Here is a 458,786-nt window from a genome sequence, read left to right as displayed (position 1 = left end):
ACTTTAGTCCTTTTATATGGGTCAGGACAAATGTGAACACACATTTGCTAACAGTTCTGTAACATGGCACCCACTCCCTGTAATTAATGGGAGTTAGGTGCTTAGGTGCCTTTAAAAATCCTACTAGGTGCCTAGCTGCATCTTTAGGTGCCTAAATATCTTTGAAAAATCAGGCCCTAAATGCCTATCACAGGGTTTCTTGTATAGGTGCTGACTCCGTGGGTGCTCTGGGGCTCAAGCACCCACCGAAAAAGGCTGGATTAATCTTTGTGGACCCCAGTGCCTGGACCGTGGTCCCGCCTCTGCCCACACTTTGTGCCAAGGCCCCGCCCCCACTCAGCCTCTTCCCCCAGAGGCTCCGCCCACCACTTGCATGGAAGGTAGGGGTGGAGAGGAGCACTCACTGGTAAAAACAAAAGTCAGCACCTGTGCTTTCTTGGACCTTCTTTTGAAGCCTTTGGTACTGGTCACCACTGAAGACAGGATACCCGACTAAATGGATTAGTGGTCTGATCCAGCATGTCATTTCTTATAGTCCTGTGTATCACTGAAGCCAGTGGGAATTTTGCTAGTATCATAAATTGGAGCAGGATCTCAGTCCTAGTTACCTGCTGGGTGGGATTGTGGAAATGACTATCAAAGCAAAAAAAAAAGCCAGACCCTTCTGCTGGTGTGATTTCAATGGAACTACAGCAATATACTCCTGCTGAGGATCTGGTCCAAGATCTTACCAATTGTGATTTATGGACAAAAATCATTCCTTTCCATTACACAGTTTTAAAGCATTTAGTATTGACACTTCTTTACTTATAAACTATTAGCCTCTATCTCAAGCAACAACTGTAAAAACAAATGCATTGTTGGATTTAATTGTATTTATCTGATCAAGCTATCAAGGAAATGTTCTCTGGTAAGGAAGCAGAGGCTTTTTTCCCCTACAGCAAATGAGGTAAATGTTTTGCTAGCTCATTGCATAAGAGCATTAATCTTTTCCTGCTCATTCCCGCCTGAACAACTAGAAGAAATTAAGTTTCTTCCTAATTATTCTGCTGCATGTTTACTACATTATTCAATTCAAATTTAATAACTTAGCACATACAATAGCTATTTTAGATCTTCATAGTTACATTACAAAATTAAATAATGAATCCAGAAATGTTTAGCACTCAGTTAAATGAGTGCACTACTATGGGTAAATAACCATTTGCTTTACATCTTACCCGATATAATGTAGATTAGACAAACACAGATACTCATGGCATTCATGTTAGATTTTTAGGCACCAAGTGGAATCCTAATAAGATAAAGAACTTTAATAAATTGATCTGAATTTAGGAAGTGACTACTTCCACCGATTTACAGGCATGGAGACTCTTATTGTCAAGATATTAGGGACTGAGTACATGGATGGCAAAATGGTGAGTCTGCAGGAAGTAGATCTGGAAGTCAGGACATTACCCCACACTAGCTGCCTGTATGGTACTAAGATGTTCTAATATCACACCTTTAAATCCTTATCTGGACAAGGCCCTGGAGCGATATCCATTCAAACTGCATTGCAAAGATCATTTTCCTAGATTGATATTTTGACCTTTCCTCTCTTTGCATTGCTTCACTGACTATCCTTTTTCCAGTGCATCAGACGTAAGTTACTGATCTTCACTTTCAAGGCCCTCCATGGCCAGGGGTGAAAGTGACTTACAGGACTTACTGATACTGCCGGAGTCCTGAGCGGGGCGTGGCCTCATCCAGAGGAGGCATGGCCTCAACTGGAAGAGGTGGCGCCTTTCAAGATTTAAAGGCCCTGGGGCACTGGCTGTGGCTGGGAGCCCCAGGGCCTTTAAATCAACCCGGGGCTCCCAGCTGCAGAGGTGGCTGGGAGCCCCTGGAGCTCAGGGGCAAATTAAAGGGCCCGGGGCTCCGGCTGCCACGGAGCTCTGGGCCCTTTAAATACTGGCCCCAGCCCGGCCTCTGGAGCTACAGGAGGGATTCGGGGAGCCCAGAGCCCTTTAAATCCCCGCCACGGAAGCCGGTGCAGTCCAGCACGGCGTATTAGCTCTTGCCGGCACGCCGTACCGGACCATACCGGCTTACTTTCACCTCTGTTCATGGCCTATTTCTACCTGATCTACCATCTCTCAAACGCTATCACAGTGTCATCTTCCAGTTGTGCTCTGCCAATGATGCCAGCCTTCATTATTCACTTGGTAAGCCTTCAAGCAAGCATTTTCATTTTTTCTCCCATGCTGCTCCTCACACTTGGGACTCCCCATAAACACCGACAAAGCTACCTCATTGTCCCCCTTCAAATCCGTTCTTAAAATGTTCCTTTGCTGTGATGTCAATAGTTAAGGAGCTAGTGTGCTGAGACCACAGCCCACCATGATGGCCACTATCTTCTCATTATTTCCTTTTGATTCTTCATCTGTCTCATACTTAAATTGTAAGCTCTTTGGGGCAGAGACCTTCTTCGTGTTGTGTTTTTGTGCAATATCCAGCACAATGAACACAGAACTAACTAACTAAATGCAGAACTAATTTCTTCTACTCAGCTTTCCCTCACTAAGCTTTTTACCACAACTCCCACTCCTTCACATATGCTCACAGAGAAAAATTCATTAAGCTATTTATCCATTAGGCTGGGAAAGAAGAGAGTGACAATGAGAGTTATTTTTATTTGTAGATAATTTAGGGGGCAGGGGCACTCAGATATTACAATGATGTGAGCCACACATTAGATAGATATCTATTAATGCAGCTATACTACAACATTAGCCATAACCCATAACAGATGAAATTGTACAAACAAAACTAACACGCTGACAGAGAAATTCTATTTCAGCTATGGTACCCTGTATCTTTTAAATTAAAGACACCAGTGATGTTGATATGACCCTCACTTCAAATACATCTAACATAAAACACCACCAACTGTCTGAAAAACTGGTACTCCTAAAACATTTGAATGCAAATAATTAACACCAAATTGCCCCTTGCACACTGCCCAGCCTACATGGGTTACTTTTATCCTCCTTCCCACCCCATACTGAGATGCATTTCTGTTGTGACCAAGTGGGAATTTTCTGTAATATTTTTATGAATACTATGTGTGCTTCAGTTTCCCCTGTATTTGGCATGACTACCCAGTGGGGGGAAGAAGTACTGTTTGCTCGCAGGGCAGGCTGGGAGACATAGGTATGAATGTTGCTAGCTGTCTGAACCTGAATGGGTCATTAAGAAGGACTGGCCAAGGCTGACCCCATCAGTGGAAAATCCAAGATGACAATGGAAAACCCAAATCGCCTGGACATTGATACCTAGCAACCAACAATCCAGAGGGAGATGGATTTCCCCACCTCTCAGGAGGGAAGCTGACTGAGCAAAGATCCCAGATCAAGAACAAAAGACTAGGAAGGTGGCTGCTGGAAGAAGTCAGGGCTTCCACCTGGGGGAAATGGACAAAGGAGGTTCAGACCAAGAGATGGACAGAGCATGAACGTGGGGTGCAATACAGCTTGGCTGGAGCTCTGGGCTAACCAAAGGATTTCTTATGTTTTGTTCTAGTTGACTAATAAATCCTACTGTTTTGAAAGTGCCACCTGAGTGTCACTGTAAATACTTGGTGAGGTGCATTAAGCCCTGAAGAGCGTACAAGTGTCTACCAGGAATCTCTCTGTTGCTAAACAGAGCTCATGCTGTGAAGCAATGTCAGGATCTTAACAATGACAGTTGGGACCAAGAGTCAGCAGGGTCAAATCCGGGTCTGGGAGTAGCGTAGAAATTTGTAGCCAGGTTCCAGGCCAGGGTCTATACCAAGTGTCAGAGTCTGAGTCAGGTTTCTGAGTCAGGAGGCAAAGTCTAAATGAAGTTGAAATCAAAGCCAGGAGTTCAAGAGCAGGAATGGTCATGGCAATTACAAGAAATCCACACTGTTGCCTGGACACTTCCTGGAATGTCCCTTGGGTTTATATAGGGTGGGGAGCCAATCAGGAGTCACGAGGCTGCTGCCTGTCAGACCCTTCTAAGGCAGAACTTCCCATAGTCTGGTTCCACAGCAGGTCATGAGTAGTCGAGTGCAAGTTGGGTACAGCTGCTACTGGGTAACAGCATGGCACTATCTGTTGCCTGGTAGCTCTGCAGACCTAGGTTCTAGACCCACTGGGCCTGATAAGTAGGAGTATAGAAGCCCCAGAAGTTTGTTCTCCGGAGGTGATGAGACTGTGTGGCTTACTCTGAAGGAAGAGTGAGACCTGTTGAGGTCTGGCATATCAAAAGGGTTCCTGCAAGAGACTGGTCTAAAGCTGAGGCTGTAGCATGCAGCTATGATAGATGCTCTCGTGTCCCGTCCCCTGCCAAAAAAAACAAAAACAAAAACAAAACAAAAACCACACAAACCCACGTAACCAATGATGGCTCAGTGGGGGAATAGTTTATTTCAAGTAAAACAGCAGCAGCAAATACTTTCGGATGATTTGTAAGCTAAACTTACATATACCTTTTACTCCTGTCCCTCCTTTAGTTTATCTAGCTTAGGACTAGTCTACATGGGAACACTCAGGAAAGCCAAGACAAACTGATTAAGGTGTGAAGTTAATGTACAGATGTTAAAACACATTAACTCCCTCCGTGGATAGTCTCATTCAGAAATAAAGTGGCTTTAGTTCACTGTAGCTTAATCCTCCATTCCTAAGGCCACTTTATTTCTGAATGAGAGCACCCACATGGAGATTTAACGTGCTTTAACATATGTGCATTAACTTCAGAGTTTTAGTTAATTAATCTCAACTCCCCGTGTAGACATGCCCTAATTGTGTCACATTTCAAATTAGATCATAAGCTATTTGAGGCAGTGACCATGAAGCAGTGACTGCAGTGGGGCCCCAATCCTGACCATTACTATGACAATAGGGGGCCTCCATTATATAATTAATAAAAACAGCAGCTGGATTGAATCATGAGAACCAAGAGCACTCGTACTGCCATTAGACAAATAGGGCAAGTGTAGCTTTGTTCATTCATTTTAAATTCTGATGCAGAGAGTAACTGCTTCACTAGCAACCATTACTATATAGGGCAAACATCTCAAACTAAATTAGTAACACAATAGCAGGCAGGAACAGACAGTCTCATTGCTGATTTTGCCTTGGGTTATTTAAAGATGACAGAAATTTCTAGGGAGTCCAGGCAGCAAAGACACCAGTATTTTCATGAAGGTTATATTATATATAAGGGTGCAAATGAAATTAGTAGAAAGATATATCACACTGCAGTCAAAAGAAAACGGAAACATTTCACTTGCTGCACATGGACATTTCTCCTCAGGAAATTCTTGAGACTCACTGTTCCTATCAATCAGGTTAATGTGCCTGTACAATTTACCCAACAGAAAATGCATCACAGTATCAGTTACACTAGGAAATGACAAGTACAGCCAAACTGTGAGTGCACTACTGTCAAACACCTTCAGACTGCAATAGACATACACCAGCTGAGGAACTGGCCTGTCCTAGCACCAATCCAAATAAAATACACCAGCCACTTCTAGAGCTGGTGACAATATATGCTAGTTCAGTGACCTACCTCTCAGCACCCTCATTAAGTTCTGTGAGAAGAGACAACTAAACTGCTTGGAAGAAGAGCAGGCTGAGGTGAAATTTGTAGGCCACAGTGTCTTTCTGGCATCTGTCCTTTCATTAGATCATCATAGTGATGCAATGCATAACCTATGCTGACATAATGGGGGTCTTTGTCCAGCTCAAGTGGCTAGAGCATTTATAAAATGGTTTATAGATCTGCTGCTGCCTCCAAGCTAACAGACCCAAACCCTTAGGTCAAACAAGAGGTACTCGGTTTTTAAGACCCAGAAGACTCATGTTCAGTCCCCTGTAGATATCCCAACCAGAGGTGTGATCACTCATTGCCCACAGACTAGAAACAGTACAAACTGAACACTTGGGCTTTCCTCTCTGACAGAGAAACCTGAGCATCTCTGGACACACAGGTTATCTTTGCTTCCTCACTGCAGGTTCTCAACTTCTTTTGCAGCAACCAGGATCCACCATCAATTGCATTGAGGGTCTTTTGGTGTTCTCCAACCAGTGACTGAGGAGTTAGGGGCTCATTAACCATGGTGAGCCTGATATGGGCTAACAATTATCTAGGATGTTTAGGCAGAACAAAAGAGGCATCCCACATTTTTGTTATTACTAACTGCTCTGGGAGTTGTTTGAGTGTTTTCCCTGGGCCAGGACTGGCACAAATGTCTTCCTCTGTGAGATTTCAGGGCTCCTTCAGGGTGGACTGATTTTCCTTGCATTTGTTTTTCACCTTGTCTAAAAGAAAAGGGAATTGGGTAGAAATGTAGGAAAGCAATTTAAAGCAGTTCAGATTCTCCTTTATGCCACAAATACATGCAGCAATGTCTTTTTTAATTTTTTGCTTAGACATCCATGCAGAAAGGATGGGGGAGGAAGGTAAGTTTGCTAAGAATACCTCAAACCAGTCACTACAAAGAATTAAAGGGTTAAAAAAATAAATAAAACAGCAGATTGGTTTTGATCTACTGAAAAAAGGCTGAATTAGAGAGAGTTGCTAGATTGTACCACTTGTCTATACTGTACCTTTTATTCTTCATCCAGTTTGATGTAGCACAGATGTTAGACAGCTAAACACCACATACATCAATCTCTAGAGCCATACCATAAGATAAGCTGCTGCATAAGCCACAATGACCCATTGACATCCATTCAGACCTGTGGCGGGTGCAATCTATGAGCAATCTGCAAAACCCTTTAAAGATCTTTAGCCTTCTGGATTACTTCAGAGCGTCTCCCTTGCCCTATAAACAAACTCAAACTCCATTAAGATGACTCACTGGAACTGTCTATCCATCCACTGTTGTCTCTGAGCAAAATCACATCCAATATGTTGAAAGTAGGCAGTTAGCTAGACGAGATAACTAATGCATAAACAATCACCCTCAAGAGATTGGGTCAGTAAAGTTAATAAGAAGCTATTTTCTTCCCCAGAGTCCTCAGAGCTTCTTTCAGAGTCCTGAGCAGTCTTCCATTTTTACTGTAGTCCCCTGTTTCTACAGGCACCTTGATGCTATGGTGACAGTTGCATTAAAAAAAAAAAAATGTATTGACAGAAGAGAGCCCCAGATTTTCAAAGTCACGAGCCAGGCCCTGCAAAATCATGAGATTGGCTTAAGAATCATGAGACTTGAACAAAAATAACCACTAGCAGGTTCTTTTCATCTGCTTTCCAGTATTTGAGCTTTTAGGGTGCATTGGGGTCCCATTTTAAAGTCTTTTTCTGCAGGCATGAAGGCTAGAAACTTCTTGTTCTAAAAAAAATGGACATTAAGATTTTCACAGAACCACTTATTTCCTGGAGCTGGGGCTAGAAGTGAAACATCAAATATTGCCAGCTCTCATTATTTTAATTAGCGTCTTGTAACACAGAGACAGATTATATTGGATCATGACTGATTGAGGAGGGCTGGGCTCAGGAGCTAGCTGACGTCATCCTGACTAGGCCAGAGAGATCACTGCGAGGGAAAGGGGAGACACTCTACTCCCACTAACTATACTGTCTTCAGAGGGCCCCCACCTCCTGGCAGCCCTCCAGCAAAGAAATGGCCTGGTTTCTGACACTTGAATCCCCCAAATTGTTGTGCATCCACTAATCAATTGCACTGAAAGAACTGGGAATTTCCCCACTCCCAAGCGAATATCAGTAAGATTATCCGACATCACAGGGATGATTCTACCAACATTTCTGAGAAAGGAAAATACATATTAGGTTAGGTTAATCTTAGTTGGTTGCTGTTGTGGGTATAGTTATGTGAAACCAGAAGTAGCAAGTGACCTTCCTTTTGCTCTTTCAGCTTTAGCAGAGCTTCTCGGAGGAAGCTATCTGAGGCATTTATGAGGTTGCCTATGTTCTGTCTGCAATCTGCATGTTCTTCAGTGAAGTTTAGATCCTTCTAATGCCTTTCTTTGCTGGTTATTGTTACACTCTGTTTGGGGGCTCTGAGGAAAACATTACATATACTAACTGCGATTGTAACAGAGCAGTCATCTGTTGGCAAATTGACGGTGTCAGTCCAGTTCCTAGTGGAGAGGTGTTCACATGATAAAAAATTACTTCCAAAATTGACATGAATTATCTTTTTTCTAGGCACTCTCAGCATGGAGCAAATGGCTATGGAAATCCACTCAGCCCTCCACGAGAGAGAGAGACAGGTTGGTTGGGTGGCATGGTGAAGCTTGTTCAGCCATTACCCATACTGTGACTGTTCTGCAGAGTAACATTCCTGGGCACTGACATCCTATTGATCTGGTACATGTCATCAGTGCAAAACATTTAAAATCTTGGGAGGAAAAGAAAAGAAGAGCAAATATGGACTACCGCCTTGGTAGTTCATAGCACTGCAGGTGTTGAGTTCTTCTATAGTGATATTCATTGGAAAATTTTCCCACTCATAGGTCCATGCTTTAAGTATGAGGCCATGCCTCAAATCCCCAAAGTGAACAAGTGAGGAAGGCTGCTGTCCCCCATCACACAAGTGGTACATTCCACTCCTACCATGGCCCCTGCGTCCCATAACTGGCAGTTCTCTTTTCCTGCTAATGACAGAGGACGTTTGTTTGACATTTGCTCTTAAAAAAAAAAAAAAAGTCTAAAAACATAAGCAGCTGGTCTTTGTGCTCCATATGGGTATCGAACGCCAGGACTTCAAATGCTTATTTGCACAAGTGGCCCTAATGGTTAGCAATTGCTTAACTATGTATTTATGAAGTACCACTGCCCTACCCACAGAACCTCTGCACGTGCCAAATATATAGGGAACTGTTAGGGATGAACTAAACCCCTTACCCATTACATAAGCCTCTTTCTTCCTCAGGTGGTGCAGCGTAGTGGACACAAACACACACACACACAATGCAGGGGTCACATCAAGAAAGGGCAAGTGGTTATATACAGTGAGCCAGGTTTTCTGCTCTGCCTGACTTGTGCTTGTTGTGAGACCAGAAGGGAGGGAGAGGGGAAAGGTGGCTTTACTATATCCAGTCCACTTCCCTAAATCAAAGCAGTCTAAGACCTGCTCTGAGTTATACCTGTCTGCCTATGCTCCCAAGCAGCCATTCTGGTAGCAAGGGATAGCTGGAGAACAGGAGTGCCTTGGTATGTCCCTTCCGCTGCACTAGTCCTACACCACCCAGGGAATTTATGACAAGGGAATCCCTAAGTAGCTGGTTAACCTGCTTTCTAGCCGCTCTGCATTGTTGGAGTGGTACAAAGAAGCTGGCATGAGGGCCAGAATCTGGTTTCATGTCCTCCCCTTCTGCTTTCTGCCTTTGTGCCCTCTATAAGATATCTGCACACCAAGGTTAATACATCATACATAAGCTGAAAATGGTCCAAACTATTCAGGAATAGAGAATTCATTTGTAGAAATTATGATCAGTTTGGGAATAATTTGCCAACAGGAAAAATAAAAGTTCCATTCACAACAAATAATGTAAACAGTTTGGTGCCTAATATTGCTTGTTCTATATCAGGTCAAATTAGGGCACACTTTGATCTACGTTTTAGCAATAATCATGCAAAGGATCAGACACTCAAATACAACAATGCATATCCTAGGATGCTAGACCTAAAAATAAGCATTGCCCTGTGTTTTTCACACAGCTGTTCTTTTATTTTCTTGAAACATGGATTATCTTGACTCAGGTAACACTTAATCACTCTAGGTGTGTGTGCACGTATGCATTCGGGTGTGGGGGTGCATTGCAGGGAGGGAGAGACCAGAAGGGATGGTAAAACACAGATGCAACTGCTTTTCAACTATTAGCACCACTCCTACTTATACTTCCATAAACTTCATTCCTGCAACTAGAAGACTGGCAAAACAACAGCAGCATAACGCTGTGGAATGAGTGCTTGACTAGGAGTCAGGTAAGCTGGGTTCTATGCCTGGCCCTGCCAAAGCTCTTGGATCTTGATCAAGTCACTCAACCTTCCTGTGCCTAATTTTCCTCATCTGTAAAATAGGGATAAATGATACTTTTTCAAATGCTTTCAAAGGTACTGAGGAAATGTTCTATAACAGCGCAAGGGATCATTTTTGTAAGGGGTTAATATTTCATTTACTTACAGAAAATTGTATGACTATCTAGCATTGTTGTGGGGGTTAATTAGGGAAATTAGGGAAATCAGAACCTGTTCAGATGTATTGTTTATTGCAGAAAATAGTTTCAAAGCAGTTGGAGTCTCAGCTGTGTTATGGCTGGTATTGGTTTCCTCCCCTATTTTGCTTTGTTTCTTTCTCTTTGTGTTTATTCCACCAGTACAAACAGCAGCTATCAGAGGCCTTCTTACCTCAGGCCAGGAGGCCTGCTTCCAAAGGTGACACCACATCTGCCTTGGGGATCAATCAGCCACTGGGCCATAGCTGTCTCTCCTTCTGTGAAGAATTCAACCTCTGAGAACACAATACATCTGCTCTGAGAAAATCTCCTCAGGGAAGCCAGGCAAGCATGGGGTCTCAAGGGAACTGGGAGAGTCAGAACACCACATTCATCACGAGAGGCACTTAAGAAACCAACACACAGGAGATCCAGTTGTAAACATTTTGCTATTTTCCATCAAATGTTTATTATAAGGGTTGTGAATAAAATAAACCACAGACCATTGTAAGCAGCAACAATATAGCAGGGACACAGCTGTGACTCTGATCAGGGCAGACTAACTAAGGGTCTAGTTTCAACAAAATCAAAGCGACCTTTATGGAGAGCGCTGAGGCATATATCCACCTAAAGTCAGAGATCCTTTGCTTCAGTGACCCCTGCAGACACTGGGTCTCCCACAATCCCAAGGCTCTCCTATCCCTCCTCAGTGCCCAGCTCATGGTTCCCTTCCCTTGCCTTCTCTACTGCTCTCCTCACCTCTGTGATCTTCTCAGCTCACCCAGAGCTACTTTATGTCTCCTCAGTTCCAAGGCTTCCCCTTTCCCACTCCCCTCAAGAAAAAAATCATACAGTTTGTTTTCAAACTTACTATTCTTCCCCAGCTCCTGAGGCCACATTAACTAAAAGTGACTCCTTATGATCCAGAGCACCTGCACACCACAGGGTGAAGTTGTGAGAGTACGGTCAGACACCTACATGCTGGCGGCTGAATATTCTGCTTTCCCCTAGGTCACGTGGCTCATGACACATTACCTCGGGAAGAAGGGACACTGATCCTGGATCTTCCCTTTGGGGTATGATTGGCCAAGAGGGTGAGCTGCTGGGCTGGGTTTGTGAGAAAGCAGATTCTTCCCTGCAATGTCTGATTGCGTGCTGGCTGCTTGCTCTAGCAAAAGCCAGGATCCAACTTTAGTAGTGCTGATGGCACCCCAGCCTCTCCACTGTGGAGCTGAAGATTCACACTTTTGGGGCTCATATCTCACTCCTAGCTTTGCTCCTGGATCCACAGATGATGATAAAATATCTGGATTCATAGGCACCGACTCCGTGGAGTCTGGAGCACCCACAGGGAAAAATTAGTGGGTGCTCTACACTCACCAGCAGCCAAGCTCCCGTCCCCACCCTACGGCACCTCTGCCTCCTCCCCTGAGCGCGCTGCGTCCCCGCTCCTCTGCCTCCCTCCCAGCGCTTGCCGCCACCGCCAAACAGCTGGCGTAGCAAGCTCCGGGGCCAGGGGGCGGGGAGAGAGAAGAGCGGGAACGTGGCACGCTCAGGGGAAGAGGCGGGGCTGGGGCGGGGATTTGGGGAAGGAGTCAGAATAGGGGCAGGGAGAGGGTGGAGTTGGGGCAGGGACTTTGGGGAAGGGTTTGGAATGGGGGCGGGGAAGGGGTGGAGTCAGGGCGGGCCCGGGGCCCGAGAGGGGGGGGTCGGATCGAGCACCCACCGGCACGAGCAGAAGTCAGCGCCTGTGTTTGCACTTCACAGATTCAGATAAGTGTAATTACTCCCATTTTACAGATGGAGAATCAGAGGCACTGAAACACTAAGTCACTTCCCCAAAGTCCAATAGGGAGCCAGTAGCTGAATGGTAATAGAACCCAGGGCTCCTCCACTACCCCGCTCCATCATTTAGCATACACCTGTGACAGATGTGCAAAGCAGGGGACTACAACTTCCATCAATACCTTCCCTAGTGCACTTCCCTTTCTCCTGGCCAGGTAAGGGTAGTGGCTGTGTTCTGTTTGGGAGCGGGAGCTCCATGGCAGCAGGGAGCTGGAGAGAAGCTCCCGGAACTGTGAACAGAGCCACATCTGGAACAGGCTGTGACCAGTGGCGGATTTAGAGTTAGTGGGGCCCCATGCTCAGCTTCATTTTTGGGACCCTCCCTTGGGACCAGGTCAAGAAAAAGAACATTCTCTCTTATCTCCCCCATCCCTGTTTTTCATTCGTTTTTTCTTCATCCTCCTCCTCCTATATTATAGGAAATAGGAAGTAAACGAAAATAAAACGAGGTACCTTGATTGTTTTTGTAGTCTAACTTTTTTTTCCCCACAGACCACTTGGTAATTGCTAAGGGTCTCAGCAAACCACTTAATGATCTTGCCAAATACTGTTTGTACCATTAGCTAACTATTGTGAAGTGCTTTGGATAAGAGCACTTTATAAAAACAAACAAACAAAAACTTAAAAAACATTGAGGTGCAGGGTCTTGCCAGGAGTTAGGATGTGGGAGGGGGCTCATGGTTGGGGTGTGGGATCTGGGAGGGAGTTAGGGTGCAGGACCGGGGGGGTTGGGGTGTGGTGTGGGGTCTGGCCAGGAGTTAGGGTGAGGGAGGGGCTCAGGGCTGGAGCAAAGGGTTGTGGTATGGAGCGCTTACCTGGGGCAGCTCCTGTTTGGTGCGAGGGGTCCAAGTGGGGATGGGGGGGGGATGTAGGAGCTCCCGTTTGGTGCTCAGGTGGGGGTGGGGAATGAGGGGCTGCAGGAGTGAGGGCAGGGGGATGTGTGTGTGTGGGGGGGGCAGGGGGGACCACCCCAGCCCCCTGCCCTGAGCAGCTCAGGGCATAGGGTTGGGTGGGGGGGGCGTGTGTGTAGGGGGCAGTGTGTGTGCGCGGGGGGGGGGGTGTTCGGGCTGGGGCAGTCCCAACACTTGTTGGGTCACCTTACCTGGCTGGCTGGCAGACATGTCCCTCCTCCACTGCTGCTCCTGTTGGCTGCCAAAGAGAGCTGTGGTGGCAGCAGCATGAGAAAGCTGAGAACCCCTGGCCTGCTGCTCCCTTCCCCTGGCCTTTTCCAGGGGCCACCAGCAGCAGTGCATGCCAGGGATTGCACCTGCACTGCCCGGCATCCAGAGGAGCAGGGCAGCAGGACAGACGCGGACGGCTGCCCCACCAAGGGAGCACACCCGCCTCCCCTACAGCACGCCCCCAGTTGGCCCCTCACCTGCCTGCCAGCGCCAGCCTGCAGCAGGGGCCCCGGGAGCCAGCAGGAGCCTGGCTCACTGGCTGGGAGAGCGCACCGCACACTGCGCCTCCAGCATGGCTCTTAAACGGCTCCATCCCTGCTCTCCCCCACAGCTTCTGCCCCGCAGCAGTCCCCCCCACAGGGGGTTCTGGACCATGCTGGGTGCCCAGCCCTGGGGCCCCCTGTAGTTGGGGGGCCCCGTGCCAGGGCATTGTGTGTTTCATTGTAAATCCGCCTCTGGCTGTGACTGCCAGACATTACAGCTGTGTGGGACTTATGGGGTGGCAGCAGGGTCTGCGCTGGGCACCAGCACAGAGAGGTCCCAGTGAGGGACACTAACTGAGCCTGGCCTGGAAAGCTGCAAGTGTCTATTTGCTTCAATAGAGACTGGACTGGAGAGGGCATCCCAGGCACTAGGCCTAATGAGCCCAGGTTGTCAATTGGACTGCCCCCAAGGACCCAAACAGTTTAGGCTGTAAATACCCTAGGTACAGAGGCCTTTCCCTTTTTCTGCCAGCCCTAGTACATTACACTTTCACTTAGCCATGTGGCAAGTGGTTACAAGGATCCACCAGGGCTAGCACCTATAAGGCCTAGCTGCTGAAGCACCTACAGTGCTCGCCTACAAGTTGCTGTACACCTGGCATGCTACTGGCACTCTAGGGGTTTGGTGTAGTGGGCAGCCACAAGAATTACACACACTCCCCATGCATTATTCTGGCATCAGGGCTGCACAGAGGTTTTTGGGCATAATCTGAAACTAAGGGTTCCCCGACCCTTCTAAAAGGTAATTTTCACTGAGGGGAAACCCTGAGAAGGGGAAAGAACAGAGGGAGGGGGAACTTAGAGCAGGAGTCTGCCCTGCACTCACCCCCCAATGGCAGCTCCTATCCCACAGAGCTGAGCCAAACTTCACGCTATGGACATTGCGACCTGGTGCTTGGGATTGTCATCATCATTCAGGTTTGGCTTGGCTGTCCCTCCATCATAAGTGGCGCCGCAACCCCACCACCTTGTTACGCCATCACTTGGCTTGGTGGCTCTCTCAAATGGGAAGTTGGTGCAAACAACCCTTTTTGCACTCACCCTCTGTTGGGTGGCCCAGTCTGGGATGGCCCAGATACCAGAACAGTCAGCAGCTACCGGAATGAAATGTAGGGCACTGAAATATTGCACTAATTAAGCTCAAGCCTGTAAGAGTTGGCTTTTCTGTGGTCAGTGTTGTCCCCGAATAATGTATTCCAGAAAAAGTGCCAATAACTTGACACCCATTGGGCTGAAGTAGCCAGCTCCTCAGCCTTGATGGGAGGAATCCCCCCACCCATACATCTGCCCAGCACCCTGCCTGGTTATTCAGGGTTGGTCCTGGTGGGGGATTTTGCCCTTGTTGACAAATGTATGTACTTCTTTAGAATTGCTTATAATACTATAAAATATATTTTGAGTCTGGATTAATTAAGGCATCAGAATGGATCAATGGATTTCTCAGTTACTCTGGTTCATATCAAGAATAAACTGATAAATAATGGGTGTATGTGGGAGCAGAATCTGGCCCAACAAATCTATCCAAAACTTCAACATGCATGGCAAGATCTTCCAGCATCATTAATTACAGACCAGTTATGCAGAAGATCTACAGTAATTAAGGTGTGGGGGGGGGGGGAGGGAAAAATTGTTTGTACCATAAGAATTAGCTGTTGTATCAATTCACATGAGGCATGCAACTTCAATATTCACAGTCATCTACACTAGCTCTCAAATAAACAAGCAGATAAACAAAATAAAGATTTAATTGCTCCAAAATGTCATCTGGCACTTTCCCCCTGTATTCATTGCATCACATTACTAGACTCAGTGGAATTAATATGGAATTGTTGTGGCAGTGCCAGTAAGAATGTGTTGCAGAAGCCTGAGTACAGATTTTTCCCACCCAGTTCTTTGCCACTCTTGTGAACACTAAAACAATCACTGGCCTGCATAAACAGTTGTTTGTTTTGTTAAGGTAGAACTTCAGAGATAGTGCATTTTTAAAGTGACAGCTTAGAATCTCTGGATGCTAACCCTTTACTGTTTTATTCTTCAGATAAACATATCTAGGAGTTGTCATATTGGCTCAGACAAGTGATCCATCTAGGTCAGGGGTGCTCAAACTTCATTGCACTGCGACCCCCTTTGACAACAAAAATTACTATACAACACCATGACGGGGGACTGAAGCCTGAGCCTGCCCAAGCCCTGCCACCCTGTGGGGGCAAGGGGACCAAAGTCAAAGGGCTTCAGCCCCAGGTGGGGTCCTGTAATCTGAGCGCCACCGCCCCGGGTGAAAGCCCTTGAGCTTCGGCCCCAGACAATGGGGCTCGGCCCCATGCTCTAGCCCCCAACAAGTCTAATGCCAGCTCTGGCGACCCACAGTTTGAGAACCGCTGATCTAGTTCAGTGTCTTGTACTCAACAGTGGCCAGTAGCAACAGCTTCAGAAAAAAGTGCAAGAAACCCTAGGTACGTATGGACTAACCTGCCTATAGTTTCTTCCTAATCCCTGTTAAAGTCTGGCTTATGCTCTGAAGAACAAGGGGTGATTATCCCCTTCCCAAACTCTTGTCTCTTTGTAACATTTACTATTCTATTTCTAGAAATTCTTTTCGGTGGTAGCCGCGTTAGTCTGTATCAGCAAAAGAACGAAGAGTCCTTGTGGCACCTTAGAGGCTAACAAATTTACTTGGGCATAAGAAAGGATACCTGCTCCTGTATCTTTTACTTCATATATCTGATGAAGTGGGTTCTAACCCACGAAAGCTTATGCCCAAATAAATTTGTTAGTCTCTAAAGTGCCACAAGGATGCCTTGTTTTTTTTCTAGATATTCTTGTTACCCATATAAATATACAATCCTATTTTAAATCTTTCCAACCTCTTAGCTTGTGGAACTCACTGCCACAAGTGGTCATCAAGGCCATCTTTATGGGTGAGAAAGGATTGCCTTTTATATGTTTAACTCAGTGTTCATCTCAGGACAAATAATGAACTAAGAATAAAAGCAGTTAAAAGCTAGCCCAAAATAAAACCTTTAAGAATTCTTTCTCCAAGGTTTAAGTCAGACAGCTCCAGATATCACTGGTGCATACTGAAAGCAATTTGTGGCAGCTGTGCACAGCTATTTAAGTCTAGGGCCTGCCCATAGCATCTTAAGTTGGAAGAGTATTAAAAGGTTAAAAGGACAGAATTGTGCTGAGGAAATTCTCCCCACAGACATAATATTAGTTGTCCGTGTGGTCTAAATGGTTAGAGTCAGAGGGATGCTGGATTCCAATTGCAGAAGAGTCAAGGAGTCACTTGTGCGACTTTGTGAGTCACTTTACCACCCTGTATCACAGTTGTTAACCCACCTAGAAAATGGAAGGGAAAAAAAAAAAAAAAAAAAAAAAAAACTCTATGAAGACCATATGCTGCTGAAAATTCCAGGGCAATATAAACTACTCCCCTTATAATTAAGCGTGCAGGGCAGAGGAGGGACCCAATAGATAATTACAGACAGCCAAATTTTGACCTTGGATGTGCACAAGTTCAGCTCCCATGGACTTCACTGATACCACGTTTAAGACAGAACTTGGCTCCAAATAACCACAGAGAAGATGAAAGGCATCACAAATACCCCTTTTGACCCATATGTGAAAGAGAATACCCTTCATATACGACATGCCTTCCCCTGCAGTCCCTGATCTATGCACAGGGAGGAGACAAGCTGGGGAGAGGCACTGGGGGAGGGGGATGATGCATTGTCCTCTCTGTTGTGCCTGCCAGCTTTCTTGTTATTAGCTATTTGTACTTTGGTGGTGTCCAGAAACTTCAATGAGGGATCAGAATCCCCTGTGCTAGGCACTGTGCAAACACATAATAAAAAGCCAGTCTCTGCCACCAAAAGATCTTACCCTGTAGGTAGTGAGTGTTCCCCTCAGAAAGGTGATACAATTAGAGAAGTTCGTAGGCCTGGCACACAGCCTATTCCTCCAGGGAAGGGGGAAAACTCTGCCTGAAAAATGGGGCACACAGATTGGGAGGAAACTCCATGGAAGGGAATCTCATGAAGATTTTCTTCTCTGCTTAGTGGCCTCCTCTGGGTTTTCCTATGGGCAGGGAGTGCTCTCAGACAGCCAGTTATTTTAACTTTTTTCTCTTAGACTAAAGCTTAAAGTGACACTCGAGTAGCTTCAGCCCCAAATTTAAGTCCGTCTTTCTTCTTCTTCTTAATTGCAAAACATAAGATCTTAGCCCATGAAATTAAATAAACATAATTTAATTAAAAGCATGTTTTATTTTACATTGAAACATTTTCCTGCACTGTTGGAAATGAAAACAAAGCCTCTTTGTACTAGTGCATGGGAGCCAGCAAAAGTGCAATTTATTATAAATAGGAAATGAAACAGACCAGTTTTGTTCACTGAGTGAAATGCAAAAAGTAGAGGAACACCCTGACTCAGGGAAAAGTAAATTTGATTTTAAATGATGTTTAATGTCATTTCAATACATTATTTACCTGTTAGTAATGTATGGGATTAAATCCTGCTCAGTTACACCTCTATAACGGAGCCAAATTTGGTCTCCAGTTTGTAACTTTAAATTACATAAAAAGTCATCAAAACACTTACAAAATATGATAAGCTTCTTGCTCTATCTTGGTCAGCTTTTCAGGATGAAAATTTGTTTTATTCCACCTGCAAAACCTGACTTCATGGTGTGCACAGTAAAATCACTTGCTTACAGTAGGAGGATAAAAACAAGGAGTGTGACTGGAGTTTCAGCAATAATCTCAGCAGGGATCCCAAACCCTCTCCACCATTTCATCAGCTGCCGCCAACTGAGAACAGGCAAGAGGGTCACTGCACAGGAAATGGGAAGTAGTGCAGCCAGTCTCAACATTTCTTCACTCTCCAAATGTAATCATTGTTCTTCACACCCTGCTTTCTCCAAGCCATATCCTGGCTGTAAAGTAGGTGCTGACATGTCAGGACAGAGTTTTGCAGCTTGTCTTGCCTGTACAGAGTATGCCATCGCAACCTTCATCTTTATCATAAAATGCTTAGTAGGTGCTTTTCTAACTAATGATGGCCGTCCCGGTGAGTCTTGCCCATCTTGGGAGGAGCAACGAAGTTGTCTCTGATGATCAGTGAGAGCATTATAGAGCCTGATGCAGCACCTAGTAAAATCCATGGAAAGGTTCTGGTTGACTTCAGTGAGAATTGGATGGCACCCATAACGAGGAGGCAGCTAATGCTTTCTTTTTATGGGCAAGTGAGCAACAATACTTTACAAGGCATCTGGGGCACGATACCATCTTACTCGTTATTCTGGGGTGTAGTAAAAGGGGTCCATCTTAGCAAATAATGTATTTAACACATTTTGCCTTTATTTACAGTTTGCTAATTGTCCCTGAAAGGATCACAAAGACCTCAAATTTATTCAGTTTTCAAAATTATTCACAAATTTCTTCAGCAAATGATTCTTGTCCAGCAGGTTGCCTGAATGGCAAGTGTTACACATTCAATTTGTGCTGTAACTTAAGCGAGCCACATAAGTCACTTAATGTAGCTCACTTAACTGTTTAGTGCGATACAAAACTTTCACAATCAGTTATACAAGTCCTGCAATCCGGATGCGGAAAGCACATCACATGACAGATGTAACTAACCAACCAACACACAGCGAACTGCACATTTTATGCTGGATATGCAATTTGAAGTTCTTTTTTCAGCAAATCAATAGCAGAACATTCACTTTTTGCAAGTCTTTGTCATCTGGATCATAATCGGAGATCTGCACATGGAAGGAGCCTTGTGCATGTGACTCTCTCACTTCACCTGGATGGCAGACGGGTTAGTTGCCTCCGTGGCATTGTCCTCCCCTGCTCCTCTAGGCATCACAAACAATTCCAGGGGTCCAGGGTCTGTGAAGAGGGGTGCGGATGGACACTGGGCAGGTAGGGGAATGAGTGGATAAGTCAGGGACAGTGTAGTTAGGATGCATGCGGTCCCCCATATGGTACCACAGAGCTTATCCAGGGAAGATAATACAGCCAACTGGAATTTTGCCTGAGCATGGACTGACTGAAAACTGACTGCGCACCAAAGTGCTATTTTGGCTGTTGGCTTTCTAATTTCCTTAGCTGAAAGCCACTGATCAGCTTCTTAATTGGGAATAGGAACAGCATTTAGATACCAGTGTGACATGATCTATTTACAAAATTTAAGATCCATTGATCAAGAGAAAGAATAGAATTTTCTGACATGCAGTTATGTGTCTGTGCTGAAAGACCAGACTCTCTGAATCATTATGGTGGTAACTCCACAGTTAAGAATGAGGAGGAGACAGAAATTAGAGATGGAAAAATCTCTACCCTGGCAGATCATCTAGTTTATTTCCCTGCCAATCTCGTATTGTTTCCTACAATGCAATTACTAGCGTTTCATTTAGTCTAATTTTTAATGTCCCAAGTAACAAGGCTTCTCCTTTCCCTTTGGGAAATCAGTCTATGAACCAAAAGATCTCACTGTCAGGAAGTTTTTCCTCATATTCAGCCTAATTTCTCATTTTTTAACTTTTGTCCCATTAATTTTGTACTTCTCCTACAAGGATTAAAGAATTAAAGGTAACCAAACTTAAGATAAGGAAATAGATATGTGTTGTAAAGAAATGCCGACTAGCACGTACATAGAAGGAAGGCCTTGAAAATAATGAGGTCTGAGGCCCGAAGGAATGAAGTAGGGAGGGTATCTGTCTGGCTCAAAGAATAACTAAAGAGATAAGGGAAAGTTTCTAAAAAGAAGGCCTCTGGCTGGTAGGGGTGACTGAAGATGGTTTTCAAAAGTCAGAAAGAATCTCTCTTAAAAAGGAGCCATCATGGACCTTCCCACCCCACATACCAGTGTTATCTCCTGTGTGAACCCAGGTGCAACGAAAAAGCGGTTGGTCAGCAGGAAGGAGGGCAAGAGATAAGGAGGAAAGGCGGTTGTAAATCTTATCTGGATTAAGACTGGAAACAAGGGTGAGCTGTCTCAAATTGGTTTTTAGCTGAAGTCGGTAATTGGCAATGACATCACTTGTTTGTTAAAGGGTATAAAGAAAGAAAACTCTTATTGCTAATACCTGTCTGTTGGAGCAGACCAACAGGAGTCTAAGCACCCCTGGGTTTAGCCTGTTTGTAAGTATCTTAAAATGCTTATAAGTGTTTTGTTACTGTTTGGATGTAGTAAATTGCTTATCAGTTAGGCTTTTTTGGCATGATTAGAGCAACCATATAAAGTACCATTTGACCTCTGGATTTAAAAAAAGGAATTTATGGTTAAATTGGTATTTGGTGATTTCCCATATTAATAATTTCAAATATTATTAGTAATTCCAACACTCCTAGACATACCCCTTTCTATCAACCCAAATAATTCCTCTTCCTCCTCGACATTTGCACTTTTCAAATGCTCCTAGATGGAGATCACCTCCCAAATTTAGCAAAACTTTGCAGATTAAATCACTTTTAGCCACTCTTGATAAATAAATCTAATCATTTGCCCCCTTTCTCTGCATTTCTTCCAGTTCTATCAAAATCTTGCCTAGAAGAAAATGCAATAGTATTACATGGCCCCAGAAGATAACCTCAGAGTTTGTTTCACAGTACATGAACCCACCTGTGACTGATCCATCCCTGCTCCCTATCCCCTTGGCTAAAGAGTCTGAGAGCCTCCCCAACTGAGATAATCAACACTTCTTTTTGAGGGAGAAAAATCTATTATCCCCTCAAAGGATGCCATAATTCAGCAGTTACTTAAATTGGTGCTTGATGTGACCAACCTCCCCACTACAGTCCAGAGTCCAACTTTTGATTCCTAAATAACCTATTTGAGAGACACAAAGATCTCCTCCAACTCTGCCTCGTTGCTGCTAGAGTCCCAGAAGGCTTCCTGTAGCAGTGTAAGCTTAGCGAGAGCTCAGTGCTATGCCCCCGTGTAAAGTAATGGCAAACTGGCACAGACTTTGCGTCCAGCAGTGTAGCATTCTTCAACTCTTTTCCATATTAGATAATTAGAATGTTTCCACACACTGAAATCCATATAATCCAGTACGATACTACTGTAGCCAGGTGCGGCAGTTTTGGAAGCACTGCACATAATAGTTTTCCTGGCCTACAATTTGTTGAAAGTCCTGGTCTCTTCAAGCCTTGCTCACTACTGGATTGCAAGCCATTGTTTGGAGCCTGTATAACACTCTCTCCTTGCATATGCCAGTGCTTACTAGTAGCTAAAGAGAAAATACATTCTCTTGTCTCAAAATATAAGCAGCTGATATCTTCCATGTGCACCTTGCACTATGTCCTTGCTGAGGAGTGTATATTACAATATTATGTAGGAAGGGTTGAAACATTTTGTGGCATATATCCGTGCAAGTGAGAGGTATGTCACGCACCTGCTTCTTGGCTTGGGATGCTGCTCTCCATAACGCTGCCATGACATTGCTAGCTTGCCATTTAGACTGTGCCATGCTGCAAGTTACATCCAAAAAGCAAGGGCCGCTCTCCTGGGCATGGAAAACAATGCTAAATACTTCTATCCCTGTTGCTCAAGCAGTTTGAATTGGGTTGTTTGCGCTTGTAAGTGGCATTCTACAAGAGTTAACAGAAAACTCTCTCTGCTATGGCCAGCCCTGTTTCAAAACAATACTGCCAAATAATTTTCAGACATAGTTCCCAGCTCATTCATGTGGAAAAGTGCTTATTATCTTTGGAAATTCAGAGTACTGGTGCGAGGAAAATAGATATGGTTTTCTTTTAAATAACATGAGCAATGTTGGAACAGGATTACATCTGTCACCAATAAAAATGCTATATTTATGCCTCACTATAATCCATTCATTGGTTTATGGACCGAAAGTCCTTCAGGGAGTGTCACAAATACACACGATGTTGCCAAGTGTTACATTTTGCATTTGGATCTCTGATTTATCTGACAGATGTGTACAATCACATCTAGCAGCCAGACAACTCCCTATTTACTATACATCTGAGGAGGATCAAGAGGGCAAATTATTCCAGCTAAGGTCAGCATTAACTTGAGCTCAAAAATATTCCCTCCAGATCCACCTGTTTCAGAGAGCAACATGCGAATAAATGTTGTTATTCTTTTATTAATTCCGCCCACTTCCCCATTTCACATCCCCTTTTGGGGCTCTGCCATCACAGATGCAGAAGACATACAGATCCTCAATTAAGCACAGAGACCACGTTCAGCCCACGGAAGGAAAATTGCAGTTCTAATACAGTACATAGGAAGTTGAATATTAGTGACTATATGCATATGTGCTGTATATATAAATACACAGCAGTTCTTGGTTTCTTTAGGGTAAGCGTTATTTATTTAGAACTGTGCAGAAAACACTTAAGTATTGATCATATTAAAAATCAATGTTAAATAAAATATTTCCTAGAAATATGCTTTAAACACTGAAGCGTCTCCAGTTTATCTTTTCCTTTCAAACACCAAGAAACACCTTACTTTCTCACAAGCTACATATGTTGCAGAGTGGCCAAACAATAACTTTATTCCTAATTTGTGCCCAGCTGTTCCAAAGGTATGCAAGGAGTCACCTGCTCATTCTCAACCTCTTGTGTTCCCATGCAACAGCCCAGGCAATTATAGTCCCTGCATTCCTCCAAAACGCAGCTTTTTCTTGCTCCTGTCAATATTGTGCACAAGATAGAGAGTAAAGGAGACATGGCCCTGCCATTCCCAACCAACTAAACAGGCATGTGGTTGAGGACATGCTAATAATAAAATTCTTCCTCTGGTGTATAGGCCTCTTAGATGCAGTCATTCTCAGCAGGGTGGATTCATCTGCTGGATCATAAGCCCTTCACAGCTATTATGTCAGCTACAGTTGTCCTAGACCTATGTTAAGGTTCCTTGGCCTGGAAGAAGGATGAAGGTAGAATTGGGGCATATCATTAGAAGCAGTTCATTGTTCATGAAAAATACCTTATTAAAAGTAATGTGTTTGTTAGAGCCATTTAAGTTAAGTTTGCAAGTCTGAAGAGTTTAGAGATTTTCCTGGAATAGCCACAAAGGCTCTCATGTGTAGATGTCAAAGCCGAGGAGCCCATACCACCATGTTCAAGCAGACAGATTTGATATTTTTATAGTCTGTGCCTGAGAAAGTAATGGCATTAATAGCTGTAACGACAACAGAGAACTGTGGCTCCCTCACAGCAGGTAAACAATCTGTGCAAGTGAGCAAAAATTGTGATAACAGAAGCCTCATACCAATTAGAGAGCTACAGAACAAACTGCATCAGCAAAAATTCCTGTCAGGAAACTCCTTAAGGCTTTCCTTATGTTCTTTAGAAGGATATTTTCCTCATTCAGCACCCTGAAATCTAAAAAGTCTATGGCAAAAATATATACCTACCATTCTTTTCTGAAGCGGAGTAAGTTGTACAGCAGGTGTTGCCTGACATCCTGACAATGATGTGATATTAGCTGCCCTGGGAAATGGCAACTTAAAATAAAACAAAAGCATGGAGACACAAACAGATGGACACACTCACACAGACAGGCAGAGACTAATACACACAGACATTTAAGTTAAAGCTCTAGCCAGCTGTGGGAAGCTGAAACTTCTGCTTGGATGTTTCCATTTGAGCAGCTTTCTTAAAATTAGAGTACTTGGAAAACAGATGGGCCTCGAAGCAGGCCACAAAGGTAATCAGAATGGAGCTATAATGAACCAACAGGGAAAGTGCATATCAGAGCTGAGAATCCATCATCAAGAAAACCCTGTCACCAGACTGTTCTGATTTAAGGAAGAGGATTGTTGGCATGTGGTATCACAAAGAGATAGGAGTGGTCTCAGAAATAGGTAGAACCCAAAATTATATATACACACACACACACGTCTGTTTATGGAGTGCTCTACAAGTATCAGCACTTCACAAACACATAGAAAGTCATGGTCCCTACCCTGAGGAGCACACAATCTAATGAAGACAGACATATGAAACTAGCAAAACAAACAGTGATGACAATGGGACAGAGTCAACATGAAGATCAAAACTGGAAGACTATGAAGAAGGAGGGGGCATTTAACAGACAAGAAGGCTGTTCCACATATAGAGACATCTTGAAAGAATGCCTGAATGCTTAACACTTTGATAGCCTTCTCATCTGTACTGCTTTACAGAAGCAAGAAAACATTACTATCCCTGTTTTACAAAGGGAGGTGGAGATTTGCTCCTACTACAAGTAAAAGAGTGGAAACCACTGAAAGGATTCAAGGAATAGGATGGCACAGGTAATGTGAACAGGTACCTGTTACAAATAAATACATTTGATTCTCTTGTGGCTCTCTGCAACTGCATTTGATTAAAAAATGGCTCTTCTGTGTCCAGAGGCTCAGTCTCATTGGCCTGTGGCATCAATGCTGAGCAGCAATGCCCACTTTAAAGCTTCATAACATAGTTTGAGGGTTCTGTTTTCCTGAGAAAGCAGAACGGTTCTGACAGTTCTGGCCTTTTAAATGCACTTAATACCCTTCTTATACACATAGACTCTAAGGCCAGAAGGGATCATCATGAGCTAGTCTGACCTTCTGCACATCACAGGCCACAGAACCTCATCCAACCACTCCTGTAGTAGGCTCGTAACCTTTGGCTGAGTTTCAGAAGTCCTCAACATCTTGATTTAAAAAGACTTACCCTAGTTCAAACCAGCAACTGACTGGTGCCCCACGCTGCAGCAGAAGGTGAGCCTCCCATCCCAGTCCCTGCCAATCTGACCAGCAGGAAAATTCCTTCCCGACCTCAAATATGTTGATCAGTTAGGTCTCGCCCACATGGTCAGGGTCTACCAGCCAGCCACCTGGGAAAGAATTCTGTGTAGTAACTCAGAGCCCTCCCCCTCTAGTGTCCCATCTCCAGCCACTGGAGATATTTGCTACCAGCGGTCACAGCTGGACCATATGCCACTGTAAAGAACCTCATCATATGTTCCCCTCCATAAACTTATCAGGTCCTAACAGGATTTTCACAAGTAGTGGGTTTTGCATCCAGGGCTGGCTCTCTGTTTTCTTTGCTGCCCCAAGCACACAAAAAAGGGTCCAGAATGCCGCCCCTGAAATTGTGCCACCCCAAGCTGGTGCCTAGAGCTGGCCCTGTTTGCATCAGTTCTACCTCCTACTAAATCCTGTTCTGGTCAAGGTTTTTTGTTTTGTTTTGAAGAACATAAAAAAAGGAAACCTGAGTGAAGTGCTGACCATTTTGTTTTCACAAAAGGCATATTGTACCTGGAAGCTGCCAATAATACATTTGTTGTGAAAGAAGAAAGGAAGCTCCTTTGTATATTGTCTTTGGAAGTTTCCACTAACATATAAACAATAGTATCCTGTTTCACGTTTTACACCCATCTAGTGGAAGTTCAAGAGTCCTCTCCTTTCTAATTCAGCAAATCAAGGGCAGGCAGATGAAAATACTGAAATAAATCATTCCCCTTCTCCCAGTATTATTAGAGGACATTTTGAGTGCCACCGCTTGTAAAGTAGACAATATGGCCTTGCAGTCCAAAACACTAGTTTGCAAGAGCATCATGATTGGTTTACTTTATCAGAAATGGTATGAAAGGATGACATAGGCCACAAAAAGGCCAAATTCACTGCTGAGGTAAGCTCGCACCACTTCACTGTTGCCAACAGATTATATCCACATATGCCAACAGCGCAGGGAGAGACTTCTCTGACAGGAAAGCAAAGAGATATCCAGTCAAGGGATTCTAATGTCAAGGAGAATGATCCCATAGTGTGAATTACATTCTGTTGCTGTTTTCAGGGCTAGAGAATTATATCAAAATCCTAGGATGCTATCTTGGAATTATAGCGGGGATGGAATGGCATGTGGCTTTTGAGTTTTGTGTAGCTTTTGCCTCCATTAAAAACTCCTTGTTTTTAATGGGACTATGGCCCAGCAACTTTCACTCCACTTCCCCAATTAAAATGTTCCAGTCCTGAATTTTAAAAGCTGTGCACAGCTGTTCTAAATTGATTTACAGTAGGCTATGGTGACTGCTGGCCGAAACCTTGGAAACACATTTTTAATTTAGATATTTGGCCAAGCTCTAGCCTACTTGAAGCCTTTAAAAAAAAAAACACACTGGCCCTCACTCTGAACTCAGTTACATTGGAGTAAGTCAGGAGCAAGTAAAAGGAATTTAGCGGAGGTACCCCACTGCAAAATGAGTGAAAGTGGAGTCAGAATAAGGACCAATGTTTTACCATTTGCACAGAGTTTTGGAGGGTTTCTTAAAGTTTTATTCCAGGCTCCCAGCAGAGGCAGACAGACCCTCTGCTGTTTTGTGAGTTTAATGAAATTGAATACATTTTTTTTCTATCCAGATGTGTTAAAAGATATGAACCTCTGCTGCATTATGGCCAGATGCTGGCTGTCCCCTCCATGAATGTGCATAGAAAGGAAGGGTGCAAAGAGCTCTCCCTAGCACACCTGCCGGGGAATCTTTGCTAGTGCCACCACAGGAGCTAATGGTCGAATGGGGTTAGGAGAGTGCAAGGTAACGGTCCACTAGGAATGGAGCAGAGAGCACCAATGCAGCCAGCTGAACATAGAGAGGTGAGCATGCTGTAACATTTCTAAAGGCATCACATCTATTGTTTCAACTCATGCAGCTTGGAGACACCAGCCAGAGTTCCTCCAACAGCTCTAGCCACAACGGGGACCTGCCCCACCATCCTCCAGTGCACAGGGTAGAAACTTGCCCTTGGCTGTTGTGGATGCCTTGAGGTTAAGGCACTGGCCTGAGAATCAAACGCTCTCTATTCTATCCCCAGCTCTGCTATGGGACCTTGGACAAATCATTAAATAACTTCTTAGTGTCTCAGCTTCCCCATGTGCAAAACAATGCCATCCTACCTCCCAGGGGTGTGTGTGAGGCTAAACATACTACAGCGAGGAGCATCACAATAAAGCAAGTAAATAATAAAATAGTTTTGTACCATCACCCACAAGTTACGGGAAGGAAACACCTGGTGCAGCAGTGCCACAAGACCCATAGAGATTTACAAGAAATTAAGTCTTGCATAATTCATTGACCACCTGAAACCTGGTTTCTCCCCAGAACAAGCTTTTCAGTTTTTTACTGCTGTTTGCTTGTCTGTTGCTTAGATGTGGAAATTTCAAAAACTTTAGAGGTCACATAGGGCCACAGCCCAAGCTCAGGGACCCTCCCACCTCACAGGGATCTAGAACCCAGGGTGCAGCCTGAGCCCAAATGTCTACACCGCAATTAAACAGCCCCTTAGCCCGAGCCCTGGGATCCTGAGTCAGCTGACATGGGCCAGCTTGGGGGGTTTAATTGCAATGTAGACGTATCCATAGTTAAAAAAGCAGCAGAGCAGCATTGTATGAGCCTCCATGTAGTGAGTATTTTAATCAGAAAGTCCTCCCCCTGCCTTCTTTAATGGTGGTACCTGCATGATGTGAACCGTTTTTAGTGAACCTCCTGCTTGCGAAAGGTACTGCCTGGGAGATTGAAGTCATATTACATAGCCACAGTAGTAGCAGTGGCATCTTTCCCCATGCTGCCAAGACATGCTGCCTCAACCCTGTTCTAGAGAGTCCATCTCGCAGAGCGGCATTGCAGTTTCCCTGGCCCATGTGTTACTTGGCCTCTCTGTTGCAACTGTTAATGTGTCAATTTGTGATGATGGGTTTTATGATGTGGGCATCTATCTACTAGGAAGGAGACTGAGCCCCACAATGTGTTTTACATCGGGGACACACAGTCAAACGGTAACAACGTTCAGTAACTACTGACGGGATCAGAGTTTAAATTGGTGATTTAGGCATGAAGTGTTACATGAACTCTGCCACTTACCTCAGCAGCTAAAGCCTCAGTCTCAGACCTAAGTGTTCAAAGTTTTTCAACTCAACTGTTTCCCTTGGCATGTGGATGACTTAAATATTCTTAGCTTGATTCTCTTTTACACTAAGGCTGTTCATGCCATTCTGGCAGCGTAGCATAAAGGGCCCTTAGTGTAAATACAAAAAAGGTCTTTTTTCTTCAGATGTACAAAGCACCTATCTATTGCTCTAGGTGGCATTGTTAATCGAGCTCCTCTAAAGATATTTATGCAGAGCAGATATTTTTGGAGAATCTGATGGTGGTTTGAGGTTCTTCGGTGCCAACTGCTTAATATGTAGGCTTCATTGTTCCCTTTTAGCTATTCTGAGCCAATAGCTATTGAGAACCATGTATAGATACATAATTCAGACATACAAGGTGCTGAATTACTAATATATTAGGCTGGAGACTGGGATACTGTCTCCTGTCAGACAAGCCTATGGAAACTGAAACAGCACAATATTCAATGGCATTATCTTGTACATGTTCAATAATTGAATGAAGAATGAGTGAATTTGTTGTGGCAGTTTTATGAATTCCTCCTTAGTTTTAACACACATGCTAAAATTGTATGTTTTCAAGTTTGTGTTTTCTTAGGGCTGTCTCAACAATAGCATATTATGTGACCCATCACTGTAAGGGCAAGGACAGCAGCCAATTTATGCATGTTGCTGTCAGATAGGCTTGTTATGAGATGTCCATTGTAATTCAGCATTTGCTGAAATGTCAACGTGTTGCTTTTTTGAAGGCTAGTGCCAGCCATAACTAGAGGCCTCATGGGCAAAAGAATGGCATAAATCTGCTGTCCTACAATATTTTATTTTAAAATCAGTGAGCACCACAGTCAGTTCTAGTGATGTGGTGATTTCCTTTCTTGTCAATTATTTTTCAAAATAGCAAGATACTGTGTGTGTGTAATCAAGACCAATGACTAATTCTGAAGAACAAGTACATGGGAGGAAAATCAGAATCTGCAGTGAGCACCACTATAATCCAGAGCATATAAGCCTGAGAATAGGACTGCACAGCAGCTGGGAATTGGTCAGCAGCTCTGTGGAGTAGAGGAGGAACACAGCACCTTCACAAAGCCCTGAAGTAGGATGTGATCCTGGAAGTGAAGAAGGGGGGGGGGGAGACTTTGGAAAGGATCAAAGCCCTATAGGCTATAGGACAGTGTGGGAGTAACTCACAAAAACCCAGTGACAGAGAACAGCTCTTCTGGGTAGGGACATGAGCCAATTCCAAGCTTGAGAGAAGGAGAAAACATTGGTGTAAAGTGCAGACCTGGAAGGGAGACAATGTAAAGGAGCTTGGGTAGAAGCTGGGCATCAGAAAGAGAATGTGGCACTCCAACATTCTTTCCGAAAATCTTGTATATTGCAGTTGCCTACGGCTGCAGCGTGAATAATGCTTGTGCGGAATGCACAGTAAGGGAGCATGGACAGGTGCAGGCAGCCACCACTCACTTTGTAGCAGGTATAAGGAATGGTCACAATAGCCATTCCCATCATCACAGAATGCTCAGCCCTTGCTACCTCCCAGGAACAATGCTCTCACAAAAGGGATGGGGAACTGATAGGGCTTGCACAGCCTTCATTCTCTCCCCTGCATTACAATACAGTCTTTAATCGCTATTTTTCCCCACCTGACCCCTATCTCCTTGAGTTTGGATGTACCGGGGGACAGAATTAAAATTGCACAGGTGACCACACAGTGATATTTCCTGAATCTGAGTGCTTGAGTTTGCAAACAAAACATTCTTTTAACGTAGGACTTTTTAAAATGCAATTTTGTATATAAAAAAGGCAAATCTCTCGTACTCTGATGCATTCTAACTTGAAGGGACTATTTAACACATTGTAAGGCACTCATATTCCGTCTGAAACGTTGTGCACATCAATATAAAAATCCAGGGAATGAGCCCTGACTCACTGTCTGGGATTATGAACAAATATGTTTTAGGATACAGATGTTTTGTTTATTATATAAAATTACATCAGTTATGCTTGGCAAAAACCAGAACAGCTACATTGATTGTGCTGAACAAAGTGGTAAATTTTAAATTCAAATTCCTATTTCATGCCTGCTGAGTGTGTGTGAAATGTGAAGCCTAATAATGAAGTACATTTTATATTGTAGAAACAAAAAAAGGTGAGGAAAATAATGCTTAATTTAAAAATAAGTAGGATGTTAAAGGTTTCCTATAAAAATGTTTGTGAAGATTGCGTTAGGTGGTGGGAGAGGAGAAGTATGCTTTGGTCCTCAATTTTGTGAAGGTGGCAGGTTTACTTGTACCCCTCTGCCTTCTCATCCCTAACACACTAAGGGCAGGGTCAGCGTATGCGAGTCTTGGGGATAGCATGTTGATTTGCTGGTAATGGGGACTGTATTTGTGGTGCAGCAGGTGCATCTACTGCTTCCACATACCACATGACTGGAATCCTCTTCTTCTGCAGACACCACAGTCCTCTAAAGAGGAGGAATCTTGGGTGAGGGAGTCACCAAAGGCCAAGATTTCATTTAAGAGGCTGAATGTGCCAGCAGATGTACCTGTGAAATTAGGACATAGAAGCAGCCTGAGGAGGTGAGCACTCATCTGCCCTCTCCAGACAGATCAGCAGCCAGCACTGGTGGTCACATAAGCTGACCGGTGACATCACTGCTCCAGCAACATCCAGGATACTGTAAATGATGAGGACATATGGTGTGTGGGGAGAGGGAGTAATCATAGCTCTAGCTATTGTACAGCTAGTACTGTGCCCCTTGACAAAAGAAGGTTTAGGTAGGGACCCTTTAAATTACTTTCCCCTGGGTGAGGCCCTGCGGGTGCTTTGCACTATTAGAAATGTTCATCAGTCCCTGGTTAGCCGTGGTCAGTGTCCAGATCTCCCAGCCCCCTGATGGGTCACGCTGGGCTGGAGCTGTGGCAGAGTGCCAGAGCCTGTGAGGAGAGCATAGGGATTGATGCCAGCTCTCTCACTCTTCCCTGAAGTGCTGCCAGGTGTTCAGTCAGCTTGGCTCCGTGCCAGAGTTCAGCCCATTTTTTTTCTTTATGCCTTCAGTTTGCCTGTGCCATTGCCTGCATACATTATATGAAGCTCTGGCCCCACAGCTGTTTGTCATGCACACAGCTGCAGAGCTGGTCGGGGACTGTGGGCCCAGCAGCAGATTATATTGGGATTTACCTCCAAAAATCACTATCCATAAAAATAGATTCTCTCTTCTGGCCCATCACATGGGGCCCATAGATGGCGGAGACGAGCCAGAGCAAGGCTACCTCTGCACCAGCAGCCAGCCTGACCCAGCAGGGATGCTTAGCATCTCTCTAACAATACCCTTCCCCAGGGGTGAAAGTAAGTCCAGTGATTTACCGGTATGCTGGGGCCAGCTCTGGCCCCCGGAAGGGGCGGGGCCTAGGGCAGAAGGGGCGTGGCTGAGGGAGTCAAAGCCAGTCCCAGCCCACCCTGTAAAGTAAGTGCCCCTCCCACCAGGGTAGCAGCAGCAGCCCAGGACTCCGGGGGCTATTTAAAGGGCCCGGGGCTCCCCTGCTTCTACTGCCCTAGTCCTGTAAATAGCCACGGGAGCCCTGGGGAAGCAGTGGGGCTCCCACGGCTATTTAAAGGACCAGGGCAGCAGAGGCAGCTGGAGCCCTGGGCCCTTTAAATAGCCCCTGGAGCCGCCCCCCCCCCCCCACTACCCCTGGGCTCCAGGGGCTATTTAAAGGGCCTGGGTCTTCCCTGATGCTACCGCCCTGGCCCTTTAAATAGCCCCCGAAGCCCTGGAGTAGTGGCGGCGGGGCTCTGGCAGCTATTTAAAGGGCCGGGACGGTAGCAGCAGTGGGAGCCCCAGACTTTCTAAATAGCCCCCAGAGTCCCGCAGCCGCTACTCTAGGGGTCCAGCAGTGGGGCTCTGGTGGCAATTTAAAAGGCCTTGGGCTCCAGCCCCTGCTGGGAGCCCCAGGCCCTTTAAATTGCCCCCTGGGGAAGCCAGGCCACCCCAGTATGGCAAAACGGCTCTTGCCAGTACTGTGTTGTACTGGCTTACTTTCACCTCTGCCCTTCCCCCTCTCATACAATGAGGCCATCTGCCCAAACAGACCTGAATCTATGATAGTGGACTGATGAGTTTGCTTGCCGTGTGGGTGCTGCAGATCAGAGGCATTTGCTTATGTGGTTCTGAAAACTCAGATCCCTTCAGAGTCTAAGCATGACTGGCTGAGCAGACAGAAGTCTCAAGCCCCACTGTGCTCACTCCTTAGCTCTTGATAGCACAGGATAAATAAAGTGCACATGAAAAGACATGAATAAGCATACCCTTCATTGTGCCAATGAGACTTTTAGCTCTGTCCTCCATTCAGCTTTACTCCTGCTACTAGGCAGGAAAAACTTCTCAGCCAAACAGCAATGCTCACCTTCATGCTCACTGTCTTGCTAGTCACCTTTCCCCTTGTACTTGTACTTTGCCACAAACCTCCTTACCGGCGTTGTGCAGAATCAGGCCCTTAATCTCATCAGGATTCCTCTTAGGCACTCTTACATACCCCTACATCCAGGCGGAAGAGGTTTCCATTGCTTCTTCCTAGGACTCCTCCTTCACCTGACTGTTCCTGAATTCCTTTTATTGTTTTGAGGGGAAAGGAAGTGCCTCTTTCCTTGCACTTAATGCTTAACCTAAGCTTCTTTTGTGCTGTACAGATGACAACTGAGGCAGAAAACGGTCTTCTAGCCTTCCGCCAAGCACAAAGGTTCTTGCCCACAGGCGGTGGTCCTGGCCTTTGGTGTTCATTTTAAGAGACCCTCTAAAGTGTTTTACATGTGAGACTGACATGTACGTTCAGTGCATGTTCCTTAAAATATCAAGGAAATGCACTGAATTGGTTAAAGAGAGGGAATTCTCTTCTTGTTCAAGGTTTGAAAAAGAAGAGTGAAGGAGACAGACATCACTACTGCAATAAGGCCACAAGCAGACTAAAACCGAATTTCGAATTCCTATAATGAATTGGGTGCAAAGTCTCAGTTTGTAATTAAAGTGACCTGGAGGTTGAGGAGATGTTAGTAATAGTTAAGTTTTGCCTAATTAAAACAGATGGCTGATATACAATATCTTCTTTTTAAAAACCCTTTACACTGTGGCCAGGTATTGGTCTCTGCTGGAAGCAGGATATCTATCTATCTTAAGCATTTGAAGTCTGGCATTCCCTGTAATATATAGGCACCAAAAACCATTAGAAGAAGAATCGATTCTGTCTGGGTTGGGCAAATTGTGAGTATTTTTAAGGGAAACCTGAGAGTACGGATTTTAGGGAAGTTGCATGTAACCCACATTCCACTAAATTGCCCTAGCCAATGTGTAGAAGGGGCATGGCTAGTTTGGTTGGAAGGGTATTGACCTTGTTTGTTACCTTGTTGTCTGTTCATTGGTAATAAGAGCTAATGTTATCAATTAGTTGTGCTATTGTGAAGTGCCTCCAATGGTTTTGAAGACGTATACAGAATGGGTCCCAGCCCACCTTTGAGAGCAATATACAGTGTAGTATTCACAGTACTGTAAGGAATCAAGGAGCCAGTCAGGAAGTGCAGCAAGAACTAGACTGAGAAAAAGGACAGAACCAAAACAAGTACACCATAAGATGAGCACATCATCTGTTTGTCAGCAATCATATGAATAGTTCATCGTCTCCTACATCTCTTTTTGGCTTTTGCCACCGTCTCCCACCCCCCACCTCCCCAAGATCCCTGAGGCCTCAGAGGAGCCTCTGGTAGTCTTGCTAAGTGTATGTGGGGGAGAGTGTGGCTACGTCTTCACTACTTCACTTCAGGTAGAAATCAATCTCTCGGGGATCAAATTATTGCGTCTCGTTGGGACGCGACAATCGATCCCCGAATCGACACTTGTACTCCACCAGCACAGGTAGGAGTAAGCGCCGTTGACGGGGGAGCCGCAGAGGTCGATTTGCCACCGTCCTCTCAGCAGGGTAAGTCGGCTCGGATACATCGAATTCAGCTATGTGAATAGCATACGCGAATTTGCGTACCTTAAATCAACCCCCCCCACCGGTAGTGAGGACGTAGCCTGTAACTCATGCCAGCTTAGTATGGCACTCTGACCATCTTTGGTGATGGCTAGGGGACAAAGGTAAAGGAGACTGCTATAGTCTGGGTTAGGCAAGGTGGGTCTCTTTGCTCATTTAGTAACAGCTCACGTAGTACGATGCAGAGGTCTCATATTCCATCCCTACTGTTGAGAGCTAACCCAATGAAAAGGCATTGCAAATGGTGACCCCTATCGGGGAATTGAGCAGGGTGGACCTCTCAAACTTTTGCTTATATGGCTGATGCATAGCTTCTTAAGCTAAGGCTGCCCAGCTGGGGCTGTAACAGACTCACATCCTTTGTAGATTGGGCATAGAGGGAAACCTGTAAACACATTCAACCGGTGCATTAGCTGTGGACAAAACTACTGCTGAGAAAAATTCAAATGTCCAACCCTTAGGAAATTTCAACATTTGTTTTTGCCTCACAATGAGAGACTTGAAATTTCAAAAATATCTCCACCAAAAAAAAATTCTGAAAAAATTCAGTTCAGAAGTGTTGGGACATTTCACATCAAAATGTAACATAGTCATTCCTGAAATCAAAATGTTTCATTTTGGTCTGTTGAAGTTATCCAAAATGCTTTATTGTCCCCAAGTCATTTCAACGTTAAACTGCATTTGCCTATGGGGCACTGCCTTATTACTACTGTAGTTCTGCTGCCCATTTTTTCCTATGGACCAGGTTCTCTAACTGGACAACCCCTCCCATTATGCACCAAGAGTTACGCTGCTCAGTCAAAGAAAAATGAACACATTGCCTTATGGGAGTTGTATATTTGGCCCCCAGACACTTCTAGGTGCTGGGCTTCCTGGCAGACCTGTCTTTCATAAACAATGTGCTATATTGTTTAGGGATCAGTTTAAAAAAAAAAAACCTGATTATTCCGATGGAACTTTTTTCTCCCCCCAAAAATCAAAATTTCTTGAGGAAAGTTTCCCATAGAAAATGCAGTTTCTGCAAAATTGAAACTCATTCCAATGAAAAATTCCCCACCTGCTATACTGCCTAACATTCTTAAGCATTCAGCTGCCCTTGGGCCTAGTAGTGACAGTTGCATGTAGTCAGACACTCAACCAGTTGACGGGGCTGTCTTAAAAAACAAACAAACAAACAAAAAAAAAATAGATAGATATCTATATAAAAGGTAACAGCAAATAGGGACCTTCATGAAAACATACAATCCTGCAACCTGAGGTCCTACACTGAGCTGGGTCTATACAAGTATTTTTGGTATGGGTGTCTCCTGGAATAACCACAAAAAATGGCAGATAATGGAGATGTGGGTTATCTCAGGAATGGGTGTGTCTCTGAGAAAGGAGAGGCAAGTAGTCAGGTCAGTTCAGTTCTTCATGGAAATCAAGCAGCAATCAAACCTAGGCAGGGCCTGACAGCTGAATGATTAATTCTTTTCTCCCCTCCCTGGAGGGAAGTCTTGGCAGTGGGATGTTGCTGAACCCATTTGTTTAGGACATGGGTGAACCAAGCTGTGTATTCAGCAGAATAATTTAACAGATTTAGTAGAAGGGCTGGGTGGAGATCTCTCTGCCCAGGTAATGGTCTCTCTTGCTTGAGCATTCCCCACTCTCACTCTGTTTACTTTAGCTGGGGTAAGGGAAGGAATCACATTTTGGTTCCACTAAGCATCCCTTTGCATACTGGAATTGGGTCTCAAACGCTTTGCTATATACTGAAACACAGGACACTTTACCTCTTCTCTAGGCTGTTCCAAGGTGTACCACCCCCCAAACACAGTCAGTGATGAGCTGCCAAAATCTTAACAACCGGTTCCCTATAAAAAGTTCTGATTTAAGGGACGTGCCGCAGTATGTATTTTTTGTACCGTATTTTTAAATTTTAAAAATTTCTCCCAGACAACAATTTAAGAACCAAAAAGCCTGACATGTCTGGGAAAATACAGATGTATGTTAACCCTACCTAAAGTTCTTTTTTAAAAAGATGGGCCTGAACTAGAAATGAGCTCCGTTTCACATGGGTAGGTCCCCGCCACTTCTTGGGAGTGTGTGCACATGTGTGGGTCCCAGCTGCTCCGTGCCCCACCTCATTGAAGCCGGTTTGCAGGATTACTGCCCTGGGAACTGCAGGGCACCAGTGAACGTGGGGCCAGCTGCAGACAGGGGTGTGGGGCAGGGCTAGCTGGAGGCAGAGGGTGCGGGGCTGGCTGGAGACAGGAGGGTGCAGGGTTGGCTGGAGGCAAGGGGGTGTGGGGCTGGCTGGAGGTAGGGGCTGGCTGCAGGCAAGGCCGCAGGGGGGTGCGGCAGGGGTTGGCTGGAGACAGGAGTGCGGGGCTGGCTGGAGACAGGGCAGGGGGTGCGGCAGGGAGAGCTGCTCAGAGCATCCCGAGCAGCAGGATGCAGCCCAAGCCCAGCAGAGCAGCCGGGGACCCACCATTAGGGTTACCATACGTCCTCTTTTTCCCGGACATGTCCGGCTTTTCGGCAGTCAAACCCCTGTCCGGGGGGAATTGCCAAAAAGCCGAACATGTCCGGGAAAATGGCGGCTCTGTTTAAGAGCCGGGCTGCCTGAACGCTACCGGCTTCGGGCAGCCCCGTGCCTCCAGACCCTGCGCCGCCGGAGCCCGGGAGGGGAAGTGCCCGGCTGGGGGCGCAGGGTCTGGAGGCAAGGGGGCTGCCCGAAGCCGGTAGCGCTCGGGCAGCCCGGTTCTTAAACAGAGCCTCCAGCGGCTGGGGCTCTGTGTAACTGACACTGTGTCAGTTACACACAGCCCCGGCGGCTGAAGGCTCCAGCCGCCCCCGCTCTGTTTAAGAGCTGGGCTGCCCAAGCGCTACCGGCTTCGGGCAGCCCCGTGCCTCCAGACCCTGCGCCGCCGGAGCCCGGGAGGGGAAGTGCCCGGCTGGGGGCGCAGGATCTGGAGGCACGGGGCTGCCCGAAGCCGGTAGCGCTCGGGCAGCCCGGCTCTTAAATAGAGCGGGGTCGGCTGGAGCCTCCAGCCGCCGGGGCTGTGTGTAACTGACACAGTGTCAGTTACACAGAGCCCCAGCCGCTGGAGGCTCTGTTTAAGAGCCGGGCTGCCCCAGAGCTACCGGCTTCGGGCAGCCCCGTGCCTGGAGACCCTGCGCCGCCGGAGCCCGGGACGGGAAGTGCCCGGCTGGGGGTGCAGGATCTGGAGGCACGGGGGCTGCCCGAAGCCGGTAGCGCTCGGGCAGCCCGGCTCTTAGAGCCTAAGAGGAGCAGAGCCTCCAGCTGCGGGGGCTCTGCTCTTCTTCGGCTCTGTGTAACTTATACAGTGTAAGTTACGCAGAGCCGCCGGAGCCCCGGAGGGGAAGTGCTCGGCTGGGGGCGCAGGGTCCGGAGGTATAGGGGCTGCCCAAAGCCCGAGCGCTACCAGCTTCACGGTTTGCTGGGCAGCCTCCAGACCCTGCGCGCTGGGGCTCCAGCTGCGCTGGGGAAGCGCCGGCCGGGGGCGCAGGGTCTGGGGGCTGCCCGGCAAACCGTGAAGCTGGTAGCACTGGGGCAGCCCTTTCCCCCTGGCTGGGAGTGGGAGGGAGGAGGGGGCGGAGTTAGGGTGGGGGAAGGGGCGGAGTTGGGGCGGGGCTAGGGGTGGGGAAATGGGCGGGGCCATGGCCCGTGGAGGGTCCTCTTTTTTTATTTATGAGATATGGTAATCCTACCCACCATGCAGCAGCGGGAGCCCCAGGGCCAGGGGAGCAGCAGCAGCAGCAATAGGGCCCATGTCCAGGGCCAGGCAGCAGCCCACATGGCTCCTGCAGTGCAGCGCTCCCGGTGGCCAGAGGAGGAATTACATCACTTCCCAGCTGGAGCCCATCAAAGCTGCAGCGCCCCCTCACAGGGAAGCGGGTTAACAACCGGTTCTAAAACTGCTTCAAAAATGTAACAACTGATTCACGCGAACTGGCTCCAGCTCACCACTGTGTGCAGTTACTGTTTTGTAACCTGTTCTCCTGTAGAGAGGTCTACACCACAAGGTGGATTTTGCATTGTGTTTAAGGCTGAAAATTCACCACTGGTGCTAAGTCATAAGGTCTTCTCCTTCACTTAAGCCATGGAGAACGCAGGCAGGAGTGCTTGCACTGGTTGCAGACCCCCTACATACCATGGAAAATGGCAGTGCTGACCCCTCATAGAACAGCATAGAAAGGGGGCAGGCCAAGGACAGAACCACAGAATCTGTACTGATGCACATCTATTGGCCTCAGCACAGAGAGGTTTGGCTGGACAGGCTGGAACAGCAGCCCCAGGGAAGGATTGCAAAGCAGCCTGCGCATTGGCCCTGGGTGTAGGATCAGAATCAGGCTCTATGTGGGTGGAGTGGATTTCACCCTAAAAATTGAAACACAGGAGCTTCCTTGAATTTATGAATAACTGGCTCCCTTCAAAGTCCTGCATCCCCTATGAGCATAGAGGACCTCAGGTCTGCAGGATACCTCCACAAACAAATGTTCAACTCTGTGAAGACTGTAAATTTGGGGCATTTTTATCCTATACTTCATAAGGTCTATTTTCAGAGATTTACTTTTATTCTAGTTTTAGGCCAAACCACCTGATAAAATGCAGAGAAATTCAATTAACTGGAGGTTCTGCATCCACACACATGCCCCTTACAAAATTACTGAACTGTTCTTGCTACTGCTTTCCTGAAACACCCCCACCCCGATTTTACTTTAAAACAAAAAAGGAATAGTTTACAGATATTAATTTAGAGAATACCCTTGCTTAATCTGGTGTTTAGGTTGAGCGTAAACATCAGTAACCTAATGAATAAGAAACCTTACATCAAAAAACAAAGATTAGAAATCCAGAATTAAGATTAAATTGAAAAGACCACCAAATAATTGATACTAAATGCACTCAAACCACCATAACTCAGCCACAGAAGCACTGATGTGGAGAACTCCAGAAACTCTGAAACAACCTCATCTAGCCACCAAAATTTAATCTAATTAGTTACAGAAAAAACTTGGATACGTTTTACTTAACTGTAGTCTAGTTGCACCAGCCATTGATTTATTTACACGTACATAAACAAACACACAATTAGAGTGTTAAGTCCTCACTTATAAGAAAAATGTTACAATATCACAGCACATTAATTGCTCATGGACTTGGAAAGTGATGCTGTTGCTGACAAGCAACATGCTCTGCACACATCTCATATTTGGAAAAGATAAGCCTAAATACAACAAAAACCAAACAAAAAACACCAAGCAAAAATTCCTGCTGCTATAAATTAGAGGAAATCTGCATCCGTCTGCAGTTTCACTTCCCTGTGCAGCTGGGAGTGAGGTCTGGGCATTGTTGGGGGTTGTCAGTCACTGAAACCAATCCAAGAGGGACTATAATTACCCATACCCAACTGTTCAGCCAAAAGCTAAAAAGTCTCTGAATAATGTTATCTTTTTAATTACCTGCAGGTTTCTATCGGTCTTCAAGGGACTGTTTTATCAAGTCTCTATACACAAATACTAGAGCTAAAGTTCATTCAGTGTCAAGGGAACAGCTTGGTGAAAGTGATCATTTCTGCTTTCCTGAAATTTTTAAAAAGTAGTTTTCAGTGGCAGAAGCTGTTTTTCCTCTATTAAAGAAGGGCAAATCTTAGGTTTGAAGATTCCATTCAGATAAGTACCCAAAAATTCAGATGCTCGTCTGTACTTTACCTAAAGTACCTGAACTTCTTGATTCTGCCAAGTTAGTCAGGAAGTTGGATGAGAACAAGCTCTTCTGTGAAATTTCCAGTATGCCTGCTTGTTACTGGATCAGAGGTAACACATGAGCATCCTTCCTTGGAGTACTTTGCGCTTCTTGAGCTAAGAGTGCCAGAGATCCATGGAAACTAATATAGTTATTTAAAGCTAACAACTATTTCATTGCTCAAATAAAGGTTTGGGTGCAAGTTTAAGTTCTAGCTGCAACTTCAGGCCATGCACTCTAGATAGAGGTCAACTATTTGAAAAATAGCGAAGAGTCCTGTGGCACCTTATAGACTAACAGACGTATAGGAGCATGAGCTTTCGTGGGTGAATGCATGTGTGCATGCATCCGAAGAAGTGGATATTCACCCACGAAAGCTCATGCTCCTATACTACGTCTGTTAGTCTATAAGGTGCCACAGGACTCCTCGCTACTTTTACAGATCCAGACTAACACGGCTACCCCTTTGATATTTGAAAAGTACAATTTATTGGATGAGTTTAGCTTTTTTCACAGTTTGCAAATCCACGATGAAAATACTTTGCCACCTTTTCATTTCCCTGAATGTCCACTTGGTCTTGTGTTCTGAGACTGAGAACAGAAACTCCCCATTTACCTTCTCTAGGCCTTTCAAACCCTTTATACAAATAAAAATTCAGCCTATGTGCTGATCACAAACTACTCCTGTTCTTCTATTCACTTGGACTACATTTTCAGCTTTATGCTGTTCTTTATTTGTGATTTCCAGCGTATGAGTGCTCACGTGACATTGCTTCGGCTCCACGGCTGGATAGCTGAAACTTTAGAATCAGGCCCCAAAATATTAATCTTTATACTTAAGTCACTGTGTGCTACCAAAGAGTCAAATTCTTACACAAGTGTGGATCTCCACAATGAAACAAAAACTCAAAGTACCATTTACATAATTAACTATGTTTGTACAGCACCTAAAATAATGAGGTCCCAGTCCAGGACTAGGGCTCCTAGGTGCTATGGGAATACAAATAACAACAACATGTATTTATGTCATTGTATAGCCCTGTATGTAGAGTTAAAGCTTTACATTTAATGGACATTTTAGTCTTCACGCACATTCAAAATTGATTTTCCAGTCACTTTAACTCTTGATGGTTTTTTGTTTGCAGTTTGGCCTGGAGACCAGTCCTTAGTGAGAACAAACCACCTGGAGTGTCTCACTTTGAAAAGTGGAGTCATTTTTGAGTTATACTTATCCAGTGCCCATTGAAATAAATGGCAAGACTCATTAAAGTCAATGAGAGTTACATCAAGTCCCATGTACACAAAAAAGTCTTTACCATAGTTGTACACTAGGAAAATTGTTTTTTTTTTTTTGTTTTTGTTTTTGTTTTTTACATCCTCACTTAACTAAAAAACTAGGTGAATAGATTTTACTCAGACTGTTCATAAAATGGGGCATTTGGGTTAAGAGCAAGCAGAGAACATCTTAGTTTAAAAGAATGATTTTTCAGAAGTTTGTGATCAGCTGAAAACAGGGTATTTTAGTGGAAGTCCTGATAAAACCTCAGCTAAAACATTCTGTACCAAAAGCATGATACAAGGGAGACAAGCTTTGATTCCATACAAGCAAACCAACTTTTTAACAAGCAATTCTTTATTGTACCAATACCCCTCTCTATAAACGATTTTGTGGGCTGTCGAGAGGGGATGAACAAAGAAATCAAAATTATAAATGTCAAAACAATTTATGAATGAACTCAGACTCACTCAAGTGGGATAATCAATACATGCTGTACATCAAAACTGCTTGGAAAAGACAACAGAATGACTACATTAAGTAGAGTATTGTATTGAATTAAAATCAGACCAAATGATGCAAAATAAGTTGTGAAACCATTGAATACACATCAGCTATCAGCTGGGCTTCCCTACTGTATGTACAGTCAAAAATGCCTTTGGACATAATACATTTTAGGTTGGCAGCTTCAAAGATAAGGGGAGAAGTAACCCCATTCCACCGCAAATGTTTGTGGCCTAAGCATTTTACCACGGAGAATGCCTTTTACCATACACACTTCCCCTTCCTTCTCTTAACAATCTATTGCCACCAACTAGCTTTTGGCTAACTGGCAACTTTCAGTACTCCTACAAATTTCTTCTTGACAAGAAAAAGAGCAATGCCCATAGAAAAAAGCATGCAGTGTTAAAGCATTTTTGGGAAACCAGTCATTGAATGTAATACTATTCTGAGGCTCTCCTCTGGAAAATCTCTGAGGGAGAAAAGCATCAACCTCTGTAACTTTTATCCCATGGTGTTGCTGTCACACACTCACCTCCCTCAGAAAAAAGAAGTTTGTTGCCTTGCAAAGGAGGATGAGGTGTGACCTGGGATCTACAAGGAATTTGATTTCTAACTCTGTAGAGGCTGGGGCCTGCCCTCTGCATGGGTAGGTGGCCTGTCTGTGCTGATTCCTGGCCTTCCTCCCCTCTCTGGTAGCACAGCAACCTGAGGAGCCATTGGCTCCCTACTGTGTGACTATATCCCAATCTGCAACATCTGAGGAGCAGACGCTGCAAAGCAGGAGTTAATGCTGGATTGACTGAGAAACCCCCTGATAGAAAAGGGAACATGAACATGCCAAACAGTGTTTCAGCTCCAAACCTGCAATGGCATGAGAGAAAGGAAAGGGGGCACCTGAGCCTCACTTCTCCAATAAGCTATTGTAACACAGAACTTTTTTTTTTTAATTAAATCAGCTTACAGGTAGCCTGACATCCATATAGCCTGAGTCCATGTTTGTATTTTTTTTTTAATTCAAAAGTATTAATGAGTTAGAACCATGTTTCCCTTTGAAGGGCGTGGAAAGGTGTGGGAAGAGATAAGAGCTGCAAAAAGTCACTAAAAAGTGAGCTGTGCAATTGACACATGAAATCCGAGGACACAGCCCTAATTATCTACCGTAATAGGGAACAGCAGTTGTCAGAGCTGCTTAACAATTTAATGTAGTAACTTAGGGCTAAATCCCACTTGTCTTAGAATCATAGAAGATTAGGGTTGGAAGAGAGCTCAGGAGGTCATCTAGTCCAACCCCATACTCAAAGCAGAACCAACACCAACTAAAGCCTTTCCAAGTAAGCAGTCCTACTGGGTAAACAGCTTGGATCAGGTAGGCCTTGTTTACACACACAACTTGTACCCTTTTAACTTTCCCCACTATAATTAAAGCAGCACAACCCTGTCACAGGGTCCACTCACCACTAGAGTGCCTCCTCCTGGCTACTCTGGGGATTAGCTCTTTCCAGGTTTGACACCCACTTCTGTTGCTCATTCACAGGTCCTGCCGCCTCTCTCTGTGACGCAGGGTGCTCTTTCTTCACGGCTTGGCCCTCCAGCCAGCTCACTGTAGTCCTCCCCTTACGGGGTACTAAAGTCCCACTGGACAACTGCCCTAGGCAGTTCTCTGCTTCGCTGCCTGGTCTGTGCCACTTTCCCCAGCAGCTGGTAGGGGAACCCAGGCCTATCCATTACTCTGGGTTCCAGCCAGGGATCTCACAAACAGCAGCCAGGGTCTGCACAGTCCCAAACATTGCTACTATTTCCCTAGGCTGCTCCTGGTTTGTCTCTGTCAGACTCTTTCTCCAACCTTCTCTGGGTATCCTTTTCCCTCAGGGCCAGGACCACAGGGCTTCTGTTCTTCCCGTTTTCTCCTTTCCTTCTCTCAGGCTAGAGAGCAACTACAGCTCCCTCTATTCTCAGCCTGTGCCTGACCATCTGGGTTCTATCTACTGTTAGGGCTTGCCTAGCCAGCCTCATTCTCCCCCAGGTGCAGCCTATCAGATTAATTAGCCCCTTCCATGCTATCTTTACCTTTCCAGGGGCAGGGTGGAGTGAATGCCTCATCACAACCCCCCTAGTGCAAATGTAGTTATACTGGTATAGAAATGCTTATACTGGCATAGCTATTCTCATAAGGGAAGCGGAATAAACTACAGTATTCTGGTTTAACCACCTTTTCACTGGTATTGCTGCATCCACAGTAGGGGTTGTATTGGTATAACTATATCTGTAAACAAATCACACCCATAACTGAAACAGTTACATTGGTTGGTACAAAACCTGTGTAGGCCAAGCCTAAGATAAGGGGGGGAGGGATACCTCAGTGGTTTGAGCATTAACCTGCTAAACCCAGGATTGTGAGTTCAATCCTTGTGGGGGCCACTTAGGGATCTGGGGCAAAATCAGTACTTGGTCCTGCTAGTGAAGGCAGGGGACCAGACTGGATGACCTTTCAAGGTCCCTTCCAGTTCTAGGAGATAGGATTAATTTAATAAGCAGGATTTTGCCCTTGCATTGTTTTTCCCCAGGTACTGTGCACACTACTTTCAATTAGCACAGGTAGATTCTGGCTCCTTCTATGTTGCTTTAGACTTCATCCTATTTTTCTGGAGTTTGCAAAAGTTACAAACAGAAGAGGAGACTGGAACAACCTGAAAAAATCAAAACTCATTTTTTGTTTACAAGAGTTTAACTGACTACAAAGTTCATACAAATGTAAAGATCAAAGCTGCTTTCACTGAAATCCATGGTAAACTTCCATTGACTTCAGTGGGATCAGGACTGTGCCCTTAGTTATCACAATGTATATAGAGCCATATTGTGGCTGACTTTTGTGGAGATGCACAAAGCTCCTACTCTCCACCCTCTTGCATGGCCAGTATAAGGGCCAGCCCCAGCTGCATTCTTTGTGCTCAGAGGAATGGAAGGACTGTTTCCTATGTACCTCAAAGAGGAAAGGAGGCCCTGCCCCCATCCTCACCAGTCCATTGGGAGAGAGTGCAGACAGCACACTGCAATACACACCAGTGAGCTCAAGGAAGGATTGTTTGTGCCTCTAGAACAGCGGTTTTCAAACTTCTTGATCTGAGCCCCTCTTTTGAGTTACAATGTTTGGTTGCACCCCCTCAAGCCAGACAAAAAAAAAGACACAATACCTGCCCCTCAGGTTTTCAGGGTGGAGGGAGGCACCTGTGATGGTCTCTGGGAATGGACTAGTGCCGGGTGCTGAGGCTGTCGGAAGCAGAAATCGACACGGCCACGGCAGATGTTGACACTGACCCACAGGCTGGGTGGCCTGCTGAAGTGCATCGGGGGTGAAGATGGTGCTCCCTCCCCGAGTCCCGCACGGTAGCCCAAACCACCTGCTCATTCCTTCCCCTTTCCAGAACATCCTCCTCACCCCCCTAAGGAGGCGTGCCCCACAGTTTTAAAGCCTTTGCTCTAGGAGGTGTAATTCATCCCCTGATCTTCCCTTGGGGGGGGTGAAATTTAGTGGCATTCCCAACACAAGGCAGTGCCTTAAAGCATGACGTAGCTCATAGGAAATAATGGAAATGAAAAACAAAGCATGAGGTAAACCCACTTTGTTCTGTTTTGTTTTGGCTCTGTTTTTAATGGAGCATAATATGCTTGTGGCTAGGTGATTCATGCCCTTTCAAAGGAATAAGAGTAAGCACAAATATAATTACTGTAAGAAAAGACAGACTATATGGGAGGAGTAAGCATAGAGATAAGGGGTTAAGTGGTTAAGGCATTTGAGTGAGAGTCACCTGTAGACATGCCATTTTGGGAAGATCTTTCTTTCACCCTGTGAATATATCCTGCCTTGGTTGTGAGAATGAGTCCATGTCTTGAGAGAGTGTCATGTTATAACATTTACGTTTACAGAGCATCATGTTAGCAAATGTTTCCAGTAGTCTCTTTGGAATGTTTGAATGCTCAGCAAACATCTGCATAATGCCATCTGAGGCCCTTCCAAAATGCTATGTTGGTTATGTTGAGACCCTGAAGGGGTCAATAAACATGTATAAGAAAACAAGCCAAAACCAAAACCAAACAACTACAATGACAAAACCATTATACAAAGTGTAACCTATGCTGTAACATTTCATGTTACATTTCACTGTAAAACGAACGACAGAGATGAGCCGCACTGGGGTACTGCTTGAGGCACACGGGGACAGCTAAGACATTTGTCTTTTCTTTCATGGTGCAATGGATTCTATTACCGAATTCTTTATTCTTTGACCCAAAGGAATTTGATATTGTTATTTTCAAGTAGCATATCTGCAAATTTTTGAAATTAAAACAATTTGAGGTGGACCAAACCCCAACCCATTCTTATGCATGGGCAAAGTGTTCTCCCGTGAACTCTAAGGCCATTGAGGAAGTAATTGCCTCTGCAGGAAGAGGTGTATGGGACCTTCACCTGTGACTGGTGGTGCCAACATGAAGTTGTCAGCCAGCATGGAACTCTGAGTTGGTAGCTCCTTCATTCCACCCCAGCCTACGACTCAGGTGGAGTGTTCCAGGGCCCTACCACGACTGGACATCAGGGGAAATATTATCACCCCCAATCATTGCCATATATTCCAGCTGGGATGGCAGCAGTGTGTGGGAGAGGCATCATAGTCTCTCCAAATGAGGGGGCTGGGCAGCCCAACGTAGTTATGTGGTAGCTGCTATGGGGCACATGCGTGTTTCCCCCATGGGTTTATAATGTTAATGATAAATAAAAGCAAATGTCTTTTATACATTTCCCCCAGAGGTGCCAACTTTCTAATGTGCCGGGGGAGACTCCCCCGGCTCCGCCCCAGGCCCCACCTCCATTCCACCCTTTCCCCCCAAAACCCAACCCCACCCTGCCTCTTCCTGACCCCTCTCCCGAGTGTACCCCACCCTCGCTCCACTCCCCTTCCCCACCAGTGCCTCCTGCATGCCGCTGGACAGCTGATCACTGGTGCGTGGGAGGTGCTGGGGTGTGTGTGGGGGAGGTGCTGATCGGCGGGGCTGCCAGTGGGCAGGAGACACTGGGAAGAGGGGAGAGGAACTGATTGGGGGGCTGCCAATGGGTGCTCAGCACCCACCATTTTTATTCTTTGGGTGCTCCAGGGCTGGAGCTTCCACGGAGTTGGCGCCTATGATTTCCCTCCCTCAAATATATCCATAACCTGTACCAAATCTTGGATATCTTCATCCTCCTCCCCCATGTAGAGCATTATTTACCTACTGGCCACATTATTGGGCTTGCTATATGAAGAAACATCTCTGCTTTCACTTTAAGTGCTTTCTCTGCAGCTCCCATGGTAGGTAGAAAGAACTCAAAGTATTGTATTGTTGAGAGGTGTCCTTGTGAGTTTATTGGAGATGGAGGAAGTCATTTCCACATCTTTGGCTTGATACAGCTTCTGACACCATATAGTATTCTTTGAGTGCTCAAGAGTTGGATTTGTCCAAGAGGAAAGGGCAGCTCCTTTACTAACTGCACATACCCTCACCTCAGTCTGTGTCTCCTCAGATTTCTGGAACCATCTGGTTCATGCTAAAGAAATAAAGTATTAGTATAGCCACTCCAATAAGAACCTCATTTTGATTGCATAGTTGTACCCGTGCTAAGTGGGAGCAAGACAATCTTCACATGGTGCTTCTGTTAAGTGCTGGTGTTTTTTGTGCTCTGTGTTTTGTGCAAAACCACCAACACGCCAGTGTCGTCAGTTGGCCACTGGATGTCCTTTTACTGACCTCCCAGTGAACGTAGCAATGATTATACTTCCTCAAACTGCCCTTTCCAGGACCAAAAAAGAACAGTTGGGCCAGTCCTCCAAATATACCAACTTAACATAGGAGACATGTCCAGGGAAAAAGCTGATTACCTCTCTAGAACCCTCAAAGACCATCACATTGACATTGTGGCCCTCCAAGAAACACACACGAAAGGAGAAGATAAAGCTGCCAGACATAAAATCTATGGCTATACCAAAATTGCTGCTGTCATCCAGGGCTGTCCCTAGCCATTTTGGTGCCCTACGCTGTGTGGGGCCCCAGGCATCCATGGGGGTGGGGCTGGCCTCAGGCTTGGGAGGCAGAGGGGAAACCGCCCCCCAGCATGAGCCGGTGGAGCGGAGCAGGTTGGGGCTGAGCCACTTCCCGCATAGCCAACATCACCCAATCATCCTCCAGATTGGCCTGGAAGTGCCTCTTCTGCAGTCTGTGCCAAAGCTGTGTTGGAATTTCCGCAAGGCTGACTGGCCCACCTACACTTCAGAAACAGAATCTCAGATCCCCTGGCTCGAACCAATACCTAGAAACTTTGGTCGTTTTACAAACATCCTAAAATCGACCACTAAGAAGTACATCACGTGTGGTCACCACAAGGCTTTCACCCCATGCTGGACAAAAGAATCTGAGTCTCTCCTGAGGGAATATGAAACAAGCGGCAACCCAGATAAAGCCACTGCGCTGCTTGAGTCCTTGAATTCGGCATGCCTGGAAAGGTGTAAAGAGACTGTTGAAAGCCTTGATTTTACCCACTCAAGCCCTAAGGCATGGGCTCTTTTGTGGCAACTTGGAGGATCCCAGCCAGTAATGCAATGCTCAGCAAAGGTGACAGAAAATGCTGTTGCCTCTCATTTTCTTTCTAACAGCAAGACGCCAACAGACAAGATTGCACACCATGAGGTCCAGCAGGAACTCTGCAGAAACCTTCAGCAATGCCCAGAAGAATCCCTACTCTCTTCCGCATATTCTGTTGAGGAGATCAATGTTGCATTGGTGGAAACCAAAAGCTGGAAAGCTGCAGGGGTTGATGGCATTCGTCCAGAGTTTCTCCAGAATCTGGGGAGACGGGGACGGGAATGGCTGGCGGCGCTTTTTACTGCCGTGCATAGAACTGGAGAAGTGCCAACAAGCTGATGACAGGCAACAGTGGTTGCCCTAGTGAGGTCTGAGAAACCCCCAGAGGATGCAGTCAGCTACCTCTCAACCACCAGCAAGCTCATGGAACAGGTGCTGCTCCACTGTCTGTCTGATATTATTGAAGTCATCCTCACAATGGAGCAGGCAGGATTTCTCCAGAAGAGGAACTGCTGGGACCAAGTAGCTTCACTTATCAGCTACATTGAAGCAGGATTCCAACATAAGTTGGAGACAGGAATCGCCGTTGTTGATCTGTCCTCAGCATACGACACTGTCTGGAGACAGGGCCTCCTCCTCAAGGTCTCCCGCGTCATTCACTGATAGTGAGCGATCTGCCTCTTGGTGGCAATGACTGGGGACTGCCGCTTTAAGGTACATCTTAACGTAGGGTGACCAGATGTCCTGATTTTATAGGGACTGTCCTGATTTTTGGGTCTTTTTCTTATATTATCCCCCACCCCGTTCCAATTTTTCACACTTGCTACCTTAACGGCCAGATTAGTAGACCAAGAACTCTTAACTCAGGCATCCCTTGGGGCTCTGTCCTGGCCCCGATACTTTTTAATCTATACACCGCAGATTACCAGCAATGGAGTCAAGAAAATTCATGTATGCGGATAATATTGCCTTAGCTGTTCAGCATACAAGCCTCCATACAATCAGCTGCACCCTAACCCGAGATCTTAGCACAATGGCTGATTATTTCCAATGCTGGAAATTTAGGCCTAATCCAAAAAAACCCATGGTAACTGCTTTCCACCTGAACAATAAAATGGCTAATACCAAACTTGATGTGCAGTTCTGTGGTGAGAGCATCCGCCACAAAGCTAATCCAAAGTATCTTGGTGTTACACTGGGCCAGAGTTTGACCTTTCGACAACACCTTGAGAACACTCGCGATAAGGTCAGGTCTTGTGTCACGCTTATCAGAAAATTGTCCAGAATATCATGGGGCTCCAGTCCACGGACCTTACAAACTGCAACAATTGCTTTGGTATATTCTGCATCTGAAGATTGTGCACCAGTGTGGTCTCATAGCAGTCACACTAAACTCCTTGACACTCAACTCAATAATGCTATGACATAGTGTCAGGGACACTCAAATCTACTCCAGTTGACTGGCTCCCAAACCTATCGCACATCCAGCCTCCACAGATTAAAAGAGCTGCTCAGACATCTCGCTTTCTTAATCATGTCAATGCAAACATGAGGCTCCCACTGCACCATGGCCTGCAGAACCCGCCAAAAATGAGATTTAAATCCCACAAACCTCTATGGAACCGTATCAAGATCCTTACACCCAACTTCAATGCTGAGGCTCAATGGAGAGTCACATGGAGCACTTCAACTGCTCAAAACAAACAGCTCATCGTTGATCCTGTTGAGGAACCACCTGGTTTTGATTTATGTTGGAAAGACTGGTGCAGATTGAATCGCATCAGGACATCTCATGTGAGATGTGGACAAACCCCCTTTAAATTGAAAATGAGGCAAACACCTGTATGTAACTGTGGTCACCAGGCACAAACGATGGAACACATCATATCTGAATGTCCCCTTCATTCTTTTGCCGGGAGCCTGAAGGACATTCACCAGCTCAATGCTGCAGCAATGTGCTGGCTAGCAAACTTAGACATAAATGTGTAGTTGTTGCTACCTATCCAAGCCATACAAAAGGAAAAGATCCATGCTAAGTAACACGGTGTTTATCACTGCACAGGTTGCACATACAGATGAGCCCAGGAATCACAAAGAAACCTCCACTAACTGGTTAAGGTCAGTGCTTGGTCAGCAGTTAGTCTACACAGCCAGATACAGGGGTATTTCTACTGAAAACAAGTCAATTTCCACACAAGAAGAAGAGCTCATGCTATCATTTTCCTATGCCAGCCCAGAGAGTGGGTTAAAGCTCCTTCATTCCAACAGGGTTTTTTTGCCTTCCTCTGCAGCATGGGGCTCTTGCAGGTTTAAACTAGTGTAACTGGTGGAGTCTCTGTAACTTGAAGTCTTTAAATCATGATTTGAGCAATTCACTAACTCAGCCAGAGGTTAGGGGTCTGTGACAGCCAGGAGTGGGTGTTCTGTGACCTGCAATGTGCAGGAGGTCAGACTAGATGATCATGATGGTGCCTTCTGGCCTTAAAGTCTATGAGTCTGATGGAGACACTATCCCTCTCTGGAGGGCTTGCAGATTGCCAGGTTCCAGTTGAGCCTGTTTTCAGCAGGTGGAAGGAACTTCTGCAGACTGCTCGTAAGCCAGCTCTACACTAAAAGTTAGGATGACCCAGCTAGGTCACTCAGGGGTGTGAAAATTAATCCCTTCCTCTGAGTGATGTACTTAAGATGACATAACCCCTAGCTACTGCCTTTCAAGGAGGTGGATTAACTACAGGGGCAGGAGACCCCCTCTCCCATCACTGTAGTGAATGTTTACACTGAAATACTGCAGCTGCGCCACTGTAGTGGTTTAATTGTAGATATAGCCTAGACCTCAGTCTTGGGATTAAAGCCTTTTGATTTTTATCTTTTTCTTGTAAATATATTAGCCTCCTTTCATTACTTCAATGATTGCAACAAGAAGTTCTCTTTCTCAATCCACAGAAATAAATTTAAAACTAGGGTTACTTGTTTTCAAAGCTGGAGGATGAATCTACAGTAATAGAGCTGTACAACAAAAAAAAGGGTGTGTGTGTCTTTTCTTTGCTTGGTTAACATCAGATTTACTCCTGTGTAATTCTGTTGACTTCAGTGGAGTCACTTCAGATTCATTCTGGGGTAAAAAAGGAATCAGCCCCACAACAGGCTTTGGTACAAAGCATTTTGGGTAAGTAGGAAGAGGAAGCTCTTTTCTAGGGAAAAAGGCTGTACATTTACTCTCTCTCCTGCTTTAGAAGAAAATCCTCTAAAGTACAGGTGACACAAAAGGAAGATCTATAAATGAGCAATTTTATATTCTATGAGGTCTGCTGGATTTCTTGATCTGAAGCTAAGAGTAAATCAGAGTCACAATCAAGGCACCCAGAGATATGGTTGGAAGCAATTAGTTTCTTACTGAGTTTGAAAGATGAGCTATTACATTTAGAGTTATCCACAGCTTATGAGATAACACATACTGGATAACTGTTAGAGAAATTGCTTAAAGGCAGGACTGTGAAATGACTGGTTTTTCATTTTACCTGGACTTGTTCATGAAAACTGATACTTACAGGTACAAACAAATTTGACACATGGTAACATTCTCTCCCAGACTTTTATGGTGAAAACATCAAAATTTTACCCATGTGCAAAATCTCGATTTCAGGATTTAGACCAGGGGTAGGCAACCTATGGCTCAGGTGCCGAAGGTGGCACGTGAGCTGATTTTCAGTGGCACTCACACTGCCCAGGTCCTGGCCACCAGTCCGGGGGGCTCTGCATTTTAATTTAATTTTAAATGAAGCTTCTTAAACATTTTAAAACCTTATTAACTTTACGTACAACAATAGTTTAGTTATATATTATAGACTTATAGAAAGAGACCTTCTAAAAACCTTAAAATGTATGACTGGCACGCAAAACCTTAAATTAGAGTGAATAAATGAAGACTCGGCACACCACTTCTGAAAGGTTGCCGACCCCTGATTTAGACTGTAAGAGCTTCAAGACAGGACTGTCTTGCCCGCTTTGTCTTGTATATCTCCAACTGGCATTAAGCAAGTAACTGTACAGACAAAGAAATTTCCCATTTTCACAGCTTTTTGTTGAAAACAGAATTTTCAGCCTGGGAGCAGCTCTCATACATACTAGCTGTGAACAGTGTCCAAAGGACCAGCTCCCCAGCTGAGCATAATGCACTTGACCACTCCTCTGTGCTCCCAGGATACCCCTTACACAGAAGGCTGCAGAGAGACTTGTGCAGGAACCAGCTACATTAGCTCTGTGCCCACTGAAGACTCCCCATGCCAGAGGACCCCCAGCAGGGTGGATAGGGCCAGATTCAATCTCCTTTGTGCCACCAGATTGGTGCAGAGAGGCGGGAGCAAAGAAGTATATCTGGTCCTACATGTGTGAATGAAAATATGGAGACTTAGGCCTGGTCCACACTAACCCCCCACTTCGGACTAAGGTACGCAAATTCAGCTACGTTAATAACGTAGCTGAATTTGAAGTACCTTAGTCTGAACTTACCGCGGGTCCAGATGCGGCGCGAAGGCTCCCCCATCGATGCCGCGTACTCCTCTTGCTGAGCTGGAGTACCGGCGTCGACGGTGAGCACTTCTGGGATCGATTCTAGAACATCGATTGCCTGCCGCCGGACCTAGAGGTAAGTGTAGACATACCCTTGTGCTCATTTTCCCACATAGGACTCCCCAAACCATGGATTTTCAGTAGCCTCACCGATTCCTCCTTTTCCATCCTTCATGTAGGGACTGTTCTAGAAAAGTCAGAACAGAACAATGCTGAAGAGAGGACAGAAAGGTGACAGTGTAAGCAGAGAACAGAAGTCAGTCTCTCAGGGCATCTGCATCCATGGACCAGAAGATGAAAGCCGGCAGCTACTATGAAAGGAAGGAGGTTAAAAAGACAGACTATCTGAATTATACTAGCTGCAGCAATAAAGCATCTTCCTGCTGAGTAAACCTCAAGTAACCAGTGAGTTTGTTTGGTAAGACTGTAGTTTATTCAGGTTCAACTCACCCTGCCACCTCATAGATGATTCAGTGACCTTTCTTGTCAGCAGGAGAAATGGATACTGATGCCTGAAGTGATTCTGGTGTGAATTATGTACACTTGAAAGGTTTGTTGAATACATAGAATGTGTAAATAAGATCAAGAGAAGAATGTTTTATCTGAGGCAAGAAACCAGGCAGAAATTTCCCTAGTTGTGCAGACAGCTAGGGTCTGATTCTTCACAGCTCTGCACCTGTCTAGGCATTTGCATATATACGCAAAGTGGGTGTAAAAAGCTAGCATGGGAGAACACTGCCTCTTCTATTGTGTAGTCTGAGAATTGGGCCTGCATATATTTAGTTAAAGTATTGAATGTCATAATAGGAAAATATCCTAAATCAAAGGAATATTTACTATACAGCTTTAACCTGACCTTGCAAAAAACAAAACAAAATAAACAAGACCCGAGAAAGGTCATCTCCTTTATATTATGGGAAATAAGAGCTTAAAGAAACATCTTAAGCAATGGACAAGCTCAGTCTGTGGGAATGATCCTTCCATGTGTTCTTGGGATGCTCATCACCTCAAAGGGGAAGAGGAGAGGCTGAAGATTAGTGAAAAGAAAAGAACTAGAATAGAACCTGAGATAGCTTCATAATTTTACTGTGAGAAAATGAACTTTCTCCTGTTAGTTTTTTCCCCCCCAAAAGCATGAACTTTCAAGGACTTCCACACCAGATTATCTCTAGATTTTATTGATGACTAGTGTATCTATTTTCTTAACCTTCGCTATTGACTTGTATATACACAAGGATATAATTGCATGATAGAATGTTAGCAGAATGTGGTTGTTTCTTTGTCCAAGGATGTCAGAAGCCTCCCAGCTGCTTTGGTCTTGTACAGCAGGATTGCTAAGTGCACTTAGTCGGAGGCAGTGATGAAGAGTTCTGCTATCCATCATGGAGTCATTTTTCCAAATTGTGTTTGTTTCAGCTGTAAGAATGTGGTGCATGCAATTTTGTGTAATAAAAATATGTAGGGGGATGACATTCAATCTGTTTCCCTTGTCATTTTGGAACATTGTTTTCCTTTTTCACTTAAAATGATCCCAGATAATCTAAATGAAGTCCCAAGTTGCCTGTATGCTATTGCTAGCAGAGATATTTCTATGGAACACAAGAAAGAAACAGTATAAAGGTAGCAGCTAAGAAATTGAACTTGCCAGTTTAATCTTAGCTTCTTTATTTATACCATTTAAACATTAAGATCTACAGTATACTCCATCAAGATGGGGGGACTTCAACTATCCGGATATATGTTGGGAAAATAACACAGCGGGGCACAGACTATCAAACAAATTCTTGGACTGCATTGCAGACAACTTTTTATTTCAGAAGGTTGAAAAAGCTATTAGGGGGGAAGCTGTTCTAGACTTGATTTTAACAAATAGGGAGGAACTCGTTGAGAATTTGAAAGTAGAAGGCAGCTTGGGTGAAAGTGATCATGAAATCATAGAGTTTGAAATTCTAAGGAAGGGTAGGAGGGAGAACAGCAGAATAGAGACAATGATTTCAGGAAGGCGGATTTTGATAAGCTCAGAGAGCTGATAGGTAAGGTCCCATGGGAATCAAGACTGAGGGGAAAAACAACTGAGGAGAGTTGGCAGTTTTTCAAAGAGACAATATTAAGGGCCCAAAAGCAAGCTATTCCGCTGGTTAGGAAAGATAGAAAATGTGGCAAAAGACCGCCTTGGCTTAACCACGAGATCTTGCATGATCTAAAAAATAAAAAGGAGTCATATAAAAAATGGAAACTAGGACAGATTACAAAGGATGAATATAGGCAAACAACACAGGAATGCAGGGGCAAGATTAGAAAGGCAAAGGCACAAAATGAGCTCAAACTAGCTACAGGAATAAAGGGAAACAAGAAGACTTTTTATCAATACAATAGAAGCAAGAGGAAGACCAAAGACCGGGTAGGCCCACTGCTTAGTGAAGAGGGAGAAACAGTAACAGGAAACTTGGAAATGGCAGAGATGCTTAATGACTTCTTTGTTTCGGTCTTCACCAAGAAGTCTGAAGGAATTCCTAACATAGTGAATGCTAATGGGAAGGGGGTAGGTTTAGCAGATAAAATAAAAAAAATAAATAAAAAAAAAATCACTTAGAAAAGTTAGATGCCTGCAAGTCAGGGCCTGATGAAATGCATCCTAGAATACTCAAGGAGCTAATAGAGGAGGTATCTGAGCCTCTAGCTATTATCTTTGGAAAATCATGGGAGACGGGAGAGATTCCAGAAGACTGGAAAAGGGCAAATATAGTGCCCATCTATAAAAAGGGAAATAAAAACAACCCAGGAAACTACAGACCAGTTAGTTTAACTTCTGTGCCAGGGAAGATAATGGAGCAAGTAATTAAGGAAATTATCTGCAAACACTTGGAAGGTGGTAAGGTGATAGGGAACAGCCAGCATGGATTTGTAAAGAACAAATCATGTCAAACCAATCTGATAGCTTTCTTCGATAGGATAACGAGTCTTGTGGTTAAGGGAGAAGCTGTGGATGTGGTATACCTAGACTTTAGTAAGGCATTTGATACGGTCTCGCATGCTATTCTTATCGATAAACTAGGCAAATACAATTTAGATGGGACTACTATAAGGTGGGTGCATAACTGGCTGGATAACCGTACTCAGAGAGTTGTTATTAATGGTTCCCAATCCTGCTGGAAAGGCATAACGAGTGGGGCTCCGCAGGGGTCTGTTTTGGGACCGGCTCTGTTCAATATCTTCATTAACGACTTAGATATTGGCATAGAAAGTACGCTTATTAAGTTTGCGGATGATACCAAACTGGGAGGGATTGCAACTGCTTTGGAGGACAGGGTCATAATTCAAAATGATCTGGACAAATTGGAGAAATGGTCTGAGTTAAACAGGATGAAGTTTAACAAAGACAAATGCAAAGTGCTCCACTGAGGAAGAAAAAATCAGTTTCACACATACAGAATGGGAAGAGACTGTCTAGGAAGGAATATGGCAGAAAGGGATCTAGGGGTTATAGTGGACCACAAGCTAAATATGAGTCAACAGTGTGATGCTGTTGCAAAAAAAGCAAACATGATTCTGGGATGTATTAACAGGTGTGTTGTGAGCAAGACATGAGAAGTCATTCTTCCGCTCTATTCTGCTCTGGTTAGGCCTCAGCTGGAGTATTGTGTCCAGTTCTGGGCACCGCATTTCAAAAAAGATGTTGAGAAATTGGAAAGGATCCAGAGAAGAGCAACAAGAATGATTAAAGGTCTTGAGAACATGACCTATGAAGGAAGGCTGAAGGAATTGGGTTTGTTTAGTTTGGAAAAGAGAAGACTGAGAGGGGACATGATAGTAGTTTTCAGGTATCTAAAAGGGTGGTCATAAGGAGGAGGGAGAAAACTTGTTCACCTTAGCCTCTAAGGATAGAACAAGAAGCAATGGGCTTAAACTGCAGCAAGGGAGGTCTAGGTTGGACATTAGGAAAAAGTTCCTAACTGTCAGGGTGGTTAAACACTGGAATAAATTGCCTAGGGAGGTTGTGGAATCTCCATCTCTGGAGATATTTAAGAGTAGGTTAGATAAATGTCTATCAGGGATGGTCTAGACAGTATTTGGTCCTGCCATGCGGACAGGGGACTGGACTCGATGACCTCTCGAGGTCCCTTCCAGTCCTAGAATCTATGAATCTATAAGATGTGCTTAATACAGAAATCAGTTTACATGGGGCAACTCCCAGGGCACTGATTCAGCCTAAGAAAAGTGAATAGCAAAGACTACTCCTTAACTGAGGCCTGGTCTACACTGCGGCGGGCGGTGTGTGTGTGTGTGGGGGGGAATCGATCTAAGTTATGCAACTTCCGCTACGTGACTAACATAGCTGAAGTCGACGTACTTAGATCGACTTACCGTGGTGTCTTCACTGCAGTGAGTCGACTGCTGCTGCTCCCCTGTCGACTCTGCCTGCGCCTCTTGTGGCGGCGGAGTACAGGAGTCGACGGGAGAGCGCTCGGGGGTCAATTTATGGCATCTAGACTAGATAGTAGTGGCAAAAGTTCTGTGTAATGGGGTCACAACAGGTATGAAATTCTAAGTTCTGGGGTTTTAAATCCAGAAGCTGATAAATTCAGTGCCTGATTCATCATGGCATTACTTAGGTTTTATATTGGTGTAGCTTCATTGAAATCAACCGGCATAAAACTGGAGTAACAATAGTGAACCAAGTGAGACTGTTACCGTCAATACCATTTTTATTAGTGTGCTTTTGTTCAGTTCAATATTTTGTTTCATTTAAAGTCTTCTCAAACTGTTTTTTTCTCTTCCTTGTCTTATGTTTTGTTATGTTTTTGTTTTAAAGGTCTCTTCTCTTACATGGGACAGCCATTTATGGTTCAATCCTTCTCATTGCTCGCTGCGGCATTTATAAGCACAGGTTAAAAAGTGCGGAGCAGGGGCACTCAATCCTCCATTAATGAGATTGCTGCATAGCCACCAATTTTGTCCTCAGTCACTCCTATTACTTGACTGGGCTAAGAACAGGCCTGATCCAAAAAACTTTGGAAGTCTTTCCCTGGAGCTCAGGGGATTTTGGATCAGAACCCTAAATACCTCACTAGCACAGTCAAGATTGCATTTAAGACCATGTCCCATAGGAATCCCATCTCCATCCATGTCCTGCATGGGAACAGGAGCATAGGGGGCCTGATTCTTGTGCTCAATGTAGAGGACTAGGCCTAGAACTTAACTTTACTCATGTCTCTTGTGGCTCCCACTCTTACTTACACTGACGCACACTAGCCCTACACTCCCCGAGGCATGCCACACAAGGATTTGCAGGATTAAGACTCCAATCAAGACTACAGTTTGTCTACTGGGCTATCTGAATTAAGAAGATTTTACTGTGATACATTATTCTATAACGAGGGGTAAATGAACGATATAAACTGTCCTTGCACCATAGATACAATAATATTACCTATGAAGTGTACTTAATCCATCAGTGTTCCTCTTCAAAAGGAGGTTCAACCTAGCTCAGGTAGCTTCAGAGTGTACTCTAGATTGAAAATGAATGTAGGGCAGAGAGGCAGAGAAAATGAGGTTCTTTCACCATCCATCTCATTTTAGGATTTGTAGAGTTTAAGGTCAGAAAGCACCTCCTGCATAACACAGGCCAAAGAATTTCATCCAGTAGTTCCAGTATCAAGATCTAGTTTAGGTGCCCTAAAATGTGACAAGCAAGATTACCAGACCAAAAAAAAAATAAAAAATAAAAAAAATTGAGAGCTTCTAAGCAGAATCTACTTGTAACAGAGAGGGCAAGATAAGGCAGAGATAAATTATTTGAGAAAGCAAGAGAGTTACAAAGTTCTTTTTTGAATAGACATATTGCTTAGACTGTCAAGTCTAGATTATATTCTTTCTTTGCTAGTGTCAAAGGAATCTGTTTGCAAGTCCCAGAAACCCCAAATCATGGAGTAAATTATGAATACAAATTTAGAGCTGACTTTTTTCAGGGTCTTTTTTAAGTATGTCAGAGAATTCCTTAGTTGTCAAATATTATACATGTAGATGGAACAGCTAACCCAGCATTTTACTGTGTTTTCAATTATTTCAGATAGTAACAACAATTATGCATGGTTCAGAAATAGTTTAAAGTGTATTTCTACTCTGAAAAGTGACTATGAAAAAAAGCTCCTTCTTATTTGGCAGATCAGCTCCCTATGTGCAGTCAGAGTTGGTGGACAGAGTGAGGTTTTACTACTTTTTCTATCGTCAGCCCTGTAGAATCATTCCACTTCTGGATAAGAACATAAGAATGGCCATATCATGTCAGACCAAAGATCCATCTAGCCCAGTATCCTGTCTTCCGACAGTGGCCAATGCCAGGTGCCCCAGAGGGAATGAACAGAACAGGCAATCATCAAGTGATTCATCCCCTGCTGCTCATTCCCAGGTTCTGGCAAACAGAGGCTAGGGACACCCATCCCTGCCCATCCTGGCTAATAGCCATTGATGGACCTATCCTCCATGAATTTATCCAGTTCTTTTTTTTTTAACCCTGTTATCGTCTTGGCCTTCAGAACATCCTCTGGCAAAGAGTTCCACAGGATGACCGTGTGTTGTGTGAAGAAGACTGAACATTGTCAACAAAATTCTTAACTAAATTCCAGCTACAAATTTGCCTGGGCAAACCCATTGTCTCCAAATTATGCCCTTAAGGTTCCATAAGTCTAACTGAGGGTATAACATGAGGATATTGCACTGCATAGGTGCAAGCAAGAGCAACATTTGGAACACAAAAAAGAAGTTGTGCCAGGGTGTTCCACTCACTGCTAGGCTGACGCCTCCTTCTGGCCACTCTGGGGATTAGCTCATGAGGTTGACGCCCCTTCCCACAGTTGCACACCATCTCTCTGCTTTGCTCTCTGGGTGTGCAGCTCCTCTTTCCCTCCACAAGGTGCTGGTCCCTCGTCATGACTCAGCCCTCCGCCCAGGTCACTCTATGCATTTTCCCCTTCTGGGGTACCAAAGGGTTTCAAAGTCTCTCTCCATACTAGCAGTCCCAGGCAGTCTTCCAATTCACTGCCCCATGGTTCCACTCCTTCAGTGGCTGGTAGGCCCACCTTCTACTCCAGGTTCCAGCTCAGGGAACCTCTAGTCAACACTCAAGGTCTGTTCTCCTTTAGACCAAACTACGTTTCCCTGAGCCCTTTCCTTATCATCTGGCACTCTCCTCTCCCTGGGTTTGCCAGCTTCACCACTCCCTCCTCTCAGGGAGTAACTGCAGCTTACTTTCCCAGCAGCCCCATCTGCACCTAATTTCCTTTCTTTGTAAGTCCAGCCCAGTGCCTTCCTCCCCAGTTGGACTCCCTCTTTCAGGCAGGGGATTGCATAGCCACATGATTCCTCTCAGCTGTGGCCTTTTGGGTTAATTAGCCCCCTCCTCAATCTGCCTTACCTCTTTCAGGCCAAGTGTGGGGTGACCATCCCATCACAGAAGCCAATTTGATTTTCAGATCCCAGGCTGAGTTTACAGGACTGGTAGTTGGAAAAACCAACTTGTTACCTGTAGAGTGGGTAGATTTGATATGGAATCACTAAGACACAGTGGGCCAGATTCTACTCTCAGTTGCAGCAGCATAAATCCAGAGTAACCCTACCACAGTGCAACTGAGAATACAAGATAGAATCTGGACCATGACATATGGAGCCCCTATGATACCATTTTTGCCAAGGCTCTTTACAGCATGGAACAGCCCTTTAATATATTTAATAAAACATTTACTGTTACACTTATCCTATATTCTTAAAGAGAGAGGAAAACATTGTGAATGAGAATGCTAGGAGATGAACCAAAAATAATTCACCCAAATAAAACAAGATACCAAGCAAAACAACCCTCCCTCCATAAAATGTTGCCGGCAAGAGTTTGTTACTGTTTACAGCAGCAAAGGACATTTTCTTTGCCTGTTAGCAACCTCTTTGACTCCCTCAAGGAACCATGTTATTTAAGTCTTTTGCCAAGCAGACCTGGGTGGGAGATTCAGGGAGTGGGGATATGTTTGGAAAGCAAACAGACAGAATACTAGCCATCGAGCATTGGGCCAGCCTGCAGGCAGAATTCTTTTTGTAGGTAATCCAGAAAATCTCTGTAGGCTTTCAGTATAGCCACAAAAACATATTTTCCAACTGTGGGTTAGGCAGTGAATTCAAATGAATCCAAAGAGGCGTCTCTGGACAGTTTAACAGAATCTACTTCAAGCTCTGAAGAGCAATGCTGCACATGGCAAATGCAGCATCAGGCATACTGCTTGTTAAATATCCAGTGAACAAACACTGCTGTATAGTTAGAAAATCATTAAACTAAGAAATGTTGAGAGAAAGACATAAGATAAATGGAAATATAATCTGAAAAAGAGAGCACTTTTGGAGAACCAGTCATGTTATATGGCCTGATAAATACTTGTGCCCTTAGATCATTTGCCCATTTCCCATCTGAGTGCACAATTGTACCCTCAAGTCCTTCTGGACATTGCCTGAGAGGAATGCTATAGCCTTCTCTGTTCCTTTGGCTGATTCACAAACTGTCAAGTTCACCTTCTTTACCTCTCTTAAGAAAAGGATTCATTTCCTTTGAAAGCGTCAGTAATTTCCATAGATAACAGGAAAAACATATTTTGATCAAATCAAAGAGCGATTGTCTTTTTTCTACAGAAAAAGATTGTTAAATAATATGCTTCAGGTTATTACTAATATTCTTTATATTCCAAAACATGCACTATAAGAAGTACCTTCAGATTTGTCTATACTGTAAGATAAATAGGAAGAAAGTCAGTGGAAAATCCAAGGCACTTAAGAGCCCTCATAATAATACCTATGCATGCTAAAGCACTTTCAGTTTACAAGTAGGTTCACAGACATTTGTTAATCCTCACAATAGCCCTGTGAGGGAGGCAATTGTAAATATTATCGTCCCTTCTCACTTCACTCAGAGTTAAAAAGTGTCATAGTTTTTGTTGTTCTTCCTATTAGAAATTTGTGCAGTGTGAATATGTATTTGGCACCAATTCTGATCTCTGTTGCATTAGTGTAAACCAAAAGTAACTTCACTGAAGTCAGTGTAAAAACAACCTGAGATTACGATCAAGTCCTTAGTGTCGAAATACCAGCCCACCTACAGTTCATATAATGTCTGATGTGCTGAAGTCAGTATTTACAAAAGTATTTTCCCCTTGTGTGAGATCAAAAATACACGTTAGCTTTTAATTAAGACTCCTGTTCCTTTGAAGTCCTGATCAATACACACACTTACAATATCCTCCTTACCATCATGTGATTTCTCTAAATAGTTCTTCCATTCTTTCAGACTAGCTGAATAAACATCTTAGCATTCATGAATATTCTTCCACTAACTGGTGTTTGGGATAAACATAAATTTCCATTGCCTTGCTTTTTGTTTTACTAATGATTCCTGATAACTCCTTTGTAGAACTTCATTAGTAGACCTGGTTGAATTATTCATTGCAAATGAATTATCCAGTTAATTTGGTATTTTTTTACTGTTCTCAAATAGTTTATTCTGGGTCCAATGTCTACAAATTTGTTCATTAGTTTTAAGTATTTATTCAATAGTTTACGAACACATATCAACCTATGGATGTATTTTTTTTTTGGCAACTTATTCATTTAGACCATTTACTACACATTATTTGTGGCATGCAGTTGATCATATGGTACATTTTCTGCTCACTGATTGGATGCCTGCATTTTTTTAAACAGGGGAATAACAGGTAACAAATCGTGAATAGTAAAAATTGAGTCAGATGAAGATCATGCTTTCTGTAAATTGTTGCTGGTTGGTTGCTGTGTAGAGTGTTTGATAAAACTTAACTGTGAACTTCCTAGTTTTTTTAATGTTTTGGTGGGTGGTTGTTTTCTTTGAGTAACCTCAAGGTGGCTGGGTTCCTGTCGAAATTATTGCTTTAATGCTACTGGGACTGTATTGTGTTTTTAGCTATGTGTTAGGGAACCCAGAGCCTGAAAAAAGCATCTTTTTATTATTATTTAAATCTAAACATAAATTAATAATTATCTGACATGGGAGGTGAACAGTGAGGTGGCAAATCTTGTGGGTGACCAAAATTATTTTGGTTAGTCAAGGCTAAAAGAAATGTTTAAGACCCTCAGAGGGACCTAGGAAAGCTTGGTGAATGGGCACCACAAATGGGCAGGTGAAATTCAATGTTGACAAGAGCAAGGTGATGCATCTTGGAAGGAATAATTTGAACTACTCATATTCATAGCTGGGTTCTAAATTGACTGTAACAACTCAAGGAAAAATGTCAGCATCACTGTTCACAGTTCAATGGAAACCTCTACTCAATGTGCAGTGGTGGTCAAAAAGCATACAAAATGTTAGGATATATAAGATGGGTATAGAAAATAATACTGATAATATTATATAGTTATTATATAAATGAATGTAGCACTCCCACCTGGAATATTGAGTTAAATTCTAGTCACCTTATCTCAAAAAAGTATAGCAGAAATTGCAGAGGTATAGAGTCAGACAAAAAAAATTAGAGACATGGAGAGAGACTTCTGCATGAGGAGTGTCTGAAAAGATTAGGCTGTTTGGTCTAAAGAGGAAATTAATAAGAAGACAAGATATAGGTATACAAGATAGTGAATGATACAGACAGAGTAAATAGGAATATCCAACTTACCCTTCTTGTAATATTAGGTCAAAGGCATTTAGTTAAGATTAAAAAAAAAAAGAAAGGATAAAAACCATTTCAGAGCATAAACCAAACAATTAACTGATGGGGGCTCCATCAACGGGTTGTACCATAATTGTACACTACAGGGTTCCATCTATCTTTTTATTAAGCATCTCATACTGGTCACAATCAGAGACAAAAGTCTGCACTAAATGAACCACAGATCCAGTAGGAATAGAAATATAGGAGTTGCCATAGACACTTTAAAGGACTACATAATACAGTTAAGTTAGCATAATAATAATAGCAGCGGAAGGATAAATTTAAGAGGTTTAGGGCAGGGAGAAAATACCTTTTCATTTGAGATATGAAAATATATGGAGAAGCACTGAGTTAGAGAAATATAAGAAGAGTGTTTCATATGGCAGGAGCTGAAGAGAAGAAGGCTCTTGTGTGAACAGTGGCAAGATGGCTAAGAGGGACGCGAGGCGTCCAGCCACAGACAAATGAAGAGAGAAGGGACGGGTAGCTTAATCTTGTCATGGGAAACCTCTTTCCATCAAATAAGGCCAAGGTATATTGAAGATAGCTTTTCAAATAAATGGGCATTCACCCACGAAAGCTTATGCTCCAATACTTCTGTTAGTCTTAAAGGTGCCACAGGACCCTCTGTTGCTTTTTACAGATTCAGACTAACACGGCTACCCCTCTGATACTGACACAGAGATGCTTCAATCCTCAACCTACATTATTTGCAGTTGGGTAATATAGGGCAAGTTATACAGTATGCAATCCTGGCCCCAACGAAGTCAGTAGCAAAACTCTCATTGACTTCAAGAGGTCTAGGATTTAACCCATGGGCTCTAAAGTACATGATAAAAATACTATGTTTTTCTGATGTGTCTTTAACTTTTTTGTTACTGTTTGGTATGGTTTTAAATATTTTTTAAGAGTTAAAAGATACCACTTTATTTGAGCAGAGAACTTGAGTAGAGTTCTTTAGGATCATATGTTCTTTGTCACATTGCATATAGGGAAGTAGATGTGTATAAATGACATCAAAAAGGGTCTGAGGAACCTCACAAAGTGGAAATGAGCTACCTGACATTTCCAGATGGCACCACACAGTCGCCAACAGCCTTTCTGACTGCAGTACTTGAACCATCATGCAGTGTAAAATGGCAGACAGAGGATCAAAACAGGGAGTATATGCTCTGTAGGACACATTCCCATAGACAACTGGACTCACTGATGGTGAAAACGACAATGGAAGTTAACACTGTTTCTCTCTCTCTCTCTCTCTCTCTCTCTCACACACACACACACACACAAATTAAAGGGGTTCATATGAGCAGACTCCCAGAGAGAAAGCCATGCTGCTAAAGCTGGAGAACAGGGCTAGAGACATAGAAAGGCACAAACCCAAATATACCTGGTCTGGGATTCATTGGTTTGAGTTTGAACTTTTCTTCATGGATTCCTCATCCTCTGTTCACTTGCCAGACTATGCCCATTGCCCCATCCCATGCTAACAGCAGCCACCTCAAAGATGCCACCATTGCAGATATTTTATAAGTTGGCTCCTCTTTTTTAAGGAAATAGGAGGGTATGACCCACAGAAATGAGAGCTGAAAACACCTATTAAGTCACACAATCTGTTCTGTTGCCTGTACCAAATGTTTGCAGATATCAATTAGATTGTATACTCATCGGGGAGGGACTGTCTCTTACTCTGTATGTGTACAATGACTAGCAGTAGGGGCACTAAACTTAGAAGGGTCATTTGGGTACACTGCATAATAAGATAACATCTTACACGCCCACACGCCCCACCCCCTACCGCTCATCTCTTTATTGGTCATCAGGGTTCAAAATGATGATGTTTGTGTATGAAATTTTTAAGCTATGCAAAAGAAAAATTAGCTGTGATTTTGTACTAACAAAGCTTCTTCCTTAGCCTGAAGAAAAATCTAAAATGGTTGTTTGTCCCTTATCTTTTTATTTTGTGGTCCCTCCAGTTATTATTCCTTTTTGGTTTTGAGTCCCTTTAATTATAAAATATTAATTACAATTCCTCCATCTTTACTGGCTGAAATGGTCACCAGACCCAACAATTATCAACCAACACCATACTGAATTCAATCTCAAAACCCTATCTTTTCTGGGGTCGGAGAATGTAATCTGAATGCTAACATTTTCTTCCAGGCTGCCAGACCTACCCTAGGAGATTATTTCATCATGCCATTTGTAATAATGAAATATGAGACTGGACTTCTCCATCATATCAATTAAAGTATTTTCCAGGCTGAAAGCAATTCTACTGTTATAGTTGATGGAAGTGTACATGCTGCTACAAAACTGTGTAATTGCTTAGGTTGCAGAGTGAAAGAGTGGAGGAAATGGAACATTTTATTATACAGAGTTGAGCACTTTTTTCTTGTTGTTTCACTGCTTCAGTTCCCGGCAAATGCAGCTTCCAGGGCCACCTGGCAATACAAATGCTGATCTCAGTTACAGCAGCTGGGACACACAGTCCAGTACATATCCAGATACATATCCAAGGGATGACTGGGCAAAAAAAAACTCAGTGGCAATCTGTGTTATAAATAACAGACTGGTTCTGTTATATATATTTTGGTATGGGTAATTTGAAAGAGTAACTTCATCCAAAAAGGACTGGAAATACCAGGCCAGATTCTCTGCTCATATGAAGAGGTGCAGCTCCATTGACTTCTATGGAATTTCTTCCATTATATTGGCAGAGAATTTGGCCCATGCATTTTGAAGGCCAGGTTCTGGCATGCTCATTCATACTGAGCTTGGTACCCTATTCCATGAACAGGAACACTGGTTTCAATGGGATTTCTATTGCAATAAAGTGCTATTCAGCATGAGTAAGGGTGGCAGAATCTAGCCCTAATTTAAACTGTAGGGGAACTTCAGTCCCCCTTACAAGTCTCAGAACACCACTACCTCTGCCGAGTACTGTAGCACTGCTGAGTGAATTCAGCTCTAATTAATTTACCAGTGTTGCCTATGATAGAGTATGAATGACACAATTAGAAATCTGTCCAGAGTAGGGAAAAATACAGACACGTTAGAAAAAGAAAAGAAAAACCCTGCTATCCCATAAGAGGGGGAAAAACAAACCAATGCATTTCTTTGTCACATTCTCCTGGCTTCCTGTGGTGATGAACTGGGACACAATGTTAATCCATATTTTTATTTTATAAGATACATAGTTTTCTATGTCCATGTGCAAATAAGCTCCTCAACCAGTTTAATTTTATTGTTGAGGCCTCTGTCTTTCCTTCCCCATTCCCACTCCAAACTCTTGTTGATCCTTTGTTTCATCATGAGTGAAAATAGACTTTGCAATCTGATTTGCATGAGCAACATCTTAGAGTTGTATAGAGTCACAAAGAAGCCACTGGGGCTCTGTGGCAATGCAAGAGTCTGTGTTAATATATCTGATAACAGGTGTGATGAAGTAGGTCAGGCTAGAACTTAATGGTCTTTCTGGCCTTGAAATCTATGCCCTTCCCCATGACTTCCAACAGAACCCTTAGGGCTCCTTTTCTCAAGCTTCAGCATCACTCCAGGGGGCAGGACCACAACCATCTCTCCTGGTCCTTCCCATCGTAGGATTCAGAACACTTGGCAAAGTGCCTGGAGCCTTAGGCTGGCTCCTCAGTTCGCATTTTGAACATAGATGTTGTTTGACTTTTATATTTGGGGGACAGCTCCAGTCAGGCCAATGGTGCTGTGGGTGGGGAGGCAAATTCCGTGCCTGCCCGAGGCTTGCAGTTTGGGGGGGGAGGCAATGCTGATGAGATAACTGGCTCTGTGGATGAGGGGAAAGCAGTGGATGTGTTATTCCTTGACTTTAGCAAAGCTTTTGATACGGTCTCCCACAGTATTCTTGCCGCCAAGTTAAAGAAGTATGGGCTGGATGAGTGGACTGTAAGGTGGATAGAAAGCTGGCTAGATTGTCAGGCTCAACAGGTAGTGCTCAATGGCTCCATGTCTAGTTGGCAGCCGGTTTCAAGCGGAGTGCCTCAAGGGTCGGTCCTGGGGCCGGTTTTGTTTAACATCTTTATTAATGATCTGGAGGACGGTGTGGACTGCACTCTCAGCAAGTTTGCAGATGACACTAAACTAGGAGGCATGGTAGATACACTAGAGGGTAGGAATCGGATACAGAGGGACCTAGACAAATTAGAGGATTGGGCCAAAAAATCCCTGATGAGGTTCAACAAGGACTAGTGCAGAGTCCTGCACTTAGGACGGAAGAATCCCATGCACTGCTACAGACTAGGGACTGAATGGCTAGGTAGCAGTTCTGCAGAAAAGGACCTAGGGGTCACAGTGGACGAGAAGCTGGATATGAGTCAACAGTGTGCTCTTGTTGCCGAGAGGGCTAACGGCATTTTGGGCTGTATAAGTAGGGGCATTGCCAGAAAATCGAGGAACGTGATCGTTCCCCTTTATTCGACATTGGTGAGGCCTCATCTGGAGTACTGTGTCCAGTTTTGGGCCCCACACTACAAGAAGAATGTGGAAAAAATGGAAAGAGTCCAGCAGAGGGCAACAAAAATGATTAGGGGTCTGGAGCACATGACTTATGAGGAGAGGCTGAGGGAACTGGGATTGTTTAGTCTCCATAAGAGAAGAAAGAGGGGGGATTTGATAGCCGCCTTCAACTACCTGAAGGGGGGTTCCAAAGAGGATGGAGCTCGGCTGTTCTCAGTGGTGGCAGATGACAGAACAAGGAGCAATGGTCTCAAGTTGCAGTGGGGGAGGTCTAGGTTGGATATTAGGAAACACTATTTCACTAGGAGGGTGGTGAAGCACTGGAATGCATTACCTAGGGAGGTGGTGGAGTCTCCTTCCTTGGAGGTTTTTAAGGCCCGGCTTGACAAAGCCCTGGCTGGGATGATTTAGTTGGGAATTGGTCTTGCTTTGAGCAGGGGATTGGACTAGATGACCTCCTGAGGTCCCTTCCAACCCTGATATTCTATGATTCTATGATCCTTCCCCTGCCCCCCAATCTACAGTCAAGATCTTGAACTACTACCAGCTATGTCCTATCTATCTTGGGTTTGTATGTGGCACTTATTACAACAGTATCTAAGCACTGCTGGCATGTCAGTCAGGGGGTAGGTGTCAGACTAAGAAAGGGACGCTTCATGGGGCTTATTAGATGAGGAGAGAAGGCAAAGGGCCTATTTAAGGATCACAGGATGGAAACAGGGCTCTGAATTGAGGAAGATGAGAGGAGGAGAAGGCCTTCTCTGAAAGGGGGGGCGGAGAATCAAGATTCTTGTTTTGATTAATTCAGGAGTAGGCCTGAATACTGGAGGATTCGACTGGATCTCTTCCTCTTCCTTTCCCCACTACCATTTTGCCCCAATCCTGGAGGTTATCAGATGTCAATAGGTCAATCAAGCTCCTTCATTTTAAAAAACAGTGTGAGACACTGTTCTGTACATGTCATCCATTGGAGGTCAGTTGAGGGGAAAAGGTTAGATTTCCCCTCCTCAACTGGTTAAGATATTTAAACATTAACATCATGGAGGTATGAGTTATATAGTCAGACTCTTGTTATAAACTATAATACATATCTTAGTGTGTGTTAAGATCCAAGAGTGGCTGTAAATTTTTAGCCTGTTGTTCAGCTGCACAAGCTACATAATTAACCCATCTCCTGCTAAATATTTTAGCTAAAAAGTAATTATTCATCTTTAGTGGCTAAAGGCTGGGGTAAACCTGCCACTACAACTTTATAATAGTGAAAACTCTTAATCTGACCCCTTCCTCTGTAGAATCCTTGCAGCTGCTGCTTCAACCAAACCATCTCAAAGATTCATACAAAAATGTTTTATGGAAAGTTAATATACAATGAGCCTTACCAATCTGAGCCACCCGGGGTGGGAAGAGCCTGTGGGGCTGAGGATGTTTGAACACACTTATGTATAGTGCAGCATTGCAACAATTGCAAAACTGGAATAGCAATGAGTCAACATTGCTTAACAGATTGTGTCTACAAAGAACAGATTGCAATGAAGACAACGACCTATGAACCATGAAATTATACCAGGTACTTTGATGGTAAGTTCTTTGGTGCAGTGACCAGCTTCTTGTTATGTGTTTGTACAATGCCTAACATAATAGGGCCCTACGTTGTAACTACCACCGTGTCTGCAATAGCAAACAATATGATCAGTCACCCAGGGTCAGCCCCACTAGGTTGCGTGACGGACACTTAACAAAATTACCGTACTTAGTGACGGACATCGGTGGTGGTGCGGGGGAGGAGGGGGGAGGGACTTATGTCATTCAATTTTTTGAAAAATTACCACACCTCAACATTTTTACCCCGGACACTTGTGTCCGTGTATGGACACGTTGCTGACCCCTATCAGTCACCGGCCCTATGGTTTTTTAAAATTATTTATTTGTATTGTCAGTGACCTGGACTTCCAAATGTTACCACAATACAGAATAAATAATAAAAATCATGGGGCCAGCGACTGAACATATTGTTTGTTCTTATATGTATGTATGTAGTTACATCACAACTTGATCTATGTAGCATATCCCTATGCAGTTACTCCAACTTCCTGGGTGTCTACGGCAGCAGTATCAACTATTTCTTTCTATGGTCAGTGCTACTCTTTGCATTTCACGTTATCACTGTGCCAGCGAGGATCAGTTTGCCCTGGTGATACCATGTCAGTGAGAGCTCTTCTGGCAGTTGATGGGCTGCTGATGTGTTAAATGTATCCAGCTGACTGATACCACAATGAATGTTTCCAGTTTGAGAGGCCAAAGCTCATAAATACAAAGCTGTGTGTAGTACACAGCTGGAATCTGGTGTGGTTGTTGCTGTGCCGGGTGTTTGTGACAGACACACAAAAGCTTTGTGTGTCGGCATGCTACGAACATTGTGCAACACACTGTTGAAAATGAATAAGTGAGTGCGAGTGCAAACATGCTTCAGGAAATTGAGTTCCTGAGAGAACTGCATCCTTTGCAAATATGTTTTTGCTTGAGTCATGCCATGATCGTGACCACTTCTTTCTGTTGTTGAAATCTATCACCAACTCTGCATTTGTGGGGCTTGGGAACAGCTAGGTGAGTAACTGCAAGTATTGGCATACATCGCACATCAATTTGTATTTCTTACAGTTTGCCACATGCATTTCATTATAAAACCCAGCAGCTCAACTTTGTCTATATGCAATCATTGTTTCTAATGGCTTCTATCAGTGCTTCACCATCCTTGACATTTTATTCATTGTTCACCATTTGCTCTATTCCTGTTTGTTCTATTCAGACATTGCTTGATTAATTTGCCTTACTGCAGCTGTATTACACGTCACCTGCATAAGTGGATGGCAGCCCATGACATGTTGTATTTTGACCTCATCCTCTCTCTATCTACTGAGAGCGAAAGAGACACACCAGACTTTATATACTCCTATAAGATTGTCTATGACCAATGAGCCTTACCAACTTGTACTTTGTGTAAAGGCCACTTGCTCCCTTGTATTGCTACAATCATAGAATCATAGAATCATAGAATATCAGAGTTGGAAGGGACCTCAAGAGGTCATCTAGTCCAACCCCCTGCTCAAAGCAGGACCAATTCCCAGCTAAATCATCCCAGCCAGGGCTTTGTCAAGCCGGGCCTTAAAAACCTCCAAGGAAGGAGACTCCACCACCTCCCTAGGTAACGCATTCCAGTGTTTCACCACCCTCCTAGTGAAATAGTTTTTCCTGATATCCAACCTGGACCTCCCCCACTGCAACTTGAGACCATTGCTCCTTGTTCTGTCGTCTGCCACCACTGAGAACAGCCGAGCTCCATCCTCTTTGGAACCCCCCTTCAGGTAGTTGAAGGCTGCTATCAAATCCCCCCTCATTCTTCTCTTCTGGAGACTAAACAATCCCAGTTCCCTCAGCCTCTCCTCATAAGTCATGTGCTCCAGACCCCTAATCATTTTTGTTGCCCTCCGCTGGACTCTTTCCAATTTTTCCACATCCTTCTTGTAGTGTGGGGCCCAAAACTGGACACAGTATTCCAGATGAGGCCTCACCAATGTCGAATAAAGGGGAACGATCACGTCCCTCGATCTGCTGGCAATGCCCCTACTTATACAGCCCAAAATGCCATTAGCCTTCTTGGCAACAAGAGCACACTGTTGACTCATATCCAGCCTCTCGTCCACTGTGACCCCTAGGTCCTTTTCTGCAGAACTGCTACCTGGCTGATATAACACTGACTAACCCTTTTTAACCTGGCTGCTACAGGATTGCATCTTACCTATCCCATTCATAGGCCTCACCATTCATATCAATCTCCCTCGTTGTGCTCATGGTTGTATCTCCCTGTGACACTGCTGATGTCACAGCTGGTGCTCAGTGTTTATTTACACCAGGATTTTTGGGGCCTTGTGTGATCAGTCTTGACACTTGTTCTCATATTTCCTTGTCGGAGGTCCATTCCCCCCCCCACCCCCCCATCCTGTCTCCTGCTGGAGCCTGGCAAGTGGTTGTGAAAGGTTTCAGATGGTTATTTATTCAACACAGGCAGCCTTTGGGCAAGCTTCCCCACACTGCCTCATCCAACCCTGATCTGAAGGAACTACCTCTCGGGGTAACAAAGCCAATTCAGTCTCTGTGCCCCTGCAGGCCCCCATCTCTTTGTAAAGACTACCAACAAGAGTGGTATTAAGAGCCAGTTTTCAGCTGAGTTTACAAGGATCCATTTCAAGTAGGCAAAACATTCTGTTTTGGGATTTATCTGTGTTTGTAACAGGTCAAAAGTACTCACTGAATTGCTCCAAAGCAATGAGTGCACAGCATTCAGGCCGATAATAGGTCTGAGTTCGTTAATACCTTCCTCCCGATAAAGTAATAATACATCCAAGTCTGAAGATTCTTGCCTATATTAAATCAATTTGAGCTACACCCCAGTGTAGGAACTTGTCAGACACCACAAACTCATTTCACATAGGCTACTGAGCAGCCTTCAGCGAGAAATGGCCTTCCAGTAATTAATAGCTTAGGCTGGAATTGAACTGGCAAGCTGTTTTTCCTTAGTAAACATCATCATTCATATGAGTATGTAACATCAAAATGGTTAATTACAAATACATAACAGTTGGGATTTTTCTGCCTTTAAAACCTCCCCCGCCCCAGCTGATCTTATGTAATTTCCATCACCTTGGGTGGAAATCTTGTCTAAACAGCTGTTTCTTTGTGATTTCAGCTGCATCTAGCCCTGAACTAAAAAACAGCCCCCTGCCTCACTCACTGCTGGAGCCAAGCTGGAACCAAAGCCACAGAGGGCGTTCAAAGCCCAACTACCATCTAAAATTCAAATATGTTCAAAATCCTGATTTTGTCCCATTTCTATTTATTACATAATGAAAAACATAGGCCAATATGGACGTCTAGGCTTATTGTGCTACAGTCATGGGGGGAGTAAATTCTTCATTCAGGTTTGGCTCCTCACTCCTAGGGTGGAGAGTACAGGGATGCAGTGCACTCAGCCCCTTCTGCATCAGGCTGATTTTGCAACATTTTCTGGCTGTAGACTTAGGAGTTGCATTGTTAGGCACTAGAAGGAGCTGCCTGCAGCCTTCCTTGGCTATGTGGAAGGTCACCTCAACACGACATTGAGGCTCTGGCAGAGAGGGAGTACGCAGAAAAAGGAAATACTTAGGATCTTCAGAGTTAGGAGGAAAACCTTCCCCAGTGAGAAAAAAAAGCTATATGATAAATGAAGGTTACAGACTAGTATCCCCAAACAATATGAAAACCTCAGTCACTTCAGATAACTATATATTTTGATATCATTTGCATAAAAGTGACACTTGGTAGTTTTATTAGTGTATGATACAAATGCAATCCCAAAGAAAAGCAGCTAGCTTTAAAATCAGAAGGCATGTGCTCCATGAATTTCTCCATCCACACTACTCTAAGTCATTCTCCGTTTATACAGGAGCAAGGGAGTCGAGCTCTTTTCATTGGTCAAAGGCTTAATACTATCTGTCAAATCAGAATGCTTGGAATCTTTATTGATGTATGTATGGATACTTGAGTACCATATGGAAGACGAGGTTGCGCTAACAAAACCTTTTCATTAACATTTAGTACATAATCTGCCTCTTCAGTGAGAATTTTCATAGTATAATACATCTCAAGTATAGAAATGTGGCAATTTTGAGTCTCACCTTGAACAGCATTCATAGGTTTCATTTTATTCCAACAGCCTCACCTGAGTGTTTTCCAAGACTAAGACACTTCAGGAACATTTCTCTTGCATTTCATAATTAAGAAACATCAAAATTTACTGATATTTATTTAAAGGAAGTTGACTAGCTCACTAAACTGTCCCCCCACTTCCTTTCTTAAGTGCTTTACTCCCATTTTGGTTTTCCTGTGATGCTTGTTCAGGCTTCAATATACTAGATAAGACAGTAGTTCTTAATGGCTGGAGAGGTTGCTATCTTTTCAGGAGTCACTCACAATGCATATTAGAGTCCTGTAAAAAACAATGCATGAACTGTCCCCTCTGTCCTACCAGGGGAAGCGGTGGCAGTGTGTATTCTGTGGCTTGGTCTACACTACCCCCCTAATTCGAACTAAGGTACGCAACTTCAGCTACGTGAATAACGTAGCTGAAGTCGAAGTACCTTAGTTCGAACTTACCTTGGTCCACACGCGGCAGGCAGGCTCCCCCGTCGACTCCGCGGTACTCCTCTCGCCGAGCTGGAGTACCGCAGTCGACGGCAAGCACTTCCGGGTTCGACTTATCGCGTCCAGACTAGACGCGATAAGTCGAACCCAGAACTTCGATTTCCAGCCGTCGAACTAGCTGGTAAGTGTAGCCAAGGAGTGTGAAACTGAGCTGCATGGACACTATAGGGAAGCTGGGGAGAATGAGATGGGAGTAGGGTGACCAGATGTCCTGATTTTATAGGGACAGTCCCGATTTTGGGGTCTTTTTCTTATATAGGCTACTATTACCCCCCACCCCCATCCCGGTTTTTCACATTTGCTGTCTGGTCACCCTAGATGGGAGTGCAGAGGCACAGATCCTGTGCCCAAATGGCTCTTGTCTTTAGCAACTCCCCCAAGATCCCTGTGGATAACTGTGAATCTAGGGGTGTGACTGCTCCCCTCCCCCCCGTTTCATCTGTGGGGAGATAAAGTCTCATCCTTCCTAGGGAACGATGCCATGGGAACTTCATGCTGGTTCTAGTCCCACACACCTGCCTTTCCTGATTGGTAATTATAGAAGGGAAGAGTTAGTACTTCTTAATAGCATTGGTGTGGTAATTATAATATATAATGACTTCTGTAGATGTTACATCACTTACTTTTCTTTAAGAGAACAAACAATTTAATTTCACTCTGCTTCCAAACAGACTAAATGTTAATCTGGCACAAAGATTAAGGGGCATCAGCTGTTCCCCTCAGACTGGAACACCATGCCTCATTGGGGCCACAGAGCACCAGTTGGCGGTTCCACCCAAAACCAACTGCAAGGTTTGAGACCACTTCATTGCTTCCAGCATCAGTGTGTGAAATGTAGATGGGATATGAGGGAGAGGAGAAGGAAGTGCAGTGTGGGCACAGAGGTGCTCAGTTTGACGGTAGTTGTGGCGAGTGATTTTACTGCCCCTTTGGCACAGAACAGAAAGGCTATGCCTCATAAAGATTGCTGAGACTCCCATGTGTGCAAGCAGATGAATAAAACAACTTGAAATGATACTGGTTTTGCTAATGAATTCTCACTTGGTAATACATGGGCCTGCTCTCTTTCAGTTGTGCTGGTCTGAGTGGTGACTTCACTGAAACTGATGAAGTTACAGCAGTAAAAAGCCAGTGTGAAAGAAGAATCAAACACATGGGAGCCCAAAAGGAGAGAGAGACACATATGAAAACATAGGGATGGGGAGGAAGGTGTCTTACACCTAGAGATACTGGGAAGAAATGATTGAAATGTTTAAAGTATTCACACCCTTCAAAAATATAGGACAGAGTCATCATCAAACTGTGGCAGATGTGAAGAGTCCATAACCACCATCCTTCCTGCACCACTATGTTACTTAGACTAGAGTGTGTCTACATGGGAGGTTTAACCTGAAGCTTTTAGATGAGTGTCAGGTAACTCGCAGTATGCTACTCGCACCAATAACATGCACATAGAACACCTGTTCCGTTTTCAGTTCCCATTGTGTGAACACATGGAGGCAGTTCGCTTCAAACTGAGAGCATAATGTTCTCTGGAGGTATCCCATGGTCCTTTACTTCACTTCTGAGCATCACTGGATTGGTTTAGCTGGGAATCGTGGGAAGGTTCAAATTCTTTTAAAATCCCTTGTTTTCGTTGTCTCCGCCCCATACTTCCTTTGTGGGCTGGCTCGTGTCATTTTCAAATTGCTGTTGGCCAGCATGGACCCAACAATGCTCTGTGCCGCTGTGGTAACAAGCGCGAAAGCTCACAGGCTGCTTGGACCATATTACAAACTCAGAGCGGGATGAATTCGGCATTGGAGTTTGCCCTTCACACCATGAGCAGATGATGCGGGAGCAGGAGAATGTTCTAGGGCAGCAGCCGCACCAGTTCCTCTGACAGCAGGAGGACGCTCTGCAGCGGTGACTCAGGATGAGGCAGAAGAACAGGAGGATGTTGAACTGCTGGAAGAAGAGGACTGGTTCCTGGATCATTTACATAGCATTCAGTGCTGATTCTGGGCCCAGGAAACCAGCAGGGGCAGAGAGCAGATGGCAGGCTCTGAACAGTGCCTGGGATGATTCATACAATAGAATCCTCTCCACTTCAGCAGAAAATAGATAGGTCACATGTCTCCTGCCAGATTGTTTCAATGTCCTTTCTCCCAAACTGCTTGCTCTTTATCAGGCACTGGCTGACATCCCAGTCATGACCCCTCGCAGACATCTGCTTTGCAATGTCCCCAAAAAGTTCCTTATTCTTGTGGCTGACCAGAGGAACTTCCTGAGTGATGCTTCTCCCCAGATGGCACTGAAATCCATGGTGTCAGCACAGCTCCAAGCAGCTGCATTAGGCAGGTTGTGGGGCTTCTGGAGTTCTATTGTGGTTGTATCACAAGAACAATGATACACTGGGATCCAGGAGCAAATGGGCAAAATCTGTGCCACTTTTTTAAGAGGGAAGGGTCATCCTGGAAACCAGGGCAGAGAGGGCACACAGGTAAACAGACAGGTCAGTAACAGTCAACTTGCAAAGCACTGTGGGATAGCTGTTGGAAGCATGCAAAAAGTGATGCCAGCAATTGTTGGCACATGAACAAAAGACTGAACTAATTCATTTCAAAGCAAATTTGGTCCATTTTGCAAGAGGATTCTAGGGTTCCTGCTAAATGTGGAGTTAGTGTGCAGTGATGGGTTGCGTTGTGTATAAACAAGTGTTTTCAAACCCAATTAACTTGATTTGATCTGGTTTTAAACCCCCATGTAGACCAGCTCTTAGACTATGATAAAATACTTCATTCTCACTCCATAAGATTATCTCCCCAAAAATATGTTCTGGGACAACGTTATCTTGTGATGGCAAAAGTAAAAGAAAGAAGAAGAGAAAAATATAAATGATGTAGTGCCTTGCAACTAAAGTTTCTGATCAGGATTGGGAGGAATTGAGGGAAAAGAATCTAAAGGTCTGAACTGGCAGAAAGCATTCAAAGCCATGGATCCTGGACCTGCAACTGGCTGGTCAAGTTCAGAGGAAAGGTGAGCCTACCAGGAAGTGCGAAGGAAGAAAACATTCTAGCTTGGTGCTCCCAAGCTGTAGATCGCAGGTGGGAAATGTTCAAATTAAGTGACCACCTCCCACACTTCACTTCTCATTCATTGGCTTTCCAAACACTGCAGCTATCACCAGTTACTCAAGCTAAAAGGTTTAACTACTGTCCTTTTTGGCAGTGAATGAGGAATATTATTCTGAAATCTCCATAATGTAGTTCATCTACCAAATATATGGCTTACACAGAATACCCGATGATGTAGTAGAATGAACGTATTGGTACCGAGTAATCTAGCGATCTTAAGACTCTGATTTATAAATCTCTATACCGTTAGATGCCATAAAAGTTATATTTCTATGTGTATAGAAAAACTTGTGCATTGACCATACGCAGTGATGAGCTCCCAAAATCCGAATAACCGGTTCCCTACCGGGTCCCCGGCAGCACTTCAGCGGCGGCGGGGGGGCCTTCACTTGCTCCGGGTTTTTGGTGGCATTTCGGCAGCAGGCCCTTCACCCAGAGCGAGTGAAGATCCCCCCCACTGCCGAAGTGCCACTGAAGACCCGGTAGGGAACCGTGCGGTGAGTACAAGCCCCACGTGCCTGTCTCCCCCACCCACCCACTCATCCGATCCCAACCCACTTCCTGCCCTCCACTGCCCCCCTCAAAACCCGCAACCCATCAACCTCCCCGCTCCTTGTCCCCTGACTACCCCCTCCTGAGATCCCCCATCCTAACTGCCCCTCAGGACCCACTCCCTACCCAACTCGCCCCGCTCCCTGTCCCCTGACTGCCCCGACCCCATCCACCACCACCCTGACAGACCCCCAGAACTCCCACGCCTACCCAACCTCCCCCATTCCCTGTCCCCTGACCGCCCCCCCAGAACCTCCGCCCCCTCCAACCGCTCCCTGCCCCTTATCCAACCCCACCTCCCAGCCCCGGCCCCCTTACCATGCTGCTCAAAGCAGCAGGAGCTGCAGAGCTGCCCATAGCGCTGGGGCTCTGTGGGAGCGGGAGAAAGCGGGAGAGGGGCTGGGGGAGCCTCCCCAGCTGGGAGCTCAGGCGGGCTGGACAGGACGGTCCCACGGGCCGGATGTGGCCCGCGGACCGGAGTTTGCTCACCCACTGGCCCCTTTATAACCGGTTCTACACCGGCTTCTAAATTTAACAACCGGTTCTTGCAAACCGGTGCGAACCGGCTCCAGCTCACCACTGATCATACATTGATGACCTTCATTCTGCTATGGCTGGAGACAATGAAACATCACTGATTCATATCAATGTTAGGCGTCAAAATTGTGAGTTATCTGCTGGAAGAGTACTACTGTTGCAGGCTCCAGTGAGAAAGTCTGTGGGCAGTTACAAAGACTTACAAGTCTTGCAGTCAGCTTTAATGGGATTCTCATGAGTTCCTGCAAACTTTCCCACAAACCGTCATTATAAGTATCTTGAAGTAATATGTCTTTTCACAAGATCTTGGCAGAAACTGAATGACTTGTGATGGGTGTGTATTCATTCATGCCAGTGGTAACCAGCGTAATTAAACAATCAGACATGACTTGCAATATGATGCAACATCAGTATGCTTACAGGTGCAATGTAAAAAAAGAATACAGGGTGTGACACCAACCACCCATAACTTGATGCAAAGGTATCATTTTACAGCTTATGGCTTATATCTCCTATTGTAAGGAAATTAGCTTCAGAGAAATAACGAACCATTTCAATATTGGAATGCTTACTTGTTTTGTAGGCTTAGTTCTAGACGAAGGACCTCTGACTGTGAAGTAGGATCAGAATCTATAATACTTTATATGACCCTCCCTCCTGCATTTTCACCTGAAACCAGGGTAACCCACTCTTTTACCTCCACCATTGCTCTGAGTGGGTATCCTAGTCTCTCCATCTACACCCTAACTTTAGGCCAAGGCTATCACCTCTATCTCTACCTTTGCTCTCAAACTGTTCTCTGTTTAGTCTTTCAAATAATAAGATACATCTTTTTGAATGTTTATGGATACAGTTGAATCTAAGGGGTGATCATCCCCCAAGATCCATGCATGGAGGCAAACCCCTTTGTGGAGATCTCCCTGCACACAGAAGAGCAGCTGGTTGCCTCCAAAGCATTATCTCTCATGTCCCGGACCCCATGGTGGGAGTATCATAGGTTTGAGGACGAGCACGGTAGGGCTGGATGGGATGAACATTATTCCCTGCGCCCCCTCCCACTCTTCAAGAAGTTTATTTGAGATTTAAAACTGCCTGAGGGTCACGCTGAGGTACAGAGGAAAATAGGAATTACCATACTGGGTCAGATCCTAGATCCCTCTAGTTCAGTACCCCGTTACCAACATGGCCAGCACCAGCTGCTATAGGTATGGGTGCAAGAAAATTTGCAGTCAACATTTCGGTATAACCTACCTGCCCCAGTAAATGTTCTTCATAAATCCTGATGATTAAAGGTTATAGCCCTTTGTGAAAATGTAGTGAATGTCTGTATGTGTCTAAATCAAACTACAACCTCTGTTTGTGGTGTGAGCACCAGTTTGGTTGGAAGTCTGACCTGTGCCTGTCTTCCTTGTTTTTTGTGCCTCCATCTTGGACTGGAATCCTAAGAGGTATTTGTGACATTCTGTCCCTCAAAACAGCACCTTGGAACTCCCATATTCACCACTGTGATATGATTCTGATGTGTTTTGTACAAAGTATGCCTTGTGAGGCATCATTTAAGAAGTCTTGATTTGTTGAACATTTATATCCTGTCAAATTGTATGTATTATCATCGTTTCTCAAACTTCCAAAGATTGTTGTATGCGGCTCGGAGGGTCAGTAAGTTTGGCCACTCCTGGTATATAGCCTTGTTCCTCTGGCAGATCCCCAGTATCTACTGGTATGTAGATTTTAGATCTGCATGTTTTGAGGGCTGAACCTTTACTACTTCTACAGTAACCACCACTGGAAGGATTCAGAGGAAACTTTGTGAGGGGAACCCAACTGAATTTTCTTCTTCTGTCACACATATTTTCTGTGGCAGTATTTTTTAGCTTTTCAACTAAAAATTCAAACAAGTGTAGTTGCATCTGAGACATGCATTACAGTAATAATAGCCAAACTGATGCAGGGAGAGTGTTCCACAAAATATTATTTGGGAGGTATTAGGATGCTGTTTCTTGCTATCAATAGTCTTTTGTGTTTGATTTTGTGATGAGGCTAAGAGCTTGTGCCATTGTGACAGAGCACCACTGCCAGTCAGAACTGGGGATGGCTAAACATATTTGGGAAAGCAAAGAGGTGTCCCATACCATCGACTAAAACTTGAAGTCAACCAAGCATTTTGGTGTTTAAAAAAGTTAAGGGAAGCTTTTTTATTTCTCCTTTTTGTGTTCTGCGAGGAAATCCTGTTCTTGTGAAATCTCCCTCTAGTTTTTGCAGACCTATGTGGTCCTGATACCGCAGGTAAGCATCTGAACTTTTGTGATCTTATCTGAAGCAGATCTCTAGCTATTACCAGACACATCATTAGACAGACAGATGGATTGTGACTGGCTCTGTGTGGCAAGAGGCATAATAATGAGGGCTAAAGATCTTTTTGCCCTTACCTTCACCCCTTTGCACGTCCATGCAGGACTTCTTACTGGGTGAGTGTAACAGGTTCTTACCTTTCAGGCATGTGGGTGTGATCATGCCTCTTTCCTCCCCAGACCTTGACTCGTTTTCGCCTCTGGTCTGCAGTCTCCCTCTTATAGTAAGGTAAGTTAGTTTCCCTTCTGATAGAGTAAATGAGCCCTCTAACCAAACCATAAAGTCCTCCTCTTGAAGGGCAAATAAAAAATAGAGTACAAACACAAAGAAGTCTTTCAGGGCTCTCCAATGCAGCTTTCACATCTGTTGGTAAATGGGTGCTCAATCATCTGCATTCCCCAAGACAAACACTTCAGTGCTTTCTCTACCAGGGTCTCTCCTGGTCTCTCCACAGTTGAAGCAGGGGTGGAGGCAGGGTCCCTCCCAACCTCTATGGAAGGCCAAGACACAGGCCTCAAAATAGGCAGCCAGCACTTGGGCTGGCTCAGGGGGTTGAGGTGCAGGAGGGGGTGAGGGCTCCAACTGGGGGTGCAGGCTCTGGGGTGGGCCAGGGATGAGGGGTTTGGGATGCAGGAGGGGGCTCCAAGCTAGGGGGTGGAGCTGAGGGGTTTGGAGTATGGGAGAGGGCTCCGGGCTGAGGCAAGGGGTTGGGGTGCAGAAGGGAGTGAGGGTTCCAACTGGGGGTGTGGGTTCTGGGGTGGGGCCAGAAATGAGTGGTTCAGGGTCTGGGATGGGGCTCCAAACTGGGCCAGAGAGTTGGGGTGTGTGTGGGGGGCTGAGGGCTCCAGCTTGGGGTACTGGCTTTGGTGTGAGGCTGGGGCTGAGGGATTTGGGGTGCAGGTGGGGGCTCCAGGGTTCAAAGTGCAGGAGGGGGCTCCAGACTGGGGCAGGAGGTTGGGGTGGAGGGTGTGTGTGAAGGCTCTGAATTGAGGTGCAGACTCTGGGGTGGGGCTGAGGAGTTTGGGATGCAGGAGGGTACCGTAGGCTGAGACTGAGGGGTTTGGAGGGTGGGAGAGGGATCAGGGCTGGAGCAGAGGGTTGGGGGGGATGAGGGCTCTGGCTGGGGTGGGGCTGAGGGGTTTGGGGTGTAGGAGGGGGCTCCGGGCTGGGATCAAGGAGTTCGGAGGGTAGGAGAGGGATCAGGGCTGGGGTAGGGGTGGGGCACAGGAGGGGGTCAAGGGTGCAGGATCTGGGCAACGCTTACCTCAAGCAGCTCCTGGAAGCAGCGGCATGTCCTCCCTCCAGCTCCTATGTGGAGGCACAGCCAGGCGGCTCTGTGTGCTGCCCTGTCTGCAGGCGCCGCCCCCGCAGCTCCCATTGGCCATAGTTCCCAGCCAATGGGAGCTGCAGAGCTGGCACTTTGGGTGGTGGCAGCGTGCAGAGCCCCTTGGCTGCCCCAATGCGTAGGAGCCGGAGGGGGGACATGCCGCCGTTTCTGGGAGCAGCGCGGAGCCACAGCAGGCAGGGAGCCTGCCTTAGCCCTGCTGCACCACTGACCGGACTGCATAGAAAAAGTTTATTGCTATTTGGAAAATACATACCATTTTTCCATGGACCTGGCCTTCGTTAGTTAAACTATTCTCTCTGCCCTATTTGAGTTGTGCTAATATTGGAAGCGATTATTTTGGTTTTTAGGAGGTCAGATGTCTAGGGAATACATTTTAAAAGATTGTATTTATAGTGGTGTTTCAGCTATCTCCATCTCTAGGGAACTTAACATTCTGGACATCTCTCTGTCTCTCTCTCCTGCTTTCACTGTAGATACATTATAAACATTTTTCTAAGTACTTTTAAAAATAAATGTTGTACTTTCTATGACACTGTATGGTCTCTTTTCTTCATTATTGATGCCTTTAGTAGTTTTCACCATCAAAAGCAAACACCAAAATATCTTCCTAAGAATGATATGAAAACTGCCAGAAATGCTTTTCCTTTTGGTTGAGTTATTTTTTGTTGTTGTTCCCAATTGCTCAAACATTAATGTTCAACCTTAAAGGCAGTTTTCATTCTGGTGCTGGTTTTATACTCTTCCCTTTTCATTCTGCATTGTATTGAATCAATATGATACAGGACATTCTGTAACAACTACAAATTACCTATGAAATAATAAATCTGCCACATTAATCTCAGACTTGAATTTTTAAAAACCTTATTTCTCTGATAAAGAGAAAGAAAAGCATATTGCTGCTACTGCTATTGCTGCTAAAAACATTTCTTGCTGTTTCTATTACCTTTCCTTGTCTTTGTCTAGCCCTGCTGATGCCCTGCCCCAAACAAGTTCTATGTGACAAGTACATTGGGCCAGTCTTCAGTCCCCCATTGTTTTAAAGCAAAATGTCAAGTCTTCTTCCCCCTCTTGCTCCACTCAGGAGCCATGATTTTGAACAGCAAGTGTAACTGAAATTGACTTTTTAAAATGAGAAAGTCCTTTAATAGGAGAAATCTACATGCCACAAAGCTGAACTATATTGAATTTTTGATTATTTTACTTCTTAAAAACCTTTAACAATAGCAAGGCCAGTAGTAGCAGCATCAGTCCTATGCCACCAAATGCAGCAACACAATATCCTACAACAGCAGTAGGGGTGTAGAAGTGCTGTGATGAATTGATGGTTCATTAGTCAACAATTTACGAAATCAATGGTGGAGACTTCATAACAGACCAGAGCTCACTGGAGACAAGTACCAGCATTTTAATTGCAGCAAGAGCTCAGTCCTTCTATGTACGCTTATAAAGGCCTCAGTAGAACAAAAATAACCCAATCAAACAAACTGAAAGAATGAAGAACTTGACAAGAAAGGAAGAAGAACTTTCTGGAAAGTCACTTTGCCGTGTTCACTCCAGTCTTTGAGATATGGAGCCATAGGCGGCAGGTGAACCCCTGCTTTGGGGAAGCTAGCCCGCCAGCCCCGCCCCTTCTGCCCAAGGCCCGCCAGCCCCCAACCCCCCCCCATAAAAGCAAAAGCCCTGAGCCCCCTCCCGACTGGAGGAGCCCTGGCCTGCCTACCCCTGCCACACTGGGCCGAGCTGCCGCCACCAGCCCCCCCACCTGACCCACCACCCCATCCCCCGAGCACCAGACTGAGCTGCCGGCCCCCCTGAGCGCCAGGCTGAGCTGCTGTCCCCTCCTCCCCCCGCTAGCCCCAGCGCCCAGCTGAGCCTCCTCACTCTGCCAGCCGCTGGCTCTCCACCTCACTCTTCACTTCCCCGTCCCAATGAGGAGGGACACTGTAAGCAGCGGGGACCTTTGGGGGGGGTTGTGTGTGTGTGGAGTGGAGGAGGCGGTGGGGGTCTCGGGGAAGGGCTGGGGCCACTGCGGCCCAGCTGTCCGGCAACGGGTCGGCAGCAGCACCAGGGAAGGCTAAGCCTTCCCTAGCCTATTATATCTGGCCCCATTTACTGTAATATCTGAGTACCTGGCAACCTTTACCCACAAAGGAAGAGGCAATTTTTGATTTCATCCAAGTGGAGCACAGTATCTGGTCCAAGAGGTGAATATAGCTGAACTGCTCAGAGACAGCAACCGTAATGTAATTAAATTTAACACCCTGATTAGGGGGTGGGATATCAAAGAAACCCACCACATTAGTATTTAACTTCAATAAGGGTAACTACACAAAAATGAAGAAGCTAATTAAATGGAAACAAAAAGGAACAGTTCCAAGAGTGAAATGCTTGCAAACTGCATGGAAACTATTTAAAAACACCATAATAGAGGCTCAAACTAAATGTATACCCCAAATAATAAAAAACAGTAAGAAGACCAAAAAATGCTACCATGTCTAAACAACAGAGTACAAGAGTCAGCTAGAGGCAAAAAGACATCCTTTAAAAATTGGAAGACAAATCGTACTGAGAAAACTAGAAAGGAGCATATAGTCTGGCAAATCAAGTGTAAAAGTATAATTAGGCAGGTCAAAAAAGAATTTGAAGAGCAACTAGCAAAAGACACAAAAACTAACAGCAACATTCTTTCTAAATACATCAGAAGCAGCAGCCTGTCAAACAATCAGTGGGATCACTGCATGATCAAGGTGCTAACGGAGCACTTAAGAAAAACAAGGACATTACGGAGAAGCTAAATGAATTCTTTGCATTAGTCCTAACTGCAGAAGATGTGAGAGAGATTCCCACATCTAAGCCATTCTTTTTAGGTGACAAATCTGAGGAATTGTGCCAGAGAAGGTGTCAGTAGAAGGGACTTTGGAACAAATTGATAAATTAAATAGTAATAAGTCACCAAGACCAGAAGTTATTTACGCAAGAGTTTTGAAGGAACTCAGAAGTAAAATTACAGAACTACTAACTATATGTAACCCATTGCTTAAATCAGCCTCTGTTCCAGATGACTGGTAGATAGCTAATGTGATGCCAATTTTTAAAAAAGGCTCAAGAGGTGATCCTGGCAATTACAGGCTGGTAAGCCTAACTTCAGGACCACACAAATCGGTTGAAACTATAGTAAAGAACAGAATTAACATATAAACACGATATGCTGGAAAGAGTCAACACAGCTTATGTAAAGGGAAATCATGCCTCCACTATCTATTAGAATTCTCTGAGGGAGTCAACAAGCATGTGGCTAAGGGCGATCCAGTTGATATATATCAGAGGGGTAGCCATGTTAGTCTGGATCTGTAAAAAGCAACAGAGAGTCCTGTGGCACCTTATAGACTAACAGATGTATTGGAGCATAAGCTTTCGTGGGTGAATACCCACTTTGTCAGATGCATGTAATGGAAATTTCCAGAGGCAGGTATAAATGTGCAGGCAAGAATCAGTCTAGAGATAATGAGGTTAGTTCAATCGGGGAGGATGAGGCCCTCTTCTAGCAGTTGAGGTGTGAACACCAAGGGAGGAGAAACTGCTTTTGTAGGTGGCTAGCCATTCACAGTCTGTTTAATCCTGAGCTGATGGTGTCAAATTTGCAAGTGAACTTTGAATCAACTGCTAGAAGACAGCCTCATCCTCCCTGATTGAATTAATGTCGTTATCTCTAGACTGATTCTTGCCTGCATATTTATACCTACCTCTGGAAATTTCCATTACATGCGTCTGACGAAGTGGGTATTCACCCACGAAAGCTTATGCTCCAATACATCTGTTAGTCTATAAGGTGCCAGTTGATATAGTGTATTTAGACTTTCAGAAAGCCTTTGACAAGCTCCCACACCAAAAGCTCTTAAGCAAACTAGAGCATTCATGGGATAAGAGGAAAGGTCCTCTCAAGGATCAGTAACTGTTTAAAAGATTGGAAACAAAGGGTAGGAATAAATGATCAACTTTCACAATGGAGAGAGGTAAATAGTAGTGTCCCCCAAGGATCTGTACTGGTACCTCTGCTGTACAATATATTCATAAATGATCTGGAAAAAGGGGTGAACAGTGAAGTAGCAAAATTTGCAGATGGTATAAAATTACTCGAGATAGTTAAGTACAAAGCTGACTGTGAAGCAATCTAAAGGGGTCTCACAAACTGGGTGATTGGGCAACAAAATGGCAGATTAAACTCGTTGTTGATAAATGCACAGTAATGCATATTGGAAAACATAATCCCAACTATAGATACAAAATGATTCTAAATATGCTGTTACCATTCAGGAAAGAGATCTTGGAGTCATGATGGATTGCTTTTTGAAAACATCAGCTTATAGTGAGTAGCAGCAGCCAAAATAGCTAACAGAATGCTAGGAAGAAATAGGAAGGGGATAAATAATCAGACAGAAAATATCATAATGCCATTATATAAATGCATGGTATTCCCACACCTAGAATACTTTGCACAGTTCTGGTCATCCCATCTCAAAAAAGCTATATTAGAAATGGAAAAGGTATAGAGAAGGGCAACAACAATTATTAGGAGTATGGAAAAGCTTCCATATTAGAGGAGATTAAAAAAATGAGGACTGTTCAGATTAGAAAAAAAGATGACTGAAGCGGGATATGCTAGAGGTCTATACAGTCATGACTGGTGTGGAGAAAGTGAATAAGGAAGTGTTATTTACCCTGCCACATAACACAAGGACTGGGGGTCACCCAATGAAATTAATAGGTTTAAATAAATTAATAGTAGGTTTAAAAATAACAGAAGGAAGTACTTCTTCACACAACGCACAGTCAGCCTGTGGAACTTGTTGCCAGGCAATGTTGTGAAGGCCAAAACTATAACTGGGATAAAAAAAGAATTAGTTAAGTTCATGGAGGATAGATCCATCAATGGCTATTAGCACATGTCGTCAGGGTACGCAACCCCATGTTCTAGGTGTCCCTAGCCTCTGATTGCCAGAAGCTGGGACTGGATGACAGGGCATGGATCACTAGAGAATTGTCTTGTTTTATTCAGTCCCTCTGAGGCATCAGCGAATGTTGGAACACACGGTACTGGGCTAGATGGACCATTAGTCTGACCTGGTATGGCCATTTTGATGTTCTTATGTTTAATGTATTTATCCTCACAACACTCCTGTGAGGGAGGAAAAGATCTATTACCCCCATTCTACAGATGGGGGACTGAGGCTCAAAGGTCCTGATTTGCAAAACTATTTAGGCTTCTAACTTCCACTAAAATCAGTGGAACTTAGGAGCCTTAGGCCTGGTCTGCACCTGAAACTTAGGTTGATCTAGCTAAGTATCTCAGGGGAGTGAAAAATTCATATCTCTGAGAGATGAGTTAAGCTGACCTAAACCCTGGTGTGACGTTCCCTCTGGTGTTATCCGGACCAGTGATCTGTTAGGCCACTCCAATCCTTGACTCTGGGAACCAGCTTTACCCCGCTCTGCTGTGAGAACCCCCACTCCTGGGCTGTTCACGCACAGCCTCTGGCATGTAAACTGCTCCCAGCTACTTGCAACCAAATGACACTAGCCAATGTCTCCAGTCCCAGACACAACCCTAGGAACCTCCGTCTTGCAGTGTCCAATTATGCCCACTGGACGCTGCAAGCTTATACGAGTTCATCAATTTAACAAAGAAATTGATATATACCAGGCTTGTTATCCCAAGGGGAGTCTGACACACTTCCAACCAAACACACTGCTTCCGGTAGAATAAACAAACAGATTTATTAACTAAAAAGATAAATTTAAAATTATTATAAGTCAAAGCATAACAAATTGGATTTGGTCAAATGAAATAAAAGCAAAATTCATTCTAAGCTGATCTTAACACTTTCAGTGCCCTTACAAACTTAGATGCTTCTCACCACAGGCTGACTGGTTGTTCTTCAGCCAGGCTCTCCCCTTGGATCAGTGTTTCAGTTGCTTGGTGTGGTGGTATTTGTAGATGTAGGTGGAAGAGAGAGGAAGAGCATGGCAAACGTGTTTCCCTTTTATTATGTTCTTTCTTCCCTCTTGGCTTTGCCCCCTCTCCCCCACACTTTAGAGTTAGGTGAGCATTACCTCGTTGCAGTTCCAAACTGACCAAAGGAAGGGGGGTGAATTGCTCAAGAGTCCAACAGATTCCTTTTATTGCTGTCTAGGCCAGCGCCCTTTGTTCCTGTGAGGCTGGGCTGGGATTGTCCCATACATGCCCTGATGAGGTGTGAACTGCCTCTCAGCTCTTGGAGAGTTTTTGCCTGGGCTTATTTTAAGCCATAAGGATACATTTTCAGCCTCATAACTATAATTGACAGAGAGTCCTGTGGCACCTTTAAGACTAACAGATGTATTGGAGCATAAGCTTTTGTGGGTGAATGCCCACTTCATCGGATGCATCTGACAAAGTGGGCATTCACCCACGAAAGCTTATGCTCCAATACATCTGTTAGTCTTAAAGGTGCCACAGGACCCTCTGTTGCTTTTTACAGATCCAGACTAACACGGCTACCCCTCTGATAATAGAACATCAGGGTTGGGAGGGACCTTAGGAGGTCATCTAGTCCAACCCCCTGCTCAAAGTAGGACCAATCCCCAGACAGATTTTTGCCCTAGATCCCTAAATGTCACCCTCAAGGATTGAACTCATAACCCTGGGTTTATCAGGCCAATGCTCAAACCACTGAGCTACCCCCTGTAGGGCAGACAAACTCTGAACACCTTTGAGGATCTGATTTTAGTTAGGAGCCTAAATACTTCTGAGGATCTGGGCCTAAATAACTTGCCCAAAATCACACAGGAAGTCAGTAGCAGGGGAGGGGACCGAACCCAAGTCTCGAGCTAGGGCCCCAACTGTTGGACCTTCTTCTCTTTTATGTGTAAATCTGTTCAGATTTGAGGCGGTTGCCATTTTATGTTTCAGCTCAGAAGCAGAATGTTACAGCGAGCCAGGGCTTTCTCTTGTATGGAGACTCCATATTTGTGTTCTTTGTTGTTTTCCATAATCTGAAATAAATGTCTTAAAAATGACAGGGCACTGGACTGTGACTCATGAGACCTGGGTTCTATTCTCGGCTCTGGCACTGACTTGCTGTGTTTCCTTGGGCAAGTCACTCCATCTCTTTGTGCTTCAGTTTCCCCTCCAACTTTTTGTCTGTATTGACTATTTAGATTGCAAGCTGTTCAGGGCAGAGACTTCCTTTTGTGATGTGTGCGTATAGGCCTTGCCAATATGGCCTCGATCTCAGTGAGGTGCTACTATAATAAAAATTATAAATAATAATAAAATATACATTTAGTACTCACTTTGAACAGGTATAAATGTGACTACCTGAGGTGCAAAGCAGTGGAGAATGCAGCCCAGAATCCTCTCCTGGAAGACAGTTCAGTATAGGTCATGTCATGATGCAGGAGATATGGCATCAGGCTGCCAGGGGAAAGAGGAATATGTAAAATAAATAAAGTTAACAGTCTGTGTGTTTTTTCATGTGTAGCATGCATACACAGCATGTTAGCTAATATTATTTTATGATAAGTAGTTAGTTAAAATAGGGGAATGAGTCATTATAAGAGAGACAATAAGTAAGGTCATATCCTGCTCTTTGTTACACTGGTGCTACTCTCTCGACATCAATGGGGTCACGCAAGTGTGAAAAAAGCAGAATTTGGCCCAAATGGTCCAATTTAGTCCAGCATAATTCCTTGTAAACAAGCATAATTCCATTCACTTCAGTGGAAATACTCTGGTTTACACAGGAGCTGAATTTGCCCCATTCTATATAGCAGAATTTGGGAATTAAAGGATCAGAAACAGAATTCTTGTCTAGAATGGTCAGGGAAACCTGGCTAGCAACAACCGTGCTTGAAGATGGTTATTGTTAGCAGAAACATGGCTGTGCACAGAGCCTTAAACAACAACAAAAGCATAACAGAACATTGAGATGATTCAATCAGAGAGATTAAGGGACAGTAGAGCAAAGCCAGCTCAATGTACAGTAAAATTCTACAATGGGTGACACATGGTACTGTACATAAACAGATATATCTATATATTTTACAGATGCCCTCGAAGTCTGGTCAATCTTAGGGAAATCTCATGAGACTGGCAATGGAAATCTAATGAGAATGTTTATATTGTATATGGTGTGGAAGAGTATTTGAACTAATATTTATCAAGAAGCATGTCACGGTGGGTGCAGTTAGCACCATATATGATTTGCACACTGTGCATTTAGAATTTCCAATAATTAGCTTCTGCATGTTGCAGATTTAAGAGATTAGCATGTAGTCAGTGTCTGGCAAAGTATCACACTGAGAATGAAAATCAGCAGTTCAAGATTGACACCCTTAGATGGTTGCAGGAAGCACAATTCGTATCTGAGGAAACAGGCTTACTACAGTTCAAATAAAGAGCCTGATCCTGCAAACTTGTATTCATGTGAGTAGCTTTCACTTATGTTAGTAGACCCATTGCATTCACTGACTTTTGTGATCAAGGAATTGCTCAATTGGATCTTTGTTATTGTTCTGCTGCTGTGGAATGAAAAGAGCAGACTCCAGTTACTGTCATTCAGATCAGTAGAACCTGTCCCCTACTCTGTCATAGTCCTCCTGGGTGTCCTTATGGGAGTCATTTATGCCAAAAAAATTTAAGAGTGGTCACTGTTTTAGCATATCAAAGACAGTTGATTTCAGTGCTGACATTTAGATTTAGGTGCCTAAAGTTGGGCACCCGGATTTCAATATGTTGTCCATGTATAAAGCTGTATACCAAGACATAAGTGAGTACTTTACCTTTAGTAGTAAAGATGAGAAATTTTTTCAAACAGATGCCTAATATACAAAGAAACTCCCTCTTCAGCCTCCACAGTATCACTTTATATGTACAGTGCATACACTGAATATTATCCACTGCAAAGTATAACTGCTAAGGTCAAATGTTCTTTTGTGGAAAGTATCCCAGAAGAGGAGAATACAGTCATAGCTTGGTGATGACTGTTTGTACTATTGTCTTTGGAGTGCATGGTGTACTTTCTTGAGCTGATAGCTTGGGGTGACTACTGGTCGAATGATGGTGCTGTATAAAGCCTCTGAGGGGGCAGGAGAAGATTTGGGATCTGCTGTACTTTCTGTAGCATGCATTTTATCTGTTCATTGTTAATGATGGCTGGAGGCAATGTCTAATAATACAATCCTGCTAGCAAGTATAGTTTGTGTGTGTGGCATTTTAAAATAGAGATAAAAATAGGGCCAATAATATAAATGTTTTATCTGCTAAGAATCTGTTGAAAGATAATGGCTTGTTATTGAACACTCTAATGAGGACAAATGAAATATGTATGTCACATAAGCAAAAGAAATAACTGCAACAGATACTGATATCAGGGAAAGAGTGAAGCCAGTAAGTAGCTTCTGTTCATCTTCTTAAGGAAACTCAATCACAGGACTTGACTATTTACACAGACAACAGGATTTCTTACAGGGAGTCAGATACAGTCAGCAAAACCTCCATCTGCATTGGAATCTAGGCCAAATAAAATAAGAATTCACATGGTTCTGGGTGGGTAGCTTATGGGCTACTAAGCATGTGGGGATACAAATGAGAATGAAAAGGATGTGAAGCTCTGGATCCCAGCAGAGAGAAGAGGAAAGAGGGGGAACTGATTTTTGATTAAAAAAAAAACAGAAGTTTTGAGGACACACATGGTGAAATTTTCTTTATACAAAAAACAAAAAACAAATTATACTGTAACAGCAGGGTGGCATTATTACTCTCAAGGAGGAAGATAACAGGAGAAAAAGCCCTAGAGACAAAGGAAATGCTACCCAAAGGAAATTAAACCAAAGCCCTGCAAATAAGAACAATAGCCTACAATGCAGGTAAAACTACAGAAACAAATGAATAAATACAAAATGAACATTAGCAGAGCCTGAAGCTAAAACACCTAGAAATACAAAGGAAGGGAGAGTGGCTTCACAGCACCAACTGAAACGAATTTATAACAGTATGCATACTAATGAACTTGAAACGCCACTTAGTTTTTGCATCCATTATTCATTGTTCAGCTTTATAGAAAATGCAACATTACAATGAAACGATTACAGGGAGCATCCCTGGGAGTGAGAAGATAACAGGAAAGGAACAGTAGCAGCATCTGTTCCTTCACCCCCAGTCCTCATGCATAAGAATTACCATAGCATCAGACACAGAAAAGGTTCCAAGAAGAGAACCCTTATGAAAGGAGCCAGGAGTCTTAGGGCTTCCATTCTGCTCCCACTGAAGTTCATTTTGACTGCTGACTAAATGGGGAGCAGGAGCAGGCCATAAACAGAAGAAACTATATTGGGGCCAAATTCTTCATTCTGAAGTCTATTGACGCCAATGGCGGAAGCCATACAATACGCCTGAGAGCAGAAACTGGCCCTTGATGACTGAAGGACCCAATGTGAAAGAATTAATGTTGATGCTGGGCAGAGCTGGCTTAGACATCTTCCAACAGGTAGCTTGAAGCGCTAGCTTGTTCTGTACTGCCCAGGCTCTACTGCTGTCTGTGTGAATCATAGAAGATTAGGGTTGGAAGAGACCTCAGGAGGTCATCTAGTCCAACCCCCTGCTCAAAGCAGGACCAACCCCAACTAAATCATCCCAGCCAGGGCTTTGTCAAGCTGGGCCTTAAAAACCTCTAAGGATGGAGATTCCACCACCTCCCTAGGTATCCCATTCCAGTGCTTCACCACCCTCCTAGTGAAATAATGTTTCCTAATATCCAACCTAGGCCACCCCCACTGCAACTTGAGACCATTGCTTCTTGTTCTGTTATCTGCCACCACTGAGAACAGGCTAGCTCCATCCTCTTTGGAACCCCCTTCAGATAGTTGAAGGCTGCTATCAAATCCCCCCTCACTCTTTTCTTCTGCAGACTAAATAACCCCAGTTCCCACCTCTCCTAGTGAGTCATGTGCCCCAGCCCCCTAATTATTTTCATTGCCCTTCGTTGGACTTTCTTCAATTTGTCCACCCAGGGGCAGCAGGTTTGTAGAAATTTTGGTGGTGCCCAGAAGGCCCAGAGCCTGCCCCCCATGAACTCCGCCCCCCATCTGGCTAATGCTCTGCAAGGGAGTTTGGGTGGGGAGAGGAGGTCTGGGGTGCAGGCCCTGGGCTGAGGCAGGGAATTGGGGTGTAGGATGGTTGAGAGGTTGGGCTCTGGGATGGAGTCTGGGGTGCAGGCTGTGGGATGGAGTTTGGGTGCACGTTCCGGGCTGGGGCTGGGGATGCAGGAGGGAGGGGGTGCAGGCTCTGGGCTGGAGTTTGGGTGTAGGCTCTGGGCTGGGGCAAGGAGTGGGGATGCAGGAGGGCGTGAGGGTGCAGGCTTTGGGAGGGAGTTTGGGTGCAGGAGGGGTGTATGGGTAGGGGGTGGGTGTACAGGCTCTGGGCTGGAAGTGCAGGCTCTGGGAGGGAGTATGGGGGCGGGATGGGCTGCAGGCTCTGGGCTGGGGGGTGCAGGCTCTGGGAGGGAGTTTGGGGGTCTGAGGGCATGTGGGAAAGGGGTAGGGGTGCAAGCTCTGGGTGGGGGTGGGTGGGTTCTGGGGGGGAGGAGACTGCCATCACATGTGGCTTCCTTCCTCCCCTGCTGCAGCTTGCTGCCCCTCACCCTAGCCTCACTGGGGGTGGGGGATGGGACTGCCCCTTGCCCAGCGTGGGGCAGGAATGGTGGCTGCTGAGGGGAGAGGGGCGGGCGTGGATCACACGGTCAAATACTCACCGAAGCCCCAGCAGCTGAGGTGAGTGAGGTCCACTCCAGATGTCTCCCGCCAGAAACCCCCTTGGTGTTTCCTCCCGGTGGGTGCTGGGGGAGGGGAGGGCTGCCAAGCACGTGTGTGCCTCTTCTCCTCCTCCCCCTCCTGAAGTGCAGCAGCAGCCAGCTGTCTCAGCCTGCCGCAGGCACTGCGCGTGTGCTGTGCTGTAGCCGGCAGCGCAGGCAGGCGAGGGAGAGGCGCCACTTTCATTCAGGCAGGGACGCTGGGAGCGGGGACGCTCCAGGCAGGGTCAGGGGAGAGACCCAGCTCCAAACACTGGTGGAGCAGAGCCCCCGGCCCTGAATATTCCTGGAGCCCGGGCACCACGGGCCCACATAACTTGCTGCCCCGTCCACATCCTTTCTGTAGTGGGGGTCCCAAAACTTGACGCAATACTCCAGATGTGGCCTCATCAGTGCCGAATAGAGGGGAATAATCACTTCCCTCAATCTGCTGGCAATGCTCCTACTAATGCAGCCCAATATGGTGTTAGCCTTCTTGGCAACAAGGGCTCACTATTGACTCATATCCAGCTTCTCGTCCACTGTAATCCTCAGGTCCTTTTCTGCAGAACCGCCATTTAGCCAGTCAGTCCCCAGCCTGTAGCAGTGCATAGGATGATTCCATCCTAAGTACAGGACTCTGCACTTGTCCTTGTAGAACCTAATCAGATTTCTTTTGGCCTAATCCTCCAATTTGTCTAGGTCACTCTGGACCCTATCCCTACCCTCCAGCATATCTACCTCTCTCCCCAGCTTAATGTCATCTGTGAACTTGCTGAGGGTGCAATCCATCCCGTCATCCAGATCATTAATGAAGATGTTGAACAAAACTGGCCCCAGGACCGACCGCTGGGGCATTCCTCTTGATACCAGCTGCCAACTAGACATAGAGCCGTTGATTACTACCCGTTGAGCCCGACGATCTAGCCAGCTTTCTCACCACCTTATAGTCCATTCATCCATTCCATACTTTTTAAACTTGCTGGCAACAATACTGTGGGAGACCGTATCAAACACTTTGCTAAAGTCAAGATATATCACATCCACTACTTTCCCCATATCCACAGAGCTGTTTATCTCATCATAGAAGGCAATCAGATTGGTCAGGCATGACTTGCCCTTGGTGAATCCATGTTGACTGTTCCTGATCACCGTCCTCTCCTCCAAGTGTTTCAAAATGGTTTCCTTGAAAACCTGCTCCATGATATTTCCAGGGACTGAGGTGAGGCTGACTGCTTTGTAGTTCCCCGGATTCTCATTCTTTTTTTAAAGATGGGCGCTATATGTCCCTTTTTCCAAGCATCCGGGACCTCCCACAATTGCCATGAGTTTTCAAAGATAATGGCCAATGGCTCTGCAATCACATCAGCCAACTCCCTCAGCACCCTCAGATGCATTAGATCCAGATCCATGGACTTGTGCATGTCCAGCTTTTCTAAATCATCCTTAACCTGTTCTTTCACCACTGAGGGCTGCTCACATCCTCCCCATACTGTGCTGCCCAGTGCAGCAGTCTGGGAGCTGACCTTGTCTGTGAAGACCAAGGCAAAAAAAGCATTGAGTACTTCAGCTTTTTCCACATCATCGGTCACTAGGTTGCCTCTCCCATTATGTAAGGGTCCCACACTTTCCCTGACTTTTTTCTTGTTGCTAACATGCCTGTAGAAACCCTTCTTGTTACCCTTCACATCCCTTGCTAGCTACAACTCCAATTATGCTTTGGCCTTCCTGATTATACCCCTGCATGCTTGAGCAATATTTTTATACTCCTCCCTAGTCATCTGTCCAAGTTTCCACTTCTTGTACGCTTCCTTTTTGTCTTTAAGCTCCCCGAAGATTTCTCTGTTAAGCCAAGCTGGTCGTCTGCCATATTTGCTATTCTTTCTGCACATTGGGATGGTTTGTTCCTGTGCCCTCAATAAGACTTCTTTAAATTACAGCCAGCTCTCCTGGACTCCTTTCCCCCTCATATTAGCCTCACAGGGGATCCTTCCCATCAGTTTCCTGAAGGAGTCAAAGTCTGCTTTTCTAAAGTCCAGGGTCCTTATTCTGCTGCTCTCCTTTCTTCCTTTTGTCAGGATCCTGAACTTGACCATCTCATGGTCACTGCTGCCCAGGTTGCCAGCCACTTCTATTTTGCCTACCAATTCTTCCCTGTTTGTGAGCAGCAGGTCAACAGGAGCACGGCCCCCAGTTGGTTCCTCCAGCACTTGCACCGTGAAGTTGTCCCCAACACTCCCCAAAAACTTCCCAGATTGTCTGTGCACTGCTGTATTGCTCTCCCAGCAGATGTCAGGGTGATTGAAGTCCCCCATGAGAACCAGGGACTGTGATCTGGAAACTTCTGTTAGTTGTCCGAAGAAAGCCTTTTGTACCTCATCCTCCTGGTCTGGTGGTCTATAGCAGACACCCACCACTACATCACCATTATTTGGGCGTAAGCTTTCGTGGCTAAAAACCCCACTTCTTCAGATGCATGGAGTGAAAATTACAGATGCAGGCATTATTATACTGACACACGAAGAGAAACTGTAGAGCTACAATTCATTTGCAAACTTAACACCATTAATTTGGGCTTGAATAGGGACTGGGAATGGCTGGCTCACTAAAAAAGCAATTTTTCCTCTCCTGGAATTGACACCTCCTCATCAATTATTGGGAGTGGACTACATCCAACCTGATTGAATTGGCCCTGTCAACACTGGTTCTCCACTTGTGAGATAACTCCCTTCTCTTCATGTGTCAGTATAATAATGCCTGCATCTGTAATTTTCACTCCATGCATCTGAAGAAGTGGGTTTTTAGCCACGAAAACTTATGTCCAAATAAATCTGTTAATCTTTAAGGTGCCACTGGACTCCTTGTTGTTTTTGTGGATACAGACTAACATGGCTAACCCCTGATACTTGACATCACCATTGTTGCTCTTGCCTCTAAATTTAACCCAAAGACTCTCAACAGGCTTTTCTCCAGTTTCATACTGAAGCTCTGAGCAATCATACTGCTCTCTTACATACAGTAAGGGGGGAGGGGGAGGGAGCGGGCAGAGAGAGAGAGAAGGGGGAGGCCATGGCTACAGCAGGGGCGCTGCCATGCAGCCCCTCCCGCTGTGCCGCCTCCTGCTGCCTGCCGCGAGGGCTCCGCTCTGGTCGGCAGGAAGGAAGGAAGAGGACTGCTCTGCAGGTCACTCTGGTTCTCCGCGCCGCCGCCCCCTACAGGGCAGCCGGAGTGGAACAAGAACAAAAACAAAAAACAAACCAAAAACAAAAAAAGATTGGGATTGGGCAGAATGCCGCCTCGAACAATCTGTCGCCAATCTTGCTCAGCTGGTGCCTGGAGCCGGCCCTGCTTCCTGAACAGTTTATACCCATCCATGACAGTGCTCCAGTCATGTGAGTTACCCCACCAAGTCTCTGTTATTCCAATCACATCATAGTTCCTTGACTATGCCAGGACATCCAATTTTTCCTGCTTGTTTCCCAGGCTTCGTGAAGTATGAGATGCTTTGCGTAGACTGAGAACTCACCACTCATAATTTGAGAAGGCTCTCCGCCTTTTATTTTGATCCTTGCTGGAGTACATTGTGAGATTCCCTTGCCTTTTTTTTCAGACCCCCCCCTTCACTGTTCACTTAATCCCTCCACAAGAATTCCCTCACCTAAGGCTGCAATGTTTAGCTGTGGAATGTGTTCTCCCCTCTGGTACTGAACCTCTTGCCAGGCAGCAAGGCAGAAGCTTTTGGGATAGGCTGAGCAGAGGTAGTCACACACTGAGCCTTGGGCCTTGCAGCCAGGGGAGGGAGTCCAATCTTACAGCTTCACAAGCAGGTCCCAGCTTTGATCAACCCACCACTGACACTGAGGAAGTGGACCTTGATTTCACTCTGAATAGCAACATGGCCTCTCATTCTTTCCATTTACACTAATAATCCAAGATACTGGGACTAAACATGCCTTTTTGAATTCTAGAGAGACAAGGTGGGTGAGGTAACATCTTTTATAGGACCAGTTTCTGGTGGTGAGAGGGGAAACCTTTCGAGCTATACAAATAAACAAAAACCCAAAAATCCCTCAAACAACAGCTGGCTAATCAATAGAGCAGAGGAAAAAGCCCATTTGCATAGCAATACAGTGCCCCATCTGAAAATTAGCACCTGGGGTGAATGACCTCTGTGCCTTCCCACAGAACTGACCCTAACTTGAAGCCACAATCTAGCACTGTGAAACCTTTGTTTTTAACAGGCACTTCTGGAACCTGCTGTCGATCATGGAAGTATGGTTTCCATTCAGCCCCTTACAATAGCCAGTTGGTCATAACTTTCTCAAACTACTTTAAGGGTGATATTTTCCATGTAACATTGACTTGTTTTTGAAAAAAGTCAAGCAAAATCAGTCCAGCTGGACTTCAGTTATGTAAATGTGAGGGGGGGGGGAGAGGATTCCCTTTCCTTATAAGTTCTGATTAGAAATCTTGTGCTTACATTACTTAGTAATGTGTGTTGCTAAAAATGTCACATTTGATTTGTTTTGTAGATTTCACTGAGAAGTAAAAATGAAGGTAAGTTTGAAGAAAACTGGTTCAGTAGTTTTAAAGTTAGCAATATTTAAAGCCAGCAATTTTGTACATTCCCATGAGAACTTGTCTGTGCATTTTTAAATGCACTTCAAAGATGCATTTGTTAAAGATGCTCTGGTTAAAGATACCCTTTTCCACCAGTGAAGTCTGGAAGCCCCACAAGCTAAATATCCTTTGTTCAACGAACATGTATTCCACTGATGACAGCTCAATATAAAGAAACATACAAGGTCAGTTAAGGATGACCTGAGTTAACAACAGCTCTGTTACAGCTGCCAGGAATGGCAGCCTGCAAATCTTAAAATCTCCATAAAAGAAGGAGACAACAAGTGAGAGATTTTAACAAAGGCCCAATATCAAGGATCTTGCAAACTCTGCTGGCAAAGCTGGCAGACCGCTTTTCCCTCCATGGATTTGGTGGAGAATGTCCTTTTCCCGGGATCTGTGGGGCTGGGAGTCCTCACTCCCCATCATGTCCCCTCAAGGTGCCAAGCCTCTCCCCTTGAATGGATGCTGCATGAGAAACCCTGGAAGGGGAACCACAAAGATCTTTGCTGTCTGCCTGCCTCCTTTCCATGGGTTTCCCAAATGGTAGGGAGTGATGGCTCAGTGGTTTGAGCATTGGCCTGCTAAACCCAGGGTTGTGAGTTCAGCCCTTAAGGGGGCCACTTAGGGATCTAGGGCAAAATCAGTACTTGATCCTGCTAGTGAAGACAGGGGGCTGGACTCAATGACCTTTCAGGGTCCCTGCCAGTGCTAGGAGATAGGATATCTCCATATATTATTATCCAAAGCCTGTTTGTGAACATTAATTAATTTAGCATCACAACATCCTTATGCAGGAGGTCAATATTTCTATCCACTTTCTATAGATATGGGGCCAGATCCTTAGTCCCTTCTCCAGCAGCACAAAACAAGGATGCCAATAATACTGTATGAATGTGATAATCATAACTTTTTGCTCTGTTGCCATTGAAGATAGAACAAAATTATTACTAGGATAGAATATGAAGAGAAAAAAACAAAAAAAGATAAAGAGAGCCAAGAAGCAAAAGGTGTGTTCAGCCCAGATAGAGTTGTTTGGGGATTGCTCCAGGTTTCTCTGCAAACTGGTCATCACCAAGAGACTCTCTGATAAATCAGTAAAGGGTCACTAGCCTTGCTGGAATTATGCTTTTTGGTTATTTGCATTTAGAAAGGAAGTTTGAAAAAAAATCAATATCTTTATTGGCCACAAAGGCACGATCTCTCCTTATAGCCAGAGAGCAGTTTGCTGATTTCATCAGAGGGACAGTTAGTCTGCAGTTAATTAGCTGTGTCCTTGTCCGGACTAATAGGCATAAAAGTCTAACAATGGGAATGAAGAGTGTGCATTCCTCCCCTCCCCTCAGAACTGTCTGTTGCTCTAATAAAGGAATCAGCTAACATCAGCCCTGTGTGTGTGTATTGCTCTCTCAGTAGATATCACTGTAGCTGTCTCTGCATGTGATGCAATAATCTTTTGTTTTGGGGAAGAAGAGTCCTTATCCAAGTCCTGCACAGCAAAGAGCCATGCTAAACAATCTGATTCACTTCACTAGGACACCCTTTCTTGCAGATATCTTCTGTAAAAGCCAATTCTCTGTTTTATCATTTTTGTTATTCTTGGTATAGGTCTCTGGTAAGAGAGGAGGCATTGTGGTGACAGCTTTCTACTCAGCATCATACATCACTGTCTCCAGCTATCCTTAGTGAAACTGGCCAGTGATGCTGACAGCAGTTTATCTTAGAAAGATGATTACTGCATGTACAGTGCAAGCTAATAGGAGCAGAATAAAAAAACATTGTGTCTTCTAATGTTTTCCAGAGGCATCAGCATAAGGGAAGTTCTGGAGGTTGCGGGGGAGAAGGGAAAGAAGGGAACTGAACATGATGTGAAGAAAAAATATTAGTAATTGAAGCTCTGGTGAGCTTCTGTCCTATTTTAGGATAACCCAACTGTTGGTAGTAACTGAGAATTACTGAAGTGGGTTCCAGAGAACACCAAGTTAAATGTATTGGCCAAAACAAAGAGAGAAAAACACATCCAAGATAAACAAAGGAATCTAAGACTCAGACCCATATTCGCAGCTGGTGTTAATCAGCATAGCATAATTAATTTCAATGGAGCCATGCTGATTTACACCAGCTGAGGATCTGGTCCTCAGTCTTTATGAGCTCATCCTCAAGACATTATAGTACTCCTTTCCTGGGCAGGGCTTCGAGAGATCAGTATCTCTCAGGGTAGCCGTTGCAATCTGCTGTTGTCCAAAGGTTACAATAGAACTCAGCCATAAAAACAGTGATTCTGAAAGGAAAGGAAAACATGGCTAGATATCAGGGGGAAAATCCTGAGGTGAGATCTGTTTGATTATTGAACAGTTTCCCATGGGTGGCAGCCTGGCTGATCAAGTCATTTACAACTGGAATGTACAGAGCCCAAGCTAATACATTTTAGGGGAGAATCTTGAATCATCATCAGGATGAACAAGATAACCTATCAGCTTCTCCATTGCTAAATCATGTTTGGAGCAATAGTAATTCCGTGTCAGTTCTACTCCACGCTCTGAGGGTGAGAAAGGTCCTGCCCCAATGGGACTGGTGCAATTCCACTGCACAGGGGCAGGCAGGATGTGAGAAGCCCTAATACCTAATCTGATCTTACTACTGGGCATAGGACTATTTTCTGCATATGACAGTAAGCCCTGAGTTTTCAGTGAAGTGTAGAATTTGGCTCACCATACAGCAGCCCTGTCTATCAGTCTTATCACTGATCCATGGAGGTAGCAAACAGTGCATCAGACCCTCCAGTGAAAACTCAGCAGCTCCAAAGGAGCTAATCAGATTTCGGTGAAAGCATTTTGAACCATCCCAATTCCAGATTTTTTACCAAGATAAACAAAAGGAGCTAGATGCTGAATTACAGCTTGTAGGAATTCAGTGGACTCTTAACTTCCAAGTGAACCTGCAGCCCCTGTGAGTAGACTCTGCCAGATCTAGTTTGTGTGGTTTACATTAACCAACCCTTGCTAGGTCCTCTCACCACTAGTGTTCAATTCATTCATCCCTAGCAAAGGTAACAAGCCCCAGAAAAAGGGAAACCTCATCACCACCTGATGCTCTCCACTCTGGATCTAGGCACCAGGAGCCCTAGTCATGGATCAGGACCCTAATGTGCTAGGCACTGTACAAACACAGATCAGAAAGACCATCCATGCCCCAGAGAGCTTACAATCTAAGTACAAGATAAGAGACACCAGGTGGTTACAGACAGATGAGGATGTTCAGTGAAACAATGAGGCTGTACTGATCAGCATGAATTGGCACACCAGCTGCCTAACCATTGTCAAGTTTTTTGTAGGCATCATAGCAGGTTTAAGGATGGATTTGAAGGACAATGTGGTAGCTTGGCAGATGTTTACAGGGAGCTCCTCCCAAACGTGAGGAGCAGCATGAAAGAAAGCATGAAGTCCACAGTCTCCTACACAAAAAAGCAGGCTTAAATATCTTGCTACAGTGATGTTTTGTCACCATAGGCCCATTGTGTCTCTGGGGAAGCCTGGCTTTGCAGCCCCAAGGGAGGATGATAGGTAAGAGTAGAGTGATATGCCTTAACATGGAGTGTCTCAGCCTTTGTTGATTTAGATCTTTACCCCTTCCATTCATGTATCACATTTGTGTGTCTCGTTATTTATCAGAATAATCTTGCACTTCCCCTCCCCCCCGCTCACACCACAACCCATTGATCTCCCAACCAAACCCATTAATTCACAAAGCACCCCAGCAGTACCAGGACTCAAACCATGAATTATCCTATGCAACCTGATGCAGTATTCAAAGCAGAGAGCAAGTGGGTCACTTCAGATAAGTGGCACCCTGCAGGGAAAAGCCTCAGATTGTTAAGCCAGCACATGCTATTGAATGAATAGCCAGTCCTGGCAGGGTTCTCTCTTGAACACACAGCACAGTCTCACTCCTGTCAGTGGACGTTACTATGGGCATAACTGTCAAGAAGCCATAATAATAGAGCCATAATCATGCACACAGTCCCAGAATTAAACAGACTCTATTGTGTTTGATGGGCAAGTACGTGTACATGAGTTTTGTTGCTAGAAGAAGCCTTACATAACACACTTTCAGGTAGGAAACCAAACAGGATTTCAAACTCTGTCTCCTTAAGGAGATGAGCCATTGTTGTACCTCTTCAATGCAGTGGTTGTTAATGCCTACATGATACTGCAGCTTCACTTGTCTCCCCTCACTGGAACTTGTTCAGCACTGCTAGTAGAATGGTGTCACTGCATGAACTGTTAGGCATGCAGTGGAGAGAAAATACTGCTAGTGTATGAAAGTCATTTTACATTAAGAATCTTACTTTAAGGCCTGGCCATATGGGACTAGTGACTGGACTTGCTACACAGCTACCTTGCTATATCTAATGGTTTATATTTACTAACTAGCTGGATGGCCAACAGCTACATTTTCTTTTAGTAAATTTCGTTCTCTTTATTGCCTTCTGTTCAGCCACAGCCACTGAAGAGTAAGTTAAAAGGGAAAACATATAAAGCTAGAGCTTCCAAAAATCACAGGAAGGTGATCTAGGAAAGAAATAGAATGACTGTGAAACGATTTTGCAGGTTTTGTTTTTCCAGCACACATAATTAGATGCGTAATTATGACTGTGATCAGACATATACTGTGCATGAAGCCTTTCCTGTGATTTTGAGATTAATAGTAGCTTCAAACTGTGAAGGCTTTGTTTCCTGTATATTGTATCTTTCTGTTTCTAAAATCTCCAACTCTCTGCATAGAGATCAACTGTTTTGGTCTCAAAGCCTCTGCAACTTTTTACAGAGGAGACACTGAGATTTTATTTTTATTCTCTCTTCCAGTTGTTTTCTTTAATCTAAAGTAAATCAAATCTTTAGATTGTGCATCTTGCTCTTTGTATATGGAAACATTCTCTCAGCTGCAAGTCAAATGTTCCACAGAAGTCAGTCATTAGCACATACAAGCCCAAGGGCTGTGCATTCATGTTCTTCAGGAACCAAATAAACTCCAGCATCTCTGTATTTGGGTTTGTTTGTCATTGGTGGGTTTGTTTTCCGTTCATGAAGCCATTTATGGCTGATAATGCATGACCTAATCTTTTCCTAGTATTTCCACCATCCAGGATCTGAAATGTCATGAGAAGTCAGATCATGTGTTATTTTGGCCCCATTAAATGGCTTTCTTACATGTTAGAAAATAAATTCATTAAAAGCATAAACTAGAGCACTCAAACACTCTAAGAAATGATTCTCTTCCTAGATTTGATCATACTGTGATAAAGCAGAGGAACTCCCCGCCAACATAGCAGGGGTTAAGGTCAGCCCTTGGGCCCAGCTAGCCCTACCACATTATACATGCAGCCACTGCCAGGCCTGGTGGGGAGAGAAAAGGAGGTAGCCTGGCTCAGTTTGGGGCTGACTGGCAGAGAGCTAGGAGTTAGCTGCCTCTCTACCTGAGTGAAGGATCGCTAGCCTGCTGGCTGAGGCAGCCACCAGGGACCAAGCAATGTCTTCCTGGCCAAAGGAGACATAGACAGAGGCCTAGGAACACCTGGCCTCAGAAGAACCTGGGTGACCAAAGTGCAGAGACTTTGTGGGGGTTCTGGCCCTGTCAAACTTATGGCTCCCTAGCCTGGAAGAACCTGGGACTGCAGCAGGATGCCTCCCATGGTCCACGAGGGGACAAGTAGAGGAGACTACTAAGAGACAAGGCACCACAGGAACTTGGACCATACTGGCGATGCCCCAAACTGAAGGGGCTCTAGTAGGAAGTAGCCCAGGGCAGTGAACGTAGACTCCCTGCTGGGAGGTCCCCTACTCAGCGGCGACTTACACAGAGCCCTGGGCTGGGACCCGGTGGAGTGGGAGGGCCTGCGACCCCTAATCTGCCTGTCTTAAAGACTGAGGCACCTTGACCACAGAAGCAGGAGCAGGAAGCCTCCAATCAGTAGGCCAACTGGCTCTCCACACCCCTCTGTTACACATATACTATGTGCTCTTTGTATCACATTATGTAAGTTTGGTTCACATTTTACTTCTTCCCTTTAAAAATAAGTACAGAAACATCAGACATTTGTGATATACTGTAAACTCTTTTCATTGTCTTCAAAGCATGATAACTTGTTTGCCCTCAAGTAGCACTTACTGTAACTAATGCAGTTTATGTGGAATGATTGATTATAGAAATTTTATTCGTAAAGCTAAAGCATGATATTTAAACATCTTTTCATTTTAAAGAAATTAAATGATTACTAAAAAGCAACAAAGAGTCCTGTGGCACCTTAAAGACTAACAGATATATTTGAGCATAAGCTTTCGTGGGTGAATGCCCACTTCGTCAGACGTCTGACGAAGTGGGCATTCACCCACGAAAGCTTATGCTCCAATACTTCTGTTAGTCTTAAAGGTGCCACAGGACTCTTTGTAGCTTTTTACAGATCCAGACTAACATGGCTACCCCTCTGATAAATGATTACTGTATCTTGACATGGATTTATTATTTTGAGCCAGTCATCTACAATATATGGGCACAATCTATAGCTGCCAAAACTATGGCTTATTGTACGTGCATGGTGTATGATTTCAGGTAAATAGTAAGTGAGCAACAAAACTACTGTAGTGGTACATTTGCATAAGAAATACCTCTATATTAATGGTTTCAGAGTAACAGCCGTGTTAGTCTGTATCCGCAAAAAGAAGAACAGGAGTACTTGTGGCACCTTAGAGACTATGCATCCGAAGAAGTGGGCTGTAGTCCACGAAAGCTTATGCTCTAATAAATTTGTTAGTCTCTAAGGTGCCACAAGTACTCCTGTTCTTCTATATTAACGTTGTGTTCAATAAAACTAGTGACCAAAGTGTTATGAGATTGAAGTTTTACGTTTGCAGGCCCTTTACCATATGGCTCCTGTGGGTAACTTTTCAAATCTTCCTACTGAGATCCAAAACAGTTTGTTGGTGTTGACCATTGTTCCCTGACCTGAACTTGGAGGGTCTATAGTTTTGGGTAAAATGTAATCTATCTGCTAAGCATGTTTATAGAAATAATAATGGAAGCTGTAACAGCAAGCAGAAGAACTAAAATATATGTATTAAAAATAGGCTTGGCTATAGGTCTTAAGTATTAAGTGTTAAGAGCTTAGAATTAGGCCTAGAAGTTCGCAGTTGGTATAAGATAGAATTAGTGTTATGTGCTTGACCAAAGGTTATGGAATGATACAAGCTTGACCTAAGGTTATAAAATTTAGTAATATGTGTCTTGTGATAGTTTATCAATTCAGTTAGTGATGAACAGGTAAACCACAAACGAGGGTAGCATCTAGGGCTATTTGTACTAAGAGCTAATCTCATTGTTGTCTCATTGTTGGGAAAGAAACTGACACAAATGGTTTGGTTAACTGTTGGAAATGGAATTATGGTCAAGAGGAACATCACATATGGACAACTGGAACCCTAAACCTGATCTCCCAGAATACCAAATATGAATGGAGGGCTGAGACTTGACTTGATCAGATATAGTCCCAGATGTATGTGGGGATAATGGGAAAAGGTGTAATAGATTGTCAAAGCATCTGTAACACCTGGACGACAACATGGGACAACTAGGTAGGAAGACTATCTCGGCACCTTCCTCTTGGGATGATCTCCACTTACTTTTTCTTCCATCTTTGTTTCTAATGGTCTCCATGAGGTTGTAAGTATGCAGAATATAAGACTGTAAATATAAACAATGCAGTACACAACTTTACTGTACTTATTCTAATATTTATGCATATTGTTTTTCCTGTGATTTCTATTATTTATGCATATTGTTTTTCCTGTGATTTATATTATTTGTCTGTTTTAACAAAAGTTCATAAACTTTATGTGTGTGCTTCTCCAATTTCATCTTCTTTAATTAACTGTAAGTAGCCACCTGAATAAAGAACCTGTTATTTATGCCAGGTACACTTTGCACACTAGATTCATCCCAGGCTACATTGTTCATATACTTTTAATGCAATTTGTATCTCTGTGAGTCCAAACGAAGACAGCTACCATATGCGTATGTGAGTATGTGACACTTTATCCAGGTGAGATATTACTACTTGAGCTGTGTAAAGGTCCTTCTGCTGCTGCAAATCCTAGGCCCAAGAGATACTTAGCTAACAAAACTATTGATACACTTTCATGAAATACAATATTTCTTAGGATATGTCTACATTTGAGCTGGAAGGTGTAATTCCCAGCTTATGTAGTGTACCCATGGTAGCTCTGCAGGAGCTAGCACCTAAAAATAACAGCATGTCTGTAGCAGCACACGCAGTGGCTTGGGCTAGCCACCCAAATACATACACAGGATGTCAGGCATAATTGTATTCAGAGTGGCTAGCCCAAGTGGCCACCTTGCTGCTACAGATACATTGCTATTTTTAGGTGCTAACTCAAGCAGACCTAGCACGGGTGGGTGCATCTACACAAGCTGGGAATCAGACATTCGCGTTCAAATGTTGATGTAATCTATATCTCCACTCATTTAGGAAAGGGTGCAGAAAAAGGTGCATTGACCTGATTATTTACATTTGCACCGAGTTTAAAAATCCATGACTGCAATTCTGAGAGTAGTAGCCTTTTAGAGCAGTGACAAAATGCAATTTCTAGATTTGTAACAAACAAATAGGGGACAACATTTTAAAAGTCTAGACCTTATTAGATTGTTCACTACTGATGGATTTTCAAGAGCACCAAAGAGACTTAGGAACACTAGTACCACTGAATTTCAGTTTTACTGTACTTGTGCACCTTGGTCACTTAGGCATTACTGAAGAGTCCATCTATTCTTTTTCTCTCTATCACAAAGACCCTTCAGTATAAGGGAAAGCAGGTGGAACCAAATGACAGGCATAGGATCCTGAAAAGCCAGGAGAGAGTACACTGTCCAGATTGGTCAGAGAGAAGGAAAAAGTATCTTGAAGAGAGAAAACAAATGCAAAAACAAAGAGATATTGCAAAGGAATGCAGCCCTTGAGATAGTCTTTCAGCCAAGGAAAATGAGACTTTTATTTTTGTTATGCTGCAATATGCAAATCAACCCATTTAGCTGCAAAACATGCTGTTATTGGATCTGGAGAAATTTCCCTTTTAAAAATAAAAAGTAATATTTGGAGAAAACACTCTCAGGGACAGCAGATTGCTTTTCCATCTCATTTGAGTCATGATTCATCGTTCACTTACAGATTTCAAATGATTGCTTTTTTACATAATATTTGGGTAAGCAAGAATAAATAATATGCTCTGAAACAAGAAAAATATGTTAAATTGCACAGTTTTCTTCAATACCTGAGAGATTTAGAATGTTTGCTGCAATAGAAAGCTTAATTATTTCTCCTAATGATTTACGTGTGTGCTAATATCCTCAAGTGCTTCTGCATTTGCTATCACCATCCCCCATTAATTGTAGCCACAATTTTTGTAACCATCTCTAGTCCATTTAATTTTTGTTCCGCAGAAACAATGTACAGTTTTGCTGACCAGATGGTTCAGGAAGGAATGCAAACTTTCTCAAATCAGCCTTGTGAGAATCTGCTAAATGAACTCCGATTTAATATGGGAATGTGTGAGTGTTGTGTATATAAAGATTTCACAATTACACACATGTGCACAATTTCTAGAGATGGACTAATGATATAGTAGGCCAAATCCAGAGGCAAATCTGTGACCCAAATTTTACATTTTTAACCTCATGCAAATCAGCAGAAGTATGGTGTAAGTGAGATCAGAATCAGGAAGACCATAATATGTGATGTTAAGTCAGGATGAGCAAGTCAGATTGAAGGTGTAACTTATGCCATTGCAACCCATGTGCCTAATAGGGAGATATCTCTTCAAGAGACCCATTGACGGGAGGCAGGAGTGAGTTGTGTCTGGGTCATTGTTGCTAGGTAGATTAAGCACTTCACATCCAGAAGCTTCTGAAATTGGGTGTGGTAGTTTTGGGTATGCTCCAATAGGTTCCCTCTTGCTGGGGTCAGACTCCAGGAGGGCAAGCAGTCAGGGCAGCTGTCAGGGCCGGCTCCAGCTTTTTTGCCGCCCCAAACGGCGAAGAAAAAAAAAAAAAAAACCTAATTGAGCTGCCGCTGAAGAGACGGAGTGAAGGACCCACCGCCGAATTGCCGCCGAAGACTAAAGTGGAGTGTTTCAGCTGCCGCCGAAGTGCCGCTATGCCGCCCCAATAACGGACGGATTGCCACCCCTTTCTATTGGCCGCCCCAGGCACCTGCTTCCTTCGCTAGTGCCTGGAGCCGGCCCTGGCAGCTGCTTTGCAGAAGGCCATGTGCTCTGTGTGAGTTGGGAGAAGCTGAGCCCAGGAGCAGGCTGTTGTCCCTAACTCTGAAGCATTTTGCAGCAGGTTAGTGATGTTGTTAACCCTCTAACAGGGAAGCACGGGCAATGCTAATTATAGCCAGGGGAAACTGGGAGGGAAAAATAACTTCTGTTTTAATTGTATGCTTTGAATGTTGTTTTGATTTTAGCCAAACTGTTCTAGTTAAGTTGTCTGAACTAGTCTGATTCACCGACTTTTCTTTAAGTGTAGTAATGGGGAAAGAGACATTTCTCTTTTGCTATTCTCAGTTTTGTATTTTCTTGTAACAGGGTGTTCTTTAAATCTATACTCTTAATGGAGTGGTTGGTTAATCAGTTAGCTGACTGGCTGGCAGTGATTTCACCAGAGGAAGAGTCTGCATGGATTCCAACTGAAGATTCCTACAAGCAAGTAGAGGGAAGATGTTGTTTTCGACTCAGCAGACTGTATAGCTTTGGTGATCAAAGACTCTATCTGAGACTTAGGTGAAACAAAACTAAGCTTTTGGGAACTTTCAGTTTCTTCTCACTGTATTTCTGTGGGGACTGAACTGTCCAGATTTTAATTTGTTTTCTTTATTTATGTTTATGCATAACTGTGAAGGTAATAAGCAACAAAGAGTCCTGTGGTACCTTACAGACTAACAGATGTATTGGAGCATAAGCTTTCGTGGGTGAATGCCCACTTTGTGCGTCTTCATGTGTCTGACGAAGTGGGTACTCACCCAGGAAAGCTTATGCTCCAATTCATCTGTTAGTCTATAAGGTGCCACAGGACTCTTTGTTGCTTTTCACAGATCCAGACTAACACGGCTACCCCTCTGATTTGTGACAGTAATGTCTGTGGATTATAAAATAGCCATGTTATGCTGTACAAATTAGATTATTATTTGTTTCTTTATCATAAGATTTTATAAAGTTATTTAATTACGTTCATTTCTTTAGTTCTTTTGGGGACTTGAATGTGGGGAAGTTGACCCTGTGCAATCCTTGCTGAAAATCCTTAGACTGAATTCTGGGTCTTCAGCTACTTTCTATGGGAGTTGTTGTTTTCTTTAAGGCACTGGAGATGGGAAATGAAATGAACTCTAGCCCACCCAAAGGTTACACCATCTTCTGGCCTCTTCATTGGGCACATTATAATACCTTAGACTTCAGAACTCCCTTAGATTTACTTACTTAACGGCATGTCTACCTGAGGCAGCAATGCGCATTACAGCATGTGATTTTTAAAGTACACTAATGTGTTGTGCATTAATTGGTCCAAGTAGAGCATGGTGGTGCTCATGAAAAGTTCCCTCGTGTGCTTTAATGTACACACTTTATGTTAAAGCGCACTAGAGAGCTTTTAATGCACATCAGCGGGGTCTGCATGGACCAATTCATGCACAACACATTCGTGTGCTTTAGAAATGAGACCCCTGTAGTGCGCATTACCCCACCCTGTAGAAAGCCCTAAGCCTCATGCCTTCTTACCAGCATGTAATTTTCACTACAGATCTTCTCTGAATTTAATCCACTTTTCAGATCTTTAATAGCTTTATTCTATTATTTGAGTTCACATTCAATGGCACTGTAATCTTATAAGCTGTTCTCCCACCATCTTGGGTTGAACACTTGTAGGTGTAATTGTTTTTCATGGGATTTCAATTACATCCAAATGACAACTGGAAATTAGGTCCTTGCCTACTTTGGATCAAATACAGAATTGAAATTATAGCAGTAGATTCTGATGCTGAGATACAAATCTGCACCCTTCCCCTTTACAGTGAGAAGTGAAGGAACCCATGTTCCAATTTGGGTCCTTCTCTGTTCTACATGATAGAAAAACTGCAGCAGATCTTAAAGGACCCACATTTTCCAAAAGGTCTTAAAGCTTCTGAGTCTGCAGGATCACAAATTGGAGGCTCCAAGTTTTGTGTTATAATTTTGGATGACCAAGTATTGCATGATTCTAAGTAGAGCTAGCAGGAAAAATTCTGACGAAACATTTTTATTGGCATCACAACTTTCTATGGAGATGGCTCATTTTCAACAAAGCTCCGACAAGACGAGGGAGAAATCTGGTGGAATCCTGTCTGATTTCCTGTCAGCTCACCCACCTGCCTCCGAGTTGGGAATCCAGAGGTTACTCTAGCTATAGGCAAACTAGGACAGAGTTGTGGCCAGGCCATATTTGAATGGTGTTACAACCGCATGCACTGGGTCGCAACACCATTCACTCAAGCCATCCCTCTGTCATGATGGAGGAGTGGCTGGGCCAAACTTGCTGCACTAGACCTATGAGAAGGGGAGCGGTATACTGACGGATGGTAGATTGTCTTGAGTGGCCTATGTGGAGACCCCAGGGCTTCCAGGATGAGTGGCTCTGGGACTCCATCCCTTTTCATGGCAAATTTCAAAATTTTGGGTTTAAAAAGCAAATCCAACTTTTGCAATATCAAAATCTTTCATGAAATGGAATTATCTTTCCCTATACAGCTCTGCTTCCACATCCAGGGGTCAAGCTGTCCTGCAGTGGCTCAAGAGCATGAGTACCAGTCTCACGGAAGACTGGTGAGAAGTAGGGCACAAACCCCACGTTGGCTGTGAGTTCTATACTTAGATTTTACCAACGAAGTATTAAGTGTAAACTCCTCAGGCACTATAACAGCCTGACCATGGAGTCACAGACAGACAAGAGTACCCGGGGGGGACTATCTTGCCACCTATGCAAGCTTGCCTTTGTGATGGATGGTCCCTTACACTGAAAAATCACAATATTCACTTACTGTAGGTCAACTGCACTTTAGATCTTACATTAAAGACAAAGCTTGTAGCCAGTCCTATAATATCAGAGGGGTAGCCGTGTTAGTCTGAATCTGTAAAAAGCAACAGAGGGTCCTGTGGCACCTTTAAGACTAACAGAAGTATTGGGAGCATAAGCTTTCGTGGGTAAGAGCCTCACTTCTTCAGATGCAAGTAATGGAAATCTCCAGAGGCAGGTATAAATCAGTATGGAGATAACGAGGTTAGTTCAATCAGGGAGGGTGAGGTGCTCTGCTAGCAGTTGAGGTGTGATATATGCCATCATATGCCAGCAATGCCCCTCTGCTATGTACATTGGCCAAACTGGACAGTCACTACGCAAGAGGATAAATGGACACAAGTCAGATATCAGGAATGGCAATATACAAAAACCTGTAGGAGAACACTTCAACCTCCCTGGCCACACAATAGCAGATGTAAAGGTAGCTATCTTACAGAAAAAAAACTTCAGGACCAGACTCCAAAGAGAAACTGCTGAGCTCCAGTTCATTTGCAAATTTGACACCATCAGATCAGGATTAAACAAAAACTGTGAATGGCTATCCAACTACAAAAGCAGTTTCTCCTCCCTTGGTGTTCACACCTCAACTGTTAGCAGAGCACCTCACCCTCCCTGATTGAACTAACCTTGTTATCTCCATACTGATTTATACCTGCCTCTGGAGATTTCCATTACTTGCATCTGAAGAAGTGAGGCTCTTACCCATGAAAGCTTATGCTCCCAATACTTCTGTTAGTCTCAAAGGTGCCACAGGACCCTCTAGTCCTATAATAAATGATCTAAAGATTTATTAGAAGAAGAAATCTTCTTCTTCTTCTTCAGATTATCATTACATTCAAAATTTTAATTATTTAATTTATTAATTATAATTTATAATAATGTATAATTAATATAATTATACCAATAATGATTAGTATAGTTATGTTAATAGAGTATAATGATTCTATTTATTTATTATTATTAATTATTATTAATTATTATTAGAAGAAGAAATATTCACTTACTGTCGGTCAATTGGACTTTAGATCTTACATTAAAGACAATGCTTGTAGACAGTCCTATAATAAACTAACGATTTATTAGAAGCAGAAAAAGAAATGAGAGGTATTTATGAGATTAAAGCAGGTGAACATACATATATACACAAAGGAGTTCCAGTCTTAAATTTCAAAAAGTCATAGAAGCTTCTATAATAAGGAAGCTCTATATGGCCTTTAGGACTAACCCAGGTCAAACACTGGAGTTCTTTTGCTTATGTTTAGTAATCTTTGCTCCTCAGGGCTTGTCTACACAGGCACTTTTCAGCGCTGCAACTTTCTTGCTCAGGGGTGTGAAAAAACACCCCCCGAGTGCTGCAAGTTTCAGTGCTGTAAAGTGCCAGTGTAGACAGTGCTCCCAGCGCTGGGAGCTATTCCCCTCGTGGAGGTGGTTTTTTTAGAGCGCTGGGAGAGAGCTGTACCGTGACTACACAAGCCACGTTAAAGCGCTGCTGCGCTTTAACGTTGCCAGTGAAGACGTGCCCTCAGAGTCCAAGCAGCATAAAGATAGTTTCTCCTTGCTAGAGATTTTTATTCCCTTTTCCCAGTAGTTCAAGCTGATGGGATGAGTTCGCTCAGGTTCTTCTCTTCATGGAGGGGTGGGGGAAGAATGCAATTAACAAAATCTTTGTTCTTTGATGTTTCACAATGGCTCATTTGGTTTCAATGGGCCTCTTGGTGGGCAGGATCTAACACCTTCTGTAGGAAGCCAGCATTTTTACATTAATTAATGCTCCTTTCCTGTTTGATGATTTACACAATTTACAGTGGATTACAATGCAAACACTTACTGCCACCTTATTACATGATGCATAGATGCCAAGTGTGATTAATACATGCAGCATTCTACAAGCGTTTCATAAAATCTAAACACTAAACACATTCTGATAAATGTACCATCTATTTCAACAATGTTAACAACACACAGGTGAGCCAGACTAGTTGACAGCCATGTATTTGTCAGTAAAAAAAATGAGGAGTCCTTGTGGTACCTTAGAGACTAACAAATTTATTTGTGCATAAGCTTTCATGGGCTAGAACCCACTTCATCAGATGCATAGAGTGGAAAATACAGGAGCAGGTATAAATACATGAAAAGATGGGAGTTGCCATACCAAGTGTGAGATCAGTCTAATGAGACAATTCAATTAACAGCAGGATACCAAGGGAGGAAAAATAACTTTTGTAGTGGTAATGAGAGTGGCCCATTTCAGACAGTTGACAAGAAGGTGTGAGTAACAGAAGGGGGAAATTAGTATTGGGGAAATCAGGTTTAGGTTTTGTAGTGACACAGCCGCTCCCAGTCTTTATTCAGGCCTAATCTGATGGTGTCCAGTTTGCAAATTAATTCCAGTGCTGCAGTTTCACGTTGGAGTCTGCTTTTGAATTTTTTTGTTCAGTTGAGACCTAGGGGCCTTGGCATGAAGTGACACCTGGTCTGCCAGCATCACACGGCATTTATGCTAGCAAACAGTATTCAATTATATACCATGCTATCTTCTTCTTCTTCTTCTTCTTTTTTTTTAAAGGTGTTTGTGAGTACACACCCAGGTTTTGATCACCTGAACCACAAGTGTAAAAACCTGGGCACACAAATGTAGAGGTCACTTTTAAAAATGCATCCCAAAACGTTAGCTAACTTTTCTCTATTAAGGAGAGTGCCTGGCTAGAATCCCATCTATATAATCAATGTGGGCCAACTCTGCTACAGCCCTGACTTTAACACTGATCGGAAGATAACATTCTCTCAACTGAGAGAGAGAATTTAGAAAAGGGGAACAGAAGGAAATATAAGTATTTCATTAAAGTCGGATTCTAATTGGAAAAGTGTATATACACAAATAGCATCTTCGTACTCAGTAAATCTGCTCTATGTATCCACACTCCAATCTGTTCATTTCTATGTCAAAAATTAATTAAAAACGCTTTTTACTTCTTTTTGCTCTGTAGAGCAAGCACAGCTATGAATGAGTGATCTTAATTCCAGTCCCTCTTAGGCATCATCAACAAAATTAATAACGAAACTTCTATCTGGGGCTTAATTAGCATCTCATTTACATATATGCAATCTCAATAAATTAATAATAATACTTATATAACACTTTATATCACTAGATCTCAAAGCAGTTTACCAAGGAAGTATTATGATCCCCATTTTACAGATAGGGAAACTGAGGCACAGAGCTGAAGTGACTTTTCCAAAGTCACCCAGCAGGCCAGTGGCAGAGCCAGAAACAGAACCCAGGCCATTTAACGTCCAGTGCCCTATCCACTAGGCCACACTGCCTCTCTCTGAAGCCAATTAGATACATCTATGCAACCTCTATTCAACCTACTGAGCTTGCAGAGGTGTGAGGCCAATATTTGAAAACAATGGGATTGAACAGATCCCAGCGTTCCCTATGCATTTCCTTAAGGTGAGATTCGTTTCTTCATGGGCTAATCATATAAAAGATCATAACCGTCTGGCAAATGGTAAAAAGACATTTTGGCTACTGCTGAAAGATGATCATCCAACGATAGGTAGGCATCCAGCCAGAGTCAGGATCCTTTGTTACAAATATGAATGCCAAATGGTGGAAACACACCCTGAGAGGGATGAATAGATGGATTGGTGCTTCACTGAAATCTTACAAGTAGTAAGAAAACAATTTTAATACCAAAAATATGCACAGTAAACGTGCTGCCTTTCATCTAAGAAGTGGCAAAGCTGAGAGTTTTCTTTATTTTTACTAATTTTCAATTTGACGCAGATGTGATTCCAATGTTAATTATGCCCCCTGCTGTCTTCAAGCTCTTGTGAAATGTGACTCCCTGATGTTTCTCATTGTCTTTCATTTACAATTAGAAGGAGCTGACAGAAATCAGCTGTTCCTGCTTGTGTCCTGTTGTGGGATTTGTACAGCAGGAACCTGTCAATCTCATGACCCCTTGCACCAAAACTTCTTTGGGTCAGTGTAGGCTGCAATCAAAGCTGAAATTCTTTACATTGCACTATCTGTCTGTGTAGCTCTCTGACTATTCTGATGTTGTATGCAGTGTTGTTGTAGCTGTGTCAGTCCCGGGGTATTTGTGTGAGGTAATATCTTTTAGTGGACCCACTTCTTTTGGTGAGAGAGACCAGCTTTCAGTCTTACACAGAGCTCTTCTTCAGGTCTGGGAAAGGTACTCTCAGGCCACGTCTATGCTGCCACTTATGTTGGCACAACTTACGTCGCTCAGGCGTGGGAAAAAACCCGCTAAGTCGGTGGGAGAGCTTCTCCCACTGACATAGCTACCGTCACTTGTTGGGGGTGGTTTAATTATGTCAGCAGGAGAGCTCTCTCACATCGGCATAGAGCGGCTACACGGGAGATCTTACAGCTGCATCGGTACAGCTGTGCTGCTGTAAGGTCTCTAGTATAGACATAGCCGCAGGGCATGGCTACACTTGCGAGTTAGAACTCATTAAAGCAGCCCAGTGCGCTCTAACTCATAACGCGTCCACACTGGCAAGGCACGTAGAGCACTCTGACTCCACGGCTAGAGCGCTCCTGGTTCTCCACCTCGGCGAGTGGAATAATATTTGATGCGCCCCCGCTGGAGCTCCGCAGCACCAGTGTGGACGCCCTGGTCTGTTAATAAGCTCTGATCGGCCTCCAGAAGTGTCCAACAATGCCTGTTCTTAGCAGTCTGGTCATCACTTTGAACTCTACTGCCAAGCCCTCAGGTAACCAATCGTCAGACCCTCCCTTTAAATTCTCTGGGAATTTTGAAAATCCCCTTCCTGTTTGTTCAGCCAGGTGTGGAGTGCTCTCAGCGCATCTTTCCAGGTGACCATGCCTCCACGTGCCAGGCGATCCCCAGTATAGAGCAATGGCGAGGTGCTGGACCTCATCAATGTTTGGGGGGAGGAAGCTGTCCAGTCCCAGCTGCGCTCCAGCCATAGGAATTACGATATCTTCAGGCAGATATCAAGGGACATGATGGAAAGGGGCCATGACCGGGACGCACTGCAGTGCAGGGTTAAAGAGAAGGAGCTGCAGAATGCCTACCGCAAAGCCCACAAGGCAAACAACCGCTATGGTGCTACTCCCGTGACCTACCATTTCTACAAAGGGCTGGACGCGATACTTGGGGGTGACCCCACCTCCACTCTGAATACCACCATGGACACTTCGGAGCCCAGTTCAACAAGTCAGGAAGAGGAGGAGGAGGAAAGCGGGAGCGAGAGTGCTGAGGAGGAGGAAGGCACCCCAGAATCCCTAGATGCATGCAGCCAGGAGCTGTTCTCAAGACAGAAGGAAGGTAGCCAGTCACAGCAGCCGGTGCTTGGGGAAGGACAAACACCAGAGGAAGTTCCCAGTAAGCGGCTTTTATTTTGGGAAGGAAGTTATTCAGTGCAGGCTCTTGGGGAGAGGAGGGTTAGGGCTGCATGCATGCCTAGATGCGGAATAGGGTGTTGATGTGCTCTCTCACATCGCGGTAATCAGCCTCAGTGATCTCTTCAAAGGTCTCATCCAGAACTTGGGCAATACGCTGGCGCAGGTTTCTTGGAAGCGCTACTGTGGTCCTTGTCCTAGTCAGGCTAACTTGTCCATACCACTGTGCCGTGAGGGGCGGGGGGACCATTGCTGCACACAGGCAAGCTGCATATGGGCCAGAGTGGAAGCCGCAATGCAGTAGAAGACCCTCCCTTGCTTCCCAGGTCACCCTCAGCAGTGAGACATCTTCCAGAATGAACTCCTGTGGATAATGTGGGGACAGTGTTCAGTATAGGGGTCCCCTCTAACTGTTGGCTCTCCCCAAGGCACAGAAACCCAGAGGACAGTACAGCCATGGAAGAATAAGTCCCCCTTCACCCTGTGCTTACTCACCATTTTGGGGCTCCCGGGGGTTATGTGCATTCGCTTTGGGATGGGCAAATTATGCTATTGTGTAGACTGTGCTTTGCCCTTAAGTACAGGGGAAACATTGCCCTGTCTGGAGTGAACAATGCTGCCTTTATTAAGTGTGCATTTTGCCTTTACAGATGCAACCTTGAGATCTCAGCCGTCTGTGTTATCACCGGCCGAAAGACTCCAAAGAATTAGGAAGAGACCACGTAGAAGCAAAGAAGACATGCTGCATGAAGTAATGCAGCAGTCCCTTATCGAGAATCTAAAAGCACAGGAGTGGAGGGACAGTGAAAGGAGGATTCGCCAGCAGAATGAGGAGCACCGGCACAAAAGCGTGGAGCTCCAGCAGCAAAGCATGGATCGGTGGACAAGCATCATGGAGCGCCAAGTGGACTCTATCCAGGCGCTCATATCCATGCAGGCAGAGCGCTACCGCTTCTCCCCCACCCCCCGCAGCCCTTGTCTCAAAACTCTTTCCCTTGTGCCCCCATGTCACCTCCAACCCACTTTCCCCAACATCCAGGTTCTTATTGCCACCAGCTGTAGCTTCAGCACCCAGACCTGAAAACTACGACCCTTACCCACTGCACTCAACCCCCATCATCATGCATTATAGCCATCCTGAAGTGCAGCACTCATTGCACAGCACTCCAGACAGGAAGGCTGAGTATGATAACAGGACATACACAAATCTGTGATTGTACCGTTCCCCTTCCCACCCCCTTGCTCTTTTTGTTTCCCAAGCAGTTGTGTTTCTTGTCAATAAATGAATTTTCTTTTCAATAAATGGATTTTTTGGCTTTGAAAACATTCTTTATTATTGCATGAGGTAAAAGATACCTTAGCCCAGAAAAGAAACAGGCACTGCAAGTTACCTTAGCAAACACAGATTCCTACTAACATTGGAACCACTGCACTTCACTCCCGTGCAGGGCACCAGACATTCCTGGTGGCTTTCAGCCTCAAATTGCTCCCTCAAGGCATCCCTAATCTTTGCAGCCCCACGCTGGGCCCCTCTAATAGCCCTGCTCTCTGGCTGTTCAAATTCAGCCTCCAGGTGTTGAACCTCTGAGTTCCATGCCTGAGTGAATCTTTCAGCCTTCCCTTCACAAATGTTATGGAGCGTACAGCACACAGATATAACCGCAGGGATGTTGTCATCAGCCAGGTCCAGCTTCCCATACAGAGAGTGCCAGCGGCCCTTTAAATGGCCAAAAGCACACTCCACAATCATTCTGCACTGGCTCAGCCTGTTGTTGAACCGCTCCTTCCTGCTGTCAAGGCTCCCTGTGTAGGGTTTCATGAGCCACGGCATTAAAGGGTAAGCGGGGTATTCAAGGATCACAATGGGCATTTCGACTTCCCCTACAGTGATCTTCTGATCTGGGAAAAAAGTCCCGGCTTGCAGGTTCCTGAACAGGCCAGTGTTCTGAAAGATGTGTGCGTCATGCACCTTTCCAGGCCAGCCTGCGTTAATGTCAATGAAACGCCCACAGTGATCCACAAGCACCTGGAGAACCATAGAGAAATACCCCTTCTGATTAACGTACTCGGAAGCTAGGTGGGCTGGTGCCAGAATTGGAATATGTGTCCCATCGATCGCCCCTCTGCAGTTAGGGAAACCCATTTGTGCAAAGCCATCCACTATGTCCTGCACGTTACCCAGAGTCACGGTTCTTCTGAGCAGGATGCGATTAATGGCCCTGAAAACTTGCATCAACACGATTCCAATGGTTGACTTTCCCACTCTAAACTGGTTAGCGACCGATCAGTAGCTGTCTGGAGTTGCCAGCTTTCAGATTGCAATAGCCATCCACTTCACCACCGTCAGGGCAGCTCTCAATCTCGTGTCCTTGTGCTGCAGGGTGGTGGCAAGCTCCTCACACAGTCCCATGAAAGTGGCTTTTCTCATCCGAAAGTTCTTCAGCCACTGCTCGTCATCCAGACTTGCAGGACGACGTGATCCCACCACTCAGTGCTTGTTTCCCGAGCCCAAATGCGGTGTTCCATGGTGGTGAGCATGCCCGTGAATGCCACAAGCAATCTCGTGTCGTATGCGTTACTCGAGTCGATATCATCGTCGGAGCTCTTACTGTCAGTTTGGATCTTAACGAGTAACTCGACTGCCAAACGTTACATGCTGGCGAGACTCGTCAGCATATTCCTCAGCAGTTCGGTCTCCATTCCCGCAGACTGAAAGGGAAGACAGATCGCGCAGTACAAAAAACGTTGAACGATGGCGCCAAATGTGGACGGAAGCACAGGGATTGTTGGGATGCGAACTGATGCATCATGGGGCATTGGGACAGGACCCAGAATGCCCTGCACCCTCTGCCCCCTTCCCACAAGCCACAGCGCCAGAATGGGAAGAGGTGCTCTCTAGGATAGCTGCCCATAATGCACCGCTCCCAATGCCGCTGCATGTGCCTCTGCATGTGGCCACACCAGTGCGCTTGCAGCTGTCAGAGTGGACAGACTGCAACGCTTTCCCTACTGCGCTCTACAAAGGCTGGTTTAACTCAAAGCGTTCTACACATCTGCAAGTGTAGCAATGCCAGGTGGAACAGATTGTTTAGCATAAGTAGTTAGCACATATTTCAAGGGACCATTGAAGGTGAAGTGGCTGGTTAACACCTCTCTAGTCATAGGGAGGAAAGGAAGAGCTGGGGGGTGTTGGTGGTAGTGTTGTTAGTGGGTTATATATAACTTCAACTGCTTCCTCCCTTCTGCCCCCACTTGTTTTTCTCACCAACAGAAGATGGTCCAATAAAAGCTATTACCTCACTCACTCTGTCTGACTATTCTGGAACAAAGGAAGACTAATGTTGTAGTAAATAAAACTCTGGAATGGGACACAGGAAACCAGGTTTGGATTCCCAGGTGTGCTAGAGAGTTTGTGTGTGACCTTGAGTCAGTCAGTCTCTTTCTATGCCTCAGATCCTCATCTGTAAAATGGAAATTATAATATAATCCTTATTTCACAGATGTGTTATGAGGATAAATTAATTAAAGTTTGTGATGCACTGTGGGAAGACAGGGCCATATAAGTACCTGGATAAAACTGTCTCCAAATCCACACTTCCCACTTAGAGATAAAGTATCTATTGTATAATATTCTGAGGGTCTGGTCATATTATTGCCCAGTCAGAACAATCTGCAAAAGTATTTACATTTGCTGGAAACATACTGCAATACAGCGCATCTGGAAACCTGGATAAAAACAACACTCCATGCTATTTCTGAAAAATAAGCAACACAAATAAAATTTTGGTTTCAGATACATAAATATTGAACACACCTTCAATTATACATAATGTACCTGGGCATATGGTACCTGTAAATGCATCAGCAAGCTTCATACTGGCTATAAAAGCATTACTAGAAAATGCTAACTGGGACTTCAATTCTATACAGAAACCACTAGACAAATACAATTCCAATACTGCAACTACTGTTCAATAGGCAAATGCAACTAATTCTAATATTTTGAAGTGAAGTTTGTGGTGTAACACTGACAGAGCCACAAAACGGGACAAAACTCTCACAGAAAGTGTACATCTGCAATTCTACAATTAAATATTTGCAGGTACACAGGAATGCCAGCAGCAATGGCTGTGAAGCAGAACTAGGACAATTTCCTTTCCTAATCAGCAAGAAGTTGGCACAGAACCTTGATGAATCTGGCCAACAACTATATGTTTGTTAGCATTTTCTTGTTTCTGGGGTAACTGTATGGTAATGTATTGCCATAGCTGTACTGCAGTTGTACCTAAATAGAACATACAAATCATTCCGTAAATGTTGGTGATTTGTTTCTGTGTTAGCTCCCTAGAATGTAGTATTAGCGTATTCCTGTAGCTGTACTCTGATGGGAGTCACAGATACAGCACCAGAGTTGTCAATTCAGTCTGTAACTGCAGCACTCTGAGGCTACGTCTACACTACGGAGGGGGATCGATTTCAGATACACAAACTCAGCTACGGGAATAGCGTAGCAGAATTCGACGTATCTGATCCAACTTACCCCACTGTGAGGACGGCAGCAAATTGACCGCCGCGGCTCTCCCATCTACGGCGCTTACTCCTACCTGGGCTGGTGGAGTACACACATTGATTCGGGGATCGATTATCGCATCCCGACGAGACATGATAAATCGATCCCTGAGAGATCGATTTCTACCAGCCGATCCAGGCGGGTAGTGAAGACAAGCCCTGAGAAGCTCAGAAAGCCATCAATTCTATTTGTATATGTTTAAAAATTATGCTCCATGTATGCTTAGGATAAAGTCAAAGTTTTAAGTGGTCCATATGATATGGTTAGTGGCCTCTGTCCATGTCCCTGTGGGCAAGTGTCCATGTCACAAAAACTACATCACAACTGGTACCAGGTGATACCCACATGGACAATAGCAGTAGAGGTCAAGGACTGAAAAGAACATGGAGCCTGAACTCCATTCTTAGCCATTCATTGCCTTCGTTATAGGCCTAACTGTGCCACACTCACTCACACTGAGAGGTATTTACCCGAGACCCAGCATGAGCAAGGGTTGCAGACTCAGGCACTAAAGTTCTGTGGATAGAGGATTCGTTTCCAGCACTGTCAGCCCAGCATCTTTCACAAGCCCTGTCGTAACACAAGATTTTAAACAAGATTGAAATAATAATAAAAGATCACAACAATGATGGTTTTAAGTGCATTTTGTTGGTGCAATTGGAAGTACCTCTGAATAATCAACTTGTATGCGAAGACTAAAAATAGATAAAGCTTTTCTGGGTTCCCAGCTTTTTGCAAATTGGGGTATTCGCTCTTTCTGAGTAGACAGCTGTTCACATGACACTATGACTTGGCACACGGTTTCTTTACAATTGACCAAGGGATTGTGCCAACATGAAGAATGAATCACTTCATTGGAGGCTGAGCATGGAAAATTCATGTTGTAACTTCTGCAAATTTCCATTGCAGAAAACCCCTCTGATATAAGGCCCGACACTCCTCTTGCTTACATCGATTTCACATGGATAGCATCACATCACTACACTGGAGATACTCTGGATTGACACTAGCACAAGTGAGAGGAGAATCAGACCCACACCATCTAAGACATACTAATGTACAAACATATTATGCTAAATTACTCCATGGAACAATTCATAAGTGACAGGCATTTTTTCATAACCTATAGTTAGCTGACAGTCATGCATTTCTAATAAATCCATATTTTCAATGCTGACCTCCTGATGTTACAGCCAGTACTGTAACTAGTAATGAATGCCCGTCTGTTTTAACAATGAACTGAACAGTCACAGTCTTGTGTGGGCTGAGCATGTATCAATGCTTCATTTTACCTCAGCTGGCTTTTCTTCCCACTTAAAAGCTATCAGAGATGGGAGGATGCCTCAATGTGACCTTGAACATACTGTACCTCGATCAATCTGCTGAACTTCAGAAATGTTGCCCTCTCTGACACCACAGCCTGTTTCTCCAGTCTCCGTGCACAGAGAAGCTAAATGTTCTGTCCCCTGCAGAAGCCGACACAGGGAAAGCAGATTAGAAGGATGCTCCAGCTCAGAAATGTATTAGCAAAGCTAGAACTCTTCAGCTGTGACCTTTGCAGTCTGTAGGGAGGAAGAAAAATAAAGAGGCAACTGGAAAAATCATTTCTGTTGAAACAGGCACCCTGCTGCTGGTAACAATACAAAATATGTGACATTTGAAGGAAAAGTAAGTTCCAGTAACTCAAGCATTATAAACTCCTGCTGGCGTCTCCAACTGCTGTTGCCTTCCTGTCCTTTTCACCTGCTGCCTGCCTGATACTGTCTTTCTGCTGTTCTATCCACCTACTGCCTGCCTGATGTTACCCCATACCTTCTGCCACCCCTGTTTGACTTTACTTTTAAAATATACCCTTTTTACAGGGAGAGGCAACCACTTTAAAGCTGTTCACAACAGGGAACTGGTCCCAATTCCATGTTCTAAAAGCCTAACAACATCTCCCCTCTTCACTCATATTCACCCGTTTACAATGTCCTTTGTCTTGCCCAAAATGTGATGTGTCACAAATCTAGCAAACCAAATTGTTCTCTCCCTAGCACTGCTGTGGAACCCCTCTGAAGTTACCTCGGTTGTGACTTAGGACAGAATTTGACCCAGTGTGTTTACAACTAAACGTCTTATAAACACAAGTGTAAGGAGTTGGAGAAAGATCTCCCTTGGGAAAGGTGCCTCTGCTTGGGCTGATACTGAAAGCCAAGGCTATATCTATGGGTTGATACTCTGTGTTTTCTGTATATTTAGGGTAAACAAGTAGTTAGGTTTTCTTCCTCACCATAGACTGAAATAAGGACAAGAACATAAAATGAATACTATTTGAAACCAAAGGAAATGTGGCCTGCTAGCTAGACTGGGATACTGGGAGTCTGGCTTTGGCACTGGTTTACAGCGTGATGTGGGGCAAATCATCATGCTGCTCTGTGCCACAGTTTACCCATCTGTAAAACAATAATAAACATACTTAGCTCTTGCATAGTTCTTCTGATCCATAAATCTCATGATGCTTTACAAAGGAAGATCAATATCATAATCCTCATTTTATGGATGGGGAAAATGAGGCCCAGACTTCTGTAGTGACTTGCCTGTGGTAACAGGTCAGAGCTTGGAAATGAACCTAAATCTTCTGAATCTCCTAAATCCACTGGATAACATCATCTCCCTGCAGCAAGTATGATATTCACTAGGATTCTGCTAGCCTTAATCAATTAAAGTTGGCAATGTGCATTAAGGTATGTGGATGAAATTATTATTATTATTATTACGACTAGAATTTTGTACTAGCCACATAAATAGACTATCCAAATGTTGCATTTATATAAAAGTTCAGACACATAAAATAGTATTTATATTAGGGCTGTCAATTAGATGTAAATTATGTCAGAAAGACTCTACTAGTCTTAGTCATGCTGAGTAGTATTTTTCACCACAGGGCCCCTCCCCCGTGAGACTCCGTGTCGATTGGAGTACTCTCTTCAATACCAGTAAAAATGCCAGAATCAGGTCCATAATTCACACCTGCTATTGCAAAATTAGCAGTCCCTTTACATTTTGGCCCCAAAGCTTCATCAGAGAGATTATACCACTAAGCAAGAAACAAAAAGATAACACCAGTTAATAATTTTCAACCAAACTTTTACATAGAAATCAGATATATGGAAATCGACACTGTCCTTTGAAGTAAAGAGGTTGAATAGCATATAAAGAGCAGTGAGGCTCCGCCACCCCCACCCCCCCAAACCCTCTTTTATTAGCTCCTTGTTCTCTTTGTCCGCAAAAGAAAGCTAGCAGCGCACACATGCAAACCCACAATTATTAGGACAATGTGTGATCATATTGTTAGCAAGGCTCATTTTTCTTTTAATATCAGCACAGTCAGCTAAATGCAGAGAATATTTCCAGCCCATGCACACACAGGCTGTGATTATCATACCCTTTGCACTGTGTGCAGTCGAACGAGTGCTGAAAGCCTAAAAATATTTCTCTCAATTGATTGACTTTTTCTTTCTTCTCTTTTCTTGCTGGGGAGGCCATGACCCTCCCTCCCTTCCCTTGTGTTGCAAATAAGCCTATACTTCTTATTTCTCTATTAGATCTCAGAGTGTATGAAGTTTATGGTGCACAGCTGAGGCCCTACACCTTTGAGGTTTCTCATAGGTTCTCTCTTCTAAGTGGATGCCTTTATCCTCAAAATGCATCTGATAATCTCAGACTTATATTAAACAGACTTCTGTTGCACACAAACTCAGATATTTGGGGGCAATATTTTTAAAAAAGATGCTTGCAATATATGCATGCATGCAAAAAGGCAGGTGCGTGTGCACACACCTGGCTGTGCAAAACAGGTGATTGCACATCCAAAACAGATATTTGTGTGTCTAAATTGCCTGTTTTGCTCTTGGGGGGGTGTTTGTCTACATGCACTCATATAGGGGCTTATCCAAAGCCCATTGAAGTCTGCAAGAGGCTTTCCATTGACTTCAATGAGCTTTGAATCAGGCACAAAATCTGCAAGTGTAGTGTCAGAGCCTTTTATGAAGCATTCAATCTTTCAGATTAAAAGTACAAAAAAGTCTTAATTTTCTATAGAAAAATGTTAAATTCCAGTCTATGACCATTCTTCACACTTGTACAGCTAATAGCTATTGATAGACCTATCCTCCACAAAGTTACCTAGTTCTTTTTTTAACCCTGTTATAGTCTTGGGCTTCACAACATCCCCTGGCAATAAGATCCACAGGTTTTTGTTTTGTTCTGTTGTTTGAAGACGTACTTCCTTTTGTTTGTCTTAAACCTGCTGCCTATTAATTTAATTGGGTGACTCCTAGTTTTTGTGTTATATGAAGGAGTAAACACTTACTTAGTCACTTTCTCCACATCAGTCGAGATTTTTATTGCCCTCTATCATAATCCCCCCTTAGTCTTCTCTTTTCCAAGCTAAAAAGTCCCAGTCTTTTTAGCTCTCCTCATACAGAAGCCGTTCCATACCCCTAATCATTTTTGTTGCCCTTCTCTGTACCTTTTCCAATTCCAATATATATTTTCTGTGATGGGGCGACCAGATCTGCATGCATTATTCAAAATGTGGGTGTACCATGGAAATATAGAGGCATTATGATTTTTCCTGTCTTATTATCTATCCCTTTCCTAATGGTTTCTAACACTCTTTTAGCTTTTTTGACTGCTGCAGCACATTGATATTTTCAGAGAACTATCCACAATGACTCCAAGATCTCTTTCTTGAGTGGGAAAAGCTAATTTAGACCCCATCATTTTGTATGTATAGTTGGGATTATGTTTTTCAATGTGCGTTATTTTGCATTTATCAACATTGAATTTTATCTGCCATTTTGTTGCTCAGTCACCCAGTTTTGTGAGATCCCTTTGTAATGCTTCACAATCTGCTTTGGACTTAACTATCTTGAGAATTTTGTATCGTCTATCACTGTCTAAACATATTACTCCATATAGAGGTGGCTATCAGTTAAACCTGAGCTTATCTGATTTATTGGAGCACTTAATGCTGTAACATAATTCTAAAGGTTTGAACAATCTGTTACATCTCAGCAAGACATGGTTAGCTTTAGCAATATTTGTGCCTGAAGTAAATATTACTCTGTCAATGGCAAATCCACATCAACCCACCATCAGGTATTTGTTTCTAAGTATAGGGAAGATAGCATCTTATTAAGGGGTAAATATTCTGACTTTATGCTAACTTAGAAACTTTTCAAAATATATGAGAAGATTTCATGGCAATTTAGGAAAAAATAAATTAGTGTCCCTAAGTATTAAAAGGGGGGAAATGTCAGATATCCATTCTTTTCTTATTCTCTCTCATTTCATGTTTTCCTTTTCTTGCTATTTCTTTTCTTTCATGTCCTCTTGGATTGTGTCCTTACAAAGATAGAGAGTAGAGTAGGGGATGGGGAGAGGAAGAGATTGAGAGAGAGAGAAAATACACAGATCATTCACAACAGAGTCAAACAGGCTGTGTTCAAATCCAGGTTAGTTTAGGCTAGGATTTGGAGTTTAGGTGTGAGACTGAACCGGGGCCACACAGTTTGTGCAACAATGGAAAGAGAAAACAGAAAATGAACTAACACAGAGACAAAAGTGATAAGGACAGTCAGACAGAGGGTGCACTAGCAAAGGATGTACCTCAAAATGTACAGAGCACAGAAGCTAGGATTCCCCTCACAGCAATGGACACTGGGTGTCCAGAAAAGGGTGCTTGCTAAGATCTTGATCCGTACAAACACACACACACACACACAGAACTTTTTCCAACCCCCAAAATGTTTTCAGCTTGGTTCAGACTTTGAGCTTCAGACTGATTATCTTCATATACTGGTTCTTCATAGCGCTCCTTATTTTATCTGAAATAGTTCACCCTGGGGTCCCTTTTTTGGTTCCATTCTGAGATAAATGGGCAAAATTCTCCTTTCAGATTTACCCCATAAATCTGTGCACCAATATTCCCTAAACTATGTATAAAGAGAGCCACTCTATGAATCTTGGAGGAAATATTGGCCTAAGACAGCAGTCATAGAAATGTTATTTTGTTTTTAAAGTGGGATTTTTTTTTAATAAAGGGAAATAGAATAATAATGCACAGAAACATGTTTTCCTCCAAACAAAATCCCTTGAAAAATGACACAGGATATTCAACAGGAATGCAGGAGGAAGTTGACCTTTTGGAAAGTTATCCAATACCATGGATTGCTACATCATGTATAAAAGGCCTATACAACATCTCTACTACCCTGCCCTGGCCTCTTAAAGGAAGTTTTGTACATCTAGGGAAAGCAGATTATCAGAAACAAGGTTTCTCATATGGAACCGAGAAGAGAATTTTGTCCTTTCTATAGTGTGATTTTTTAGATTACTAAATATTATATTTTGATGAAAGAGTTTGTGACCAGCTTTGTTGCTAACCATTTGATTACAATTTGGTATTTTGGGGTGAATTGAGTTTGTCTCAGCCCAGCTCCCAGTGGATGGTTATCTACATCACAAATATTCCAACAATATACTGGCTCTAACAGACCCCCTGGTCAGCAGACAGGCCCAGTAATGAACGAATACGGAGCCTATCTTCACACTCCTAGAGGTGGGTGTTTCAAAGCAGAGTTAAGACACATTGGCAGGGCACCAACAGTGTAAGAAAATGTCCATTGATCTTGTGGTAAAGGGGGTACTTCAGTCTGCAGTGCCATTCAACCCAGCATCTCTCTCAAGCACTAAATTCATTTAAATAATTTCTTAAAGGGTCTGTTCACTGAGCTGCCACCCATCCTTAAGTATAATTCAGTGAGGTTTAGAATCAAATCCAAATTTCTTCCAGTCCTTATTATTTTACATTTTCACACAAGGCTTCATGATTATTGGTTTGGAACATTAAAATGCAAATGATAGAGGAAGCAATACATATTTAAATGTACAGTGTCAGCTCGGTATAAAAGCTCTTCTGGAACAGAATGACACTATTTTTTCTTAAGTTTTAAAAGTAGTGAAATAAAAATGAAAGGAAAAAAGTCTCAGGTTTATTTTTATTCATGCTTTGTTGGTCATGCTGAAAGAAAAGGCTTCCTAAGCGGGGGGGAAAACAGTCATTAGTGTAAATGCAACCCTCAGCTAACTTTTTGACTCAACAGACAGCTGGATAAGAAGATGGTAACAGGAACATTAGCTTTAAAACAAGGGTTGCCTCCTATCTGCAGAGAAACAAAAGAGCTTTGACTTATCTTGTCTTTGTCATTTCTGGAATCAACATCCACCACACGTAAATGCAAAGGACAAAGGGTGAAGACAAGAAGAGACATGGGCAGAATGTCTAATGACTTTCTTACCTTCTGCCTTTGGGAAGTGGAATGTATGTTCTCTTTTCCAAGTTTAACTTAGGGGTAAGATGTGACAGAGGGTCACCTATTCCCAAGACACTTTTTAAAGCTTGCTTTACTACAAGAATAATCAAAAATATTTTGTGTTTCTTTGAACTCTTTTAAAAGACTTTTGCCTGCTCCACTCCCTCCCAGTATTAAGCATCTCAGAGGTGAATTAGTGTTTTTGGAGCACAGCAGTGATAACAAGGAGTCTATAGCTGGATTTCATAGGCATGTAGCTGTAGTCCGATTGTTTTGTGTTACCCATTCCTACTCCAAATAGTTATTTGACATTGGGATTTAATTATATAATTTTATTTTTAAAATTATCTAGGAGTCATGTGGCACTCAAATCATTATAGGCCCAATTCTGCAACCCTTACTCGTGTTGCACAGCAGTTACACAGTATTCCTATTGGCTTCAAGTGAAGCATTTGAATGAGTAAGTGCTGCTTAACATGAGGGAGAACTGCAGAACTGGACCCTGGATTAGTAACAGCAAGTGTCACTATTTATTAGTGAGGGCCCCAAGCCACAAAACGTAGCTTTCTATCTAGATACAGATTTTGACCTCCCCAAAGTTTAAGCGTGTTTGGATCGAGGGGTTTGGTTTGGGCTCATCTCTGCTATGCAATATAGATAATATTAGATAAAATTCACCACTGTGCAGAGCGCCTTCACAAGGTGCAAAAATGCATGCACAGGCTCTCTGCATATTGGCAAGTTTCACCTTCTGAGACTAGTGAGAGACAAACCTTAAGAAATTTTGTGATTTCGTTTAGTTGTTTACAGTGTATGAATCGCGTGGGTGTGCAAAATTGGTGTGGAGATATCCACAAGATATCCAGACTTCCTCTCTCCAGGGTTCCATTACTTCTTGCTCCTGATGAAGCTAGAATACCACGAGTCTGATTTCATTGTTGTAAATCAGGAATAATACCAATTAAATCAATGGAGTCACTCTTATGTGAAACCAATAATACAGGAAGTGATATCAGACATAAGCACTTAAGACCTGCCTTCTTTCCAGTTACTTGTATCTCTATTTCCACAACCAGACCTCAGAAAGGCAGAGGGGAGCAAAAGTGAAAAAGGATAGAAGAAAACATTAATCTACCTTTTAGAATGTCTGAAATTGTTCATTCTAGGTTGGGTTCAAGATCTGGCCAAAGGTCTGAAGGGACCTTATTCTATCTAGTTACATCAGTTCAACCATGCCTAATTGGGACAATATACTTTTCACGAACATTCTGCTACCACAGAAACAATATCCATCTCTAAGATTCCTTTGCAGTCAGTGAATATTTAGTTCAGAATGCAGGTTAGCCTATTAGAACCTTCTGTGTGTATTTCCTTTGTTTATGTCTTAAACACTCTTGTGTTACCCTAAAGGATGTGATCAATACATCAACACTTCTCAATGATAACTGTGGTTTCTAATTTTCCTTTGTGCTTTCCTTATAAAGCTAGTTGAATGCTTCTGAACCTTATTAAGTACATTTTGTCTCTTACCCTTCATAGAGTCACCCTTCAGACTGCAGATTTGTGCTTTTAAAGTAGTTTATTCCAAATATTGTTGTTCTCTCCTCATTCATAAACTACCATTATGCAAATGGAGGGCCTTCTGTTTACAGTTGTCTGAGTTCTTGTCTCTTTCTGAGGGCTGCTTCCCTTGCTAGTTCTACAAAAGACATTGCCCTGGGATTCCAACTTCCTGAGCCCAGCAATGAGTCAGATTTGAAATAATTATGAATGTGAATTGCAATATGCCATGGAAATATATTCAAAAGCTCTTCTTCATTTGAGGACTGTCAGTGACATTGTCAAAGGGCATCCAAGTGAAACCAAAGCCACACGCAGTTCGCAGATATGTTTCTGGAGCAGCTGCTGAGCATTCACATCCCTGATGCAGGAAGGCTACTTGTTGTTGTTCCAAAGTGTAAGGGCATAAAAACTTGTTTGCAAGCAGCTCACCATATAAAGAACCAGGCTTCAACTTGGCCTGTGTTGGACCCCTTCAGTACTTACTGTTCCCTGCAGAAGATGGGAAGGAATTCATTATACTGGATATACTCTTTTGAGGTAATAAAGATAAGGCACTGTCTGAGACCGAGCTACCCAAAGGAAAGGTGCTGCAACAAACTAATTAAAGATAAACTAGTCTGTTGGTTCACACACCAGTCATAGCTTGAATCTGTTATTCATCAAAATACTTGTAAAACAATTTTGAATAAAGAATAGAATCAGAGAAACGTAGGGCTGCAAAGGACCTTGAGAACTCTTTGCAGACAGTTCACAAACTAAAAAAAGGGGGGTGGGGGGTGAGAAGCCAGTCTTCCTGTGAAGAATAAAATCATGAAGCTATAAGTACCAACGTATTATGCTTGAAAACGAGTTGCTATGTATGATCTTGTCCTCCATCCTCAAGGGACTTTCAGGGTTTTAGAGATTCAGAAACTACCCAAAGAGAATGTCTGCATTTGTTAAATGGCAACACTTACCTCCCAGCCTGTAGATTCTTGCTTCTTTTCTGCTCCTTTGTAGTCTATGCTCCCTCTGTGAATCATTTGTGAACATTCATTAGTATACCCCTCAGAATTTCAGAGCACTGAAGTATCTCTTGAAATTTAAAGCACTGATTTGTGATATAACGTTGCTTTTGCTTTGGAGTGGAGGCCGGTGATGGCATGTTATTTGAAATGATGCAATTTTACATACTCAGTGAGGTAAATTCAGATCCATACTTATTTTGCACCTGCACCATCTTGTTCTGTAATACAGAATACAGCAGAAAGGAGACATGCAGCAATGTTGCCAGCTGTTGTAATTGTATCACAAGTCTCTCAATATCTGGTGCTTTTCTTAAAGCCTCAGGTGGAGTCAGATGGTTGTTAGAATCTCAGCTTTAGCCCTAATTGCTGAGGGGTAAAGCTTGAAAAGGTGAAATGAATCCTAGAGGCTCAGAAATCCAAGGCAAATACAAAATATCTGCAAATTATTATTTTTAAAAATCTCATTCTTTTTAACTCAATCTCATGATTTTGGGGGCCTGACTCGTGATTTTTGAACCCCTGGGTTTTGCAATATTGGGCTTGCCATTAACTTACATGGGAGCAGAACTACACCAATGCTGAGCGCTGTTGAAAAATCCCATCCTTAAAATCCACACAAGTAGAAGTCAAAAGCATTGTACAGCACGGTGCCATACAATCCATGTAAAAGCCAGAAAGCCTGGAGGTAAGAGAAAAGGGGCCTCCTAATGGGCTCAGTTGAAATGCCAGTAGTGTTTTAAGACGTGCCCTCTGACCCCTAAGGACATGCAGAAGACACAGATACATTGAAAGGGCACCTGACCTGTATGAACCTGTGGATATGCACTCTATGGTACATGCACTGAGAAATAAAAGTTCTGATTTGCACGAGCACTGTGACAAACTACAGCAGCAGGGACAGCTAAAGAAATGGCCTTATCTTCTTGGCAAAGCTTCTCCCATATATGTGCCTCTTCCCTCACCCACCCTCTGTCTCAATGAGAGATCAGGGCCTTCTTGATGTGAGGCAGCACACACCAGCTGCTGAGCAGTCAGCAAAACAGATGCTGCCAAGGGGACAAAAGAGGTGATCATTTACATTCGTAAAAGTGTTTTTTAATCCAAAGGCTCATTGTCCTCTTAGAGCTGGACGTATTTTTAATAGCTGTTTAATGTTTTAATTTTTTTTTCTTGTTTTGGAGGGGGATGAAAATATTTCTTGACATGAATGAAACTCTGTTTCCGTTTAAAAAATGAAATAGCTTCTCTCTCTTTTGCACTCTCTCTTTACACATTGTATTTTCTGGGGAGTGTAACAAGGATTCAAACTTACAGCTACATTCTCCTCTTGATGTGAGTGCTTAGCTCCCATTATTATTAATGGGATCTGTATGTGTATGTTTAGAGAAGAATAGACCCCTAAGGACCTGTATACTTGTAGTAGGAGCTAATCCTTGTAATTGCGCGCATTCTACAGTGCTCTGAAATTTGCCTCCTGCATGAATCCTCGTTTATTTTCATATTTATTTTTACAACTTTCATTTTAAAAATCCTCTTTCCCCATTTATTTCACACTGTCACAGATATTCCAGCTCCACACAGGATTTAGCATCTGTGCAACAAACAAATCAGGGAGTCTAGCCAGCGTATTTATCTTCAGCTGGTTGCATTATAGCCTGGGACCTGGTTGGTAAGGGCAAATGAAGGGTAAGTCTTTTCTTTTCCTAAGAGGTCGACATGCCTGGAGATGATTTTCCCACTAGCAGCCACACAAACCTAAAGCATGTCCTGCAAACTCCTCTCCCGCAGCTTTTACATTTAATTAAGATCGTGCCGTGTGCTCCGCGATAGCGGTGCTGCACAGCGGCTGCTGCCATGGCTACTACAAGAGGGGGAAGACATTAGCAAAACAGAAGCAGCTGTCACCGTTTGCCACCCCACAGGCCTGGTCCCTGCAGCGTCTTCTTGATTTTTGAGTAATGTACAGTAGTTTATCCAAAAGTTAGTTTTCCTTTGAATCTGACAATTGATGATTTTTGTGGCTGGCAACATTTTTGCTATACATTTAGATTCTGTAAAGAAAAGGCAACGAAGAGATGACTTTTGTGGTGGAAGAAGGACATTACATTCAAAGTCTAAATCAGTTGGAGTGTTTCCCCCCATCTCTCCAGTGAGGATGCTGGCACTAATTATGAGCCAACTGAAATCCCGGTGGATGACACCATCTGCAGTGAAGCTGATGAATTAGATTCTTAGCACCGGTGGCAGGCGCCACAGACCACATCCCACAAATGAGGTTGATATGGAGGTAATGATGGGGGAAGAGATCTTATTTTATAATTGCACCTCTTCCCAAATAAATTCCAGCCAAACATTTCCATATCTCCTCTCATTTGTTACTAAGGGTTAAGACATGAGGATGACTTCCCACAGTGAATTCAGTGCCAGCGACTACATGCATATTTAGTGTGCTTTTGTGGGATATTTATTTTTTTGAACACTTTATTTAAGGCTTGATTCTGCTATCACACAGGTGTAGATCAGGAGTGATTCCTCTGAAGTGAGTTGAGTAACACTGCTGTAAACCTGGAATGCAATCAGAGTCAGGTCCTCAGAAGTTTCTCATAAGCCCTGCCCCACTTATCAGTTAAACACCCCTTTAAAGCCCAAATCAAAATGGAGTAGTGTGGTTATTATTCACACCATTGTCCATATCCTGAAGTTCTTACTCAGATTTGACTTAGTTCTTCCCCAGGTAAACTTTCATTGGGAGCTTTGTCTGAGTAAGAATTTAGTGAAACCCAGGGCCGGAAAAAAAAAAAAAAAAAAAAAAAAGCCACGATCGGCGGCACTTCCGCAGCAGCTGTACTGCCGCTGCTTCATTCTTCGGCAGCAGGTCCTTCCCTACGAGAGGGACTGAGGGACCTGCCGCTGAATTGCCGCCGAAGAGCCGGACGGGCCGCCCCTTGCCGTTTGCCACCCCAAGCACCTGCTTGCTGCGCTGGTGCCTGGAACTGGCCCTGGTGAAACCTGAATTAGGGCCTCATGATTTTGCTGTATATAATTGCCAGAGATCATGCTACAAGTGTTACAAAACCATTGCTGAATTCTGCTGGGTGGTCATGCAGGACGGGGAGGAGGGAGGGAGGGATTATTTTAATATATGTTTCTGATTAACGTGATTCCCTGACCCTTAGGGACCCATTTTACATGCAAAAGACATGGTTCCTGGAGGCACAGTGGGATGCACTGACAGCACTGACAATCCTAAACATTAAAATACCATGAGATTAGATTAAAAATCACAGAGGGATAAAAATCAGTGGTTCTTTTTGTTTACCTTCTAGCTTTTGAGCCTTAAGGGTGCATTTGGCATGTTTTCAAGCTTTACTTCACAATCATGAAGGTTAGAAACTTACTTAAAAAAACAAGAGAGAGCAAGCTGAGATTCTCACTTTAGGAAATTAATTTGGGAGCTGGGGCTTTAAGAAAAACACCAAATTATCACAAGATTCACAATAAAAGTCACAAGAGTTGGCAATTCTGCACTCTCCCCATTTCCAGCGTGGTCTCTCTCACATGGTTTAACAAGGAGGGCCATAAATGATATACACTTCCGCCTTTGGTCCCTTACGAAGGGAAAGATTAGTCCCCCCTGAACACATTCTCCTTTGGTCCATCCATTCCCAACACAGAACTAAGACTATCAGGCACAAGTGAGCCTTACTATCTTAAGGAGCACTGCATTAGCGTTGTTGAACTGCTTAAAATAATCCTCTCATTTTCTTATTCTCTAAAGGGAAACTTCATAGCGGTCTGTCTAGCTTGCCTAGAGTTTATTAAAATTAGCTCCCTCCACACATATGTCCTCATGTGTGTGGAGTCCAACTTGGAGCCAGAGCCTGCACCTGTGAGATGCAGACTCTCAAGCTAAGTGAGATTCTTCATTACATGCAAGACATACTCAACATTTACACACAGGTTTTTTTTTTTTTTTAATTCTTAATTACACCATGTTCCAACATGTTCATGTTTTAACAAGTCGTTCATCCACAGTCCCAGATACCTCCTTCACATGCTAAATGCGGGTGATCATTTTCAGAGCAAACTTATGATGGGTTATTGTAGTAGTGGTCTCAAAGGCCCTCCTATGTATAGAAAAAGTCATTCATAATACATGCAGAGCACAGGAAAACATTTTGAAAACATCAACTGAGTATGAATAATTAACATATTTAATTCAAGAACTACAACTTGATTTCAAAAAGAAAATCCTGGCTTGTTAGATATTACAGTTCCAGGATCATTTTAAAAATTCCTTTGCAACAAATGTTTCTGTGTAATTCCCATTCAGTCCTTGGTCTGTCTGTAGAGACCGCCAACCATTACTGCCAATGACAAAAGAGCAGTGTGCAAACCCATTGACTAGAAATTGGCTTGCACTTATTATAAATCTATAGATATAGAAAGACACCTATATTTGCAAAACAGACTTTCAAGTTGTTTGTCTATCCTAGTGCCCATCTTGTCCCTTGCTAGCATCTTTGTTTCAGTTTGGGGGAAAGGAATCAATGCCATTTTCCCTTCCTATTTCTGACCACACCAGCTCAAAGGTCAGAGTTTGGTTGCTTTTCAAAGCATTTGACAATGCCCAAGACTAGAGCTTCTTGAATTATTCATTTCAACTTATTTATCCAATGAATTTAACTGTTTTTCTGTTCATGAAATATACATAATAAGGAAATGACTTTTACAAATTTGTTCTTTATTCACAATAGTGAGCATTAGCTTAATGGTTTATTCCTGAACTAGTTAGCTCTGAGTGTTTGCTATTTGTTTTCCACACTGTATGCATGGTCACCAAAGTCACATGGTGCTGTTTCTGTTCTCTGACTGGAGAATTTAAGATTTATAACAGGACTAGTATTTTCTTTGGTTCACAAATTATTAAAGAACATGTATAACTGTTTGACAAATGTAATGTGTGAATAATAAAAAGAGCTTTGTTCAATGGCTCACAGAGCACTTCCAGTGCACAGAATTTTGAGAATATTGACTCATGCTAGTATTTGTGAAATGTTTGCTTTCCTCCAGCATTTCTGCAAATAAGATTTCACTCAGCTAAATGTCTGTGAATAAGCAAGTAGGGATACCTGGGAAGTAAATCAGCAGTTTTTGCTGGCAAAATCTATTGGGAATACTCATTTGCTGTATTAACCCAATGCATGATGTTTTAAATAAATAAACAGTTGCCAAATCATCAGAGGAAATAATTACATAAAAGATAAATAAGTAAAATAAACACTTGTCTAAACAGCCACTGTGAAAAACTTTGCAAAGCGAACAGCCTTAACGCTCAAGTTAGGAGTATTCTGAAAGTCTTACAGATCAGGAAATCTTTGGTCTGACCAATCAAAGCTAATTTAAAACAGGAGATCTTTTAAATATTTAAATAGTTAATACATTTTAAATTAAATAATTGTAAATAGCAGATCTTTCAGTCACATGATACAGCAGTGGTCTGTGTAACCAGAGCTGCTGAAACCCTTTGGAGGAAACATGTCCTTGTTCTTCCATGATTCCTGCTTCTTGCTATCCCCAACCAGCATCAATGAACAGTCACTGGCTCTTTTAATGATCCAATCTTGCCCACACTGAAGTCAAAGTCAAATTTCCATTGACTTCAAAGGGAGCAAGATGGAGCACTAAATATCCCCCTTTCCCTAGTATTCCCCAACTCTGAGATGGATTTTAATTAGCTGGCTATTGGGAGGTGGCTTCCAAGCCAATGGGAAACGAAAGATGTGGAATTCAGCCCTCCTCAGTAGCAAACAAGATGTTAAATTATTAATTGCAGTAGAACCCAGCCAATCCACGCTTCACTAACCTGCAAAAAATTTACAGTCGTCTCTCTACTGCTCAGCAAAGATTAACAGCAAAGTGCTGTAATGAGTTCATGTATTGTTCTTTTACTAAATTTACTATAGTACATTTACTAGTACATTAAGAAGTATTACCATAAATAATTTAAAACTAAACTATGATTTTCCAAATAAATGAACAGAGTACACTTTATAATGCACAATCCTTGCTTTTTAATGGAGTTTGTTCTCTTCCTAATTTGCAACATCCAGTGATTTACAATGGATTAATGCAATTCTACTGTACATATATTTTACAAAAGAACCTTAAACATCTGCTAAAGGTACCTGAGAAAGCAACTGAGAAAGGAAGTGAGTAGCTAGTGTTTCATTTGCAAAGAGCGAAGCTGAATGTAGGTTAATTTTAACTAGTGGAACTTTATTAAACCCTGTGGACTCTTCTGTTCATAAAGCCGAACTGCTGACAGCCTAACCTCCTGTGTTTCCTGTTCCACTGCACTCCTCAATAACAGTCCCTCCAGGGAACATGGATCCTCGGACTCCAGTTCCAGTGATCATCACACATCTTCCCTATTCTACAAACATTTTAATATAAACATTAAAAACAAATAATTGTTGCCCAAATCCCCACCTCATGGTCCTTCAACCAGAGATTGGTAGCGCATAACTGCGTTGCAGTCTTGTCTTTAACACAGGCTCAGCTGGTTACATAGTCTTTTGAGATAGTTTGGTCTCCTCAATGGGCAACCACACTGCGAGTAACCTACCTCTGTCTCTCTAACACCTGTCTCCAAGTCTAGCAAGCTAACTCTCTGTGAAGTCTCCTTGTTCCCTGTGGGGTTGGCCTCCGAGTGGTTCTCAGTCTCTGTTCTGTGGTGATCTCTGTAGGCATTCCCTGATTGTTGCGTATGTTAGCTCATGAATGCCTCCTGTTTCTTCAGATGATGTGTCCCTCTTGGGTAGTCACTCCCAAAACTGGTGGTTAACACTGAAGTTAAACTCACCAACCAGCCACAGACTGTACTTCTGATCTCCCACACTGGTTATCAAGAAGTTAAAAAAAAATCACACAGCCCCCTTTAGTGCATTCCAGTTCTCTGGCTCCCAATCAGCACCTAGGTCCAGTACAGTTAGAAGTTATATAAAAAACTGCTCACTATACAAAATGTTCTTCTGAACCCCAAAGGCCAGCCACATTGCCAGTCAATATTAGGTTGGATCTTACCCAAAATACCACGCTGCCAGCAAATCCTTTAGTGTCTAAAACTAAAGGTTTATTATAAAGAAAAAAGAAAGAACGAGAAGACAATTGCTAAATGATAATGCACTTAGATACAACAGAAACTTCAAAGCCCATCTAACAGGCTCTTGGCAATACTGGTGAGTTTGTTAGCTTGAAAGTCCCTCTGGATACATCCACAGCTTGGATGGGTGATTTAGTCCTTTGTTCAGAGCTCCAGTTTGTAGAAAAGTCACTCCAGAGGTAAGAAGATTGAAGACAAAATGGAGATGATGCAGCTGCCCTGTATATTTCATTTGCCATGTGGCTGGTACTTCCTGTGTCCCAAACACAAGCTTCACAGCACATGGACATGGAAAAGCCTTAGAGTTCTGTCCATAAGCATACTACATGCCTTCCTGACTCATAAGATGTATCCCATAGTTCCTTTCAATGGATTCATTGTACAGTTAATGATCCTTGATGGGCCATAGAACACGCTAGGCAGTGATGATTCCAATCTGCCTGGGGGTGTCACCCAGAAACACAGCACAAGTTTGGAATACAGATATAAGGTGATACAAACATATAAACAAAATTATCACACTTGGCAAATTGTAACATTTTCACAAATACCTCACACGGCATATCTGGCATGATTCATTGCAATTTTATAATATTGGTATCAACAATATCATAAAGTGTCCTACATATTCCATATAGTATCACAGGTCTCTAGGGGCTTGTCCTCTGCTTGCATTATTGCTGGGTGGCCATAGTGTAATGGTGGAGTCGCTCCACTCCAAACACCACAGCCAAAATCTCTTTTTCTATTTGAATGGACCCCTGTTTAGTCTCTGACAGGGCTCTGCTGGCACAAGTAACTTGCTGCTCCTGAAAAGGAGCTACACCCAATCCTTTTTCTGATGCATCACACTAGCATCATTGTCTCTTCTGGCTGGTAGTGCTTCAGGAAAAGAGAATCTGTTATCTTTTGTGTCAGCATGTCAAATGCTTGATGCTGGGATCCTGCCCAGTCCTATGCAATATCCTGCCTTGTGAGATGACGTATGGGTTCCACTACTGCAGCCAGGTGTAGTCAAAACTTGGACAGAAAATTTAGCACACCTATGAAGTGCTGTCCCCTTTTCACCTCCACTGGAGCTGGCATGTCTCTGACTGCCTTGATCTTGTTGGCATCTGCTTTCAGTCCCTCTTCTATGAGGTGATGTCCAGTGTAGGTCATCTCATGCTGTTTGAGTTACATTTTTTCTGGGATTTATGTTCTTCTCCCTGCATCACTGTAGAAAAACTTGTAGTTTTCTGTCATGGTCTCATTCAGTTTCTGTATTATTGCTTCGTTCATCTACAATGAGGATATCATCTACAATTACTTTCATATCAGGCAGTCCTCCTATCACGTGGGTGATTCTTCTCTGGAACACCTCTGCTGATGAGCTTATGTCCATTGGCATGCAACAGCCATCTGTGATCAAGCAGTGTTGCAAAAGTTGTCAGTATGGTGGACTCTTTATCACGGTTTATGTGCCAAAATCTATTCTTCACATCACAGGCCATAAAGATTATGGCTTTGGAAAGTTCTGGCAAGATGTCATCAATTGTGAGCAGTGGATAGTGGCATCTTTTCAATGCTTCGTTCAGTGTCTTTGAGTTGAGGCAGATGCATAATTTCCTGATGGTTCTTTACCACTACCAGGCTGCTTCTTCTACAAGTGCTATGATACCCCTGCTCTGCTGACTTTCAAACTCCTTGCATACTGGATTATGTAGTGCCACTGACATTTTCCTTCATAGTAAGCACCTAGATTCCACTATGGAGTCTACTTCCAGTCACAGCTTTCCTTCGAGGCATCTTTGCCTTTGAAAATATCCCCAATAAGCATCTAAAATTGTCCCCATGCCCATGGTGTAATGGAATGCTAAACTGTATTTTACAGTGTGGCCACTAGGTGGCACTATGTGTAACATACCTTATTTAAGCTAACCTCAGCCGTACCTGGCAGAGCATTTAAAGGATCTTATAGTGAACACATCTGGTGTTCCTTTCTTAAAAGGAAGCACTGTAGTCAGTCCATATCTGGTACAGAAGCCTGGCCTGCTAGTAGCAGTTCTGCAACATACTGTGTACAAAGTATACATGGAGGTTGGTATAGTCCCTTATTGCTTTCCTGTTCTGACTGCCTGAACCTATGTTCTCAGATTCAATGAGTCATGATGATATCACCACTATCTGATGTGCCATCCCCTTCTTGTGCAAATCTGTCTGAAGCTTTCTGAGACCTTCCTTTGCTTTTGCATATACTGCTTAAATGGTTCAACTTGCCACATTGCTTGCAGTGCTGTCCTACTGTGGGGCACTTGCCCTTACCTGCTCATGCTGTCTCCCACACAATTTTAAAATCAAGATTGGATGTTTTTTGTAAAAGATCTGCTGTAGAAATGATTGGAGAAGTTTTATAACCTGTGTTATTCAGAAGGTCAGGCTAAATGATCATGGTAGTTTCTTTGGGTCTTGGAATCTATAAATTTATACTTCTCATCAGTCCTTCAGGGAACTAGTCCTTCTTCCTTGAAGATAATCAAAGGTAGGGAACCATGGGTCAAAATCATGGAAGGAGGATGGATCATTGGAAGGAAAAACTTTAGGTATTATCAAGAGAAGGTCAGGAACTGTTGGAAGTTTGCAATTTATAGTACTGGAATCATTACACATTAGCATCCTGAGTAACCTGACAAACATTTTCAAGTTTACAGTCACTCATGTAAGTGATGTGAGTCTTGTAATGGTCATCTCACACACACACACACACACACACACGAACCCCAAAACAGAGAGACACAAAACAGGCTGCTCCCAAAGGCAGTGAGGTACAACTCATGCTGCCTTGCTTTAAGTTGGCTCTTTCCAGAGTGACTCTGATCACACTCTTTGCTACAGAGCCGCCAAACCTGTAAGTAGGACTAGGAACCCCCTCAGCTCTCAAAATGAGAGCTTGCAATTTCTACACAGTCTTCAATATACCACAAATCTTACATACATTTCACTGCAATTTATGAGGCAGGGAGAATTTTAAAGTGGAATTTGGATTTTAGGGGGATGAGTTGCAGATGCTGCCACTATGAGAGAGCCTCTTTTCTTGTAGATAGTTGTTTTCAAAGAAATATTTTCCAGCAGGAATTTCTTTACAAGCACTGGACACTATTTGTGCTCAAAAGGCAGAGTAAAGGGCCTTATTATATATATATATTTACAGTCATTTTAAGGGCCCTTTACACTACCATGGTGAAAAGGGGCCTTCATGTAAATGAGAATCAGGCACAGAGAGTCTTGTTCTGAAAGAAAATATTGTATGGCAGGCATATTTTTAATCATCAAACAACAGACATCTAAGACCATACAGGCTGATAATTGTTTTTGGCCATGTTCCATTTTATAATTTTTTTTAAGTGATGAGTTCCACAAAATGGAATCACGTCTGCCCTGGCAGAATATAGAACATTATTATAACAAGGTGTTTGTGATTATGTGACTCAGAATGTAGTACCTTTTTGCCTCAATATTGCCAGGGACTGAAGTCAGTGTGTGGTGTTACAAACTACAGAGCCAATCCTGATTCCATTGGAGTCAACAGCAAAACACCCATTGCAACAGCAGGTGGAAGGCAAAGGTAGCACTACACCAATTCTCCTTCTCCCTCAACCTGCCCCATTCCTGAGGTGGCTACAGGATTTGGCACTAGCACCAATCAGAGCAACCTAAATTTGGCACCAATTAGAGCAACCTAAATTGCTAAGTATCATCTGAAGGAGTGAGGTTTTTACCCACGAAAGCTTAAGCCCAAATAAATCTGTTAGTCTTTAAGGTACCACCAGACTCCTTGTTGTTCTAAATTGCTAAGGCATGCCTAGGTGCTGCTCTAACAAGTGTTATCTTGTAATGGCCTCCTAAGGACCATTATGCCAGTGGAGAGTGTCAGGGTACAGTGCCTTCAGGTCATACTATCTTTTGGCCCCCTACACTCCCTGTACATGCTGTGTGTGTGTGTGTGTTTGTGTGTGTGCTCATGTAGACCTACCTATATGATCTAATGCCAGCTGAGGATTCCATCCTGCCAAGGGAATCCTTGGCAACTCATGTAGAGTAGCTTTAAGGTTGCTGCACAAAAGGTCCTTAGTGTGAAACAGGATCTGGCCCAGTCTATTGTTATTCAAACAACAACATGCATCTTAACTCTGTGTGTGTGTGTGTGTGTGTATATATGCACACACGTGAGAGAGAGAAAAGAAAAAGGATGGAAAATCATTATTAAAAGTACATGAGACACTCAAACTCCTATAAACCATGGTATATTGACAAGATAGGGATAAGCACAGTGTAACCTATGTAGGTTAATAGAATGCAATTAGACAATGGATTACTGATTTTAAACCCTATAACATCTCCTCGTGGTTTATCAGTGGGAGCTTGTATGGCTAAACAAATAATGTGCTGCTCAATCATTATACCAATTAGAGTTTGCACAGGTTAAATGTTTCATGTAAAGGACAATAGCTGCTTTTTCATTCTGATCTCTGTTACAGCCAGGTAAATCAGGCAAAACTCCAGTGAAATCAAACAGGTATAAAGGAGATAAGAATCAGGCCCAATATTTCAGTATCTTCTATTTCTCCCCAAACATATAAAGCCAGAAGATGTCATTTTGTGTGTTCTGACGCCCTTGTTATTTTAATCCAATATTATAATTTTAAATCAAAGCCTTTTTGAGTTATAAAAAAAAAGAAAAAAAACTGGATTAAAATAACAACCGCCCTCCCCCGCCGCCTTCATTCCCCCTCCCCCCCACTTCCTATTTAGACAATAAAAATAATCCAAAGCAACTAAAATAAAATCACTTCCTTGCTACTATTTTGAAAGCCCAAGTTTGAGCCCTTTGAGCAGATTTCACAGCTGAGTTATAAACTCCTGGGGCAAAGGGGGTTTTATAATAGAAATGCTGCTGACACAACCGTTAAGTATAGTGTTGCTGGCAATACTTACAGCTGCAATAACTGCATGCACAGTGTCTTTTAGAGTGAAAATAATACCTAGAGAAAGATGAGACAGTTTTCTGTCAAAGGCATCCTTTTCTACGTTTTCATGTGTAGATTACAGCTGGGGCTGTAATCGGGCTGTGTAAAATATGTTCACAAGCCCAGTTAACTACCCCTTATTCAGGCAAAGTTTAAGTCAGCGGGAATATGGGCTGGAAAAGGGGTTCTGAATAGGGTCCTTGGCGTGTAATGACTGTACAGTACATACCAAACAAAATGAACTGGATGTGTGATCATAAAAGCAGGTGGTTACATAAATCAGGGAATGGGGTTTTTAGGCAAAACAATGGCTGCTAAAGATTACAAGTACCCTTTGCAACATTGTGAAGGAGGACACAGTACGTTGCAATAATGCAGAAAGCTGGGTTCCTGCGAATTTTAGTTGTATGTACTACTTTCATCTATCTCAGGCTTCACGTCTTTGTAGTCCAGACTTGGGGTGAAATTCTGACCCCACTGAAGTCAATGGAAGTTTTGCCACTGTTAGACTGGGCATGTTTTCTATAAAATAAGATGTAGAAGGCACTTCGGGGGAAAAGTAGGCAAACAAGTTATCTTTCATAATTTGAATGTGCTGAATCAGAAAAAAATATGTTTACCAAGCTGAATTTTGAATATTTCACCTTCAAAACTGGAGTTCAAATTTTAAGTAAAATTTGAAAAATTACTATATATCGTGCACATTGTTTAGACAAACATAATTTAACAGTTCCTACATGTCCCAGCATGTTCCTTGCATGTACAGGTCCCAGTGCCTGCCAATGTAGCATTTCTGCAGCTACAGCATTGTGATACACACCCTTTGACACATCCACAGTAACAATTTCTGCACAGCTGTTGGTGACTGGCTCCAGTGACATTACTTGGGTACTAGTTCTCCATTGTATTTGCTCCAACCCACATTCTCTGGCGAGTGTACTGTGGGGTTGTTGCAGTTTGCCTGCCTCAACACCCTGGCCTAAAAGCGAGTTCTTTGGATGTGATAGCACAATGCAACACTTGTGGGGGGCAGTGCCTCTGGTGATTGGCATTTGGAGAACAGCATCATCTGTGTCTTGTTGCACCTCTCCTCATCAGGTAAATTGTACATGGGTGCAGATGAACTTTTCTACTGAAATTATTTTTTCGTTCTGTAGATCATCCTTCCCCGAGTGTCTCAGAAGTCCATGTTTTTCATGAATATTGTCCAAGAACTTTTCTTGCTGTGCCCAGCACTATGGGAAACGGAATCACAGCCTGTCAATGCATAGAAGGAAAATATTGGTTCTATGTCTGCTTGGGGAATTACAGCCAGAAGCTTCTCTCAGCTAGTATACTTAGGGATGCATTTGGGTTTTTTGATGTTCTAGCCTTCATCCACTACTTACTGCAAGGCATTTTATCAGAGTGTGCCACTAACAGAAGAACAGCATCAGCAGTGTCTTGTACTGACACAACAACACAGTCAGCATCTGTATTCATGCAGGGCACTACAACCCTGGTGTCAACTTCTTCATGGTCAGCTCACAATTGACTTGTGCCCAGAGTTGGGTTTGATGATTTAACCATACTGTCTTCTATAAACCCTCTGGATATGTTTTGTGGAGCATTGGCTAGGAGTTTGAGAAGAAGCAAGACTTATTTTTGGAATGGGCCAAGAGGTCTGGCCAGCAGTTGGGAAGAGAAACAAAACTATCATCAATGATTTTCCAAATTGGCCTGGAAGCTTTGGAGTGTGTCTGTCACATCATTCCTTTAATAGAATCGTGTCTGTACCTGTCAATGGTTACATCAAACTTGCTGAAGTGCTGTCCAGAATGAAGAACGGATTTGACAAAACTGTTTGCAAAGTCACCAAAGGTTATACATGGAAGAAGTTTCCCCAGTGCCATCACCCGCACTTGGCCATTGATCCCCAGAGAGGAGGTCCTATGAAGTGTAATCTCAGGAGGACAAAGCACGTCTCTGGTTAAAATGTCTGTCATAGCAGACTTATTTCCAACTCTAAAATGTCCATTTAGCTCAGCAAGAGCAAGTGGAACTGGCATTAGTGCATGATGCAATATGCTGTGCAGAACTACCATCCTTCCTGCATTATAGGCAGTAGTGATGCACTGTAATATGAGATGATCAGCTTTTATTGTGACTATCTGGTCTTTGCTTTGCTCTTTCCAACTAATAATTAGCTCATAATAATTTATAGTTTTGAAAGAGGCTAACTTATGGAAATAAACTATAGCAAAGTACATTGTGTATGATACATTGTGTAATGATAGCAGTGCATTTAACTCTTTCACATATCAAAAATTCCTGAAAAGTGGATAATTTACTTACTCTTAAATGTTGACCTTACTGTAAAACCAACAAAATTCTAATACATATCATCATATGACCAGAGGAAGCTGATAGTGTGGTCTTCCACAAACCTCACACCCTGTGCTTTCTGATAGCACAGCATTCCAAATTAAGAACCTATTCCATACTTCGTACCTCTCCTTTAATTTCTATTTATTTTTAAGTTACAAATGGTAGCCATTTTCTTTTTTTTTTATTGACCTTACAGTTCAAAATTCAGCACATTCAAATTACAAAAGAAAACACGTTTGACAAATTTCCCCCAGCAATGCTTTCTGTTTTGTTAATATCAACGTAGCTGGGAATTTGGCCTTCTCTATGGCAGAGTAGAGCCAGGATTCCACCCTAGATGTCAAAACAGTGGAAAACAAAAGGATAAGATTGGCTCAGAAGGAGACTTGACAGAAAGTTATACCTTGACCCCAATACCGGGCCAGGGGGGAGGGGCGGGAACGGGTTCTTCTTAGCATGAAAAACGAGTCTTTCAGCATCTGCCAAAGAAACCTAAATAATAATAGTAGACACCTATGTAGCACTTTTCTTATCAGGATCTCAATGTGCTCTCTAAACATTAACTAATTAATATCCCACAGTACATATGTAAAGGGATCACCTCACCCAGTACTGAAACACAGCCATCTCTGGGGTGGAACATGACAGCAGTGTAATAAAGTTCAGCAACACTGTACATACTCTTATGCAGAGTGTCATGAAACCTTTAATGATCATGTGTGTTCTAGACCTCAGATGTATGTCTCACATGACAAATGCCAGTGCCACCTCCGCAGTTCTCTCCTGACATCGTGCTGGGGCACTGGTTTAGTGGACATTCTGAATCATCAACATGACTTCCAGCAGCACCGTGGTGTTCTTTGGAGCTCACAGAGTTAACCCAGGAAATGCCTCCAAATCCATTGCAGTGGATACCCACAGTATAAAGTAAATTTCCTTTAAAGCCCCACACGGAGCTTTCATCCTTATTTGGCACACAGGACATTTACTTGTTGAAGTACATCATATGATGCATATCATTCTAATCCTTGTTCCTTTAGGAGATGTTTGGGTATGAATAGAAAAATAGGCTCTCACTCTTTAATAATATGTTGTCAAGTACTTTCGGCTTTTTATTATGGAGGCTGGGGGCTGGTTTCTCACACTGTTGTTTGTAATGTCCTCTTAGAAAGTAGAAACTAAGCATCCTTTCCCTGCCAATTTTGCTTTCCCATTTCAAAAAATACAGATTTTTCGTGTGTGTGTTTTTAACTGCTTCCTAGCTAGTCTCTCACTCCAGCATCTTAGCTGCAGGGGTTTGTTCACTTCCATTGAAACCACAATGGAACTTTAGGATGTACCTGGGATGTGGGCAACACTGGAGTCATGGTTTCCTTAATAGGTGGAGCATGTTATGCAGCAGTAAAACATAATGGAGATGAAATTTCCACGGCCTGCAGTCATAACACCTTGTGCTGTGGGGTACCCCTGATTTCTGAGACTGGATAGGGACTGGTCAATATTTGGGGCTAGAGTTTACCTATTATACATAGCCTTAACTATTGAGCTGCACCACCCAGCTGCCTCACTGAAACAGAATCCTTCACCAAGCTCTTCATTGCACATGGGCGCACGCAGGCTGTGCTCTCCTGCCTCCTCTTCTTCCCACCCTGCCCCTTTGGGCGTGAACTGCATGCCCAGAGGTGCAAAGAAGGAGCAGACCCTGCAGTGCCCTGAGCCAAGGACTTAGCTTGTCCTTGCCAGACTTGCGAAATGCTTGAAGGAGGGAGTAGGGCATCTGGCTACCCATCAAGTTGCTAGTCCTCTCTTTCAGAAGAGAATTGACAGTCAGGGAGGGACTCTGAATCATGTGTGTACAAAGGAGGAAAATACTGGCCATATCAGTATTTGAGCTTTTCATGACTGTAAAAGCACCTGTAAAGTTTTTATTCTCCATATATTTAAAATCTGCCCATAATATATGTATGGTTAAGTCAGCTGAGTGTCGCATTGCCTAACTTTTAGGCAGGGCCGGCTCTAGGATTTTTGCCACCCAAAGCAAAAACAATTTTGGCCGCGCCCCCCCCCCCCCGTTCTTTAATTACGCCACCCCTGGCCCCACCTCAGCTCCACCCATTCCCCAAATCCCCAGCCCTGCCTCCTCCCCCCAGGTTTGAGAGCCTGGGAGGGAGGGGGAAACTCCGAGTGGCCGCGGCGCGGGCGCCGCTTCTCCCCCTCCCTCCCAGGCTCCCAGGCCTGGGAGGGAGGGGGAGCAGCGGCGCGCGAAACGGACGCTCGGGGTCTCCCCCTCCCTCCCAGGTTTGAGAGCCTGAGAGGGAGGGGGAGACCCCGAGCTGCCGCGGCACGTGAAACAGCTGATTCGTGCGCCCCTGCTCCCCCTCCCTCCCAGGCTTGAGAGCCTGGGAGGGAGGGCGAGTAGCGGCGCGCGAATCAGCTGTTTCACGCGCCGTGGCAGCAGCAGCGGAGGTGAGCTAGGATGGCCGGGGCACATTTTTAGGGGCAGCATTCTGGCGCCGGCCATGCCACCCCTAAAAATGTGCCGCCCCAAGCACCAGCTTGTTTTGCTGGTGCCTAGAGCCGGCCCTGCTTTTAGGTGCCTGGGAAAATCATTGAAATACACAAAGTCTGAGTTAGGTGTCTAAGCTCCTTTATAATGAACGGGGAGAGAGAGAGAGGCTATAGACTGCCATTCACAAAAGCCAGCATGGTAGGCAGGGAGACGCTGACCAGAGGGAGGCTTGCTAAGCCTCACCCCTCTTATAGAGATAGGTGACTAAGCCTGGGCTGCATGAGGTGCTTATTTCTGCTTGTGATTCACACCTGGGAACCTTCTTTGGAGTTAGACACCCTATGCCATTTTAGTGAGAAGCTGTGGGGGAAGGAGAGCTTCCCTCAGAACTTTTAGCCCAGTGGTTAGGCTACTCCCCCAGGATGTGGGAGACCTCCAGTTCAGATTTCTTCTCCACTTAATGGGGAGAAGGGATCTGGCGACTCTCAGGTGAGTGCTCTAACCATTGGGCTGTGGCTTATCCTGATGTGGGGAATTCCTCAATATCTCCTACCAAAGGTACCTGGATGGCCACAAGGAGGCAGCACTGCACATGCTCAGAGGCAGAAATGTAAGTACCTCAGGAATTTTTAGTACAAAAACTTAGGCGCTAAGTGAGGTTAGGTGTCTACAGGGTTTCAGCAGGAATTTTGTGCATCACACAGGTCCCAAAACTGGGACTTAGGTGCCTAAAAACAAGGACTTAGATGCCTAACTCCTTTTGTGCATTCAAGCCCCTGTGTGTCAGTTCTATGTCTGTAAAATGGGCATAATAATACTGTACTTCCAGACCTCACATGGGTATAATTCATCAGGGGTTGTATGGTGCTCAGATAGTAGGTGATGGGAGCCCAAGGAAAATCCTAGAGAGGAAAAAACATCCTTATTCAGTGAAGGAGTTGGATTCTGTGCAGTAAGAGCCTTATCTAATGCCTACTGAAATCAATGAAAGGCTCCCATTGTCTGCAATGGACATTGCTTCAGGCTCTAAATGGGACACAGGGCTACACATTGATTGATAAGGTTAAAAAGAAATATTAAACATATTTCACTGCCTCATTCACTGTGAGCTGTCCATCCTGCACACCAGATGAGGTTAAGAGTCCCTGACAAAAATACTAGATGGTAATGTAACAGAAGTCTGTATCATAATGCATACACATAAGGGGCAGAGATAAGGTTGCAGGGGCAACATTAAACTTGTCATTTTCTTAATTTTGAGTGTTACAACTTTGGAAATCTAATATTGGTTTAATGTAGTTGTTTAGGTAAAAGATTTTAGTAATTTGTTTTTCACGCAGTCCTGATCTCAGCTGCTACCTTGCTCTGTATTTTAAACAAAAGAATGGGAGAAAAAGAGCAATAACCGGAGCATAAAGATCAGTGACCTTGCCTTTTTTTTTTTTTTTTTTTGCACAAAGGGTAGGCAAAATAGTTAGTCTAAGAAAGTTTTGATGACATATTGTCTTTTAAGTCTTCATCATATTTTCCAGTAATGGTGCTATTATGTATCTTTTTTTACACTCTGTGGTATCCCTGTGCAATGCATGAATTTATCAGATTTCAATGATATGGAAGCTTTCATTTCCACTTCAGTGAGTTCTTTATCTAGCGGCTGCCTGTCATTCTCTCTCTCTCTTTTTTCCAAATAGCAACTGTTTGTTCAAAAATAAACTCCAGATGATTGCTGGCTGACTTTGTGAGAAAATATTTTTTTTACATACGATGCCCAATTGCCCATTGTAGAGTGAGGTGTGAGGGGAAAATAGCACATTAATGTGCTTTGGAGGAACTGTACCAAAATCATCTCATGTAGAACCAGCAATGGCGGGTGACAAAAAGTGAATGTCATGGCCAAAAAAGCCAATGTGTATGGATTAACCACTATGGCCAAAATAGTAGTATTTTTCTACAGCCCATGCTGTAATGATAAATGCAACTGGAAACTACAAGTACTTTGGTGATAGATAGTAGGTATAAATGGAAGCACTTGAGGGCAGTTCAAAAGGCACTAGCAATGCCTTTTAATTACTGAAGGAAAAATCCACGGTCGGCTGTATTAAAAACCAGTAAGAAGCCCAGCCTGACCAGAGTAGCTAGCTGATCCAGTAGAAAATCAGCTCCAAAGGAAAGCCAGACCCCTGGGGAATCTACACATGATTTTCTTGGTGTCCAGGTTGAGTAGCCAATGCCTTCTCATTCAGCTTACGCCAAAAGAAATTAGTCATGAATTAACCAGCGCTCCAACATCTGGCTTTTTGAGTGGGAGGTAGACCTCTGTATCTTTAAAAATGACTGGCATGCAACTGTGCTCACTTGAGGTCTTGATAAAACCTGTCAGCAATGAAACTACAACTCCACCACTCATTTTAAGTAAGGAAGTAGAACAAACGTTAGAGTCACAAGGGTCAGGAAACTGAAAGAGTCATGGACAAGTCCATTAAAAACTAAGCTGAACTCAATCAAGAGAGACAGACCATTGGGAGCTCATGCATCTGCCAGTCAAAATCCTGTGTAGACTTATCATGTTGCAGCTGATCTAGCTTCCCCAGGAAGCATATAAGATCATCACAGCAACCACATGAAGGAATGGCTCTAGACAGTCTGCATGAATCTGACAGAGCACTAATCAGAAGAGTTCAGCTGGATGACGCCTATAACAAGTACAACTAGCATGAGGAACATCTCTTGGCCTCCTATAAGAGCGCCTTTGTATTTCCACATAAAATCCTTGCTCAGAAGAAGTCTAGACTTTAGGCATCTACTCAGTCATCATCTCTCCAGTCTGCAGTGCAGCTACTTCAGATCCTGGAAATCATTATTAAAACACAAACTCTGGACACAAAGAACAGTAAAGGTCTGGGGAAAAGATGAGAGCCCCTCTCTAAAAGCTACTAATAGCTACCCGTGAGCGTGCACCCTGTCTGGAAGTGACTCTGGATCTGTACTTCATATCATAGAACTGAGTTTGTTTTTATAAACATATCTTTTCTGATGTAGATAATGAAAAAACATAAGAAAGTGCTACGTCCTGGGACCCTTGCTCACTTAAAGCTACCGGGAATGTTACCTTAGGCAGGACTGCAGGCTTGAGCCCTAATACATAACAGTAGCTTCACAGCAGGAGCTGCATAGTAAAGAGGATGGTTGGCTTTGTGGTTAAGGCACTGGCAGAGGACACAGGAGATTGAGTTCTACCATGGGTTTCCCATGTGATCTTGGCCAAGTCATTTAATCTCACTAAGCCTCAGTTCCCCATCTGTATAAAGGGAGTAATAATACTTCCTTAGCACCACAGGGTGCTGTGGAGAAAACTTCATTAAGCTTTGTGAAGTGCTAAGATGCTGGGGGCCATATAGGCACCTAGATAGGTAGGTAGATGGATCATTGCAACTTCTTGGACAATAGAATTCTAGTCATTGTATCAAATTCTTTGGTGAATACAATAGTGGTATTAGTGACCGACAGGCTGTAGATTGGTCAGGAGACAGATGTGAGGGACAAAGTAGTGTAATTTGCATAAATGTGGCATTCTGTGGGTGGGCAAAATTACATACTAAGAGGCTTAGAGTGGGGGGGGGGGTACAGTTGGAAAAGCAAATAACTGGTGGTTGTAGATTAAAGAGAGGGCTGATGGCTTTATTCTACATGTTCCTGTTAGTTACTTTTCCTGCTACAGCGCCCCTCTCTGCACCTTTTGTATGTAAATTGCACTGATTTTGCACACAACTGAATGCCAAACTAGTGCAAGTTACATAGGCCTGCTTCACCACTGGGTTACTCCAGTTTCATGCTGGTGTAGCTCCTGTTAATCAATGATGTGCCAGTAGTGTAAAACTGGAGTAATACTGTGCTCAATGAGGCCCCACAACTTTAACACTCAGACCAGTCTGATAACTCATTTAATACCCAGAGGCCTAATTCTCCGCATGGTGTACATGTGTGCTGCTTCACTGACTTCAATGCAAGTTCAGTCCTTACACCAGAGAACTTGACCCCATGTATATTTTACAACCACATATTTTTCTGGAGTTGCATATTCTTACACCCGGGGGTCAAATCTGGCTCATTATTTTTTCTCTCTTATTCAGGGCTTTCAAAGATATATTTTAACGTGTTTCCATCAAGAATGTAGTAAAGAAGCTTAGCTTTTCTTTTCTAAAACAACTGCCCAATCCTCAAAGTTCTCTAAAAAATTTAACTCGCCAACAACCAGCTTAAGTTCTATTTCCTCTGCTCACCTCAGAATAATATTAGTTTCTGCCACCACAAAGCGTATAGATCATCCTCAGCATGAAACCCAGTAAAGCACATTAAAGAAGAGATGATATAGTGGATTAGGGTTTATGGAGAGAAGCAGCAGCACCTGCGTGGTCTAACAATGCAGCATTGTCTGGCTGTGGTATGTTTAATCTTCTGCTGCACAGACACCTGCTTTTCTGAAGGGATGATTGATGGTTTATTAGTATCATGGAATGGTCTGGCGCATTACAAATCTTTCTACATATTAAAGACATACCAAACTTGGTGATTTCTGACATACAGTAAAAATGTACCCATGGAGACTTGGCTACTGCCAAACATCTGAGGTGTCCCCTCAGCGCATCAGTTCGTTGGTGATATAGAAGTACCATGTAAACGTAACCACTTTGGGGTTTAGAAAGCCAGGGAGGAATTCCCAAGAAGGACAGACCAGAGCTGGATCCAGTATCACTGCTGCCCAGAGCTGTATGGAGCCCTGAGTTCTGGGGCTCATGACTTTGCATTGGGAATAAGGAGGGAGGCGCTTAGCAAGTTAAGTGGGGAGGTTGTCGCTCTGTGTGGCTTTGCAGAGAGCGGCAGAAGAGGGCAATGGAGGGGTTTGTTGGGGGAATTTTACTGGTGGCGAAGACGACCAGCAGCACCCAAGACTCACCACTGAACTAGAACTTTGCCCAGGACCCCTGAACTCTGTGTGCAGGCACACTGTTGGGTGTCTGCCCTTTCAGACTGTGGTATCACGGGGCTTTGTATTGAATGCAACCCTGTTTTACTGCTCCCCTTATATTTCTCCTTTCATCCTCTGTAAATAAATATTTCCCTTTGCTATATTCACTGTATACTTTTCCAGTGTGTGTGTGTGTTCACTCTGGGGAGTTTGGAACAGGTGCCCCTGCGGCGCAAGGGACTTTCCCTGCTGCATTCCTGCACGGGCCATCTCTTGGCCAGAGCTGCCTGCAGAGCAAACTCTTGGCCATCAGGGTGCTAAAGTTACATATAGTACCTAGAAAAGAATCAGACTAACGACTGGTTAGAGATGACGAATCTGGATCCAGATCCATATTTCAAACATATTTCAAGTTTCAGGGTGTGCTGAAAGTGGAAATTTTTGTAATAGTTTTATGAATTACCTGTCTATATGACTCTGTATTTATCCCCTTGGCATCGCTACCCCTTGGGAGATAAGAATTGATTTTCTCCCTCCCTCCGTTCCAGGCTTGCCGGATCAATCAGCTGTTTGGCTCGGCAAGCCTGGAAGGGGGGGGAGAAGCAGAGCAGCAGCAGCGCGCTCAGGGGAGGAGGCGGAGATGTGTTGGAGCGGGGAGCAGTTCCTCTGCACCCCCCGTTACTTGCTGTGGCCCTCCCCGGAGCCCCCCCCCGCCCCAGCTCACCGACGCTCCGCCTCCTCCCATGAGCACGCCACAGTTCCGCTTCTCCCCCCTCCCTCCCAGGCTTGCCGTGCCAATCAGCTGTTTGGCGCGGCAAGCCTGGGAGAGAGGAGAAGCGGAGCTGAGCGGCGTGCTCGTGGGGGGAGGAGGAGGAGGAGGAGGAGACAGAGAGGAGGTGAGGTGAGGTGGGGCAGGGAGCGGTTCCTCTGCGCCCCCCCTTTCTTGCTGTGACCCCCCCCGCCCCAGCTCACCTCCGCTCTGCCTCCACCCACGAGTGGACCACAGCTCTGCTTCTCCTCCCTCCCAGGCTTGCCGCACCAAACAGCTGATTGGCGCAGCAAGCCTGGAAGGGAGGAGAAGTGGAGCTGCGGCACACTCGTGGGAGGAGCCGGAGCGGAGGTGAGCTGGGGCGGGGGGGCCCCGGGGAGGGCCGCAGCAAGTAACGGGCGGTGTGGAGGAACCGCTTGTGGTAACATGAATTTGGATATAATGAGGTAAAGCAGCCCCAGCCCCTGGAGCGCTGCTTTACCGCGTTATATCGGACCACATTATATCTGGGTAGAGGTGTAGATTTCTTGCTAGGCATATTAATACAGAACTTTGAGTAATAATTCATTTAAACTACAATACAGAAACGTATTTCCCACACCCCACAGAAGCAGTGTAGTGGGAGAGTCAGGGGTAACGGATGAGCTCTCCTATTCAGTCAGGCACATCTGTCCCTGTCCCCATGTGTCCCTGCACCCCTATTCAGCTACCCCTCTTCCCCCATCCATGTGTCCCTGCACCCCCTCCATGTGTTCCTGAACACCCTTCCCCATCCCCATGTGTCCCTGCTAGACATATTTTAGAAAGCAATCCAGTTTTGATTTAAAGACTTCAAGTGACAAAGAATCCACCACACTTCTTGGTAAGTAGTTCCAAAGGTTTCTGAGGTGGCCAATACAGTTTGTGGCTGGGGGAGCTGCCCAGTATGCAGCTGATGGCACTAAAGTCATCACAAATGCCATCCTGACCATTAGCTAGATGCTTGCAGATGAAATGGCTTTTCTGTTAATCTGTCATTGTGGCCTTTGACCATATAGGGATGGTCAGGTCAATGGAGGAGCGGATTTAGCTACTTTGCAATTTGATCTGTGCAGCTCCCCAAACACTCCAGGGAGTCACTTTATAAAATTCATAATTGTTGTTATGCTGTTACAAAAGCAAAGCCTACTAGTTACAACACAGGAGTGGGCGCTTGCAGAGCTGGGTTCTGTCCCTAGCTCCACTGCTGACTTAGGACCTGATCCAAAGTCCATCAAAATGAATGGAAAGACTCCCAGGAATTTTGATGGGCTTTGGATCAAGCTCTTGATGTCTAATTTTAGCCGTAATATGTCCATCTATGCAATGGGATAATAATACCTACTCTATTACCTCAGATGTGATGTTTAATTCATTAATGTCTGTAAATTGCTTTAAGATCCTTGTAGGGGAGGTGTTGTGTCAAGCCACCCCGCTCACTAACCTTCAGAGCCTGAGCTCCAACCCAAGTTGTAACATCAAAGCGCTGTCTACACAGTTATTTTTAGAGCACTATGCAAGCCCCTCTAGCCCAAGTTTGTCAACCCAGGTGGGAGGCTGGCTGCCATGGGCTATGTAGACAAGGGCTTGGTTCTGAAGGCAGGCTGGCACCTGAGGAAAGTCTCCAGTAACTGCCCCAGACTGCCTCAATATGTGCATTTGGCCTGACACTCCTGCTTTCATTTTATTTTACTTGTTGTCAGTGTGCATTTTCCCTGGTTTCTTTTTTGGCTAAGCTGGCAGTGACTGTACGGGGCCAAATTTTCAACCCTAACTTTAACAGCTGAACAAGGAAACAATGCATCCCCTTCCCCCCACCGCAACTTACACACATATCTGCACATGCAAATTAAGGTTGGCATGGCCAGTTATTAGATTATGTCAAAACCAGTTCAGTCAGAACATGTCAGGCTGCCTTGACCTGAGTCTATGCTACGGATCTATCTGGTTTTAAAATCTGTTTAACTGAACTGGTTTTAAAACCAAGTCGAAATTTTTCTCACAGAAGATAGGCCCCTTGGAGCCAGTTGGGCCTTACGTGGCTGTGCCATCTGGGGAGGGTTTAAGAAGCATCATCACCATAGTCTGCATAAAGGCCAGGAAGAATTGCAGACCCTAGGGCAGAAAGGGCCTGCTGTCCCCCTACTCCCTTGAAGGCCCATAGGAACCCAAAGGCAATGGGTGAGGAAGGAGGTGTGGCTCTGGCTATGGCTCTACTCCACACGTCCTGTACAGCTGATCAGTTGCAAAGGAGAGAAAGCTACACTCATAAGGGTTGTAGCAGAACACCAAGAAATGCTTCTGATGCTCTCCCTGGAGCAGTACAGCTATGCATTAGCACATCACAGGGCTGTGCCCAATATGCACAATCAAGGGCATCAACAGTGAGCAGGGCTGTCTCTATATTTATGCATTGTAGAGCTCCAAGCACACTCTTGGCACTTAACAAGGAGGGAAAACAAAACAACAACAACAATGATGATGATGATGATAAAATAATACTACCACCCACCTTTGTGACATGTACACAGATACAAAACTTCATGTAAGTGCTATGTTTTATTGCTATGATTATCTTCTGATAAAGGAATAGACCTGAATCCTGAGAGACACGGAATGATTGCAACTCCGATTGGCTTTAACAGGAGTTGCAGCTTGTTCTGCAACTTCTGAGGGCTTGGCTCATGGCCATTATACAGATACTAATATGAAAAATACAATTATTGTGTCATGAGACTGATGTTTTTATTCTTTGGTAATCATAGGAAAAGTAGTGTCAAATGTAGGTATTGTAGTTTTATTACAACCAAGTACTTGTGTTATATTTTATCTTACTATTAAAAATTGCTACAATTCTAAAATCCAGCCATAATTTTACACTACTACTTAGCTCTTCTATAGCACTTTTCATCTGTAGATCCCAAGATGCTTTTTGAAGGAGGATATCATTATTCCCATTTTGCAAAAGATGGAAAATGATGTACAGAGAAGAAAGGGACCTGCACAAGGTCACACATCAGCCCAGCGGCAGAGCTATGAATATATCTCACATCTCTCGATTCCCTGTCTGGTGCCCTATCCACTAGATTAGGAGGAGAGAGTATCTGGACACAATACAACTTTTATAAATGCAGGATCTGTCCCTTTGTTTTACTTGTTTACTTGATGTACCCTGCAATAAATACACACTTGGGGCCTGCTCCAGCACTCCAGATTCTGGGAGTATTGCTAATGAAGTAATGACAGGATTGGGCCTTTGAGTTGAAATGTTAGCTGGGGATCTTATATTGCCATGCAAGATGAGCTTATATTTCCTTAAGGTACCACTGAAAGTGTGTATGCCAATACTAGAGAAACAGCTAAGAAAATTATGATGCACACTAACAATGTTCCAGTTAATTAATGGTAAATGATACCTTAAGAAAACATTTGATACAGTACCATCTGCTCAGATCTGTGGCAGTTCTGAGGCCTGGTGTGATTCTCAGCGCACAAGTCACGAGTATGCTGGAGCTCCCCAGTTGCACTTTGAAGCAGGTGGCACTATTGCAATGAAAAGGGGATTTTTGAAGGACATAAGAGCTTACTAATTAAAAAGATAAATCTCCTGAATTGCACTTCTATAATTATATTGTCATTAGAGCTAACACAGCTAAATTAACGCACAAAAGCATTGCTTTTGCATTACTCCACTATGTTTACATAAAAATCTCTTCATGCTGCAGCCCCATGACTGAATTGCTAGCTTGTTAATACCATATGTTTCTCTCTGTACACTCCAATGGGCAAATCCAGGCCTTTTAATATTCCCAGTAACTACCTCAGAAAGTCCAGAACATCGATTTTGGTCATATGGTGTTCCATCTCCCTGGTGACACTGAAGTCTGACTCACTGCTGGCGTTCAGATCAGCTGTTGGAACCCATCTTTTCTTCTTAAATACTGTAATTAGATTGGTATTTTGTGCCACTACATTCTTTACTCTCTCAAAGCCCAGGCATTGCTCGCAGTTAATTAGCATTGTCATGCTAGGTTTTTGTGCAACACTATTTGTGGCTGTGTTCCAAATGAGGCTGGGTTGCACCCTCATCAGCAACACCAGTTTGGTGGGCCAAAGAGGATTTTATTCAAAACAGGAATATAGCAATGGAACCACAATGGAGTGAAGCCGCAGGCTATGCAATGAGGATCACAGCGTGTATAATAATAGTTCTATGGTGCTCCTACAATTCGTGATGGGCTGTGTTGTCCCCACCAGTTTTAACTTACAAGCTGGAAGTGGGGGTGGCTGAACTCCTTCTTAACAGAGCTCACTGAATCCCAGGAAGACTAATCTCAATGTTTTTTTTTTTTTTTTTTAATGTAAGTTTCTGGCCCTTTTCCTTGAACAGATAACCTTGAAAATGTCAACAGCTGTAAACCAGTGTACTGTACCAGTAAAACAATTCCTAATGCTGAAATGAAGACAAGGCTAGTCTCCACATCTGCAGCAGGAGGCTGGTGGGACCTAAATATCCTTGCCACCCACTCCACCAGGCATGCTCCTACTTTTTATAGAGAATGAGCCACTAAAGTTTTGGGTGTATCCCAAAGAACCCTCTCAGCAACCTTTCTCGGACACTTTAGTGCCTAGTGGTGAGTGAATGGTGGGCAGGAATCGGTTACAATGTTTAGAAGAAGAACAGCAATATATTGTTTCACCAGCCCGTCCCAAAATGCTAAGGTTGATTGTGATTGTTAATGTTTTCAGCACCCTCTGGGGCTGGCTGCTGCCCACTCTACTCAGGTGCTGGCCATTACAGTGGCAGCTGCTGCGACAGGGGGAATGCCTCTCCTGTGCCCCACATCAGTACTGCTAGGAGCACATAGGAGATGTCCCATTTCCTTCCCAGCCCATCTACACAAATGTGTCGTATGCTCCAGCAGCACACAAGAAAGAGTAGGGAGGAGATGAAGCCAAGTTGCTTCTATACTAAGCGGGAGTCTTGGAGCCGTTGCAGCTAGTGATAGTTTGTCTGCCCAACTCAAAAATGAGCTGGTACAGGGAGCTGCTCCCTCCCCGGTCCATCAGTCCCTTCAAGAGAAAGCCAGTTTACACAACCTCTAACCCACTACACCAGCCTGGGGGAGACCTGTCCACTTCTGACTCCACCCCAGCTATGGGAAGCTGTCAGCAGTCAAAGGAAACTTGCCTGCCTCGAGAATCAAAGGAGACCTAATCTCCAACTGACCATCCAGTCCACCACCACAAGAGACCTCTTTTCCCAGCCAACCAAACACCCCTCTGGCTAGTGGCCTCCATCACTTGCTATGATCATTGACAGCAGAGGGATCAGGACACCTTGCTGCCACTATCACTATTACTGTGAGGAACAGCTACCAGGAAGGGGAGGCACCAAAAGGAGACTTGAAGCAGGAAGCACTGGGGTGGAGTGTATGTAGTGAGGAAAGATCATAGAATATCAGGGTTGGAAGGGACCTCAGGAGGTAATCTAAATCCAACCCCCTGCTCAAAGCAGGATCAATCCCCAGACAGATTTTTACCCCAGTTCCCTAAATGGCCCCCTCAAGGATTGAACTCACAACCCTGGCTTTAGCAGGCCAATGCTCAAACCACTGAACTATCCCTCCCCCCCAGATGGCTCTGTGGCATTGTTTTTGGGAAGTTCTATGGCCTGTGTTACACAAGAGGTCAAACTAGAGGATCACAATTGTCCCTTCTGGCCTTGGAATCTATGAATCTGTGTGTGGGTGGTTGTGGAAGAGCTGATGGATTTTGTGGGGGGGATTGGAGGGCGTGTATGGAGTCAGTAGATATTTGCATGGGAAGAGTATTTTACCCAAGTACATCACATGGATCACTGACTCGGGCAGAAGCTTTTTCAGGGAGCTTCCTGGCCAATGGGAGCTGCAGGGGTGGTGCTTGCAGGCAGGAGCTGCGTGCAAAGACCTCTGCCCCCCCTCAGGGGCCATGGGGGCATGCCGGCCACTTCTAGGAGCGGCATGGCGCCAGGGCAGGCAGGGAGCCTGCCTTAGCCCTGCTGCGCCACCAGACTTTTAGCGGTCGGAGACTGCAATAGACTGGCAGAAGCTCCAAGATGGACCAGTCGATTGCGATCTATGGTTTGGTGATCACTGCTCTAAGGATAGGACAAGAAGCAATGGGCTTAAATTGCAGGAAGGGCGGTTTAGGTTGGATGTTAGGAAAAACTTTCTAACTGTCAGGGTGGTTACGCACTGGAATAAATTGCGTAAGGAGGTTGTGGAATCTCCATCATTGAAGATTTTTAAGAGCAGGGTAGACAAACACATGTCAGAGATGGTCTAGAAAATATTTAGTCCTGGCATGAGTGCAGGGGACTGGACTAGATGACCTCTCAAGTTCCCTTCCAGTTGTACAATGCTATGAAATATTGTCAATGGATTACATTATTTGTTACATTTTGCTGTTATTTGCCAAATAATTTGTCTGACTAGGAGTTGTCATCACTCTGCCTCTCCCATATTGGCAGGCTGGATGGGGGAAGGAGAAAGAATGGCTTCCTAGGGTCCTGGTATGGAAAGCTGGGTCACAATATGGAAAAGGTTGAGAACCAATGTATTTGACAAATATTTTTTGCAGCATTCAACCAGCTCAAAAATAAAACCACACTCAATTTTTTTTAAAGGCTCACCTATCGTATCCACAGCTCAGAAGAGCTGTATCCATTCTACAGAGCAGAAGAGGCGCTAAGATACAGTTTGGGAGGAAGAACGAGAGAGGAGCATAAAGCTGTATTTTAAATGTCCTTCCTTTGTCATGTGAACTGACAAAATGCCGAGTGGCTTGCTCTTTGGGCCAAAGACATGCTTGGCATAATGTCAGTGATGTTAATGGTATTACACTAGGGATTAATTCGGTCCTTTATATCTGACATTGTTTCACCTATTTCAATTACAGCAGTTCTAAATAAACCCACAAGTGTAAGTACTTTCCTCCTTCCCTTGTATTCTTTTTAATGGATTCAACTAATATGTTTATTGTGAATAATGGCTTTGTGACCACTACCCTTCCTTTCAACTGTTGGGACTGGGTCTTGAAATTATGTTCTTCATAAACCACTGCTGTCTATGATGGATGGAAATAAACAAGTTTAAGAAGAATTATAGGTGTGCGACCATGCACAGAAAATAGGTGATTGCACACGCAAACAGCCAGTTCTAGAAATGTGTTCATGCAGTTACGTCATCTGGTGGTGCAGTGGCAGTAAATTCACACATAAATTAGACTCACGATAGCTGTGTTTGCCTCCACTCTCCAGGTTGCTTTTCAGCAAACACATCAGAATGTGTTAACAACTCATGGTTTCAGCCCCCACTGGTTTGGTGTCAAACACAAATGATTTGAAAATATAAAATTGTTCCTTTTCATTCTAGGCCTATCAAGCAGAAGGGAGAATGTTACCCTTCTCAGTGTTATTGTCTAGGACAGTGATTCTCAACCAGGGGTACGTGTACCCCTGGGGGTACTCAGAGGTCTTCTAGAGGGTACATCAGCTCATCTAGATATTTGCCTAGTTTTACAACAGGCTACATAAAAAGCACTAGTGAAGTCAGTACAAACTAAAATTTCATACAATGACTTGTTTATACTACTCTCTATACAAAACACTGAAATGTAAGTACAATATTTATATTCTAACTCATTTATTTTATAATTATATGGTAAAAAGAAGTAAGCAATTTTCAGTAACAGAGCTGTGACACTTGTATTTTTATGTCTGATTTTGTAAGCAAGCAGTTTTTTAGTGAGGTGAAACTTGGGGGTACGCAAGACAAATCAGACTCCTGAAAGGGGTACAGTAGTCTGGAAAGGTTGAGAGCCACTGATCTAGGATATACTTAGATGCTGATTAATATATTCTGAAGTAAAATGAAGCACTCATGTAGAATTTCACTTTGCCTATGCAACCTGAATGAGTTGCTGTGCTGGGAGATCTTTACAGATCTAGATTTTGGATCAAATTCTGATACCTTTACTCCCTCTGAATAACACCTAACTCCATACACAGTGCTACTGATTTCAATGGGACACTGCGTGAAGTAAGGTTCTATTCAGCATCAGTCAGGGCATCAGAATCTAGGCTTTGCTGTCTGCTTACAATCTGCCCTGAGTAAGGGGTAATAACAGCGAATGAATTGGGACTCAGAGTGACCGTTCATTACCCAGTTCCCCCTTATTCCTTGGAGGAAGCAATCTTCTACTACCCTTGGCCAGCAGCAGATGACTTCCCTCTCTGCACCAGCTCAGCTCTGCTGGCTAGGTGGGTGAGGAACAGAGTCAAGACTCCACTTAGTCTCTCACCTCTGACTGTTCATTCCCCACTCACTGGTGAAACAGGATCAGATGGGGGAAGGGAGGCTGTTGCACAGCCCTCTCCCCTCCCATGCAGAAGAATGAGGCTTTCTACCCTCTCTCCCTCCTTGCATGGGAGTCACAGTCTGGCCCAACATTTTGTAGAGTGACTAAATTGAGTACCACACTCATTACATCTCCTACAAGACTAATGAGCTGGAATTCCCTTTTGAGGAAAACACTGGTACATAAAATTAAGTTTCAGCGATGTGCTTAGCACTGTACCTCTCCAAGTGAGTGCCAGTCTGATTCTGTGAGGGCGTTAGCAGTATTGCTATCAGCAGCAGCAAATATACCCTACATGTCCAACACTATATGGTGAAGCAAGCCAAGCATTTAAATGCTGTTTCAGTTCACTTCTGAATTTTAACTTGCAGCACTGCTTTTTTTGTGTGCGGCTCTTTTTTTCTTTGCACAGTGATACTGGAGATATAGGGAGTGACAAGAATGCTCTTGGCAGAAGCAGTGTTAAGCAAGCCCCCTCAAAGCTAACTGTGTCTGGTAGACGCACTCATATGGTTGCTAGTTCACATGCCTGTCATGTTATCTGAGGCTTTTTCTGTGGCTGCTTTAAGAGCATATCTTAATTGAAACTGCAGTGTGATGGCGTGTACAAACCACGCACCAGGCAAGCAGGTGTTATAGAGCAGCTTTCGGCTCAAGCATCCTCATCCTGCCACATGTATGAGGCATGCCAGTCTTGGGGGAGGAGCTTTAAAAAAAGGAGAAGGTCCAAAAGGAGCACAGTGGAGAGCCAAGCTACCTTTTGTTGCCTGAGAGACCAGGGTGACAGGACAGATGGCTGGGGATCGTAGTAGGACAAAGAACCTGGAGCCTAAGTTCACTGTAAGCTGTGTGGCCATGCAGCAGACTATCAAGGGCTGTGCAGGCGGGGAGAGGCGCCCCTCCCTTGGCCCAACCCAGCCCCGCCCCACCAGAGCTGCCGGAGAGCGGAGCCCCTCCCCCAGCCTGGCCCAGCCCAGTCCCGCCAGAGCTGCCATGGCCTGGGAGAGGCGCCTCTCACCTGGCCCTGAGCTGCTGCAACGAGAGAGGATTGGGGGGAATCCTCTCTCCCCGCCACAGTCCTGGGTCAGCCTGCACCCAATACCCTCATTCCCGGTCCCACCCCAGAGCTTGCACCCCCAGCCACAGTCCTCACTCCCGCACCCCAATCCTCTGCCTCAGCCATGAGCCCCCTCCCACACTCCGAACCCCTCGCCCCACTCCCACCACACATCACCTCCATATTGGTGCACATAACAAAATTCATTCTGCACATGGACGTTAAAAATGAGAGGGAGCACTGCCTGGAGTCCCTCTTTATTTGTGTTTATTTAGTTTATTTTCCGTTTTTTACCTTGAGGACTGAGACTATGGGGTTGACCTCAGAGCAGGGGTCCCCCCTCAAGAATACTAGCCTCCTGAGAAGAAGGTGCATGCATTGTAGGAAGTAGTTCAGGGAAGAAGTAAGAGGTCTGAACACATGGACCTTAACCATCAGCTAAAAGGATCCGTGGGCTGGAACTGAGGGTAGAGAGGAGAGACTGGGTTTCCCTTCAGCCTCACCAGCAGGACTAGCAGGAGGACCTCAGAAATAAGGGGCCAAAAGGACGACTGGGCCTGGACCAGATCCACTGATCTGGTGTGAGGACCCCAGAACTATTGGATGAAAACTGGTTTATCCCCACTAAGGTGAGACCAATGGTGACTTGGCCAGACTTTTGATATCTCTGTATGTTCATGTGGGTGCATGCCAAAGACGGACCACAAGTGGAACCTCAACACCAAACCCCTTTGAATTTAAATAAATGGTAGTTTCCATTTGAATCCCAGCTCTGAACTTGTCCTATAACTTTGTTTCTGAATCACATCCAAAAACAGATGGGGACTCTGCTTCCATTCCAGCTGAGGCATGGCTGAAGTCTCCTGAGAGCATTTTATCTCAAGGAATTTTGGCCTCAATGGGTGACAGTCTTACAGCAAAAGTTCACAAGATTTTGGCAGAATTGTATCTGAATCCAAACCAGTCTATTGATTTAGCCTCGAGACCAAACTTTAGCCTGTGTCTAATCCAGACAGAAATATCCTCTCCTTGGCCTCTCTCAAATATGTATTTTAGGGAATGGCTTGAGCTCCAAAAGCCAGATCATCCAGATTCAGGCCAGGTCTACACTACAGACCTAGATCAGTATAACTATGTCACTCAGGGGTGTGAAAAATGGGGATAAATTGTAGTCATCATGCACTTAGGGTTACTTTATCTGCTCTCTATCCACTAATCCATCTCTCCTGAAAACAATTGTAACAGTCCAAACATCTGAGTAGCTTCAACCAACCCTCATTTAAAAAAAAAAACAAAAAAAACAACAACCCTATCAGATAAATGTTTCCTCTTTTCACCACAGATTTTGGAATTGCTCCCCCAAATGTTCACAATGCTTTGAGGTACAACACAGACAATATTCATTTCAGAATCAGCTTTCTTAATGGGATGCACACCATTTGCTTCTAGGCCTGGAATGACTAGATATACAAGAAGCAGAAAACCCTGATACTATGATGCATAGAAAACCTACTTGGGACATTTTTAATGGTTTCTAAAATTACCTTCGTTATAAGTCTTCTTTCTGTTTGCACTTTGTATTTGGACTCATGGTACTTAGGAATTCTGATATTACATGGAGAGAGAGAAGAAAAAGAGAACCAATATTTTTTTTAAACTGGTCCAAAGGTACCATTATGAACACAAGCCATAATATTTTACCCAAGGATTCCTACATCAAGCTAAAACCAGATATGTGGGGGACTGCATCCAGAATCCATGGTACTAAGAAATGGTATAAAGCAGTGGTTCTCAACCTTTTTGGGTTCAGGACCCATTTGTAAATGTTTATGGCCTGTTGCAACCCAATAAATAGTCTGGGGGGTGGAGGCCACGGGGAACTTTTGGTCAGGTCTTGTCCCCTGGAGAGGTTGGGTCCTGCCTGGCACCAGTGGCACTGGAACATTTTTAATAGGGGGTGTGCTGAAAGCCAGCCCCCTTACCCCGTCCACCCTCCCCCACCCAGCTGAGGCTGGGAGCAAAGTGCTGGGCTCAGGGCAGCAACTGGAACCCCAGGTGTGCGGGGCTGGCAGCCAGGAGCCTGGGGGTGCTGCAGCACCCCCCATATGCCTAGTTCCCATGCCTATGCCAGACACTCACCCCACAGTGGCAGTTCCTGAAGCTCCTGTGCTGTGGGGCTGGCTCTCTGCTCTCCAGGGCTGCAGTGCTGCACCAATTTGATTCCCCCCACCCCAACTGGACCAAGTTTGGGTGAATGGAGTTGTGATCTGGCTCATAGGGTTACAGTGCCACTCACTCAAATTTGGCCTACCCAGACTCCTGTCATCATGATGGCTGGGCCAAATCTGAGTGTCTTTGGGACATCAGAGATTGCAGTGCCTGGAGCAAGCAGGTGATCCCAGCCAGCCCTGTGGGTCAGGAGCTGCCACATGACTCCTTGAAACATTCTGGCGACCCAATTTTGGGTCCCAACCCATGGGTTGGTATAAAGGGTTTAACATCACTCATGAGTTGTGAAGGTCATCTCAAGGGCATGCAACAAATATATTTATGTCCCCCTCACCATCAGGTGTGCATGTACCTACACATATACACATACCGAAAGCAAAAAATTAAATTGTTGTCCAAGGCTGTTGTCAGCAGAACAGCAATGACAAGCGTGCAGGTATGGCCTGGTTGAAAGTGAAAATGAAAGGACTCTGCTCTTCTTTCAAAGAGGAGAAACACATACAAAGGCTGGCTCGGCAAATCTGGCTTGTCAATGGGCTTGTATTGCAACCACCCCCCCCCCCCACCCCCCGAAAACTAAAAGAATATACAAGGCAGCAGCATCTTGCTGGCAAAGCAACAATAGCTTGGACTGCAGTGTAAGCCCACAGGCTGCTGCCTGCTTCCCCTGCCAAAAAAATTAAACATCACTTCTCGTTTGCTCCTCAGTTGCTTCTTTTGCCATTTATAATAATTATTATTTAATATTTAGATGCAGTAGCACAGAAACGTCATTTCCAGGTTGGGCCCCATTCAGCCTGGTACTGAATAAATGACTGTCCTTGTCCCAAAGAGCTGACAGTGTAAAATCCCTTAAGCCTTTTGCTTCATCAGTTCTCTCTTTTGCTCTGTGAGAAAAAAAATGAAGTGGCTTCTCCCAAGTCCTGGAACAGACATGCTATTTTGGAGAGACTAGTGTAATCCACAAACCCCCATTTCTGGAACTCCTTAGCTTGATGGGAGGAAGTGCAGATTGAAACAGGAGGGGGAGAGCTCACGGCAGCCAAGGAGGTGGGGGAACTCTCAAGCCAGGAAGAGGAGGGGAGGGATTTGCTTTTAACAGAGGAGGAGAGCTGTGTCCTGCCCCTCTCCCCCACCCCCAGCCTTTTTTTTTCTCTCTCTCTCTCTCTCTCTCTCTCTCTCTCTCTCTCTCTCTCTCTCTCTCTCTATATATATATATATATATATATATATATATATATATATATATATATATATATATTACACACACACACAGACCAGTTGGTTGTCCCCGCATCCTACAGTACTTCCATAATTTCCCAATATAGACCTGCCAGTGCTCACAGTGGATAAAATTAATCCCTGTGCAGAGGACCAGCAAAAATGCACTTTTCCACTCATCTTGTTTTTTGAGGGCATATAGAGCTGCTCCAAACGTTTCCATTACATTTTTTTTGATGGAAAATGGTTTTTAAATTAGATGAATTTTTGTGGCAAAAAATACAGTTTTGATGAAAACATTACAGTTTTGTTAAAAATCTAAACAATATTTGAGTTTTCCCTTTTTTGACAACTCCCCCAAAATGTTAAAGAAAAATTGAGACAAAAATGAATTTTGCCTAACATGATCACTAACACAGTGGGTGCAGTTAGATTAATCTACTAGAAGTGTGTGTAAGAACAAAAGAGCCTGAAAATCACAAGGAAAACTATTTTCAGTCTATGGCAAATGCAGGGACGGTTGCGTTGAGAATGATAGGAAAGGCACAGAAGAATCTGAACTAATATTATATTAAGGGGGAAAATTCAGAGCGAGTTAATGAAGAATGATGATGCAATAAGATGGGAAGGGGTTAGGAGAATATAGTAAGTGGGTGATACAGTAGAGAAGGTTTGAATGATAAGATATGGAAAAAGGAATGAGCTGCAGCTATGGGGAGATTGTAATCTGATATAATAGGGTTGGAGACAGAGTGATAAAATGAGCAGCCAGACAGTTAGGGCAATATGATACAAAGATAGGAAGAGGTAAAATGTCTTCATAAGAAGAAGATAAGACAGGCGTATAAGAGTGCAGGAGAGGGAAAGATGATCTGACACTGAACTGATGAGGCATCACAATATGAAACGGGAGAAAGATCACATAGAATTAGTACTTGGTGAGCACAACATGGCGGGAGAAGGGTCAAAAGAATCATGAGCAGAGCTGGGTGAACAGTTGCACAAATTATCTGTGAACATTTAGACAAGTTCTAAATAGAATTTTGTTTCAAACCATGCTGGAATCCCCTTTCTACTTGCTCCTCATAAATATTCATAGGAGTGAAGTTTGTGTGTACGTATTTTCACAGCTGGCATTTATTCCTTTGCAGAGAGACAGCACAAGGACTATATACACCACATAAATCCATTTTGAGGATGTACGTGGGATGTTAGGGGCACGTAGCCTTTGTACTGACCCTCTGCATGGGGGTGAATTTTACCTTAGAGTGAAATTCAGACCCATAGCTAAGAGCGGGTCTGTGAGTAGTTGAATTCGTTTTGGGTTGGAGCTGGAATAATTTATAAAAGATTAGGACATCCACTCAGGGACTAAAAACAATCTTGTATGAATTATGTGACCGACCACAGAGCTCAAACATTGCATCATAATGAATACACCAAGGAATGCTTGCAGTGAATGGGCATAGGCTGACATTGTAATCAAATGTAGTGTTGTGAATCGGTCACAAAGTTCCAATAGTAAGTTTTGCTCCTCCAGTGGGGAGGGAGAGATCGCTGTGTTAATGGAAACCATGGAATAGATAGAAAACTACTCCCCCCTTTTTTGTCCCTTTTCTTTCCTTTTGTCTTCCTTTTACTCTGAATTCAGTCATACAAATATTTGTGGAAAGCAAACCCCAAAAGGGGGCAAGCATGGCTGAAGCAAATTCATTTACAGATTGGAGCAAAATAGTCACAGGAAAACGTTAGCTGCATTCTGCTCAGCTAAGAGCAATGACTGTCGGGGACTATAGATATGGCGTCCAGTTCTGTTTTCACATCTGCATAAATCAGAATTAACTATTGACTTCACTAGAACTATTCTGGATTTGTGCTGATGTAGCAGAGCAGAATTTATCCCCAAATCTGCAAAGTCTGGATTTGAGCCAGAGGTTGAAGACTGATCTTACATTAGCATTATTCCAAAAATATCTCACTGTTGCACTAACGTGTGTCATTTCAAAACTTGTAGCATTGCAGAGCGTGCTAATGTTAACTGGCCACTGTGGCCTTCAGCATGTTAACCACTCTGTTGTCAAACCCTCCTCTTAGATGATACAGTACTTAAAACATCAACAGCTGGTCTACATTAGCACTCTTGTCAGTGGAGTTCTGTTTCACACACACACACTCTTACTTTAACCTCTGTGTATACACACTGGCACTGCTGCAAAGTGATGGTGGGAAATTTTTAGATAAATGTTAGCGCAATCAAGACTCTAGAAGAGAGAGTCTGGGCTAGATCCTCAACTGGTGGAAATTGGCGTAGCTCAACATGCAGCTTTGCCAGTTTACACCTGCTGAAGATCTGGCTCTCTACTTATTACCATTGCACTCAGCCATCAAGTCCCTTATTCAAGTCACTTTTACTCTGCTGTAAGCATGTTCACACAGCAGAGAAATAGGAGTGTGGCACTGGAAGCAGAGGGAGGCAAGGAAAAACAGGAAAAGGAAGTGGAGGAAAGACAACCAGAAGGGGGTTTTCAAACCTTATCTCCAGCATAACTCAACCACTTTGGTCTCTCTTGCACCCACTACATACCCGACATTCCAATTCCTGATCGGAATAGCACTGCAGCTGGCAAGGATCTGCTGCTTGCACGGGACAAATCCACATCCCAGCTGTCCCCTCCGAGCAGCATCTTACTGCCTGACAGCAGCTTTCCATTGTCGCAGGTTGCCAACCTGCTTTTCACCTTCATGGATCAAAACTCTGGCAGGGCTGCTTATGAGCAATAGAGAGTGGCAGGTTTGCCATGCCGGTATCATTTGTGGGATATGCTGCCCTACACTGGCTGTCACAGACCCTGATCCAGTTGTCTCCGTTGCTGCTGATACTCAGTTTGTAGAAAGGCTCACACAAGAGTCAGAAAAGGAAATGACGCCATAGATTCCCCAGTTCACGTCCCTGCCAAGGCAGGATTGCTCTCGCCTTTATACGTGCAAGTGTTTTGTCCAGCCCAATTTTAAACTACACAAGCCATGGAACTTTCCCCACTCTCTCTGTGAGGCTATTGGCCTGGCTACGTCTGCAATAGCATCTGCCATTGCCATTTGTTCTCACCACATCTTCCTCCTTAAAAGCAATTTTAAAAACTTTCCTGTGCCGACGACAAAAAACTAGACAACCACTAGGCAGCTGGTGTGCTGAGACTGCTGCCTACCATGCTAGTTGTGCCCTTGTATTCCCTCATCCATCTGACTGTATCCACCTGTTGTCTCTTGACTTATATTTGGTCCCTGCCCGTAGAGTGTATAATCAATCTTTTTGTTCTGTGGCTGTACAGCACCTAGGCATGATGGGAGTTTGGTCCATGACTGAGGGGGCTAGTTGTTACAGCAATACAAATAACTAATAAATAAACAAGCAAACAAATAAATAATAATTAAACTTGTGTAGGCCCTTGTAGGCACGACCATTATTCTCTTTCTTCTGCTGTCCCACCCTCACTTAACATTTCATCTCTTCGGCTACTTCACTTGGAGTTTTGTCTTAGTAACAACTCAGTCAAAACTGAGCACCGACTTCAGAATTTATCCCAGTAAAACTCAGTATCTATATAACTTTTTATAGCTTCATATAAAGCACTTTATAAATGCCAACTAATTAATCTTCACAATAACTCTGTGCACTGAGCAAGTGAATCCGAGAGGTTAAATGACTTGCCCAAAGTCACACAGCCAGTTTGGGACAGATTTGGAAACCACAATTCGGGCTAGATTGTCAAAGAGTTTCAGTCCTCCATCAAGGTGCCTAAATAAGGGCCAGATTTTCAAAAGAGCTCAGCACCCAACCTGAAAATCTGGCCCTTCATGGCTCAGCTTGGAATAAAACTCAAGAGCCATGGGCAGTGGGTGAACCACGGGCTCGGGGAGGCTAGCCCCCTGCCAGGCCCACCCCTTTTGCCTGAGGCCACACCCCTCCTCTTTCCCCCCCAAGACCAGAGCTGCCCCCCACAGACCCAGCCTCGGGTCGCCCAAGCACCTCCATCCCGGAGTGCCAAGCGGGCGGGCAGGCGGCGTGCGCCAGAGCACCGAGCAGGTGGGTGACGTGAGGCCCTCCCTCCCCCACAGTCCTAAAGCACTTGGTGGCACAGCCCCACCCCCAGGGGCCACCTCAGGCATCCCAAGTCTCAGCTGGCCTAATCCCAGCTGGCTTCCCTTTCCAGAAGAGGATCAGCCTGCTCGGGTGGCTGGAGCCAATTAGCAGCAGGAGGGGGCCTTGAGGCGGAGCATGGGCAGGGCTACGCAGCCTTCCCCAGCCTATTATATGCGCCACCCATGTCAACAGCTCCTGGTTTTCAATCCAGAGCTCAGGACATTACGTTGCCTCTCTCTCCTGGGAAAAATAGTCCTCAAAGAATTTGCTGATTGTTCCTTTCCAGCTCATATCCACCAAACAAGGAAGGGGATGCCCTCTTCCACAATGGTTATGTTTCCCTGCTCATGGCCAATATTTAAAACCTTCTTCTGTGATTATTTTCTTCCATTTCCCAAGACAATCCCACACCTCACCCTACCCTCCCATATTCTCTGCCACCACTTATCAAGCTCCCCTCTGTTTGGAGTCTAATTGTGCAGGTGAGATTCTGACCCTGAAAAGCTGCCACAGTGTGAAAAATGTACCTCGTGACCTTTGGCTCACCTTGTCCGTGTCATCCAAGAATTTACTTTCCACCATGTACAAAACTGTTTCACTGTCAAAGCAAAACCTAATTGTTGCTCACACTTTATCAGCGCATAACTTCCTAGGTAAAAGTAGTCCATGCTCACTTTGTGAACACTAGTCCAGATTCACAAAAAGTTTGTTGCACTGTGCTCTTCACACAACCCTAGGTCCCTGAATCCCCAGCCCTCTCCATAAGGCCCTCCCTTCTCCTCAGCTGACAGGGCAACAGAAACTGGGAAATCCTCTTGCTCTCACTGACAGAAATGTCAACGAGCCAGAGCATACAGTGTTTCATAATCCCTAGCATGATGGGTAGGGAACTACCCCCTATTATTCCTAATGCATGGTTGCTAAGGATGCGGTCAGCAAAATCATGGCAGTTTTCTTAGTTCTGCTACGCCATGGTAGCTCAGCCTATTTCATCCTACCTGACCAGTGCTGGGTCTCTCCTTCCCCCCGAAAGTTGCAAGTCTGGGAGGAGTGGCCATCTGGCAGTCCTTGAAGATCCTGGGGAAAGCGCCACCTAAATATAAAATAACATTAAGCATGTGTGTGTCAGAGTTCCCATAGCAACAATCCCAGCAAACAAAACCAAGTAAGGTTCAATTTGTGAGTGCTTTGCAAAGTGACCCTTACCAAGGTCATTCTGTTCCCATCTACTGGGTTGTTTTTTTTCTGCAACATTTAACTCTTTTGCTAACATCCAAAGCTCTGGAAGGATTGCAGCTCCTACTTCTGCTGACAGGGGCAGTGGTGTCATCAGCTATTCCATGAAAAATAGAGACCCAAAGTCCTGAGCTCAAATCTTGGAAGTTTAAAAAGCCTTCATAGGAACACAGTAGCTATAGAGAGAAGAATCATATGAGTTCATCATTATCCATCCCTCTGCCAGAGCAGGATAGGATCTCGCCACAGCAGATATTAAACTGATTCTGTGCTTGATCTTAGGTCAAAGGTTGTCAGGTCATCTCTAAGTTACAGCTTTATAATTTGTCCCCAATTGCCCATGCTGATTTATATTTATTGTGTTTGTCCTTGTGGCTTTCAATACAATTATCTAATTTTTCCCACATTGTTGCTAGGATGTTTTTGTCCCACTTCTCCCATAATGACATCACTTTTGCAAACAAAAAAAAAAATCTACTTAACAGCCTCTCTTATATTGAAGTTTCACAAATATCTCTCACAACTCCAGCAACCCCCTCTTGGATCTGTCCAGCTCTGGTTTATGTAAGTTATGGCTGGCACAACAAGGATCAGCTTTGCTTATAGAGAAATAGCACCACATGACAGATTTATTTCTCCCTCTCCTCCTTCCCCCCCCCTCCCCCAATTCCTCTGAGACTATTACTCTGGCAGGAAGGCAGGTCACTTTCTTCTCATTTCCCACTGAGCACTCATGCACCAAGGGGAGTGTCACTTTAAGAGATGTAAAGAGCCACTGCCAGCTGAGACCAGCTTAGCACAGTTCTTGCTGGTTTGGTTAAAGGGAGGCTTCCATTTGGAGCTAGGGAAACTGCTGCCTTTAGATCTCAAGATTGTAACTGGAGTCTGAGCTGTGAGCAGTGTATGATGGTGACTCCCGTCTCTGGAGGGAGTTTCTGCAACTGGTTCCGTTTACTCTAACCTACAGTCTGACTTCACTGACCTTGTTTAGATCAAAGGCCAGCTGTTATTTAGTGTCAACTCACGACTGCAGAGGTTCCGTATCATGCCCTGCTGCTGATTGTTCTATGGAGGTAACCCAGGTCCCATCAGCATCATCAGAGGGACTTGCTGAATTCCCCATCCTGGGAATTACCATATCTATCCACTCCCATTTCATTAGTGGGAATGATAAAAGTGGTATTCTTTTGTCCATCATTACACACAACATATAGTATTATCCTGATCAGAGCTGGATGCATCTTACGCTAGTAAAAAGCTCATGATGCTGTGGATGTTAACTGTGGCCTTGGTTTTTCAAAAGCAGCAACTGGGGACCAACCTGTGTGACTGAGATGTCATGCAGATTCCTGCCGGAGGATCTGGCTTCAATTACAGTACTGTGCTGAGACCTGAGTCTACATGGTTGGTTTCAGCTTTCATGATTTAAAGACTTGCATGGCTCTATTTTATATGATAACTACTGATGTTTTCCCTGGTCCTGAGGCTCAGGCAATGGCGCTGAAGTGATTTCTCCGCCACTTGGTAGCAGGTTTCCTTCCCCCTCACTCTGAAGGAGTCCATCAGTGCACAGCTCAGCTGCTCCGATTGTGCGCAGAGTCCAGGATTTTGTCCTTTGGGAATGCTAATCATTTTCCAATTATTGTCCATTTTTCAGAGCATATCCTGAGTATTCAGGGCTTCTCAGCCAACACCTTAGGACATTATTTCCTATCTTATTCCTCACGTGATGGCTAACATCCCAGGAGCTCCCTCACAACAAACATGCTGACAAATAGGCAGTGAGGCTTTTCAAGAACTGTGTGCACACTGCAGTGGAAACTACATTTTGTCTGTGATTCCCAATGGCCTGGTGGTGTGAGAGCTTTAATATTATAGAAGGGAGTGAGTAACTGGGCAAACCAGATTCTGCTAGCATAAAAAAAAAAAAAGGAGGAAAGAATTATCAGGAGACCAAACCCAATAGGGGTATGACAAGTCAGAATGGATTTATATAAAAAGGTTAGTCAGATAAACTCCATTATGGCCTGCAGCTAACAGGGAGTGTGTAGGAGGGGAGAGGAACAGTGTGAGGCAGAAAAAGGGTGTGAGGCAGACTATTATAATCCTGACATATATTACTCTAACAGGGTTAGGGCTATGTTTTCTTTAGCTTTGAGTAACTACATTGCAGCTGGAGTTGCTGGCCTATCTGAATGCTAGGCAGGGTGGGTGTGAGCCCACCAGAACAAAAGGTCCGCCCTCCCAGGTGAGGGAGGGGCCACAGGGCTTAGTGGTCAACAAATGAGAAACTAGGGATGGGGTGAAGGTTGCAGGCATAAAATGAGGGACTAGAATGGAACAGAGAGAGAACCCCCGATAATGTCCACTGCTCCAGGAAGGAGTCCATGGAGTTGATGGACTAACAGCCCTGGAGTCTGAAGTGTGTTACTCACCACAGATTAGCAACAGCACCAGCAAAAGCAGTGCAGGCTTTTCCCTGGCTCAGCGTCTCGATACTGTTTTAGGGCAAGCATATGTAGGGGAGAGATTAGTTTTATTTATGACAAAAATTGATTGAATTTTTTGCACCTCAGTGAATGTTCAGTCTGGCTTTTTCTTCTTCTATTTTTTCTTGAGCAAATACTTAAAGACTTCAGTGGTTAAAGTAGACCAAAACACGAGGGGGAGCTCTCCATTTTGGTGATTGGATGTAGTGATGGGTACTAGTACCATAGAATCATAGATATGTAGAACTGGAAGGGACTGTGATAGGTCATCTAGTTCAGTCCCCTGCAATGAGGAGGGACTAAGTATTATCTAGATCATCCCTGATAGGTGTTCGTCCCTGGAGGTTTTTAAGAACAGGTTAGAAAGAGATTCCACAACCTCCCTATGTAATTTGTTCCAATGCTTAACTACCCTTACAGTTAGGAAGTTTATCCTAATATCTAACCTAAATCTTCCTTGCTCCCCTTTAAGCCTTTACTTCTTGTCCTGTCCTCAGTGGTTAAGGAGAACAATTTATAACCTTCCTCTTTATAACAGCCTTTTACATACTTGATGATTGTTATGTCCCCACTCATTTTTCTCTTCTCCAGACTAAACAAACCCAATTTGTTCAATCTTTCCTCATAGATCATATTTTCTAGACCTTAAATCATTTTTGTTACTCTCCTCTGGACTTTCCCTATCTACTGAAGTGACATTGCATTGGCTTGTGTGACAGGACACAGTATGAGGAGGGACAAGGTATCTGAAAGGAGCCCATGTCCACAGACCTAACCAGCCAAATAAAAAAAAGTGTGTTTAAGTGTGCATAAAGCAGTGGAGTGGAGTGAACGTGTGTGAGTTCATGTAAAGCTCTTCCGGTAGCTTCTGCCACTTCCGATTCTCTCACCTGATGAGTCCTCATGTCACAAGACAGTGAAGAGGCTGGAGGTGGTAGAGATCAGGCAAAGCTGAATCCCCAGTTGGAAGACAGAGAAAAGAAAGGGGAGATTTTCATTTGCTTTTAGCAAAGCAGCTGGAGTTACACTTCCTCCACATCTTTAATCCCCTGTCTGTTTTATTTACTCGAGGCACAGGCCTCGGTGAGGTGACTGGCACCTCTGTCTGACTGACTTTTGGTGAAAGCATGGGATCCTGTGAGAACACTGACTCATCAGCTCTCCCTTGTGGGGCTGATGTCTAGACACAGGACTCTGTGGGATTATTGTCTGGATGATAGGGCTGATGTCAAAAGTCAGGCTGCTGTGAGGTCTTTGGATCAGCACCTCTAGCTTCCATGGATGAAGCTACAGCACAGAACTTTGTAAGGTTACTAGCTAAGGATGTCTACCTTCTTGGAATAATGTCAAGGCACCAGCCCCTCTGAGATTACCTGTCTCAGCACCAGGTCGGTTGGTCTGATGTCAAGGGATACACCTATTTGCTCAGCATCTCTAGCGTGTTTGGTTGATGTCTGTGATCACACTGACTTAGCACCTCTCTTTGGTTGCACTCATGCCAAGTGATGCAAGACTGATTTCATGGTGCAGATTTCTGTGAGATCTGTAGTTCAGCATCTTTAGCTTGCTGGGCTGACGCCAAGGCCCAAGTCTCTGTGAGGTCATTAGCTCAGCAAGATCTCTGCTTCTATTTCAGGAGGGTTTGGGGAAGTACAGAACGCATTCTGAAAGTTGATTCAAAGAATAATCTTGCTTTTCTTTTGCACCGAAGCATATTAATATCAAATGTCCATTAATGTGTCAGATATGGGCCGAACACACACAATAAACCCTGTATTGTCTCACAAAACTATTTCTGGCCAATTCTAACTTTTTACAAAGATGTAAATCAAAGATGTTTGTTTAATCCATTCATTCTGGGATTGATGCTGCAAACTGTAGAGCACCTGCAACACCCGGGCAAATCAGTGCAAATTGAAGGTGCATAGCACTTTGCAGGATGAGGCCCTTAAAAAGATGCAGTTGGGGCGAAAATAGTGCACCTACAAATACCACCCCTAATCCATGGCCATCAACATTTGAAAATGGATTTCAGACTATCTTGGTTGGAAGAAAGACAAAGGAACTAACGTATTATACATAGGGGTGTAGGAAGAAGTTTGAATAAAATCAGCTTCATGAAGTGGCATTTCCTTAGGGCAGACTCTTTTTTTTTAAGCATACCCTGTGCAATATCAGATATACCACGATCCTTCCGGCAGCAGTAAATTGGCTCTGAGCATACATTTACATATCAGCTTTGCTCACCCACTTTCAGCCGGCATCAGCCTCCTTGAGTCTCATGATCATCATTCCTAAGGCTTCTCAGGTGCATTGCTAACAGCCTTAGTACTCAGCGAATTCACCCGGGTCATGAGCACTGACAATGAGGGAGGCTGGGGAGAGCAGAGAGGGAGACTGAGTAATAGACAAAATTGTAGCTCAGCAGCTACATGCCACATGTGACTCAGTGAAACAGCCCTAAGCCTGCTGTTTGGATAATGACAACTTGTCCTTATGGTCTCAGACAATATGCACCAAAGTCCTGAAGGAATCATATTGCCATCTAGATTGTCTCAACTTCCATTTGAGTAATGAACTACGTATTATGCCCAGACTCCCACGTAATAAACCCATCCTACTCTTCCTAATGGATTGTCACTGTCCACCAGAGTCTTATCAAATTTCCCTTTTATCTGCTTCCTGAAATATGTGGCTGACTAAAAATTGCTATGAGGTCCCTTAGGCATGGAAAGAGATGGTACTTTATCCTGGGAGTGGGCTCATTTAGTCTCCCTTTAACTAAAGGTTATGTATATTCAGCAAGAATTGCCTGTCTGAGACAATGAAAAAGATGCTCCTACAGTCAATTACAAAAGAAAATTCCAGGGCAACAGGGCTGGGGGGATGTAGTTGCTACTGAGTTCACTTTGTACCCTGTGTGAACACAACCTGCCTTTAATTCTGTTCTACTAAATGTAGAAGAACTGTTTTCGGATGTTTTAAATCAGTAAATCAGATCCTGAGAAAGGCTGAACACCTACTGCCCCTAAATCATGAACTTAACTGGGCTTTTATACAAGCAAAATTCCCACTGAATTCAATTGTGAGAAAATCTTGATTTTGCTGATTTCCCAATGTTCCGCTGGGAAAAGAGAAATGAAATATTTTGTTTGGGTCCAGATTTGGAATATTTGGGGTTTTTTGAACTGACCCAAACCAGTTTCCAATCAGTCAATAAAACATCAAACCACATTTCCCTACCTGCACATTGCCTTATGGGAGTGGTACTTTGGGAATGTGGGAGTATTCTCTCATATAGGTCAAGTTCCCTGGAGGACTACATCTCCCATAATGCAATCCAAACTTCCCTTTAACCAAGCTTTGCATGGTGCATCAGAGAAGTCAGATAACTCTAGGTGCATCTTGAGAGTCTGGCTAGGCAGCTTGGCCCATACCGCAGAATGGAGACATCAGGCTCCCAAACTACAACTCCCATGAGGCAATGCACCAAAATGGGGGGGGGGGTTAATATTGAAATTACTCAAAATTAAGTAATTCAGGTCATTTCAACAAACTAAAATGATTTTTTTTTTTTATATATTTCGCAATAAAAATTTTCTGGAATTTTCATTCTGTGAAAAAAGTTTAAATTTTAATTTTTGTTCCAATTTGGGAAAAGAACAAAAAACACCTCAACGAGAGGTATACAGCTTTCTGTGCCGTGGCTATAGTGGTGCGGTGCCAGTGTAGACACCGGGGTGATTACAGCGCTGCTGTTCTCACCTCTATGGCCATCGGTTTGAACTCTACTACCCTGCCCTCAAGTGACCAACCGTCAGCCCCACTCTGTAAATTCCTTTGCAAATTTGAAAGTCACCTTCCTGTCTGCTTAGTGATGCATGCAGTGGTCTCAGTGCATCTTTCCAGGTGGCCATGCCTGCTCCACGCACCAGGCGATCCCCACTTGGCGCAATGCCGAGCTGCTGGACCTCATTGGTATTTGGGGAGAGGAGGCAGTGCTGTCACAGCTGCGCTCCAGCCATCGGAATTTTGATACCTACAGACCGATTTCTCAATGAATGATAGAAAAGGGCCATGACCGGGACACATTGCAGTGCAGGGTCAAAGTGAAGGAACTGTGGAATGACCTACCACAAGGCATGGGAGGCAAACCGTCGCTCCAGTGCTGTGCCCAAGAGCTGCCGGTTCTACAGAGAGCTGGACGTGATACTCGTGGTGACCCCACCACCACTGCAAAGTCCCCTGTGGATATTTCGTTGGCTTCATTGCCAGTCGAGAGTGGACCGAGTCAGGAGGAGGCAATCTTGGATGAAGAGGGGGAGGTGGAACCAAAGGAAGAGGATGACTCAAAGGCCAGAGATGCATGCAGTCCGGAGCTCTTTTCTACCCCAGAAGAGCCTAGTCAGTCACAGCAGGCAGATATTAGTGAAACACAAACAGGAGAGGAGGCCCTGGTAAGTGGATCTGATTTTGGGAATTGCTGAAGCGAGTTGTTGGAGGCAGGAGGGTTGCAGAAAGCAGGCTTGTCTCCCAGCTCATGCCTAGTTTGAGCGGTGGAACAGGCTGTTGATACACTCCCTCACTTCACGTGAATCTCCCTCAGAGATCTCCAGGAAACTCTCATGGAGATACTGGGCAATCCTCTCCCGCAGGTTCCTCGGCAGAGCTGCTTTATTTCTTGCCCCATTAATGATAACTTTCCCGCGCCACTGTGCCATCACGGGGGGTGGCGGGACCATAGCTGCACAGAGGCGAGCCACATAGGGACCAGGGCAGAAGCCGCAGGCTTGGAGAAGACTCTCCCTTCATTCCCTGCTCACCCTCAGCAGTGAGATATCTTCCATAATGATCATATCCTGTGGAAAGTGTGAGGACGGGAATGATTATCAGGCCCCCCCCTACAGTGCTGGCTCTCCCCAAGTGCCAATATCCACGTGCACAGTGTACAGAGTACAGCAGGGTCCTGGAACAATGATTTACCCTGCCCCTCTGGCTACTCACCATTCTGGGGGTCTTGTGGTTTGTGTGTGCTTGCCTGGGATCAACCAGTTAGTGTCAGGTGTGTGGCACTGGCTGTATTTTAAAGCACTGAAACAGTGTTGTCTGTGTTGCAAACAATACTGCTTCTGTACAATGTTGCATTTAAACTTCACAGAGATAACATTGGGAGGCCAGCCTCCCTTATCGGCAACAGAACGGTTGCAAAGAATTAGAAAGCGTTCAAGAAGAACTAAGGAGGACTTTATGCATGAGGTTATGATGCACTCCGCTGCTGAGAAAAAGGAATTGAAGGAGTTTCAGGACAGTGGGACCTAAAGGAGAACGCGGCACACCAGAAAGAAGCCACAGAGCAGCTCTTAAACGTTATGGAGCGCCAAGTGGACATGCTCCGGGTGATACTAGCTCTTCAAACCGAGCAGCTCCGCGCCCACTCTCCCCTGCAGCTGCTGTCGCAAAACTCTTTCCCATGAGCCCCACACACATCCCAACACACTCTTATCAATCTCCTGGCTTCACTCTCTACGTGCAGCATTCCACTCCTCCCTTCTCACAGTCCAGCAGTGTGGACTCTCAATACCCACTGCACTCAACACCCATCCATCTGCAGTTTGGCCCTGCTGGAGTACAGCATCTGCTGCATCGTACTCCAAAGGAAAAGGTTGGGTGTGAACCCTGGATATGCACAAATCTGTAGCTGTCCCGGGACCCCTCCTTCTCTTGAGACCTTCCCTTCCCCCTGCTGATGAATTTTTTTCATTTGACTCTCTCCTCTGGTTGTTGTCTTTCAATAAAAGATTTGTGTTTGTTTGAAAGCAATCTTTAATCTATTAAGTGAAAGCAAAAAGAGCACTGCAAAGCAACATACAATTATGTTAAGGCCCCTTCTTGCATCATGTGCACCAATCACCTCCTAGCATTACAAGCACTGCAATCCCAAGCATAGCAACAAATATTAGTGGCTTTCGGCTTCAAATTGCTGCCTCAAAGCATCCCTGATCCTTATGGTCCTGAGCTGTGCCCCTCTAATAACCCTGGTCTCTGGTTGTTCAAACTCAGTCTCCAGGCACTGAGTCTCTGTGGTCCAACCTTGAGTGAAGCTTTAACCCTTCCCTTCACAAATATTATGGAGCGTACAGCACGTGGCTATAAGCATAGGAATATTGTCATATGCCATGTCCACCTTCCCATACAGGCATCACCAGCGGGCTTTTAAATGGCCAAATGCACACTCCACGGTCATTCATCACTTGCTCAGCCTGTTGTTGAACCGCTTCTTGCTGCTGTCAAGTTGCCCCGTGTATGGCTTCATGAGCCACAGCATTAACGGTAGGTGGGGTCTCCCAGGATCACAATGGGCATTTCGACTTCCCCTACGGTGATCTTCTGGTCCGGGAAGAAAGTCCCTGCTTGCAGCTTCTTGAACAGGCCAGTGTTCCGAAAGATGTGTGCGTCATGCACCTTTCTGGACCAGCCTGCGTTAATGTCTGTGAAATGCCTACAGTGATCCACAAGCACCTGGAGAACCATTGAGAAATACCCCTTGCAATTAATGTACTCAGTAGCTACGTGGTCTGGTGTCAGAATTGGAATGTGCGTGACATCTATTGCCCCTCCACAGTTAGGGACGCCCATTTGCGCAAAGCCGTCCACAATCTCACGCACGTTGCCCAGAATCACGGTCTTTCGGAGCAGAATGCGATTAATGGCCCTGCACAGTGCATCATCACAACTCCAGCGGTTGACTTTCTCACTCCAAACTGGTCAGCAGACTGGTAGCAGTCTGGAGTAGCCAGCTTCTACAGTGCAATCGCCACGTGCTTCTCCAGCGACAGGGCAGCTCTCATTCTCGTGTCCTTGCACCGCAGGGCTGGTGCGAGCTCATCACAAAGTCCCATGAATGTGGCTTTCCTCATCCGAAAGTTCTGCAGCCACTGCTCATCATCCCAGACATGCATCATGATGTGATCCCACCACTCAGTGCTTGTTTTTCAACGGGAACACCTCCATGAATGCCACAACCATTCTCGTGTTATAGCTACTATGTGTGGCGAGATCAATGTCGCACTCCTCTTGTCTTTGTAGTTTAAGGAATAACTCCACTGCCACTCGTGACGTGTTGGTCAGTGCGAACAGTATTCTTGTCAACAGCTCGAGATCCTTTCCTGCACCCAGAAAGAGGCAGGGCAGGGTGCGCAGTACACAAACTGTTAAAAGCTGGCCCCAAATGCGGACATAAGCACAGGGATTGCTGAGATGCGAAGCAATGCATCACGGTGCATTGGGACAGGACCCAGGATTCCCCGCAACCCCTTCCGCCTTCCCACAAGTCTTAGCGGCAAAATAGAAAAAGATGCTTTGTGGGATAGCTGGCCAGAGTGCACCGCTCCGAATAGCGCTGCAAGTGCGGCAAGTGTGAACATGCTATTACGCAGGCTGCTGTCCGTGTGAGCACACAACAGCGGTTTTCCTTCGGCGCTTTCTGAGAGGTGCTGTGACTGCCAGTGCTGTAACTTTGCAAGTGTAGATGTGCCCTTATACAGGTGACCCTGAATATCAAACTGCCTAATATATGTCTATTCCAGTTCCGGGCACTTCAGTGAACAAATAAAAAATGCCCAAGGAGGAGCTTACTCAGAAAAAAAATTGTCTGCCACTTGGGGCTCCTGTGAACCATCTGCTTTGCCAAGGTTGTCACTCACCACAGGCAGGAACACTGTTAAGGCAAACACTAGTGGGTGCCTGCCCATCTTAAACACACTTCCTTCTCCTCTAAAACTAGCAACAATCAGAAAATGAGAGCAAAGCCAAGCCTCCTGTATAAATAAATACTAAAAAAAACCTGCAAGGATTTCAGGATGTTTCACTTCCTAGAAGCCTTTTGGGACGTCTACCAGATGAGTGACAGATCAAGATGCCTCCTAGTCCCTCCTAAGAAATGGCATCAGATAGCACACTAACTTAATAGAACCCAGTGACTGAAGTTAGCCCTGCTGTCATACCAGCACACGAGGGAGAAGAGAATCATCAAGAAGTCTAGTGAGGAGGAGAAAAAGAGAAAATTCAGACTAATAAGCTTTTAAGGGAATTCTGGGAAACATGGCAACGGTAAGAGGAAAGTGAAGATATGGGAGAGGGAAATGGTACAGGCTGTGAGGAGCAGACATGAGAAACTGAAGTCCGGGCACAAATCTTCCAAAAACCTTTGTGAGTAGGATTCCTGGAGACATGTGAACCAGTAAGACAATATTACTATCACTGCCACTAAGCCTATTAGCTAGACGAAGCTGATTGCCTTGGCCGGTAGGGTGGGGAGAATGGCAGGCATAGGTCAATAGCTGTTAGTCAGCAGGAAAACATTGAGTAAAGCATGAAGAAGCTCCTGACATGTGCAACACACAAGTGAGCAGGGCAGGATGCTGGGAAAGGGCTTTTTCAGAAAGCAGAGGAGGGAACAGCAAGGATCTGACATACTGTGTGCATCAGGGCAAGCTGAGGTGCACGGCCAATGCCTCCTCATTGTGCTCCCTTGGTTCTGGCGCTAGCTTTAAAGCTCAGTTTGGCTGCTTTGTTTTACACCTGGTTGGGCTACGGCTGTGTGCAAACCACAGGGTGGGACACGCCATCTGTCTTTCCAAATGGTGACCGCGACTTCTTTTCTCCTTGCCATGTCCCTCCTCAATGAACATTCCTCCTCTGTATACAGCAACCCTTCCCTTCCTGTCATTGTACCCAGGGTGGCGTCAACACAAGGACCCCATGCACCTTGCCCTATTTGCTGGTGCAGTGCGTGAAAGTTTAAGTATCCCTCTGTATCGATAGCAGTAAACGACCTGCTTGCATATTGGGCTACCAGCCCCATATCTTATCTTTCACATCCCTTCCACATCATCCCAAGGGGCAGGGTGGTTATAGATGCATTTTTAATACAACAGGTACATGTTCTAAAAGTTTAAACACCCAGCTAAGAGAAACCATTTGGACAAAAGGGAAAGTTAAGGACAGGACAAGGCTGGTGAGTTATGCAATCCCTCTTATGGAAACGTCTTTGACAAGTTGGGTGCATATAACAGGCCTGAGCCAAACAACACCTTGTATAGCACATGAGTAGGGGATGCAAAAGTGCCCTTTTGTGCTCCCACAATTCTGGGCTATCCAGTTACCAGGCTTTTTCCCTGGCATAATCCAGAACAACCAGAAAACTAATCTAATCTACACTGGCTGCCCATAGTCCCACAAGGCAGCATCAGCAGCCACTGATTGCAGAGGAGCAGGGACATCCGAATTATGCATCTTTGCCAGCCATAGGGAAAGATAGATGAGAGGTACTTACGCTCTTACACCTTCCAGTGTGTGTTAGGGTCACTTTGTGCTGATTGAGTGGCATGCAACAGTCCCAGAACTGTTAGTGATGGAGGCTGACATGTTAGAAAAGAGGGTCTTCTCCGTCTCTCTCTATAGGCTCCTGTTATTAAAGTAAAAAGGTTTAACAATTCAATTCTTCTAAAACAAATCACAGCTTTTAAACCCTTGGGATGCTGTGTCATGCGAATGGTGCTCAGAGACTATGGTGATGGCCGGCAATATTAAGCACATAGACAGATGCCTCACATAGACTTATTCCAACATGTCAGCACAAGTGATGTAAGCAGATGTGACTTGGTTTGGAGATGATGTGTTCACCTTGGTGGAAACGGCAAAGAAAAAGCAGATTTAGAAAGCTTTTCACAATACAAAATGAATGGCCAGCTCCCCACAACAACACTCAGAATGGGCGCCGGGCTTGGGAATTTCACCGGCGGGAAAGCGTGCAGGAGTGTAGTGTAGTGTAGTGTATAAAATGACAGCTGCAGTACTTAACTAAGCCCAGAGAGACGAAGCAAGGAGTGTGCAGCTGCAAAAAGGAATATTTCTCACTTTTACATTTCTGTTATACTCCAACCTCCTCCTGTTTTCTGAATGATTTAGATATACTGAACAACCAGCCTTTTGGGACATGTATTCATTTACCAGCTAGCTGACTAAAGATCAAAAGTGTCACACAGCTAGACAGTGGCAACAATGGGACCAGAACCCAGGAATCCTACTACCCAATCTCCTGCATGTAAAACCAAAATGGTAACATATGAGGGACCATATTCTTCCCTGCACTGTGGTGGCTTTATGCCTCACTGATGCTCAAAGCAGACATAAACCCAGAGTAGCTGGCTAGTGGAGGATCATCTCAGAGTAGGAGAATCTTCTGATGGGGAAGTGTCAGAGTAACAGTTCTTCTATCTCCTTGTGATCAATTGTGGGGAAGGAGGGATGGTCTGTTGGGTAGAGCACTAGAATAAGGCCATGTCAGCACTACAATCTGTGGTCAATGCAAATTACACCACCGGACAGTTGTCAAAGTTTGTATGTCACTTGGTGCATGCATACTTGTCTGCTTGTGTCAATGCCGCACATACTCACCAGGACTGGCTGTGTCAATGCAAAGTACTCCGCTTAGGAAGGAATAATTAATTGTACACATACAAAACAGGAAATGACTGCCTAGGATGGAGTACTATGGAAAGGGATCTGGGGGGTCTAGTGGATTAAAGCTAAATATCAGTCAATAGTGTAACACTCATGCAAAAAAAGCAAACATCATTCTGGAGGTATCAGCAGGAGCGTTGTAAGCAAGAGACAAGAAGTAAGTCTTCCACTCTACTCCGCACTGATAAGGCCTCAGCTGGAGTATTGTGTCCAGTTCTGGGTGCCACATTTCAGGAAAGCTCTGGAAAAATTGGAGAAAATCCAGAGAAAAGCAACAAAAATGATTAAAGGTCTAGAAAACATGACCTATGAGGGAAGTTTGAAAAAATTGGGTTTGTTTAGTTTGGAGAAGAGAAGGCTGAGAATGGACATGATACATTTTCAAGTACATAAACAGTTGTTACAAGGAGGAGAGTGAAAAATTGTTCTTGTTAATCAACGGTCTTAAATTGCAGCCAGGGAGGTTTAAGTTGGACACTAGGGGTACATCTACACTACAGGGGGGAGTCGATTTAAGATACGCAAATTCAGCTACGTGAATAGCGTAGCTGAATTCGATGTATCGCAGCCGACTTACCCCGCTGTGAGGACGGCGGCAAAATCGACTTCTGCGGCTTTCTGTCGACGGCGCTTACTCCCACCTCTGCTGGTGGAGTAAGAGCGTCGATTCGGGGATCGATTGTCGCGTCCCGACGGGACGCGATAAATCAATCCCCGAGAGGTCGATTTCTACCCGCCGATTCAGGCGGGTAGTGTAGACCTAGCCTAGGAAAAAACTTCCTGTCTGTCAGCGTAGTTAAGCACTGGAACAAATTGCCTAGGGAGGTTGTGGAATCTCCTCATGGGAGGTTTTTAAGAACATGTTAGCTAAACACCTGTCAGGAATGATCTAGTTGTTACACAGTTCTGCCTTGATGCCGGTGGCTGGACGAGATGACCTATTGTAGGCTCTTCCACTCCTACACTTTTATGACTCAGGAAGACCAGCAGGAAGTACTGCAACAACAGGTGACATGATGAGTTCTTCGAGGCCAGTTTGCTAAGAGACATAGTGAAAAAACAATAGAAGGTAGTTGGTGGTGTTCGTGGAGCAGCTGTAGACCGTGAAACTCTGCCTCTGATTGGTGGGATCCCATTGCGAGGTTTGGGAGGATGAGCAGTTGCTGCAGAACTTTCATTTCATTTACATTCCTGGATCTGTGTGCTGAGCTCGCCCCAGCCCTCCAGTGCAGGGACACCAGATGGAGGGCTGCACTGAGAGTGGAGCAACGAATAGTGAATGCTCCGTGGAAGCTTGCAGTGCCAGATGGCTAATGATCAGTGAGAAATCATTTTGGAGTTGGAAAATCCAAAGTGGAGGCTGTTGTCATTCACATGTGTAGGGCCATTAATTGTCTGTTGCTACACAGGACTGTGACTGTAATGTGCAGGACATAGCAGATGGATTTGTAGCAATGGGGTTTCTTGAACTGCAGTGTGACGATAGCACACAGATTCCCCATTTTGGCACCAGCCCACCTTGCCACAGAGTACATCAATAGAAAAGACCATAAACCCATAAAAACGGCCATACTGGGTCAGGCCAATGGCCCATCTAACCCACTATCCTGTCTTCCAAGAGTGGCCATTGCCACGTGCTTCAAAGGGAATGAACAGAACAGGGCAATTATCAAGTGATCCATTCCCTGCTGTCCAGCGCCAGCTTCTGGCAGTCAGAGGCTTAGGAACACCCAGAGCATAGGGTGGTGTCCCTGACAGTCTTGGCTAATAGCCATTGATGGACCTATCCTCCATGAACTTGTCTAGTTCTTTTTTTGAATCCAGTTATGTTTTTGGCCTTCACAATATCTCCTGGAAACGAATTCCACAGGGAGACTGTATGCTGTGTGAAGTACTTCCTTATATTTGTTTTAAACCTGTTGCCCATTAATTTCATTGGTGACCCCTGGTTTTTGTGTTATGTGAAGAGGTGAGTAACACTTCAATTTCTCCACACCATTCATGATTTTATAAATCTCTATCATATCCCCCTTTACTCATCTCTTTTCTAAGATGAACAGTCCCAGTCTTTTTAATCTCTTCTCATAAGGAAGCTGTTCCATACCCCTAATTATTTTTGTTGCCTTTCGCTGTACCTTTTCTAATTCTAATACATCTTTTTTGAGATGGGAGTGACCAGAGCTGCATACCATGGTTTTATATAGAGACATTATGATATTTATTATCTATCACTTTCCTAATGGTTCCTAACAGTCTGTTAGCTTTTTTGATTGCTGCTGCACATTGAGTGGATGTTTTCAGAGAAACGATGACTCCAAGATCTCTTTCTTGAGTGGCAACATCTAATTTAGACCTCAGCATTTTGTATATACAGTTGAGATTGTGTTTTCCCATGTGCATTACTCTGCATTTATCAACATTGAATTTCATTTGCCATTTTGTTGCCCAATCATGCAGTTTTGTGAGATCCCTTTGTAACTCTTCACAATCAGCTTTGGACTTAACTATCTTGAGTAATTTTGTACCATCTGCAAACTTTGCTACCTCACTGTTTACCCCTTTTTCCAGACCATATACGAATATGTTGAACAGCTCTGGTCCCAGTACAGATCCCTGGGGGACACCACTATTTACCTCTCTCCATTCTGAAAACTGACCATTTAGTCCAACCCTTTGTTTCCTATCTTTCAACCAGTTACTGATCCCCGAGAGGACTTTCCCTCTTACACCATAACTCCTTGGGAGCCTTTGGTGAGGAATCTTGTCAAAGTACACTTTATCCCCTGGATCACCCTTGTTCACATGCTTGTTGATACCCTCGAAGAATTCTAATAGATTGGTGAGGTATGATTTCCCTTTAGAAAAGCCCTATTGACTCTTCTCCAACAAATCATGTTCATCTATGTGTCTGATAATTCTGTTCTTTATTATAGTTTCAACCAATGTGCCTGCTACTTAAGCTAGGCTTACTGGCCTGTAATTGCCACACATGTGCTCCCCCACACCTTTCAGCTTTCCCTCAGTTTTTCCCTTTAATTTAAAAACTCCTCTATGACCTTCTTAATTTTACATGCAAGCAATCTGGTTTCATTTTAGTGACGCCCATCCTTCCTCTATAGGCTCCTCCTTTCCCCAAAGGTTCTCCAGTTCCTAATAAATGTAAATACATCCTCCACACACCGTCATCTCATCCACTCATGGAGTCCCTGCAGTTTTGCCAGTCTAAAAGGCTATGGTTATGCATGCATTGGTGAATCACTGGGGACACTTCACTGATATCAATGTTGGCTGATCAGAGAAGGTTGCTTGACGCATCCATCTTTAAGAACACAGGACTGTTCAGAAAGCTGCAAGGAGGGACTTTCATTCCTGACCAGTGGATTACCACTGGTGATATTGAAATGTCAATAGTGAGTCTGGGAAATCCAGTCTCCCCCTTGCTCATGAAGCTGTACACCAGCCATCTCAACAGCACCAAGGAAAGATTCAGCTACTGGCTTGGCAGGTGCAGAGTGACTGTTGATTGAGGGGATGCTGGCTAGATTGGATCTCAGTGAGAAAAATATCCCAATGGTTATAGCTACCTGTGCTGCACAAGATCTGAGAGGCAAAAAGGGGGGAAACTGCCAGCCAGGGTGGAGGGGCTGTCTGCTGACTTTGAACAGCCAGACACAAGAGCTATTACAAGTGGGAAGCTTTGAAAGAGTACTTTAATGGTCAGTCACAGCTGTGTTCTGTGCTGGAACATTCTCTGGGTCTGGAACTTTTGGTGCTGCTAAGAATTGTATAGTGCTTGCTATGCATTTGTGAATCTGACCGGGTGTTTTTCTGAACCTATGAATTCTGTGATGCTTTCTGGGCATTTGCAAGCACTGTTTGCTTTGTCTACTGCTATGCATTCTGCAATATTTGTTATGAGCTAATAAAGGTAATTTGATTCTCTAAAAACAGAACTTTATTGAGTGGGGAAAAACCAGTGCAGAAAAATCAATGTGCAAACCCCCACACAGGCAATGTTACATACACTTTTAACATAAATTGACCAAGTGAAAATTTTAAACTAAGAAAGGCAGCAAACATTTATGTCCATTAGCGTGCACAAATGTAGTCCACTGTGGCAACACGTACATTGATCTGGGAGAAGGATGGTTGGTGTATATGATGCTGTGGTTTCCTTGCTGTCCCCTAGCATGGAGAGGCAGGGGTAAGGATGCAGAGCCAGGCTCTCTCCCAGGCAGCTGCTGCACTGCACAGAGCAGCGTCCCAGCTGCCTATTGGCATGAGAAGTGGCTCTGGTCCCACCCCTTCCGCTCCCTGTCCGAGCCACTGATGGGGGAGTGCTTGACTCCACCTCTTCCCTCTCCCCCCCAACGCATCACCGCTGCAGTTCATTGTAAAGAAAAGCAGGCCTGTAGGGCAGCACTAGTTCTATTGTTGCCTTCCCTGGCCTTGTGATATCCTTGATGAAGTTCCTTTGCCTGTGCAATCTGCTCATAAATGTCCATGTTTCTACGACTGGTCCGTAGCTGTGCTTGCACACTCTCTCATCAGCACAGGCCCAGAAGATCTAATAACCTGCGTCCAACCCAGGCAGGAGCACGACTAGTGCCTGGAGGCGGCATGGTCAGTTGGGCAGTTGCACACAACAATGGTGAACGACTAGGTGTGCTGGCCAAGATGGGCAATCAGGAAAAGGCATTTCAAAAACATGCAGGGAACTTCAAAGGGCAGGGGACTGGCTTCTGGTTTCCATGACCTCTGGGCAGTGAAGTTCACAATTGTGAGAAGAGCGGTCACTATTGCAGGGAATGAAGCATTGTGGGGCAGCTGCTTGAGGACTGTTAGGGTCAACACAAGCCATACAATGTCTACACTCACACTGCATTGACCTCACTAAGTTGACCCTGGTTCTTCACCATTCAGGTAGATGGTTTTACTGCATCACTGTAACAGGACACTTAAGTTAGCTGGAAACAAAGCTGAGTTACGTCAACTTAACTTTGTAGCGTAACCAGGCCTTAGAGTTGGGAATTCTAGATTCAATTCCAACCACACCACCTGTGTGACCTTGGAAATGTCATTTAATCTGCTCTGTGCTTCAGTTCTTTATCTGTGAAATGGGGATAATACTACCCAACCTCACAAGGGTGTTGTGTGTATGAAACCCATTAGTGATTGCAAGGCATTTGGATATCACAGAGATGAGGGTCACATAAATAGGTAGATAGGGGACATGGCCAGGACTAGAACTGGATGAAATTCGTTGGTCAAAAAAATGCAGATTCAGGTCTATCAAAACATCTGTGAATTTGTGTTTATTTCAGTTGCTTCAGCTGAAACAAAAACAAATAAATTTCAGAAAATGTCAAAATGAACCATTATTGAAATGAAACATTTCACTTTTTCAGGCTAGATTCACAAAACAAACAGAGAGAAGGTCTTAGACCTTCCAGCCAGTAGTTAGGGAACACACCTTGGCTAGGGGAGACCCAAGTTCAAATCCATTTTGGATTAGGGACTTGCACCCAGGTCTCCCACCTCGTAGATGGGTGCCCCAACCACCAGGCTATAGACTCAGGCTCTGTTAGGCTACTGACCATTTAAATATTTGATACAAAGTGGAATAGCTTCAACAGGCAAGGTTAACAGACAGACGCACAAACATACACACATGGTATAGCTGGTATTGAGTACTGGGCAGAAGGGGGATGCCACCTCCCCCTCAGCAGCTTTGTAAATGTAACCATTCCTGTGCTCTTGTTCAAAATGCCTTAACACTACATGAAACACAATTTTTCTGACTTTTTCCATTCACCAGAAATTCCAAACTATTTTGTTTTCAGCTTGACCCAAACCAATTTTTTTTTTCTGATTTCCCCTTCCCTGGAACGACCAGTAAACAGAAAATCAGTTATTTGCAGCTCTAGCCAGGATTTCAGGCTGCTCTTGCTCATGATAAGCAACTGGCCCAGTGCACAGCTGACCCATTATTGCGGTTTTTAAAAGCTAGCTTAAAGCCATCATTGTACTGTGAGCCCTTTAGGTGCAGGGGCGAATTAGTCAATAACACAGTCTTCAAAGGGAGCAGTCTCAGGTCTCTCATGTGCACTTACTGATTTATAAGACACCCAAATATCCAGGTGTTTTATTTTTTAAATAATTGAAGCAATCAGTCTTCCTTTTGGGATTGGATTGCATTTGTGGGTTCATAGAAATGTAGGGATAGAAGGGACCGTGACAAGTCATCAAGTGCAGCTTCCTGAGCTGAGGCAGGAACGTGTAAACCTAGAACATCCCTGACAGATGTTTGTCCAAACGGTTCTTAAAAACCTCCAGTGATAAAGATTCCACAACCTTCCTTGGCAGTCTATTCCAGAGCTTAACTACCCTTATAGTTAGAAATTTTTTCCTAATATCTAACCCAAATCTCCCTTGCTGCAGATTAAGCCCATTTCTTCATGGCCTACCTTCAGTGGACATGGACAATGATTGATCACAGTCCTCTCTATATCAGCCCTTAACATATTTTAAGACTTATCAGGTTTCCCCATTTCAGTTTTCTTTTCTCAAGAGTAAATATGCCGGGGAGTTTTTGACCTTTCCTCATAGGTCAAGTTTTCTAAACCATTTATCATTTTTGTTGCTCTCCTCAGGGATCTCTCCAATTTGTCCATAGCTTCCTAATCTGTGGCTCTCAGAACTGGACACAGTACTCCAACTGAGGCCTCACCAGTACCAGATAAAGTGGGTCAATTACCTCCCATGTCTTGCATACAATACACCTATTATACACCCCAGAATGCTATTAGCCTTTTTTGCCACTCCATCACATCGACGACTTATTGTGATCACTATAACCCCCAGCTCCTTTCAGCAGTACTACCACCTAGCCAATTATTCCCCGTTTTGTATTAGTGCATTTGATTTTTTCCTTTCTAGGTAAAGTATTTTGCGCTCATCTTTACTGAATTTCATCTTGCTGAATTCAGACCATTTCTCCAACTTGTCAAGATTGTTTTGAATTCTACTTCAATCTTCCAAAGTGCTTGAAACTCCTCCCAGTTTGGTGTCATCCACAAATTTTATAAGCATGTTTTCCACACCATTATCCAAGTCATTAATGAAAATATTGACCAGTACCAGACCACAGGACTGAGCCCTGCTAGATATGACCTTCCTATTTAACAGCAAACCACTGATAACTACTCTTTGCATACAGTCTTTCAACCACTTTTGCACCCATTTTATAGCAATTTAAGCTACACCACATTTCCCTAGTTTGCATATGAGAATGTCATGGGTGACTGTTTGGTCTGAGCTTTAGGTTAATTTTGATCAGACTTGTAAACCAGCCTGAGGAAGGAACAATGTTCTGTCCATGCTTCCTCCTTACTAGGTGTTCAGTTCTTTCTTATTCTCATAGGGGGAAGAGACGTTTGCCCACTGCTGCTTTCCCTCCATAGAGTGGGTGATGCAGATAACCTCCACAGAGAGTGGAAGGAGCCCCATCACTCCCATGTGAATAGCTAGCTCATGACAGAACCCATAATAATTACACCTATTGATCCTTCCCATTTACTCTTGCTTTAAAAGTTTTGTAATATCCTGCAATAAGGTTCAGACTAGATATGAACTACACACTGCGGTTCAAGTTGTTTCTTATTGTAATCTAGGGTGTTCATCAGTCCTAATATTCAAGAAGCGGAGTAATGTACAAACTGAATTCAGACCATTTTATTTAGGGGAATCTAAATTTAATCTCAGTTTCCCAATAGGAATTAGAGACTGCACTTAATTTCAGACAGTTAGGGCCAAATTGAAGTAAATGAAGCTTCACCAGTTAAAACCAGCAGAGCATATGGCCCTATGTCTTTAGCTTCCCATGCATTAATATTTGTTGATTTCTTCTAAAACCATAATTATTGATTGTGCTCATTTTCTAATGAGTGTTTTAGGCCGTAAGTATCATTCTTTAACATATCACTTGATTTTTCAGGACTTTGACTCTGCCTTGTCATAAAGAAGTGATTGAATTATTCACAATTCAAGTCCAGCTAAACTTCTAAATGTTTATTACATACATTTGGTCCACACAATTTCCTTGATAATTAAGGATGGGGCATGCCTTCAAACAATGTTTGTAGCAGTTTTGCAGGCTTAGTGTGCCTCTTCATACATATCAGTCACATAGGTGCCTGGTTTTACCATGGATCAAGAAAGGATGCTGTCTGAAGAGATTTGCAGAACAGATGACATGTAGTCATACCATCTTGAGCTCTGAACAGGTCAGATGCTCTAGCTCGACTGCATTGCTAGCTACTGGGCTTGATGCAGGAATAACTGGCTGAAATTCAATGACCCATGTTATGCAGGAGGTCAAGCTAGATGCTCTCAGCGGTCTTTCTAGTCTTAAAAAAAATTATGAATCAGATATCATTATCTAGGGAGAACCAGGCCTGGTCAGCACATGAATGGGAAACCTCTAAGGAACATCCAGGGTTTCTCTGAAGCACTGTTAGTGAATCAATAGATGGCGCTCTTTTCCAAGTCAGTACTAATCCAATATTCTAGTATGATACTAAGGGGCACTATGATGCAGAAAGGCAATGAGATGAAAACAAAGGTTGCCAGATAGCACTTTCTAAAAGAATAGAAGTTATACCTGGTAGCATGTCCAAAATTCCAGTCTGGGAGAATTGCATTCTGCCTATATACATTCTCCATGCCATTTTAAGTAGATAAAACTAGGACTAGATGAAGGCATAGATACTATAAACTCACCTTTATAGGTGAACCCAGGACCCATAACCCTGAGGAGAAAAAGGAGAAGGATGCAGCCATGCCTCAGGGCTGGGTTACATTATTATTTGTATTGTGGTAGGGCCTAGAAGCCCTAGCCATAGCCCAGGATCCCACTGTGCCAGGTGCTGTACAAACACGGAACAAAGTGACCTAGAAGTGCTGATCCAATGATCTCACAAAGGGTTGGATTGCTGAGGCTATGCGCCAGATTGGGAAGTGAGGGAGGAGTAGTCTATGGGAGGGACCTCAACCTCTCACCTTGCCCCTCTACTGCTACAGCAGTTCCCAGGCACTCTTGGTGCATCATATGCTACTACTGCAGCATCTTTGTGGGCTCTGCTTTTTAGAACGTTTGTAGTCAACAATTATTTTGGCAAGATGCCAATATTTTTCTGAAGTGCACAAGTAAGAGAGGGAAATAATACTTTTAACAGGGGGCAAGAGCAATCCCTTGGAGTTTGAGAATGTGGATCTCCAGGTGGCTAATGTGACCAATCTGAGACCCACAGACCTTGTCAAAATTGGGCCAGATCGGAATTGTTGAGTCGGGCTGTGGTGCGTTCTTCCTCCTTTCCTGTTGGATCTCGAAATACTGGGATTCTTGCCAAAAGGTCTTTTCCATTTTGGTTGGTCCAGGGCTTAGATTTCCCATGAGTTTATGTCAGTATTGCACTTCTTCATGTTGGCTTTAAGGGTTTCTTTGAAAAGCCTTTTTTGCCTGCCCCTCGTCCTTTGGACATGGCTCAGTTGTGAGAACTGTAGGAGTTGATTTTCTGGCATTCAAAGAACATGACCAGCCCAATAGAGTTGGTGGTGGATGATCATAGCTTCAATGCTGGAGGTTTTGGCTTGGGACAGAACACTGATGGTGGTGCATCATCATCCCACTTGATTCGAAAATCTTGCGGAGGCACAGTTGATGGTATCTCAAGAACCTTGAGGTTTCTACTGTTTGTGGGCCAAGTTTCGGCACCTTAAAAGACAGCAGGGATAACAATGGCCTGGTACACAAAAAGTTGGATCGATTCTTGATGTCACTATCACTGAAGACACATTTTCTCAAGTGTCTGAAAGCTGCACTGGCACATTGAAGGCAATGTTGAATTTCCTCGTCAATGTCAGCTTTCTGTGACTGATAACTGCCAAGCTAAAGGTAATGATTGACATTCTCCAGGGTCGTCTTATTACTCTGAATTATGGAAGCAGGATCCCGGTGATTCGGATCCTGTTGGTGGAATACTTTAGTTTTCTTGGTGCTGAGTGTGAGGCCGAGTTGATTGTAGGCTTCAGAGAAAGTATTGAATATTTGTTGAAGATCTTCTTCCAAGTGGACTCTCAGGGCACAGTCATCTGCACATTGCATTCAGTGACTGATTTAGTGATAGTTTTTGTCTTGGACAGAAGTGATTGAGATTGAAGAGCTTGCTGTCCATTCTGTACTAGATGTCAAGTCCGGAGGGGAGCTTGTCAATGATGAGAAGGAAGATGACAGCAAGAAAGATGGAGACAAGGATTGGAATGATGACACAACCTTTTGCTTAACTCCTATCTTAACTAGGAAGGAGTCCATTTCAGATCCATTGCTGACAATCATCACAGACATGTTGTCATGGAGGAATTGGAGGATGGCAACAAATTTTGGTGGGCATCCAAATTTAAGGAGAATTCTCCACAGAGCCACATGACTGATGGAGTTGAATGCTTTCATGAGGTCGATGAAGGCCATGTACAGAGGTCAGTGTTGGCCATGGCACTTTTCATGAAGTTGGTGGGCAGCGAAGATCAAGTCGGTGGTACCTCGAGATGGTCTGAATCCACACTGCGATTCTGGAAGGATTTCCTTGGCCAAGGGGAGTAGCCGGTTGAGGGGAATTCGGGCAAGAATCTTTCTGGAGGTAGAAAACAGGGCAATTCCGCAATAGTTTCCACAATCCAATTTGTCTCCTTTTTTTGAAGATGGTCATGATCATACATCTCTAAGATCAGCTAAGATTTCTTCTGAATTCAAATTTTGAGGCTTAAGATGTGAATCTGGTGAGCCAGTTCTTCTCTAAATGCAGAAGAAAACAGCCAGATGGAAGATCACCGTCAACAGTCTTAAGAACCTAACTAAACATGATCTTTTCCATGTCATGATCTAAACTAATCAACTGATCAACTAAACATGATCATGATAAACTGATTAACTAACTAAACATGATCTTTTCCAGATATTTGACTGCATGTCATTAAGAAGGCCCACTATGTATTTTTTATCAAGGATTCCCACAAAGTATTTTTGACAGATCTATTTTTTCTGAATAGAGCCATGCTTTAAGAAATGTAAGAATACATTGTATTTGTTTGTCAGATGGAATTCAAGCTTACAGCTTGTAATTTTACTAATGTATTGCTGCCAGCAGTTATTCAAGCATCTCCTCCACCAGACGTTATGAAATATGGAGTACCAAGATACTATTAAATTAATAGAAACAGCTTTATGGAGACTCTTGAGGAAAATCTCCCAATAATAGAAGCTGTGAAATCTGATGTGTCTTATGATTATCAGTGCCTAAAATATCAAAGACAGAAAGATCAGAAGTTACGGGTCCACGTGATAGGGCTGGCTTTTCTAATAAGTTTCTGGGTTTCAGAAACTTGCCCACGCAGTGGATGCAAAATTAGAAGAAGGTGTGGTGGTGGTTTTTGTTTTGTCTTGTTTTTATGAATGTAAGAATGGCCATACTGGCTCAGACCAAAGGTCCATCTAGCCCAGCACTCTGTCTTCCAACAGTGGCCAATGCCAGATGCCCCAGAGGGAATGAACAGAACAGGTAATCATCAAGTGATCCATCCCCTGTCTCCCATTCCTAGCTTCTGACAAACAGAGGCTAGGGACACCATTCCTGCCCATCCTGGCTAATAGCCATTGATGGACATATCCTCCATTAATTTATCTAGTTCTTTTTTGAACCCTGTTATAGTCTTGGCCTTCACAACATCCTCTGGCAAGGAGTTCCACAGGTTGACTGTGCGTTATGTGAAAAAATACATCCTTTTGTTTGTTTTAAACCTGCTGCCTATTAATTTCATTGGTGGCCACTAGTTCTTGTGTTATGAGAAGTAAATAACACTTCCTTATTTACTTTCTCCACACCAGTCATGATTTTATAGACCTCTATCATAACCCCCCCTTAGTCATCTCTTTTCCAAGCTGAAAAGTCCCAGTCTTATTAATCTCTCCTTATACAGCAGCTGTTCCATACCCCTAATCATTTTTGCTGCCCTTTTCTGAACCTTTTCCAATTCCAATACATTTTTTTTGAGATGGGGCCACTTCATCTGCATGTATTATTCAAGATGTGGGTATACCATGGATTTATATAGAGGCAATATGATATTTTCTGTCTTATTATCTATCCCTTTCCTAATAATTCCCAACATTCTGTTCACTTTTTTGACTGCTGCTGCACATTGAGTGGATGTTTTCAGAGAACTATCCACAATGACTCCAAGATCTCTTTCTTGAGTTGGAACAGCTAATTTAGACCCCATCATTTTATATAGAGAGTTGGGATTATGTTTTCCAATGTGCATTTATCAACATTTATCAATTTGCATTTATCAACATTGAATTTTATTTGCCATTTTGTTGCCCAGTCACCCAGTTTTGAGAGAGTCTTTTGTAGCTCTTTGCAATCTGCTTGGGACTTAACTATCTTGAGTAGTTTTGTATCCTCTGCAAATTTTGCCACTTCACTGTTTACCCCTTTTTCCAGATCATTTACGATTCATTCCAGATCCATTTTAAGAAATGTGTGAAATCCCTAAGATTCTAAAGTTGATAACCAAAGCCCACCCAAACATATCCATCTCTTTGAACTAGAAGCTGTCTGGGAAATCTTCTGAGAATAGACTTTCTTGCAAGATTCCCAGTATTTTCTGATTGGAGTTGATGAGAAGTACAGTGAGAATATCCTTGCCCCATTTCTGCTTCCATTCCTGGTCTTCTAGTTGCTCATCTGATAGCAATCTGGAATATTTGTTCTTTTGCTCTGACATCATGTTTTGAAGAATTCAACAAAAAGACCAACATCTAGAATTTCCATCAGCAGATATTTATAAAGGCCACAGGTTCTATGCATCAGATATGTCAGAAGCTCACACGTGGAAACAGAAAACATGCAAAGTAGCAGAAATAATTTAACAGTCTCTTGGATTGGTGCTGATGCCTGTCTGAAAATTACTTTGAGGACTTGATGTAGTTTCCTAAAGTGCTCAAGCATGATGTCAAGAGACCAAGTCTTTTCATCCAGCTGATAACTTAACTAACCCCCGGAGGCTGGGAGTCAGTATTGCTAGCAGCAAATTGCTAGTGTAGTAGCTCTGGCAATCTGCATCAGCATGAACATGAGGAGAGCCTCCCATAAGCTCAGTCATCCAGCTGAGTCATTAAGAGAAGCTGTCCAGTCAATTTGTCTCAAGTGGTATAATGTGCATATATATATGTGTGCACACGAGACGACATATCCACAAACATCTCATCAGAACCTTCTGATCGGAGTTTCATGTTGATCTAGCTTTGTAGCTAGATCAGATGATTTGTTTCTGTTTTTAATGTGTTTAAACAAAGTTGGTGCTTCTGAATGTTGCCAGTGCTGGAAAACAGAATCTTCTGTCCACACAGCCTGGGTAGAGCATAGGCAACTGTGGTGCGAGCTTCTCCACACTGTCCCATCAATATGCTTCAGCCCTGACCTGAAGGAAGCACTTCTGAGCTAACTCTCCAGGCTCCCATTCAGCCATTGGCATCTCTTCTGAGAGTGACAAGAGTGCCAGTGAGTGTCGGTTGTGATGGTTTTGTAGAATTAAGATTTGTCTATTAGAGACTGAATTGAGGACATATATTTATTTCCCATAAGACACCAAACAGCTCTCCTATGGTCACCTTTTTGAATCACTAACAACCTGGGGCAGGTTTGGACCAGTGACCTAGACACATGAAAGGCATCATCCTGTCCCCCTCGCCTTGATTCCATCTACAGCCAACAGCAATTACTATATTTCTGAACTCGGCACTAAATCATTAAAGGTTTTTGTGCCTGCCAAATCACTCATTTAACATGATGATATTTTGACTGATGCTCATTTAGAGCCATTATCTCCTAAAATGTCAAATGTGTGTCACAGCTGGCAGCTCGATATGAAAAATATTTCCCAAGGATTTACAGTCTGTGGGATTCTTTCTATAATCTGGTTATTCGGGGTCTGACTCCCCTCTTACACCCATGTAAATCTGGAGTAAAGCCACTGACAACAATGGAATAACATTGCTGTAAGTAAGAGCAGCATCAGGCCCCACAATGGAGAAATTCCACTGTTGTTCCTAAAACTCCTTCAGGTTTTTGATCTATGAAAGGGGAAACAGGTCCATTAATTCCCCAGGTACATCTAGAGCACAAACCCATTATTTCACTTTAACCATTAGGACACCTTGAAGTTGACCAGTTTCCTAGAATTTGAGGGAGCCACTAAGGGGTACTAAGGGAGAAGGGACTAGGATTCAGGATTGCATGAGGCAAAGCCGCATTAGGACTTTTACCTGGAGCAAATCCTGACTGGTCCCACCTCCGTCATGGTAAGAAAGCCATATCTCCTGCCCTCTTCTTACTGCTAGATTTTGACCCGTCTCTCAGAGTGGAAACCAACAGAGCCAAAGGACATCAGGAGGAGGGTAGAGGGAGACCACTAGGGGCCAGTGACAGTGAAAACTGGGCTGGTAGAATGAGGCCATTTGCCCACTGGGAATGGGAAAGATTTTCCATGCTTCCTGGGATAATAGTGTTAGAGGAGGAGATAGGACATGTTCAGGAAATGGTAGGGAGAGCTGGGAAGGAACAAGTTGTGAGACAGGAAGCACACTCCTTTGAAAGGAAATGGACAAGGAAGGGGGAGATGAGAACAAAGCACATTTATCCTGATTATTGGGTTATTCAAAAATACCAGACCACTTTAAAAAAAGATATCAAGAAACGATCTCCAACAGAATAATAGGTGAGAAGTTCCATACATGAGAGTTGTTCTACACAGGGATTCTGGCACTACTATAAATCATGAGATTCAATATTTATAGTAAAATTAAGGAGGACTCAGTCGTGCAGAAAACTTGAACAGCTGAACATTTCGCACATTACAAATGGGAAAAGTTGTCTCATAACATGAAATAAGCAAGAAACAGAAAAAGAAAAAAGAAAAAAACCTTTGATTGTTTCTCTTATAGTCTACCCATAGAGAGTCCCTGTATTCAATTCTAAGTATCTGTATGAATCATGCATTGTGATGATATAGTTTATTTTTATGTTTAATAGATTTAAAAGAAAAATCCAAATCTTTCCTCTTGACTAGTCTCAGATGAAATTGACTTTATTGTCAGCTGGCTGCAGTAGAGAGGAAGCAAAAGCCTGCATTGTTTGGATATACATTGAAGGCAAATAAACTTAAGGGTTTACATTTTTATCATTTTTCACCAACTCAAATTCTTATCTAAATACCACTGACCCGATAACAAACAATGACTTAAGGACTTAGTTCAACTAGAATAAATGTATCTGTCTGGGACTCAAGGATAATCAATGTAAATAAGTCAAATTAAAATAAAGTGTTTTATAACTGAGGTTGCTTTTTTAAAATCAAATTCTAGGAAACTGTGGGGAGGGGAGGGAAATCACATTTGTTTGCCTTTATGTTATAGGTATGGAAATCATGCACCTTTGCTTCTTGGCCATGGACCTAACCAGTGTGATTCCTGAATTGATCATATCCATGTTGGAGTAGTGTAGCTCACTCCTTGTAGGACTGGTAAATAAGCATCCCGATTTTCACAAATAAGCCAAAAATCAAGCTAATACCATTTCAAAACAAGGCCAAAACATGCCCATCCTTAAGAACCCCAACACTCTATGTGACTAGAGTCCCCTGGCGTGCTTGGGAGCCGATCCAAAAAAAAAAGAAGCAACAAGCTACAACAAGCCAAATAAGCTACAAGCCAAAAACACACCACTCACAAGCCAATTAAGCCAAAAACAAGCCCAATTTCTGCGTTTATTTGTGGGTTTGGCATGTCTGTATCACACCGATACACCTCATTCTCCATTGGTTCCCCACTGTTTTGTATATTCACTCCAAAGTCCTGGCCTTCTTTTGCAAAGCCTGTCATAGGCTTTGCAAAAGAGGACCCAGCCGTGTTAGAAACTTCCATACTCTTCATACTTGTCTCCTAATCGCACTTTGGATGATGGCTGCATTCCCAGTGGCTGGGGTAGGGCATTCTTGGCTGAAGTTGTTTCTCAGATGCACGGAGGCAGAAAAATACTATTTGTGTGAGATGTTCATTTTTGTCATCTCATTGTCCCATTGTCTGAAGACTAATCCTATTTTTTCTTGACATGACTTCTGTTTAATTGAATTACTTTTCTTCATGACCTTAACTTGAGGACAGCTTCAAAAGGAATATGGTTCATTAAAACACTATTCCTTGCAAAGCATTCAGCTTTTAGTTTAATTCAGGTACCTGTCTACATCCCTTTGTGCCTTGCACCTATGACCTAAGAAAGTAGTTCCACCAACTTGTGAGCAGATACACCAGTTCAGCAAATAGACAGGAGAGTACAATAGACAGCCAAAGTGTGGACTGAATATATTTGTCTCAGGGAACAGACAAATTACAACCCATCCTGACCTCATACACCTATAGTTATAAGGGAATCTGTTCTTGCTATCAATTTATGATTTCAATGGAGCTACATCAATTTACATCAGCTGAGAATCTGGCCCCATATCTATAGAGCTAGTGTACTATATGGGTAGGGTGACCAGATAGCAAGTGTGAAAAATCAGGACACTTTTTCATGGCGGGGGTGGAGGGATGTACAGTTGCCTATCTGAGACAAAGCCCCTGATATCGGGATGGTCCCAATAATATTGGGCTGTCTGGTCACACTATCTCTGGGGGAGATTTTCAAAGGTAAAGATTTGCATTGACTATCGATCAGAGTTGGGTGCCTAACTGCCCTTTGTTCCTTTGATGCTTTCCCCCTACATAGCTTCAGCTATTAAACAAAGGGAGTTTTAAAAAATGTCCTAGTAAAGTCTTGGCTACTAAATGTGGGTGCTTATTAACCTGGGGCAGCCCTTACACATATATTATATATGCTTCCAAGCTGCAAAGGGTCAATATGAACATAGTAACTGGAGCACCGTAACTCACCTTAGTTGCCCCTAGGCTCATTTCTTTTAGGGGCATTTTTGAATGTGCTCCTCCAGCCTCACCACAGTGGCTGCTGGGCTCTTCAAGGACATTCAGGATCCCTGCTTGAAATCCTGGTGCTGTTGCCTCATTGAAATTGCTTATTGGAATTTTCCCTACATAGTTTGGAGCTACCCAGGCATGAATCCCTTGTCTGGAAAAACAATTCTATTAAATGAATAGTTGCGATGACATTACAGTTGTACAGGTTATCTTATGGAACTGGGTTGACAGAATGTTTGTTTTATTCCCATTCTATTCCATCACTTTTGAGCATTTTGATTGCCCCAGTGGCAGCACCCCACTGATACCAAGACCAATGAATATTCAGTTATAGCCACAGGAGACTGACTGGCCCTGCAAAATCCTTCACATAGATAGTGACAAGGAAGCTTGAAATATGGTTACTTTATAAACAATTATGAAAATAATGTGTTGCCCCAAAATAATCATATACCAGTCCTGGAAAACTACTGTACTCCCTTCCAAAAAAAATGACCCCCACACAGACTGGTAGTCAGTGAGGATTTGGTTTCCCTTTCCAAAAGTAAGCCACCTGTGAAGCAAGGCAGGCATTCTATATTTGGATTTTGCATGGAAATCTATTTTCCGTGAAGGACCACAGTACACTCTCAAGCGTGGGAGGACTGGACTGTCCAGACTCAGTATGTCTCAAACACCCAGATGAAAGCAGGGTGGAAATTTAATCAACAATGATCAAAGAAGTTATTCTGAACCCAGAAAGACACTGTGGCTGTAGTTGCCATTTGTACACAATGAGCACATTCCAAGAAAGGCAAGTAATGGAACTGGATGCTTTGGTGCTTTCAGTTTCAACGTGGGGACTTATTCAGTATACAGACACTGTACATCATAACCTATAAATTGGGGCAGACAAAGTTATTTAAACAGCTGCAGAAAATGTGCTCCACTGAAAAACCGAAGTACTGCACCTTAATAACCCTCAGTAACCTTCCACAGTCCTTATTACAGACTCTTCAGTCATTTCATTTTTGCTATTAAATCCATCACACTTGCTCAAGTGACTTATCCTTGCAGGATGGAGGTCAGGTTGCATCCAGGGTGGCAGATTCCACTCTGATAGCACATCCAATATGAGGAGATTCCCTGCCTTCAGCAAGTTTTTCAAATGAGATTATTGATTCAGTTCTGCAACTGCATCAGACTGGATCATGTGAGTGAATGCACTGGGACTTTGCGTCTGAGGTGAGGACAAAAGGTGAAGGTTTTCTATGGTGTACTAAGTAGAACAGGTAAACAAGAGTCCTCACAGCATATTCAGAATAAAAACACCTGTCTCTATTTTAAGAGCTCTCAGAGTGCAGAGAATACCGTGGCCACCTATTTGAGCAGCCTGCAGTGCTTTGGCTGGTTAAAGCTAAATATGATTTTCTGTTTGATGTTAATCTAGTACTAGATTATCCTCTTTACACTGAGAATCTGATTTGTGAGTGAGACCTTTATATTAAAGATGGCACATATCAGCTTTTAGCTTTGGGTCTATAGAGCCTGAAGACTTAATGGCCAGAAATATATTTAAGTCCCCAAAGGTGTAAGACCTTCCTATGGTGTTTAATGTATTATCTGTAATGCTGCCACAGATCACTGTAGTTACCTAAATCTACCACTTGAAAGGTTACTGGAAATACAGTTGGGAAAAGATGTATATTCCTAGTTTGAGGACATTTTACAAAGCCTACATCATTTTGGAAGAATAAATATGTTTTTGGTTCCACAATTGGTCTTTCTTAAACCTGTGGATCACTTTTATGCATCAAGACAGTGTCTGCTATCAGTGCAGTAACTTCTTGGTGCAGGGATTGTGCCTTATTCCTTTAAGGAAAGTGCCTAGCAAACTGTGGGCACTACCAGAAATTGGTTAATTAATTGATTGTTCTAGTTTCTGAACAGTCAAGAAAATTTAATACTCCATGGACCAGCGCCTCAGGTGGTCAGTGGAGTAATGTCAGTTTACATCAGAGATGAAATTCTGTTACTTTTGTGCCCCTTGGATCCTAGTCCTCTTCTCCAAGCACAACTTACATCAGCCTGAAGGCTGATCCAAATGATTCCAGATGACAATGGCCCCAAGGAGCTGTTACCACAGCTGGGATCGCTGGGTCATAGTCATGTCTCTATATACTGGCTGGAGGCAGAAGATGGCATAGGATCTGCTATGTCATCTCTATGCCCTGCACTGAGTTGGCTCTTCCCATGGCTACTAGCTATGCCAGGTGGCTGCCTAGGCTGTACAAATACAGCTAGTCAGAATTTTTTTGATGAACCTTTTTTTCCCCACCAAAAAAAAGCCTATTAGTTGAAACCAAAACTGTTTGTGAAAGAAGGCTGATTTTGATAATCTCCGAACTCGGAAAATTTTAGTGAAAAAAGTTTCAAAAAACTGTCAGAATAACCAATTTTGATATTTCTGATGTGGAAAGTTTCAGGGGTTTGTATTTTGTTGAGAAATTTTAAATTAGATCGAAAAAAGGCGAAATGGTCCAATCGGAACAAAATCTTTCAAAATGATAAAAACAAAACATTATGATCGACCTGAACTAGTGTAGTTTTTTTGCTTTGCCGCTAATGTTATTTTAAAAATCAGTATAATTTGTTTTATTGGTGATTTTGACCAGAAAACAGATTCATTTTCTTTAGCAGAGTCTGGAAATAGTTTTTGTACCCCTATATTGGTTTAGAAACTGATATGTTTAAAGCAGTACAACTCCCTAGCCTGGATGCAATTATAATGGTATAAAAGTGCTTGTATGGTACAACTTATTCTTGTAAATTTAGAGGAAAAAGCTACACTGGTGTAAGGCACCTTTATACTAGTATAACTGCATCAGGGAGCTGTAGCACCTTAACTATATCAACTCCTAAACGGATATAATTATAGCGGTACAAAAACTCTGTAGCTAAGCCAATAGTCTCATACACTACCTGTGAAGTAGGTGGTATCATATGCATTTTACAGCTGGCACACTGAGGCGCAGGGAGTATGATCAAAAATAATTCAGTGGCAGAGCTAGAAATGGACAGGGGAATTCCTACTCCCAGTTCCTCTACTTTAAATAGTGTCTGACTCGTCACCATTGAAGCAGATGATAGTGTTGCCATCAACTTCTTGAGAATAGGATTGGCCAATAGAACCTTTGCGGCCTCCTCAAATGGAAACAATTAACCACATTCCACTTTGTATCCTGGCTTTCCAGCTGTACTTCAGTTTGTGCTTAACACCAGTAACAGTCAGGCTTCCAGAACTACCATTAAGTGACCACAGGTAAAATTTCCAAAAAGGACTAAATGACTTGGAAGCCTAAGCCCCACTTTCAAAAGTCACTGAGGAACCTGAGTCCCGTTGACACTCAGTGAGATTTAGGCTTCTAAGTACCAAAGTCCCTTTTAAATTAGGGACTTAGGCACTTGGTGGAAAAGGAGTTTTATAGAGGAAATGTGTAGAATATTTCTTATTAAATTTGTGAACAGTTCATTACCAACATATTATCATCAATTCACTTAACATATTTCACTTGCTAAGCACTGGATGGCAGAAAACACGTGGCGTCTTCAGGAATTATACAACAGGCTGTGAAATGTGTAGCTGGTTATTTCCTCTCCCCCATGAGGAAGAGGAATCAGATAGTGATTAAAACAATATCTTGATTACATAATTTTTAAAATAAAGGGATGTATAATAGACTGACAATTTCCTACAATATCCTGAATAACCTTTAATGGTTGTAAGTTAAACTTTATTGAATTAGGTTTAATACTTTTAGAGTTAATTATAATAAAATGCAGTGTGTATGTGTTATTGTGGCATTGTATGTACCTTCTCTGATAGGAGGAGGATGCTAATGTAATTCCATTGGTTATGAGCCCTTTGAAGACCCCTCCATCTATGAGAGATACATAGTTCAAACTGGATTCTCCGGGGACCAGACAGACAAAGAAAGGACTTTTGGATAAATGGTTTTAAACAGGCTCAGGGCCTTCTTCTGGATCCAGGAAATGGACAGAACCCTGGTCATGGAAGGCCCCAATCCTTCCAGAAAGACTGGAAGGACTTGGCCTGCTGAGGCCCCATAAATCTGTGCACTTGTTCTGAGCTGAAGCTGTGCTGAACTTGTGACCTCAAAGAAAACCCTGTGGGTAGGGTGCTGAAGGACTGCTCCTGCCAGAGCTTGTGAGAGAGCTGGGGTGATGTCTGGTAAGCTTATTGGTTTATGTGTAGATTCTTTTATTGTTTTACATATGCTTTCTTGTAGTGCTTTTACCTTAAGAATAAAATAGGCTTGCATAAAAAAAAAAAAAAAAGGTGTGGTAACTTGTAACTGTTGACAATCAATGTGTTACCAGTCTCTGAAGAGAGAGCAAGCAGGTGTGCTTGGGCAGCTTGTCTCCGCTGGGAATAAACACAGTGAAAGTAGGGAATTGTGCAGCCTGAAACACCTGGGTCAGAAGGGAGTGAGACAAAGATGTCCATCCAAGAAAGGCAACAGCTGGAGATCTGAAGCCTGTGAGTTGGTACCCCTTGCTGGACCATTGAGAGGTAATACAAGAACACTTGCCCTGAACTGTGACAGGATGTTCATTGATGTTAGACCTAAAATTGCATCTACCTTCTCTCCATAGCTTTCTTTGCAAAATCCAGTCATTTTGTATATTTGTTTTGTCACACAAATGAAGCAATCCAGACTTCCTGAGCCATTCTTCATTAACAAACTAGTGTGCGCACTAGGAAAAGAGGAGTGTGCAGGAATATGAATTTCAAGTTTCCAAGAGGATTTGATACATGAGGTTAATAAATCTATTCAGAGACGACGACAATATCTTGATAGCATGCCTTTTAAAGTTTCTTTAAATAAATATCAACAATCTTAGCAGACAATTGGCAAGATGTTAGAAGGCTTATTGCATGCTGCACTGTGGAGCTATCTAGTTTTAAAGAGCAAATGACTCATGTTGAAAGAACATTCTTTAGAGCTTAGTAAGAGGTTTAAACCACATCAACATTAGAAATCAATGAGCCAACAAACTGTGGACTACTGAGGTCATGGTTCATAAAGAAAGACTTCAGTTTTATTTTTATTTCCCATTCTTGGTCTAATCATTTGACCTCAATTTTAAGACAGTGTCTGGGTATAATTCATCACTCTACATATAAAGGGATTGATTCTCCTCTCACTTGCACCAGGTTTAGGTTATTCATTGATTTCAGTGGAGTTAACCCCTGATTTCCACCAGTGTCACGGAAGAATCAGACCTCAATTTTTTTTATAAGAATAAAATCAATGCACCAATTATACAGATGATGTCTCAAGCAGTGTGTCACAAAAAGTGGGCTTAACTAACAATGCCATTCGGAGCAGTTCTGACTAAATGATGCGACAGGTCCCACCTGTAATGCCTGAGTAAGGTATATACAGACGACCCAGTGGTTGTCCTACTGAGTTGCGTGGCAGATGCCTCCTTGTCCAAAAAGCTGGACTGGAACTGGTGTGATGGCTTTTCACTAACTTTAGGCAAGAACTTCTGGCCTGAATACAGACCAACAGAATGCAGACCAAGATTTTCAAAACATCAGGGCCTAAAATGTAGGCTCCTAAATCATATTTAAGCATCTAAACATGGCCTAATTTTCAAAATGCTGAGCACCTAGTAGCTCCTATTTTTAGAACAGGAGCTACAGTGTATAGGAGAGAGCAGGAAAGGACATTAGGACCTTTTTTAGTGCCTTGCCATATGAAGATGCTTCAAAACTGGTAGTAGGTTGAGTCCATTTTCTGTTGTGTGCTAAGTATATCAAACTCCTATTGAGAATACCTTGGGCCTGCTCAGCCTTCCAAGCCATCAAGTTGTAGGAGAGGGATCAAGCCATGGGAAAGAAAGGAAGGTTTATGATGTTACAAAACTATGGTCAGAGACAGGGACCAAGGAGGATTATTTTGCTCATCCTGATTATTATTCTGTTTGGGTGCCCAGAAGTGAATGTGAGGAGGGAAGAAGGAAAGGAGAACAGCGCCAGCACCTTAGAGCTATGTGGTCATAGGACAGTCAACAGCAGTACATTTCAACTATGGGCTGGTTGCAGAATCTTTGATCAAGGGACAACCTTGTGGCTGGCAAATTTCCCCGAGGACACGTGGACAGAGGCCAGGAGTGCCGCCAGCTTTTCTGCCGCCCTAAGCAGCGGAAGGTCCCACCGCTGAAATACCACCGCGGTCGCCGCCCCCCAAATTGTAGCGCCCTAGGCGACTGCCTAGGTCACCTAATGAGTTGCGCCGGCCCTGACAGAGGCTGCATTCCTCCAGCACTCACTGTAATATGCTTCATGGAATGTTTGGGGGCTTTTTCTCCTTGCACAGGAGGCGAGTAGTTCTTGTTGAAGAGGGGGAAGCATTGCACGCCAGGGGTTACATAAGAGCATCTGCCACCCGGAAAGGAACCTACATATTCAACACTTTAGAAACTCAGGATTTTTCAGTGCAAATAAGGCTCAGATTTTCATGAGTGATATTTCTTAGTAAAAAATGACCAGTTATCAGTTAATTCTGAATCCAAATGGGGACAATTGTATTAGTAATTGTGGGGAGCTATGTTGATGGCTAATACTTAACCATTAACACCACCATGGAGTCAGGTTTTATTCAGTGAGTGGTAACTCCCCCATCTCAAATAGTCAGAGCAGATCAAAATGGAAATAAAGCTTAGAGGTTCACTGCTTCTCAAGTTTCTAAATTTGGGGTTCAGTTTGGCTAAGCACCCCACTGTTAGGAAATTTATATCCAAACTGTCTGAAGGTCTTGGATCTGCAAAGCTGGGTTGAAAAATCTTGACAGATTTCTGGTCAGGTTTAAACTCATGAGACAATCATCTTTCTTTGGGTATTTTAACAATTCCTCTTCTGTCTGGAATCCAGATGGGCACACAAAACAAACAGAACAATTTAAATTAATATTTCAAAGCTCAAAAAAGTGTTGGAGTTTTGGGCATCAATTTATCCATTGCTAATGAAAATTCGCCCCCCTCCCCCCCCCCCCCGCCTCCCAGATTACCACTGATATATTGCTACTGTACTACATTTAAAATTTACTGGTGAGAATTATGCAATATTTTTTTAATCTCTATCCGCTTTTCCCAGACAGATTATTTTTGCTTTTGATTGATATCTAGAGTCAAGGACACCTGAATTGGTATCAGTTCATTTGATAATGCTCCATTTGTGATGGTTGGAAAAAGCCTGTCTGCTTCTTTTATGCTTTTGAGATTTCATAATTTGATTTTGTGAAGCAGGGGATTAGGAAGAGTCCACAAACTAGATGTATGGGCGTTTCCCTCCCCAAAAAACAAACATTTCTTTTTTTTTTTTTTGTCAGCAACAGTTCATTCCACTTTGGACAATGTCAATGTGATAATTACTGTATAAAAACTATGGTATATAGCACAGCAACGCAGCCTTTAAATACTCTTTTGTGGAGGAGGAAGACTCATTTATTTCGTATACCTTATTCCTTTTTAAAACGGTTTCCCAAGAGAAGTCAATAAAATAAACAGGATTCAGACCCAGAAATGTGTTACCTTTGGATAATTTCTAAAAGGAAAGGATGGAGGGATTTGGTCTATTCATCTTCCCCATTCAATTCCAATTAGCTGCAGCAGCTTGCATTGCTGTTCATTCAGCTTTAAAGAAAAACAAACAAAAAACCCAACCCCTTTTTTCCTTTCATTGATCTTCCCTGAACAAGATTTCAGAAATCCCACTTGAAGCAGTTTTGGTTGGATTTTGGAAATTCATGCACTAAACTAATTTCTTTGGTTTATGAGTAAATTTGATTCAGTGGATTCTCAGACTTGTACATTTGAAAAGATGGTGAATGATATAGAAGCCAATTAGAAGGAGGGATTAGGATTTTGCAAGGTCAGAAAGAAAGCACAAAGTCTCTTAACGGTGTCCTTATTGAAGGTAACATTCTGCTCTATTGCAAAATAGGAACTACGGAGAATGTTAATCCTGTATTGACAGAATATGAGGGCAATGATCACAAAATATTTAGACCCTGTCTCACTTGATTTTCCTTTTAATTTTAAATCCTTACCTCACAGGTTGCTTATTCTGACTGACTTCATAGAACCATTACTGGTACCTTTGCATAAAGAAAGGGTCTTTTCTGATCAATTAGATTCTGGGATTTAAAAAGGTGCATATCTTCTCCCAATTTTGCAGAAACCACTCAGCCACAGGAAACTTTTTGTCAGTGGAGTCAGAATTTTTGTCTTTGGGGTTCAAGATAAGCTCTTTTTCCAACTAAACTTGATGGTGATAGACCAGAAAAAAAGAAAAAGGACAAATTGATTGGAGATAATGTAGATGGTTCTGATGCTTTCAAATTAAATAATTTCCACGTTTCATTATGCCTTTTGGGTATTAGTGCTAGCATATTTATTGTAAAGAGCACAGTAATTGTTACATGCTTCTCAGTGAAGATAATATAGTCAAATGTCCCAATGGAACAGGTTTTAGAGAAGTAATTTTCAACACCTTAAACAATTGCTTCTCCAAACAGCTAGATATTGGGCATATTAGAGGAATACACAGGAGCTGGTTCAAGAAGTAGCCATAACATAGGTACTAAATAATAATGACTACAATATGATTAAGTTGTACATCCTCAGGAGGAGAAATCATACCAAAAATAGTTCTGCATTACTATCTTTAGAAACGAGAATTTTAATAAGAAAATATTAACATGTAAGCAATTTCTGTAGTTGCCACAAGAGTGTTATGAGATCATAAATGGGAAGTGGGATAGTCCATGTGGTCATGAATGGGTGGGCAGGTGGCCCCAGAAGACAATCTCTGTATTAAACTATCATCCACATTATCGCACCTTTAGGTCGGAAGCAAAAACAATTTTGTGGTCTCATTGTAGCCGCTATTGGACATTTGTTCACATTCCCAAAACAGCACAAAGTTTGGCACAGATGATTGATTTCTGTTCAACACTGGAATTCTGCAGGTCAGCACTGAGGTGCTGGGAAGGTTTTGTCGGTACTATGGCTGCCTCTTGCTAGTGTTTAGTCCGTCATTTTCCTGAGCACTAAGTTCCTCTGAAAAGATGACTGAAAAGAGTAGAGAATCAAATCTCTACATTTAAATGCATCTGATCGCTACCTCAAATCTAGAATAAGGTTTGTGGTAAAATTGATTGATTGCTCGTCTCATTAAACATTTAAGGCCAGATTGTGAACCACTTCCCTCTTGGTGGCAAGCAGTTACTCAAGTAGATTCATTTACTGTGGCAGCACATGATGGAATGATTATTGGGAGTTACAATCAAAGTAAGGGGGTCCCAATCCTTGAGTGACTTATCAGTTTTGGGAACAAAATATTCAAGTGTTTGTGACCAGGAGGGGGAGAGAGAGAGAAGAAATCTACTTGCCAAACTTCTTTTGCACAGTTAATTATCTACGTTATTTCAGCAGCTGAAAACAGGAATTAATATATATACACACTATATTCCGCTAACAAATGTTATCTAAAAAGTTTTATTAACTATTATACAAACTCAATATTACCTCTCCAGCAAAAGCTCCTTCTTTGAGTTCACTTCAGTTAGCACTGCTCCCAAAGAAGACAAGCCTCTTCTGAAGGCATATTTTACTGACAGAAATTGTGAAGGTTGTACAGTTTGCGATTTGGCAAGGTCTCCAGCCCAGATGGGTTTACTAATGACTTTTGCAAGGTGTTTAAATCAGATTCTAGTGAAACACATGACTGCCATGTTTAATTACTCTAACTTAATGGAGCTTTTTGCCAGACGTTGCGCGGTACGTTAGAATCAGAGCCATTGCTAAAAATGTAAGGGGATTCAGAATGCAGTCCCATTCTTCCCCTTCCGCCCCATAACTCCAATTGCACTAGTAAATTGTGATACTGAAATTTTGGCCAAAGCCTTGATTTTCTCTGCCCAAAGATGTTTTTTTCTATTGTTCATCCAAACAACATTTTAGCAGAGACAGATATTTGTTCCACTTCAGAAAACATAATTTGGCCCACACAGTACATAATAATGGACGAAGAATAATTTGTATCAGCTGAGTTTATGTACTGAAAGCTTTGAGAGCTTTTACATTGGGCTTTAAATTTGACTTTATATATTCACTTAGAATCCATTTCTTGTGCCTGTGCTTTCAATATCAGTCTCAAACTGATTTCTTCTTGGCAGACTAACATCAAAGGGGCTCGTTAGCTTCAATTCATTTCAGACAATTGCACCTTTCCTGTAGATTTTAAGGATAGTACTATATGTGGAACTGCAGGAAAAGAAGATGAACATAAAATAGGCTAAGCTATCATCAGCATGCTTTCATATCTCGCAGATGCTAACAACATAATCAAATCTTTGATTGCACACATTAAAGATGGCAGGCTATCTGGCATTAAGATAAATTTTCAAAATACTTGATGCCTTTTGAGTGATTTTTCTATACTTCTCCTTGGTATAGTGATAGGTCAATACACATAAGTAGCTGGATAGTTTTTGTTCCCTGAACAGAATAGATACCAGTCAGGTATAGATCAGATCACACCAAAAATGGCATCAACTCCGTGGCCTGATCCTGAGAAGTGAATGGAAGCTTTGCATGCTTAGATTTTCTCAGGATCAGAACATAAATGTAAGATCATAGCTAAATACATATATGCACATGACATTCACAGTGGACTGAACAGAAACCTAAACTATGGACAGTGGAATTGGATGTGTGCTGTATGATGAAAAACTGAAATATTTTTTGAGGTTTATATTTTTAACGTTTATTAAAAAAGCAAAATGTATGTTCATCTCAAATGAAACAGTTAAAAATGTTAAAGCATACAAATAGTGTACTAGCAGCATCCAATCATTAGAATTTTCTAGAATTCCTCAGTACAGTCTCAGCAAGCTAAAAATATTACAGCTCGCAACCAACTGTCTTCACCATAGTGCAGATAAAACAAAAACTTTATAAAATTAACAACTGAAGGTTAAATAAGCTTAAATAAAGGTGTTAAATACAAGACACTTGATCAAAGCTTCTGTACAGAGAAATGAATTTGGCATTGTACAAGTGATTGGCTGGCTCACACCATACATGATTTTAATAGTTAAGCAGTATAACTGTTTTAGCTGAACATCAACTATACAAAATTATCTGAAGTTGGAGTGGGCTAACCCAGTGAGCCATTTACAAGGCATGTGTATCTTTAGAAAATCAGAACACTGTTTATATTCAGGCACCATTTGTTCCTGCAAATAAATAATCTCTAATGTATCTGCATCCAAACTAGTGTTAAACACATCAGTGCTAACGTTTTATAAACACAGCTTTGTGACTATTCACTATACCTCCATTCTTATTGCTATGACAATGTGACTGTGGAAATAAACTACTGTACATACAAAAAATAGAGCACCTTTTAAACATTAAGGTATATGTCTGATTATTCTTTTTATCTTACAATACTGAAGCCCAAGCTACTGTAAATTGCTTTAAACATCTTCACCAGAGGACCTGAAATACAGGAAATAAAACCCAAAACATTCCTCTTCAGGCAACCCCAACCCAGAGCATCTTCTAAAAATGTCTAAAATGACACCAAGAATTTTACATTCATCTTCACACAAACAAATGTCTGCTATTCTCTGCTTTCTTCAAAGGAATACAAAGATAGATCCACATGGCCCTCAGTCTTGTTCAAGTGAATAGAGGCGGACAGAGAATACAGCAGAAACATCTAAAATGGATTGTGAACACAATGAAATCATATTTCGCTAATTCAAAAATACAGCTGTTACGCAGTTCAAATAGTGCTTTCCAGGGGCCTAGACATTAGGATTTCTTGTCTATGGTATTGAAAAACCATTCTGTGAATTTTCTTAGTTGAGCGGCTGCTGTTTGAGACTCCTCCTGAAGTCTCATGTTATCTTGTCTCAAATGCTGGACCTCAGCTTGGAGAACAGCTTTGTCTTGTTTTTCCTGGTTAATAAAAAATATAAGTTGAATAACGTGAGTAGCCAGGATGACATTTTTGTTGCTCCTATTTCTAAAACGAGTCACAGAGCTCTGTTTACTTTAGCTCCCTAATCCATTTTGACAGCTATTGAACTGTAAGCTGAATCCCCAAATTTGCTGCAATGTTGTACTGAAGAAGATCACATAGCAGGCTAAAAAGAAAATTAAATGCAATTTCTGTATGAGAATTCTAGAACCCACTACCTGTATAACAAAGATTTGAGCACAAAAAAGTTATTTTACAGTTCAGATTAGACTCATCCCTAAAACTAGGGACTTACAAATTGAGAAACCTCCCAAATCTGTTTTCCCAAAGAAAAGATTCAAGATCAGAGGATTAACAAGTGATACAGAAGAAGTCACAAAATTTTGATATCACAAATACAAAGCTAATGCAAAATGTTTGGCTTCAATCATTTCCCTCTAATGGTTTATTTCATCACTAAAAGCAATATGTGGCCCATTGCTTAACAGACATGGCAGCCAAGTTCCTGTTTCCAGCTCTGTCACTAACTCACTGTGATTCCAGTCATGCCACAAATCATTCTGTGCCTCGGTTTACTCATCTGCAAGTTGAATATCATACTCCTGGCATAGTGTCTCATGGATTGTAAACAGCTGCATTCACTGCAGGTATGCTTCCTGGTGGCTAGGTCTGAGAATTGGCTTTCACCCCACATGGCGCCCCCATAATTGGTTGCTCATGACTTGAAGTGCTCCATCTTTTTGACTTGGCTCTCTAGCCAAGTCACTATACCGTCTCCCATTCCAGGGTATCAAAATCCCACCGGACAAGTTGTCCGGATGTTGTCTCAGACCGTCTTTTGTTTCACCTCTAGGTACTTTGCCACTTCCCAGTGGTGAGTAGAGGAACCTGGGGCTGGCCACAACTCTGGGTTCCAGCCCAGGGACCCTATGACTAACAATGAAGGTCTGCTCAGTTTCTGTTGCTGTTTCCCTGGGCTCCTTCCTACTCCATGTCTCTATCTCCTGGCCTATCTCTAGATTTACCACTGGAGTATCCTCTGCTCTCCATGCCTACTTCACCCCTCTTGTCTGACTCCATAGTCCAGGGCAGGATCCCAGGGCTCATTTCCCCCTGGACTTCTGCATTGTTCATGACCAACCCGCTTTCCCTCTAGTGAGTGACTGCATGCTCCTTCCCTGCAGCCTCCTCCTGGCCTCATTTCCTGGCTTTATAATCCTATTCCAGCTTCTCCCACAGCAGCTCTTGATCTGAAGATAGGTCTTCTCAATCTCTTCCAGGTCAGGGCCGGCTCCAGGCACCAGCTTAACAAGCAGGTGCTTGGGGCGGCCAAGGGAGAGGGGCGGCACCTGCGACAATTCAGGGGCAGCAGGTCCCTCACTCTCTCAAGGAGCGAAGGAACTGCCGCCTCCAATCGCGGCTTTTTTTTTTTTTTTTTTTTGCTTGGGGCGGCAGAAATTCTGGAGCCGGCTCTGCTCCAGGTGCACCATATAAGGTTAAATGCCCTCTTTTTGACCACATTAACCCGCTCTTTGAAACCCTTGGATGAAAGGTACTATGTAAGTATAGTAATTTCTATTGGAGAGCAATGGAGACATTAAATCCTGATGAAGCGATTTTTACCTTCCGGAGGTCAGTTTGTAGTTGCCGGAGGATCACTTCCAGCTGGTTTACTTTTCCAGTCAGAGTAGATGGAGTGTGCTCCCTACGAAGTAAACAACAACTTCACTCTGGAGTTAGTTCAAAATACTTCCTTCCTTAATGTCAATAAAACATACTTTTATAGGGACACATCACAAAAAACAATTGACCCAGGGCCAATTGGGTATGTCAGCTGGAAAAAGCAACAATAGACTTGCTCAAGCACGAACCCACTACTGTGATGTTTGAAATACGTTGCTGCATCTCACACTAATGAAGCAGAAATGAAAAATGACTTTAAAAAGGAAATGCTTCAGATATTACTCTCACATGTATTCACAGTGTAAATTAACTGTTCAACTAAATAATGCGAAGAGTGCACTTGTTAACAAGCTGCTTTCTGATAAGGAACATTAGTAACAAAGCAAGTTGCAACAGCAAGGACTATAGACAGATAGGATTATTGTAGTTCTCTTCTCTGGTCTGCAATTGTTCCATTTCAAGTAAAAAGATAAACCAGTGACTTAATGAAGACTAACATTTTGTCTTTAAAGGTCAAATGTACAAAATATAGCCAAAGGTTAATCAAATGCACGACAGAGAAAATGCAGAGAAGAGCTATTGTCCTATGTATGACAGTGAATGCTTTGGGAGACAGTTACATACATAGTCACAGATTAAATTAGACGTAATGTGAATTATTTCATCTAGATGAGAGAAGCTGAAGAAATATACAAAGCTGAATCGGCTGCTTCATGCAAGTTAGCAAATTGGACAAGTTTGACAACACCGAACATGGAATGCCTGCATGCCTTTTTGTTATTCCTAATGCACACTAGCTGGAAGAGGTGAGGGGAGTTTAAAGTCGTTGAGGAGAAATATGCTTTGCCACGTAAATAGATTAATTTGTCTAAAATTGGTTCTAATTAAAAATGACACCCTAATAAGCTAAAAGACTAAAGTTGCCCCCCTTTCCTTCCCACTCCTCAAGTTGAAAAGCAAAATAAATCAAAGATTTTAAAACAGATACATTCTATTGCTGAATCGTCCTGTTTTTGAAACCCACAACTCCCTAGTGGAGAGGATAGAAGCTAGGTGGTAGTCTAGAACAGTGGTCTCCAAAGCGGGGTGTGCAAGAGGATCCTTGGGGGTGGGTGGCAGAGGAAACGCTCCCCGCCCCCCCCCCCTTCGTCAGGCGGGAGTCTGAGCGGCTTTTTTTTTTTTTTGCAGGGGGTGCGTGCTCAAAACATTTTTACTGATGGGGGTGCACGATCAAAAAAGTTTGGAGACTACTGGTCTAGAGCTCCAAGCACTGGACTAGGTGTGAGGCACTAGGGTACTTTGTAGCCTTAAGAAAGTTACAATCTCTCTGCTTCATCTGTAAGCAGGGGCTATAGGTTTGCCTGTATTTGTTCTCTGAAGACACATAGCTGCTGTCTTTTCTTGTACCAAGTCACCAGACAGGGAACTCCCATGATGCTGAAGACTTAAGCCCCTTGTTCCAGCTGGGGGCACCGTACGCCATCCCTGCTGTGCCGAGTTACACAACACCCACTGATCAATTCCATCCAAATGAAAGGTAGAAATAAACAAAGCAAAGTGTGTTGGGGGGGGGATTGTAACAAAAGATTTCAGAACTCAACTTTGAAGGGAGATAAGGTAGTGAGTGGTAATCTGAAGACCAGATTCTACCCCACGTTAGATATTAATTTCAAGCAGAAAACGTCACATGGCTACCCTGCAAGTCTCCTAGATGGAAATTGAGCAGGGGTTGGCTGCAGAAGCAGAAACCTCTCGGATGCAATGTAAAGGCATATTCAGTCAAAGTTCCAGATCTGCAAAGCCATAGCAATGAAATGTGTAGAGAGCCATTTAGACATGGTACTCTTGGAAACAAGGGAGCCAATTGTATTTGATATTAAAGAGGAAACAATAAGCTGCATAGTCTTTGAGCACTTTGTTTAAAGATGACTAAAGTCCCAGGGGTCATTCTCACACCAAGGTTTTAGAGAAGGGCCTGTTAATATGGTAATGTGGATAGGGTAAAATGACAGATTTCAGTGGAATTCTTTGGGAAGAAATTAGGAGGTGCTCGGAAGCAAGCCCTTTATCTTTAAAGCAGCGTGTATAGTGGGTCAGTAGGATCTGACATTCTTTGCTAGAAGGGACTGGATTTCCTTTTGCTGAATTCGATAGAAGGAAAACTTTACACAATGTATTCAGATAAATAATTTTAACACCACTTGAGAATGCTTCAGGCTGATCTTTCAAGGTCTGCATTACAAGAGCACTGGTGGCCCAGGGAGGCCTGATGCCTGGGGAGGCCAGTTCCATGAATCTTTTAAGGTTCAGAGGTCTCCAGAGAGATGCTTGTTGGAGGAGGCGATTGCCTTGTCTTCTCTAGAGCAAAGCACTTTTTTCTGGCCAAGATTAGAAGTGGTCTGCAGGCAGGCACCTATCCCAGCTATTACCCACCCAAAAGTCCTTAGGTGCAAAGCCCCTACTGCAGCAGTGTTTTGTAGCTGCAGACCTCCCAACTTCCTGGCTGTCTATGCGCTTTCCACAGTGTACTTAAACTTGATAGGAAGGATGTGGATGGAGCAGAGACCCAGCTTCGTTGAGGTGCACAAACGTCATTTATTCAGCATCAATGTTTGGCTGCTTTTGACTGCTGAAACAGTACTGTATACAACTACAGAACAAAGAGGATTTGCTTTAGTAATTGTCTTTATATCAGTATACCTCACAAGGCAACTACAATGCCTATTTGAGGCAGAGACCATCTGTGTGTGTGTGCAGGAGCGGCGCCAGGGTTTTTGCTGCCCTAGGCGGCAGCGCTCCTCTGAGCATTCGGCGGTGGGGGTCCTTCTGCTCCGTGTCTTCGGGGCACTTTGGCGGCGGGTCCCGGAGCGAGTGAAGGACCCGCCACCGAATTTGCCACCCCTAAAATCCAGCCGCCCTAGGCAACTGCCTAGGGTCGCCTAGTGGAAGTGCCGTGTGTGTGTGTGTGTGTGTGTGTATGGCACTTGCTTACACAATGGGGTCCTGGTCTATGACTAGGGCTCTTGGATGTTACAGTAATCCAACAAATAGAAAATAATAATAAATAAACAAACAAACAAATAAAAATAATGTCACTTAATTGCTCAGAGCAATTTCTTCTAAGAGGAAGTGAATACTCCGTAACTGGAGCTTCTCTTGCTAATGCTGAAGCAACTCCAGAGCTTTGGAGACAGAATGCTCCAGCCTGATGTGCTGACCTGTCTCCTGGCTTCAAAAAATTCAGAAGCATAATTGGTCTATAGGTATAGCAAAGGGGATCCAGCTTTAAGTTCTAATACAACCTCTGCTGCCTAAAATCTCCAATCAACAAGGCTACCTAAATTCCTCTTCCACAAAGGCGGAGGGTCCTGCAGACGTGACCATCAGTGGTGGCTAAGTATTCCTAGTCCTGGCAGCCCTTGGGTTCCCATTAATTAGCCTCCCAAGGCAGTGGAGGTGCTGAATCACTTTCCTATGCACGGATAATCTTCCTAAGGCAGAAGCAGAAGCTCCCCCTCAACCCCATAATACTTTTTTTTTTAAATCATGGCTTGCCAGAGACTCTCTTCAAATGAAGCTCAGGACCACATCTGAGATATTTAAAAGCAGTCTTATTTAATGACTTCTCTTTTTAAAAAGGGACATCAGACCCTGGCAAACTGTTATAGCCACTGATGATCCTTAGGAAGTTCACTGAGTGCTGATGAGCTTTAAAGTTTTCTGACTATTTTCTCAGCAAGAGCCAAGAAAAGGTGTCTGTTCACTGACAGGCCTGCAACATAGTATAGAACACTGCAACCTCCTTTCATATTGGAATCATTTTCTTTCTATTCTGTTTTATTTTGCCCTTGGTGATAATCAAAAACAGCAAACAGTAAGCTGAATACGTTCTGCTCATCCTGAAAGTCAGTAGTTTCAAAAGATGCTGAATAAAATTTCATATATATTCCTTTGTATATTCATGCTAATAGACATTTCAAAGGATAAGAAGGACCTATGTGCTGGTCTAAGGAAAATGGGTGGCATTACCCATTTTATTAGAATGAAATACGAAAGAACAGGATTAGGTCTGTCCCATGCTGACAGCATTTTATTAATGGATCTAAAATTTTCCAGAGTACATCCCAAATTCATATAAATTACTTGAGCGTTGATATTGCATGGAAATGTTTGAAGAAGCAGGTATGTTCAGATACATATTCTTCCATATGTCCGTTTACATACTTATCTGGTTTTCTAAGGCAAGTATCACCGTGCAATCAATGCACCATAAACAGTTACAGATGGCATTGTGTGTTCCTTGAAGGGCCAATTTCTCACAGCCTCTTTAGTTCCTGCTGTGTATGAGTCCTTCTTGCCTTCTACTATTTCTCCTTCAGTATTCCAAATTGTTGCTTGGTCCTGGAAAGTTGCAATGACTCGGTAAAAGCCATTACAAAGGTAGACCTTGCAGGTAAACCTGAACATGACCAAGATTGGGCTTCATCTGATCTCCTCCTAGTAACCAGGAAGCTACACATTGGATGACTTTGTAGCTGTGGAATCCAATTCTTGCTTCAGAACTGTAGTCCAGTATCTCTGCCTGTATTTTAAAACACTATGCCCAACACAACAAAAGGTGCCTGAAGTTAGGCACCGAAAGTCATTTGTAGGTACAAGTTGTAAGAAAAGTAAGCCCCTAATTTTCAAAAATGCTGGGCACTCAGTCACTCCCATTAATTTCAAATGAGCAGTATTTTTGGTATGGTGTGTACAAAATACTTGGTATTGTGACTTTCTTAAAGAAGTTGATTAAAAAAAAAACAAAAAAAAAAACACAAAGAATAGCTCTATCTGCCATTGCAGTTTAATCTCTGATAATTCTTCTTCAAGACTTCATAGCATTGCACAGAGAGATGTTGTTGTTATGGCAGGCCAAGAGGGTAGGAAGAAGTATTTGTCCAGTGATTCAATGCGCTAGTTCAGCACATTGCATGCAAGTTTCCTCTGGACTTTTATCCCTCAGGGCAACGATTATACTAAACAAGCTCATTGTTTGGCTTGTCATGATCTACAAACTTGACAATTTACCATGGACAAGTCACAAGTTGAGGAGCTGCAAAAATTGTTCTTAATTTCCAGAAAGCAGTGGGTAAACCAAAATAATTCCCTCCAATATCTTACCTCTCTGACAGTTCTTCAAAGATACTGGCTTATAAAATATGGTAACTCTGAATCTCAGTTGAATTCCTAAACTTTTGGGAATGCCATAGTTGTAAAAGGTATTTTCTCCAATATTTACAAGGGAGTCTAAATTTTAGTATTATGATAATTTGGGCATTTTAACACCTGTTCCTTGAATAAGTACCTCCTGTGGTTAGAATAAATTATTTTCTTGGCATGGAAAAGTAAAGAAAGTTAGGCTTTGTTAAGAACGTCATGTAATTTCAGAAGTTATTCAGAACACGTAATACACCATATTAAGAGGAAATGATTGTCACCTGCTTCATAATAAAAGTGCTCTAAATCTTACATACCCAGTAGCATCAATGAAATCTTTTCCATTTGTTGGCTCTTCATCCAAAGGTAACTCTTGAGTACCCTCCAAACCTGGAGCTTGCTGCATATCATTCAGGGTGCAAAAAGATGCCACTCTCTGATCTGTAATGGCAAAAACAAAGCTAATGTAAAGCTATTTCTAAAGGTGATTTCATATCCAAATTAAAAAAAATCAAAGGCTGATGTACAATTAATTATTTGGACCTGGTTAGAACCTGGGAAATAGATTTCTACATGACAGATTTGAGGACAATCAGCAGACAAACAATTTGTTCCAGTTAGTTGCTGTTTCCAACACCTGTGTCAACATCTGGTTTGCAAATATCAGCAGAGTGATAGATTAGTTTTGACTAGTTAATGCTAATTTGAACAGTAAATTGGTCTCGCTGAAATCCACAGAAGACCTGAGAAACAGGGGCCATGACCAGTGACAATACCAATTCATGGAAAACATTTGCATTTTCCATTGAGCTAAGCATCAAATTCCACAGAAATTTGCACAGTTCCATTTTTATTATTCTGATATCTCAAACACATTGTGTAAGCTGCTGGTTATCTATATACTTGAAAAGCAGTATACAAGTGCTATTATTATGCACTTATTTTTTCATATTTATGTATAAAAAGTAGCTTTTATTTGGTGAAAGCACCTTCAAGTACCAATAATACTACACTAGGGCCACCAGCATACATACCCAATGTGCTTGGAACTTAACCTGTCTCCCAATGACCAATATCATTATCAGTGGACATTCAGTGTAGCTGCCAAAATATACCACACATCATCATTTATGAAAAATATGCCATGCAGAACATCACTGCACAGAATAAAAGTAAATGATTCATCATGATTTAAATTGTTTGCTATGGAAAATCCATATTCTGTGGAGATTGATTTAACTGATTTCCATCCAAATTTCATGCCTGCAGCTTTCTATTGACTCTGGCCATGACATGCCTTCCCCTCTCCCTCTCCTCCCCCGCAGGCCCAAAGCTTGCATTACCATGCAAACGTGCAAACACTTGAAACAGAAAGGAAGGTTTACTAAAGATAAAAGCCAACAATCAACCCCAAACCATCACCTAGAAACGATGTATGATGACAGACCGGCCCAAGATCTTCATCAGAGTCAAAACCTGGAATAAGATTTAGAATGTTCCTATAAACAAGAGAGTACATCCAACTTTCTCTCTGCTAAAGCAGCTGTGGTCCTTACGCAAGATTCACATAATGGAATACGTCAATGCTGCTCAGACTGCCTCTTATTGTGAGAAGCCCTTAAGCCTGTCAAAACCAATTCTTATGTAATGCCAACCAACATGGTTGAAATTACACATTTCATGCTCAGCGGCCCTAATATAATGCACAGTATTATGATACATAGCATGGAAATGTGGTGCACCACAAAAGTCAAATGGTAAATACATGGCAAATTGTTTTAAGTGAGATTTTTTAGTGACTTGTTTTAAAAGTGCTATTAAAACAAAACCAGGGAATCACAGCAATTAGAAGTTTTTATTAAGTGATTACAAAATGTACACTTTTGGAGGTCCCTGTAAAGATTGAAAAGTCATTTCCAGCTATAACACTACTTTGATACAAATTTGCACTTTTAGATTTCAAGACCAACTTTATATAGCAGTAGTTTCCCCAAGTTTTATCCTTATTTGCAATTTGTCATGTGTCTTGGCAGTTTTTAGATCACGAGTTTTCCACACACATCTAAAGTGAGAAAAGAGAAGAATTTCACACACCATTGCTATCACAGTGACACAACTCACACTATGGAAGCAATATAGCTTAATTAAATTAAGCAGCAGGGAAAGGTTAAACTTAGTCAAATTAGGTGCCACAGAAAAGATTGTGCAAACAATTATGTTCACAAAAGAAATGGGGCAAAAGTAAATTTAGGGTACACGTCTAATTACCCATTTCACTTGTTCTTTTCTTCCCTTGCCTAAACTTTGATTACAGAGACAAGGGGGTGAGGTAATATCTTTTATTGGACCAACTTCTGTTGGTGAAAGAGACACGCTTTCGAGCTTACACAAGCTCTTCAAGTCTTTGATTGACATTTGATGGCGGAGGACAGAAAAGCAGTGGCAAATCTTATACTGTTCCTAGCTTCCCTACATGATAAGTTAGTTAATGTTCAGTAATGTACAAAACATGGGTATTTTGTGTCACTGAACTCTATTTCAATGTAATTTACTCTGTTTTTCCTCATAATACTGACTAAGCATTTCTAAGAAGAATGGCTGCTTGTCTGGTCTACGGAGGTTAAGACATTTTCTGTTAAGTTAAAAAAAACAACAACATTGTAGTTCTGGACCTACTAGGGGTATTTGAATCAAACCACCACCTTCCCTTTAGAGAGGAAGTATTACAAAGGATGTTCATAACAGTCACTGAAAGCACACTATGAAGTTTTAAAATAAAATATTTCACCCAGTTTTTAAAAATTTCCATTGATTCATAGATTCCAAGGCCAGAAGGGACCATTGTGTTCATCTAGTCTGACCTTCTGTATAACACTGGCTATTGAACTTCCCCCAAATAATTCCTAGAGCAGATCTTTTAGAAAAACATCTAATCTTGGTTTAAAATTGTCCAGCGATGGAGAATCCACTATGGCCTTTGGTAAATTGTTCCCATGGTGAATTAACCTCAGAGTTAAAAACATATGCCTTATTTCCACTCTGAATTCGTCTACCTTCAACTTCCTGCCACTGGATCATGTTATACCTTTACCTGCTAGATTGAAGAGCCCACATCAAATATTTGCTGCTCATGTAGGTACTGATAAATGTAATCAAGTCACCCCTTTAGTTTAACAAAGAGAAGGTAATACACTGAGCTTATTGAGTATCACGATAAGGTAGGTTTTCTAATCCTTTAATCATTCTCATAGCTCCTCTCTGAACCCTATCCAATTTAGCAACATCCTTCGTGAATTTACCTGAACATTTTAATTTTAGTCAGCAAAAACTATAAATAGATTATATTACCTGAAATGTGCATTGACTAACTTGTGCATTTATAACTTTTTATTCCTTGCAAAAATTCTACTACATTTCAAATGTTGTGTTTGTATGAAATGTAAATTTTATATTTAGAGCTTATTACTACTGCACTTCTGCTAGTTTCTAAACCAGGGGTTGGCAACCTTTCAGAAGTGCTGTGCCGAGTCAGTCATTCACTCTCATTTAAGGTTTCGCGTGCCAGTAATACATTTTAACGTTTTTAGAAGGTCTCTTTCTATAAGTCTATAATATAGAACTAAACTATTGTTGTATGTAAAGTAAATAAGGTTTTTAAAATGTTTAAGAAGCTTCATTTAAAATTAAATTAAAATGCAGAGCCCCCGGACCGGTGGCCAGGACCAGGGCAGTGTGAGTGCCACTGAAAAATCAGCTTGCGTGCCGCCTTCGGCACACGTGCCATAGGTTGCCTACCACTGTTCTAAACAGAACTTTACTACATTCAGTTACTTGTGAAATGTTGAACAGTAACCCACCACTCACAGGCTGAGCAACAATGTCATTAAACCATTAGGCTCCCACACTGTATGCTAAAGAAGTGATTTTGTGAGCTGTTACTGCAAAAACAACAACCTAATTTATGCTGCTAATGTTAAAGTCAAAGTTTACTCCCTCAGTAACAAAGTTAATACAACAACAAACATAGATAACAGCTAGGACATCACCACCGAGTTCTCTCCTTTTACCTCCCCAGAACAGTGCATAAGACTGTTCTGTCATAAGAAGTAAGGCAACAGAATATTGCAAAGTGAATGGTTACATAGGAAGATTCTTATTCAGCTGCATGTCTAATTTTTTATTTTCAGTAATTATTTCTAGTCCCACTGAATGTGTCCATGAGTACTTTGTGTTTAATAATTGTTTCACCAATTTAACAGGGCAATTTTTAAAAGGTGAACTGAAATGGGAGTTAAATCTGTGTTTTGGAGGGCAGAATTTGACCAAAAGTTTTTGTTCGTGACTATGCCTAACAGAATTTTACACAAAATATAAAGTATGAACTCCTTGGGTGTGACTCTCCATTCACCGACACCAATGGAAATCAAAAGACCTCCACTGATACCAATGGAGTTAAATTGACATGAGAGAAGAAGCTAGTCTTTTGTCTATGATTGCAACACTTGTGCTACCAAAACCTGCAAGGTTTTTTTTGACATTAACAGAAGCTAATTTTGGTTTGGTATGTCATTTCCCAAGCCAATTACTTGAGAAGATATATGGATACTTACATCAAAATTTTAAGCAAAAATTGCCTACTCCAGACAGACAAAAATGAGGACACTGGGCCAAAATGTGCAACCCATCCAACTCAGTGGATGTTAATGGGACTGCATAGTTGTAAAAGAGCAGAATCTGGACCAGAACTGCATTTGTTCAGTAGTATCACAGATGGGGGGGGGGGGGGGGGGGGAAATCCAAACAGTTTAAGTTAAGTAACATACAGCATAATAGAAGAAGGCTAAAAATAAAATGGTGCATTAAGTGACCCTCTCATTGCTAAACTCCAGTCTCAAGGTCAAATTCTGTCCCCAGACATGCACACAAACTTTCACTGAAGTCAACAGGAGTTACACATGCATATCAGAAGACAGAACTTTTCCTAAATGTTTTTGAATTTTATTTTTCTAAACACTTAAACTAGCTAATTTGATTAGATACTTATCTTTTATGCTGAATGCTTTTCTTTCCCCCAATCACAATATGTTTAGTATAACTTTATGCATAACTTTTATTAAACTATGAAGATTTAAAATGAAGATGTTAAAACAATATTAATTATAGTAGTACAGATGGTGCCACAAAGATAAACTGTCATTAAGAAATGGTGCATTCTAATTGGCATAAGTAGCTTAGAACCACGAAATACCTGGTATACACCAGTGGTTGAAATTACTTTTGTTTATATATGTATTGTTTATGATTTGGTTAAAGGGACTCTCTGTCAGGTTGTTTAAGCCCCAAAATATTATTTAAAAAACAGATAACACCCATGTTTAAACTAAAACTACCAATCAACAGTGACACAAATACTGCTGGGTCTGTACATAAGAGTCAACGTTTATGTTTATGTCTCACACCAGTCTTCTAGAATGAAAAGCAATTGTGGGAATCTTGGAGAGTTTTCTGTTTTTCTCCTTCACTATATTCTTCAGTTATTTGATTTTCCAGAGAAGCCATCACTATTAATATAACGCAAGTACTCAAAAGTACGTGGCTCTGCCCTAAACTCAGAACTACGAGGATTTCAGAGAAGTGTAATAAAACAATTAAAGGAATATGAATCAAATTTTCTAAAGGTTGTCTCTTTTCCTGCTTATTCTCTGACATTTCTTTATCCCCTTTTCTCTCCATTCATTCTCCATTTTAATCTATCAGTCTAAATACAATTCTCTTTTCTCAGTTCTGTTTATTGTTTTCTTTCGAGTCTATACTCTTCTTTCTTTAGTGTTTTGCATAGTAGCACCCAATTCTCTGTTGTTCAGTTCCTTTCTCTCCTCTTCCATGTTACATTTTCTCTTTACCCTTTCGTCTCTTATCTGTCCCCTTTTCCCTCTGTAGTCTCATCTGTCAGCTTTGCTCTCAGCTGTATTCCATTAGCTCTTCAAGTTTCTTCCCATATTATACACAGAGAATACACGCTTGTTGCATTGCCATAAATTTGGAATGTGACTAATGAGTACAAGTGGTGAAACCACAAGTGAGTTAATTATAGGCATTACAGTCTATAAACAATGGTCACCACATCATAGTAACGTAGTTAAGTACTGAGGAAACAGATCAAAATTTTAAAAGTGTCTTGGCCAAGGACACAACGAGAATCAATGTTTGAGCTGAGCTGAGCTGCACGCCATGCTGACTGCTCTAGAAAGGGGTGCCAACTACAAGCAGCTGACAAGCAGACAGGAGGGAGCCTTGGGTGTTCTAGCAGCATCAGTTGCAGCCTAACCCCCACTTCTCCCCAGCCATGAACGGGTTCAAAAAGCAAGGAACTGTTCCTGTTGATTTCATCAATCGCAAAGGCCCTCTCCAAGTGACCATGTGGGAACTGAACTCCTCAAGAACGTCAGGAAATACTAGCGGTAAACTTTCAACTCTAGAAATTGGTTTCCATTTTCAAGGCTGTCTGCAGCAAGAAGCACAGAAAACTTATTTTTTATATTATATATAAAGACAACTAATATTTGCTTTGATATTTAAAATGGTCCCAATCATGGACTTCATAGACCCCAAAGGCCATCTCTGAAGAGAAAATTGGACCACAAGGTCGAGCTACAGGAAAAAAGGGAAGTTGCCCAGGCTCCCTCTCCTCAAGATCCTAGTTAGTGTGAGGCTTCATCATCCATCTGTGCACAAAGTTCTTGTCTAGCAGGGGTGGTAGAAGTGGGATCCTCAAAAAGTGACTGTCATGAAGGAGACCAGCAGCATCAGGATCCCAAGGAAGAGTCTGACCTGCTGGAAGCACTGGTACCTGGATCGCTAAGATCCCATAGCAGTCTATTCACAGGGGCTTTTATCAAGCAAGGTTTACAGCAATATCTAAAAAAGTCTCAGTATCAATTTTTAAAAATATATTTTTCAACATTATCTTAGACCAAAAACTTTGCAGGAGCAAAATGAACTGAAAGAATAACTAATGATGAGTTAACTAGGGGAAAACAAGCTATTTGTTCGTTTAGCTTTAAATTACGAAAGAAAGCCTTTGTAGCATCTAACAGTGAATTTCAAGTTCTAGCTGCGATGGCAATAAAAAGCTATGTCGACATATTCATTCTTAATCGCATCACTCCCAGGCTTAAAATCACTCATCTGTTCCATATTGTTGCAGCTTGGATGAGAGGTGGGTTTAAAACACAGAAGAATGATGGTAATAGCTCATAATGTGTATTTATGAATAAGCATAAATTTTATGGGTTGTCAGTAGATAGAATAAGGAGACCCAAGAAAGAAATGACCTTTGAATCATGCTGCCAGCTACGGAGAGGAAGAGATGTAGAGAAACTGCCTTGTATGAAAAAGGAAAAACTAAAATAAAGTTCCCCTCTCAATGGCTGTAAATTGCATAATTGTTAGAAGACTTGGCAGATCAGAATTGGAGACTAATCTAACTTTAATTTCTTAAATCTTCAGTAGCAAACAACCCCTTTAACAATGGCTTAAATGATCCAATTAATGAAGACTTTCTTTAAAGACAGACATATCTCAAAAGTTTTGATCACATTCTCATCTACCAAAATAAAAAGATCTCAGAGGCTTTAATCCCCACACAGCTAAGGAAATGATTGTGGCATCCCAATGTCTGTGCTGCTACAGACCTTTCCTTTTTAAAATATTCTGAAAGAAGAATGCTGAACTAGCCATTTGGCTTCATTTCCAAACTTCTAGAAATGTTCAGTTTCGAACACCGGGAACCCTGCATAGCAAAACTCCATTGGCATTTTCATCATCTCGGGGATCATCATTTCTCTATTCATTACATTTATAGAGTCCAGAACACTAGCTCCCACCTACTCTTAATACCAAGTCTTGAAGTGATTCCTCAATTACGAAGGACAACTTCAACATACACAGGAAAATAGCATCTGCTTCCTCCAATTCAAACCCAACTATTTTAAGAACTCATTATTTGTTATAATGGACTCCCTCCAAATGAACTTTTCACGATATGCTAGTCCGTTGTGCTTATTTTGACTTTGGCTTTCTGGTTGTGAGACTGAGGAAGCAGAAAGTTGACCAAATCTTTTAGAAAACCCATTTCCACTCAGGAGGTCCATATCATAGCATAAAATAAAAAAATTAGTTATACTGTTTTATAGGTTATATAGCACATGCATAGATCTTTCCACCTTCTGCATCAATGTACCCACTAACAGAAAAGAAATGTACCCACTAACAGAAAAAACATAGAATCACTTACTATAGCATTCTTTATGGGAAACTGCATTACAACTCATTTTTCAAATAATTCACAAAGCAATCACAATGAGACAATCTCTATTTTGTGACTCAGACTGTAGTACAAAATGAATAAATGAAAATAATCTGAACTATATGCAACTAAAAACAAGTCAGTCAATAGCTTCTCCTATTTGAACAGAACAAATGAGAAAAAAATATGACTGTGCAACTATTGAGAATAAGCCTAAATTACAAGAATCTAGAAGTTGCTGCTCAAATTGATTAATTGCAGAATAAAGTATGCCATTATTCTGACCTGAAGGTTTAAGGAGACTAGAAAAATGAAAATAAAAAGTTTCTAAAAGACTTCAAAATATCTGCGTTTCAGAAAATAGGAGGATAGAACAAGTACTTTCAGTCAGCTGAACTGATCAGAGTTGTTGAATATCAAAATGTTTTTTATGCAGCAGTAAGAACTGCTTTAGCATGAACACAATTACATCACTCCAACTCTTCTTTGTACTGATAAGTCTTTATTTTCCAGTTGCTGCATTAGGATATTGGTAACAAAAATATACACACCTATCTTTCCCCCCAAGCAACCAAGTGAGAAAATACAATGGGAATCCTTTTCAGAGTATCTTTCAATTTTATAATACTTCCTACCAGTTAGGAGAAATTTATCTGAGAAGGGCTAAACAGAGACGAAGGAACTCAAAGTTAATCAGGATAAAAAGCAAGACAGTGTGTTAGAATGATGATCACCACTGTGATACATTTTCTGTTCATTCAAAATAGTACTACAATAGTTCTGATTAAATAGCTCTTTAACTAAAGAGTAAAGCAACAAAATCTTTCTACTTGAGATTGTTGAACTCTAGGACAGTACAGAGAAAGACCTGACCAAAGCATACATTAAAACAAAACCTTTAAATATGCATGTCTACTATTCTGTTTACTTTTAAACTAAGCACGTATAGGTTTGATATCAAAGAGATGAGTATGTCATTTTCTCCAGCTTAACCTGGAATTATAGTCCAATTCTGCAAGACTGCTCTACTTCCTGACTGCACACTATTTTTGAAAACATTAAAATGTCTATTGATATACTTGTACCACTGCAACATTCTTCCGAGGGCTTATTATGTGAGCTAGGGGGAGGGGCAACAGCACCTGGACTGCACAGGCAGAGTTGATAGCAGCCACACAGTTCATATTGTGTCCAACAGGTTTCCTCATTTGAAAGTAAGTGATATTACAAAAAGGATAGAAAAGGCTATAACTACTGAGATACATATAAGATTTTTATTATTTAAAATGAGGATATGGAAAATATGGGAAAAACTTGGAAGAGCAATCTTTATGCTGAATTTTCTTACCTTCAAACGCTCGTGCAGCATCAACCAGGTTGGACCAGTCTAGTTCTGCAGCAGTGTCTGGAAGGGGCATCAGGCCAGGATCATTGAATTTGGCTCTATCAGATAAAGAGCCATCTGAGAACCAGAATTCATCTATCAACAAACACAAAAATTAGCCTTATGACAATGGTCTATATTTAGTTCTGAGGCTATTAGAATTAAATTTCAAAAATATATATAGCCAAAGGGTGCTCATCTTCACTTCTCCCTTGTCCCCTGCTTTTTTTTTTTTAAATGCTCAGTGTCAGCATAACATTTTAAGTGGCATTGGACTGACAGAGAATGAGAAGGAAAGAAGATTTTTTTTAAAAGAATATTCTCTTCCTAACTACCACTTTACATAAGAGAGCATACTAATATTATAAATAGACAGAACAGAGTTATAAACAGTAGAATATTACGGAACCCAAATATTTGATTTTTTAAGATCCGTTGTGAAGAGAAAATTGCTAGACACACATATATATCCATATTTTCAGAAAGGCCATGAAACCGCACATGCAGAATTTGTGTGCATACAGAGTTCTATACACAAAAACGGGATGTGCTCAGATTATGGGTGCAGGTACAGAGACTGCTTTGAAAATTATGCCCGCATTCCACCCAACAGTCAAACTTTCCCCTTTTAATTTATCAATTTGTTCTATCCTCTCAAAGAAAAATTATATTCCGATTTTGAAATGCCCTATCAGTTTTATATTGATAAAGTGTATATCTGAGGAACTGATAGATTTCAACGTATTGTAACACTATTTCCAGAATGAACTGCAACTCTTACTATACAATAGATACAGCACAAATTTGTATTAGAGCACAAGCTCTCATTTATCATTAATAAGTAGTGATATTGAGCTTTTAAGGTTATACAGCATTTTACAAACACACTATGAATTTACATTTCAGAAGGAATAGAAGATTTTCATATTCCACTTTGGGAATTACTTTACATTTTCAAGCCAGACTATCTTTATAAAGGAGGACCAATAACAGTCTTCAAATAGGTTATTGGTTATCATAAAGAGGACTGTGATCAATTGTTCTCATTATCCACTAAAGATAGGCTAGGCAGTAGTGGAATTAATCAGTAGCCAGGGAGATTTAGGTTAGAGATTAGGAAAACTTTCTAACTATAAGGGATTTAACTGCTGGAATAGTCTTCCAAGGGAGGTTCTGGAATCCCCATCATCGGAAGTTTTTAAAAACAGGTTGGGCAAACACCTGTCAGAGATGGTCTAGGTTTATTTGGTCCTGCCTCAATGCATGGGGGTGGACTTGATGATTTTGAGGTCCCTTCCAACCCTACATTTCTATGATTTAGTTGTATATTGATGTATACATGCAGACACAATATAATAAATACTGTAGTTAGAAATACAGACATTCATGAAAGTAGATATAACAATTAGATTTAATCACATTAAGGAGAAGAGAACATTAATTTTATACTAATAAGATTAATGACAAATGTTATTTCATTAAATGTCATTCAGCAAAAAAGTTATTCTACTTCAATCCTTTTAAAACAAAAAAAGATAATGTGGTTAAATCAGAAGTTTAAAAAGATATTTTAAAAATACAGAAGTTTTCCCTCCCTCCAGTCCTTCCTCAGATATAGGCTATAATAGGTCTGAGGAATGTTTTTCTCACCACTGCACCATCTAAAAAAAATTGAAGTGTTTTTTCACAAGGAACAATGCACACACATAACATGGAATATCTTCCTATTGTATGAAAAAGGCATGGTATCATTTGTCAAGATATTAATCGAATAATACAGTATACATACAGTCTGTATAAAGTTTACATACAAACACAACAAGCATAAAGTGTCACAATTCATTCTATTGCATGCAGCAGCCTCTAACAGAATGAATCATCTTTCTAATGGAGACGATGGGATGGAGGAGCAGGTATGCAATCCTCAATAGAAACACTGGAGGGGGGGGGGGGGGGGGGGAGACCTGCATCCTAAATACGATGCAGGAGAGGTAAAAATCCAATATACCATGGGATTTTTGTCGTCTTATCCTGCAATTTATATGCAAGATATTCCATTGTTAAGTTTTGATGGAGTAACTGAGAAAGTATGCAGCTAGTCTATTTAGTATAATTTGCTGTAACATGTGTCTCTACCGAACCCCAGGAATCCAAAAGTAGATTTTATATTAAATGGAATTTCAGCATAGAAATATACTCTGTTCCCACTTCCTGCCTATATTAAATCGCAGAAAACATTAAAGTGTCTGAGGGTGAAATCATACTTGGGACTGATCAAGGAACAATCTCTTGGGTATACGTCTTGGAGTCTGTGAAAGCCCTTTGTAGAAGAATACAAATACTTGTGTATTCTGGTGCTTGACAAAAGGGAAACCTTCCTTACAGACAGGATATCTTATTTGAAAGCTGGTGATCCAGCTCCTATCCTAGAGAAGTGTGCAGTCACTTTAGAAGAACCCCTGTTTTTGTTTGATAAGTTAATAGAAGATGAATGTGAAACCTGTCAGGAAAGTGTCTACTTGTTAAGATTCTGCTGGTTTCCCAAATTGGAGTGTAGGATTGATTTAGTCACCAATAATCATCCATCATTTTATATGTCTTTGTGAGGACCTAAATTCATAGGATCTACACTACTTTGTCCAGGGCAGACAGAGGGCCTTAATAGCAGAAAGCCTGCTGGATGAAATGAGGTTTGGTTATTGAGAGGTCTGAAACCTCACAGGGTCTATATTGAAGGAAGAAATAAGGAGGAATAACAACAGTCCAGGCATCAGCATGCCACGACAGACAATTATTTAAAAAAATCTGAATAGGGCAAGAAAGGCATATTCTGGTGTACCAACATTGCAAAAAACTCCTGGGCCTCTTGAGCTTCGGGGGAATGATTCTTCCATGCCGTTTGCATTTTGGGTGTGGTCTGAGTGTAGGAGAGACAAGACTATGCCCTCTGGGACAACAATCCATGCATTAACCCATAGTTTTAAAAAAACCATTTTTGTTTGTTAAGTCCGTGCTTTTTGGTACAGTTATTGATCTTGTGACGTCCAGTTCTTTTATATAGAAGACACCATGACCATACCATCAAACTTTATTCATTTTCATTTCCTTTTTATTATTGCAGAGAAGTGATATAGAGCAATTGATAGCATTTAGTTTCAGCATTTTTTTGTTTAAAACTCATAGGTTTCAAAGCAGTTCTCCTGAAATCAACGGACACTAGTGCCAGAAAATCTCCCTATTCCGAGAGAGATTTCTTATTTATATAAGGGTAAACAGATTGATCTTATCTGGTCCTTCCTGCTACCAAGGCAACTATCTTGTTTCTGTCAATGGGAGTTGTGAGTTCTCTTCTCATGAAGAGATCTTAAGTTATGGGGGGGGGGGGGGGAAGTTACTACATATTTCATGTGCCACATACTGGGTAATGACATGAGAGGACTCCATGTTTCTAAAATAAAATAAATAGTATTTTTCAATTCACGTAATACAAGTACTGTAGTGCAATCTCTATCATGAAAGTTGAACTTACAAGTGTAGAATTATGTACAAAAAAACTGCATTCAAAAAGTAAAATAACGTAAAACTTTAGAGCCCACAAGTCTATTCAGTCCTACTTCTTGTTCAGCCAATTGCTCAAACAAGTTTTTTTGTACATTTGCAGGAGATAATGCTGCCCGCTTCTTGTTTACAATATCACCTGAAAGTGAGAACGGGCATTCACATTGCACGGTTGTAGCCGGAGTTCCAAGATATGTGCCAGATGCACTAAAGATTTAAACATCCCTTCATGTTTCAACCACCGTTCCAGAGGATGTGTGTCCATGCTGATGGGTTCTGCTTGATAACCATCCAAAGCAGTATGGACTGACGCATGTTCATTTTCATTATCTGAGTCAGATGCCACCAGCAGAAGGTTGATTTTCTTTTTTGGTGGTTTGGGTTCTGTAGTTTCCACATCGGAGTGTTGCTCTTTTAAGATTTTTGAAAGCATGCTCCACACCTTGTCCCGCTCAGATTTTGGAAGGCACTTCAGATTCTAAAACCTTGGGTCGAGTGCTGTAGCTATCTTTAGAAGTCTCATATTGGTACCTTCTTTGTTTTGTCAAATCTGCAGTGAAAGTGTTCTTAAAATGAACAACATGTGCTGGGTCATCATCTGAGACTGCTGTAACATGAAATACATGGCAGAATGCAAGCAAAACAGAATAGGAGACATGCGGTTCTCCTCCAAGGAGTTCAGTCACAAATTTAATTAATGAATTATTTTTTTTAACAAGCATAATCAGCATGGAAGCATGTCCTCTGGAATGGTGGCCAAAGCATGAAGGGGCATACGAATGTTTAGCATAACTGGCATGTAAATACTTTGCAATGCCGGCTACAAAAGTGCCATGCGAATGCCTGTTCTCACTTTCAGCATTATCCCCGTAAATGTAAACAAACTTGTTTGTCTTAGCAATTGGCTGAACAAGAAGTAGGACTAAGTGAATTTGTAGGCTCTAAAGTTTTACATTGTTTTGTTTTTGAGTGCAGTTATGTAACCAAAAAAATGTACATTTGTAAGTTGCACTTACACGATAAAGAGATGGCACACTACAGTATGTGTATTAGGTGAATTGAAAAATACTATTTATTTTGTTTGCCATTTTTCCAGTGCAAATATTTGTAATAAAAATAATATAAAGTGAGCACTGTACACTTTGTATACTGTGCTGTAATTGAAATCAATATATTTAAAAATGTAGAAAAACATCCAAAAATATTTAATACATTTCAATTGGGTAGTCTATTGTTTAACAGTGCGATTAAAACTGTGATTAATCACGATTAATTTTTTTGAGTTAATTGTGTAAGTTAACTGTGAATAATTGACGGCCCTACACTAAAGCTATGAAGATATCTTTTTGTATCTCTAAAGAAGGAAAATAAGATATCATAGAAAAAGGTTCCACAATAGACTAAATCTTGACTCCTGACTGGAAGCTGAATCTGAGCAATAGAGTATAATCTGAGTATACTCAGTTAACATAAGAGGCTGCCTTGTAAATCTCCAAGATAAAAACAGATTAGAATCTGCTGCCTTAACAGATTCACTCCACACCAAATGGACCTTGACATGACCTACAAGCTGCAGGCCTGCCATGGTATAACAATGAAACAGCTATTGAGAAATGTGGTCTCCTTGGAGACCACACAATCTATTGAGTTAGTGTCAACTGAAACAAAGGTGCGTGTATTTTTTAAAGGCTTTAGTTCTCTCCAAATAAAAGCCAAAAGATCTTTTGGCATCAAGTTTATGGAGAAGAGTTTCACCAGGATAGATAAGTGGGTGTGGAAGAATGCAAGCAAGAGGACTGAATGATTGAAGCAAAACTCAATTACCATCTTAGGCCATTATCTGATATTTGTCCATAACACTATCTTACTTTTGAAGGATTTCGTTTAAAGTGAACAGTCATTAGAACGTGAAACTCAATCACTGAGTGGAAGTCACTGCAACCCAAAAAGTGATTTACCATATAAAAAACTTTGATTTCACAGGTTAGCAAGTGGTTTGACAGTAGCTTTCATCAGCTCAGTTAAAATCATATTAACAACCCACGACACAAGGGTTTTTCTAATTTTAAATGCATCACGTGCCATATTATCCTAATGGTTCTGAAGGATCAGTTGATTACCTACTTAAGGATAAGGATAATTGAAAATAAGGATCATTGAACATCCTCTCCTAAGCTTAGTCAGAACCTTTGCTATCAGAGATAATGGATACATATGTAAACTTACCTCAGCAGTGAATAAAAAACAGTGTCTGTTGGCAGTGAATTTTCTTTCTGGTGCCTCGTGAAGAACACTGGTATTTTGTAGAGGTGTTCTGGAAAATCCTATCTCCAGTGTTTCCCCACTTGATAAATCTACCACCTCTTTATCCAAGGAACATTCTTGTGCTTCATTACTGATCAGCTTAACTTCTTTCCATGTATGGGTTTTCCTTTCCTGTCTGAGTGCCAACTGACAATGTCTTAAGGCAGCATCCGAATTTTATTAAGATGATGTTAAAAAAAAATAGCGAACAGAGTTTGAGTATAGAAGTTTCTGATTATCAGGGAATAACAGATTATCGAGGGTGCAAAGTTTGGTTTAATATAAGGTGGCATGAGGAATACATAATCTGCAATATCCCCGATTGGGGGTAAAAGGTTGATGGGTCAAAGTACAGTCATTGAGATATGAGCGTATGAAGTTCATAAAGTGGCTATGTTCGGGTGTGGATTATAATGAGTGGATATGAGGAGGAGGATGGATTGACCCTCATTTGGTGAGATTTAATGTTCAGGGAGTTTATGGTTCCAGTTCATATGATCCAACGGAGGAGGTCACTTGGTCCCTTTCTCGTAGTGGGAGAACGATGTCACTCTGGCTCACTTGCAATGCTTCTTGACACAGGAGAGATGTATTTATTCCACCCTGCTTATCTGCTAATAACATGTTCACCTGGCAATTCAATCAGGATCTGTTTTTGGAACACTACATTCACAAAGATCTTAGCTTTCATGGACAATGTAGGTCCTCAAGATGGACTGCAAATATTGGGAACCTTCATTCCAAACCTCCAAGCATTTTAAATCAGGGTGAGGAACAGAGATCTCTCTAAGGGTATGTCTTCACTAGCAACGTTAAAGTGCTGACGCGGCAGTGCTTTAATGTGGCTGTGTAGTCGTGGCACCACTGGTTAAAAAAACACTTCCATGAGGGGAGTAGCTACCAGCGCTGGTGCATGGTCTACATTGGAACTTTACAGCACTGAAATTTGCAGTGCTCAGGGGGGTGTTTTTTCCACACCCTTGAGCGAGAAAATTGCAGCACTGTAAAGTGCCAGTATAGACAAGCCCTAAGATGTGCACCTGAGAGGACATGCACTAGTCTGCCTAGCCTTGCAAAGTGCTCAGCAAGTGCCATTCAACATGGGCAGCCAAAACAGCTGTAGAGTGAGAGCTCGAAACTGGGCTCCTTTTGCTCTCTTTACTGTAGTCTCAGAGCAGTGAGTGTGAGGGGAGCCCAGATCAGAGCCGCAATTCCTTACCATGCCTAAAATGTGGGAGGCAGAACCAGTACAGGCCTACAGGGAGAATGAGTGAGAATTTCAGGGCTTTCCTTCCCCTCTCACTGTCTCCAACCACCACATAAAAGGCTTCAAAAATCCATTTGCAAGATGTGAATAGGAATTTGGAATGGGTAAATGGCAATTAATTGATCTTTGATTATTAGCAGGTAAATATGTCCAATGGCCTGTGATGGGATGTTAAATGGGGTGGGATCTGAGTTACTACAGAGAATTCTTTCCTGGGTGCTGGCTGGTGAGTCTTGCCCACATGCTCAGGGTTTAACTGATCGCCATATTTGGGGTTGGGAAGGAATTTTCCTCCAGGGAAGATTGGCAGATTTTTTTTTTTGACAGGTCTTCCTAACTGATGAAGGTCTTTAAACCACGATTTGAGGACTTCAATAACTCAGACATAGGTTAGGGGTTTGCTACAGGAGTGAGTGGGTGAGATTCTGTGGCCTGCGTTGTGCAGGAGGTCAGACTAGATGATCATAATGGTCCCTTCTGACCTTAAAGTCTATGAGTCTATTACTGGATCCAGAAAGCAGAGCAGAGCAAACAGAACTGCTGGTTCCTTCCCTGCAGGAAGGTAACAAGTCTAGGAGAAACCTAAGATGGAACGGGAACAGAGTGGCTCAGGAACTTTTGAATGGAGCATGTGGGGAGTAGCTGGGAACAAGCCTGTGAATGCATATGGTTGAGCAAATTGCTACAGGTATGAATGAATGAATGTATAAGCAGATGGGCTCCTTCACCTGCTCCAGAACAGAGTCCACACAAAAGTTGTGTCATGTCGAAAGTTACCTTCATCACTGGCTTTTGGTTGTATTCACAAAAGGGATTAAAATAAGCCACCACAAAATCCAAGTTTTCTGTCCAGTCTTGGCTTCTCCCCTCTGTCCAAGTCTGACAACTAATATAATTTGCTTAAATGAAGAAGTCAAGCTAATCAATAGTTTATGGTGTTCCAGGGGTCAAGTAGCTGGTTTATCAGCACAAATACAATTTAAACTGAGGTAGCTGGAGGCCTTGGACAGTTGCAGTCTCAGGGGTAGATGGCAGAGCTAGCTGAAAGCTGGGAATTCAGTAGGCTCTTGGTGCAGACTTGCCTTGGCACTTACAGAAAGGGAATGCCTGGCTTGAGAAAGTGTCTGTTTTGAAAACAACCGAGGGTCAAAGATGATGTCTGAGCTTCAACATGTTCTGTTGACACACACGCACTGGGTCTTGCTGATGCTGCCTCCAGGGTATCAAGGAACAGCTTTGGGCCTCACATGTTGGGCCTGTGCAACTGTGGGAGGTATCAATACAGAGTCTCAATACCCAGCTGTTACTCTTGATTCTGGGTCACTCAAAGCCAAAAACTTCAGGCCCTCTGGGCCGATTTCACATTAGACTTAAATGAAACGTGAGAGGAGACCGGGGAGCTTTCTGATGCTCTGTCTATGACTGGATGGTTTACAGTGACATTGCCAGCAAATCTCAAAGTTAAGTTGGTCAGTCTGTTCTGAAGCACATAATTCAGTAGTTAGGCCTGTCCATGAAGGATATGGTCTGGACAGTTTTTTATAATAATATTATTATTAGTTATTATTATTTCTTTGGGCTTTCCATACCTGCAAGGCTTCAATGGGACTTGTGCTCCTAAGTCATTTAAGTGCTTAAGTCACAAACTCCTATCCATAGGTGCCTAAATATGGAGTTAAGAACCCAGTTTGGCTCCTATTTTTGAAAAAAAAATGGCTTAATTCCAATATTAAGGTACCTAAATAAAAGTGGCTAGTTTTTCAGAAGAGCTGCTCCTATAAGAACATACTGGGTCAAACCAATGGTCTGTCTTCCAACAGTGGCCAATGCCAGGTGTCCCAGAGAGAATGAATAGAACAGGTAATCATCAAGTGATCCATCCCGTGTTGCCCATTCCCAGCTTCTGGCAAACAGAGGCTAGGGACACTTCAGAGCATGGTTTTGCATCCATGCCTATTCTGGCTAATAGCCATTGATGGACCTATCCTCCATGAACTTAACTAGTTCTTTTTTGAACCCTATTATAGCCTTGGCCTTCACAATATCCTCTGGCAAAGAGTTCCACAGTTTGACTGTGAGTTGTGTGAAGAAATACTTCCTTTTGTTTGTTTTAAACCTGCTGCCTATTAATTCCATTTGATGATCCCAAGTTCTTGTGTTGTGAGAAGGATAAAATAACACTTCCTTATTTACTTTCTCCACACCAGTCATGATTGTATAGACCTCTATCATATCCCCCCTTATTCGTCTCTTTTCCAAGCTGAAAAGTCCCAGTCTTCTTGATATCTTTCCTCATATGGAAGATGTTCCATACCCCTAATCATTTTTGTTTTCCTTTTCTGTACCTTTTTCAATTCCAATACATTTTTTTGAGATGGAGTGACCATATCTGCACACAGTATTGAAGATGTGGGCATATCATGGATTTATATAGAGGCAATATTATATTTTCTGTCTTATTATCTACCCCTTTCCTAATGATTCCCAACATTCTGTTATCTTTTTTGACTGCCACTGCACATTGAGTGGACACCTAAATTTCAGCACCCAGGTCTGAACATTTTGGGCTTAGTACAGGTATTAGTATTTGCCATCCAAATATTTACCTTACAATTATTTTAGACTAATCTTTGCCATCTATATTGATGGAATATATTCATACAATAAGATCTCATCTAACATACAAATGAAAAAACACCTATTTAAATCAATTTAACTTATCCCAAGACCACTGTTTCTTGCTACTAAAAAGTGATAAATGAATTGCTAAGTGCAGGGGTTTAATATTGAGAAGAATATTGTGAAGTAGATTCTAACTTGAAAAAGGGAACGAGGATCACAAATATGCATTAAGTTTTAAGATATTGTCACTAAGATAAATGGGCTATCTTCATATCAAACTTAATAGACAATGAAATTGATAACACTAATATATATTTGTTAACAGTTTGAATGCACTAGAAAAACAAATGGCAACAAAATAGGGAAATCAACTTAAGTACAATCTTGTGAGACAAAGCTAGTTAACTTTATTTAGCTAGATCATTCATTGGACAAACAGAAAAATGAGAAGAGCTGTCTTGAGGCAAGCATTCTTTGCCTATCTACTTTTTGGAAAATGTCTCTCCAAATCTGAAAAAAAGTCTGAATTCTGATACTAAATCAAATATAAACAGACACTACTGACCAGATTGGATACTTGCTAGGGTCTCTAGAACATAAAATGCTGAAATAATTATGTAATTTGCCATTAAAAGAAAAATTATTTTAACATTTGGCAACTCATTTGAGTTCACTAACAGAATCTGAAACCTGCTCATAACATGATCAAATCACTTACTTCTTAGATTTCCCATTCCAAGAGCCAGACTCATTCTGGGAGGCAGAGTGCTGTGATATGGTGGGGTGGTGCTGAACAAAATATCGTTTGGCAAGGCTTGATCAAGCATTGAACTCCGTGAGCTAGCATATGAAGATCCTCTCCGATTACTACATATGCTCTCATCAGAAAGGGTGCGATAAAGCGTCCTCCTTGGAGATAGGTTTCCATAAAATGAAAACTAAATATTAAAATAGTTTTAGAAAGATGAATTGGTAAAGAAATGAAAATAATGACATATTTTACGAGTTAAAATAATTTATATGATATTGTGAAAACTCTTGCAGTATTTCTGTAAGCAGGCATAAAATATCATTTTGGAATTCTTGAACTTGCAATAGAAGATCAAATATTAGTTCCAACACGTCAACTCTCCTGCAGTCTCAATGGAGTTATTTGATTGGATTTTTATATTTCCTCTTGACATTTTGGAACACATCACCATGAATTAATTAGATACTGCGTTGTTTTATTAATTCTGAAATGTTAAATGAAATCTCCATAACCCTCTGACAGTAATGGCTTCCAGAAATATATATAAGGTTACCATCTCTGGCAACATTTATTCAAGACCATACATAGGACTGTTTGATTTTAATTTGAAATGACTAGGTTTTAATATCAAGCCATTCTGAAGTGATCAACTATATGTGAGGTGCAATCTAATTTATAGGACAATAAAGCTGATTTAAAGCATTATAGCTGTCTAGATAACATGAAATACGCTTAAAACAAGATAATAGAGTTCAGTGAAAGCTGTTTTATCTTTTAGAAAATTAGTTAAAATACCATCTAAATGTCTAAAGTAAAATTATATCTGATTGTCCTAACTGGATCAAACTTGGCTATTTTACTTAAGAATCCTTTAATTCTAGAGCAGTGCAAAAATAGTTACTCTGCATGTCTACAGAGGCAATTTATTTGTACAAATGATCTTAAACTGGTAATCCTTACTTATAAGAGTCCAACATCCTGATCTGATTTCTTTATAAATAGTTTAGGCAGCACACTTCCTATGCTGGATATACATCAAGTATGTACAGAAGCAGTGGCTTTTTTAAAACAGTGAATGTAGTGCCAGAGTTAAAAATATCTACATTGTTGTATTTCTGACAATGTCTTCCTAACTGATGAATGCTTCTCAAAGAAACAGAGGGAAACATTCAATCATGCAAAAGGATATATACTATGTACAAAATAGTTTAATATACACTAGGGCCTCATTTCAGGAAAGTATCCCTCTTCAGGACAGCACTGAAGCATGTACTTAACCTTAAGCATGTGCTTAAGTCCAACTGAAGTCAATGGGGTTTAAGCAAATGCTTCAGTGCCGTCCTAAAGCAGGACTTAAGCACATGCTGAAATTTGTTCCAGAGTCAGGGTCTAAGTACTACTATATTCTTTCAATATCTAGATCCTGATTCTGGAAAAAATGTAAGAATATGCTTAAGTCCATCCTGCTTTAGGACAGCACTGAAACATTTGCTTAACTCCCACTGACTTCAGTTAGACTTAAGCACATGCTTCAGTGCTTTGCTGAAGAGGGATGCTTTACTGAATTTGGGCCCTAATGTGTATTGAACTATTTTTTACAGAGTATATTTCCTTTTGAATGATTGAATGTTTCCCTCTGTTTCTTTGAGAAGCATTCATCAGTTAGGAAGACCTGTCCAAAAAAAAAAAAAAAAAAAAAAAAAAAAGCCAATGTAGGTATTTTTAACTCTGGTGCTACATTCACCGTTTTAAAAAAGCCACTGCATCTATGCTTACTTGATGGATATCGAGAATGGGAAGTGTGCAACCTCAGTTATTTATAAAGAAAGCAGTGTAGGCAGCGTCTTAGAGTAAGAACTGCAGTCCAATTAGTTATTATATTAATAATGCGTCATTGTAGGAAAAATATAATAAATAAAAATTCTCAGCTATTATTCCTAAACTTTCAGAGATTTTATAACTATATATGTATTTAACTTAATACATGTTAAAAATAAACAATCTGACTTCTTTTAAATTAAATTTAGCACATATAAGGTTCCCACATGTTACCTATTTACACATGATGAACATGTTCTTTAGTATGTATTATAGACATAGTGGATTAAAGTACCATTGAGTTAATATCTATTTAAGAGCATTACTTCAAGTAATTAAATTGCTTGTGGTGCCATTTCCTATTATGCAAAAACTGCATTGTCACTGGTATTTCCTGTTCAGAAAGCATACTGTAAGTTCAATATCAGTACTTTAATGAACTTTTTAACATGAACAACATTGTCTTTGTATGACAAAATCAGATCACAGCTTTCTGTGAGCAGACTATGAGACCTTTACAACTAACTACTTATAATTAATATCTGTATGTCACTGACTCATACAAATTTCAAATGGGAGTTGCTGGGACCCATGAAAGCCATGCCACGTTATTCAATTGCCTAACTTTAGGCACTTAGGTTTTAAAATACCGACCTCAGTCTTTGGACTTATACTCAGAATTTACTAGGTGTTTGTATTAAAAAGCTCAGCTTTTAAATTTGAGCAGAAGCATGCTTAACACACACTGAATTTAATCCACAATTGCCAAACACTAGGTATCATTTTAGAGAGCAGGGGTATGCATATTATGTGAATTACTGTCAGAATTCATAGTTTCTGCCGAATATGTTTGGTTTATATAGATTGATCTTGTCTAGTCTAAATCAATTTCAGAACTAAAAGTAGATGATTTCCGGGTAATTGCCTCTTATACGTGTAGAGCCAAAAAAGAATAGCTCACCTTTCTTCTACCCTCCTCCATAGTGAGACTATCTGGCAGCATCAGCTTCAGAAAATCTTCTTTGGACAAGACTTGCTGGCTTTCAGTAACTGCACTCCTCACAGAAGTCTGAAGCTGACTTGATGCAGACATAGCATCATCCTCACCATACAGTCTGCTGAAACAATTGGTATATTAGTATGGTAAGAAGTACTGGTCATGGATTTACAAGACTGTATTTATTTTCATTTCTGAAAACTAAAAGTTGCTGTATGAATCTCCCTCTCTGCATTAGTGCATTGTTACCATCTTTCCCAATCATTTTAAATTTATGAATTAGTTTCAGTTTCATGATGGAATTTTAAAATTATTCAAAAAGTACTGAATTCCCAAGAAGCATCTTTCTCAAAGCCTGCACTTTTCTTTTGTGCACATTACACTTCTCTATTGTCTTGTTTAAACTTAAAATATTTTGATCTGTGATAAATTATTAAACTTCTGCTTCCTGAGAAAATAAGAAAATCAATATCTTGTGGTGTGAAACTGTACGCAGCATCACAATCTGACAAAATTATCATGGTTCATCACTGGTAGCGCCGAAAGTTCACTTGTAATCAATTCTGCCATGTGCCAAGCGCGTTTTATTATCAGCACTTTCACAACGCTGTTTGGATAAATAAAACAGGTGTCTTCTTTAATTATCAGCATACAAAAATATATTTACATTCAACAAAAGCCTGTCAAACTGAATTACTGTCTTTCAGCTCCCTTCCAGCAAGAAAGGAGAGAGACGATCTTAAAAGGTTTACTCTGGAAATGGAATCTGAGGAGCTGGAGATTCCCAAACACACAGTGCATACATTTGAGACCAATTACCTACTGCCAAGTACAGCATAATCAGCGACTGTATCCTCGGCAGAGAGGAAATAGGCTTTGCTATGGTAAATTGTAATTCTCAGTGAATTATGTCTTACGGTGGCACAACCTTCAGCAAATGACCTGATTTTCATCACCACTGCTAATTTGAGATGCTATTTTATTTCAAACTAATTATCTTTGAAATAGAGACCCTTCCCTCCCCACATCCACCCCTCATGATGCATGGAAAGCTTTCCTAGAGAGAGAAAAAGTTAAGCATTGCGCTAATGCATAGAAAATTTATGAGAATATTTTTTTGATATGTGCAGTGTGGCCATCTTTGATTCACACTCTTCAGATGGAGCTAGTCCTCAGACATTTTTCAAAGTTCCTGGGTTTTTAGTCCAATGGGAATGCTTAATTATGCAGTATTCAATAAAAATTTTCATTTCAAAACAGTGAAAAAGGTTGCAGGATCTCATTATGCAGAGGCCTGTGGGACAAAAGAGACTGCCACACTTTCAAAGAGGCAGCACTCTTATGACTGAATAATCTAGTGAAAGTGTGATTATTCATAATATTAAGGCAAAACAAATGTGCAGAACACGAAGGCCACAACTGGGAGCAGTTGGTGCTCATTACTTTTGAAAATGAGGCAAGTGTTGAAATATGGTTTTAAAGAGCCTAAAGTTAAGCTTCTAAGTTTGAAAATATAAAATTTTGGCCTACATTTTTACTGTAAAGTTGGCTATAAATATTATGTAATATATATGAAACATTTACAACATTCTAGATTTAATATTCATTTTCCCCTCCCACAGAATAAAGGATAGTCCACATATCACATTTAAAAATAAACTACTGCATGCGTCTTGCTGCCAGTCTGCCAAGATAAACAGCGCTTTCTACTATATAGGAGGTGGCAGAATCGGTTATTTATATTCAATAAGGAAGTAAGGGGATCATGGTACATGATTTTGAAGATAAAAAGAATATATAACACGCTTTTTTTTATTATTACATGGCAGATCCAAACAGTACTTGTTGCTCCTATTATGCTGGTACAATAGGAAGGATGCAAAGCACCAGCTGTAACCAAATTTGAGTAACTGCACCACATTCTGAACCAAGGCTTTCACTTCTGCACAAGAGGAAGAAGTTCCTCCTGAGCTTTCCTACTGCCAGGCAAGATACACTGCTGTTTATTAGAGGTGGTTGGAACATTTTCAGCAAAATGAAATGTTACTGAAATATGCTGTTTCGTTGAAGCCAAAACATTTCACAGAGATTTATAGACTTTAATCAAGTTTTTGAGAGAGATATGCACTCACCAAGCGGTTATGGCCCTGATCTGAATTGTGGGAGACCTCGGTTCAAGTTCCTTCTCTGCCTGATTCAGAGCACACCATCCTAGATCACTCTGAATCAGGCAGAGCAGGGGCTTGAAACTTTGCCTCCCACATCCCAGGCCAGGGTCCTGACCACATACACCTGCACCACGGCCCACCCTGTCTTAAGTGTTTGTTTGAAAACAGACATTTTGATAATTCCGTTTCCATGCAAGTGATGTAAAGGGTTTGTTTTCATTCCAATCCACAATGAATACCGAAACCTCCAAAAGTGCCACAAAATGAAATATCATCTGGCTCCAGTGTTAATTTCACCAGCCCCTTCATCTTGGGAACAGTTCCAGTAAGGGGATGGTATGTGCCCAGGATTGGAAAGCAGCTGGGACTTCTCAATCCTTTTGAAGTTTCCTAGCTCTAGAAACAATTGCTGCAGGGTCCAATGCTCAAGTCAGAAAGGCCTCTGCTTCCACTAAGTTCCACATGCCTGCAGCTCCACATCTCTGCTCTTGAGTGTTTTTTGGAGATTTGGGGGGCTATTTCTGAGGCAGGGCCTGGATCTTCAGTATTTCTCTTCCCTTTTTTTCTCCTTCTTACATCTAAGCAGAACTGAGTAGTTTTTCTAAGCACAAGAGTCAAGTCAGAGAGGAAATAAATGCCCAAATTGTGAGAAACCTCCACTCCCAAGACTGAGGGCAGGTCTTCACTACCCGCCAGATCGGCGGGCAGTGATCGATCTATCAGGGGTTGATTTATCACATCTAGTGTAGACGCGATAAAAATCAATCCCTGATCGCTCTCCCCGTCAACTCCGGAAGTCCAGCAAGTGAGAGGCGGAAGCGGAGTCAACGGGGGAGCAGCAGCGGTCGACTCGCTGCCGTCCTCACGGCCAGGTAAGTTGACCTAAAATACGCTGACTTCAGCTACGCTATTCGCATAGCTGAAGTTGCGTATCTTAAGTCAACCCCCCCGCCCCCCGCTATGTAGACCTGGGCTGTGTGTGGCCTTTTTATCAAGTGCCCCAGAACCATCCAGGGCAGGATTAAAGCAATTGAGGCGCTCCACTACATAGTGCACTCTGTGGCTTCATTCCTATGCCATGACCCTGCCCTCCTCCCCCACTTGGAGTGACACTGGGACATCAGGGATGGGTAGTGGCACGGAGTCCCTATCTAACCTCCAAGAATAGTAGCAGTAGTTCCAGCAGGGTCCCAGTACTTAGCTCAGCAGCCTGGGAGTATTTAAATTGGATGAACGAACGGGTTGGGCACACTGCATTTTCTTCCTACCATACACACAGTCCTCTGTTGGGATAGTGCTGGCAGGGCCCCCTACTATTTTCAGGTACAGCTTAGTACCCCCTTGAGATAATGGGGCTGTTTGCACTCTCACAGCTATTCTGTCATGGTCTCTGCAGACTATGGCAGACATTGTTGCATCAGTTATGGTCAGTTAATGTTTTCTAGTTTTCTTTTGCAGCTTTAAAGGCTAGAAATATTTTTTAAAGTGAAAATTGTAATTCTGATGTAATTACATAATTCCAGGAACTGGGGAATATTCTAACACAGAAGTGGGGGTGTCCCTCCACAAAATGACTCAAAGGCAACACTAATTTCAATTGACAAGACTCAAGGTTTTTTTTTAATCTCCACAATACTCTTCTTTTTTTCATCTCAAACCAAAACCAGCATAGAAAAATCTTGAATTAAGATTTATAGAGCTGAGGCCCTTGGGTCCAAACCCAGAGGTTATATACAGGAGCAACCTTATTTAGAACCCCTTCACTGAAAGTTAAGCTTTTTGGAGAATCATTTGAGAAGATACTGAGATTCTCCAGACCTGAATGGGGTTATGCCTAACTAATCCTCTTCAAGATGCAGGGCCGGCTCCAGGCACCAGCCTGGCAAGCAGGTGCTTGGAGCGGCCACTCTGGAGAGGGGCGGCACGTCCAGGTATTCGGTGGCAATTCGGCGGACGGTCCCTCACTCCCGCTGGGAGCAAAGGACCTCCAGCCGAATTGCCGCCGGAGATCGCGATCGTGGCTTTTTTTGTTGTTGTTGTTTTTGGCTGCTTGGGGCTGCCAAAACCCTGGAGCCGGCCCTGTCAAGATGGAATTTCATGTCTTTACAACACAACTGTAATTTTTGGCCAGATTAACAATGCCAGTCCTTTCTCTCATTTTGCTTCACTGGGTAAAAAAGGAGAAGGTTCAACAGGAAAGAAACGAAGAGAGAAAAAGGAAGGAGGAGGCAAGAGGACCCTCCAACCAATTATTTTTTTTCCACCTGTGTCGAGATCTCTGGTACATAAAGGAAGAATAAAGCCAAATATTTCAAATAAAACTGAAGACAAGGAGAGGCATTTTATACTTTTCAAATAATGAGAAAGTTAAAAACTTTCCTCACACAATTTATTATATATATATTTTCTAAAATAAGAATAAACAAAAATCTTACTCTTCAGATTCTTCAGGTGTAGGGCTGCCTTCTGACTTTTTCCAACCAATGACGTATTTGCTCACTGCTCCTTGTCTGTGGTGTGATTTTGATACAGATCCAGAGATCTGTTGGCCACTATTCTGTGACACTATGTAGACTTTGGAGGTATCTAGAGAGCCACTGTTTTTAGAACAATGTGCTGATGGGCTTCCTGAGTGGTGAGACCCACTGAAAAGGAACACAGAACAAAATCTGCAGTGCAGTAAAATATCAAGGACTCGAGATTACAACCAGCTATGCAACCATAATTCTCTCTTTTAAATTTCTTTAATACATTTTATATATAGCTAAATTACATCTCTGAGCACACATTCATGAACACACACATGTGTACACACTCAGAAAGACTTCACAAGATGAGCATTTTCTATCATTGAACCTATTGCAATGACCAGGGCCGTCTCTAACTTTTTTGCCGCCCCAGGCAAAAAAGAAGAGCGCCACCCCGCCGTAACACCTTCCCCCCCCCCCCCCCCCGCGCCGGGCCGCCCAACCCCCCGAGCGCTGCACCACGCTGGACCGCCCAATCCCCCCTCCCCCCCCGAGCGCCGCGCGGGGCCGCCCAAACCCCCGGAGTGCTGCGCCGGGCCGCCCACCCCCCGGAGTGCTGCGCCGGGCCGCCCAAACCCCTGCACCCCCCCCGAGCGCCCCCCAAACCCCCGGAACGCTGGGCCGTGCTGCCGAAGAACCTCCCCCCACAGAGCCGCACCGCCGAAACACCCCCCACGTTGCCCGGCCGAAACAAAAACAAACAAACAAAAACCCTTGAGCGCCGCCGCACCGAACAACAACAAAACCAAAAACACCGCGAGCGCCCCCCGCCATCCCAACATTGGCCGCCCCTTCTAAGGTGCCACCCCAAGCACGTGCTTGGTTGGCTGGTGCCTGGAGCCGGCCCTGGCAATGACAAGGCAAACCAGTCTGATTTAAAGACAATGAGCCAAATTCAACCCTGGTGTAACTCCATCAATGCCAAGAATTACATCAGGAATGAACATGGCCCCAGATGATTGCCTGAACTCTGAGAACTTCTAGGCATTTCCACTTAATATTACTCTTGACAAGACATCAGCTAAAGGTAGGCTCTTGATTTAAGCTTCCTTTTAAAAAAAGGTCATATGAATAGAAATAACTTTCACCCCAATGAATATGGCAATGAACACAGTTTTCTGGATTATTTGAATATTCTCTTGCATTATTAATAGTGCTAGTAATTATTAATGGTATGTTTCATCAGACTCTCTCAAAGTACTTTACAGTCAAATTAAAGCAAACAATATCTCCTCAAGGAAGGCCTTATTTTACAGATGAAGGAACTAAGGCACCAGTAAATAAAATGATTTATTTCAGGCAATTCGTTATGTCAGTTGCAGAGTTGGGAACAGAAGTCACAGCTCTGACTCGGAGTCCTGTGCCCTACCTACCATACAAGGCTCATTGTTAATCCAGTCATAATAGTACTGTGCTCATTCATGAGAACCAGAAAGTGACAGGGACTAGACTTGTTTCATTGTTCATGCTGAGTGAAATGTAAATGGTAAAAAAGTATAGATATGTTTTGATTGACGTGAGTTTTCTAAAATACCTACTAGGGCAGAGAGGGAAGATAATAAAGCATCCAAAAAAAAAAAAAAAAAAAAAAAAAAAAAAAAAAGAGAATGGATTATTGATCCATTTGGTAAATATATATACATTATTATATAAATATAGATCTTATAAAAATTAAGATCAATAATCCATTCTCTTTTTTTTTTTTTTGATGCTTTATCATCTTCCCTTTCTGCCCCTAGTAGGTATTTTAGAAAACTCAGGTCAATCAAAACATATGTTGATCATTTTTAATAATTGAATGTTCATGCTAAGCGTGTATGTGTGTATATATATATATACACACACATACACACTTAGCATGAACATTCAATTATTAAAAATGATCAACACTGCAATCAAGCTGAGTATTGCAAACATTACCCGTTACTATAGATTACTTTTTCACCCTCAGTGGACAGTATAACAACTATGTTTTTTTTCTCTAAATTTTCTCTGATTCTTAGTTGCCCCCACTTCCCATCTGTAGCCAGATGATCCACAGGCAGGATTATACTTGTCAGAAAATGTGGGTGGGTAACTTTAAAGGTGATCAGTAGCAAACCAGAAGGAATCTGACACATGCTGACCCCTACTGCAGGAGAAGATTTGGTGAGGAGCGGGAATTGGGGGTTCCAGCTGTAAGAGCAGTGTCTGGAATTGCAGCTCCTCAGCCTCATCGGATTCTGGATTCCCCTGCTGGAGCAGGGAACAGCCTGTTGCAGATTTACCTCCAAATACCCACACAGAAAGTGGGAAGGGGGATGAGGAAGATCTCCCGAAGGATATGCAGAAGGAGCAATTAGAGAGGTAAGAGGAGAGCCAGGACAGGACAGTCATGAAAGCCAAAGGAGGACAAGATTTCAAGAAGAGCACAGTTGACTGTGTTAAAAGTGGCTGATAGGTCAAGCAGGATGAGCATGGAGTATTGGTTCTGAGATTTGGCTAACAAGAGGTCTTTAGAGAATTTGGTGACAGTTGTTTCAGTTGAGTGCAAGGATAGAAGCCAGATTGGAGAGTCTAGGGTGGAATTGGAGAGAAACTCCAGACAGTGACTGTAAACAGCACGTTCAATGAGCTTAGAAATTAAATGGAGATGGGAAAAGAAGTGGTAGGTGGAGAGGCAAGTGGAGTCAAGGGTTTGTATTTTTAAGATGCGAGAAACTAAAGCATGTTTGTATTGCGAGGGAAAACAACCAGAGGAGACTGGGAGGTTAAGAAGAAGAGTAAGGGAGGGAATAAGAGTGGGCCCCCACTGGGAGATCAGGAGATGGGATGGGGTCACTGGAGCAAGAGGACAGTGGAAGAGAGCAGATGAGAATCTTCTGCCTGCGTGGCCAGGGGAGGAGGAGGAGGAAAAGAAAGTTTGAGGTGGGGAGGAGAGGAGAGGGGAAGAAAAGGGGGAAGGAAAGGTGAGCCAAGGGAGGGGAAACGTCATGTCATATTTTGTCAATTTTCTCTTGAAAGAAATCAGCGAGATAGCGTACAGAGAGGAGTGATGGGAGGAGGTGAAGGTTTGAGGAGTGAGTTAAAGGTGCTGAAAAGGCAATTGGTATTGCAGGCATGAGATTCAATTAAGTTGGAAAAGTAGAGTTGTTTAGGAAGATAGCGGAATTGAAAGAGAATGAATCTGTGGTGGAGGAAGTTGGCCTGGTCACTTGATTTCTACTAGAGATGCTCTTCATTGCGAGAGCAGGAATGGAGGCAACAGATGCTGGGGGTAAGCCATGGCTGGAGGTTAGCAAGATGGATCTTGCGATAGGAGAGAGAAGTGTCAGAGGGAACTTTTTGCCATATATTTGTTACAGCATCAAAATTAAAGTATATAGAGGCTTCACTATCTCAGGTTACTGGTTCAGTATGACCTTGCCTCATCCAGCGGCATGCTAGTCACTAGCTTTTGAGTCCAAGACTATTGACTAGCTAGGAAGGTAGGAATGCAAAACTATTTGAGGCTAAATGAAACTGTTTCAGCTACAGTAACCTGATTGTATTTGGTAATCCAAGGGTGTAATTAGAATTTAAAAAATGAGACAGCAAGATAGACAATTACACAGCTGTGAAAAACAAGGCTGTACATATTTCAAAGGGATCTGATAGTTTGTGATGTCATTACACACAATAGGCTTGATTCTGAAACCCTTACTCAGGCAGATTAATACTTTCTTCAATGGGACTACTCAATATGAATAAAGGGTGGTAGAATCAGGCCCAATACGTCTATACTCAACAGCATTCCTGGGTTGTATTTCATCCATTTAATAAACTGCATTTTAACAAGGAACCACTGAATTTTTTATATAGGAAATAGCTTTCCACCAACCTGCTGGTTTGTGTCTTGTTTAAGTTTTAATTTATTAGATATTTATAGTTACAGAAAATGTTTATTATTAAACATTTATACTGTGGTAATACCTAAAAGTCTCAAATCAGGTCAGAACCCTACTGTGTTAGTCAAATTCTGAACAGTTATAGACTAGAGGGGGGGAGGGATAGCTCAGTGGTTTGAGCATTGGTCTGCTAAACCCAGGATTGTGAGTTCAATCCTTGAGGGGGCCACTTAGGGATTTGGGGCAAAATCAGTACTTGGTCTTGCTAGTGAAGGCAGTGGGCTGGACTCAATGACCTTTCAAGGTCCCTTCCAGTTCTAGGAGATAGGATATCTCCATTAATTAAAAAAAAATCATACTGAGAGGAATTTGGCATTGGGGTGACCTGTCAGTCAGAACACAATTCATTTACATATTAAAATAATGAAAACACCGTATTTCACAGTAGCAATATCACAGCTGTGAAATAAGACTAATTTCTTAAAGCTTGTTTGGCTACAGTACATCAGATTCTTAAAAGTGTTTAAATACCTGTAAGTATGGTTTGTGACAAAACTCATTTGAAGAAGACATTTACATAAGTTATACCTTAAACAGCTAACCCACATGAAATACAATTTATGGTGTGTTTTTTTAAAATAGTAACATCATTTGGCACTCATATTAGGAACAGATATTTTTTAAAAAATATTACCAAAGTGAGATTGGACAACCCTGAAGGGATAGTCATGATCTCTTGAGTTTTAACTGGCTCTGCCACTGACTTAGATAAGTCATGTGAACTCTTTGCATATCAGTTTTTCCAGCTGCAAAACAAGAATAGATTTTCCTGTCTACCTCACGGAGGTGGATTGAAGATTTAATGTCTGTATGGCATTTTACATATTTAAAATTGCATATTTATTTACTATGCAAATAATTATTTCTATTCTATTCTTCAGAAATCTATTTCAGCCCACTGTATCTCCACAGTTTGTATTCTATTATGTATGTATATAGTATTCAATATTTGAAAGTATTTATCGAGTTTTCTTCCTGCCTGTACACTACTGTATCTTCTTAGGAAAATGCTTATGAAATTAGATGAGACAAATTTCCTGCATACATAGCACACAGAGGGAGGATGTGGAATGCAACTCATTGTTTTTTCCTGTACTGGTGTGCATTGAAAATGGACAAATCAGAGGAACAAAAATGCGCAAATAATGTCCCTTTAAATGACTCCACCTTACCAAGCAAAAGAGTTCAACATGCATTCAAAAGCAGCACCTTCAAAAACTCCAGAAAATGGGAAGATAAAAGCAACCAGCTGTACAAATCCTCTCACACAACACAACTCGCTTTAGAACACACGGACTGTACACAAATTTCATTTATAGTCAAAGGGCAGACAGCAAAATCCACCAAATTCAATCCAACATATACACATTTTGCCAGGCATCTAACATATTAATTTAAATTAAGGAGCAAGGTATGCAATGCAGCTTCACTATACACCAATATAAAGAAACAGATATTTCCAGTGGAATTATATCTAATTGCTATAGCATTAAATCCTTATGTCATCAGTTGTATTGTACTGAAAGAGCATGTGCAGCCAAGTGCTTCTTGAAAAAATGTGCTAATCAGAGAAAGGGGTGCCAAGCTAACTTGATTGGTTTCTTTCTGAAGCTATTACAGTTATTTAAATTAATTGGAATAATGGAGGCAGTGATACTAATGCAAAATTAACATTAATAATATAAACACACTGTGCTGATATTTTACTAATTGACAAACTTATTTTGTACCCATTCCAATATTTTAATGATCACTTCATTGCCAGTAGGACAGAGTATAGATAGACTCATTTATTTATTTATTCATTCCATCTTAACAGCTATGCTGCTGAACTGAAGTGAAGAGAATGGGATTCTCAAGGAATAAACTATATACTTATTTATGAGTAGGTTTTTCTATGGTGCTCATTGTATTATCTAACAACTCCACCAATATTAATGAATGTATTCTCCTAACACCCCCGTGAGGCAGGTGTTTATTCTCCCAATACTCCTACAATGCTATCCTATTTTGTTTTCTCTTGATTAAGAAATTAGAAAATGTTGTATTATGCAATACATAAATAACATGCTTTATCCAATTAATGCCACAACCCCAGAACACTTAGGGCCCTGCAGCTATGCCACCTTGTGCTGTGCTCCTGACAGGCCGCACAAGCTACACAGGGTAAGATCATCTCAGTACATTTCTGGGAAGACCTCCACAAACACATAATAGGAAATGGTGACGAGGAGTAGCTGACATTCATCCATGCAAGTCAGTACTGAATGCAGGGCTGATTTGGCTCAAACAAATCTGAAGCTCACAGCAAACATGAGGCTCACTGGGGGCAACACATTGAAGGATTTTGAGGTATCTGTAAAGCATCCAGAATTGAGGTGTGTGATTGTGAAGGGAGCTAGGACTTGTCAACATGGGGAAATCTGTACTAATGTAAGGTAAGATGTGAATTTAAACAGCTACAGTTATACTGATACAATTCCTAGTGTAGACACCCTTACTTTGGTATAAGCATGCTTTTTTCCAATTTAATTTATGTTGCTTTGGAAGTGGTTTAAGCTAAATTGAAAAAAGACATTCTTATTCCAGGATAATAGCATCCACACAAGGACTTATCCTGGTATAACTATAGCGGTTTAACTATATCAGTATAATTATACTGGTACAACTGTAAAATTTTCCCATGTAGGCAACCCCTTCGAAAATCACGAATGAAAGTATTCTGTTAAATAGGAGAAGGAGGAACCTACAAGGTGCCGCCACATCAGGCTGCAATAAAGGGGAAGGCACTTTGATTGTCCAGGGTGCTTGGTTATCCCCACAAAATTCTCAGTGAACGTGAAGCAGATTGTACTCCTTATCATGTGTCACTATAGCATGACAACTAAATATCATAGTAGCATTTCATTCTGGCCCTACTGGAAAGTCTTTCCTCTCCAAAAATACTCATAAGGGCCCTACAGCGCAAGTTTGACACCATTTTCTGAACTGTCCTTCACTGAAACAATGGCCCACCATTTTGCTATCTAAACACCCTCTACTCAGTTCAAACTGATATGGATGTTATCACTTCCTGTCCTAAATGTTTGTCCAATTTTTTGTGTAACTAACACACCTGGATTAGATTTTTAAATAGAAATTCATACACACACAGACACACCCTAAACACTCCCTCTGTAACAGTCTCATGGAAGGCGAGGGAAAGCCTTTTGTTGGTTTTCTCATATATGTATTAAAATATAAAAAAATAAAAATAAGCACATTTTCAAGGAACAGAAATATCTAGCATAAACAAAAGCAAATTCTCTCAGTCACTAATTGAATCACATAATTTGTATAGAAAAAACACATACCTAGAATGAGAGGATATTTCACTGAGGTCTCCCATGCTACCTTCAGCTGTATGACTGCTAGAAATGGCAGAAGCATAGCTATGTGCAGCGTAAATTTTAGCTTGTTCATCATCTTGCCCAGGAGTTTCAGAAGATTCAGTCCACTGCTCAGCCCGACTATGTACCCCAGACCTGCTGCCAGCAAGGTGTAAAGGGGCCATAAGAGGAGCAGGCATACAAGGGGCTGTATCAATTCCACTGTCAGTAGAAGCCCCTTTAATATATGTTAATCCAAGCAATTCAGGGTCCATCAGGTCTCCGGAGCCAAAGTGCTTTTCATCACTATTGCTCGATGTATTACTGGACAGGGTATTGCTGCTGGAGTGACTGGAACAGTTTTTGTCTCCAATCTTAAAAAAAAAAAAGTTTATAAATACTATTTACTTCCGTTTAAGGTTACTTAATTTTCTTTATTCAAAGGTCATTTAGCTTGCATTTAATACTTTTCACAGCATTGTTAAGTACAAACACCAAATACAAAAGAAGCTAAATGTGCAACCAGCTTCTATGAAGTGAACTACACAATTGCCTAGGTATATTATGGGACTTTTCTTTCCTCCAAAAGCCTATTGTGTTGGTAGGTACAATAGACTCTAGAGCATTGGTTTGATCTCAGATGGCAAATCCCATGTTCACATTTAAATTCTTTGATTCTGACATGCTTGCATCCATAAACTATCATTTGTGGATAGTTAAAATGAACAAACCCCTGAATTAGGTTCTATTGCAGTTCTGAAGAACAATGGAGATTGAATTACTGTTATCCTCTCTCAGAGTAGATGAACTATCCAGTTTATTGGATCAGGTGCAGCATGTATGACTACTTGAAATGAAGGCAAGTGGAATGTGTGTTCCAGATGCAAGGGACTTGAACCTCTGGGGGTTCAAGCTCAGTATGACTGCTGGACTAGAAGAACTGTGTCAGACAGTTGCATCAGTAGAAAATTTGAGATTTTACAAAGAGTTGAATTCATTTACCCGTGAGGCAAGACAGCCAGGACCAAGCCAGATAAAGCCTAGGTAAGAAGGAAAGCGGGCGGGTAGACGACTATTTTTAATTTCCCTTCCAGCAGATGTACAGAAGGATAATCCTTTCTTATACCCAAGCTGTTAGATGTAGCCCTTTTGAAAAGGCTGCCTCAACTAACTGCACATTGAGAATTAACAAGTCTCAGTGTCTGTTTGAAAAGTTGCTACAAAAAGAGGGGGTTTAAGTGCATTATAAAACTTTTGGAGATGATTTTCAACTTCACTATAAGGGAACTAGATGCTGGAAATGCAAATGAACACGTTTCTAGGGTTGGGATTTGCTAGAGAGTTGTCCAGCGCAGAGGTGCTTCAGTTTGGACCACAAATGCAACATGGCATCAAAGAGGAAAGAAACCATTAGGAAGGAAGGAAGCCTTCAGGAAGTAAAAAAAACATAGGAAGGAGCGAAGTAAGTATCAGGCCCAGAAAAAGCTTCCTTCAGGCTGCTCTAGTTTATACCAGTACCTGCTTGGCACTGGAACTGGCCAAGATTGGGGTGAGCTGGCGAACAGCTGGCACCTTTGCATGCTCTCCTCTTGAGCTACACCAACCAAACTTCAACTACAGCTCAGAGTCACGTATTTCCATGTGTCAAGGCTACTCTTCATAGGGAATCTCAATGTGGCCTTAACAGCGACTGATCTCTAAACATGTCATGGAGCAATTAGAACTCAAGTATAGTAAATCACCAGGACAAGAAAGATATCCAAGATTTCTGAAGAGCAAAGATACTGAGGTGGATATGCATAATATCCTAAACAGCAACATTTGTTTCTGAAAAATATAAAGTTGTTCATTTAGTGCTCATCTCCAGCAACGGATAATCCAAGGAACTGGGCAACAAAAGTGACTGAGGTATGGAACAGCTTCCATATAAGAAGAGATTAAAAAGATGGACTTTTCAGTTTGGAAAGGAGACGACTGAGAGGAGATATGATAGATATGATAGAGGTCTATTAAATCTTGACTGATGTGGAGAAAGTGAATAAGGAAATGTTATTTACTTCTTCACATAATACAAGAACTAGAGGTCACCCAATGAAATTAATAGGTAGCAGATTTAAAACAAACAAAAGGAAGTATTTCTTCACACAACACAGTCAGTCAGCCTGTGAAACTCTGCCAGAGGATGCTGTGAAGGTCAAATCTAACAGGGTTAAAAAAAAATTAGATAAGTTCATGGAGGATAGGTCCATCAGTGACTATTAAGGATGGGCAGGGATGCAACCCATGCTCTGAGTGTCCCTAGCCTCTGTGTTCCAGAAGCTGGGAGTGGACAACAGTGGATGGATCACTTGATGATTGCCAGTTCTGCACATTTCCTCTGAAGCACCTGGTATTGGCCACTGTCAGAGACAGGATACTGAACTAGATGGACCATTGATCTGACCCAGTATGACCATTTTTATGTTCTTATGCTTTGGATAGGCATCTCTCAGTTTTATATTAAGTGACTGATTGAGTAATTCAAGGATAGAGTAATGCTGTGCTGCATTCAAATACATATAACCAAGTCATAATAAATGTATGAAGTTCAGTGAATAGAACAGTATCTCAGGTATTGGTACTGAGTTTAATGTTATTCATTCTACACAGTGATTCAATCCTCAAACTTCTGGACAATTTCTCCTTGCCTGAAAACATCAGGAAGTAATTTCCCCCATGTGTTGGATTGTATAGTACTGTAAACTACAGCATTACGAGGGTCTTTTTTTCAAACATCATAGACCAGATTCACAGCCTGTATAAATCAGAAAGCCAATTTACTCCAGCTGAGAATCTGGCCCCATAACCTTACTGAAATTATTTTACAAGTAGTATCATATAGTTTCCTGGTACATCTAGCAAGACTTTTGTATTACAAACATACAAAATGCTTGTAAGGGAACATGGCACTTTACTAGTGTTTTTTTTTTCCTTTTCCTAAATCACAAGACACTGGCCACTATTAAATGCAAGGTACTGAACAAGGTGGACCAATTATCTGATCCAATACTTCAATTTCTATGCGTCTTTTCTTAAGGCAGCCACAGCATTTGTATCATACTTAGAAAATAAATCTGTTTAATAACTTTTAACTTCTAATCCTAATGAAGTTTACACAATATTGGTAGGCAGCCCTACCAATATTTACCAATTCTGACATTTCTCAGTGCACACAATTTAATCCAGCTGGAAATCATTAAAAAACAACCAAAAAAAACCAGGCCTCCACTTTCACACCCACAAGTAAAAAGGCACAAAAATATAACAACATTTAACTAGATACAGTCTTTAGAGGTGGAACCTTTGCCCAAATAAGAAGAAAGCTGACTGCTGATAATTATAGTACATATGTATCCCATACAACATGTCAAGAAATGATATGCATGAATGTAATGTGTATAATGGGATGTGCTCCTAAGACTGAGCAAACCAATGTAAATGAAGCTCTAGTCAGACAGCAGAGTGATGCTTACATTAGTAAGGATTTTATCCCTGCAATGTCCCAGAAACCAGAACATGACCTTTTTAATGTACTTAGTTTGTGCATAGCTATGCAAGCCTCTCAAACGCCAAATTGTACTTCAGGAATTACTAAAACGTATTTTAAACATTTAAGATTCTTGCAAGTGTCTTTTCAGACCCAAGTTTTTAACAGTAGAAGAGAAGTTTGAACAGACTTACATGAGAAAGTTTGCTTGGCGAATCCTTGCCATTGCCTTCTTTTGGTAAAGCCCGGTCTTTGTAGGAACTCAAGACTTTGGTGGATGGTGCATGCCACTTCGTTTCTGCCATAAATAATTGTGTTTTAATTTCTGATTTCTAAAAGGATGAACATACTATACAAAGAAAAAAGCACATAGCTCAGTGCTTTAAGCATCAGGTTTGAGACAACTAAACCCTGTGAAATCACAGGTTCAAACCTTGGCAGACTTTCCTAACCCTTTTGTTGTTCCAAAATAATTAAACAGACTTCTATGCAGTCCACTCTGTGTGAGGCTTTTGAATGAGACCTTAGAAATCAAAGTGTTTGTTCTGAGCCTACTTTAAATATTCCATGGCACTTCCTATAAAAGAGTAAGAATTTGCCTCAAGTGTTCTTTGGCCAAAATCTATCCTATTCTGACTGTTATACTGCTTGTTTAATTTCCTTTTACCACCTCAGAGGTGACTGCATTTCACTGATACTGCATTCATTTTGAAGCATTTTCGGATCCTTTGGGATGAAAGGCTCTATATAAATGGAAATTAGGATCATCATCAAAACCAGTAGTTAACTTTACTTGTATATCCTAGGAAGATTATTTACTTTTAATATATGGTATTATTATTACCAGCATATCTGGTTCCTTCCAAAGTTTCCTCTCGTTCTCTGCCTCCTTCACACTCCAGTGGACCTGAACCTTGGTGTTCATGAAGTAAAGGGGATTGGCACCTTGTAACATAAGCAGACAATCAAATTGTTTCTTTCTTAACTACAAAACTGATTATCCCACAGGGAACTTTCCAAGGTAAAAATCTTTGTAGGTCATTAACTGTAAACAATCATCACCACCCAGCAAGCAAATAGCATTGGGAAACTTGTTACTCTAAGTAAAAATATCTAAGTGTATGTTTCTTGGCAGAACACTATTTAGGATTAATTATAAACAAACAACAATGTTAGATTAAAAACCCCTACATTTTTGGGGCCAAACAGTCAAAGCCCCACACAATGGATGGACCATGAAAATGCATCAACTAGCTGTTCCATGGACCAATTCCCACTTCTATGCCCACAAATATCTGACAGGATGTGCAAATGCAGGATTCTACTAATGAAATGGGTGCACAACATATTTTGCATCTACCGAACAGAGGTTTGAAAGTTTGCTGTTTATTCAAAATCAGAATTGATGGCTCTACACACTTCAGTACTAAATCCATTACTTGAAACATTTCCACTTTCACAGATGTCAGGCCCTCTTAATCTGAAATTCCTTGAGCAGGTTCCAAGACACTACACATATCTGCTACATGGGATATTTTACACATAATCGAACATGTCAAGGCAATATTCTGCTGATAACAGACAAGAAGATTATTTCAGTGTCCATATTTTATTATAAAAATAACTTAATTAACTCTGAGTAGCATGTCTCAAGTGTTTTTAAATTAGGCAACTTGTGTATTTCTGTATCTCAATATTTAACAGCAAAAATGTTACCAAGCAGTAGATTCATCAGCCAAAGTGCAACATTCACAGTAATGAAGAACAGATCTCACATAGAACATATGTAGCAGAATTGAGAGAGTTAAATGTTTAGGGTCACCAAAAAGTTAACATATTTTTGTGAAGGGGTTCCTATTCACTAACAGCTCAATTGTGACTCCTCCTCTGCAGGGAAGTAAGGGGAAGTAACAAGCCCCATTACACTCATGTGAAAGAACTACCCATATTGCTGGAGCCTGCCTGGGGAAAGAGACCAGCTGCCGCTGGGATACTACTCAGCCCCCGTGCAAGTGGCTAGGAAGTAGATGTCACTGGAGCAAATGCAGAGGGAGAAATAATTTGCACCAGTAAAAGGACTGGCACAGAATATTACCCCCACTAAAGCAAAGGGGAAATAGAAACCAGACTGGAACTGAGTCACAATCTGGTTCCTGCACTTAGGTTGTCCTAATCCAGCACTAAAGCACTAACTAGTTTGGTTCCCAAACTGTGTTTCCATACAGATTGCATGAGAGATCTGTAACTCACTGCTTCCTGTTTACTTAGGGAAGTACCTTATCACAAGCATTTTTCCTGATCCTCATTAATTTGCAAGGGATCTCAATTTGTGGGTAGAAATTCACAAGTTTTCCACACTAGTTTGAGAACCAAATCCTGAACTCAATTACAGTGGTGCAAATCTGGAAACCCACCACTGATTTACACTGAGATATCTCAGATCAAACTAGGGCTGAGATACCCTCTATTTAAACTACATTTCCATTGCAAATGGGACTATTTAATATTTAGCTTGTAGCATAAACTCTGTTTCATAAAGAATTATTTATGGGAGTTGCAGTGAGATATAAAATCACCAGTACCCGTCATATCCCACTTGCTGTCTCCACTGGCTACTCCCGCTGGGTCCTGGGTCACTGGAGGAGGACTGGTTGCTCGGTGAACTTCTGTAATGTTGACTAGAATCATTAACAGTGCACTGAGGTATTTGTGGAGTTTCAACATCTTTAACTGGACTGTTATTTATTTGTTTTACAAATAAATTCATTTTTACAATTAAAAATGAGGCATACAGATTGCAGTTTGAATACTTTAAGTATATTCCTATTGGGATTTTACAGTTAGACTTATTTCTTACAATTCATGTCATTTAAGCATTTTAGAAAATAATATTTCCCCGTTTGTTATTGGCAGGATATTTCCATATGTAAATCTTAAAAAGACACCATTAAACACAAAAGCAGAGGACAGACTAGGTTTTAACAGACTAATGGCCAAATCCCACTCCTTACTGATATAAGTAGCCTCATTTGAACAAACAGATCTACTTGCATGAGTAAACAAAGCAGGACTTTGCTCAGTTTTGAATATGGGAAACTCCCACAATGAAAAATAGTGCCTTCCCACCCAGAAACAATTGCTAACGTGTACTATGATATACACCTCTACCCTGATATAACACGAATTCGGATATAACGTGGTAAAGCGGCCCTCGGGGATGGGGGAGGGGGGAGAGAGGGGGTCTGCGCACTCCGGCAGATCAAAGCAAGTTTGATATAATGCAGTTTCACCTATAACGCGGTACGATTTTTTGGCTCCCAAGGACAGCATCATATCGGGGTAGAGGTGTACCAGAAAGGGTAAGGGCTTTGATTACACTATGGAATGCATAATATAAGTACCTTCATCCAACTGAGAACTAGGTCATCCTTCATATACATTATGTGGGTAATACGAAGGCATTTTAAAGGGAATTTTATTATTATATTTTTAAAGATCATCATGTCTCACATTGTTAACTGTCTCTCTTACAAAAATTCTTGTATTTCCAGCTATTTGAAATATAATCGCCAAATTCTACCTTAAATCGCTCTGTTTCACCTTGCTTCTCATTGCCAATTTACAACTCCACTATTTTGTGTCTCCCAACTCCATAATCTTGACTCCTCATCCTTCTTTCCTTTCCCATTTCCTTCACATATCCAGTTTCTTCCTTTTTAATCTCTAAAATTCATCCTTTTCTCATTGTCCCTGGTGCTATATAATCCGCATTTCTCTTAACCTAGTAATCTCCCATATTACTGTAACCTTCCTGTCTCATCTCACCGCCCTTCCTAGCCTCGACTCCTCTCCAAACTGTCTGAAATGCTGCTTCTAAAGTAATCACCTATTTCCTAGAAACATTCTATTGGCTTCGTAGTCTGACCACAGTAAATCTGAGTTTCTCATCCTCACCGACAAGGTCCTATATAATACCTCTCCTATTTTTCATTACTCAGTATTTAAGGCCGTAGGCTAGTTCCAAACCTTTTTTTATTCATCTTCCCATCTCTCTATTTCGTGGATTTTACCATGCTGCTTCCCATGTCTGGAAGAGTCCTCATCCATTAGGTACCATCTCTCTTCTCTATATCCCTTTTTAAAACCTCACCTCCGCAAGCAAATTGTTTTCCCTTCTTGTCATCGTTAATCTCCCCACCCTGCCTCTCCTGAACTGCTACCCAATGTTTTGTCTTTGTTAAACTTGTCCTATTTCTATTATATAGTAAGCTTTTCAGGGCCAACAATGGCTCACTATATTTAAGGACTCAGTCCTGCAAATTATGTATGCAGGTGCTTCACTTAGTTATGAATGCTTATGTTTGTAATGTGCTGTGGAAATTAATAGCAAATATTTATTCAACAATTAATAAAATAAGTAGTTTTCTAACAGAGCTTCACAAATCCAGAAAATTAGATATTCAGTACAACTGCCTGTTTAACATTGGACTTTAACAAGGAACACAAGAATGGGTCAAGCAAGGTGATTTTAAGTCATCTAACATTAAGTGTGGTTGGATAAAATACATTTTTGAAACAAGATGTAAAATATGCAAACCATTAACTCAGAACCTTCTTTCCCTAAGGACAAGTTTTAAAATGTGCATTACTATGACTAATAGTCTAACTGTGCGTGTTTTAAACAAAATGTAAAAATACTGTCAATTATTTCTCCTTAAGTACAGTAATAATTTATGCTTTTTGGGGCAGGGGCAGAAATTTTCAAAACCAATACATGACAAATTTTAGATTTTTATACAAATTAGGAGATTTCAGTCATGAGTTCTGTTTTGCTTGGAGATTAGTGAAACTGTATGGTTTAAGGGGAAAAGGGCATAAAGGAGGGACAATTCCAAACAAAGAAGAAATTAATGGGGAAAGAATTCTGTTTAAGAAACAAATTTGTTTAATTCTCACCAAATAATGTAAAGAGTCAAATGCATTTACATAGCTTTTTTAAAAAAAGAGTTGTACCCCTTTTCAAGAAGTAGGAGTAAAATGATTTATAATTACCTTTAAAATACCTCACCATAATTTAAGAGGCTTGATATTTTTACATCACAAGTTCTCTTTTGTTTAATAAACAGTGGAAAAAAAGCAAAGTATAAGGACTGGTAATGAATTACAGAATCCTTTGAAACTGTGTCCATAATACAATAATGAGCTTAAACCATTCATTTTGCAAGAGACAGGTTTGTTTTTATTTATGCTTATCACTCATCTAAATAGGTTTCCGTAACGTCACTGATTGTGCCTCAACTTAGAGTAAAAGTAGCCAGTCAGCTTCTGGTTCATTTGATTTGGGGTTGAAGGGGATGGTTGGTAGTCCTCATGGGGTGAAGTTATGAATAGTGATGAGTGAATCACTCATTTTTCAGTTTGAAAAATCTAAAATATTTTGGGGAGAGTTGCCAACCTGAAAAGGAGGTTTTTCTTGCTGAAGTGAAAAAATGTTTTGTTTGACCAGAAACAATTTGTTTTGTTTTGTTTTATTTTCAGCTGGTTTTTACATCTTTTTGTTTTCTAAAATAAATCTAGCAAAATGTTGAAACAAAAGATTATTTCAAAATGAAAAGTCAAAATGTTTTGGAAATGTCAAACAAAACATTTTGCTGTATTTATTTATTTTATTGGGGGGGAGGGGACGCAAAATTATTCACCAAATTCAACCTAATTTGAGTGGGATAGCTGAATTCATGGATAGCTTTGGTCTACCAGAAACTTCATTGTTTAGTGAATAAACTATTAGTCCACAAAATTCTGCCCATCTCTAGTTATGAGTAGTACTACTGTACACTATCACTTATCACTAAACCCAGATGTCATTTGTTTCAACTAGGATGAACTGTGGTTCACTGGGTTTACTTTTGCACTTAATCTCAAACTTAAATCCCTGTTAAAACCCAACAGAGTAATGTATGAATGATCAAAAAAGGCTTTAAAAATAACTTCATACTAAGGCCTAAAAACAGAGGTTTACAAGTGAAGCATTTAGGAAAATGACAGGAATTAAATGCAGAGTATATTACCTTGCACCATCTGGCAGCTTTCTATCAAAGGAAGTGCTGCGAGGAATGGCTGTCTGAGCCTGCTGAAGAAGCTGCTGGCATTGCAGTCTGTCAGATGTTCCCAGGATTGGAGATGCGCGAGAAAGAGGCTGCCCAGCAGGAGTCGGCACCCGATGCCAAGTAGTATTCCTTCTGAAAGGAGTTTTATACTCACATGGGGTGCCTTCGCTGTCGAGCTTATATTCCACCATGGGGATTCGGCATAGTTCTGAACAACCCCTGCAGGGCAAATAAAAATGCCAATAAATCTTATTGGGGGGGGGGGGGGGGGGACAACAACAATCTTTCTACCATAAAAGGTATGGGTATATTTTTCTTACAAATGCTAAAACATCCCCATATAGCATTGTCTTTTGCACACTTCAAAAAACTAACCACTTATCTGACAAAAAAATAATTTAAACTATTCAATACTATGTGGAAGCCAGTGTTTCAGATGTGTCTTTCAAAGTGAAAAAGCAATATAAGATACTAAAAGTTAATCCACGTCTTAAATTCTGCATTATACAAAATAAAATCTGAAAACTATAAAGATTGCAGTTAAGCATTCAGAAGTCAGGAAATGCCAACATTAAGGTTGCAAATGCAGTCTTAACTTTGTTCCCTTGGGTGTACGCATCACACAACAAGTCAAATTATACGATCACACACGATTTCTCAATTTATACAATATCATACAAGTTAAAAAATATTTAATGTGTAGTTTTTCCTGCAATCTTATATACTTTTATGTAGTGTCTGGCATTATTGATTACTTCTCTGTGTATGCCAGGCAGAGTGTACTAAACTCATTTCTACTCATACTACAGATTCAATAAACAGAGAAATCGTGAAAATTTGCTTTTATACATATAGGCCTCAGAAGTGTGCAGCTAAAATAAGTCAAGTTTACTACCTCATCACATGAGTTATTTAACTTAAGAAAGGCTTTCCTGTTTCTTGAAAAGAACATGTATATTCATCATTGCTGACTAAAGCAAAACACATTTCTTAGGGAAATCTAAGAATTTATACAAAAACGTTCAGTCTCAATCCTGCAAACGCCTAAGCACCTGATCAACTTTGTACAAGTGAGTTATGCATACAATTTAATAGGATTGCTCACTGTGTAAAGGTACTCAGGTGCTCCAGCATTTGCTGGATCAAACTCTAACAATAAAAATATATATACTATGTTCATTTTCAGTGTTGCAGCAAGTATATAAAATGAAAAAAAATATTATCAGATCCTAACTACTTTATCCAAGTTTGGTGAAAAATAAATTATAGTACAGCAGTAGCAACTACATTCTCTGGATATTCCATCCTCACTGAGCATTTTCCAAACCAGGATTGCAGGGGCTGAAAAAGCACTATCCCTGTAATTGCTGGTCCCATCTGCTGTGACACTGGAACTGAGAGCAGGGGAAATGTCTCTCCTGTGATCTCAATACTCCCCATTGCTGGTTCTGAGGCAGTGAGGAGGAAGCACCTTGATTAGAATGCCAAGGATTGAGCAACCAGGAGTCTATAGAGAGAGGGGGGGCATGTAGAGGGGTGGAAGAGGCTGAGACAAGGACAGGCTAGAAGGACAGCTGGAGCAGAAGGGTCTGAGTACGCTGAAATACATCCCAGGATTTCTGAATTTTGGCATTTCTCAATGCTGTGCCAGGGATGTTCTACGTCTGGCTGGAAGATTCAAATCCGCCTCCGCTGTGCCCCCCACCCCCGTGTAAATAGTAATAAATAACCCACGATCACTGCTAAGTACTTTTACAAATGGACCTTTCTAGCCTCCTCTGATGCATTCTCATTAATTAGCTCAACCCAGTCTACCCGCCTGCTTCCAAGCTCTCTATAAAAATAACTAGCAGATCATTTAACCCTTTCCTGCCCTATAGACACGCTTAGCGAGGTCTCGATTAATTTCACCTTGCTGAAACTCCTTTCATTAGCAGCTATGGTTACAGGAAGATAGCAAAAACTATGCAGAGCTGTTTCTGTGTTAGGGAAACTCATCTAAAGACTTTTTGTCTATATAGCGAAGGAGATCAATGGGCGCCTTTGTTTACAAGTCATCCTTAAAGATTCACTTGCAAAAAGTGGCAAAGAACTCCATCTCATTCTCAGTACTCAGTTTAAATCCCCAGGGTTAGCTGGCTTGTTAAACTTAAAGCATGCCTCTTTAGGTCTTCGTTGTTGATGCTCTTCAGTTTCTCGTCTGTCAAAAAAGCAGCCCTTTTTATGATCGCATCCTATTTACACATCCTATCATCAAACTGTGTTAATATTGTGTCTAACTGGGGACTGAAAGCCTCACATTCAACAACGTTTTTGGGACCTGTTGACCTTTCATCCTTTGCAAGTTTGCCTGGCATTACTTTCCTCCTTCCTTGAACTGTATGAAAATCCCTACTTTGTCAGCCTATCAAGCAGCAGAAGCAATGAACCCAGAAGCCCATAATTCTGATAAAGCATCGCAAAGACCACCAAATAAACTGCCAGTTGAATGTCAAGATCTGGACTCTGCAATTTTTTGCACACAACATTCATTTTTGGTCAGTATAGTAACTAAGGCCCCAAAGTTATGAGTTATTACTATTGAAGAATTGCCCAGACATCAAGCCTGTTTTAGAAAAAGATAGAACAGATTGAAGTGAGAATAAAAACTTAAGGTCTAACAGCAAGATTTCTTCAGACTGTGTGAGCAAACTCAGAATTGCTGCAGCCTTTTACAAGAGTGTACCACTGGTGCTGCTCAAGAGACTTCCCCTTTTCCCTGTCTGTGAACGAGTGAGTGAATTAACTAAAAATTAAATTACAGACACCCCCCGGGTTACACAAACCCGACTTACGTAAATCCGCACTTACAGAAAAAGTTCTGTAAGCTAGAAATAGGAGGGGTTTTTCTTCTGGTTTTTTTGGTTGGCATAATTGTCGGGTCTACGTTTCCAATTTACGCAAAATTTGAGTTACGCAAGGTGTTCCGGAACGGAACGCTTGCATAAGTTGGGGAGCATCTGTAATATCAAACATTAAGATATTATATATTAACAGATACAGTAGTGAAAAATTGGGTACCTGATGGAATCTAATATTGTAATTAAATGAAGTTATATTTATAACAGGGAAGTTGACTATAAAGTGATCCAACTTTGGGCAAAATATTGTAAACTTTAATGACAGGGTTTACTCCTGTAAGCAGAGTGATGTGTGAGAGGAGAATGCCTATTAAATTGAAAAGTAAGATCTTCGAGATGGTAATTGGGCTGCACTTTTGTAGGATCTAAGTACTGGGTACTGACTGAGAAGAGCAGATTCTGAATACAGTTGAAATAAAAATGTTAAGATGGATGTTTGGGAACTACAAGGATGGACCATGTTTGGAATGAATGAAGTTTGGAATGAAGTTGCTGACCAGAGTAAAACAGATGGTCCCAAGATAGTTGTACCAAAGCTATGGCCTCGCTTGTCTTACACAAGCTAGTATGAGGAGATGTGTTGCACACAGATACTGGAAAATTCCAGCCCCAGTTGCAAGAACAGCCAATGTGATGTCTTGTTCCCTGATTGGATGGTGACAAAGGATGACTCATTTTGGCTGGATGTTTCAAATCTTTGGAAGAAGAACAGGTCACCATCTGATTGGTCCACACCAGTACCTCCAAGAAAAGGAACCAACTTGGACCACCCAGCAGAAATAGGATAAAACAGGTCTGTCTCCTTCAGCACATTGCTTTCTGAAAGCCAAAGATACATGGAAGAAAGAAGACTGAAGTCCAGGATCAGACATCTGGAGTCCTCCTGGTGACAAAGTACCTATCTCAGACAGGTACCTTTAATTATCTCTTTCTATTTTCTAGCAATTTGGGTTGCCTGCTAACACATCAGGGAAAAAACTATAGTCATGTCCTTTGCTCCGCCCATGTTTGCACTATCAAGTCCTGGTTTGAACAATAACTGAGTTGAAAGCTGACAGCTGAACGAAGATCTGATGATAAAGTAACAGACTTTCTCTTGGGTGACAGGTCAAATCAGTCAATTGATCACTTCCTGAAACTGGGTACCTAATTAGTATGGTGGTGTATACGCTTGTGCATGTGATCTAAAGATAGGCACACAGTAACTCTGTGACATTGTTTTGTAAAAGATTCCAATAATTTTGTTGTAAAGCAGCTTTAAAACTCAACAAGTTACTGTTGTTAACCAAGACTGTAGAACACGTGTGTATGATAGGTAATGGTTTTATACTGCCCTTCATGTTCTAGGTGCATACAGACATAAAATGAGGCCATGTGTGCAAGCTTCTTGAACTGCACTCCGTCTATATTGTCTGTCATAAATGTGGAAGTAATGTTAGATGATTGGGAGTGTTAGATTCTGGGTTTAATATAATTAATTAGGAAATTAGTTAAAAGGGTTGTTTACTACAGATCCACAGAGAAGGAGACCTTGATGAATTAGCATGTAAGCAATTGACCAAATTATTTTATTTTCTACCTTTGGATTGTTTTTCCTCTGTTGTACTAGCAACAATTGAGTTAATAACCATTTGACACAAGGAACCCCAACTCTGAGGGACTCAGTCAAAAATCTAAACAAAGTCACTTTCCCAAGATTGAGTACAAGTATTATATGGTATTGCGGTTGTTATTTGATTTTGCAAATCTGAATGGTTATATTAACCAGTTTTCTAATTATAGTCCAATACTATTTTTGTCTTCTTATATCCTATACTATTAGTGGCTGCTGTTAAAGATGTTTAATAAACTCTATAAAACTAATTTCAGCTGTCAAATCCTTTACACTTAATAAAGCAATCAAAATTCAAAGATCCCTAAGAGAGGTGGTATGGGTAATCAGTTAAGCAGCTGCTTAAATAAGGTTTGTTTTATACCCTATCTTTCTTACATAAGACAGTATACCACATCTCAAACAAAACAAAAGTGAAAACTCTGCAATTTGTTTGCAAGCTGTCAATTTCTGACTTAAGCTCTGGGGTATGATTGTGTGAAACCTTGAACTTGCCTAACATATCAAGAATACCTTCAATCTGATTTTGTAGTGGATGTATGGCCTCTACCCTTACTAGAGTGACCAGATGTCCCTATTTTATAGGAACAGTCCCTGTATTTGGGGCTGTGTCTTATATAGGTGCCTATTGTCCCCAGCACCTGTCCCGATTTTTCACCCTTGCTGTCTGGTCACCCTAATCTTTACTGACCATCTTGTCATGCTTTGGCATTTTAATATGATGCTAATATGCTTTTTCAACACATCCCAATAACTAGTAGAAGTGGAAAACAGGATGTACAATCTTTGAACAATTCAAAAAAATAGAAGAATTTAGGGAACAACCATTGCAGCAGCTTCTACAAGATTCAGTGAGTGAGCAGTACATGGGTTGAGAGACGTATATGGATTTACCCGATTAATTTGATTTTGAATATGTTTGTATGCTGCAGCCACATTACCTCCATTGTCATAGCTTTGTGAACTGCAATCAGCCATATCTAAACTAGCTTTTTTCAGCTTCTCTATAATAATCTCCTTAATACGCTACCCAGTTTTGGTGTGGCTAGCATGAAATCTACACAATTCTCAACAAACTTCACTCCATTTTTCAGAACCTCGTGATATCTTAACACCTGAAACATTTGTTCCATTCAGGAGTACAATCAAACACAACAGATAACTATTTAGCTTTCCTAATCTTGTCAAAAATAGTCTGTCATACTTTTCTTGTGAGCCTATTGATAAATTCATTTTGATAGTATGTCATCTCTGCGGTACTGGCCTTAATGGCTTCCACGTGATCTCTCAACACACCATCATTTTTGCAAGCAATTCAAGTAAACTCAGAAACTTACCATTATGCGGACTGTCTAATTTCTCATCTGAACCTGTTAAAGCTAAATATCTCTCACCTAAATACAGCAAAATATCCAATGAATGAGGCAGAATATTGCTCCTCATGTCTTTCTGCACCCGATAGAAGGTTTGCATAGTAGACTACTCAATTGTGTAGTCCTTTTCCAACCATTCTGTAAGTTCCATCCAGCACATGACTGCCGCTATATGTTCCTTCAAACATATATATAGGCATACTCTCTCACTAAGGTAGAAAATGTTTGTGAACCCAGTTTTACAGTTCACAAAGGAAGATGAGGAAATTGACTGGAAAAGCGAACAAGTGAAACAGAACAAGGAGGCAAGAGTGAAACTGTACATCAGCCAAAAGTGTCAAAACACCTAATAAGGTGTAAAGCCAGCAAAGAACCAAAACTTAATTCTTGCTTTCCTTTGCATTTGTTAGGTAAAAAGTCTTTCTAAATTAACAGGGCTGTTTTCTACCAAGTAGTCAGCTCTATCTTGTGAAAGTCAAAATTCTGTTTCATGCTTTCAGTAATGAAACTGCTTTCAGAGTCCATGTCCATAATAGTTGCATTAGCAACCAATGGGCAACTTTCTGTCCTCAATCAGAGAGACTTTGGGACCCACAAGACTGACAAACCCAAATCAACCTCCTCACTACTTAAGGAAGGCTCAGAAGTGAGAGTGGAAGAACCCTTCGTGGATGTTCACAGGGCCGCCCGGCGGGGGGGACAAGAAGCAAGTGGGGTAATTTGCCCCGGGGCCCGCAGGGGCCCCCACGAGAGTTTTTCGGGGCCCCTGGAGCAGGGTCCTTCACTCGCTCCGGGGGCCCCGGAAAACTCTCGCGGGACCCCGGCCCCCGGAGCTTCTTCTACTCCGGGTCTTCGGCAGCAATTTGGCGGCGGGGGGTCCGTCTGCCCCAGGACCCGCCACCGAAGACCCCAGGCCCCCTGAATCCTCTGGGTTGCCCTGGATGTTCATCAGGAACATGGTCAAATTTAATATATTTAAAATAAATGTGTAGACCGCTTGCACTTTTCTGATTTTGTTCATGGACACGCTGCAGCTTGCACTTTTGAGGGCCACTTTTGTGCATGTAGGTGTTCATGGTAGACATCATGGTTGACTAAGAATTCATCTTCCAAGCTCTTCATGAACGTAAAGTTAAAAACAAAAAAAACAAAACAATGGAGCCCTTTACAGGCCCCTGACAGGCTGTTTGAAACTCACCCACCCCTTTTAATATATTTTTTGGGATGTTATTATCTATATAGATTGTCATTATTGGATTAGGAACTTCGGTTATGTGAACTGTTATCTAAACTACCCCTAATTTGATTCCCTAAGATCCTGCATCCCTCCCTCACCTTCACCCCCATGACTCCTGAGTGCGAGAAGTTTTTGCTTTAAGCTGATAACATCACTTACAAATTCAGGCTTTTCCAGATATTGATCTTACCACTTAGTTTGGTAATTTGAACAAGGTCTTTCTACAATATGTACATGTCATTCTCCACATCCTTAAACCCAAAAAAGTATTTTACATTTAGCTGCTATAGCCACATTTTTGTAGATTTTAAGTGCAGAAGGACCATTATGATTATCTAGTTTGCCCATCTAAAAGCATGCTATATCACCAAATTACCCCTCTCTCAGTTAACATTAATACTTCCAAGTTTTGTACAGATTTGTAGCTACTTGCTTCAATGGAAGTATATGTCCCTTCAGCTAACCAATGACTATGTGATTCAAGACATTGTTCCTATAAACAAAGATTTGTAAACAACCCTATTTCAAATCACTATCAGATCTAATCAAGCAACTTTCATAAGTTGAATAAGGACACATTGGACTTCACATACAAAATGATACGAAGCAATGGAGTTATCCAACGCTGTCCCAGTCACTTAAAAACAGGTAAATACATTGCTTATATCAAAGTATTTTTGAACATTATCTTCCTTGAAATCACAAAGAAAAATATGTTTGGTGTTTTTTGTGTATTAAATCAGAGCAGTTAAGTATTAAGATTGAATGGTATACTTTATTACTTCATAACATCCATACAGAGAAAGAGTACTGCAGTTTACAGAAATATAAGGTCATAACTGCATTTACTCCATGTATTGGGGACATGTGAAATAAACTACACCTCTACCCCGATATAACGCGGCCCAATATAATATGAATTCGGATATAGCGCAGTAAAGCAGCGCTCCGGGAGGGGGGGGGGGGGGGGGCTGAGCGCTCCGCCGTTTCACCTATAACATGGTAAGATTTTTTGGCTCCCGAGGACAGCGTTATATCAGGATAGAGGTGTTCTACTATGTTTCCAGCCAAATATTGACACTGCTATTTTGGATCTAGAAAATTATCCTGGCTAACTGCTGAAATCGTATATACTTTACTACTAAACATTTAGCTGGGTTGCTAATGAGCCTTTGTTTGCTACATTTTATTGCATTGTTTGAAAGGTATATGTGGACATTTGTATTTAACAAAAGCATTTGCACCTACTTTTTAAATGCAAAGACCAAAGCTAAGCCTTATGCTCCTATGAAGATATTTAAATGATGTAAAACCGAAGCAGGGAATTGCTGCAGAGTTTTCCTCCATATCATCCAACATATTGCTTTGACAAACAGACTAAAAAGAGATCCCTGATTCAAAAAGTTAGATAGTAAATATGATCAGAAGGGAAAATACAGATGACAGAGTCAGTTTCTAGATCTACACATCAGAAGCCAGAACATTTCTTCCGCTTCATAATGGCATGTAGGTTAGTACCCAGGCCTCTGAGCTAAATAGATGGACTCAAATATTTAAGGATCCTCTGTTTAGAAAACATGTGTTAACCTATAGCAATTTTAGGTTTACAAAAGTACCACCTACAGGCTTAACTGGAACAGCTAATACTCCGAGTCACCTGACAGGGCTGATTACTGCAGCTTCGCACATAAAAAGCAGCAGCTGTTGTCATCTGCAATGTTAAAATAATATTGCAAACATTTTAGTTTAATACACTTATGAAGCAGTCTGCAACAATACATTATCAGCTTTAAAAAACATGAAGCTCTGAAACCTTTCAATAGTTATTCAATCTCCTACATGAAGGGCTTCTAAGATGCGCCCTGAAGGAGTTACAATAGGCTAACATGATACTTAAAAGTTAAATGTAAAGCTCTTGAGAAAACTTAAGAAGCTTTTATATATTATGATTAAGAGTCTGCTGTCTTGATAACTACATGAAAGCCTTGTCTTTTTCAATTACATTCCACCATCATAATGAGACTTACTCAGCATGGCTGTTGTACTTTGGATCACAATTAAATTGGACTCTAGAACTAAATCTTAGAATCATAGATTATTAGGGACCTCAGGAGATCATCTAGTCCAACCCCCTGCTCAAAGCAGGATCAATCCCCAACTAAATCCCCAAATGGCCCCCTCAAGGATTGAACTCACAACCCTGAGTTTAGCAGGCCAATGCTCAAACCACTGAGCTATCCCTCCCCCCTAAATTAATGGAGATATCCTATCTCCTAGAACTGGAAGGGATCTTGAAAGGTCATCAAGTCCAGCCCCCTGCCTTCACTAGCAAGACCAAGTACTGATTTTGCCCCAGATCCCTAAGTGGCCCCCTCAAGTATTGAACTCAACCCTGGGTTTAACAGGCCAATGCTCAAACCACTGAGCTATCCCTCCCCCAAATGAAAATACAAGTGTTGTAGCATACTCAAAATGCTCAATTTCCAGCTCCTTAAATTCTCAGAACCAAATGGATATGCCAGTGATCTCAGCTCATCTATGGTTTGTCTCTTGCCTCCTTGTTCTGCTTCATATGTTTGTGTTTCCAGCCAAATTCCTCATCTTCCTTTATGAACTGTAAAACTGGGTTCATGAACTTTTTCCACCTTAGCAAGCGAATATGCCCACAAAAATATTTGAAGGAACATGTGGAGGCAACCATGAGCTTGATGGAACTTGCAGAATGGTGAAAGGAAGAATTATTCAAATTTTACAGGTGGGAAAATGATTAATGGAGACACTAATGGACATTCTCAAGGTTACACAGGAAGATCATGGCAGAACTAGGACTGCACCTGTATCCTCCAAATCCCTGTCAAGTGCCTTCACCACAGGACTATCCTCTTGATTCAGAGAAACTGTTGTGTTTTGGTCAGACAGCCAAACAAATTCCAGTAAATAACTAGCAGGCATAGATATGGTCAGAAATAGCTTCCAGATTTTATTGATGAACATGCATGTTTTATCTGATTTCAAGCAGGGCCACAGAAAGCATGCAAACATCTTCCTCGGAGGGCATAGTTCAAATCCCATCGGAGTAAATTCAAATACTCCCGCTGACTTCAATGAGCTTTGGATCAAGCCTAGAGATTCTACCTGGACAATATTGGCCAAACAATGAAGGTCCATCCATGTTACTATAACTTAGTCCTCACAGCCCTCCAGAAACCTACTAACATTAACTGCATACTGTCACAAGTCAACAAACTTATGAAAATATTAGTTAAAATAATGTATAGCATCATAAATGCACGATGTTGCTAGTGACCTCTGATGATGAAGCTGCCACCAGCCCTACCAGTTCTATCAGGACTAGTGGTAAGCACTCATGATGGGAGATGTGAAGAGTTGAAGTTGACAATGTGCTCTTACCAAGATCTTCATTTTTAGTTTAAAAGGAAAGCTTTGGGCTGCTGAGCCCACAAGCAAGTTGGAAGTTTCTGAAATGCCATTGGAGATGCAATGCTGTATGTGAGAGACATGAAGAACGGGGAAAGACTACATGCACTGGATAAAGCAGATGACCAGGACACAAAAAAAAAACAAAACAAAACTACAGCCTGATTGGCATACTTGTGTGATCAGTGAAGCAGTATCAAACCTGCAGTTTGCGCTAATGAGAACAGGACCACAGAACCAGAACAAGACACATTTCTAAGTCCCAAAGAATACAAAAAGACAACCACACACAAAAGATGACATGATACAACATTTATGGGGAAGGCAAAGGATCAGAAGGACGGAAAAATCCTTAGAAGGAGAGAGAGAGAAAGAAAGGAAAAAAGTCATACCACAGCTGTAAACCTAGGAAAAGGGAATGATATAATGAAGTTAACAATAACGAGAGGGGGGAGCAAAGTCAGGGAGTGATATCAGGAAGAAAGAAGATATCTAATGCAAGAAGTTTAAAATGATGGTGGAACATGCAAGTGATGTCAAAGACATGTGGAGATGCAAGATTTGGAGGAGGAAGACAGGTCAGAGAGATTTAGGAATCATTCATATAGAACTAGTGGTTGAAGCCTTTTTCACAAATAATTCAATATCAATCAAGTCTGAAATGTAAAGTCAGCTACAAAAATCTGCTCTCATATGAACACGAAATTAAAACATTATTAATTACATTTTACTTTTGCTGACATATCAGATCAATTAAACTGATTTGTACAAGACTTCTAGTGGAGGGCATAATTTGAGATCATCATCAGACTTACCAAAAGGAAATGCTTAAAAAATGTAGATAAGGTTGATAGATCAATTACATACAAGTGTTTAGCTATTTTTTCTGCTCAGTAATAAATGTACATCCGTGCTTATGCAGCTTGTAATTACTGTGCTGGATAGAAACTGGAAGAAAAATGAGGACACATTCAACTTTAGGGTTAAATGGAAACATAACTAAGTTCCATACCATTGACAGAGCAAAGAAACACAAATTTTCTTGCTGTCTCCTGAGAATAACCCTGAATTTCTGGGAGCAATACATTTTGGAAAAAAAGTCTGCTACAAGGCATTAAGAATGCAATGATTAGAAAATATCAAACAAAGAAAAGCAACCACATTAGAGCTTTCTGAGTCCTAAGGATTCATTTTAATGTAAAAATATAAGGTTTGGAGTTTTGACAAACAACAGGGTTACTACCCAAAAAGTGGTTATTTTACTTTCCAAGTGTGCCATCTTCAACTGATGAATAATCATTCTTTTGGGTAACAAGTTTGCTAACCTTGGTTTCACTCTGACTCCACAACAACAAAGCCAAATTCTAATTGATATGAACTAAAAATATCTTTCAGGTTCAGAAATGGTGGATTCCTAGAATCTGAGTGAGATTAGTGGGGGGGGGGGGGGAGAGAGAGAAGATGAGGGAACACTGGAGCAGGCAGGCACATCCATAGATTCCTCCTCCTCCTCTCCACTTATCTGGTACTGGGGGCAGCTAAATCTTTTGTGTGATAGATCTTAGTGCTAGAGAGATTCCTTTGGAATATCATATCACTTTCTTCAGAGTTAAAGACCTTGTCTATCACACACTCCCATAGTGCCCCAAACAGACCCAGCAAGGCTCTTAGCACAGCCTCCTGTTTCAACCAACAGGCTAGTTGGGGAAAGAGAGACAGGCAGCCATAACACATTCTGTATTAGCTTTCCGTATTCCAGCTTGCAGCACAGTAAGCATGCGTGGTTCCTCCTTTATGTGGGACAATACGCACACAGAGGGTCAGTGAACACAGTGTGCCCATTTTCCTTGAGGTTATGCCCTGAGAGTGACTCAAATTCCAAAGTCACGGAAAATTATGTGAACATACGCAGATATTGGTGCTTACATGCCAAGGTGATAGTCATCTTAGATTGATCTGATTTGTCACCCACTGAGAAATGGATCATATCTTCAATAAGATGTATTTCTGGCCATTCACTTTGAAATTTTCCTTGCAGAACTTCATCTATTTTCTGCTTACATAGAGCCAAATGACAAATCAACTTGGGCCCTAATTTGGAAGGGTAAGAAATTCTCTCAAGCTTGAATAAAGTGTGGAATTTAAGTGGAGAGGAAAGATGCATGCGCATTGGGTTGGTCAACAGAAAACAGTCTTCTGTTTCTTCACCACTGATGGATGGAGCTACTGAAACAGCAGAAGAAAGAGGAAAGCACTAAGGAATATTTAAAGACCATAATAATGGTGTGAGAAAGTACAAAACATAAGTGTCTTGAAGTGGAAGATGCTGATTCAAAGGATGCTTCATAAACATAGTATACAGAACATATTTTGTCAAGTTACTTTATACCTAGGAAGTCTGTGACAGAATTTAATATAACATTAGCTATAAAAAAATCCATGAAAACAGCAAGCTTCTGTTATATAAAAAGATACACATCATAAAATCCATTGGGTTAAAATAAGTGTATTCAGACAAGGATTCAGACCAAAAAAGCACCCCCTGAAGTCAGAATTATCTTGAGATTTTGTTTAAGATATAATTAGTATTTAATAATCATGGGAGACTAACTTCCCAGATATAGACTGCAGGACAAGTGCTAGTAATAATAATGGGGCTCAGATTTTCCTGGATGCGATAGCTGATGGATTCCTTCACCAAGTAGTTGCTGAACCAACAAGAGGGGATGCCATTTTAGATTTGGTTTTGGTGAGTAGTGAAGACCTCATAGAAGAGCTGGTTTTAGGGGACAACCTTGGTTTGAGTGATCATGAGCTAATTCAGTTCAAACTAAATGGAAGGATAAACAGAAATAGATCTGTGACTAGGGTTTTTTATTTCAAAAGGGCTAACTTGAAAAAAAATAAGGAAATTAGTTAGGGAAGTGGATTGGACTGAAAAACTTGTGGCTCTAAAGGTGGAGGAGGCCTGGAATTACTTCAAGTCAAAGTTGCAGAAACTATCAGAAGCCTGCATCCCAAGAAAGGTGAAAAAATTCATAGACAGGAGGTGTAGACCAAGCTGGATGAGCAAGCATCTCAGAGAGGTGATTAGAAAAAGCAGAAAGCCTACAAGGAGTGGAAGATGGGAGGGATCAGCAAGGAAAGTTACCTTATTGAGGTCAGAACATGTAGGGATAAAGTGAGAAAGGCCAAAAGCCATGTAGAGTTGGACCTTGCAAAGGGAATTAAAACCGATGGTAAAAGGTTCTATAGTCATATAAATAAGAAGAAAACAAAGAAAGAAGAAGTGGGACCACTAAACACTGAGGAAGGAGTGGAGGTTAAGGATAATCTAGGCATGGCCCAATATCTAAACAAATACTTTGCCTCAGTCTTTAATGAGGCTAATGAGGAGCTTAGGGATAATGGTAGGATGACAAATGGAATGAGGATAGATATTACCACATCCGAGGTAGAAGCCAAACTCGAACAGCTTAATGGGACTAAATCGGGGGGGAGGGGCAGATAATCTTCACCCAAGACTATTAAAGGAACTGGCACATGAAATTGCAAGCCCATTAGCAAGAATTTTTAATGAATCTGTAAACTCAGGTGTTGTGCCATATGACTGGAGAATTGCTAACATAGTTCCTATTTTTAAGAAAGGGGGGGAAAAAAGTGATCCGAGTAACTACAGTCCTGTTAGTTGGACATCTGTAGGATGCAAAGTCTTGGAAAAATTTTTGAAGGAGAAAGTAGTTAAGGACATTGAGGTGAATGGTAATTGGGACAAAATATAACATGGTTTTACAAAAGGTAGGTTGTGCCAAACCAACCTGATCCCCTTCTTTGAGACGGTAACAGATTTTTTAGACAAAGGAAACGCAGTGGATCTAATTTAGCTCAATTTCAGTAGGGCATGAGATACGGTCCCACATGGGGAATTATTAGTTAAATTGGAAAAGATGGGGATCAATATGAAAACTGAAAGGTGGATAAGGAACTGGTTGAAGGGGAGAATACAATGGGTCGTACTGAAAGGTGAACTGTCAGGCTGGAGAAAGGTTACTGGTGGATTTCCTCAGTGATCAGTTTTGGGACCAATCTTATTTAATATATTTTTTTACTGACCTTGGCACAAAAAGTGGGAGTGTGCTAATAAAGTTTGTGGATGACATAAAGCTAGGAGGTTTGCCAATACAGAGAAGGACCGGGATATCATACAGGAAGATCTGGATGACCTTGTAAACTAGAGTGATAGTAATAGGATGAAATTTAATAGTGAAAATTGCAATGTCATGCATTTAGGGATTAATAACAAGAATTTTTGTTATAAGCTGGGGACTCATCAGTTGGAAGTAACAGAGGAGGAGGACGGACCTCGGTGTATTGGTTGATCACAGGATAACTATGAGCCACCAATGTGATATGGCCGTGAAAAAAGCTAATGCGGTCTTGGGATGCATCAGGCAAGGTATTTCCAGTAGAGATAAGGAAGTGTTAGTACCATTATACAAGGCACTGGTGAGACCTCATCTGTAATACTGTGTGTAGTTCTGGACTCCCATGTTTAAGAAGGATGAATTCAAACTGTAACAGGTACAGAGAAGGGCTACTAGGATGATCCAAGGAATGGAAAACCTATCTTAGGAAAGGAGACTCAAAGAGCTTGGCTTGTTTAGCCTAACCAAAATAAGGCTGAGGGGAGACATGATTGCTCTCTATAAATATATCAGAGGGATAAACACCAGGGAGGGAGAGAAACTATTTAAGCTCAGTACCAATGTGGACAGTAGAACAAATGGATATAAACTGGCCATCAGGAAGTTTAGACTTGAAATTAGACTAAGGTTTCTAACCATCAGAGGAGCGTGGTTCTGGAACAGCCTTCCAAGGGGAGCAGTGGGGGCAAAAGACATATCTGGCTTCAAGACTAAGCTTGATAAGTTTATGGAGGGGATGGTATGATGGGATAGCCTAATTTTGGCAATTAATTGATCTTTGACTATTAGCAGTAAATATGGCCTGTGATGGGATGTTAGATGGGGTGGGATCTGTTTTACTACAGAGAATTCTTTCCTGGGTTTTCTGACTAGTGAGTCTTGTCCACATGCTCAGGGTTTAGCTAATCGCCATATTTGGGGTGGGGAAGGAATTTTCCTCCAGGGCAGATTGTCAGAGGCCCTGGGGGTTTTTCGCCTTCCTCTGCAGCGTGGAGCATGGGTCACTTGCTAGAGGATTCTCTGCACCTTGAAGTCTTTAAATCATGATTTGAAGACTTCAATGGCTCAGGCATAGGTTAGGGGTTTATTACAGGAGTGAGTAGATGAGATTCTGTGGCCTGCATTGGGCAGGAGGTCAGAGTAGACTATCATAATGGTCCCTTCTGACCTTAAAGTCTATGACTCTATATGATCGACAGGTGAGGCTTAGGACAATGTCAAAGTCAATATGAAAGTAGGCTTCTTTTGGAAAGAAACCACACATCAAATTTCACACACAAAGGTTCTTTTAGGGATTTTCAATGATGGTGCATGGAGTTACATTCAAAAATCTACACTTCTAGCCAAAGTAATGGCTCAAACAGAGTATTAATTTTCAAGAGAAAACAAATCAATAGAAGCAATCTTTTCTAAAGGATTTTTGTAAACCATTTAAAGAACATAGAAAAATCATTATAGCTGCTAATAAACTTTCAGATGTAGAGCAGAAAGAAACATTTTGTGCAAAGTGAATTCTGAGCCAATTGCTACTTGGTTGTGCAAAATAAAAAAAAGTCCAAAGTAAAACACTTTTCCTCCTAATCCTGGATACTTTCATCACCAAAACAGATAATTTCATACTGCTATAAAAAGCTACCAAGAAATAAACAAGCCAGGGACTAAGCAAAAACCAGAAGTTCACCTATCTTTATATAATGTAGATTCTCTCCACTAAATTCCCATGAAGCACTTTGAAAATTTATCATACAAGATTTCTTCCACTGATGCAAGCAGGAATAACTCTATTTGCATTACTAGAAACTACAGATATAAACGCTCCTGCATGATAATGGGACAATCAACCATTTAGTAACAGACTTACAGACTACAAAGAAACAAAAAGCACATTATCAGACTTCTTTCTTTTCTGCCCCCCCCCCCCTAAAATGTCTATTAACCATACTAAACCAAGATACTGAAGTTGAACACAAACTGATTTTGAATACAGAGTAAGACACTGTCATTTATAGGCTTCATTATATGGGTAGTAATATAATGGAATAACCCCCCCCCACACACACACACACAATTTCTCGATCTTCACCATTATTATTGCTTCAATAAAAAGGATAAAACAAGGGTGTTTCATTTAACAAGAATCAACTGCAGAAGCAATTAAATGACTGCTAAGTATGTGGGTCATTAAACAAACTAGGTCTCTAATGTATTACTATATACACCGTACCTTCAGCAATTCACACACTATTTGCAGCTGCAAGAAGTTTCAGTACGGGTCATTTGCTTTTAGTAATCATTTCACCCTGTAAGCATATTGTATTTATCTACTGGAAAAAACCAGATCCTTTGAAATAAAGGCTTACTTACAAGGGAAGTAATTTGTGTTATTTCTTTTAAGTATGGTTGTTAAAACAAGTAAAATACTGGTATTACAAGATAACATGCACATAATACTTTCAAAATGTAACAATGGACACTTCAAATTGAGCAAAGTTCCAGGTTGCAAATTACAGAACAAAAACTATTAAGTTCTCACTCAAATTACATAATTTTTCCCTTCCAGAATTTAGACATACCAAGAAGTTTGTTAATTACATGATAGTTACAAGAGAAAGAAAAACAAGTCCAAATTAGCAACTTATATATTTCTTCCTCTAGTTTACAAAAACAGATAAAGCTTTTGGGGGAAAAAATGCAGAAAGCTGAGTTAGGTACAATAGTAGAAGCTATTTCGTTCACTAATACATAACTTTGTAAAATCAAATTCCTGTTTGATATATCTATTCTCCATAAAAAGAACAGGAGTACTTGTGGCACCTTAGAGACTAACAAATTTATTAGAGCATAAGCTTTCGTGGGCTACAGCCCACTTCTTGAAAGCTTATGCTCTAATAAATTTGTTAGTCTCTAAGGTGCCACAAGTACTCCTGTTCTTTTTGAGGATACAGACTAACACGGCTGCTACCCTGAAACCTATTCTCCATGATACTCTTGCATACTCATTTCAATGCAGAAATATCTACACACACACACACACACACACACACACACACACACACACACACACACACACACAAAAAAAGGGGGCTTCAAGATAAGGCAGCTTTAACTTTTGCAAATAGCAGTTATGAATGGTGTGGAGAAAGTGAATAAAGAAGCATTATTTACTTTTTCACATAGCACAAGAACCAGGGCTCACCCAATGAAATTAATAGACAGCAGGTTAAAAACAAACGTAAGGAAGTACTTTTTCCACACAGTGCACAGCCAGCCTGTGGAGGGCATGTTGTGAAGGCCAAAAGTATAACTGGGTTAAAAAAATAATAAGCTAAAGTTCATGGAGGATAGGTCTATCAATGGCTATTAGCCAAGATGGTCAGGGACGCAACCTCATGCTCTGGGTGTTCCTAAACCTTTGCGTTCATTCCCTCTGAAGCATCTAGCATCAGCCACTGCCAGAAGACAGGATATTTGGGTAGAGGGACCACTGGTCTGAACTAGTATGGCCATAATTTTCTTACATTTCCTTAGGGTTAGTTCCTTCTGTTGCCTCTGAAAAATCTAGTACTCTCAAATTACAAGTCTCAGATATTTTCAAGCATTCCAGTCTTGTAGCATTGGTCACAATTAAAACGCCATTTAAAACCTTGGTACTTTCAAGCTCAATTTGTATAAACAAAACTATCAGTTAAGGTTTCAGAGAGTTGCACATTTTTCTGCTTTAGCCTTCAGTGCAGTCAGTCGAAGCAAATACTCACCAGCAACTACACACCACACCACAGAAACACCAACCCAGGAACCTATCCCTGTAGCAAACCTCGTTGCCTACTCTGTCCCCATATCTACTCTGGCAACAGCATCAGAGGACCCAACCACATCAGCCACACCATCAGGGGCTCATTCACCTGCACATCCACTAATGTCATATATGCCATCATGTGCCAGCAATGCCCCTCTGCCATGTACATTGGCCAAACCGGACAGTCCCTCCGCAAAAGAATAAATGGACACAAATCGGACATCAGGAATGGTAACATACACAAGCCAGTAAGTGAACACTTCAATCTCCCTGGTCATTCTATCACAGATTTAAAAGTCACTGTCATTGAACAAAAAAACTTCAGAAACAGACTTCAAAGAGAAACAGCAGAACTAAAATTCATTTGCAAATTCAACACCATTAATCTGGGCTTGAATAGGGATTGGGAGTGGCTGGCTCACTACAGAAGCAGCTTTTCCTCTCCTGGAATTGACACCTCCTCATCTATTATTGGGAGTGGACTACATCCACCCTGATTGAATTGGCCTTGTCAACACTGGTTCGCCACTTGTGAAGTAACTCCCTGCTCTCCATGTGTCTGTATATAATGCCTGCATCTGTAGCTTTCACTCTATGCATCCGAAGAAGTGAGGTTTTTTACTCACGAAAGCTTATGCCCAAATAAATCTGTTAGTCTTTAAGGTGCCACCAGACTCTTTGTTGTTTGAGTATAGGAGCAGCAGCGAAAGTCACTCCAAAGCTGTTAACTCGCTCACAGACCAGTCACTTGAAACTACTGCTGCTGAAACCATCCCGGCACAGTGGCTGCTCTTATGTTTCTATTCCTGGTCCATCTGAATGCTGTTTGTTAGTTTTGAATTTGTTTGTTCTCAGATTTTAAGTCACCATTCCATAGTAGTTATGGAAGCTCACAGTTTAAAAGGGACTTAGAACTAGAAGGAAGAACTCATTGATTTGGCTTGGCTGATCAAAGCATATGGTATCATCTCTGAGCACTATTGTGATAATGTCAAGGAATGCAAGTTAAAATTCAGTTCATTATTTTATTGTGACAAAGTGTGCATAGTTCTAAGCATTGCTATGACAACACTGGGCACACTGACAATAACAGAGCAGCAAGGCACAAAATCTTCTTAAAGATAGAGTCCTACTGAAGCAAACTTGAAATATGAACATTTATACAAAAAACAATGCATTGTCTAGCATGATCTTACACTCTACTGGAACAGAAGGTATTTGTCTTTTAAAAAGCAGTTTCTTCTCTGTGGATGAACATCAGTGTGTTGCCACGCAAATATTTGTGATATCCCAATTTGTGGATTATGACTTAATTGCTGAAGAAAACAAGGTGGTAAGTGTTCTGTTAATTTCAAAGTCTAAAACAAGTTTATTACTTTTGCTAATTAGCAAACTTAGGCTCTGATCCTGTGATTGATTTTGCAGGCAGACTTCTGCTCTCAAGTGGAGCAGAAGTGCAGGGAGTCAACATGCAATGATCTACTGGCAGGAATGAATACGGAAGTGATGGAAAACATCTATTATGTGAATGTGTTGACAGTTTGAGTCTGATATATTGCATTGAATAATTCCCCCCTCCTCACCCATGCAACCACCATCTTTAAACGTGAGCAAGATTCCAAGGCATCTCTCTTTGTGCTGGAAAGAATTATGTTGCAAATGATCTTATGTTAAAAATAAAAACTCATAGTTAATGATTCAGTGCTAATATTCTAGATGTGTTCATACTTACAAGATGTAATAAAAAACTATAACGGGGGGGGACTGAAGGCTACATCGCAGGTAAACTATCATCCCTATTTAAAATCAAACTAAAACAGTTAAGGTCTGGGACTGGACTGCTTTGGAAACACCCTTCCACACTTTAAACTCTTATTTTCATTTGAAGAGTGTAATTCCCAAACCACTACACGGCAGTCATATCCAATGTGAGTAAATTCACTCCAGAACCGGATCCCAGCAAGAGGCCAGTGCTAATAAGCACCCCTCCTTCCCAAAGAGGAAGTCCTTACTACTCTTTATTCCTAAAACTCAGCAGTCAACAGCTTTAAGTGAAAACTGCTTCCCTTTCAAGCCAGGGAAGAATCAGTTGATTCTCTCAGTAACTGGCAAAGGGGCTTTAATAAAATGTTAGGTGGTTGTTCTATGACACAAATGCAGTTTTCTTAGCTAAGATTAGATGTATGTTCTCATTCAGAGCCAAATTTCTATTTGTACTTTGATTCTAGTAGAAATGGAGCGGTTAATGAATATCAATGTCTTATTGATAGCTAATCTGAGATAAATTTAAGATACATCTAATGGTAGAATTCAAAACCTCTGATTTTCTTTGTAATTAATTACACGTTCATAAAATGTCATTTAAACTACAGTGTTTTCATAAGAAATGAGATTAAAATACAAGAAGATAAAAATAGGCCAGTCACAAGTCAAAGGTAAACTCATGTCTTCTGCCGTACAATTATTATTAGAATTTGATTTTTTTAAAGTGCTGACTACAGTTCTCCAGGATCACCCCCATATATACATAGAAACTTCATGAAATAAACTATCCTGCATTGGAAGAAAATGTTTTTTTTCCCTTCTGGTACTTTTTTTTATTATTATTAAATATGAGTTGGAAAATAAATTCTCTCCAGTGAGCAAAATCTCATGACACAATAGTAGGTTAAATGAAATAATGCAAAAATATGTATGAAACCTCTCTGTTTCTCCACCATCCTCCCTCTAGACATACAAAACCTGAATGAAGCAAAAGTTTGATTATGCCCCACAATGGAAAGAAACTCCTCTCGACGGGAAATGTTTTTTGAGTGCTCCTTGCTGATTTATGTAAGCTACTGCTGCCACAATACTGGTTCTGACAAAGACTTGACAATAAAAGGATTATCTCCCATGGTGCAGAGGGCGTACCTCTCTTGTGCTCAATGGCATACATCAGAGACAACTCCACACAAACACCTGTTGCCATCTTATGGTTTATACAGGCTGCCCAAGCCAAGATACTGGAATCTGTTGTCAACTACACATGAATTGGAACCACCTGGAGCATATTTTGTTAGATGCTCTCTCTTTTCATCTTTTGGTGGATCTTATTTCTCCTCTAGTTCAAATAACTACACTCCTAAATTCAAAAAAATCTGCTAGTGGCTCCTCAGGTGTAGCTAAGACCAAGTCACAATCAGTTCCAGGAGTGAGCAGAAGAGGTTCTTGCATCTCAATCTGCTGAACGATTCTTTCCAGGGATGGAAACGCTTGTTGAATCTGACTAGTTCCTGCTCCCACAAAAGCAGACTGCTGAAACAAGATGACCATGTTCCGATGAACCAAAACTCTATACAAGGTATGACAAGTTGTGGCATTACGCCGCATATTCTTTATGGAAATTGCCATATCCATATCATAAGTATAACATATATTTTATGAAAGATGGGTCTTGTAAGGTATCATTGGAAAGGTTATGATTTACTGAATATGATTATCCAATTTGTCTGCATGAATCATTTCTGTATCTAAAATTAGGAATATTGACTATGTAACAATTACAACTGGGCCATCAGCCTTGATGGTCCATTAGGAAGAAACAATAAGACTTTGAAGATACTCATCCCTCTCCTTCCTAGGAGGGACCTTGTGGTGACACGACTAGGTCATGCGGTCATGTTACTTGGTAATAAAACACCACCATCTTGGACTTCTAGTACTTTTCCACTAAAAGGAGGAGGAGGTCAAGACTGGGAAACAAAAGATTCCCACCTTGTGTAAATCTTATTTAAGGCTGGGGAATAAGCTGATCTAGGTTCACTCTTCACTGTCTCCCCAGCCAGCGTGACTGCTGGAAACACTAAGGAACAAGGACAAAGGGAAAGGGGGAGGAGTACTGAACCCAGGCTGGAAAAGGGATCTGGTCTGTGAATAAAATACCTGAGAATTTAAGCTGCAAGAAAGGTAGCTAACTTCAAGAATTTCTGCAACTGGCCCAAAAGGAACATTTAGGGTGAGAAATTACTTCTTGAAGCCAGTCTCTTCAAGATCTTAAGCTTAGTATGCATGTTTTGTTTTATTTGTTTAGTAATCTGCTTTGTTCTGTTTGCTATCCCTTTTAATCAGTTACAATCTGCCTTTTTACAGTTAATAAACTTATTTCTTGTTTATAACATAACCCAGTTTGTGCAATTCATATCTGGGAGGGGCAAGAAGCTGTGCATCTCTCTCTCCACATTGAGGGAGAGGGCAAATTTTTATGAGCTTGTGCTGTGAAGACTTTTCTATACAGCACAAGACATTATTATTTTGGGTTTACTACCCAAAGGGTGTGTGTACTTGAGTCCTGGGCAATTTCCTAGCTGAATCTTCCCAGAGAGAGCTGCTTGCAGACTGTGTGTGATTCTACAGCTGGTGCATGTCTACCTGTGTGTGTGCGCTGCCAGAGGCCGGAGAGCCCGATTCAGCAAAACAGGGAGATGGAGCCCAGGCTAGTGGAGCAGGAGGCTCAATGAAACCGCAATAAGTCAGGTGGCATCCCGGCCCAGGGTGGGGTGGGGGGGGTCCAACCCGTCACACAAATAATCCTCCCCCTGCCCCCAGGAGAATTACTGCCACTACTACATCAGGGTTTACAGGAAGATCCTTGGGCAGTAATCAAAAGCATTGAAAGGATCAAGTACTAGAAGTAGGGCTGAACCACCTGAAATGCAGGAATCAAGATTTGTAGATATGCATCTGTCTTGCAGATTAATTCCAGAGAGTCTTCAGGGGATAGTCCTAGAAGAGATTAATACATGGTTTCCATCCTGAACTTCTGACATCCTACAAACTGGTTCAGCCACTTTACTTCCAGTCTTGTGCCTACTAAGTTTTTGGAAACTATTAATAGCTTTAAATACCCACCCGCCCTGGAACTCAGGACTAGTTGGGACATTCGAAATAGCTCTAATCACATGGTTTGTGAAAAAGTGTCCAGGCAATTTCCAAACATTAAAAACTCCTTAAAGATGATAATCTATTATTTCACTGCCTGAAAAATCTTCTGCTCAATGTCTAAGCTAAAAGGTACCACACTATCATTGCCAAAACACTTGTAAAGAACATCCAGGAAACCTAGCAGAGTGTCATTTATTAAGAGGCATGATTGCTGACCAAAAATACTCAGTTGCTTCATGATGACTCTTAGGGGAGCTGGAATTGCTTTATATTATCTGAGATCCCCCTCCCCCCCCAGTTCCATGCATGCCCTCCAAATATACATAGCCTAAGCATTAGGGCTCAACAGGGTTGCAGATAGTTCAAAATTCCTACAGTCTCCTCAATCATCTGCGTGCAGGTATCTTTGGAAGAGACATTGGCTTTTAATGGAATGGATGACCATGTTTTCATGGGCTACATCTTCATTTGAGCTGAGAGGTGCGATTCCCAGCTTGCGCAGACATACCCACTCTAGCTCTGCTAGAGCCAGCATCTAAAAATAGCAGTGTGGCTGGGGTAGCACCAGCAACAGCTCAGGCTAGCTGCTCAAGTAACATAGGCAGGTCCCCTGGGTATGTATGTACTCTAGTGGCTAGTCCAACCTGCTGCCCATGCTACCCCAGCCATACTGCTATTTTTAGCATGCTAGCTCGAGAAGAGCTAGCGTGGGTATGTCTACATGAGCTGGGAATCATACCTCCCAATTCAAATGCAGACATACTTCAGTGGGGTCAACCAAAAGGGAGGTTAAGCAAGCATGCTGCATTTCTCTAAATTTAAAATGCTCATTCATTGGCCTAAGGACTTTTTCACATCCACAGTCACCCAAAAAGCATTAATTCTCAGAAGAGGCTTTGCCTTGGGCTGCATGTATGCCTGAGACCATGCTGGCCCATAGAAGTTCTTTGATTTATCACCAGAAGCTACTGTTGTGCTTGACGCAGTGGGTATCCCACAATAAACAAAAGGAAATAGGCCCATATTGTATCCCTGAAGCTAGTACACTCATGGTCCTTGAGAAATATCCTTGGGGAAAGCATCCGTCTCATTTCTGCTTATTCTAAGAGAAATTAGGAAAAACTGGAGAAAGTTTTTTTAAACAACTGCCCTGAATAGTGACAGTTTCCTTGTGCTACTTTTTTTCAAGGAGCCTGAAGGAGAACGAGGAGGAGACATGGTCTAAGTGACTAGAGGTAGACAAAACGTCGAGCGGGGAAGGAGGAGAAAGAGCAAGATGTGTGGGGTCATAGCAAACTGATTGTATATTATTTCTAAGAACACTTACAATAAACTTTCATCTATGCTCCCTGCTGCAAGCAGTAGCCTACCTTGGAACTCTAGCACAGGGAGCATTTCACTAGGGATTTGCCCCTGGAGGTTGTCTCCAGGTTTCCACCAAAGGGAGGATTCCTGGATATCATCCAAAACATATACATGTAAACGCCCTTGGTCTGCAGCCAGATCCTTAAGATCACACCGTATTAGACAACACTTAAGGGAGATAATAAACTGAGTGCCCTTGAATTGTTGCATTTAAATGTATCATATAGCAAATTGGGAAGGCATCTAAACTGCTGGATGCAGGAAGCGTTGCTCAACACTGTTAATGCTCCTGCAACCTGTGTGTTCCTTTCCCCCACCTCTTGTCTGTCTGTTCTCTTTCAATTATCAATTTTGGGAAAGGGTGGGTGGGTTCTCAGCAATTTCTGAACATCTCAAATTGCTCCCAAAATCACTAGTCACACTTTTGAAAATCTTGGGACTTTCACTTCAGTGGGATCAGAACTGGGCCCAATGAACAGAAAAGGGAGGAATGAAGATTCCCATTTCTTTTGTAACTTTATTTTTGATTACATGGCTTTTTATTTTAATAAAGCACTGGTGCTTTACACATTTTACAGCTAGACTGTAAATTTAAAAGTAATCCTCAATTTATTTTTAAGTAGTGTATAGTTACCCAGTTCCGAAAGATGTGAAGAATCTATATTTTGGTTCCCCAAGAGATACTTTGAAGTTTTCTTTCCAGTTCAGTGGCACACAGCTAGAACTCTAACTTACAGATAGAGCAGGTGCAATGCATCTCTTAGTGTATTATACTGAATTTTGACTTCATAATTTTAACTGAAAAAATGTATCACATGATATGTAAAAACTGCTAATAAACAATACATAATTCTACCAAGCACTATAAAATATACATTTTATCTTAAATATAATGGATTAGCTCATTAGGCTTATACTTTGTAGTCAGCTTGGGAATGTGCACTACACAAGACAGTGAAAATTCATATTCAGAAGCAGATGGAGAGAAAAGCTGAGCTAAGCAGAGAGAGACTTAATTGCAAATTATATGCAAGTAGTGAGAACAGAGGTGTGTGTGTGTGTGTGTGTGTGTGTGTGTGTCTGTCTCTCTCTCTCTCTCTCTCCCCCAAAAGGAACCCAAAACTTGGAGGTGCAGGTTATGGCAGGGAAGAGAACTTTGTGTGTCATTCATCCATCCAGTGACTGCTTGATGAACAAACACACCAGCATTCATGCATAGCTTGCCAATAACTCCACAATGTTGTACATGATGTAAAATTTTATGGCTGATTTTCATGCCAAGAGCAGCATGCCTATTTTTTTCCCTTTGTTAAATTAAAAGAATATCAACAGAAGATTTAAGAAGGAGACAAGCAAGTAATTCAATTTACTGAAGCACACTTCTAATTCAGACTCATTAACCAAACTCATGGTGCACAGGTAAAGGATGAGTGAGATAAGATTGGATTTCTGTGAAGTTTTGAATCTAAGTTGTCAGCTGATGTACTTTTATTCAAATGGTGGCAACAAGGCAAAGATCTTCTGGCTACGAACAGCACCCTAATCAAAGAGGCACTGGCAGGCATTGCACTCCACCCACAGAAAGAATGATACAGTCATCTTTTCTTATGCTCTTTTCCCAAGCATGACCCATTTATTTCATGTTACAGCAAGATTTTAGTTTTAGCTAATGATTTGACTGATATGATTCAACAGTTAATGTGAACGACTTAAAGCAGATATTTAAAGAGAATGGGAAAGAAGCTGTGGCATAATCCCATATATTTCTCACATCCAATGTTTCTCTGTTTGTTAATCACAGGTTAAAATAAAAGTCCCTTATCTCAATAGTTAGAAGTCAAAGAAACCTCAAAGGAAATAAGAGTTTATTGTTCAGGCAAGGATTCCCAATTTGCAAAACTAATATTAAAATATAATAAAACTGTCTCCTGTGGAAGAGAAGTCACAACCAATTTTTTAAATAGTTCAGTCATGCTGCACTTTATAAGGCTTGAGAGAATAAGAAGTAAACTAAAGTCAATTTCCCATTAAATTGCTTACAGGATCACATTTTATCTTTTAAATTACAAGGTAATGGCTCTTTTTTCCTGAATTGCTTTAACAACCACAATCCCATTATTACCAAATATGAGAGACAATATCCATTTCCTAAGGGCCTTTACCAAAGACAGCACTTGTTAAAAAGCCAAATAATAAGCACCAGGAAAGAAAAGACAGTTGGAAATGTCACAATAAGGACTGTTGCTTGTTACCTTCTAGGTGATCCATCCTCATGTGGCTGAATAATCACCACCTTTACTGTCACCGACGTGCGTAAAAGGTCAATCATTTGTTCATGAGTCAAGGTTGCCACAGCCACTTTACAGATCTCAACTAGACGGCTCCCTTGCCTTAGGCCGGCCTTCCATGCAAAACCAAATGGCTCCACATCTGCTACTATTCCTTCGAAGTTAACGTGGAATCCAAGCTGGCCCAACCCATTCCTCCGTAGGGTCATTTCCGTTGTTTCACATCCTCTGGTGACTATCTAAAGGAGTATCAGATTGTTATGCTACTGTCTTTATAGGATGATTTCTTTAGAAACATGAAAGGATCTATTTTCTGACACGATAAAGCTATATTTGGTTTCATGTGCAATACTCTTAATATACTAATGGGTGACTAAAAATCATTTTGTCATTTATGGTTGACTACAGGTTTCTGCATAGAGCAAAATACATGAAGATCTTCAGAGTCCTAAAATTTGACTTCCCTGGAACAACCAGTTGTCCTGTGTCAAATTCTTATTTCTTTCCAATGCAAAGACATTTATATCTTACTGAATACTTAGCAGCAGTCTTAGTTTCAAAACACAAGGCAAGCAAAATGCAAACCTGTCAATTACTTCATTCTTTGTTAGCCGATTGACTGCAGTTGTGTAGTGGATTTTTTTCTTCGGGAAAATAACAACCTTGAAATTTAAGATGAGTCTAATCAAGTGAAAATTTTCAGTTCCAACAGATTCTCATCCCCCAACAGTAAGTAACAAAATAAGATAATGTATTTCTTTTGCTCCAGCAATCAGATTCTGATCTATGATATCCATGCCATTGCCATCTCCAGATGTAGGCTTTGCTACAAATGGGAGAAGACTGATTATTTCATTGGGAACTGAGAGAAGAGAACTGATATCTTTCATACTTAATTGGAAGTTATTCTGGCATTATATGGAATAATCAAGTAAACTGAAATTTTAGCTTTTACTACAGGGATTTCTTTGTTCATACTACATAAAATTGAACAGTTTCACAAATGGTAAAGCAATCCAGGGACAATTCAATACGTTTGTGCAATACGTTAGTGCACTAATCTTCGAAGATTGAAGGTCAAATTCTGGCTTAGGTCATAACACAGGGTACAGGACTGGAAGGAACCTCCTGGATCATCAAGTCCTGTCCCCTGCTATCACAAGCAACCTTGTCATAGTCCCATTCATAAATTTATTAAGCTCCATCTTAAAACTTGAGTTGTTTGCCCAAACTTCTCCTATTGGAAGGCTGTTCCAGAACCTTACTCTTCCGATAGTTAGAAACCTTCTAAACTCCAACCTTCTTTTAGTTTCTAGTCATAAGTTAAAATTAGTGTTGTATATATATTTTACCTTTTGTTAATTGCTTTAATTCAAGGATCTCAAAGTGCTTTACAGACAAAGAATTAAATCTCACAACATTCCTATAAGAGAAATAACTATTTGAAAGAGGGAAAAGCTGGGACACAGATCATATGATTTGCCCAAGGTTACACAGTAAGCATGTGCCAGAGCCAGGGAAGGAAGCCAGTAATTCCAGCTCCTCTTACTCTCACTCTAACCACCGAATGACTGATTGTAAAAGCTTTGAGGAACTTTGCATAACTTGTGCCTGTACTGTAACTAGCTCAAAGCCACTACTGTTACCTTCTTACAAAGTTTTAAAGGTGCTAGACATGTTGTTTTTACAAAATGCTGTCAGTACAACAATAAGCTCTGCAACCTAGTAGGAAGGCTAAAAGTGAAACTCAACACCTTAGAGTAGGACATTTTTTAAAATTCTTATGTCATCCATTTATCCTTAGAGGGCCAGCCCCCACTCCAGTGCAACATCCTAGCATGTTCTGATTACATACTCATGGCACAAGTATGGGAGGCCCACTGGAGAACTGAGATGATATTCAGAATAGTAAAATGTGCCTCTTCCTTTGGGTTCCACAATACAAACTTTTGCCCAAATTTCCTGTCCCAGTGTGACTACCAACATGTACTATGCTATTTATATTGCATCAAACAGGAAGCTTGCTGGAGAATGAAGCCACGTTTATGTGTGTTCAGATGTCTACTTCATATTGCCCAGTTTTGCAGTTTTAAAAATATTTTATCATATTTGAAATATCAAATATTGAATACTGAAAAGCCACAAAAACAGTAAAAACAGCACTTTTCTCAACTCTCCATAAGCCAGTAATGCCAGCCTCCATCTCCCATTTGAGATATTGTCAAACAAGCTCCTTTGGGCTTTCTCCTATGCTGCCCCTTCATGTTTGGGAGGAGCTCTCTAAACATCCACAAAGTTACTTCATATCTTGCTTCAAATCCCTTCTTAAGACGCTCCTTAGCCATGATACCTACAAGAAAAACTTGCCTGAGACCACTGCCCAGTACTATCATTATTTCCTGGTACTCCTCCATTTATCTCTAACCATCTGGTGTCTTATGTTATACTTTGATTTTAAGCTCCATTTTGTTTGGTATCTGTACAGTGCTTAGCATAGCTGACTTCTGTTTCATGACTAGGGCTGGTAGGTACTATGGTACTACAAATAAAAATAATAAACTTATTAGCCTTCTGGGCTCACTGCAAAGCCTACTATTTCCCAAGGCTTTTGGCAAAGGAGGAGAATGATAGCTGATTGGAAGGGGTTTATTAGATGGTGGATATTTATCTAATAACATAAAAATGGCCATACTGGGTCAGACCAAAGGTCCATCCAGCTCAGTATCCGGTCTAGCGACAGTGACCAATGCCAGGTGTCCCAGAGGGAGTGAACGTAACAGGTAATGATCAAGTGATCTCTCTTCTGCCATCCATCCACCCTCTGACAAACAGAGGCTAGGGACACCATTCCTTAGCCATCCTGGCTAAAAGCCATTAATGGACTTAACCTCCATGAATTCTATTCATAGAAGTCTGAAAAATTAGTTATAAAATGATAGACATGATGGACATCTTATGCCTCAATCATACAGTGAACTCCACATAGATGGACTCCTGACCTTCAGCAGTGCTCTCTGATCAGGTATGGGGGTCTGATCGTCCACTAGATCTATGCAGACAGAGTCTCATGTTATGTAGATGTTAATGTATGTAATGGTCACCTTTAAACAGCATGAGCCCCTATTGAGATTTTCATAAATCAAATAACTAGCTAAAGGTAAAGGGTGCCTGGGTGCTTAGAACATTCTCCGTTAAAAGCCAACATTTACCACCTGTGTGAATGTTTCAGGGGAAAGGACTCCAGCATTCGAAAATTCAGGTTTCAAATTAACTTTTAAAGAGAAATATTCATACAATTTAAAAAAGGGGGGTGGAGGAAGAGGCGAGAAAGAAAAGGGAGCTTTTAAAAACAAAAAGGTTACTCAACATAGTGACTAATCCTTCACAAATAGCATCAAATTTGAGAGGTCTGGGGTGAAAGAGAGGAAGGGCACAATTCAATAGAACATCAACATGAAGTACTTGAGGGTTATTCAATGTACCTTGCTGATAACTGTTTAAGGACGTTGCATTTAACACTGAATTTCATCTGCCATTTTGTTGCCATCACCCAGTGAGATCCCTTTGCAGTCAGCTTTGGACTTAACTGTTTTGAGTAATTTTGTATCATCTTTCAAAGGAGCAGCAGTGTTAGTCTGTATCCGCAAAAAGAACAGGAGTACTTGTGGCATCTTAGAGACTAACAAATGTATTTGAGCATAAGCTTTCGTGGGCTACAGCCCACTTCATCGGATGCCTATGCGATGAAGTGGGCTGTAGCCCACAAAAGCTTATGCTCAAATACATTTGTTAGTCTCTAAGGTGCCACAAGTACTCCTGGTTTTTTTTTGTATCATATGTAAATTTTGCCACCTCACTGTTTACCCCCTTTCCCACATCATTTACGAATATGTTGAACAGCTCTGGTCTCAGTACAGAAACCTGGGGACACCACCATTTACTTCTCTCCATTCTGAAAATGGACCATTTATTCCTACCCTTTGTTTCCTACCTTTTAACTGGAGGGCCTGGCAATGCTTTCAGGATCATCTAATGATCCTTAATTTAATTTAATGACAAGCCTTTTGTTATCTTAATCACCCTGCCTCTGTTTATAAACAAACTCCCTGTCCCAAGGGCGGAAGCTGTTAGCAGCACAGAACTCACATTCCACACTCAAGCTCCCTCTGGGGCAAGGGCGTGCCCTGTGAGCAGACCTCAGGTACAAAACTATGGCTCCTGGGTGCTGAGCAGCCCGTATTTCTTTCCATGGGTGCTTGAGCCCCGGAGCACCCACAGAGTCAGTGCCCATGTTGTGGTTGCAAACTAAAAGTTCCTAGTATCAGGGGGTAGCCGTGTAGTCTGAATCTGTAAAAAGTGACAGAGTCCTGTGGCACCTTATAGACTAACAGACGTATTGGAGCATAAGCTTTTGTGGGTGAATACCCACTTAGTCGGATGCATCCGATGAAGTGAGTATTCACCCACGAAAGCTCATGCTCCAATACATCTGTTAGTCTATAAGGTGCCACAGGACTCTGTCACTTTTTAAAAGTTCCTAGTTTACATCCTCTTCAAAGGCTTAGTTTGAGCCCACAGAGTCCACACAAGAGAATTACAGCACAACACATTGTTATGCATTGCTATTCGCACCCCTGAACACTGAATCGTGGGGCAGTGTAAACAGATCCTAAGTTGCTAACTGAGGCTTCAGGCCAATAGATTTATTTAGCCGAGAATATGGTTATTACCTCAAAAAAGGAGCAGTCTCAAGTTAAATGTAAATAATGTTGTACTGTAACAGATGGTTAGATTTGAGTGAAATACAAGGCCATTCAAATCAAACTGAGTGAAGTCTGTTGTAATGATTAATGTCTCAAAGACAGTTTTCACAGATAACCATTTCAACTAATGCTATTAAAAAAAACTAAATGTTTTTATACATCATATATAATGAAGATCTGTCTGCAGAGACTCAGTAGATATCTTTCCAGTTTGCCAAACCTGCTATTATTTCATATATGTTTTAAGATTCAAGAATAAATGAAGACAGTGCAGATTACTAGAATGGGACTACAAAAACCTGGGTTCTATTCCCAGCTTTGCTACTCGCCTGTTGGGTAACCGTGGGCTAGTCATTTCCCCTCTGTACCTCAGTTTCCCCATCTGTAAAATGGGGATAATGATACCACTCTCCTTTGTAAAGTGCTTTGCAACCTACTGAGGAAAAGCATTATGCAAGAGCTAGGTAGTAGTATTAAAATAAAAAACACTAAACAATTTGTGTTACAATATGCAGTGATGGGATAAGAAACTAACATTCATTAACCTTATTTTCAGCACAACTTTGAGCCAATTTATAACTGTCCAATTAGTGATAATTTTACAACAGTAACATGATAATTAGAGAACATTTTTTCTAAATTTCAGAAGGAAAATATTTGTATAAGGAAAATGACAATATCTGAAGAACTTAACAATGAGGTAAATACAATGCAAGTGACAATAATATGAACTTACAAATATTAACCCACTGAAAAGTAATATTTGTAATATTACAAATATTCACCTGTACTGGAAGAAAGACTCCATCACACAGGGTAGGTATTAGTGCTGCACAGGGCTGAGATTAAGCATCCTCAGTCTTGAAAGTTTAGGGTAGCTCAGCACCTTGCAGCATCAGGTCTTTATTTTACACAACAGTTTAATCCTGGCCACTTCATAGCTTGTACTTCAGCTCTACTAATCTCCAAAAAATAGATCTAGTGATTGTTTTCCAGTAGAAGCCTCAATCCAATATAAAAAAGGCCTAATGCCACTAACCTCATTTAATTTAAGGGGTAAGGTCAAAGTCAAACTGGAACGAGAGCAGTGATACCTCAATGCTTTATACCCTGCAGCCTGTATCAGTCCATTAGTACACATTTGTAATAGCTATAAGTTAAATAATTTAAGATGTTGAGCTCATAGAATGCCTGAGCTCCACCTGTCTTGACTGAGATTGCACCAGCTCTGATAAAAAGCAACAGAAGGTCCTGTGGCACCTTTGAGACTAACAGAAGTACTGGGAGCATAAGCTTTCGTGGGTAAAAACCTCACTTCTTCAGATGCAAGATGCAGCTCTGATAGTTCATGTTAACTGATCTAACTGCCTTCATTTTCTTCCAGCTCATCCATGCAAAATAAGCAGTATATTCCATGCTTTATTTAGAGGATTTTCACTGTTCAGGTAGAAATCACATTCAAAAGGGTATTCTTTATTTTTATTTATTTATTTTTTTTTAATTAAGGTATTTTTATTGAGGGGTGTACTGTGACCACTCGGCCACAGGGCTGGAAACCAAAAATTAAAGTTTTAATCCTGGCTTTAAAACTAAAACCCTATGTAGCCTTGGACAAGCCAATTTAATTAACTGCATCAGATTAGTCACCCATAAAAGCAGGATGATAATATGGATCTATTCCACATGGTGTTGTGAGGAATAATGTTTGTAAAGCTCTTTGAAGTTGGAAAGTGCAATATCAGTTTAAATATAGGAAAATTTGAGTTCTTTCCCAAAGAATGATAGACATGAATAATTCTGAATAAAAGCTTTGGTAGATCAATTTAAAAATGTGACTTACCTCTAGTCTTTGAACAACTTCTCTGATGTCATCAGAACAATTATCAATTGCAGACAGAAGAATGCATTCTCCTCTTTCATAAAAGATTTTGATACTCATTAATCCTGATGTCCATCCAATAACATCTCTGCAGGAGCAGTTAAACACAACATTTTTGGACTCCTTTTCAATCAACATGATAAATTCATTGGAAATTCCAAGGAGACATTCAATGTCTGCAGACTGGCCAAAGTCCCGTGCTATCACATTCCACATAATTGCTCCAACACTAAATAAATGAGCATCCTTTCTTGGTTTCACTTTCTCCTTTTTCTTTGCACCTAGAGTAATAAAACTGAACTTCACTGAAGTATCCACTGTAGCTGTAGTAACAAAATTTTCTGCCAGATCTTTCAAGTATTCTTGTCGTGTCCTGGTGGCCATGGCTCGGAATTTTTCTGACTTGTGTGCTGCATTTTCAGCATTAATAACTTTGGCTAAAAGGAAGTCCCTAAAGACTGCTGATTTTGGGAAAGTTACGCCTTTGGGGATTGGTGGACCAAACGGAGGTACATCTTTTGATCTTGAAACTCCAACACTAGAAATAAAGGAATGAAATGGATAACTGCACCAGCAGAACCTCATTACAGGACTATGACCTATATAACCCATTGACACAGGTGAGTTTCAATGTACAAATTGAGAAAGATGAAATTTTAGAAATTAGGAAGCTGTGTATCTGAAACATACAGGAAACCGATTACCATATATTTGCACACATCTACAGATCAAACAAAATGGGTATAAACAAAATTGACTGGACAGTCTTATAAAACAAAGCCATTTACTATTTTAATTATATGAATTAATAAAAGTCACAAAGTCCAGGATTTACCAAGCTGCAGCATTTCAAGAAGGACTGTTTATAAAGTGTCTGTTTCTTCTTCTTTTCAATGGGATAAATACAAAATGCTTCCTAGGGGTGTATTGTTATTTAGACAGATCCCTAATTTAAAGGAGCTTTAAAGTTGAATTTTCTTAAGGCAAATATATCTTATTTACTTTTCCACTCAGTTGGCTCCATCTCTTACAAACTGAACCAACTCCCCCCCAACTCCTGTTACACCCATATCATCCCATTGACTTTGATAAGGTAGTACAGATAGAATTGAGGGCAGAATTTGATATACAGGGTATATCTGGCACATTTGTCCAAATCCTCCCCATACTTGAGTAAAAAAGTTCTAGGAAGAAAAAAGTCTGAAGAAAGCCAACTGCCAAATGGCACAGTTTCTGTTGCACGCTCCCCTCTAATGGAGAGGATCTGAGACCACATGTAATAGGGAAGGGAGAAGGATTCATCCTAGCTGAGGGAAACAGATTCCATAGCCTCAGTATACATAGGTATCTGCCCGCTCCCTACAAGAGCTGGTAGTGGAGCCAAATAGTGCCACCTTTATCCTTGCTGAGTAGTATCTTATTTTAAAATAATCTCCTTAAATAGAAACAACATATGGAGTGAAGTCCTATTCAGTGAGGGTAAATATGGCACAATCTGGCCTATGGAGAGCAGCTGCTGCCCCAGCATGGGGTCTTAATTTGCAGCATCCTGATTATGCTGGTTGTGGCAGAATAGCCTCTGCAGGTTTGAGAGCAAGGAGAGCAACTCCATGGAGTTGCTGCTTCATGTCAGATCTCTATTAGCTAACCCTTGAGCAAAACTGAATGATTTTCAAAAGACTATAGATTTCCAGGAGATCCACTGCCATTTTATTTGAAGTTGACAGAACGAACAACAAATGTAATGCAACTCATAACTGGATTAAAATAAATACACACAAAATGTCCATTAAAATCTATCAGACAGCTCTACAATTTATGACTTTATTCCTGGCAAAGGCTTTAAAAAAGAAACTTTTATTTCATGTGAAATTCATAAATACATGCGGGAGTGGTAGAACACACTGTCTCTGAGTAATCAAGACCCAGAAGCCAACCTCTCATACAAAAGGCCTTTGGGTAATGGGCAGCTGGCACAACAGACAGAGCATCTACCAGACAGAGGTTTGAAGAATTTCTTCTTAAACTTGGCTTATATTTTTTACCTTTTCTCTGCACCCCCCTTAAAAAAAAAAAAAATCAATACAACATGCAGTACGGATATTACCCAGTTCCAGGTTACTTGCAGAGCAACATACTCTCAGACTTCTGTTTTATTCCCAACTTCGGCAACCCCTGCCCTAGCTGTGGAACTAGAAGAAGCAGATTACCCTAGAAACTATACACATTACCTCTTCTATCACAGTAAAAATACATATGTGCGGGACTTAGACCAATATTGGCATTAATTTCTTAGAACTAAAGAAAACAGTTTTAAAACAAAACTAAGAGTAACCAGGTTGTCATTAGCCGATAAGAATCTCAACTTTGAAAATACATAGAATGTAAAACTTAAGATATTTGGCAGCAGTACACCATTAGCATTTCAAAAAGGTTCATTTAGTAGGTCATGCTCATTAGTGGTTTAAGTTCAGAGAGCTTTTTATCTATTTCAGAGAAATGCCTTAAAACTAAAGAATATCCAGTCTGACTGATTTCAGTCCTTAGCCAGCTCATGAAGCTGACAGAAAGAGACAAGAACCAGTGCCAGGCACATGTCTATGATGGGAGTACTCAGAGTTTTTTTGTTTTTTGGTGGGACGGGGATTCCCTAGTCCAAGTGATGGGATTTTCAGACACTTGAAACCCTCATTTTAGAATGTTGACAGTGAGATTTGGGGAGATATTTTGAAATAAAAAAGGTTTTCATTAATATATAAATCACAGGCAAAACTGACATTTATCTGAAAGGATCTCAAAGTACTCTGAAAACTATATAAAGGGACCACTTAAACAAACCATGATTGAAATACAGTCAAATTTGGGATCACATCCTATAGATATTCAGCTAAATATATTGCCAGTGATTTATATTTGTGTTAATAATCTTCTAAAATGACTTAGCTCTACCCTAAAAAGAAAGTTATTAAAAAACTAAAATTATTTCCATTGCTATAGCTTCAAGTCTTATTTTTAAAACCCTACTGCCCTTTATATGCCCACAAATAAGCTAAACAAATATCTACACCTTCAACTGTGCATACAAAACTGTACCTACAATTTCATATGGACACAAACAAAGCTCTCTAAACTTAAACCACTAATGATCATGACCTACTAAATGAACCTTTCTGAAATGCTAACGGTGTACTGCTGTCAAATATATTAAGTTTTATATTCTATACGTCTTTAAAAATGAAACCCTAAAACAGAAGAGAAATATAGCAGAAATTTAGAAAACATATACACAACTTCTTTGGGAAATACAAGATTGCTAGAAAAAGATGCTTTATTGGAATCAAAATAGCAAACATAAAAAATAATAAGTATCTACTCACCTATAGCACACATTTTCAGTGCAAGGATTATGCACTTTGACTATGACAAACACATGTTGAAAATGAGATCGGATATTTTTTGGAGTAAAAGGAAGTGCTCCAGGTTCTTGGAAGACAATGGTAACAATATCATTTCCTATGTGCCTTTTCCTTAGAAGCTACATACAAGAAATATGATTTTTAAAACAGTTAGTTAAGAAATGATGTGTTTTCTTCACACTGGCAAAAACAATTGACAGCTTAATTTTAAAAATGGAAGAGTCACTTCAGGAAGTGGAGACATTCTTATAAGGCAGTATTATTTACATGGAGCTGCATGAAACCGGGATGAATGGGAAAGAGGTCTGGGAAAAAAAACTGGGCTAAGCTCATAAGTTTACCAGCCTCTCTTTCTAATGAGATTCCTCTTTTTCTACGCCAGCCAATTTTCATCTCCCCTATATTAGTGTATTTGTGTAGTAATATGAAAAGTGCATAACGTCATCTGACATTTATCACTGTCTAACATTTGTCTGTTCTCTCTCCCTTTCTACAGAGAAAGGCCTGTTTTCATATCTGAAACACAATATTGTTTATCTTTTCTCAGGGAACCTTTCCTTTCCCAAATTGTATTTAAACTTAATATTAGATTATGACCCTAAACATTTTTAAAAAAATAGTTTCCTATTAAACTCTCAGCACAAATTCTAGCTATCTTCAATTTAGCAGTGCGGCAGTGGAGACAACTACAAATGTACCCGGGATTCAAATTTACTGATAAAAACCTTATTATGGTAAGTAATTCTTTGTTGTCAGTTTATTTATGATAGGGATATATTTTAGGATTCATTTTGTAGGTAATATAATCTTTTTTGTTACAGGTAGAAAATCTAATAGCCATGTAATTGGAAAAATAAGTGTCTAGTGAGGGAGAAGGCCTCTTCTCAAAAATGATTTATTTAGCATTTTGTGGATACAAAATGAAATTATAGATATTATTGTACGATTTGTACATCTAACTTAATTTTTTTAAAGAGAACTTTCTTTTTAAAGAGCTGCTGATGCTATCATGTAGATAGTGCTAGAACAGCACACGCTGTAGGGTACAGATGTATTGTCAGCCAAAACACTGCAGAGCTTGCATTGTGGACTAGTGACTCAGATTCTTAAGGCTGCACTAACACGAAAGAGACAAAATACAACTGAAAACAGTACAAAAATAAATGTAATCGACATCTACATGATATAGGGCAATGATACGATTATTTATCAAGTGTTTAGAATGAAATTATCATTTTGCTGTTTGGAATAATTGCTTTTCTTGGTTAGTTATGTGACAAGCCAATATTGCAACTAATACATAAAATAGGCAAAGTTACCTTATTGTTTATGTATAAATGCCTGTTTATGACTTTCATTGTGCCTCTCAATACTGAGGGCCAGAACCATACAACCTGAAAGCCAACAAGAATGGCTAGAAATGCAATTCTGAAGCACTAACAAAAATATGCTACTTCAAATGCACTAAAAACATGTAAAGAAAAAAAGATTAACCAATGAGCACTTAGAAATATTTGCCAAATACTAATTTTTGTTATAATAAATATAATTTCTTACTTATTAAATAGCGAAGCCACAATAAATGTCTGTTTACGCAACTCTAAGATGTACATTTACTGCAGACAGATTATGTTTGAAATGCATAATAAAGTATTTGATAGTGTGTTAGTTTGAATGTCAGAAATAATGTAATTTGTTTTACTGGTGAACAGTGCACTTAGATTGGCACAGTAAAGCACAAGTTCACGGTTAGAGGTTATCACTGCCTTACAGGTTGAAACCTACACAGCTGCTGAATTTGTGTCAGACCTCCCAATTAACAGATATAGCAAAGATACCAACTCATTAGTGTACATATTATTACTGATCTGTAGTTGGTTCTAACCAATTATTCTTCCTTGTTAAGTTAGAGTTCATGCCTATTGCTATACCTGTCCATGGGGGATTTAAATTGAAGTTGAGGAACCAAAACTCATGTAAGACTGAATTTAGTATATCGTCAAGGTAACTATTTTGTCTCCAAGCATATTCTTTTTCTTTTTAAATGTGATAAAATGTCTTTTGGGAGGTGCTGCTTAAACTGCCAATAATCATAGGACATATAGGCAAGAATAGGACACACATCTGCTAAGAGACAAACCTAAGAAGTTTTTGAAACCTAGAACCACTGTATTAGCAACAGGGTCCTTTACAGTGAAACAGGTTCTTGAGTTCTATCAATGAACTGACTGACATTTTTAGGCGCTTAAACCTTTAGAAAGCTTAACAATATTAACATCAATTTAAAAGGTAGTCAACATTCTTAATACCTTACCAAGTTTGTTGATATCTGAGTGACTTCCTTGACATTTTTAAATAAAACCAATATAACTATCATTATAAATGGCTACCATGCACAAGTGATCAGTGAAGTTCAACACAAGGTGAGTGAAGGCAAAATACAGTGATGTGTCTGTGTACAGGGAATCAGAATGCAAAGAACTTGAAAGGGGAAGAGAAGGAAATTGGGGGTGAACTGGAACATGGAAGGAAGAACTCTAGCAGGATCAGAGAACAGGAGAAGTAGTAATTATTGAATGGAGAAAAAGGAGAGGAAAACACTTCCCTGGAAAGCATAAATCAGGATAGTGGGCTGAAAATGTAAGAGGAATTGAAGGAAACCAGACTAAGTCAAAATGTTTGTCCCATGCCCTTTTCCATTTTGTCCCCTTTAACCTATTCTCTTTCCAACTTTCAGCTCCTAGGCACTTTAGAGTCCTCAGTTTCCTCTTCCTCTCCCATTTCCAGGTCTGCTCAGGTTATTCTATCTGCCTTTCTAACATATTATGAAGATTCTCATGCCAAATGCTGGAGCACACTCTCAATAGGGTACACAGGCCACGCAGGGTTACTTACAGGAAGAAGACACCAGACACTCTCTGAGATCACTCTAGTATCAGGCTAAATTGTTATGGTAAAATGTGAAAATGAACTTAATACAACATGATGGGCAGTCAACAGGAAACCAGTGAAGAAGTTTTATATAAGAACTTGAGACACACAAAAGGGAGTCCAGTAAGGAGAATATGTTAGAAAAGCAGAAGCTGTTAGATTAAAAAGCAGTTACAGAAAGATATTAGTTACTGTATTGAATATGATATCTTAACCATAATACTTAACTCTAATTTTCTGATGTGTACATAAATCTGGAGGGAAAATATGGGCTATCATGTTAAAATGTAGCACACCTACTGGCTATGTAGAGCCATAATAACCTACCCATTTCTGTGGAATTTCAACCACCTATTCCAACTGAGAACCAAGGAGTTCTTGTGTTATTTTTCACTCTATCATTCTTCATTCAATTCAATGGTGAAAAGTGAAGAGATATCAAGTAAAGAAACCTTCAAACTTATTTTAGTACATTTCTAAAATAAGCAAAGGGGCTTCAAAAAAGCTTGAATTTTAGTATGTGTTACTGTTCAATACAATAAAAACAAATGCCAAATGACATTTCAATCAGACCTGGTTAAACTGAGTTAGGTACATCCATGCGTCTGGTTCTCTCAAAAAGTTTAGCAGTAACTAATCTTATGTATCAATAGAATGACTTGTTAATCTGATTTCTAGTTTTCATTAATGCAGATACAAATGAATGTTATGGATTGATTTGGATTAATCAGGTCTGACTATGTACAGAAGCAGACTCAAAATGTGAGAAGGAGAAACTTGCAAGGGAATGAGCTGGAAAGGAACTTTGTAAGGGGAAAGTTTAAAGGAGAAAACCTTGAACTATGATTGAAGGAGAGGCTAATAATAGGAGAAGGAACTGGGGCCACACCAGGGCTGGTCGTCCTCTCTGTCCTAGGGAAGGAGCAGCTGAATTGCGGATCCCCAGCCTATGTTGCAGTCAAAGTGAAAATTACCTTGCTCTTTGGATCTCCTGCTGGCTCTAAAACTAGAGGGATGTCCTGATCAGTGACCAAGCAGGGCGTAGTTAAGTCCTGGAAGAAGCAACAGACAATTCTGGTGTGGCCTATTTTTGGCTCACCAATATTTGGAATGTAACAAAAGCTCAGAGCTTGCTCATAAGAGGTCTTGTTTCTAAATGTTGAAGAAGAATGACTTGACATCTTGGCAAGTGACCATAGAAAGTGGGATACAATAATGAGAGGGCAGAGTAATTTCAGTGCCAGTATACACCCCTAATGGTGGTGCAACAAGCTATTGATTTGGGGTCCTCAGTTGCCTTTAGTATCTATAAAGGAAAGCTGCTGTGCTCTCTATAGACTCCCCCCAACTTGGGTATGTGGATACAGTGAGCCAAGACCTGCTGAGAAAGCAGTGTTTATATACCACAGGGCTAATAAGCCTCTCTGTCCTGGGGACATGAGCAACTGCACTTGTGATCTTGAGCCTTCCAGGCTTATTTTTCTAACCAGATTTCTTCCTAACTTGTGAGAGATACCACTGTAGATACATTGCACATTTCAATATGTATTTTGCTAACTAAATAGCAATAGTGATAAATTAAACAGTTGTTTATTAATGATCCCTTTCACACATTAAGGCTGGCTAAACGCTTGGTATTTTAGTGTGCTATCACACCTGAGGAAGGTGTCCATGCTGTGCAAACATTGCTGGATTCCAGCATCTAAAAAAATAATGTGGTGGGTCCTCAGGTATGCATACTGCTTGAACTTGTGGAACTGCCACATTATTTTGACTTCAAGAAAGCCATGGATCACAATACAATACTGCTACTAAACACTGATACTGTCAGAAGTACAAAGACTGATGGGTGCTTGCTAAAACTGTGCAAGGGAGTGTTCATTGCTAGGGAAAAGAATAGAATTAACACTTGTATATTTTGGAATAGATCAACAACAGGCATCTATCTAGAAAGGAAGAGACAGAAGGGAGTGTCAGGGAAAAGGAAGAAGAGAAGGCAAAAGAAGAAGTGATAGGACAGCAGCAGTAGGGGTGGCTGAACAATGCAGCAGTGGAGCTGACAAACAGCAAACAATCATGAAAATTAGTGGATCAAGGTAAAAGGGTTCCCTATGCTCACAACTGAGGGCAGCTCAAGACAGACAATGACCAAAATAGTAATAATAAATAATAAAATAAACTTCAAGTAAGGCCATCTTTACTGTCAGCACCTGTGATCAGCAATGAAAATATTCATTTTAAAATCAAGCTCATTCAGCATATTATATCTTACTGCACTGTAACCATTCCTATTTACCTAAGTCTTTAAGCCATTCACATAAAGATCAATATTCAGAAATATTCTACTATTCCAACATATTTTGCATCTATGTTTAACTAAGGAGAAAGAGGTCTTTGCAGATAAATACACAAAATTAGCTTATAATATGAACCTTGGCAGTATATCTTTGAAACACTATCTTTCATACAAATTCATCACTTTGATCTCCAGTTTGTTTTAAATGTATACAGTCTAAAGAAAACTTAATGTGATTTTTAAATTAAGCATAAAGCCATGTATATTTGCAAATATGGTAAACTTTAATATAAAAGAGTTTAATCTGACAGTGAATGAAGTAAAACTGGTCTCTGGGCAAAGTGACTTATGCAATGTATTCACTAAATGACTACATCACAATAAGAGATGGGCCAAAATTGTCAAGAGATGTGTGGGTGTTTCCAAACACTGGAGATAGTAGTCAAAACAACAGATGATCTGTTAGCACTGAATTATGAGATCACTCAACTTTTTGCCATCTGAATGCAGTGTAGATTTTGAGATTGGCTGATTTTATGACCTAAGATTGTTTTTACTATGGTAGTAGCACTGAGGAGTCCTTGTGGCACCTTAAAGACTAACAAATTTATTTGGGCATAAGCTTGTGTGGGCTGGAACCCACTTCATCTTCATCAAATTTGATGAAGTGGGTTATAGCCCAAATAAATTTGTTAGTCTCTAGGTGCCACAAGGACTCCTCGTTGTTTTTGCTGACACACACTAACATGGCTACCCCTCTGAAACCTACTACGATGGTAGGAAATGTTTTTCCATTTTATGAAGACTTTCCACCTATTTTCAAGTTTCCAGATCAGACCTAAAGCAGAGGTGGGCAAGGAGTGGATGAAATAGATATGAATAGGGTGACCAGACAGCAAATGTGAAAAATCAGGACAGGTGTGGGGAGTAATAGGAGCCTATATAAGAAAAAGACCCCAAAATTGGGACTGTCCCTATAAAATTGGGACACCTGGTTACCCTAGATATGAGGGACTATAACTTTGGAAAACTGTTCTAACAATTTGTTACCTTTGCCAATTTTAACATCAGCATAGATGACTGACTTGTGAACTTTAACAAATAAAATGTGCCCCATTTCAGTTTTCACAGTTAATTCTGCTACAAGAATTTGTACTTTGTAACTTTTGTCTATTGGTTGATGCCTTGACACATCCCTCTTCCCTCTCACAAGAGCTGATGGCAGGGCAAAATGTGAAAGATGCAGATACTATTAATATATATATATATATAAAATAACAGTCTGATCTGAGAAATAATCAGGAACTATGAAGTTTTTCAGTAATTTTTCCTACATTCCTCCAAAAGAAAAAGGAACAAAATCTTTGTAGCAGAACAGCCCCATATCATCACTGGAAAAATGATTACATCTTGCCCTGCAACTGAGAGGATATTGCAATTGAATACTTTTTGTTTTACTTCTATAGAGTTAGAAGTATGCAGAATATGTAAGAGAAGTTATATCTTCAATAGTAATCTGATCTGTGAATAGCTCTACTCTTTATTATTCTTAAAAGTGTCATTGTTTTGATATACTATACCAAATGTGCTTTTCAACTTATTCACAAAAAATATTTATTCTTAACGATTTCAGTATCTAGTACAGGCAAAGACAGACATAACCTTATTCAAGATTCCATACACTTTGGATGCTGTGTTGTTTTTTAGCCATCCTTAATGCTCTAAGAGTTTCTGAGCTATAATATGAACAATGAACATTTTTCAGACATAAAATAAGTTTGTTGCACAGCTTTCTGTGTCTACAAGCAGATGCCTTATAGGATTTGGTGAAGCATTTGTTATTAAAATAGTAGAGTAAGAGAAGGTTTGAAGACTGAAATGAAAAATAAAGATTACTCAGGATCATTTAAAAAACTTTTTACATTACATATTTTAACCACATGATGGATTTTAGTCCAGTTTAAGTTTTAGAAAAATGTTTCAATCTCCACAGATGTCAATACTGTTTAATACTGACATGCAATGAAAGAGTCAGGATAAGTTCCTGAATCATGCAGATAAATTAAAATAACATCTCTGAGTATTTAATGCTTTAATAAGATTTGTGTAAACACGATTCCAAATGAGGTTCACAATTTGCATAAACTATTAATGTTGTACAGCAGAAATATAATTTCAAGAAAAAACAAAACCTATATTTAGCCCCTAAATATAACTCCACCTATTACTACAAAAATGTGAATTAAGAAAACGTACCTGTTGCCTATTACTGGGCATGTATGGCAGCATAGTTGATACATGAAACATTAATTCATAATCTTTATAGGTGGTATAGAGGGAATGAGTTCCTGTTGAATCAGCTGAAAATAAATTTCATTATAAAAAGAGGGTCAGTAAAACAGAACATTCACACTGCTTTTAAGACACCACACTTGTTGCATATTATGGCTAAAATTTCCTATTTAGATTCCTAATTGTAGGCTAAATAGATTTCAATGGAGCTATGACAGTTTACACCACCTGAAGATCTGCTCCCTAATTCCATATTAAGGCATAGATAGGGCCTGTGGGTCTTGCCAGAAGCTGTCCACACTGAGCTACTTGCAAGTTTGGGGTGTGTGTGACCTAATTTTGAAGACAGTAGCCATTGCGGGTTCTCACTGTCTTTTGAAAAATCAAACCACATATTTAGTTATCTAAATATGAAATTAGCTAACTTCCAGCAACAGGTTCAAAATTTATTCCTATTTTTTTAAAAACATAGCCAAACATTTAATTTTTCAACACACAAACCATGGTGCACACAGTACTTTCTCCTAAACAACAACAACAATCATAGATTGTATTTACAAATACTTCATAATTTTAAATTTATAGAATAGAAACTCCTTAATTGGCACTTGGCTACTCCATACATTAATCTACAGAAAATATTGACATCATTTTTCTATCATACTTAACAGATACTGCAATTGAGACCTAAAAAACCCAAACCCTACATTCTATTTCATAGTACATTGTGAAAATTCACAATTATAACTAAGTTACAGATGTAAAATGAATCAAAGTACAGTTTGTGATGGAAGATTATGGCTTTTTATTTGCAAAATTTTGTAATACATCTTGGGTCTCAGAATCATTACTGTAGTAGCAAATTAACCAATTTTATCCCTCTTTTATAACTTTACCTTACAACGAGAGAGACAAGGTGGCTGAGGTAATATCTTTTATTGGACCAACCGCTGTTGGTGAGAGACAAGCTTTTCAGATCCACAAAGCTCTTCTTCAGGTTTGGGAAAAATAATCAGAGCATCACAGCTAAATATAAGATGGAACAGATTCTTAAGCATAAGGATTTAACACGTCACACGAAACCATTCAAAATGAACTGGGCAATTAACATTTCTGCAGTCATAGGATAAAGGACAGTTAGTTCGTTATAGAATGTTATGAGACTTAAAACCAATCTCTCTCTTGAGTGTATGATTTTTGGTGTCTAGCTGAGTTATGGATTTAAGCTCCCAGGCTTGTCTTTTGAAGGTATGGTGCAGGTTATCTTTGAGGATGAGGACTGAGAGGTCAGATATGGAGTGGTTGTTTTATGAAAAGCATTGCCCATAGGTGACCGTGTTACTGTCTTATTTTTCTGTGTGAGTTCATTTGAGAGTAGTGATTGCCTGATTTCATCCACATAGTTGCTGTTGACGCATTTAGTGCACTAGATAAGGTACTCCACGTGTTGTGACAGGCATGTGTAGGACCCAGGTATCTTGAAAGGTGTATGGTGGAAGGTGTTGATCATCGTAGCTATGGAGATATGTCTGCACATTTTGCATCTGCTCTGCAGGGTCTGGTGCCACTTTGAGTTGGTGTGTCCGGATGGCAGGAAGCTTGTTTCTGATGATGAGCTTGGAGAGGTTGGGGGGCTGTTTGAAAGCCAAAAGAGAGGTTTGGGGAAAGATTTCTTCCAGGATGTGGTCCCTATCAAGTATGGTTTGTAATTGTTTGATGATACCCCATGTGGGTTCCAGTGCGGCATGGGAGGTGTGAAATAGGAGTGTGCAGTCAGTATTTTTTGTTTGTTTTTTTCTTGTATTGAAGCAGGTTCTTTCCAGGAATTAGGGTGACCTGTTCCATAATGCAATCTTCTTTTCTGGTGGAGTGTACTTGTTCAGTGAAGACGGTTTGAACTGTTTTAAGGTACATATCCCAGACTTTCTTCTTGGAGCATATTCCATGGTATCTGAATGCCTGGCTAGTAGGTCACAGATTTCTTGGGGAATCTGGGGTGGTTGCTGGATCTGTGAAGCTAAACATGGTGATCCATGGGTGTGACAGTCTACACCATTATGTTCACCTCTTTTACAAGACTATGATAAATTTTGTACCAAGTATGCATTGTGAAGTATCATTTGAAAACTCAATGTGCTCATCGTTGTCCTAGTAAAATATGTGTATCAACGTTGTATGTAAAGTTATAAGTTTCTATTGTATAACATTACTGTATCATGTTCCAGAATTAGAAAGGCCGCCCAAACCCGTTCTTCAGAGACAAAGACGCACTGACACTGTTACAAGAGAATTGGACTTGACATAACTCACAGCCTTCTTGTGCACTTAGTCACCATATGCTGGAAATGAGGACATCACATAGCAAGGAAGAATCTGGCCTTGGCTTAGGCAGACAGAACAAAAACAATAGCTGCAGTGTTACTGCAAGGATAGATACAGTGAAATGACAGATTCATGAAAATGGAAGGGAGTGTAGATAGCTGACCTTGGTCTGGGCACCTGCGTCTTTACATTTCTTGATGAAGTTACTTTGCTGATAAGTAGAATAATGAATTATTATTTGATGTTTCTAGGGAAATTGTTAGCCTATTAGGGGCCATTATGAATTACGTTCTTTGTTTGAATAATCCTATAAAGAGTTTAGTGAGAGTGTACTTTGGAGAAGTTTTGATTTTTTTTATGAGCAAGCAGACACAGACATCAATCTCCCCAGCAACTAGGAGGAAGGCTGGCTACTGGAGAACTGCTGCTGCCACTTGACACCACCTCAGACTTTGGGTAACTATATCTATTTGGGGTACTCTAGACTATTGCTATTTTAGATGCGTGCTTTGTATTCAATAAAAACTAGGATTTCTCCGTGGAAGCATTTGTGTGTTCCAATTATTTATCAGATGGAGATGCTATGTCCCCCACTGATTTATTTCCTGACATTGCCTGGAAAACAGAGACTAGTTACCATAGTTCAAATAATCATGGGTAACAGCACTCCCAGACAGATATAACAAAGTCAAGTGAGCGATTACTTAGTTAAGTGACCATTGTCTGGCAGGGGGAAGGCGTGAACAAGAAATTTACATTTCATCACAAGGGCAGGTCAAACCTCATGTCCACGAGAAACTGTTTGTCACCATGACTCAGCAAGGATGTTTCTAGCACAAGAAATTGATTTATAAAGAGGGGAGAAAAAACACTTGACCTCACTCTCCTCCTCCATCTCTGCTCATGACATCAACGACTCTCAAAGAACTGAAGTCAGGCACAGGAATGGGGTGGAGGAAGTCCTGGCTGGGAGACTTTTCAGCCAGTACAAATTGCTGTAAGCTTATGGAGAGAGAAATCTTGTTCCTTTTAAGTTCACTTAGCTTGTTAAGTTAGACATTTAGCTTGCAATTTATCTTTTATTTCTTTTGAAATCAATCCTGACCTTTATGCCTCCTTACTTGTAGTCACTTAAAATCTCTCTTTTCTTTCTATAGTTAATAACCTTGTTTCACTGTTTTACATAATCAGTGTGTTTGGATTAAAGTGTGTGGGGAAAATCCATTTGGGATAACAAAGTTGGTGTATATCATTTTCCATTGATGAAATGATGGACTTTATATGAGCTTGCATTGTTAAGCAAGGTGCTGGGCAATGCAAAACACATTTCTGTGGGGAAGTCTGGGACTAGAGAATCGTCTGGTGTTCTTCTGCAGTGCAATTCGTGAGTGGTTAGCTAGTAGGACTCAATACTGTGCAGCTGGAAGCAAGTTACAGGCTGGAAGCTGTGTGTTAATTGGCCAGGAGTTGCTGTACAGCAATAAAGCAGTGTAAAAGATATCCCAGGTTGGAGAACAGAGGAGAGACAGCAGTCCAGATTGTACCCTGGGGTATGTCACGATGGGTTTCTTGCACATAGTGGTCTGTAAGATTCCATTGTGGAAGCTAATCATGGTGTTCAGGAAATTGATGCTGGTATAGGAAAGAGATGGATGATGGTTGACATTGTGGTGGAAATCTGCGGGAGTTTAGAACATCTGTCCATAAGATGAAAATAGCATGCCTCAGGTATATCAGTTTTGCATTGCATTTTTCCAGAAATTCTTCCTCAAAGTGGATCAGGAAGACATTGGCATATTGGGGAGCCATCCTAAAACTCACAGCTGTTCCCATGGTTTGGACAGTGTTTGTTGTTGAATATAAAGCTATTATGGATACAGATTAAATGGATGAGTTTGGCGATATGTTTGGAATGCATATCCGAGTGTCCACAGTCTTGTAGATATTTGAGGTAGGCAGTGATTCCATCATGGTGAGGGAAGTTGGTGCATTGGGAGGGGATATCCACAGTAGCAAGGATGGTGTTCTGAGGGAGTTTGTTGATGTTGCAGAGTTTGTGGAGTAAGTCAGTTTTGTCCTGGAGGAAATTTGCCCTTTGTTTGGTGAGTGGTTTGAGGATGGTTTTTCAGAGTTCTGATACTCCTTTAGTAAGAGTCCCATGGCCAAATATGACGGGTCTGCCTGTGTTCCCTTGTTTGTGTAACTTGGGAAGCATATAGAGGTCCTTGCAGTGGCTCTGTGGAGGATGAGGAAGTAGAGTTGCTCTTGGAGTTGTTTAGGGAAAGATTTGATGATATCCTTACATTTCTCTGTGAATTGTGGTGTAGAGTCTTCATTCAGTTCTTTATAGTAGATCATGTCAGAGAGATATAGGTTGGCTTCACTGACGTAGCCATCACAGTAGAGGACTACAATGGCACCCAATTTCTGTGCTGGTTTGACAACTATTTGATGGCTGGATTTCAGGGATTGTATAGCTGTCCTCTCAGCAGTGGAGAGATTGTGGTCGATGCGTTATTTGTTAAGGATTTCACAGTCAATTTTTTTCCTGAGGCAATCAATGTAATGATCAAGTGTGCGGTTTTGTCCACTGGTGGGTGACCAGTCAGATGATTCTTTTTGCTTATGACTATCAGTAGGGATATGGTAGTTGTGGGTGGTGATAGAATTCTTTGAGGCGGAGTCAGCAAAAGAATTCTTCTACTTCTTCACATTAGTATGACATCAGGTTGAGTGGTGGGGTAAAATTTCAGTCCCTTGGAGAGTACAGATAGTTCAGGTCCAGTTAGGAGCTTACAGCATCTCTTTGTATTACAATTATTCAAACGGATGACCTGGTATCTACATAAAATTATAGATAATGGGACAAGGAAAGGATGTCCTTAAGGATGTCTAGTCCAACCCTCCGCATGAAACAGAATTTTCCTTTACACTAGCTCCTCAAATGATCTTTCACTACCTCTTAAGCCTTGCTAGTGACAATGCATGAACTGCCTTCAAGATCCAGCTATTCCCTATGTGCTTCTGTAGTTGAGAGTCTCCTTACACACCTAAAAGAAAAACTAAGTTTAAAGCTATTAATAAAATAGCAACGAGGGCAACGAAAATTATTAGGGGGCAGGGGCACGTGACTTATGAGGAGAGGCTGAGGGAACTGGACTTATTTAGTCTGCAGAAGAGAAGGGCGGGGGGGGGGAATTTGATAGCAGCCTTCTACTACCTGAAGGGGGGTTCCAAAGAGGATAGAGCTAGGCTGTTCTCAGTGGTGACAGATGACAGAAAAAGAAGCAATGGTCTCAAGTTGCAGTGGGGGTGGCCTAGGTTGGATATTAGGAAACACTATTTCACTAGGAGGGTGGTGAAGTACTGGAATGGGTTACATAGGAAGGTGGTGGAATCTCCATCTGTAGAGGTTTTTAAGGCACGGCTTGACAAAGCCCTGACTGGGATGAGTTAGTTGTGGTTGGTTCTGCTTTGAGCAGGGGGGTGGACTAGATGACCTCCTGAGGTCTCTTCCAACCTTAATCTTCTATGATTCTAGTATTTCTGTATAAAATATTCTCACTGGTTTAAGTCTATCCCTATTCAGGGAAGCACCTACATAAGCTTAACATTAAACAGGTGCTTAAGTGTTTTCTTGTAGAGGGATAATTGAGTGAATCCTTTCCTGCCATTAATTCTTTCCTATCTTTCATACTCACACATTTCTTTGTCGGTAATTATATTGTCTCCCCACCAGGACCGGCTTCAGCATTTCTGCCGCCCCAAGCAAAAAAAAAAAAAAAAGAAAAAGGCCGCGATGATCGGCGGCGGCAGTTCAGCGGCAGGGCGGCAGTTCAGCGGCAGGTCCTTCGCTCCTATAGGGAGCGAGGGACCTTCCGCCCCTGAATTGCCGCAGGTGCCACCCCTCTTCCTTGGCCGCCACAAGCACCTGCTTGTTAAGCTGGTGCCTGGAGCCGGCCCTGCTCCCCACACTTACTCACTCTCCTTTTCTCCAAATTATACTCTAGGTCCTGTCTAGTACCTACATTTCAAAACTAATTTCACCTGACTATTTTAGGCCCAGTTTCAGCAAAGTACTTAAGCATATTTTAGATGCTTTGTTGAAATGGGGCTTTGAACTGTTGACAACCTGTATGACAAGTTTCAAACTCATAGTTAAAACAGCCATGTTAGTATCTCCTGAAAAAGATTTAAAATGAAAAACAAAATTAACTCTTATTTAATTCAATTTTTCAAAATTTTGTTTTTAATAACTTTGTATTTTAAGTATAATTCAATGGCTTGTGTCTGTGGCCCCAATCCTGAAAATACTTATGCACATGTTTAACTTTAAACACCTGTGTATCACCACTGGTTTCGATACCATATTTACATTCTTAAAACTAAGTTCATATGTAAGCTTTTCAGGACTGAGGCTATATATACACAGTACAATTCCCACTGAAGCTTTTTAATTAAATAAGCACAAAATTTCAGCCTAAGTTATTTTCCTCTTTATTTCAGCATCTTCCCTGGAAATACAATCTCATTTAAACCTTTGGATACTGTTTTATAATACACCTCTACCCCGATATAACGCTGTCCTCGGGAGCCAAAAAATCTTACCACGTTATAGGTGAAACCGCATTATATCGAACTCGCTTTGATCCGCCGGAGTGCGCAGCCCCGCCGCCCCGGAGCACTGCTTTACCGCGTTAGATCGGGTTGCATTATATCGGGTTGCATTATATCTGGTTCTCCCTTTCTGTTATTTATTACGGAGAGGCAGCTCCCTTACCTGTAATTTGAGTTGTTTTAAGGTAGCATCCCTATGTAGTTTAATACTTTTGGTTTAGTACCTTGGAAATGAGCTAGTAAGTCTATGTTGTAAATTTAAAATCCCCTTATCGGGGACAAGTTGAAATAATTTGGCTCAGAAGATGTTATAATGGGCACTTGGGTAGTGCCCATTGTAATTAAGATTACAGAATGGTTGCTACTAGAAACACGTTTTCATAATTTTTGCTTATAATTTTCCAAAACGTTTCTTTTTAGTACCTCATTTCTGCCGGACTATGCATTTTGTTTCAGAAAGTTTGAGTAAAATCCCTTCAGCCATTCTGAGTCAGAGTGTGTGCAACGGGGTGTAGCAACCCTGCACTGGGCTGCTGGGGGCAGACAAATCATTGTGGGCCCAGGCAACCATGCCCCCTTTCCCCTGCTGTGCATGATCCAGGTGGAGAAGCCAGATAAAAGGAGGCAGTCCAGCTCAGTCGGGCGGGCAACAGAGGAGGAAGGTTCCTGCAATGCTCCTGGCAGTAGAGCCTGAAGACCTGGACTACCCTCCAGGTGACTCGCAGATGGTGGAGACTGCAGGGGAAGCCAAGCCACTGCCTGCTGAGGAAGCTGCTACCTGCTCTATGTCCCAGCCCAGAGGGAAGTAACGTGTAGACTGTTTGTTTTGCCCCACCCATAGGCCATAGACTGACATTTTGCCCTGCCCAGGAGGCTAATTCACCAAGTGCCACTGCTGCCCCAGCCAGGAGGCTGCAGGGCTCCAGGCTGTTTTTTTGTTTTGTCTGCCCAGAGACCACGGACTAGTCGTTTAAGTGACCCCGTCAGGGGCCGAGACCCACTTGGCTGAAATTAGCCTCTTAACGGGAAAGCCCGACGACAGGGTGACGGGATGTACCAGCCCTGCACTAGGCCAATGGGGGCACCCCAACTCGACACGCAAGGCCTCCATCACAGAGATGAGATGAGAAAAACCAGAACAGCGTCCCCATCCAAACAATGGTAGCAACAAAAGCAAGACCCCAATTCACTTTAGTGAGATATGAACTTCAAACACTAGAGCAATTTCTTCCACCTTCACTTTCCTTTTAAGGAATATAAGGAAATAAATTGTAAAAAGCTTTGTTACTGCCACTTTAAGGTTACATAGTTAAAAGTAATGAAAAATTCAAGATATGAAAAAGTTAAAGTTCCAAGAACAATGTTAACATGACTCTGTTGTACATAGTATTTTCACTCCTGTTTTTCTGTGTAAGCATGTAGCCTGTTATATTACTATTTATGTTAGAAAACATATCATGAAATATACAGGGTATGCAATATGGCAGAATTAGAAATGCTGCCTTAATTTTTTTTCCATTTCCTGGTTTTGAAATTTAGAATTGTACAACCTTAATGTTGCACGGATGTATTTTTCTGCATTTAATATATGCTGCAGATCTGCTTGTAATGGCCCAGATACATCCAGTTACACTCATCAGAATAATATGTATGATAAAAACTAGTAAACAGTGAAAACTGTGCAACAGATCAATTGAAGGATAAATAATCCTCTAGTAAAAAGGTCACATTAATTCATAAACTTTTGAGGAATGGAAGAAAGTTTAATTAGTTACAGCACTATAAAAATGAAAATGTAAAACATCAACAGCAAATGTTATGGTACCATTATTATGCCTGGTACAGGAAGTGCTGAAAAAGTGGCTAATAGAAAAAAAGGAAGATCATCATAGAGCATTTTAAACTCAGTCTGTAGAATATGGACAGATTAGTTTATTCTAACGGTAAGCATGGCACTTCTGTGACATTCACTATGGTTTTCAGCAAAACAGAATTATATGATTACACAAATGGAAAAGGGTCTACTGAAGTCAGAATTATATACTCATCATAAAACCAGCGACAATTTGTTTGTCACAGTCATCTTGATTTCACTCCCTTTCAGACAGCAACACAGCATCTGATAGCATCTTCAACAACATACAGCAGTCAGTAGCATACCGAATTATGTTACTGAACTCCATGGGGCAAAATGTATCAACTGTTTGCTTTCATAGCAAATCACGATAAGTGTGCGCTGAGAACATTGCAGGCACTAAATTTGATGACATCATATCAGCATATATTTTGATACGTAGACTGTGCCTGATGATTTTCAGTCACACTCTCCTTGTGGAATGTCCAAAAGATCATTGAGTCATTTTTTTCCTAATGTGTATACTGATTCCAGAAGACTTGAGCCAAATCAAAGTATTGCTAACCAGTATATGCTAACAATATTTCTACATGTTAATGTCAAACAAGAGAAATTAATAACATGCTTCACTGAAATAGAATGCACTAACCATGCCATTATCAAGAAGAGATTTGTATTAACATTATCCTGGCAAATCCCAAAGGAATGTGGCCGCCTTGCAAATCTAGTAGTAACAGCAGTATTATTTCAAAAAGAGACACTATGCTAATGAAAAATGCTCCAGTTATGTCATCTATAGTATATTGGTAAGTTCCAATATCTGTTTGTAGGCCATGCCAACTTCAACAGTCAGGTTGGCTGAAAGCTGTCACTTGGTAGATTATAGCAGAAATAAGTAAATCCAAGCAGTACGAAGCATTAAATAAATGTAAGCAGTAGAGATACCTACTCTGTATTTCACCAAATCACGTGGATCTGATGTTAAAATCATTTCAAAATCGCATCAAACTAAAAGAGATGAGTTCTGTTGACCATACACCAGCTTGACGAACTCAAATTGAGGTATTCATGGTTATACATCGATTGCATTGACCCAGTCAGAACATGTCAATGGACCAACAATGTGAGCTTCAGCAGAGTGAACTGTCATGTCTATGGTACACAGACTAGGTTGATATCCATATTTCAAACATATCAATAGCAACGAGAGAAACTTATCCGAAACTAAATATATGCAATAAATTTCTTATCCTTTTGCACTGTTGAGCTATAGTGCCTACGAGAATGAAACTTAAGAGCTAGAAACAAATCTCAAGCCACAGAAACACCATAGAAATCAGGTACATGTTTGGATGTTACATGAAGAACAAGAAAATGTTTGTTTCATTGAAAATACTGGGTCTTTCTTCAAGTATGAACATTAATCCACAAAATCCGACATCAAATGAGGAAAAAACTGTCCCTTTTCCATCACTTCCCCTTCAACAATATATAAACTTTCACTTTTCCTTTTCAGACTAAGAATCAAGAAGGTAAAATGTGAGTCAATGATATTAACATAGTTCTTTTTTCATAGCTGTAAACATAACAGGTATAAATTTAGTCACAAAGTTGCTACAACAAAGCAAGAGAAGATTAAAGCACCAAAAGTTTCTCTAATTGTGTCACAGTAAAGAGTATTAACCTTTCAGATTTAAGGTATTCTGTATATAGCATCTATGGGAATTTAAATTATTATTATATAATCTTGCTAGTCAACTCCCAAGGCCAGGTGTATAGAACAAGAGCCAGAATTTACAAAAGACGCTTACCTTTGGAGAATTATAGACTCCTCCCACATGTTAGAATTACAACTTACTTTTATTGTCTAGCTGAGCTCTGTATTTACTAAACCCTTTTAGCCGTACTCTCTGGCCCAGAAGATCAAGGAACTCTTCAAAAGCCGGCCCTGCTGTCTCATTGTTATACATCTCTTCCTCTGTGCTTTGGCCCGCTTTGCAATAAAGGACCCCAATCTTGTGCTGAAAACTCAGCTGAAATAAGAAAAGTAAAATTACAAATGGCAAAACATGGTAAGCAGTAAAACAGAAAAATATTAACTATTAAAACCACAGTTTTATTTCTGCAATAGCAGGCAAGGATTATTTAATAAATATGATCAAATAAATTATTTGAGAACGTGAGGAAAAATTGAGATGACTTTTCTATATATAATTGATAGCTAAGTCAAATGTCCAGTATTGCATGCTCTACAATTTTATATCTTTAATTGGCACTGGCTGCACAACTGTCTTCTTTCACAGTCCGGGAACACAGCAAGGAGTCTATTTTTAGAGCCCTGCAAATCCATGGGTATCTGCTTTGTATCCGCAGAGCATTTTTGCAGATTGCAGCGTGGATGCGGATACAAATTTAGTATCCGCACAGGGGTCTGCAGCACACATTCACCCAAATGGAGTGGCTGTCACCCAGACTGCAGGCTCCAATTCGGTTCTCTGAATCACGCAGCAGCATTCTTGGAGTTGGGCATTCTGGGAGTTTTAGTCTCCAGCTTGCTCAGAGGGATGAGGTAAACTACAACTCCCAGAAGGGAGTGAGCCAAGCACCATTTTGAAGGTTGGGTTGTTCTTTAAATGAGCAAACAGCAATGGCTACATGCATTAGAGTCGCCATAACTGCGTAAGGGTGTCCGAGCCCCCCAAGGGAGGGCTGCATAGAAGGACCCAGATTTGTAGCCTCCCTGCCCAGAGTGGGGAAGGAGGTATGGCAAGGATGGAACAGGTGGGTGGGCAGGAGGTGTCTGGGGAGAAGTGAGGTTGGGATGGTGGTTGGGGGTTTGACACAGCCCTGTGTCTGCTGCGCAGTGACCTGTGGATAGGGTTACCAACAGTCTAAATCACACAAAACACCCTTGTCCTGTCCCACTGTCCCACCCCTGCCTCGCCCCTTCACTGAGGCCCTGCCCCACTCACTCCATCCCCCCTCCCTCCGTTGCTTGCTCTCCCGTACCCTCACTCACTTTCACTGGGCTGGGTGCAAGAGGGGTGCGGGGTGCAGGCACTGGGTGGGAGTTTTGGGTGCGGGAGAGGATTCAAGACTGGGGAAGGGGATTGGGGTGTGGGAGGGGGTATGGGGTGCTGGATCCAGGAGGGGGCTCAGGGCTGGGGCAGGAGGTTTGGGGTGCAGGAGGGGATGAAAGGTGTGGGCTCCGATCAGGCAGTGCTTACCTCGGGCGGCTCCCGGTTGGTGGCGCAGTGGGGCTAAGGCAGGCACCTTACCTGCCCTGACCCGGTGCTACTCCCAGACGTGGCTGGCACATCCCTGCTGCCCCTGTGGGGGAGCAGGGGGTTCCGCGCACTGCCCCCGCCTGCAGGCGCTGCCCCCGCAGCTCCCATTGGCCGCGGAGTCAGCGCTCAGGGCAGGGGCAACACACGGAGACTCCCTGACCCCCCTCCCAGGGGCCACAAGAATGTGCTTGCTTCTTCCGGGAGTGGCGCGGAGTCAAGGCAAGCAGGGAGCCTGCCTTAGCCCCGCTGGACTTTTAGCGGCCTAAAATCTCCCGGTTTGGCTTCTGTAGCCTCTGGGAGTTAGAGCCCAGTTCCAGGAGTCTCCGTTGGCAACCCTACCAATGGAGTTGTTTAGAGACATGCAAGTCTGCGGATATCTGCAAACAATTTTTGTAGATTGTGGATCAGATGCGGATACACCTTTTTGTATCAGTGCAGGGCTCTATCTATTTTCACATATTTTTAGCTTTTAAACTTCAGCTAGTTGGTCCCCTGTATGTCAAGTGCTTCCCCATTCCATCTTTCTAATTATATGAGAACAGCCATTTAAAAGACATGCTTCAAATGAGTACTGTAAATAGGTTTTCACAAGATTAATTTCTTTCATATGCATCAATAAATCTTTTTTCCTCATAAATGTCTTTTGCAAAAAAGTAATTTCCTATTTTCTGACCATCTTCACATGCAGAGATCTGTTATATGCACAGTGTACTGTAAACTAAAAATCAGACTGCAATTGAATGTTGTTAAAATCTCAATACTAAAACATTGTTAGATTAGATGGGATTATTTTCTTGAGAAAAGTACTGACTTATTTTTTGAGCCGGATTCATGAGACAACAAATAGGAAACTCCCATATGAGTGGATTAGTCCTGTTAGTCTTTCTATCAGCTATTAGAGCTCCACAAACGGACAGAGATCATCAGTCACACCAGATTCCCTTAAGACATTTATCCATACACACTTTTCAGATTTACTATCAAGTTCTAAAGTACTTTCTTAATCAAAATTCAGGACTACTGTCTAGGTCTGTAGAATAAAGAATATATAATACTCTTCCTGTAAAGTACACTCAGGTGACAAAAATCTACTGCACATTAGGCATACAGAATATAAAGGCTACAGTGCTAAACATACTTCAAACCACGTTAATTCATGGGTGTGATATCACACTCATGTCTTATCATGGCAACTGGTATGAAAAGTCATGAGCTAGGAATGGTAAAAAAGGCAAGCAACAAAAATATGGCAAAAAGAGTCAAGTATCATGAGAGTGGCTTTAAACCTCAAATTACCTTTATCTTCCCATTTTAGTAATAGCCGTGCTTGTACTAAATGAGTGGGCAGTTATGAAGACTTAAACTATGTGGTTTGTGTGCCTTATTTTTTATTTATTTTTTAAAAGAAAAACTCATCCCTCCTGGAGGAATAAAAGCTCTCATTGCCAGTTTACAAAACTGGTCTTTTGTGCCATCATGATGTTACTGCTTTTCTGAGCTCCTGCTCTGTTTGCCTCTCATGCAGCCTAGGGTTCAACTTGGCAGCACTCAAGTTGCTCAGTAAAATTGGCTTAATTATCACAGGCACCCACCACATACAAAAATCCTCAAATGTCAAAAGTCATGGATATTTTTAAAAACTCTGGAAAGAATCAGATTCTATGCATCTCATGACAAAGAATGCAGCAAATCATCCCTTGACTTCTATAGGGCCAGAATTTCACTGTTAGTTATTAAATTAAACCTATCAATGGGACAATTTCTACTTTGTTTTTCTGATGTAAATCTGACCTAACTCCACTGGTACTGAGAATAATTTCATAATACTATCTGTTCTGACTCAGGGCAGATATTTGTTAGTCATTACCTAATGGATAATGCTTTAGCTACTGAATAAACATCAGCATGGTTATTGCTTGATGAGAAGCAGATCACACTCCATTTATTAAGGGAATGCATAGATGACAACTTCTGGATCTCTATCCTACACAGTTCAACTTTTTGGCTGAGATGTTCAGAGGAACCCAAGGAAGTTGGGTGCTCAACATCAACTGAATTTCAGAGTAATTTGAGCACCAATTCCCTTGGACCCCTTTGTAAATTCCTTTGTTCCAGAGAAGGGCAAAAAGATTCACATGCAATAAGAACACTCACTGTATCCTATTACCAGAAAAAGGAAAAAGTACAATTATTAAAAATATTCCATCCTGATCTCGAGATGAACAGGTGGCTTTTCCCATAAAACCTATGGTCAATCCGATGTTGATCTAATTGCCTGTTTCTCACAACAAATAGGAAAATACAGTCTCGTTATTTACATTCTTGAAAGAGGTTAATCATTCAGTTCACATCTATTTGGCTATTGTCATCACGGGAACAACAATTTACCCTCAACAATTACTCTGCTCCATAAGCCATACTAGATTTCATTGGACACAAAACCTTTGGTAGAAAATGCGAGGAAACAATTACATGCAAACACTGGCTCCCAACCTGTGGAAAAGCTTCAAACAAACATTTCCTACATACCAGTCTCTCAAATGACTATTACCCTGGTGACAAAATTAATCCAGTAGACCACGGTTCACATTTACAAAAAAAAAAAAGTGACTTTACAGCCAGCCATCACCTTCAGTTACCATGAAAGACTCTTTTTATATTTGCTTGATTAATAAACTCAATGCATTAAACACCTAAGAGGATTAAAATCATAAAAGGATCTCATGCTAGTTCTATACATAGCTTTCTGTATTTGCCTCAGCAACTATCTCAAGATAAGAAGCATACAAGAAATATTAAAATAATATATTCATACTGATGACAGCACATTTCACAACAGAACTGAATTCTCAATACTAAACATCAGGCATAAAAAAGGAAAAATGAGGAGTGTTGTATCTCAAAGTCATTAACTGATTATTATAACATTACTTTGGTTAGACTGCTTTATGCTTCCACAATGGACACTCAAATTACAGACCCAATTTATGGCTGTGGATGATGGCAATGGATTCTATAAATGCACCATACAGTTTGTTTAAAGAAGGAAATGCCTTACATTGCCCCAAATGTGATTCCACTTTGGCCAATTAATATCATTGATATTACGAGCTGGAACTCACTTGAGTTTAAACAAAAAAGATAGCTACAATGATGTCGCACCCGAGGAGTACTAAGATTAAAAATTGGCTGAATGCTCCCGATTTCCTTTACTGTTTTTCATGAACTCTGACAGACCAAAGGAGAAAGTAAAAACATTATGCAAAACACACATTAAATTTAAAAACATAAATTTGGTAATTTATTAAAAATTCTTTTTCTCCTAGGAGAGCAAATGAGTAGGGAAATATAGAGGAAATGGGTATGCAGAACTGACATTCTCATAGCTAGGAACTCTCTATTGATCTACAACTACTCTGTTACAACTAAAAGAAATGAGAAGAATGCCTTGTATACACTAACATGTTAGACACAATCACTGTATTTCATACTGAATTAATACTGAAAATTATTAAGACATGATAGTCCCTTATTTTTGCATGTACAATGATCATTTATTTAAAATTAAAATCTTAAACATTCTTTGCATAGGTGAACTAAAGGGTATTCATAAGCTAGTCCTTCACAAATTATTCAGAAGCAGTAAACATGCTTGGTAGTCTTTGAACAGAGAAGGTTCACCTTACTGAATCTGTTAAATCTCACCATTATTCACTCTGAATTTAAAGTGTACGATTGTTTCATTACTGATGCAGTGTTAACCTGTTAGATAGTCTCAATTAGAATTTCAGCTGTTTGAAGTATCAAACATTTCACTCCACTGATAAGATTGCTACAGTGAATAAGAGTGCTAATTATAAGTTAAAATATGAAAACTAACTTGGGATTCATGGGACTATGATATAAGTAAACCTCATTTCTAACTATAATACATCTGATTTTCGGAAGTGCTGAGCACTTCCAGCTGCCATTGATTTCAGTTTTAGATGTAGAGACTCATCATGATTTTATAAATCTTTAGAATTTTACCTACTCTGTCTAAAAATATACATTAGTTAACCTTTATGTTTATATCCAATATTTGCACATAGAAAATATGGACGTCAATCTGTGAAAACCATTTTTGTGAATTTTTTAAAAACATAGCATTAACTATATTCTCTCCCTCTCCTTACTCTTGTGATTCTCTACAGGCTACTTGGTCTTTCCCAAATTGCAAGTCAAAAAAGGCATATTGCTTGGGAAAAAAAAATAAAATTATTGTTCAAGTACTTGTAATTCGGGCAATAAGGCATTTTTCTGGAGTCATTGAACCATTACCTGTCACCATTCTCATTTTTTCATTAAAAATACTCAGCTGTTTGTGAACGCTTCTTGAAAATAGGGCAAATAGCTGTTCAAGAGAAAATATATTACATCTCAAATTCGTGTTTATTTACAACACCAACAAAAGACTGAAGGAAAAGGTACATGTTCTTTCAAGTGGATAGTCTTCAGAGAGAAATCATACACTACATACCCCTTGTTCATCCAGTTTAAGCAGCTGTTCAGAGACTTTGGGTGAGCTGGAAGCCTGCCTCAGGCACTGAATGCTCAGCTCTGGTATTACATATTCCAGTACCTCTTTGAGAGGCAGGCCTCGTGCTGTGCCATGTCTCGCAGTAGATGGTATGGCATCTTCTAATATTGCTCCTCTCAATGTAGTAAGCTGCAGCAAGAGTGGAAGACCTCATTGAATATTTATAATTCTAACACTATGCTATTAAAATACAATCTTCAGGCTCTGAAGTGGGGACGAGGGGTGGGAAGGAGACACATGTTTAATTCATTGAGGATATTGCAAAGGTTCGTAAAGCAACTTAAACATTAAAGAGGAAACAGACATTTGTAACTTCTAAACAAAGAAGTTAAATATAGTAACACTAGACTACGTAGAATTACTAGAAAACAGAAACTTTGGACTGATACTCAAATCCAGAACTCATTTCTTTTGTTACTAAGGCTGTGTCTTCATTGAAAAAAAGGTGGGCCTTTTTACAGCAGGATAATTAATGTGCATTAGCCATCCCACTGTAAAATCCTAGTTGAACAAGGCACTGTACTGTTAGGGTATGTCTACACTGCAGATTAGGAGATGTGAGTGCAGCACACAGACTTATCCTGATCTAGTTAGATCAAAGCTAGCTTGAGTAACAATAGCAGTGAAACTGCAGCAGCATGGGCAGCAACTGCTTGAGTATGTACCCAGGGTCCTATGCAGGCAGGACTAGCCCAGCAGCTGCCTGTGTGGCCATTGCTTCACTATCATCATTACTTGATCTAGCTTTTGATCTCGATCAGAGATAGCTGGGGTACACCCAACTGTGCTTTTATCACACCTCCCAGTTTCAGTGTAGATAAATCCTTACTGTGAGGTAGTATAGGTGAGTACAGGTAGCATAGCCACAGGCAGAAATATAGTGTTGATCTCACAGTTACAACTACAGTGTCTCATCTCTACTAAGAGTTTACAGTAGACTAGCTAGTGTGTATTAGTTATCCTGAAATAAAAAAATACAAAAAACAAAAACAAATAACCACCCCCCACCCACACACACACACTTCTTTTTAATAGTGAAGACAAAGCCTAAGTCGTCTACAACACATTATATATGTACAGTGGAAACCTGAACGTTACAGTTAACAGGCATAGAGCTGGGCAAAAATTTTTGGACAAAACTTTCACTTAAAAAAAATGCAGATTTGGGTTGTCAAACATTTAGCAAGGTCATGCTGAATTCGCCAAATTGTTTCATCATAACAAAAAAATCCCCAAAAATCTAAATGTTTTTGTGACTGAATGCTCTCCTGATCCCCTTAAAGGGGCAATGGACCTAATGTATCTGGACTGTCCAGGGGAGGACTGGAAAGTGCAGAGCACATGTTTTTTGGGGAAATCTGGGACTGGGCATGTATTGGGGTCACCCTGCAAATAGTAATCATGGCTTCTGGAAGCCAGACCATGGCTAGTGTTTGCTGACAGGCTGCTGGGGTCAGAGTTGCTGGACCAGGGCTGTGCCTATACACAGACTTTCTGGGTGTTACCTGCATGCCGGCAGGCTGTTTGTCAGAAGCCCACATTGGGAGCTACAGCAGCAAAGCATTTTGAGGCACCCCAGATTGCAGGGCAAGTGGTGACAGCCCCTCACTGGCCTAGATTGTACCCCAGAATGACAAAGTTTTGTTATGACTTTTTTTAAACAAAATATTTTGAATTTTAGTTCACTTTTATTTCAAAAGGTAAAAAAATCCAAACCAAAACTAAATGTTTCATTTTAGTCAACCCTCATTTTCCTTCCGCAATTCAGCCCTGTACCAGTTATTTGCACAGCTCTAATCAAGAACTGCTACTTTATGGCTAACAGGTGTTTCTTGACATGATGAAGAGCACAAGTTCTGAGAATCAAAGGAAAGTTTGCACTTGCTTATCACAGAGACCAACCAAAGATTACATACACCTGAAACTTTCCTTCAAATCACCACTAAAAATAAGATCCATGTGACTCATTGCTGTGATAAAGGAAGAATGAACCAGTCTGGGAAAAAATACGAACTAGCCTGAATGTGAAAGTCTTGATCAGGTTTGATAAGTATACCTCCAATACAATCAAAGACCACTTCTACTTCAAACAGGATCCACTATTTTTGCTTCAGTAAGGTATTAGCATTCCCTCTCCTTCCATAAACCACGTACTCGGAAGAGATTTGGTATCCCATAGTTATTCCAGACCACAAATATAGTACATCACTTTTGAAAAGATAGCATTTTTAACAGCCATTTTGAAACTATACACTTGTAACATACTTTGAGGAATAGTAAACATCTTCAAGTTCCTCATCCTTCCCTTTTGTCCCAAATTTCCTTCCTGCCACAAGAAACCTAAAACTCTCCAGAAGCACCTGAGTCTAAACTTATCTTTCCTTGTTTGCTGTCTGCCTTCTCTGGTTCTTCATCTGTTCCCTTATGGGTCCCCCTGGGTATGTACCCGCAACCAATCCAACTGTTCTCAAATGGTTCCCAACCAAAGGAAGGAAGCACTTCAGGAAACAGGAAAATAAGCAAAATTTTGCTTCAGGAATTAGCTCCAACATGTATTAATGCTACCAAAACACACACCTCCCTGCAAATGTATTCATCTGTAAAATCTTTTAAAAGTCAATTCCCAGATCAATGCTAGCATGAGAAAACAGCCAGTGTTCTAAGGGTCAACTTCTCTTTTACCTCCTTCTCCCCATCAAAATAGCACTCAATAAACAGTACCTCACTTGTCCTGAATGCTATACGATAGTTGAATTGAGATCCTTCTCTCTCCTTAGCATCTTCAACCTTCTCTCTCCTGATGCTGACTGCAACAGGACCTAGATTTTCATCAATTCCAAAGTAGTTCTGATGCTCTGTAGCACAAGAGAATGAATGCAAAAAGGAAGAGAATAGTGAAGTGTTAGACTTATGGCTGCATCAAATCTTACAAGAGAAGGTTTACAGTGATAAACAGGCACCCACTGTTGCACTGTGCGCCATACAATGGCTTTTCTATGTCTAAACATTGTTTGATAGAAGAGATTACATTCTCTAGTTAAGATTAGAGATGCACAAGAATCAAAATATCTGGTAGGACAAGTTCCCAATAGACAAGTAAATCACATCCATTTCTCATGAGTAGACAAGCAGCATGTATCTTTCAAAATATATTGCTTTTTAGTAATATTTTAAGAGTGAACCATTACAAGTGTCATGGCATGCTTTATCACTGATCGACAATTTGTGTCTTAAAGCAGTATAACAACTGTCAGAAATGAACATGAAGACTTCGTTGTAGTGGGTGGAAACAAAATAAGTCTGTAGTAGGAACTGGAAAATAACACATTTTCTAAATAGTTTACTATGACAATACAAGCCAATATTTTATTTATTTTAAATAAAATGCTGTATTAAATTAATCTAGGTGGATCAGTGCGGAATAATATGCACAAACAGCAAGTTTTATACATATTAGAAGAAAGTCTGTAGCTCTAGTATCATTTACCAGAATCAACTAAAACATTGTGTTTTTTTGTTTTGTTTTGTTTTTTAAATAAAGTAGAGATAGAAAATAATTAGATAGTCTTGTGGTTAATGCACAGGCCTGGGAGTCAGAATACTAACAATACCATAAAGAATTGAAGCTAACAACTTTTCAGTTTATGGCAACCTGTTAATTTTGTGAATAATGAACTAAGCTAGTTCCTCTAATTTTCTTCAGATTTCTATTTTTGGCTGTTGCTCACTTGGGCACATTTTTTCTGGGTTCTGTGAATTAATTGTAAGTAGAAGCATTATAGGAAATGTTCACAGAAGTGTATTTCAGGGGAAGATGAAGGCCTAGAGGACTGGTAATGGAATGCAGACCCTTTTACCACTAGCTTACCAATTTAACGACAGCTCAGATTGAAAACAAATGAAAATTGTTAACATTCGATGGCCTTTCAGGGATCTATATGATGCATGTTGGTGGTCTCCCAATGGAAAGCATCCACAACAGCTGATACCCTTGGTTCCTCCAGGAAATAAGGACCATCACAAAACCTTACCACTTTCTTCTGCAAATGCAAGGCACATTTCTTTGACCTAGCCTTCTCTTACATAAACTCACAGTAACAGGTATTTTATATTAAAAAGATAAACACACCTTACAGAAACACTCCACTCCACTGAACATGCTTCTCCCTCTGGGAAGTGAATGGGGGTGGAGGGGAACAATATGTGACAGATGTGTAGTCAAATTGTAATGCACTACTGGAAGGTGGTCAGATACTATGGTGATGAGCATGGTATATATAAAAAAAATACTATATAGAATAGAATAAACCCTTGTTAACAATCCTGGAAGTGACACTAAGAATCAAAGGGGCACAGAGACTGAATCATCATCTCATGCTCACAGGCTACATGTTTTTCCAAAGATCAGTTCAGTCTCTAGTAGTGCCAATATGGCACTTTTCACAAGCATTACATTTACTTCAAATTATTTACTTATTTTTAAAAAAGCAGGAGAGAGGTTAAAAAGCTCACACAATCCTAAATTGGTCAATAAGGCAAATCTTATTTTTGGCAGGTTACTCAAATGAACTCAACATATTTGTATGGATCACAAAAGTATTTTTTAATTTGGTCTGGGTTATCTATAGAATCTAAACATTTACTATCAACAGGAATTTCCATAATTGCACATTCAAGCTGTGAATAAAGGCAAGCACCTTACTTAAGGTTCTCCTATCCTTAGTTTCTGATGCAAATCAAGAGAAAGGTATTCCTTTAGTTACTAGGTTTCTACCTTGTAACATAAGTAAACACAAAGCTTTGTGCTTCAGCTCTGTCCTTTGCCAGGAAATTAAAGTATCTCTGGACAAAAAGTGTATTTCTTATGGTGGTGTCTAAAGTGATAAAATCATCCTGTCAAAGTAATTTAAACATTCATCTTACAGTTTATAGAAAATATCTGCACATGATGTAAAATAGCAAAAACTCTGCAGACAGAATAAAGGAAGACTGTTAACTCCTCCAAACATACAACCTTATTGAAAGATTTGCTTATTCATCCATATTATATTTACCTTGTCCTTGTGGATTCATGGGATTAGAAACCTGAATCATAACCTAGTAACCTCTTTAATGTTCAAAACAAACAAAAAGCATCCAATTGAAATGACAATACATGGACATAACATTTGTCTGGTAAATACTTTTAAGTTATACACAGTTAGGGCTTTTTCATTTTTAAATATTCTGACGGCACATACTGTTTGGGATGCCCTCTCCTGCAGAGCCATAAACAAGTTTCACCTATACTATTCAGTTATATTTAATTGTCCAAGTGAAGTTATTAGAAATTAGCAGTGGATAGTTTACAAAGGTTTGTTCATGTGTCTAGGACAAAAAAAAAAGTGAGAAACTGTCAATCTTCGTAACACAATCTTGAAACTCATTAACATCTCTGAAAGGTTTTCTTGATAACTTGCCACTGAAATGGGTTCTCTTCCATTTTTGAAAACATTACCAAACATCTTTTAAAACACGTGATTCTCCACCATGAAACCTACAGAGACCGAATGTGTCAAAAGATAGGAGACTAACTTTAGGCTCTAAAGTACATTTAGGAGCTTAAATAAATAGACTGATTTTCGTAAGTGTGCAGTGCACACAAACTCCCATTACCTTCTAAAAAAGTGGCTGAAGTGGCTCAGCACTTCTGAATATCAGTCCACTTATTTAAATAACTAATTATGGACTTATGAAACTAAATTTAAACTACCACTTTTGAAAAACTCTTGGCTAAAAAAGCACTTCTCAACACAGCAAACAAAAATACAACCAACATGGAATTTCTAGGCCAACTCATTTTGAAGATGTGGGCAGAAAAAACAGTTGGGAAAAACACAGGTTGGTATTAAGGTAAGCAGTTGTAGGAGTTACTTCTGGTGAGAAAGGAAACTTTAGTAAGAGAAGGTCCCACATCCAGAGCAAGGAAAAGGTGCCAACATTTTTAGCCACGTCTGGTGCTGCCACCTATCATTTTGTCAGAAAGGAGACGCCCAATCAGTTCTTTATATGTACTAACTTTCCCATAAAACTAATTTTAATGATCCCCAAAGCTTTAGACTTGGGAAACCATCAGACAGTACCATATGGCTATGTAAAGACATGAGCCTCAAACCAAAACCCCAGATCAGAACTACAGGCTTTGGAAAAGTTGAGAACTAGATCCAAACTTGGCAGTTCCAGCTCATCTCTTGTCCAAAGTGGGAGACATTCAAAAACAAACTTAAAAATTCAGCTAAATATATTAGTTTACATTGAATCAAAGGTGGTAAGTACAATGCTTTCAAGGAAGAGAACTCAACGAGTGAGGAGGTGCATCTAGAAAATGAAAGCACGGTGAAGACACTGGTCTTTCGTCTTTGGGATGGGGATTTTTAATGCAAGACAATTTTTTAAAAATGTTCCAAAATGCAAAAAACAAATAATAATAATAAAAAAAAGTTAAATACAATGATTTTTCTAGACTGAAGAGGAAAAAGCAAACAAAACAAAGTTACTCTCTATGGCACTCTGTGTCTCAAAGCCGCAACCTGGAACCCCCATATTCACCACTGACATAATTATGATGTTTTTATACAAAGTATGCCTTATGAGGTATCATTTTAAAAGTCTTGATCTGTTGAACATTAATATTCTTTTGGATTGCATGCGCTATCATTGTATGTAAAGTTATGAAGTTTTGTTACATGTCTATTACTGATATATGTTGTGAGGTTGGGAACACCCACAACCAGCCTTTCAGGTATAACAATGGAGTAGCCCAGGGGTGGCCAACCTGTGGCTCCGGAGCCACATGCGGCTCCTTGTATAGGCACCGACTCCGGAGTTGGAGCCACAGGTACCAACTTTCCAATAGACCAGGTGGTGCTCATGGCTCAACCCCTGGCTGTGCCACAGGCCCTGCCCCCACTCCACCCCTTCCTGCCCCCTCCCGAGCCTGCAGTGCCCTCATTCCTCCCCCCCGCCCAAAGCCTCCTGCACGCCACGGAACAGCTGATCAGGAGGTGCAGGGAGGGAAGGAGGGGGCAGGGCTGCCGGTGGGTGGGAGGTGCTGGCAGCGGGGGAGCTGATTGGGGGCTGCTGACGTATTACTGTGGCTCTTTGGCAAGGTACATTGGTAAATTCTGGCTTCTTTGTAGGCCCAGGTTGGCAACCCCTGGAGTAGCCAGACAGCATTATTAGCTCATCAACACCCATCAAGGAACAAATCCACTATCCCAGAACTGTATACAATGGAGACTTCTGAGAGAGAGCATGTATTCAATGGAGACTGCTTGACCCACGTCATAAGAAAAGATCTTTCCAGCAAACTGGAAGAAACTATAAAAGAGGGGAAGTGATATCATGACTTGGCCACACTCCCCACACAACTCAACACCTGGAAACACATCTGGAGGATAAAGACTTTGAACTGGGGATGGTGGGCCTAAGCTGAAAAGGAGTCCCAGTCTGGGTATTGAGGAACTATACCATCTGTCAGGGTGAGCCACTGCTTGATTCAAATCCTGTTGAATTTGTAGAACTCAGACTGCGAATTTACTTTTATTTCTTAGATAACCAACTTTGATCTCTACACTTGCTACTTATAATCACTTTAAATCCATCTTTCTGTAGTTAATAAAGCGCTCTTATATTTTACCTAAAACAGTGTATTTTGGTTGAAGTGCTTGGGAAATCTCAGATCAGTTTACGAAGACTAGCATGTGTCCTCTTCACGTTGAGGGAGGGGCAGACTGTGTAATAACTTACACTGATCAGCTTCAGGTGAGGGCAAGACAGTACAGTTCTGGGGTGCAAGGCTGGGGAACTGGGAGGAATTGGCTGGAGCCTCTCTATTGTTAGCTCATGAGTGTCTGGCAAAGCATTCATATAACTCAGTTGGGTGTATCCCTGCCTTTGGATGTCTGAGTAAGTGCAGTACCTGCCAGAGGTTTGTGGCTTAGCAACAGCATCACAATGTGAGAGGGATACCCCAGGTTGGTGGGACAGAGGGCTCAACAGTCCCAGAATACAGGTTGCACCCTATGGACCCTGTCATACTGTCCCAAAGCCCTACAATTCAAATATCTAAAAGCACTTCATTTTTTCATTTTGGAGTGTATAGAGGTCAATTTTCCTTCTAATAAAAGGGTCCTATTGATACTGAACAGATCTCATATTCATAAAATTCCATTTGCAAAGAGAAAAGACGGTCTCCAAGCTACTGAATACAAAACTGGCAGCTGATGTTGAAAGTCTGATAAGGCTTCCAACCTCAACATATCCTTAAAAATGTCCTTTTTTAGACAGACACTTCTTTTATTTGCAAAAAGAACAGGAGTACTTGTGGCACCTTAGAGACTAACAAATTTGTTTATGAACAGGTGCTCTCTCTCTCTGTATGTGTGTGTATATATATATCTCCTCAATATATGTTCCATTCTATGCAGCTGAAGAAGTGGGCTGTAGCCCACGAAAGCTTATGCTCAAATAAATTTGTTAGTCTCTAAGGTGCCACAAGTACTCCTGTTCTTTTTGCGGAAACAGACTAACACGGCTGCTACTCAGAAACCTTCTTTTATTTGCTATCCATAAATAGTTGCAGTTACACATTAAGAAGTAGTTGTAAACATGCCACAAGCATGGTTGGTGATGGAGACAATTTCTTCATGGAAAAGGAAATTTTAAAAAACAAACTCAACGCTAAATAAAGCTCCTTTCAATTACTCTTTAAAAATTTAACATACATCTGTCTCCTTTTACTCCCTCCTCAGGTCTACTAAATTGAGATCCATGAAAGGACACTGTCAATACATCAAACCTATAAAATATAATAAAACATTTTAGTTGTTGCAAATCATATCAAGAGTGATAAATATTTTACACAATCAATGTGAAAATATTTTATATTACAACCATGTCACGTGTGGAGTTTATTTTTGCAATAGCTATGCAACTTATATACCACGTAACATTACAGTTTGTTTCAGAAATTAGAAACTGAATTTCTAATCCATAATTTGTTGATAGGGAAGGAAATTGTTAATGCTGCATATGCTGAACTGTTTCTTAAAACAGAAATAAAAGCTGCATGTTGACAGTTGCCAATTATAAAACTGTGAACTAAAACACCAATTAGGCAGAAAGCTATTTCTCTTTCATAGGTATCTCCTTAAAGGCACAAGCAAAGGAAGGGGGATGTGTAAATTTCTTTATAAACAAGCACCTGTTTGCTACCTTTCTATTTAATCTTTCCACAGCCTCTTGTTAAGTTTTCCTCTACTATTAAATCTGCAATTCAATGTACAGTAGTTCATAATGTCAACCACTGAGCTCACTATCATGGAAGGATATCAAGTGAGACTCTGTGCACAATTCATGTGTGTATATCCATATACATTATTATATTATATATATCAGGAACATGTAGGAAATTGAATGTCTAAGGTAGCATTCTAGGGGCAAAGAGGAGGAAAATTTAATACTGTGAATGTGAAATGTATCAAACATGTATGGTATTTACAGCAGCAGCAAAGTCAGGGATATACATGTAACTTTAATGAGCCATTTATTATCAAGGTCTAAGTCTAGATATTTCAAGTAAACAGAAGGAGAGGTTACTCACCTTGTACAGTAACTGGAGTTCTTTGAGATGTATGTTCCTGTGACTGCTCCACTTCAGGTGGGCCTGTGCCCTGCACCTTTGGAGATTTTCAGTGGTGGTGCCCATGTGGCCTGCACATGCACCCCATGCTGCGGCTAAATGGGGCTGTGTGGGTGAACTGCCCTTAGTTTCTTCTCCACTGCAAAGTCCCCCAGGAAACTCTAATGCAAAGGGGAAGGAAGGCAGATAGAAGAACACCCACAGGGACACACATCTCAAAGAACTCCAGTTATTGCACAAGTTGCGTAATCTCTCCTGTTTCAAGTAGTGTCTCTGGGAGTGCTCCACTTCAGGTGACTCCCAAGCAGTATTGCTCTAAGGTGGCAGGAGGTTTGAAGAAGAGTCCAATAGGGAAGCAAGGACTGCACTGCCTGCAGCAGCATTGGATCTTGCTGCCGGCACCAAAACATAATGATTAGAAAAAGTATAACCAGATGACCAAATTACCGTTCTACAGAAGTCTGCAATCGGTACATCCACATTGTGGAATGTGCTATCACTCTTAAAGGGGGTTGACCATGAGTTGTGTCGTAAAAGATCTTAGTACGACCGGATAGCCACTTTGATAACCTCTGTTTTTAAATTACTGAACGCTTGTTTCTGTCTGATTTGGATACAAATAGTCTTCTAAATATCCTATCTAGGTAAAAGGCTAATGCCCTCCTGACATATAGGGTATGGAATATGGCTTCTTCATTAGTCTGGTATGTTTTTTGAGGGGGTGGGGGGGAGAGACTAGAAGATGAATGGTTTGATTAATATGAAATTCTGAGGATATCTTAGGTAAAAATCTTTGATGGACCTGCAGTAACACTTTCTGGTTATTACCATAAAAGGGGGGGGGAGGGTCTGCCATTAAAGCCTCCAAGTCTCCAACCCTTTGGGTAGAAGTGAATGCTACCAGAGAGTCTTCAGTGATAAATCTAATAAAGAACACGTAGCTAGTGGCTCAAAAGAATGTTTCATACTGCATTTAAGGACTAGGTTCGGATCCCAGCTAGGAGTACTATTTCTGATTTGTGGGGAGATATTAGACAAATTTCATATGAATCTTGCCATAGCTGGGTAAGTGAAGAGTGAAAAGTCCCCAATGGGTGTGTGAAAAGCTGTTATTCCTGCTAAGTGAATCCTAATGCAATTCACAGAAAGACCCAATGTTTTCAATTACAACATATAATCCAATATTTTAAAAAGAGGAGAGCAAGTCTGAAAAATCTGATGACTATTACACCAAAGATGATATTTCCATTTCTTGGAGGTAAATACCTCTTGTAGACTTTCTACTATTTAATAAAATGTGTTGTACCTCTGATGAACAGGATACCTCTATTCCAGAGAGCCATTGAGGAACTTATTCTTGGAGCCTCACAATCTGTAAATTGTGGTGAAGTGTCTGATCTGCAGCCTGAGTCAGTAAGTGAGGACTGATTGGAAGCCTCCATGGAGGATAAGGGGTGAGTCTGATTAGATAGGTATACCAGACTTGTCTTGGCCACATTGGAGCAATTAATATGACTCTGGCCCACTCCTGTTTCTTCTCATTGAGAACCTTTAACAATAACGGTGAAGGTGGATACATGTAATGAAGTCCATCAGATGAGAAATGTATCTCATAGGGATTGGGGATTGAGACCCCCTCTGGAGCAATACCTGACGCATTTTGCATTGGCTGCTGTAGCAAATAGAGTGATCTATGGGAACCCCCACGCTAAGAATACCACCTGAAGGACTCAGCTGTTCAGTTCCCATTTGTAATTTAGAAAGCAATGTCTGCTGAGGTCATCTGCCATGGTTTTCTAAATATCTGGGAAGTAAGAAATTGTGATGACTATGTGGTTGGCTATGTACCAATTCCAGAGTTTTATCACTTCAGCACAGAGAGATGTGGAACGTGCTCCTCCCGGATGTTGATATAATACAATACATCCATGCCTAGTTGTCTGTCATCATTTTTAAGACTTTGATCTTATTAAAGGGAGACAGTTTCGGCAAGTATTTTTGACCACAATTTATAAAACATTCATGTGGAGAAGATGCTCTTGCAGTGAGCATTTGCCTTGCACTTGTGAGGTCCCAGATGTGCCCACCAAACAAAAAAAGCAAAGCAACTGATATTTTCACTACAGTAGGGGGGTTCTGAAAGAATGGGACACCTTCACAAGTTTTGGTCGAGTCCTTCCACCAGCTGAGTGGCTGCAGAACCTATTGGGGAACAGACAGTAACCTGCCTAGGCTGTGCTTACTTGGTTTGTAAACCGTTCAACACATCCCTGTAGACCTCAGAGATATAACCTGGCATGCTGCACTACAAAGTTGAAAGAAGCCAACATTTCCTGATATAATCTACCCAATCATCCAGATACAGGAAAACATCTATACCCCCAAAACATAGGTGGGCATCAACTACTACCATAATCTTTGAGTTTATCTTAGGTGCCAAAGGGAGCACCCAGTAGAGGTAGCGCTTCTTGCTGATTAGAAAATAAAGAAACCTCTTGTGTGAAGGGTAACAGAAATATGAAAATATGCATTTTGAAGGGCAAAAGTCATGAACTAGTCTTCTAATTCTAACAAGGAAATTATTGCTGTAAGGGTCACCATCCTGAATTTTTGCTTTTTTTGCGTACTTATTTAGAGACCTGAGGTCTAAAATTGGCCTCCATCCTTCATTCTTTTGAGGAATCTGGAAACACTTTGAATAAAATCCCTTTTTCCTGTGCTGTACAGGAACTGGTTCTATTGCTCCGAAACACAGAACTGAGGCCATCTCTTGCATCAGCAATTGATCATGAGAAGAGTCCCTGAAGAGAGATGGGGAGTGGGAAGGGATAGGAGGAATAGATTTGAAATGAATAGTGTAACCAGATGTTATGGCTTCCAAAAACCATTTGTCTGATGTTATATTTTCCCATGCAGCCTAAAAATGGGAGTAGTGGCATCCAAAAGGAAGGAGAGGTGTAAGATGTTGCAGCTGAAAAACCCAGTCAATTGGATGGTTGACTTGACCAAGCCATCAAAACTGTCGCTAGGAGGACGTAGATGGCTGAAAAGATAGAGCTGTAGCTGAGTCCACAATGAGCTTATGATCATCATAAGGGGAGGTCTTCTACAGTACTCTAAACCTCTCTTTGGAAGCCCAACAGCTGCAACCAAGATGTTCTTATGACCACTGCAGTGGATATAGATTGTGTTGCAATATCTGCAGCATCCAAGGAGACCTGGAGTGATGTCTTTGACAGGAGAGGACAGTCTTGTCTAATGGCCTTAAAGTGGTCATGATGGTCCTCTGGCAGGTGATCAATAAAGGAACGAAATTTGTTATAATTTAAATAGTTGTATTTGGCTATGAGTGCCTGATGGTTCGGTATTCTGAAGTAAAGAGTGGCTGAAGTGTAGGATTTGTGACCAAAAAGATCAAACCTCCTGTGGTCCTTACTGTATGGGGTGGATTTGGCATTAACGGCATCCACTACTAGGGAACTTGGAGCTGGATGGGAAAACAAAAATTCTGATTTCCTGGCATGGACATAATATTTTTTATCCATCCCCGTGAAGGAAGGCGGTGAAGTAGCTGGAGTTTACCCAATTAACTCTTAGCAGGCTCGATAAGAGCTTCATTGACCGGAATGGCAATTCTTATAGATGTCACAGTGTGCAAAATACGTAGGAGTTTGTGGTGGGACTCCTGAACCTCCTATAAGGGAATCTGAAGTGTGTCAGCAATTTCCTTCATCAGCTCCTGAAACTGCCTGAAGTCATCTGCCATAGAAGGTGGTGGAAGAAGGACAGCTTTGTGAGGCGTACTAGCGAAAGGTGTCATCTCCTAATCTGCTCTTGCTTCTTGCTCCTCAAAGGTTTCCTCCTCTGGCATAGGTGGTGGTATAGGAGGTTGAGGCAAATGGGCCCTTCTCTATTCCCGCCAGTGGTGCAAAGACCTTGTTGCAAATTGTTGACAATAGAATGCCCAGGGTCCTAGCAAGGCCACTGAGGGGGCCCTAAAGGCATAGGCGGAGTCATCCATCTGTGTTCCTGCCGTGTGGTTGTCATTTGAGGTCTATCCTCCTGTAATATGTCAGTGTAGGAGGGAAAGCAACGTGACCAAGAACAGACACTGGAACCCTGCACCAAAATTTGAGAATCTGAGGAGTCCTCTTCCATGTGCTCCAAGGGTGGTGGTGGTGGTAGTGGTGGGACTAGATATTCAGCTTGCAAAGTAAAGGGGGGTGAATATGATGATCTAGATCAGGGGAGGGCAAACTACAGCCCGGGGGCGCATCCTGCCCTCCGGACATTTTAATCCGGCCCTTGAGCTCCAACCAGGGAGCAGGGTTGGGGTCTTGCTCCGGTTGGCTCCCAGAACCAGTGGCATGTCCCTCCTCCGGTTCCTACGCATAGGGACAGCCAAGGGGCTCTGCATGTTGCTCTGCCCCCGTAGCTCCCACTGGCCAGGAACCATGGCCAATAGGAGCTGCAGGGGCGGTGCCTGCAGACAGGGCAGCACACAGAGCCACCTGGCCGCGCCTCCACGTAGAAGCTGGAGAGGGGACATGCCATTGCTTCTGGGAGCTGCTTGAGATAAGAACTGCCCAGAGCCTGCACCCCTTAGTCCCGCCTGCACCCCAATCCCCTGCCCTAATCCCCCTCCAAACTCCTCAGAACCCTCCTGCACCCCAAACCCCTCATCCCCAGCGCCACCCCAGAGCCCACGCCCCCTCCTGCCCCCAATTTCGTAAGCATTCACAGCCCACCATACAATTTCCATACCCAGATGTGGCCTTCAGGCCAAAAAGTTTGCCCACTAGATGATAGAGGAGTCAGTGACCAAGAGAGTCTTGATGCCGACAAACCCCCAGCACTCATTAACAGAGGAGACTCTGGCTCTGAAGACACGATTAGGTCCTTGGGGTACCTAAATTCTTGTGGTACCAATGGTATCAAATATTGGGTCGAGTGAGAACCTGGGAGGACAGCTTTAGTCCCAATGCAGCTGGTACCCAACTTTTGACATTTGGGTGAGTCAGCTCTGATTGCATGAGCACCATAGGCAGCCAAGTGGTCTTTTGTACTCTTGACTTTAGTGTTACCTGTACCAAGTGTTGTTCAGGGATGGGCTTAGAACTCTCTTCAACAGTGTCTTTGCTGCTCTGGGTACAACTACCCGTACTCGGTACTGAGTTTATATTAGATGACTGACTCTTCTTCCTTTGCGGTACCAGTATCAGTCAGAGAATGCATGAAACTCCCCTTGGGATGTGCGGTCTCCATAGCATTCTTGTGAGTCAGCGACCAAGGTATTCTTGGGCCTGGTCTACACTGAGTTTAATTCAAATTTAGCAGCGTTAAATCGAATTAACCCTGCACCCGTCCACACAACGAAGCCATTTATTTCAAAATAAAGGGCTCTTAAAATAGATTTCTGTACTCCTCCCCGATGAGCGGAGTAGCGCCAAAATAGATATTGTCATTTCAAATTAGGGTTAGTGTGGCCGCAATTCGATGGTATTGGCCTCCAGGAGCTATCCCACAGTGCACCATTGTGACTGCTCTGGACAGCAATCTGAACTCAGCTGCACTGGGTAGGTAGACAGGAAAAGCCTCGCAAACATTTGAATTTCATTTCCTGTTTGCCCAGCACAGGAGAGCATAGGTGACCACAGAGAGCTCATCAGCACAGATAACCATGCAGGACGATAATCGAAAAAGAGCACCAGCATGGACCGTATGGGAGGTACTGGATCTGATCACTATATGGGGAGAGGATTCAGTGCTAGCAGAACTTCATTCGAAAAGACAAAACTTTTGAAAAAAATCTCCAAGGGCATGATGGAGAGAGGCCACAGTAGGGATTCAGAGCAGTGCCGCGTGAAAGTCAAGGAGCTCAGACAAGCCTATCAGAAAACAAAGGAGGCAAACGGTCGCTCCGGGTCAGAGCCGCAGACGTGCCGCTTCTACGCTGAGCTGCATGCAATTCTAGTGGGGGCCGCCACCACTACCCCACCTCTGACCGTGGATTCCGAGGCGGGAGTAATCTCATCAGCCACACCTGAGGATTCTGCGGACAGGGAAGAGAAAGAGGAGGACGCCGAGCTTGCGGAGAGCACACAGCACTCCGTTCTCCCCAATAGCCAGGATCTTTTTCTCAGCCTGACTGAAGTACCCTCCCAAGCCAGTACCCAAGACCATGACCCCATGGAAGGGACTTCAAGTGAGTTTACCTTTTAAAATATAAAACTTGTTTTAAAAGCAAGCGTTTTTTAATGATTACTTTGCCCTGAGGACTTGGGATGCATTCATGGCCAGTACAGCTACTGGAAAAGTCTGTTAACGTGACTGGGGATGGAGCGGAAATCCTCCAGGGACATCTCCATGAAGCTCTCCTGGAGGTACTCCAAAAGCCTTTGCAGAAGGTTTCTGGGCAGTGCAGCCTTATTCCATCCTCCATGGTAGGACACTTGACCACGCCATGCTCGTAACAAGTAATTTGGTATCATTGCATGACAAAGCCTGGAAGCGTATGGTCCCGGTGTTTGCTGGCATTCAAGCAACATCCGTTCTTTATCTCGCTGTGTAATCCTCAGGAGAGTGATATCGCTCATGGTAACCTGGTTGAAATACGGGAATTTAATTAAGGGGACAGAGGTGGCCATTCCTACTGGGCTGTTTGCCCAGTTGTGGCTGAAAAGAAATCCTTCCCTGCAGTCAGCCAAGTGCAGAGGGGGTGGGGGGGAGGGGAAATTGGCGCTGAGCTTTTTGCCTTTGGCTAGCAGGAATCTTCCCGGATACCAGCCACACGGTTGGGGGCGGGGGGGTACCGCGATCATCCCAGAGAATTGGATGGGGGGGGGGGTTAGTTTGTTTTCTGCTGCTGAAGGTTAACAGGAAAACCGCAGCAGTCAATGGGCTTTGCTGGTATGTGGGAAAGGAGGGCGCAGAAGCCAAAAGACAATGGCTTACCATGGGTGCATGCAAGCCGAATTCTGTTGCCCGGACCTGCGTCTGTGATCTCTAACACCAAAGCCACAGGCACTCAATATTAAGATGGAAAATGCAACCTTGTACTGAAATCACATGTGCTATGTAATGTGAATAGTGTTGTTCACCGTGAAAGAGTATAAGCATTGTTCTGTAAAATGTATCTTTCTAAAAACTTCTCTCCTTTTTTCCATCCCTCCAGCAGCTGCAAATTTTTCAAGCCTCTCTCCTCCGTCCCGAAGGCTATCTCAGATAAGGCAGCAGAGAAAGAGGACGCGAGACGAGATGTTCTCGGAAATAATGGAATGCACCTGCAATGAAAGAGCTCATTTGAACGAGTGGAAGGACACGGTATCTAAATACAGGAAAGATGCCAGTGAACGTGAGGTCATGAGGGACACTCGAGATGAGAGGTGGCAGGCTGCAATGCTGGGGCTGCTGCGTGATCAAACAGACATGCTCCGGCGTCTGGTGGAGCTTCAGGAACGGCAGCAGGATAACAGAGTGTCGCTGCAGCCGCTGTATAACCTCCCTCCCCCCTCACCATGTTCCATAGCCTCCTCACCCAGACGTGTAAGAACACAGGGTGGGAGGCTCCGTGCACCCTCCCACTCCACCCCAGTGGACAGCCCAACCAAAAGGCTGTCATTAAATTGACTTTTTTCAGTGGCCTTTTACTTCCCTCCTATCCTCCTCCCAAACCTCATCCGGGTTACCTTGTCGGTTCTCTCCCTATGTTTATAATCAATTAATAAAGAATACATGATATTTCAACAATAGTGACTTTATTTCCTTTAAAAACAAGCTGTGATTTAAGGTGGGAGGGTGGTTTGCTTACAGGGAATGAGTCAATCAAGGGGGCGGATTTTCAAACAGAACTTTCACACCGTAGCCTGCCCAGTCATGAAACTGGTTTTCAAAGCTTCTCTGATGCGCAGCGCTTCCTGGTGTGATCTTCTAATTGCCCTGGTGTCTGGCTGCGCATAATCAGCAGCCAGGCGATTTGCCTCAGCCTCCCACCCCGCCATAAAAGTCTCCCCCTTATCCTCACAGAGATAGTGGAGCACACAGCAAGCAGAAATAACAATGGGGATATTGGTTTGGCTGAGGTCTGACCGAGTCAGTAACGAGCGCCAGTGACCTTTTAAACGGCCAAATGCACATTCTACCACCATTCTGCACTTGCTCAGCCTGTAGTTGAACAGCTCCTGATTCCTGTCCAGGCTGCCTGTGTATGGCTTCATGAGCCATGGCATTAAGGGATAGGCTGGGTCCCCAAGGATAACTATAGGCATTTCAATATCCCCAATGGTTATTTTCTGGTCTGGGAAGTAAGTCCCTTGCTGCAGCCGTTTAAACGGAGTAGTGTTCCTGAAGACGCGAGCATCATGAACCCTTCCCGGCCAGCCCACGTTGATGTTGGTGAAACGTCCCTTGTGTTCCACAAGTGCTTGCAGCACCATTGAAAAGTACCCCTTGAGGTTTATGTACTGGGTACCCTGGTGCTCCGGTGCCAAGATAGGGATATGGGTTCCATCTATCGCCCCACCACAGTTAGGGAATCCCATTGCAGCAAAGCCATCCACTATGACCTGCACATTTCCCAGAGTCACTACCTTTCGTAGCAGCAGCTCAGTGATTGCTTTGGCTACTTGCATCACAGCAGCCCCCACAGTAGATTTGCCCACTCCAAATTGATTCCCGACTGCCTGGTAGCTGTCTGGCGTTGCAAGCTTCCACAGGGCTATCGCCACTCGCTTCTCAACTGTACCAAGATGAGAGCAGCCCTTATTCTGACGCTTCAGGGCAGGGGACAGCAAGTCACAAAGTTCCATGAAAGTGCCCTTACGCATGCGAAAGTTTCGCAGCCACTGGGAATCGTCCCACACCTGCAACACTATTCGGTCCCATCAGTCTGTGCTTGTTTCCCGGGCCCAGAATCGGCATTCCACGGCTACAACCTCTCCATTAACAGCATGATCTCCAAAGCACCGGGGCCCATGGTTTGATGGAATTCCATGTCCATGTCTTCATTACTCTCGCCACCGCGCTGCCGTAGCCTACTCCTCGCCGCCTGGTTTTGCAGGTTCTGGTTCAGCATAAACCACACGATAACGCGCGAGGTGTTTACAATGTTCATGACTGCTGTCTTGAGCTGAGTGGGCTCCATGCTTGCCGTGGTATTGCGTGTGCACTGTTTACCCAGGAAAAGGTGCGAAACGGTTGTCTGCCGTTGCTTCCCTGGAGAGGGGGTAGGATGTACCCAGAACCACCCGCGACATTGTTTTTGGCCCCATCAGGCATTGGGATCTCAACCCAGAATTCCAATGGGTGGAGGAGACTGTGGGAACTATGGGATAGCTACCCACAGTGCAACGCTCTGGAAATTGATGCTAGCCCCGGTACATGGACGCATACCGCCGAATTAATGTGCTTAGTGTGGCCGCATACATTCAACTTTATACAATCTGTTTCCAAAATTCGGATTAATCCCGTAGTGTAGACATACCCTTGGAGATTTACTCCTTCCCTCCTCCTTCTTAGAGGCAGATGTCAATGAGGACTTTGATACCCTAGATGTACTTGGTGCTGTGTTACTGCATACATCTCTACGGGTCTCCAGTGATTGAGATTTTTATGTGGATGAGGCACTAGCAGAACTGGGAGTGTATGTACACAGTGGTCCTCCACCCTGGATCCAAAGATGATTGTAAATCTTGCTCCATCATTAGAAGTTTAAATTTGATCTCTCTATTTTTCCAAGATGAAGAAAGTACAGTTCTTGCAGTTACTGGAATATACAGATCACGCAAACAGTGGAGGCACTGGCAATGCCCATCACTTACTGGAATAAGCTCATGGCAGGAGAGGCACCTCTTGAATCATGGGGAGCCCAGCATACCCAAGTAAAATAATGAAAAATAACCCTTAGAAGGGGAAGCTCTTATCTATCTAACTCAGGGGTCTCAAACTCAAATGACCACGAGGGCTAGTTCATTGGCCCGAGGGCCGCAACACTGACACACACCCCCTCACTGCCGCCAGCCCTGCCGAGTCTCCACCCCTTCCATGGGGCCCCGCCTCTTCCCACCCCTTCCCTGCCCTCATTCCAACCCCTTCCCTGAAGTCCTCACCCCAGCACTGCCCCCTCCCTGCCCCCAGAGGGTGCATGATGGATGTGGCAGGGGCTCAGGGCAGGGAATTAAGGTGAAGCACAGGATTGGGGTGCAGGCAGGGGGCTCTGGGCAGGGAGTTGGGGTGCAGAAGGGGTGTGGGGTGCAGCAGGGGGCTCAGGGCACGGGGCTCAGGGCAGAGGTGCAGATGGGGTGGGATGCAGGCAGGGGGCTCAGGGCAGGGAGTTGGGGGGCGGGGTGCAGGAGGGCTTTGGGCTCCGGGGTGGCAGCGGCGCCGGCCCCGCTCTGGGAAGTAGCTGGAACCACGTCCCTGCGGCCCCTGGGGGAGGGGCACGCAGGGCTCTGCACGCTGCTTGCCGCGCCTCCAGGTACCGCTTCCAAAGCTCCCATTGGCCGCAGTTCCCCATTCCCGGCTAATGGGAGCTGCGGGGGGAGCGGTGCCTGGAAGCCAGGCCGGGAAGCAACACATGGACGGAGCCCTCTGCTTCTTCCCCCACCCCACCCCCTGCAGGGACATGATGCCAGCTTCAGGGAGCGGCGCGGGGATCGAGGGGGGCAATCCCATGGGTGTAGTTTGCCCACCCCTGGCCTGGAGGTAGGCCGGGGGGGGCGGGGGCGGGCCACTTGGCGGGCCACATGTTTGAGACCTCTGATCTAACTAAATCTGAAATTAATAAAAATTGTATTATTTTTAAGAAAAAGAAAAAAAGGGAACTGTTCCAACAAGTGTAAACACTAAGTGACTAATTATATGCTAACAAGTATCAGAGGGGTAGCCGTGTTAGTCTGAATCTGTAAAAAGCAACAGAGGGTCCTGTGGCACCTTTAAGACTAACAGAAGTATTGGGAGCATAAGCTTTTGTGGGTAAGAACCTCATATGCTAACAATTGCTGAAATATTAGAGAGAACAGGCACCTGGAGACTGTCTCATGCTGAAGGCAGTTGAAAAGGATCTGAGGGTGGTTTGCCTGCACTGTCGCATATAGCCTCAGCACAGGGCACAAGGATGAGTGGAGCAAATGCATGGGCACTGGCAGGACACTACTAGAAGAAGAATCCTAAAAAACCACTAAGCAGCATTCATTTTTACATTCCAAACCATTAAGGAATCAGTGATTGTAAAAGGTGTCCAAATGAGCATGCTGATTCCTGAAGTCATCTACCCACAGTGCAGTTAACAGCATGGCCAGCAGCACTGCAAGTTTCCCAACACTTAATTAGGAACATACCTCAAACCAAACCTGGAGGGACTCCCACTGTTTCAACCACGGTACCAATTAGTGACAACTGTCATTGTGGGTTGCTGAGTCTTTGCCCCCGGGAACAAGAATGACACCAACAATTTGTTTCACACAAGCTATAGAACAGCTATCAGATGGTAACAATTCCATTTCTTAGTATTTATATTTTGATTCATATACTCATCAAGTGTGCTGTTTCTAGTAAAGGAATCTTACAAACCTTCATTTCTAATGGTATCAAAGCAAATATTACCCCAAACATATTACATTTGGATCAACTGTTCCAAATGACAATAAGGGTTGTGTAGGGTTACCATACGTCCGGATTTTCCCGGACATGTCCGGCTTTTGGGGGCTCAAATCCCCGTCCGGGGGGAAATCCCCCAAAAGCCGGGCATGTCCGGGAAAATCGGGAGGGAGGGCTGGGCCGGGGTCGCGGGGCCGGGCGCGCGGTGCCGGGCCGGGAGCCGGGCCAGGGCCGCGGGGTCGGGCCGCCGAGGGGGTGCGCGGGGCCGGGGGGTCGGGCCGGGAGCCGGGCCGCCGGGGGGGTGCGCTGGGCCGCGGGGCCGGGAGCCGGGGAGTCGGGCCGGGAGCCGGGCCGCCGGGGGGGTGCGCTGGGCAGCGGGGCCGGGAGGTCGGGCCGGGAGCCGGGCCGCCGGGGGGGTGCGTTGGGCCGTGGGGCCGGGAGCCGGGGAGTCGGGCCGGGAGCCGGGCCGCCGGGGGGGTGCGTTGGGCTGCGGGGCTGGGAGCCGGGGGGTCGGGTCGGGAGCCGGGCCGCCGGGGGGGGGGGGGTGCGCTGGGCCGCCGGGGCCGGGAGCCGGGGGGTGCGCTGGGCCGCCAGGGGCCGGCTGGCAGTGCTGGGCGGGCCGGGGGTGGTCGGCCGGGGGCCGGGGCCGGCACCCCAGGGCCGCAGCCGACCCAGGCTGGAGCCGCCGGGGGGCCAGCCTGGGCCGCACCTCCTCCCCCCACACCGCCCCTTACCTGCCCAGGCTTCCCGCGAATTAAATGTTCGCGGGAAGCAGGGGAGGGGGCGGAGACTTTGGGGAGGGGGCGGAGTTGGGGCGGGGGAGGGGGCGGGGCTGGGGGCGGGGGCAGGGCCCCGTGGAGTGTCCTCCTTTTGGAGGCACAAAATATGGTAACCCTAGGGTTGTGTATATTGTATTATCTGAAGGAGTTCTGAGAAACTTGCCTCGCTAAAGAAAGGACATTCCATATTTTTTTTATTTTATTTCCTTCATTCTTATGCTCCACTTTGTCTTCCATAATAAGGCAACTTTTGTTCAGTCTTATCTGCAATCTGCTTAAGACTACTTTCCAATATTTTTGAAAATTGCAATTTTTGCTTTCTAAAACCCATTTAAAAAAACCATTCTCTCTGATTTGGCTTGTCCCGCTCTCCCCTTTTCTTTTTACTCTAATTTTTAACTCAACTGTCCATCTCTTCTCCATTTTCCGTGTAAATCAATCCCTTCTCCCAGGCTCTCTAACATATGCCAAATAGTCTCATGTCACCAGTTTTCATGGTTCTCCTTCACCCTGGAAACCCAACAGTCCCTATCCCTAATCTCCCAGACAGCTCAAGAGCCAGTCTGCATCCTTATCTCTGTCTTTCTTTACACAACTGTGGGTCTTTTTTCCTCCTCCTCCAACGAAGTTTCAGGTTCTTACTTTCTTCCCTTTCCTTGTCATCCAGTTCCCACAATTCTCTCCCCATTCTCAGATCTCTATAGCACGATGGAGGGAAGAACTGTACTGAATCTTATTGAGTCCCTTGCAGAGGGACAGAAGAGGAAGTAGTATGTCAATCAACGTGTTGCTTGCTGCTGCTCAAATTTGGCTGGGAAGGCACAGCAAGCATGACATTAGGAAGTCTCAGCTAAAGGCAGAGAACCTTTGTTATGGAGAGAGATTTTTATTAAAATGAGATAAAAACCTGAGCTGTGTCTATACTAGTGCTTCACTCTGGAAAGCAGTTTAACATTTTTCTAGTGTAGATATACTAAAAGAACAGGGCTGATGGGCTTGGAAGGGAGCACATCCAGCCCTGCTTAGCTGGAAGACAGGCTATTGTAACACAGAGCTTTTGAGGGAGCTGAGAGCAACAGCAATATAGGAGTGGTATATGGAAGAGTCCAATAGCACCTCGAAGAAAAGAAAACACAGGGAAGAACCACAGAGAGACAGATGGAAGAAACTGAAACAAGATAGCTAGACAAAATGCACAGAAACAATAGGAGAAGAGAACAAAAGCCAGACATGGTGATGTATTTTTTTAAAAGTTCATTATGTAATCTGGTGGATGGATGTCAGCTACTGACCTAATTAAAGGTGGTAGTTAACTCGACTGAAAAAGCCTCAAAAATAAAGCCTCCTCTCTAAAATTTTGGGCCCCATCTGTTAAGAGTAGTTTGACAGGAAATCAACATTTTCCCTGTTTTCAGACAAAGAAAACTAAAGCCTTGTACAAGGAAGCCAATTTACAATATACTTTAAATTATACCACACTACTCTGTGACCTTGGACAAGTCACTTAATATTTCTGTACTTCATTTTACTCATTGGATACTACTACTTGCAATCCTCACAGATATACTGAGAGGTTTAATTTTTGTCAAATACTCAGAGTCTTTGGGGGAAATGCTCTCTTTTAAAGGGCTAAATATTAAGCAAATTAAACCCGATACGTACATATCAAGAAGGAGAGACTTACCTTTTCCATAGAAGAACTTTCGGTAATAATACGCTCCAAGATCAATGTGTTCTATAATATAACGTTTAACTTTCTCCCGGTGAATTGACTGATTCTCTCTTGGCACCTCCAGTACAGAAACACCAGCATTCGTGCAGTGGGAACTTAGAGAGGATTCAAAGGAACAACTTTCACCTGAAGCAAAAGATGCAGAGTTTGCCCTGGAAAGTGCAATCCTCCTATCTCCTTCTCCACCAGTTTCATTCCTGAAGTAAGGGCAACTCAGGATTAAGTCATTGCTTTTCCCATCACCCTCATCAGCATCTAGGTTTTCTTTTGAATTGAGGTCCTCTTTACTTCCCAAAGGAGATTCACAGTTTCCAATCTGGCCTGCTGTCATCTGAGTTTGTGATGCGGCTGAAGCCCCAGTGGTTATATTTTTTCTTTTTCCCACATTAACCCTGGTAGCCATTGCTTCATTTATGTTAAATAAAATGCTCTGAACATCATAATGTGCAAAACATTTTTGACAGTTCCAAGGACGAATGTTTCTCTCAAATCTACCATCATCCAGTTCTGAGGAAAATTTGAAAGTTTCATGCTCGCTTTTAACAGTTCTCAGTTTTCTAAACAGAGATGTTTCTACTGCTTCTGATTTCAGTCTCCATTTGAAAGATTTGTCCCTGTCTCTACCAATAAGCAGGGCACTATCCATATAATCCAATCCAGAAATCCTGACAAATTCTCCCCTGGAAATCTGTGTGGCAGCATGAAGACTTGGAGAAATTGTAGGGTCACAGCGGAAAAACTCGGGAAATCCAAATGGAGCAAGAGTTTTATGTTCAAAGTTTTCCACTCGATATCCTCTGAGCATTGCAAAAAAATTCTCACCAGATAAACCTTGCCTGTCAATTGAAGAAGTACTTCCATATTCTCTATGAAGAGCTGCTCCCGTATTTGGGTTAACAGCATTCTGGTCCAACACATCTTCAGCATCAATATCACTAATGGTGACATCACTGTTGCTTCTTTGTCTTATGGGATGAAGTCCCCTCTGGGGCGAATGGACAAAGAGATCTCCTATTGTATATTTGGTCTCTTCAAATTCCAAATCCAACTGCTGTTCTTGTTGCCCATCACTTTGGTCATTTTGTCCATTTGGAATTACTGATCCAACACTCTCATAACTGGTTTGAGGTCTACTTTCCCATACTGCTTTACTTAGTTCCTTAGAGCAATCCTTTTTAGGAGGCCATTCAGATACCCTCGCTCGGACACCCATTTTAGGCATAGCTGGTGTACCATTAGTTTGATTACTTTCATTTTTGCTAGATGTATTTAAAGAAGCAGGAGGACCCACGTTACCATTTAAAGCTTTAAATTTTCTAGCAAAGTAGTCATCGGACTGCATACTTTTTGAAGACTCCTTGAACTTTGAGGACGTTCGGCTGGGTTTGTGCTTATCTTCTTGTGAAGACCTTTGATCGCTCATGTCCACTCAAGGGCAAAGAAGTACCTAGTCTTACCTCCAAGACTGGTACTACTGTTATTACATTATCATCACATATGGAACAGAGAATTGCAAAATAAGACAACTACTGTCTGTATCGGAGCATAATGGTATCAGAGTGACATTTTTGTTAAAAAAATATATCAGAAAAAGAGGTCTTCATAATATTTCCTTCAGTTTAGAAGTGTTCAATCTGATATCAATCCAGGTATATTCCTTGTACCTGTTCTGAAAAAGAAAAATGTGCATTAAAATGATATACATTCAAGAGCAGGAAGTCTACAATGTTACTTGTAAATATAAAACATCCTAAACACCATTAGTGGTCCATATATTCTCAAAGGAACTCAGATACAAACATACTGAGAATATTATAAATTATGTAGTCAGAAAGGTAAAGATAGAAGTATGTTCTGATTTGCACTTCTCAGCAACCAATGAATTAGCCCAGTAATATTCGTAATGCTAAAGATATAGAATATGTAAGATCAATCCACAGATTGTTATTAACGTATGGAAGAACTTATCTATAAACATAAGCCACTACAGTCAACCAATTTAAATCCACTATTAATACATCCCTGCCTAATTAATTTAAATCTGCAATAGATAACAGACCTATTCCATTTGTCTTCTTTTCCTACTTACATCTTGGTATCTTTCTCAATACCGTCCTAATGCATGGAATGCCCTCCTCATCCCAGTTTGCCAAAATGACTCTCCATATTCAAGCATCTCCTGAAAAGTCACTTCTGTGATGCTCATATGAACAGAGTCAACAGTAATAAGGAAATCAGAAGGCATACTCTTCAAGTTACTCTTTACTGTAGGTTTTCCAGTGCAACCTCCTTTTTTGTAGGTCTCTGAAAACGAAAGCACTTTGGGGCAGGGACCGCGCTCAGCCAATATCATCACTCAAAAATGTACTTGTGGGTACATCTGCTAAAAACTAAGGCCTGGTCTATTCTAAAATATTGGGTAGGTTTAATTATGTCAGTGAGAAGTGTGAAAAATCCATGCTCCTGAATAGCGTAGTTAAGCCGACCTAACTTCCTGTGTAGTCAGAGCTAAGTAGATGGAAAAATTCTTCTGTTGACCTAACTACCAACACTCGGGGAGGTGGATTACATACACCAACAGGAGAATGCCCCCATCGACATAGACAGTGTCTACATTGAAGCACTACAGCAGCACAGCTGTGCCACTGTAGCATTTTAAGTGTAGACGAGCCCTCAGCCAATTTCACGGATGATAGGCTGGAAGAATGCATAGGTGATTCTGTCCACTGGTACAAAAGATTCAGTAAAATTTAGTCTGATCAGGAAAAACATTCAGTTGGTGATTAGAGCTGGTTGGAACATTTTCAGTGAAATTTCATTTAATTGAAGCCAAAACACTCGAAACATCATGGAGATGTATCAGTTTCAACCAAGTTTAAAGTACATGCTCTCCCTGGGTCAGTCATCTGGAACAAAAAAACCTCTTCTCAATCAGATAGAGCAGGGACTTGAATCAGGGTTTCCCATATCCCACACCAGTACTCTAACCACCAGGCTATCGAGTCAGATACCTTCCCAAATTGGAAAGCTCAAGCTTCTGTCTGAAATGGACATTTTGACAATTCTGTTTACGAAAAAATGTTTGAAAGGTTTTATTTTTCTTCAAAATGCAGATAAAAACAGTTTCAAAAACTCAAACGTTGCTACAAAACAGAATGGTCTTCCTCCAGCCAGCTCAACTAGTAAATATCTATTAAATTGTGGAACAGTCCTTCCCACAGATGTTATTTAAAACTACGCTGGACAAGAACATAACATAACATATACTGTAAGGAACAATCCTGTGGTGCTAGTGTTTAAAATCTTCTATTCTAAAGGTCTCTTTGGTTGTAATTTCTATTTTATTTCTATATGGCAATATTTCTGTTACATTTACTCTGAATTATAGTACACTTGAGTAATCCTTGAAAGTGAATTACAAGGATGTTGTTCGAAGCAAAAATGTTCCAAACATTTTACAGTTAAATATTCCAGTTGTGTTGCAGAAAATATGTAGTCACTTCAAATTTACAAGTACTAATGAAGACAAGTCTTTGAAAACTAGGTCTTTCTTTGAAGAGGGAGGGTGCGGGGGCACAGAATTTTGAATTTGGGACTTGCCAGTTAGGCAAACAGAGATGATATTGCAAACACTGTAAACCATGCTGGAAAGTAAAAAAGAGTCCCCAGCGGAAACTTAAAGGCAAAACCACTAGGCAGATCTCTAGACAAGGAAGAGAGGAGAACTCCAATTAATTTTTTTTTAAAATGGCAATTCCTTTCATTGTAATGCATCTAGGAAACAGCAGTAAGGTACTGCATGATTTCCTTCTATTTTACTATTTGGAGGATTTACGTTACTTCATTCTTAATCTCACTGCAGAACAGCTGTAACTGAAGCATATTCTCTTTTATATTTCTCTGATTGCTAATCTAAAAGGCTACAGCTACTAGGCTAATGAATGACATGCTGGTTGCTTCCCACAACAACAACAACATGGCAGCCAAGTTGGCAAACGTTAATTCAAACATTGAATTACTAGAACACTAAAATATTTTTCAATTGTTTTAATAGTTTTCAGGATAATCATGTAGAGGAGTGTGCACAGGGTATGCACATCCATCTGCAGCCATGTCCAGTGCTTTTCTCCCATTGCGAAAGATCAGTTTAAGGGTGAGGCAAGATTGAATGTTATCTACTCCCACAGCAGCTTTTTCTTCTTTGGGCAGTAAGAAACAATGTAATGATCTTTCAAGATGTTTCAAATAAGGATGTGCACATTTAGGGCAGTTTTACACAGAGAGGGTAAATTGTACTGAAAGCGTCCTGTAGTTCAGTGAAGTTAGTTGGGTGGAGGTAAGAGGAGGGCAGAGAGGAAAACATTTCTTTCCTACCTATATTACAAAAAGTATTTAAAAATATTATTGGGGGGAAAGATTAAATTTAAGCTTTACAAAAGAACTTTTTTCTTCCATGTCTGGAGGAACACGGGAACCTGAACTCAGGCTTTGCCTGGTATAGCAAGTCTGAAGCCCATTGTATATCAACCTTAGTTAGTTAACAGTGTTTAGAGTGCATAATCAGTCTTGCACTTGAAACTGTTTCCATTTTGCTGCACAGCAGAAAACAGGCCAAAAACATGTTAAGAACATGCTCTTCTTAAGGAACAAAAAAAAGTTGTGTTCCAGCCTAAGACCTTAAACACAATACCTACCTGTAGGTTAAAGCAAAAAAGTTTTGCTTGCCCACAGTGATCAACCAAACTGTTTACATGTTAGTTTGCATGGAGTCTGATTAAAATATTTTTAAAATATGACACACGGGATCTTTAAAAATATTTTTAAAGCATTTTACATTCCTTTGGTAAAAATAAAATGCAAGTAGGAAAATATCTTGTGGTATATCTAACACTTTTGGGAAAAATTACTATTACAGAACTAAAGCACAAGAAAGAGTTTCTGTATGAATTATGGTATCGTGTAAACTACTGACAGTAGCAACTAATAAGTGTTTCTTCATATTCTTCAAAGAGTTTTCTCCAGATGTCAACTAAAGTGATGTTAGAGGATTGGAGGTCCCCCCCCCGCCCCTCAGAGTAAAGCAATCAAATAAGATTAAGACATCCCATCATAACCCTTCTACCTACTTTGCATTTTGCAACTACTTAAATAATATTCCAAAAACAATTTTGCATATCTGGAATGATATGAAACTCCACTTATGCTGTGAAGATTAATTCTATTTTCTTTGAAGTGGCTGTAAATTATGTTTTTCACACTATCTATCCAATTCACACATTAAAAATGGAAAACCATTCATCAAAATCTATTCAACCTAGTTTTTTGAAGGGTATCACAAATATTTTTAAATTGTCATACAAACTAAATATAAATATAAAATGAGAAAAGACTATGCTGTAATAATCCCATTCTTCTCTTTCCCAGCAAGAATTAGGAACGGAGAAATTCCTACATCAGATCAGAGCAACAGGCCATCTATTACAGTATCGTATATCTGACAATGGCCAGTACCAGGTGCTTTAGAGAAAGGTGCAATTTTCCACTACTGTGCATAATTTTGGAATAAACTGCCCCTGGGGAAGCTATTTCCTATGTCCCATAAGTTACTGGTGGTTTAAATACCCTGAAACAAAGCTTTAAATACCTCCCTATATATATAAAAAAAATTAAATGGCTGTCATCCTAGCTCATGTAACTACGTAATTTCTTGTTATACATATAAATGGATAATCCTTTTTTAAACAAGCCTGTTTAGTCTTCCAGGATATCTTGTAGCATTGAGTTCCACTACTTAATTATGTATTACGTAAAAATAGGTATTCCTTAAATCATTTTATATATATATTATCTTTCAATTTCATTAGCTAGTTCCTTGTTATTGTATTATGAGAAAAAAGTAAAGTAGTTGTTCCTATTTACTCTTTCTATAACATCTGTTGCTAACGTCATGTCAACTTTTATTCATCTCCTCTGTAAACTGAACAGTCAAAAATGTTTCAGTCTCTGCTCATATGAAAGTCTTTCCATTTGTCTATTTAGAATAGAAGCTCTTCTGGGCAGGGACAGTCTTTTCGTTATGTTTGTATAATATGCCTAGTACAATAAGGATGGGGTTTCTAGGTGCTTCTGCAATACAAATAATAAAATCATCATCAGATCATGCCTCTCATCTAATTTAGCTAGATCTTTTTTGTATAGTGACCAGAACTGGATGCACCATTTCGGGGAAGGGGTATAATTGATTTGTATAAATTATAATCTTTTCTGTAATTTTTTCATTCCATTCCTTGTACTCCCCCAACAATGTTGGCTTATTTGACTGCCACTACACATTGAGATGTCCAATGATGCCATGATTTGTCACATAGTTTCAATTAATTTAAAACCCAGTAATGTATATTAGTAGTCCAAGTCATTCCTTCCTATGTGCAGTACACCTTGCATTTAACACAACAGAATTTCATCCGCTGTTCATCCATCTTTGTTACATCCCTCTGGTGTTCTCTACAGTCTTCTCTATGCTTCACTCACCTAAACAACTGAGTCACCTGCAAAGTTTACAACCCGCTTTGGTTTTATGTTCTTTTTGACTAGTTTCCTCATTTAAAAAAATAAACACCTTTTTAAAAGCTGAGTGTCACAGTACCCTTGCCCCCCCCCCGACTATGTTAACTATCTATGCCAGCAGTTTGCTTCCACTTTTTCTGCATATGCTCTTCCTTCCTCAAGACATTTCCCAGCACCAGATAAATTTCTTTATGCATGAGGAAGTGATCAGTCTCTATCTCTCTCAATGATCTCAACAACGGAAGTTTCGTTTCTCCATTCCAGCCTTATCCCCTCCTAGCAGATGCGGGACTTCCTTAAATGGAAGACAGAGAGTCAGTTCTGAACTGGGACAATTCTACTATGTCTGTATACATAATTGTCTCCTTCTGCCCTTTTAGTTCAAAAACTAGTAAATGCACCATGGGATCCCATAGTGTTGATGCTCCATGCTCTCCATCACCTGAGAGGCTTTGAGGCCATGCCTCCTGATCCATCTGATATCAACCTACAATAGTTGGAGGAAAGCATACTTCAAAAAGACTTGACCATTGTGGCAATTCTAACATCCTTCCAGTTACACAGAAGGTATGACACAACCCATTCTCAGGGAAACAAATATTTGTGTACACTCATTTTAAAGCAATAGCACATTGTATCCAGTGTTTTTTTTGTTTTGTTTTTTTTTTTTTTTTTTTTTAAAGAACACTTATTCCCTCCTCTGACTTATGAAGCAGTGAACACCTTAAAACTAGTGTGTCGGTCAACCAAGGAGATGCCTAAATTGGCACTGAATTATTAACACTTTATTGGAAACAGCAACATTTGGGGAAAAAACTGCCCTTGTAAGAACCACTTATGAAGGTATATGAACAAATAAGGCAGCCCTTTTAAAAATCTATAGTTGGACTAATGTACATAACCTCTATTTTTAATATAGTACAGTGGTTCTCAACCCATGGGACACTTAAGGCCCAATCACCACACAGCTGCGGCCCATGTAGCATCCTCAGGGTCATACAGATAGTATATATATTGTGTGGATGCAGCCCACATAACACATAAAACACTGCATATGTCTGCCACAATGGTAAATAGGTTGAGAACCACTGATATAGGCTGTGTGTACATTTAGTAGTGAATATTCCATAGATTCATAATTCAGTAATACAGAAGATGCTCTGTTTGAAAAAGGATCAGATGACTAAGAGATTGTATTACCTTCTATGGCATCACTCCCCCTCTCCTACATTTGTTTTTCATCAATTGCTCTTTGCTCTATTTGTTCTCTCTCCACAAAAAAGAATTGGACAAAATAGTCTACGTACATCCCTCAGTTATAACTAATGCTTACACCATTTATTATACTTGCTTTTGTTTGCGTTACAAGACATAACATTTAATAAAACAGATTTCCTCCCCCGCCCCACCCCTAAAAAAATACTTGTTAATATCTTCCTCATCCCTGAACACCCCACACACACTCCTTTAGGTCAAGTTCCTCACTTTTCCCTTTTTTCTCCTCACCTTAATCTTTCAGCTAGAGAGCCATTGCCAAACATGGTCAAAAGATAAAACTGGATGCCTACCCTGCTGTTGTGCTTGTGCCAATCCTCTGCACTAGGGCTGCTGGATGTTATGCAAATAACTTAAGTTCCTTCCACAGAGTTACAAAGACTTCCTTCTGAGCTCAATACAGCAGCTGGTTTGTTAGCCACAGTTTCAGTTCTCTTTAAGGTGGAATGTTTCCAAGTTTCCTGGGGACCTGGATATATGCCCACAAATGGTCCCGTGCCAATAACAGAGCAATGAATAAAAACTGTACTATTGGACTACCTTGTCAAAAGGAGGCTGCTTGGTAACCCTGCCTCATGTCAGCCTTGATAGACAGAAATGAATGATATAAGGGGCCTTTCTGAGATCATTTTGTTGATCAAGAAACTGGAAATCTGCCCCTATTATTAGAGAATTTTATCACCCTAAGAAGAATGCATAATTACTCTTTGTACTATTTATCAAGATTAAAATTCTAGAATTGTGATTCTGAGGCTGTGCTAATCTTAAAAAATGAGAAGTGCAATTTGATAAAATAGGAATATAAATGTGAATAATATTTGAATAATAATATGTGATCTGATGATCAACCAGACATTTGATTTGCATTTGACTGTTTCTACACAGCATTTTGCTATGAGTAGTAAGCGTTCTGGTCAGCTTTCAGTCTTCAGAGTAACACATTTAAAGAGCATAGTGTTGTGTATTTTGCCAGTATAGTTAATGTAGCAGTAATACATTAGCTACTTTACAGCAAATCCATTTTTGGATGCAAGTTTGGCCTGGGACCCATCCTTCTATGACCTATGGAAATAATAGGGTGCAAAGGCAAAGAGGGGAGGGTCTATAAGCTACCTTTCTCCTCAAGGACTCTAAACTAGACAATTCACTGAGTAACATCAAGGTAGCTACAGTGTTAGTGGAAGAATACCTAAACTTTCAACTATTTAAGATAGCAGCACCTGTACAAAAATTGGCACAAGGAAAATATAGAAAACTTAATTTAGTCTTAATTTAGAATACCTTTCTAAATTAAATAATTTTCCATTTGCTTCTTCCCTCATTTGTAAACCACTAATATTAAGAATCATTATATGGATGGAGTTCATCTGCTTCTACTGTTTATTCCTTAAAGCCATAGACCAGATATTTCCAGCTTGGGTTCCTAAATCAAAATGGCCTAGATTTTCAGAGGCACAGTGGAGGGTGTGGGTGCTCATTTAGGTGTTCAAATAGGGATTTAGGTGCCTAACTTTAGCTATCGAAGTTGGAAAATTTTGGCCATACTCCTTTGTGTGATATCACAATCTCAAGAGCAGTTAATTGTGATATCTCAAAGGATTATTATTCCAAATGAGGAATATGCAGGAAGAGCAGATGAACTCCTTTAGCAAGAGCCTGTTTTCATGCAAATGTCCTTAGAAAATGTGATATTTAAGCATAATTGTCTTAAATAGAATGTTTTTCAAGGTTTTCCATGAGGCATCAGTGAATCTTTAAGGCTAACACTAACTATAATTGAGTCACTTATCTGGATTGCAGCTGTGGAAAAAGGACTGAAAACAGTACAATGCACAAATTATGAACCCAGTTCATGAAAAAATGGCTCAAATTATTATACATCAGATTTACAATAAAACTATAACTACAGTGTAAATGGTTACTACTTATATCCATACTTCATCATTAATATGATCCATGATTAATATGCAGATTTAGACAGGAGGCAGAAGAGACATGGGAAGCCCCTCATTTTGATTAATGGAGATACACATGAGTTTCTGTATACTGAGTATTTGTTGTGAACTTACTCATTTGTGCTCTTTCTTCACATGTATAGTCTTTGGTTGTAAGTGAACTGTAAGGGCAGAAAATGAAAAAAAGCTTGCTGAGATAAAAAACTATGATAAAATATCTAAAAAAAAATTCCATTATATTACTGTTACTGTGTTAGATCAAGGCTTGGATTATTTGAAAAAATTATAATTAAGCAATTATGCTAATACACTCTTGGAATGATTCTCCATTTACACTGATGCAAATCAGGAGCAATTCCTTTCATGTCAATGGAGTTACACTACCAGAAAACAGGTGTAAATGAATGGAGAATTAGACCTTATATTTGTACTTCACCGATAGTCTCTTCCACTCACAGTTAAATGCTAGAGACATTTATCTTAAAATAAACATTAAAGCAAAGACACAGTATATAACCTTGAAGCTATACACTTTAACAATAAAATTTTGCCTAATGTAAGTGCAATTTCACAAAAGGTAAAAAAAATAAATAAAGCTTTCTAAGTCATAATCATGTTTCCCTTTGGCCTTGGAAGGAATCCAAGATGGCAATCACAATAACATCTATTGCAGCAGTTTTAGAAGATTTAAAAATAAAAAGCAAAACCATACAAAAACTCCTCATCTTTCCTATTAAACAGACTTATGGACTGGATTCCCCCCCTTCACTTAGGAAATCAAAGATGACAAAGTGATTTAGTGAGCCCCACCTCCCAATTATTATGATCATCATCATTATGTCAAGATGCATTGTAATCAGTTATGAAGCAGACACAAATATAGTTTGCAATTAATCATTTTTTATTTATTTTGGATTTGGAAAGGTAACAAGGTACCGATCCCCAAACTCTTGGCACTTATTGACAGAGGTGCTTTTATACATTTTTTCTTGTCATTTCCCCAGAATAATCAAAGTACAACCTCAATTTGTACTTTGTTTCATCGGGAAATAACGATAAACTTTTCAGCAAGCAAGTGGTATAGTCCCACAATTAACATTTCTACTTTACATTACTATCTTAATTAGCAAAATGCTACATCAATTTAATTAAGAATATTTCAGAAACAGAATAAGGGTGCTAAAGGGACTTTTTTAATTTTAATATTTTTTTAAATTTGCTGAAAGGAAAAAAGTTTATTTTAAATTTCAGAATCAATACTTCAGATTTTTCTTGGACTATTGACACCACTACCCTATTATTTTGCTTCAGCATTTTGATAAATGATACAAGTTTTGGCAGTTGGATATTTTAAGGCTAATCTGCTTTCTAAAACAAAGTAAATCTCCCACTGTTCTTATAGCTCTGTCAAAAATCAGCTCTATCATGCTATCTATGCCAAAGTTTGATTAAACGACCGAAGTTGAAGAGTGGACTGGGATATGACCTCACACAGGCTGGACTACATAGACCTGTAGGGTGAAATCCTGGCTCCATTGAAGCCAATGGCAAAACTCCCATTTACTTCATTTGGGCGATATTTTCATGCGTCAACTTGCAATTCAGTTAGACTATTTTTAGTACATTTATGGAACCACACACACACACACACACACACACAGGATTTACAAGGTAAAGAACAGTATTAAAACAATCATATCCTCAGATCAAGAGATTTTTCTGGGAGAAGGAAGAACAGCTGTGAGTACTAACTGTTTCCTATTAAGCCAGAAGAAGAAAAAGTTGCCCTCCCACCATTTCTCAGATGATTTTAGCCAGCAAGTATTCATTTACCCTGATTCATGAATCAAACTGCAGAAGGAAGTTATTTGCCTATAAGCTGAGTTTTCAATATGAGCAGACAGTGCAGCTTCAGCCGATAGAAGTTTCTAGAAGCAGTGCTTATTGGAGCACTCACGCCCCCTCTAACCCTGCCCCTTCCTTCATGGCTCTGGACATTTGGATAGCAGAACTACAAAAAGACAACATGGCTTGCCGACCACCTTAGTTCCTTCCAGTCCCTCCTTGGGTTCAAAGTTGAAATTAGGACTCCAAGGAAGAAAAGAAGATGGGCAGGGGAGCATGAATGTGCAGAGGTTATTCAAAGAACTGCAGTTACATATAAACAACCTTCATTATTTCTTCTGCACATTTTCCACTCAGGATTTTAGCAAGCACTATTCCTGCCTTCAGAGAATGGGACAAAGAGGCCTACTTAAATGGAAATTGTAATACTGCTTTACCAAATTGTACAGCTCTTCTAGATGCCACATCTGTGACACAGCATTGGTGCCAACTGGCAAAGGACTCACTGCTCTTTACAAGCAACTCCTGTCTCACACAGGACAACCACACTCACCTAATACGCTGCTTTCATGGTATTTATCCATAAAGAGTGGGATGTGAGATCTCTACTGAAAGCTTGTTGCTCATCGATAATGTGAGGTGTGTACAGGTAATATTTAAGGCATAATGTAACTGTATAGAAAATTATGCCCTTTATAAGTCTTGGAGCCAAAGTGAGTCACCAGGGTATCGTGTCTCAGGGACGACTCATTCTAGTGGGAAGGAGCTGTCACCCCTCCCTGGCTAGCCAATTATGCAATGTATTGCTCAGTGGTCCACTGTTGCAACAACTGAGAAAAGTCAATGGAAAATCATCAAAGACAAGCTATAAACGTCAAAACTACGGGATAGCTCAGTGATTTGAGCATTGGCCTGCTAAACCCAGGGTTGTGAGTTCAATCCTTGAGGGGGCTATTTGGGGATTTAGTTGGGGATTGGCCCTGCTTTGAGCAGGGGGTTGGACTAGATGACCTCCTGAGGTCCCTTCCAGCCCTGATAGTCTATGATTCTATAGCTTAACCCCCTTAGAAAGGCATCGGGATACAACTGCCTGCCCTTTATGCTTTTTCCCCATAAGGAGACAATGTCTAGGTTATTTCCTGTACTCCTCTCAGACCTATTGAAATAGGCTACTTCTGTCTTAGCATTCAATATGTGTAGTTTAGCTCCCCAGGGGAGCAAGGCCTACAGAAACATATGGACAACTTATGGCCAAGTTAAAATAGAATCCTGTTACCACCTTGGGGAGAAATTTCAGGTGTGGAGGAAGGATGTCATTTTCTACTGAGTTCTTCAGTGACTACTGGGGCTGACCATGTAACTCTCTGCTCATCTGATTTGTCAGCATATTGTCCTTGCCTGCAAGTTGGAAAGCTAATGGGTAAATTTGGTGTTAGAGCTACAGCTTCTTTGCACAGCTAGCTGAAATGTGCTTACCCAACTGTTCACGTAAAAACTGCTGTACAATTATCTGTAACTGCTTGAACTTAGGATGACCAGATAGACAGTGTGAAAAATCGGGACGGGGATGGGGAGTAATAGGTACCTATAAAAGAAAAGCAAGCCAAACAATTGTGTATGTGTGTGTGTCTAAGGAGAAATAACAGGGCAAGAGGTGAACCTCTTGAACCCAGGTTTCTTTATCTTAGGTTTTGATGTATCAGAACAAAGGACCCATGCCAAGGTGCTAAAATACTTAGGTAGTTTTTTCTTGTTTTTTGACTAGCTAAACCTCACCAAAATAGGGTGGTGGCATAAAGAACAAATCAGGGTTCTGAAAATTTGGGGATCTGGTAATCTGTGAGCTTCCTAGTTTATCTGCTATCACAATTGGAAAGAACTGAGGTGGTTTTCATGACATGCCCACTTTTATAACCTCACCCTCCAGATGTTCAGGGCCTCAAGGAGAAGACAAGAGGCATACGAGTGCTCCAATGAGCACAGCTAGTAGAAGATTCCACTGATCCAAACTGCACCATTGGCACATCACAAAAGTCAGAATGTGCAGAAGCCACTCAAATAAAAATGCTTTGTCATTAACTTGCAAATTAACAAGTTAAAGGTAAGCATACATACATACAAAAAACATAGCCTAAAATTACATTTTGGTAAATTCACCACACAGGGCAGAGGTAAGAGTGATTGGATGCCTTCACCTTGCATTTCCATAGCTTAACAAAATTGAATTTCTTTTAGGTTTAACATTAACTCCAAATTTTCTGGGTTTGCAACATTTGTTTGGGGGATAATTACAACATCCCTTTAATGTTTTACCCTTAAGTTACTGATATGTACTCAGTCTTAACTCCAGTTTAATATAGTTTTTCTCTGGGAATAGAGTATATTTAGAACAATAAACACAAAGTGAACTTTCCTACTGAATATCAAATGATGATGAACCAAAATAAACAGAAGGTAAATGTCTTATAGCACTTTACATCTTCAAAGTGGTTCAAAGCGCCTTACAAAGCAGGACACAGTGTTCTGTGAAGGGCAGCAAAACAAATGCCCTCACCATTAGTGTGGACCTCATCCCAACCATTAGAACCGATTTCATTAAGACAGGTAGAATTAGCCAGAACACTAGAGTTATCCCCTGCTCTGCAAGAAAAGCAAGGTGTCAGCCACAATTGCATTTGTACTGCCTGTAATACACCCCCAAAGTAGAGATGTTCAGTGAAATAGTTTTTCAAGTCAAATCTGCAGCCAAAGTTTAGAGAGATAAACAGGGGACTTGTGTACTATAGAAATAGTGTACTCAGCAACTTTGGAGGTTGGTTGAGGAAAGGAAGTATCTTGCATAGCTTTTAAGCTGTCCTCTTTGAGTGATTCAAGTACCATATTAACTGGCTCTGGAGAGAGCAAATTCCCCTTGGCCTGAAGACTTGGCCTGACAATAAGTCTTTGAGGGGATAAAAGGGAAAGTGTGTGCATTTGGAAGAGGGGACTATCAAAAGAAATTCAGCAGCATTCAGTAACTAGTGGGTATATTCTCACTAGACGGATATTTAAATTTCCCGTTTGTTGAAATAGCAACTCCTTGCATAGAAATAAAAACAAACTTCTCACTTTGAAATTATATGGACTAAAGAATGTTATTTTTAAAAAGCTGAATATGCATAACATAATACAGCCCTTCCACTGGTTTTGGAGAAATAAAAGGCAATCCAGAAATGTAAAATATAAGATAATGATGCAGATTTCAATTTATAAAAACATATAAAAGAGCACACTACCCTCTCAAAAAGTTATTCACATCAGAAGTCATTATTTTAGCTGGCTTTCTAGGTCAATGCACAAAGTAGTTATTTAAATTGCAACAGAGAAAACAATATGCACAACAGCAGATACAGAGAACAAATTAAGAGCAGAGAGTATTAAGAGTCATATCCAGTTTAACAAAAGACTAAGTTGTCTGCATTCTCAGGTACATATTCAAATTGTAAATAAGAGTAACCTCTGGATTTCATCATTGTTCCTTTATTATTTCTAATTTATCCTTTCATCAATATTTCTGAAGACAGGATTGTAATCCTACACAAAAGACGACAAAAATGTCTACCATTACCCATGTCTTGGGGGGAGAGAAGGAGGGAGATTGTCTGACCAGACAAACATGGAAAAGACAAACCCTGGGATCCTGAAGGTTAAAAGGAAGGTCAAGAATAGCATCTCTGCTACTTACCGACACCCCCCGTTTCTCCAACACGCCAAAGCTTTTACTGTAGTATGATATTCTGGTCCTCCTCCACGCTGGCAATACCTCCCAACTTAGTCATCCATAAATGTTATTAGCACATTCCCAATCAATACAAATATGACTAATTTAAAATGGCAGAATGAATATTTAAACCTCCTGAATTAATTTAGAGCCTTTCAACACACTTTAATATGGAACAAATGTGCACCTAATTCCATCTAGCACAAACATTAAGCCTGGGTTTCTTAACTAAGGTTCCATTGGGGGTAGGGAAGAGTAAAAATCATATAGTGTATATTATAGTATATATATTCCTATATAGCCCGTTCTGTAAAGAAAGCTAGGCCATTTTTCAAAATTTCTTTCTCCATCAGTTATCATAGACCTCATAAACGCTACAGTTTATTTCACAGCGTTGACTGGCCTGACTTCATTGTGTATCAAAAGTCTTCTTTAGTAGTACAAGCATGACAGTTATTGCACAATTCTCCTTATTTATTTTATGACTGTTGCTTGTGATATAAAAGTAATTTCGCAGCCTATGTTATGACTATAGTGAAATATTTTTCCATTGCATATCAGGGTTTACATCATTTATTTGTGGGGGGACGGTGTTAAACTGGCAGAACTGCAGGTCTCACCTTGAAGACAGAGTGCGTGTAGTGCTAAGAAACAATTCTGCAAAGCAAGCATATTTGATAATTTAAACTTTTTCAAATGTGCCCACAATTCGTAATTACTGGAATGACTGGCTTAGGATGAGATCTGAAAAGCAAATTACATACTCCAATTCCAGCTCCTTTCTGTTCCAATTCTTATCTTCCTCCTTCTTCCCCACTGGAGGTTTCATCCCAATCCTCTCCTCTCCCCATTACTACTACAGGTAGTCTCTTTATCCAATACATGCACACACACACCCCTTCTATTCTAATGCAGACTCCCTTCTGAGCTCATCTCTAACTTTCTACCTCTCCACCTGCAAGGTTTTTCCAAATCCCAACACCTTCCTCTAACAAAAATGGATGTTCCTGCAGATGCTTATCTCAGCAGGGTCCAGAGGCATTCCCTAGTCTAATGTTTCCCACACTTAAAAGCTAAACCCCTGCCCCCCATCAGAAAAATGTAACCATTCTCACCCCCGATAGGTCCTAAATGTGTTACTAAAGCCTTATGCATGCTCTGACTTGTCTTTTGAGCTTCTCCCCCTTTGACACACACACATTTTAAGAAATATCTGTGTAGATTTCATAATATACTTCCTCTTGATTCTTAAAATGTCCTGGATCAGCAAATCATTGAAATTTATATTGACATTTAAAGTATCATTGCCATCTGAATTCACAGTCATTGAAATGAATGGGGCAGTTCACAGCTCAGAACTATTGTTTCTGGCTCTCTGCAAACAAACATCATATCATTGATCACATTCCCTCCAATTTGAGTATTTTCTTTCTTTGTAACTATAGCAGCTAGAGTTTCAGCTTTCACTTTAATAATAAAGTAAGACTCTGGCGGACAACTTAGAGGTCTGACTAGCTTTGCTTTACCATCCAGCTTCCCCTTTAAACACCCCAGTGGAGTGTGGCCCACACTTTGAGAAACAATGCCCTAAACCCTGATGTGGTCACCCCAGATATTACAACTTTTACATGGATAGAGAAGACCAAACACTTGCCTTAGGGCTTGTATTCCACAAAAACGGTTCCAAAACATGATCAAAGTAATACAGAACACTTGTTAGAAGCCAATAGAGACCTCGGAGATTAATAGGTTGATTCATACAGTGACCCTGCTCTTATGAAACATTGTATAATGGGGACCTGCCTTGAGTTCCTGAATCTTCTGTGCCTTTCCTAACGTAATGGCTACTAAAAAGACAGTTTTCATGAACGGGTAGCAAATGGAACAAGTTGCTGAGGGCTCAAAGGGGACCTGTCCATCCTGTTAACAGTATATTGAGGTCAAGAGGGAATTGAGTCCTGAACTGTGGGGAAAAACATGACTAATGCGTTTAAGGAATCTAGCCACTGTGGGGTGAAAAAACAGTGTGGCCCATTGGTAGGAAAGTGATTGCTGCTAGATGGACCCTTATGCAGCCGACAAAGTCCAGATTGTTGTAGCTCTAGTAAATGAGTGCTGAAATGAGCGTTGTCAGGGGACACAGCTAGTGCAAAGCTGCCCAAATAGAAAACCTTTTCCACTTCACTTCATAAGTCTATGTAGTTGAGGCTTTCCTGCTTTGCAACAGAAAGTTCTGAGCTTCAACTGAAGACCTTCTTTTGTAGGATTTCAGTCAGCCAGCATTCAGGCTGTCAGATAGGAGGAGGCTGGGTCCAGGTTTAGGATCTGGCTGTTCTGAAAGACTATGCCGGGGCTGCACTGAAACATTCATTAGATCCAAATATTAGAACTGCTTGGCCTATACTGGGGTTATCATCATCAGTTTTGTGTCTTGCCTCAATTTCCTCAGGACCCTCAGTATCATGGGCAATCAGGAGAAAGGCCTGCAACACCACCAGTGTCCAAAGGATGGAAAAGATGTCCATCAGGGAGCTTTGTTGAGGCAAAAGAGGCACCTAGTGTGCCCATAAATGAGCAGGACAGCAGCCTCATAAGAAGGCCAAACTTTAAATGCTGGGGACTCTGACTCCACGATAGTGGGTTGAGTCTAAGTACCAAGGATATCATCATAGGTTTATTGTTAGTGTTGTATCTGTTAGTTAGCCCGTTCGTTTATAAGCCGACCCCCCAAGATGGTTGGGTAAAAATAGCAAAAACTGTATGACCCTTTCATAAGCCGACCCTATATTGGCAGGGATTGGCAAACTTTGGCTCCTGGCCATCACGGTAAGCCACTGGCCGGTCAGGACGTTTTGTTTACTTGGAGCATCTGCAGGCATGGAGCTCCTCAGCTCCTTGTGGCCGCAGTTCGCCGTTCCACTGCAGTCACAGGGAGCTGAGGGGCTCCATGCCTGAAGACACTCTAGGTAAACAAAATGACAATGTATTAGATATTCAATTTAATGATTCCATAGAGTTTAAAATCATCAAATTTTGGTGTAGACCCATTTATAAGCCGACCCCCGCTCTTCCATGCGTCACTTTTTTATGAAAAAATTCGGCTTATGAACGAATACATACGGTAGTTGTGCTTTTTTGCCAACTACACTAACACTAACTAGCCTAACAAGAAATCACACAATGTGCAGAGGTTCCATGTTGCTTCCACAGGCTGTAAGAAGGAACTGAGGGATGGAAGGACCTGCTCCACCCTTTAAACCTTTGAGTACGGCAAGCGTGAAAGTGCATCTCAGGTCCAGGCACAGCCCCAACAGACACTGCCAGCCAAAAGGAATATGATCTTGCATGTGTGGGGCACATGCACATGAAGAGTAGAATCCATGTAAATAATCCCTTGAAGAGCCATCAAATAGGTTATGCTATGGGTAACTGTAGTGAGACTGAGTGGCCTCCCTCCCCACAGGAGAGCGAGAGACCATTACACTCCCCTTGGAGGGTGGAGCCTAGATCGCCCCGCCTGCCTCACCGGAAGTACCTGGCCAGAACCAGAAGTATAAAAGGTAGGCCCTGCGGCACAGTTGGGGGAGAACATGTGGAGCAGAAGGACGCTTCACCTGTTCGGCAGTGTCCCAGAGGGGAACCTACACCTGGCTGGTCCCAGTAAAACCGGCTGTGGCTCAGTCGGCATGTTGCAGCTGGATCCCAGCTGACGCAGGGGATCCTGCCACTCCTCCTTTCCTCCCCCTACCCCCCAGGGAGGCCAACTCCCTACACTTCCCTGAGAAGCTCCTGCACTGGAGAAGAAGCCACCCTTACCAGCCCCCTTATACACTGTCTGCTGGCCATACAGCAACATCTAAAGCCAGCCCTGGGGCTGTTTTGTTGCTGGCTGCCTGAGCCTCCTCAAGCCCGGGCCCCAGCTCAGTTATAGACTCTGTTTAAGGGCTGGCAGCTTGAGCTGTCCAAGCCCAGGCTAAAGCCTGACCATGACTGTTGGTCGCCCAGCCCTATTGTGGGCTCGACTATCCTGCGGACTCTGGTCCTGGCCAGACAGGACCAGACTGAGTGGCTTCCCTCCCCACGGAAGAGCAAGGGACCATTACAGTAACATCTGTATCTGTGCTTAACGTTTTGGCAAAAGTGTGAACCCCTGAATTATTTCATTAATTTGCTCTGTTGTGTTTAGGTATTCTAGAGGATATGGCAGTTTAAACTGTGCTAATGGTGTGATTGCACTAAAATAAGTTTCAGTTGACTTAAAATCCAATTTTTCCTAAGTAAAAGCATTAAAATGGTTTAATATAATATGGAAATTATGAATCTGGATGTCTGTAAATAAATGTTTTCAGATCATGTATCAAATTAATTTAAAAATACCATCACAGAATTTCATAGCGTATATGTATTTCAAAAGTAGCATTTAAGTGCTGCACCACTATGTATCTTTAGTAAAAGAGTACAAAAATCACCTACATTAACCTAAACACAGTATTTTGGTGATGCTGCAGAATAACTGATGTGGTTATTGCACTGGTATCCAAACTAATTAGTATGGACTACAGCCAGTTTATAGTAGTAAAAACACTTCTTATGTACCATATAAGTTCAGACTGAAGAGGAAAAGTAGATAACATATCTGACTGATGTAAATTCTAATTACAGTACATGATAACAGGTGGATTGTTCAAAACCTTGCTCATCAAGTTATGGAAAAGATAGAAGCAAACAGAGTATTTCTATTTCCTCCACCAAATGTCCTATCTTGACGTGCACTATGCATCCTTTTCTTTAGCAGTAGCTTACACTTTCCGAGATACTAAAATGAGCACAAAACAAAGTTTGTCATTTGGCAACAGGACAGCTCTGACCAATGTAAAGTTCTACATTACTACAAGTATCATTTAGAACTAGGATTTCAAACAAAAATAAGCTTTGAAAAAGAGAAAGATAAAACCTCATACCTCTTGATTTTTTTCTGAAAACTGCTTTAGTTTAACCCTGCTCCTTATTGACTAGTGGGAATTGTGAGGTAATTGAAATTGAAATTGAAATATCACTGACCAATTTTTTATAGCCTACAAAAAGAAAGCAGTCCTGTGGTTTCAGATGTAAGCAAGTAATGGTTTGTATATAATTTTGCTTCAGTTGAAAGAAAGCTATCATTTCATTTAAAAAAGGAGTTCATAATGTTGAGTAAGCTCAAAAATCTCTGCTTTTTTAAAATGGGCTCTTTTCTCTTCCCCCACACCTTACAAAGTATGTTTGAAACAGAAACAAATATAGCGAGAAAAATATATATCCGGAAACTGTAGGTGACTAATACACATTAATTTAGTTTGAGTTCTAATTTACTAGAAGCCTATGGTCTTGCTCTTATATATTAAGTGTACAGTGCAATGTTACAGAGCTGACTTCACAAGATACATGGAATTTCTTGTGTTTCCTGCTATTACGAAATAATTCAGTAAAGTTCGCTTTGGGACAATGTGTAATCAGTTACTTAACTTCAAATCCTTTTAAACAAAAACAAAACAAGGGGAACTAAGGAACAGAGGATTCCTAATGAAATATAGAGCTTTTCATTTTTCTATAATCAGTTCAAATCCTGCCCAGGTAGGTAGAAGCCAAAAGTTACCACCCTCCATATAGTGGACATTTGGTAGTTTATCTCAAATCGACACATCTGATTAATGTTCATAACCAAACCTATAAGGTGTTGTATTAACATATTACAGGTAATAAAGTTCTGCATAAAATATTACTCCTGTGCTAAGGTCTTTATAACTTTTGATAAAAAAAACAAATGGTTATCTTCCTCTTCATGATTCTTCAGTTCTGGAGAGTTGCAATATGCTACCGCAAAGAATATGTCAAAAAACTCCTTTAGAGTGTCATGCTAGGAATGTATGCTACACATTTTCACTTTTAAATAGGGAAAATAACTATCGACAGAATTACAGCATGGAAATAACATCTTTTAAAAATTCCCAGCTGGAACAGCTTATAACCATGCTAAATTGAACAAAAGGCTTAACTCTCTCTATATATATTATCAGTCATAACCTTGATCACTATGAGTGGAGATAAGGAAGGTATGTTCAACGTCATATTATGTCATTCAAAAAGGGACACTAAATAAAAAAAACTTCCACCACCTTCCTTTGATCCTTGGTGGTAGTGATGGATTAAACCAGCCTTTAAAAGGGCTACAACATAGGATAAATTTCATTTTATTAGGTTGGGATTTCTCCCACTCCCCATCTGCTCTTTTGCACCCCACAAAAACCCTGTGCCAGGTGCGTTTGCAATCACAGGCTATTGCATATACATTGCATCCTCTCTCCACCCTACTTCTGTTATTGTGAATTGGCAGAAGATAGAAATTTGAAAAAAATCTTGCTCTAAGATTTATTTAAATATTTAAATAAATTGCCTGCCCAGTGAAACTGACTGGGGAGGAACAGTAAAGAATGGCCTAAATGAACAGATGTGCCTTCAAATGAAAATAAAGCCAGAAAGGTGTCATTTTGATAGCTTTGAACATTTTCCTTTAAAGACCTGTCTGAGTAACATCCATACTGATATGAAATAATACTGCTAAGAAGTATGAATAAAGAAGCTATTGTCCAGTGCTGGTGTACATCAGGCAATAACAACAAAGATTCATGTTAATCAAGTAAGTGCTGGCTTGTTCTCAACTTGGGACAATATGCTCTTTATTACTGACAATATAACCTCCAACCCAAGGCAACTCAGACAGAATTTTAACTTATTTTATCAGGCTCTGATCCCTATGTAAATTAAAGTGTTCAAACATAAGGGTGTGATTATCAGAGCCAAACAGTTCATGCACTGGCATAATAATTCACTGTGTATTTAACTAAGGGTACTGTGAAAGAAATCTCCCTCGGAATCTGATGATAGCACTTGATCTAGCATATCTTTGGGCAGCCAAAAACAAACAAACTGGGCATCATTTAAACAGACTGTACATTTATAGAAATGTTTTTACCTAGTGCCAATGCATATTCTCCTTTAGTGATGTATATTTGTAATACAGAACATTTCTGTCAAAAACAGCTTAGAAAGGGACAGTTCATTGAGTTATTGATTGTTATAAAAATTTAAGGGAAAACAAATTTAAAAGACAGTACAACTGGAGGACATTTCCTCCTTCCCTTCCCCCTATAATCACCTGCCCAATCAACAAACAAATCCACAGACTTCACCAAAAATTAAGACATCATTAAGCAAATGCAATTTACTAGAGATTTTAGATAAGTGGTTTCCCATATGCCAAATTCAAATGGTGCATAAGCAGGTGCAACTTGTCTCCAACAGAGCTGCATCTGTTTACACTAGATCTAAATTATTAGAGTGCCAACACTGAGGCTATGCCTACACTACGCATCTTATAGCGTCCCGCTGTAAGGTAGGCAGTGTAGCCACTCTGTCAGATTTCCTATCTATAAATAAATGTGTTATATCCTAGAGAACAAAAGTTGGCTCCTTAAAGGGTAAATGCTGATTGTCTAGGACTTGATTCACAAAATTAAAAGGCTGTCTATGTCCTCCAGCAGACAGTGTTTGGCTACATTGGCAATTGTGGCGGGGGCAGCGGGGGGCGCAACACTATAGAGATTTAGATTAATAAATTACAGTTGACTACTTTGGGGATGAGGAAAAGCAAGACCCAGAATCGTGCCAGCCAGCTTAAAGAAGGTTGCACAATTTACCAAGTGTTTCATTTGCTGATCTGCTCTTATTTCCGCTTCAAAATATCATTTCTTTATTGAGAAAACAAGCAGGCCACCAACCCCCCCAGACTGCTATGGTTGCATGTAACATCGTTCTATCAGAACGGTAACCAGCCCTGCAAATATTTAGACATGAGGATGCAGTAGTGCAAAGTCACATTTACAATAGAAATAATGCGCATAAATTGTATGCATTCAAGCAATTTATTGTAACTCCCTAAAACTTTCCATTAACAAATTAAGGGATCACACACTTTGTTGCATGGGATGCAATCCTATGCTCTGGGTATCCCTAAACCTGACTGCCAGAAGCTGGGACTGGACGATGGGATGGATCACTTGATAAAATTGCCCTATTCTATTCATCTGGCATTGGCTACTGATGATAGTATAGTGAACTAGATGGACCATTGATCTGACCCAGTAAGGCCAGTTTCTGTTCTTATATAATTGAGCTCACTACTCACAATACCAGGTCTTTGTAGCCCTCCAGTCTCCCCACTCAAGCTCCCTGTGCACTATCGTTCCATTCCTCACTTTTTCAGGGACTCACTGCAACTCCCCCAACCCTTTTCCTTATGCCAGGGGCCCCGTGTACGCTCCCTTTGCCCTGCCTCTGCCATCCTTATCCTCCTTTCTTCTCTCTCTTTTAGAGTGTCAGTCTTTGTAGGGCTTTTCTACACATGAAGTTATTCAGGAACAGCTAGCCCTGAATAACAGAACTCCATGTGTGGATAAGCCCTTAAACCGTACTGGAATGATGGGAAGAGCTAAAATGTGGGGTATTCTATTGGAATATGTTTTTGGCTGCAATAAAGTTAGAGATGGTTGAAACTGCTGACTCTGCTAATCAAATGTTGGGGCTTTGTATGTTCCCCATTTCCCCCTTATTGCTTTTGTGCCAAAAAAGCAATAAGTTTTTGACCACTGATTCCTAGAATATTTCCTAAAATTTTGGATGCAGCATTCAATGGTTATCACATTACAGCCAAACAGAGAATTTCAATGCAAGGCCTCACAAGCTTGGCCAACTATAATGTACTTTGTTCTCTTGGTTTGTGTTACTTCCTTTTCCTTTCTTTTATTCCACATTTTTCTTTTATTGTATATTTTGGTATACTTCCCCCCATTGTCTTTGCAGTATCTGTTTTTCCTTGGACTAACTTTTCCATTTAATATTTTGACATTTGAAATCCGTTTTACTCTGAGATCATTCCTCTTTGTTCTTGAATCTTATCCAACATGCTTATTTCTGATTCTGCCTCATTCTTCACTTTAAGTCCCAGCTACTTTTCTCTTTCAGTGTTCTCTCCTCTAAGTCCCTGCTTTTCCTCCACTCCCTTCTTCTCTATATTTCCTTTTTTAACTTTCTCTCCCTCTGTTCTTTCCTTTCTTCCCCAATATTCCCTTACAATAGTACCCATGAATCCTTTCTATTTTGTACAGGTTCTTATACTGTAGCATCCAAGCACCTTCCAATAGCATATTAAGCAACATGACTAGCATCTGCCACATGAGGTTCTTTCCTGGGAAGATGGATAGGGGGAGAATAAGGCGTCAAGGGATAGGGAAGTTGTGTGAATCTTAAAAAAAAAAAAAAAAGTATGCTGTGTTACACGTTTATTTTATTTTTCTTTCAGAATAAAAAAGGGCCCATACACAGAGCTGTACTTCAATCCCTCTACCGCTCTTCAAAAGCCTGATGTAACAAACAGGCCCTGCAACGTGTCCTGAAAGTGGACAAATCTTGGCTATTCTAAACAAGAACCAGTAGGGTGCTTCAGAGTTGCTGGGCCGTTATGGAGAACACCCTGCCAGCCACACCGCGCTCTATTACTTCGCAAAAGTGGTTGCAGCTATTAGCCCTGCTACTATTCCAAAGGGATAGTAGCACAGTAGGAAAAGGGAAAAACGCATACCACCACCATTTTGGATCCTGTATCTGACAAAAATCGTTAATATGGATTTGGCAACTTCAAATGGCATTTGCACTTCAAACGTTACCATCTGGATAAACTAGGGAGATCTGTTAACATGGGAAATATGGAGTGTGTATTGGCTCTGGGGCAGTATTTCACTACTTTTTATGTAGAATTACCAAAGTGGAATGCACTTAACTTTTAAGCCCCTACTCTGGAGTAGAAATTAAATGGGAATATTTAGTCTTAGCTTTTAAAGATTTCAGGACTTCTGAAACAATTATTAGGATGGCAAAACTGGTTGAATCATCTTTGAGTTCAGACATTCAGATATTACTGTGTGAAAAGCTTACATATCAAAGCCCCGATGTAAGCTGAGCAAGTGTAATGTATGTCTGGGGCAAAATGATAAAATCCATATCAAGGGAATAACTTAATTAAGTATTCATGATCAAAGTAGTTTAGGAATTCAAGAACTCATCTTCAAGATGAAATGTGGATTCTTTATTACTTAGGCATATCTTACTGGAAAATTGAGTTTACTAAAGAAACAATGCTCTAACTGGAATTCTCTTTTCCTTATTGAAGCATTTGAAAATGGCTTGGAGCAATAGAGAGCAAACTATTGTTCCATTCAGGACAATTCCTCCAGTCATTAAAGGAAAATGTGACTATATCTGCAAGTATATAACAAGGAATAGCAAGCCAGATTCAAACTGGGGGTCTCCTTTGCAGAAAGGTACGCCCAAAATGCTGCCTTTCAGGTAATAAACCTAGCCTTACCATTTTTTGCTGATTTAACAATCACATTTGAGATTAAGAAATTTCCCGTTGTAGGAAAAAAAACACACACAAATGGGAAGCCAACCAAGCGCTAGATTATGATTTTACCATGAACTTCATTAAGGTGAGGAGTACTTGTGGCACCTTAGAGACTAACAAATTTATTAGAGCATAAGCTTTCGTGGACTACAGCCCACTTCTTCGGATGCTTATGCTCTAATAAATTTGTTAGTCTCTAAGGTGCCACAAGTACTCCTGTTCTTTTTGCGGATACAGACTAACACGGCTGCTACTCTGAAACTGTTCACTAAGGTGGCAGCACACTGGTGTTCTGCCTCAGGAACTACAAAGGAGAGGAATTATGCCTCAAAGAAACAGTTCCTTCCTGCTCCTCTTTTGCTCCAAGAGCACAGTAGTTTCCTACTAATCCCTATCAGCAGCAATTACTGTTGCCCACCCACATTACCTCAGCGGCACTTGCTGACTTTTTAGGAGGTGAAACCAAAGCTCATCCACTTCCCATCCATCTGTCTGAGGAGGAGCTTAGTTAAGTATCAATTAAATAGGTGGTTTAAGGTTGACAACAATGTTAAGAGGTTATTAGAATTGCCTTTCTAATTAGACAAGAAAAATTCCAGATTAAGTTAAAAGTGGCCTGCAGAGAAACAACTGCTAAAAGTAAATAGTCTACTATTTACTTTTGAGTGACACTATTATGCAGTTCTTTTAAATTTAGCTTTCAAACAGAAATCATGGAGTTGAACGAATGATACTTGTTCAAACTGATTAATCATTTTTCATTTCAATAGACCTAGGACATTTAAACAGATATCCGTGCCAATATTTATGATCTTCCAAACTGATTATTAAATATTTTCATAAAAACAATTTTACGTGATCCATTGGTATGTGCTCAATAGTTCTGACACTCATAATACATCAACATTTGCTCGTGTGCTTCAAACTGCGGCCAGTATAATAATGCGAGTCAATATGCATGGAACAGAGTTGGATAAAGGAAACTAGTAACACACTGTGCTTCAGCCCAACAAAAAAGGCATTATTTTCATTGAACTCTATGCAAGCCCTAGAGACAGCTCTAAAGTAACTAGGAAACAGCACACATTATCATCAAAATTTGAGAAAATCAGCTTTGTGGAAAAGAGCAGAATTAAAGAGGCAGTGGAGAAAAGATTATCCAGAACAGAAAGGGAGTACACGGCAGTACTCAGTGTCTTCCTATCCTCAGGGCTGGCTCTGGCTTTTTTGCCGCCCCAGGCAAAAAAGCCTCCGGCCGCGCGCCCCCCCCAGCGCGGCCGGAGCCCCGGGGGGAGGGCGGCGAGCCCCGGCCGGGGCTCCGCTGTCCCCGGCGGCCAGAGCGCCGGGGGGGAGGGCGGTGAGTCCCGGTCGGGACTCCGCTCTCCCCGGCAGCCAAAGTGCCAGGGGGAGGGCGGTGAGCCCGCCGCGGCTCCGCTGTCGCCGGCGGCGAGCCCCGGCCGGGGCTCCGCTCTCCCTGGCGGCGAGAGCACTGGGGGGGGGGGGGGGGGGGGAGGGCGGCGAGCCCCAGCCGTGGCGCCGCTCTTCCTGGCGGCCGGAGCACCGCGCCGCCCCCCTCCAGGTGCCACCCCAAGCACAAGCTGGGTGGGCTGGTGCCTGGAGCCGGCCCTGCCTATCCTGAAACAAAAGGTGGACTCACAGGACAAATCTACTACAGGGAGTTGAGTGTTATTGCTAAGTTATATCTTCTATTAATAAAAACCTAAACTGACAGACAGCATTCTGCTGGTCAGATATGCAATTTAGCTGCTGAATAAGCAGTGCCAATTCTAGGTCTGTGCTTTTTATTATTATTCGTGTTGTGATATCACCCAAAGGCTCCCATCACATAATGTACACGTACCCAAGTAGACTTAAGTCCATATCCTGAGGAGTTTACAATCTAATTTGATAAAAAGACATACCAATTTTGACAAAGAAAAGGAGGAAGGAAAAAAGGACAATGAAAATAAGATCACATGGTTGTATGGTTTAGTTATTGCACAATTTGATAGTTCTAAATCAATGACAGATTTTATTTGTTTTTTTTTTGTTTGTTTTTTTAAAGTAAAACTGCTCCACCACCTAGCCTGATTCTTGCACATATTACAGCAAAAGTGAATTTTGAGACAGGAACTGAAAATGAGGGTAACAACATTCTATGCATAAAGGGCAGAATGGAAAGGTTTGTAATATTAGCAGAAAAATTAGTGTTAAGGAAGAGCAATATGAAAACAGACAAGAACAGGAACCACAGGGAAGCTGTGAAGGACCTTAAAGGTGAAGAAGAGAAGCTTAAAATGTTATGAAGAAGGGAACAGAGCCAAGGGAGGGATTCAAACTGGAAGGTGGCTTGGTAAGAGAGTAAGCCTGGAAAAAATTCTGTATTTTAAAAGGTCTTTAAGGAGTGTGTGCAAGGGAGTTTGTTCAAGGGAGGTCACAACAATTAAGACAGGAGATAGTGAGGAGCTTAACAAAAATTTTAGTTGTGCAAAATTTTGGACACGGTGTAGAAGAGGAGGGAGGGTCGGGATGACCCTCGAACTATATGTCTCAGTTTCAGGGACAAAAGTGTTGTAAAGAATAATAGAATGCATTCATGGGGAGGGTTTGAGAGGAAACATGGTATCTAATTTTGGCCATGTTACAGTTAACTACGTTGTGACATCCAGGACATGAGGTCAGAGAGAGAGGTTGAAATATAAGATGGAATGGATAGACAAGTAAGGAGATAGTACAGAAGTGTGGGTAATGCAAAAAATGAACACCATCTGAGTACATGTGACTGGAGGGCGGCAATTTGGCAGCAACTTTTGAAATTTATTTTTGTTCAGTGTTGGAACCAAAATGTTTTCACAAAAAACAGTCACAAAAAGAATGTGAGTGTGTGTGTGTTTGTGTCCCCATAGTTAGAGTACTGGCCTGGGATGTTGTGGGAGACACCAGCAGAACAGGGATCTGAACCTAACTCAGTAGAATAGAGTTTTCATCCAAAAATCACTTCACATTAGGCACAGTGGGGACTTGAATATGGGACTCTCACATCCCAGTGCCCTAACTGCCATGTTAGAGAGTATATGAGAAAGTCTCTCAGTCTCAAACCTTACTGATGAAAGTTTTTTGGAAACATACATCTCTGCAAAATATTTCAACATATTTCATCAAAATTTCATTTCAACCAAAATGTTCCAACCAGCTCGACTTCAGAGTATAGACTCTGCACGAGTCATCACGAATACGGTTAACAGGAAGAGACCTGTTTAGCATAAACAGGTATCAGAAACAAATATTTGATTCTATTAATGAACAGGTTTCATATCACAGTTAAGTTACAAAAGGCAGACATCCATATCCACATAAAAGGATCAACAACTGAAGTCTGAATTGGTATGCACGCAAAAGAACATATGTATACATACACATGCATCTCCATTCTCCCCCACCCCCTTCCTCTTCTCCACCCAGGGACATTTTTCTCATGGGAAGACAATCACACAGCTTTGAACTGTCAAATACTAGAAAAGCTTCTATCATGCTGTGAATCCTAGTAATGCAATATTTTATAACTTCAACACAAACTGGCATTTATCTGTGCTTTCCATAGTATTCATCTAGGACGTACATGCTTCACTGTAAGCTTTATTTCTGTAAACTGGCCAATAAAAAAAAAAAAAGTATAGTTAAGCTTTGTTGAACAGCATATCTAGGGGGGGTTGCTGGAATGGGTGCTTTGAGAGAAAATAAAACTATGTTGGGGAAGCAGCGCACCAAGGAGATAATAGTATGAGTCAAGGCCAAAGAGAAGGGGACAGTCTCCATCCAAACCCATATAGTTACTAAGGGGTACAAGGAGACAGTATCAACCTTCTGGGGAAATCTCTGACACTGCTAGTGGTAATAAAGGCACTCAAAATAATCAAAATAGAATATTCTATCTAGTTTATGAGCTCAGAGGAGTAAATTAGCCATCAAATAATCTGTAAAAAGAAAGAAGCTTTGCATGGGATTAGACAGCTGAACAAGTATAACTACTGCTACACTTATTCCAAACTAATGTATGACCTAACAACCACTACCCTTCACACCATTACTTTTTTTCCCTCCCCTCTGACCATTGTGGATGTACATTCTGTACAACAGACGTGACAGGTTATGATTATCTGTGAGGGATGGTAGGGTTCTGTATTGCTATTCCTCATTTTGGAGATTAAAAGCCTAATGGGAAACAGAGAAGGAGAAAAGGCTTAATGTTTTTGTCCCAGGGGACAACAGCATTGTATTATGCATACAAGCCCATTAAAATGGAGTGAGCTGAGAGTCCTTCATCAGCACAAGTCTTGAAGAGAATGAAAGCCATTAAGTTTGTGGCCCAGAACCAGGGGGTGAAACTTACCTGACAATAATAAAAAGGCCATTCGTTCAATTAAGTTACAATAATACTTTATTCACCACCAAAGGGGTAGATCCAAACAAGAAATAATTTTAAATTAACCAGTCAGGAATGCATTGAGAGAGGGTCACCCAGTTTGGTTGGAGCTCCCCATAGAAAGGAGGAGCAAGAAAATCTAAGGAAAGAAATATGGTACCCATGTGGTCAAACTCGCCTTTCTCCAAAATTCCAAGATGCCACAATCTACACACACACCCGTACCTAAATCCTACATGACCTTGTGCAAATCACAGTCTCTGTCTCTCCAGCACATTTGCTGGAATTTTACTTACGAGAAATATTTCTGCAGGGTCTTCCTAAAAATAGGTACCTTTGTTCATTCTCATATTACAGCGCCTACTTAAGACTCAATCTCCTTAGACCAAAAGGAAGGCAAGAGTTGCTTTATTTTAAAAAGTTATTTGTACATAGAGCACTTCATACACTCAGTATTATAACACTGTTGATATGTGTATATAAATTCTTACGTTTTGTTTCAGAAACACAATCCCTGTTATAACATATATAACTTGTGTTTTCCCTAGACTTGCAGCTGCTGCATTGGCAAGTGTAATATTGTTCCTCTGCGTATCATGGGTGTATTTTGTTTACGTGTACCCAAGTACTACTTTAGCATATTAACAAAAATGGTCATTTTCAACAATGAATTCATATTAAATTAGTGTAGAACAGCTAGTTGTGATGTGTATAACATTCATAGTAAAATACACTGTGCATGAAATGTTTTGTTTCTTGTTAATATGCACATGCAAACAAAAATAAAGCAAGGAGGTTCCAGATCAAAATTATGTTAACATCTAACAATATTTGGCATCTATAATATAATCTGAATTTGCAAAACTTAGCATAAACCTTTATATTTTCAACAAACTTACAGCACAGAGTCATTTCAAGGGATATTTTCCACCATAAAAAAAAATACAACAAACAGTATATAAAATATAAATGAAAGCTTGACAAATTAAAGTTTGCTTTAATTTCTACTGCATCACTTTGTTAACCTTAGGTATGAAGATTCAGCTCCAACAACTCACCACTATTGTAATAATCCCATGCAGAACACAAAAGAATTTGACAGAATAGGATTCCATTCTAATTCCACCATCAGTGCCAGCACCTCTAACCACCTAACATTTATAAATGTTTGCATACACTAACATGTTCCTCAAAGAAATAAAGGGAACACCCTTAAACTACATGGTAGAAATTAGTTTAAAAAACACTGTCTCAAGGTCAACCTGTATCAATAAATACAAAATGTAATAGAGACACAAGACTACCTTGCTAAATCTAGAGTACCATAAATCCTGGCTGCCCACAAGACAGTTAGCTGAAATGCATACAGCTGTTATATAATCCACACTCTTCCTCCTCCTCAAACAAAGCTACCAACTGCCAAATGTAATCTAATAATTAGCATATGTAAGGTGAAAGAGATAGACCATGACATCAGTTTATCTGCTTCATAGAATATCAATTGTTTTGAAACAAACCTACAGCCCACTAGGACCATAGACATGCCAAATAAATGGCTACTGAAAAGAAATATACAGCATGGGCTGCAGGAATTCACCCACTTAAAAATGCTCAATTCTAAAATGAGCAAAAAGCATTTATAAAGAAAACCTACCCTTCCAGAAAACTATTGTTGCAGGGTGGGATACATGTGATTTGAAAATTAACTCCTTTACATGTAATTTCTAAGCATGATATGCTGCAGAAAAACTCAATATAGCTAGCAATCAGAAAATGAAGTGAAATTTCTTAGAACTATACTCTGAAAGAAATTAATAAAGGCAAGCCAAAAGTAGAAGTAGATTGACAGTTCAAACGTCACGCAAACTTAATTGGTATCAATCACTAACAATGATAATGAAGATCCCTTTTCTAGGACCTTCAAGAGAGCATTGACAAGAGGCAGGATTTCATAAAGAGAAAGCTAAATCCTCCTAGCCTCTAAGCAGCTTGTGAGTTAGTTGACATACTTGGCAAGAAATGGCAGAAAAGTGATAATACCTGCTCCAGCCCACCTCTCCTAGCAATATCATCTGGCAAAAATATTTACAAATTGAGTTATGTTCTAGTGCAAGGGTGCTTTAGGCAGCTCTGGATCACCAGTCTCTGTTGGTATGCAGCTCCCCCCCCCCCCCCCCCCATGCAATGTAGTTAATCTTGCTTGCTTTCAGGAGAGCAGAGGAGATTAAATAAAGAAAAAAGGAATTGGAAGATTTAAAAGAATGATTCCTCTGCCTCCACATCACCTTTTCTTCCTCTCACTGACAAGCTCTGAAAGAACAACTGTGGACATAATCAAAACAGTTTAAGATTATATAGGGGCGAGAAGAGACCTGGCTTCTTAAAAAAAAATTGACCTTAGAGTATGCAATTCATTCAGAAGAGGTGGGGGGGGGGGGGGGGAAATCACTGTACCAGGCTCTGGTCAGATTACTAGTCTAAATGACAAATAGAGAAAAAAACCTGAATTCCATCAGCTATAGATGACACTGAGATGGTATAAACTATTAAGCACTGTTCACAGTAAAACAATGCTTACCTCATTGACTTGGAGGGCTCTTAACAAGAGTAGATGAAGTACTTGTGGGACTGCTATTTTTGAAACCAGACACCTTTCCCTCCCCCTTTGCAAACAGACAGGGCGGAGAGCATGCTGGGTTAATAACCAGTCCAGGTCAGCTTCCAAGAGATTATTTTAAACTGTCTGCATTTTTTAGATAGGGACTGGATGCGACAGGCTACCCAAGAAAAGACCAAATATAACAAAAGGTCATCTGTATCGTATTATCCATATTTTAGGACTAAAATTTATTGAAGACAAATGCTTAGACATTTCTATAGGCAATGTAAAAACTGTAGAAAGCAGAAAGTTTAATGAGACATATTACACTCTAGCAGTGGTACAGTTACTCCATCCATTCTCACCATGACAAGATGTTACCCAACCTAATGAAACTTCTCAGTTAAACTAAGGAGCCACAGCCTGCAAAAGTTACCTACCTCCCTGAGGACTAAGCTTTCTAGTCAGGATGAAAGATACCCAGGCCACCACTCCTCAAAGTCCCCTGTAGTTTGAAGGATTAAATATTAAATAAAAATAAGACAACCATGTTATTGAAACACATTGTCAATCAAGTTTCTATAGAATCTTTTAAAAATATGAAGTTTGTGCCTACCTTTTGTTCCATCTCCTCTCTTTCTGACTACACTCTAGTTTCAATTTTCTTTCTTGTGAAGTGTCTTCTCCTGCATCATTTTCAGTTTATCTCCACTCATTTACGTCCCCTTTTCACCCAATATTATGTGTTCTATTTTCTACCATATATATTTAGGGGGAAATTGGAGACAAAGAAAAGTCTGTCCCTCTCAATGGCATAATTTTCTTTTCTAATTTGTCCCCCCAATTTACCACATATCATTCCAGCACCAAGTCAAAGAAACTTCCAAGAGTACATTATTATGCCAGTCTTCAGTTCTATCCTCAGGTGTCTGAAGTAATTATCTCAGATATTTCACTGATATTTGTTCTCACATGAATTACAAACAGAAAATTCCCTTCAATTAATGTAACTCATTGCAATAGTTATCTTTCAACACTTAAAAAAAAACAGTATACCACCCTTTTACTTGTATCTGGATCACAGATGTATTACAATCACTGTTCAGAACATCTCGTTTTTCTTTTTTCTTTCTTTCTGGGGACTTCCCTCCACTCCTTTTTCCTGATTACTGGTACCGTTCACCTCCAATCTGTTCTCAATCTGCACCTGCAGTTCATCTGCTGCCTCCTCCCCATAGGCAAAATACATATAATCAAGGACTTGGCTGAAGGGCTCTATAGATGTTTGGCTACCAGGAAGAGTAGTAAGAAGAACAAAGGACTTCTTTGCTCTTCCATAGCCATTATTTCCATGATTTCCAATTGTGAGGTCTTAACCAGTTCCTTACTTCATGTTTTGTCTACCTGTGCCTCCTCAATTTCGCCTCCTGATTACAACTTCCACTCTACTGTGTGTGTCTTTTCTTCTGTTATTAATTATTTGTATCATGGTAGCATGAAGGAGTCGCAATCATGGACCAGGATGCCTCTGTACAAACAGAACAAACAATCCCTGCCCCTATCGAAAGGAAACTAGGCTGCTCTTGATATACATGTAGCCCTCTTGTTATTCATTTAGGAAAATGAATATTGTACAACTTTCATACTTCAATACTTTGGGTCCTTTCCTACCTATTTGTATGTCAGTTTCTCTGAGGTCATCTCTTAACTTGTTGGGAAATTCTTCTCTTAGACCTCACCTCTTATTTAGTAACAGAATTAACAGAATCAGGGCTTTACGTCCCCCCCCCCCAAAAAAAGCTTTCTACAATGGTGATTTCAATACACATATGTGTAAGTCCAAAGTTTAAACCATTCTACTTAGTGAAATGAAATTTTTGAATAATCTGAATTGCTTTACCTTGACCACAATACTCTTTCAAAACTGGCCAAAATATTAATGAAATAAAGAGATTGATTTTTTAAAAAATCATTCTTTATTCATTACAAACTGCAAGTGCTGAAAATGTACAATTTCTGCTGTGTGCGCTTGCTTGCGAAGGAGAGAGGCAGAGTTCACAAAGAAACGGAAAAGAATACACTTATGAAAACAGGAAAGTGTGATTGTTAATACTACAGAAATTAGCAGAATGACTCAGAAGCAGGTATAGTACCTTCAATGACTTAACTAGATTTCAAGCTTACACTGTCCCTTTAATACAAAATAAGAGTATTCATTTACAAAAGGGGAGGGAGAGTGGAAAGGGCTCAGAAGTTTATTTCAACGACTGGCCGGAATGAAAAAGAGGAAAGAAATGCAAAAATTGGATACTTAACTTTTGAGACACTTCAATGCTAAGGAGAAGATGGGGAGACACTCAGAGATTGATACAAACACAGATATTCTAAAAAAATGTCAGCATTTTGTTTTCTCGCTCACTCCCAAAATAAACTGTAAGGTTGTGGTACACCTATCTGAAGCAATGTTTAGTCTTAAATCTACATATGTTTTATACCATTTGTCTTGGATTGGCTTACAAACTTTATATATTTTTGGCCTTAGACTGCTTTTGGGCTATTCAGTCATCCAGTCTCAAACACAAAAGCTGGGAATTACCCCATGTCTCTTTCTGATAGTCTAAACCAAGTTAAGAATCAGGGGAAGGCACAACTTTGCCTCCTCTACTAAAAACAGAGGGAAAGCTCTCCTGTTCTCCATCCCCCAGCACTCAGGAAATACTGTTCTCCCAGAACTATACTTCTGTCCCCTTTATCTCTTCCACCACATGATGCAGGAATCCCACATGATGGTCTGTTAAAATACAAGTGATTTTATTGTCACTTTTTGGAATAACCTGCATAAAATCATTTGTGAGTACTGCACTACTTCAAACTCATACAGATAAAACATACAGTACTTGATAATGTAGTATCTCAGATTTAATATTATACACAGATATAGAAACATACAAGCCACAAATGTGTGTATAACACATTTCGTTTTAAAAACCAATCTACAGCAAATGTTCTACTAAATCATCAAGAAAGTAATATAGACAAAATGTAGGAAGTTTAAGTAACTTAGTATATATCAGCATTGTATGCTCAAGTAAGTTTTATACAAATACGCAAAATGTATAAGTTCCATTGGTTTGTAGTCTCAGGTCAAAACTCCAAATTTCCAACATATCCAGTCCTGAAGAGAAACAGTAATACCATTACCATCTGTAACTTTGCTAGGATCGTTACACATTATCATTTCAGTTAATCTATCTATGCATCATAGATTTTTTTTTTTTTTAAACGAGAATGTTAGGTGACAAAATTTATCCCCAGTGTACTGTACCGTAAGCCCCAGGGAAATCAAAGGAATTACAATGGAGAAGAATTTAGCCAAAAAATGTCTAAAATCCTATTAAAGTGAAAAGTTTTTTCTATACATTCCCATAAGGAAATATTTTCCAAAGAAGTGCTTATTCAGGGGAGAAAGAGACGTGGGAGTACACTCTTTAATGAAGCAGTCATTTCTCTATTGTGCTGCAGGGAGCATTTGCTGACCAGATGGTAATCAGATGCTGTGTTCAGCCAGCATGAAGTACTACTTAACTAGGGCTGTGCGCTAGAATTATAAAACAACCCATTGCACTAGATTTGGACCAGATCAAGAAGTTTACACAGTAAGAGGCCACAAAAACAAAGTGACTGCATCACCTTTCATTCCATTCACAGCAAATATCAGCCTGTCTCAATTCTTTGGCAAGTGCAGTTTCCTAAGATTTTGTAGAGGCAGTCTAATTAGCTCTTACAAAGAGCTCCATTTTTCAGCATCCTGGTGCTGCTTTCAATTTTTGGTCATGTCAGGTCTTTTCCAAGGAACAGTCACTTATCCCAGCTGAAGATCTGCAAAGTCACCAAAATTATAATTTGATTTTTTACTTAGCCAGCACACTAGGAATGCAATCATTCTTCACTATAATGAGATTTGGCAATCATGCCTCATAAAACTACTGCACTCATATATTTACAAGCTTTAATAAAGGCAAACTGCCAAATTACAAATTTCAACAAGCGCTAAGTTTTACCTGTGCCTGTAGTTACACAATCAAATGACTCCATTTGGTGTTTTAACCACACCCATCAAAACTTCATTAAGAGCTGTTCAACATTAAGAAAACAGTAGTTAGAAGCAACTGTTTGTTATATCAAATCTTAAGCACTCAAGTTTAAAAGTACATCATATAAGGTTGCCTGGCGTCCGGTTTTCGGCTCCTAGATGCAGAGGCGGCTGGTGGGGGTCTGCGCGTTGCCCCCACCCCGAGCGCCGGATCTGCAGCTCTCATGAACCATGGCCAATGGGATCTGTGGGAGTGGCACCTGCAGACGGGGGCAGCACCCGGAGCCCCCTGGTCGCCCCTCCACCTAGGAGCCAGAGGGACATACCAGCCACTTCCGGGTTATGCCCAAGGTAAGCGCTGCCCAGAGCCCACACCCTGAACCCTCTCCCACTCCCAAAACCCCCACCCCAGCTCAGAACCCCCTCCTGCACCAAAACTCCCTCCTACAACCTACACCCCCTCCCGCACCTCAACCCCCTGCCCCAGCCCAGAGCCCCCTCCTGCACCCTAAACCCCTCATTTCTGGTCCCACCCTGGATCCCACACCCCAGAGCCTGTCCCCCATCTCACACCCCAACACCCTTCCCCAGCCCGGAGTCCCCACCTGCGCCCCAAACCCATCATCCCCAGCCCCACCCCAGATCCTGCTCCCACACCCGGAGCCCTCACCCCCTATCGCACCCCAATCCCCTGCCCCAGCCTGGTGAAAATGAGCGAGTAAGTAAAGGGGGTGAGAGTGAGTGATGGAGGGAGAGGGCAGGCAGTGAGCAGGTGTGAGGCCTCAGAGAAGGGGGTGGGGCAAGGGTGTTCAGTTTTCCGCAATCAGAAAGTTGGCAACCCTAACAATATATGAAAGACAAAGAAGAAAATCCTAGTTTGGCAAAATTGAAGAAATGCAAAGGATACTGAGATAGACATAGATATGGCTATATCACACACACACACACACACACACGCACACACACACACACACCCCATTATTTCATCTCCTTTTGTAATATCCTCATATTTGTAATACCCCCTTTGAAGCATCTTCCTTACCACTTTTCTTCTTTTCCAGTTAGCAGAGAAATATTTCCTTGTTCATGGTCTATCATTAGCATCAGCACTACTTCAACAGTTAGCTCCTAACAAAGGAAGTACTGGGCCATACAAGATTGTTTTTGGCATTCAAATGAAAATAGTGGCTCTCCAATTTGTTAGTTAGAAATTAAAAGCCATTGACTTCAATAAGCAGAGGGGGCTTGAACCTTGTAGGATCTGGCCTTGTGAAACGAATTTTGGGGACAGGTATTTCTGATTCTTTAAAGTATGGTTCTGTTCTAAAACATTACCATCCGTGATGCACTGAAGGGAGCTCTCAGGGACCCTTTCTTAAATCTCTTCAACCAAGTAGAATGGAAAGTTAAGATGATTTCCCTGTGTCCTCTGGAGTTCACACCTTCCCTGCTTACTATTAAGTCATCTCTACTTGAGATGATTTATCCCTGTGGCTCAAAAATACTTCTGGATTTTTTGCCTTTGAGTTGACCAGAGTATTGGAGTAAAGTAACAAAATCCCTGTGGAAAATACCAACAATCCCCAAAATGAACACACTAATCTATAACTATCAATACATTGAATATATTTTTCAGAAACTTTTATAACAACTGCTGCTGCTTAATATAAGTTGGCCCAGTGCTATGTCCCCCCTCTTTGGCTATGGTTTTGAGAGTTTTTGTTTAGAGAGGAAGATAAATTAATAGATTTCACAGTCCTTCCTCCTTCCTCCTGCAAGCACCCCACCTACACACAATCTCCCCTCCCCACTGAACACCGGGTTTAATCACAAGGAAAAAAATTTTGTAGGAGCCCCTTATGAATGTACTGACAGCACATTACTGACTATTCTGCAAACAGCACTTTTACTCCACAAATCAGTTCCTTGTGTATTTTGAAAGTCTTATCAACTAATGGTAATCAGTAAAGTAGGTTTCCACTGCTTATTACCCCATTAGTACTCAGAATCCAAATCTGGTAATAGTAAGAAAGCAAGAGCTCGATTCTATTCTCTGAGGCATAAACAGGATTGTTTACTAAGCTCCAGGCAGGGCCGGCTCTAGGATTTTTGCCGCCCCAAGCGAAAACAGTTTCCCCCCCCTTTTTTTTCTTACCCCCCCCCGGCCCCACCTCAACTCCACCCCTTCCCCAGATCACGAGCCCTGCCTCCTCCCCCCTAGGCTCTCAAGCCTAGGAGGGAGGAAGGGAGAGGGAGAAGCAGCACGTGCACCGCTTCTCAAACCGGGGAGGGAGGGGGAGATCCCAAGCGGCTGCGGCAAGCAAATCAGCTGTTTCGCGCGCCGCGGCTGCTCGGGATCTCCCCCTCCCTCCCGGGTTTGAGAGCCTGGGAGGGAGGGCGAGCAGCGGCGCGTGAGCGGCAGCAGCGGAGGTGAGTTAGGGCGGCCGGGGCACATTTTTAGGAGCGGCATGGCCCGCGCCAGAATGCCGCCCCTAAAAATGTGCCGCCCCAAGCACCAGCTTGTTTTGCTGGTGCCTAGAGCCGGACCTGGCTCCAGGTACATTAGTGTGAATCCGTGAAAAACAATGACACTGCACAGGTGTCACTGAGGCCATTTCTAGCAATGATATATGAAAAGGAAAGAACCCAGCTTAACTTTCAAAATCCAACTGAGTCTTCAGTGCTGGCTGTTAGAAAATCATTTTTATTTGCAAAACCGTGTACATCTGATAAGAAAGTCATTGAGTGAGAATAACGTCAGGATATTTCAATTTTTTTTTAAAGCAGTCACTTTTAGAGTATGATAGAACTACATATTAAACCTTACCTAATCAAATGAAGACAGTTTAAAGACTAGCCCACGAATGGTTTTAACTTCTTGAGTAACCAAAAAAAAACCCCAAACCACCTTTTAATCATTCGTTTAATTTTATAGCTGTCTCCTTTACTGAACAGGAAAGAGAATGAAATACTTTACCAACAAATTTTATAACCCCAAACAAACTTCTGTTTATAACCTAGTAAGTCCAAAATTAGACCAATGGCCAAACTTTTCAAAACTACAGCCTCAAGTTCCAAGTGCAAAAAAATTCCTTTGCACATTCAAATTGTTTACTTGCATGCACAAATTTGTATTTGCATGCACACATGTAGATGCATGTGTGCATGTATTTCTTTTGTGGAGACTTTAGCTTTTTAAAAGGTGATTAATATATTTTTAAAAGGTGACTAAGGGTTTTCCAAACAAATTTAAAATTAGACTGGAGCATACTACATCATTCATTTAGATAGCCTGGTTGTGAAATCACTACCCTCAAAAGATTAACAGGTATGCTTACCTTTGGTTATAAGGGTTCCAAAAGCATGCCTTCTCACTTCCCCGTTTACTGATACTGGGAACAATGAAGCGGAGCCTGGAAGTCAAATGAGAAATCCTTATTTTTAATATGAAGGTACCCTAAACATGTATATCAATAGCAGGCATACATAAAATCAGTATTCTAGATCTTAAACCAGTGGTTCTCAAACTTTATTGCACCATGACCCTCTTCTGATAACAAAAATTGCTACATGACACAGGAGGGGGGACGGAAGCCTGAGCCCACCCAAGCCCTGCCGCCCAGGCGGGGACAGGCCAAAGCCCAAGCCCAAGCCCCAGGCAGGAGGGGTCTGTAACCTGAGCCCGGGGCAGTGGTGCTCAGGCGTCAGCTTCAGCCCTGGGCCCCAGCAAGTCTAATGCTAGCCTTGGCGACCCCATTAAAACCGGTCACGACCCACTTTGGGATCCTGACCCACAGTGAGAATTGCTGACTAACTATTTAACAGAGAACAATAATCTACATACACAAATATGGAAATACAGCATTGAATGGTGAGAAATCATGGTGAGAAACTGTTTCGTATCCTATGTGATTTATTGTTACACCCTCTTGGATGTAATTAATATGCTAAAACATGTGGTAATTATTCCTGCCTACAAAATGTTGAGAAATTTAACTTTGATTCCTGGAGACAAAAAGCAATTCGTTGAGATATTAATCAAGAAAATCCACATTCCATACATTCCAGTGCCTAGACATACAGTACTAGGAATGAGTATTTCTATATGAAAGCAGCAAGAACAAGAACATTTTACATAGGTCTGTCTAGCCGATCAACACACAGATGTGGAATACACACTAACATTCCGTAAAAAGTGGCTGGACCCTTTATAATCTATATCTGTATTAACAGAATTGCAATACGGACATTTAATGCGTTCCCTAGATAGTAAAATAGACTTTTATATGCAGTTTTACACCTATATATTTGAAAACACAGCAGGAACAGATGTGGCTGCCTAAACTAAATGAACAGTGCAGGATTAAAAGAAACACCACTGATGTATTTTATAGAATAGTGAACATAATTAAATTTCTTATTTACTAAAAATTCATCCAAGCAGGCTACATAAACCCTCTTAATCATAAGTTTACTGCATTTAGATATGATAGACAGCAGTTGTATGTATAGTATATATAGTATGTATATATAGTAACTCCTCAGTTAACGTTGTAGTTATGTTCCTGAAAAATGCAACTTTAAGTGAAACAATGTTAAGCGAATCCAAGTACCCCATAAGAATTAACGTAAATGGGGGGGGTTAGGTTCCCGGGAAATTTTTTTCACCAGACAAAAAACTATATATTATATAGATATACACACAGTATACGTTTTAAACAAACAATTTAATACTGTTCACAGCTATGATGATTGTGAAGCTTGGTTGAGGTGGTAAAAGTGGAGGGTGGAAGAGGGCGAAATATTTCTCAGGGAATGCCTTGCTGCTAAATGAAGAACTAGCACTCATCTGAGCCCTCAAGGGTTAACACATTGTTGTTAAAGTAGTCTTTCACACAAGACAGCACGAACACGAGGGAGGGGAGACACCATAGCAGGCAGAGACAGACACACACCTTGCGTGTGGGGGAGAGAGATGCACACTGCCCCTTAAAGTAAACTGACCCACTCTAAAGTGCATTGTCTTTTTAAGTGGGTCAGGAAGTTGAGACAGCAGCTGCTGCCACAAGCTCTCTCTGTCCGTGTCCCCTCCCTGCTCTATGGAAGATGGGGTAAAGCAGGGTGCAGGAGCAGGGGGAAGGGGGACACCCTGACATTAGCCCCCTCCCTTCCCCCCCCGCACAGCAAGCAGGAGTCTCTGGGAGCAGCACCAAGGCAGAGGGCAGGAGCAGCACATGGCAGTGGGGGGAGGGACAGCTGCTGGGTGGCTGCAGCACAGGGAACTTAGGGAAGCGGGGAGTTGATGAGGGGCTGCCAGTCCACCCTGGTTACAAGCCCTCACCAGCTAGCTGCAACCAGCTGCTCTTCCTGCAAGCAGTGGACAAAGCAGGCAGTTGCCAAACGACATTAGAAGGGAGCATTGCACAATTTTAAATGAGCATGTTCCCTAATTTATCAGCAACGTAACAACGAAACAACGTTAACCGTGACAACTTTAAGTGAGGAGTTACTGTAGTAGGCAGAACATAATATCATCTGAGGGCCAGTGGCAGTCTCCAGTTGCCTTTGCCCTAAAGCATAGTTTACACTTAAAAGTTTGCCAGAATAGCTATTCTGGTGGACATAGCTATTCTGGCAAAACCCTCCTAGTATAGACACAGTTTTATGCCATCGAAAAAGTGTTTTTTCCCTTATAGCTTATACTAGTTGGGTGAATAAAATCAGCTATACTGGGAAAAGCACTTAACTGTGTCTACACTGGGGATTTTGTGACAAAGGACTAGCACAAAAGTAAATCCCTTTACCTAAAACCCTTGACCTAACAAAACAAACAAACAAACAAACAAAGGCAGCACACCCCTTGATGGCAAATGTTTTAATGTAGACTAGGCCTAAGTGAAGTTTGAGGATCAAAGGCAGGTAGTTTTCTGTTGGTTAGTTTTTTTAGAATCTCTGATAAATTCTAATGTAACCCTGGTGCCGACCCCCTTCTCCGGTGCTTCCCGTTTTTACTAAAAAAATTCGGCTTATGAATGAGTATATATGGTATATATTATAGATTTATAGAAAGACCTTCTAAAAATGTTAAAATGTATGACTGGCACGCAACACCTTAAATCAGAGTGAATAAATGAAGATTTGGCACACCACTTCTGAAAGGTTGCAGACCCCTGCAATACAGACTCGTATACTAAATTTCAGAGGTCCTAAATTCAATCCTGCTCGCCGATTACCGGGATCTGTTGGCGTTATATTAAACCCATCAGAAGTACATTAAATAGAGTAACTTCACCAGAAAATGTGTATAGAGTAGAAGTACATGAAAAATAGATGTTGCCAAGTTTTAAACAACACTGGAATACATCAGATTATATAGCAAAAAGTAGGACTGACTGGCAAAATTAGTTCTCTCATCTGTAATTTTGCTCATAGAATGATCCACTTCTCTGGACTGAAGTCTAAACTCATGGGTATTTCTGTCCAGTGCAGCAAAATTCCTCTGAAAGCTTTCCCTGCTACTGTGTTTGCTATACCAATTACACACACCCCAGTCAAATACTTTCAAAACTAGATTACAGTGTAAACTGAACATACACATACACATAAAAGCATGGTATTGATATCAGTGTAACATATGTAACTCTTTGTCCCAATTTAAATAAAGACAAAAGAGAATCACAGACTAAGCCAAGTATACACAGAATATGGGATAAGCATAGGGAGGATCTGTTCAAATTAGTAAGAGAAAACAAAATCAGAGGTAAGAAAACTAATTCTGCAATACGATTCACTGCTCCCAGAAATTACAAATCATGGGAAATAGCAAACAGTGACCATCACCCAATCACCATATAGGGAGAGTAATAAAAGTGAACATGAGTGTAAATATAGTCATTACAAATAAAGAAAACAAAGTCGGCATGAGTCAAACAAAAAAAAGACCACTGAGAAACCCTCTCAAAATAGAATTAACCTGAGACTAAAAAGATATTATAAACTCTGTTCAATTAGCTTTGAATTCAAAAGTTATTTTCCCAGAAGAAACAGCTTTATCTCTATACATACATCAGAGGTGAAAGTAAGCCAGCAAGAGCTGGTGCGCCGTACCGGGGCGGCCCGGCTTCCCCAGGCGGCAATTTAAAGGGCCTGGGACTCCCAGCAGCGGCTGGAGCCCCAGGCCCTGTAAATTGCAGCCAGAGCCCTGCTGCTAGAGCTCTGGGGTAGCGGCAGCGGGGGTTATTTAAAGGGCCGGGGCTCCCTCTGCCTCTACTGCTCTGGTCCTTTAAATAGCCGCCGGAGCCCCGCCGCCACTACCCCAGGACTCCGGGGGCTATTTAAAGGGCCAGGGCAGTAGAAGCAGGGGAGTCCTGGGCCCTTTAAATAGCCCTGGCCAGAGCTGGCCCCAACCCAGCCCCGTACCAGTAAGTCCCTATTTCTACTTTCACCCCGACATAAATAATATATTTGTATACAATGTAATACACATCTTCATCTTAAAACATATTGAGAGCAGTTTAAAAGATGTTACTAAAAAATTTGTTTCCAATACAATATAGCAACACAGTTTTGCAACGCTTAAAAAAGAACGCATAGATGACCACAATGCAGTTTTGCAAACGCTCACAATTGTACCATAAGTCTTGCAGTGCTTGAGGTTTCTCTGAAAGCCCCAGATCCTAGAGGCATGTAATTACATGAGAATCTCAGCTTTTGCCTCTTTTTGTCATTTTGGGTAAGTCCCTAGCCCTCATAGTTGGAGAAAAAGCTTGAAAACATGACTTGAATTTACTCTAAAGGCTCAGATGCCAGAAGGCTAAGATAGAAGTCCTTTTTTATTTTAATTGTATGATTTTCAAGACAATATTTTTTTTTTTTAAGCCATGACTCATTGATTTCTAAATGTTTCAGGCTAGCAAGTTTCCTCCTTCCTACATGATATGTTGAGGTTTTTCCATTCAGTGCATACTTCTAGAATGTGCCTCAACTCTCAAAGAAGGCTCCTAGATTGCTGATTTTTGTGCTAGAAAATGGTATCAATTAATTATCTGGTGAAGTAGTATTTAGAAGATTATGTAGCTTTTTATGAGACTGCCAGCCATGAGACAAGCATTAGACTTTCTCCACAGGTTAGAATATTTTTTATCTAAAACTCATCCAGAATACTTCCTGAGAAAGAAAGTTTATTTTAAGTGGGTATGACTGAAAAGAAAAGGAATTAAATAAATAAATATAAATTAATGGAGATATCCCATCTCCTAGAACTGGAAGGGACCTTGAAAGGTCATCGAGTCCAGCCCCCTGCCTTCACTAGCAGGACCAAGTACTGATTTTGCCCCAGATCCCTAAGTGGCCCCCACAAGGATTGAACTCACAACCCTGGGTTTAGCAGGCCAATGCTCAAACCACTGAGCTATCCCTCCCCCCTAACTACTTTAGATTAAGTTTAGTGTTCCACAAACATTTTAGGACTGGTCTACAAAATCCCTTACTCAGAATATTGATAAACATCTACAATTGAAATAAAAGTACCCTCACGGCTGCTCCGCTACAGCTCTCCCACTGACAAAAACACTTCCACCCCCAACGAGAAGAGATAACATTGTCGGCAGGAGAGTGCTCTTGCCGACAAAGCGCGGTTCACACCGGCACTTGTCGTCGACAAAACTTTTGTGTTTCAGAGTGGTGTTTTTTTAACACCTCTGAACAACAAAAGTCTTTCACTTGCCAGTGTAGACAAAGTCTGAGGGAAAACCCTGAGAAAGGCCTAGAGAGTTAGAAAACAGGCCGAAAACATGTCTGGATGACTTCTTGAAAGTGATTTTAAGACTGTTTGTAGTAGAACATCAAAACATCCTGGATCCCCAGGTTGCATTAGATATACTTGCTTTAGAACCACAACTAGAAAGTGAGAAACAGCAGGATTCAACAAAAGAATAAAACATAAGAGGATAGGGTGCATGGCATATAGGTTGAGATTTGAACAAAACAAACTCCTTCCTTTTCAGATCTTAAGAAAATGCCTTTTATATAAAACTCTAGAATAACTTTAATCAGGGAATTAAGAGGCATAAAGTTTTAGCAACAGCACCACTGAGGTCCATTCATCAAACATGTCAGGAGAGTGCACACTTTCAATTCCAGTTTCCAAAATCAAAAACCCAGCCCCCGCCACTTTTCACTGGTTTGGGTAGAAACACTCGGGAGTTAGGCTTTCCGTCCAGAGCACTGGAACCATCGTGTGGGGAAAAGGGACTCATTCTTACCATGATACATTGCTTCTTAAAATATAGTCTAATTTATATTTTGGTAGCCTTATGCTAGAATTTCTGGCTTTTAGCTATATTTTAAGTAAACTGCTCTTTAGCATCTTCACTGCCATAATTCGAATTATATATTTTGGTGTTTTTACGATGTACAACTATTAAATGCTTTTAAGACATGGAGTAGAAGAATGGACATAAAAAGTAGAATTATTATAATAGATTTCCACTTTAAAATGTTATAGTAGAAAAATGCTTAACTAAAAATTTCACCTTGTCAAGGACTATATCTACTCCATGCATGCCTGTGTCATACCTGCTTATTTTACTATTAGAACTTTTTATTATTGTCTGCACTTCCAGTTAATAGATCTTCAAGAAAGTCCGCTTACTTTATAATGCTTATTGCTTCATCATCAGAATTCAAAGCTAGTAAGTTCACAATCTTTGCTGGTAATAATGATGGCGGGTGCTACGGAGGATACAAAAGAGACAGAATGAAAATCATGTGATTAATCATGGATTGAAGTAATACAGTTGGCTGCTAGGAAAAATAAAAGAAGACATGGTTTAACTTGTAAATTGAACATTGACAAACTCACTGATGAAGAATTACCACTACATTTCTAACCAGAATCACATTTAATATATTTTATGAGTCATGCCAAACTAAAGAAAGCATACTCCATGAACTTTAAGCCATTATTTGGGGAAAATCTGACTATGGCTTTTTATTTTTTTGTGTGTGTGGTAGTGAAGAAGATTGTATTTCAAAGGTTGCCAGCTGGAAAGCGGGCCCTGCAAAGCAATTTGAAGCAATAAATAAGACATTTTCAAGGTGGTTTTACTATTACATAAAGTATTGAGATACTCATGCGCTACAAATTCCTAGTTTTTATTTTAAAAATGCACTGTCTACAGGTAATCTAGTTCTAAAAACACAAATGTAGTGGTTGGGGACTGATCCTGACAGAGGCTGAATACCCAACAACTCCTTTGATTTCAACAGTTAACATGGGTTGCTCAGAACCTCTCTCAAAAACAGGGCTGAAATGATTACATGTATTTTGCTGCTAATTTCTATCTCATAGAGCTGGAAGGGACCCCGAAAAATCATTGAGTCCAGCCCCCTGCCTTCACTAGCAGGACCAAGTACTGATTTTGCCCCAGATCCTTAAGTGGCCCCCTCAAGGATTGAACTCACAACCCTGGATTTAGCAAGCCAATGTTCAAACCACTGAGCTTTAAGTTTAACCAGAAAGCTAAACTTAATTTAACTTGCAATATCCCCAACACAATGGGCTGATCTCCGTAAAAGGCACTTTTCCTTCCTTTCATACAGAAAACATCCTGTAAACAATTTATTTCCACTCTGTTAATTGATTGCTTTTGTTTACTGGCAGGAACCACAATAGCAAACTCGGCATGCAGCAGTGAGAGCTAGAAAGTTTTGTTTCATTTCCTACTGTGCAGGTGTTTTATACAAGGCATCTATTGTAATTCTTCAAGTTTGGTTTCAGAGGGAACATGCTGCTTCTTTCCAAAGCACAGACCAAGAATAACAGAGCAACAGAATTAAGGAAATAGCAGTATGCTTCAGTGTGAAGCAAAACAGAAGTATACAGCCACCATACCATACACAAGACCAACAAGTTTTCCTATTTTATTTGCCAACAGATACAAAAAGTAGGGTTACCATACATCCGGTTTTACCCGGACACGTCCGGCTTTTCGGCAATCAAACCCCCGTCCGTAGGGAATTGCCAAAAAGCCGAACATGTCCCGGAAAATGCCGGCCGGGCACTTCCCCTCCCGCAGCTGCTCTGCTCCTCCCCTGACTCTTCGGCTCTGTTTAAGAGCCGAGCTGCCCAAGCGCTATGGGCTTCAGGCAGCCCCCTTGCCTCCGGACCCTGAGCCGCCGGCCGGGCACTTCCCCTCCCGGGCTCCGGCGGCGCAGGGTCTGGAGGCATGGGGGCTGCCCGAAGCCGGTAGCGCTCGGCTCTTAAACAGAGCCGAAGAGTCAGGGGAGGAGCAGAGCCTCCGGCCGCGGCGGCTCTGCTCCTTCCCTGACTCTTCAGCTCTGTTTAAGAGCCGAGCGCTACGGGCTTTGGGTAGCCCCCATGCCTTCGGACCCTGCGCCGCCGGAGCCCGGGAGGGGAAGTGCCCGGCCGGGGGCGCAGGGTCCGGAGGCATAGGGGCTGCCCGAAGCCCAAGCGCTACCGGCTTCACGGTTTGCCGGGCAGCCTCCAGACCCTGCACCCCCGGCTGGGCGCTTCCCCTCCCGGGCTCCAGCTGCGCTGGGGAAGCGCCGGCTTGGGGCGCAGGGTCTGGGAGCTGCCTGGCAAACCGTGAAGCCGGTAGCGCTCGGCAGCCCTTTTCACGTGGCTGGGAGTGGGAGGGGGCGGAGTTGGAGCGGGGCTGGGGGTGGGAAGTGGGCAGGGCCAGGCCCCGTGGAGGGTCCTCTTTTTTTATTTGTTCAATATGGTAACCCTACAAAAAGGGAGGAGAGAGAGAGAAAAGAAAATGGAGTAAAAAAATAGGGAATCACAAGACAAGCAGAGAACTTCACCATCTGATCAGTCACCTTTATTGCATCTCATTCTCAGACCCCAATATTTGTGTGCTCATTGCCTGTTCAGTTCCCAATCCTGCAACTGCCTCCAGCAGGTAGACTCCTGTGTAGGGTTGCCAACTTTCTATTCACACAAAACCGAACACACTTGCCCCGTCCCACCTCTGAGGCCCCACTCCTTCTCTGAGGCTCCGCACCCGCTCACTCTATTCCCCCCGCCCCCGTCGCTCACTCTCCCCACCCTCACTCACTCATTTTCACCAGGCTGGGGAAGGGGGTTGGGGGTGAAAGCTCTGGCTGGGGGTGTAAGCTCTGGTGTGGGGACAGGGATGACGGATTTGGGATGCAGGAGGGAGTTCCAAGCTGGGGCTGAGAGGTTCAGAGTGATGGAGGGGGCTCTGGGCTGGGGCAAGTGGTTGGAGTGCGGAGTGTGTGAGGGCTTCAGCTGGGGGTGCGGGCTCTGGGATAGGGCTGGGGATGAGGGGTTTGGAGTACAGGAGGGTGCTCTGGGCTGGCATCAAGGAGTTTGGGGGGGGAGGAATCCGAGCTGGGGTGGGGGGCAGGCTCCAGGCGGTGCTTACGTCAAGCAGCTCCTGGAAGCAGCAGCAGCTGCAGCATGTCCCCGCTCTGACTCCTACACAGAGGCGCAGCCAGGTGGCTCTGCGTGCTGCCCCGTCTGCAGGTGCTGCCCTCGCAGTTCCCATTGGCCATGGTTCCCGGCCAATGGGAGCTGCAGAGCCAGCGCTTGGGGCTGGGGCAACGTGCAGAGCCCCCTGGCTGCACCTACGGATAGGAGCCGAAGGGGGAATATGCTGCTGCTTCCGGGAGCCGCACGGAGCCCCACTGCACTGCTGACTGGACTTTTAACGGCCCGGTCAGCGGTGCTGACTGGAGTCGCCAGGGTCCTTTTCAACCGGGCATTCCGGTTAAAAACTGGGCACCTGGCAACTCTACTCCTGTGCCTATGCAGAGGCAGTTTCAGGACTATGGCCTGGTCTACACTAAAGTTAGGCCAACATAAGGTAGCTTACATTAACCGAATTATCAGTGTACACACTGCAGCCTTGTCCCACTGATGTAAGTGCCCTACTACACCGACAAAGTAACTACACCTCCATGAGAGGCACAGCGCTTATGTTGGTGTAGTTACTTACATTGGCTGCCGTCTTATCAATTTCAAGACTGGCTGCCAACAGCTCCCCATTCTCAGACAGGCTGCTGCCTGGAGTCTCACAGCTCAGGGAGGCGAGAAGTCTGGATGGCTGCCCCTTCTCCCCGGCTCCAGGCTGAGAGGGGGGGAGGCGAGAAGCTTGGGTGGCTGCTCCCATCTCCCAACCTCGGGCGGTGGCGCAGCGGGGCTAAGGCAGGCTCCCTGCCTACCCTGGTCCTGCACCGCTCCTGCAAGCGCCGCCCCCGCAACTCCCATTGGCTGCGGTTCCAAGGCGGGGCAAGAGCGTTTGGGTTTGTGTGATTAGGCAGTTGGCAATCCTACAGGCCAAATTCCAAGTTAGACACGGTATAACTAAAACCCACCTTAGAATTTCCATTTAGAGATTTCTCTTGGTGTTCCACCACTAAAATGAATATATGAATAACCTTACCCACCCACCCACACAAATCCTATGATGTGCTAACATTAGTTGGTCTGACGATGCTAGTCACTTCATGCTAGGCAGTTACTTAAATGGAGTTTGTAAAATGCCAAGATACATTTATGTAACCTTTTATCATGATGTAAGATCATTATCAGGGCCTTGCAATTCTCTATTGCAAGCATCAGACAGGAAAAAAAACACTTCTATATGTTTGTAATAAGGCACGTGCAACTAAAATAAGTTATTCAGTAATATGTTTACATCTGTTAAAAAAAATCTTGAAAGTTAGCATTATTACAAAATCACTAAATCAAATAATCTTAATTAAAGCCATTTTCAGTTAACAAAATTCAGATCATTGTTTTTTAAAAATCTCTTCCCTGAATGATTGACAGTTTATTTCCTTATGTATATTTTTGAATTCTTAGTATTTGATTGTCTGTGTGTATTTCACTTTGCATGATTTCCGTGCACATATTTTAACTACTGAACATACACTACAACAAACATGACATATGTGCATGATCATTTACAAGAATCTCTTCATATCATCCTTTAAACTGCAACCTACTGCTATTTGTGCTTTACATTTTCACTGAGTTACCATAAGACATACCATGCCCATTTTCCCCAGGGAAGCAATGCATTCATGCAAAGCTGAACTGACATACGTTACATGATCAGTGACCTGGCCAAGCAAATCATATCACTGAAGCCTGGCTACTTATAAAAGTAGTAAGAATTTGCTAATTGAAAGTGATTAGTTATATGCTGTACATATAGCTATATGTTAAAAACTGACAACCATTTACTTTTTGTTTGCACAGTTAGTTGCTGAGTTTTATGGGTCCTTTCTATGTTTTAGATAATGACGTATACTTGATAAATAGTGAAACTGACATGATATGTACTGCACAATATATTAGTTAGTGAAACAACCTGGAACAGACTGCTGTGTGGCTAAAGGGCAACCACTTTGTTGTTTCTTTCAATTAAACTTGTGTGCGCTTAAGTGCAATTAAGCGCCCATGGGGGTGGTTTTAGCACATTTCGAATGTAGAAATTTTTTTCCAAGTTGCATGGTTTTATTGTGCTGAATTTAATTATGGAAATACAAGTTAAAGATTACTTTACCCTCTGCACTTCCTTCTTCAAATGGGAGAGGAATTGTGCCTCATATTGAATGCATCAGTTGGATGACGAAGAATCAGTGGAAAAGATTTGCCCATCATTTCAACTTGGGTCTCCTTACCATCCACACAATAAGTAGCTAATAAGAAACTATGATAATTTAGCTTCAAATTTCTTATCTTTCCTCTGGAATCCTCATCACTCAACTCTGGCACTGTTTAACAAACCACCACCTTCCCTATTATGGAAGTTCTCTTCATTCCCTCCTTCTTCCTCACATATGGATCATGTCTAGATCCTGTCACTTCTTCCTCCACAACACTGCTATGGTCTGTTTAGTTTGTTTTGTCCACACAGCTAAAAACAAAGTAATCAAGCTGTGAGATGAGGGTCTGAAACCACTTCTTTTCTAGTAGATAGACCACTGGTCAGGGGGGCTCAGGAGACCTGAGCTCAATTCCTAGATTCTTCTCTTCTTATGCACCTTGTATTACTCTGTGCCTAAGTTTACCATCTGTAAAATGAAGATAATATTATGAAAATAAAAATGCACTAATGTTGTGAGGTGTTCTGGTGATAAAAACCGTAAGCACCAAGACAGATGGGGAAGCAAACAAACTTTGTATCTAGGCTCCCTAAAAAATATCTCCATGCCTTTTTCCATTCAGCATTGTAGGCACAGCAAGCCTCTCCTAAACTGGTCCATAAGATCCTCTTATTAAAATCCCTCAAGACCCATAATTAGCCTGAAACCTACAAGAATTCGTTTTATTTAAAAAAAAAAACTCCAAGTTATTGTCTTGTATTAGTAGGGTCAATCCTATTGTTGATAACCCCCTCTCTCCCTGCCCCCATTCCGAACTGCTCCCTAATTGTCTCGCTACAACCTTTATGTAAAATATCAGTTTAAGAAACTTGGGGCCAGCACCATGCCTTTTTGTGTGTGTTGCAAGATGCTGCCCACACTCCTGGGTGCTGTAAAATAAACTATTAAATTATAAATACTACCTATAAAGATTATCAAGAATTCAGAGTTCCTTTTACTACATTAGCAGTTTCTTCAGTAATAATTTGCAGATGACACAAAGATTGGGGTAGAGGTAACTAAGGAAGAGGACAGGTCACTAACAGAGTGATCTAGATCTCCTGGTAAGATGGGCACAAGCAAACAATATGCATAAAGTCATATCTAGGATCAAAGAATGTAGGCCATACTTACAGGGAAGCAGTAACTCTGTAAAGGACTTGGGGGGTCATGGTGGATAATTGGCTAAACATGAGCTCCCACTGTGGCCATAAGGGCTAATGCAACCCATTAATATATAAATGGGAGACTATCAAGTAGGAGTAAGGAGTTATATTACCTCTATACAACTGGAATACTGGGGGGTAGGGATAGCTCAGTGGTTTGAGCCTGCTAAATCCATGGTTGTGAGTTCAATCCTTGAGGGGGCCACTTGGGAATCTGGGGCAAAAATCAGTACTTGGTCCTGCTAGTGAAGGCAGGGGGCTGGACTCAATTTTTTTAGGGGGGAGGGATAGCTCAGTGGTTCGAGCATTGGCCTGCTAAACCCAGGGTTGTGAGTTCAATCCTTGAGGGGACCATTTGGGGATTTAGTTGGGGATTGGTCCTCAGCAGGGGGTTGGACTAGATGACCTCCTGAGGTCCCTTCCAACCCAAATAATAAATACTCTATGAATACTGTGGCCAGTTCTAGTATCCACAGTTCAAGAAAGATGCTGATGAATTGGAAAGGGTGCAGGACACAACCCCTAAGAATAATTAAAATATTGGAAAACAGGTCATAGTGACTGTGCTCCTTAAGTCTACCTATTTAGCTTAACAAAGGGAAAGTTAAGGAGTTTACAAGTACCTACATGGGGAACAAACAAAAAATCTGATAGAGGGCTCTTTTATCTAGAAAACAAAGATATAAAAAGATCCAACTACTAGAAGCTGAAGCGACACAAATTCAGACTGGAAATAAGGTGTACATTTTTAACAAGTGAGGGAAATTAACCACTGGAACAATTTACCAAAGGTTGAGGTAGATTCTCCACCACTGGCAATTTTTAGATCAAGATTGGATGTTTTTCTAAAATATAGGCCTTCTGGGGTTCTCAAACTATGGGTCGGGACCCCAAAGTGGATTGCGACCCCATTTTAATGGGGTCGCCAGGGCTGGCGTTAGACTTTCTGGGGCCTGGAACCAAAGCCCGAGCCCCACTGCCCAGGGCCAAAGCCAAAGCCCAATGGCCTCAGCTCTGGGTGGGGAGGCTCAGGTTACAGGCTTGGACTTCAGCTTTGGCCCCTGCGGCCTGGGGCTCAGGTGGGCTCAGGCTTTGGTCCCCCCTCCTGGGGTTGTGTAGTATTTTTTGTTGTCAAAGGGGTTTTGCAGTACAATGAAGTTTGAACTAGAGCAGGCGTTCTCAAACAAGAATTAATCCAGGGAAGTCCTATGACCTCTGTTATACAGGTGATCACATTGTGACCGAATGATCCCTTCTTTTAATCTATTAACAATATTGGGTTAATATTTATAGTTCTTTTACGTCTTCAAAGCAATGTACAAACATTGGCTATTTAGCCCCCACAATCACCTTAAGCCAGGGATGGGCAAACTTTTTGACCCAAGGGCCACATTTGGGTATGGAAATAATTGTATGGCGGGTCATGAATGCTCACAAAAATGGGGTTAGGGTGCAGGAGGGTGTGAGGGCTCCGGCTGGGGATGTAGGCTCTGGGGTGGGGCTGAGGATGAGGAATTGGGAGTGCAGGAGGGTGCTCTGGGCTGGGACCGAGGGGTTCAGAGGGCGAGAGGGGGATCAGCGTTGGGGCAGGCTCCAGGCAGCGCTTACCTCAAGCAGCTCCCAGAAACAGCGGCATGCCCCCACTCCAGCTCCTATGCGGAGGCGCAGCCAGGCGGCTCTGTGCGCTGCCCTGTGCGCAGGTACCGTCCCTGCAGCTCCCTTTGGCTGTGGTTCCCGGCCAATGGGAGCTGTGGGGGCAGCGCTTGGGGGTGGGTGGAGCCCCCTGGTTACCCCTACACATAGGAGCCGGAGTGGGGACGTGCTACTTCCAGGAGCCATGCGGAGTTGGACAAGATCCCAACCCCGCTCCCTGGCTGGACTGCCGAAGCGGGGCAAGCGCCAGACCTCTCTTCCCAACAGGAGCTCGAGGGCCAGATTAAAATGTCTGGAGAGCCAGATGTGGCCCCCAGGCCATAGTTTGCTCACCTCTGCCTTAAGCAGTAGATAATTAGGTGATGTGATCTCCATTTCACAGAACACACAACCAACCAAAAACAAGATTTCAAAGCCACACAGGAAGTCACCAGCAAAACTGGAATTAGAATGAAAAAGCTCCTAATTCCAAGTCTCTTGCACAGCTCACCAGACTATATCCATGCTGCAGCCATTTCTATCACAATCTACTGCAAATGGAGGAACATATTCAAAAGCTGCCTTGCCAATAGGGAAGCAAAAGTGTCGAAGGACAGTTTTTTACTATAATGTTTTAAGTCAATTGTGCAGTCAGCCAGAGATTTTTGCTAAATTCAGCTAACAGGTTCACTATGGATGAAGGTTATAATACACATAGAACTGGCCTGCTTACTCAAAGTTCTCATAGAAGACAAGTAATAGACACTGTTCATCTATTAAAGTGTAGCTGGTATACAGACTTCCATAATCTAATAAAGAAAGAACAAGACTGGGAACCAGAGTTCTATTCGTAGCTCTACCATTACCTGTAGTTTGTAGTATAATGAATGGAACTGGAAAACAAAAAAGTCAGACTTCAGGGGGGACTTTGTTCAGGAGAACACTAGTAGGTGAGGTGAAAAAAAATCAGGCCCAGGTTTCTTGTACATAACATTGTGGAGCATCATTATGCAACACAAGCCATTCAGCATAACTAATGAAAAAAGATAGCTTTCCTACAATTTACCAGCCTGCCACATCACTTATTCCTAATGATGAAAAAGGTCCATTTGGAGCTGGAGCAGAAAACATTCAAGAAGCAAAGAACCTGCAGACACAGTACTCCTGTGGCATTAAGGGATTCCTCTGCCAAGGCATAAATGACCATTTTCTGCCCACTGCATCTCTCTACATCCTTCCCAGCTCATGGCTGCTGATGCTCAGAGAGGAGCACATGAAGGAAAATCAGACTATCAAGGGCAATATTAGTGAAACTAATACTACTAACTCTGAAATACCAAACAGATTGGAGCACCACTGCAGGGAAACAAGAGTGGGTCCCTACCTTCCCCAATCTTACAAGCAGAGCAATGGGAAACTTGCAGTACCTCGGATATCAATTACATGAAAAGGAAAAATGAAAGGATGTGAGGTTGTGAAGGTGCTGATGCTGAAAAATGTTAATGAATGTCTTACAGATGGAACAGCAGATCTTGGGTAGAAGTTATTAAATGAGGCAGAAATCCTTGATGATATTCACAGTAAAGCAAGCAAGTGGAAAACTGTGATGCCAGTGGCAAAAAAGAGTAAGCAAGAGAAGAGGTGGTACCTGACAATTTCCAATTAAAAATACAGCAGTGCAGGCAGTTGGCACATTAAGCAAATGCTTAAAAACAGCAAGTTGACACCAAGAGAAAATATTTTTAGAACAGCTCATAAAGTCAACTCAGAAGTCAGCATATGAAGCACTAAAACAGCAGTAACTGTGTCCATGTTCCAGTTTAGTTTACTACTTTCTAGGTGTTATATTTTTGGAGTGGTGGAGTATATTACTGAACACCAAGCAGATTTTTTCTCCTCTAGAAAATTTCACTCTAGAACACACAATATAACACTAACTTATACCAACTTTCCATTAGATTTTGATATGCAAGCCTCTTTCACCCAAACAGCTATCAGGCATTATGCGTTAAACTAGTTACCTATACTTATATTTCTAAGTATTTTTATAGAGAAAAACTGTACCATATTATATAGTTGTACTATTACACAGTCAACACAAATAACCATTAATTGGAGCAGACAACAGTGGAGGAATGCACAACCTCCTCTGAACAGGACATAAGAGTACTTTGGCTCACATCAGTGTAACCTCATGAGAGCTGCCATGTTCAAACTATGAACGTGCAAAACTCATGAATATCCTTAATACTCTAAGTGACTTTTTTTTTTTCTTTAGAAATATAACAGAGTGGAGATTATGCCCAAGGAGTCTAGAGCAGAACAGTATTTAACACACTTAATTATAACAAATAATTTCCCCTGGTAACGTAGTTACATAATATTCTCTTGGCAATACAAGAGCCCTAGACAAAACGTGGCCAAGACCAGGTCAGGCCTTCTCTTAGGCATTTTTTTCTTTTTAATTTAAAAAGACCCAAGCAATTAACCATGCCATGTTCTGAACAGACTAATGAAAACGGCAACCCCCGCCCTCCAACTCATCAAGAAAAGTAAACAAGTTATTTGCATGTCCTAAAATAAATATAAACTAAGCCCAACACTCATGATGCTGCATTCTAGTTATCTACACATAGAATAGTAAAAAATAATATCAAACAACAGTCCTACAGAAAGAACATGGGAACTGCTAATGAAATTTTCTAAGGATGTGTTGAAGCTCTAGGCTGTTTGAAAAAAATAAAATATAAAACCAGTATTTATATGGGAGATTATAAAATATTTAGGTGGTTGTGTAAATTAGTATTTAGCTAATGAACTGAAATGACTCCAACTGTAATAGGAAAAAAGCAAGCAAAAATAATTAGCCTATTTAAAACAATAGAATTTGCTTTTTTATTATAAGGTGAAAAGTACATTTCAATTCAAGCATACAAAAGACAATGCATCAGTGAGGGGAAAACCTTCGTTCCGTTGACATGGATTCAGGTCTCAAGTGACAAATGCAATACAAGTGAAACCACAATTACTACTTGCATCATTCTAATGCATGACAGAAACTTCCGCTATCAAACCCCTGTTGTCCATGGATAGTAGGATGGTCATATGGGGTTAGTACCAATTCTTGTTTCCAGTTATTAAATCTCAGCAAGGAGTTAAAAATAAGTTAAAATTGTGTTTCTTAATATTTTTCCATTTCCGTAATTGCTGAAGCTGCCACATAGAGGTTGTGATTGTTGCTTGACAGGAGACTTGGTTAGTGGGACACTTCTACAATGTCGTCCAAACTACGAAAAAGTTTGAGAATCCTTGCATGCCCACTGATTCTGACATCAGTCCATGTTGCTTTTCAACAGGATAAAATGTATGTATGGTAAAAGACAGTTACCTTTTCCATAACTGGTGTTCTTCGAGATGTGTTGCTCATGTCCATTCCATATTAAATCTGTGTGCTCGCCACATGCACCGGTACCGGAAGTTTTTCCCTCAGCAGTATCCGTAGGGGACCGGCTCTGGCGCCCTCTGGAGTGGCACCTGCATGGCACGCCACCAGCTCCCCCCACCCTCGGTTCCTTCTTGCCAGAAAGTCCGACAGTGGGCAAAAAGGGGGGGGGGGGGTTGTGGAACGGTCATGAGCAACACATCTCAAAGAACACCAGTTATGGAAAAGGTAACTGTCTTTTCTTCTTCAAGTGCTTGCTCATGTCCATTCCACATTAGATGGCTCCAAAGCTGTACCCCAGAGGTGGGTAGGAGTTCATGGACATGTAGATTGAAACACAGCTCTGACAAACCCAGCGTCGTCTCCGGCTTGCTGAGTGATGGCATAATGAGCAGTAAATGTGTGAACAGAGGACCATGTTGCGGCTCTACAGATGTCCTGGGTAGGGACGTGTGCCAGGAAGGCCGCCAAAGATGCCTGCACACCCGTCGAGTGGGCTCTGACAATTTGCGGCAGTGAAACCCCCGCCAGGTCGTAACAGGTCCTTATGCACGAGGTAATCCAATTGGAAATCCTCTGCAAGGACACCGGGTAACCCTTCATCCTATCTGCTGTAGCGATGAAGAGTTGAGTCAATTTTCAGAAAGGCTTGGTATGTTCTAAGTAAAAAGCCAAGGCCCTCTGGATGTCCAGGGCGTGAAGACGCCTCTCCTCACTAGTCTTATGTGGTTTGGGACAGAACACCAAGAGGAAGATGTCCTGGGGTTCATATGGAAGGTGGAGACCACCTTTGGCAGGAAGGCCAGGTGGGGCTGCAACTGAACCTTATCTTTGTAGAAGACCACGTACGGAGGTTCTGAGGTCAAGGCTTTAATTTCAGAGACCCATCTTGCTGACGTCACTGCCACCAAGAACGTGACCTTCCATGACAGGTGGGAAAGGGAGCAGGAACCCAGCAGCTCAAAGGGTGGGGTGGTGAACCTAGAGAGGACCAAGTTAAGATCCCACTGGGGGACAGGAGTCTGTACCTTCGGGAAGAGTCTCTCGAGCCCTCTCAAGAATCTGACCATGTCATGGGAAAACTCCATCTGTCCTTGGATCAGCAGGTGAAAAGCGGAGATGGCCACTAGATGCACTCTAATGGAAGAGTGTACCAGGCCTTGGTTCTGCAAACGGAGCAGGTTGTCTAGGACAGCCTGTATGGAAGAACGCGAGGGAGAGATGCCATGCTTGGATGCCCAGTGGGAAAACCTCGTCCATTTGGCCAGGTAAGTCAGTCTGGTTCAGGGCTTCCTACTCCGTAAACCAGAGGAAGCGTCTGTGCCCTTGAAAGATCTATGTGGAAGTATGCATCCTTCAAGTCGAGGGCGGCATACCAGTCTCACGGATCCAAGGAGGGGATAATAGAAGCCAGGGAAACCATGTGGAACTTTAACTTCTTTAAGTATTTGTTGAAGTCTCGCAGGTCCAGGATGGGCCGTAGATCGCCCTTGACCTTGGGATTAAAAAGTACCCGGAATAGAACCCCTTGTTCCTGTACTCGAGAGGAACTTCTTCCACCACACCCAGCTGTAGTAACTCCTTTACCTCCTTCGCGAAGAGACTCTTGTGAGAAGGGTCCCTGAAGAGGGATGGAGAAAACAGGTGGGAAGGGGGGGTAGAAAGGAACTGGAGGATATAACCCTGTTTTACTGTGCTAAGGACCCATCAGTCCAAGGTTATAGCCATCCAGCAGGGAGGAACAGGGAAAGGCAGTTGAAGAACACAGGGAAGGATGGATCCAGGGAATAGGCTGGTAGGTCGCCCTCAGGCGCACCCTCAAAACGACAGTTTGGTCCCCTGTTTATTATGGGTCAAGCCCGACTGGGCAGAGGGTGGAGACAGGTGGTTCAGGCAGTGCTTGTAGCCCTTGGCTCATTTATGGGGCTGGTCCTGCTGAGGCGCACTCCCCGGCCCTGTGGCTGCTGCGGTTTGAACCGCTTACGCACCGGGGCTGGGACGTAGAGACCCAGAGTTTTTATGCTGGTGCAGGAGTCCTTGAGACCATGCAATTTGCTGTCTGTTTACTCCATAAATAGGGCAGGACCTGCACTGACTGCTGAGCCTCAGTGGACAACACAGAGAGGAGCAGCAAAGAGGCTAGCCACATGGAGATAGCAGAAGCCATGGTGCGGGCAGCAGCGTCTGATGCCACCTGGAGGGCTGCCCTGGCTATTCATGTCCTCATCGAGGATCGCTCGGAACTCCTTCTTGGAAGCCCAGGCGGGCAAACGCTGGCAGGATGTCCCTCTTGATGGGGAACGGTACTGCTGAGGTAGGGACACATGCATAGGTCCCAAAGCGGGTTTTCCCCAAGACCGGGGTACCTGAGGAGCCAGTGAGGGCAGCACCGGGAGCGTCAGGATCTCCTGAGCTGCTTGAAGGGCTTCAACGGCACCTGAAGCTGGCCGGGGCCTGCATCACTATCTGGAGTTGCAGGCAAGGCATGGGATGGGCTGCACCGCTCAACTTGAGCTGAGTCCTGAATTCCCGAGAGGGATGTTGAGCTGCCTGACACAGGTCTTGGCTCGCACCCCCGCTCTCTCCTTTCCCTTGCAAGAGGTAGGAGATCTTCCCTTCACAGTCTTTTTCAGCTTCTTGACCGGAGCCATGGAGGGAGACCAGTGGTCCGTGGACGGTACTGGGGCTGCACTGCACACAGAGGCCACAGTGCTCAGTGCGGAGTCAGTCAGCTGCTCCGGTGCCAAAGTGAGTGCCGACTCCATTAGGAGTGCTTTTAGGCAGATATCGCGCTCCTTCTTCATCCTAGCTTTGAAGGACTTGCAGATACGGCGTTTGTCACTTATGTGCCCTTCGCCTAAGTACCTTGGGCAGCTGGTATGGGGATCACTGACTGGCATAGGCCATTCGCAGCGATCACAGGGCTTAAAGCCTGAGGACCGGGGCATGTCCTGACACCCGGCTAGGTCCCATTCGGGACTAACGGAGAGTTTAAGAAAACTACTAACTATGTATAATTATTTTACAGGGCTTAAAAGTTTGCAAGAACAGAGCAGGAAACAATGCTAACCGAAGCAGCAGATGTTCCAGCACTGTCACTGGCAGCAAGAAGTAACTGAGGGTGGGGGGAGCCAGCGGCACCTCTTATACCGTGCCATGCGGGCGCCCTCCAGAGGGCACCAGAGCCGGTCCCCTACAGATACTGCTGCAGGAAAAACTTCTGGCACCAGTGCACATGGCGAGCACACACACCTAATATTGAATAGACATGAGCAAGCACTCAAAGAACACTTCAGTTTCATTCCCACAGTGATACTCAAGGTAGAGATACAGTTATTACAAGTAGCAGTAGTAAAACAAATAAAGTTTCTGATTCTTACTAAGGATTAAGGGGAATTCTTACTCTCTCCTACACAGCACGAGTAACCTTTTTTCTTTTTTTAACTGATAAATTGAAATTTTCAGTAACGGGGGGAGGCAGAAGGGGAGAATATATTTTCTGATCATCAGTAATTACAGGGGACTGGATTTTTTTTTTTTTTGGAAACATTGCTAATAATAAAAAAAAAAAAAAAAAAGCTTTCCTCTGCACCATTTTTGTGTCTCAAAAATATTTTACAACATTTTAACAAAGTAAATAGAACTGTGGGAAAAGCATGATTGAGAGCACAGCACATTCAGGCTCTGCTTTCTGACATGATTCTTGTTTGCTTGCCAAATTTGCTTACTAATCACAGCAGGTTCAGTGAAGTTTAATGGAAAAAGGGGATATAGTTTAAATAATAAAACAAAACAAATGTGGATTCTAGTCTCAAGATGCCCTACCATTGCAGCTCCAGCAGCAGTACAAGTGGCACCGGGCAGGTGGTATTTTAACCAGCTTGTTTTCTTGATCTGTAGTAATCATGCTGTAGATAAAATGCCATGGCTGGTCTTACGCTACCATTCTCAGCCGCTTTTGGGCTCGGGAAACAAGCACCGAGTGGTGGGATCACATCGTCATGGAAGTCTGGGATGACGAGCAGTGGCTGTAGAACTTTCGGATGAGAAAAGCCACTTTTATGGGACTGTGTGAGGAGCTCGCTCCCACCCTGCGGCGCAAGGACACGAGATTGAGAGCTGCCCTGCCAGTGGAAAAGCGGGTGGCTATTGCAATCTGGAAGCTGGCAACTCCAGACAGCTACCGGTCGGTCGTAAACCAGTTTGGAGTGGGAAAGTCGACCGTTGGAATCGTGTTGATGCAAGTCTGCAAGGCCGTTAATCGCATCCTACTCAGAAGAACCATGACTCTGGGTAACATGCAGGAAATAGTGGATGGCTTTGCACAAATGGGGTTCCCTAACCGTGGAGGGGCGATAGATGGGACGCACATTCCTATTCTGGCACCACCCCACCTAGGATCCGAGTATGTTAATCGGAAGGGCTATTTCTCTATGGTTCTCTAGGCGCTTGTGGATCACCATGGGCGTTTCATTGACATTAACATAGGCTGGCCCGGAAAGGTGCATGACGCATGCATCTTTCGGAACACTTGGCTGTTCAGGAAGATGCAGGCTGGGACTTTTTTCCCCAGAGCAGAAGATCACAGTAGGGGAAGTTGAAATGCCCATTGTGATCCTTGGAGATCCCGCTTACCCATTAATGCCGTGGCTCATGAAACCCTACACAGGGAGCCTTGACAGCAAAGAACAGTTCAACTACAGGCTGAGTCGGAGCCGAATGACTGTGGAGTGTGCCTCTGGCCGTTTAAGGGCCGCTGGCGATCTCTGTATGGGAAGCTGGACTTGGCCGAAAACAGCATCCCCGCGGTTATATCCACGTGCTCTGCCCTCCATAATATTTGTGACGGGAAGGGTGAAAGCTTCACTCAGGCATGGACCTCTGAGGCTCCTGGATAGCGTCTGCTTGGCGCTCCAGGATGCTTATGAGCTTATCAGTGCTTTGCCACCGGTACACTGTGTTTTCCTGGCAGATCCTGCTTTCTCTCTCCCTCCAGTTCTGTGCTTTCTCATTCTCTTTAATAGATATGCTGCAAGAAGTGATGCGGCAGTCTTCTTTGCTTTTTCGCAGTCTCTTCCTGAATCTTTGCAGTCTCTGAGCAGGCGATAAGAGGGACGGCTGAGGTCTCAAGGTTGATGCAGCTGTATAGGCAAAATGCAACATTTAACAGAGGCAGCATTGTTTATACCAGACAGAGTAATGATTCCCCCCGCACTTAAGGAGTAGAAAACACACAGGGTCTAAACAATAGCATAATTTTCCCATCCGAAACAGAGCACACATATCCCAAGGGAGCCTCAAAATGGTGAGTAAGGGGGACTGATTGTTTCAGGGCTGCACTGTCCTCTGGGTTTCTGTGCCTTGGGGAGAGCCAACAGCTTCAGGGGGCACCTACACTGAGCACTGTCCCAACATTTTCCACAGGAGTTCATCCTGGACAATATCTCACTGCTGAGGGTGACCTGGGAAGCAAGGGAGGGTCTTCTATTGCAATGTGGCTTCCGCCTTGGTCCATATGCAGCTTGCCTGTGTGCAGCAATGGTCCCCCCATCCCTCACGGCACAGTGGCGCGGACAAGTTAGCCTGGCTGGGACAAGGACCACGGTGGCTCTCCCAATAAACCTGCGCAAGAGCATTGCACACGTTCTGGATGAGACATTCGAGGAGATTACCGAGGCCGATTACCGCAATGTCAAACCACATCAATGCACTATTCCGCATCTAGGCATGCATGCCTAACCCTCCTCTCCCAAAGAGCCCGCACCGAAAAAATTCCTTCCCGAAAAAAAAAAAACTGCTTACCGGGAACCTGCTCTTCTGTTTGTCCTCCACCAAGTACCGGCCGCTGCAACTGGCTACCTTCCTCCTGGATCGAGAAGAGCTCCTGGCTGCATGGCTCCAGGGATTCTGGGGTGTCTCCATCCAGCCCACCACCATCACTCCCATTTTCCTCCTCCACCTCTTCCTCTCCCCCCCCCCCCCCCCCGCCACCGGCTCTGAAGTGTCCATGATGGTGCTCGGAGTAGAGGTGGGGTTAACCCCAAGTATCGCATCCAGCTCTTTGTAGAATAAGCAGGTCGCGGGGGGAGCACCCGAGCGGCCGTTTGTGTCACGGGCTTTGCGGTAGGCACTCTGCAGCTCCTTCACTTTAAACCTGCACTGCAGGGCATCCCGATCATGGCCCCTTTCCATCATGTCCTTTGATACCTTCCCGAAGGTATCCTAATTCCTATGGCTGGAGCACAGCTGGGACTGTACAGCTTCCTCCCCCCAAACACTGATGAGGTCCAGCAACTCGCCATTGCTCCATGCTGGGGCTCACTTGGCACATGGAGGCATGGTCACCTGGAAAGATTTGCTGATAGCACTCCACACCACACCGGGCTGAGCAAACAGGAAGTGGATTTTTAAAATTCCTGGGGAATGTAAAGGGTGGGTCACATGGTTGGTTACCTGAGGCCAGGGCAGTAGCGTTTGAACTGATGACCAGAGTGGCTAGAACAGGCATTGTGGGACACTGCCGAATAATTCTGGAGACCATTCACAGCGCATTGGGTGGCCACAAAGGCGCCGCAGCGACAGCACAATACTCACTATTCCTCTCGGAGAAGTGGAGTACATGCAGCGCTGCAACCACAGTGATACAGCGCTGCAAATGCCTTGTGGATGAGAAGTGAGTTACAGCACTGGGGGAGCCTTTACAGTGCTGTAACTTGCAAGTGTAGCCAAGGCCCTCGTCTTATTGTTGATACCATCAGTGACAAATAGTAAGACCAAAAAAAGGCTAGTGGTAACAACCACACACATTCAGCAGCCCATACAACATACCATAGCTTCCCCACAGCCACAGACTACAATTTTCAATCGGCAAAAGGCAAGTAATTGAGCTTTACTTGCTGATTTGGAGAAATGCCTTGGGTTTCCTCTCCATATTAATTTCATCATACAGAACATAGTAGATAACTATAAATATTCTTTCCCCACCCTGAACAACATCTTTGAATTGCTTCCATTCCCCTCACAAGAAGTAAAAACAAAGACAGACAGTTCAGTTGATCTTCAAACTCATTCTAAGAACATGCAGCATTTAATTTACTATTTGTGATAATGTTAAGTTTGCACTCTCTCATCAAAGAGGAAAATTCAGCCTTGTGTTTTAGTCATTATCAAGGAACTGGATCTCTCTTTTTATGTTGCTAATGTAATTTGGCCATATTAAAGGAATTTGTACCTGAAAACTGAAGCTGATCAAGAACAAAGGAATCCCTGCACTGATGTGGCTACAGAGGAAAGACACTAGCCTGTCTTTTCAGTGCAAGAAAGTGCAACCTAAAGTATATCGGTCCAGATCCTAGTGTCACTGAAATCTATGGGAAATCTGTTATTGACTTCAACATGACCTAGGATCTAGCCCAGTGGTAGGTAACCTGCAGCCCGCAGGCTGAATGCGGCCTGTCAGGGTAATCCTCTGGCGGGCCGCAAGACCGTTTCTTTACATTGACCATCCGCAGACGCGGCCGCCCGCAGCTCCCAGTGGCCGCAGTTCGCCGTTCCCAGCCAATGGGAGCTGCTGCGGGAAGTCTTGCGGCCCACCAACAGATTACCCTGATGGGCCATGTGCAGCCCACAGGCCACAGGTTGCCCACCACTGATCTAGCCCATAAAGTATAGTCCTCTCAGTATAATACGTGATCCCCTATGAGGGCCATAACACTGGACTTTTTCTTGGGAGAGGGTGTCTTTAAATCAGAAAATTTGTAGCCTGATAAAAAAAATGAATAATTACAGTTTTGATTTGATACGATATGATAATCCATTCTTAAAAACTGGGAACAGGATTACATGTCTGTTTTTGTTACCTTTCTACACAATTAAAGAGGCTCACCCTAATTATCTTGACTAAATTAAGAGCCATTATTACCTTTACAGTCCTGCTTATACATGTTTATCCATGGAAAGCACCTCCATAATTCCTATAGCTGAAGCCTTTATTTATACTTACACAGCTTACCCACGTTTTCTTGGGTTGTATAAAAATTAGTATTATAAATCACTTCAGCGGATATCCAGTGTTACAGTCCAGGGCAGCTGCACCTGTATTTTCCCCTCATGGTCCAGCACAGGTACCCACTCTAGGCTCCCAGCTCCTCAGCTGTCACCTCTCAAGTTAAGATCGGCATCTCTCACCCTTCTGACTGGGGTATTTCCACACGGCACAGTTCCCTGCCTCTACTGTGACCTCCCCAGCAAAGTCAGGCTGCCTAAGCCAGTCTGCTTTACTACTCTTTTCAGAGATGCTAAACAGCATAATTACCACAGCTAAGTTACCACACAGCTCTTTCTAAGCAAGCACGATTATTCTTAAGGTAAAAGCATTACAGAGAAAGCCTGTTAAAAAACAATAAAAGAACCTACTTGCATGCTAATAAATTACCAGATATCATCCTCTTACTCTCAACAAGGGCTCTAGTCAGTGTCAGTCCCTCCAATCCTTACCTAAGGATTAGGACCCTCCCTTTGATAGAAGGTCCTGTCTGTTTGCTGGATCAAAATGAGATCCCTGAGTCAGTTTAAACTCAGACTATTTATCCAAAAATCCTTACTCTGTCTAGTAGTCCTTGGAGAATCCAGTTCAAACTAATTATGAGAGCCTGTCAACAGGTGGTGGTAGCTCTCTGGAAGTCTTATAACCTGAGTGAATTTGCCTCACTGTTCTTAGTTTCTGGGGGGCTGTGGTCCCCCTTCCCCATGGAATTACATACAATCCCCAGCCCACAATGATACATAAACTTAATTCAATAAGGTTTGTCCAGAACATTGCAGGAAATTGCCATCTGTCACATTCAGTACAAGATATATTTGGATATCACTATGTACTTCTCAGTATACTTCATTTGTCCAGTACCTCTGCTAACAGTGACCAATTCAATGATTGCTTGCTCCTGTCCTCATTCATCTCACATTAGAGGTGGAGAGATTAGGGTTACCATACGTCCGGATTTTCCCGGACATGTCCGGCTTTTTGGGCTCCAAATCCCCGTCCGGGGGGAAATTCCCAAAAGCCGGACATGTCCGGGAAAATCAGGACATGCGGGTGGCGGTGCTGGGCCGGGGGGGCTGAGCGCCGGCGCTGCCGGGGGACCGGGGGCCGGCGGGTGTTGAGCGGGCCGGGGGATGCTCGGCCAGGGGTCCGGGGGCCGGCGGGGCCAGGGGGTGCTCGGCCGGGGTCCGGGCCGTGGGGTGCTGAGCGGGCCGGGGGGCCGGCAGGGCTGGGGGGTGCTGAGCGGGCCGGGGGATGCTCGGCCGGGGGCCGGCGGGGCCAGGGGGTGCTCGGCCGGGGGGTGCTGAGCGGGCTGGGGGGCCGGCGGGGCTGGGGGGTGCTCGGCCGGGGTCCGGGCCGTGGGGTGCTGAGCGGGCTGGGGGGCCGGCAGGGCTGGGGGGTGCTGAGCGGGCCGGGGGATGCTCGGCCGGGGGTCCGGGGGCCAGCGGGGCCAGGGGGTGCTCGGCCGGGGGGTGCTGAGCGGGCCGGGGGGCCGGCAGGGCTGGGGGGTGCTGAGCGGGCCGGGGGATGCTCGGCCGGGGGTCCGGGGGCCAGCGGGGCCAGGGGGTGCTCGGCCGGGGGCCGGCCCAGGCTGGAAACGCTGGGGGGGGGGGGCGCCAGCCTGGGCCGCTCCTCCTCCCCCCACACCCCCCCTTACCTGCTTCAGGCTTCCCGCGAATCAAATGTTCGCAGGAAGCAGGGGAGGGGGCGGAGTTGGGGCAGGGACTTTGGGAAGGGGCGGAGTTGGGGCGTGGGCGGGGCTGGGGGTGGGGCCGGTGGAGTGTCCTCCTTTTGGAGGCTCGAAATATGGTAACCCTAGGAGAGATGGCTTATTCATCAGCACCAGCGATAAAGATATAACAGGCCAAATGCTGTTCTTAATTAAATCTGTGCAACTCCTACTTCAAATTCGGCTCTTTAGTGAAGCTGCACTTGTGCAACTGATGGCAGAATTTGAAGACAATGGTGTGACACTGGCAGACCAGGTGCCAGCTCTTCCCAAGGCTTTAGGCCTTGGCCAAGCACTGACAAATTCATTGCCCAAAACCACTTGTGTATTTGAAGAAAACCTGTGTGTTAGTATGGTTAAGATGGTTACTGAACTTAAAACAATGTGTTTAGGCTTTATGAAATGCTTGTAAATTGCTGTATACATTAATCTCACATATCTTTATCATGTGCCATAAAGTAATACTTAAGTTTTTGTTTTATAACTAAAAACATTTGCCCTGAAACTGTCAAACTGTCAGAAGGGATCATCTCCTGCTCATTAAGAAGGCTATCCAAATGAAATGGGCCATTGTGGGACATCACAATACAAAGACTGTTAATTGCCCCTTCACACATCATGAAGAGACTACGTGCAAAAGAGCTCATCTCATCAGCTTGAATTATGGAGGAAGGACTAAGATAGATGACAGATTTTCTTGTTCACTCTTTGCTGTTTGGACTCTCACAGGGCTGGAGCTAGGAAACAGAAGCTAGGAAACCTGGGTTAACCCTAAAAGACATTCAGTGCTGATAGATAACTACAATGCTGTCACCTTTTAAAAAACAGACAAACTCATTCATGTATATATGTTTGCCTGCTTTAACCTGATAACTCATTTCCTTTTTCCTAGTTAGTAAATCCTTAGTTGGTTTCCTATAGGATTAGCTACAAGTGATGTCTTTGGTATGAGATGTGAGGTACAAATTTACCTGGGATAAGTGGCTGGAAACAACCTGAATCTTGTGTGATCTCCAGTGTACAGAAACTGACTGTCACTAAGGGTATGTCTATACTACCTACCGAATCAGCGGGCAGCAATCGATCTGAGGGGGGTGTCAATTTATCGCGTCTAGTCTAGACACAATAAATCAACGCCCGAGCGCTCTCCCGTCGACTCCTGTACTCCACTGGTGGGGGAGCACAGGCAGAGTCGACGGGGAAGCATCAGCAGTCAACTCACCTCAATTAAGACACTGCCGTGAGTAGACCTAAGTACGTCGACTTCAGCTACATTGTTCACGTAGCTGGAGTTGCGTAACTTAGATAGATTTCCCCCACCCACCACCACCACCAGTGAAAACCATGCCAAAGTTCATCTTGTCTGGGTGGGAAGATAGAGTGGAATGCCCAAGGGGACTGTCTGTGACTCTATGGTAAGACCGTTATAGCGCTTCAGGAGTTCACATTTTTATTGGGTTGGTGAAATCTAATTATAGAACATACAGCCAGTTTGGGGTATCTGCCCTGCTTTTTGACAGTCTGCCCTGAGGCTTGCACAGGTTACACTCCAATTAGAATGCAACAGTTTTGTTGAAAAGCTTATATGACATGAATCCAGTCCACTTGCCCAAACCTGTGTTCTGCAGGACTGAACGGTAGTAAAAATTCGTTTCACTAAAACAAGCAAATATGATTCAATGTATACAGACAACAGATCTTAGTAAGGTGGTACCATTTTCCAGTGTTACTTTGGAGTGTAACACTTTTGAGAGTAGATACACACTTTGAGCCCTCCATCTCCTAATACAAGTCAGATGGTTCATGATAATTATGACCGACATTGCTTTCCCACATTCTTTTTTTTCCCTTTATTGGTAGGCAAGATGGATTCAGAAAAACCTTCCATAGAACAGTTTGAAATTAAAACCTACTTTCTCGTTAGGCGATCAGCCTCATTTTGCTTCCTCTTCTGAATGTGACAGATGTGCTCTTTTCTGTTCTCTTTTTCTGCAAAGACCTAGGTAGACAGAAATTCAGCTTCAAATTCTTAACCCTACCATTACTGCAGAAGGATTTCAATTAGATACTTAACATTACATAGTTTGTGTGCTTTCATAAAGAAGAGCTATGGACTGTAATACAGATTTTTTTAAATAAACCAACTAGCCAACTAAACCAGATATATCCCCAAAGGCACACACAACAGCTCAATATGGGGGAACAGGGGATGTGAACTATATGTAGAAGGAAAAAGGAATTGGCCATCAAATATCCAATGCCATCAAATATCACTTAAGACATGAACAAGATTCTGCCATCCCTGTCTATTTACTATAGAACAAAAATTACTCTTACTACCGAGATTCATTTCCTATACTGATGATAAACGAGAGTAGTATTCAGAAGACTTTTACAGTCTGAAATAAAATAGATACATCACAGATTTAAATCATAATAATTAGCAATAACATTTTGCTTTGCAGTGTGCCATACCCAATTACTTTCCTTCCATCTTTAGATGAGAATCTCTGCACTTGTGTATTTGAAGAAAATCTGCTGCTGATTTTAACATGTCCGTAATTCTGAGACGCTGTTGTGGCTCTCCAATAGTTATAACAAGGGAAAAGATTCTCTTAAGTTTTTTTTTGTTTGTTTTTTGTTTTTTTTTTTAAGGAGTACGTTAACTGAAAGATAACCCATTACATTTCAACATGCAAATTGTTTAGAAATAACATCATGCCACAGAAGTGGCTACAGGTTACAGACAAAAAGTCCCTACCCTGTAGAGAAGACATACCCTTATTAACATCTCTCTGACCTTCTCTTGATGGGCTGGATTTTTAAAATGACCTAAGTAACTTCCAAAGGGACTTCTGCTCCTAAGTCACTTATGACATTTCCACCTAATGTGCCCTTCATGGCTAGAAATGGTCACCCTGGGCATAGTTTGACCTACTGTATTGCTGCCAAATACAAGAAGAAGTTGGATTTAAATAATTAGGGCTTTAATCCACTCTACTTAAAAACCCAGAGGTTTTTCCACATCCAACTAGCAAAGCAGGTTCTTGCCTAAGAGTATGTCTACACAGCAGCTGGAAGGTGCAATTCCCAGCACAAGAAGAGGGAAACGTGACAGCTCTGCATAGCTACAGCAGCACAGGAAGCCGCTCAGGCTAGCCAACCGAGTACAATCCCGGCTGACTCCTTGAGTACGTAATTGGGTGGATAGCCCAAGCCACCACAGACACATTACTAATTCTAGCATGCTAGCTTGAGCAGAACTAGCGAACATATGCCTGTCTATTTGCTCTGGGAATCACACCTCCCAGATACTGTATAGACATACCTTAAATGGCCATACAATGCAAGGAGAAACATACTAAATGTTCAAGGTAAAATTTTGACTGACTTACAAGGAATCTGAGGTATCCACAACACCATCCTATTTTTATCTAAGGAATTCACAAGGCTCAATGGAGCTGTGCTGATCTACACCAGCTGAGGATTTAGACTGTAGTATCTCATTTTGTAAAAATTAGGGTAGGATCGAGCAGTCACTAGAGCTGAAGCTCACTTAGTTTGTGAACTGATGTCATTGCCAACAGGAATAAAAATTTCATTTAAAACGGGAGCTCACAGGCATCAGGTGGCTCAAAGGGAGGCATATCACAATTCCAAACCTAACGGGAAGTTTCAAATATGAACAGACTTCTCATGAGCCTGGTCACTATGGGCTTAAGAGAAAGTGATCTGTGTTCTGTTTAGTGCAAAGAATAACTAGCTAAGAGAACCAAAAAGGAACATTTCCCTGATCCAGAATGACAGTTTTTGACACTTTCTGCATCTATGTGGACAAGTGAAAGTAAAGTTGGGTCCTTTTAAACAGAAATCGTGAGAGATCTGGTGTGTTATATGAACTTTTAGTTATCATCCTATTTTTCAGTTGCCCACACATACACAGAAGTCACTCCGTAGTTTGACAAAGCCCCAGCTCATAGCCGCAGGTGCTGAGAAGGAACTGAAGGGATATCTGGATGGTACCACCCTTTAGACCACTCATTTGAATGCACAAAGAGGCACAGGGCACATGCTTCATCCCAAATGCACGGAGCATGTACACACGTGCAGCCATTTAAGGGATATATAATACTGAGATATAATGTACTGACCCAAGGATCTTATTGCCCACATTCTTTATTTTTCCACTGGTATTCCTTTAATATATATATGGATTCAGCAATGACCGGCAGCCATATGAGTTTGGAACAATGATGGGGGTGGGGGGTTGTTTGCTTTTTAAAGCTCCTCCACAAAACCACATCTATCACAGTTAAATAACTGACCGTGATGCTAGCTAATGAGAACAAACATATTTTAATTTATTGTTGACAAGTTATTCTCATTATATATATTTGCTATTAATCCTCTGCTCCTGTGGTTAGATAGGATATAAGCAACACACAAAAGTCTACCCAATGGTTTAAACAACGTCATGCATATTGTTACACAATTTTCAGTCTTTGTCCCTCAAGATATATAGTGATCAACATTAGATACTATTTTGTTCTTTATGCAAAGAGATGCCTAAGGTTTGGCCTTCTTTGTTAAAAGTGAATTTATACAATATATATAAAAGTCAAAACTCCAGACCTTTCCATCGTGATGGAGAAAAAACAATAGGTGACCTTGCAGACATTAAGCTTGGTTTTAGAGAGATACAATCAGATTAGTACACTGGGAATAAGCATCCAAACCCTGCTTCTTCTCTCTTTTGTATAGAAAGTGACAGCTGAAAAGAGTCTATATCAGCTATGTGGCAGCAGTGACGGTTCTGCACAAAGGGAGGCTCACTTGGAGTTTTTGCTTATTCTCATACATCACCCCATCACACAAGATAGCATTAAGTTTTCTGACAGATCATCTTTGTTCAACAGAAACTGCAAGGACATACAAACTTACCTGATTGTGAATTCCTATAAACATATTCTTTCATTTCATCAGATCCTGCTCCCACATAATATAACAAAGATAGGTGGGATAAAATAATGTATGGAAAAAAGTTATATTGTACTGATTTGGAGTTTAAAACATTTAAAATTGAGATTATGCAATGTTCAACCTGAAATCTAGATTATTAACATGGAATTTAGGTCTGTGGCATTCATTGTGAAATACATTTATGATAACCAGGAACTTCATTAAGTCATTGTTTTGATTTCAGCAGAGAAATGTGGTTTAAGCAAATCTGAGAAGTAATGTCTAAAACTGAAAACATGGGGGGAAATATATCTAAATGACAGCATTAGAGACTGATATTTCTTTAATCTAATGGAAAAATCTTGAATGTCAATTGCTTAATAACAATTCTCTGTGTGCGTGTTTTTGTTTAAGATTTTAATCTGCTCTCTTTTCACCTCCCTTCTGTCTCCATCATTATGGTACCTAAGTGTCTCTAGAAAGCGCCAGGCACTCCAACTCTTGTAAACAGTGTGAATTTTAAGGATGTAAACCAGTGAGGATCCTATGATGTACATTGTCACTTTATGGGGAAGTAGTGTGGAGAGAAACTGCTACTCTATGCATTAGTGTCCCATACATCTTGACTGTTTCAGTGTTAGCAAGTTTTAAATGTGCATATTAGAATATTTGGATTAGAGAGTCATGTTAAAAGTATTATCTTCTTTTCTCCACATGCAAGTAGTTTGATATTTCATATAATGCCTCATCTTTAAAGATCTAAGTTGTATTTATGTCAGTTGTAAACATCATCAAAATTTAGCATTCTCTAAGTCAGGGGTCTCAAACTCAATTTACCTTAGGGCCAGTGCCAGTCCTCAAATCCTCCCAACAGGCCAATCATGTCACTGAAGATGGTGTTCAGAAAAGAAAATTTTTATATTGTATTTTTTATTTTGAATTTCTTAGAAATAATAAAATTGTCATACAACTTTATACAATTCTTCACCTGCCAGAGAGTTTTTAGTGTTTGCCAGACACCTGGCAATGCTTCAGGTCTGTCAGTTTGTTGAGGTTTGGCCTCAATGACTGAGCAGTTGAAACCTTCAGGATTGCATCAAGGTGTGCATCAGATAGCTGTGTTCGGTATTTTGACTTGTTTATATTCATTGTGGAAAAAAGTGACGCTGCCTCCATGGCTGACTCTGCCCAGCAACTAGTGATGGTGTCCCTGTCCCTCTCCCCCAGCCAATGGGAGCTGCCGGGGGCGGCACCTGCAGGAGACATTGGGCAGCGTGTCTGCATGCGTCTCTCCTCTGTGGGCCGCAGTGGGGAGGTTCTCGGGCCACAGATGGCCCGCAGGCTGGGCCTTTGAGACCCCTGCTCTAAGTGAAGAGTGGCAGCCAACTGGGGAGAAAGGGAAGGGAATTTTTGGCCAAGGGCAACAGGGCTAGTATCCCAACACTTTTAAATGCCAGAGTATAGTTAGCATCCATACAAAGCTGAAAGACACAACTTTGGTTGGCCTTTTTGTTTGTATTTGTTTTGCTTTAAAGGACCTCATCTGAAACAGACTTGCACTAAGATGCATTGAACTATTTACTTCAGAAGAATGAAGAGCTGAATCAACTATGGACATAGTTGAGAGAAGTGGGAAAACAGGGCACTGGGACCAGCATCACTGAGCCAGGTTGGATATATAGGTCAGGTTGAGTTAGGTAGGTCCTTAAAGGAAAGAACAAGTAGTTTATCTTCATATGCTGCATAAGTGTGAGTCAGAAGAGGTATTTGAAGGTGGCACTAACAGTCAAATTAAAAAAAAAAAAAAAAAAGTAAAGTTCATTTTAGCAGTTGCATTCTGGATGAACTGGAGGGAGGGGATGTGATTACAATGGGGGAAAGGAGGTGGCTGTAATAGTCAAGATACAAGATTACCAGAGAATAGACAAGAGTTTTAGATGCCAAAAAAGGAATGACTTGATTTTCAAAACATGGTGGAGGAAAAAATGGTAAGATTTGGACAAGGCCTGTATGTGTGGGAAGACGGAGGTGGCAGCAAAGATCACAGACACTATGAGTCTACTGTAAACAGTAAAATTTTAAATATTCTAGGCAGCATTAGCAGTGAGTCTAACACTTTTCAGTTGCTTATAAATTTGATAGATTTGAACCTTTCAAGCTGAAGTTTTCCATGTTGGATCTCTGCCTCAACCTGAATTTATTTTTATTTATTCTGGGAGTAGGAAGGCAGAAGTTTCAGCAAAAACTGTTAATCTATTTCTGAGAAAAAGGTTAGGAAAAATATTGTTTTGCCAATGTAAAAAATTCTTACAACTGTTTCACTGAAAAGCTCTAACATACTTCCATGCTTTGGAACAGGGATTTGAAATGTGACAGGATCATTTTTGATGTCCCTGTGAAAATCTACTGAAATTAATCTGAATTCTGAACCTCTGAAAATCACCATTTACACATGCTCAGTAGAGGCTTGTTAAAAGCAGAGAGCAAAATCCTCCAAACATTCTAATGCCATGAAGAATGTGCCATCCTCACAGAGGGCACTGAGCATGCTCCAGTCCAGGGCTGAGCAGTAGTTTTGCAGCAATTGATCCCCAAGGCTTCTGAAGGTAATTGTGGTGTCAAATATTTATTCAGCAGCAAAAAATGACGTTAACACAGAATTAAGGTTGTTTGGTGGTATGTTGCCTCCTTGCACAAAGTTGGGTTGAGCAAAACCTCAAACTTCTGAAAAAATCAGGAAATACAGTTAAGGTTTCCCATACAACCTTAACTCTGCCCTCTTTCAGAATACACACTCACCCACATACTCACCTTTACTCTGCCAACCTCACAGCTGCTGAAAGGTACAAGATCTTCACCTGCTTTTGTAACCCATTCACTTTCACTCATAGTATTCTATCTAATACTATTAAAAGACAAAATGGGGGGGGAGGAGGTTTGCCCACGGTAATGTGATGTTTTCAGCTGAATGAGACCGCAACATGAATACAACCTGAAACAACAGTTCTGAGAACTGTCCTCTTCATCTCAACGGATGTTCCCATTCCCCTCCCAAGAATTTTAGAGACTGATATATATGAAAAATGCCCATTCTCAGCTCCCCCACCAAACGGGCAACATCATCCAAAAACTGTCTCACATGAGGTGGTGGGGGGAACTAACCCCCTGTAGATGGGCCCCCAAATCCTAGCACACAAAGGGGAGCAGTGTGAGGAGCTCAGACACACTCAGAGGGGCAAGGCCCCAATATCTGAGCTCATTTGAGGGAGGCGATGGGGTCTCAGACCCCACTACAGGGGCAAGAGTCCCCTAGATCTGGGCACACACACATGGGAGGGGAATGTGGGGCTGACACTGCTCCTACCCCCTCAGTTTCCCTGGCATTCCCCACCACATCCCCCTTCCCACTCCTCCACTCTCACCAACCTCCCTCACCTGAGCCTCCAACCTCTCTCCCCCGTACCACCCACTCCCATTTATCCCCCCCATAACTTCCTCCCCTCACTGCAACCTCACTCCCTCTTCCCCCCACCTCCACAGCCATCAAGCTCAGTGAGATCTGTGATTTATCCAGTCATTAGTACCTCTCAATTTAACAGCAGAAGGAAAAAAACTTTTTTGGGGGGCCTCTAACTCTGGAACCCCTCAGTCATATGACTCCAAATTTGTACCACTAACCCTACCCTACGACTCTAGGAGGTACACCAAATTTCAAAGCAATCCGAGTAACTGTTTGGATTCTAAAGCACTTACACGAGTCAAACTTTGAAGTATATAAAATGGTGGGACTGGAAACCCTCTAGTGATTTCTCAGGATTGTACATTTTTACAGAGTGCATGTGCCCTTTATAAAATACCTTTTTCAATTTGGGTCCCAGAAAGATTTGGTGGGTGCCATGCACTGTCTTGGGTAAGACTTGACAGACAGAAAACATTTTGACCCATATCAACGGTTTTATCATTAGCTCTTGGCAAAAGACACGTACGGTATGTCTACACTGCAATAAAACATCCGCAGCTGATCCGTGTCAGTTGACTCGGGTTCGCAGAGCTTGGGCTGCAGCCTGAGGGTCCCAGAGTCCTGGCTCCAGCCTGAGCCCGAAGGTCGACACTGCAATTTTATACCCTACTATAAGCACCATGAGTCTGAGTCCGCTGACATGGACCAGCCTCAGGTGTTTTATTGCAGTGTAGACATACCCCTGCAAAAAAAAAAAAATAACTTATTTAAAAATTGCTAAGAGTCAAGGCTTATATTTTCAGACTCCTAGCTCAAATGACTCAGCATTTGGGTCACTAACCCTACCCTGCATCCTCCAAAGGCACACCAAATTTAAAAAGGAATCTGACTAAGCATGTTGATTTTAGAGGATTTTGAAAAGTCAACCTTTAAACAGGAGTCATGACACAACCTTAAACATCATGGCGCTGCCACGCTACCATACAGAGCTATCAGCATATATGGTAATTCACAATAGTATGCCAAACAAAGAATGAAATCCTTGCATTCAAGGTCTCACAAGCTAAAACAACGCGTTTGAGGATAATACAGACTAATACACTATAGAAGAGTTATATATATAGGAAAGGCAGTGTCGCCTAGCAAATCAAGCACTGGACTGGGACTAAAGAGATGGTAGGTTCTATTCCCTGATCTACCACTGGCCTGCTGGGTGACCTTGGGCAAGTCATTGCCACTCTGTGCCTCAGTTCCGCCTGTGTAAAATAGGGATCACATTGGCCTCCTTTGAAAATGCTTTGAAATCTACTGATGAAGTGTGCTATCAAATTGCTAAGTGGTATTAATATTACTAAGTAGTTGAGTTTATTTTTAAAAAGCTGCTGCATATACAGTATGAAATAATTTGAACCTATTTGTTTATAAAAACAGAGAAACTCCTTAATTCATATTATGGATAACTGGCCTATCTCTCTTAGGCACTTACATGGCTCCCATCACTGTAGAATCTCACACTCGTTAATTTATCATTCTCAAGTGATGTAGAGAAGTGCTATTATCCCCATTTTACAGATGTGAATTCAAGCACAGACAAGCTAAATGTTCAAGGTCCTATAGGAAGTCTGTAGTAGAGCAGGAACCTGAACACAGGTTTCCCAAATCCTAGACTAGTGCCCTACATTTTTTTTTTTTAAATGGAGATATCCCATCTCCTAGGACTGGAAGGGACCTTGAAAGGTCATTGAGTCCAGCCCCCTGCCTTCACTAGCAGGACCAAGTACTGATTTTGCCCCAGATCCCTAAGTGGCCCCCTCAAGGATCAAACTCACAACCCTAGGGTTAGCAGGCCAATGGTCAAACCACTGAGCTATCCCTCCCCCGAACCATCCTTCCTTTCCTCACCTATTAAAATGTGAATAAAAAGTACTTTGAGTATTAAAGTGCAAATAACTAGTAGTCTGGAAACTTATTTTCTTTGTACCAATATGATTTATAAAATAATTTTGGGTTAATTTTTTTCTTCCTCCCTATCCCCAAATTAGACCAAATCAAAACAAGAAGTTCAAACGTTTCATTTTGAAAGTGTTAAAACAGAATATTTCAACTGTTTGGAATTTCGCCTCCCTTTTTTTCAGCTGAAAATATTCAGCTAATTTGACACAAATTAGTGAATAGTTTTGGCCTCCTTGAAACTATACTTTTCAGCAAGTTCACTATTTGCCAAAAAAACTACCTTTAGCTCTAAGCAGTACCTTCCTATCTTTTGAAGCCATGAAAGGAGTATTTCTCTCTTCACAAGATGAAACAGTACATCATCAGAAGTCTTGTTTGAAAGGACAAAGTTCTCCCTTTAAAAATTAGCAAAAGTGTATTTAATATTTAACAGTGCTCTTTAGTCCTTTAATAAAGAACTGTTCCATGAGTTGAAACTTAGGAAAAAAAAAAGAAGTACACCTTAATTCACTTACGCCCATTGCTATTTTAAATGAACTAGACTGAATGAATGGGTACCCTTCTGACCATAGTTGTTTTCAAGACGTGAACTGTTCTAGGCAGGTGTGCTTTTTGTTTTTTTTTTTTTAAAACACACATTTATTACACCAATGCAAATAGGCATCAAGGGCTTCATTATAAAACTCACATTTTCAGGTTTATATTTAATCTCAGATTGCATGGTCAGCTCAAATGTGAGAATTTTTATATTATTGTTGTAAATCAATTGAATTGTTTGCGACAAAGACTAAAGATTTGTTTTAGTAGTTACAATTGTGCTGTAGTCTTTCAGCACAAAGGGCCTCAGAACAATGGTTTCTATTAGTCTAGTCCCAGAAAAATAACTTCATTAAGACTCAAGCTGATTATAAATAGATATCAAGTAATTGAAAAAATTACAACTTAGTTAAACAATGTTTGAAAGTGAGGAAAACAGAATTAAGGCACATAAATGGTGTTTTGTGCCCTGATAAGGATTGAATGGGGAGGAGTGCATGTTAGGGAATGGCTGATGTTATCCTAAATCATGACTGGTTAAATAGAAAGAGATGGTTAACTCACTTTCCTTGTCTTCCAGTCTCAAATGTTCTCTGCTTTCCTTCATCCCTATCAAATGACTCAGCCTCCTTTTACTTTTCCCAACAATCCTCACAAAACTTCTAGTGCCCGTAGCAGAATTTGAAGCCCAAATGCCTCTGCTGAGTTCCAGTGATACAATGATCCCTATTGCTATCACACCCCATTCAACTCTATGCATCATAGCCTGTCCTATATTTTTTTAATCAAAATCTTAAATGATTAGTTTCATAAGCAAGTTTGTCACAGTTCAAGGAAGTCAAGCTTATTTTCCACTTTTTCCTTGAATCCAAACACTTTCCATTTCTTTTTCCTCTGAGTACTGCCAGTAGAAGTGTATTCCATTCTTATGACCTGGAATTGAGTTTAAGGTGCTATATCTGCAGCTCTCCAGTGCTGCTAGTTGGCAGTCACTGCGAATGCTAATCAATTTTCTCTTTACACCACCCTACAATACTACACCTCCAAAAACACATCCCACCTGAGTTCTCAAATTTAACAATGTTAGAGTATATTTTTAAATACCCATGCATTCTAAATATAGTCCCAGGTAAAAAAATAAGTTTTCAGTGAAATATTGCCCTTTAAAATATCAATGAAACATTTTAAACAAAAATAATACCAGAAACTCAGAAAATATGCCGTTAAGGTTTTCACATTAACCTTAACAATAACCTGCAAAGGGAGCAAACCAAGCTTCTTCTGTTTTTTTTCCCCCACCAAAAGAAATCTATTACCTGATGTTAAAAATTCAAGTCATGTATAGTCTTGAAGGTTCTATGATAAATGAACTAATGAAATTATGACTTCAATAGTGTAAAGAGTTAAAGTAAAGTAATGAGCGACTAGGATATTTTCAATCAGACTGTTTAAAACTGTTTTATTACCTATTCAGGCTCCAGTGACTAATATTTTTGAGATAGGACATCTTTGTTAAAGTTTCAACACCCCAACTCCTTCAACTACGTTACAAAAGCTAACATATAGATCTTCATCTCAAGGGGGAAATAACATCCTGAGATCAGAGCTGATATTCCTAAGGTAAAAAAAGCAGCAAATAATTTGTAAACAAAAAGAAAGAAGAGAGTTTTTAGGCACTCTTTACACAAGATAAAAAAAATCTTATGCCTTTTTGTAATTAAAAATCTCTGCCCCCATAGCCCTACTCACCTTCCACCTAAAGAATGTGGATCCTCAACAGATGCCAAATTAAATCATTGAATATGTGAATTCCAACAGTAATGTCTTCAGTGGTATGGAGACAACCTATACCCACTCTTGAAGCCTACATTGAATAGAGATCAGGGAGAGGTCCTCTGATATCAGGAGGGTGTCAGAGAAGAGTCCTATCTTTGGAATGAAGGCCCAGTACTGAATATTAACTCTGTATTTGTCAACAGGCAGCACCCAGTTAATTAATAGGCAGCTGCCTGCTGATGGTGTAATATGGAGGGCTCACACTGAGACATCAGTGAATAGGAGCTACACACAGCAAGTTCCCACTGTGGCGATTTTTCATACGTTTCTCACCATTGTTACCAATGATTCAGCTCTACAAGTATTAGCAACACTGGAATACCTGTTGCACACAGACTGGCTGGCTGCCATCACCATTTTTAAAGTACCACTTCAGTTAATCCTGCTCAGAACAGGTTTAATCAACACCGTGCTTAAAATCATATAAAGACCCACTAGTGTTAATACAGTTGAGATGAACTGGTGTCAGCAAAAGTGAGAAATTTTGGGGAGAGAGAGTGTCCTTACTGTAGAGTGGGTTCAAAACATCCTCAGGTTACATCACGTGATTTACTGGGTTGGGGCAAGTGAATGCTGACAACTGTATGCTGCTTGAGGTGGAAGGCACATGCCAGCTCCCTTCTCCCCTGCTATGGGAAGGGTGTGTCAGCTATTCTTGGACAGCAGCCCATGTGTTAGGTAAGCAATGTAAAGATAAAACTAACTGTACCATGCCTGGAGGGTTGTATCTCAGAATCCTTGGCTGGAGCAGTAACTGAATATCTGCACAACTCAACTCTCTTACAAGTATATCCAGCCTATATAGGGAGGGTTAACAGGGCAGATGGACCCCTCCAGCCCAGACTGGAACGGTGAATGAAAAAGGGAGTTATCTCTCAGTTTTACATGAAGAGCAAGATAAAAGGGAAGAAATCCTTGTCCCATTGAAGCCAATGGGAGTTTTGCTGTTGACTTTAATGGGACCAGGATTTCAACAAATATGTGATAATCTCTGACCCATAGCAAGGGCATACATTTAAGAAGAGTCTCTCCAGCTTCTGTATAGTGAGTGAGTGGGTGGGTAATTCACTGATTATAATATAGCATGTAAGTGAGACTAGTGCTAGCCTGTGTATCATATTGTAAATCTAGACTTGTTATGGTGGCCAGTTTTAAGCTCCATTAATTATACAGGTTGATATTAGGTGAGGATTTAAGGACAGATGAGGTAGATTTTGGTCCTGGTTTCCAAAAGACGTGACTGTCTCTTTTTGTCTTAATTCATGTAATTCAAATGGAAATTTACATATGCTTCTGTGGTGCTTGCAAACCAAGAATGAAGTATTAACACAGGACAATAAGAAAGAGAAAATGATTAGACACTGACAAAATAAAACTAACTTGATTCTATTGTCCACGAAAACAAGATCAAAGAAGAGCAAAGTGAATTGCAATCCAATGCAGGAAAGAAAGTGGTTCTCTTTTACCAATATTATATAGCCTCATTGTTTAGAAGTGTACTTCAAGTTTTTTTATTTATTTATTTATTTTATTTTGGCCGAGAACCAAATTGGCACAGAGTTCAAGGACATCAAACTTAAATTTTGGGGCTCAAGGAAAAAGGTTAAAAATATTTTTTTTAAAGTTTTGCCCATTTTTGAAAGTTTCCTACTTCATTTGTAATAATTTACTAACTGTGTTTCCAACTCATGATTTTATCACAAACCTTATGATATTTGGTGTTTTAATTAAAACCCAAGCTCTCGGAGACAAGTGATTACATGAAAATCTCAGCTTTCAAGTTTCTCACCCTCACATCTGCAACCAACACCTTTAAACATGTGATCCTCATGTACTCTAAAGGCTCAAAAACCAAAAGTTTACCTTCTGGTTTTTGAGCCTCTCTTTAAACTAAATGCAGGATATTTTGGTGCCTGACTCAGTTTTTGAACATTTAGGGTTGAGAATACTGCTAATATTTTACAGAGCAAGATCAGGCTTAAAACAAGACAAGCAAAAAAAGCAAGAGGCTGGGGCAAGGCCAAAAACTTTATATATAAAATATAAAAATGGTGGGTTGGAACTTAGGGCCCTCCCCAACAAATATGAAACACAAAAAACAGTTTCCTGAATTTTAAAATATTTTAGGCACTGAGTGAAATGAGAGGCATATGTGACATTTATTTGGAAATCTAAAACAAAGTTTTCAGTAGAAAACTCACCAGCTCCAGGGGGAAAAATAATCAACATCTGAACATTTTTTAAAAACATATTATCCCAACACTTATGATTACTACAAGTGAAAGTTAGAGGAGGAAAAAAGCTCCCTCTCCACCGTTTACTTTGTGCATTTGACAACATGATGAAACTGGCTACACACTATTTCTCCTCTTAAGACACCTTCCCATTTGTATTAGGCCCTGTCTACACTGGCAAGTTTGTGCACAGTAAAGCAGCTTTGAGCACTGTAACTCCCAAGGTGTACACATTGACAAGCCAGTTAGTGTGCAGAAACTGCCCAGATGCAGTGCTCTAAACAAAAACACACAAAAAAACCCCTCTACAAGAGGCCTAGAGCTTTCTCCACCCTGGTTACAGTGCTGCAGTGCCAGTGTAGACACCGTGGTGATTACAGCGCTGCAATTAGCCTCCAGGAGGTGTCCCACAAAGCCTGTTCTGACTTCTCTGGCCATCGGTTTGGGTACGTCTTCTGCCCTGCCCTCAGGTGACCAACTGTCAGCCCCACCCCATACATTCCTTTGCACACAGGCGAGCCGCATAGGGGCGAAGGCGGAAGCTGCAGAAGACCCTCCCTTGATTCCCTGCTCACCCTCAGCAGCGAGATATCGTCTATAATGATGATCACCTCCTGTGGAAAGTGTGGGGACAGGAATGATTCTCAGGCCCCCACTACAGTGCTGGCTCTCCCCAAGAGCCACGTGCCCCGTGTACAGCAGGGTCCAGGAACAGTGATTTACCCTTCCCCTGCGGCTACTCACCATTTTGGGGGTCTTGTGGTTTGTGTGTGCTTGCCTGGGGTCAGCCAGTTAGTGACAGGTGAGAGTGTACTGGCTGTGTTTTAAAGCACTGAAACAGTGTTGTTTGTGTTGCAAACAATACTGCTTCCACCTCTTAGGGCAGGTCTACACTAACCCCCCAATTCGAACTAAGGTACACAACTTCAGCTACGTGAATAACGTAGCTGAAGTTCGAAGTACCTTAGTTCGAACCTACCTCGGTCCAGACGCGGCTGGCAGGCTCCCCCGTCGACTTCGCGGTACTCCTCTTGCCGAGCTGGAGTACCACAGTCGATGGCGAGCACTTCCGGGTTCGACTTATCTTGTCCAGACAAGACGGGATAAGTCTAATCCAGAAGTTCGATTTGCTTGCCGCCGAACTACCGGGTAGTGTAGACGTACCCTTAGTTCCCTCCTCCACCTGAGGGAGGAAGAAATTTGAACTCTGATCTGCCACCTCTCAGGTGAGTGGCCTAACCACTGGTTACGGGATATTCCGAAGTTGATTCTCTGTCTCTCCTGTCAAAGCTGTTCCACTGTGGATAAATAATGAAAGAATCATTAAGTCAGAGAGTACGTCTACACTACCCACCAGATCAACAACGGAACAGCTTCGACAGGAGAGACAGAGAATCAACATCAGAATATCCCATAACCAGTGGTTAGGGCACTCACTGAGAGATGGCAGATCAGAGTTCAAAGAACTAAATGTAACTTTCCTGGAAATACTCTTCAATCTTCTCCTGAATGTTTCTAGGACGGCTGCCTTATTTCTTCTTCCTTGGTAGGAAGATTTCCCATGCCACTCTGTGATGAATTCAGATGGCACCATTGCAGTAAGCAGGCTAATGGAATGGAATACAGATCTGAGCACCCTCGGTATGCCAGTAACAGCAGTGTTTTCGGTACCTTTATGACCCTCAGAATTGAAATATCAACTACCACCTCCACCGCCTGCTGAAAATAGTGCCAATATTCAGTGCCATTGCCCTATATTCATATCCATGGAATAGGGGCCAACATTTTATTACTGAAAATCCTTCCCCACCCCTCCCACTTCCAGGAGCTAGAGAGCAGTGCTGTCCTGAGGCATTGCAAAACTGAAGCGTCAGTAAGTATTTCTTATTAAAAGTGTTTATGAGAACAAAGGACAGGAGTTTTGAATCTATTTTTCCCTTTCCGTTGTGACTGTAAATCCAATGGTACGTCTGTTTTTATCAGCAGCTGCTGGTGTGGTGGCCCTGAGGGATGCCCCCCTCCACTCCTGCGGAACACCTGACCATGAGGAGGAGGATGAAGACGAGGGCATACATGTTCAATGATATCCTGCAAGCCAATGCTGCATCTGACCATGAACAAAGATTAGAGGGCCACTATGACTGACAGCATGGAGAACAACAGAGGACAGGAGAAAGGCCCAAGAGTCCCAGAAGGACAAAGAGGGAAATGCACCAAGATATAATGTGTTGTCTTCTTTGGCAGCAAACCCAAATGCTGCAGACCCTGGTTGATTTATAGGTCCAAAAATCCCAGACTCCCCACCCTTTGCAATATTTGGAGATCTCCACAGTCAACCCTCCGTACAGTCTCCAACATACCACATGGCATCAACGCTCTCATCCTCACCCTTACTGCTGCATGCTGGGGAACAGCAAAGAAAAACAGCAAAGAAAGCTTCACATACATTGATATGTGAGAACCATGGCTGGTATATTTGTAGCCACAACAGACTACATTTGTGCACTAAAATGAATAGAAAGGTTTGCTGCCTTTCCAACTTTAAAGTTCAACACCATTAATTTATGTTAAAAATTTGTATTGCATTGCCTGTGTTTTTTTTTCCAGTTTTTCTGCACTGTTTTTCCCTTACTCAGAGTTCTAATTTGAGAGAATCAAATTATCTTTATTAGTTCATAATATATATTGCAGAATGCATAGCAGTAGTCAAAGTAAATAGTAATTGTAAATGTTCAGCAAGCACCACATAATTCATAGCTTCTGAAAAACACCCAGTCATATTGACAAATGCATAGCAAGCACTTCACAATTCTTCTGCGGGAGCTGCAGGGGGGGGGGGGGATTGAAAGGGCTCTGGGCTGCCCGCTGTGGCGGGGAGCTCTGAGCCCTTTAAATCCTGGCCCAAGCCCGGCCGCCGGAGCTGCAGGCAGGATTCAAAGTGCTCTGGGCTCCCCACAGCAGAAGCTGGTGCAGGCCAGCACGGTGTACTGGCTCTTGCCGGTATGCCGGACTGGACCGGCTTACTTTCACCTCTGCAGCTAACAGCCATTCCACCTGTGCCCTCCACTATGGCAGCAGCTTTCCTTCCTACCCCTCTACCCCCAATGTCATGTAGGACACAATAGGCAGGTATAACCATTGGAATATTTTTCTCACTGAAACCCAATCTAGTGAATAAATACTACACCAGCACCCCTTCGGTCATTTTGCACCTGCTGAACCGGTAGTTAAATCTTTCCTTGGTATTGTCAAGATGGCCAGTGTATAGCTTCATGAGCCAGGAGTAGGCTTGATCCCGCAGAATTACTACTGGCATTTCAATATCACCAATGGTAACCTGCCTGTTGGGAAAAAAGGTCCCTGCATATTCCCAAGAGTCACAGTCCTGCGTAGCAGAATGCAATTAATGGCCCTACACACCTGCATGACAATGGCCCTGTGATGGGACATCCACCCCACATTGAGAGAAAGGGGGTTAATAGAGCCCTGGGGGGAGGCTGCATGGGGAGAAGCCAATAGGAGAGGGGCTGCAAGGAACAGCCAGTCAAGGCCCAGCAGGTCCATATAAAAGGAAGTTGCAGGGCAGAGTAGTCCAGGAGGGCTGATAAAGCTATAAGCACCTTGGACTGAGCAGTGACTGGATCTTGGGACTGAGCAGCTGAATGCCCTGAGCTGAGGGCGAAGAAGGTGCTGGAGCCATGGGGAAATGGCCCAGGAAAATACAGCAGCATTGACCGAGGTTAAAGAGGAGCAGCAGGAGGCTGCTATTTACAGGGTCCCTGGGTTGGGGCCCAGAGTAGTGGACGGGCCTGGGTCCCCCCCACTCGCCACTGGTGAAGTGGCAGTACTGTTGGTGACAGAGATCCTCCCCCCGGAACAGGGAAAAACAGATGACAATCTAGTTGGAGGGCTGAATTGAGAAGAGGACACTGCGGTTCTCGGAGCTGAGAGAGGAGCCGTAGGTGGGCGCAGAGAGAGCGCCAGTGTGAAGACTGTGGATGTAGGTGTCTGCCTCAAGCTAATCCCCACCATGACCAGAAGGTGGAGCCAGTCAGGCGATGAGGACTGCACCCCGTCCTCGTTGTGGATTTTCCAACTCCAAAACGATTTTCCACTGATGGTGTCAACCCAGTGTTGCAAGGTTACAGAGTGCAATCACCAATCATTTCTACAATGTTAATGCAGCTCTCATTCTCGTGTCTCTGCACCAGAGGGCTGGGAGGAGCTTGGCACACTGATACAGGAATGAGGCCTTTTGCATCTGAAAGTTCTGCAGCTCATCATCCCAAACCTGCATTACAATGTGATCCACCAGTAAGTACTCGTTTCCTGGTCCCAGAAGCAGCTGCTCTGCAAACACCAACAACAACCTTGAATTCTTTTTATGTTCTGTCCCACAGCAAACTGTCCTCCAAGTAACTGTCATGTCCCCTGCTGTTGCTGTGCTTCCTGAAAATCTGCAAATACAGGAGACTTGTATGTCCTATATTTGCAATGTGTGCAAGAATAGTGCAGAGCCCTGTGGACTCCATGCTTCCAGAAGAGACGGCAGAGACAGAAAAGTGATATACAGGTTTGTGGGTTTTGGGGTTTTTTTTTTATTTGTTTTTTTAAAGGCACAAAAAGTGCAGGATATGGATAGCATAATAAGGTGGAGAATGTTGGATGATGGGAACTTGACCACTAGCTCCCAGAGATCCCCAGGCAAGACATTTCTACCCCACTCCACATTGTGAAAATTTCCCAAGAGGCATTGCGCCGGATAGTGGCACGTGCACACTGGGATACTTGCCCAAGCTGCCCTGCACTTTGCATTGACACAAGCACTCCTGAGTGCGTGCAGTATCAATGCAAGTAGAAAAGCATGTATATGCACAAGCAACATACTTTAGCAGCTGTATGCCAAATTTAACTTGCACTGACCAAAGTTTGTAGCATAGACGTGGTCTCACTATTTGACAATGAACCTTCCTGGCCGCAGTGGATTGGAAGGCAGAGCTTAGTGAAAAACACCAACAGGGAACGTTTTGGTCACAAACACTAGCAGGTAATGCTATTCCATTCCACATGAGTTCCAGGAAGAGCATTGACTGCTTCAGGTACAGTACTTAACAAATCGACACCATGCTTGAGTAAAAGCCTCCCCCATTTTCTCCCAATGTTTGAGTGAGTGTTGGGAGAGGATATCTGCCTGATGGCCCCCCTCTCATCCGTTTCCCTCCACACAAGTTCCAGAGGATAAACAATAGATCACTCCTTCTGGATGTGCAAATAGGGGATATAGAAGGAGGAGAACTCTCCAGAGCATCCCCTGAGAAGTCTGCGTCTCACAGTTGAGGATGGAGTTATAATCAGACAGTTGTTTGTGGACTGCCAGTACAAAGAAAATAGAAAAAAGTCTGCAAAGAGAAAAGGAGAGATCTTAACAGTTTAGCAATGAAAACTTAATTGTACCAGATCAGAGAATTTTCCCATTCTACTTATAACTATAAAAGTAGAGACACTACACTACTTATCTACATGCTTGCCCCTACCAGATTCACTGAGCACCTACACAACCCAAACAATGCAATAAAGACAAAGACCCTCAAAGGACATTCTTAAACAGCCAGGGTTGATAGCTTTTTATTAACCATAGCAACCTAACAAATGGCAACTGTACCCTAATAAAGGGCCTAAGATCTCCCACCCCCACCCCCCAAAGGTTTGTTCCTGTAGATAGTAGCAAAAACTGAAGGCAGATTATAGGTTGAACTGGCATGCTATGAAGAATTATTCAAGTTGCAGCCTTGCCCATCAGCATATGTTATGGAGAAGATCACAAGGGTAAGAAAGCTTGTGGTGACAGAACATCCTTTATGGTATGCAGGTTTCACATGTACATATAAATCTTTTGAGGTTTGATATTATCTTTGTTGCTACATTTGAAATAGTTACCGTCGCAGTTTCAGACCATATCTTTCCGATACTTGTGACCAATTTTGCTTTATATGTTGATTTCACATTTTGTGAAAGATTCAGTGAAACTGAACCTAAACAAGTTTTTTTTAAAAGAAAGAAGTTTAACAATAAATACCTGAAATTAGCAAAATAATTGCCTAGAACTCAAATGTGGAAAAAGTTTGTTTTAGAAATTACAAGTGAAACATTGACACAAATAACTGATCAGATATCAAATTACAACAGCTAGCAAAAGCTATAAAAAAGAGGGACAACAACAAAACAAGACAGTTGGGATCATCATAGCATTTGTGATATTACAAATTTGGGTTTGAATGTGACAGATTCATTCCAGGAAGATGACATCTCAACTGATGGCAGTCTGAGTGACCAAACAAACCCCTCGCAAATGAAAAAACTTCAAGACTTTATGGGTCACCCACAGAATTGTGCAAGTCACTGACAGATAGCGCCCATATAAAAGAACATTCAATAGAATCCTGAAATTAGTTTGATTTCTTCAATTTCTTTCTCAATACTTGTAAAAGTGTGTAGGTCACCACTGGAAAGAATCAATTATTGATTCACTGCATTACGCAACAGTGATAAGAAGACGAAGACAGTTTACCTATAAAAATTTAATATGATGCAGAAACTCATTAAAATAAATAGAGTTGATTTCCTCCAGGACAGGAATGGCATTGATAATATATGATGACTGGCTAATGTTCTCCACTATTCAAAGTTAAACCTTATAGTATGCTTAAATGCAGAAGAGGTTTTCAGCCAGGTTGAGTGGAAGTACTTCTGAAACTCTACTTGGAATGGGCTTTAGCAAGATCTTGTACAGATCCCCTAAATGATAGAAAACTAAACAGAGCCTGCAGATAATGTCTGAAAAGAAAAGTGTCAGGGTACCCATGCTTTGCCTTATTTAATATTTTAGTTGAACCCATTAGTATGCCTGATCCAGCCATTCCCTCCCTGAAATACATGGAGCATCTAGTGTAAGGTACAGAGCCTCTCATCTCTAGATACCCAAAATCACATTTAGTTTTTTCTTTTAGATGCCACAAAACCCATTCCAGATTCTACCACACAACATACACTTAGGGTATGTCTACACTACCCGCCGTATCGGCGGGCAGCGATTGATCCAGCAAGGATCGATTTATCGCGTCTAGTCGAGACGCGATAAATCGACCCCCAAGCGCTCCCCCGTCGACTCCTGTACTCCACCACCACGAGAGGTGCAGGCGGAGTCGACGGGGGGAGCGGCAGCAGTCAACTCACCGCAGCGAAAACACCGCAGTAAGTAGGTCTAAGTACGCCGACTTCAGCTAGGTTATTCATGTAGCTGAAGTTGCGTAACTTAGATTGATCCCTCTCTAGTGTAGACCAGGCCTTACTGTAAAGCTGTTAGAAGAATTTAACAGTCATGAGCATGACATCACACGCCAAAACTAAGACATTTTTGTAGTCTTAAGACATTGACATACACCTTATACTACCATCCAGAAATCCACTTAAGGTTTGATTTCCCCCCTCAAATAAAACCTAAATTGAAATCTTTCCTTGCCACTCACACCAAGCAATTTCTCTCCCCCTTCTACAGTCCCCAGACTCCACCAACTTCTCTCCCCTTCCCTCCCCATACTGCTAGCAGCATGATAGTGTTTTTCTTTCTCCTGATCCATTCCACTGTCTAGTGCTCTATTCATTCTGGCCAATACAGCATGATCATGTAGAGCAAATAAAAGGCAGGAGTGACACATGCAAAATGCAAGCAGAATTGGGAGGAGGTGGGGGGAAGGGACATTCCATTTACAGCCTTTTCTAAACTAGCAGGGGTGGTACTCCCCCATCCCTCCCCCATCTAGATAGCTCAATCAAGCTAACTTGTCTCAGTTGAAAATCCTACTTAACAGTTAAAATGTTCAGCTAGATTTTAGCAGCTTGAGTTAAGATGGTAGCTCAATTGAGCTACCTAGATGTGGAAGGGGGAAGTGCCTTTTTTCTTAGAGAGAAAGCTGGGGAGCTAGGGTTGCCAACTTTCTAATTGCACAAAACTGAACACCCTCGCCCCACCCCACCCACTTTCACTGGGCTGAGGCATGGAGTTGAGAGGCGGGAGGGCTCCAGCTGGGGTTCCAGGGTGGGGCCAGAAATGAGAGGTTCAGAGTATGGGAGGGAGCTTCGGGCTGGGGCAGGGGGTTGGGGTGCAGGAGGGGGCTTGGGGTGCAGGCTCCAGGAGGGAGTTTGGGTGTGGGAGGGGATTCTGATCTGGAGCATGGGGTTTGGGCTCCGGCTGGGCAGACCTAACCTCAGGCGGCTCCCGGTCAATGGCGCAGCTCCCTGCCTGCCATGGCTCCGTACTGCTCCTGGAAGCAGCCGCCATGTCCAGCCCCTAGGCAGAAGCATAGCCAGGCTGCTCTGCACAGTGTGCAGTGTGCACTGCCCACGCCCACAGGCACCGTCTCCCGGTTCCTGGCCAATAGGAGCTGTGGGGGCAGCACACGGAGCTTCCCTGATCACGCCTGTGCCTAGGGGCTGCAGGGACATGCTGGTCACTTCCAGGAGCTGCGTGGAGCCAGGGCAGATAGGGAGCCTGCCTTAGCCCCGCTGACCGGACTTTTAATGGCCCGGTCAATGCGTCTGACCGGAGCCACCAAAGTCCCTCTTTGACTGGGTGTTCCAGTTGAAAACCAGACACCTGGCAACCCTATGGGGAGCGAGGCCTGGAGGAATGAAGGCTTGAAACACATAACCCAACTAAAAATAATAAGCAGACCACCATATTTGTTCAATAATTACAGTCGGGGCAACAGTCTTGAGCAAGTGAGACTTAGAGTATATGTTAGTGTGACTGAGATTTTGATAATAGAGAGGAGGACCCTCCATAAAGGATATTAGAGACAGAGAACTTAGAAGAATGAAATAATTTAAATACTGAGGATCACTGGTTGCAAACAATGGTGCCCTCCTGAGTGATGCCCAGCATCATACCAAAGATGTTTGGTACAAATGGCAGGAGCTGACCCCAATTCACGGTGATAAAAAGATGCCAATAAAGTTAGAGTGCATAAAACTGTAATTATACCCATCCTAAAATACAGGACAGACTTTGCCAGCCACAAGAAAATAAATTAGTATGCTTTCCACTGTGAAAATAAAGCTATTGAGATAGTCAAATTGTTGGATGCTCCATGATAGAAAATGAAATGAGGTTGTAAGGGGCCTAAAGCAGGTTGCCCCAAATGAAGAAAAGTTGAGGGAGACTAGGCTATGTTAGTGTGGACATGCCCAGCAGAGACAGCAAAAATTATATGGGTAGGATAGTCCTTGCAGTGATCATGGATGAAAGACAAGTGGAGAGGTCAAAGATTCAGTACATGGACTGGATATTAGCGGATCTTAGAGAGACCAATTTTCACAACAGCAAGGCATACAATCATGATTTTTGTAAGGAGGCTATAAAAGTTGACAACCCTTAATAGGGTTTAAAGAAAGATTACAAAAAAAAGCTGGTTTATTATTTAGAAAAAAACAGACAATATTCTGTGAACCTTGTGTCCTTTCCATATCCACTTTCTTCTCACATGTGCAACTATAGCTTTTTAGTAAGCATTTCCCCTGCAATCACCCGGTTTTTAAAATTCACACATTGAGTAGTGTTTAATTTTCCCCCCAATTCAGAATTTGCTTTTTGAAATGAACAGTTTGAGTTGACTGACATGTGTATTCGAGTGAAAATCCACTAAAAGTCATCATTGTGCCAATAATTTTATTTTTTGAAAAATATTTCTTCTTGTAATTGAGTTAGCACAGTAGAGGCTTTCAGAAGTACTTCATCCATGGCTGTGCCATTTAACTTTCCATTATAAAAAAGTAAATTAGGAATCAAACATCTAGGTTTAGCAGCTTTTTTTAATAACATAAAAACAAAGTTAAGTGACAGAGTCAGATAAACTCCCAATTAAAGGCAAAGTAGTCTCCCTCTTCTCTAATCACCAAGGCAGATTCAAGGGGTGGGGGGAAGCAGCCTGCTAATCCCTGGGCGTTTTGACTCATTTTGGATGTAATAGCCAAAATGCAGGAATGAAAGGTTGACTGTAACCTTAAGGATGAGAATGTAAATTTAGGAGTCAGGAAGATTCAAAAGTCAAGTTTTCCAAAGAAACATTAACTCTTCCCTATAATCCTATTGCACATCCAGCAGAACCTCACCTCACTCACACCAATAACTGGGAACTGCATGTTACTGATGTGAAGCTTAAAACTAGAAGACTTGAACTGAAAGTAGGCCCTCTGCTTCCCCTGTAGGTGAAAAGGGAAACTAGGTTTGTCATCTTAATTTACATAAATTATCATTCTCCTGCAATACATTTCAGTACAGTGTTTTGTTGTACTGTTAAGAGTTAAAATATCATTTCCAAAAATAAAACATAAGTAAATGTTTTTATGAAAAGAAGAGACACTGAAAGGTATAACCTGGGTAACGCGGGTCACCTTGAGCTGACAGACTTTGTTGGGTTGGGAATTCAAATTTGACAAGAAGTCTCACGAAGTTCTGTTGAATAAAGCAAGAGGTCTGTCCAAAGGTCCTGCTTTGCTGTTCACCACCAAGTAATTCTGAACCCCATATGGAGCTTACTCTGAGGAACTGGACAAATGGTGGTGGTGAGGAAAGGTGGACAGAAAGTGGTGGACAGGTCACCAGCAATAAACAAAAATTCACAGAAGCCCGTGACCCTGTCCCTGACTTTCACTAAAAATATCCCTGACAAAATGGGTAGGGAGAAGGGTTCAGTACCCACTACTCCTGGAGCTCTGAGGCCCCCTGCTGCCACAACTGTGAGTGGGAGCTCAGGGGTTCCCTTACTGCCCCTGAGCAGCTGTGGGGGAGGGGGGTGTCGCCCACCGTAGCTGGGAGCTCCAGGGTCCCCTGCCTGCCTGTGGCAGCTGGGAGCTGCAGGGTTCCCCCACTGGGACAGGGCTGGGAGCTGCAGGCAGCTGGAAGCTCCTGGGACCCCTGCTGCCCGGCAGCAACCAGCTTTGGGGTGACCTGCTGCCAGCAGCAACTGAGAGCTGCAGGGCCCCGCTGGCTGACAGCTCCAGCCCTGGACAGAAATTATCACGGAGATCGCTGGAAGTAGGGTGACCAGATGTCCCGATTTTATAGGGACGGTCCCGATAGTGGGGGCTTTGTCTTATATAGGTGCCTATTACCCCCCACTCCTGTCCCGACATTTCACACTTGCTGTCTGGTCGCCCTAGCTGGAAGTCATGGATTCCGTGACCTCTGACACATAATCCTAGCCTGAATTATTAGTGGTTGCCTGAGCCTCACATTAACATCTAGTATGTGCGTTTTGGCTCATACAGCTTCCCTAAAACTTCAACAAGATACCATCACCCTTAAAAGGCCACTGGTTGGAGGTCTACAATGGATGAAAATAACCCGCTACACACAAGGCTGACAATGGTTCCAATAGGTGCAATAAGCAATGCACATTTCCCACATGAAGATCTGCACACTTCCAGAAGAAAAGACACACCTGATCTTCCTGTTGACTTGCCATGACCGACTTTGTGACATCCTGTTGCAAAGGTTCTTCATGCATTCATGTCCAGTGCCAATCTCAGATGAATGGCCTCACAGAGTGGCAGCTGCTATGGTCTCACAGAGTGGCGGGCTAATGAACTTCAGAAGTCCTAACTTACAGCCACCTTTTTGCAACCTGTGATGCAGATCCTGGACTAGGCTTAACAGGTTGTTAAACTGAGTGGCAAGAGAGGCTTTCACAATGCAAAAATTTGGCTTAGCCCAATCTTCAGTGTGACTGCAGGACAGCGATGGAGATGATCAAACATATGGTGGAGGTGTACACAATTAGAAGAGTGGAAATTGGACTGCAACACTTGCTACTCTCAATGTTGCAGCAGTTAGATGACAGAACAATCTAAATATTACTCCTGGGGGGATTCTGTGGGACTGCGCACCCACAGAAAACAGCCCCCGCCCCGCAGATTTCCTGTTTTTCCCGGCAGAAAATGGCAGACCCCACACACACACCAAGCTCCCCCTCCCCCCCGCTGAGCCCAACCACCATCATCTGGATCCCCTGCAGAGTTCCATTGCCCCTTCACCCGGAACACACACACGCCCCTGTGCATCCAGATCTCCCACTGAGCTGCCTGCACCCAGATTGCCCCACACAGAAACCTCTCACCCCACATCTGGATCCCCCCCACACACTAAGCCCCTCCACACTTGGATCCCGCTGGGCTGGCACAGAGGGACAGGGCTCCGGGGTATTTCTGGGGAAGACCCTGCCCTTGCAGTGTGTTAGGAGTCAGGTGCAGCCTCACTGCCGAGTCCCTATATCGGGGGGAAGAAGGGACTTCAGGGTGATCTCCCACCTCAATGCAGCCAGTGGCCTGTGCTCCCCACTGCCAGATCCACATTTATTTATTGACAAACAAAATTTGCAGAATTTTCCAGAATTTTAAAATATTGTGTGCAGAATTTTTAGTTTTCTGGCACAAAATTCCCTCAGGAGTAAGATATGCACTTGTGACACATACGAAAGAAGGGTACAGCCAAATCCATCCACAAAGAGAAATAGTTTTATAAAAGGATAAAATAAATTCAGATGAACACATCTAAAGTATTCAGTACAACAACCACCTCTGAACAGGTGGAATTTGGTTACCTTTACATGTCTACTTCACAATTACGTACTCCACCTTCAAAGCAAAACAAAAATGGGGGGGGGAAAGAGAAGATAACCAGATCGCTCAGGAGACTCGCTCTCTGTCAGACAAAAGGTATTATATAGTACAAGGCACCACAATGCTAGTCAAGGAGAGGTAGCAATTTTCACCTCTAGATTATCTGTTTGAATCCAGCCCTGGTCCATGACCGAAGTTACACTTTTGGCTTGTATGCCGTATGTTTTATCATCATTTTCCCCAGAGGATAAGCATCCACATCACAACTAGTTTAAATAAAAAAAGATGCAATGAGTATATAGCACTAAATTCCATCTTAGGCAAGATGGAAAAATGTCAACACTACATTGACAGAAAAAAAATATTCATTTCAAGTAAGGATACAAAGTAAAAACATACTACAGCTGGATACGGGGGAGGGATAGCTCAATGGTTTGAGCATTGGCCTGCTAAACCCAGGGTTGTGAGTTCAATCCTTGAGGGGCCACTTGGGGATCTGGGGCAAAATCAGTACTTGATCCTGCTAGTGAAGGCACGGGGCTGGACTCAATGACCTTTCAAGGTCCCTTCCAGTTCTAGGAGATGGGATATCGCCATTAATTATTATTATATCAACTGAAATTCCTGTTTGATTCAATTATCAAATCCACAAATAGTAAGATTTGGTATAGCAACTGCCATAAGCAAGAGTTAAATCTAATCTGATGAGATTTACACTTTCAGCAACACAAATGTAAAGCCTCACGACTAACACATAAAAATAATCAGTGTTTTCAAGCAAGATGAGACATTTTTAAATTAGTGTTTTAGGCAAAGCTACAATTTCTCCAGAATTTTATTTTGTTTGTTTATTTTTGGTGTGGGGATAATATGGTTATGCACAAGGAGCAAAGATGTAAATTTTATAATCTATAATTGTTTCAACAAGAAAAATGTTGTTTTCATCAGATTATCAATCTGTAAAAGCCAAAAAAACCTAACCCATCTTGAAACTTTAGTGATGTGACAGGAAAGTCTTCTGGATACCTGCAATGTAGTTTTAGTGAAATTTGTTGGTATGTTTTTTTTTTTTTTAAATACACCACTTAAACTGAATTTTAAAAAATGTGACCGTGACCATATATGCAAGTGCTACTTAAGGGCTTTCCTGGTGAGCAAGATATGACATAATATGAAGGACAGTATGAATTAGTCTACATGTTCTCAGATTCTGGTTGATGGGTGGATGGCAATCAGTGAAGCACTTGGTGGTGGTCCATGGAGAAATGGCTGGTTACATGGATGTGGTTTCCCTGCCTTGTTTCCTGTTGCTAAATTGCATATAATAGACAGCTAAAATACGTTTAATTCTTTTCTAATATTTTTACACATAAGCAATTGCAGTAATGGTCACCAGAATGTTATGGCAACTGCACAGTTGTTAGTGGGAGAGAAAGTGGTCGGTCCATGAGAACCTCTATTAAATTGAGGTTCACACAATAAAAAGTTTGACAACTTCTGACCTTCCCACATACTTAATGTAGTGAAATTAGCAAGCTGGAATACTGACATTGTTGAGTACAGTCTACAGAGGAAAGAAAAAAGGAAGAAGAGGTGAGGAGCATTATCATGGGTCTGGTTTTCAAAGATGAGTGGACACAACTATTTATGGAAATACTCTGTTTTCAACTTTTCACACACAGCCATGGTATTTTCACAAGCACTTGGCAAATTAGTTGCCTCACTGGTCATTTGTGCATGCAAATATTTAATTTGCATAAACCCACCCTTGAAAGGATCTTTTGTGCTTGCTGATTTTGTAAATACTGTACTATATGAGGAAAAAAGAAAAGAAGGTAGCAGCAAAATGTCAAATAAAAAGATACAAGAACATAGAAACTGCAGTACATATCTGCTACAAATCGCTAGGATGGAAGGAAAGTATGAATGAATAAACTGCTGGACTATTAAGGAGTTTGAAATGACCGGATATTGATCTCATGGAGAATTTTAACTTCTGAATGCAGTTGGTTGGCAAATATAGCTAAACACAGATCAAAGGGATTCCTAAATGAAGATAGAGGACAACTTTATGATCCACCAAAATCAATAAAAGCATTGCTAACAAATCCTCTTTGTCTTCCTGTAAAATAAATACTATTTTACTCAAACCCATTCTATACCTTCTCACACAAATTTCTCACCCCCATAATCATACTCACAAGTTCATATGAAATTAAAACAATCATCTTAACTGTACTTGTTTGGCACTGTACATATTATGACCACATACAGAGAACTACCTTTCCGGTAATTTTAGTTTCATGTAAGTAACTAACTGGTATAAACAGGCATTATGCATTTGGTATAGAACAGAATACAAATTCTTAAAAAACAAAGCATCTAATTTCCAACTGGCAGACATTCCAACTGATTGAACATTTACTGCATAATATATTTGTGTGGATGACATAACTAAATACATCGAGCAGGAATACCTAGTGTTTTCACTCTAGCTCTCCAATGTCAGATTAAGCAAACTGACACAATCCAGACCTTAAATCAATTCTTGCCTTCCCTTAACCCATCCCACAAATGTCACACTGTCAAACTTCAAACATTTTGCTTTGAGTTTCAGAATGGAAAAGATCAGAGTAATAATGACAATACCACTGAGAAAATAGGACTTGGATTTGTAAATACAACGGGTTGTTTTGCATTAGTCTAACGAACAAAATTATTCTCACACTGGGTGTGAATTCATCATCAATTAGAATTTTTACATGACAAACCCAGACCATCCTGCTCAATCCAAATCACAGCTGGCAATCCTCACAGCACCAATGTGGCAAAGCAGCCACTCACTCTTTTAAACAGTTCCCTCCATTGATATAGAAAAACAGTCAGGACAATAATAAGCTGTTGTCCTGACAACCTCACAAAGCAAAGACTAGGTTTACTTTACTCCAGCAGAACAGCAAGGATAACCTCTTCACCTTAAGCTGTTCCTAATTCTTCAAGAACAGCTAGCTATTACAATAAGCAAAAACAAGTATAACAAAATATGCATACGTATTTAATCTTCACTATGGAGTCATGCTAATATTTCAATGAGATTTTGAGCATAAAATTAAGAGCATTTAAAATAGTTGCTTCCAGTGTTAAGAACTGAGAAGATACCTGGGGGTGTGGGTATTGTTTGCTTCAGGTGACTTATAAAACGAATAAATAGTTCATTCTGAACTAGAAGCTACAAATACATTCAACTGGGGGGAGGGAGGGAAGAAGAGACAGGAGCAGAAGGGAATAAATAGCTTTCAGAGCTCAGAAACAAAAAAAAGTAATTGAAATCTTCTTTCACAAAGCTCTCTGCAGAATATTAAAAAAAAAACTGAATATTTTAGTAATAGAATTTTGCCAGCTACTCTAAGCAGTGTGTTAATTGCAGCGTTCCCTTTTAATCCTTCTTCTGAGAGAAAAAAAGATACCATAAATATTTAAACAAAGTGTACATTTAAACTATAAAAGCTGTATTCTGGCTTTGCTTCTCTTGTATTCTGCTACTCTGCTTTCATATCCTGTAACAATTGAGCTAGAGAGTTGACTATGCTGAACGTGAAATCCCATATGAACCAGATCCAGCATTAAGGAATTAGAGATGGGTCAGAGTTGGCCCCTCAATCTATTGCACGTAAAATCAAAGCTTGATCCCCTGCCAAAAAATAAAAAGCAACCTATGAAACCATCTATAGAAGGGCTCAAGAACACTTATTAGGCTACACAAACATTTTTAATTTCATATAACATTGTTACTCCACCCCTCAAAGTGCGTTCAAAGTAGATTTTGTTGCAATAGTTATGCAATCTCAGCCATTACGTTTTATTAGCAAAACAGATATCAATTCTGTAACTTTAACACAGACCCCGTCTAGTTTAAAGTAAAGATCAATAAAGTGAACATAGATTGGAAAAATAAAATATTTTTCATATCTTCCTAAGTGAACTTTAAGAACTCTAATGCATTCGTAACTTCTTTTCATGTAATTCAGAGCCATTATGAAAGATGGAGAGCCATCAGAGTCCACAGGCATTGCCCTGGTGAGAAACCCAGAATTTGAATGGGAAGCTAGAGGAGGGGATACTAAGATCTGTTCTGGAATCTGCACAGACTCCATTTTTCATATCAGTTTCCGCATACTAGGGGTAAAAACTTAACCCTGTCAGAGACAATAACAAAACTCCTATTGACTTTAATTGGGCCAGGATTTCAACGTAAGCGTCTGAAATTTGAAGAGCCTTCCTCTGACTGCTAAACAGTGAGAAAGATATTCTCAACCCCTCACCCATCTTGAGCCTCCCTTGTTTCTGCTGGGGAGTGGCCTACCTCTCCTCAGCCTCTTTTTCTCAGAAACAGCCACACTGTCTTCCTACACTACTCCTCAGCTTTTTCAAGCAGGGGTAGGGTATAGTTGCAATAATTTGTCAGTTTCACTGTGCCCATAGGATCCTCAATAACAGTAGTGAAGCAAATGCCTTGTTTTGTTTCAGGCAGCAGCTACTGCTCCTAAAACCTATGGACAGCACCAGTTACTGGAGCTGTCTGTCTGCAGATTCAGGAAGACAAGAGAGCATCTGTTCACATTTATTGCAAATTGGGAAAATTGTCTTTATAGTCAAAGTTTAGAAACTTTATTTTGAAATGGAACCTCTAATTATGTAGAAAATGATTATTTCATACACACTAGGGCAGGGATCGGCAACCTTTCAGAAGTGGTGTGCCGAGTCTTCATTTATTCACTCTAATGTAAGGTTTCGCGTGCCAGTAATACATTTTAACCTTTTTAGAAGGTCTCTTTCTGTAAGTCTATAATATATAACTAAACTATTGTTGTATTTAAAGTAAATAAGGTTTCAAAATGTTTAAGAAGCTTCATTTAAAATTAAATTAAAATGCAGAGCCCCCCAGACCAGCGGCCAGGACCCAGGCAGCGTGAGTGCCACTGAAAGTCAGCTCGCGTCCCGCCTTCGGCACACGTGCCATAGGTTGCCTACCCCTGCACTAGGGAAACTCACTACTCATGATCTCCAAGTGGATTTTCTAAATGCTGCTGTAATTATACTTGTAAATAAGTTAATGATCTGAACAGTAAGTTCTACATAGCTTCTAATAAGAATGTTAAAACACAAAACTATAACATTAACATGACATCTTTTCTGCTATCAACTCAAAAACTAAGAGTCCCACTAAATTTAAGCTTCCCACTCTTCTCAACTGATTCAATTGTTCCTAGATATGGCTGAAAATCTGGTCATTGCTCTACAGATAGAAGTATCACGGGATAAAGTCTCCAGTCTTCACCAATTTGCTTTTGTTGTACATGACTGAACTTTAGCATCACTGTAATAAAGTGAACTGAACGTTAATAATCTTAAAAGAAAAAGAAAAAAGAGAGGGAAAGATACTTGTACTTCATTCAGGTTCAAAAGTTTCTTGAAAATCCAAATTATGTACCTCACTATCAAAATAATCATTATGCATCAGGGCTATCTGATTTTTTTTTTTTTTTTTTTTGCCAGATACACTCTTAATGCTAGAGAAAATAGCATTTTAACATAAAAAAATCCTTTCCAAGTAACAAACAATCACTGTATTAATCAGAGCTCAAAACTAAAAAGTATACTCATTCATTCATCATATAAACAGACTGAGTTAGCAAAGAGCCTTTCCCTGATGTCTCCCACCAAACACAGGTGAAATAAATGGACTGGAGAAAGAACAAGCATCACTAAACACAACTGCCCAGTCTGCTCAGATTACAAGAAGAGATTCCCCTAAAAAATGGCCATTTTTAAAATTTATTTAGCTTTTACTTTTTTTAAGATTGCAAAAATGAATGGTTTTCAGAAGTGAAATACAAATTAAACTATATGACATACTAGAAGTACAATACTGCAACCTAAACAATAAAAATAGCAATCGTCTACCTTTTAGTTCACTGATTCACAATCCAATTTGTCAAATCACCTTTCATGTCTGGTCATAAAAAATAACATAAAAAGTATAGCATTTTAAACTGCAAAGCAAACCACACTGATACAGGGCAGTAGTCTTCAAAACAAGGCTTCATTTCTAGCTGACAATATTGCTACTGTTGGGAAGCTTGAATGACTAATGTGAGAAACTAGATAAGCAGAAGCCCCACCCACTATATCGATAGTGTGCATCTTGTATTTTTACATTGATTACACGGCAGCTCTCACTCATTGTTACAACACTCCATTCACTCATCTGTAAGAGGCATGAAGCTACAAAACATCCTATTCTCCAACAACACAAGACAATCAAAATCCCAGTCTGAGCAAATGAAAATTATTTACTTACTGCCTGCAGGTCAAACTGCTGATCTGCACTTAAAAATCCTGGGTGCAATGAGTGACTGATGTGTCCAATGTAAAGCTGAAAATGAAAACTGGCTCAGTTTCCTGCCTCAGTTCACTTGTAAATGTCAAACAGCAAAAGAGATTTATGATTTTGCCTGTTTTGACCACATCTTTGCTTAATTCCTCTTCTAGCTCTCATTCACAATTGTGAATCATATTGCACACTGATAGTAATTAATGGCTACCCAAAAAAATGAGTGTCATATTTGTGTCAATCAACACTGAAATTCAGGTTCTCCTTGGACAGAAGCCTTTAAGAATGTCCTTGCTTGAGCAGATGTTAATGCCAGTAATGTAGGCTTCAGCTTTTGGTTTAGTCTAGATTTCATGTCAGAGTTTTAATATAAACATGTTTTTACTGATCAAAGATGTCATTAGTTAAGTGGTCCTGTACCCTGACACACAGGTATTCCTTGATGCTTATGACCTGCCAAATCAACCTACTGGATGTGCAAAAACCAAGACAATGGATTCAGAGACCTCTCTGTGATCATGCTTTACATGAACATTACATAAATTATAAATCAACTGTTGTGGAGTCTCAGTAATGTTAAATGTCCAAAATGCATTACAACCCTTAATGATTTAAACATTTTTTGCATAAATAAAAAAAATTTCAAAGTGGTTTTAAAATTCAAATCTTCCAGAGATACTATTATAATAAGCAATATGTGGCCCAATGCTGCATTCCACTGAACACTATAGGAGTTCTGGACATAAAATACAGGATTGGGGCATGATTATTCCTAAACCCAGCAAGCTCTTATGCACTGTGCTACTAAACTTAGGGTTGAAGTGTACCATGGCATCTCTAAAAGCATCTGCAGAATTTAGGTTAGCTGTTTTCCCCACGAATGTTAGTACAACACAGTCCTAAAATAAGTAAATAAAGAAAGACTATCAAACTATCAGAGGAAATGATAACTTAGAATGGGTTGTTTGTAAATAAAAAACCACCTGCTTCATTATAATGAACCCCATACTTGGACTTCTCAAACTTCCAAATCAATCTAAATAGCTATCTGCTATAAAAATACCCTATTTTTCTGAACATCTGATTTTGTCTTAGAACTAAAAGATTTACTTTAAATGTTGGTAATAATGTGCATGTAGAATGACTTCTGTCAACAGTCAGATTTCGATCAAAACAATAAATTGTAAATGAGTAAACTTTAAATTCTGTTTAGGTCTAATCAGTGCATAACTGATTGTGAAGGCATCTTAGAATTTGTAAGTTTCAGAGTAACAGCCGTGTTAGTCTGTATCCGCAAAAAGAAGAACAGGAGTACTTGTGGCACCTTAGAGACTAACAAATTTATTAGAGCATAAGCTTTCGTGGACTACAGCCCACTTCTTCGGATGCATATAGAATGGAACATATAATGAGGAGATATATATACACACATACAGAGAGCATAAACAGGTGGGAGTTGTCTTACTAACTCTGAGAGGCCAATTAATTAAGAGAAAAAAAAAAAAAAAAAAAAAAAAAAAAAAAAAAAAACTTTTGAAGTGATAATCAAGCTAGCCGAGTACAGACAGTGTGATAAGAAGTGTGAGAGTACTTACAAGGGGAGATAGTCAACGTTTGTAATGGCTCAGCCATTCCCAGTCCTTATTCAAACCGGAGTTAATTGTGTCTAGTTTGCATATCAATTCTAGCTCTGCAGTCTCTCTTTGGAGTCTGTTTTTGAAGTTTTTCTGTTGTAATATAGCCACCCGCAGGTCTGTCACTGAATGACCAGACAGGTTAAAGTGTTCTCCCACTGGTTTTTGAGTATTTTGATTCCTGATGTCAGATTTGTGTCCATTAATTCTTTTGCGTAGAGACTGTCCGGTTTGGCCAATGTACATGGCAGAGGGGCATTGCTGGCACATGATGGCATAGATCACATTGGTAGATGTGCAGGTGAACGAGCCCCTGATGGTATGGCTGATGTGATTAGGTCCTATGATGATGTCACTTGAATAGATATGTGGACAGAGTTGGCATCGGGGTTTGTTACAAGGATAGGTTCCTGGGTTAGTGGTTTTGTTCAGTGATGTGTGGTTGCTGGTGAGTATTTGCTTTAGGTTGGGGGGTTGTCTGTAAGCGAGGACAGGTCTGTCTCCCAAGATCTGTGAGAGTAAAGGATCATCTTTCAGGATAGGTTGTAGATCTACAACCTATCCTGAAAGATGATCCTTTACTCTCACAGATCTTGGGAGACAGACCTGTCCTCGCTTACAGACAACCCCCCAACCTAAAGCAAATACTCACCAGCAACCACACATCACTGAACAAAACCACTAACCCAGGAACCTATCCTTGTAACAAACCCCGATGCCAACTCTGTCCACATATCTATTCAAGTGACATCATCATAGGACCTAATCACATCAGCCATACCATCAGGGGCTCGTTCACCTGCACATCTACCAATGTGATCTATGCCATCATGTGCCAGCAATGCCCCTCTGCCATGTACATTGGCCAAACCGGACAGTCTCTACGCAAAAGAATTAATGGACACAAATCTGACATCAGGAATCAAAATACTCAAAAACCAGTGGGAGAACACTTTAACCTGTCTGGTCATTCAGTGACAGACCTGCGGGTGGCTATATTACAACAGAAAAACTTCAAAAACAGACTCCAAAGAGAGACTGCAGAGCTAGAATTGATATGCAAACTAGACACAATTAACTCCGGTTTGAATAAGGACTGGGAATGGCTGAGCCATTACAAACGTTGACTATCTCCCCTTGTAAGTACTCTCACACTTCTTATCACACTGTCTGTACTCGGCTAGCTTGATTATCACTTCAAAAGTTTTTTTTTTTTTTTTTTTTTTTTTTTTTTTTTTTTTTTCTCTTAATTAATTGGCCTCTCAGAGTTAGTAAGACAACTCCCACCTGTTTATGCTCTCTGTATGTGTGTATATATATCTCCTCATTATATGTTCCATTCTATATGCATCCGAAGAAGTGGGCTGTAGTCCACGAAAGCTTATGCTCTAATAAATTTGTTAGTCTCTAAGGTGCCACAAGTACTCCTGTTCTTCTTTTTTTAGAATTTGTAGAAAAACCAGAGATACATAAATTAGGCACCACACAGAACCGTTCCCTGTTTTCTGATATAAGAAAGCCACCTAGTGTTAGCATTTAGAAATGAAAATTGCACACAAAAGACTCGAGAAAAGAATTCACATGAGCAATTCTTATCAACTTCGCAAGGGTCTTCAGCATCATTAGCAACAAAAATAAAGATTTAGCCACAAGAAGAAGGGCTGAGTTATAACATTCTAAGTACCAACGTTCTAAAGTTATCCTACAACAAATATTAATAGCTTACTGATCCACTTAGTATGTTAATACACACATCTGATAATAGTCAACTTTAGAGCCGTCTTTTGTCAAGATTAGGCTAAAGCTAGCTACATACTAATATTGACTAATATCTCCGAAGCAAAAGGCTATGTTATCATACAGTAACTGCAACATTCAAATAAGTAAACACACAGTAGCTCTCTCCTGTGTTTCGGGGAATGAACCAGACAGATACTTTAACATTAAAAAAAGTTTGTGAAATGGATCACGGGGTACATATCAGAGAGTACTGTAGAATAGAAATAAGAAAGAGAGTAAAAGATGTTTTTGAAAGAGAATATAGGGTCCTCGATATAAAATAAACAAACATCAAATGGTCTGTGAAATCGGACCGGTTCAATCTGTGAAAGTGTGGGTATCCCTCTGCTAATCCTAAATCTACACTGGTCTCTCTTCCATGATCGCTCCCTAAAAATAACCCACAGATGCCTTATAACAATAAACTTTTTTAAAGCTGCTTTTCAAGACCAACACAGCTTGACAGACCTGTTTAAAAAAAAAAAATCAGCCCCTCGAGGCGACTGACCCCCCATGGAAATGATTTACGCAGCAGATTGGAGTTCTTTTTAAAAGCCTGGTGCAGCAGCGGCACGCCAGGTGTAACGCCGAGAAGGGGGTGCCCCATTGCGCCGCGGGAGTGGGGGACTGGGCGAAATTCCCCCGGGAAGTTTGTCCACGGACCCCCCCGCGGCAGGCACCACAGCTGCCCTGGGGCTGGCGAGACGGCGACTCACATCCCCACCCTCCCCAAACTGGGGTGTCCCTTGCAGACCCCCCCCCCGCGAGCCTGGACTCGCTCCCATCCCTCCAAACACCCCCCGAACCCGGGGCTCCCCCTTCACTCCACCCCGCAAAGTGACCCCCCAACCCTTCCAAGCCCGCTTCGCTCGCCCGCCCCCCAGGAGACCCGCCGCACCCCCGGACACGGCTCCTTACCTGGTACGCGCCGCCAGCCGAGCGCTGCTGCGGGATCCCCGCCCCCGAGCCGTGTCCCCCGCCCGGCTCCCCGGGACACTCCGGGCTGGGCAGGGGCGGCCGGGGCTGCGGAGCGACTCGCTCTCTCGCGCCCGCTGCCCGGCGTAGTTGCAGGCGCTGAGTCTCGACTCTGTCTCTCAGCTGCCGCCGGACGGGGAAGGGAGGGGGAGCGAGACTCCCGCCCTCCCGTACGCACCCCGCCCCTGGCCACGCCTCCCTACACTCCCATTGGCTCCACCGGCTCAAGCCCACCCCTTGGAAGAATCTTAACTCTCGATTGGGGGCTAGCCCTGTCTCTCAAGGAGCAACGCCACGCCCATGCCGCCTGGAGGCCCCGCTCCCTGCGGGTGGGTGGGTGATAGTTTGCTGTTTACCCTCCGGCGCCTGGGCTCAGCGTTCTGGAACGTCCTGGGGGGAACGTGTGGGGCTCGCGCTGCGCGGGGAGCAGCGGCTGCAAGAGCAGGTGGTGCTGCACCGCGGGGGGAGGGGGGATGCATAGGGCCCGGACCGCTGTGTGATGGGCGCGGGCTGCACCTCCTGCTCCCAAAGAAAACTTCGGAAAACTCCTTATCCGCATCAGACAATGAGGGATCGGGCCCTGCTCTCGCACTAACTAAGCTAGAAGCCAGGCTGCGCCTTTTGCAGCAAGGCTGTACACATTCACGTCAACAGTCAGTAATCATTGTCTTCGTTTTCAAGACCCTGGACAACTCCGCCCAGACCCACACATCTCTGATCTCATTCATTGCTGGGTTTGTCCGTTTCGCCTCAGTGCCCACTCCAGG

General features: G+C 42.1%; 1 protein-coding gene across 11 annotated transcripts; it reads right to left on the bottom strand.

The window, feature by feature from the left end:
- Positions 1-213,898: 213,898 nt before the first annotated feature.
- On the bottom strand, positions 213,899-458,117 carry SIPA1L2 (signal induced proliferation associated 1 like 2). Of its 11 annotated transcripts, XM_054022992.1 has the most exons (26): positions 457,963-458,117; positions 421,497-421,582; positions 392,269-392,343; positions 361,827-361,873; positions 351,868-353,584; positions 330,849-330,982; positions 328,068-328,256; positions 322,120-322,294; positions 311,432-311,535; positions 307,854-307,931; positions 303,910-304,067; positions 300,494-301,070; positions 293,855-294,129; positions 266,715-266,972; positions 263,229-263,312; positions 261,491-261,591; positions 260,841-260,944; positions 257,106-257,494; positions 249,734-249,943; positions 245,095-245,251; positions 242,283-242,502; positions 231,778-231,909; positions 223,544-223,597; positions 222,439-222,562; positions 216,863-216,944; positions 213,900-215,217 (listed from the first exon to the last, which is right to left on the bottom strand). In XM_054022992.1, the coding sequence occupies exons 5-26, from the start codon at positions 353,336-353,338 to the stop codon at positions 215,071-215,073; spliced, it is 5,223 nt and encodes a 1,740-aa protein (XP_053878967.1). In that variant the 5' UTR covers positions 353,339-353,584; positions 361,827-361,873; positions 392,269-392,343; positions 421,497-421,582; positions 457,963-458,117; the 3' UTR covers positions 213,900-215,070. The 11 variants fall into 11 exon arrangements, with proteins under 11 accessions (XP_053878975.1, XP_053878967.1, XP_053878966.1 ...); XM_054022991.1 differs by lacking the exon at positions 421,497-421,582; XM_054022997.1 differs by lacking the exons at positions 307,854-307,931; positions 421,497-421,582 and adding an exon at positions 306,844-306,888.
- Positions 458,118-458,786: the final 669 nt, after the last annotated feature.

Source organism: Malaclemys terrapin, chromosome 3 (assembly GCF_027887155.1).
Source record: "Malaclemys terrapin pileata isolate rMalTer1 chromosome 3, rMalTer1.hap1, whole genome shotgun sequence".
Lineage (NCBI taxonomy): Eukaryota > Metazoa > Chordata > Testudines > Emydidae > Malaclemys > Malaclemys terrapin.
This window is presented reverse-complemented; position numbering and strand designations above follow the sequence as displayed.

Bases quoted from the DNA above. Each gene is read 5' to 3' on its own strand.
- SIPA1L2 (XM_054022992.1), bottom strand. From the start codon at position 353,338: ATGAGCGATCAAAGGTCTTCACAAGAAGATAAGCACAAACCCAGCCGA. The intron at 311,536-322,119 runs GTAAGTTGTAAT...ATTTATTTTCAG, and splicing joins AGCTCAGCTAGACAATAAAA to CTGATTCAACAGGAACTCAT. The intron at 249,944-257,105 runs GTATGTGTTTTT...GTTCCTTTTCAG, and splicing joins GAAATATCCTCTCATTCTAG to TGGGTCTCACCACTCAGGAA.